Source organism: Lacerta agilis, chromosome 4 (assembly GCF_009819535.1).
Source record: "Lacerta agilis isolate rLacAgi1 chromosome 4, rLacAgi1.pri, whole genome shotgun sequence".
Taxonomy (NCBI): domain Eukaryota; kingdom Metazoa; phylum Chordata; class Lepidosauria; order Squamata; family Lacertidae; genus Lacerta; species Lacerta agilis.
This window is the reverse complement of record NC_046315.1, coordinates 19,406,490-19,983,205: the sequence shown is the minus strand read 5'-3', so window position 1 is coordinate 19,983,205 and position 576,716 is coordinate 19,406,490. Positions and strand designations below refer to the sequence as shown.

The window sequence follows — 576,716 nt, the reverse complement described above, 5'->3', positions numbered from 1 at the left end:
TTGTGGGGGGAAATGCATTATATTAAGGAAGAGTGTATTCTGAATTGTAAAGCAAACGTGTTTATTAGGAGAAATTCGTATGAAAAGTCTGGTGAATTTTATGACTTAAAAAAAAGAACTGATGTGCAAATGTGGAAAATGCAAAACTTAAGAATGCAAAAATGAAAAACTGAGAGAAACTGAAATGGACAGATTTGCCTATGTGAGGTAGCCAAGGATGGTGTGTATGTTTCTTCCCATTAAAGATTTATCCAGAACTTTTCTTGGCTGTCTGATTCCTGACTTGGAAAAGCCTCATAGGAGGAGCTATCTCATTATATCTTCCCCTGAGTTTATATCAAATCACAGGATATCAAATCACAGGACACCAAGACAAGTGACTGATATTTGTTGGGTTTCTCCTTCCTCTCTACTTTTTTGGGGGGTGGGGTGCGGTGGGGGATACTGTTGTTTTATGACAATATTATGATTTTTAGTTGACCGAAGCAGAACCTCTCAGACATATGTAACTTGTGTCTCCATAAGTGCTTGGATGGAATCTTTTTGTATTCACCTCTTTACGGGTCCAAGGTTTTTACTATTTAATATGTAAAGCCCTTAGCAGCTTGAAACTAAAAAGGTCACAAAAACATCATGAAAAAGGTGGAATGGGGGTGGGGCATGCTTTGTATGCACTCCACTGACATAGGTGGAATGGTAGTCAACTGTGTGTATGTTTGTGTTCATGCATATCTATCTATCATCTATCTATCATTGTTATCTGTCTGTCTGTCTGTCTATCTATCTATTTCTTTTCTTTTCTTTTCTTTTCTTTTGAAGAGGAGTTTGGATTTGATATCCCGCTTTTCACTACCCGAAGGAGTCTCAAAGCGGACAACATTCTCCTTTCCCTTCCTCCCCCACAACAAACACTCTGTGAGGTGAGTGGGGCTGAGAGACTTCAGAGAAGTGTGACTAGCCCAAGGTCACACAGCAGCTGCATATGGAGGAGCGGAGACGCGAACCCGGTTCCCTAGATTACGAGTCTACCACTTTTAACCACTACACCACACTGTCTGTCCTATCTATCTATCTATCTATCTATCTACTATTATCTATCTATTATCTATCTATCTATATCTCATCTATTCATGTGTCTGAGAGGCTCTGCCTTGAATCATAATACAATAATAGAAGCGTCTCAACTTGATATTTCAAACATCTTTTACCCCCCCCCCCCAGTATGGGGGAATGCCTGTGATCTTGACAATTTACATGCACAGGTGTGGCTGGCAGGGTTTCTGAGCATTTATCCAGGATATCGAGTGCAAATAGGTTTGCTTTTGCCATTCTTTATCCACAGGGTGTTGCATATGTGCTTTAGGTTGGATACCCCAGTTGAACCTTCTTTCAACAAATTCCAGGGAAGGTGTGTACACACCCTCTGAAATGACACGGATTTCAAGGGGAGATGTATTTAATTATGCCCACAGGAAGCAAAGGAGATAGATGGGTACTAGGATTTTGAAAAGCTTGAGAGTAGTATTTTTTTCCTTCAAAGGACAGTAGAGAACCTGTAAAACCTCCAGCTGCTGTGGGACTTCAACTCCCAATTAGCTCCACCTAGCACTGCCAATGGTCAGGGGTGATGGGTATTGTAGTCCACTGATATCTGGAGGGCCACAGGTTCCCTATCTGTATCTTAAAGGGTGTCTTTTCCTTCCTAGAACAGAAAGGGGGGATCCACAATTAGTTATTTACTTAATACATTCATATCCCATTCTCTCTCCCAAAGGAGACAAAGGCAGCAAAAACAGAAGCAATGATGACGATAGCAGATCAATCAATAATATATATGCATATATATATATATATATATATATATATATATATACACATCTAAAAATATTTCAGTGAAGGTTGGTAGTGGTGGGGAAGTGTTGGAATATTTACCAAACGGGACCTATCTGCACAATGAGTCAAAACATAACTGTATAAATAAATGCATTTAAAGGAATGCCAATACATTTTTTATAATACCTTTGGTCCCTGGAAGATCTCACTGAGCTTTCATTCTCACTTTCAACAGATACTGGAAAGTAATAGTTAAACCTCAGGTGGTTCTGCTGTGAGACAAAGAGCCACAGGCAATAGATTCTGAATGCTATCAAAAGATGACAAGTTGACAGTTATTTAATTTATGATTACATTTTTTTAACCCTAGGGAGGGCACCATTTATTTATTTATTATTTTTGCCTCATATGCCAAAATATGTGGGTAGACCTACCTAGAATTCAAAAAGAATCAACTGATGTTGACAGCAGAAATTCTATTAGTCAAACAACGAATGGAAGAGATCTTTGTTCAGCCCGTATGTTAAAGCAAACAGATGTAATTTACTGGTTGTGGACCTATATGTGGATCAGAACATTTTGATCAATTGGACTGTGCCCCCCTCCAATTTTTTTTTTGATGTAGTGTAAGTTTTTGTTGTTAATGTATAGATAAATGTGTCTTTCATTTTAAATGCACGCTGTGTGTGTCTTTTCATTTGAAACAAGGAGGGATTTAATGAGTTAATAATGTCTGTGGTATCAATACGTCCTTAGAGATTCATACTGTAAGAGATTCATACTCTGTACATGTTTACTCAGAAGTAGGTCACACTATGCCAATGGGGTTTTGTCCCTTGTATGTCTGTCTAGGATTGCAGACTTATTGTAACCACTGGATCCAGACCAACAAAAGACATCCTGTTTTCTAATCCTCAATAGAGGATTACATGCAGGTGTCAGATTCTGAAACCCTGGGGAGCTGCAGCCAGTCAGAGTAGACAATACTGAGCTCGATGGACCAGTGGTTCTCTCGGCTCCTGTCAGCTCCAACTCTCATCAGCTCTGACTAGCATGATCAGTGATGGTGGATGTTGTGGTCCAGCAGTATCCAGAGACCCATAGCTGCAACCCAATTTTAGAAGATCAGGGTTGACTGCTTTATACTATGCCAGAGCTACCATGTTGGGTAGAATTGCTGCAAGATTTGGAGGAATACTTCAAGAAAGCAGGAGCTGTTATTTAAACATTGCGGTACCACACACTCAGATTCTGAACATCTTAAGCTGCTATTGTCTTGGCTCCTGCCCCAAACACACAGACAGAGGCTCTTAGTTGCAAGTAAGAGATCTTTATTCAGGTAAGTAATGTCACTGGCTCAACAGCAGAAATAGTGCTCAAGGGTCATGATTCAGGAGCAGTTCAAGAAGTTCAGAGCTGGATGGCAGCGACAAAGATATCCCAACAATTTTCCTCATCCCTCCTGCCAAGCTTTTAAAGATAAGGCATGGCATGCTCACTCGCAAGAGTCTCCCACCTTGCAGGAACATTAAGCTTGCAAGTGTGTGCTCCGTCAGGGCAGGTAGCCCTCCTCCCATCCGCAAAGGGTGACACCTGGCTTTAGGCAAAACGTCTGCTGCTTTCTGCCAGTCTCTTGTTCAGTCACTGCTGCCATCTGTTCATCCTCCCCAGCCACCCATGAGGCTGTCTTCTCTGCAGGAGAGTCAGAGGGGAGAGGTTTCCTCTTCCAAAGTGACTGAAGTTGGGGTGGAAATGGGATACCTGCTCTCCTCCAATCTAGATTTCCATCATTACCTGTTTCTTCAGCCTCCTCCTCTTCCATGCGGTCTTGCCAATCCATGCCCAGTTCCGACACTGCTGCAGGGTCCGTGACAACTAATACAGTACCTTCTTTTCTTCCCTGTCTCCTGACTCAAAGTAATAGGAGTGCTTTGTCCGTGGTGCTGATTTCGTTCCACTGCTGGGACAATGCATTTTCTTTTGCTATTTCCACTCCAGATACCTTTATTTTGTCCAATACATTTTTTTAAGGATAATTTCTCTCTTAAATTCTCTGTGCTGGTGGAGACATTACTTACCATAGTGCCTTTTAATTTTCATTTAACTTAAAACACTTCCGCAGAAATGAAGACCCCAGAGAGTAAGAATTGTTCCTCCATTCATGCTTTGCTGAATGCCCACTTCACATTCCCAAGCAAAAGTGAGCACCGCTTTTCCCATTCCAAAGATGTGCAAGAGGTTAGGCTCTACAAGGTTATTTCCATCTTTCCTCATAGTAGCTCCAGATTCTTGATCCTTTTGGTTCCTAGATACTGCAGGGGATTTAAGCAGGGACAGAGGAATTATTACCAAGGTCTAGTCTCTTGTATTATTCCCTATTATGTCATCAGCACTCCAGATACTGTAGTACCACTTCACATTGCAGAGGTGGGCCTCAAAACATGTAAGGGGCCTTGTAGACCATCTAGTCTAGGAATGGGGAACATATAGTTTTCCAGTTGTTGATGGACTAAAAGTCCCATCATCCCTGGCCATTGGTCATGCTGGTTGGGGCAGAGGTTGTTGGTGACCAACAATACCTAGAGGGCCACAGATTCTCCACCCTGATATACTCCAACCTGTTTCTTGATCAATGCAAGAAATCCAGTGCTAGATGGCTGTCCTGAAGACCTCTGGTGGGAGAGCCCCACCCCCATCCCTCAGGAAATTGGCTCCATTGTCAAACCACAATTCTTGCCACCCCTGACCTTTGATCCTGCTAGCTGGGGCTGGTGGGAGTTATAGTCCAAAATGTCTGGAGGGCACCAGGTTGGGGAAGGTTGCTTCAGGCTTTCCAACACATAATTTAGCTGTCTTTGATCTGATGGCTGTATAGACTTTACCGTTTCTAATGCAGGTTTGTTTTCTTGTTCTTTTGGTTGAATGTATTGCTGATTTTATACCCCATTTCCTGTGCTTCTTGACAGGATACATCAAATCTTGCTGAAGAAGATAGGAGTCCATAGCAGTCTCCCGAATTGTTATTGCTGTCTCTAAGGCAGGGATTGGGAACTTGTGGCCCTCCAGGCATTGTTTGACTACAAGTACCTATTAGTACATCCTTTCCTCATACGCAGGTGTCCATCGACCCACATCCAGTGGAGCTGTGGGCACGCTTTTAGCATCAGCAAGAAGCGAGGCTGTAGGTATTTGGCATTGCAAAAGCTTCTTTATTTACAGCAGATCAAAACAACAAACATGGCTGGGTGTGAGCAGAAGCTTCCCACATGTCTCCTCTGTCCAAAAGCAGAGAACAAAGAGAAAAAGCACAAAAGCACATAGAATGGAAGTAAAGTGTCTGAGTTCCGTTCCCACACTCCTGTCACTATGGAAGGTAAACAGTGGATCACAAGATCCAACAGCAATGAGAGAATGAAATTACTAACAGTACCATCAACCCTCAACATTCATATTGGCTGAGGATGATGGGAGTCCAAGGACATTTGGAGCACCACAGGTTCTGCAACCCTGGACTATCTCCTTTTCACCTCAGTAGCATTGGCGCAGCTCCATTCAAAGTGGAATGGCCATGTGTCCTACTTTCAGAGGACAGTCCGCTCTCTGAATTAGTCCTCTGTCTGTATGACAGGATTTTCTCTTTGAAGAGCTGGCCTCCTTAGTGCTAGTTCCCTGTCTGTATAATCATTTCCCTTTATTATTGACTTCCAGGAGAAATTTAAAAGTATTCCTGCTCATTCAGGCATTTAATGACTGAAAGATACTGGCCAGGACAACCTTAAAATGAGCACTCCAAGGTGATGTGATTGCTCTAAAATGTTTTTAGATGCTTTTGAATGTTTTCAGATGTGCCAGATGTTTATAGATTTGTAAGGATAGGCGTGCCTGGCGTGCTCTGGTCCATGGGGTCACGAAGAGTCGGACATGACTGAACGACTGAACAACAACAACAACAACAACAACAACAACAACAACAACAAGCTTGTTTTAAATATGTTTTTGATCTTATTGTTAAATGGTATTGTTTTAACTTGATGTCTGCTGGGCTCCTTTTGGAGGAAGGATAAGATAGAAACTTATTAAATAACAAACAAACAAACAAACAAACAAACAAATGCCGCTTTAAATATAATAAAAGGTAACAATGGAGACCCACACAGCTCATATAAACCCAAGGAAAGCCTGTTGGATCAGGCCAATGGCCCATCTAGTCCAGCATTCTGCTCACCCAATGGCCAGCCAGATACCGATGGGATACCCTTGCACAGGACCTGAGCGCAAGAGCACTCTTGCCTCCTGTGGTTTCCTTGCAACAGCTATTGAAAAGCATTGCTGCTTCTTATCATTGAAGCAGAATATAGGCATCACGCCCAGTACCCATTGGGACTTACTTCTCAATGGAACTTACTACTGCATAGACATGTAAGCCAAAGGTAAAGGATCCCTGGACGGTTACATCCAGTCAAAGGAGACTAAGGGGTTGTGGTGCTCATCTCGCTTTCAGGCTGAGGGAGCCAGCATTAGCTTTCCGGGTCATGTAGCCAGCATGACTAAACCGCTTCTGGCACAATGGAACAGCATGACAGAAACCAGAGTACGCGGAAACACCATTTACTTCCCCACCGCAGCAGTACCTATTTATCTACTTGCCTTTGCATGCTTTTGAACTGCTAGGTTGGCAGGAGCTGGAAGCTGTCTTGTCACGGGGATTCAAACCAACGAACTTTTGATCAGTAAGCCCAAGAGCCTCAGTGGTTTAGACCACAGCGCCAAGACATGTATGTGTCTTCTGCATAGTGGCTATGTCTCCCACACCACAGTCCTCTATTTAAAGGGCTGTCAAAGTCCAATTTAGAAATAAAGAACCATGAGAAATGAGAGTGGTGGAAGGACTTGCTGTTTTCCATCAGCAGTGAACACACCTTCTGTTACATCTCCATCATCAATAGCCTGGAGAGTAGGCTGAGCAGGCATCTAGAGTCAACTGGTCAGTCTCCCCTGCTGTAGTGAGATGACTATTTTCAAAAGAGATGCAGTACGATATTTCTAAATTTGCATCTATACACATAAGTTAGCATATGCAACTGCATCCTCTTTGTTGGTTTCCTCTTTCTTCAGCAACATGGAAATGGACACCCACATTTTTAAGTCTAGTGTTCTCTGGACAAAAGCTCTGTCTTTTGCATAATGGCCTATGAGAAAACACCAGTCACAACTAAATATTTAGTTGCTGGGTAGATTCCCAGCACAGGGGCTTAACAGCTATTTCCAGAGTTATAGTAAAGGGATGCATTTCTTTGCTGGTGCTGCAGAGATGTCAGTCAACCACTCTTTTGCTCCTGAGCCCGAAGGTAATAGACTGGCTGAGAAATCTGGACACATTCATTGTACCAGGGGGACGGTGTGCTGCTGGAGGTAATGCACATCAGATGAGATGTCACATTTCTCAAGGAAGCGCAGAGCCGTTAAGGCAAGCCAAATCTCTGTTGCTTATATTCCCTTTCACCAGTCAGGGGAATCGGGATGGGAACAGAATGCATAAAACTTCCAGAGGTCCACCTGCATGGCAGGAGCTATTGAGGAAATGAAGAGAAGTCAAGGTTTTTTTTTTACATTTCCCTTCAAATATGGTTGTACCAATTAGAAATCTAATTGGACAAGGTGATGGATAGTGAATGCAAAACACCACCTTCCATTTAGGGAATAAGAAAGCCATGTTTTTCATTTCTTTTTAGAAGCAAACTCAACAGTGTTTTAAAATGGCCCTCATAAAGGTTTTAAGTGGAAGCCTCACACGCCACTACATAAAGCTGAATCTGAATCTTGGCCAAGTCAGGGGCCTGGTGGACAGGTTATTCCCACTACAGGTAGGTAGCCATGTTGGTCTGCCATAGTCAAAACAAAATAAAAAAATAAAAATATTCCTTCCAGTAGCACCTTAGAGACCAACTAGGTTTGTTCTTGGTATGAGCTTTTGTGTGCATGCACACTTCTTCAGGTATCTGAAGAACAAACTTAGTTGGTCTCTAAGGTGCTACTGGAAGGAATTTTTTTATTTTTTATTTTGTTTAGGTTATTCCCACGACTGTGAATTAGACAGTTTTCCTATAAGCTGCATTTCCCATTAAGGAGTGAGTAGTCTGGGGCTGCTCATTGAACCATCATTGCCACTCAAGGCCCAAGTGGCATTAGGACTGGCACAACAAATATGACCATTTCTAGACAGGGGTAACCAGTCAACAAAGATCTATGAGTCATTCAGTAGCCAGAGGACGGGACTGTAGTCTTTCCAGCATACAACCATAAGTTAGCTTTGGGGAAAATCCCTTTAATGTGGCCTCGTTTTTGTTATATTTGCTGTGTGCCTTAAATGTTTTTGGTGTAAGCTGCCATGAAGGAAGTGCATGAATATATTAATAAACGAAAAATAAAACAAATAAAGCATAGAGTGGGCATTGCAAAGGGGATCAGACTTCAGAGCCTCCAGTTCACCATTTAGACACACAAGTCGCAATCCAGCACGGACTTCAGAGCACAAAGCCTAATCGTTTTATTTCAAGTCCCGTTGAACTTTATGAGAATTGCAGGAGGGTACATTGTTTGGAGGGAAAGTTCCCATCGGAAGAAGACTCATCCATTTCAAGGTTCAGAACACACTAGGAAAGTTACAGCAAATGATGGGAAATTGAATGTGGGAAGGGTTGTCAAGGGAATCTGAAGCAAAAGAAAAAAGAAAAAAAGGATCTAACAGCTGTGAAAAATTCTGGGGGGGGGGGGGAACGGCAACAGTGTCAGCTGTGTAAACAACAAAAGTACCTTTAAGTTCCCAATGCATTTCAAAAGCCAGTCTTTCCCAAGGGAAATTTTGCTTAACAAATGGGTAAGGCAGTTGAATCTGTTCCTCTACTGGGTGTTCTCCTGTCACATATTATGAGAGAAGGCTGTAGTCAGATGCATGCTTACCTGGGAGCAAGTGGCCTTGATCTCAGTGGGACCTATTCCTGTGTAGACATGCTTACAATTGTGCTGTTCTGCACTATAACTGCCCAAATAGACTTCAGAACTTGTCATGGCGGCTACTTATTTGTGAGGCAATTTTCCCCTTGAGAAAGACCACTGTTGAAAGTACATCAGGGATTGAAGATACTTTTGTAGTTTGCTGCCACTGTAGCAGTGCTGTGTGGTATTTCTCTCCTCCTCTCCAAGCGATCATATTAGCAATAGTAGTAAGAATCAAAACAATTTTATTGCTTCGGAAAGACAATGTATGACAACAGAGTGGGGATTTGCCCATTTTTGTTCTTCCTTAGTTTCTGATCTTTCGAATGTTAAGTTTGTGGAGTCTTTTTCATGAAAGTCCTCATGAAAATTCATTAGCCGTTTAGTGTGAATTTCCCTATCTCTCTCTCTCTCTCTCTCTCTCTCTCCCTCCCTCCCCCCATTTTCAGGAAATGTTTGCTTAATATACACATTGTTAAAGCAATGCTTCCTAAGACAATGCATTTTTCAAAATGTTATTTTGTGCATGCTTTCCCACACACATATGCATTTTTCTGAAATAATTTTTATTTGATTTTACATATATACACATCAACAGTTAAACAATTCCCCCGAATCTCTGAACATCCCACCTTCCCCTCGATGGGTCCTATCGTTAAACCTTTTCTGCTGCATCTTTTTCAATAGTTCATGTTTTATATAACTCCATTATCTCCATAGTTCTTGCTACATTACAAGTTTTACTGCAATCCTGCTAGTGTTTTCATCTGCTTACAGTGGTCTCCAAGATATGCATATGCATTTTTGTACGCGTTACTTGGCCAGAGAACTGCATCGCAAAACCCAAGGGAGCATGAATTTTAAAGGACGCCTGCGTATCACTTTTCACATTGTCTTGGAAAGTGCAAATTACGTAGGTTTGCCTTTAGTTGAGAATTGAATTGAATATCTCCAATGGAACGCCTAGCATCAGGGCTTAGCTAGAGCGGAGGGCGACATAGGAACATAAGACGAGTGCTGCTGGGTAAGACCAGTGGCCCATGTGCCCCAGCATCCTGTTCTCACAGTGGCCACTGCAGGACTCGAGCACAAGAGCACTCTCCCCACCACTGCCACTGTGGTTTCCGGCAACTGGGTAATTCAGAAGCATTTCTGCATCCAAATGTGGAGGCACAGCTATTATGGCAAATGGCTGTTGATAGTCTTGTCACCCATCTTCTTTGAAAACCATCCTAGTTGATGTCCATCACTGCCTTTGTGTGTGTGTTTTCCATGGTTTCACTATGTGCAGCACATAGAAGTTCTTTCTTCGATCTGTCCTGAATCTTCCAACATTCAGCTTCATTTCAACATTCTGGTGTTCGACCCATATCTGAATTTTATATTTAAAAAAGTAAGAAATGGAGAGAAGCCGAAGGTGTTAGATACTCCCACCCCTAGCTCCATCCTAACAACTTTATTCAAAAATAAGATCCCCTGAGCTCAAATGCGGCTTGCTTTTCCGGGTTCAGCATTCCTTGGACTGCAGCAGAATGTCTGAGTAACTGAGCGTGTTGCTCACCCTTCTTCCTCCTCTTCCTCCTCTTTCAATTACATGTTAATCAGACTTGCTCCCTGTTCGTCAAGCAAGCAGAGGACGGCCCATTACACATTCAGCATGTGTGCAGATGCTCAAGTTGACTGATGATTAATTTGTCGGGAGCATAAACGGAATGGTGACACACGCAAGGCTTCCAGCAAATTGAATGATGTCAGGAGAGGTGCCTCTCTTTTGTGCTTCAAAGGCAAAGGGGTGGCTGCAGCAAGAGGCTGTCACTCAAAGGGGGAGGGGAAGCCCCAAAGATGATCTCTGTACATTTCACTCTTCCATCTCTAGCCCCCAACTGTTTCATCATCCTTTCTTTCATCTGCACTGGGTTTACATTTGTTTCAAAGCACAATCTCAAAGTGCTGCTTATTTCCTGTGTTCCGTGCTCTGACAACCTCCGGATAGAATTATTGCAATGGGTCTTTGTCTGAAGCAGCACCCCCAAAATTCCCTCACCCTAGAGGTGTAACATCCTCATTGTACAGCTTTTCATTGTAGGCTGAAAATGCATCTTCTTACCCAGGTCTTTGACAGCTGAGATATGTGTTTAGGGTCTGCTTTTATTTTTGTTTAAGTATTCATTTTATTTGATTTTAAATTGCTTTGTGGAAACCCACACTGAGACCTTATGGTGAAGGGAATAAATCCTGTAAATAACCAAACAACCAAAGAAAATGAGTTGCAAAGAGAGAAGCTGTCAATGTACCCAAAACCTATGAAAAAGATTTGTCTAATTTTGGGTTATAGTTTTGGCATTATACAAAAAAAGCTAGCTTTCTGAGAGATCTCCAAGGTATCAGTGCTCAGCAGACGTTGCTACTCTTTGCTGGTTGCTTCTTCTGTGATGTGTGCATGGCAAATTGGTCATGCATATTACGCTGCCCTGAGCGTAAATCTGCGCTGTCATTTCACTGACACAGTACATTGTGGGCTTGCTGGCAAATCTCTCCCATGGCAGGTTGATGCCACACAACCGATACAATATGCAATGAATTCACAATCCAGGTGAGAAAAATGATGAGCTGCCTGACTTCAGTTATAAAGTAAGGCACATTGCCCAAGCCACAAGAGAATTTGATCAGAGAATGGGGTGGAGCCTGTTAAATATAATTGTTTAATGCACATTGAAATGGAAAATAACTCTGTAATATGTCTCTCTGTGTATTGTAAAGCATGGCATGGAAATTCCCATTGAAGCTAAGGAAGAGTTGAAGTAGAGAGCCAAATGTTACTATTTCTGTGCCTCATTGACAAGGTGAATTGTGTTACAAGTCTACGCATATGTAAACCTCTGTCTTGGTTGGAGTGAGTCTTTGTTCTCAAGCTACTGGAAAGAATGGACGTCCTAATTCTCTCTGTAGGAAAACAGCCTCAGGCTGAGGGAGACTGTTTGTAAGAGAGACAGAACTTTGGTTTTTAACTCTGGATGGAAGATATTCACAATCTATTATAGTTAACCTATGTGAGATCAGCATAGGATCTTATGCATGTATCTGAATGTTACTTTATTGTTTTAAGTTGCTGTGGAGTAACGTTCTGTATTAAAGCTTTTGAACCATATTTTTGGAGCAAAGAAATTTTTGTTTCAAAGAAGAGTCAGTTTTTATTCATCAAAATTGTTTCTATATGCAGAATATTAACAACCTCAATAGAGCCTAAGGCAAGAATGGTGCCGCAACAGAGGTACAACGCGTGACCCTGTTGTGAAGAGTCCCTGGAGACCACTGAATGGGGCAGGGAAGGAAGGAGCCACAGTCTGCATGGAGAAGTGGAGGGCATGTGTATCTCTTGAGCTGGTCTTCACATTTTGCAGACTGAGGTGGTAGAACCCTGGACTCAGTGCTATTTTTCTAGAAAAAGAGGTGCCGGAACTCACCATGAACACCTCTTATAATCACAATGGCACCCACCTGAGAGGTGTTGGAACTGAGTTCCAGTGAGTTCCAGCTGGGGAACAAAGCCCCACCTGGGCTGTAAAGATTTGCAGGGTGGACGAGTCAGAGTCTTATTTTTAATGTGTCTTTCCTGTAAACATTCCATGCATGCAGTAAACTAGTACATCTGGCATAGGCCTTTCCGAACCATTCTTCCTAAGCTGCTAGCTTATTACCTGAAGTGAGGTTTTTATTTTATTTTTAACAAGGCAATGCACTAAAGTAATGCCCTCCCCAAACAGCAGTCTGAAGTTCAGAATTCTCCTGCCTCAATCTGGTATCTGTTTTGTTCCCATTGTTGTGGAGGAAGTAATGCAATGGATTTTTTTTGGTCTCTCACATATGAACATTCCCCGCATTCAGTCTTTGGCCCAGGCAACACATTATAGGCAAGTGCTGATCCATGGCTCTCCCACAAAATGATGCTCAGTGTGTGCGCATGCGGTATATGTGACCAGACGTCATCAAATTTGCACTTCCACAACCTAAGCACCTGCCTTTTCATTCATAGGCAGCTGCCTAGGTTGTGGAGGTGCTAGTATGATGATGTCTGGTCACACATACAGTTGTTGGCGTATTTAAACTGAGTAACTGTGCAGCAAAAGGCATTCTGAGGAGACTGCAAAGTATAATTAGGAGTTGTTTTAATTAAAGAAAAATAACAGAAGTTATATTAACTACAAGAACGCTACAGAAATATGACCCACCCAGTGACCCACCACCCAGGGTACTGAGAGAGGTACGCAGTCCTCCTTATATACTGTATCCGATTGCTGATACGTCTTAGATCAATACAAACTTAACATCACCTGCTGTACTGCCCCACAGCTGCAAAACTAGGCCGGTTCATTTCCTTCTTTCTTTTAAAGAGATACACATTTCTGTGGAACAGTAATGAACCTTAAACTGTAACCACTCAACAACAGTAATACCTCTGTGAATACCTCTGTGAACGTCTGCCTTGTCTAGCGTCCATTCCAGCAAAACGTCCATGGCAAACCCGGAAGTACCGGAACGGGCTACTTCTGGGTTTGCTGCTTGCACATGCGCAGAAGCACTAAATCGCACTTCAAGCATGTGCAGAAGTGCAAACCGCTCTGTGCGCGTAGATGTGGCACTTTGCCCTGCATCCTTTTTGGCTAGTGGCCGGAGCTCCGGAAAGGATCCTGGCCGCAAAACAAGGTACGACTGTACTTCATGCACACACACTGAGAATCATTTTGCTTGTGGAATGGAATAAAGTTGCACGACATCTGTTGTATCTTTCCCCTGTCTCCTTTGGGCATGGTACGACATCCAATTTTACTTGCAATATATGACCAACAAAGAATGAAGTGAATCTGTGTTAGCTATTTCTCTAAGCACCAACAACACTTGGAACAATACTTTCTCCCCCATTCTCTCTCTCTCGCTCTTTGGGCTTTATTACTTCCATTCATCGTGTAGAGTGTGGGATGAAAATGTGCCCTTGAGACTCTAAGCATGCACAGAAGTTTAACTACCACCTGCCAGCAGAGATGCAGAGCTTCCTGCTTAAGATTTTCAAAGGGCTTAACAGCTGTTCCAGTACCTACTGAGGGCATCCTGTTGATCGTCATACTTTTATTGTTGCACTGCTAAAATTTGAAGGCAGGTAAAGTAAGAGTGGGTATTAAAAATTGTGGTGAGCAGCATGCGAAATGTTTGCTGTCGCCCTCTTTAAAATTACTTTGCCCAAGGAGGGGGAAAGGTTCCTCATAAAGCCAGCAAACCTTTTGAAAGATCTGTTTGGAAACAAGTCTTACGCAGGTGAAATTGGTGAAGCGTACATCTAAATAACATCACTGAGAGAGGGCATGGTGGAGCACAGCTCCTTTCCTTGACACTGGCATGTCTGAAGAGAGGGAAGGCGTGCCAAAAAGACTCATTGCAGCTACACCAGACAGCCACTGAACAGGAGAGGCAACAGCTTTGCTGGGGGGGGGGATTATTCCCTGCCAAATAAAGTGGGACAGGACACACCCATCAGGCGCCCACTTCTTGTTGTTGTTCTAGTCCAAGATACTCTAGGATTTGGCGTGCTGCTATTCTCCCACTTCTGAAGCAGCAAAACCATGCCACTGAGTCATGGAGATAAGACGCTCATGCAGGAGACAGACCTGGAGGGCCTATCAAGACTGAAGTGCTGTCATGGAGGGGGGCATGACCTACCCAGAGATGTCTTCCACATCTCAAGTATTCCTTTCCCTTCTAGCCCTTGCTGTGTGCATCTTGCTTGACCCCAGTGAAGACTTTTCTTTCTCAGCCGGAACTCTATGTTTGCTTCTGAACCCGGAAAGCAATGGAGACATGTAAACAGAAGGCCGCTTTTGTCTTTTCAGAACAACACAACTGTACATTCAAAGATCTGTTCCATTCTGTACTTCACCCGAAAGGGTTTAAGTATAGAGGAAAAATGTGGTAGACCAGAAATAAAGAAGGGCACTTCTTAACAAGTTCTGCAGTAAAAACCCTGGGGTGTACGCCTGGCTTTTGCAGACTTTAAAAGTCTCAGGAAATGTACTATGGCTGAGAAATTAATTAATCTTACATACAGTACTTGGGAAAAGGGAGTTGGCAAAACAATGAGCTTTTGTTGTTGCTGTGTGTTACCTGGTAACAATATAACTATAAATGAACGGATGGAAACGGATCAGCTTCAGCCATCATGTCAACAACAGCTGGTGGGAGATGACAAAATATACAAGAGCTATGCTTTATACAACTTTCTGGGTGTATCATCAATGATTTGGTGTCTGTTTTTGAAGAAGTTCTGGTTAGTAAAGCTTTGGATAATATTTATGGGTCTGGACAATTTTTATTCTAAAAGGATTCAATTTTTATGTATCCAATGGCTTCGAGCCGCGCAATATGAATACCTGCAATACCATGGGCATCTGGTTGGCCTCTGTGAGACTAGGATGCTGGGCCTTTAGTCCTATCTAGCAGGTTCTTCTTATGTTCAGTTTATACAAATGCTGGTTTGTATAAGAGCCAGTGTGGTGTAGTGGTTAAGAGCGGTAGACTTGTAATCTGGGGAACCGGGTTCGTGTCTCCACTCCTCCACATGCAGCTGCTGGGTGACCTTGGGCTAGTCACACTTCTCTGAAGTCTCTCAGCCCCACTCACCTCACAGAGTGTTTGTTGTGGGGAGGAAGGGAAAGGAGAATGTTAGCCGCTTTGAGACTCCTTCGGGTAGTGAAAAGCGGGGTATCAAATCCAAACTCCTCTTCTTCTTCTTCTTCTTCTTCTTCTTCTTCTTCTTCTTCTTCTTCTTCTTCTTGTAATCGCTCATTCAGTTTTACCAGAGCCCTTGTAGATTGTTTGCCTTCCTTTTGACATCATCTGCTGTCAATATTTCTGAAAGACACATCAAGGATCCCCCCTTTTTATTCCCTCCCTTCTCCTGCACCTGAAGTCCAACTCAGATGTGAACTGTGCACCTCATTGTAAAATAATTGTGGGCAAGCAGTTTCTAACAGATGGAAGCTCAAGCTGGTTCTTTGCCCCAGGTGTCAAACCACCTTCATTTCTTCCAGCAATTTCAATAAGCAATTCGACTTGCCAGATGTTGTTAAGCCTAAGTTCCGTTAGTAGCCTCTGGCCTGTAGATTTCCATGCTACGGGGAGTGGGGGTGGGGAGGCATGGAGGAAACAGCATAAACCTGGTCTAACTGGGTCACCCTCTTAGATCAGAAAAGGCTTCTGCAGACAGCCTTTTGCTGTTTTAGCCTTGGCTTCACTCCAGTTGATAACATAGCTGCAAATTGCAAAGCAGAGGGTATCAGAAGTTAACAGCTCTCCTATCGCAACTGAAATGTGGCCAGGCCAGGATTAGGGCAGGCACAACCAAGCCAGGTTTTTTCAGTAAATAGAAATATACAGTGGTACCTCGGGTTACAGGCGCTTCAGGTTACATACGCTTCAGGTTACAGACTCCGCTAACCCAGAAATAAAGTTCTTCAGGTTAAGAACTTTGCTTCAGGATAAGAACAGAAATCATGCTCTGGTGGCGCAGCGGCAGCGGGAGGCCCCATTAACTAAAGTGGTGCTTCAGGTTAAGAACAGTTTCAGGTTAAGAACGGACCTCCGGAACGAATTAAGTTCTTAACCTGTGGTACCACTGTATGCTACTGGCAAGCACTCCTGCAATAATTCACAGAGACGTTCCCACTGCAAGATCTGGAGCACACAGACAATCTTCACCAGAGTTCATTATTTCTTACTAGAGGAAGATTGTTCTGGTGGACACAGTTTGTGTGGAGGGAGGGCTAGCATATTATAGGGACGAACTAGCCCTTTCCAGAGGAATCACTCATAGGATCATGAACAAATGGACAGGGGAGCGGTGCTGTGCTGGCTAGCCACACCCTAGAGGCCAGCATGACCTCGTGCCCCTTACATTCAGATGAATGCGCGAAAGGAAATACAGCTGGACTCGTACTTCATGGGGTACTTTCCCTCAGTCCAAATATCCCTACAGGCTTTTGGGCTTGTTGTATGTAGGTAAGTATGCATCATCATCATCATCATCATCATCATTATATGCTGCTCATCTGATCTGGCTGCGTTGCGTTGCCCAGCCACTCCGGGCTGCTCCCAAGAAAATATTAAAAACCGTATAGAAGCATCAACCATTCAAGACTTCCTTATACAGGGCTGCCTTCAGGTGTCTTCTAAAGGTTGTATAGTTACTTATCTTCTTGGCATCTGATGGGAGGGCGTTCCACAGGGCAGGAGCCACTACCGAGAAGGCCCTCTGCCTGGTTCCCTGTAACTTTGCTTCTCGCAGTGAGGGAAGCGCCAGAAGGCCCTGAGAGCTGGGAAGTGTAGGAAGCTTCCTTAGTCACAACATTGCTCCAGAGTGTTGTCCACGCTGACCAGCAGAAGATGGTTTCAGGGTTTCAGGAAGGGATGCCGGAGATTGAACCTGTGAACTTCTGCATGCAAAGCAGATGCTCTGTTGTGGCTCAGCTGAGGCAGTGCCCCATTTAATGTACCAGCCTCCACTTTGTCTTATGGTTTGTCGATCGCATTGCATTGCATTTGCATTATTGCTTTTATATAAATGCATTATTGTTCCATATTTACAGTTTCATGTTAAGAGAAGGTGCACATGGTAGGATGTGTGTTTTGTTAGGGATTCTAACCATGGTTTCAGTTCCTTGAGTTCAACCATGGAAGAAAGGCAGGGTATAAGTGTGCGGATATTTTTTTTTTTAAACGACATTATTCAGTGTTTTCTTCTCTGACATATATAGTTCCTCACAATCCAAAAGGAACTGTTCGAGCACTATAGAGCTAAGGAGGGCTGGCTGAAAGTGGCATAAAGTGCATTGATAAAAGGATTGAGAAGTCCTTGTTCCATAGATTGCTAATATTGGCTGCTTTACACAGTTCTAGGCCCTCCAACAAGAGAATTAATTGCTGGTTGATTCATTCCCCACCAAGAAAATGTAATTCCACATTAAAAAAATAAAAGAGAAATAAAAGTGCATGTCATCAGTCAACTTGTCATTTGTGTTCTTTTGGGGGAAATGACTGGTTCTCAGAGAACTGGGGTGTGTGTGTGTGTGTGTTCTTGAGTCATACTGTGTTTCTCAAAAAATATCATAGTTAATTACCAAAAGCAGCTGTGCCAATAAGACATCAGAAAAATGGCAAAGGCCTCCATTAATTACCCGCTTTCCCTCCCTTACAAATTCTGTATTTCTATAAAGCGGGTCTCTGACAGTGCAATAGATATGACAAGAGGAACAGTTTGTGTCGTGAACTACTGTGGGTGTGTTGGTTCCAGAAAATACAAGCAAGCAAAGTCATTGTTTTTTATTGGACAGACATCCATGGCTGGAATAATATAGCAGCTTTCCTTTGACTCTCACAAGGCCATTCTTTCTGGTAGAAGTAGAAAATAGAAGAAATATAGCAGTGGGAGGTGGGAAGCTCTGAATTTATGTACCTATCAAATTCTGTTGACCTTGGGAACAGATGGGTTGTTTGAGGTAGATCGCCTCTTAGAGACAAACATTTTACATCTCTAAGGAGAGAAACACTGGAGTACTGTATTCTCCAGTTTTCATTTGCAGCAGGTACACGGGAATAGAGGACACTAGCTTATACTGAGCCAGACCATTGGTTCATCTAGCTACACTGACTCCTAGCAGCTCTGCATGGTTTCAGATTGGGGTTTCTTCCAGTCTTACCTGTAGATGCTGGAGATTGAATTGGGTGTTGGGATAAACAACAGCTTTTAATTAATAACACAGTAGTGAGATGAAAAAGTCAATAGTTGATGTGTATAAGGAACAGGCCATTAAGTGAACTGCCTGAGATGTGAGTTTATTTTCCCTTTCACCTTTCCTGCTGTCTTTTGCCGTAACCAGAAATGCATTAGGGTGTTAAGTAAAGATTCAGTTTTTATAGTCATGTCTGCCTTCTTTGAGGTGAAATGAAGAAAACCTGTTCTGCAACACCTTGGCCTTCTGATTTGCCATTATGCTGTGGTCCTCCCCAGAATGGCTAGGTATAAACTAGCCATTTTTGTGGATAGAAATCTTTCCCATCCAGGGCTTTTTTCCCCCTGGGGGAACTCACTGAAACTCAATTCCGGCACTTCTCAGGTGGGTTCCAGAACCTCTCAGTTGTGGCATCACTCAGGTGGGCACCATTGCTATTCTACGAGAAAGAGAGAGCTGTTCGTGGTAACTTCCCCACACTCTTTTTCTAGAAAAATAGCACGGCTCGTATCACACATAACATACCAAGCATCTTTACTTAGAAGCAAATATATATTTCATTCTTTACCTTCCAGCTACCTTCCTTGGCTGCTACAACTCCGACTCTATTTCCTTCCTTTTGTAATCTAACATGCCCAGTTCCTTCAGCCGTTGCTCAAATTTAGCCAATTCATCATATCTGCGATCTTATCAGAGTCCTTTCCAGTGCTTTGCCAGAGTCTGTTTGAACTCTGGTGCCCAGAATTGAACACGGATGCCATCTTACCAGCATCAAGCAGAAATATTAAGGGCACACCATCAGGTTGTATTACTCATGGGTGATAAATTAGAAAATTAAACTGTCACAAGAATAAAATGTATTGGGTAACACTCCCAGCCTCGCTGGCTAGAAATTATGTTTCTATTTCTGGCAGTCGCCCTTTAGATTCTGATCTTTATATTTATTATAGCAGGATGCAGTAGAAAAGAATAGTAGTACTAGCAGCAGTGGTGGTGATTGTATAATTTAATAAGCTTCGCTGCGGTTCCTGAAAGCGGTAAATTGGTGCTGGGAGCCTGCGTAAGGTAAACAGACAAGGCACCGTGAGCTATTCACTTTTAAAATTTACTTTTAGCGATGCTTTTATGTGTGTTGGTTTTTCTCAAAACACAACTCCAGTTTACTTAAAGGTCCCGGTTATCACAAGCTATTTGTTCTGGGTATTTATGCATGTCAGTGTTAAAAGGGGCATTTCTGCTGATTGGCGTAAAGGTCTACGCAATTGGCTTCTGAGTCAACATGAAAACACGCTGTTTGACCTTCTCCTGGGCACTGAGGCCACTCCATTCTTATATTCCTTTAACATTATTAACAGAGAATGGGAAAAGGCAGTTCACAGAGTTCTTTCATATTACAGCACATTTGCCCAGCTCCCCTTCTTCTTGACAGGAGAAAGAATAGCTTTCTTCTAACTTATACATATTTTCTTCAGTAATATGGAAAGCCGGGCCCTGTCAAGAGACAGAATGAGCAATAGATTGAGAGGCACTATTTAAAGGTAAGAAAACAGACAATTATTTAGCCAATTTCCAGCCTCAGTTTACCGTTCTGCTTTTAAGCACCAAAGCCTGGGAGCAGGTTACCTGAACAACTGCAAACCCTCCAAGTGACCCTACAGGTGAAACTCGAAAAATTAGAATATCGTGGGAAAGTTCATTTCTTTCAGTAATTCAACTTAAAAGGTGAAACTAATATATGAGATAGACTCATGACATGCAAAGTGAGATATGTCGAGCCTTTATTTGTTATAATTGTGATGATTATGGAATACAGCTGATGAGAACCCCAAATTAACAATTTCAACTTTCGGGTTTTCATCAGCTGTGCACCATAATCATCACAATTATAACAAATAAAGGCTTGACATATCTCGCTTTGCAAGTCATGAGTCTATCTCATATATTAAACTCCAGTAGCTAATGAAAACAATTGCTTACATAAATGGACTTTTCCACGATATTCTAAATTTTTTTAGTTTCACCTGTATTTTCCAGGGACTGTCCTGGATTTATAGAAGCCATCCCAGTTTCTGATCTGATCCTGCAATGTCCCGCTTTCCCTTAGGACATCCCTATTTTCATCGGAGAAACGTTGGAGGGTATGGAGTTATGCAAACCCCTGAGCCAAGGAGACAACCTTCAGAAGACAACTGAAGGCAGCCCTGTACAGGGTTTAGCTCTTGCTGCTTCTAAATAGCATTTGTTTCTATGGTTATTTTGCATTTAGTTTTTAAGAAACGTATTTAATATATGCTGCCCAGACGATGCTATGTCATGGGGTGGTAGATGAACGGTGATGCAATTAAAATAAAACTTGCAACTCTACAATTCCATGATGCTAAATGTGTAGTGCATATGGCACCTTATTTATGTGTAATGTTCAGCAATCTTCACTTTTGCATTTATTGTTGAATGTTTTATTGGGATGGGGATGTTTTATTATTGAGTTTATTGCAGTTTTTGTTTTGTTTTTTTGTTCTGTAAACTGCTTCGGTATTCTCCAAATGAAAAGCAGTACACAACTGATTTCAATCCATCAGTCAGTCAAAAAGGAACAAGTAGGAATGTTACCGGTGTGCGTGTGAAGAGCACCTTTAAAATCTTTATGTGGATTATATTATTAGTGTGAAACGTAACCCAAGGGAAGCCCTGCAAGCTTTAGAAGCTGAGTTTTCCAAATTTGAAATGATAGGCCTTTGAACCAACTCAGATAAATCTTTGATTATATACTATAATGTAGCCCCAAGTGAACAATTGAAATTAAAAGAATTACCGGTAGTTACTATTCCTCATTGCTGCAAGGATTTTTAGATATTCAAGTGTTTGGATTCCACAAAATCTAAATAAATTGTATTAATTAAACTACACCCCATTGGTGAAGAAAATCAGAAGGAACGTGTACAGATGGAACAGGCTTCAACTATCCATGCGTTAGGATGAATTGCAACAAAACACGATGGTGATTCCCAAATGCTTACATTTGTTTCAAGTGCTCCCCATCTCACTTCATCCTAGTATCTTCAAAAACTGGCATAAAAACAGGTAGCAAATGACGGGAGATGAAACAGTAACCCAAGTCAGAGCTAGAATTGACCTTCGTTGCTCAGTTTAATGCCCCACCCTAAAAAGAAAGCCTTTGTCACCCTTCCTGTTCTTGAGAACCAATGGGCAAGAGGAAGAGATGAGTCAGGCTGGTGAAGAGTCACAGGTGTGTACTACTCCTGCTGTGACAAGCTCCCCTCCCTTCTTGTTTCCCAGAACTAGAAGAGGCGTGAAAAGGGCGGAGGAGAGGTTGGCTTCACACAGACACAGTCTCCAATTGCTTGGGGGGAACCCTAGACAGGATGGGACTTTCAGTCTTGGCAACTGATTCATGGGGCCAGACCTATCAGGGATGAGCTGCTGTGCTTATTAGGCCTGACACTCAGTGCTTCCCCCCCTCCCCCAGGAGGTACTCAATTGTATGCAGTACGGCACCTCTTTTTGTTGTTGTTATTAAAAAGTGTGGCACTTAATGTAACAAATTCACGGCACCTATTTTACTAGAGGGGAAAGCACTGCTGACACTCCACCAAGTCTCTGCAGATCGTGTCCTTGCTAATGAAGAGTTAAGTCCTACTTGAACAGTGTGATTTACTGCTGGCTCACTCCTGACAGCAGAGATGGATTAGAAGCACTTCTGTCCCCTCCTCAACTACCTCCAAGGACAAGGAGGGGCTTAAAGCAACAGCAGCAGCTGGAGATGCCGTACAGGAGAAGCCACTGCTTGCTTACACATTCCACGTGAAAAGACAGGGTTTCAATGGGCTGGAGGAGGTTTGTCGCTCTGTTGCTCCAACTGTTGGGATGGAGCAGAGATCTGAAGAAGGAGATGCCCAGCTAGCTATTTAGCAGGAGCTCTGCGTGTGATTCTTGCACTTTTGGAGCTGATGTAATTGAGACCTTTGCCAATAAAGAACTAAACTTCCAATCATCTGAAGAAGGTATCTGAAGAAGTGTGCATGCACACGAAAGCTCATACCAAGAACAAACTTAGTTGGTCTCTAAGGTGCTACTGGAAAGAATTTTTTATTTTATTTTGTTTTTCCAATCATGTGTCCTCCTTGTGGGGTCTGGGGGACATGGGGACATGGCTCTCAAGGTACTTTGGATCAAAACTACCATCAGCCCCAGCCAGCATGGTCAACGGTCAAGGAGCTGTAGTCCAACAATGTATGCAAGGCCACAGGCTCACCACCCCTGCTTTCCTGTTTAGGGCAGGGCTAGCCAATGTGGTATCCTCCAGATATTGTTGGAACACAACATCCTTGAACAAAGCTGGAAGCTCCAAGATCTAGGACAGCACCTCCTGACTCCACCTAACTTACTTTCTTATCCATCATCATGGTGGACATTTAGAGAGGAGCTAGCTGTAGCTCAGTGGTAGAGCATATGCTCCATTTTCTGGATCTCCAGTTTAAAAGGCTCAGGTAGCAGGAGATGGGAAGGATCTTTCTCTGCCTGAGTCTTTGGATAGTTTATGCCATTCCAGAGTAGACAATATGGAGCCAGACAAACCAAGGGTCTGGCTGAGTATAAATCAACTTCCTTTATGGAAATCACCTTGTCATGGTGGTGTAGAAGATGATCAATAAATCAATAGCAATAATAATGACAATGCTTGTTTTTTTTTTTTACACTGGCCATTTATTGTTACCCATTTATCTCTGTAAATTATCACTTCATTCATTTGCACGAAGATGCCAGGAATGTCATCTTGCAATACTTTCTTAACATAAAATAACATTAATTAGGTTCTTCCCCCTTTCTCTGCCTGTAGTTCAAAAACTTATCAACTGGAATTTAAATAATTATAGCTGCTTTGGAAGGTTTTTCAAGAACAGCTATCAAGTATTTGAAAGGAAGTACAAAAAGTTGGTTTTTCAATGGCTCATTGAAGCGCTATTGCAAATAAAAGTATTTTTAAAAAAATATTTTGAGCTGATGGCGTAGAATTACAAAGGAAGACCTCAAGCTCTGATTACTAATTAAGTTCATATTTAGCACCAATAGAACCTGAAGGTTATGGGGAAGCTTGACAAGGCAAAGCGTACAGTGTTCAGTACACATTTTTCAGCATAATTATAGCTGTAATTTTGTATTATAGTTATTAACTTGCCAATACTAAGCAGTGGAGAAAACCACCGCAAACACTCACAAAGTGCCAGTGGTGGAGTATATATCTATATTTCACTGTGTTAAAATGTTTTAAAGAGTTTTAAATATTGAACTAATTATTCATTGAACACCTCACACTGCGCATTTGGAACACGAGTTGCCTCACTTTACTTTAGTCAGGTCATATGCAGAATGCTGTGTGTACAGTCATACCTCGGGTTACATCCACTTCGGGTTACGTATTTTTGGGTTATGTACTCCGGTAACCCGGAAGTGTTTTTTGGCGCGTGCACGATCCGCGCATGCGCAGAAGCATTCTGCACAGTTCGCGCATGTGCAAAGCGTGATTTTCAGGTTACGTACTTTTTGGGTTACGAACGGCAACCTGGTATGTATGTAACCCGAGGTACCACTGTATTCTGTTGCCCCAGAGGGCAGAACAGCTCCCTCCACCTCCTCCTCCTCCTCCTCCTCCTCCTCCTCTATTAAATATTAGACTGTGTTCTCTATTCGGCCTCTACTAAAAACCTTCCTCTTTCGACAAGCCTTTTATCACTTGTATGTTTGCCGTCCTTTGGGAAGAAGAACAGGATAGAAATTTTGATGATGATGATGATGTTTTGATTTCTCAATTGCCCTTCTCCCTAAGGTCCCATGATGGGCCACAGCAATTTAAAAATACAATATTAAAATAGTTTAAAACAATTACAAACAAGAGAATAGGGTGGGTCCATAAATAGATAGATGATAGATGATAGATGATAGATGATAGATGATAGATGATAGATGATAGATGATAGATGATAGATGATAGATGATAGATAGATAGATAGATAGATAGATAGATGATAGATTAGTGTCAAAGACCAGAACAAATTGGTGTTTCTTCAGCATACAATGGAAACCACATAGTGAAGGTGCACCTCCATAGGGAAGGAATTCCACAACTTACGAGCTGCCACAATGAGCATCCTCTCTCGCTGGAGATTTGCAACCAAATATCACTTGTTCCAAAGTAAACATTCAGTATTAGAACAGAGAACATTCAACAGTTAATTATCGACCGCTTAAAGCTCGGAATGCTGCCGCGGAAAAACAGCCCAGTGTTAGCAATACACATTCTCAGGCATTCTCCATTTCAGTGTCAATTAAACAATAAGTAAGACAGCACGTTTGAAAAGTCAGGATTCCTGATCCCAGAGATTGCACTGACAACCGAAATAAATAAATAACAATGTGGCTGAGCTCTATTATGTTTAAAATTTTCTGCACTAGCAGAGAGGGAATGCCTTAAGGGGCCACCACTTTGCCACGATAGCTCACCCCATCAGAGCTCATCCTGCATCCCATTTTAACTACCTTAACTTAAGCAACGCCAAGCAGATGGTTAACCGTGATGAAGCCGCTCTCTGCATGACTGTTTGCCCCCACATTGGCAACAGAGGGCTTTATTTTCGTTTGGCCCTCTCTTCCCCTGAAAAGAAGATGGGCTCATTTAAACATGCCACACTGAACTATACGACAACAGCTTTCTCCTTAATGGCAAGCATTTATCACATCTTATCTCATTTAATGCTTTGTTTAACTAAAGAGGGGCATTTTTTAAAATCAGAAACGAGACTATATATGGCAAGTGCAAATAAAATAGGCAGCTGCAAGGAAGATACTTCACCTTTCCTTTTCTGCTAGAGAGTGTTCTTTGTGATTCATAGGCCTGCTTCTAGAATCTTCCTAGAGGGGATTTTTTTTCTTTAACTGCTCCAGGCAAAACCTAGATCAATCTGTTTTAGGTGTTGCTTTCATCGCTGATATTTGGCAGGCAGGCACCATCGCAAGGGCATCTGATTCTCATGGAGGAAGGAAGAGCTGGGCCCAATTTATGGCACAGCAGATGCTGGATGTGTGATTCAGTCTCAGCGGATGGTGACATTGCTAATGAGAGAGCATACCAGGAGCAAAATATATTGTTTGATTAATTGCATTCTGTCAACTTGTTGCCTGCATTAAAAAAAAAAATCAGACACCAGGCAGAGAAACCACAACTTTGACATATTTTGTGATTTGCACATTTATTCCTTTTTCAAATGAGGGAAGGATGAGGAAGATATGGATTTAGCTTACTCCAGGTGCTTCGAGAGTTGAGATGAAATTCCTACATATTTCTATAACATTTTTGGCACTCATTCAAAAAAATGCTTGCTTGTTAACGAAACTTGGCTTCTTGCTTTCCCCTGCCCATAGTGACATCATCACACTGCCATATCTGATTGGTTGTATACATTGTGGACATTTACCCAGACATTTGGTGTGATCTCTGACTGACTGGGCAGAATCAACCAAGTGTCTAATCCAGCTGGAAGGAGAAGGAAATGGTGGTCCTGAAGAAGATTGTGCAGATATCCATAATGATTCCAATGAAATTCTGCTCCTCGTCTGTGGAATGCTTTCCTCAGCAAGGTCCACTTGGCAGCTTCATTGACATTTTTGTCACCTTTTACCTGGGACCTTTTGATAGATTGAGATGATAGTATCTTGCTACTGGTGTGCTGCCAGAGCTTTCTGTGGCTGTCACGGGGTTTGTTTTGATGCCATAATATATTTAAACTAGTGGTTTAAACCCATTAAAATAACGGGCGCTAGAACATATGTGGCGCTGTTGCTGGGGAGGGGGAGGCGACGTCGACGCTCTCAGCCAGGTCTCTTCAGCGTGCGCGCCCAGCCTTCCTCCCACTGCTTCCCCTCAGCAACCCCAGGGGCCGACCAGGTCCGAGGGGGGCAGGGAGAGACGGGCCCGCCTGCCTCTGCCTGCATGCCTCAGCTGTGGTGTGTTTGCCCAAGCGAGCGAGCGACGGACGGACCGACGTGCCAGCTGCCTGGGGCGGTCGCTGTGGAGGTGATGACGTGCTCCTCTTGCCGGGCTAGAGCCAGCCGGCTAGCACTCGCCCCTCCTAGTTCAAGCCGACCCCGCTGCCGCCAGGGCCTTCCCGTCCTCACAGCGGCGCCGCCTCGCGTCCCTCATCCGGGGGTTGTGAGGAGGCTGGGGGGAGGAAGGGGGCGAGGGGGAGGGGGAGCAGCCGCCTCCGCTCCTGAGAAGATTCTGAGGCGGTGGTGGGCGACGTGTGGCAGACGAGGAGGGGTCCGGCCAACCCTGCGTTTCTCTCTCTCTCTCTCTCTCTCTCTCTCTCTCTCTCTCTCTCTCTCTCATGGAAACCTTCCCCTCAGTTTCTGCCGCTTTTTCTCTTCTTTCCCTCTTCCTTTTTTTTTAAAATAGGCATCCCTATTCAGCCTCTGGAGCGTCGGCGCTCTGCGGGGCGGGCTGTTCTGCGCCACTCCCGGGCCGCTAGTCCTCGGGGCCCTGAGTCAGACGGCGGCTGCAGCAGCTGTGGCAGCGTGGCCTCCCTTCTCGGCCTCCCCTCGTCCTCTGGAGCGTCGGAGTTCTGATCCAACCGCCCCGCTTCAACTGCCACAACTGCTCCTGGCCCGATGTCTCTCTGCTCCAATCCCTGTGTCCGTGGGGCACATGCTCAGTAGCGCAAACCCAGAGACACAGGGACTGGACGCAGAGACACTTGGGTTTTATATATATAGATTAATGTTTTGAAAGATGTTGTAAGTAGCCTGGAGAACACCAGGTAACAAGCAACTGACAAGTCTAATAATACTCAGAGGAGACTTGCTGGAATTGGTTGAGCTAAGTTCCCCCTGCCCATTAAGTTCAAAGGGTCTACGCTGGTCAGGATTACCACTGGATACAACGGATATAAATAATAATTGATATTTTTATGCACTTTTCATAGAATCCCAGGGCACTGTAGAGAATATAGAAAATAACCAAATCACATCAATTCCCTAAAGAGCTTCACACCACCAACTTGACAACCAGGTTTACCCAGTTCCTTCTCCCTTCTGCTGAATAATAATCGACCCAATAAAACTGCATTTTAAGAAACATTTCAGATACGTTGTCACTCATCATGTTGACTCATAAAATGCAGTCAACTGCCATCATCTGAAGGGGGAACATGATGCTATCTAAAGAAGAAGAAAAGCCAAGCGAGAGTAATGAAAAGCACTGCAGGGATTTTGAGATTGTATACCAAAAATAAATTGAGATAGCCAGGTATCCAATTCATAATTCAAATGCACAGTACAGACAATTTTACAGCACGGATATTGTGTAAAAAAAATAAATCAGCTGCTGACAAACGTAGTTCATATCATAGATCAACACCGTCCCTTTCCCCAGTGCAACCTGCTCTGCTTCCTACCTCCACACTTGTAAATGCAAGTGTTATATATTGTTGCTGCTTTATCTAGCATTATGAGGGAAAGGGTTCTGATCGAATGGCAGTGGGTAGTCTGCAAAACAGCAGTTCACTCCACTGTCAGTCACAATTTGCCTCTGTTGAATACTCATTTGTGTTTTCAGGAAGGTATATATATCAGAGCTTAAAATTCACTCTTTGGCTTTTCAAAATTCACTCTTTGGGCTGCATCAATAGGAGTATAGCGTCTAGATCAAGGGAAGTAATAGTACCACTGTATTCCGCTCTGGTCAGACCTCACCTGGAATACTGTGTCCAGTTCTGGGCACCACAGTTCAAGAAGGATACTGACAAGCTGGAACGTGTCCAGAGGAGGGCAACCAAGCTGGTCAAAGGCCTGGAAACAATGCCTTATGAGGAACGGTTTAAGGAGCTGGGTATGTTTAGCCTGGAGAAGAGAAGGTTAAGGGGTGATATGATAGCCATGTTCAAATATATAAAAGGATGTCATATAGAGGAGGGAGAAAGGTTGTTTTCTGCTGTTCCACAGAAGCGGACACGGAGCAATGGATTCAAACTACAAGAAAGAAGATTCCACCTAAACATTAGGAAGAACTTCCTGACAGTAAGAGCTGTTGGACAGTGGAATCTGCTGCCAAGGAGTGTGGTGGAGTCTCCTTCTTTGGAGGTCTTTAAGCGGAGGCTTGACAGACATCTGTCAGGAATGCTTTGATGGTGTTTCCTGCTTGGCAGGGGGTTGGACTGGATGGCCCTTGTGGTCTCTTCCAACTCTTCTATGATTCTATGAAACCTGATCTCAGAGGTTTAATGACATCCTATACAGATGGATGAAGACTTGTGGGTCCAGTCACCATTTAAAACCTGTATACCTGAAGGAGCGTCTCCACCCCCATCATTCAGCCCGGACACTGAGGTCCAGCTCCAAGGACTTTCTAGCAGTTCCATCACTGCGAGAAGTGAAGTTACAGGTAACCAGGCAGAGGGTCTTCTTGGTAGTGGCACTCGCCCTATGGAACGCCCTCCCACCAGATGTCAAGGAAATAAACCACTATCTGACTTTTAGAAGACATCTGAAGGCAGCCCTGTTTAGGGAAGTTTTTAATGTTGGATGTTTATATATATATTTAAAATAAGTAAATATAAGCTGTGTTAAGAGACCATCTTTTGTAATACAGTCGTACCTTGGTTCTCAAACAGCTTAGTTCTCAAATGTTTTGGCACCTGAATGCCGGAAACACGGAAGCGACTGCTCCGGTCTGCGAACTATTTTTGGAAGCCGAACGTCCAACGGGGGCTTCTGCAGCTTCCGATTGGCTGCAGGAGCTTCCTGCAGCCAATCAGAAGCCGCGCTTTGGTTTCCAAACATTTTGGAAGTCGAACGGACTTCCGGAACGGATTCCGTTCGACTTCCAAGGTACGACTGTACATACTACAGTATAATTATTTAATTAAAGCATTTTAATACCACCTTCCATGCACCATCCCGAGGTGGCGTAGAACAGAAATTAACAATAACAACTGAAATGCTGTAAAATGATTGAAACCTCAGTAAACATCTACAAAACAGTAAAAACACAGCAGGACAATAAAATATCTCAGCAGAATGCCTCTATTGGTATGTGCTCACACTACAAAAGTTTGCTGGATCAACCTTAAAAAACAAAAAAAGTAACACCTTGCATTGTACACAGTTACATTGGCAGGCACATTATCTAAATTCTTAAGAAACACATTTGTGGTTTGCAAGCTTGTTTAATGCCTTAATGTTGCTTGGACAAGGGAGTGGTGACCTCAAAGACTGAAGTAAAAACATCAGGTCATTCTGTACTCTTGCAAAAAAGAGCAAGGGCATAAGTATGTTAGCTTTGGAAAGGGATCACAGAAGAGCAATTACATGTTCACTGACAGGTATAGTATTTAAGGTAACGTATTTCAATAAAACATGTGCTTTATTATTATTATTATTATTATTATTATTATTATTATTATTATTAATAAATTTTATTGCAACAGCACATAGACTTGTAGTCTCCCATAGCTGATCTATGCCATCAAGAAGGGAGAAGGAACATGCAAACCTAGGAGTGTTGCAGCATCATTTTTTTTAATAAATAAGAACAATACTTTATTACCCACCCGTCACCATAAGTAAGTAAATAAGCTTTATTGCACTAGCCAAAGGCCATGGCAAATCCATACAAGCACTGCCAGGAAAAGAAATATCTATTTAACTATATATAAAAAGCAGAGCCACGGCCTAAGCCATCAAAATCATAAAAATGCAGATGCACGTGTAAATTGTGGGACTCCACGCGGCATACATTGTTTTCCTATTTAGACCTCTGAATCTCCCTTACAATTTACTGCAATCTCGTCCAGGTTCTTCTTAAGAGCAGTTAATACAGATTACAATCAAGATAATAGATTGGGCCCTACATATATTTATATAGCTCAGGTGTCAAAAGGCCAGCGAAAAGAGGTGCATATTCAGTGTACAACAAAAACTGCATAATGAAGATACCAGAAGTACCTTTGTGAGGAGGGAACTGCACAGCTTAGGCATTAGGGGCTGCGACAGAGAACATGCTCTCACCTCTCCAGCAAACGCCGGAGGGCAGTGGAACTACAAAGAGGGCTCCCTCTGCTATCTTCAAACCCAAGAGGGCCTGTAGTGAAAGAGGCTATTTTTCAGATTATTTGTAGATTAAAGTCAAATAGGATTTTAAACCAGGGGTCAGCAAACTTTTTCAGCAGGGGGCCAGTCCACTGTCCCTCAGACCTTGTGGTGGGCTGGATTATATTTGGGGGGGGGTGATGCAAGAGCACCACGAGCCCCAGCGGCTGCTTACCTGTGTTTTGCGAGCGGCATGGGCTGGTGGCGGTGGGACGATGAGCGTCATGCGAAAGTGCTCCGGAGAGGGGCTGCTTAAAATGGCAGCCACTCGAGCGCTGCTGGTGCTGGCACCAACAAAGCCCAGCCCCCTTCCTCCTCTCGGCAGGGCGGGGAGAAACCAGAAGGAGGGAGGGAGGAGGCACCGTCGCCGTGTGAGGGAGAGGGAAATAATGCGCGTGCTGGCGATCCATGTGGTGATTCCCGGACTGTCCGCAGGCCAGATCCAGAAGGCAGTTGGGCCTGATCTGGCCCACAGGCCTTAGTTTGCCGACCCATGCTTTAATCACTAATTTTGCATACCGAGGAAGTCCTCTGGGATGTAGAAGAGAAGGAAATGCTCTGCTTTTGGTAAACACCTTGGCTGTTTTACAGAAGCTGCTAGACGTGGATCTGTGTTAAACAACAAAGAGCTCTATACTAGCCTTTGCCAACCCATTGCCCTCAGGTGTTTATTTATTTATTTATTTTACTACAGCTCCCAATGGCTGATGGGGGTGGTAGTCCAAAACACCTGAGGGCACCAGATTGCCTCATGCAACATCAGTTCTTCTTCAGTTCTTTGAAAAAGAGCCGCAGGAAACACTCAAACTGATTCAGAACGTCTCCAAGTTGCATCTTTATTTGTCATCTGTGGAGAATTTTGGCATGAGTAAGATTTTTATGTAACTGATCTCATTCGCAACTCAGTCTCTGCCCCCCCCCATCCTCTCTGGTCCTCTCAACCACCCCATGAAATAAGGCCAACCCGAGATCTAGTAACTTGCACAAAGTGTTATTATACTGTTGCACATCACCCCAGTCTTAAAGTGGCGTGATATTCCAGGGGTTCCAGGCACTTACCCAGGGTTTGTGTTTCCTTTGGAATGAGGTGCAGCGGAGACCGTGGTGTCTTTATGCTATATGGTTTATTTACACACATATACAATGGAGCGGTTCACAACATGAACACCCCAAGAGGGCTTGGATTCAAACAGAAATCGAACATTCCTCTACCTCCCTTGGTTCCTAGCTTTCTGCTTCACTTCTAGCTCACATCACTACAGATTTTCTATTCTCAACCCTGGTTTTGTCTTAATTCTAACTAACCATTTTCCCTCTTTCACAGCACCCCTTCTTTGTTCCCTTAATGGCCCATCACCCAGGCCATCACCTCAACAAGAAGCTAGCCTGGTTCATATTTTAACACTTGGTGGATCAGGGAGTTAGAAGTCTTTTGGCATACAGCTTAGTCTCTCCTCTGAACTCATAACAATACTTACTTACTTCACCAAAGCTTTATTAGGCATTACAAATATTGTTGTTGTTTAGTCGTTTAGTCGTGTCCACCATAAAACATCATAAAGCATCCATATATGAAATTTTAAAACATATGCAAAAAAACCAGCCATGTAAAATATATACAGTGGACCCTCCGGATACGGACTTAATTCATTCCGGGGGCCTGTACGTACCCTGAAAAGTCTGCATTTAGAGGTGCCGCTTCTGTGCACATGCACGGTGCGATAGAGTGCTTCTGCGCATGGGCACGGGGTGAAACCCGGAAGTAACCTGAGGGTCCACTGTAATGACAAGGATTTTCATCGGGACTTCTAAATAGTGCCATTCACCACTCTAAGAGATACAATTGACAAAAGCTCAGCCACCCTTGCAGTTACTTCCAGGTTAATGTCAGACAGATAGAATCTGATATTTTCAGTGTGTTGTGATGTTAGACTACCCAAAAAAGGGGAAAGCATGTGTTAGTGTAGCTGGTTGTACAATGGACAGTAGACAGTGTCCAGCACATTCAAATGTCCATCATTTCTGGGGATGTTTAAATATCTGCCCTTGACAAAAGCTGAAGGGAAATGTTCAGTCAGGCTATCATAAAGGCCCTGCATTGGACTGGAATTATTAATTTTGAGATATAAGTGACCCTGTTATCTCTTGTATTTAAACCATAGAACTTGGGGGAGCAAATTTTATTTACAGCTGACTCGCTGTTTTGTTTTTCAATGGCCCTTAATCTGGTTTGAATATTGTAATAAATATATTGCTCACTTGAATTATACAAGTGTTCCAAGTCAATACCAATAGATCTGATTTTGCTATTTAAGTGTTGGAACCACCTGGATTTATAAGAGTACTTAAGTAAGTCGGAGAGGAGACTTGAAGATTGGCAACGAAAATGGCAAAGCAACCAGTGTTTTATAGTGCTGGCCTGCACCCAATACTCCATACTTGTAATAATACATATTGTTTCCCCGCTCAATCAGTTTCCTGTCTCCTCCTTCCCCCAGTCAGCATTTTGGGGCCACTCTACACACGAAATCGGGTCCTCCCTCAAAGAGAGCACGTGTTGCGGTGCAACCTGGCCACCAGATCCTGTGTGTTGTGGGTGGGATCATTGGATAGCTACAACACCCTATTGGTAGGTCCCTCGTTGCTGGGTTCAATCCGACCTATGGGATGCAAGTAACGGAAATCGAGGGACCTATTTAAGCCCATGCACGTGATCCTGAGCTTCCTTTTTGGGGCTAGTGCATCAGAACACCCCCCACCTCTCCCTACATTTAGGGCTTGTGTTTGACCTCACTATGCCGTTGTGTGTCACCTGTTGTTGAGGCAGGGGCATGGCAGGAATTTTCCCCACTTGGCTGATGCCATTTGGGTTTCGCCTGTCACGTAGCAAATCGTCACAACTTGTAAGGTTGGCTGACAGGCTCTGGTTCAAGTGATGGGGTGGCAGAACGGTCTGGTCATCCCTATGCCAAGGGTATTCCGGTAAAGGAATCCAAGGATTCAATGGTTTGGGGAACCCTGAAAGGGGTTGCGCCCGTACCAGAATCCAGGGCTCAACAGGGCAGCAGAATAGCTGGGTAACCCCCGTCTGCTGGCCTTGGCGTTTATCCGAGGTTGACCTACGATAGAGCTCTGGGTCAGCACTGCCTGCAGCAGTGCAGGGAGCTAGTCGAACCAGAGCCTATGCAACCACTCACTTGACCGTAATCAATAAAGTTGTGGCCTAAATTCTGCAAAAAAACAAACCAAAATTTGAGTCATGTCTGAATTTATTTCTAGGGTCAGGGTAAAAGATCTAAACACGCAAATCAGGGGTCAGCAAACTTTTTCAGCAGGGGGCTGGTCCACTGTCCCTCAGACCTTGTGGGGGGCCAGACTATATTTTTTTTGGGGGGGGAAATGAACGAATTCCTATGCCCCACAAATAACCCAGAGATGCATTTTAAATAAAAGGACACATTCTACTCATGTAAAAACACGCTGATTCCTGGACTGTCCACGGGCCGGATTTAGAAGGTGATTGGGCCAGATCTGGCCCCTGGGCCTTAGTTTGCCTACCCATGCACTAAATCATGCCCATTGGGCTATTTTATGTGGTGCCCACCAACCCAGGGTTTCCCCTCTTAAATATTTTGGTACTTCTGCAAAACGTGGGGTTTCCTAGGGTGGTCAGTTATTCCTCGCCAGGGAGAGAGAGAGAGAGAGAAATGCATGTGCTAATTTATATGGATAGAAGCAAATACAGAAATATGGACTGATCCCATGTTTTTCCACCACCTAGTGGTGCAACAATAATACTGCTAGCACATTTTCAAAGCTAAGCAGGGCCCGGTATGGTTTCAAATTGGATGGGAGACCAAATGATTCTTGCATTGCAGAGGGTTGGACTACAATTCTATGATTCCCTTAAATAAGGACAAATGTATGTTTGTCAGAAGCGGCTTGCTTAATGCAGTAGAACCGTGTTAGCAGCTTCCCAAAAGGCGGGTTGCTGAGAGAGGGAGAGGCGGGGGCGGGGCGGATTTGCATGGTGTGCTGGATTAGCTCCTGCCACTATTTGCACCATGCCAATCTCCCTGTTGCCTTGCCCCTCTCCTTACACCTCCCAGTAAGTAACAGCGACCCACCTCCTGAGAAGCTAGTATAGCTCCTTGCTAACTGGCGAACCGCTTCTGTCTCCATCTGAATCAAAAAACTGAAATCAAAACTACTTGCCCTCCATCTATGAAAAGTGGATAGTCTTTCTAGCCAGCATGCTAGAAATCCTACAATAAAGTTGTCTTTTTTTAATGCCACTTTTTGACCAAATGTGCACCACCCCCCCCCCCCAGTGCTGGAGTGAATGGATGTGCTTTTGAGCTTTCTTTTCTATTCTCAGCAAATAATCGTCGAAGTGACGCTTCTCGCCATCTGCCATCCCTTCCCCTTGCTTCCTCTGGCAACCCTAATTAAAGCATCACATTAGCCAAAGGTGTTCTAGGGGTTGTGGGGGCTTTGATGGAATATGTGATGTTGTCAGCCCAACTTCCCATGAGCTGCTGGGAAGAGGTTGAAATAGGAAAGCGTAGGCTGGTTTTGAAAAGGAAAAGGGCTGAGGATTTGGAAAGATTGCCTTTCATTGTTTTTTTAAAGGTGTCATCCTCTTTCAAAGCACTGCTCCGCATTCTTTTTCTTCTTGAAAGGAGCATTTCTGCCATGCTGCCTGAGTCGCATTTTGTTACAATCTTCTCTTCTCTCCCCTTTCCTTTGCTTCTGGTAAGTCAAACTAGCAGGAGTCAGAATTCTGTTACATATCAGACAGGTGCTGTTTTTATTGTCTTTTTGGTGCCTGGTTGATGACTTTCAAGAAGACTTCAAAGCGGAGATTTATAGCCTACTTCGCATTTATTTATTTATTTTAATCATTTTATATACCTGACTGTTTTTATATATGTAATTGTTTTGTTTTATATCTGTGATTGTTTTTTTAAACTATTGTTTTTTAACCCCCCCCAAATATCACACTTACAACAACACAACACACCAACAACACCATTCTTGTGGCTCAAATAATGGTCCTATGTTGTTGTTCAGTCGTTCAGTCGTGTCCGACTCTTCGTGACCCCATGGACCAGAGCACGCCAGGCACGCCTATCCTTCACTGCCTCTCGCAGTTTGGCCAAACTCATGTTAGTAGCTTCAAGAACACTGTCCAACCATCTCATCCTCTGTCGTCCCCTTCTCCTTGTGCCCTCCATCTTTCCCAACAACAGGGTCTTTTCCAGGGAGTCTTCTCTTCTCATGAGGTGGCCAAAGTACTGGAGCCTCAACTTCAGGATCTGTCCTTCTAGTGAGCACTATGGTCCTATATTATAGTCCAAAAAGTCTTTCTATATATTACCATGGGATTTTGATGGGATTGTGCTTCCTGTCCTCTCGCTGCATGTGGTCCAATAATCATAAATCATAGAACTGTAGTGTTGGAAGGGCCCACAAGGGTCATCTAGTCCAACCTCCTGCGGTAAAGGAATCTGTCACACAATGTGGGGCTCGAACCCATGACCTGGAGATTAAGAGTCTCATGCTCTACTGACTGAGCTATCCCAGGTTTAACTTTTATTAAATATGCAGTTGTCTTGTATAAAGGGTTGTGTCCTACTCAAAGTAGACCCATTGAAATGAACGAGCCTAAGCTATTCATGTCAATTAACTGCAATAGTTCTACTCTGAGTATGACTAGCATTGAAAACCCTTGGTTTTTTATTGTAAGGTGAATATGCTTTGAGATGCTTAACAGGAAATGATTTGTAAATGTGATATTGCTGCTGCTGCTGCTCCTGCTACTACTACTACTACCGATTATTATTATTACAGGGTACTGGAGTTCTTGTGAACCTGCAACCTTGGTGCTACCAGCACCATGCTCTAACCAACTGAGCTAAGCTTATGTAATGCTCTGGACTGTGTTCAACAGCAATAATAATATGATTAGCAATAATAGTATTTATGTATGCAATGCTTAGGAGTGCTCAGTCAACTCCACATGTATTGCCTCAGTAATCATTAAACAATCCTGCAAGGTAAGTCATTTTTATTCCCTATATTGCAGATGGGGGTGGGGAGAATGAAGCTGAGTGGGAGCAGTTTGCTTAAAGCTTCCTAGTAGGTTGGTGGTCAAGGTGAGATGGAGCAGGTGGGTTTGTGGTTCAGTTTTTTCCCTTAGCCACAGCAGTCCTTTAGTCCTGCTAATTAACTAACATTATTAATCTATAAATAGTAAAGTAGTACCCTTGCAGCCGCTGCCTCCTGTGAAATGCATTATTTGATTGTCATGTCCTAATGGTTTGCTGAATCTCAAAACGTTTGCACCTGTAGTTTTGTAAGAGGATGCCCACAGCAGTTGGGAAATGCACAGTGTGAGGGAACGGAGAGGCCACACAAATATATATATATATATCAAAAAGTTTTTTATTTTCTGATATAAAAACACGAAAAGAAAAAAAATAAATACAAAACAACAACAATACAGACAATAAAACAACATCAATACATTATCATACATTCCATTACATCTTTCTTTTACATTGTTTTAATGACCTCCTCACACCCTCTCCTTCTGCGTACATTGTATCACACCTGTAGTAACCTTTAACCTCATAGTTCTAACCAATAAAATATACCATTGAGCTTACTCCTTTAATTCTAATTTATTCTAGCTGTTGCCTTTTTCTTCCATCTGCTCCTTTCTTAAATCTTTATTTTTACATAATTTCTTAAATAGTCCTTAAATTTCTTCCAATCCTTCTCCACCGCATCATCCCTCTGGTCACAGATTTTCCCGGTCATTTCTGCGAGCTCCATATAGTCAATCATCTTCAACTGCCATTCTTCAACTGTCGGAATCACTTCTGTCTTCCAGTTCTTTGCTAATAATATCCTTGCTGCTGTCGTGGCATACATAAAAATTACTTTATCTTTGATTGGGATTTCCTGGTTAACAATACCTAGTAAAAAGGCCTCTGGTTTTTTAATAAAAGTGTTCTTCAACACCTTTTTGAGCTCATAAATCTTCTCTATTTAAGATGGCTTTGGATGTTAAGAGAACCGGTGACAATTACCATTATCTATCCACAGGGTGTTGTGCAGTTCTGGATTAAACCCTGTGGAGGTCCCTAGGCAGTCAAAATATCTGGGGTGGGGGTGAGGGTAGGGGGCTCACAAATTATCTCCTAATACGTTTTTGGAATTTTCTTTCAAGATCAAATCAATATTATTTTGATCCGTTGTGGTGGGGCTCCTAAAAGTCGTGGGACCCATAGGCCAGTGCCTACTCTGCTGGTAACCTGCCACTGGTGTTATGTATGTGCTTGAAATTGGGTACCTCGGTGCATTTGATCCCTGTGCTTGCTAGAGCTTATGGGAGATGTAACTGTAGCTGAGCAACATATGGAAGGCCAAAGTTCCCCCACTCCTGGTCCAAGTAACCTATTTCCCATAGTGGCCAACCAGATGTTTCTCTGAAACCCACAAGCTTCTCCCATGGCTGCTGTCCTGCAGGATAGCAGTCATGGGAGAGGCTTGTGGGTTTGCCACAAACTGGTATTCAGAGGCACTCTTGAATTGCATAGAGTCATTGTTTCATTTCATTTGCTTTTGTTATTCATTCATTCATTCATAAAATGCTCCACTGTGTCGACCACAGCAAACTACGGTAAGTTCTTAAAGAAATGGGAGTGCCTGATCACCTCACCTATGTCCTGAGAAATCTCTATGTGGGACAAGAAGCTACAGTTAAAACTGGATATGGAATAACTGATTGGTTCAAAATTGGGAAAGGAGTACGACAAGGCTGTATATTGTCTCCCTGCTTATTTAATTTATATGCAGAATTCATCATGCGAAAGGCTGGGCTGGATGAATCCCCAACCGGAATTAAGATTGCCGGGAAAAATATCAACAACCTCAGATATGCTGATGACACTACCTTGGTGGCAGAAAGTGAGGAGAAATTAAAGAACATTTTAACGAGGGTGAAAGAGGAGAGCGCAAAATATGGTCTGAAGCTCAACATCAAAACAACTAAGATCATGGCCACTGGTCCCATCACCTCCTGGCAAATAGAAGGCGAAGAAATGGAGGCAGTGAGAGATTTTACTTTCTTGGGTTCCATGATCACTGCAGATGGTGACAGCAGTTATGAAATTAGAAGACGCCTGCTTCTTGGGAGAAAAGCAATGACAAACCTAGACAGCATCTTAAAAAGCAGAGACATCACCTTGCTGACAAAGGTCCGTTAAAGCTATGGTTTTCCCAGTTGTGATGTATGGAAGTGAGAGCTGGACCATAAAGAAGGCTGATTGTCAAAGAATTGATGCTTTTGAATTATGGTGCTGGTGGAGACTCTTGAGAGTCCCATGGACTGCAAGAAGATCAAACCTATCCATTCTGAAGGAAATCAGCCCTGAGTGCTCACTGGAAGGACCGATCCTGAAGTTGAGGCTCCAATACTTTGGCCACCTCGTGAGAAGAGAAGACTCACTGGAAAAGACCCTGATGTTGGGAAAGATGGAGAAGACAAGGAGAAGGGGGTGACAGAGGACGAGATGGTTGGACAGTGTTCTCAAACATGAGTCTGACCAAACTGGAGGCAGTGGAAGACAGGAGTGCCTGGCGTGCTTTGGTCCATGGGGTCACGAAGAGTTGGACATGACTAAACAACAAAACGCTCCACAACAAAAAGTTAACAAAGCAATGTACAAAGGTGCATCATAGAATTGGAAGGGACTACGAGGGTCATCTGGTACAACCCCTTGTAATACAGGAATCTTTTCCCCAACGTGGGGTAAAGACCTTGACTTCTTCACTATACAGCTTCCAGAGAATGCTGAAGATGCACCTTTTCACTCTGATGTTTGACACCTGAGATGTGTGTTTTCAAGACCCACTCTATTCATGTGATTGTCTTTAACTGTTTTTCATTCTGAATGTTATATTGTTGTAGCCCACCCTGGTGAAGAGGGGGGTAATCATGTAATAATGATGATATAGAACAAGTGATTCAATACAGATTTTTGCAATCTCGGCAGACTCACGACTAACAGCCATAGATAGACTTACTGTATATAAATTTGTCCAGTCCCCTTTGAAAGCCATTTAGTCTAGTGGCCAACAGCTCATCTTGTGACAGCCAGTGCCATAAATTAATTACATGTGTTGCTTCCTTTTGCCTGCCTTGAATCTCCTGCCAATAACTTTATTTTATTTATTCAGAACATTTGTCGGCCACTCAGTTGACAAAGCCCCCCGGGCAGTTCACAGCAAGTTCAAACGGTATACCAGTAAAATATTAAAATATGGAAAAAAAGCCATTAAAATGGGAAGGACGTTTCTCTGAATAACCCCACAGGTCTGAATGTTATGAGGGAAGGAGAGAGAGAAAAACGTCCCTGTATATTAGCCTTCTCTACTCCGTACATGATTGTACAAACCTCCATGACGCCTGCCATGTTTAGTTGCCTTTCCCACCAAATTAGGAAGACCCAAATTTTCTAACATTTCCTTATGGAATATGCTACTGCTTAGTGTTTCTGCTTTTTGTACCTGTGCATTGACTGCAAAGGAACTCAGATCCACTTATCAGTGTGGATTTGTCTACTCAGAATGTGTTAGCAACACCAGCACACAGAGCCCATGCCAACCAGGTAGACAACTGGTGGTTGACCCTGTTTGCCCCCCCCCCCAACAATTTTTCTGGTAGCTTCAGTGTTGGCTCATAAGTCCCAACTTCAACTGACCTGAGGGCCTTTTGCAATGGTGGTCCCTCATCCATGGAATGCTCTCCCCAGTAAGATCCACCAGGCGCCATCACAAACATTGTTCACCACCAACTTTCCTCTTTCCTTCCGGTGTTTGAAGGACTATGAGTCATTGGCTTTTATTGTTTGTTGCTGCCAAAACTTTTGCTCCCTTTGGTTGGCTGTTGTCTGTGGATTTTTTTCCATGAACTGTTATTATTATGCTATAATTATTATGTATTCTTTATTTGTGCTTTATTCTCTTAAATATTTTTGTAACTTACTTGGGGTCCTTTCTGTGTAGCGAGCAACCGATAAGTTCAACAATTCATCATTGCCATCATTATCTACACAGATCAACAGAGAAGCGTTGAATGCCTGTGTCACATGAGGGCATATGTGAGATAGTATGGGGTGGCCACACCCACATGCCCCCCACCCCTGGAATGTTGGTCAAGGATTAATGCAGCTCAAAAATAGAGAGAAAGGGTGAGCTACCCTAATGTAGATAGATTAGGTTGGGGTTAGGGGCCAATTCACACATGCACATTCCTTATTCAATTGTTGTTGTTGTTGTTCAGTCGTTCAGTCGTGTCCGACCCTTCGTGACCCCATGGAGCAGAGCACGCCAGGCACCCCTATCCTCCACTGCCTCCCGCAGTTTGGCCAAACTCATGTCAGTCGCTTTGAGAACAATTCAATTACTGCAGCATAAAGTGATGATTTGCATGATGTCACAGACGAACAACCACACACACACACGGCTTTTTTTATATCACTTTGACTCACAACAAACACAGCGAAGTCAATTCCCACATCCATCTCCCAGTCACCAAGGGACATCACTTGACTGGTGGCAGCTGAATGCGGAAGCCTTGGCTGCATCCATTGTAAAGCCCTGTGATGTGAAAGTTCTCTGTGGTGGTGTGACAAGCCCGTTCATGCCACTTGATGCTGCAACATCAAGATTGTCAGATGTGACATGGCACATTAGGGAGATAATATATTTCAGAGGTGCTGCATAATAATAATAATAATATTTATACCTCGCTCATCTGGCTGGGTTTCCCCAGCCACTCTGGGGTGCTCCCAACAGAATTAAAAGCACAATAAACCACCAAACATTAAAAACTTCCCAAAACAGAGCTTCCTTCAGATGTCTTCTAAAAGTCAGATACAGTGGTACCTTGGGTTACATACACTTCAGGTTACATACTCTGCTAAGCCAGAAATATCGCTTCAGGTTAAGAACTTTGCTTCAGGATAAGAACAGAAATCTTGCTCTGGCGGCGCAGCGGCAGCGCGAGGTCCCATTAGCTAAAGTGGTGCTTCAGGTTAAGAACAGTTTCAGGTTGAGAACGGACCTCCGGAACAAATTAAGTACATAACCTGAGGTACCACTGTAGTAGTTTATTTCCTTGATATCTGATGGGAGGGCATTCCACAGGGCGGGCACCAAGGAGTGGAATTTTCTGCCAAAGAGTGTGGTGGAGTCTCCTTCTTTGGAGGTCTTTAAGCAGAGGCTTGACACTGACAGCCATCTGTCAGGAATGCTTTGATGGTGTTTCCTGCTTGGCAGGGGGTTGGACTGGATGGCCCTTGTGGTCTCTTCCAACTCTATGATTCTACCGAGAAGGCTGTTTGCCTGGTTCCCTGTAACCTCACTTTTCACAAGGAGGGAACCGCCAGAAGGCCTTCAGAGCTGGACCTCAGTGTCCGGGCTGAACGATGGGTGTGGAGACACATCTGCTTTGCATGTGTAAGATGTGATCTCCAACACCTGAAATCTTTAGAGAAGATGAAAGCTCAGGTAGCAGGCAGGAGAGCTGCTGCCAGTCAGGCTAGACAATACGGGGCTAGATGGGCAAACAGTCTGGACTTCAGTTTGAGATTTTAGATGTGTTCCTGTTATGTACTGAGTTGAATAGGATCCAAACTGCAGCAGGCTGATTGGTCCTAGAACAATAGGATTGAGATTGCAGCAGTCTGACTGGTCCCAGAACAATAGGATTGAGATTGCAGCAGTCTGATTTGGTCCCAGAACAATAGGATTGAGATTGCAGCAGTCTGATTGGTCTGCAGGAGCCACCCAATCCAGCTCCAGGTGGAAGTGAATCTGCACTCTGATTGGCATACAGGAGTATCCCGGAATTAGCCAATCACGTGGGGCCCATTGTGTAAATAGTGTATATAAAGCAAACGTTTTGGGGGAACTACAGTCCTCACTACTATGAGCTGAATAAAGAGCATGAAATTCACACTCGACTCCGAGTATCTTTCAGTTCCCTTCCCCATGATGCAGATCTTTATTCCCCTCTCATTCCTGATGGAGATCTTCAATCGCCACTTCTTCCCAGGCAAGGGGCGGCGCCACAAATTTCGATTTTCCTCTGGGGTGCGAAAACCTCTTGGGCCAGCCCTGCTGTAAACCCCGGGCTGCTTTGGAGAGGCGCAGCCAGCCAGCGCGGACAATCTTGAAACTAGAGGTACTTGGTATTCCACCCGCTCCGCTTTGTTTTGGGGCTGGGTCCCTTCTGGCACATGAGGAGCGCTTGCTTTTTCCAAAAAATAAAAAACCCCAAAGAGATGTGGAAATGTGAAGATCCGAGCATCATATCATATGGGAAGCAATAGGCCTACTAAACTGAGATTGCCAGGGTCCTGCTACGGCGTGTCTTCCCCCGCGTCCTCGTTTAAATCTGGCGATGGGCGAGGCGCCCCTTCCGCGTTGCGCGCACGTGACGCCGGCGGAGGCGAGAGGAGGAGGAGCGAGCGAGGAAGGCAGCGGCGGCGGCGGAGAGAGGAGAGGGGCGGGCAGGCGGGAGGGCGAGTGGGGGGCGGTTGGCAGATCCACGCAGGAGGAGGAGGTGGGCGGCGGACGGAGGCGTCTCCTTTAAATCCTCCCGGCTGCAAGCAAGGCAGCGCATGTGGACGCGAGCGAGGAAGGCAGGGGCAGCGAGAGAGGGATCTCGGCGTCCTCCCGAGCTATGACCACCCGCGCGATCGCCAGCCCTGCGGGACTCCCTGGTCGCCACCACCGCGCCTCGCCGGAGCTGCTCGCCATCTGATGCCCCCCGGCCAAGCAGCAGGAGCAGACGCCACGCAGCATGTCCCGGCGCAAGATCTCGTCGGAATCCTTCAGCTCGCTCGGCTCGGACTACCTGGAGACCAGCCCGGAGGAGGAAGGCGAATGCCCCGTGGCCAGGCTGCTGTGGAACGGCAGCCGGAGCCCCCCTTCGCAGTCCGGGGCCACTACCCCCGTCGCCGCCACAGCTCCTCCGTTAGAGGCGGCGGCAGCGGCAGCGGCGGGGCCAGCCGCGGTCTCGGCAGCCCCTTCGGGTTCCCGGAGGGCTCCTCGCCGGAGGAGGGTGAACCTGGACTCCCTGGGCGAGAGCATCAGCCGCCTCACCGCCCCCACGGTAATTGCGCCGCGCCCGGGCCGCCATCAGGTGCAGGGGCGGGCGGGCAGGGGCGGTCGTCTCGATGCATGCAACGCAGGGAAGGGAAGGTTTGCAAAGGCGGCCGCAGAAAGGGAAGGGGTCGAAATCCAGCAAAACCTCCGAGCGACACGGGACGCGCGTGTCGCCGCCATCACACGCGACGCTCTGCACTAGGGTTGCGTGTTCTATGCTGCTTACCGGGTAGAGAGATTTTCGCAACGCGCGGAGCGGCCCTCCGTCACTCGCCTGCATTCGGGTTCCGCCTTACGCGCTTGATGCGGAAAACCGCGCGCACAACCCGTGATCCGGGGTTTGAAAGCGCGGCGCCGTCGGCTCCGGTGTGTCGCCCTCTGCTCCCGGTCCCCGCCTCGGCGTAACTTTGCTGTATAGCCACCCTCCCCTTTCCTGGTCCGGTTTCTGCTCCGCGCCGTCCTGCCTCATCCTGGTAACATCCCACAGCCGGCGCCTCTCCTCCTTGCTTCACCTACATAAATCGAATGTCGCCTGGTTCCACTATCCTGGTTCGAGATCCTCAGCCAGGATCTAGGAGTCCTCTTCTGGCTTCTTTCGCTGCAGCTTGCGCTGAAAGCGTGGGAAATCCGCTGCGTTTAGCGTTTCCCAAGCCACCATAACGGAGAATCGGACTGCAAGAGGAGTTACCATTACGCACAGAAACAGCCCAGGATATTTAGGTGCCTAAGGCAGAAAATTCCGATAACACCCCGTCCTACGGTGCCTTCTCTCCCCTGTCCTTAGCGTGGTACACACTCCATCTGAAGTTCTCCCATCAGTCCCGTTGAAAGGGATGAGTGATGCCCAGCCATGCATCTGGTACATCTAGGTTCCTTGCATAAATGCCAGTTGCTATGGAGGGGCATCGGTCAAAGAGCTCTGTTGTCTTCATGGCCTTAGGGGAAGGACCTTAGATCAATGGTACAGCATCCATCTTTTATGCAGAAGTTTCCCAGGTTCAATCCCCTGGCATCTCCCGAGAGAGATTCCTGCTTGAAACCCTGGAGAGCTGCTGCTGGCCAGTGTAGGCAATACTGAGCTAGATGGAGTGAGGATCTGACTTGGTACATAAGGCAGCTTCCTATCTCCCTCTGGCTTCCTGGCTGGCTGCTGTGGTTCTTTTGACGTTCTCTTGTGTGCAAGCCATAAGAGCTTTCCAACAAGTGTACGGGACAAGTGTGTCAGCTTTGCCACCTTCCTTGCTGCTTATGGTAGCCTAAATCTATATGTAGTGGTTTGGATGCAAACATGTCTTACAGCCCAAGCATCTGCACAATTTAAATTGTTACTTTTTTTTTATCTGCAAAGTTTCAACTGGGCAATGTTTCACCTGCACTCTCCCCCACCAATAATACTTTGCACCCGCCCTCCTTCTGTATTTCCTTTTAACGTCTCCCAGGATCTCTAGGGGATGATTCAAAAGGAGAGATTTGAAGGTAAGATATAATTCTTCTGAATTCTCCCTTACTCATCCATCACTTGCCAAGCTCCCTGTTGATCTTCTTTACACTTCTTACACAGTCTGTATCGCAATAACTGTTGGACGCTTCCTGTGTGACACCTTTTCTGTCACTACTGTATTTCAGTTCTTGGTTATCTTTAATTATTCTCCTTGCTTCCGTCCTCAAAGCAATATCCCTTTATTTCCAGATCCTATGGTCAGTTTCTCCTAAACCCAACATTTCTCCGCTTTCCCAGCTCTGGGTTCCTCTGTTGCTCTCCTAAATGCTGATGATGACTTTGGACTTAGGAAAGGGCCATGTAGCTCGGCGTTAAGAGCTTTTCCTTGTATGCAGGAGCTCCCAGGTTTAATCCCTGGCGTCTTCAGGTAGAGCTGGGAATATCGCCTGTCTGAAGACTTGGAGAGCTACTGGCAATCAGAGTAGACGTTATTGAGCTGGATGGACCATTGGTCGGACTCAGTATGAGGCTGCTTCCTGTGTGGGTGTTTTAGATGTATATGTAGCATGCAAATGCAAATACCCAAATTAAGAACCTAAGAAGGAGCCTGCTGGATCAGGCCAACTGCCCTTCTAGTCCAGCATCCTGTTCTCACAGTGGCCTCCCGGATGCCTGTGGCAAGCAGGATCTGAGCATGAGAATTCTGATGGTCCACCCCCAGGAAAAGTCATTTTGGGCAATTTGGAGCAAAGGAGAGGAATGTGTGTGCCTGTCGCTTCTCCAATCTTAACCCCACCTTCCTCAAAACGAGGCTGCTTTTGCAGCTTGAATCCCACTGGATTCCCAAAGTGTCATTTCCTTTAAAAAGAAATGGGCAGCTGTCATTTGGTTACATGGATTAATGTGTAAGGTGTAGCCAGGCTCTCAATGCACCAACTTAGCCTCTTGCACTCCAGTGATCTACATTGGCTGCTTGTGAAGGTTCTCATCTGTGCTGAGAAGCTGCTCTTATTTCTGCTGGTGATGACTGCATTGCTGTTTGACTTCAGCTCTTACCATTTGGGGCCCCTTTAGAGGAAAAGCCTCCGAAGTTCCCTACTGTTATTAGCTGTTGCTCCTAGTTACTTCTGTGAATGTCAGGTGGACCCATGTGCTGAGTTTCAAAGATTGCTGCTGAGAATCCAATCAGAGAACAATGAACTGACCACTTATCTTGGGTGCAGTACACGTTCTAAGGCTCCCATTGTCCTGAGCGTTGAAAGGAAAAACCTGAAGAAGAAAGAACCCTATCTCCTGTTTAGAGCGTATCAGGAAGGAAAGCAGCCACGTGTTTCACCAGCACTGAAAACTGGGGCATTTCCCAGGGAGACTGGAGATAACAAATCAATGGTTTGGAATTAGAAAATGCAAATGGCATCTGCAGGAAAATATTGCAGTTTGGAGTGCTCCTGTTCAGGGTTTCAAGATATTCCATCCCGTTCTCCCCTTTTCCACACCCTCTGATCATGTTCAGTCTGCACTGGACTGTTTTGGGGTGTCCTCCATCATGGGGTTTTTCCTCTAAAGAGCTTATGCTTTGCTGCAACCCTTGTTGTTTATTCGTTTACTCGTGTGCAACTCTTCGTGACCCCATGGACCAGAGCACGCCAGGCACTCCTGTCTTCCACTGCCTCCTGTAGTTTGGTCAGACCCATGCTCGAGAACACTGTCCAACCATCTCATCCTCTGTCACCCCTTTCTTCTTGTGCCCTCAATCTTTCCCAACATTACGGTCTTTTCCAGAGAGTCTGCTCTTCTCATGAGGTGGCCAAAGTATTGGAGCCTCAGCTTCAGGATCTGTCCTTCCAGTGAGCACTCAGGGCTGATTTCCTTCAGAATGGATAGGTTTGATCTTCTTGCAGTCCATGGGACTCTCAAGAGTCTCCTCCAGCACCATACAGTGGTACCCCGGATTACATACTTAATCCGTTCCGGGTTACAGTACGTAACCCGAAAAGGACGTAACCCGAACAATTTGTTCCGAAAAACCTGCGAAAAATGCTCTGCGCATGCGCAAATTGCGCACACGTCGGGTTGTGCTTCCGGGTTAGCAGAGTTCATAACCCAAAAAGTACGCAACCCAGAGCGTACGTAACCCAAGATATGACTGTAATTCAAAAGCATCAATTCTTCAGCAATCAGCCTTCTTTATGGTCCAGCTCTCACTTCCATGCATCACTACTGGGAAAACCATAGCTTTAACATAGCTGCAACCCTTACGGTTCCCCCAAGCATACTGATACTTCTCTCCTGCATGTGGATGACACTGTTTTGTCTTGTTAAGGACCCTTGCGGAGAACGAGTTTGCCATTTATATATAGGACTAGCAAAATTCCAATCATCATGGTGGTTGTGAAGAGAGGACATTGCATGCACCCCCCTGTGTCCCTTGTTGGGTTTGTGATCAGTGATAATAACTAAAGCACCATGTGTGGAGTTTGTCCCTGCTGCAGCCTTGTTCCCAGTGCTTTACTTTTCCCCACCAGAGTTCTCTTTCTTGGTCACACTCGAGTGTGACAGAATCTCGAGAAACGTCTGTATGCTCTGCAGGGGTGAAAACAGCTTGTGGGAGTGGTTGGAAGTGGGGAAACACTCGACGGGGGGAAAGGGTTAAGCACCCTCTTCTCACGCTGCATCTGTGCTCCAAATCTATACTGAAATAATAGCTAAATATAAGTTGATGGAAGCAGGTTTACATATGACACCTGTATGCGAATGTCTGCAATAGCTCACCAGCACTCAGGTCCATAAATTGCTTTCATTGATAGAACTCGGCCCTTGAATAGAGCCTCTCATATACAGTAAAAGATAGTTCCCAACATACTGTCACTTTCTGTCACCGGCTATGGAGTCTTGCTTGCCTTATACCAAGTCCACCTAGCCCAGTATGGTCCCCACCGGCTTGAACCTGGGACCATTTTCATTCAAAGCAAGTCATCTGCCAACTGAGCTTCATTTCCTGCACATAGACTAGTGCTGTATGTTTGTGATTAGCAGGGACAGGGGTACAGTTAGCCTCTGATCGCATCCCTTTGTTTCGCCCTTTACACACTCTCATAGAAGTGAATCATTGCCTTTCCCTCTGATGGGGAATAATAAATTGGTGCTGTTGTGTCACTATTGTGGTGAAAGTGAAATCTGCCTTTAGTTGGGGGACGCTTAGCATTCTACCTTTTAGCCCTGTTTGTTTGGCTTGATGGACATCTAGAACTTACCAGCGTCGTTTCGCAGCAACTGCAATGCCTCTCTTGTTTCTCAGCGCTGTGGAGAGAAGCTAAAATTGGTAGAGAGATTATTAGGAAACAGGTGCTTAGCATGAATGCAGTTTAGCCATGGTAGCAAACCATGGAGCACCTTCTTCCTCCACTCTGATCTGTTTCGTGCCATTTTACTAAGCGTGCAAAATATTAAGGGTGGAATTGACACTATCTTGAAATCAGGGAATTGAGTTCATCAGTAGCTTTTTTACACTTCACCAATCAGCACAACTTTGGCGTTTATATTTGGCATGTTCATAAGTTGTGTCTAAAAATGCAGATGTGTGTCTCTGCTCCCTCATTCCCACTGGCATAGAGCTTTCACATTACTGGATGTAATAAACAACAATTTTTTTTGCTGTAAATGACCAGTGTTCATTGAAATGCTATTGCAGTTTCCTGAAAGCACCGGCTAAATTTTACTCTTTTATCTGTGCTGAAATACTTTGTTTTGGAGTTAATGAAATGCTGAAAGCACTCAGATCTCAGTCTTAACCTTGGACAGGTGCTGTTAGGGATTCTTGTACTGTGTCAGAAGCCAGAGTGAACAAGTTGGTAGCTTAACCATAATTTCTGATGTCAGGCAGGCGTGCAGTAAATTAGATTATTCTCTCCCCTTTCTCACTCCAATTCATGGCATTTGCACCCAAGTTTATATGTTTAGGATTGCAGCATACAATTCTGATTTTTGATAAATAGGTTTCGACAGGCGTGGGGGGGGGAAATCAAGGCAGTTGGTCATGCAGAATTTTGATGCTAGGGAACTTGAATAACCCTGTGTAGACTGTGGTCCTGCAAAAGATGATTGCTGATTTCGAGATATTAGGAATCAGAGCTGTCCTGTCCGTCCCCGTCCCCCCACAAGAAGGGGTAAACAGTTCCATCTATACTATTACAGCTACAGGTGAATGATCTATTCAGTTGTTGGAGGTGGAAATGGCAATATAAAACAGTTATCATTCCACTTGTAGCAGGTGGTATGTTCAGTTCTAGTCAAATTATAGTTGGTGGGCCTTTCAAATTTCAGTGGCGCCCTGGGCAAGCCCAAAATTTGGCGCGACCCCTGCTCTTGCCTGGCGTTCTGCTCTGTTCACTATGTCACAGTTGCAAAGCCCTGCAGCGCCCTAGCAGATCATGCAGGGTTGTGATAAAGGCATGCAATAATTTTGTAAAACTGTTTGAACACTCAGAAGTGCTATATAAATTCTGCTGTTCTTATGGGAAACTGCAGTGTATTTGGGGGCAAAGGATTTTTTTTTTTTTTTTTTACATGGAGTCAGTTCATTGGTCCATCTAGCTCAGAATTTCCTCAAACTTGGGTCTCCAACTGTTTTTGGACTACAGTTCCCATCATCCCTGGCCACTGGTCCTACTAGCTAGGGATGGTGGGAGATGCAGTCCTAAAACAGCTGGAGGCGCAAGTTTGGGAAACCCTGATCTAGCTCAATATTGCCAACACAGACTGACAGTAGCTCTTCAGGGTTCTGGTTGGAGAGTCTTTCCCGGTGCTTCCTGGAGATTCTAGGGATTGAAACTGGGACTTTCTGCATGCAAAACAGGTGCTCTACCACTGGGGTACAGACCCAGTAAACACTATCCTGCCAAGTTGGGAAACATGGATATTCCCCTGGTCAGAAGAGTTCACGTGATAGGCTGTCTCTCATGATTAGATTGCAGATTGCGATACTTCATTGACATTATAATATCATCGTTTCCAAACTATGTGTTAGGAAGGGAAATAGAGGCAAGTGTGCCAGAATATTGGAAAATTCAATAAATTATTACTTAATTCTTAATAATCGTGATTGCTTGATGGATTACCTAGATTTGGAGTAAGTCATGCTTTTGCTTTTTATGAGTCTGTGACCCACCAAATCAAGCCCAGCCCACCTAGTGCGCATTGTGGCCTGCCAGATATGTGACAACCACTTACTTTTTTCAGTAGTAGACAGGCAGCAAAACTAGGGCGCTTATCAAACCCTTATCTGAAATTGAAATCAGAGGATATTATAGGCGATAGCAATAAAAATGCTAGTTTAAAATAGGATATAAGAAGGTAGAATTGTGATTTTGTGTATTTTTGTTAAGAATAAGATTATAGATATAAAATGATAGATAAGGATTAAGATTAGTTGTGAAAGAAGAATTTAAAGTGGTTATAAAGTTACTACAGTATATTTGAAATGAACGCAGAAGAGATGAGGAAGTCCCCCAAGTAAGGTTATAAATAAGATTAGAATAGTTAAATAGATGTTTGATTGTGAGGTTTGTTTTTGTGTTTTTTTAGTTGTGTTGTTGTGTATTGTATTAGTTTTTTTTGTTTTGTATTTTGTTTGTATTTTTTAAAATACCAATAAATTCTTATTAAAAAAATATCAAACCCTTGGTGGTCGTCATAAGTGACTGGTGGTTTACATTCGGATTGATGGATTATGAATTGTGTATGCCTGGGACAAGTTTTTTCACCTTCTATCGTACCACATAGGATCAGGAGTTTAAAGATGCTCCTGATATACATTTAACAATGCTTGGGTTATATTGCTTTTATTCTGGGCTTTAATTTTACAGATAACTGGAGTGTGTACAGGATAAATTTAGAAAGGCGATGAAGGTTATCCGGCCCAGCCTTTTTATTCTAAGGCAGGATCCGTCAAACACAATTCCTTGTGGGCTGATTTCACACATAATACACATGCCCATCATTTTATGACTATAGCATCAAGTGGGTGACTTGAAACTGGAGATCAAACACCCCAGATAGAACTTCCACATCATCTCAAATGCAAATATTTTCAAAGGAGTTGACTCATGCATTTAGCTGTGATGCAAAAGATGAGAAATCAAGTGATGTACAAGCTACACGCGAATTGGTTCCAAGCGAATGATCGCTATTCTCTGCAGTAATGAGAGAGTCTTTAGAATAATTGAATTTTTGGAACTGGGAGAGATTCCTCCGAAGTCATCTAGTCCAACTCCCGCTCGGTGCAGGCTTTACAATGCAGGATCCAACTGCAGCACCTCTGAAAAGTAGGCATCCAGGTCCAGTTTGAACCCTCCACTGACAGAGATTCCACCAGCAGAAGCAGCAGTACAAGGGCTTATGGGGCATGGCCCCAGCAACAGCAGTCTAGCCTCAGCCAGCCCGCACCTCCCTGCCTTACTTACAGCTATTCTCGGAGGCAGCATTGCCTATCAGCTTCCTCCTCCTTAGTATTGCAGGAGTTGGGATGAGATGACCTTTGCGGTCCCTTCCATTTCTACAGTTCTGTGATTCCAGGACTCATATGCTCAGCGCTGCAGTGTTTCTGGCTTCCAGCAGCAGTGGATCAGACAAGTGTTTGATTCGCGCCCCCCCCTCCATTTTCATTCTTTCAGTCTCACGAATGGTTCATTTTCACGATGGGGAGAGCTTGCCAATGACCCATCTGTATTCTTGCTCCACTGCAGCTGAAAACCACCATACCACTCATCCTCCGGTTTTGAATCCCATTGTTGTGAACAGTTGGACCTCAACCATTGCAATTTGAGATTCCTGCATTGCATTGCTGGGGTTTGGGCTAGATGACCCTCGGGGGTCCTTTCTAGCTTTTCCGTTTTGAGATTTTATGATTCTATGGCTCCACCTGTCATTGGCCCTGGCTCTTCCTCCAACGAGGTCTCTGCCTTCTGCCCTGCCAGTCCCACTGGGCACCAGTTCCCCATCTCTTGAGGCAGTCTGTGTCACTGTTGAACGGCTCTTCCCATTAGGAAGTTTCCCCTGGTGTTTAGCTGAAAGCTGCTACCTTGCAATTTCTTTGCAATGCTGCCTTAGCACAGGGGGGAGCTCTCCCATGCTGTGCTTCCACTTGGTAATTGGCAGGTATGAAATGGATGGAAGAAAGCAGGAGATGTTGGAAATAGGAATTCGCAGAAAGAAAGAAAAAAATAAGTGAGTTTTCTGTAGCATATGGGAGAGCCATATCCTTATGTAGAATATTACACAGAAAAGTTCTGTAAACTATTCCTCTGAGCGATGCAGGTTGCTGGTTGTTGTCAGCGCTTGCGAAAAGTTAGAAATTACACGGTTAAGCAAAAATCAAATCAAATCTGCAAAGACGTGTGCATAACTGGCAGTGAAAAATGGACTCCGATCGGAAATGTATCCGTGTGACTACGAAACGAGTGAAAAACCAGTCTGTGGGTGCAAGAGGCAACAGATTTGTAAAGCTTAAAACATCCAATGTGAAAATGCTTTGAGCAAATTGTCTGCAAAGAGACTGGGGTAATCCGGTCAGAGGAGCTGGGTACAAATAATAAAATTGTTGTTGTTGTTGTAATAATTAAGCATAAACCAGACACAGAAAACATAGCTGGATAGATGGCATAAGATTATAACTCACTTATTAACTAACAGCACAATCTTAATCATGTCTACTCTGAAGTAAGTCATACTGAATTCATTGGGGATTACTCAGAGAAATGTAGAGTTAGGATTGCAGCCTAAATAACCAAATAAACACAATTACAGTATATTTATTTGTTTGAAGCTGTAATGCTATATATGCTTATCTGGAAACAAGTCCCATTCAACTCAGTGGGACTTAATTTGGAGCAGGTTTGCACTGTATGTTTAGAATTTTTGCTTATTTTTCAGCCCCAGGTTGGAGCATAGCTTTTAAAAATAAAATATTTTTTCCCACTGTGATTTTGTTTGGTTTATGACGGAGTTGTTAATTTGTTGTTTATTTCGACCTGTTTATATGATTTTGCAATGTTTGTATATTGCTGTTTCTCTCTGTTTATTTTTATTGCTTTCCCCACTTGCTCTGCAGTTGAAAATATTTAATGAAGAACGTGCTGTAAATACTGCAAATCACAGTAAAGATAATAACAAGCCCCAACAACCCCAGCTACATTGGTATAAGTGATGCAAATCAAGCTAATTTGTGCATATTTCCTTGGTTAGTATCGTATATTTTATTTGTGGCAGCTATACGATGGGACAATGAGCTGGTAAAGGGCTATTTCCAACTATATTTGTCTAGGCAGTAAGCAGCACATGATCTGAATCACAAAGCATATATCTTCTTTTGACTTCCATTCAACTATCTGGAAATCACTCCCCCAAAATACCCATGGCATTGGGGTTGATTTGCACTGTGGGGCTCAGTAGGTTGGGGGCATGGGTGGTGCTGTGTCTAAACCACTGAGCCTCTTGGGCTTGCCCATCGGAAGGTTGGCGGTTTGTTTTTGTTTTTCTTCAAAAAAATGTATTGAATTTTTTTTAAAAAAACACACAAACAAACAACAAAAACATTACAACAAAATACACAAAAATGTTTTTTTTTTATAAAAAAACATTTAATTAAATCTCTCTAACCCTCTTTTATAACATTGTATATACATTGTGTGTATCTGAAGAAGTGTGCATGCACACGAAAGCTCATACCTAGAACAAACTTAGTTGGTCTCTAAGGTGCTACTGGAAAGAATTTTTTATTTTATTTTGTTTTTATTGTATATTGACTTCCTCACGCCCTCTCCGTCTGCTTTCCTTGTAAATCATCTTTAGTAATTTCTTTACCTTTTTATATTCTAATGTTAATATAAAAAAACAACTTTCTCTTAATTTTTAACGCCTTCACATTACTTCATCTATAACTGCATCTTATCTAACTTCCATAACTGCTGCCTATCTATTTCTTCCTGGTTGTTTTAAATACAAATCTTAGCATAATTCTTTAAATATACTTTAAATTTATTCCAGTCTTTCTCCACCGTTTCATCCCTCTGATCTCGGAGTTTCCCGGTCAGTTCAGGGAAGGTTGGCGGTTTGAATCCCCGTAATGGAGTGAGCTCCCGTTGCTCCGTCCCAGCTTCTGCCAACCTAGCAGTTTGATAGCATACCAGTGCAAGTAGATAAATGTGGCGGGAAGGTAAACGGCGTTTCCATGTGCTCTGGCTTTCGTCACGGTGTTCCATTGTGCCAGAAGCGGTTTAGTTACGCTGGCCACACGACCTGGAAAGGTGTCTGTGGACAAATGTTGGCTCCCTCGGCCTGAATGAGATGAACGCCGCAACCCCATAGTCGCCTTTGTTGTTGTTCAGTCGTTCAGTCGTGTCCGACTCTTCGTGACCCCATGGACCAGAGCACGCCAGGCACGCCTATCCTTCACCGCCTCCCGCAGTTTGGCCAAACTCATGCTAGTAGCTTCGAGAATACTGTCCAACCATCTCATCCTTTGTCGTCCCCTTCTCCTTGTGCCCTCCATCTTTCCCAACATCAATGTCTTTTCCAGGGAGTCTTCTCTTCTCATGAGGTGGCCAAAGTACTGGAGCCTCAACTTCAGGATCTGTCCTTCTAGTGAGCACTCAGGGCCGATTTCCTTGAGAATGGATAGGTTTGATCTTCTTGCAGTCCATGGGACTCTCAAGAGTCTCCTCCAGCACCATAATTCAAAAGCATCAATTCTTCGGCGATCAGCCTTCTTGATGGTCCAGCTCTCACTTCCGTACATTACTACTGGGAAAACCATAGCTTTAACTATACGGACCTTTGTCGGCAATGTGATGTCTCTGCTTTTTAAGATGCTGTCTAGGTTTGTCATTGCTTTTCTCCCAAGAAGCAGGCGTCTTCTAATTTCGTGACTGCTGTCACCATCTGCAGTGATCATGGAACCCAAGAAAGTGAAATCTCTCACTGCCTCCATTTCTTCCCCTTCTATTTGCCAGGAGGTGATGGGACCAGTGGCCATGATCTTAGTTTTTTGACTGGACTTAACTGTCCAAGGGCCCTTTACCCTTTTTTAACCTTTAGTAAGTTTTGACAGTTGCAGGGACAGAGCTCAGTGGTCACAACTGGCAAAAGGTGTCTGTTCACCTAAGATGCAATTTTTTATTTTTATTTTATAAAAGCTGAGGCCTTGCTCTTGGCTTTCTTATAACCAAGGCTTCTTTTTACCCAGAACTCACAGGAACTCAGTTCTGGCACTGCTCAGGTGAGCGCCATTGTCATTCTAAGAGAATGAGGGAGGCGTTCATGGTGAGTTCCAGCACCTCTTTTTATAGAAAAACAGCACTGCGTATAGCTTGCCTGAAATTTCAAGAAATTGTACCAGAGAACTTAGAATCTAGCCTTGCTGGACACATTTCTGCAACAGATTAGTCTAGTGCGAATCATTCACTGCACTGTGGTGTATCTGTATTTGATACGTTGGCAGAGACCATTAAGCGCACCATTTCTCAAACCTTCACAAGTCATTTTGGAATTTCTGTTTTACTTAGTGTTACTTATGATATCAGAGTCCTGTGTTTAACTTTAGTGCTATGACAAGGATTTGAAATTGCTATGATCCGTTGTTTCGTGTGTGTTTTGTTATAAAAAAATATTTTAAAAAATCAATTTTTATCATATAAAGAGATTCCTCTGAATCTCAGGACTCACTCCCCCTTCCCTGGAGTCCCATTTTAATAATTCAAAACTGCATCTAATTCAAACTCTAATTATTATATCAATCCATATTTTCCATGAAACACTACAAGTGAAATAAAGATCCTGCCAATGTTTCCATCTGCTTACAGCGGTCTCTTAGATAACTTATACATTTTCCCCATTCTTTTATAAAGTTTTTGTCCTCTTGGTTCCTGAGTTTTCCAGTCAGCTTTGCCATTTCGGCATAGTCCATCAGCTTGGTTTGCCATTCTTCTTTGGTAGGGACTGTATCTTCTTTCCATCTCGATGCCTTTCCTTTTTCAGAATCCATTCCAGCTATGCATGAGCTATGGTTCTCTAGCAGTGGTGGCTAGTGCTCAATATGTCTTATTATTTGAATTTATACCTCGCCCTTCCTTCCCCAAGGAGGCCAGGGCGGCAGACAGACATGCAATTTAAAAACAAAGTAAAAACATTCCAAAATGGTTAAAACGTTCTAAAAGCAATTGTATTTAAAAAAAAACAACATTCTCATATCCAGTGATCACTGGGTTGCCAGGAACAGCATTCTCCAGCCTTGTGGTAAGCAAGAACGTTTTCAAATTCCTTCTGAAAGTTAATGATGATGGAGTCAGGCATCCCGCGAATGTGGAGCCACCACTGAAAAGGCCCTGTCATGGGTCAGGCGCAATTGGGCAGCTCTCAATGGCTTCACCACCAACGAGGCCTCAGCCAATGATTGTAGGGTCAGAAATTGATAATATTGGGGAAGGTGCCTTTAAAGGTAATAATAATAATAATAATAATAATAATAATAATAATAATAATAATTGCACCACCAGGTCATTTGGGGCTTTATATACTAGTACAGGGAGAGTGGAAGGCAGGGAGATGGAGCAAGAGCCAATGACCAAACCCATCAATTTGAATTTTGCCTGCACCCATCTCTTTGCTGAGTTCTACAAGGGCAACACAGACTAGTGTGCCATTCAGCCTAACCGACCAGCCTCCCCACTGCTCTCTAGGGTTGTGGGCCTGGCCACTTTAGCCCAGACTGAAGATGAAAAGCATTTCCTGGTGATTGCCAGTTATTCTCAGGACTTTTAAGTTTTCTTTTTCTTATATTTTGACCAGGTTATCCTTGTGCTTTTCAGGTCTTTAACTTTGGTGCTCTTTAGACATTTCAAGCATACATTTCATAAGTGCACGACAGTTGAAGTGGCTTAATGGCTCTGCTAGAAGTCACTTAGCTTCTCACTGAGAAGTGGGGGGAGGATCTTATGAGGCTTTAGATGGAACCTCTTCCCCAGGAAGTAGTAGGACTCTGTCAGAGATGGGCGGCGTGTCTAGGCTCTGGATTTCCAAACTCCACAGTCTTCCTTTCGGTTCAGACTTAACCTTTGACGTTGCTTGCTTTTTAATATTTGCTTGTATTCAGTGATCTTCATCTGCACCCTCCCCCTTTAGAGGTAATACACTTGCATGTCTAAACAGCTTTTAATCTCAAGAGGAATGTGTAGCTTTACATTCTACATTTTTGTAAAGGGCAGTCTATGGAAAGCGAGTAGCTCAGGCATAAGGCTAGAGTTCTTCTGCTTGATTTCCACAGGCAGGGAACCCTGGAGATGAAGCCCATTGCCAAGCCCTTCTAACATACTCGCTGGATATGCTGTTTCAGATTTTATGGAAGGAAAAGCAAAATGCCTAAATTACCAAAAGGGCAGAGTGGATGCCATCCCCTTCCCTCTAGAAGTCTTCATGGAGGCATACTTTAGCAAAAGTGGGAGGGGGGAATCAGAGGGTGAGACTTGTAGGCTTCATTAAGAGTCCCCTATCTTTCACCTTATTGGGCCCAATACATTTTGCTGCCTGAAGCGAAGGATAATATGGTGTTCCTTCTTCACCCCCCAATAAACTAGATTGGTAGTTAAATCTTATTTTAGCACCAGCCTTGGAACAGCATCCTGCACTCCACCTGAGTGCAGTAGGCTATCTTAAGAGGTGCAGAGCAGGTTTAATGACTCAGGGGAGACTGTTGGGAGGGACACCTGCTGCCCGAAGCAGTTCCCTTTCTGTGCCTAATGGTAGGACTGGGCCTGCCCCCTGATAACTCCTGGGGTAGGGAAGATATTTTACTACGGAGTAGGAAAGAGATCCAAAGGACCCACTCTAGATTAAGTTAAGTTGCAAACCAGTAGTAAATATTGTGGTGTTGTGTTTTTTTAAAAAAAGAAATAAACACACACAAATGCACACAATAACCTCACAACAACTATAGCAATGTTATCATTACAAAATTAGCAAGTGTTTAGAACAAGAAGTCCTCCATGTTTAATTGTGGCTCGTGAGAAAAGTTCTCCTGAGGCAGAATGGTTTGAAACACTGGGAGGGGCATGCCTTTTCTTAAATAAGACCTGGGGTTCTTGTTGTTGTTTTTCTTTCCTAAATGTGCGTGGCCTTTACAAAGACTGAGAATCTGTATTAAATTTTACCAGTTAGCTGTTGTCCATTTACCACAGCGATAACTCACAGTTGTGACTTCGGTGTAAGTGTCACAAATCCTCACGAGATAATGAACTTGGAGGTTGGACTGCGAAGTCACTGCCGGAGGCACTCTGTGCAATGAGGCGTCCGAAATATATGACACCAAAAGTAGTTTCCTAATCTTGATACTCTAATTGCGATCTCAACCAAGGTGGATTTGGCTCACGGTCCCCAGTCATGTATTGTGGTACGTGACCATATTCCCCTCACAGAGCTTACCCCTGCGATTGTTAAGCTACTCTGTCAGTTGTAACACCATGAGAGGAACACGGGTCTCCTAAAAACTCTTGGCCCTCTTAACAGACTACAGTCCCCAATGTTCTTTGAGGAAAACCATGGTGTTCAGTTTGGTATGACACCGCTTTAAACGCCTAAGGCAAATAGGGCCTGTTGTCTTTACCACAAGTGAGAAAGGACATGTTTCTAAAATGCTTCGCTTCAAACAGGACAGCTTTATATTCCACAAAACCTCATAGAAAACATCTTTTGTCCTGGCTTTCTGTTTTCCTGTAACTGCAGGTATCTGTGAATAGGAATCGGATGATGAAAGTGATAAAAATGAAGATAAATTCAATGAATAATAATAATAACAAAAAGATAAGGATGTAGGTAGGTTAAGAGCACTTGACGCTGGTGAATAACGCAAAGCAAAACAAATGCTATAAAAAAAGAAACAGGTTACTATTTGCGTAAGTTAATTGTGTATTGTCTTTATAGAGTTGCCAGTTTTTCTTTGTTTAATTTTAATTGTGCAAAACCTGGCAACTGGTCAAACTGACCTCAGGTTTCAAGATAAAAGTCAATGGAGAAAGAGTTTAATTCCTGGGAGATGAACACTGTGTTCTTCTTTTATCCCTTTCTTCTCTCCAAAAATTGGTGCTGTGGAGCTGCTAAATTGTCCTCCCCCCACCCCCACACCTAAGCAGCATCTGAAGAGAATTTCTGCTCCATCAGGTCCTTAGGTTTTAAACACCTGCTTCTCCAAATGGGAGGAAGCTGCTTCCTTATGTGTGGTCTCAATTAGATAGAGCTTCTGTTGATTTTTTATTTTATTTTACTTTGCTAGAGCACATCGGATTCTTTTTAAATGCTTTCCCGAGACAGTAAATTTAACTCCTGCTGAGAGCAGATGTAATTGCCAACTTGATTTTTTTAAAAAAACAACAACACACACAACAACAACAATCCCAAACCTGTTCAGAGGCTTAACCCTCTTTCCCTTCTTTGTTTTTCAAGTATATGCTGAGCTGCACATCTAAACGCAAAAGTGCAGGTAAATTGCTAACTCCTGCTATTAGAAGAAGGCTCCTACAAGTTGTCCATTCTACTTACGGCCGATATTGGACATTGTATGGATCTTTCGTTTTTGCTGCCGTTGCAGCGAGAATAATTGAGCTGTGATTTATCACAATTTTTATTAAATTGACTTGGCACGATGGCCTTCCTTTTCCTGCATATTGACAGGACAGGGGAAAGATGACTGAACTCAGCGTTCCAAGACCTAAAATACAGCTGAAGTTCAAGGTCCCTCATCGAAGTACACGTAATTAAAAGCAATTTATATCTACCTCTGCAATTTGGAGTCCATGCAGGGATCATTATTGCCAACCTGATTTTCTTAATGTGTGTTCTAAAGCCAAATTTATCAAAATTAATAAACATGTGAGTACTCTTCCCAGATGATGAAGAAAGGCATATAAATGGGGGACATAGAAACATCCTGCAAACAAATCCAGATGCATGCCAAATGTATGATCACTGTCATATAAGAACTCCTACAGGTATTGCAGTGAGGAGGAGACAGTATTGGGTGGCAACCCTGGCTCCCTCGGCTGCCATGACTCAGGGAAGCATTGATGGGGAGAGATGAAGGCAGAAAGGAGGAGGAATGAAGCAGAGAGAGATGCAGACAAAAGAACAAGGCTGGGATGGATCTGCAAGTGACACTTGGGTGATTGGCTCCAGCAATGGCAGAAAGCAGGAGACTGCTTCCAGTGATAGATGCAGGCAGAAGCTACAGATCCATTCCAGCCTTTTTCTCCTGCCTGTGTCTGTCACTGTCTCATAGTTATGTTTCCCTTCTTGTTTTTTAGTGCTGTTTCTTTATTGCTCTTGCGTTTCTTTGTCGTTTTATGCTGGTTTTACACGCATTTTTTTCCCCTGCTGGTGCAACTTCTGTATTGCTTGTTCTACTTGAAAATACAGTGGTACCTCGGTTTACGAACTTAATCCGTTCCGGAAGTCCGTTCTTAAACTGAAACCGTTCTTAAACCGAGGCACACTTACCCTAATGAGGCATTCCACCATTCGGATTCTGTTCTTAGACCGAGGTAAAGTTCGCAAACCGTGAGAATACTTCCGGTTTTGCAGAGTTCGTAAACCGAATCATTCGTAAACAGGACAGTTCTTAAACCAAGGTTCCACTGTACTTGTTTTCTATTGATTTTTAAATTGTGAGTTGGCCTGATGACATTGCAAGTTGGGTGGCATATAAACCTTATTCATACAAGACTGTTTTAATCCCTACCCACCTTCTTGGGTGATGAGATCAGCAAAGCGGGCCCTCTTGGCAGCTCCCCACTCAAAGTGTGGGGAATAGCGGCCCAGGAGAGGGCTTTCCCTGTGACTGGCTCCACACAGCTGGGTCTGTCATATTCAGTGTACAGCTCTCACCATAAGCTGATGATACACCTCTTTAAGTTGACCTGTGAGGTATTTTGTTTTGTGGTCCTCACATTTGTACTGTTTTGACCCCTTATGAATGTGTTGTTGTTTTTTTTAAAGTAATTGTAGCAGTTTCTTTTCAGAATTGTTTATTGCATTTTTCTAACCTGCGCTGGGATCTTAAGGTATCTGAAGAAGTGTGCATGCACACGAAAGCTCATACCAAGAACAAACTTAGTTGGTCTCTTAGGTGCTACTGGAAAGAATTTTTTATTTTGTTTTGGGATCTTATAGTGAAGGGCGGGTAAGAAATACTGTCGTACTTTGGTAGTCAAACGCCTTAGTTGTCGAACAAATTGGCTCCCGAACGTCGCAAACACGGAAGTGAATGTTCTGTTTTGCGAACGTTTTTTGCAAGCCGAACGTCCGACACAGCTTCCTTGGCTTCCGATTGGCTGCAGGAAGCTACTGCAGCCAATCGGAAGCTGTGCCTTGGTTTTTGAACCGTTTCGGACTCCCGGAACTGAGTAAATTTGAGAACCAAGGTTACAACTGCATTAGAAATAAATGAAAAAGTTTGTCCTTATCATTTACATATCATGTGGCATACTGCTCATGAGTGAACCATGCCCACTTTTCTCCTCACCGGGAGAAAAAAAACCATAATCCCTGTGTTAGTATTATGTTTGAATGCTGTGTCCCTGCCATGATCAGTAAAGCAAGAACAAACGTGGGCTGCAGATTATGGTTTGCTGTACATGAAACAAACCATGATCTCTGGTGAAGATGTAACACTAAACCAGGCGATTGTGTATTTATTGCTTTCGGCATGAGTGGAAAGGATCGAAGTGTGTCGTGAGTCAGTTGTGCACGGTAAGCTACGTTTATGGTGTGCTGTGACTTGTGAATGGGACCACTGTGTTTTGTATTAATCAGCGCTGGCTAAAGAAACCGCTGCTGATTTAATGGAGGACTGAAATATCAGGGAAGGGCCTTGAAATATTGATGTGTTTGTAGAACAAAAACAGCTTGCTACTTCTGGGCTGCTTTCTTCCCGTTTCTCTGGGGGAAGCACAGCAGATGTGCGAAGAGAGAGAGAGAGAAAATGTGTAATTGGGAAAAAAACACCATACATTAGATTAAGCGATAAAATCAGTAGTCACCTCCAGACATCGTGCTGAGCGCTAGGCTGGCTGACGAACTGCTGATAACTTTCCTTTTTTAAAACCATTTTTTCTTTGTTTATTCTATAGCCTCAGACCATAAAACAGACTCTCCAGAGGACGCTGCAGCATTACGAGCATCAAGTTATTGGGTAAGTAGAGCTCATTTCTCAAAAAACAGGGAGTGGATAGATAGATGGTGGCGACAATAAGAAGCAATTGACATTAGGATTCTATGATGTTTGATAACAGGAACACCTCATGGTGCCATAGGCACATAGGAAGTTGCCCTTACTTGGAGACCTCGGGGATCGAACCCGGGACCTTCGGCATACAAAGCAGACGCTTTGCCACCAAGCTATGGCCCTTCTCCCTTTTCCTTCTTCATTGCTAGCTTGTTACGCCAATTCTCAAATGGCTGTGGTGCTGTTCATATAATTTGGATGCCCACAACTGCTCAGCTTAGGCTAGCTTATTCTTCTCAATGCAGAAAGATCCGTTATATTTGTTGTAAGCTGCTGATACAGTTTTGTCCACAGCCATGGAATTTCTCTTAGGGATCATTCACACCCCTTTCCCTGGGGAAAGTTGTCCCACCCCTTTCCCCGGGGAAATCCGCTGCCTACTGCTGAATCGCCGCAAACGTTAACTGGCAGAAAACCCTATTGACGTTAGATTCGGTAAACAGCGGGTTTTCCCGGAGAAAACAGTTCCTAGAAATCACGGGGCAAACAGAAGTATGGATGAACCCTTAGTGCATTGTAAGAAACGCAATGGGATTTAGGACTCAGCTGGGGGTGAATTTGGATTCCCTCAGGAATATGTGGAACTAGATTTTTTTTCCTAGAAAAAGAGGTGCTGGAATACACCACGAACACCTCCCTTGTTTCTCTTATAATGGTGATGGTGCCCACCTTGAGAGGTGCCAGAACTGAGTTCTGGTGAGTTCCAGCCAAAAAAAGAAAAGAAAAGGCGCTTTGTGGTGTTGCTTCCTGGTTTTGGGAGAAGTAGCTCAGCTTATTTCAGAAGTCGTGGAAAGCTCTGTACTACTGGCTCAAAGAAATGCTGTGTGTGCACTCAACAGCATGGGAAGGGAAAGATATGAATTGAGCTCTTAGCAGGGTTTTTTTAAATTAGTTTTTATTATTTTGGGACTATTTTATGGAGAAACTGTATGTGGCTTGTGAATTTTATTGTACTGTAATGTTTTGTTTTAAATGCTAATGTTGTGCACTTCTTGGAGTATTTACAGAAGTGTTCAGTAAAGAAATCGGTACCAAATACCGTAACATAAGTAATTCTGGGGACAGGATCAACTTTTTCTGTTTTAAAACGGAAAAGGTGGTTGGATTCCCCCCCCCCCAGGTTCAGGATTCTGATAATATTTTTTTTAGCAGAGTGTAAATACAGTCCTATGACCTTTCTGTAGAATGAATCATGTAATGGTTTATTTATAAACAGTTCAGATATATTTGCCTTGTGGAAATGATTTCAGACCTCGGGCAGACTGCCTTTCTATTGTGCTAAACGTAAGAATACATCACCTAGTCCTTGCTAGAGAGAGTGTGCTACTCCAGTTAATGCTTTACAAACGTGAGTAACACTGTGTTGTAAGAAAGGAAAGGAAAACGGTGTTGATAGCTGAAAGAGCGAAGTAGAATGGTGTTGCAGCAATACAGTAAACTATGTCTATGATAATATTTTTTATTTGGAAAAGACCTTTCTTGTCCAGCATTCTGTTTTCACAGTGGCCAACTGCGAATGCTTCTGGGAAGTCCACAAACAGGACCACAGCACTCTCCTGCTTGTGTCTCCCAGTACTGCTTCTGATACTGGGATGCCATGAGCTGGCCGAGTCAGCACAATGTAGATGGATGATTTGCCGGGGAACTGGGGAAAGGTCTCTAGTGAAATGGGGAGGTCTTTGCCAGACTTGGGGGTGCTTGATAATGAGGATCCTGGGGAGTGGGGTGGGACCCCTCAGCATGCTTTCTCACCTCACCCTTGCCTATGGTGACAGCCACAAGCCCCTCCTGCCTCTTCAGACCTGCTCCACAGTACGGCTGGGTGGTATATCAATACAGTGGTACCTCGACTTACGAATTACTCTACATACGAATTTTCCGACTTACAAATGAAAAATGTGCCTGCACGCCTACAAATTTTTTGACATCTGAAGGACATCCATTGGTGGTTTTAGATGGGATTTACTCGACTTACGAATTTTAGATGCGGTTTACTCGACTTACGAATTTTTCTGAATTTTTCGTTTCCAATGCATTCCTATGGGAAAATCGCTTTTTTCAACTTACGAATTTTTCGACCTACGAATGTGCATTTGGAACGGATTAAATTCGTAAGTCTAGGTACCACTGTATATCGTCCAAAGCCAGTTTGAAGTCCACATCGTGATACCGGTTTCATAATCTTTGACCTGGCAATATATGTGCTATGCAGAAATCACAATGTGTGGAAAACCGTGAAGCCCAAATTTCTCTCTCTTGATTCCTGCAGCCCCTCTTAACTCTGCCAGATCAGCTCTCCCCTGGCTCATGCAAGGGGGGCAGCGAATCGCAAGAGCAGGCGCTGGCAGAAATCACGATGCAGGGCAAAACCGCGAAGCTAGCCAATGCCTTTACATAGCTCCATCCTTATTTCAGACATTGTGGTATATTGATATATTGCGATGTTTAGCTGGTGATTCGGTATAGAGCAATGTTGGAAACCAGATATCGCCTAGTCTTACTCCACAGTGCCTTTTGCATTATCCCCCCCCCCCCTTGGAGTGATCAGGAGCTGGGTCATAGAATCATGGAATCATAGAATCATAGAGTTGGAAGAGACCACAAGGGCCATCCAGTCCAACCCCCTGCCAAGCAGGAAACACCATCAAAGCATTCCTGACAGATGGCTGCCAAGCCTCCGCTTAAAGACCTCCAAAGAAGGAGACTCCACCACACTCCTTGGCAGCAAATTCCACTGCCGAACAGCTCTCACTGTCAGGAAGTTCTTCCTAATGTCTGTCTAGTCCAGTGGGAAGAATGCTGTTTCCCTCATGTCCTTTCTTCCAGGCTTCTCATAGATCTGGTTGGCCACTGGGAGAACAGGATGCTGGACTTAGAGGGGCCGTTGTTCTTACACAGAGCAGATCCGGGGAGAGCATGGGGGCACACGGAGAGAAAAGAGGGGGGAAGTTCTGTTGCGCAAATGGAAACTCTTTTGATAGTGGATCTGTTTTGTTGGCTAACGGCCCCATGTGTCTGGATACGCTTGCTGAAATGGGAAAGTTTTCAGCCAGCCTCTAAAGAAACACAGCAAAGGCGACGTGCCTCATGCCATTAGATGTGGAGTTCCAGCGCACACCAAAGGAGTGACTCCCCACGAATGAGGAGCGTGAATGTTGTGTGGCGCCTGTCAAACGGCAAGTGTCGCAGGTCAGATCAGAGGAAGACACTCGCCTTCTTTGTCATGCCCTCTAAGCTGAATGTTATTCCCAGGGGACATTGTTGACGCAATTGTCCCAAATCCATGGGATGCTGGAGCAATTGCCGAGTGTATATTGCCTTAGAATCATAGAATTGTAGAGTTGGAAGGGACCCTGAGGGTCATCTAGTCCAACCCCCTGCAATGCAGGAATATGCAGCTGTCCCATGCGGGGATCGAACCTGCAACCTTGGCATTATCAGCACCATGCTCTAACTAACTGAGCTATCCAGGCTCGACTGCCTTTACAATAAGACTGGCAAGCCCATGAAAGTTGATAATTTGTACCAATATTTAGAAACACAACTCCGCCCCTGCCCCCGCCCCCCCCAGTTCAAAAATGGACCCAAGTAGCAGCATCAGATTATATATGCTCCAGAGATTTACCCAGTTTATCCCTTAACAACCCTGAGTAACTGCCTACACCTTGTTTATATTGGCCGCTGTACCTTTACTATATAGTTTGGATGAAGCCTCTGCCAAGGTGGGTTAAGCAGCAGTGACAAGTGGCAAATGCCAACTGCTGCTGTGGGCTCTTACGTAATTCCCCAGGTGCCCTGGCAGCTTTGGCATGCTGTACAAGTTCGGACCAGGTGTACGTATAGGTGCAAAAAAATTCATTCCAGGCTTCTGAAACTCTCTACGCTTTGGGGGGTTCGCCCTTGTGCATCCCGCAGCCTCTTTTGTCAAGCTGAGCTGCGGCGCTGTGCTTGGTGTTAATAATGCTGGCGCGTCTGGAGAACCCCTCAGGGTAGAGTGGGAGGGAGAGAGAGAGCTATTGCTTGGGGAGTCTCCTGTGCATCCTTACTCATAGCTCGATGCAGAATATAGAACAGATGTGGGAGAAAGGGAGTGGAAACCTTCTGGCAAAAGAGCTGCTCTTCTTTTAAGCCTTGTGTTCCTAAGACTCGAGGCTTGAGACAGGGAGTGTGTGTGTGTGTGTTTGTTTGTGTGTCTGTGCTGCCTGCAGAACTCCACCCTTTTTTCTCTCCCCTTCCCGAACCATTTGGTGTCCCCCCCCCCAAGCTTGACCATTTCACTTGCTTGCTTCTGACTGTAGGTGATTCAATCTAATAGCTGGTTTTTTTGGGGGGGTGTCAAATTTGGAGCAAAACGGGGCCATTCAAAACGAAGGTTCCATAGGTATGCAAAATTCTGTAAGCTTGTAAATTAAAAGATGCTGTATACGCATTTCTGAAAACCCCCAAAACTGTCTGTCATGAACCTTTTGCTTACAGAATGCTGGTAGCAATTGAGCGTTTGGTTGGAGGGAGGGAGGGAGAGAATACAAAGGTCTAAAGAAACCAGGTCAGGTAAATTGTGGGAGTCTTACCGATTAAATTTACGGTTGAGAGCAGGAGGGGAAGAAGCCTAAAAAGTGGGAGAGTAAGGTGGGGGGGGGAGGATGTGTGCCGTGAGCTTTAAGAAGCTCCCTCATATACACTCATTCCACAGTTACATTTCAAGAAGAGGGACGTGAAAACACATTTTCCCCACTCTCCAGAACTGCATGCCTCCCCTAGTCGTCCCCACTATATAGGGCTCATGTTTGGAGCTGGAAGCCTCCTAGTGCTGTATCGCCTAGCAAGGGGAGGTCATGGGGAGTGGTCCTTTTACCTTCCCTCCTCCTCAAACTCCTCCAAGAGATTACTGTTCCAGGTTGTTTGGAGTCCTCTTAGAGGACTGGATGCACTACAACATTATGTTGCAGGTCCTGCTAGTCATTTATGAGATTTATATAGCCCCAGTACAGGTATAGATCCTTGGGCAGCGGCTCTGAGAACTAATCATTTATTGCTACTTTCTGTTCCCAGTCCTTTAGTCAGTCGCCAATCAATAAGAGCACATTCCCTCTTATCCCTTGACTGCTAAGTTTACACATAGCCTTTGAGGAGGGATGTTTTGAAAGTCCAGAGTTCCTGGATTACTCCCACATGGCATGCTTTAATAACTCAAAATGTGGATGTGGCAGAACTTAACCTTTGAAGAAGCCATGCTGATTCTTCCTGAGAAGGCTTGTCCTTCTGTATGTTCAGTCATTCTAGATGCCTAGTTTATTTTTGTTTTGTTTTCATGCACCAATTTTGTGTTTCTTTCTAGTTACAGGGATGCTGAAAAAAACTTCCACAATCTCTCTAACCGGTGCTCCTACGCAGACCGCCCTGGCAACGACGAAACTGAAGATGTCTCAGGAATCCTCCAGTGTACAGCAAATATACTCGGTACTGTGTACATTTGTGTCATTAGCAGAAGACATTTTTCTGAGTTTCCCTTCTTGTTTTCTGAGCTTACCCTTCCATGGAGGCCCAATATGCAGAGTTCAGCTTGGTAATGCCAAGGTTGCTTCCATGCTTCGTTGCCTTATAGCCCAACATTATGTTCCCAACTGTTAGTGGTTAGCTTGATACCTCTTGGAATTGGGGCAGAAAAGCAGCCACCCTCCTCAGTTGTCATCTCCCCACTTTTTGAAGTATACCAACATATTTGACCCCACTAATAAAATCCCAGGCCTGATGTCTAAATATCTACTGGGTCCTGATGCATATAGACACAAACCCAAGAGTCCTTGATTGGTAAAGGATGCTATCTGAGCATTCCCCACTATGCAAACGGTGTACATGCCATGGCTTTGCAGAGAATGCAACAGCCTCAGCTTGTGCTTTGGGGATCTACATTGCATTGCTGGATCAGGGCATAGCTGCCCACTCTTGTTTTCCTGCTGACAAGCTGCAAAGCCTTGGATAGATTATTTAGGGTTTTTTTTGGATACAATCTACTGCTTGTAAATGGTGTTTCTCATTGTCAAGAAGTTGTGGGTAAGATAATAGGTGAGCCTATCTCAAAAAGCTCCTTCGGATTCTTATACATGTGCTCTAAACGTTCTAGTGCTGGGAGAGTTTTGCTTCTCCTTGGTGAAATGTTCAAAGTTAGAAGCTATGGGATTTTGCTACTGTGGGTGGTGGAAAGCTCACTCCCACTCCATCCTAACTGTGCTCTGTTGGTCCTTGTTGTCTGTCTTCCATTCTGCATGATTAAAGGCCTTTTTAAGTGGACCCCTCTCCAGTTCCGTAAGCAGGCATTCCTGCTTTTGCCTTCCAGGCACACTGTTTCTGCGCTTCACTTTGAGTGTGGCCCCTTCTTCACCTGGGTGTCTCTTGGCCCCCTTTTCTTCCTCTTTTATTGTCCTCTGCAATGACTACACTTTTCTTCTCCCAAATTGCACAGTCTCTGCTCTCTAGATGCCACAGCGACCTCTAGAGGGCCACAGGTTCCTCGCCCCTGTTCTTCTGAGGGAGAAATTCCTGGCAGGTTGCTCATTTAGTGCCTTTCCAGGAATTTGCAAGCAGCTAAAACATCTCTCCCCACCCCCTCTGCAATTGTGCTTTGTGATTCTCACACTTTAACATTATAGTGTGTCGAAAGCTGTGCAAAGAAATTCTCACTGTTTGCTAATATCTTGCGTGCGTATTTTTAAGGGTGTGAATTTAACCACCAAATAGCTCCCCCGCCCCAAGTTGCGTCTTGCAAAGACCCTTAAAGATTTCTATCACGTGTTTGTGCCTTAGGAGCTGGCCTGTTCTATTTCACAGCCCATGTTTTCCAATCCTGCCCATAGGTGTAGAACGTTGTCGCTGTGGCGGCTCGCTGGAAAAGATTAACTGGGCCGCGTCATGAGATTTATTGAAAAAAAAAAATCCTGTGCAAAGGAACAGGTGGTGGTGGTGGTGGTGGTGGTGGGGAAGTCTCCAGCAACATTTCCACATGTATGGATCTCTTTCTCCATAGCTTGCAGTTGGAGTCAATCCCGTGCACAAGTCGTGGATTAGGAAACAGGGGCAGGGATGAGATAGAAATATTTGATTACGCGGATATTAAACTACTATGTTAAATTACAAAAAAATATTATTTGTTTATTAACTATATTTCCTGCACTTCCTCTAAAAGTACTCTAGGGCAGCAGGACATGAACAAGAAAACAATAGAACCTCTAAAAACAATTCCAGTACAGGTTGCAGGCTGAGATATAATTGCAGTAACAAGCATTCCTGGTCCAGGGGAGACGTAATATTGACTTCCTGCAAATTGGTGTTTTGTTAAATCAGGAACCAGCTTCGTGAAGGCATGCTTCTACCCTTTCCCTTCCCAATGTTAAGCATGGTTTCACTTTCTTGAAGTGGGGGTGGTCAGGCCTCGACACCTTGATTCCTCCACATGTTTTTAAACCCATTTAAGAATCTTATATCCCATCATTTCCACCGTTATGGTCTCCGAGGCTTAACAGCGTGAAAACGTAATTAAAAATACCCACAACAACAGATTAAAGCAGGCTTCCTCAAACTTGGCCCTCCAGATGTTTCGAGACTACAGTTCCCATCATCCCTGACCACTGGTCCTGCTAGCTAGGGATCATGGGAGTTGTAGGCCAAAAACATCTGGAGGGCTGAGGTTGAGGAAGCTGGGATTAAAGCAAAGCAACCTTAAAAACCAAAGCCAGCAAGATGCTTCCTTTAAAGCAGCTAAAAGCAGGTTGATTTATCATTACGAAGAGTTCTAGTCAATAGGGTAGACTTAACCCTTTATCTAAAGATAAAAAGGGATGTTTTCAGGAGCCTGTGGGGGGCGGGAGTTCTGTAACTCATAGACCACCACAGAAAAGTCACCCAGTAACCACAGAAGGGCCTATGGCAGTAATAATCTCCACATATCATTGGATCAGCCCCATCCAGCACAGCCAATAGTCCCAGATGATGGAGGCTGTAGTCCAGCAACATTGGCCTTCCCATTATATGATAATATCACTCAACGGGCTGATTTGTATAGGACAGGGTTTCCCAAACTTGGGTCTCCAGCTGTTTTTGGACTACCCTTCCCATCATCCCTGACCACTGTTCCTGCTAGCTAGGGATGATGGGAGTTGTAGTCCAAAAACAGCTAAAGATCCAAGCTTGGGAAACCCTGGTAGAGGAGAAGGCAGTGCATTTTTTTAACTACTGGGGGGGGGTAGCTTTGCTGCAAGGCCTTATGAAGCTATTAACGCTGTAAGTGTTGAGCTTCATTTGGGGGACTGCATTGGAATTATAATCTTTTTTTCCCTGTGGATATGGACAGATAATTCCCACCCTCCCACTTCAACTCTACTCTGTTGTTTCCTGCCTGCGGGCATGAAACCCCCCCCCCCAAGTTCAGAAGACAAAGCGCCGTCCAGATTGTGCATTTTTTCTTACCTCTCCATTGGGATTCCATTGATATCATTGGGGCTGCTGAATATTTATAGCAAGTAGCTAATTCATGCCCTTAGGAAATAAATATTCTGGTATAAACAAATGACGTGGTCTTTTGCTGTTGTTTTCATTCTTGGCTAATTATTTGTTAATAGGGAGATTCTGGAGGGCGAGGGAGATGTTGTGGTTGGTTCTGCAAGCTTCCTTCCTTCCTGGTGTTCTCTCAGCGTGGAGAGAATACCGGCAGGTTGCGTATGAAAACTGCAACCTGTTACGTAAACATGTGGCATCGGGGATTCTTAAATCAGAGCCAATGCATTGCCAGACATAGTTCTGCCTGTTACCCCTATCAAGTCCCATCCACATCATGCAGTCGTGGCAGAGCCATGACTGGTGGTGAGTGATGCTCTCAGGGACTGCGTGGAAGTCTGGGAGATCAGCAGCAGATGGGACCAGAGCCAATGATAGGCAGAGCCAACTAACTGTGGTGTTTTCTCCGTCATCTTAAGGGCCATGGCTCAGTGGCAGATCATCCGTCTTGCATGCTGAAGGCCCCAGGTGTAAGCTGTGGGAATTTGCACTTGCAAGGAAACTTATGCAATGCCTCCACATTGCCAGAGGACAAAAAGAGAGAGAGACATTCTTAGCAGATTGTCGGATGTTCCTAACTTACGCAAATAAGTCTACCAATGGAAGACCTTCTGCCAGTCACCTTTGAATGCATGGCTGCATAATTGTGTGACTATGAAAGACTTAAGGGACGCGGGTGGCGCTGTGGGTTAAACCACAGAGCCTAGGGCTTGCCGATCAGAAGGTCGGCGGTTTGAATCCCCGCGACGGGGTGAGCTCCCGTTGCTCGGTTCCTGCTCCTGCCAACCTAGCAGTTCGAAAGCACGTCAAAGTGCAAGTAGATAAATAGGTACCGCTCTGGCGGGGAGGTAAATGGCGTTTCCGTGCACTGCTCTGGTTCGCCAGAAGTGGCTTAGTCATGCTGGCCACATGACCTGGAAGCTGTACGCCAGCTCCCTCGGCCAGTAACACAAGATGAGTGCTGCAACCCCAGAGTCGTCCACGACTGGACCTAACAGTCAGGGGTCCCTTTACCTTTATGAAAGATTTGGTTAATGTAAATGCCCCCCCCCCATGATTTCCTCCAGAATGAAGCAGTTCACGTTGTTGGTCCATTGAGCTCAGTACTGTCTACACTGATTGGCAGCAACCCTCCAGGGTTTCAGACATGGAGTCTTTCTAAGGCCTACCTGGAGCTGCCAGGGTTTGAACCCGAGACTTTCTGCATGCAAAGGAAAGGCTTTTACCCCTGAGGCTATTCTCCTTCCTCAAGGCCACTGAGGGCCAGTGCTGTTTGGTAGGTAGTTTTATTTTTCCTGCCCCTGGATATCCTTGCTAAGTGAAAGGAAGGCTGGCATTAGCAGAGAGTGGGAGGGATGGTCTCCATGGAGACTGGGCTTTTGGAAACCCTTCTCAACATTCCTTGCCCTGTTAGGCAAGAGGCTGCCTGCAGAACACTTGCAAATGTCAAAGCCATTGCTAGAAATATTATTTGGTGGTTCCTAGGAAACTTTAGTTTCCCATGTTACTTTCCCCCCTTCTTGCTGCTTCTGAGTACAGAAGACGCTGTTCAGCCTAAGAGATAACAGCGACCGGAGGGTCAAATGCTCAAGAGAGCCACTCCTCAGACTGCAAATGACAAGCAGTCATCTTAAAGCAGGCTGTCCATAAGCAGTCATCTTTTAAGGTAATAGCCTACCCAAGCCAGACAACATTTGGTGCACGTTGTCATTCAGTGGTCTCCTATTTGACAGTGTCAGCTCTTGCTATTCCGACATTTTCTTAATCATAAGCGTGAGCTTCTGTGACAAGAGCTTGAAAAGGTTGCATACATTTTTGTTTTAAATTATAGCTTGCTGGTACTGTCGTCTATCTAATCAGTATCTTCCTGGCATGTCTTTCAGGTAGGTAGTGCTTGAGGACAGTGTGGAAGCCGCTGTTCTCAGTTTCCTGAGCATTGCAGGAGGAGAAGGGTGGTGGGGTAGGAAATTTCATCTCCTTCATTGGTCCTCTAGCAATTGGTATGTAACCATAGCTCAGTCTGAGGTCCACCTCACAGACATAGACAATAGACTGGAGGTCAGCTCGTCAAGTCTGGCCTCCTATGGAGTCCTGCCTGACTTCCCAAATTGCTAACTTACAGTGCAATCGTAACCATGTCTACTCAGTCCTATTGAATTCAGTGGGGCATATTCCCAGGTTAAGTGGGTTTAGGATTGTGGCTCTGGTAAAAAAGAGAGAGAGATGTGAAGGGAGTTGTGTCTGTGATAACAAAATATGCATTCAGTTCAGGTCCAGCCCTACCAATAGCAGGGTGAGTCAGTCACCTTGTGTGACAGGAATTAGAAGGCACCAGTGGTAGCTCTCCTAGATCTCTGTGTGCTACAAATCTCTAGCTGTGTGTGCCACAGGCCTGCCATACACCTCCTAAACTAGCCTGTTGCTCTCCAGTGCATTGAAGTCATATTCAAATGGCAGTCCAGTCAGCTTCTGTACATGGAATGTGGGCAGGGAACCATCTTGTCCTTCACCTAAGGCCGCAAAATGTACTGGGCTAGCCCTGTTTGTGGTTGGAGGGATAAGGATTTCAGGCCTTGGTCCTCTACCCCTTTCTATCCTGCCAAACTTGGCTTAGTAGCCCCCTGAACTGGCCCACTTCCCTTCCCCCCACACCACTGCTGTGCAACAGTGGTCTCTTGCTGATATGTGCTATCCGTTGCTGTGCAGGCTTGAAGTTTGAAGAACTGCAGGAGAAATTTGGGGCCGAATTCTTCAACATCTGCTTTGACGAGAACGAGCGGGTCCTCCGAGCCGTGGGTGGCACCTTGCAAGATTTCTTCAATGGCTTTGACGCTTTGCTGGAGCACATCAGGACTTCGTTTGGAAGGCAGGCCACTTCAGAATCCCCTTCTTTCCTATGCAAAGAGCTCCCCGAAGGCAACCTGATGCTCCACTACTTCCACCCTCATCAGATTGTTGGTTTCGCCATGGTGGGTATGGTCAAGGCGGCAGCCAGGAAAATCTACCAACTGGAAGTCGAAGTGGAGCAGATTGCAAACGACAAATTGTGCCCCGAGGACTCGAACCCGGGCAACTGCAGCTGCCTCACTTTCGTCATCAAAGAGCGTGAAAATGCAAACATCACAAAGGCACTTCCTCTAGGCTCTTCCCAGTCCCCCTCGGACCTGAGGATAAGCATCAGCAACTTCTGCCGCGCTTTCCCCTTCCACCTGATGTTTGATCCCAGCATGCTAGTACTGCAGTTAGGGGAAGGGCTTCGGAAGCAGCTCAGATGCGATGCTCACAAGACGCTGAGGTTCCAAGACTGCTTCGAGATTGTTTCCCCAAAGATCGGCGCCACGTTTGAGCGAGTCCTCCTGAGGCTGTCGACACCCTTCGTGATCCGAACCAAACTTGAAGCGTCTGGCTCTGAAAATAAAGACAAGGTAATGTTACGTTTAGCCTGCTTTAAAATAAAAAAGGTGTGTTGGCAGATCAAGGAGTCTTCTAGCAAGCACGATCCGTAAAACTGAGGGGGAAACAACATTTCGTAACGGCCAAATTAGACAAAACATTGGGCGATCTGTGGATAGACCAATGATCCACTGGGGTGATAGGCACTGGTCTCTGCTTTACACTGCTGGAGTCATTTTACGGAGTGTTACTTCTCCCCTCCTTCAGGTGCTTTCCCTCACCTAAATAGTTTAAATATGAATGAATTAGTTTTCACTGATGAAAGGTTTTTAATAAATTGCTTCACTTGAGATATTTTTAAATCCATATGTATTTTTTCACCTTATGAAATCAACAGCTCTGACGCTAGCCAAGTCATTTAATATCATAACTCATAGCCCTGAATTGTTGTTTGTTTGTTTGTTTGTTTGTTGTTGTTGTTATTGTTGTTTTGTCCCATTTAAAATTCAAATTGAATGACCTGATGGTTATTGGACCATAAGGGACATCTGCCAGGTATAATTTGGGGGCTCTAATTCTTCCTTCATTCACAATCACTGAACAGCAACAGCAGCAGCAGCAGCAACAACAACAACAAACTTGACACTTGGCTGTTGTCTGCAGCCTTTGTACAACAACAACAACAACAACAACAACAACAACAACAACAAACGTGACACTTGGCTGTTGTCTGCAGCCTTTGTATAAAAATCCCAGATTCAAATTCTGGATGTTTTGTCCCTTCCTTCTCCCCCACAGTATTCCTCACACTTAGTTGTCAAAACTTGTTTAGACTCTGATGGTTTCCAAAATGAATTACGTTGGCTAATTTGACAGCTGTCAGTGGCTGTAAATGAGAAAAGTGAAAGAATAGATGGCAACATGGCTTAACAACAACAACAACAACAAAAATCACCCAACACACTAATGGTTGTGCTTCACTGAACTTTAATAATATCTTGGATAGCCACTTAGCATTTTTAATTAGGGATATGCAAAACGTTCCCTATTAATTCCAAGGATGCTGAACATTGCATGTTGTTTGGATTTACTTGGGAAAGCAGGTATGTGTTTTTCACAAGGGAACAAGTTTTTTGAATGGTTAGTTTGCCTGTTACTTTACATCCTAGCATGAGTCCCCATTGGAGAAAAAGGTGGGAGAAAAATGCAATTAAAAGTTTCCCCATTCAAAGTAAGAACCGGCTTGCTTTCACTTATGTTCTGGTGTAATGTCAACTGCTTTCTTTGCTTATTTTAATTCCCTATCGATGTGTTGCGTGTCTTGCTCTTGAGAAACGTGTCAGCTACACAAAAGACATGCCTATTGCACACCCTTCGCTGTTGCCTGTAATTGGAAGCTGTTGTGAAATATCTAGTGGAAAGTTATTGTTTCTTTGAAACTTTACTATTAAAAGGATCTACAATTACTATTAAAAGGATCTACAAATAAGAGTTCAGAAACTCTTCTTTATCTGCAGTACTTTTCTGCAAATATGCAGTTACGGCTTCTGAATACAGAAATCGCAAAATTTGTTCCATCCCTATTTTCATTTGTTCTTTTTCAGGTACGTCAATAAAAATATTATTGTTATTTGCAGTCTTTTGTGATTAAATAGTGCATAATAACAACCTCAGATCTACGAGATAGATCTGTACTTTGTTGATCAACTTAGAACCCGGGGACCCAAAAATGAAGTGAAACGCAGAAAGAAGTATATTTGGAGCAAATGATGTCTTTACCTTCCTGGGTTTAGAATTGATAAAAGTTATATATTCACTTGTGGCCTGGTTCAAAAATCCGAAGTAGCAAAAATCCAAGACCTTCGTTTGTGTATATTTCTATTTTGTTTGCCTTTTCTTTTCTTTTCTTTTCTTTTCTTTTGCCATCTGAAGCTAAGAAATAAGGTGCAAAGTCTGGAAAGGAAGAAACCTATTGCCGTATTTCCTCCTATTAACTGTACTGCTTGCTGTGCCTGCTCCTTTGCCTTTAAATTGCACCAAAGAAGGAAGGATAGCTGCTTCTCTTCTCTGCATAGCTTGTTATGAAACTGAAACTGTTAGGGCTTCTGGGAAGGGATATGATGTCATTTCATTTTCTTTTTCTGGGATGTTGTATATTCAAAAGGAAACTGAAATGACATTGCTTTCCTTCCTAGAAGCATTTGAGGTTTCAGTTGGCTGCAGCAGAGGCAATTTTAGGGTAGTGCAACCACTGTGGTTGTAGCGGGCAAAACTGTAGAGGCAGCATTGAGAGGCAGGAGGTGCCAAATTTTAGCATCGCACAGGTTGTCACTGAAATTTGAGAGCCCAAAGTCTGCCACTGTGCACAGCAGCCATGGACTTGCAGTTAGGGATATGGGAGAAATTTGATTTTGTTTGCATTTCAGTAAGAAGCTGCCTAATTCACACTTCCTGAAGCAATATGCACACAGAAACGCAATTATCCTTTGAAAAATTCAAGCTTCTCTGAATTGTGCAATGCAGGTCCTCCAAATAAATGTAACATGCCCTGGGACGTTCGGGTGGGTAAATATTATGATGACTATTAATGACAACAACTACCAGTGTGCAAATATTGCATTGTATTAGGGGAAAGTGTACATAAAAATGTATTTATTTAGTGAAAATTACATAGGGGGGGAAAGCATTGTATTAGGGAGTCAGCTTGCAACAGCATGTGTATTAGCTGAAACTACATATAAAAATGTGCTTATTAGGAGAAACACACAGTAAAATGGCGGTGAGTTTTCACGAGCATTTGTAAAAAGAAGAAGAATGGCAAAGAGCTGCAGAAGTGTGGAAAATTGAATTTAAGATTGGAAAGAGCGACACACAGAGAGAAATTGAAATGGACTGATCTGTCCGTCTCTGGTAGCGACGGCAATGCAGCTTAGCTGCCAACTTGCTTTTATTTAAGTAGAAAGAAAAGAAGAGAAACACATCCCTACCCCCACCCATTCTGTTGCCTGCAGAGCTTAGGGCCTGGGGAGAAGAAGCAGGGGCCCTGGAGGTCATTCCTTAACAGTACCCCTGGGGCTGCCAGTCCAATCCAGTGTGCCATTCCTTCACTTTATTCTGAAGCACTTGTACTGCAGACTCAGGCACAGAGGCCTCCTCGGAGGGTGGATGATTCTTCCGGCTCCTGGCATGAGCGTCTCTGATAGTTTGTTCAGGGACTCTGCCACCTCCTTATGTTACGTGGCTTGGGCTGTGTGGGTTGCTGCTCAAGCTCAGCTTCCCAACTGGAAGGCGACAGGCCTGTGGATTCTTGGGGAGATGCAGTATACTCCGAATGGCATATACTTCTGGAGTCTTCATGAGGGCATGATTGAATCGTACCAGTGTAACGATACAGCCAAAATAACCTGCCCTCAGAGGAGACTGTTTGGATGAGAAACAAGCCGAGTGGTGTTTCCTCACTAGAAATCCGCTATACGTTTTGGAAAGTTGTTTGTCTTTCTGTTCTCTTGCAATATTGCAACCAGAATCGTTGATATTATTATTATTTATTGAATTTATATACCCGGAGGTATACCCGGAGGTCTCAGGGCAGTTCACAGAATTAAATCAAAATATAAAACCACAAAATACATAATCAAAATAAAAGCAACAACCCAATAATACCCCCTCCCCCCCAAATAAAACCCCACCACATTTTAAAAGGGCATAGGATGTCAATCAAACCAAACAAAGGCTTGGTTAAAAAGGAACGTTTTTGCCTGGCACCTAAAAGTGTATAATGAATAATTAGTTTTTGTCTGTGTCTGGGTAAGATTTGACTCCATTTTGAATCAAGATGGCAGATTGAATCTTTTAAGAACGGCACTGATTTTAACCACTGATTTCAAAACTTCGCTGCTTTGTTGTTGTTGTTTTGGCTTCTTAGAATCACTGGGCATTTCTGCATTTTATTTAAGTTCCACATATGCACACACACACACACACACACCCCTCACATTTTATCTTGAGGATTTTTTTCTTTTCCAAATCCCTACTCAGGCATGAAAACACTTGGGGGCCCTTTTCTCTCTGTCTCTCAGCCTGATTTATCTTGTTGGGAGTTAAACTTAGGGAAAGCGAGCTACATGCAGTGCCTTGATCTCCTTGAAGAGCAGTGGGATATTAATGCAATACATGAATAAAAACAATCGGTACAGCACATTGACATACCTAGTAGCAGAATCCTGAGTTTAAATAACTGTTGCATTGGAGCGATAATCTTACATATTATATTAGAGGCCCATAAAGGGGATTCGAGAGAGCTTTTACAACTTGCTACTCATTTTAAAAATGCCGAAAGGAAAGAGCTAGATCTACTGTTAAGTGTTTCCAGGAGAAGCTTCATGAAAATTCTTAGAAGGTTGTACAATCATGATGGGGAGAAATATTACGCTGCCGGAGGGCTGAGGGTGGAAGCACTGCCGTCAAAACTGACGTTGAGCAGACTCATAATTTCATTTAACGTTCATGCAAATATGTGTCCTTGTCTCTTAGCTGGAATGCTAAACATTAAAAAGAGCCTCAGATTTCCCTCAAACCCCCTCCCCTCCCCATCATCTCAGCCGACAGGTCTTTCATCCTTGTAGTCTCTGTTCGTGAATAATGAAGAATTCAGTTCTCCGGTATTGGGCCAACATTCTGTTCTCTCACTTGAACACAGAGTTTCTGGCATTGAGCTCTGGGAATATGGGGGTCGAAATGGCACATGATGCTTTAGCCATCCAACTAGCGCTCTTAGGATCTGAGATATTTCTGCTTTGATCTGGCAGTGGCGGTTTAGAGAGGCCCCTGCTATGTGCTTTGTGGGCCATTTGGGAAATGGGTTGAAATTACAGAGGCCCTTGGGTATGTTGGGAATAGATCACTTTCAGACCCGTAAATAGAATCTCAAAAATAAGCACTGCCTTCGCTCAGCCCAGTTCTCCCCAATGTGTCAAATGTTCACGTATGGATAATTAAGTGTGATGTGTCCAGTGACGGCAGGGGATGGGACGAAACGGTGGGAGAAATGTCATGCTGTCCAGCCCAGGCTGTTACTAATAAGAAAGGCTTGGCAGGCTTTTGGGGTTTCATGTTTTTGGCTAAAGCAGACCATTAAAACAAATAATTAAACAAAATGCTCCGTTGCGTGTACTTCTCCACCAGGAACAGAAGCGGGAGAGATTTGAAATTGGTGAAATAACTGTTGAGCATCTAAAGCAGGGGTCAGCAAACTTTTTCAGCAGGGGGCCGGTCCACTGTCCCTCAGACTTTGTGGGGGGGGGGGCGGACTATGTTTTTTTGGGGGGAAATGAACGAATTCCTATGCCCCACAAATAACCCAGAGATGCATTTTAAATAAAAGGACACATTCTGCTCATGTAAAAACACGCTGATTCCTGGACCATCTGCGGGCTACATTTAGAAGGTGAATGGGCCGCATCTGGCCCCTGGGCCTTAGTTTGGGGGATCCCTGATCTAAAGCATTCATTTATGAGAAAGGCAACAAAGGTCAGGGTACTATCAATTATAGCAACTGCTCTTTTGTAGAACAGAGCTTGCAGAGTCTACTTAATTATTTTCGAAAACAGTGAAGGTGGGTAGTGGACCAGAGTGGCTCAAAAGCAATGAACTTACACTTAAATCAGTCTGGGATTGCCGATCGGAAGGTCGTCGGTTCGAATCCCTGCAATGGGGTGAGCTCCTGTTGCTCGGTCCCAGCTCCTGCCAACCTAGCAGTTCAAAAGCACGCCAAAAAGTGCAAGTAGATAAACAGGTACCGCACCGGCCGGAAGGTAAATGGTGTTTCTGTGCGCTGCTCTGGTTCACCAGAAGCGGCTTAGTCATGCTGGCCACATGACCTGGAAAAACGATCTGCGGACAAACGCCGGCTCCCTCGGCCAGTAAAGCGAGATGAGCGCTGCAACCCCAGAGTCGTTCACGACTGGACCTTATGGTCAGGGTTCCCTTTACCTTTACCTTTTTAAAACAACAACAACCAACTAAAGTCTGAAGATTAGAATTCACAGAACACTGGGCTTTCATACTTGCCTGGCTTGTAAGTTCTGGACTGCAATTCATTTGAGGCACAGCCTGCCTGTCGCAAAGTTTATCTTATGCTGCAGAACCCAATCCTATGATGATGATTACCGTATTTTTTGCTCCATAAGACGCACTTTTTTCCTCCTAAATAGTAAGGGGAAATACCTGTGCGTCTTATGGAGCGAATGGTGGTCCCTGGAGCTGAATTGCCATGGGGCCAAAAGCAGATTGTGCTTTTTATTTTACAAAGAGAAAAGGGAGTGTTGAAAGGACCCCGCTCAGCAGCTGATCAGCAGGAGATCGGGAGGGAGATAAGAGTCCCTGGCTCCCTTTCAGCCCCGCCCTCCTTTCTTGAATGTGCTGCAGAGGGAGGTTGTTTGTTTCCCCAGGACATGTGACTGGCTGATTAGATTATCTGTCTGCAAACAGTAGAAATGGCTCCCTTTCCTTAAGATTTTTCAGAAATGTGAGTTAAACCCCATAAAAATGGGGCTTTCCCTCTTTGCTTTTTCCCCTTTGCAAAAGGAGCTTTGCTTTTCCCCCTTTGCAAAAAAAGCTGCAAAACCTTTAGCTGATCCTCAAAACAAAAACAAAAAAAACCCCTAGGGCTTTTCCCTTTGCAAAAAAAGCTGCAAAACTTTTAGCTGATTCTCAAAAAAGGCCTTTTGCCTTTGCAAAAACAGCAGCAAAACCTTTAGCTGATCCTGCAAAAAAAAACAAAACAAAAAACCAGGGCTTTTCCCTTTGCAAAAAAAGCTGCAAAACTTTTAGCTGATTCTCAAAAAAGGCCTTTTGCCTTTGCAAAAACAGCAGCAAAACCTTTAGCTGATCCTCCAAAAAAAAAAAAAAAAACCCCAGGGCTTTTCCCTTTGCAAAAAAGCTGCAAAACTTTTAGCTGATCCTCAAAAACAAAACAAAAAACAAAACAAAACAGGGCTTTTAGAGGAGGAAAACCAGAAAAATATTTTTTTTCTTGATTGTAGCCTTACAAAATGCACACACTTTCTGCCTTTATTTTCTGCACTGCAAGTTTCAAAAAAAATGGATCTGGATGCCCACACTAGAGCTAAGCTTGAATGTAGAGCTGGAATAGGTATCTATCTAATCTTACATCTTCTCCTATTGATCTCAATGGTTCTTACTTTCAAATAACCCAATAAGTAGCAGGAGAAGTTGGCCACTGATCAGTCTTTTTCATTCCTCTGATTATCTATACATTGCCATTATACTTTTCTCATGGATATAACTTAGCATCCTCAATCAATCAATCCTTAATTAAGATGCAGAGTTATGTTGTTGTTGTTGTTCAGTCGTTCAGTCGTGTCCGACTCTTCGTGACCCCATGGACCAGAGCACGCCAGGCACGCCTATCCTTCACTGCCTCTCGCAGTTTGGCCAAACTCATGTTAGTAGCTTCGAGAACACTGTCCAACAATTCCTGCCCCTTTTGTCTCCTTCCCTTTTCAGCCCGCCACTTTTTCTTATTTCTTTTATTTTTCTGTCAGCATGATTGTTTTAAATGTTTTTTTTATTGCATATGTGATAGGGCATATTGCATTCTGTAGTGTAAATATTTTTCATCTTTCTATGTATAGATAAATAAAACCTCATCTACACTGCCAGCATAGGAACTTAACTTTGATTGACCTCACAGTGCTTTGAGCAATACATACCATTGAAGTCTGAGGCTGAGGTCTGTTAAGGGTGCTTGGAATTGTAGCTCTTTGAAGGGTATACTACAGTTCCCATGCTTCTCTGGGGGAGAACCGTGTGCTTTAAACGTAGGGTGTGTACTCAGACTGAGTTTGACTAAGCAAGGTTGATTAAACCCTGGAAGAATTGCTTTTGTTTCCTTTCCTGATTTTTACTGGAGCTTAATAAAATAGTGCTACACCTGAAGTTCTTAGCTTCCGCAGGGTTGCTTTACCAGTTCATTCATTTGCCATTCAGCTGAAGCCATGACCTGGAAAATCCTATAAGCTTTATCTTTTCTCCTGTGTGTATAATTTTTAAGCTTCTTTCCTGTAGTCAATGTAGCGCTAGGGAAATACCCATAAAACTGCCATCTAATTAACAGTAAGCAGTGACTCCAACTTACTGTTTCCCATTAAACATTCTGTAAGTAATACAGTACGTAGCGCTTAACAACCGGGAGAGCATTTAGTGTCCCCCCCCCAAAAAAAAATTATGATAGAAATTTAGATTGGCAAGCTTTTTTAAAAAACAACAACAGTAAGCCAAATTCTGCCCACCCACCAACCTTTTGATTGCACGAGAAGTAAGAACTACAGTCACAGTTCAAAGCCACTGGCTTAGTTCTACCAAACTTCATTTTTAAACAGTTGGTGAGTTTAGGTGCATGTCCAGCAGAGAAGACAGATTCCAGGAATGGAGCTTGTTAGAAGTATTAAGATTCAGTGCGAGGATGGAATGGCGTACGGGTCGCTTCCCAATGACCTGTTTTGAGAAGCGTTCAGCCTGATCTGTTTGCAGAGAGATTAGACCAGGTTTGCTGTTTAATGAGCACCCAGCCTCATTTGTTCGTGGTGGGAATTAAGACGGCGTTGCAGCAAGCAAGGGTTATCCCGCAACATTCATTGGCAACTTCACTTTCCTTATCCGATATTTTGGGGGAAATTAGGTTTTCTTTCACAAGAGCCCCAAATTAGCTTTAATTGCACACCTGTTATTTGACTGGTTAGGACTGAACCCTACCCGAAAACAATGGTAGTTTGGAAGCACCCTTGGGGCATCATGGACCATGATTGGCAGGTGTGAGAGAGGCTCCTTCATACCCTCCACACTCACTGACCCTCCCCTTGCAAATCACCCCTTCCCTCACTACATTTTGCCTGCGGGACACTTTTCCACTTCTGGAGCCCACTTGTGGATTAAAAGAACAGCCGACACAGTCGAAAATGCCCTTTTGTAGGGAAAAATTAGCAGGTGAGAAAGTGTTATGCACCATCTCTTGCCCACCCAATTCCCACCCAGTTCGCACATTAATGTCCTGAGGCAAATTTGACGTTGGGCCTTCCTAGGTTTGCCTTGTAATGTGCTAGTCTCTCTCTCTCTCTCTCTCTCTCTCTCCCCCCCCCTCCGTAAGCCTCATTGAGGGAATCAGCAATGGAGACCAGTTCTAGTGACATAATTGTACCTGAGGTTGTTTTTTAATGAGGTGATTTATTGTTCATCAATGCTCGAAGCTCATAATGAGTAGTTTTAATGAGGATATTTAAAATCATTGCCTACTCTCTGGTATTCCGGAGGTTGCAAATCGCTGAGGTGAGATGCAATTTAATAGAGATGAGTGTTTCTCTGCCATGGAGAGCATGCGCCGGGGTTGAATAAAATTTCCTGTAAATCAGCGAGACGCAGCGTAGAGTACATCGCAATCAATAGTAGTTCTCTGACCTAGACTTGCAGTTTGGAACAGCGATCGTGCCCGCCTCATGTTCGTACGGGAAAATAGTATTTTAACAATATTCTAAGGGTACCGAAGCCTCTGTGTGCATTTTGTAAGGCTACAATCAGGGAGAAAGAAAACTAACCTTCCAAGGCAAGAACTAAAGGCAATGGGGTTTTGTTTATCAGTGTTGAAATCCTTGGAGCAAGAAGCCAACAAAAGCAAAATTTTAAAATTCAATAAAAACTATTGTCTGTAGTGAATCAGGTTGGGATGGGGCAGTTGGAAAGGGATCAATTTTGTGAGAAAGACTGAAAATGCTGTAAGCATTTACTTGCCTTTACTAGTAAGCAAAGATGTCATTGGGCAAGACTTTCTGGGCAGAGAATGCCAATGGATGAGGAAGTGTATATAGGAAATAGAATCATAGAATTGTAGAGTTGGAAGAAACCCTGAGGGTCATCTAGTCCAACCCCCTGCAATGCAGGAATCTCAAAGCATCCATGAAAGATGGCCATCCGACCTCTGCTAAAAGGCCACCACTTCCTGAGGGAGTCTATTGCCGAAAAGCTCTTATTGTCTACCGACCACAAAAACTTGCAGAATTTAAAGTACATAAAAGCATTAAAAGAGGGAGGGGAATCAGAACACATTCAGATTACGTAAGAGAAATTGCAATATTTAGATATTTTGCAGCTTGCTTGGGAATGTTTTAAAAATAAGAGCCCTAATGCAATGATGAACAGAGACTTTGCAGATGGACTCTGTAATGTGATAAAAAACTACATTTAAAAACAAAACTTGGCCCTGACTTCACTTCTTTATTATTACAAGGGCAATATCAGGGGGCTTTGGTTAGATCTGCCCCTTAAACATTATTATTAATCAGATTTAATTAAACATGTTGAGAGGAAGCCATTGAAGTGCGCTAGAGAAAACAATTTACTGTATTGAGCCAACAGTAAGTTCAAATAACGCTCCCCCCCCCCCGCCAAAGGTTGTGGCAATTGGTATGAGGAAGGCAAAAGCCCAAACAGGCCCGGTATGTCTACAGGCAAATTCCTCCCTGGCCCTGAATACAGCAAGGCTATATACCAAAAGAAGAATCAGTTACCTTACATATTTGGTCAACTCACTGGTTTTGCACACTATTATTATATACAGCTAAATCTGCAACCCTATTCAGAGTTACCTGGGAGCTAGTAATATAGAACTTCCTAGTAAACGTTGAAAAGATTGCACTGCACACAGGCTATGCATTTAATAAGTAATGAATGCTTCAAAAACAAAACAAAACAAAGACTATTTGACCTATATTCATAACATACTGTCAGGAAAACCCCCTCTCCGCGGCGGCCGGCATCGCGGGAGCATTTAGAGTACAGGGATCCACATCCGTTGTTTACGAGCTCCCCCTCCCCTTCCTCAAGCGGAAGCGACCATTCCTCAAGCGGGGAAGGAGAGGTGGAGCCAGGAAGGCGATGCAGGGGCTTGGAAGGGGTCAGAGAGCCTCAGCACTGCAGGGGAAGCAGGGATAGGGGTCAGGTTCCCATGCCCCGTGGTCGGTTACAGGAAGGACATGGGAGAAGGAGGAGGGGATTTAGAATCCTGCGGCTTTTTTGCTGGAAGAAAAACCGGAAGACTTCATTCCTGGAATCTGCTGAGCATTGAGATGGATGTTTGAAACTTTGCTCCACTGTACATAGCTTTCACAATAAAGAACTTAGTTTTTAGAAGTTCTTTGTTTTGGAGCGTTACTCATGAGCAACCACTAAGCGTCCTTACACAGACCTATAGTTATTATGAAGTATTAAAAAAGGAGATAAACACAGATGATGGTAAAACCCATTTTTTGTGTGTGCAAGGGTCTGTTTACTTTGCTACCTTAAAATGCAGTGAAGTTGTGTGAAGTTGCTCTTTTCCCCTATGGCTTCATTTGTGTCAGATTCATTTCAGTTTGTGTATACACCAGGAGGTGTTGATAGGCCCGTACCCTATGCAAAGGTGTTAACACCTTTGTATGGACTAATCGGGAAAGGCTTAAGGACTCCAGTCAGTGTGAAGCTGGTTTGAGAAACAACCTGAAGTGTTCGTAACCTGAGGCGTTTGTAACTCCAGGTACCACTGTACATGAGTACAGCCACACAACATGGTGAGCAGGTAGGATAACTGCTTCCCAAGTGTGCTGTTTGCTGGAAGCGCAGCTGGTTTCCATGCTTGACTGGCGGACCCCACAGAAGACTGGCCCTTCCAGGTCTGTCACCAGAGCTTCACCCACCCACCAGGGGCCCTAATCGGCCTGATTAAATTTAAATTTTTGGTGGGTGATCCCACCAGCCGGCTGATGCCAATATCGGCTGACCACGTGAGCGGATTGCCTCTCCTCCTTCGTTCCCTGGCAACTGCACCGGGCCGCAATTGCTGCCACCGTCTGAGTTGAGGTAAGCTGTCTTTCCATATAACAAGTAAGAAGGAGAAAGCCCGGAGGGGGGGGGGGAACATTCTGTAGCAATTCCTTCGAGTTTCTGTTAGGTTGTCCGAAAGCTCCTATGAATTTAAACCTGGTGATTAATTGCTGGCTTACTAGTGGACTATTTCTAACAAGAATGGTATAAACTGTTGTTGTTAGAAATCGAGCTGTCATTGATTTGGCCACTGTACCCAGAATCTCTGACAAAAGCAACATTGCTTTTATTTTTGTACAGAGTAGTTGGATAAGTTGAATACGTGTTGTGGGTCAACACAAGCCCAGCCTTCTATGCAGATATAATTTTCCCAGTCCGAACCATAAATGGCTGTTCCTCAGTAAATGATGGTCGTCAGAGATTTTGAACCAATTTCAAGTCCAGGGAATGCTTTCCTGATGAAGTTCTGTAGGAACATATTTGGGTGGGGAAATAAAAACATCTAAAAAATTATGTCTCAGCAAGCTGTATTTTTTGAAATCCCACATAACTGAGTGCACACAGAGTGCTTCCAACAAAAGCCAGAACAGCCACCAGTCAGGTTACAAGCCAGTGGAATTAACAGCATCATCGGTGGTAATTCATATTTATTTATTTAACAAAAGTGATAGCCCGCTTGATTGTAATAAAACTCCCAAGCTGTTTACAAGAAACATCAAAACCATCAATAAAAACAGTTAAACACAAGTAATTGAAACATTTAAAAGTAAGATGAACAGTTAAAAGATTAAAGTACATTAACAGCTACATGTTTGGAAAGGCTTGCCTAAATAAAAATGCTTTATTATTATTATTATTATTATTATTATTATTATTTCAATTTATATACGTTCCTTTATCAAAAGATGCCAGGGTGGTGTACAACATTAAAAACACATTACAGAACATCACCGATAAAAACAGCAAAAAAACATACTGACAGACAGCCTAATAATAAAATAATCATAATAGTATCAGGCCTCTCCCTCACATTTTTACATGTCATAGATTATTTAATAGCCATAGGCCTGGGTATAAATCAGTTTATTACAACTGCAGAATGAGTATTTGTGGCACCTGTAAGCATGCCAGGTCTGTAGAGCCCAAAGTCCTAAAATGGACTCATATGGGATAAGGTGGTCCTGCAGGTACTTAAATCAATGTTTGATTGCACCAATAGTTTGCACTTGAAGAAGACTGGCTGGACGAGCAGTGGCAAGCGACCAAACAAGAAAGATTTAGGGCACCTCCAGTTTGTCAGAATTTTGTGGGAGGGATTTCAGCACATACCAGGAAATTTAGGTTTGCTTAACTAAACTGGATTGAAGTGCCCTGTTTCCTTAGTGCATTAAGTGAACTTTAAAAAGAAACAGACTTCTTGTGGTTAAGAAAGTGACGTGGAGATGCATTCTAAATTGTGAGATGAAAATATATGGGAAGGCTTGCAAACACTCTGCAAGCAAGGCAGGGTGAATACTCGATGTCATATAACCTCACCGCAAAGAATGAATGCACAGTAAAGTACCAGATATAATCTAATCTCCGTGTAAACTTTGTGGAAGCAAATAAGGATGAATGCTCCATAAATAGGACATCTAGAAGAGCCTTTAGGATTTTGATAAACTGGCTGAAGAATCCTTTAACACAGCATTTCCGAAAGTTTGATACCTCAGACACTATTTCTTTCCTGGATTAAAACTGTGGGCACACTGCAAATTTACCTTCCAGGAGGTGCATTTATGTTTCCTTGTTCGGATCTCAGACTGCCTAGGAAGGCATCCTTCTTGCAACTGGGGAAAAGATTTATTCATGACATCCCACCCTTCCATAGGCCCAGTCCATGGTTCAGAGATGTGACCACACTTCCTGGGCAACGGGGAAGCTTTAAGCCTTGAATAATAAAATAAAACCCAATAAAATTGCACAGAAACATTTAAAAAGGAGGTGAGGAAAGAGAAGGATACAGTTACGAGGGAGGAACTATTTTTAGCTCTCCTGAAAGTATGTAAAGAATTAAAAATAAAAAACCTGACTGTGCTTTTTAGAGATTAAGTGGGAAGGAAGGAGACATCTGTTTGGAGATAGCTGGTTTGAGACTGAACAGGCTCAGAACAATGAAGGACAGGCCTCTGTAGACTGAAGGTATGAGACTGGGATTTCCAGAGCAATGGTTGATGTCTGAGTGCCAGCAGAAACCAGGGGAAACTGACTTATACTGAGTTATTCGTCCATCAAACTCTATTGTTTACATTCTGACTGGCTACAGCTCTCCAAAGTTTCAAACAGGGACTTTCCAAGACCTGTCTAGATGCCGGATGCTAATATCCAAGTTTGGGACAAGTACTCTGGCAAGAGAATTCTAGCAGAGATTTAACATGGCAAAATTTGCAGCAAAGTAAAAGTGTGGCAATATAGTCTGCAAAACCTTAAAATGTGGCCTTTTCAGTGAATTCCAAAGTTTCCCACTTCCCCCAACATAGAAAAAGACCACACGTTTGGTAAGTTATAAAATGGTTTACTTACACTCTCCAAAGGTTAGATTCATATGCATTTCCATGCAGCAGACAGAAAAATCATACAGGCCATAAAACTTTGCTTGATTACAAGGTGGTAAACGTTTCTAAACTATTTTATTGTTATTTTTTAAAATTTGTATACCACCTTTCATCCATAGATCTCAGGGCGATTCACAGCATAAAAATACAAGATGAAAGCACAAAATACATAAAACAAAATAAATCAACACACCCACACACCCCCAACAAACACATTTAAAAGGGTATATGAATTATTGGTATAGGAAAACGTAAGTTTCATCCTGCATTGTTGTCTGAACTGAGAGAACAAAAGGTTTAGTTACCTATTTCCTCTGAAGGTGGGGGGAAATGACATAGGCTAAGCCTGACAGGTCAGCTGACTCTATGGCATTAACCCCTTCATGCATTAAGTAGGCTCAAACATGCTGGTTATATGAGGCTGGTTTATCAGTTCAATACGAGAACCAAAACACAACCATCTTTTAAAATTCAAAATTCTCCTAATTTTCTGGTGCAGTTCTCCAGTCAACTATTGTGTACAAGATTCATATGCTGAGGCAAAGTGTGTGTAAAAATTGTTGTATTAGTGAAAATAGTGCACAAAAACGCTTTATATCATGGGGAATTGCTCTGCAAAAATGTGTGTGTTGGGCAAAATTGCATACAAATCTATATATTGTGAAAGATTCACACTAAAATGCTGGTGAATTTTCATGAGGACTTGCAAATTGATGTGGAAATGTGGACTTAACATTGGGGGGAAATGAGATAGTAGGAAGTGGAATTTCAGTGGGGAAACACAGCTGGGGGATTAAACCCCTCCTCTTCCTTGTGCTGCAATCTGGTTCAGGGCTCCTTTGGCTGCTTTTTGAAAAGAAACTGATGTGGCAAACCGAAGCACCGGATATAAAAACATGATTGAAGCAACATCTTGGTAGAACCTTTATCAGCCTCTGGATTTGCAAAGAGTCCTTTTAGGTACAGAAAGGAACACTTAATTATCGTTTATGCATGGCTGTATTCTGCTAATATATTAAGATAGTTCGCATAGCATAGTTTGCTGACAACTTTCGTGTTTCAAAGACTCTCGCTTTCCCCCCATGATGTGTTCTTTCCCTTTATTGGGTTTTGGTGGGCGTGTTCTTAACTCTTCTGCTGCATGTGCTTTGAACCGAAGCAGCCTGTTCTGCTCTTAACTTGGGTCCTTCACTTGCCACATACAAATTCAGCTGCATTCCAGGAGTTACTCATTTTGACCTTTGCTCCCTTCTAAATGTTTCTCTCTCGTGCATTTTTTTGCTCTGTACAGACTCACAAAATTGTTCCTATGGTGATAACCCTCCCCAATTCCCCCCCATGCTTCTTGCGCTTTTCCCATAACAAGTATGATAAATGATGCACTGGCCTCATGAATGTGCTCAGAAGTATCTCTTGATTTCTGGCGTAAACATTCTCTTTGAGATAAGTCAGGAGTTGAGTCCGTCTAGCTCTTTAAAGCTTCATCTTTGTGCTATTGGTTCACCTAACCCAGGATAGTTACAGGTGGGTAGCCGTGTTGGTCTGCCATAGTCGAAACAAAATAGAAAATTCTTTCCAGTAGCACCTTAGAGACCAACTGAGTTTGTTCTTGGTATGCGCTTTCGTGTGCATGCACACTTCTTCAGATACCAAAAGAAGAAGTGTGCATGCACACGAAAGCTCATACCAAGAACAAACTCAGTTGGTCTCTAAGGTGCTACTGGAAAGAATTTTCTATTTTGTTCTAACCCAGGATAGTCCAGTCCTGCTTGATACATAACCCACTAAACCAGGGTTCACCAATATAGAACCTTCCATCATATGCACAGAGTCCTTGTCTGCCCGCTTTCCCAGGCTGAAATTAGGCTTTAAAGAAGTGTTTCTTTTGTAGCTCATGCAATTGGCTGAGATGTGTGCTTGGTTCCCAAACACAGTCTACAAATGGTCAAAATGGTTTTATTTGCACCACGAATGCTGTTCTGATATTTAAGCTCTTCTGCATAGTCTATGTTTTAAATTTTGTATAGCGTTTGGTTTTATCTTCTAAGCTACTTTGAGACCCAGATGCAGTGAAAAGCGGAGTATTTTACAAAGAAATAATAGTACAAGTCTTGTATTGCGGTTCTGGCAGCTTCTTGACACACTCGCTTGCATTTTTGAGCTCCCGGAGGCCCACTCTTCGTGACTGGTGACCTACATGCAGCTTGGTGGCTCACAAGTTGCGGTCTACTCTAATGGGAGCAGCCTTTCAGGATCTTGGAGAAAGGTCTTCTCCATCCTCCCTTATGAGCTGAATTCTTTCTGAAGGGACACCATTGCAGAGAGCCTGGGATCTTCTATGTGCAGATTGGGGTGTTCCACTGTGCAGATTGGGTGCTTTCCCAGCCTTGGGGGAAAGGACAGGGGACAATGTGCGGGGCGGGCGCTGCTTCGCTGCATTCCTGGTGCTGTTTTCCCCGCGCTCCTGGCTACATACCGTAAGACTGTGTATATAAGCCACACTTTAACTTTTCACAGTTGGAATTGGGGGGAAAGCGTGGCTTGTATTTGGGCCAATACGGTATGCGCAACACCACCACACTGGTGAACATGATCATTTATGTGAGTAAATAGGTCTGCTGTACCCACTTGCTCTCTTATCACTATTGTGATACCTTCAAGGTTGTTGGAATACTGCAGTGTACTCTATGTAAAACTTCCATTACACTTGACCTTGAAGCTGCAGATGGTTTCAGAATGGCATGGACCCAAATGTATGGAGGTCAGGCAGCACCCCCCCCCCAGCTCTGTCCTCCCCAAACTTTGGGTACTTACTGAAGACTCCCCCCCCCCAAGCAGGCATTTTAATTGAAATTAGATTTTATTTAAATGATTTTTATTTGTCTCTGTGTGCCATTTTAAACAGAAAAGCTATTGTAGTTAAGTGGCATAGAAATGCTCGATTGATTGATTAATTAATTAATTAATTAATTGTTAAGTTAATTAATTAATACTCAACAAGATAGCTTAGTCAGTAGCGCATGAGACACGTAGGGTTGTGGTTTTCAGCCCCAAGCTGAAATAATTTCCTCTTTTCCAGATACTTCTAATATCCGTGGCGTTTTATGACCACAAATTATATTTTCTAGAGTTGGTTCATGAACATATTTTTGGAGCCGTGGGGTTGGAAAGTGATCAAGGGTTCCTTACCAAGAAAGAGTTATCTTCCCTTGAGTCTGAGGCTGGCGCATATGTTTCCTTGCGACACCCATTAAGAAAACAAATCCCCAGCTGCATGGACTTAGCAAGGCTTTCTAAGGGCACGACAGGGAGCAGCCATGCAGCTAGCCCCTTGCCGGAGGCAAGTAAGCATTCCTTCTGGGTGGTTTGTTTGCCTGATCACTGTTCAAGCTGTGGCTCATAGATTATGAGGAAACAGGCTAACATTTACTACGAAAGAAGCGATCAGAGGAAAAAGAGAAGAAAAAGCAAATCCACTTTCCAATAGCCTTTATGAATACAAAGGCTTTTGCATGTGCTTGTTCTGCAAATTAGTGATGTGTTTGCTCATACTGTTCCACGGTTTATCTATTTTATGGTTTGTTGGTCATGCATTATATTTTGATGGTGTTTTAGTTTATGTAACCTTTCCTGGAACCTTAGGAGGAAAGGATGGGCAAGAAATACCAGAAATAAACAGATACTAGTGGACACCATTTTGGCCACTCCTGGGTTAGATTGTTGGTCCAGGACTGGTATTCAACACTAGTCATACTCAGGGCTAACCTGGGTTCATTAACTTCCATATGTCAACTGTGAGTAGGACTTAGTTGCATGCCACCTGCATGTTCAAAGTCTCATTTGGCAATGAAGCTCACTGGCTAACTTTGGGCCAGTCACCAATTCTTAGCCTGATCCAACAGGGGCAAAATGTAAGGATCATTGTGAGGATTAGGCAGGTTCTTGTGTTTCCTAAGAGCCATCTCATTCTCTCCAAGAGCAATGTGCCACTCCATAAAGCTTTGAGTTGTACTCAGATGTGCATGTAGTGCTGGTTGTTTTTTTTTAAAGGCGTATTCTTATATTTTGTGCTTTTTTAATGGTAGCAATAGTTTCCTACCATGTTTCTCGGCTCGGTAGTAAATGTTCATTTTTCACAGAAATGATGTTGCACAGTAAACTTCAGTAAAAGTCCCCTGCAAACCTTCCCCACTAAACACAGAAAGGTTGGGGGCAACGTTGTGGACAGGGGTTGCATGTGCCCCCCTGCCCCTCTCTCCCCCTTTTAAGTGTCACTTGTTCAGACAAATACCTGAAGATCCTAGTGTTGTACCTAAAAGTGTGAACTGTGGATCTGAGCCACAAATCATGTGCCTTCTATCTATAGCATGCTGGTCCTAATACTTGCCTGTTGCAAAGGATTACTGAGATACGGAATACGAGGCTTTCTGAATACTTGAAATACGCAGCATAAATGTGAAGTAATATCTTTATATCCTTCTGATTTTCAGAGTTTCTTTTACCACCTATAAAATGATTACAGGAACACCAAAGTATCTCAGCATGCTATTGTAGGGAAGCTTAATTAAGAGACTGTGAATTGTCATAGACAGTCAGATCAAAGGTTTGGCTAGCTCAGCAACCTAGTGTTTTTAATTAACAACTTTTGAACCCCCCCTTATGGGAGGTGATTGGATGCTTTTGAAACGCCAAATTGTCTTTACCACCTTTTCTTTTGTCCACTGTTTTTAATTGAACGCCTTTCAAAGCATACTGTAAACTGAAGAGCAGCTTCTCCCAAACCCTGCTGGTTTCTTCTTTGTTTTTCTGTCTGCAGGGGTTTCTTTCTCCCCTGTTTTCGAGTTTATGTAATATGTAGGTCAATCAATCAGTCCCTAGTTACAGTTCTCACTAAACAGTAGCATGCAAGTACAGCTCCTTGGTTTGTCTTTCAACCACCCTCGAAACATTTTGAACCGTGAGGTGGTTACTCCAGTTCTAAAATCGAATTGGCAAACCTGCTTTCATTGCCAGAGACCAGCTCGCCAATCTGTGAAGTTGTAAGAGTGGCTTTGGGTATGGACTGTTTCATTTCTGTGTTCTGTATAGCACAATGACGTTCTTTCCATCTACTTTTTTCAATTTAAGTGTCTGTTTTAGGCACGGGGCATGACTCACTGATGAAGTATCTGCCTTGCATACAGATGACCTCAGATTTGATCCCCAATATCTCTAGCTGGGTTGGGGGGGGGGGAACCCTGCCTGAAATCCTGGAGAGCCACATGCCAGTCAGTTAAATGGACTAATAGATTGACTTGGTTTAAGACAGCTTCCTGTGTTCCTATGCTTTACAGTCTACAATGTGGTTGAATGTCAAAGCATTCATGTGTGAGTGTTGACAATCGCAAATGAGACTGTTGTGAGTATCCCAAATGGAAAACATTGTCCTTTACATGTAGATGTCCTTCTCTATCTGTTGAAGCTGAGACTGAACCTTCTCCTGGCAGCTGATGAGTTCCTAGCACCGAAGACACCATCTAAACAGGAGAACAGACTCTTGCTTGCCCACACTGTGCTACAGCAGTACAGAAGGGAACAACTCGTTGCTGCTACAACTCCAACAGCTGCTAGATTCCTTGCAAGGAATTGATCTTTCAGTGTGGCAGCACCTGCACTTTGGGACTTCTTGCCCCTTGGACATTAGGCAGGTGTCTGTGCTGTACTGTTTTTTGTCACCTGCTGAAAACTTTCTGTTTTGTTGTTTAAAGAAGCCTGTCCAGTCATGTAGATTTGCTCAAGAGTGCAATATCGAAACTCGAAGTGCAGGACGCATTTTCAACTGGGATGTACGGAAACAGCGCTGTGCCTGGTTTGGAGATAGCTGCTAAGGATCAGATGTACCAGATCTGGATAGAATATTCTATCCTTTCTCTAGGAAGCCCTTCAATGGAGGACCATTTGTGTTTTCTGCGATACTTAGCCAATATACCCAATAAAAGTTTTTTGGGTTTGATTGTGTTTTTTTAAGAAAGGAAGCCCTGCACTCTGTCTGCTAGATTTGAGGTGAGCATGGATAGGCTGTTCATTTTTCCTCTTACAACTATTTTGTAGGAGTCACAGAATGTGAAAATCTTTCACTTCTCCCACCTACACAGTCAATGCTGACAGGTTTTGGGGGTTGTTGTTGTTTTGATGTTGCATCTTCGCAGTATCATTTATGCTCAATAGGACTGGTCCAGGTCACAATAAATTCTCTCTGCTGTTAGTCGAGATACCATATTTCTTTTCTGACAAAGTGAGATTGGTGTACAACATTTGTTCAATGTACTGTAAAACTACACACACACACACACACACACACACACACACACACACTTACTCAGGTGATTCCCTCCCCTCTCCTAGCAATACCTCAGTTTGACAAATGACCTGATTAGCTCTTGAGAGTTCGTGTTAAATTTAATTGGAAATTACCCAGGTGAGATGCAGAGAGAAAAGAGCTTGAAAACTCTTAGTTTACAAATACCAGCTCAAAGAGGAGGGAGCCCAAGATGGATGGGAGTTTCTTAAAGGTGAAATATTGAAGGCACAAATGCATACAATTCCAACAGGAAAGAAAAACGAGAGGCATATGATCTGAAGAAACTGGTGCGGCTGCATAAGGCGCTTACAGATGAGCTGAGATTTAAGAAGGGCACGCATAAGAAATGGAATAAAGGGGAAATCACGAAGGAAGAGTATGCATGAGTAGCCAACATTTGCAGAGAGAAGGTCAGGAGGGCTAAAGCTCAGAATGAGCTTAGGCTTGCAAGAGAGGTTAAAAATAATAAAAAAGGTTGATGTCTGAGGTAAGAGGAAGAACCAGCAAGTAGTAGGTCCCTTGCATGGAGAAGAATGCTATTGGGTGACAGGGAGAAGATGGAACTGCTTGACCCTAAAGGAAGGCAATGCTCAACCTGGTGATAACAAAATAAATGATACACAGAGAGAGCTGCAGCCCAAGAGGTGGTAAGGGAACAAAATGAAATCAAACCTCCAGGGCCTGATGAGCTGCACCCAAGGGTACTAAAGGAGCTTGCGAATGTAATCTCAGAGCCTCTGTCCATAATATTTGAGAATTCTTGAAGAACAGCTGAGGTCCCTGTGGATTTGAGGCAGGCAAATGTTGTCCCCGTTTTCCAATATGTGAAAAAAAAGAAGACCCAGGTAACTACCGACCGGTCAGCTGAACGTCGATACCAGGAAACAGATAATTAAACAGTCATTCTGTGATCACTTAGAAAAGGATGCTGTGATTACTAAGACCAAACATGGGTTTATCTGAAACAAGTCATGCCAGACAAATCTCATTTCTTTCTTTGATAGCACGCACAGCAAGTTTGTTGGATCAGGGGAATGCTATGGATGTAGAGTATTTTGATTTCAGTAAGGCTTTTCCTTCCGAGGAAACTGGTAAAATGTGGGCTGGATGAGGTAACTGTTAGGTGGATCTGTAGCTGGTTGACTAACTGAACCCAAAGAGTGCTCACTGGTAAAAAAAAAAAGTGACAAGTGGGGTGCCACAGGGTTCTGTCCTGGGCCCATTTTTGTTCAACGTCTTTATAAATGACTTGAATGAAGGAATTGAGAGGATGCTCATCCAGCTTGCAAATGACACCAAATTGGGAGGGATTCAACAAACTGGAGAGCTGGTCCAAACTAACAAAATGAATTTCAATAGGGAGAAATGTAAGGTTCTACACACTTAGGCAGGAAAACCCAGCTGCACAAATATAAGGCGGAAAACACCTGGCTTGCCTGCAGTACATGTGAAAAGGATCTAGGGTTCTTGGTAGACCACAAGCTTAACATGAGTCTACCGTGTGATGCAGCAGCAGAAAAAGCTAATGCTAGTCTAGGCTGCATCAACTGACTGTAGCAGGGTAGGGAAACTTGTGGTTCTCTAGATGTTGTTGTACTCCAAATCCCATCAGCTTTAGCTAGCATGGCAATCAGTGGTGAGGGGCCTTATGAACTGCAATCTAGCAACATCTTGTGAGCCACATGTTCTCCATCTCTGAAATAAAACTTCACCTTTAGGCTGAGAGCAAGCCCCATTGAACTCAATGGGACTGACTTCTGAGTAGATTTGTACAAGATTGTGGTGGCAATTTAGCCAGAACGTATCTTCTGTGTTTTGACTTTGATTTGATCATGCATCGTTACTAGCTAGATGCAGGATGACAAACAGTTACTGAATGTCCGATTCCCTAGCCAGGCCCAGCAGCCAGCATTACACATAAGTGTTCCCTTTTTTAAATCTCACCAGTCAACCATTTAAAAGAGGAAAGCAGAGTAGGAGTGAATTCAGGGCCTACCTTCCCCACGAAATAACAGATAATCTTTTTTTAAGCGGTTATGTGTGTGTTCTGTTGCATCAAAACCCTTGTGGTCTGCCATTTTAATGTGCATTATTGTGGTGCATGTAAACATGAAATAAAGTTAATGTAAAATTGCATTTCAATTAATTGTTGTAAATTGGAATCCTGCTCTTTTGCAATCCCCTTAATTACAATAACTTACAGGAGAGAATTTCCTTGTGGATTCCGCCCACTGCCAAATAATCTTTACAGAGGTTAAAACCTTTTCCATCAGCAAAATTTGTGCTGGGAACACTTGTTAGGAAAACATTTGTTTCATGAACCAAACACAGTTTATCCAAAATGGTAACAAGGCAAATCAATGGTTTCTGGGAGCCTGGTGCCATTATATAGATTAACTATCCGAGTCTTACTTTGATGTCCCAGATGTATTGGTAAGAGGTCATGTATTTTAATTACATTATTCTGCTTCCTCCAAGCAGTTTATGAATTCCTTCCCTTTAGCTGCATGGCGGGGGGGGGGGGGTTCCTACACTTCATCTTTTTCAGTGTTCACAAGGCAAGTGATTTAGAGTGTGCTCATCTAAGTCCGTTTCTTTAATTTATTATAGGACAATGATTTGCTACAGTGATGAAACTGGGTATGAAATTGGAAATGCTTGGTTAATGATGATAACAGCAATGTGACTTTTCATTTCCAGTTTATTGTGTATGTTGAAAATAGAATTACACTTTGCTGTTCAACAGACAAAAGTGCGGGGAGCGAGGGACTTTAGAAAGCGTTTTGACAGGAACAAAATATCTCCCTGGGCTAGCAATGGATTTCTTCATAAAGTGTGTGCAGAAGAATTTTGTTGTTTGGAGGAGAGAATTAATTGAGTGAGGAAGGTTCATTCATTAAAACTTTGCTTTGTTTATTGCTAAAGCACATTTTTGGTAATTTTCCCTTTTAAGGCTTTTAATCTTTTAATAGTTATTTGTTTAGGACAATGTTCTGATAATTACTTTTTTAAAAATAATACCCCACTCCCCAGTTTAATCAAATAATATTTGCTAGGTACTGTGGATACAGTAGGTTGCCCCTGTAATTGATGGTTTTAGTAGAGATGGAAGTGGCATGAGTTTGGCCAAACTGCGGGAGGCAGTGGAGGATAGGGGTGCCTGGCGTGCTCTGGTCCATTGGGTCATGAAGAGTCGGACATGACTGAACGACTGAAGAACAACAACCTTTACCTTTAAGCACCGCTTTGAGTAGGGAATTCCATATTACTTATTGATTGATTTAGCATACAATAGCCTGGTCATTGCAAGAATGTATATAACTGGACAATGGTTGGGATGCTACATTTTACATTATGCAATAAATGAAGTAAAAACTATTTAAGTCTATCTGAAAAAAAAAACTTCATTCAGTTGTACAAATCACCACTCCCATTAATTTCCCAATGAATTGTGTGCCACGGAGCTGGTTGGATAGATGGATTGAAATCAACACAAAACTTTTAGTATTGGATGTAGCAGTTGCAGGTGAAAAGTGCTAACTGACTCAAAATAATATGGATTTTCTGACATAGGGGCTTTTCTTCTCTCTCTCTCTATGTTCTCGATTTTGTTTAAGAATATTGATAGATTACATAATCTATGAGTTTTTTTGCAATATATTTTTATTTTTCAGCAAGTAAAATACAAACAAATTGGACATATAATATTTTACAGTATTACATAAAACTCCGTCGAGTTTTCTGACTTCCTTCCTTCTCTTCTCTGGTTTTCTAACTTTTCACTACTTCCTCGCTTTTTCTTATTTTCCATCTATTTTAATAACTTATTTTCTTCATTTTGTCTTAACATTTCGTCCTGCTGCAAGAATTCCACCAAAACCCGAAAGTGTTACAAATTTTTACAGTCTTTCATATAATCTAAAAATTTACCCCATTCCATTTGAAACCTTTGGTCTCTTTGATCTCTTACTCTCCCAGTTAATTTGGCCAATTCTGAATATTCCAATAACTTTCTTTTCCAATCATCAACTGATGGTAGATCTTTTAATTTCCAATTCTGCGCCAAAAGTATCCTTGCTGCTGTGGTGGCGTAAAGGAAAAACCTTTGGTCTTTCTTTTTTATCTCTTCTCCAACTAAGCCAATTAGGAAAGCTTCCGGTTTTTTTGGAAATGTATATTTAAATATTTTCTTTAATTCATTATAAATTACTTCCCAAAACTGCTTGATTTTATCACATGTCCACCACATATGGTAGAAATCGCCGTCTTTCTCCTCACATTTCCAGCATTTCTTGTCATATCTTCTATACATTTTTGCTAATCTTACTGGCGTGAGATACCAACGATACATCATTTTCATGATGTTCTCCTTCAAGATTGTACAAGCAGTGAATTTTATATGTTCGCACCATAGTTTCTCCCACATTTCAAATTGAATATTATGACCTACATCTATGGCCCACCTTATCATTACTTCTTTAATTTCTTCATCTTTTGTAAACTACTCTAATAAATAATTATACATTCTAGATAGTAATTTCTCCTTTCCTTCTAATATTTCCTCTTGAAATTTCGATTTTTTCTTATCAAAGTTATATTTTCTTTTATCCTCATTACATAATCTATGAGTTAGACAAAATTCGTAATCTAATCTAGCGCCTTCCTCAAGTAGGATCCTTTGTCCAGGATTCAGAGTCCCATATATAGATCGAAGCCTTTTTGTGGATGCATTTAGATTTCTTTATTGAGACTGTTGCTTAGTCAGCTTGGTCATTGGAGTTGGACTAGAGACATTTTAACTAGAAATGGAACATAGGGTGCTGCCTTATACCAGAGTTTCAGACAGGACGTCTCTCTCTCAGCCCTATTGGAGGTCCCAGGAATTGAACCTGGAACTTTCTGCATGCAAAACAAACTCTTCCACTCTGCTACGGCCCTTCCTCATAAATTAGGCAAGCATTTCCTTTTAAATCAAAATCTGTTGCATGCCTGTATTTTATAATTTGAGTGGTACAATCTTATGCATGTCTGCTCAGATGTAAATCCCAACGAATTCAGAGGGAATTAAGCCCTGTTAACTATAGTTTGTCCAAAAAAAGGCAAAATCAGAAACCTGGTTTGGTCTTGGCTTTTTTTGGACAAAACATGGTTTAAACTAACCACAGTTTGTCCTGGTTTGGACGAAACGAGAAACCATGGTTAGATGAAAATGGAAGTGGGTGCTTCCAGTCTCCTTGTCACAGCCAAACCGTGTACTATAGAATAGTAGGTTTTTTTTTCTTCTTCTCCTTTCTAGACATGAGTCTGTTCCAAGAAGTAGTGTAGGAACAAAGCTAAGAAGTAACTTGACCTTTTGAGGTTATTCTTTCACACTGAACACCCTGGGAGATATAGAAAGCCTTCTTTCAGTATGTTACTTTTATTGTGCCAGGAGACAGCTTACAGAAAGGAACCCATTAACGCTTTTACTTGCTTTTTAAAAACACCCTTCATATATATTTTCTCCTGCCACTCTTTCTGTAGCTTGTACAAAGACTAAACGGTCCTATTGAGCTGTGTGTTTTGGCTGTAGTCCAAAGCAAATAGCCTTTTAAAAAGAACTTTTAACTTTTGTGACATTTAATTTTCTAGCAGAAAAATTGACTTGTTTTCATTAGTCTGAATAAGCTTATGCTGGTGACAGATATCCCTGGCATTGCCATATGGGTTTCAGATGAAGGAGAATTCAACACGGATTTTTTTTTAAAAAAGCCTGCCACTCCAATAACAATATCGCACAATGCTAAGAAAATAATTCATACTAATAGAGCTGCATAGGAATTGCCTAATTGCATTTATCGCATTGTGCTTGGTGCTGGACAGAATACTGCGACATACTGTTTTCGCCAAGGGTTTTGCTCTTGGAGACCCAGCAGATGCTGGCTCATGAACCTGTTTGCTGTCCTGAGTTTGGTTCACACAATGCAGATCAACAGGAACAATTGAGCCACATGAACCACCATGTTTGCATTTAACTAGTGGTGGGAAAACTCTGGTCCCTGGGCCTAATTAGACCCACCAGGCTTCCCCATTTAGCCCATGAGGCTGCTTTGGCCAAACCACATCTGTCTGTCCTACATTTGACATCAAGTACGACATCAGGTGTAGGGCAGGTAAAGGTACCAATTCACCTGGATTATGGTTTGGAGGCATTGCTGATCAGCCTTTTAGTGGTACCTGCAAAACCTTGTGACTTTGCACCTGTCAGACTTTGCCCTGGGGGGGACGGGACAAGAATCTGACCTGCTGTCTGGATCTAGTTCCACACTCCTGTATTAAATCATACTTTGTTTCGGACTGTGGCTTACTTTGATGTGTGAACGGGGCATTATATCCCACAATTCTTCCAATGACCACAAAGTGGTTCCCAGACAGGCTCTCGCCCCTGCATTGACCTCTGCCTTCTTTGCTTGAACCACTGCTGCATTTTGTGCCCCTACGATCTTTCCTGCTTGCTGTGAATTTCTAGCTTTAGAAGGGCTTCCAGCTCGGATTTCGGAGGGGAACATTTTACCAACTTTGGATTTTTTTTTTTTAATACCGTTCTAATTACATTTCTGGGATCAGCCAGGAACCTGAGGCTTGACTCCGCCAGTTGTTCCCTGGTGGCGATAGTCATAATTCCCTTTTTTGTTTCTTCGTTTGCTTTTTGCTGCCGACCTGCTTTGAATGTTAGATCTTGGGAATAGTAATAATTAGTGATTTGACTGGGGCTATCCATAAGAATCTTGCAGTGCTCCAAAGTTACTTGTTGCAGGGGTGAAGGAGGGATCAAACCTTTTTTTTAAATGTGTCCGTGGAAAGCTGCCTTTTGTTTTGTTAGGCTGAGAGCCAGATCCCACTGCCTGCTTGCTGCCAGGAGTCTGGTAATTGCCATCCAACCCTTCCAGTGTATTGCAGCAGCCCTTTTAAAAAATAAAATAAAAAGGCTGACTACATAAAAGCCATCATTAAAATATATACTCTACAAATCAGTAAAATGCATCCCAATACGGTGGATCAAAATCCCAACCTTATTCAGTCAAACAGTAACTCCCTTTCAGCCACTGTTTTAACCAAAAGGACCTTGCTCCATTTCTACAAGATGCAAGAAGGGAGGGAATTCCACGACAGCCATAAAGAACTCCTCTGTCTGGTTGCTTCTTGTTTTGCAGATTTAAACTCCACCCACAGCACAGTTGAAGAAAGATTCTCAGTTGATACTAGAGTTCTAAGCCTCTGTTTTGATGTTGCCACATCCCATTGGACATAGAGGACTATGGCCTCGGTGTGGGGATAAGTAACCCCTGGCTCTTGAGGTATTGACCGTTCCCATCATCCCTAGCCACAAAATATTGCACACCTATAAAGAAGACAAAAAAGACATTTATTACATTCCAAGGTAGCAGCGATAGTGATGGTTACCTGTCAGCCTGGATCCCAGATCCAAGCACACAGTCCACAAGATCAGGGGTACAAGCCCAAGGAAAATTGCACCCCAGAGTCCCCTTGTTTTATCCATTTTTCTACAGTTGTGCATCCGTTTACATTTCCTACCTTTTCCCCCTTGTGATGACCTTTACTGTTCATGTCCCTTGCATCTGCAAAGCCCAGATCTCCACATGTACTGTTTATGATTCAAATGTCCCAGCAAAGTCCATGGTGTCTACTTCCCATTTCTGGTTCATGTAAGGCACATAGCCATGTGCAGAGTGCCTTCTTCCTTCTCCCCACCTTGTTTCGTTTCCCTCATTTTTGTTTCAATCCAACTGCAAGCTGCACAGCAAGCTATATTTCATGCTCTGGCTAACTGCTAACCTTAAGTGTGAATATGCAGAGTCTCAGCTTCCTATGACTGGAATACATTTATGGGTGTGACTTTCTCCTACAAGAGCTGGTGGCAGAGCCACCCCCCAGCGGAGCCGCTTACTTTGCCCGAGGGCCAAGGGGATGGGGTATCAGTCACTGACATGCAGAGTACCTCTCTCTTAAGTGATGCTGTGACCTGTGGTCCCAGCACACTCCCTGATGAGAAAAGACTATGTTCTCTGTGGCTAACAGGAGTGCTAACAGGAGGCCTCAACAAGAGAAGAAGATACTATGTGCAGTGGAGACACTGAAAATGAGCCACAGGAAGTCTTCTCAGTACCTAGCAATGTCCTGCAGTAATGATATGATTAGCAATCACGACTCATTTAAACACCAGGCCTAGTGGGGAGCGATTGTCATCAGCACTGAAAGAGGGATTAAGGTTTCCTCCAAAGCCACGATCTTTGCAAAAATGCCCCTTGAAAGCTGGTTTACGCTGATCACTGCAGACTGCTGTGTGTGACTAGAACTTTTCCAATCTGCTCGCCGCACCACAAATGCAGTGCTTTCCAGCAGAATCAATTCGCACATTCGGGCACCAGTTAGCAGGTCATGCACCTACATGTGACTATTAATTACATGTTTGTATCCTATTCTTCCTCCAAGGTTCTCAGGGAAACGTACTGTACTTGGTTCTGCTCTCCACCTTCTCACAACAACCTTGCAAGTTAGGTTAGATGGACAGCGTTAGGTCAGCGTTTAGGTCATGGCTGGATGGTGATCTGAACTTGGGTCTCCCCGGTCCAGCACTCATCACTACCACACCACATTGCCATTCCCTCCAACACCCCACTGATCAGATCGGGATGCTCGTTTTTTGCTCCACTGCTCTGGCACAAACAAGTTCATTTGCATGAGACCAAAAAATGAGTGTCTTTTGGTCCGGCGCTCTGGTGCAAGACACCGGGCTCATGCCAGACTGCTAGACCCAAAACCAGAACATTCTGTAATTCAATCACAAGCTAGGATGACTTCTGTAGTTCTGCTCAAATTGGGACAGTTGATGGGTATGCATTGCCATAAACGGGCTCGTGATTTTGTGGATATAATCCCTGGAGACAAGTCTAACAAGGTGATGAGAGAGGAATTTGGGGCTGGTACAGAGGTGTTCCAATTGTTAGTCAGTTGGGGGAGTGCTGAGCTAGACCTGGGAATAGGTGGGTGTTAGCCAATGGTTATAGTGGTCTCCTGCTTGGCCCTGTCTTTGAAATCCACTTTTAGGATGTTCAATTTAAGATGCATGCAGTTCAAATGCAGTTACTGGACAGTCTCTACGCAAGAAAATGAATGCATACAAATTTTACATTGAGAAAGATGATGAAGAAAACATTTGAATCTCAGTTGCAGGAGCCTTGTTCCCCCCTTCATTCAGAAGGGTGACTTAGCAGTATGAAATGGAATATATTATGCCTTCATGGGTAATGTTTATTTGACAAAGGCATGGTTGGAGTCCCTGAGCCAGTGCAGAATGCAAAACAGTTGCTTTGAACTAATTCAGTTGCTGAATCACCTTTCTCTTCCTACACAGTGGACAAGGTGCTAGAGAAAGGGCAGGAAAACAATGGTCGGATCTGATGGGAGTTGTAATCTGCCAACATCTGGAGGGCCACGGGTTCCCCACCCTGTCTTGCAAGGAACTTTGCTTAGCCCATGGAGGTGGCGGCAAACTTTCATAAGAGCTTCCTCTCATTTATAAGCGCAGTACATTTATCAATATGCATTGTCAACAATGGCTGGCTTCCGATTGGCAGGGACAAACTCCTTTTAGGCTTTAGACCCTAAGATGAAAGAACCATCCACCGTTTTGCATTTGCCCAGCGTACCTTGAAACCAATTTGTTTACCCTGTTCTCTGGGTAATGTGATGTTACCTGAGCTGAAGACCCTTTATTGAGATGTAATGAGTGCCGAGGTTCCTCAATTCGTGGCACTAATAAAAGCGCTCCTCCAAGCAACACTCGGAGCTTTTAATCTCTTTGTGGTATTTAATTCACAAATGGTGAGGCTGCATTGCTTCAGGAAAGGTCCTGCGGCTAATTTGGTTGTAAAACTGGAAATGCACAAATCTCTGTGCATGAATAAATAAGTTTAAGTGTGCATTTAAAATAATAATAATAATAATTCTGCTTAACCTTTACTGCATAGTTATACAACAGCATTATATCTATTTCCCCCCCAAAAAAATTATTGGTTTTTTACAATAACAAACACAAAGAAAAAACAAAAACACTACAACATTAAACACTAAAAATAAAAATAAAACACATATTTAATACATATCTATCCTTATTTCTAAATCTTTGTGGGTTGACTTCCTCCCTCCCTCTCCTTCTGCGTTTCTTGTAAATCATTTTTAGTAATTTCTTTTGTTGTTGCTGTTCAGTCGTTCAGTCCTGTCCGACTCTTCGTGACCCCATGGACCAGAGCACGCCAGGCACGCCTATCCTTCACTGCCTCTCGCAGTTTGGCCAAACTCATGTTAGTACCTTCGAGAACACTGTCCAACCATCTCATCCTCTGTCGTCCCCTTCTCCTTGTGCCCTCCATCTTTCCCAACATCAGGGTCTTTTCTAGGGAGTCTTCTCTTCTCATGAGGTGGCCAAAGTCTTTACCTTTTTTCTATTCTCATATTAATAAACTAATCATCTTCTCTTATCTATTAACCTTAACATCACTTCATCTATATTATGTCTTATCTAACTTCAATATCTGCTGCCTCTCTGGTCTTCCTGCTTATTTTAAATATTAATCTTAACATTATTCTTTAAATTTACTTTAAATTTGTTCCAATTTTTCTCCACCGCGTCGTCCCTCTGGTCTCGGAGTTTCCCGGTCAGTTCAGCAAGCTCCATATAGTCCATCATTTTCATCTGCCCAACAGCATTATATCTAGCAGGAGGCAGTACTGCATCACTATGAAACTTCTCTCTTTTGCTACTCATTGCCCTGTCTCTGGATTTCACAGCCTCCTCAGCAAGTTTCACAACCCATCTGCACTATACACTTATCACTTCTGTCAAATAACCATGGCTTCCCTGGAAAAATCCTGGGAACTGCAGTTAAAAGGTGTTGATAGTTCTTAGGAGATCCTTATTCTCCCGACAGAGCTGCAGTTCTCAGAGTTGTACAACAATTCCCCTTTCCAGAGAACTCTGGGAATTGCAGTTCTGCTTTCTTAACAACTCTCTGCACCCTTAACAAGCTACAGTTCCCGGGGTTCTTTGTGAGAAGCCATGATGGTTTTTAAAGTGGTGTGATACTGCTGTATGAAACATTACACTGATTCTCTGAAGAAGAAAAGTTAACTCTCTTTTCAGTTTGCTAAAAGTTCCTTTCCTGGGTTTTCCAGAGGTGGAATGACACTTTCAGGGACTTTCGAAAAATTCAGGGCTAATACCGAAAATGGTTGCTCCGTTTTTGACGAGGAAAGGAAAGGAAGAAGAATTTTACACAAAGACTTGCAATGAAGACTACTATGTGTCATAAAGAGAAGCTGTTGCAGTCTTCAAACTTCAGTTTTGGGTGGACTTTTAAAAAAAGATTTCTTATTAAATAATTCATAAGAAGCTGCAAGGGCTTTGATGCCGCCTGGGTCTGATTTAATCACAAGTAAAAATAGAATGGTTTGCCTGAACAAAATCACAAATCCCAGCTTTTGAGACTTGGGCATGAATTATTCCTACTAGTGCATTTTTGGAATTTATTGTAAAATAATCTCTAGCGGGAAGTATGCCGATATTTCTGAAATTGAATCTGGAGGAAAAGGTGTGCAGTATTCTATGTTTCCCTTGATGTGAATACTGATTACAGTATTTGTCGTAGGGAGAATGGAAAGATGCAGTGCTAGAAAAGTCAAGACAACACAGGCATATCAGTACTAAAACCTTGGAGAAAATCTGCTGTTTTACCATATCAGATAATATGTCCACCTGGCATCAAAACATGTGATTTAACAACACAGTTGAAGCATAATGGTCAATCTGAGACTTACAAAGTCCCTACTTTTTTTCTTGCTCTTGCCACAAAGAGGTCTTAAGAACATTCTGCAATGTTTTGCAGATGCGAATGGGTGACTTAGCTGTGTACTTGTACTCTGTCCTGACATCAGCTATCACTGCTTAAATCAGGGAAAACGAAACCCTTGAGAGCCAGTGTGGTGTAGTGGTTAAGAGCGGTGGACTCGTAATCTGGTGAACTGGGTTCGTGTCTCCGCTCCTCCACAAGCAGCTGCTGGGTGACCTTGGGCTAGTCACACTTCTCTGACGTCTCTCAGCCCCACTCATCTCACAGAGTTTTTGTTGTGGGGGAGGAAGGGAAAGGAGAATGTTAGCTGCTTTGAGACTCCTTCGGGTAGTGAAAAGCGGGATATCAAATCCAAACTCTTCTTCTTCTTCTTCTCCTCCAGATTTTGTTGGACTCCCAACTCCCATCATTCCCAGCCAGTAAAGGCAATTGTCAATGGTGATGGGAGTTGTAGTTCAACAACATCTGTAGTTGTAGCTCAACAATATCTGGCGGGCCACTGGGTCCCTATCCCTGCCCTAAGTTTCTTCCCTGCTAAAAGCTCTTATCTGACTGCTGCATACTATATTAATTCACTCACTGTAGTAGAATGTCTTGACCTGATTTCTAAATCGGATGTGGTTGTAAACTTACATTAAGGGTTTCCTCACTAACACACACACACACACACTCACACACTCACACACAATGTTCAATCTCACTATGGTTCTCGTGGCACTTTTTATAGAATACCTACATCTCTGAAACCTTCTGCAGTAGACCTTCTACTAGACCTTTCCTGTAATGATTTTCACATAGCAAGGGATTTTAGTAATTCAGCAAGAAGAAGAAGAAGAGTTTGGATTTGATATCCCGCTTTTCACTACCCAAAGGAGTCTCAAAGCGGCTAACATTCTCCTTTCCCTTCCTCCCCCACAACAAACACTCTGTGAGGTGAGTGGGGCTGAGAGACTTCAAAGAAGTGTGACTAGCCCAAGGTTAGTCCACTAGCAGCTGCATGTGGAGGAGTGGGGACACGAACCCGGTTCCCCAGATTACGAGTCTACCGCTCTTAACCACTACACCACACTGGCAAGGGGTGTCAAGGCAATTGAAAGTTGTTGTTGTTGTTTTACTGCAGGTAGATTTCATACCTACAGGTGAAACTGGAAAAATTAGAATATCGTGGAAAAGTCCATTTATGTAAGCAATTGTTTTCATTAGCTACTGGAGTTTAATATATGAGATAGACTCATGGCATGCAAAGTGAGATATGTCAAGCCTTTGTTTGTTATAATTGTGATGATTATGGCATGCGGCTGATGAAAACCCCAAAGTTGAGATTGTTAATTTGGGGTTCTCATCAGCTGTACGCCATAATCATCACAATTAAAACAAATAAAGGCTTGACATATCTCGCTTTGCATGTCATGAGTCTATCTCACATATTAGTTTCACCTTTTAAGTTGAATTACTGAAAGAAATGAACCTTTCCACGATATTCTAATTTTTCAAGTTTCACCTGTATAATGAAGTGAAATATAAAATAGGAAAAAAATCCCCTGCTGTGCTTTCAATATTTCTGATTTATTTATTTGACTTATTTATTTACTGCTTTTGTATCCCAGCTTTTTCTTGAAGGAGCTCAAGGTGGCATTTGTGGTTCTTCACCTCATTTTAATCCCACTACATCCCTGTTGGGTAGGCTAGGTTGAGAGGCAGTGACTGACTCCGAGGTCACCTAGTGAGCTTCATGACCCTAGTCTGACACTCCAAGCACCGTACAGGACTTTTTACAAAATCCTCCTTATCTGAAGGAATCGTGACACAATTTGTAGAATTTTCAATCGATCGTAAAAGGGTTTCCTCACCCTAAGATGAATGGTGTGCCAGTTTGTATTGCAGGCTTGGCTGCAAGAATGTATGAGAACTTTGTGTGGTCTCTTGCAGGAAGAAGCAATATCTGCCATAATGATCTCTTTGCAAAGGAGGGAGCTTGGGAAGATAACAGTTATTAGGAACATGATCTTGCCTCAGGGCCTGGTATTGGCCCAGGGGAGTAAGGACAGCAGGAGCTACCAGGAACACAGGTGGCGTGTGGGTTAAAGAAACACATGGAGCATAAGCCACTGTTGATTCTCCTTAAAAAACAAACCAAAAACCTGCAAAATCCCAAAAGCAAAATTTATCTGATTATATCAATGAGGATGGGAAAGTTAACTGTATTTAAAGCAGCCATACTGGTGTCATAAGAGAGCCATCTGAGTGAAGCTGTTATCTAAGAGCTGCTTCACAAGCAGCAATTTGCTCTACAGCAGGAGTTGGGAAGATCTGTGGTCCTCCAACCGTCATCAGACTCCCATCTCTCATCTTCCTCAGCCAGGATGGCCAGTGGGCAGGGATTATGGGAGATATAGTCTGGAGGGCCACAGGTCCCCTGTGCCTATGCAGGAATATTGCTTTTGTGAGGAAACCAGTTTGTCTGTGTTCGTATCATGTACAACGAGTATTCCTTATATCTACACGTAAGGAGCTTCCAGACAACAGTAACAAAGGACTAGTTTAAACAACAGCACAGCACCCACAGCTAAGCGCTAGGCTTCTTCTTTCCTAACTGTGCAGTACTGTATCTAGTCTCCACACAATAGATCAGCTGTCTTTCATACCCTGGACCCACTTTAATCACAAATATGCATTTGGGGACCCATTTCTTAACGTTTTAGCATATATTTTGGGGTAGCGCTCCTGTTACGACCCACCTTGGATCAGTCCTCACCAACTGAGGACCAGGGCAGTAGACAACCCGCTTCTCAGGGACTTTTCCTGGTTCCTTCTTCCTGTAAAGAGTTTCTGCTTTTGCTACTGCTCTAGAGTGGGGAGAGTTTTTTTTACTGCTTCCACGGCCAGTGCTATTTTTCTAGAAAAAGAGGTGCCAGAACTTACCGTGAATGCCTCCCTTGTTCTCTTATAATGGCAATGGTGCTTGCCTGAGAGGTGCCAGAACTGAGTTCTGGTGAGTTCTGGCTGGGGAAAAAAGCCCTGCCTCTACCCCAGAGGGGGGAAAGGCACATACATGCACAGCAGCACTGGTACACACAGTGCTTTCATCCCCCCACCCCTCAAAAGGAATAGTTCCTCTCCTGTTAACTGGAAGACCTGCTGGTTGAAGCTGTTGGAGACACACTCATCCACCCACCCCAGTTCCCTGTAAAAACTTTTGTTGCCATAGCTGCTGTTGCTGTGGAAGGAGGGGGAGGTTGCTTCTCTCCCCACCACCACCTAAAAAAGCAGCTTATGTGCCCCAGTGTTAGAGTAAGGCAGCACACAGTGCTTCATACAAAGGGAAAGAACAGAAGAGGTAAACCGGGCAACTTAGGAAGAGCAGTTATGTATCTAGCCTTAAGTGGCTCCTTGCAGTGGTAATGACGCAGGTGGCGCTGTGGTCTACACCACAGCCTCTTGGGCTTGCCGATCAGAAGGTTGGCGGTTTGAATCTCTGCGACGGGGTGAGCTCCCGTTGTTCTGTCCCAGTTCCTGCCAACCTGGCAGTTTGAAAACATACCAGTGCAAGTAGATAAATAGGTACCATTGCGATGGGAAGGTAAACAGCGTTTCTGTGTGCTCTGGCATTTGTCACAGTCCCCCATGCACCAGTAGCGGTTTAGTCATGCTGGCTACATGACCCGGAAAGCTGTCTGTGGACAAACGCCGGCTCCCTCGGCCTGAAAGCGAGAGGAGCGTCGCAACCCCATAGTCGCCTTTGACTGGACTTAACTGTCCAAGAGTCCTTTACAATTTTTTTTTAAAAAAAATGATGTGGGGGTTGAACAGCTAATCATCTACCAGAGCACAGTTCCAGAATTATTGAGACAACAGTGCTGTTGATCTGTGCTTGGATAGCTTTGAGTGGAAAGCTCCAAAATTTGCTACAAGCAACCACCATGAAAAGCTGGACTCGCAGCTGAAGCGGGAGGCAGGTGGGACAGGAATGCAACAGGTTGGGAGATACTGGGTTCTCAGGGGTAAACGAGAGAGCAAGTGGTGTTACTGCTCTAGAAATATGTGAAAGCAACCACAGTGAATGTCCTAGCGAAATGGGAACATTGCCTCCCTCAACAAAGCATTTGCCACTTCCAGGAGTTGCCCCATCATCCCAGTCCTCCTAGCTTTCTAGACAAGGATCAATAAGACAAGTGGTTGACCAAACTCCCTCAAGCATCTTGTCCATGTCCTCGAGTAACAGTCATGGGAACTGATCCCAAACAACTAGACCAGACAGAACTCAAGTTATTAGGGCAACGCTCATGGAGCTACAGTTCCCAGAATTCTTTGCGAGAAACCATGGCTCTTAAAGTGGTATAAGTGCCTTAAATGAATGGTGCAGATGCAACCATACTGATGCAGATGCATCAACAAAGAGTCAGGCATCCATCAGATTTTTATAATAAAATATTATTGTGTATATAAAAAGTTAATCTTTTTTTTAAAAAATAATAATAATCCCATAAAGCCAAGTTTCCAAATGGAAAACTAGCACAGTAAGGAAAGGGTCAGGTTAGATTTCCCCCCTCCCTCTTATTGTGCTATTTTTGTTGTTGATGTTGTTGTGAGGGATTGTTACATTACTATTTTAATTTTATTTAATTTTATTTTGGCATCCCTCACCTGCTAGCTGAAGTGATGCACCACCTCTTCGTTCTCCCCCAAGTGTATATGATCCAGGCAGGCAGTGCTTTTTTTCCTTATTACATGAAGAGTTGGGAAATAGCTCCTGTATTTGGACTAATGCCTTATTCAGCCTCGAGGTTCTCATGAATGTGCTCAAGCTGCTGCATTCTTTATTAGATGCCCTATTCCGTGCTCTGAAGCACGATAAGGGGCCTGCATCTTTTCAGAACCCATGCTTGAAACTCCCATTTCCAGAAAGTCAAGCAGGTGTCTGCATTGTGGGTGCTGCATCACTGGGAAGGCAACCTTTGTTGGCTAATTGGCTCTGCAGCACTTTTAATGGGCGTATTCTTTTATCTTCCGCGTTTATCTTCTTTTCACAGCAAATTGGCTGACGTTTATCAATCCCGCATGTCTCCTCCCTCTCCCTTAATAACAGCTGCTTGCATCCCTGACGCTGTTCTCTTGCATCGCAGATAAATCAAAAAGGCTAAATTTGCTGTCTTGGGGGTTGGAAGGCTGTTGCACATTGCATAACACCCTGGAGACTTCTATAAATAACTTGAAATTTGTAACGGTAGCTTTTCTGCGGTGAGGAATAATGTCTCTTGACAATTCACTCAGCTGGAAGCTCAAATGGGGGAAATATCAGGCAAAGGGTGCCACCTTTTTACAGTGGGGTGGGGGAGAGACTACCAAGAATCTTTATGCCCCCCTATTAAGCTCACTGCACAAGGTCCTAATCATAGAATCAAAACTGCTTCTTAGCTCTGTTGCCATGTTTATTGCAATGTTCAAGTATGTTACTGGGTTTTAACACATAAGCAGTCTTCTAGGGCCAAGATAGCATAGTGCCTTCCAGGTAGCAATGGGGAGAAATGTGATTTAGTTTGTATTTAAAGGGGTGCCTACCTAGTTTGCAAGGGAATGGCAACACAGCCGTCCCTCCTAATTTGCTCTTCTCCATATTTTATAATGTAGTTCTCCAGGCAAGGGATGCTTACAAAAATACATATGCTACAATTAATTGTACACAAATATGCATAGATTGGTGAAAGTAAAATGCATTGTTTTAAGGGAAATTGCAAAAATGTTCATGTAGGGCAAAATTACACATTAATGTTTATATTAGGAGAAATTCACACTAAAAAGCTGGTGAGTTTTCATGAGGATTTAAGAAAATACTTCCAAGCTGACATGGAAATGTGGAGAACTGAACTTTAGACTGGAAAAATTAGAGACTGGGAGAAACCAAAATTATAATTTATTGCATTTATATCCCACCTTTTTTCACCACTGTGGTGCACATGGTTCTGTGTGTCTTCTGTGAGGTAGGTTAGGCTGAGATGCAGTGACTGGCCCAAGGTCACCCAGCGAGCTTCATGGATGAATGGGGATTTGAACTCTGGCTTCCCAGGTCCTAGTCCATTACTCAAACAGTTGTGCCACAGTAGCAGATGTGTTCATCCCTACCTACAGATATTGTTGAACTGTCATCAGCCAAAGCCAGGATGGCCAGTGGTCAGGAATGATGGGAATTGTGGTCCAACAACTTCTGGAGGTCTACAGGTTTCCTAGGTTCCCAATATCTGCTGTAGGGTTTAATGGGAGTCCCTATACAGCTCTGTCATGCTTGGTGTAGTGTGGGGATCTTAAGGAATTATCATATTTGATAAATAGGTCTGTAATATCCTTGGAGGTAGAAGTGAAAGTCTCCTATCATGAACTCCTATCATGAATCTTGCTCCTGGTCTCCTGAGTTTGGACCACATTTAGACCCAAGGCTCTAGGGTTGTCAAAGTTATCTCCTATTAATTCCTCCTTCATGCTGTATCTGAGTCCAAGCTGATGATAATTGATTGGTTAGCCACCTTTTACCCTAAGATGCTAGGGCAGGTTACAGCAATTTACAACAATTTAAAATACATTAAGAACAGTTTGAAACAAATTTAAAAGCAAAGAGCAATTTTCCATACAAATGACCCAATGTGTCATGCTAGAGATGCCCATTTCAGGTGCTTACAGATATAATGTATGCAAAGTGCACGATGAAAATACTCTGTAGTGCTATCTGAACAACTGTTATTAGTAATAAGTTTAGATGGCCCTTAACATACACTGAAGGTCAGCTATTGCTTACTCTCAAATTAGGTGTGAGGCTATTACGTGGTTGCAAGGATGATGACTGCAAATGTTTGAAAACCAGGACCTGATGCTAGAGAAGGCTGAAAGATAAAACACATTAGCATCAAATGACAGGCTTGCTCTCACAAGGCACATGAAATGACTTTAAGCTGGGGCGGACCTTTTTAAGCCTGAGGGCCATGTTTCGATCAGGGCAACCTTTCTAGTGGCCACATTCGGGTTGGACAGCCAGGCTGTGAAGTGGGAATGGTGAGGTTTGAGGTCTAGAGAAAAGTTGTGTGGCTGAGGAGGAGGTATAGAGAGAGAGTCCCGAGGCCCAAAAAGAGAGTTCTGCAGGGCTGTATTGAGTGCATGGGGGTTGAAGTAATCCATCCCTGCCTTAAATGGTTGCTCCACCGTCACTTAAGAGATTCAAGCAGTTGCCTTTATTGAGAGAACGAACTCATTTCCTCCTTGACCTTACATTGGTCTCAAAGTAGGAGGAGAGGTAATTCACCGGGTCCATGTCTATCCAGCAGTTTAGGAGTAGATGTAAGACATTTAAACACATTTAAATAATAATAATTCCACAATATTGTGACAGAGCAGTCCTACGCGTGTTTAATCAGAAGCAAGTGCCAGCATCACAAATCTTTATAGTGCATTGCCTCACAAGGTATTTTCTAAATATGAAGGTTCCTCCCCAATATATTTGAACAAGTTAACTTTGTGGACGTCTCAAGAATTTTAATGATTGCATTCCCCCATCACACTTTGAAATGTGTCTCTTTCTATTTGATTCCCTTTTCCCTAAATTACTTTTTGTGAGCCTCTCAGTCCTTTGGGATTTGATTTCATGCTGGGAACAATTTTGCAGTGTTATAGTTAAGGACCAGAAAAAACCCTGTGAGGACAAACTCTTGTGGAGCAAATGTTCACAGTTACCAGAGTTAATACGATCTCTAGTTCCAGGTTGACAGAAGATGTTGCAAGTGCAACTTTTATGATACAACTAAATTTATTATTAAAAAGATGTTTGTGTACGGGGAACACTATCTTTTTTTTACAGCTGGTTTCTCTTACGCTGTTCCATACCTTGCACACTGATGGTGTAAAAATAATAATTATATTAATAAGCAGAAGAGTGGCAGCTAAAAAATAAATACATAAATAATGTCAATGCTGTATTAAGTAAAATAATACTGATAATTAATACTAATACTCTTTGGCACATGAACAGGGCTGGCCAAGTTTACTCCTCCAACATTCTATTAGTGAGTGTCTGCCATGGACTTTGCAGTGGCATGCCGGTAATAATAATAGTAATAATAATAGTAGTAGTAATAATAATTTATTATTTATACCCCGCCCATCTGGCTGGGTTTCCAACAGCACATTAAAATATAATAATCTATTAAATATTAAAAGCTTCCCTAAACAGGGCTGCTTTCAGATGTCTTCTAAAAGTCTGGTAGTTGTTTTTCTCTTTGACATCTGGTGGGCGGGCGTTCCACAGGGCGGGTGCCACTACCGAGAAGGCCCTCTGCCTGGTTCTCTGTAACTTGGCTTCTCTTAGTGAGGGAACCACCAGAAGTCCCTCAGCACTGGACCTCAGTGTCCAGGCAGAACGATGGGGGTGGAGACGCTCCTTCAGGTAACTGAATCCTAGATGTATGTTACCAAAATCAAATGAATGTAAAAGCTTTTAAAGTAGCAGCAGTTTTTGTGCATGAAGCAGCAAAACATGAGTAAGCCTGGGAGAGACATCAAAACCCAGATTGCAAACTGCTGAGCAAGATTCTTCTGTTTTGCAGAGTTTTCAAACGTTCTCCTGATGTGCCCTTTTCAACTTATTTACAGATCAAGTACGATATGGTTTTTAAAATAAAAATGAGGTGAGCATTTTAATATCTTGGTGTACCAACAGCTGCTACATCCAGGACCACCTACATGTAGTTATGCTGGATATGCTCTTTACTCCCAACAGGTGGGATGGGATGCAGAGACATGAGTTCCCTCATTAGGAGGACAGTGTGTGAATCAGCCCTCCATCTGGGGATCCCACTTTCAGTCAGCAGGCAATTGCGCTTTCGGGGTGACCCTGTGACCTAGCACGTGTCTCTCTAACTACATCTTTACATTAAAAAAAAACTTACGGAAACTTAAAAATTCCCTTGCAACTTTGATGAAATCCCCACTTAATCTGCAATTTTCATTGTGTATTTTCTTTCTCTGTATTTTCTTTGTTTATTTTTTTTGGGGGGGGATTTGTCTTATGGTGTAATTTATCAGCATTCTTGAGCATTGTCAGTAGTCCTGAGAATTAGCTACCAAGAAGATCTATATACAGTCGTACCTTGGACCCTGAACGCCTTACGAGTCAAACATTTTGGCCCCTGAACTCTGCAAACCCGGAAGTGAGTATTCTGGTTTGTGAAAGTTCTTTGGAACCCGAACGTCCAACATGGGTTCCGTGGCTTCTGATTGGCTACAGGAGCTCCTTCAGCCAATCAGAAGCCACGCCTTGGTTTCTGAACGTTTTGGAAGTTGAACAGACTTACGGAACGGATTCCGTTCGACTTCCGAGGTACGACTGTACAGACTTTAGATATGTACAGAGAATGTATAATGGGCAAATTAGTTGAACCTGCAAGCTGATGTTTATATGTGTTACCTGGTGTTAATGATATAAGAGGAACCTTGGAAATAGAAGCCTCCCAAACAGTGGCTGGTTGGGTGGCGGACTCTTCTTCTCTGGAGGTATTTAAGCAGATGCTTGGATGTTCATCTGTCAGGGATTCTGCAGTTGCATCCTGCATTGAGCAGAGATTTGATGACCTCCCAAGGTACTTTGTAACTGTAGTTCTGTGCATCCTAGGAAGCACGTTGAAATTCCCCTTTGGACCTTTGACAGGTTTGAAAGCTTACTTTGAGATTTCTAGCCATGCATAATTGCTAATATCTATCTATCTATCTATCTATCTATCTATCTATCTATCTATCTATCTATCTATCTATATTATTGCTACATTTGTGTACTTTGCAGGTGATGGAAATCAAAGGACAAATGATTCACGTCCCGGAATCAAACTCCATTTTGTTTTTGGGCTCTCCTTGTGTGGACAAGCTGGATGAGCTCATGGGCCGAGGCCTCCACCTTTCAGACATACCAATTCATGATGCCACCCGCGACGTCATCCTCGTCGGGGAGCAGGCCAAAGCCCAGGATGGCTTGAAGAAACGGATGGACAAACTGAAGGCAACGCTGGAACAAACACATCAAGCCCTGGAAGAAGAGAAGAAGAAAACGGTGGATCTCCTTATTTCCATCTTCCCGGAAGAAGTGGCTCAGCAGCTGTGGCAAGGGCACCAAGTTCAGGCCAGGAAGTTCGACGATGTCACCATGCTCTTTTCTGACATAGTTGGGTTCACGGCGGTCTGCGCCCAGTGCACTCCCATGCAGGTGATCAGCATGCTCAATGAGCTCTACACGCGATTTGACCATCAGTGTGGATTCCTGGATATCTATAAGGTAACACCCTTCAGCTCCCTCTAGCCCTATTAAACTCCTGTAGACAACAGCATAATAAGGATACTGTTTTCTCAGTAAAAGAAAGGTTGGTCTAGATGACTGGTGGTTATATGGTGATCGCTGGGCAGTTGACTGGGGGGGGGGGAGACACAATTTTGGTATGGTATGAACTGGTGGAATAAGCAATTGTATTTCTACTGACTTGGGATTGTTACTCACTCTTGCTGCAGATTGAGGTTGGAATGAGGGTCAGAGATTGTGGCAACTTTATACTTAATAGGCTAAGTGCTGGGAAGATTTGGGGAGCTGTATGGCACTTACTTACAAAACTATCAGTCGTGGAGGCATGGAAGAAGGAAATGTGGAGAGAGGCTGTGTTTGGAGTTCTGGTTACATACATGTGAGGTGGAAGTGTCCAAGCCCATTGTTTTTCAGTGGCAGGAGCCCTCATGGGAGAGACGGTTTTCCTTAAGGCAGTCCTCTTTGGAGGAAAGAGGACAGGAGACTTGTACAATCTTCTGTTTATTTAATACATATGTTGAGCTGGTATTAGTGGGGTACATAACAATCGTGTAATCTGTTCAGCCATCTCAAAATCCAGCCGGTTTTCAGCACAGTAACTATTATTCTGTCTCTTCCCTTAAAAAAAAAAAAAAAATCCAAGTCATAGCAGGCAAATGTTTTTCACCCCACCCCCAAACTTTCCAGGTGATTGTTATTCCTAAGTACCTGACAGCTTGATGCAAATAATTTCTCACTGTAGATAATTATCCATCAATCAGCTTCCTTTGTCCATAGTTCCAGCATGCTTAAGAGGCAAGAAAATTCCTTCAAGGTTTGCATGATAGGGGGGAAAAATGATTGTAAACCAATTGAGGATGAGCCTTGCCATATCTTAAGATATTATAATTTAAAATATTTGGATGTTGCCTCCTTAGTACCCAGTCCAACATAAACAGGAAGGAGGGGATTTGAGGAGGCTGTTTAAAGGAGGTAAACCCTTTTTTTCTGGCTCCAAAGGGCCACACTTTGAACACTACACAAAAATAAATAAATCACAAGCTATCCGCTCCCTTCATCCCCGAACTGCACTGAAGCTTAATTTCATTCTGTTTACATCCTTGCCGTATGGTGTTTTTGATTTCCCACAGCTGTAGTTGAGCCTCCCTAATCCATATTCATGCAGGGAGTTTCTTGAACAGAGAACCAAGGTTTTATCGTTCTAGTGACTGCGAACAAGGAAGGCCACTGGCATTTCTCTCTCTGCTTTAGATGGCCACATTTATCAGCGGCTGCCCGACCGGACCCCAAATCACTGTAAATAATCCATTTGCTGCTATCCATCACTCTCTGCAGCCTCACCTTGAAAACTTGTGCTGTCCTTCAGGTTTTGGTGTCTTCTGCTTTGCAATGTGTTTTGTTTAAGGCACTGGGCGTGCAAGGTAATGCTTAAATCTAGCAGGCTTGTCTTAAGGTTGTGCTAGGATCACTCAAGGCTCTGGTTCCAGCGAAGCATCAATCTCATGAGTTCCCATAGCCAGTTCCTGGTGCCATGTGAACGAATGAAAGATCTGTGAGCTTGAAACTTGAAATTGCTGCATTGCACTTCAAAACGGGGGTGGGGTGGGGGGTTGCATAGAAACAGACATTTGCATGACGCACCAACTCTTTGATCCTTTTCACAGCTCGGGTTCACTTGTGGGATCAATTCTTTGGTCTCTGGTGAAGAGGTTGCAGTCATGTTTCTTCCAGAGGGGCCAATGGTTTACGGCAGAAAGTGGATGGGATCCAAGAAAAGCATGCAGAGAATTAGGTGGGGTTGCATTTCTCAAAAATTAGCAACTCTGCACTGCCTGGCAGGCCACTTCTGAAACAGAGGGGATTTTCAAAAACAGTCATTGATGTGGCCCAGAGGGCTCTGCTGTTTCATTCCCAGTCATGAACTGGGGTTCCAGCTGCTACCACTGTGATGAATGCTGGGGTGTGGGTAGAGACCTGTTATTCTTACTATATCACTAGATGATAATTTTAGCATTTCTGTCTTGCATGCCATTTTTAAATTAGCTTTTACTTGATTTTACCTCCTTTTAGTTTTGCCTAATATACCCATTTTGCAGTTTTTTTCTAATTTGATTGCCTATTTTTATGTCACAGCTATAATGTAATGAATTTTTATGAATGCTGACTAACCATTAGAATCCCCGGAGGTTGGGTCCAATGCTGTACCAAGGGGATTCCATTGGCACAATGGTCCTTCTGGTTCCCCCCCCCCACCCGCCATGCCCTCATCTGCTTTTGAGGGTCCCCCAACCCTCTGGAGCTAATTTTGAAGTTGAATTGGGGGCTGAAGGGGATAGGAGACGAATAGTAATTTGTGTTGCATGCATTTAATTTTTTCATAAAACAGGATCTTCATCTTGCACAAGTAGCTTAAAATCTGTGAAACAACCCTACAAACCACCAGACATATAGTTGCATAGATACAGTGATCTGAGCGTTATGTGCAGCTTTTCAAATGTGCTGAAGCAGAGCAGGTTTCGTATATATATTTTATTTATTAATTGAAAAATCAGAACTCATTTAGATAGAGCAGTTATTGCATTGAGGAAGCAAATAAAACATTGCGTCAAGAAAATGTGTAGCGTTGAAAATAATTATTAAAAGAGATTGGTGCAAGTGTGAAACAAAGGTTAAATCAGACATCTTCAGATTCTGGTTTGTAGGTCTTAAAGCACTTGCTGGCATGGAGGTGGCTCGCCTTTTTGTTTCCTGCTGCTAAATTACACATTAAACGGCATCTAAAAATATACTTCCCTGATGTTATTCTCCTATGTAAGTAATTGGTGTAGTTGCTATAGAGATATTAGATTATCACAAAGGAGATGGCTTACGTGATAGCAAAGGGGAGGAGAGATCATGTATGAGCCACAATCTACGCTCTTCTCTCTCTCTCTCTCTTTACAAAAAATGCATGTAGGCAAGCAGAACATTACGTGTGCAATGCAGTCCCGTAAAGGTCTACTCAGGAGACAGCCCCATTGAGTGCAGTGCAACTTGCTACGTAAATGATCATAGGATTGCTGCTTAATCCACTGTTGCTAGAAGCAACTTGAAATGGAGAGCTTCAGTTTTCACAGAACATTTCTGAATTACTGTGTTAACTTGCCCCAGAGTTGAGCAGAAGCTCCTCTTAACTTTTTTCTTCTTCACATTTTCTGCCAAAGAAAGGATTCCCTTTAGTCATTCCTCCTTAGCATCCCTTACGGAAGTGTCTGCTTATTGATTTACAGCTGTGTCCTCAGTGAGGTCATCACATAGCTAAAGCTGATTGAGAGGAATACTGTCCCATTCACTACATGAAACCTGATTTGACTGGAAGGACAGATCCTGAAGTTGAGAGCTCCAGTACTTTGGCCACCTCATGAGAAGAGAAGACTCCCTAGAAAAGACCCTGATGTTGGGAAAGATGGAGGGCACAAGAAGAAGGGGACGACAGAGGATGAGATGGTTGGACAGTGTTCTTGAAGCGACTAGCATGAGTTTGGCCAAACTGCGGGAGGCAGTGGAGGATAGGGGTGCCTGGCGTGCTCTGGTCCATGGGGTCACGAAGAGTCGGACACGACTGAATGACTGAACAACAACAACAATGGTTAAGCCAAGAAGGCAGAGGAAGCATCAACAATGTTCAGATGGGCAGGAATGGAGCAGAAAAGGGCTGGCACAAGTTATGATGCTATTTGAGGGAGAGCTGATGCTTCTCCCCTCTGCAGCAGCCGTGGTCATGCTGAGGCTCTCAAGAGCGTTACATACAACTATGTTTTGCCAGGGGAACGTAGGGTCTTCCCAGGCCATGGCGGGGTAGGAGAGTGCTTGCTCAGCTTCCACTTTGCCGCAGTGGTAGAGAATACCCTTTAACAGCAGGAAACTATCAATCTTGTAGAGTTTAACAGCAATATTTGCTTATTTGCAAAGTGGCAGCAGCACAGGCACTCCCTGGGGCAACCTCTCTCAGTATGCACCACTCTGAAGAAGGACCCTCCCAGGGTGAGGCTGACCCACTGCCAGAGAGCCCTGTAGGAGTGCCGCTAATGGCTTTGCTGCAGTAGCAAGGGGGTGGCAGCTCTCCTAGACCTCAATAGTGGCAGGTAAGCAACTGGGCTGGAAGAGGGGGGGGCGCAGAAATCATTCTTCCTTTTGTGCTGACTGAGGGCTGGTCCACGCTTTCACTTGTCCTGTGCCTAGAAAGTACAGGTCTGAGAGGTTTTCTGCTTGACACCCAAGCGGTTTCCTCCTCGCCATTTTCCTTTCCTAGGGGAAACCCACACTTCAGCTCTAAATCGGAGCAAACGTCGACCTGGAGAAAATTCGAATTGCTATTTTCTCCAATTGAGCTCTAAAGAGCAGTTTCCCCCCGGAGAAAGCAGGAAGTGTCGCTAAGCCCTCAGACAAATATCTCTATTCCTAGCTAGTTTGAGCATCATCTTCACAACCAGACAGAGTGGGTCAGTACAGAAGCAGACAAAGCCAAGGTGACAATGACCTGAGCTGGATTGTAAAAGATGAATATTTGCACAATCTTAGGCGGGTTACATCCCACCAAAATTACAAATTTTGTACTTGGAAATTAAAAGGCCCAGGTTTCAGCTAGAGAGTCCAAACCCCTCCTCAGCAATGACATTCACTGATTGACTTTGAGAAAATCACCCTTTCTTTCAGGTTATCTTCCCTCAAGCAGTCTTTTCTGAGAAAACAGTAATATGATCCCGTGTATACTACTCTAAACTGCTTAGTGAATGGGCAGGATAAAAATCTGATAACCAAATCTGATTGAATAAATAGGCTTGACAACTTAAGTTGTTTTACTTTATATTCATCAAGGCTTATGTGCTTTCGCGAGCCCTTTGATCGGCAGAAATGCCACCAAAGCAGCTGGCATGTTGCTACAAAGATTAAAAAAAGGGATTCACCTAGAAGCTTTACCAAGAGGCAGCTCCGAATTTTGCAACGCAGCTGGTTCTCTGGCCAAGTAATGTGCATTCAAATGCATATGTTGGTGTAAATAACATAAAAAATATGCTAGGGGAAGATTGCTTTCTAAAGCATGTATATTACAGGAAATTACATACAAAATTGTGTACTGTATACTAGGAGAATTGGTCACCAAAAAGGGCCAATGAATTTCCAAAAGGACATTTATCATAAACTGATTCAGAAATGTGTAGAACTGAATTTACTGTTGGAAAATTGAGAATCTGAAAATGACAGATGCACCTTGGGGAAGGCTTGCAGCCTCCTTGGTTTTAAAATGAGTTTATGTATGATGGACCCTACTGGTGCAGCAATGAAACTGGTAGTATGTTTGCAAAGCTAAGCAGGGGCCGGTATGGTATCAGATTGGATGAGGCCCCACGTGTTGAGGTTCCTGCGTTGCAGGGGGTTAGATTAGATGACTCCAGGGTCCCTTCCAACTCTATGATTCTCTGATATGGTTCTCTCTCTGACGACATGGAGATCCTTTTGTGACTTATAAAACTGTGGCTTACACAGCCTCAACATATGCACTGAACTAAATCCCTCTGATTTCAGTTGAACCTACTGAATCTAGCAGCCCGATCTTATGCATGCCTACTCAGAAGCAAGTCCAATCAAATTCAAAGGCGCTTGCTGCTATGCAAGCCCTTGTTCAGAAGAGTTTTATTGAGCTCCATAGGACTTACTTCTGAGTAGAAAAAAATGTTTAAGATAAAATCGTGATTCCTGTGCACATTTGAAAAATTGCTCCCATGTGTTTTGTTTTTTATATAGTTGAGGTTTTAGACTGCCAGCGCTGTAAAGTCTTATGTTTTGTTTTTTCGTTTTTTACTTGGAGGGGGGGGGAATGACAAAATGTCATTTAATATCAGGTAGAGAGAGTACATGTCGAGAATTGATTGCTTCTTTCCATTCCCTTGAAAATAGCTGTCTATGGCTCAACACATTGTTCTCGTCAGAATTTCCCTTTATCCTGGGTTCTCGAGGCTTCCTGCCCTGACTACTAAGCAGAGGTGGTAGAAAGAAGTTAGAAGCAGTGCTTTCCTGGGCTTGCCAGTGTGAAAGATCAGAGAGAGAGAGAGAGAGAGAGAGAGAGAGAGAGAGAGAGAGAGAGAGAGAAACAGACAGACAGACAGTCTTTAAATGCCTGTAGGGCTCACGAAAGCAATTGCTTCATAATTAGACTCTTGGGGAAGGAACTGGGATTTGCAGAGGGGAGGCAGCCCTCAGAAGAGCACACTCTTAAGCAGATGGATGGGTTGCCATTTGGAATCTCTTCCTGTTCACTTGGGAATGGTTTCCCACCAACCAGTGGACTGTGTGCTGCTCACGTAGGCTGGTTTTCATAAGCTGGCTCCCTTGTGGATGCAGCATTGCTACACTGCTGGAAGAAGGAGCCCCAGGTTTGCAAGGAGAAAGAGACTGCAGGAAAATGAAGGTCTGCAGAAGATTTAAGATACACACATATCTTTCTCTAGATTTGGATCAGCAGCCAAATCCAGATCTCTTTCCCACTACCAACACAGAAGTAAAAATGTGGAGGTTTTCTCTTTGCATGATTGAATATGAGTATTAATCTACTTTCTTGGGTCTGAGTATTATTAGAAGCATAAGGTAAGTATGGCAAAGAATATAATTAGAGCTCCCTGAGCATGAGAATATGAAGCATAACTGAGTGAGAATAAAGGAGAATGTACGTAAACGAGTATGAACTTTCAAAGAGTTGAATTGATGCGATTAGCCACTGATTTGCATGCTATGAAGACTCTTGCAAGTCATGGCCACGACTGGATTTTCTTGGCACGTAGAAACACATGGCTTATACATTTACTGACATACTTATAAAGGCTGCAATTCTGCACCTGCTTTCCTGGAAGCAGGCCCTATAGAACTCAGTAGGACTAGCTTCTGAGGAGACTAACGTGCTTAGGATTGCACTGTTACACAGGAGTAGGAAGCCTAGGCTGCCATTTGCAGTGCCTGCGGTGAAAGATGCGGAGTGCTTTCTGGTTTCACTGCACCTGCTCCAGGAAAGCACAGCGGAGGGACTAGAGGATCAGGGCCCACCAAGGGATCCATGAGGCTTTGGAGACAGTGGATACCAAATCCCCTGAAACACCCTGGTCTGATGCATTCTCCTGGCTGTCGTCAACTTGAGAGCTGCCAGGGGCAGCTGATTTTGGGCAGATTTCTGCCGGCTGCCGCCAACTAGCGAACTAACCAGTGGTAACTTCTTGCCCAGTTGGGCAAAGCTCAGGGCGTCTGCTGCAATGCAGCTCAGAGCCTCCACCCTGGCCTTCAACTTGCAGCACACTCTTAACCCCTTCCCAGCCATCAGCATCAAGGGGTTGAGGAAAGGAAGCACTGCACTCTTCCCTATCTGCAGGATTTGTAATTTGCCCTTTGAGAAGTGCCTCAATGCTGATTGCACAACAAATGGGAATAAAGAACACGGTAAGCAGTGTATCAAATTAACCCCCCCCCAAAGGACAAAAGATAAAGCAGTGAGTGGAACCACCAAAATGTTCCAAAAGTCCTAAAAGCATTTGCCAAATAATGGAAATGGAGCTATTGAACTTTGGCTTCCTGTCACAAGACGTTCAAGCTCTTGGTCTGTTAAGACGCCAGTATCCCTGGTTTGGCTTGTTGGGTCACATGGTGCATAGCTTTGCCTTGCAAATGGGCAAGAGATCATGCACTTTACCAAATCAAGTTGTCAAGTTGTTGTTAAAACCATAGGACTGTCTTGAATGAGATATTTTCAAGGTGCTTCAAATGCGATTCTTTATTTTAAATGTAGCTCTGAGGATCGATGGAGCTTTAGCCTGGCTGTCCTCTTATCTAATCTGTTTTAGGTAATCCCAGGCAGACTCTCAATCAGAAATGTATCTTTCTCCTCTTCTCCAGGAATAGCTTTCTTGTATCTAATCAACGCTCAATCTATTCTGAGTTCTTCCTGGAAATTCTTTCTTTTTACCCTTGCTTGTGCAACCATTTTTTTTTAAATTCTGCCTCTTTATTTCTCCCCTTTTAATCTTCTCCCCTATATTTAATTCATAAAGCATTTTGGGAGAGGAGATAAAAATGGCACATATTAAAAGGAATGTAACAGTTGTCATCCATTTTAAATGAAAGCAGTAATACAGAGGAGCACTTAAACGCAAGTCTTAAGCACATTTGCTTGAAGGCAGGTCCCATTTCTTTTTGTGGGACTTCCTTCCAATTAAGTATGTTAAAGATTACATCCTTTTAGTGCCAAACTAGGCAGCATGCAGGAGATGTGTGAAAGTCCCCATATAGCTTCTTCTTTTTTAAAAGGAAGAACAGCAACTTCCACTGTGAACAAGTGGAAGAGAGTCAAGGATAGAGGTTGCTACACTGGGAGTTGTTGGGGAATTGCAGGCAGAACAGAGTGCTAGGCCCACTGGTCTGATCCAGCAAGCTCAGGTTCATATTCCCCCTTGCTGACTGAATTTTCATAGTGCATCTTCTGAGAACTCATCTCTAGGGCTGGGCGATATCTGGTTTCCAACATCAGGATATATCACCAGCTAAACATTGCAACATACCAGTATATCACAATAACTGAAATAAAGATGGAAATACATATGTAGAGGTGAATAGTAGGGCTGGGTGATATCTGGTTTTTAGCTCCGTGATATATACTGGTATATCACAATGTCTGAAATAAGGATGGAGCAGTATACCTGAAGCAGCGTCTCCACCCCCATCGTTCAGCCCGGACACTGAGGTGCAGGTCCAAGGGCCTTCTGGCGGTTCCCTCACTGCAAGAAGTAAGGTAACAGTGAAGCAGGCAGAGGGCCTTCTCAGTAGTGGTGCCCACCCTGTGGAATGCCCTCCCATCAGATGTCAAGGAAGTAAACAATTACCTGACTTTTAGAAGACATCTGAAGGCAGCCTCTGTTTAGGGAAGTTTTTAATGTTTGATGTTTTATTGTGTTTTTTATATTCTGTTGAGAGCCACCCAGAGTGGCTGGGGAAACCCAGCCAGATGGGTGGGGTATAAATATTATTATTATTATTATTATTATTATTATTATTATCATCATCATCATCATCATCATCATTTATTAGACATTGGATGGCTTCACGGTTTTCCCCACATTGTGATTTTTTCATAGTGCGCACCACACACACACACACACACACACACATCATGATTCACAGTATATTGCCAGGTCAAAAACTATGAAACCGATATCACGATATGAACTGCAAACCGGTTTGGGGCGATATATTGATATATTGCGTAGCCTTATTCATCTCATTTTCAGGACTGACTGGAGCAAGTTATTCTCTGGCTGGTGAGGCCTTTTCTTCACTGTGGTTTGAACAGTGACGGAGCAAGCTGATCGGGTACCTGGGGGTGGGGTGAGCCGAGGCAGGACACTCCGCGGGGCCTCCGAGGAGTCTGCCTGCCTCCTCCTACTCAGCCGCCCTACAAGTGAGGGGGAGGCAGTGGGTGGACCGTTTGGGGCAGTGCGGAGCCTGCAGGCACCCAAGCCACTGTGTCACTCCCAGGAGACATGCGTGGCTTGGGTACGCTGCAGGCCCTGCGTTGAGTGCCGCCCGGCATTTTGTCACGCCCAAATGGTGACATCTAGGGTGGCCCACCCCCACCGCACTCCCTTCCTCCACCACTGGGTTGGAGGAAGGTGGATGATAAGTACCCCAGGCTAAAAAAAGAAAGAAAGAAATCTCCCAAAGAGGAGAGGATCGCTGCACCAACACAAAACCAGCACAAGTCCTCATGTTCTTTTTTTTAAAAAAAAAAATTAATTAAAGATTTTCTTGATTTACAAGGATATGTGCAATGTCTCTCTCATATTTTTTCCATGTAACATTTTTACAAATCAGTTTTGTTTGTTGAGACATTAGGAAGAAAAGGGGGGAAGAGGTGGGCGGGGTGGGGAGATGGGTGGGGTGGAGTGATGATGTTTCTATTTTACTTAATATATGTGGGGTTTGGTGTCAGTGTTGTTTGTGCAGGTTCTCTTTTGTTCGCTTGTGCTCCTTTGGTGGTGAGAGAGGTTGGGGTTGGCGTAGGGTGTCATTGTTCATTTGTGGTTGGCTGTGGTGGTCTTTGGTTTCCTGTGTGAGTGGGGTGGACGAGTGTTTTTCACAAAAGTCCTCATGACCTGAGTTGTTTTTGCTTTTCTGTCAGTCCCCTGTACTTTGCTTTTAGACAAAATAGATAAAAGGGATACAACAGGAGGAAGGCAGGGAGGGGTTATTTTATTGGCAGTCTCCAGCAAAGGCTAAAGAAATCTCTGAAATAAAGGTAGAGAGCATCCTGCAGTTTGATTGGCAGGGAAGCAGAGGCACAGCAACATCAAACAGCAGTCCTGTCTATAAAACTATCAGGCAGCAGGGTTGTCCTAAGATACAAGATCACAACATGTATGTAAGGTGGTTTAGTGGCTGCTCATGAGTAACCAGGCTGACGCAAACTTCTGGAAACTAAGTTCCTTTATTGTGCAGATATTTACAGTGCAGCTAAAGAAAGAACGTCCAGCTCATCCTTCTGCAGAGTCCGGGAATGACCCCTTCCGGTTCCTAGCCCAGCATAAAAGGCGCGGAATGCGGAACCCCCGCCTCCCCCCTCTACATCTTTCCCCCCTGTGCAAAGGGGGAGACGGAAGGGGTGCTTCACCTCCCGTTTCTGCTTGGTGCGAAGGCTCTCTTCCCCTGTCACAGCCCCAGTTCCCACTTCCTGTCTCCATCTCCCCCTCCCCACTAGAGGAATTACTGCTCCTCCCACTGGACGAAGATGAAGAACTCGGCATCAGAGACGGGGGTTCGCGATACTGATAAAGCCCTGGCACCACCTTGGCTTCCGGCGAGGGCAGTGTCCTGACAATGTAGAACTTTTTTTTTTTTTGAGTTTCATTCTCTCTCTTCTTTTTCAATGGAAAATGTGTGTGTGTGTGTGTGTGTGTGTTCCTCTACATTCACGTGCTAAATGTTACTATTGCTATAGGTCTGGTTCACACATCATGCGAAGACAAACCATTGCTTAGTGTGAGCATGCAGGGGAAGAATTTTGCTCTTGGTTTACAGCTTGTGTTTAGTCTGGAGAAAACAAAATCACAAGCTCAGGTTCAGACTGCCCGCTGAGCCAAATCAATTTAGCTAAGCCAACTGACTTAGCTCAGTTTGGCACAGCAACGAAACAACCAGGAGGTAGCAAAGAAACCGCAATCTACTCTCATGCTAAGCCAAACCATGGTATGGCTAAGCATAGTTTTGAACCAATGATGTAAGGAGGAAGAAGCCCCCTGCCCGGTCTGTTCTGTATGCCATGGAAAGGAATGTGCAGGAGGGAAAAGGAAGATCTGTCAGATTTCATCCTAACTTTGTTGTTGTCATCCATCTGTTTCGCCTTAAAATTAATGTGGCAGTTGTCACGGATGCTATGGTAACATCTTGGCTTGACTATTGCTGCAATGTGCTTTGTAGTGACAGTCTAGAAGACTAACATACAGTTGGCCCAGAATTCAGCAGCATGTCTTCTGTCAGGCACTAGCTAGCTGCCAGGAACATGTGAAACTGGTCTTTTGTGAGTTTCACTGCCTTCCAGATTGTTTATTGGCTAAATCCATGGTCCTGCTCTTGACTTTCTTTCTTTTTTTAATCAAAGGTTTATTGGCAATAAACACATACAGGATACAGTAAAAATAATGGATGTCGTGAATAAAAATAAATGTGAGAATAGAAAAATAAAATACAGATAGAGGAGGGGTAAAAAAAAATGTATATTACCTGAGTTTGAGATATGGCTTATGCCTAAGAACAATTGATTGTAGCCAACTAAGTCTTACTCTGAGTAGACCCATTGAAATTAATGGCTCTAAATTAGCTGTATCCATCAGTTCCAGTGGGTCTACCATAAGTAGAACTAATACTGGATGCAACACAATCAAGTGTCACTTCAAAGGGCTTGTGGGGAAAGGGAAATGGCAACTCTGGGATATATTGAGTTTCACACCCCATTTGGCACATTCAGTCCCTGCCTAGAAAAGCTGGCTAAAAGTTGGACCCTTTTACAGCTTGCAAATGACATAGCACAGGGGTGGACATTTTCTCTAAGTGTTAACTGGAGGCAGGACTACAGAGGTGTGGGATTTGCATTGCTTCTTGAATATTTTTACTTGGGAGAGCAGAGCACTCTCAGTTGCAGCAATAAATACTGATCTATAGAATGCAACAGAAGGGACGCGGGTGGCACTGTGGGTTAAACCACAGAGCCTAGGACTTGCCAATCAGAAGGTTGGTGGTTCAAATCCCCATGATGGGGTGAGCTCCTGTTGTTCGGTCCCTGCTCCTGCCAACCTAGCAGTTTGAAAGCACATCCAAGTGCAAGTAGATAAATAGGTACCGCTCTGGCGGGAAGGTAAACGCTGTTTCCGTGTGCTGCTCTGGTTTGCCAGAAGCAGCTTAGTCATGCTGGCCACATGACCCAGAAGCTGTACGCTGGCTCCCTTGGCCAGTAAAGCAAGATGAGTGCTGCAACCCCAGAGTCGTCTGCGACTGGACCTAACGGTCAGGGGTCCCTTTACCTTTATAGATTGCAAACTTCATTTCCGTGTGTGTGTGTGTGTGTGTGTGTGTGTGTAGAATTACACATAATATATGGTTTGTTTGTATGCATGCATGCATACATACATACATACACACATACATAAGCTGAAATGCCACGAGTGGATTTATTTTAGCACATACTCATGAAACTATAGAACTTGTTGATCAGCTCAGAGTGAACTAGAACAAATGCTTTCTCTCCACTCCCACTACCCAATCCATTTTAATCAAAGGTTATTGAAGTGGAATAAAAAAAGATGTGCACTTGTCAAGAATTTTGCAACAGTAAGTAGGTTTGGCTAATTCATTGAGCTGATTCTGCTAACATCCCCACAAAGACACCAAAGACTCTTATTGTGTGATAAAAGAGAGGAGCCCCCTTTATGTTAAAAAAAAGGCCTTTCAGAAGCTGTGTTCGAGAGCAATGGGTTCATGGGTTCCTCTTCTTCTTCTCCTTTGATGATCACTTGTAGCCAAGTAAGATTGTCTTCCATGGGTTGTAAGTCAGTACTAGGCAACAACTGTAAATAGCAACAACCATCTTGGAAACAAACTGGGGTTGATGGGTGGGAGGAATCAGTACATGCACTTGTGAATAACCAATAAAACACAGGCTGTGTTTGCAACTGAAATAACTGTTAGTGGTGCAGCTCTCATGTTCACTCCATTAAGAACCTAAAAAGAGCCCGCTGGATCAGGCCAATGGCCCATCTAGTCCAGCATCCTGTTCTCACAGCAGTCTGTGGAAAAACCCCAAGCGGGGACCCAAGCACAAGAGCACTCTGCCCTCCTGTAGTTTCCAGCAACTGGTATTCAGAAGCAGCACAGTATTTGCCCATAGAAGCAGAACATAGTCATCATCACTAACAGCCTCTGTTTAGTAGTTTTGCAAATATCCCCCACACAAAAACTGCCTTCCAAATCATCTGGTGTGAGCCAGAGTAGAGGTTGAATGGTTTTTATTGTAGGCATGTCAGCAGGGAAATGGAGGTGGAGGGGGGGGAGAAAGGGCAGATGAAAGAGGTTGTCTTTAAGGTGGTTTGCAAACCCTGTGGTTTGTCACCCTCCCCAGAAGCTACCTGCAAGGAGATGTCACATGATGGAACAAGGTGTATGCAGTAGGCTAGAGCTCTAAGTGCCAGCAAACCTTCTTCAGCACTGTGAACAGCTCCCTGGTATCAAATCAGCTTCGCCTTCCCCACCTTTCTTTAGCTTTCTAGTCCCTATAGCTGTAACTCTTGCATATGTGTACTTTCCTGTAGAGCAGTTGTCCTGGGTGTGCATTGAACTTAGAAGAGCCCATTAGGCAACTGAATCATCTTGAGTTGCAGCCGGGAATTATTCAGCTCAACCCAGCCTAGCCTTCCCTACCTTGGACTGCAGACTCACCTGAAGTCCCTTAAGCTTCCTCGCTTTCTTTGCTTCCACCATTCCAGGTCCTCTGACAGGCAAGGGGCAGCCTGGGTTAGGCATCACAGCACTCACTAGGGAGATCGTTTTGGTTGATCCCAATAGTGGGATTCTCCTACTATGGATTTTTGCACTTCCTTCCCTATGGTGCCAGCTATGCTTTTTGGTTACGTTACCTTGTAAAGCAGCATGTACAATGATGGTGCAATATTTAAAATAATTCAAGATTAACTGGAAAGTTGAAAAATGCAAAATGCAGCATTTCTTAAATTTGCAACCAGGAGTCAAACACCCATGTTGTTCTAGTATCAGCCTCAAATCTTTGTCCTGTAATTGGAAGAAGCTTAGATACTGAATTGTGAAGTGGGCAGTGTGTGTCCATGCTACCCCTCCTCCAATAAAAGGCAATTTCCCCTCTTTTACATTGTTGAATTTTATAGCATCGGTGGGATTTAAGCTTGGATTAAGAGAGAGACGTTGCAAGCTTGTTCATTTTGGGGTGGGGGGGTGGAGAACAGTGACGAGCCCTCAGCTGCAACAGTTATAATCCAAATTGTCTATTAAGCTTTTACAGGGATCCTGCTGCGAGAAGCCAGGCCGAAATAGCAGCATATTCCCTCTGCAGCTGCTCTTTTCAGTGCACCGGGCTTGTCTGATTTTTGCCGCGAAAGGCATGCATCAGACAAGCCGTAAGTGTGACCCCCTGTGATTACATTTTGATGCTTATTTCAAGCCAGTATTTTAAAGTAAAAGGGGGGCGGGGGAGCAGAGGAGAGAGTCCAGAGAGCAACAATTGGAAATGCTACTATTTGACACAAGACATCTCTTCCACTAGTGGAAGGATCATAGCTGAGTGGTGGAGCATTTGCTTTTCATGATGCACAAGGTCCCTGGTTCAGTCCCCGGCATTTCCAGGAGGGTTGCAAGAGACTCCTGTCTGAAACCCTGGAGAGCGGCTGCCAATCACTGTGGACAGTATTAAGCTAGATTGCCAGTTGGTATGGCTTGTTATAAGATATTTTTCTATCTTCCATCTCTAATATAACACTAGCTCATGCCTGAGGTTTCTGTTTTTATCTTACTTTTATGCATCAACATTTAATTTTTTTTTTTTTTTACAATATATCCTTCATTCTAAAACAAATTCCCTTATTCATTTCCTTGGGCACCAAATGTATCTGTGTTCAACAAGTGATGGTGCTTTAAAATTAATTGGGGTTCAACTACCCAGCTCACAGTCTGTGCTAAGTTGTGCTGTCAGTGGGACAGAGACTTAGGACTAGGGTTGCCATATGTCCAGGAAAACCTGGACATGTCCTCTTTTGTGGGCCAGCATGCCCACCCGGGTGGATTTTTACATTTTAAAGGAGTCTGGGGTTTTTTTGGGGGGGGATTTTATGTGGAGGGGCTTCAGGGGGTGGGCTTGGGCTGCTCTGCACACCATAGCTGCTGCCAGTCCGAGCTGGGGAAACAGTCATGCAGGCTTGGCTTGGCAGCGGTCCCACATGCCCGCGCTATCGGAACCAGGGGATGAAAAGCCAGCTGGCTTGGCCCCGGCAAGGAGCGTCTCCCCTCGCAGCCTTGCCGCCGCGGAGATCCATCAGTCATCCTCCCCAACATGTGTCTGTGACTCAAGCTGCAAAGCAAGCTTGAGCACACATTACTCAGCAGTGTAAACTGCACAACAGATGAGGCTTGAGGCGTGGATACATCCTAAGCTACGCATTTATTATACATAAATCAGGACAAAGAAAACATGGCTTCTCTCCTTGCTATTCTTCTCGGAGAGAGTCTGAAAAACAAAAGCAATACAGAGCGGAAGTTCCTCTCACGCCAGCAGTCTGTGCTGGAATGTAAACAGGCATGTGACATGTAACAATCCCACATATCTGCAGCAAAGGGTGGAATGGAATTCCCAACACACACCCTTCTTTCCCTGTCTCGGGCTGGCTGTGGCTCAGGCTGTCCTCTTTTTTCTCTTCAAGATATGGCAACCCTGCTTAGGGCATACATAGGCAACTATGTGAATGTCTCATGACAACCCCCAGTTCTAAAGCAACATCCTCTGTTCCTGCCTACAAACGTCGACTCCTCGTTGTCTTCGTGTTACCTGAGCATCGGCTTCACTGAACTCAGTGGGACAAAGCTTGCAGATCGGGCTGTTAAAACCCATCGAGCATTTGCTTGACAAAGGTGGTTCTTCTGCCAGCTGTCATGTCTGCTTTGCGTTTCTCTGAGAACAAGCAGGATGATCTTTCAAACGTTATTGTTAGCATTTCACAAAACATTTCCTCTGTTCGTCTGCAGTTTTAAACCCTTCCAGAAAACCCGTCCCTTTTCTTGTCCATTCACAAGGATTTGTGCTGGTGATGTTATCGGGGCGCTTATAAGCAAACCTGCTTTCAGTACTGTTTGTGCCTGCAGAAGTTTTGCAATGGACATCCTGTTTCATTTCCAGTCAGCGTGTTGTCTCATGGATTCCCTCTGGCATCCTGGAATTTTGTATACATCAAAAGTTCTAGTGGTGTTGTTGTTGTGTCCCACTGTTGTGCAAGAGTTCCCTCTCAAGACAGCAATAATGTGTTAACAGTGGGAGTTCATTATAGCAAAACTAATAAAGGGGAATGATGTAAGGATGCTCCACTATATCTACCACCAATGCACTGATATTGTGCCAATGATATGTTGCTGAATACACCTGCAGAAAAAGCAGCAATCTGGAGATCCCTGAGCTAGGCGCTCATAAATGTAACACTAATGTCTCAACAAATGAAACTGATCTGTAGAAAATGTAACTTGAAAAAAGAGACATTGCACATACTTTTGTAAACCAAGAAATCTTTAATAAAAAATAGATTTCAAAAAAAATAATGAAAAGAAATATCTAGTCTCCATCTACATGGTTCTTTTCCTCCCTGTTCTCTCTAATTGGCAAGCCCTCAGATGTTAGATGGGGGTGCCAGGCGCGGGTCAACAATAAATCACGCAGAGTAAGTGAAGTGAACTTTTTATTAGAAGAAACAAGATCTGCTCAGGAGTGCCAGGCCTAATGAGCACAGCAACTCTTCTTGGTAGATCGTGCCCCTATGAGGCAGTTGTGACTGAAGATCCTTGCTTTCCCACAGCTTCCTCTCCCGGGTCCTTCCAAAGCAATCTGAGACTCTGCCAGGATTACTGTCTTTGCTCCTCCCTCTTCATGCCTCTTCTGGTTCTGGGAGACCAGGGGAGAGGGGCACTAGTAGCAGCAGGAGGGGGGAGACATCGTCGATTCTGACTGATCTCTGTCTCTTGGTTTCCCTCCTCTCCTACTTCCACTCGACTTCTCTCTGCCACACTAAACCCTGTTACCTCTTCAGCTTCCAACACCTTCTCCTCCCTCTTCTCCCTCTCACCAACTCATCGTCATCTCGCTACCACTCCCCAGGCTTCATCCCTTGGGGGTTCCCCAGTTGGTCCAGCCAGTCCACAACATCAAGAGGGTACTCCTCTTTCTTTCTTTCTTTCTTTCTTTCTTTCTTTCTTTCTTTCTTGTCTGCAATCCTTCGCTATCAATGATAAGATCATTGGTCCCACTCACCCACCCTAAATATTACTTCAGAGTGATGTCTACAGCTTCGTGGATCTCCATATGTTTAGAATTTGTATCAATGAGCCAAACAATAGGAAACATTGAAGGCTACCAGAGCATTATTCTTGCCAGCTCATTTGCTGTTGCTAGAGATGAGGGAAGAGCCCCTCACCAGAGTTCAGTGGGGCAGCTGCTCTGGCATTCATGGCAACTGAATTGTGGGTTCTTGTTAACCAGAGACCCTGAGTTTTAGTGCTGTGAGAGAGGTGGAAGAAATTCTATCTATGTTCAGTCTGTAAGTGTCAGATTGCTTTAGTGTAGAAGATGTACAGATTACAATTCTTATCCTACAAGAGGACAAACTACAGTGGCACCTTCTCCCCCACCTGCAGATTTGCAGTAGGCTCCCTGATCCAGAAAAAAACCCTCATTTTCTTATGGTTCAGTGTTGTTACAACCCACTTGATAGCATAAGTTGTCCTCAATTCTAATGATTTTGCGCTCACTAATGATGAACAACTGTGCAATGAGATGTCAGGATTTGATTGTGCCTGTTTGCAAACTTGGGGGTAATTATACTCCGTTGTCTAATAGCTTATCTTATTGATGTTGTGCTGACATGTTTTTAAGCAACATTTAGTGATTGCATAGACTTAATGGTACCAGTTCCTGGCTCATTATCATATTTTTTGCATTTGATTTGTCTGATTGCTGCAGGTGGAAACAATAGGTGATGCGTACTGTGTTGCAGCAGGGCTCCACAGACAGAACCTAAATCACGCAAAGCCCATCGCGCTGATGGCCCTGAAGATGATGGAGCTGTCAGAGGAGGTGCTTACACCAGATGGAAGACCTATTAAGGTAAATTTACTTGCTCTGCATCCTGAGCAATCGAATGGAAAGCACCTGCATCACAGGCACAGTTGAAATGCTCTGGGTGCACAGTTCAGCAAGGTGTTAGGCAAAGCACGATAGCTGATTGGAACCTCCATCTCCAAGAGCAGTGTACCAGTAAATACCACTTGCTGGGGAGCAAAACCATGGGATGTTGTCTTTCATGCCTTGCTTCTGGGGGCATCTGGCTGGCTGCTGCGGGAATTGAGATGCAGGATTTGATGGTTCCTGGTTTTAGGAACCTGCAAACTTATATTTTAATAAAGAAAAATAATTTATTACCCACCCTTCACCATAATTTGCCAGGGCAAATTACAACAATTTAAAAATACAATATTAAGGGGAGTTAAAACAGATTACAATCAAGAGAATAGGATGGGCCCTACATATTTTTATATAGCTCAGTCGGTAGGGCATGAGACTCTTAATCTCAAGATTGTGGGTTCAAGCCCCACATAGAATCATAGAATTGTAGAGTTGGAAGGGACCCCAAAGGGTCATCTCGTCCATCCCCCTGCAATGCAGGAATTTCAGCAAAAGCATCCATGACAGTTCACTTTATTGAGTGAAAGATCAATTTTCCGTCTGCTTTCCATTTGGCCAGCTGGTAACAACCCCACATTCCCTCTCACGGCAAACTCAGTGTCTCTGTACTAACAAGAAAGGAGACAAACATGGAGCCAATGGGAAATGAAACTGTATCAGCATTTGCCTGTCGCCCGAACTGCCCAGTGCGGACTGAGCATGCTCAGTGGACATGAGGTGCCAGAGAATGCTGTGTCATTTGGGAAGGAAAGGCATGAAACGGAAAGGAGAAGGAAGCCTACTTGACTTACTGAAAGCTTATAGCAGACAGCATGGTTGGCCAGAACCCTGAATAGGAGCACTCCTGTTAGGGGGTAAGAATATACACCCCCCTAATGTTTTTATTAGTACTTTGGCCACCTCATGAGTAGAGAAGACTCCCTGGAAAAGACCCTGATGTTGGGAAAGATGGAGGGCACAAGGAGAAGGGGACGACAGAGGATGAGGTGGTTGGACAGTGTTCTCGAAGCTACTAACATGAGTTTGGCCAAACTGCGGGAGGCAGTGAAGGATAGGGGTGCCTGGCGTGCTCTGGTCCATGGGGTCACGAAGAGTCGGACACGACTGAACGACTGAACAACAACAACAAATGTTTTTATTATAGTGTTGGGCACAGACTCCCCCCCCCATTTCTTTCCCCCATCTTTTCTTTTTCTTTTTTTTTTGCATTTGGAGGTTAAGCAAAAGCACTCCTTAGATGTTCATGCTCTTCAGGGTTTGGAATAAATTTATCATATAGTGGTACCTCTGGTTACAAACTTAATTCATTCTGGAGGTCCGTTCTTAACCTGAGGTACCACTTTAGCTAATGGGGCCTCCCGCTGCTGCCGTGCTGCCGGCGCGCAGTTTCTGTTCTCATCCTGAGGTAAAGTTCTTAACCTGAGGTACTACTTCCGGGTTAGCAGAGTCTGTAACCCGAAGTGTTTGTAACCTGAGGTGTTTGTAACCCGAGGCACCACTCTACTCTTCTTTCTTTGTTTTTTAAGAAAAGCATTGCTCCTAGGTCAATCAATGTGGCATTCTTCATAGAGGAAAAATGGCACAAAGTTTTTCACTTTGAAATCTCCACTGCTCAGTGGCTGGCTACCATGTCAAGCAAGTGATCCATTTTCCATTCTCTCTACCTCCTCCCTACCTGAAGTACAAGGCATAAAGATAGCATGAAAAAGAGATAGTATATCCTCTTCTTCCTTTGAACTGCGTCAGTCCAAATGTTGAGCTGCGTCGTCCCTTTGCATCCACCGAGTAGAGCATGATTTTCTGATAAGCCCAACATGTTGTATTGCTGGTTACATTCGTCCCCCAGGCAGACGCTTCATTCCCAGTTACGTTGGAGCATGACAACACAGAGCTTATCTGCACTGAAATTAGCTTACCCATTTCTTGGGAGAATAAATACACAATGTGCTTTGTTTGCAATATCTTTCACTAAGCCTGGGGGGGAGTTTCTGGATGCTGAACTGTCTTGGAGATACATTTAAAGCCTTTCATTGGGCATTGTATGTGTCATCTGATGTGGTTCAAGTAGAGGCATGGCTGGATCACCTACAGGGTCAAGTTCCCCTTGGGAGAACTCAATTGCATAGGTGTACCTAGTTTTCTTTTCCCGTGGTACTTTGGCGTCCCCAGTTGCTAATCACCACAATGTTTTGTGCACCTTTCTTGGGTAATAATAGCACCTAATTTAACAGCAAGGACTTGCTAGCAGGACGTTCCATGAGATATAATAAACTACAGATCATTAAAGTTTGAATTCATTAAGGAGCTTGCAATACAGATTGTAAAATAATTTTCCAGCTCCCCCCCTTTTAAATTCCCTAACACTCAGTAGAACAGACATAATTGCATGATCTTGGCAATAAGGGAGCCATCTTCTCCAGAGATGTAACTCTTCACTGACTCTTGTGGGGGTCATGATGGGAGACTGAAAAGCTAAGAACCAACCACTGACAATGCAGTAGTGATGTGCCTGGATTTCAGAAAAGGAGATACCATATAGATGAAGTGGTTCCTACTTTTTCCTCCAGTTCTTCTTCTTCTTTTAACTAGAAACAGGGTGCTAAGATGTTGCTGAATAAGTGCATGGAATGCAGACAATTGCTTCTCACATTCTCCATTCCACTTCCTCTGCTAGAATGATAAATGTCTGGAAATGCTTCAGAGGAGTGCCAATATCTTGCCTTTTCCCTCTGGACTTGAGTTGCATGTGTGTTTGTGTGTGTGTTTACCACTATCTAGGAGTGGGGGAGAAATTCACGATTCAGCTTCACTATTTCCTTCATTTTGTGCTGGTATTATATTTTCCGTATAAACAGGACTCCATTTTCGCGCGCACACCCACCACACCCCACTTTTAATTGTTCTCCCCTCCGAGATGAGGAGGGAAGGAAACAGGAAAACCTGGGCATTCCGGGATCTAATCAGAAACTGTTATGGATTCTGTAATTCCAGAACTGTCCCTGGACACTTGGAGGGTATGTAATGAATCTCAGGGGGGGGGGGGGAGTGAGAGATAATGATAGAAACTGTAAATGCAGTTCTCTTGCCCTAGCTTTGTACCTTTCCTACTCTAGGAACTGGAGAAACAGATGAAATAGTGGGCATAATGACCCTCCCTGATCCACTCCCAGTGTTGCCGATGACAGGTGCTCATCTCGCTTTTCAGGCCAAGGGAGCCGGTGTTTGTCCACTCCGCAGACAGTTTTTCCAGGTCATGTGGCTAGCATGACTAAGCCCTTCTGTCACAATGGAACACCGACACCAGAGCAGCGCACGGAAACGGCATTTACCTTCCCGCCGGAGGAGTACCTATTTATCTACTTGCACTTTGACGTGCTTTTGAACTGCTAGGTTGGCAGGAGCTGGGACCAAGCAACAGGAGCTCACCCTGTTGCAGGGATTCGAACCACCAACGTTTTGATTGGCAAGCCCAAGGCTCAGTGGTTTAGACCACAGTGTCACCCGCGCCCCTAGTGGCATCATTAGACCTCATCATTTCACTTTTCCCTGCCCAGCAACGGCCCCCAACACAGGTCTGCCCACCTTTCTTTTGTGGTCTTCTGGCTCTTTATTTAATTTTAAAAGTAGCTGCTACCTAGGGTGGCAGCAGCAAATCCATAGGCACCTGTTTTTAACTCTTCTCTGCTACCTGTAGCAGTGGCACAGCAAAATATATCGATATACTGCAGGTGCCGTGTTGTTTTTCCTGAACCGCCCAGATGCCAAGTTGGGGCTGGGGTGGGGTGGGCACTATATGAAAATGAGTGGACAAGTGACGAATCTGCCAGCCACTCCTGGAAATTTGCAGAGTGGCCTCTGAAGAATAGGCAAAATAAAGGAACGTTTTCATTAATGGGTTCCGCATAATATAGCATCATTATACGACTTACCTGTATGTGACGTTCACAGGACTTTCTGTGGCGTAGGGATTTCATTGTTTTAACCGTCTTTGTAAAGTTTTTCGTCATTGTTTTAATACTGTTGCTGTGTGCAATGCTATGAAAAATTCAAACAATGAGGACTTACTGTGATAGTTATTTTATTAAATACGCTATTTGCGAGTCGCTTCCTCAGTTTTCTGGGAGACACTGAGCATTTGACGTATGAAGCTTATGCTTGAGGTTTCTAGTCATGCTGGCTACATCAATGAGATTCTTGACTAAAAAGAGTTTTCCCTTTAAGTCACTCTCAATAATTATTTGCTTTTTTTTTTAGTGAGTTAAGGTGGCACTAATGGGTCCGAGGAGCGAGGCGAAGAAATAAGCAGGCGCAGAGGAAAAGCAAACGTCAATTTGCATGTGCTGCTAAAATTAACTCTGCAATTATGCAGATTTGTTGTGTGCAGTCTTCCTTGTTGAAAGCTTGCAGGGCATGGAGTGGGTGAAAGAGAACCCAGAACTATCCCAAACCGCCTTCAAAATGTGCTTCTTAATGTGGGAGAAGTTCACACTGAATCGTATGGGGACTGGCAATCAGAATGAACAGGGAAATGTATATGAAGATTCTTTATGAACCGTCAAACTATTAGTCCTTCTTTTTCTGGGAGCCAGTGTGGTGTAGTGGTTCAGAACGGTGGACTCGTAATCTGGTGAACTGGGTTCGTGTCTCCGCTCCTCCACATGCAGCTGCTGGGTGATCTTGGGCTAGTCACACTTCTTTGAAGTCTCTCAGCCTCACTCACCTCACAGAGTGTTTGTTGTGGGGGAGGAAGGGAAAGGAGAATGTTAGCCGCTTTGAGACTCCTTCGGGTAGTGATAAAGCGGGATATCAAATCCAAACTCCTCCTCCTCCTCTTCTACTTTTACCTTGCACCAAAGAAATCTACCAAATAAATGAAGTTTAATATTTAAAACACTGGTCTAAAACTGGAAATAATTGCAGTATACAACGTGTTGGACTAACTTGCATCCGATTAACTTCAGCATGTCTACTCTGAGACTGCCATTAATCCCAGATACCTGTAGACCTGCTGACTGTACAAGGCACAACATAGAGTTTTCCATCCAGCAATTAGTTTTTCTTGCTTTAGAAAATTGGTGTGTTGGCGTAGAGTGATGTTGAGTTGCACCATCGTCCTCCAGATACACTGTGGATGTCTGGAGCACTCAGTAAAGGGCTCTTGAAAATGTAAGGGGCCCTTATCAAATGGACTGGAGTGAATATGGTCCTGCATCGAGCAAGGCTGAAAAAGGCTTTGCTCATCCCAATCCTGAGAGCTAGTGTGATGCTCAAGCCACAAAAGGTTCCCCACCTGTGGATTATAGCATGTTTCGGTATGCACACTCAGGTCTCATAGGACAGTGTACAGCTTTGTTGTGCAACAAGAGTGCTCCATATGATTTAAGGAAGTGACCTCAAACACACCTTCCAGTTCTCTGTAAATGTACAGTGCCTGGAAATGGTAGATACAGGGAAGCTGGTTCGCTATTACTGATCCGAGCTTTTTGTTGAGTTGCCCCTAAGGAACTCAGAGTTAAGTCAGAAAATAGTTTGAAAACCACCAACCTAGAACCCTCTGCCTTGTGGAATTCAATGCTTATATATATAATTATTGAAAAATATTCGGCTTTCCTGAAAAATGTTACCTCTGTCTTGTCTCAGTGAACCCTTCCAAATTTGCCTTGAATTTTACATTAGTCAAATTTTGATGGCTCCTCTCTTTAATGTCATGGAGCCCATAGTTCCTCAGATGCTTGATGGAACTTCTGGCTTAGTTGCCTGCAAATACATTTTAAGACAGAAAAAGAAAAGGATGCAGGTACGTTTTTATGTCGGAGCAACTTTCTTCATAATCTTGTACCTTTCTTTGAATGTTTATTCCCATCTGCTAGGGTTGCAGGTGGTCGACTTGACATGAGGGTGCTTAAATCACTTGAGCTGTGTACAGTTATGCCAAACATAACTCTCCTCGAGAAAAGCAGAGCCCCGTGTTTCTGCTGATAATTCCATCACTGGTATGTGGAAATCTTCCTTCCAGTATCCTAGCAACTTCTCTTTTTCTTTCTCCTTTCTTTTTTTCTCCTTTCTAATGTGTAAATCATACCCCAAAAGCTACAAAATAGCCTATTTCAGGGTGGCTCGCCTGAAATGAGAAATTATTTGTCATTTTGCGCAATAACATTACAGCAAAAGAGTACATTTGCATATGGAACAACTAATCATGTGGTTAGTTACCACAACTCAGCAATGTGGTTATATAACCAGATTGCCCCCCCCCCCCCCGCTCTGGAGCTTCCCTTCTTGGTGTTAGCAATCCAAGAGTTGGTGGTAACATTTTTTTCACCACAGAAACAAGTTCATAGATTTAGTGAGAGGGTATCCATACCAACACCATTCAGAAATGGAAGTTTTCCATTCACACAGAACTAGAGTATTACTCTCTCCCCCATATTAAAAAACTGGCATAAATGCTTACATAATATAGTTCATAGTGGTTTAAGTGTCTACTTTCAGGAATCATTTGCCATGTGGCTGCCGAGGGAATGGTGTGTGTTGCAAGGGATTCTGGGGCACGTTATACCAAAACAGCAACAACAAACCACCCTGCAATCAACTGAACTCTAGAATGCTACAGACTGAATGCTGCTTCGCTCCTGGATAGCTCAGTCAGTAGAGCATGGGACTCTTACTCTCAGGGTTGTGGGTTTGAGCCCCATGTTGGGCAAAAGATTCCTGCATCACATTGCAGGGGGTTGGACTAGATGACTCTTGAGATTCCTTCCAACTCTACAATTCCATGATTCTCGTGAACTGAGAGCAGGCACACTCCCCAGTAGCTTTGCAGTACAGGCTGGTTGTGATGAGCGAGCTATTTTTCAAAAACACTGTCTCTGCTCTTCTTATTGATGGCGGGAAGCTTAAACTGGGGTGGGCTTTAGGTCGCAAATACTCCTCTGCATCTCATTTTGAGCCGTTCTGAGACCCTTTCAAACTAATTTTAGACTTTGGACTTAAGAAGGCCCCCCTATTTAGAAGGCAGTGTGTTTTACTTGACGGACTTCAAAATGTGGCAAGCCAGCTCTAGATATGGGGGGAGAGATTTGATTCCATCCTCATTAAAGGCGAACTTGCCGAGTTCGGATTTCCCAAAACAGTATGAGAACTGAAGTGCAGCCATCTTTCAGAATTCTCACTTCTGCAGGCAAAGCACATAGAATCACATTATTGTAGAGTTGGAAGGGACGCTGAGGATCATCTAGTCCAGGCATCCCCAACCTGTGGCCCTCCAGATGTTTTGGCCTACAACTTCCATGATCCCTAGCTAACAGGACCGGTGGTCAGGGATGATGGGAATGGTAGTCCAAAACATCTGGAGGGCCGAAGGTTGGTGATGCCTGATCTAGTCCAACCCCCTGCAAGGCAGGAATATGCAGCTGTCCAATGTTCTATCCCTGAATCATGGTCCTTCGCAAAGGGCCCGGAGGTTGTAATTGTTCCAGGGGTGCACTGTTTGCAACTGTCTTTTGCTTTGCTTTCTATTTTGAAAGAGCTTTGCAGAGTCCTCTCTTCACAGTGTTAGTATTGGAAGGAGGAGTTCCCTATTCATCTTTGGCATTTCATGAGTAAGAGCCGGGGGGAGAGAACATGGGGGAAAATAAATAACAGTCCTGTCTGCATTCAGAAGCAAAGGCATTTATTTACTCAAGGCCAGAGATGCTATTAAATCATAGCACTGTGTGGGAGAAGGTGCTGAAATGTACAATCCCCGTGGAAGCAGAAGATGATGTCTTGGCTTTAGGGGCAAGAGAGAGCACACCTACTTCATCCTTTTGCAGTTATACAGTGTGCACATACTCCTGTAACTGATGCAGCCAGAGTGAGATGACCTTCACCTATTGATCCAGCATTGCAGGAGCGGAATTTCCATGGGTTCACACTGCAGTGCTCTGGTGATGTTTCAAAGCATCTTCACACTTTGCTGAAATGCACAGATCAGAGTTCAGCCCCCATTAATGCCTACTTTTCGCAGCTTGTGGCGCCTTCCTACGAAACACTTTCGTGACAGGGAGCAAGCCAGCAGTAAATCACACCGTTCAAGTTGGAGCTAATTCTTTATTAGCAAGAACACGATCTGCACAGACTTGGCGGAGTGTCAGGACTAGTGAACACAGCAGCTCATCCCCAGTAGGTCTCGCCCCATGGGTCAGTTGTCGAGACTGAAAGTCCCTGCCTCCCCACAGGTGTCTTACGTTCTCTCATCTCCATGGCTTTTCCCAAGCAGTCAGAGACTGTGCCTGCATGAATCCAACCTCTCCCCTGCTCTTTTTATGCCTCTTCTGGTTCTGGGAGAGGGGAGGGGAGGGGAGCTTGTCGCAGTAAGAAGGGGAGACACCCATGACTGTTCACCAGCCTGGCTCATCTCTGCCTCTTGGCCTCTTCCCACTCTCCTGCTTCTGTTTCTGCCTCTGGTTCTGGACTTCTCTCTGCCACAGCCTCTCCCAGCTCACTAAGCCCTGATACCTCTTCAGCTTCCAACACCTCCTCCTCTTCCTAGTCTCTCTCTCCTCCCTCTGACCACTTATCAGCACCCCGCCGCCAATTCCCGGGCTCTGAGCCTTCTTCCCTCAGGTGTTGCGCAGCTGGTTCCTCCAACCTGTCTGAGACGTTTTGATTAGAAGTAGGCTAGTTAGAAATGACGAGATAAGAATACTTTTTAAAACAGCTGGGCAGATCCTGATCTCCAAACACACCTTCCGCCCAGTGCGACAAGCGGTCAGAGCTGTCCACCTGACAATTACCTGGCACCACAATGACATCAGTGTGAAATCAAACTACATGGGGGGGGGAGTGTGTGTGGCACTTTTCTAGTGCAGCAAATCAGCTGACATTAGGTGTAGGGCAGGTGGGCATGGCTCAATCGAAAGGTTCAACCCTCAGCATCTCCAGGTACTCCAGGGAGAGACTCCTGTCTGAAATCCTGGAGAGCTTCTCCCAATCAGTGTAGTTGAGTTCTCAGCTAGATTGGCCAATTGTCTGACTTGGAGCTGGAGGTGCCACTCCTTTCTGGCTCTCCGCCAGGTTGATCCACACTTATACATGCTTCTCTCTCCTCTCAAGTAACCTTACATATAGGTATCTAGGAACTTCTCTAGTGCCCCAAAGCTTATAGCTTGCTTGTGATCTTCTCTGGTGTTGTGGCCCTAAAGGTGACAACAGCATGTTGGGGTGTATGTCAAGCTGACAAGAGCCCAGGCAACTGTTGTTGAGGCTCCCATTCCTGGGGCAGGAATGTATGGATATAACAACTCCTCAGGGTTGCTGGTGGTGCAGATAACTTCTCAGTGAAAGGGAGTGCAGCCCAGGTTCCAATAAATCTTGATAATAATACCCTGTCAAGTGTATTAGATGTTCCAAACCAGGGTCCCCAGTGCACCAAAGTAAAGTTTGTCCGTTCTCATCTTTCTTGAGGTGCAGTTTGTTTTCACATAAGGGTTTTAGGATCCTCTGCCTACAAAGCTATCACCTCTCACGCTAGAAGGAATATGCCTTTCTAATACAGCGCCATAAATAAATTCGTCGCTTTAAGAACGCAGGTCGGCAAGTTCTGAGAATTAGCTGGGAGTTCAGCAGGGGCTTGGGAGAGCGGAGGATGCCACTCGGCCTTGGGTTTGAAGCTGACAGGATGAAAAACATCCATCTGTTTCAGAATGATTTAGTAACCTGAGGGTTGAATGCGTTTCCTGCTATAAATAAAGACGCAGGCAGAATATTGAAATGCCTCAGCTTCTTCTCCTGTGAGATTGGCGGTAAGGAGGAGAGAGATGATCTCAACCGCTTCGAGCACAGCTAGAGATATCGCAGTTCTCAAGCCTTTCCTCTTAATCAAAAAGGGAGTAAAGTTACATGCTTCAAGAAGTTCTAAGAGTGCAGTCCTACTCTCCCACATGTTGATGGCTAAGGAGGGAGAGATAGGATTGTGTAGAGCAGCCTCTCAGTTAGCCTCTGTTGGCAGATGGGAGCACTGGTGGTGCAGGGCGGGGGTTGGGGGGAACCCCACTGTTAAGAAGGCCCCCAAATAGGACTGGAGGACAGTAGCTTTGGCTTGGCAGGGTCCAAACCCTAGCAGATCCCCACGGGGCCCAATCCTCAGGCTCAGCAACCTGAAACTGACATGGATGATTATACAACAGAGTGTGTGTGTGTGTGTGTACAGCCAGGTTGGGCTTTGGACAGCATCTCCCCAGAGAGATGTGCTTGGTGTCATCGCTATCAACCTTTAGGTGCCAGGTGAAGATGTTCATATTCACCAGACATTTTGTTCTTGATTGGTATTGATATTTTAGTAGGGTAGGGTGCTCTTGCGGGATAGGCAGTTTCAGCTAATGTTTTCTTTAAACCTTTGGATATATTTTAATTTGTTATTGTATGTTTTAAAACAAAATAAAACTGTACATCGCTTTGAGATCAATTTTTCATAGTGTCAGATAACAATAATAAATTGAATACAGCAGTAGATAAGTTCCTCTGCTCTTCCATGGCCTCAAGTTAGGATTCATCTGCCTGTTTCAATAATTTAAAGCTATTAAGAAAACGAGACGACTTGTAACGTTGGGGTAGAAACTTTTTCCGTCCTGCGGTTTAATCATTTTCTCTGACGCTTCAGCGCTCACCTTCCTAAACAAAGTGGGCCTCTGTTGAATCGATACCTGTTGAATACCATTTTGGAGCCTAATTAAACGGCTTCTTTTAATTTCTAAAATATCAAGGAAAGGAGGAGGCAGTTTGAAGTGGGTGAAGGGCAGGGAGAGATACTTTAGAACCCTTCCCATGCCTGCCATTTCCATAGCATAGCTCGAGTTCTCAGGTTGTTGTGTTCTGCTCTGCTCACGCAGAGAGCAGAGAGACAAATCCCCTCCACCAAAAGGGGAAGTGTTTAAAGGCTCTAGAGCAGGGGATGCCAATACGAGGCCCTCTAGAAGTTGTTGGACTGCAACACCCGTCATCCATGCAGGTTATGGTAGTTCTGAATGGTTCGCACCACCTGGAGGGTATCATATTGGCTAACTATGCTCTAGAGATCAGGGGGCAAACTCAAGTCTTCAGAAAAATAATAATGAAGCTGGAGTCCTCAAAGCTTGTTTAACTAGCTCTGATAAGCTTCTATACCCAGTCAGCCAGTAAGCTTGTTATTACTGAATTAGCTAGCTCTCCCCGGCATATGTTTTTATGACCTCTTTAGAAGCTTTAGAGCAAAAAAAAAAAAAAATTACTTCCTTGCCTCGATACTCAATGCAAATTGCAATACCGATAAGATTTTAATCCAATTTCATGTAATGCAATGAATTGCAAACCTTTTTTTTTTTTTGAGAGAGAGAGAGAGAGAGAGAGAGAGAGAGGTGTCTAAGAATAAAAGTATTCTTCCCCAGAGTTTTCCAGCAACACTTGTAATTAATTCTCAGATTTTGAATAAAAGTGAGTGGAGTTCACTCATCATTAGTTGTAAATGTTTCCTCTATTAAGAATGATATTTGCACACTTTTAGTTGTATTGTGAAAAAAAAGTATCAGTTGAGTGTATGAGCTGCGTTCTGCTGAGCTCAACGGCAAAGTTCCCACTGGCTTTAATGGAGCTGAATCACACTCTGTCGTTGGACCTTTTAATCAGCAAATTAGCACCTTTGTATCTGTTTGCCACTTGTTAATATATGCTCGTTTCTTGTGATGTATAACCAACTAAGACGCTTCCCATTGCTATCCATCATATTGTAGCACACCTTTATTTGAACCCTCTTAAAATGCAGGCCTTGTTCTTATGGGAGCTAACTCCAATTAAAATGCCCCAACATTTATCCAATGAAAATAGGGGCATCCTATTTCACTATTATTATTATTATTATTATTATTATTATTATTACCCTGCCTATCTAACTGGGTTGCCGCAGCCACTCTGGGCAGCTTCCAACATATATAAAAACAGAATAAAACATTGAAAACTTCCCTATAGAGGGCTGCCTTTAGATGGCTTCTAAAGGTTGTATAGTTACTTATCTCTTGGCTCGGGGGTCGCATAACTCCATAACCTTCCAACATATCCCCGAAGAAAATAGGGACATCTGATCATACCCTCCAACTCTTTTTGATGGAAACAGGGATGTCCTAAGGAAAAACAGGATATTCTGGGATCATATCAGAAACTGGGACGGCTTCTGCAAATCCAGGACTGTCCCTGGGAAATAGGGACACTTGGAGGGTCTGCAAATGCTGGAAATGTTGGATATAGCCTCCATGCAAGCCTATTAGGGTGAACTGGCACACTGTATAACTTCGGTGCAAGCTTTGTGCAAACACATCTGCTTGGATGCTCTGTGCACAGCTGGTCTGGAAGCTCCCTGAGAAGCGTCCTATGCTGCTCATGGAAAGGGGGCCTATTATTGACTTGGCAAACCTCAATTTGTTCCTCCTAAAAATAAACGCGTATCTTGTTGACACCAACCCAGAATGAGAAGGAAATGACTTCTAGGAGGAGAAATCGCCAGGCAGTGTTCCAAATAAAGCAAAGCCCAGGCAAGAGCCCAGGCAGGCAATAAACGTTAATAATGATCATGGCAGTGCAGCACGGCAGAGAGAGAGGCATCTGGGTCCTTTAAGCTACCAATTTTGCCCAATTAGTGGCATTAAAGGGTGGCTGCAGAGCAATAACAAACAAGGAAGTTAGAGACATGCCACACCATCATCTGTCAGTATATCCGCTGCCAAATCGGCGTTTTCATTCATCTTGCTGTTCCCACCCCACACCCCCACACCCCCAGAGAACATGCTGTGTTAACTTCAGTCTAATCTCTATATTTATTTTGTGCTTCTGGAGTACAGATGAACAAGGTAGCTGATCAAAGGCCTGGAAAATCAGGTCAAGATAGTTTTGGGTGAAGCCCAAGTATATTAACTTTGTGTGTCTTCCCTTTGTGCATTTTGGGAGGGGGAAGGGTTATTTGAGGTGCAAGTTACATTTTTTAATATATGCGATTGCATGTAAGGAAACCCCAAAGGTGGATTGTTTTATTTAAAAAAAAATAGAATTTGTTGGCTGGAAATTAAAGCATTAAAATGGTTTCTGCTGGTGTTGCTTAGTCCTTTCACTGCAGACCACTTTTCTGCTTAAATTTGCTCTCCCCTTTTGCATGGTTCCAGAAAGTAAATATTTTTGCATTATTTTTTATTTTATTTTATTGGTAATCTGGAAGTGGGGGAGGAACTTGGTACAGATTTTGAACAATTTTCTTTTTAAAAAGCTGGGTTGGCCACCAACCCCACTCACACAGGAAACCAAAGATCACCACAGCCAACTACAAATGAACAATCACACCCTACGCCAACTCCGAACTCTCTCACCGCCAAAGAAACACAAGCGAACAACAGAGAACCTACACAATCAATGCTGACACCAAACCCTACATATATTAAGGAAAATAGAAACATCGTCACCTCACCTCGCCCATTCCCCCATCACACCCACCTCCTTTCCCCCTTCTCTCCCTAATGTCTCAACAACCAAAACTGATTTGTAAAAATGTTACATGGGGAAAAAAAATATGAGAGAAACATTGCACACACTTTTGTAAATCTCGAAAATCTTTAATTAAAAAACAAAACAAAACAAAACAAAAAGCTGGGTTGGTAAAGCTCCTACTTCTTCCACCCAGTCCAGCTCTCTATTCAAAGGCTCAGGTTTCCTGATTATTGTTTTAATTTTTAAAGCAAGCAAGCAAACAAACAAACAAACAAACAGTTAGTGTTTCTTGATTTTTATTAGTTATACCCTACTTTTCTGCTCCAAGAGCACTTATATCACATACCCTGCAAGTGCCCTGGAAAAAGGGGACATCCCATTATTTTATCGCAAGAGAGCTGTAGCCATTTTTATTGCCATGATCTTGCACAATTTCACAGCATGATCCCTCCCTACAATAAGTGCTTTTTTTGCAGTGCTCGATCTCATGTGGTGCCCCAAAATGTGCATTTTTTTAGCACCATGCCCCCCAAAGCACTTTTGGGGGGAAGCTGTGGTGCAAATTTGCACAAGATCACAGCAACCAAAGTGTGTGCCATGCTTTCGTAGTAAAAAACAGGAAGATGGTGTCCAGGAAGATGGCTCCCCAGATTTTGACTTCAAATTGTAGGAGCATATGACATCAGCTCAAGATGTACAATACAAAACAAAACAAATTTCAAAGATACGCATTTCTAAAAACACGCAGCTCACACCATCTTTTCAAATTTGTCCTAGTAAAGAAAGAGGGGATGGAAACATCCCTACTAGAAAAACTAACCAGTAAGCTGAAACTGACATGGGGACAAACGGAAGAAGACACCTTCACCCCGGTATGGTCCCCCTTCATCACACACACAGCCCAACAAGACAATGACAAAAATCTACCAACAGCATACAAATCAATATGGCTAACCTGACCAAAAACACCCACCGACCCCACTCACACAGGAGACCAAAGAACACCACAGCCAACTACAAAAGAACAATCACGCCCCACACCAACCCCAACCTCTCTCACCACCAAAGAAGAACCTGCACAGACAACGCTGACACCAAACCCTACACATATTAAGTAAAACAGAAATATCGTCACCCTACCTCACCCATCTCTCCATCCCACCCACCTCCCTCCCCCTTCTCTCCCTAATGTCTCAACAACAACAACCGATTTGTAAAAATGTTATATGGAAGAATACGAGAGAGACATTGCATTACCTCTGTAAATCAAGAAAATCTTTAATAAAAATATTTTTTAAAAAAGAAAGAGGAGATGGCCTGCACTTATGTGGCTCTGGCCCTGCTCACTGCTAGCATGCCTGCCCCCCGAGCAGATTAAACTCCCCTCTCCCCGATGATGCAACCCTCAACATTAAAAAGAAGTATCCCACCTCAAAAACCAAACACTGGAAGCAAATGTTGGAAGGGGTCAAAGTGGAAGTCTCTGTCCAGAAGCTTCCAGTGGCTGTCTGGGGATCTACAACCTTGGCAGATTAGCAACTTGAGGTGGCCACAATCCTTGGCACGACCCACTTCAAATTTCAGGCCTCCAGCCGCAGGCTGAAATGGATATACACCCAGTGCCTGAGCCAAAGTCCACCTACATCTGTAACTGATAAAGTTGTGGCCAATTTTTATCCCAGATGGTTGTCTTGTCACGTTTGTTCCCTTACACCATAGCTATTGCCTTCGTGCAGGGATAGAGGATGCCGTGGCTCAGCCCACAACTTCCTTCTTTTTATTTTAATTGTTTTATTTAATTGTTTTTATAAAGTTTGACGTACATACCTTATTCTGCAGGATTCAACTTCAGCATAAAATAAAGTGTTTTAAAATTGTTTACTTTTATGTTAATGGAAAGTTGAAAGCACTTCTGTTAACGGAAAGGTGTCTTAAGTACCATCATGAAGATAATACGAATTTCCTGACAGGGGCTCATGTTTCTTTCCTCTGTCATCTGGAACGAAACCAGCTTAGGTGTGAATTGCAACCCACCCTGGTGTGAGCTTCCTATTTTCACTTGATACAGGGCTCACTGAAGCCGGTGGGAGTCTTTCAGTTTATTAAAGTTGTTAGATTGGGCCTGGAGTGAGGATGGATCTTAGAATGGTTCCTCAGGCCCAATTTTTCTGTACCCTCTTAAGAAATCAGTTGGAAAAGGCTGGATTGTTTGTACACAGTCAGACAGAGCCTAAGGTACCCTTCAGCTCCTGGAAAGGCCGTTTTGTGTGACGCGGTAGCGCTGTGCGTGAGAAAAATGAAACTAAATCCAAAGATGTTATGAGAACCTCTGTAGAACGTACCTATAATAGGTCTTCAGGGGACCCTTCTGCCAACGCATGTGCAAGCATTAATAATTATCCAGACCGCAGCTGTCTTTGTTTGGCTCACATTTCCTCGATTCCAAACCAGTTACGTTTGTGGAGTGGCTATATAACCGCAGAAGTATCCAGGCAAGCATCTACTTGTTTAACTTATTTAAATAATTCATGCTTTACATAAGGCATTGTCATTAGCAACTCCCCTCCTGTGGTTCTTTGTGGACCACACACTTGCTAAGATCATCTTCAAACTGGGACTCACTTCCAGCTGGCTCCTCATGCCTCTGCCTCACTCCCAATTCTGATCTTCGCTCCCAGCTTCTTCCCCATGCTGGTTTCCACTTGGGGAATATTGTAAATGTGGGTGTGAAAAATCAGCTTTGGAAATATTATTATTATTATTATTATTATTATTATTATTATTATTATTATTGTTATTATTAATACCCCGCCCATCTGGCTGTGTTTCCCCAGCTACTCTGGGCAGCTCCCAACAGAATATTAATAATAATATAAAAAGCAATAAAACATCAACCATTAAAAACTTCCCTAAACAAGGCTGCCTTCAGATGTCTTCTAAAAGTCTGGTAGTTATTTATTTCCTTGACATCTGGTGGGAGGGCGTTCCACAGGGCGGGCGCCACCACCGAGAAGGTCCTCTGCCTGGTTCCCTGTAACCTCACTTCTTGAAGTGAGGGAACCACCAGAAGGCCCTCGGAGCTGAACCTCAGTGTCTGGGCCGAACAATGGAGGTGGAGACGCTCCTTCAGGTATACTGGGCCGAGGCCATTTAGGGCTTTAAAGATCAGCACCAACACTTTGAATTGTGTTCGGAAATGTACTGGGAGCCAACGTAGGTCTTTCAAGACTGGTGCTATGTGGTCTCGGCGGCCACTCCCAGTCACCAGTCTAGCCGCCGCATTCAGGATTAGTTGTACTTCCTGGGTCACCTTCAAAGGTAGCCCTATGTAGAGCGCATTGTAGTAGTCCAAGCGGGAGATAACCAGAGCATGCATCACTCTGGCAAGACAGCCCACGGGCAGGTAGGGTTTCAGCCTACATACCAGAAGGTTTCCAGTCACCAGTCTAGCTGCCGCATTAAGGGGCAGGGGGGGGGAGCATCAACATCAGAAATGGGGAAAGTGAAGAAATGCAGCAGTTGTGAACTAACCCCCTTGAGTAGAAGAGAGGGGCGTGGTTTGGCTCACATCAGCCGCGTTTCTCTCAGGGAGGAGGGAGATGCAGCAAAGAGAGAGAGGAGTGCTTTTCCCATTAGCCACCTCTCTCATTGCTGCATCTCCCACTTCCCAGAGGGGAGTGGGAGGCAGCAATGCGCGGTGGGCGGCTGAGGGCACAGATCTGCCACCCCTCCCGGCTCTCCTGAGCCTGCTGCGCCAGGCAGCCTCCTCACCTTGCTTCATGGGTGGGCAGGCCCTACCTCTGGGCTTTTTGTTCTACGCAGATCACCGTGTGCCTACTGGCTGGCCGAAACCATTAAAGACTTATGAATGAATCTTTTACTAGTTAATTTGTCATTCGTAAGCATGACTCAACAAAGCTTTATGGATGCATATAAGGAGGACCGTAGACATAGCTAGGTCTTTCTCTGAAGTTTGTTTTAAAGAGCACCGCTGAAGCTCGGGTTCCCCGCCCCCCCTCCCCCCAGTTTAAACACTAGTTGGAATATGAATAGACACCTCCATTCTCCAGCATTTTCCTTCCTGGTTTTCACTATGATCTTGGGTACCATGCATGACTTGCCTACTACAGTTTATTTGCCACTTTTCTAACACTTAGTTCCGGCCACAATGGTTTATTTAATTATCTGAAATATTTTCGCTTGCTTTTCTGGGTTCATATCCCTCCAAAGTAGCTTACAATCAGAACGAAAAGGAAAGGAAGCAATAATGCAGAACTTTAAGCATAAAACTACCGTGCTGCAATACTCCACACAGTTTGAGAAATCAGGATTGCTGAAATTATTATATCTGTTTTATTTCCCTCTTCCTTTTATATTTTTGTATAGGCAGCATCTCCTCCCCCCCTCTTTTTTTTACAGAGTGACTTGTTTGCATCAGGAGACACACACAGCCACACCCCGCCAAGCAGGGGTCTGAAACACAAGTTTTCATGAGCTATGAATTTTCAGCAATTAACTGGATGGTATCTGGCATCAAAACAAATTGATTAGCAAGCTAGCTGTTAGGGAATCCATTAGTAATGGTGGAATTTAAGTTATTGCACCCCCAACTGCTTTAATTTAGTATGCAGGTGTTTTAATGAAATATTTATGACTTTAAAAAATGGTTCAGGTGAAGATTTCAGAAGGGAATGTTCATAAGATAGTGTGTGTGTCCCCCCCTCCCCAAGTGGGTGCAACATTCTTCATTTGAACACAGATGTATGGTTATTGTTGGCCCACCCATGAGGCAAGGTAAGGCGACTGCCTCAGGGGGCAGGATCCACAGGACAGCAGATCCAGCCTCCAAGGAATCATGCTAGACAAAAAAGACAATCATGGGAATAACCAAATAACAAGAAGAATCCATACTGTGAAAGATCACTGTAACGAGATGAGCGTATATTTATATAATAATACTCAAACAATGTATTTAATGATTTAAGAGTAAAAATGCTCAAGAAAAAATACTCCAAAACATTGTAAACTAATCCAAAGGAAAATTGATAACTCTTATCCTCCCTCTAGATTTAATAGCAATTAAGCTATCTTGAGTTATACAAACACAATTCCTTTTTTCTCCTTCTGAGGAAACTGATAGATCATGACAGTGAAACGAGATTTTTATTCTAAACTGTCTGCTGTTTATGCCTTATTTTTTTTCATGTTTTAACATTTGGATTCCCCCCTGCTCTTTTATGCGTATACATTTTAACCATTATTTTTATTGTATTTTTGCTGTCCTGTTAACCACTTTGAATACAATTGACAGCAAGATAGAGCATAAATTGAAGCCTAGTCCATCCTTGTATTACTTTAGAATCTAGTAAAGGTTTGGAAATCTTATGAATCAAGCTGGAAAATAAATCCTATTTTAGATCAACTGCTTTCTTGAAAGTACTAAGAATTCTTTTCCTTAGCAAAGCTATGACTAGTAGTAGTAAAGAAAAAAAGAGTGTACTGTAATGATCTATGTTTTAATCTTTTACCGTTGTATTTTCCTTTCAATAAGTGGACATAATCTTTATTTTTACAAAAGACACACCAAGAAGGAGAGAGAGAGAGAGAAAGAAAGAACAACTCACAGGAAATGTTAATAGACCACAAAGGACATAACACAGATTTCTGATTTAATAAAATAATTCTGTTAGACTGGGAGAGGAAATCCTTCATATATTTATTTATTTTTGAAGCATTGAATAAGTGATGAATAAAACATTATCTGACATTTAAATATGCATAATGTAAGTAAGGACATGATTAAAAATATTCAAATTTGAAATGAAGAGATGCCAGCACTAATTGGTCATGCTTGGGCTATGAAAGGGCATGTACTCAGTATTTGCAAGTATTGACAATTTCTTTCACCTAGAGGGACACGACCTACGTTTTGGCTGGCACGCGTATCTTAATTATGGTAAAGTAAAGGTACACAGAGGCTTCTGCAGTCATATTATAAGGAACGCAATCTTCAGAGTTTGGGATAAATACCAAAGATATTTAGAAAGGGCAACACCAAAATGGATCTCCCCGCTCGAGGCCGCAGCATTAAAAAGAATAAATAATCAAAAGGAAGAGTGGATCACATACAATAATCTGTTAACAGAAAGGCAAGAGAAATTAGCACTTAAAAACTATGAGGAGATTAAAGACCAACTCTCAACCTGGCTGGATTACTTCCAAATTAACGAAACTTTTAAAAAAGACAAGATTTGCGGGTTTGGGAAAGAACCTTCTATATTTGAAAAGGAAGTGCTAAATAGGAAAAATAAGCTAATTTCCCGCATATATAAGATCTTGCTAGACTACGAAGTAATGGACGAGATGGTAACGGCTGCCATGACTAAATGGGCCCAAGACTTTGGGTACCCAATTTTGTTCGAGCAGTGGGAAAAGCTGTGGCAGGTCAATTTAAGATTCACCGCAAACTATAATATAAGAGAAAATATGCTGAAGATGGCACATAGGTGGTATCTTACACCAGCCAGACTTGCCAAAATGAATAGAAGTCTTGCAAATGTTTGCTGGAGATGTGGATCTGAATATGGGGACCTAATGCATATGTGGTGGCGGTGTGTAAAAATCAAAGTTTTTTGGGGGGAGGTATACAGTGAAATGAAAAAGATGATGGCAATTTCCTTTGTGAAAAGACCAGAAATATTTTTATTAAGTATGGTTGACAAGGTGATCCCAAACAAGTTGAAAGAAGTCTTTTTGTATGCAGTTGCAGCGGCAAGAACAGTTATAGCAAAAAGATGGAAAGAGCAAGAAGCGCCAACGGTTACTGAGTGGCAAATCAAACTACAAGAATATGCAGAGATGGCTCTGTTGACAAACAATCTGAGAGGAAATACAAAGCAGAACTTTACTGGTAAATGGGAGGTGTATAAAAAATACGTGTTAAAATACAATAAAAGTACTGTTATCATGCCTGCATTCGAGGAGTGAAGGGAATGAAAACAGCCTGAAGGAAAAGAGATGGGAGCAATGTAATGCCTAAGAATGCATGGTAGAAGGGAGTCAAGGAAGTGTGCAGGGTTGTAAGCATTCACATTTATAGCGGTTTAAGCAAAGGGATTTCTCAGGAAGACGGGGAATTTCCTTTTTTTTTCTTCTTTTTTTTCTTTCTTTTCCTTTTTTTCTTCTTCTTTTTTCACGGTGTGTATTTAATTTCTTATTTGTTTGTTAGATGGTTGTATTGTATGTGTATATGTACAACATGTACATTATATTTTGTTCAGAATCGGAAAATAAGACGCATACAAGCAAAATGATTACTGTATATAATTTTATTTAAGACTGTACTTGTGGTGGAGTTTTCCTCTTTTGGTTGTATTTGTAAAATCTATAATAAAAATTATTTTAAAAAAAGACAATTTCTTTCATAACTGCTTAAGAGAGAGAGAGAGAGAGAGACTGTGCAGCTCTTTCCCATTCAAAGCTTAGCTGTGTCCTCTATTAACTGAAATGCAAAAACCCCTTACAGGTCATGAAGGCCGTAGCATTCTTCCACTTGTCTTCCTCAACAGCTGGTATTCAGGGACACACTCCCTCTGCTAGTGAAGTCAGAACATAGCCATCATGGCTAGTAGCCTTGCAATACATAAACTTGTCTAATCCTCTTTTGCACCTATGCAAACTAGTAGCCATCATTACATAGTCTGGTAGAGAAATTTACTGCTGAACTATATATGGGCTGTGTGAATAAGCATTTTCTTTAACTGTCCCAAATCTTCCATCATTCATCTTCATTGGATGGCCTTCAGTTCTACCTCTCATCTTGTTATATTCCCTTTAGCTGAGGGAAAGGTTGTGGAGACAATATGATGGATGGGACATCCAAGTCGTCTATGATATTGTGGCTTTTTCTTTGATTGTTGAAAGTATAGCCCACCTTTCCATATGTAAAGCTCAATAAAATACATTGCCAACAAGGGTCTTAAGACATCTGAAAGACAAACAGATTAGTCGGTCCATGAAAGCTTGCGCTATATATGTTTGTTGACCTTCAAGGTGGTACATTGGTTGTTGTTGTTGCTGCTGCTGCTGCTGCATCTAATACTGGTATATCCTACATGGCTCACTGGAGCTAACAGTAGACCTACGCTTGGCCCAGCCGGCACTAGGCTTCTTCCTAGTTTGTAAACAATGTGACTTAAGTTTCTTTTTGCTAAGTCTGGAAAAGTAAAATATTATACATTTCCCCAGTCTTTAATATGGATAAATTCTGGCATATTGTACAGCACTATGGTAACAATTACAGAGAAATGTGAAGTTCTGTGAGCACTTCGGAAAGAACTGTAAAAACACTGGGTATCTCGTCACGCCATACCCTCAAACACAATGCTGGCCATATGTAGGACAACATCTATTCGGTCTGACATCCCGCGTGAGATCATTGACCTCGGAAAAGCGATTTTTGGGGGCGAGATCTCAACCTGAAATCGTGTGAGAGCAAGGCGCCCAAAATGGCTGCCGTACTCTCATGGGATGTCCCAGTTTTTCCAGGGCTGTTGACGGGTATGTCATGGTTGTGCTGAGATGTATGAGCAAGAGGTCACAAGCTGAATTGCGCAGCTTAATTCCATAGATTCTATGAAGCAGGCTTGTTTTGCCTGAACATATGGAAGAATCTTGACTCAACACATGATGAAATCCCCTGAAAGCGAGGATTTTCACACAGCAGTTAAAAAATTCTCTTTCTGAAAACACTGGAATGAAATACTGTAAATGGGTTTTATTTTGAATGTTTCACAGAACAACTCACCCATGAGAATCTCCCTGTTAGAGGAGTTGTCTGTGTGTCCAAATTTCTCTCTGTGCAGTGACACCATAAAACCTGCAACAAAGTCCCCCAGGGCTTGGAAGATATGTCACATACCCACAGAGGCCCAGTTCCCTGGGATATTTTCTCCTCTTTGAAAGACCTATGAATAATCATGCAAAAATTTATATATTTCTTCTATATACTATGTACTTGTTTTCCCCCTCCTTTCTCCTTACAGAGAGCTTCTTATTTTTGCTGTTTCTATAATATTGATTAAATTCTCTGTCCCCAAAGTCCTCATAATACTAGAGAAAAGGATATTTCAGAGAGCTGGAAAACATTCACGTAAAAGATAGTGAAGTAATATTCTCATATTTTCTCTCACAGATCCTGTCTTTTATAAAAAAAAATAGGCTTTGGCTTTCTTCCCTTCATGCTTGGCTAGCAATCTGAAGTACATTTTGTTAACTCCCTTTTTGAAAAATAGCACTGTCCATTACAGACTTCACTTCATTTACAGTTATGCGGAGCCCAAGACAATGCGCAAGGATTTAAACCTGAAATGTATTAGTAACCAAATTGTAAAGCAAGGACTCTTCGCGGGGAACATGTCTAGAATGGATCATGTATATGCCAAGGAAGGAGAAGAAATAGAAGGAAACAGAAGTCAACCGACCGTGATCTCTTTTTTTTTTTAAATACTATGAGGAAAGAAAGAAACCTTTTCATTCCGCTTACAGTAGCAAACTAATAATAAAAATTTATTGCCGAGAACTGCCATCAGGTTGGACACTGAGCAGACCTTTTGCAGAGAGCTGATTTGATTTGGCGACCAAATTTAACCCGACTGATTTAGATACTTACTTGGTTTACGCCATGTGGTCTCCTTCAGCTGAGTGTGTATCCTGCTAATGTTAATTAGCTAAGAAATGTCTTGCTGAAGGAAACCAGGTCCAAGAGGCACTAAACATTGCTGTGTTCCTTAACGGAGGCATAGTTTAAATAGTGTTGCAGAAGGAACACTAGTGACCCGAAGGAGGGCAAGTGGGGATGCAGCTGTTGTACCATCCAACTCTGGCCAAATGATGGAACTGCCTGGCCCCATACCAGCCGAGGGTGCCTCCATGCCTCAAATATTCCAGAGACCGTATTCCTTGACCCCTGTAAAAACTTCCAGGTCTAGCATGGTGGCTGCTCTGACCTACTAGGAGATTTGGTCATAGGGCTGCTTTCAGCCCATAAAGCCACAACTAAAAAGGGAGTTTCTCAGATATAGGGCGACTTCCTTCTATGCACCACAGCTGAGCATTTCGGTAGTGATGAGCAAGATTTTCACGTTTCCATTTGTTTCCATTACTAAACACCTGATTTGTTTCGTTATTCATTTGGCAATTCATATTAGTTGCATTCTTCATTTGTTCTGTTCTCATTCATCTAATTACATTTGTTTTCATCTGCATTGTTGTTTTTTCTTTGTTCCTTTAGTGCCAGTAGCAAAAGCAGAGCTAATTTCCATAGCCAGCTGCTGGCAGCCTTCACTTTGTTTCCCCAGAATGCCCCAAATAATGCATTGTCTCCCTTCTTTTGCTTCAACCTCCCACAGAAATATTGGTGAAAAGTTTTGAAAATGAGAATACAGGGCTGTTGTAAAGAGAACTGAAACCGTGTATGAATGTGATGATGATGATGATGATGATGATGTCCATCTAACTGGGTTGTCCCAGCCACTCTGGGCAGCTTCCAGCAAATTAAAACATCAAACATTAAAAGCTTCCCTATACAGGGCTGCCTTCAGGTATCTTCCAAAAGTCAGATAGTTGTTTATTTCCTTGACATCTGATGGGAGGGCGTTCCACAGGGCGGGCACGACTACCAAGAAGGCCCTCTGCCTGGTTCCCTGTAACCTCACTTCTCACAGTGAAGAAACCATCAGAAGGCCCTCAGAGCTGGATTTCAGTGTCCGGGCTGAACAATGGGGGTAGAGACGCTCCTCCAGGTATTTGAACAATGGGAATGCTAAGTGCTGCAGTTTAAATACCAAGTGTTGCAATTTAATGTTTGGAGACCAGAAAGGCCTGATTCCCTGCCCCAAAGCAGGATGCTGTGCAATCCAAACCACTGAGCTGGAGCATATGCTCCAGGAAGTTGACAAAGCAGATCGTTCCAAATGACATGAGTGGACGAACCAAACCAAGAAGCTGTAGGAGGAGGCAAACATGGATGGCTGCTCTTCCAGTAAGGAAGCTATTACCCAAACCTGAATGCTCTTTCCTGGGCAAATGAAGCAAAACCGAATTACAATTCCTCTTTATAAGCATTTGTGCCAAAAAGAGAGAGAAAAAGACTTCTGGTGGCGTTCCAGTTTTCCCAGTCCAATGTAATATGCTTTCATGCCTGACAGTTGCAAGAATATATGCAGGCTGAAAGGTTGCCAGACTTTTGTTTCCACTCAGGCCGGAAGAATCGCAGGGAGATGAATGGTTTCTCTTTTAAACAGGAGTGACATGGAAAGCAACAAGCTGGTTCCGCAGCCTTGTTCCTGAGCCTGACCGCAGCGCAGATGAGATGAAGGCTCATCTCATTGTGAATCCAAGAGGCCACAAGTGCTATGGAATATTTCCAAAAAGGACCCGGTGTGTGTGTGTGTGTGTGTGTGTGTGTGGGCGGGCGGGGGGGGGGAATCTCTAGAGCAGGCATAGCCATCATTCACCCTCTCCCACCTATCAGATTTAATTGATTAGATGCAAAGAGACATTGGTTATATAATTTTTCTTACCCTTTCAGCCATACTTAATTTGCACTCCCACATTAAACAGACTTGGGAAGATGCAGCCATTAAAACCAGAAGGCCATTGGGCTGAAACTCCTGATAAAAAATCTCATCACATCTCATCAAGGTCACAATGTTTTGTAGTCACTCCAGCTCCGACTGCGGTGAGCTTTTGTGAAAATATCCATAGTGAATTGCTTGGTTAGTTTGAATCTGTTGGCAGGTGATTTCCAGAGGTGTATCTTAGTGGATTTTTTTAATACATGGTGTTTCCCCCCCATTAATTCACACAACTGGTTGAGAAAGACTGTAGGCCAGGAGTGGGGAATTTTGTGCTCCTCCAGATATTACTGGACTACGGTTCCCATAATCCCTGACAGTTGGTCATGCAGCCTGGGACTGATGGGAGTTGGAGTCCAATGCCATTTCAAGGGCCACCTGTTCCCCATTGATGCTGTAGAGAAAAAACCTCGTTGATGTAGTCAATATGTACATAACTGCCTCATACTACTGATTTTGAATATGGCGTGAGCGTGTATTAATTGGCCGTGTTTTCTTATACTCTGTCAGTGGCCACAAAGCTGCATACCATTGCATCTGTTGGTGTTTTTTGTGATTATGCAAGTTAGCAAAATGAAATATTCTGGGGTTAACCCAAATGAAATGAGATGCGTTTTACTACAAGGAAACACGTGGGCTCATGCCTATGTACATGTGCGCACACAACACTCTTCCACATCTTTATCTGACCTCTTCAGAAATGCAAACCAGAGTATTCCTGACCATCTGAATCTGTGGCTGTTGATACCACTTTAAATTAACATTGTACTGGCTTCTGAGCATCTATTCATTTGCTAAGGGAAATAACAGAAGATTCAACGTAAGAGGTTTAATTTTTATTTTTATTTTCCCCCTTTCCCTTAACAGATGAGGATAGGGATTCACTCAGGATCTGTTCTGGCTGGAGTTGTTGGTGTGAGAATGCCAAGATACTGTCTCTTTGGCAATAATGTCACCCTAGCAAGCAAATTTGAGTCAGGAAGTCATCCTCGTCGCATCAACGTCAGCCCGACAACATACCAGTAAGTACTCAACAGCCTATCTTTGCATACTCTGCTCTAACTATGCATCCCATGATCTTCTTTTAACCTTCGTGTTTTTATTCCTAAATGTATTACTGGTATTATGAGAGAAATACATGAACATCTGGAAATAAAACAATATGTCCCAATATACCAAAAAAGAGAGGAAAGTATTGAATATTTCCAAAGGATAGAAGGTTAGCTGAAGGATAAATTAAGAAGATGTTAAATTAACCAACGGAGGATTTGTAGGTGGATGGTATGGACAGGGAGTTGGCAGGCAATCTGTAACTTCCAGGTGTTTCTGTTTAGATTTTTATTGATTTAATTATAAAGATTTCTACCTTTGAGTGTGCGGAACCTGTGGCCTTCCAGATGTTGCTGGACTACAGCTCCCATCAGCCCCAGCCAACTTGCCTGATGGCCAGGAATGCTGGGAAATGTTGTTCAGCAACATCTAGAGCACCAACGGTTCTGCTTTATGCACTTGCTTTCAGGTGAGGACATTGGCATTTTCTTCATTTTTTTAAAAAAAAATTGACGGCAATTTGGAGGCATGCAGCTTTCTCAACCTTCAGCATTGTTCGACTGCTCGCATGATTTCTCTTTTTAAGCAGCACCAGGGCTTACGCTGTATTTATACTTCCCCGTAAGTCTCTACGTAAAGGAAATTTTATGTAATTGTCTGCGCTCAGGACGCGAGGCATGCGCCACGCTAGAATACAAAGCAGCTGGAGACTGGTGTTTTTAAAAACTCATTAAAACCAGGCGAAAGAAATGAAGCAAGCTCTCTTCAGATAAAAATCATGCAACTGGGGAGGAAGCGCGGTTGCTTGTACAAAAGGCAGGCATGTTGAGCAGACTTTTGACGGCAAAATAGGCAGGGATGGATTGTGATGGATGAAGAGCGGCAGAGCGGAGACTTGGGAATACAAAGTAGTTCTGGACATGGTCAGGAGAAAGCGAAGCCCATCTCTGCAAATGCTGTTGTCAGAATCCACTGCAGTACTGACTTGACAATATATCTGAAGGAGAATAATCGGGGTCTAATTTCCCTAATGCAATTCTTGTACAGGCTGCTTTTGTTCTGTTTTTGCTTTGTTTTTGTTTTTTAATTGTTGCTTTGATACTCAAACTCCCTATGTAGATTGGTATTCTACAGCTGGTCCCTAGAAATCAGAATGTGATTTAGGATATTGGAATGTGGCTTACAATGTGAAAGCAATTATTTAAACTATAGCTTGTCACCCGGTTAAAGAAACTGTCAGTTAATCAGAAGCCACCTGAGGTGCCAGGATTGCATGTTTTCCTCCTGAGCTATGACCCTTCCTTCACCTGCCCCCACTGTCCTCCAACAATAGGGCAAGAACATTCTTGCCAGCATGCAAGATCAGCAGCCAACCGAGACCCAACAACCCAGCCAGGACGCCTTTGTTATTTCTGTACAATACCAATGAGTTGCGTGGCACGAGCCATCTGGCGAATTCTGGCACGCTTTCGCCATCTGTTGGCATTAACAATCCACTGGCAAAACCTGAAACGCAGATTTTGACTGTTGACAAATTGTGCGGCAGCTTTAATCCCTTAAACGCTGAGACTCTGAACCTGACCTCGGTGAAAATTGAGCAGTATAGAAATAGTCTAAATGAAGAAATGTTAGTTGGAAAGGAGGAAAGAGCCATTTGGATCACCTCATCCAACAGACAAACATCATCATGGTGATGATGGCAGGAGATGTGGTCTCATGAAGGAGGATCAGCACTGACTCCAAGGTACGTACAACAGTTTTGTTTTTCATCGCAGTGCTATTTAGCATTCCTGATCCCAGGTTCAATCCCTGGCATCTCTACGTTTTGTTTTTGTTTTTGTTTTTTTAAGGATTTGGTAGTAGCTGATGGGGAATTATCTCTCCCTACAATCCTGGAGGCTCACCAACAATCCAGATCAAGGTTTCCCAAATTTGGGTCTCCAGTTGTTTTTGGACTACAGTTCCCATCAACCCTGACCACTGGTCCTGCTAGCTAGGGATGATGGGAGTTGTAGTCCCAAAACAGCTGGAGACCCAAGTTTGGGAAACACTGTGTTAGATTATTTTGGGCTAGCTGATTAAATAGTGTGGCCTGCATAAGTCAGGATCCTACAGTATGTTCCTAAGAGGTGCAATCTGATGCTACCATTCAAGAGGAAGGACTTGTCTCTGTGCCTGGGTTGTTGCAACTGTTTCAAGTGTTTGTTTCACAGAAAACAATGATTTTGCTGTAAAGCAAAGGGAGCAGAGCTCATTAAGGTGGATACACTGGAAGACTTGATTTGAAATGCCTCCTCTTCACTAATATGTGTACAATATGTATGCAATACTCTGGCTACCTTTGTAAACAACCCATTCCTGTGCACATTAAAAAAGGGAAAAAAGGAAGACATGATGCAAGGAACAGCTTTACTAAATGCCCAGCCAGCGAGCTGTGAAACTGAAGTAATTGCTTATTTTAGAGATAATTTCTCTGGTTTTTGAAAACTGCATGAATAATGAATTTGTCCAATGGAAAGTAAAGACTTTGCTCCTTATAATGTGGTGGGGGGGGCCAGTGGAGAGAACAAACAGATGCAATCCATGATTACTGTGACATTTACAAAATCAAAATAACCAACTTCTGGGGGAGGGGGGAACAAATGGTTAGTTAGTTAGATTAGTTAGTTGGGATTTGTTTTGTATTCTGCTCAGAATGATATTTAAACACGTGAAGCTGGTTAGACAGAGATTGTTAAATGGTTCCCACTTCCAAGGCTGGGGATGCTTTGGCCGTCCAGATGTTGCAGAACTACAGCTCCCACCAGCCCCAACAAGCATTGCCTATTACCATGGATGATGGGAGTTGTAGTTCAGCCCACCCATGTAAGAACTCTCTGCCACCAGATAAAGGGAACTTTATTTCAACAAGGTTGCCCTTTATCAGCTTCTCCAAGTAGGATAGTTTATGACCAATACAGGAGAGAAATGTTTTGTTGCAGCTGGGGCAGATGACCTATAAGCCTCCAACAAGCAGACATAAAAGATTAGCATTCCCATATAATACACAAGTCTATAAAAGCAGAGTTCATGCAAACATCCCATATCTACAAAGTTTCTTCATATTGGTATAAGGCTCTCAGTAGCTGCTAGCAGGCCCTTGCAGTGGGAGGCAGCCAGGTACACTTACCCCAGGCCTCCACACCCCATACCTCCCAACTGACTGGGGGCTTCCTCCCCAGGCCTCAGACAAGTTCTGCATAGGTCTGGCTGCTAGTTATGGTGGCTGTTTGCTGCCTCCAGTATTAGAGGGGATATTCCTGGGGACACCAGTTGCTGTAGAAGGCAGCCATGCTTACGAGCTTTCCCGTTGGAATCCCATGAGATACTGGAATAGAAAGGCCTTCAGTCTGATCCAGTAGGGATGTTTTACACCCTTACAATGGAGCAGTAAGAGAGAAAAAGGGGTATCCCGTCCACTTCTAACTCCAGTCACTTTGGGCTCCATCCTCACCCACTGCTGGCATGTCTTCGCCCACATGTTGCCTCCAAAAGATTTCTCCTTGACAGAAGAAGAAGAAAATCCCAAGATGTGGTGGCAGCAACTAGTTTTGATGGTTCTAAAAGGCAATTAGACAAATCCATGGGTAAGTCTATCCGTAGCTGTTAGTCATGATGTCTGGTTGCAGCTTCCAGATACCAGCTACTGGCAAGCGACAATGGGAGAGAGCTCTTGCCTTCATATCCTATTTGTTGGCCTTCCCAGAGGCACCTAGTTGGCCACTGTAGGAAGCAAGATGCTGGATTCAATGTACTTTTGGTCTGGTGCAGGAGGGATCTTATTATCTTCTTGCAATTTATGCCTGTGTGCAGGGCTGGAAAAATCACAATCGTATTTCTGGATGATCTGTTATTTTTCCAATCCCACCTATGACTCAAGCGGACTGATGCTATAAAAGCATGGATGTTTATTTCTAACCATAACCACTATTCGGATTATAAATGTTACATTATACAAAGCCAGAGATACTATTTTTTCCCAGTTGAGAAGCTGCCTTACAAATGTGGATTGTGAGCAGTCATCACATCAGCTTTCACATGGTAATCGCATTTCAGAATGATCTTTGTGAGCTTTCAGCACCCATAGCCTCCCTGTGATAGAAGTAAGAGTTTAGAAATCTAAATATAAGATTTGCTGTCACCTAGCAACAGCGCTGAACTTTGGGTACACCTGTCTGGAAAGAAAGTCAAGATGCAAAGATAGGAGGATTTGCGTTAGTTTTTGTTGTTGTTGTTGTTGTTGTTGTTTTGTAATCTTTTCAGAATAAAAAAGTCCTATTTATTCTGGAAACAGCTGTGTGTCTCACACCTGTTTCCTTGTTTGCACAATCTCTATGTCCAGCTCAGCATACGCATGCACAACGCTGGCCCTTTTCAGGTTTTATGGAAATTTAAACAAATGGGGGTGAGATGAACGGTATGTAGAACGTGTGGGAAACTGCCACAGATACAAAACACTCTTAACTTTAGACACCTTCCAACTTGTGGAAGATGACAAAGCAATGAAGAGGGCAGGGCTCTTGTACTCACCCATACTGTCTCTGCACCACCACCAATTTAATAGACTAGCATTAGTTTAAAAGAGTTTTAAAATATTGACCCACCTGCACTTAAGTTGATTCAGAAGATGGACACCAGGATCCTTCCTTCTGGAGTGGCGGAACCACGTGTGATAAGAAACATAGGAAAAAGTAATCCTATGTTGCATTCCTCCTCCCTCTCTGAATCATGTAATGCACTTTACCTTGTGTTGTTTGTTGTTGTTGTTGTTGTTGTTGTTGTTGTTGTTGTTGTTGTTGTTACTACTACTACTACTATTTGCATCTGCCTGTCTGTCTCAGGAGACCATGGAGGAGTGCATCTTTGTTTAATTAAATTTGTATACCGTCCTTCATCCATAGATTTCAGGGCGGTTCACAACATAAAATTACAATATTAAAAACATACATAGTAAAAGTGAGAACAAAAACAAACCAATAACCCCCTCTCCTACAACACATTTTAAAAGGGCATTGGATGTCAATTGGCCAAAGGCCTGGTTGAAGAGGAACATTTTCACCTAGCATTTAAAGGTGTATAATGGGAGGTGCCAGCCAATGCTCCTTGAGGAGAGCATTCCACAAATGGGGAACCACAGCAGAAAAGGCCTGTTCTCGAATTGTCACCCTCCGGACCTCTCCTGGAGGAGGCACACAAAGAAGGACTTCAGATGCTGTTGCGCTGACCATTTGTTGCCTCACAACACCAGGACTTGGGGTACTTTGCATTGCCCATTACAGAGGAAGGGAGAGGAACTTGATATGGATTGACTGTGGTTTTTTGTAGCAGTCCTTGCTTCTTATTGTTGACTTTAACACCTCAGCAAGATCTTCCTTGCTTTTAAGGACAACTCAACACACAAAAAGTAAGAGTAGCCACACTGACCCTTAAGAAAACGATCTGTGTTAGGTCAACAAAATGCAACAAAAAAGTGACCAACATCTCATTGTTAGGAGTCACCAACGTGATACCCGCCAGATGGTGTTGGACTATAACTCTCATCCTGCTTGATCAAGGGCCCTGGTGGCCAGGGCTGATGGGAGTTGGAGTCCAGCGTCTTTTGGAAGGCACCATGTCAGCTACCCTTGGGCTAGATGGAAAATAGAGCAAGCAGGTGGAGGAAGAAAATGTTGGCTGATGGTGAAGTCATGGAGTCTGCGTCTGATCACAGTCGTAAAGATGGAACGTGGGAGGAGGTAGCAGACATTCAAATGAGGCTCCCTTGGGTGCTTTGCATGTTTCAGAATGCACTTTAATTCTTGACAGATAATGCTCCTTCTTGGCTCTTTTGTACATTCTGAAGAAAAAAATCAGGCTGAGTGAGCAGTATGAAGTGGGTTGAAAAATGGGTATTGGCCTCCATTTTCTTTATCTCTGCTGAGGTTAAATTTCAAGAAAGAACATATGTGGTGGTCGTGTCCAGGGGTAAAAGCCTTCTGGGATAAGATTTATAATGAGCTTAAAAAGGTAATGAAAATTACCTTTAGTAAGAAACCAGAGGCATTTCTCTTGAGCATGACCAATGAAGAGATACCCAGTCAGGACAGAGTATTTTTTATGTATGCCACAACAGCGGCTAGAATTTTATTGGCAAGAACTTGGAAAGGTGAAGAGATCCCAACAGTAGAAGAATGGCAGATGAAGTTAATGGACTACATGGAACTCGCAGAACTGACCGCTAGAATCCGAGACCAGAGGGAGGAGAAGGTGTCGCAAGATTGGAAACAATTTAAGGACTATTTAGTTAAATCTGAAAAATTAAATATTTGAGCAGAATCAAACAAAAGATCGGCTTTAGCAGGTTAATGTTAGATAAAATTGTCTAGAAGATATTTTTTTGTGAATGATGTAATAGATAAAGATTTTTTTATGGAATTGTGTATAAATTATGATTTATACTGGATTAAGTAAATTTAAGAGTATTAAGAAATATGGTAAATGTTAAAGGAAAAAGATATAAAGTTACCTATAAGGAATATTTGATTATGAAGGCAGTGGGGGGAACAGGGGAAGTCCCCCAGCAGAGAAGTTAAAAAACAAGAAAAGTACAAAGATAGGTGTTTGTTGAGGTTTGTATATGTTTCTTGTCTCTATTGTTGTGGATGTTGTTATTGCTTTTATTGTGTTTATGTATTGTGTTTTTACTGTTTATGTTTATATTGTGTTTTTTCTTTGTTCTATTGGAAAATAATAAAAAACCTTTAAAAAAAATTTCAAGAAAGAACAAAGGGTGTGTGGGGGTGTGGAGTTATAGGCCAAAGCCAGCAATTCTTCTAAATATTTACCAGCCTTTTGTTAATTGTACAAAGTACAAACATATTGTGTTTGCTTACCTAGGAGCACTGCAGGCATGTCCACAAGATACCTATGTTTCTCTTTTTATCTTGTGGAATTATAGAGCTTTCTTTTTATGTGAGTTTCTGGTAAAAAAAGAAAAACCTAGGAGAACATACAGAGTAAGTATAATTTCTGCAGACTGCCAAGGTTAAAAAAGAGTTTAATTTGCTACGGGCTAATTCATACCACTACCACTTTGGGGCCATAATTATTGCTCCATGAGGGATTAAAAGTTCATGCAGTTGTGTGCGTTGGCTGCAATCAATGCTGCCTTTGCCATGGATTTTCCCCACACAGCACATTGTTATTTATATAGCACCCTCAATGTACATTGCACTTCACGGCAGCTTTCCTGAGTCCCTCAAGCAAGAGAAGAGGGTGCTCTTGTGCTTGCAGGTTTCCCATAGGCAGCTGGTTGGCCACTGGGAGAACTGGATGTTGGACTAGATGGGCTCTTCATATCTTATGCCCCCCAGAAGTTGCTGGACCACAACTCCCATCATCCTTTGGCCATTAGCTATGGTGGCTGGTTCTGATGGCAGATGGAAGCCCATCTGTAGGGTTGGGGAAGGATGCTTTACAGCAGCAACATTAAAAAAGACACATCTCTGTCCATAGAATGGCGGCTAACAGGCCGAAGTTGAATCCTGACAAGACAGAAAAAAATGAATTATAAAAAAAAGAATCCTGACAAGACAGAAGTACCGTTTTGGGGGGACAGGGGGCAGGCAGGTAGGTACAGATGACTCCTTGATCCTGAATGGGGTAACTGTGACCCTGGGAGTCATTTTGGACTCACAGCTGTCCATGGAGGTGCAGGTCAATTCTGTGTCCAGGGCAGCTGTCTACCAGCTCCATCTGGTACACAAGCTGAGACCCACCTGCCCATGGACTGTCTTGCCAGAGTGGTGCATGCTCTAGTCATCTCCCGCTTGGACTACTGCAATGTGCTGGGCAGGGCAGGTGTGGAAGACTCCCTGGTCCTGAATGGGGTAACTGTGTCCATGGAGGCACAGGTCAATTCTGTGTCCAGGGCAGCTGTCTACCAGCTCCATCTGGTATGCAGGCTGAGACCTTACCTGCCCACAGACTGTCTCACCAGAGTGATTGATTTATGCTCTGGTTATCTCCCACTTGGACTACCGCAATGCGCTCTATGTGGGGCTACTTTTGAAGGTGACCCGGAAACTACAACTAATCCAGAATGCGGCAGCTAGACTGGTGATTGGGAGTGGCTGGTATGCAGGCTGCCGAGACCATATAACACTGGTCCTGAAAGACCTACATTGGCTCCCAGTACGTTTCCGAGCACAATTCAAAGTGTTGGTGCTGACCTTTAAAAGCCCTAAACGGCCTCAGCCCAGTATACCTGAAGGAGCATCTCCGCTCCCATCGTTCTGCCCAGACACTGAGGTCCAGCTCAGAGGGCCTTCTGGCGGTTCCCTCACTGTGAGAAGCGAGGTTACAGGGAACCAGGCAGAGGGCCTTCTTGGTAGTGGTGCCCACCCTGTGGAACGCCCTCCCACCAGATGTCAAGGAAATAAACAACTATCTGACTTTTAGAAGACATCTGAAGGCAGCCCTGTTTAGGGAAGTTTTAAAGTTTGACGTTTTATCGTGTTTTTAATATTCTGTTGGGAGGCGCCCAGAGTGGCTGCAGAAGCCTAGCGAGATGGGTGGTGTATAAATTATTAATAATAATAATAATAATAATAATAATAATAACATTGTCTGCTATATAGAGGCAGAAACGGGAGATGCACGTCCTAGCACTTGCTTTTCATTTTGGCAGGAGACTGTCTGCCTCTCTCATAGACAGTGCCGGATTGGGCTGCCTCTAGTATGCTATTTTGTCTTTAATGTCTCCCACTGGTAAAACTTCACATCTTAGTCATTGCACATTGCAAGTTATCTTTTGTGTTTAGTATTGGTTCTGTTTTATTTGTTAAGATATATTGGAAAAATTAGTAAAACATTATACACACACACACACACACACACACACACACACATCCCCAATGTTGTCACCCCAGTATTCATGTTTTTGTCACAGATAATAATAATAATAATAATAATAATAATAATAATAATAATAATATTTATTATTTGTACCCCGCCCATCTGGCTGGATTTCCCCAGCCACTCTGGGCGGCTTCCAACAGAAACCAAATACAACAATATCAAACATTAAAAACTTCCCTAAAAAGGGCTGCCTTCAGGTTTTTTCTGAATGTCAGGTAGTTGTTTATTTCCCTGACCTGTGATGGGAGGGCGTTCCACAGGGCGGGCGCCACTACCGAGAAGGCCCTCTGCCTGGTTCCCTGTAGTTTTGCTTCTCGCAGTGAGGGAACAGACAGAAGGCCCTCGGCGCTGGATCTCAGTGTCCGGGCTGAATGATGGGGGTGGAGACGCTCCTTCAGGTATACAGGACCGAGGCCGTTTAGGGCTTTAAAGGTCAGCACCAACACTTTGAATTGTGCTCGGAAACGTACTGGGAGCCAATGCAGATCTCTCAGGACCGGTGTTATGTGGTCTCGGCGGCCACTCCCAGTCACCAGTCTAGCTGCCGCATTTTGGATTAATTGCAGTTTCCGGGTCACCTTCAAAGGCAGCCCCACATAGAGCGCATTGCAGTAGTCCAAGCGGGAGATAACCAGAGCATGCACCACTTTGGTGAGACAGTCCGCGGGCAGGTAGGGTCTCAGCCTGCGTACCAGGTGGAGCTGGTAGACAGCTGCCCTGGATACAGAATTAACCTGCGCTTCCATGGACAGCTGTGAGTCCAAAATGACTCCCAGGCTGCGCACCTGGTCCTTCAGGGGCACAGTTACCCCATTCAGGACCAGGGAATCCTCCACACCTGCCCTCCTCCTGTCCCCCAAGAACAGAGACCTAAAAAGAAGAACTTCAGCATGCCAAGATCTACGCACATCACCGTTATTAGATTGTAGCCAACTACGTTCTACTCATATATCTAATGTGTAAAAAGGAGAAAGAAAAACAGTGTCGGAATGACTTTTATCTATTATTTATTTATTATATAGACCACAAATATGCATCTGTCTTGAGTGTATAGACATCTATATTAATATTATTGTATTTTTATCTATATCTATATATATCCAGTGCTTTTTTTCTAAAAAAAAAAAATATTTAGGGGTACTCTCATTTTTCTACTCATATTGAAATACTGCCCCTCAATGAGGCCAAACTTAGATTCACAAAATGTTTAGGGATATGCATACCCCCAGGAAAAAAAAACCACTGTATAAATCTATATACATACTTGCACACTTGCATGCATAGACAGATAGATATAATGCAAAAACAAAAGCTCTGGGAATTTAGGGGAAAGCGGGGCACATTGATACACAGGGCACATTGATACACCAACAATATTTCAATATCGAGAAATGTTATTTGTGTCGCGACATCACTAAAACGTGTCTATACATGTGTGAGTACAAGAGTTGCGACCGCGCCGCCCGCCAGTTAGCTGTTGGCGTTTGACAAGAGTAGGTGTGTTTTTAGCACGGCCAACTAAAAAATTACGTGAAATGTAAAAGTGTTCCAACACTGTTTTACGTCGCTTAGTTAAGATTTAAAAATACCAAAGGTAAGTTATTCCACTCAGTAATCAGGATTACCGGTACACGTGATTTTTAAATAAGTTCAGTGGTTTTATTAATAATTGATAGTTTTTTTGAATACTGTATGTCCGTTGGGGCACTTTGATACACTAAGACACATTGGGGCACATTGATACATATAAAAGTGCTCCGCTAGTGTGCAATAGTGCCCCAATATACAGGTGAAACTCAAAAAATTAGAATATCATGGAAAAGTCCATTTATGTAAGCAATAGTTTTCATTAGCTACTGGAGTTTAATATATGAGATAGACTCATGACATGCAAAGCGAGATATGTCAAGACTTTGTTTGTTATAATTGTGATGATTATGGCATACAGCTGATGAAAACCCCAAAGTTGAAATTGTTAATTTGGGGTTTTCATCAGCTGTACGCCATCACAATTACAACAAATAAAGGCTTGACATATCTCGCTTTGCATGTCATGAGTCTATCTCATATATTAGTTTCACCTTTTAAGTTGAATTACTGGAAGAAATGAACATTTCCATGATATTCTAATTTTTCGAGTTTCACCTGTACAAGTTTGGATGAAATCTCTAAACTCATTAAATTTGAAAAGAAAAAAAACTGTTGTTTACTATGTGGCCAAATTCATTTCTAAATATAATATGACTGATTATCAAGTGTCATATCTCAGGAAAAAACCAGGATCTTGTATGTTTGTCTTCCCCATTGTAGAAGATAAGGCAAGCGTTGATTTCAAGGATGTTGTTTTGCCGTTGCCAAAGTCAAATTTCCCAAAAGGCACATCTCAAACATCATCTCTTTATACTTTTTCTATTGACTTAAGTGGATATAATGTGCAATAGAAGCTAACGTTAAGTAATTATCTTATTTTATTATAAGCATTTTGTTTAAATTACTATTTTTGACTACCTAATGTGAGTTCTTATACTTTTTAAGTTTTTCCAAAGTTTTTTTTAATGGATAGGTGTTTGAGGAAAGATTAATATAAGTTTGGCTATTTTGTTAAGAAAACCTGCCATGAAGTCTATGATATGTGTGAAACACTGTTAGTTTTGATACATAATTTAGATTTTAAGTAACAAGTTGTAAGGCTGATTATGATCTCTCACAATAAAAATGGTTTTTTCATTAAATTTTTGCAAATAATTACCATTCTCATAAAATTTACGCTTTGTATCAAAGTGCCCCGTCCAGTGTATCAAAGTGCCCCATAGGTGGGGCAGAATGATACAAAATCCATTTTTTACTGAAGTCATTATATTCTCATTATTTTCTAATTTTAATGGTTCTTTTGATTGCTATTATAATATTGATTGGGGATCCGGGTGGCGCTGTGGTCTAAACCACAGAGTCTAGGGCTTGCCGATCAGAAGGTCGGCGGTTCAAATCCCCGCGACGGGGTGAGCTCCCATTGCTTGGTCCCAGCTCCTGCCCACCTAGCAGTTCGAAAGCATGTCAAAGTGCAAGTAGATAATTAGATACCGCTCCAGCGGGAAGGCATTTCCGTGCACTACTCTGGTTCGCTACAGGTGGCTTAGTCATGCTGGCCACATGACCCTGAAAAGCTGTCTGTGGACAAACGCCGGCTCCCTCGGCCTATAGAGCAAGATGAGCGCACAACCCCAGAGTCGTCCGCAACTGGACCTAGTGGTCAGGGGTACCTTTACCTTTACCTTTATCATATTGATTAGTTATGCCATGCACCAAGCCAAAAAAATTATTATTTGACTCATTTTTGTTACATAAAATATGAGATTAACTTTTTCTATATCAATCTGCCCCACTTCCCCCTACTGGAGAAAAAATCTTGCAGATAGCTTCCCCTGCCCCTTGTCCTGGCAATTAGTGGCTAGCTATGATATCTGTACTGTATAACCAACCAGCCAGTAATTACTCTATCGTATTGCATTTTATAATCCACATTTATGTATTATTCAGGGGCAATAGTGCATGAATTGTTCAGTTGCATGAGAAATCTAATGAGATATAAAACATTTTAAAAATACATGAGCAATCATAATGGGTACTTTATTATCATACAAATAACTTTGGCTGCTTAGCTTGCTTTTACTTGCAATTTGGGAACTAACTTTTGATCTCAAATCATCAGCATAACAATAATGAGCATAACAACCTTTGCTTGTAACAAAATGCGATGTTTTGACCAATTAATAATACACAGAGATATACAGTGTGTGCATGATTTTCACGGTGGATTACAATCTTCTTCCCATTCTGAATGCTGCACAAGGCATAATCAAGGCGGGACAGTGCTCATGTCTGGCAACAGAATGGACTCCCTCCCCCTCCCCAATTCCATTTGCTTGGGGTATATACTGAAGATCTCTTAATTACCTTTGTTAGCCATCTGCAACAAAAGTGATTAAGAATGATAGAAAGCTAGAAGTTCTCTCACCCTTCCAATTATGTTGGGCTTCTGAAAACTGTTCTGTGGCTTAGTGTGGCATGTAGGCAATGGAGAAATCTATGTAAAATCTAAAGAGCAAATGTGATTTTTTTCCCCCAGTTTGAGCATATGGGGCTGTGCTCCCCCTGCAAAAGAAAAAAGAAACAAACCACAAGGGTCTTTTTAATGTGTGGAATCATCTTCTCTCTGATATAAGTCAGGTTTCGACACTGGTGTTATGTCATCACTCTTTGACCTGGATCCAAAGCTTTTTGGTGGCTCCATTCTCGAGGACCAGAGCACTGATTCACCTCCTCCAATAGTCCTAGGAGTTCCTCATCAGGGCATCCTCACATTGGACTCATGGGTCCATGTGCTCCTCAAGGACTTTGTCTTTTGGGGTGTCCAGTGCGGCCTTGAAAGACTCATTGCCTGGTACCGAGCCAGGCCTTGGCATGACTAGAGCTCCAGGAGGACCTCTCCAAACTAAGTGAATGGGCATTTAAATGGTATGTGACAGGGTAAAGTGATGCATGTCAGGGCCCAATAATCTTGATTTCACATATATGGTTGAAGGATTTGAACTGGCAGTAAGTGGTTGGGAATGAAAACTTGGCGTCATAATGGATGGCCGTTCGATGAAGATGTTGACCCAGAGTGCAGCAGCTGTGAAAAAGAGAAATTCCATGCCGATGACCATTAGAAAAGGAATTGAAAATGAAATTGTGCTGATATCCTTCTTAAGTGGGAGGCCACTAGTGCATGAACAACTTAGCTTGTCTTGCAAGTTTCTCCTGCTGAATAACTAAAATGCAGGATCCCATCTCTCTTTTGCAGTTCGCCACCTGTGAAAGAGTTGTGAATGGGATATGCAGAGCAATTCTTTGTTGGTCTAATTTGAAGTCGGTCCTGGTGGGCTCAATGTACAGAGTGGGGTTTGGTGTTGTTGTTTTTTACCTTCAATGTCTCAAGTACTAGCTTTTCATATCACATTGCTCTGGAAACTGAGGAGAGTATCGAAAGGATATAGGACATAGTGGTATGCTGCTCAAGGGGGAGAAAACCCAACTGACTGTGCTAATCCCTTAAAAGAAGCACTTTTCTATACAAAAGGCATTCAGAGTTTCTTAACAGTAATAGGCTTAGGGAAGGAAATATTTGTTACAAGTGGAAAATTCACTTTAAACTACTTAAGTTGTTGAAAGGGTCATAGGTAACACAGTTGCAGCTGTGGAAGCCCATCAAATGAAGAAATAAAAACCTCACATCAGAATTTATAGCCTGCGCTAGCAAGACTGAGAAAGGGAGCCTTGATGGAAGAGAACTGGTTAATGACTATTAAATAACTTCTTGGTCAACAGTCCTGTCATATATTGAGTCAGACCAGTGTTCTATTTGGTCACATATTTTCTACTCTTAACTGGTAGTAGCCGAGGCCTGAAGCAGAAAGAAATTGGCTACTTGGCCTGAAAATAAAGCAAAACTACAGGTGCCGGGTAAATTCAATATACAGTGGTGCCTCGCAAGACGAAATTAATTCGTTCTGCGAGTGCTGTCGTATAGCGAATTTTCCGTCTTGCGAAGCACCAATGGGGGAATAGCGGTTTGACCCCCCCCCCAAAAAAACGGAAATTTTTTCGTCTTGCGAGGCAAGCCCATAGGAAAATTCCTCTTGCGAGACAGCCTTTCGCTAGCAAATGCCTTTCGTCTAGTGAGTTTTTCGTCTAGCGAGGCATTCATCTAGCGAGGTACCACTGTATCTAACAGTAGTGTATATATGCAGAGCATATGTTTTCTGTAGAAAGCTTTAAGGGGGCATATTTAGTCTGTATTGCTAGCACTAAAATTAAAGCTGTTTCGATTGTTCATGATAAACAGGTATTGGGAATTCAAGGAGGCTGCATTAACCAAAGGCATACTTGGTACTCTCTCTAGTGTGCTTGATTTATCCAGCTTTATAAACCATCTGCCCAAAAATATACACCAGAGGTTTCCAAACTGTGTGTCGCAACACATTAGTGTGTCAGCTGCAGTGTCTAGGTGTGTTGTGCGAACGCTCCCCGCACTTCTCCCGGGGTTGGAAAGGGGTTAGTTTAACCTGCAGTTTGCTAGTAAAACCGAATTGGTGTGTTGCAAAGTGATGCATGTCTCAAAAGTGTGTCACCACCACTCTGATCTACACTTATCAGCAGAAGACAAAGTGAGCAGCTGGGGTTTTGAACCCTGGTCTCTCAGGTCAACCAATCAGTTCATGCTTTTTAAATATAGCAATATTCCTATTTTTGCTTCAACCCACAACCTCATGGCAACCATTATGGGTCAATCCTTGTAGCAGCCATTTTGTGGCTGGTGCTCACAACATCCTCTCAAAATTCTAAATGGGCTCCTAAGCCCATAAAGGTTGGTTACCACTGATCTATTCTATTCCTGATGGACTTGAGTAATGTAATAGTTGTATTATGCCACTAACAATGGTAGAGTCATGAATAAAAGAGTGTTGGACTAGCAGGTAAATTAATTGTTCAAAACAGGCCAAATGCAAACACGTCTACTGTCAAATGTATTTCTGTATTTACTGATGTTCACCTGTTATGGTAGATATCTCATAAGCTTGATAGCCCAATATCTGAATCTACTAAGGCTAAATTGTATATTAACTGAATTTTCTTTCCCATAGAAACATGTTCTACTTGCTGTAATCTTTTAGTTAGAATGTATCTCTCATATATATATATGAATGCTAACAGTTATTAGATCCATTTTTTTCTGAAAATGGGGGAAAGCAGCAAGAAATGGATTTGGCTAGCATCTGAATATTTTGTAAACGCAGTTCTTGTTTGCTGAGGGTGTATATCATCAGCTGAAGCCGTATGACTCCTACAGAAAACATTCGGGGATTATACTGGCTTTTTGCAGAAATGTAAGCTTCCATATAATTTTTATAGCTGAAAGAATGGATTTTGCTATCAAGCTCAAGGGACCTGCTTGGGCTCAGTATAATGGTCTGAGACTTGCAAGGTCCCTGGCAGGGACGGCTGGTTCCAAAACACTTAATCCCCAAGCAGATACTTATTTATCCCACACAGCTCCTCTTGAGATAGAGTGTGTGTGCATTTCTACTTTTGGCACAGTCTTTGCATTGCCTCTCATACCCTTACAGGATCTGTCTGGCCCCTGTATGGATGACATATTGACCGTGTTTTATGGTAGCACAGAATCCTCTGCCAGCAGTGGAAACTGTGCTGTAAGCTCCTTTATTTCTTGCCATAGGAATAAAACCTGCTCAAAACCTTTGAACAAAAAGGATACTTTGCCAATATCGTATTGGCAAATACAGACAAGTTTTGAGTCAGAAAGATCGGGGAGGGGTGTCTCTTCAGTTCAATTAGCCCTATTGTTATCTCTCGCCAAAACAGAGTTGGGCCATTGGCTCAGGCATGGCTCCTAAATTTCTATTTTTGAAGCACAAGTGGCAAATGAAACTATTCCGAATCTAAAGCACACATAGCACAATTCCACGTAGTTTAATGTGTTAGCTTTTAGACAGTCTTTAGGCAGGGAAGGGGGGGGGGGCTGGATGCTGAGATTTCCAGATTTAGCTATGTTCTCTTATTACTAAGGGTATAATGGTGCAGCTACTCGCACTCCTGGGTGAGACTGATTATCTAGACCTTTTTCAGTCTGGGTCCCCCAAACTGGTTGAAGGACCACATTGGCCCTGGTGGATGACCTTTATTAGGAGAGGAACAGAGTGTGTGACATCATTGTTTCTCCTTGATCTCATGGAGGATTTGGATACCATTGGCCAGGCCATGGTATACTCTTGGATCACCTCCATGTTAGGAGTTGGAGGCACTGTGGTTCTGCTCCTACCTTCGAGGTCAATTTCAGTGAATAACATTGCCTTTGGGTGGGTCCCCTTCTAATTGAGCTGTGGGGTTCCGCAGGGCAGTATTCTGCCCCCCAATGCTACTTGACATCTATATGAAGCCATTAGGAGATTTGAAGAGCAGTATTGAATGAATACCGGTAAATATATGAACATGGATTGCTCAATCTGCTGTTGCCAATTGTTGTTACCAAGTGGCCAACCAACGCTATATTTTGTGCACAAATTATGAAAAAGTTTATTTGTCCTTAATCTTCTGAACCTTGTAAAGTTGGTCTGCATTGTAGTGTGAGAACTGCAATTCAACACTGACTTTTTTGTTTTATCTCTCCTCCCCACCCCATCTACCCCCAGGCTTCTGAAAAAGGAAGAAAATTTTATCTTCATTCCTCGATCCCGTGAAGAGCTTCCAGACAACTTTCCAAAGGAAATCCCTGGGATTTGTTATTTCCTGGAGGTCAGAACTGGTCAGAAGCAGCCAAAATCCTCTGTCACATCTGCCAGAGTGAGAAAGATTTCCTACAACATTGGCACCATGTTCCTCCGGGAAACGAGCCTATGAGGCCTGCTGCAGATCAAAGACTCATCAAAAAAGCACAAACCCAGAACTGGGTCATGACAGGAGAGAGGAGATTCTTTCTGTTTCACTGCATTGTTCCAAGCAAGCAGTAAAAGCTCCGTGAAATGTCAGGCAATAATTCTTTTTAAAGGTGGGTGGCTGCAGTCCATAAACAAACTGGAAAGGGTCAAGGGAGGGAGCGGGGATTTTTATTTTAATTTTAAAATCAGATTAAAACAAAATACCTTTCTGTTGCCAGAGCTACTGTTGGCCATAAATATCAATGTGGTAAAAAAGAAGACCCCCAGATTGAGTTGCTATTAATGGGGGAGGCATTCCACAAAGCATTGGGCCTCTTCTGCAAGGCCCATTGAATTAAATGGAGCATTTGGTATATTGCTTTGTTCTGTTCAGAAACAGGTGGGCATTTCCTTTTATCTGAAGATGTAGTACCCCTGCTACTTCTTTAAACATCCAGCATTCATGCCAACAGAATCGGGGTAGGCCCCCTTCACATGCATCTTTGAAATGCATGTAAGAGTCATGATAACGGTACTTGGTGAATTGCTCTCAGAAGTTGCACCAGCTAAACTGATTATGATGCATTCCTGCGTTGAAAAGAAGGTTACCTAAAGATGCTTCTGGGTATTTTATTTTTTAAAAAAACCAACAACACTTCATACAAATACTGTAGAGATCATTTATAATCATCTCAGCAGGAGGAATTATAATTCTGCATATAATATGGGGATTTTGTCTACTTTTTATACATTTCACTATCTGGACAACATTTCACATGGTGTATCACATGGGTAGGCAAACTAAGACCCGGGGGCCAGATCTGGCCCAATCGCCTTCTAAGCGTGTTTTTACATGAGTAGAATGTGTCCTTTTATTTAAAATGCATCTCTGGGTTATTTGTGGGGCCTGCCTGGCGTTATTACATGAGTAGAATGTGTGCTTTTATTTAAAATGCATCTCTGCATTATTTATGGGGCATAGGAATTCGTTCTCCCCCCCCCCAAAAAAAAATATATATAGTCCAGCCCCGCACGAGGTCTGAGGGACAGTGGACTGGCCCCCTGATGAAAACATTTGCTGACCCCTGCTGTATCAGATGTGAGGCTAGGCTGCTTCTGTATATTTTCTGCCATCTATCTGTCAAAACTTCTTCTTCTTCTTCTTCTTCTTCTTATTATTATTATTATTATTATTATTATTATTAGAAATACCAGTTTGCTGGGGGTTTGCAAGAGCTACACTTCGATCATTTTCATTTTCTGTTTAGTAGATGTTTATGCCTTGCATATTTAAACTGATGTTCAATATTTGTCCCGCTAGTAGTTTTATATCCTGGCATCAGAACAATGCAAGCAAAGCAGTTGTTTTCATAGTCAGTGATTGGTATATTATTGGAAATCCTAAAGCCCCAGAGTAAAGCAATTGTCCTTTGTAATGAAATGTGCCTAAAAGTAGGTGGTCCAACATCATGACCTCATTGTGCTCTGAACTTCTCCCAAGCTTCCAGCTATCATTGGGGGACATAAGATACCTGTTGCCACTGGCTTTGCATTTCCAGTTACTAACATGGGTAGAATATCCAGTTATTAATGTTGGCAGGGTGGGGACAATCCATCTGTTACGTTGATTCTCATCGTTCAGTTTCTCAAGATTTAATATATTTTTGGAAGTATCCCCTCAAAATACCTTTCATATTCTGGAGCTTCAAAAGTCCTGGTGCCATTAATATCCTTGAGACTACTCTAGAGTAAGCAGTTTGAGGGCTGTAGTCTAGCTACTGCTTTGATCAGCGGTAAAATTTCACTTGTATATGTAGATAATTTCATGTTCATTTTTCATGCGGACTAATTCAGAAAGAGATTTTCATTTACAAAATTGTAGTGTTCCTTTGCATCAGCAGTGCGTCATGCCAAGCCAAACTTTAATATACTCTGAAGAACATAAAACCATGCATGGGGCTTCACTCGTGAAATCAGAACTTGGAATTGAAGAATTTAGAACTCGGAACTGGTAAAGGGATGGATTCTTTAAAAATTGCCCATTTAGCCTGTTGCAGCAAAAACAACAAAGATCTTGTACCGTCTTAAAAACTTAGGCTGTAATCCTATACACACTTAACTTGGGAGTAAGTCCCATTGAATTCAGTGGGATTTACTTTTGGGAAGACATGTGCATAATTGCACATTAGAAGATTGATTGTGGCATAGGCGGGGTTGGCCCAATTACAAAGAAGAATGAGACAATTGTCTCAGGTGGTCAGCAAAAGGGACAGTGAGTTTGCAATTGGACCCCCTGCTCACTTTGTTATTAGCTGGGTTGGCTGCCCATAAGCCCCTCTCACTCCACCCAACAAGGCAAGAGTTTTGGCGTCCTACTCCTCCCCCCCCCACCTCATCCTGCTCTCAGTGTCCCTCAGGGCAAGGCCTTTTGGGTGAGGTAGGCAGGAGACTGCCTAAGGCAAATCACAGTGGCTAAAGAGACTGTTATAAACGTGGAATGCCACAGGGGGCCCCCTTGGGTGAAGTGAGGAAGGAAGGGTGGAGAGGGAACAGTGGGAAAGGCAACAGCACCAGCACTTACTTAGGATCAAAGAGAAAGGACGAGAAGTAAGGAAAGATGGCAGGAGGGAAGACTAGGATGCTATCAGCAAAACCTCAATGAAGAGGGGAAGTGGTGATGGCAGAGCCACTGCCTGCCTCAGGTGGCACAACCCCTTGCGCTAGGCCTGACTAGGGTCCACTTCATTGGATGCAGAGAGTATTATCTTTTGTTGGCACATCTCTTGCTGCGACATAGTGATGCTTGGAGAGCTGGGCTAACAAGAAGAAGACCCCCACGCCCTTCCCCTTTGAACACTGATACCCAGCTTCAAGCCAAGGCCAGCTTCTGGAGGGCAGCAGATATCTGCTGCCACTGTTTTTGCAATAAAATAAAATAAATGTCCCCATGGAGAAGCAGCACCCATCATTGTAAAAAGGAAGCCAAGTATGGGTTGGGAACATAAAGGCCAGATGGAGGACCTTTGTTGAATTAATTCTTGGATTTGATCGATTGTGTTTGAGATTGTTTTGACATGCATTTGGATTTGACTTGTTTTACATTCTGATATACGCTGTGTTTTGCTATAATGACATTCCTTCAGATATTTTGTGTTAACAGAGCTGGGGTGGTAGTACTGTTTTGTTGTTGGCGGCTTTGGGCTTTTTTTTTAACAAAGTTGAGTGGGGGAGGTTGAATTGTGTACAATGCCTTGAGCTCCTTGGAGGAAAACGTGGGGTAAAAATGTAAATAAATAGCCAGCCATGCAAGAGGGAGCATTATGCTTCTGAGATTGCTGTGCAGGGCAAAAGTGTATACACGATAAAAATTGGCGCTTTCTGGAACATGTGGGCTCTGCATCCCCCTAGGATTTGAAACCAAACGCTTCCATTTTTTTCCTCTATACTTATGGATGGATAGGCAGAGATATACATGCACAAGATAATGTTTCATGCATCCAACAAAGTGCTCTCTAGTCTACAAAAGCTGATGCCACTATACATCTTGTTAGTCTTTAATGTGCCACAAAACTCTTGGCTATCTTGTATAGAAGCAATTCAACACAATTCCAGTGGAACCTTGATGATTTGTGCCCTGTGTGATCCTTGATACCCGAAGGTGAAGCATAGAACATACTGTATTTCTCTGGTATTGTGTCCCTGGAGCTTTCTTGACAGTTAAAGAGATGGCTGGCATATTACTTCTACAATGGTACCTTGAGTAGAATGCTAATTTGAAGCTGAACGTTGCCCGTGTCTTACAGATGAACACTCAACTGCATGTTTCTACAGCAGTTCTGAAGTTTAAAAGCAGGACTGGAGTTTAAGCTGAAGTCAAAGGTTTTTGAGGATGCTGTGCTGTTTGCTGCAAAGAGTGTGTTGCTTCTGAGAACAAAGTTGTTTCTCTAGATTCATTCATTTACAGCAAAGGTTCTCAAGCAGTGAGTTGTGGGCACAGCCATCTCCCAGACCCCCTTCCCCTGTTGATGTGCATGTTTGGTCCAGCAGGCAGTTTTCCTAATCCATCCTCATGACTGGACCACCCACTCAGGACATCAGTGAGGGTAACATATCTATTGCAAGCTTGAGATCCCTTTCCCAGGCCTGGAGCTTTCCAGACGTCTCAGCCAACATGGCCAATGGTCAGGGAGGATAGGAATTTTAGTTTGAAACATCCAGAAAGCATCATGATGGGAAGTTCTGCCTTAAAATATACTGTGATCAATAGCAGTTGAGAGTGGAAATAGAACCTCTGATGATAGGAATAATAAAATAAGTAATAACTAGGAATAAGATAATAATAAGATAATAAAAAGTCATTTACACACTTGCTTGGAAGCAAGTCCCATGGAACCCAGATAAACTTACTTTTGAGTAGACATGCATAGGATTGCATTGTTAGAAGTCTCTTTTTGTAAACTGGCCACAGATGATGCTCTATCAATATCGGTCATTTTTCTCAGAACAAGCTAACTCTCTCCACCCCCACCCCCATTGATCTAAGGACATTATTAAAAATTAGAGCCAGTTTGGTGTAGTGGTTAAGAGAGGTAGACTCGTAATCTGGTGAACTGGGTTCGATTCCCTGCTCCTCCCCATGCAGCTGCTGGGTGACCTTGGGCTAGTCACACTTCTCTGAAGTCTCTCAGCCTCACTCACCTCACAGGGTGTTTGTTGTCTGGGTGGAAGGGAAAGGAGAATGTTATCCGCTTTGAGACTCCTTCGGGTAGTGATAAAGCAAGATATCAAATCCAAATCCAAAATATTCACTGCTGTCCACCCTCTAACAGAGCAAAATTAGCCATATTGCCGTTGGTTTAAAATCTGTTTTCACAGGGTGCAAGGCAGGGCTTGAAGTATTCCTGTGTCGAAGGTTGTAGGTTTTCCCATACATTGTAGCCATTCATAGCAGAGTCTCAAGTCAATAGCACATTTTTGTTTATTCACTTTTAGCACAGCAGATTACCTCTGAGAAAGTTGTTGGTTGCTGCTTTATCCAGCAAGATGCAAGCTATTAGCAGATAGATTTGGGGGTGGGGTGGGTGGGCATCTTCTACTACATTTGAATCTCTAAACTGGAGTCATCATGGAAACAATTTTGCAGTGAAATAGCTTCATTTAGATATGAACTTTAAAAATTTGCTTCTGAGTACTGAGCTTCCAACAGACACATGGTCCCAACAATGAAAATCATTATGATTATGGAAATCAAAGGGACAGTGGGAGCGAAATCTATGGCTATGTAATCTCCTCCATTCATTGCATTAGGATTTGCAGGGGCCTTCTGTTCAACCTCAGTTATAATTAAGGGACGTTGCATGGCAACATTGCTTGGTGAATTGTTCCCATTGTTTCTAGACAGGTAGAGAGACTAGGAATACTAATTCCTTTGAACAATAGTGTCCAGGAGGTAGGAGTGATGGTCCTGAATGGGGAAAAAAGCAGAACCACTATAATCACAGAGATCAGTGCAAAACCTAAACAATTGGGTGTCATCATCTCCATGGAGATAATGGCTGTGTTTGCAAATAAATCAACTCTCTCTCAAAAGAAAGAATAGCTTCCCACAAAGAGCCTGCAGACAGTGCTTTTTATATATAAGCATGTTCAAATGTGACACCTCCCAGACACCCATTTTCAGTGCATTGTACCTAGTGATGTGCTTCCGTATTATGACAACTAAAGTTCCTTTCGGGGCACATTTCTCTAACTCATTGTGTGAGGGAAGCTTGAATGTATTGCCAGTCTTGCCTTTTTATGCTGCTGTAATGGCCATATTATTTAATATCTTGAAGAGAAAGGCACGGACATTTTTCATTAAATCAAGAATGACCTTCCCGCCCCCCAGCTTTAACTAAACAGATGCTGTGGACCATATGGTCCAGTTGCCCCTCGTTGAGAGAGACATTTCGCATTCAGCAAAGCTCTGCGGCTTTCTAAGTGTTCAAAGGCTGTGCAAATTGCAAGGTGTGAGCAGATAGTGTTTTGCAAAACTTATCAAAAGGAACTAAGGCAACGTTTTTAGAATGTAATTGAATGCAGTGCTATCCAAATGAGAGATATGCTAAGGCAGCATCTGCGTTTGCTAGGACAATTTACTACATTAGTACCTTTCAGTGACACACCATCCAAGTTCTGAATTATAGGCTTATTGGTCTTGCCTTTGGGACCTATGAGTGGAGTAGATGTTAGATCACTAACTCCATGGATCTAGGAGCTTTAAAAAGAAGTGGGCTGGGCAGTCTAATCAAGACCTATGCTTGAGAAAACTAAAGCTCAGAACTTGTTGCAGCATAATCATATTTCAGTCATACATGACAATAATACTATCTGATTTTCATGTTTCCAATACAGCAGCAAGGAGTCCATTTCTAAAGCATGTGCTACAATAGGATGTCTTTGTGCATACCCATGAAATGAACCCCTTAGGCTGAAATAGATATTACGGTTTATTGTTGATTATTTCTACAGGACTCACAGTGTATGCTGTACCGTCATCATCTCAGCAACCTTGTAGGGCAGGTGTAGCCAACACGGTGGCCTATAGGTGCTGTTGGACTACAACTCCCATCATTCCTGACCATTAGCCATGTTGAATGGGGCTGATGGGAGATGCAGTCCAACATGTGCAGAGCACCACATTGGCTACCCATGCTAGACCCTGTGCTGTAGGACCACTCAGAGACATTCATATTCAAGCAAGGATTTGAACTATCCAAGTATTCCAAGTCTTCCTAACCAAATCATCTCATTCAGAATGTTTTAAAACTAAAGCTTTAAAACTAAAGCTTTAAAACTAAAGATTTAAAACAGGCTTACAAAGTAAGTTTTGCCAAGGCACGCTCTGGCGCCCTCAAGCTTTTCACATGTTTGTTACTTACACATAGCCCTTGCCAGGGTGCAGTCAAGCAGAAGTCAATAAGGCTGCACCTTTGCAGACTTCCATGGGAGAAAGCCTCATTGCAAATGGGCACCCATAGCATTTTGGTTAGTCCCTCTGCATTAGCCATGCCTAACTGGCAGGGTTGCATCTTTTAACTTCTGATGGTGCCTCTCATCTTCTGAACTATCTGAACATCTATATCTTACACTGCGGATGGCATGTATGTCACTTGCAGTTCTAGATAAAATCTTAATTTACCTAAGACATCCCTATGACGTTCTTATAAATCCTAGAGATCAACATACAGATGATGCCCTTCAAACAAGCCAGTATGTCTCCAGGCATAGACTATGTGGGGAGGCACGTTTAAACAATTTCCAGGCACTACACTCTAGATTGCCATGGATTTTAGGCTATCTGTTAAATTATCTTTTTTAATTGGTAGCAAACTGAAGGATTTAATATCTCCACACACACATTACTCACATGCATCAAGTAACTGTGCTGTAAATAATTGGGGAAATCTGTTTATAAATTGCAGGATTGGCTTCCATGGAGATTTTTTGGAAAATGTTGAACAGGTGTTATTTTAGAATGCTTACTAAATACAGTATTTTGTCTTGAAGCATGGGTCCAAACTAGACCCACTGAGTATTTGCAAACTCTACTGAATCTCCTCTGTTGTCCCATACCTCTTAATGTATAGGAACATAGGAAGATGCCACTGGTCCATCTAGCTTAGTTTTGTCTACACTGACTGGCAGCAGCTCTCCAGGGTTTCAGACAGGAGGCTCTCCCAGCCCAAACTGGAGGTGCCAGTGATTGAACCTGGCATCTTTTACATGCAAGACAGATACTCTACCACTGAGCTATAGCCCTTCCCAATATATCTTATCTTATTTCACAATGGCCAGTAGGTGTCAGAGCCTTCTCCAGTCCCTATTTGTTCCAGAAAACAAATCATATCAAAAATGGATCATTGGCAGATGGCACTAGGATTGCCACACAATATTTACCACTGGTAAGTGGTATGTTACACCTGCCACAATTGAGAAGAATGAAATTTAAGCAGTACACCTACGTGCCACCTGTCCATTTTAGGTCAGTGCCATTATTTTGATCACTTCCAGGTATGATATAATCACTTACATATTTATGGGTCACTCTCTAGCCATTCTAGTAATTCTTCGTAATATATCAAGTACTCAACCTTCAGCAAAACTGCCAAACATTACTAAGAGACTCAACCATCATTTACAAAGCAAAGCAAATGCAGTTGAATAAATGTTGGGAGATGAGTAAAAGTATCCCATTGAAAACAAATATGTGCTTTTTAGTAGGGCTTGACATATCCATTCCTTGTCATCTTTGTATCTGTCCATTCTGCCATGTTTCCACACCATTCTTCAAGTTAAAATAATATTTGCACAAAAATAATACATTTAAATATGTGCTTTTAAAATTTATTTTGTTCTGGGTTTTTTTATATAAAAAAACCCTCAGAACCTCATCAGAACATTTGGGAAGCGGGAATGCTGGTGGATAACTTAAGTTCAGATCAATGCATTAGTCTAGGAAGTTGGGGATCAGGTCAGTTCATCTCAGAATTCGCAAAGGATGAATTACTCAAACATCCCACCTTCTAAGGATCAGGATTGGTATCAGAAATAACACTGTTTGGCCAGCACAGTCATTTAAGTGCTCTGATCCCACAGCTCTTGAATTCATTTATTTAAACATCACTTTATGCATGTATGTTTATTACTTGATAACATAACACTCAACCTGTAGAACTTAGTTGGATACAGTCCAACTAATACCCCAAAGGTATGATGCCCGTGTTCTCAGCTCTAGCCCAGTTCGGCTTTTAGGCAGCTTTCCTAAATCCTTCCCAGATGTGATATTATTAATCAACAAGTAGGCAAAGAAAACAAAGGAGATTAACAAGTTGTGTAAATGCAAAGAAAGCAGAGAGATCTTTTTGCTAGGACCAAGCTGCAAATGAAATCTTCAGGCAAATCTGCACTGAAAATTCATATTGTACCTGCATAGCGGCCCATTACGAATTGTGCATGTGCGCTTGGGAGAATTAGCTCCTAGCAATAACTTACAAGTACGAAGCAATAAAAGAAAAAGCCATGATCACATTGGTGTAGGTACATACTGTGTACCAAATTATTTGTGCTTGTGGCAGTTAAACTGTATATAAGCAATAAACCAGTAAGTCATACATTGAAAATTAGCCTCCCTGGCATACAAAGCAATAAGTGGCTTCTGAGTTGGAGCAATGGCTATAGAAAACATGGCAAGATTTAATGTCTCTCAGCATCCATCTTGTGTGACCAAGCCATTATCTCTTTCTTTCTGAAAGTATTTCACTTCAAGGTCCAGTTTTCTCACATGCATTGTCTGCAAGGTTGCAGGGGAGAATATTTAACAACGGGAGATAGGAGATAGGACAAGAGCTAGTGCTTAAAAACCTATGAAAAACATAAAAAGAGATCTGCTGGTTGGCAGGTTGAGGTAGCTGCTGATTTTGCAGAGCTTTAGGATTGGCTTAAGTCCTATCTGCAACTTGCTGGTATAAAAATTCAAGGAAATTATATTTGTTCCTTGCAAAACTTATAGATAAGGTAATAACAAAACTGGCCCACAATAAAAGCATGGAAACACTGATATGCCACCTCAAAGCTTCTGCCGGCATTTGTCAGGCAGCTTTTATTGATTAGTGGCATCCAAGAAGTGTGATTGGTTGATGTAAGAAATTTCTGTGTAGGATAGCATCATGTGTCTTTCTATCACAGGCTACTAGATGGTTGATGAAGCAAGAAAGCGCTCTTTGCTTTGTACAAGGAGCTTTCCAACTCTTGTTCCATTTTATCTTCACATTGGAAGTGTGAGGTAAGTGAGGGTTGGAAGAGAGGTATTTGCCCATGGCCACCAAATTATGGGTTTGAATTTGGGACTTCTGCAGCCAATCTCCAAAGTCTATCTTTTGCAAGGTTCACATTTCAGCCACTGCTTTACTAGTATTGCCTAGACTGTTTTTTCAGAATTCACAGCTGATGTTTCCCTTCAGCACATACTCAACTGAGCATAGCAGCCAATGCTGTTCTCATCTGGCATACAGTGGCACACTGCTGTGCACTCCAGTTAAAATAATCCTCAAGAATAGCAGTATTGACTTCTTTTACATGAGAGTTTGTTGAAGCAGTGCTATTTATGCCTGGAACTGGTTGGTCAGTGGCAGGATGGGAGACCACCTGGAAACCAATCAAGCCTTCAGTTGTTGTTGTTGTTGTTGTTGTTGTTAAGAAAGTTGGACTATAAATGAAATAAATAAAACTAAAGCTGGAAGTCTCCTGGCTGATATCATGGCCAGAGGTCGGTCAGAAGCTGAACAATGTAGCTCCATCTCTGTAACTTAGCAGGTCTGGGTTGGGCTATTGCCTGAAATAGGAATCCATCTGGGAACACTCCCTGCCCTAATTCTCAGTTCCTTGGAGGAAATGTAGTATCCAAGGTAATAAACAGTGCAAAATTGCTTCAGTGTGGCTTAATTAGCTGTGTTGCTGCGTTGAGGTTTCATCAAGCCCCTCCATTAAGGTCACAGAGAAAATGAGTCCGTTCATTAATGGAAGTGTAGAACAGAAAAGGTTTGGCCACCTCTCTGGCACATATAAAACACTGCCTTAAATCCATCTGTACTTTATTTTCCACATTTTCAGTTCAAAATTCATACAGCCATTATCCAACAAACTGTTGTCCAATTCAGTTTGCTTCACAAAATTTCAGCACCATCCTAACGTCCAACTTCTTTTATTAATTAATCAAGAATAATCCCATATTATTCATTCTCATCAATAAACAACATTAGAGAGGAGGTGGAAAGATATCACATTATGTTTATAATAAGCTGCCTTAAATCGTTTATAAGGATAAATAGGTAGTGAAAAACTATGAAGGAGTAGCTAGTTTATGTTGTGACCTTGAGCATGCATCTGTATTTTTAGCTACAAATAAGGTTGCAGGAGGCAATATACACTTACTCTGCTGTCGTGTAGTCACACAAGAATCAGCAAGACTGTCACAGGCTTAGTTCTATCATTGCTTCAGTTAATGGTGAGATTGGAGCCTGTGTCACTAACACGTCATGCCCCTTTCATGCAAAGCCATCCCCGGTTGTCTGTTGATAATAATGCAGATTAGAACTCATCGTGGAAGAACACCCCTGATCATGAGTCTGAACATTTGGGTAAAGGGTGTTTAAATGGCAATTGATTAGTATTGAGAATGTGCCCGAAAAGTAGAGAAAGTAGGAAAATGCTAGCCAAAGTTCCAGAAAATCACTGGTACGGTCTGTGTCAAGCAACCTACAGCTATCAGTGATCCAAGTTTGTCAGGATTCTCCTAGGACATTGGTCTTGAAAAATAGGTCATTGTGGAGATTTGAAATCTGTTGTTGTTGTTGTTGTTGTTGTTGTTGAGACTGATGGTGATGATGATGATGCTATTTATTAAATTTGTATTGTGCCCTTCATTCGAAGATCATAGGGCAGTTCACAGCATAAAAATACATAATGTGAACATAGATTTTAAAGTAGCTAGGTGTCCCAGAGGGCAAAAATAAAGCTCAAAAATTACATTTGATACAAGTGTGTATCAACTCTTCAGACACAAATGACATAGGAGATAGAATTGCAGTCAGAGCATGTTGAATACATTTCGCTCACATTCTAGCTATGGGTAATAGAAAAGATTCCTGATAGATCAAAGTCAGCTCCCACACAGGGTCGTAGCAACGTGGGTGCGGTGGAAGCGGGGCGCTCCCTGTGCCATGTCTCCGGGGGTGACAAGGCATGTGGTTTGCCAGTGACGGCGCTCCAGCGCTGTACAGATGGTGCCGGGATCCTCTGCTCACGGCTGCAGCTGCATGTAGAGGATCCTCCGTTCACAGCTGCAGCTACAAGCAGAGGATCCCGGCACCGTACGTTCGGTGCTGGAGCGGCACTGCCGGCAACCCGCTACGTAGCGTGCATGCACAGCGTTGCTACGTACGGTGCATGCGTCGTACGTAGTGGCACGGCGCATGCGCACTACATAGCAACGCCTCACCCCTGGGTGCACGGCATGTTTGCCGCTCCGGGTGCCCGAGTGGCTTCCTACACCTCTGTTCCCACTACATACAATACATGTGGAAAACTCCTCCGCCTTGCTACTATTGTCACTTGCCCATCCCTTGCCACTTGACCACTTCAGTGCCCTTGATAGCCCTTGACAACCATGGAGCAGCAACCCAAGGGTGGATGGTAGCCTTCAGCATCCCGGAAGAACGACCAGACGTTGTTTTTCATCAGTGTCTGTTTAGAGGTGCCAGATAGGTGGGGTATCAATAAATTATTATTATTATTATTATTATTATTATTATTATTATTATTATTATTGCCCTGCACACATTACAGCTCACCGATTCATGTTAACGCCCCCAGCCAATGGGGTAGTGTCCCATTATCTGTAATTTGGAGCTGAGCACCAACTTGCCTAGGGGAAGAAAAAAAAATGATGTCAACAGAGAGTGACCAACTTGGATGACTTTAAAATAGAACCAGACAAATTCACGGATAAAGCTATCAGTGACTGCTAGATATAATGGCTGTGCTCTTCTTCCACTGCTGGAGGTGATGTCCCTCTGAATACTAGTTGCCGGGAATCAACTTGCGGGGAGAGTGCTGTTGCATGCCAGTGTGGTGTAGTGGTTAAGAGCGGTAGACTCGTAATCTGGTGAACCGGGTTCGATTCCCTGCTCCTCCACATGCAGCTGCTGTGTGACCTTGGGCTAGTCACACTTCTTTGAAGTCTCTCAGCCCCACTCACCTCACAGAGTGTTTGTTGTGGGGGATGAAGGGAAAAAAGAGATTGTTAGCCGCTTTGAGACTCCTTCGGGTAGTGAAAAGCGGGATATCAAATCCAAACTCTTCTTCTTCTTCTTCTTCTTCTTCTTCTTCTTCTTCTTCTTCTTCTTCTTCTTCTTCTTCTTCTTCATTCAAGTACTGTTTGTCAGAGCCTCTTGTTAGCCACTATGAAAACAGGATGGGTTTGATGGGCCTTTGTCCTGATCAAGCAGGGCTGCTCTTATGTTCTGAGACAAGGGGCAGTGCAAAAGTCTGGGTAAATTATTCACCATCTCAACTCTGCAGATGCAGATAAAAATCAACTGTTACACAGCACTTAGGCCTAGCACTAGCAGGTGTTGTTTGGAAACAGATGTGCTTTGTATAGGCAACTGGGACTTCAGAATACCTTTTTTTCTGTCACAGCATCAAATAGCATTTATTTATTTCAAAGCAAGCGGAACTTGAACCTAAAATAAGTATTTTTTTGCTTCAGCTGCAGCAGTTCTATGTCAAATAAGATTCAGCTTAAAATGATGACAGTAAATGATGCTTTTGATACTAATGGCCGACAGAAGGCTTTCAAGTTATACTGCTCAACATTTACAGGTAGTAATTAAAACACTGATGCTGTGTTCTCAAAAAAATGGTGCTTATAATTTCAAGCATGCAGTGTGCCCTCTGGCGGTGTAAGCATATGGCCAAACATTTTAGGCTTCTTAGAAATAGAGTTATTATGCTAGCAGGGAAAGCAAAATTAAGGTCATGGTCCTAAAGCCAAGGAAGTCCAATTTAACTCAACTGAATTTATGTCTCAGAAAACATTCTTAGGTACAGGCTGAAGGTAGTTTAACAGCTGGTTTCTTCTGTTTCCATTTCTGTCCTGGGAGCCCTTGTTCCTAACAGCTGCTTCCTATTATGCCTGCGTTGTGGGGAAAGGGGAAGAAACAGCCCAAAATACTACATACAAGAGCAAGCAAATTAGCACAGGGAGTTGCCAGGCCTTATACAAGGTCACACCTTTCATCTACTTAGCCTTGTACTGTCTATGTTCAGGGCATTTTGCTGACTGAGGTAGAACAACACATGGCTCCCACCCCAAGTCAAGTGCATAGACCCAAGGCTGGCCAAATTATTTTGACACCTGAGGCAGAAAAATACCTGAGAAACGTATCTGCCTGGGAGGAAAAAAGAATAATTTGCTTGCCTTTTATGATATACAGAATTAGCTGCCTAGTTTTGTCTAATGGTAGGGCCGGCCCTATGACTATGCCAACTGAAAACAGCTCTCCAAAGACTTAGGCAGAGGTCTTTCCCAGCCCAGATTTACATGAGATTGAATGGATTGATGTTGGGACCATCAGTATAGAAAGCATGGATTCTATCACTGAGCAATATCCCTTTCCTACAAGATATGCGTCGCTTGCATTACTTGAGATGAAACTTTGCTGATGGTTGCCTTTTGGGAGAACAGGGCATTTGCAAAGGGTACCTCTGCAGCTGTTGTTGATTCAGAGCATTCCTCTTGTGTTGTGTCGTCCCCCCAAAAAATAAAAAATAAAAAAAATAAAAACCTCCATGCCTTGGAGACAAGAACTAAAATGGAGGGCAACACCAATGAGCAGAGGAAACCAGAAGAGGAGATAAGCTCAAGAAATGCTAGGAAGCATTTGTTTCTGTAGAAAGGTTGTCGGCCAACATGTTTCACGAGATACATTTTTTCCCCAGGAGCAACTTAGTCTGGGAGACATTAGAAAGCAACCATATTTCATGAGTATCAGTTGAGCAGTCCCTTAGATGGTGCTTGACCCAAAATAAGTTGGGCCACAGCATTTCTCCTGGCGTCCCACTGTCTTCCATCAGCACGGCGGAAGCAGGCAGTTGAAGTCATAGTCATAGGCACATGTCAACACTTGGTTCCTTCATGCTTATTGTGGTTGCGTAGAAAATTTCTATTGCTCACATCAGGAAGCAACCTGAAGTGCCACAAGTGTAGGCATCACTGTACAAAAATGGCAGAACTGCTGTGCTGGTGGCAGCCATTTTGTCTTTGTTACTAACAGTTTAATAGAGATTTTACAGTACACAAAAACACACAATTCTCATCATTAGCATGCCACAGTGTGGGTTGACAGCAGCACCAAACATTGGCAGCAGCTTTTTAGCACAGGAAACATTGGTAGTCTTTGCCACAGGAAAAAGAGCGAATCAGCAGCCATGGCCCATCTGGGTCACACAAAATGGCCTCCCTTATGCTACTGAGGTAAAGAAAAGCTGATCCTGCAGTCAGCCAAGGGAGACTTTGCTCCTCCAGTTTGTCTGAGAATTGCAGCGCCACTTCTAAGCGAAAACATCTTTTGAGCTTACCTTTGTAATAACTCCTCTGATGTGTGTTGTGACTCCTCATCTGCCTTCTGTAACGAAATCTCTTGCTTCAATGCTGTGTGTATGTGCGTGTGCGCTGGCCCGTGTGCGTGTGTGTATTACAACACAATGTTTTTACTTTGTCTTGAAGAACCTTGTTTGTTGCCATATTAGTAAGCCTAAAGTACACTCTTTATTTTAAATAAATAAATAAATAAAAAGTAAAGCAATATTTACTCTACTCTGCATCTTCTCAGTCAAAGCCTCCATAGCGGTAAGCTATTTCTTATAAATGTTTATAAACAGAATGCAGTTTTCTAATATTCGCTGCACCAAGCAGAGGCGACTTGATTTTTTTCCAAACATTATTAATACGATGACAATAAATAACAGTGTCAGCGTCTACTTCTTCCACACCCATATTTTCTAACCCTCGACCAATCTGCTACATTTTATAATATCGCTGACAAAAAGGGTTTTTAAAGAGAAAAAGGAAACTAAGCAGCTATTTCATGTGTGATCTTGACACAGTACCTGATTCATAAAAAGGGGGAGGGGGGAATAATTCAGCATCTCAGTTCAATACTTTTATTCGTGCTGTTCAGATTGCTAAAGTCTCTGAAACTTTGCTATGTAAGGACTCAGGAATACAGGCATTTCTTCAACTTGTTCTCCAATTCTTGAGTCATTATTTTTCAGCATCTTCTGTCACTCCCTCTGACTTCTGCTGTGCTCATGTAGACCCTTACAAAATAAAATTTGAGATCCAATCAATGAATTTTTTTAAGAAACGGGGAGTATCTGGATTCAGTCCGCCATGCTTCATTTCCCCTGCCAACCAACTAACCGGTGTGATTATTGCTATATGCATGTGTTTCCATGAGGACACAGCTGAGTCAGAGCCTTTGCACTTTTTTCATTATTAAAGAAGAAATGTAAATGTCGCTATGGAAAGTATAAGAGCATTTTTTTTAAATCTGGAAAACTTATACACAGGTACGTGCCAATCTCCAGGCCTTTTCACAGCTCCATCATAATGCTATTCACTAGATATTTCTAATAATGTATGTGAATTAACAGAGGCCAATAAGAGATGGAGTGCAGAACATGGCTAATGTAAATTTACAGCATAAGCGGCTTTCTATGAGGTCAGATTAGCTGTCCTTCTCTTGGAATATTTTCTCCTACAAGAGATGGCAGCTTTTCCCAGACTCAGAGCAATGTCTTCTCCTACCTGATCTTTTCAACTGGAGTTTCCAAGGATTGAACGTCAGATCTTTGGCATGTAAAAGCGCGCCACTGAAGAGTGTTTGCCTCTTCCGCTAAAATTCTGTTATGTGCTTCTCCACCAAAGATAGAGGAACTTTTTAAATAAAATAAAATAAAAATGTAGCATTCTGCTTTCAGAACTGAAGCCTTCTCAATAAGCCCTCTTAAGTGCTTACAATAGTGTGTTGAGTTTAGTGGTGTGACTAATCCTACCAAAATTGAGGGGTTTTTGCCCAAAGATGGAAAGTCAGTGGGAAATTATCAGTGGCCAAATATGCTTGTGTGATTGGACAGACTTCATGTAGTCTCCATGGCATAGATGTCTTTGGAGTGACTTTGCTGGAGGTCAGTTAAGAACGTGGAGATGCCAACATGTTTTAATTATTTGACCAAACAAAATGCCAGAATGGGGTGTTGTTTCCCCTCTTTCTTCCATTGATCGTGTCATCTCTTGAGGAAAGTTTTCGAATACCACTTGACGTATGATTGTCATTCTATTTCATTCTTCTTGCCTAAACATAATTTAAATAAAATTTTAAGCTAGATGCTATAATAATTCATTGTGTGTGCAGAATGTGATTGGTGACACCTATATATATATATATATATATATATATATATATATATATGGCGTGTTGGGATCCAAAACCAGGCATAAAGCACTGGATTGGGGCACATGTTTGTAACAGTGACTTTCCTTTCTTTCATTGCAGTGCTGTTTTTTCACAGTGACAGGTTTGTAAAGCCCTGCGACACACAGTTGTAAAAAGCTCCATTGATCCCTTTTGCACTCGTGGGGCATCAACCACCCAAATTTAAATGCTCTTGGAGCACAGTCCTGTGTTAACTCAGAAGTAAGCCCTAGTAAATTCAGTTAAGAGTGCTCAGGGCTGCAGCCTTAATCCCCGCTTGTTTAATGAGCAAAATTTTAAGGACATGCTTAATTCTTTCATTAATATCAGTGGCAGCCAAAAGGCTTTTTAACTTCAGCTGCATTGTACCCACAGAGTTCAGCGTGAGGGAGAACTGCTCCAATGACTTTACCAGGGGGAAAAGCACCTTATGGGAACCCCTATAGAAGTGAATGGGGTGGCTGCTCTTGAAACAGAGCTCCACATATGCAGGAGATCCTGCGACTCTGCCCTGGAGCTTCTAGGTCATGTGGGTTTTTGTTCAATTCTGAAACGTCCATTTCTGGTGGAATGGAGAACCCAGTTTTTTAAAAATAAAAATCTCTAGTAGGTATTTTAGCAACATAAATAATCCTTATGTTCCTGCTCCATTAAATTTTATACATGTTCATATACTATATATAAGTATATATAAATATATATATATATAATATACATATACATATGCATATATTTTATGAATCAGGTCTGTGATTTTTACTATTCTGAGCAATTTGATGCATTTTCATAAGATCATCTTATTTAGTTTGCAGTGTAAATAATAGTGTACATCTGCTATTTTATTATACCAATATGCCATGGGCATTTTTGTTTGTTTGGAAACTGTACTAGATATATCAAATAGCAATTGCAATGCCATCATTCCACATTGCTTCCATATACAAAAGTATCTGTGAGGCGTGTGTTTTTCAACAGCTAATAATATAATCTGCAGCGTCAGAAATATTTGATTTACATTTCCCTCCCAGCTAATCCCACCTCTCAAAGTATGTACAGTTCCCAACAATGTTTTCTCTTTGGTAATTTTCCACTTGGTTCGCATCCCATGTATTTCCTGTCAGAAGTGAGTGAAACATGAGGTATAATGTCAATAGCCATTTCAGATTTGAATTAATCTATATCAGTCTGTATGCATTTATAGTGCTGAGGATCAACACAGCAAACACTGCTGCTGTGCTCTTTCCACTTTCTCGCTGGGGCTTGTGAGGTGAATAGCAATAGATGATTAGTTGGATCCAGCATGAGAGACCCATGTGCAAAAGTGGGCTTCCCCACACATGCCCATACACCCAAAACCTGAGTTTCTGTGCATCATCCTTCTGTTTATACTCCTTAACTCCCATCCACCCAATACATGCCCTTCACTTCCACCTGTAAGTTCACAACCGCATGTTATGCATGGCACATTAAGGCCTCTCAAAATGGCATCTCCACACCAAGTAGATCCATCTACCTTTTTTCATAATGCCATCATTGTTTTGTATATCTCAGGCCCGACTCAAGAAATTGGACAATGTGATGCCACCAGATGGGGGAAATGGCCCCCGGTCAAATTCTAATCCTATTTGTCCCATCTTCCAACATGGCTGCAGGGAGATGGAGAGAGAGAGAGAGAGAGAGAGAGAGAGAGAGAGAGAACAGCTTCAAAGATTGCTCTAAGCATTGATCTCCCATCCTGTTTGGTCTTAAAAGTGACAGTTGACTAGCTGAGATTTGGGGGAATCGATTCCCCATATTATCAAAGCTCTCAGCACTGACTATTGGTCTGACAGGGAGATACTCACATAAAGATTTCTGGAGTGGATGGAGGAAGCGCAATAGCAGTGCTTGTTGGTTTGTGCCCAGTCAAAACATGAAATGTATCTTCCATGCTTTTCACACAGCAAAAGCCTTTTAAACACTTTTGTATATTTTTGTGTGTGTCATACGCGGTGTAAATAGCATGTTTCATTATGCAAAAATTTCTAGGTCACCAACTTCAGAACAAGATGAATTTGTATATGAGGAAAATCGAAACATCGACAGTAAATCCGGATGATTAAAACAAAATATAAAGTGGTTATGACTGTTGTGTGTTCTATTTATACTGTCCATATCCCGGTTTTATGTTTTAAAGGAGGGAAAAATACATTTTCTTTACCCTTGAGTGTATGATCAATTATTTAAACTATATTTACATCAATAAATCTTATGCCAAACCTATTAAATGTTGTCAGACTGTTTGCTTTGTGGGCATGATGACAGATATCCTGGTTTTTTAAAAAGCGTGTGGTGTGAGAGTGCCATTTTTAAATCTGTATTCCTATTCCACTGAATTAAAAAGCAGGTTTAAATGAGCAAACATTGAGAAACGAGCAAACATTGAGATGAATTGTGAAATCCAACACAGTAAGAAAGATTGTAATAATATGCAGAGCCTCTGCACAGAGCGGAAATGTGTTGACTTTGTGTGGACATCCTCACACACATATGAAGCACTCACACACATGTGATCCTCACACACATGTGAAGCACATGAGAGCCAGTGTGGTGTAGTGGTTATGAGCGGTAGTCTTGTAATCTGGTGAACCAGGTTCGCGTCTCCGCTCCTCCACATGCAGCTGCTGGGTGACCTTGGGCTAGTCAAACTTTTCTGAAGTCTCTCAGCCTCACTCACCTCACAGAGTGTTTGTTATGGGGGAGGAAGGGAAGGGAGAATGTTAGCCGTTTTGAGACTCCTTACGGTAGTGATAAAGCAGGATATCAAATCCAAACTCCTCTTCTTCTTCTTCTTCTTCTTCTTCTTCTTCTTCTTCTTCTTCTTCACCTCATAAATGAAAAAAGAAAGCCCTTGTATGCCCAGTTATTAGTATTATGTTGGGTCAGGTTGCTTACAATTCTGCTATTACAATTGGCACTCACGAAATACTTCTCACCACTTTTGTTCACAAAATCTTAAGAAATAAATGTTTGGCACTACTTTAAAATAAACTGAATGAAGATACTGCGAGGCAATTTCCATTCCCCACAACATCCCACTGATCAAAAGCAGGACCCTCGTTTTTTGGTCCAGCACAAGGAGAAGCTGCTGACCAGGGCTACTTGTGAGTAAACTGCTCAACCAATAATCAGCCCAAATGGACTGCAACCAGGTAATAATGGGGCCTCTTCCAACTGGCTTATATGATGCATTTTCTATTTTATGCAACTTACTGTATTTTAGATTCTTTTTACTCTTGTTTTTAGATCCATTTTTAGCGTTTGTAAGACACTTTGAGTTAATTTTTTCTTAAAAGTGGCTAAAAAATTTAAGAATAATAATATGCCTCATAGCATAGCTGTCAACTTTTTCCTTTTTTTAAGGGAAATTCCCTTATTCCAAATAGGATTCCTCGCAAGAAAAGGGAAAAGTTGACAGCTATGCCTCATAGGGGTCACTGGAACAGGAGAGCCTGAGGAAGGCAGAGGTTGAGAGAGGATAAAGGAAACTGGTGGGGAGGACCCCATGTTGAGCAGGACTTTTCTGGTCTGTGACTGGTGCTCACGAGAGAAGTGACAGGGAGCTGCCCAATGCTCTGAGGGCAACTGGAGAACATATCAGGAAAAAAATCACATTCACATTAAGATATGGATGGGGCACCTGGTGTCTTCCAGATGTCACTGTATTCCAGGTACCATCATCCTGTGTTCTGTGATCAGGGATCATGGGATATGAAGTCTAGCAACATCTCAAGGGCCAGAGGTTCCCCCTCACTGCACTAAGACATGAATTCATGCTCCCATGATAAGTGCCCTTGATGTTCGTGCTCAATCCCAGAAGCATCATAAAGCCTCCCCAGTTATCAGTTTCTGAACAGTGCCATCTGTGGTTGCCATTCAGCTAGAATGCGGCTTTCAAGATTTTGGGTTGTGTTCAATGTTAATTCTATACAGAGTGGATCCCTCAAAAATTAATGGACTTCACTAACTTGAGTCCATTCATTTCAGTGGGTGTAACTTGGTTACATACAACCCTATGAAATTGAAGCTGCATTTACATTTTCCCCTTAAGTGCTGATGTGATGATTACCAGCCTGTCCTTCAGTTAGTTAAAGACCTAACATAATACTGCAGTCCTGGGAAGATGCCAGGGAGAGGCAGAGAATCAATTTATTTCCCCAAATTTCAGTAAAAGGTGAGTGCTTATCAGTTTGAGCAGATGGGTGCTTGGATAGCGCCTTTTTAAGGACAAAAATGTGAAGCTACTCAATGCTGCAGTAATGGCCAGCTGTTTCAAGATGAGGGATGTAAGCAGACATGGTTTTCCCTTCTGCCCTGCATTTGTCCTAGGCAGCACTGTTTCAGTTCCATGAAACAGTATAAGTTGCCACTGCCACTATGTTGTTCCACCCGATTCATTACAATGAGAAGGAAATGAAATGCAAATGTAGAAGGGAATGTAATCAGTGATGCATCACTTGCTGGCTGAAAGTAACAACAATTGTATTCAATGGATTGATTTAAGTCAATATAAGCCAAGCTGGTATTAGAAGACTCCCTGGAAAAGACCCTGATGTTGAGAAAGATTGAGGGCACAAGGAGAAGGGGATGATAGAGGACGAGATGTTTGGACAGTGTTCTCAAAGCTACTAACATGAGTTTGACCAAACTGCAGGAGGCAGTGGAAGACAGGAGTGCCTGGCATGCTCTGGTGCATGGGGTCACAAAGAGTCAGACACGACTAAACGGCTAAACAACAACAAAATGATTCATATAACACCAAGGACCTGGCCCATTTCAAATGCTTCCCTGCCAGATGTCCACTATCCCCAGATTTTCCTAAAGCTGGTTCCCCACTCCACCTTCTCTTGGCCCAAATCTTGTCTGTCCCAATTAAATCAGGACACCCCGTTTTCTGGGGCCAAGCTCTTGTGTGAGAGCAAAGAGCCCCAAACGCATGAGATCATGGTCCTGAAAGATGCTTGGTTTGGGGCACTGTGCTCTCATGCAGGTCATGAGACCCAGGCACTTCCCGGAAGATGGTCATCCTGGTTTCCTGTTGCAACATGGTGGAGGGTATGATATATGATGGCCTAATGAGCGGACCTATGACTTCCATTCCCCTTCATCTGCTACATATATTAAATTCAATTTTTAGAAACTAAATAATCAACTAACAAGTTTATCAGTATTTAAATATAACCTAATTCCTTCCAGTAGCACCTTAGAGACCAACTAAGTTTGTAAGGAATTTTATTATTTTGTTTTGACTATGGCAGACCAACACGGCTACCTACCTGTAACTAAATATAACCTACAGCTCTGTAAATAAAGGATGCATTTTAAATGGAATAATTATCTTCCATTCCATTGCTTATAATGCAAAAATAACTAATCCTCATTTTTAAGATTCTATCAGTTTTAATCCAATCAAGATTCTCTAAAAATACAATATTCTTATAATTATTTTAAAAGTTATTTGAACAGTCCATCTCGCACACTCCTTCTCATTTCTCACTATTTTTTAAAGCCAAAATGTTAGCTTTGCTGATTTACCGGTAATCATTTCCTAGCACCTAATTTCCAATTTATTTCTCTGGAGGCTTCTTCTAGTTCAGCCTGATTGAAATTTTAACTGCCATTAATATATTTATTATTCTTCCACCTAAAATCCAGTATCTTTAAAAAAAACCACACAGAGAGAGAGAGATAATAAAAATATCCATAGGCCTTCATTAAGCCCCAAAGCCTTACCAATAGACAGGTCCCAGCTTCAAAAATCTATCAAAACTGTATTTTGCTAGTGTTCCAAGTCTTTGCTAAGGGACTAGACTCCAAGAGAAGCTACACTTCACAAGGATGTGAAGCGGACTACTCAGTGCTGGCCAAAGCTGATGAGAGTTGCAGTCCAAAACATTGGAGGGCACCAGGTTGGGAAAGGATGATGTAAAGTGGTGAGGCAGGAGGCAACTTGGAACATCCCAAACATTATTTAGCAAGCTCAAGCAATAGAAATCACACAATTCACTTAAGTTGAAGGAGAGCGCCACCTGAATCACTTCTTAATATGATCTTGGTTTCTAGCTGTAAGTGGTTAATGAGCAGTTCATCTGGCAATATATTCCCCGCAGCAGATAAAAACAACGGCTAATATTGGAAAGGTATCAAGTCACGGAGAGCAAATAACTCCAGTGTTCATGACAGCATTGTTAGACCATGCACACACATCTGTCTAGGATTAAGGGATTTCCTATAATATTGGGAGGAATTTATGTGACATCTTTTGGGTGCAAAGATATTTCTTGACTAACACAGTTTTTTAAATAAAATAAAAAAAACTAACCCAAATACATTTCAGTCGATTTAAGCAAGGGTGATCAAAGGTGACTGACTGAAGGCAACTGGATTTGCACCCATCTGAAAATTATTGCAAAGTACTTTTATCTGTTAAGCATTTTTGTGCAGGATTAATAGAACATTACAGAAAGGCAATCCAATAATTTCAAATATAATTATGCCTGTTGGGGATATTAATCTAATTGAAGAAGAAGAAGAAGAAGTTGTTGTTTAGGCCCATATTGTGAAATATATTTCTTTACTGCAATGGGAGGTTGGTACACTGATCTATTTCAAAATCGTTTCTTCTTTCCTGCAAATAGAGAGCTAGATGGAACATGAGACAGACTGTGAAAGATTTTTCTTTAACATTGTTTTTATATAGAATTATGCTACTTTCCTCAACCACTGTTCAAATACAAGGCCACCCATAAAATATGTCTTCCAACCAAGTAGGTAAGGGGTTGCAAAGTTGTGATGGAGAATCTGATCATTGATTAAAATGGTGCAAAATGTGACCAGGGTGGGGTGGAGACAGAAGGAATGGACTTAAGGCCATTGAAAATGTGGCTTACTTTATGGAGGTTCCCAATGCAAACCTCCCATTTACTTAGCTAATTACCTACTCAAAGCCAGCAAGGATTCCTTCGGTTTGTAACTGATGGCCATAGATTTCCAATAAAGCGCTGCTGCAACTCTGTGGGAAGCCTACCATGTTGCTTCAACAGCAGTCAAGCTCTATTAGGGTCACTGTCATATCTGGGAGAAAGGTGCTGAAGGTCATGCTGTCTTCTTCCAGGGTCAACATTTCAGCTAATTATCCTAATTCCAGAAGAGTCCTCTCCAGGAATCCGTTAGGGCCTGGGGTTTGCAAATCTAATAAAACATGAAAATGTGCTGGCTTCCACACCACTGAGACAAAATGGTCGAGGAAGTCACATTGTCTTTCTCACGGCTTCCTGACCTGTGTGCACTGTGGGTCTCCAAACCATGGCCAGTCCTAGTTATTCCAGTATGCCTGGAAACAAGCCTCTATTGCAAAGTAGGGCTGCAAACTTGAACCAGTTTAATAGGTAAGAGCATCTGTTGTAGAGATGGACAACCTGTGGCCCTCCAGATGCTGTTGGACTAGGAAGCTGCCTTAGGCTGAGTGAGAGCAGTGGTCCATCTAGCTCAGTATTGTCTAAATTCCAGCTCTCCCTGAGATGCCAGGGATTGAAAATGGCACCTGTTCACCATTTTCCATCACCTTTGAACACTGGCTACAGCTGATGGGATCTGGAGGCCAACATGATCTGAAGAGTCACAGATTCCTCACCTATGATCTACTAGTGAACACATTTTTTTAGTATTAAAAGTGCACTTGTTTGTTTTTGAAGGTTATTTTGGTTCTGTCATTGTTGCAGAATATTAACAATGCCCTCCTAACTTGTGGCAGCGTTTGTTTATTGAGCCGCAAATCAACTCGCGCTACCTGTAATTCCTCACCTTTGCAACTATTGATTTTTCTTTGGGTTTTAGTCCATTCCCCTTGATGGTGTTGCTTTTTCAAATTATTGGCTTGCCACTTTTATCGAGTTGTGTCCAGCTAAGTTACAGAGCAGAGTGATTGAAATTAATAGACCAACGTTAGTCATGGCCATTAATTTCAATGGGTCTACACTGAGTTAGACCTAAATGCTCCTGAGCCCAATACAAAGCCCCCATTGTCTTCCTACCCATTAGGCAAAATGAGCCAATTGCCTTGGGCAGCAGGGCAAATGACTAGTTTCGTGGTGTTCTGTTCTGGTGGTCAGGCTGCATTTGGTATGTGTGTGTCCAGTTGTGAGCCCAACATTTTAAGACAGGTGTTGACAAGCTGGACCATGTCCTGAGCAGGGTGAGCAGTAGACGGCCATCTGTTAGGTATGTTGCATCTCCTGAACTGAGCAGTGGGTTGAACTCGATGATTTCTAAGGCCCTTTCCAAATATGTTTCCATGATGATGCCTGTTTTTAAGGGCTGCTGCCTTATCACCAGTCTCTGCACTTACCTCCTCTGTTCTGTTCTGGTGGGAGAATTGTTTTTGTAAGATATTGTTTACTGTATTTTAGCACAGCTCACCCTTGGCGTGTTTGTTGGGATTGTAAAATGTAATCATCCATTTCCATTCAGTGAATTGGAAATACCAAGTAACAGGCTAGTCACTGTGGAGGCATTACTATTGATTCCTGTCATTTCTGTTTGCAGAGGCTGACCGGAGGCGACAACACACCTCCACGGAGAGCCCCTCACTCCTGTAAATAATATCTCATCTCTCCCAGGCTTCTGGCAAAATGTGCCTATTCCTTGCTTGGGCTTGTAGCAATGGAAATGGCTGTTATTGACAAACAGCACTTTTGACGTGTGAGGTTGTTTTCTTTATCCTCTTCAGAATACCTCTGTGAGAAAGGTAGTTATAAATTGCATTTTTCAGAGAGAGAGAATGGGAACTATATGCCTCAGTCTACAGACAGGATGAGGTTCAGGCTGCGTATACAAAACAGCAATCATGTGACTTCCCCAAAAGAATCATGGGAACTGAAGTTCCTTTTGGAATTTAAGCTGTAAATAAAATATGTTGTATTTTCACAAACTTCAGTATAGTAAAAGCACTAGTATTTCTGACCCGATCCATTTAGAGCCTTAAAAAATGATATGACAAGAAAGCAGGTAAGTGAACAGGAGAAAACAGGGACTGAATTAGCAGAAGTTTGAAATTAAAATGTGAGGGCCTGATCAAAATGTTGTGGTTTCATTGTGCCTTTAAGTTAAAACAAAAGGGCAATGTACAACAGACTGAGGAAGAAGCAATAGACAGCCAGGACTCACATGGAATGATGCATGACAGGTCCTCGAGGATTGATTTCTATAATAGAATCACAAGAGAATGGAGAGAGAATGTAGTTGGTATAGAATTTCTGGGCATGAAGGGGGCATTAATAAAAGGCTTTTTGTGAAATCTTAAATGAAAAAGCAGGTTGGAATAATGGCTCTAGGGGGTTGAAACACATCAGAAGCGTACACTGACAGTGATGAAAAACAGACACGAGATGAATACACCCAGTAAAACACTGCGGTTGATTTGCAGTCTCCTGGCAAAATAGCGAACCAGACGCAGCACAATTATTCTTAGTCTATGGATCATTGGTGGTCTACAGAGCAATTTGGCCTAGAATAATGGTGTCTTGTTTGACAAATGTCTCAGTCACTCACTTGCAAGCCTGTGCTGTCTCCTTCCAGAGGAAGCTGTTCCTCTTTCCTTTCCTACTGCTTGTTTGGGAGAACTTCACTAGAGAGCTGGAGTTCAGTTTTTATTTGGAGGCTTTTCAAACTGTATCTTCTCGTCAAGCTTTCCTTTCTTGCCTGGTAGAGGTGTAGCAAAATGTGATAGTAAGGGTAGATATGGCAAAGTAGACTATACTAAGCTCCCCCAAACCTGGTGCCCTCTAGATGTTTTGGGCAGCAAACCTCCCTCATCCCCGAGTGTTGACCACGTTGGATGGGACTGCTGAGAATCCAACGACATCCGCAGGGTGCCAGGTTGGGTGTGTGTGGGCTATACCACTTCAGGATGCAGGGGGGAGGGATGCCATTTTTTTAAATGTGCCCCCACTTGGAAAACAACATTTCTCTGCGAGTTCTAGGAGACTGGAGGGGGGGAGGGGAGCTGGTTGCTGCAGGAGGGAGAGACTCTCTGGATTCTTCAGCAGCCTGTCTCCACTCTGCCTCTTGGCCACCCTCCCTTCCAGCCTCAGAGTCAGAGTCTGAACTGCCCCCCCCCCGTTACAAATTCTTCCTGTTTACCGAACCCTGTCACCTCTCCTGCTGCTGACACCTCCTCAAGCCAGTCTGCGCCTTCTTCTCCCTCTGACCACTCATTGTTGTCCCACCACCAATCCCCTGGCTTGGAGCATTCTGTCATGAGACAAAAGGTTATTGAGAGCAGAAGAAGCAGCAAGTCCTACAAGGCCTACTCAATCATTCAAGCCTAAGCCTGCTAACTGCTAAACTGTTAACAGCAAACTGCTAAGTCACTGTGACTCGTGACTCATCTTGGGTGATGACTCATTCTCCCTCAGGGGTGGCCAACTCCCAAGAGACTGCAATCTACTCACAGAGTAAAAAAAAAACTGGCAGTGATCTAACCCCTTTTGGGGGGTTCAGGTCAAAGTTGTCAAGCTTCTTTTTGGGAAGAAGGAAGGCCCATTTTGAGGGGGTTGGGGTCAAAATTGTTGATTTCTTTTCAGGGAGGAGGTGAAATGTTGAGGTTTTTTTAGGGGAGCCACAGTTGTTCAGCTTCTTTGGGGGGAGCCAATGATCTACCAGTGATCTACCACAAACGTCCAGTGATCTACCAGTAGATCATGATCTACCTGTTGGACATGCCTACCATATAAAAAGTAGCTAGCCTCTCTATGGGCCTCAGTGAGAGAGCTGTATGGATTGTGTATGGAGTAGTCTGTGGAATAGTGCTATTGTTGTTGCTATGTAAAGCTAAGGCAGAGTGGGTCCAGGACTCTAGTAGGCTAGATCAGTAACTAAGACTGTGCACACAGTCTTAGAGTCACACAGCTGCTATTAGCACTCTGTGTATGCTCTTTAACTATGTTCTTTACCCTCCCCACCATCCAACCAGTCCATGACTGAGCTCCTGGGGCCCTCATCTAGTCTTGCCAACCTCTGGCATCAGGCCTGATAATCATCACGTGATCAGCATATATGTATGAGTAAGCTAACCAAACTTGGAAATCAATGCCTCTTTCTCTCTTTCTTTCTTTCTTTCTTTCTGACCTAACCACTGTCTTTTTTTAATATACCTCCCAGTTCTACAATCCTCTGACAAGGGACCAGGAGTTGGCTGTACAAAGCAGTTGTGCACTCAAGCCGTCCCTGGATGCCTCATTTAATTTCGTCTCTATAAAACGGAGCGGCAACGGAGATATCAGTGACAGCCTTGTTACCATGCTGCTTCCAGTCACATCAAATTGGGATCAGAGATAATAAACACAGCCGCTTCTGCTGTTATCAGGCTACCCTTCTTACCACCTACAATGTTGTGACCTCATCAGATTCCAAGAGCGCCATGCCCCTGTTTCAAATGACTGGCTAGGTGAAATTCGCCGTTCTTTTACATGAAAGGAAAGGGATGTCACCAAAGGGGAAGGATGGGGACAAACGAAAAAGAGACAGCCCCACCTCCAAAATAGGAAGGGACAACCATTGCCTCCCAGCTACACAGAAGGGCACTAGGACTTCCTTTGTGGTAATTTTTTTTCCTTTTTCTCTGAAGATCTGCAACTTCTCTAAGTGACAGGGCATATTTTCATTTCTACTGTTGACATACATTCTGTAATGCATATTGATAGAGTGACCGATATCCTGCCAATTGCTCCCAAAGAAACCCAGGGCAGCATGTTGGTGTTATATGCCGTAGGTGTCTTCCTACCAAACTCGCTGGGATTGGAAAATTGCATAAAGCTTTATGGGATAGCTCAGTCGGTACAGCATGGAACTCTTAATCTCAGGGTCATGAGTTCAAGCCCCACATTGGGCAAAAAATTCCTGCATTGCAGGGAGTTGATCTAGAAGACCCTCACGGTCCCTTCCATCCTACAATTCTATGATTCTATGACCTCGGGCTCATCCGGACTTCCTTTTGCACTGCACTTCCAGGCACTTCAAGTTCCATGTCAGAGTGTGTTTGTGTGTGCGTGTGATGGCGCTTTCCCCAGGAAAACCTGTTTTACCGCCGAATCGGAACAAACAGCAATACATGGGAAACACAATTGACATTTACTCCAATCCAGCATTAAAATGTGGGGTTTTGCTGGGGAAAGCTCTGGGACAAAGCAAAACAAACAAACACTCGGACATGGAGCTTCAAAGCCCAGTCCTGGATGGGTGGGTCCTTACAGTGTGGTTTTTTGTTTGTTTGTTTGTTTGTTTGTTTCATTTCAAGTTCATATGCACTGTTTCCTCCAAGGACAACAAGGGCACTGCAACCAGAAGTGAAGACCGCTACAGATAAATCTGTGTAGTCATATGAAACCTGGTTTTTCAAGTCTCAGTGATACGGATGTGTGCTGAGTTTCAACAGGGCTTTCGCCTGTTGATCTTAAACTGATAATTTGTCTGGAAATGTTTTGGTTCGTGCACAAGTTATGAAGAGAAGGAAAGAGAGGGAGGGAGGAACAAATCCTGCAGAGACAAAAGGAGGGTAAGAGCAGAAATATAGTCTTTTGAAGAAAAACAAATGTCTCTGAAATAAGGAAGGAAGCTTTTTTGGCTTCAAGTTGGCTTTGCTCACCTGCGTGAAAACAATCTAATTATGAAGTGGTGACTGAAACCTATAAAGAAGCTTAGGAAGCAATCAACTAGAGGTACTCCAATATTTCCAGGTCATAGGTATGAGCACAGTACATCTCAGATGCTTTGACCTTCAATGACTAATGAAAACCTTTTAGTGTGGAAGATTTTTTGAGGTGGTGGGTTGATATACCGAGGGTTCCTCTTGCCATGCTTTGCTGTGATTTCAGAGTTTCAATTCTATTATTTTATATCAGCTCTTTAAAACAGATTTTAATTGCTTTTATGAAATAAGATTGTGGGCCATCCAGAGGGCCCGGCTAGGCCAAAAGGGAGACTATAAATTAATACAATCAACTAGTGCATGACTCTTGCTGAACACGTGAATTATGTGGCTGGGTTTTAATTTCAGCATTGAAGAAGGGATATCTGCCTTGGCTTCTAAATGGAAAGGATCTTTTAATTATGATGTTCACAGATACCAGTGTGGCATCTGCTGCTATTCAGAAACAGATGATCAAAATGATGATGATGATAATGACATATTTATTTATAGCCCGCCTTTCCCACCCTGACAGGACTCAAGCAGGCTTACAGATAAAAATAAGAACTGCAAAAAAGCATAAGGGGGGAAAAAACAAAGTTAAAAAAGTAATCACTGATAAAATTAAAAGTAAATGCATATATAGTCCATTAAACCATACCAATAACTACAATAAAAAACAGCATGGCACCAGCCCTTTAATTAAAAGCCATCAATTCCTAAAGGTCTGTTGGAACAAGAAAGTCTTCACATGCTGGCAGGACAACAAGGAGGGAGCCAATCTAGCTTCTCCAGGGTGGGAGTTTCAAAGTCTGGAAGGAGCCACTCAGAAGGCCCTTGAGATTATGGGTTGAAACACATTCCTTATGAGGAAAGGCTTACTGGTTTGGGGCATTTTTAAATTTATTTAAAGGATGACTTTTAGCCATGATGGTGGTACAGATACTCTGAAGGGACACGTGTGGCGCTGTGGTCTAAACCACTGAGCCTCTTGGGGTTGCCGATCAGAAGGTTGGCAGTTCGAATCCCTGAGACAGGGTGAGCTCCTGTTGCTCTGTCCCAGCTCCTGCCAACCTAGCAGTTTGAAAGCAAGCCAGTGCAAGTAGATAAATAGGTACCACTGTGGTGGGAAAGTAAATGGCGTTTCCGCGCACCCTGGCACTCATCACGGTCCTCCGTGTGCCAGAAGCGGTTTAGTCATGCTGGCCCCATGACCTAGAAAGCTGTCTGTGGACAAATGCCAACTCCCTTGGTCTGAAAAGCGAGATGAGCGCCGCACCCCATAGTCACCTTTGACTGGACTTAACTGTCCAGGGGTCCTTTACCTTTTACACGTTTTTACCTAAGAACTGATAAAGTTAGAGTGAAAAGCAACTCCACATAAGGTACGAGGAGGGCTCTGATAGCTACAGTGGAAATGGGTTGAGCAAGTTGCATTTCAAGGATTGTGGTGGGATGAAGAGACAGTCGGATGATGTCAGGATGCTGTCAGCAGCTCCCGGCTGGTTGCCCAGGAAAGTATAAAGACAAGGAAAAGTTACTTACTGTCCTTATTTATTTCAATCTTTACAGAGAGGCTATAGAACACAGCCTCTTGGATAATGGCATTGTCCCGAGTGAATCTCGACCCCCCCCATCTCTCCTACTTCCTCATTCGTCACTTCTATGGGTGCTGCTATGTGCCCTCTGTCTTTGAGCTCTTTGCTCTCCTGCTTTTAAGGCTTGCCGGGTTCTGGGAGATGGAGGGTCTGGAATGCTTTCAAGTGGTGACATGTCAGCCAGCTGCTGCTCCAACTCTGCCTGCTTCTCCTCTCCCAATATTTCCCAACTTTTCCGCTCATCTGACTCTGAGCTATGACCTCCCGCAAACCACTGTAATAGTAGTAGTAGTAGTAGTAGTAGTAGTAGTAGTAGTAGTTGTTGTTTCCTGGTTTGCTTCAAGGAAGCAAAATGTCTAGGGCCAACTCTGCATCTGAAGAATTTTTAATGGGAAGTCAGCTTTCTCAAGGTTTTGCACATCCCTAGGTTTATTTATTTATTTATTTAATAAAATTTATACACTGCTTGATTGTAAAAAGGAACACTCTCAATCCAGTTTACAAAAGATAAAACAGTAAACTCAAGAAAAATTGCAACCCTACTTTAAAAATTATTATTATTATTATTATTATTATTATTATTATTATTATTATTATTATTTATACCCCGCCCATCTGGCTGGGTTTCCCCAGCCACTCTGGGCGGCTTCCAACAAAATATTAAAATACAATAGTCTGTTAAACATTAAAAGCTTCCCTAAACAGGGCTGCCTTCAGATGTCTTCTAAAAGTCTGTTGTAAATCTAAAGTATACGGTCTTCCTCTTCTTCCTCCTCCCTGGAAGGGTTAGGATGGGGAGGCAGTCTCCACTATTCCTCCTCTGTCCAGTCCCTGACAGATGATGGGGTGGCAGAAAGTGTTTGGGCAGAGCACAAACAGCTAAGATGGCATGTATTTTTTCCTGTATAGAGTTTGTTCTAATGGGAAGTTCTCACAGACTCTCTTGACTCCGTCTTGTGTAATGCATTACTGAATGAAGTCCAACCAACTGGTAGTTTGGTATGAGCCTCCATACTTGAAACCCAAAGGGAAATTTATCCTACAGTGGGTGATTGGAAATGAGATGAAGGACTTTGTGGCTGTTGGTCTAGGCTGGAGATAGGGAAGCTTTGGTCCTCCAGATATCATTGGACTATTACAACTCCCATCATCTCAGAGTAATGGCCATGCTGGCTAGGAGATGATGGCACTTGGAGATTCATAGGTTTGGTACCCATCTCTAGCCTAGGCTTTTCTTCAATTCTTATGAATGAGCACAAGTGTTGAGTGAACTGTAAACAACCTCCTGGCACTGATGCATCCCTTGGCATTAATACGTGGTGGTTAAACTTTATATTATCTCTCTCTGGGGATGATTGATAGTAGATACAATAAGTTCATCTTGAAGCAAACTAACTGCCAGACACAGTTAATACAATACACAATGGATAAAGCAAGTTCATTTAAAAATATGATGTTGGATAGTGGACATTGTGCCTCACAATTGTTTATTTCTTTCAAGATTATTGCTTTATCACTAACAATACACTTTGATGTATTGTATTAATATAATTCAATATCCAGCAGAGGCTGTGAGACTGGAAAAAGCAGATATGTGGAATTTTAAAATGCTGAAATAATGGATGAGTCAATATGTAAGGGCAGGATATCGAAGAGGAAATGAGAAAACTAGTACCGTATATTATCCATGAAGCAATACAAATACAAAACTTACAGAGCGCATTGTACCATTTGCATAGTAAGAATCATCAGGCAGCCACAGAATTATGGTGGCAACATTAGCATTAATGATCATAATGGATTATCATTTTATCACACACACACCCTCTTAACATCAAACTCAGATGGGGCCACCTCAAATTAAGAAACCAGCTTCTACATACTCAGCATGCAAAACATTCTAGACATGAAGAAGTAAATTATGTGAAGTATTTATTCTGTGACTAGGCTTACTGTGTGCCCTGCCAGATCAGAATATGCACACTAGAAGACAGGAATAGTTGGACTGCCGCTAAGGACCCAATGCCCAATCTGGGTCCTGCTGACAAGAGCCCCATAGACATGCCCCTCCTCTTCACCATTGCAATCCTGCTTGTTCACCAGGGATGAACAAATCTGTGAATTTCAGTTTTTATCCGTTCCTCACTTTTTCCATTCTTAATTTCAGCTCTTCACATCTCAATAGCAATTTACTTTAAAAAAAAATGTCATGGAAATTTATCAGCATTTTTAGTGTGAATTTCTCTTAATATACATATTTGCATATGCAGTTTTGACCAATATGTCCAAGGTTCCTCAGCAGGCAAGTTGATACTGTAGGAGCAAATCAATGTTGCGTTGTTAGAAAGGCCTCATCTGCACAAGTATTTCTGCTTGCCCAACAGAATGGCCTCCACTCGCCTCCCTTCATTGTTCTGGATATTCTCCCAACCCCCTTGAGCAAATTTGGAGGAGTATTGGGGGGGCATGGGGAGAGGAAGAGGGCTCCCCAGTTAGTTGAATCCACCCCATAAAGAAGTGGTCCCTGGAGGCAAACATTTGAAACTCCTTGGTTTCACAACTTTCTTTGCAGAACAGCACATTTAAGTCTGTCTCTCTCCGCCCTGCCCTGTCCTTGGTCAAGACACTTTGAAAAATGCAAAGCAGCCTTATGGAATCAATTTCCCACTTAAAAGACCTGACATCAGATTAGGGAAACTGTAAAGGTTGGGAAACTGGGGGGAACAGATTAAATCAAATAACAGAGCTCTGTGACAACAGGAAAGACAGAAGTAAGGTTTGGAGTTGACAGAAACCTGGAATGGAAGAAGCATAGAGATTGAAAACAAAACCCATAAGGCATGGAAAGGCTGGAATTGAAACAGAAGGGGCAGTTGGGTACCAGAAGACTGATATCAGATGAGAAAAATAAGGAATAAAATGCCTAAGATTGATTGCACTGAACAGGAAAATCACTTTCTGAGATACAGGTTGCTCAAGAGGGTGGGGAGAATGATAGCAAGAGCAAGACGAAGGAGGAAAAGTTTCTGCAGTTATACTTTCTAAGTTGTTCTCTTCAAATGAACGCTGAATCAGATATATATCCCCCCTCCACGAAAATATCAAGCCAGTTTTCAGTGAACTGCTGGGTGGGAAGTCAGTGTGAACAGATTGGCTTTCTGGTTCATTCACTGATGCAATAATACAGCCATGAAAACCAGCCGGGGGCATTTCCTCTCGTGGATGCGGACCACACCCAGGGCTTTGTGCATTTGTGATTAAGAAGATGAGAAGCGCTTCTGGATCAGGCCAATGACCCATCTAGTCCAGCAACCTGTTCTCGCAGTGGGCACCAAGCCTGTAGGTAGCTCCAAAGCCGGGCCTGAGCACAATTCTCTCCCCAACTGTGATTGTCAGCAGCTGAGATTCTGAGACATATTGCCTCCAACAGTGGAGGCAGAGCACGGCCATTGTGGCTAGTAGCCACTGGTAGCCTTGTCCTCCATGAATCTTTCTAGTCCTGTTTTTAAAGCTACTTGAGTTGGCAAACATCACTACCTCTTGTGGCAGCAAGTTCCACAGTTTACTTATACACTGTACTTTCTTTTGTCCATCCTGAATCTTCCAATCTTGTGGAGGTCCACAAGTTCTGGCATTGTGAGAGAAGGAGAGAAGCTTTTCTCTATCTGCTTTCTCCGCACAATGCATAATTTTATACACCTCTGCCATGTCTCCCATTATTCGTCTTTTCTCTGCACTGCAAAACCCCCAAATGCTGAAACCTTTTCTCTTGATTATGTTGATTGCCCTTTGCTGACCCTTCCCAGCTCTAAAATGTCCTTTCTGAGGTGAGGCGACCAGAACTGTACACAGTCTTCCGAGTGTGTTTGCTCTATAGATTTGTATAATGGCATTGTGATATTGGTAGTTCTGTTTTCACTTCTCCTCCTGGCATGGAATTTGCCCTTTCCACAGCTGCTGTTCACTGGGCTGATTCTCATACTGACCTTAGGTAAGTGTGGAATTTCTTACAAAGCAATTTTTTTTTTAAAAAAAATCTCATTTTTAAAAGAAGAGTTTGGATTTGATATCCCGCTTTATCACTACCAGAATGAGTCTCAAAGAGGCTAACATTCTCCTTTCCCTTCCTCCCCCACAACAAACACTCTGTGAGGTGAGTGGGGCTGAGAGACTTCAAAGAAGTGTGACTAGCCCAAGGTCACCCAGCAGCTGCATGTGGAGGAGAGGAGACGCGAACCCGGTTCACCAGATTACGAGTCTACCGCTCTTAAACACTACACCACACTTGTTTTGTAGCCTTGAAGACTGCAAAGATACTGATGTTAAGAAATATATATCTAAGCATTTGAAATGAATGGTTCATGTGCCTTCTCAAGTCTTAGATTCTTGGGGGGGGGGCTCAGTGGTAGAACACCTGCTTGACATGCAGAAGTCCCAGATTCAATTCCTGGCATCTCCAGATAGGGCTGGGAGAGACCTCCATCTGAAACTCAGGAGAACTGCTGCAAGTCAGGGTCATAGCTTTTCCCTTTTCTTGTGAGGAATCCTATTCGGAATCAGAGAATTTACCTTTAAAAAAGGGGAAAGTTGACAGCTATGGACTCAGGGTAGACAGCACAGAGCTATAATTGATATAAGGCGGCTTCCTGCCTTCCTGTGCCAGATTATTATTAGTTGAGCTCAAGAAAGTACTTCATTGGCATTGTGGGTCTCTGATTGCATGCAGTTAATCAACACTCAATAACCAGACCCTTGGAGCAACGGCGAAAGTAACAGTTCAACTGCCAGATATGAGAAAACATCTCTGCATTGAAAACTGCACTGGCGGAGACAGGTGTTGAAAACAAATGTGCAGTGATTTGCTCATTGTCTCAACCGCAGCATAATCAGGGCTGGAAGTAATAGTGCTATATAGATGCTTTCCAAAAGAATGAAGCGACGTCGTCTTATTAACTCGAAGGAAACGGATGGTTACCCTCAGCATCGTAACTGAGCTCTTCAAACAGAGGGCACCTTCAAGCAGAGGACGGCCCTCTGTTAGCCCTTCAAATAAAGGACTGTTCTATGTACAGTGAGACACTTGCCTACTCTAGCCAGGGTGGGGATACAACATTACATTTCATTGCAGGTCCTGGGCCAACCCAACGTTTTTTTGCAGCCTGAGGCAAAGGAGAAGATGGCAACTTCCCTCCCATTCCACGCATAAAAGGTGACTGGACTGGTAGCTGAATTTTGCATTTTGCAGCCTAGCTTCTGCATTGTAGGGCAACACCTTGCTGCCATTCTTTGCTCCTCACCCTTAGCACACACCACCCGAGGCAGCTGCCTCCTGCCTAATGGTAGGACCGGCCCTGCGCATAATCTTGCTTGTCTTTCTCATTCCTCATTTTGGTTCTGGCTCCTCTGCTTCCCCCTTTCAGAGTTTCTGTTTCTACCACCGCTGACAGTTTAGCTCACTTCCCTGCTCCCTGAAGAGAAAGCTTATTGATTCTAGCAGCAGCAATTTGACATTTTTCCACAGAAGGACCTCACAGCATCCAAAGAGGGATCATCCAGATCTGTTAGCGATGCAACTTCTGCAGACAGGTCATCAATGGAATTCGTTTCTTCACCCCCTCCTCCTTTTGAGAACCCAATATTTCAATTTGTTTGCTCCTGCTACTGCTCCCTTTTTTTTTTGTAAAGTACACAATCAGAGCGAACAAAAGCAATATAGCTCTAAGTACGCAATCTAGAGGAAAGCAATATAGCTTTGTTTCTAAGCTGTCATACTGTGTTTCCGGTTGCCTGGCATACAAGCTGGTTTCTTTTATTGGATTGCAACTTAGCTCTTTCTCCCTGGCACTGTGCAGCTTCAAAGTATAATCATTCTGCTGACATTCCTCTTTTGTTATTTAATATACTATCGCTATCAATACAATGTGGCGTGTCTGGCACAGTTAAGACCACTTTAAAACCGAAAAGATATCTGAAGGGGGAAATGCGGTATAAGCCTGCACATCAATACCTCTGTCCCAAAAAAAAGTTCCAGGCAGAAACACACACACAGCAAATTGAGATTGGGTCAGCCTTCCAATAGCTGAGATGAGATGCAGGTAGCGGTTGAATGGAATAGCTGTCACAGTGGTGGGTTTATAAAAATGCTTATTTATTTCATTTCCAGCCTACCTTTATTCTTCGAGGTTCAGATGGGGCTCAACCTGGGAAGGTAGCCCATCTAGAAGAAGGAAAACTCTGGTTCTAAACCTCCATTGCCTTGTGACATATCTTCAGGAGAAGAAAGGGCTAAGGAGTAAACCCTACACAAATCCGGAGTGGAGTGACACCTTGTACACCTCCTACCAGGAACTCCTGCAGCCAAGCTAGTCCCAAACATATTGCTCTGCTTTTGGTGGGTCTTGTCATCTGGGCAGCCCAGGACCTCCATGCATGCTGCCCAGGCTGTTGCCCTGGGAATACCACTTTGGTATTGCTAATGCAGCAGTTTGACTTCACCCCTAGAGGTGCACTCCATTTTCTCTTGAGGCAGACGGATGCCAATCCCATTTTGTTCTGTAGAACACAGAGCAACATACATAGTCCCAGGCATCAAACAGACCAAGACCAGCTGAGTTTCAACAAGCCTGTTGCATTGTGAGCTTTCAGAGCATGCTTTGCCGGCCTCCAGGGATTACATTGTGTATGGCAGCGGTAGGGAACCTCTGGTCTGTGGGTCTAATTAAGGCCAACAACCTTACCGGTTTGATCCATCAGGCCATTTCTCCTGCCTTACATCTGATATCATACGCAATGTCAGACATCAGGTAGAAAGACTGGGCTGAAAGATTGGCAGCCACTAACAGTCAGTTGATCAGCCGATTCAACCCCTGCCTGAGACCCTGGAGAGCTGCTACCAGTCAGTGTGGACAATACTGAGCTGGGTGGACCAATGGTCTGACACAGTATAAAGCAGCTTCTTATGTCATGGCAACACGAGAACAGGGCCTTCTCTGTGGTGGCTCCCCGTTTGTGGGATGCTCTCCCCAGGGAGGCTCACCTGGCACCTTCATTACATATCTTTAAGCAAAAAACATTTCACCAGGCTGATTAATATTCTATGGTTTTTAAATGTGTTTGTGGGAGGGGAATTACTGGTTTGTTTTTGTTTTATCATGTATTTTCTATTCTCAGTTTGTATTTTTCCTTTGGGAACCGCTCTGGGTTCTTTGGCTGAAAAGCGGTATACAAATTTAATTTAATTTAATTTAATTTAATTTAATTTAATTTAATTTAATTTAATTTAATTTAATTTAATTTAATTTAATTTAATTTAATTCTGATGATGATAATAATAATAATAATAATAATAATAATAATAATAATAATAATAATAATAATTTTACATGGGAATTAACAGGTACCTGTGCATGTTTTCCTCACATTGCCCACATCACCTCCTGCTAAACTGGTGCAGCTCTCTCGTTTATTACTTGGATTTTGCACACCATCTTGTCTGCTCACATTAATCTGAAACATCAATGTCTGAGCTGTTGGCTCTGCAGATTATACTTATCATTTCAGTTAGTTTGTGCAGAATAGATTAAATGTGAAATGGCAGCTTTGCTACCAAGAGCTCAATGCGTTCAACCTGAAAGGTTGCCTTAGATTTGTAGCTGCCCAATGTCAGGAATCAGTGTGGCATTTATGATTTTGTTCTCCGGGTGCATTTTAGCAACTTGACTGAATGCTGTGCAAGACAATGCATGGAGATATCTATCTATCTATCTTTGGAAACCCTCTGCACCAGAAATCATCCACTTTTGTTCTGGCCTCCTTGCTTGCTGCTCCTTAATTTGTGCAGTGCTAAGATAGCACAGTGAATAGAGGAACAGAAATAGTGCATGGGGCAAGATAGGATCCCCTGTCCCATTTTGTAAATGGATGGTACTAGTCGGTAGTGGGAAAGAAGGTAATAATGATAACACCAAATGGGTTTTAATCTCTTGAGTGCTATAGAGTATGCAAAGTAACACATTTGGGAAGAAGCAAATACCTTGGCCAGCATAACTGAACAGGTGGAAAATGGGAATGTACATAAGAAAGGAACATTCAGCTCCCATAATGACATAAAAGGAACCTGCTGGATCAGGCCAATGGCTCAGCTAGTCTGCCACCCTGTGGCAAGATGGATAGATGGCCAGCCAGATGCCTGTGGGAAATCTTCAAGCAGGACCAGAGCACTTTCCCCCTCCTGCGGCTTCCAGCAACTAGTATTCAGAAGCATTATTGCCTCTGACCGTGGAGGCACAGCACAGCCAACATGGCTAGGAGGCATTGATAGCTTTGAGAGCCAGTGTAGTGTAGTGGTTAAGAGCGGTAGACTCGTAATCTGGTGAACCGGGTTCGCGTCCCCGCTCCTCCACATGTAGCTGCTGGGTGACCGTGGGCTAGTCACACTTCTCTGAAGCCTCTCAGCCCCACTCACCTCACAGAGTGTTTGTTGTGGGGGAGGAAGGGAAAGGTGAATGTTAGCCGCTTTGAGACTCCTTTGAGACAACTACTACTACTACTACTACTACTACTACTACTTAAGTGCTTAAGTGTACTACTTAAGTGGATAAGCCTTAAGTGCTTTTGAGCTCAGGTCTTGCTTCAGAGTTTCCCACAGGCATCTGGTCAGCCCCTGTGAGAACAGGATTGGCCTGATCTAACAGGCTTTAATTATGTTCCCTCCTGTAACAACCTATTTCTGGTTGGAAAGTTTTGACTGCCTGTGATTTCTCAATCTTTAACTGTCAGTCTGGTGCACAAAAAGGTGTGCCCGGCTGATGAAGGTCTGAGACGGGAGAATGCGGTAGACAATAAAAAACCAATGTGTTTCATTTAGCAGTTTCTAAGGAAGGCTGCGGTTATAATTATTTTGAGTCTCTGTCCAGGGAATACGAGTTCTTTTGCTTTGACCCAGCCTTTTAACTCAAGTTATCCCAGAAATAATAACTGTGAGCACTCAGGCCAGAAAAAACATTCCCTTGCTCACATTTTTTCACCTCCCCAGTGGCTCATTTGGAATAGGAACACGTAACATTTGGGTCTCGTCCTCTGCCGCAGTAAGTTATGAGTAAGTTGCACTGCTTAAAACAAGAGCACATCTTCCTTAGTGGGTGAGAGAGAACCATTGTTGTATATGTCTCATAACTAGCAAGGACATGCAGTCCAGCCTCAACACTAGGGCCACAGTTACCCCACACATTTAAAGAACTATGATACAGTCATGACTCCCCCCCCCCCCAAAAAAAAATAATTCTGGGAGTTCTGGTTTGCTGAGTTGCAAAGACCCCTATTCCCCTTACATAGCTACAATCCTCAGAGTTCCCTGTGAAGAGGGATGGATTGTTAAACAATTCTGGAAATTTTTGCTCTGTAAGGGGAATAGGGGTCTCATTTGAATTATGGTGCTGGAGGAGACTCTTGAGAGTCCCAAGAAGATCAAACCTATCCATTCTTAAAGAAATCAGCCCTGAGTGCTCACTAGAAGGACAGGTCCTGAAGTTGAGGCTCCAGTACTTTGGCCACCTCATGAGAAGAGAAGACTCCCTAGAAAAGACTCTGATGTTGGGAAAGATGGAGGGCACAAGGAGAAAGGGATGACAGAGGATGAGATGGTTGGACAGTGTTCTCGAAGCTACTAACATGAGTTTGGCCAAACTGCGAGAGGCAGTGAAACACAGGCGTGCCTGGCGTGCTCTGGTCCATGGGGTCACGAAGAGTCGGACACGACTGAACGACTGAACAACAACAACAACAACAAACCACTCTCGGCACCTTTAACAGCTCCCAGAATCCTTTGAGGGAAGCCATGACTGTTCTAAGTGGCATCACAGTGCTTTAAATATATGGCGTAAATGCGGCCTAGGGCAAATGGAGTTCCGCCCCAGCAGGCTCAGTCTGGCTTCAGCCAGTACCCTACCCTCCTGCCTTCTTCCTTACGAGCAATAGTGGTCAATTGGGCAGAGCTGCACTGCCTTTGTGGCTTCCCAGTATCAGGGTCGCTCCCAAGAGGGAGTGTTGTATTGGCTCAGCTGTTGTGCCCCCCCTGCAAGGTCTTCCATGCTGCCTCTGCCTGCAGCCCCAGCATTAGGAAGCCAGGCAAAGAGTGCAGGCTCACCCCCCCCCCACCCTGCTCACTGCTATTGCTCACAAGCAGCCCAGGAGATGCATAGGCTTGGGGTTTTACTGTCCCAAATCCAGGACACCCACCCCACCCACCCCGTGCTGTCACAGCCACCGTGAGGCAGGTTAGGCTGAGAGGCAGTGGCAGGCCCTGGGCCACACAGGGAGCTTCCCACTCAAGTGGGGATTTGAACCTTGGTCTCCCAGGTCCTAACCTGGCACTCCCAACCACAACAATGCAGCAGCTCACCATTATTAATAACGGTGGGGAGAATTAGACTGTGGTCATTATAATTCCCCACTCAGTTTTGAGCATTCGTGGAGTGCATTTCCATTTCCAGTATCAATCTCAGATTACTTTTATAATTTTCTGCTTTGCTTGTTGGAAAGCTTAGAGATTAGTTTTTGGATTAATTTCCTTCCACTTATTTGCCTCTTTCCCTCGCCATGACAAACCTTTGCAGGATGGCAAATTTGACAGATCCGTCTGTAGGGGAAAAGTTTGTCAATGGGACCAGGTCCAAATTAATGCAGTGAAAACCAGGCTGCTACAAGAGAACTCACCAAGGTTATACTCCTGCAGCTGCAACACATGCATATATTAACCACTATTATGTTAAAAGGAGGAGAGTGTTTTAGAAAAACTGGAGAAAAACAATGAATGACTAAATTGACAATATTTCCTTTTTTATATTGCCTATTTAATCCCAGTATATCCAGCAGACATGAATCTAATGCAAAGAGAAAAGTTTGGCACTTTGAATAACAGGCTGCTATTAACTTCCAGCTATATTATATCCTAGTGAACTTTCCTTAAAAGTGACAAATGCAAGTTTATCCCATTCAAACACTGCACTTCCTTCTTTTCTTTTTAATTCTATCCACTTAGATGAGTTATTATTGCCTAGCAGTGCAATCTTCCACATGACTAGCCAGGAAGAAGTCCAATGAACTTGGTGGGGCCTGCTCCACCTTCTGAGGGAAGAAGCAATCGTTTTGGTACACTTCTCCCCAAAGATTCTAGAATATGCACTTTGGAAACAAACATAGCAGCACTATTTTCCTTTGGGTCACATTAGTCCCACATCATGTAAGGGTGGGAAATTGGATTATCTCAGGTAGACTGAAGGTGGGGCCATCACCTCCCCCAATTGCTGAAGGGTACTTCGTTAAATGAGTCCGGGGGGCATGTCCCTGTCCGAAGCCATGGTAGATGAGGGCCAAAGGCATGCCCCGTATGGGTGACAACAGGGTGAGTCCCTAGCTGATGTGCAGCAGCAGGGCTCTCCGACGTGCTGGAGTCGGATATGGTCGGTTAGTTCCAGTACCTAAGCCAATACCGCTCAACATCCGTAACCAATAAAGTTGTGGCCTTTTCATGCCCATTAACCTTACTTATTTGAGTCCTTTGTCTTCATTTCACCACGGGAGGGGTCGGGATATTGACATGCAAACTCAGGTCCTAGGACAAAATGCACCTCCAGGCCTCTCTGCACAGACCTTGGGATTTCCGCTAGTCCCTGGCTGCTCACCAGTGAAGTGTGCAGTTCTGTAGCCCTTTCCCTGGGATGAACTTAATCCAGCTGAATTTGCAGAATTCCACTAAAGGCCTTTTCTCCTGTCCTTGCTGCTTGGTTAGTTTATTAATGCCTGGTGCTCCTGTAGCTGACATTTTAAAATAGCACAGACATCTGCTCTCAATAGATGGGTGAGCTCTTCAGCGTCAGAGGGTGCAGCTATCTTCCAAAAATGAAAAGGTGTCTTTTGTCAGCCCACAATATATTACGGTGACTTAAGGGTCATACAAAAACTTCTTCAGCCGTGAACAATTCTAGGAAACTGGATGAATGCAGCATGACAATGTTTCCCCCACAAGCCAATCAACCAAATAAGCAGAGGCACAGACTTTCTCACCTAAAACGGCTGCTTTCGGTGACTTAGCAACTGACATTTTCAGGCATAGCAATTTTAGCTGTCTTAGCTTCCATCAACTCATGGCACTTGAGGTTTCCAAATTATTTTGTCCCATGTAAAGTGGGTGACCTGCTCAGCTTCCAGAGTCTCCGGGGAACGTTAGTGGTAGAGGCAAGTGATATTTGAACGAACAAATATGACGGCTTGCATCCAATGCAGCATAGCTGTCAACTTTTTCCTTTTTTTAAGGGAAATTCCCTTATTCCGAATAGGATTCCTCACAAGAAAAGGGAAAAGTTGACAGCTATGCAATGCAGTGGTACATTATCTTCCCATCAACACAAGGATTTTAGCCTGTGCAGTGAGACTTCCCCCCCTCCTCCCCTGTGGGCCCTCCCTGCACCTACCCCAAATCTGCTCTGGAATGCTTGGGGAAAGCCCAAAACAGATGGGAGGGTGCAGGAGGGTGGGGAGATGGTGGAAACCCCATTAGAGCTGCAATGAATACAATTCAATGAATGCATTTTTTTTTTAATTCTTGGCTGTATCCAAGAGCTTTTGAAATTTTGCATTGAATATGAAGTTGATAACTTACCTGCATATTTAACATATAGGACAGCAGGGGTGGGGTGCACCTCTGTCCCTTCCTTGCTCTGCTTGTCAACCCTCCCACCACTCCCCCTGCTAACTCTATGCAGTTCTGCATTATAAACTCCCCCCCCCAAAGCAATTTACGGAATAGACTACGTTTATGTGTGCTATGTTCACTCATATATGCATTTTAATTGTAAAGTTGTAGAGTTGAAAGGGACCATGAAGTTCATCTAGTCTAACCCCCTGCAATGCAGGGATCTTTTGCCCAACGTGAGGCTCAAACCCATGACCCTGAGGTTAAGAGTCTCGTGCTCTACCTTCTGAGCTATTAGTTGTTTCTACTGACACTCTTAAGTGACGTTCATCTTTTAGTTGGGTGGGGCAGGTTATGCCCTTTTTATGTTATTGCAGGGTGAGCTCTATTTAGTTAATAATATTTTTAAATCTTTTGGTATTATATGCTTTAAAAAATGTAGCCATTGTGAGGCTGTCCCACCCTTCAATTAATGACAAACAATAACAGTACTACTATTTAAATATGCATATGGGACTTACAAACATGCAGACACTACCAAACCCGGTGTTTCTGGTGTGTGTGTGTGTGTGTGTGTGTGTGTCCCACCCCAGAAAACTACCTGCTTTCCTTTTTAAAACCTGCAAGCTAATCCTCATGCCACTTGATATCCTGTTTGCAAATATCCAAAAGCTTCAAAAGATTCATGAAGTGTATATCTTGTTGCTCTTTGGTCACCCGTCGCCCCCGAAGGTTCTCCTGGCCCCTACTTCTGAGGCATCAAAATGGTATCGCTCAAAATCCTTATCAACCAGAATCCAGAATCCAAGGAAAGACATGGTTGGCTATCTGAATATTTTGTCTCACATCGGGGCTTTTTATACTTCCTTTGCTTCTGATATTCAAAAGCTAGCTAAGACGTTGGATCTGCAAGATACACAATTTTTCTCCAACAAGAAAAGAAACAATTGCCTTGCCCTCTATCTGGGAGGGAGCAAGCTTTGAAAGTTGGGGAAGTGATAGGAATTTCTGACACATTGTCAGGGTTTTGTTTTTTTTATTCTGGCACTTGAAAACAGGGTTGCCATATTTTGAATTGCAAAAAGAGAGAGAGAGAGAGAGAGAGAGAGAGAGAGAGAGGATACATTTGCCAACTTCTATTTTTAACTATGGATCGCTATGACAACTCTACCCATGAAAAAGAGGATGTGTCCTGGGAAAAAGAGGACATATGGCAACCTGTTCACACTTACCTGGGGGTAAGCCCCATTGAACTCCATAGTCTTACTTCTGACTTAAAAGGATCTTGGGTAGCACATTGTAACCTAAGAGCATAAGAATAGCCTGCTGGATGAGGCCCATGACCAATCTAATCCAGCATCCTCTTCACACAGTGGCCAAGGAGGTGTCTGTGGCAAACCCTCGAGCAGGATTCAAGCACAAGACCAATTCTCCCCTCCTGTGATTTCCAGCAACTGCTTTTCAGAAGCAATGCTGCCTCCAGTTTGCTTCATAACTTTCCACTATTTTTTTTTGTAGGAAAAAAAGAAAGAATAAAAGCTCAAAGTTGGGGGTGCCTGCTGGGGGTATATCAGTACCCCCTGTGCCACTTCTTGGTGATCCTGTTTGTTCCTGTAACATATCTAGATTCCCTATGTGTAACAACGCAATCCTAAGTTAATCACAACTGAGACACCCATCGGGTTTTCGAAGGCCGGGGGGGGGGGGAAGGCGGAGAGAATGCAAATTCCTCTTAGCGATCATAAGCAATATTGCTTTTTAATACTGCGATTAATATCTTCTCTATTGATGAATTGCTTCTGACACCTGCAATTAAAACAGAAGATTCAGTCATTAGAGGCAATCAATCTGAATATGCACCTTAAAAAAAAAGAATTAGATTGCATTGAACTTTGGGTATTAGACCAGCCAAACCTTGTGACTTCTCTTCGTATCGCTTCGTTTCATTAAGGACTATCTGGATTATGAGGCTGTAATGCAATATATAATTTGCTTTTAATGTGTGTGAAGCCCTAGAGCCTGCAAATGAAATAAGAACCAGACACTTGTCCCATGTAAAAAATAAACCAAACAAGACTTTTCTGCCATTATTACCATATATATTCAATTGGGTGGAATGATGCCAATCATGCATGGCAGATCAATTCAAACTAATGGTTAGACAGTTGAACTTGGGGTCAAATGCTACATCAGCTTTGGGCCTGATAGGATGGCTTCAGAGCAAATCATGGAAATTAGATGTGCAATTTTTATTTATTTATTTTTTACAGATCATCTGTATTCCAATTCAGCCTCCCTTTTAAGGCTGGGGTTGAGGAATCAATGGCAAGGAAGCTCCCTTCTGTCTGGCCCTTGGGACTATCCCCTATCCCCTGCCATACACTTGCTCCCGGGGCCGTATGGTTTGGCTTCATACCATTCCTGAGTGTTCTTTGCTTGATGGAAATGTATCATTGAACTCTGATAATGATGCTTGCTTGCTTGCTTGGATGGATGGAAGATAGAGGCATGTGTGTAGAAACTATTGTAGATATTAATATTATTGCTTAAAGCAATAGGATGCATAAAAACTGACTCCTCTTGGAATAAAAAGTGTCCAGACCCATCAATATGATTCAAAAGCTTTAATTACAGAACTTGTTCCAAAAACAGATATAAAAAAGGAAAGGATGATACATCCAAACAGTTGTATGACACCATGTGCAACTCCAGCACAAGTTCCATCTTCTTACTAATTTGAAATAACTCCAAACAGACCTAAAATCAGAAATCTGTCTCTCTCCACGCAGCCTCCACTAGCCTGGAGCTGCTTTCTCTTCAGGGGAGACCTCATTAGCACATCCTTTTTCCCTCTGTGGCTTCCGGAGGAAAACTCAAGCATCAACGTCCCAAAATGGTGTTTTGCAATTGATACCTCTCTCACATAATCTAAAGTTAAACACCACGTGAGAGCTAGCAGAGAACATCAACAGCTAATTATCAATACATGTAGATGCTAAGAGAGTTCTTCTTAGCTTCAATATACTCCAGTATAATTTTCCAGTTAAACCTTTGACAATACACATACAGGCATGTTCCATTTCAATGTCAAATTAGCCATTATACTTAACAGAAACTAGCTAACTGAGAACACAGGACCTGTGTGAGAATTTCATAGAATCATAGAATCCTAGAGTTGGAAGAGACCACTAGGGCCATCCAGTCCAACCCCCTGCCAAGCAGGAGACACCATCAAAGCATTCCTGACAGATGGCTGTCAAGCCTCCACAAATTTCTCTACTCCCTTCTTTCTTCATTGCCTTCTCAGCCACGACGTTCCCCTTTTCATTCATCTCCCACTGCACTTAGTTCCTCCCCTCTCCCTGGAGATCCTGGGCGAAGGATTTCCCACCCTCACCCCAGGCAAACCAACTTTCCATTTCTCCAGCGGCAGCACTGTTGCTCAGCATTCCATGTCCAACTCTTCCTTCTCCAGAGCTATGGCAGGTCACAGCCGGGCAGGGTGGAAAAGACCTCTCAACATCCCAGTCTGGTTCACAACCAACAGCACTGGAACCTCCTTTTTGGCTATGCTTCAGGGTGTCCTAAACATCTTTCTCATTGCATGCGTGACACTTCCCTTCCTCCACTTTTCCCCTCTTTGCATCTTAGCACAATGCTAGAAGATGGAGAAAGTCATCTGGCTCCCCTTGTTTTCCAGGAGTGTTTTCCATCGCAACTTCAAAGTAATCAAACTGACACAGAACAAACTTATTTAAGTTACAGGTGGGTAGCCGTGTTGGTCTGCCATAGTCGAAACAAAATAGAAAATTCTTTCCAGTAGCACCTTAGAGACCAACTGAGTTTGTTCTTGGTATGAGCTTTCGTGTGCATGCACACTTCTTCAGATACACTGAAACAGAAGTCACCAGATCCTTAAATATAGTGAGGGAGTGGGGAGGGGTATTACTCAGAAGGGTGGTGGGAATGGGTGATCAGCTGATAGGTGTGGAAAACCTGTTGACGACTCTTAACGGCTGCAATTAGTCTTGCAGGGAAAGGATCTGGTGACTTCTGTTTCAGTGTATCTGAAGAAGTGTGCATGCACACGAAAGCTCATACCAAGAACAAACTCAGTTGGTCTCTAAGGTGCTACTGGAAAGAATTTTCTATTTTGTTTAAACTTATTTAAGGTATATTTGGAGTGGGGGGAGAAGGCCCTTCCCCAAGGGGAGACATTTCACACCCCACAAAATCCCAGTCTTGTCCCGGACTTTCTCATGGCCAGTAATTTGCCCCAGTCGTTCATTGCGGTCCCAAAGGTACAAAGAAAGACTATTGCTGCCTCCATTGAGAGAGCAGCCTCTATAAAGCTTGGGTTAAGTATGAGACTCCCAAATCACTTGTCTGCGGCAGATGGCTGCAACAGATGCCTCGATGGAGGCTGTGTTTAAATCTGGCAAACCAGCATCTAAAATGTAGGTTTGTTAAAAATGTAAAATGTGACTCAGCCATGCTCAAAATATGATATATTTACAACACAGTGTTGAGAAAGGAGGTAATTTTGTACGCAAAATTGAGCTCCAAAAAGAATAATATTATACATATATACCATAATGTATGTACTTAGGGGGGTTATTTATTTATTATTTTAAAAAACCTATCTTTTAAAAATTATGTCTTACGGAAAGGAAGAAAAACCATTCACTCTGTATTACTGCCTTTTGAATCTGTTTCAGTCGTTTTCCGCACACTTTGTCCTAGTTTAGACAAACACTTCGAATGCTACAGCTCCACATTTTTCAAACAGTTGGACATGAAAACTGTTTGGGAAACAGCACTTATATCTTGATTTTTAAAAAAATAAGAAGTGCAGGCACACACAGCTGTTGAACATTTGTGGAGAACTTTTAGCCCACAATCTGTTTTTGGTGTATATGTGTGTGAGTTTGTAAAGGTTTGATTATGTGTGGAGAGATTTTAGCAACTTTCCTCCAGGTGTGGCGGGTGGGCAGTTGAATGCACATCTTCAGGAGGGGGCCTCTTCTGCCCCCTCAATATTTTTTTTTGGGGGGGGGGGGCTTGGCTGCCTGCGTAAAAATATTGTGGGGGCCGAGGCATCCACAGCCCTGTGGCGATGGCTCCTATGCACCAAACCTGTTCTCTAAGAGACCTGACACATTGGAGAGAAGCTTGGTGTGTATTTTAGGGGTACACACACAGAGGATCCCTGGGTTCTTTAAAGCACCACTTTCAAACAAGTGGTTCTCTGCATCAAAAGACCTCCCTTCCCAGCTGTCATGAGATTCTCTCTCTAAGCTGCATAGCTTTTCAGGACTGCAAGCAAGAGGAGAGTGAGAATTAATGTGTTGCCTTAGATAACACTGCCCCATTCTGGGTATATGTGCAAACATCTTAGCAGGGAAGCATCTCCACATCCTGCCATATGGATATGAAATTATGTTGGAAGATAGACCTTAGGGGAGTTGCATGCCCTGTCCTTTTGACATATTCCACATTTTGTGATGTTCCCAGGGTTTGTGTACACTGTTTGAAGTTAGAATGATAGCAAACTCCCCTTCCCTAACGTTAAAGAGATGAGAACCGTGTTGTTTTGTGAGTTTTTTTTGGGGGGGGATTTATTTGAAATGCCGATAAAGATGTGACACAGCCTTTTATCTCAGAATCCTCTTCTGGTGGCGGGAAGCTGGTTCCATTTAGCACAAACTCCATTCTGATTTCTGCAGAACAAGCCTCTGTTTCGGGCAGAAGGGCAAGAAACCACCTTCACCTTGACCCTAATGGCAAAATCTGTGTGGAATTTAGGAGAAAATCCATAGCTCAGTAGTAAAGCATCTGCTTTGCACACAGAAGGCCCCAGGTTCAATCCCCAGGACCTCCTGGTAGGGCTGTGAGAAAACCATGTCTGAATTCCTGGACTGCTGCTGTCAGTCAGTGTGTAAGGTAAAGTGTGTAAGGTAAAGGACCCCTGGACAGTTACGTCCAGTCAAAGGTGACCATGTGGAGACCTGTCCGTAACATGAAATGCCTGCAACTCGAAGCGCTGCGTCTGCGCAGTGCAATTTGGCACTTCTGCGCATGCGCAAAGCGCGATTTAGCACTTCTGCACATGCACAAGCGGCGAAACCCGGAAGTAACCCGTTCCGGTACTTCTAGGTTGCCACAGGACGTAACGCGAAAAGACGCAACATGAAGCGGACGCAACACAAGGTATGACTGTATACAACCAGACCCGTGTTGAGGGGGAAGGAAGTCAAATAGAAATGAATAAGAATTGAAATAGGGGTGTATGTGTATCATTTGTTCTATAGGTGTAGTTATATCTTTTTGTATGCTTGTCTTGTGAGTGATGTCTGTGTTGGTGTTGGTATAACAAGTTAATAAAAGCATTAAAAACAAACAAAAAAGAGAATCTTCAGCTTTGCCTAGCGGCTCAAAACCCATTGGGGTGATCACATTTCATTCCTTATTCTTTTATTCTTGGTCTTACTAAATGTTAAAAGTTTTTCTTTATCCCACATCTGTGTGGTTTTCCACATTTCCCCTTTTTGCACAAATATAAGGGCCACCTACTTAGGACGAGTTCTTAATTCACAGAGTCCTTAATTCATAAGCCATTTTGCATATATATATATTCAATCAGTTCCCTAAATTAGTCTTTAAAAAGATCACAGGTCTCTTCAAGACTACCGCATAAAACGGAGCAGAAAGGCAGCCTTGCAACTCTGATTGAAGATCCCAAGTCATTTACCGTATATTGTGCCAATTGTGCCAAAGTCATTGTAAATCCTCTTGGATGACACTAAGCTTGCTCCAAGGTGACAATGGTGAGGAAATGGGATCTGCCAGAGTGTAAATTGCTGCTGGAATGGTGACAGCCAGCTTTCTGCAACCTGTGTATTCCCTGTGGCAACAGCCTCTATATACAGACCTGGCAGAAGTGAGGCATGATTTCTTGGCACACACTTGAAAGGAAGACTGGAGAAATTGGGTAATCTTATAGGGACAGGCTAGGAAAGGGCAGGGCTGTAGGATTATGTTAATCAGGTTTAGCCAGTAAAATTGTGCACTGTCCAGATTCTGTCAGTTTCTAGGAATGGGTGAATCTGTCAATTTCAGTTTCTCATTTTCAAAATCTTAAGGGCCATGCTCCAAATTTCCACATCAACCTGCAATTCTTTAAAAAGTCCTCATGAATATTCATCAGCATTCTCCTGATATACACATGTTTGTATGCACATTTTCCTTCTATATACATTTTTTTGCAAAGTACCCCCCACAATATAATGCATTTCTACATATTCTTTTCACTAGAGCATGCCTTTGCATGCACACTTTAACATTGTATATGCATTTCCTGCAAAATTCAGAAAAGTGTGAATCTTGAAGGATGTGTTGGTTTCGCCTTTAAATGTGAACTGAACCAAATTTCTCCCCCACCCCAAGCTCTACGAATAACCCTCAAATAGCTGAGACTCCTGCACTTCAGAGGGTTGGACTTCATGACTTTCAGAGTCCCTTCTAACTCTACAGTTCTATGATGCTATGGTTCTATTCCTTCTAGGAATCTGCCGTTGACTCACCAGATCATAGAACTGGAAGGAATAGAATCATAGAGTTGTAAGGGAACCTCAGGACAATCTGGATCAACCCCCTGCAATGCAGGAATATGCAGCTGTACCAAACAGCTACAAACCTGGCATTATCAGCACCATGCTTTAACCAACTGAGCTTTCCAGTCTTCATGATTCAGTTCTACTGTATATTCTGGCGTATAAGACTACTTTTTAATCCAGGAAAATCTTCTCAAAAGTCAGGGGTTGTCTTATCGGCCGGCTGGAGAATCTGCGGTCGAGTATATCTCAAACTCTATATTTTAACTGGAAAAGTTGGGGGTCGTCTTATACGCCCAGTCATCTTATACGTCGAAAAATATGGTACTTCTTATCCATAGCATTCCAGCCTGACTCTTCCACTGATCTCCTGATTCCAGCTTTGACCCACATGCCTAAATGATCTACCCAACCTCACCCTGCTCTGAGGCTTGCTCCCTGGGACTTGACAACCATAATGGCAGTTTGCCTGTTATAAGCTGTTAACCTTGCTATGGATGATGCCGGCTGCCCCTTCTGAGTAAGTGCTATTTCCCTTTCATTCGTAAAGTGCATCGGACAGTAAACACAGCTGTGGCTATTTGACAAGGCATTATTCACAGTGTAAAGGCCTTCTTCAGTCTAGTGGAATAATATTAATGATCAAGATTACATGCCAAACACGGCAAATTCATTGACAAAGGCAATGCAAAACTTCAATTGCTTCAAGAAGAAAAAAATTCATTGAGAAACCAGACCCACATTTGCCTAGTTGTCTCTGGTCATGTGGTTTGCTCAACTATTGACAGTGTAAAGCATGAATGAAAATGTTGCCAGGACATAGTAGAAGTGGAGATGGATTGCTTAGCTCACTTTTAAGATTATATATTTCTTGCTCTGGTAGTTAATAACCTCCAGGGCTATAGTCAAGGTAAAGGTAAAGGGCCCCTGGAAAGATAAGTTCAGTCAAAGGCGACTATGCGGTTGTGGTCCTCATCTCGCTTTTAGGCCAAGGGAGCTGGCGTTTGTCCACAGACAGCTTTCCAGGTCATGTGGCCAGCATGACTAAACCGCTTCTGGAGCAATGGAACACAGTGACGGAAGCCAGAGCACACGGAAATGCCGTTCACCTTCCCGCCACAGCGGTACCTATTTATCTACTTGCACTGGTGCGCTTTCAAACTGCTAGGTTGGCAGGAGCTGAGACAGAGCAACAGGAGCTCACTCTGTCGCTAGAATTTGAGCCACCGACCTTCCAATCGGCTAGCCCAAGAGACTCAGTGATTTAGACCACAGTGCCACCCGCATTTATGGGGACCTAGACTTGAATTTTCTAACAGCCAATAGTGGACTAGATCTAACCTAGTGCCATCCAGATGTTTTGGACTACAAAGCCCATTAGCCTCAGCTGGCTAATGAGAGCTGAAGTCCAAAAATCTGTATAGCACCAGGTTGGGGATGGACTGGATGGACAAATAGCCTGACTTATATGCTTCTAAATGTTATTATTATTAGCTGTGTTATTCCTGCATTGCAGGGGGTTGGACTAGATGACCCTCAGGATCCCTTCCAACTGTACAATTCCATGATTCCACGATTCTATTATTATTCTATCATCATCATCGTGACCACCATCATCTCTTTGTTTCTCCATTTTTGTATTATGTACTCTAACATGTGGGATGAGGAATATCTCCCTTCATACCTCAGATTACTGTAGAAAAAACGTAATTGTTTCAGGAAAGCAAGTCACATTTCAAGGACAGAACACAGATTCATTTTGCATCGCAGATTCCCTATTTAAATGCAAACCCTTCCCCTACATATTTTCCAGCCTGTTACTAAACAGTAACCGAGAAGGAAAACATTATACATTTTCGCTTTTTCACCCTTGCCAGAGATCTTGTTAATGAAGAACTTTTCTGGCCAATCCATTTTACAGATAGCCAGCCCTTAATATGCACAATGACACACACCTGGCATATCTTACAAGGTGACTGTGGCTGCTTCCAGACAGATATTTGTATATATCCCATCACCACTGAGCTGCGGAAGAGCCATGGTCCAGTAGCAGAACATCTCTGAAGCATCTCCAAATAGGGCTGGGAATCCCTAGTCTGAAACCCTGGAGAGCTGTTGGCAGTCTGTGTAGACAATACTGAACCAGATGGGCCAACAAATCTGATTCAGAATAAGGCAGCCTCTTACATTCCTGAGTTTACTGCTGCTCCGGTGATCCTGTTGGGAGTCACCAGGGTCCAGACCTTGGCCTCAATGAGACCCCCTTTGAAAAAACACAAGGAGTGTGATCCTGTGGGGGCTCTTAGAACAAATGGGCACCCTATTGACTCAGTACCCACTGAAGAAAAACAAGATATGCATGGGAATATGCTTGGGAATGTGGCCCTCAGACCGAAAAGGGTTCCCCGTCCCTCCTCTCAAGAAAACTCTAATGTGCCACAAGTAGTACCAACCATGTGCTTGCCTTCTCATCATTCTCTGGCATTGGCCTAATGTGGGATCCCCCAGCCTGTTGAACTCCAGAGATGCTTTGGATGGTAAGTCCCATCAGGATCCAGCATGGCCAATGGTCAGGGATGATGGGAGTTGTAGTCCAGCAACACCCAGAAGACAGTACTAGGTGGGAGAAGGCTGGGCTAATGAAATATGTACCAGTGGCAAACATGCCTTTTCTAACATATACTGGCTTCCTCAGAAAAGCCACACGTAGGACAAACAAATTGTATTTCTTCGCCCTGCCCATTTCAACTTGAATTAAATACTGCAATTTGTTTTCCACAGCCATCAGAGTCGAGGGGAGGGAGAACACTTTGCTTAGAGGATATTTATAGCTTTCATTTGTACTATTTTCCAGTTTTTCTCTCTCTCTCTCTCTCTCCCCACGTCTGCGAAGACAGATGCTTTCATTAATTCGAGTCCCCATTGCCCAAACCTCAGGAGGAGAGACATATTAAAACAAATAAATTATTAAGTGTTCGCAAAATACCTCTCCCAGATATTAAAAAGGTGGTGACTTTCATCTCTGGCGGTGATCTCAGACTCGCTGCTGGCAAGCAGTGAAGCATGCAGCTCAGCAGAAAAACTGGCTTTGCAAAAATGTGGGCCTGCAGAGGAACCATAGGCATTAATGGGGAGGTGAAGAGGTTGACAAGAGCAACATTTCAAATGGACACATGTTCGGTGAGTTCGGGACTTTGCCTCACCAGAGTTTGGCTTCTGCTGGAAAGCAGTCCAGCTCTAGCAGTTGATGGGCATGTGCTGAGTTTTGCATGCACTGTGGACCTACAAGACGCAAAGCTTATGCCATGCCTCAAGTTTCGCTATAGAACTTGCTCGCACAACAGGTAGTAATGGCTGCCAACTCAGATGGCTTTGAAACAAGGTATTTGTGAAGGATAAGGTTATCTAGGGCTCCTCGCCATGTCAATGATGTTATTGTCAGGGTCGAGTCAAATGAGGAGGAGTGGTGACAAGCCCCCCCCCCCCTGACAAAGCACGACCCACAGAGGAATCTGAGGAATTCGTACCTGGGGAAGACTGGTGGCGGCACTCCTCGGAAGAGGAGAAATCTGACAGGGAGGAGGAGGGAAGACCAGAGCTAGAGGAAGAAGTGGGGCTAGAAGCAAGTCCCAGTCAGGAGGGGAATCAGCCGATCCCCTCTCCTCCTCCCTTCTCAGCTGTAGAACGCCGAGCTGAGAAGCGAAGGCGGCAATTAGACACAGCTGTAGCTCGTAAGAAGTGTGGGAGTGAACCAGCTTCTTAAGGAAGCTGGCTGACCACTCGGGAGTATCTGCAACTGCTGTGCTGAGCGCGTGGTTGCTTTTGCTCATCCTGTTCCTGTGTTCCTGGCTTGTTCCTGACTGACTTGGCTTGTTCCTGACTGACCTGGCTTGTTCCTGACTTGGACTGTTTCTGACTTCGACTTCTCCTGACCCCAGTACTGATACCTGACTTCGGCTGGCTTCTGACCTGGACTGTTTGACCTTGGCTTATCTCACTCTGACTGCTGCGCTTCAGCACGCCAACTTGTTGGTGCCCTAACAGTTATGCCCGCAGTGTTGGAGGCAGTATGCCTCTGAAGGCCACTTGCTGGGAATAACAAGTGGGGAGAATGCTGTTGTGCTCAGCTCCTGCTTCTGATCTGGCCACTGCAGGGAGCAGAGGTCTTAGAGATGGTCGTCAAGAAACCAGGCACATGGTGTAGACACCTCCAGTCTTAGGACAGGGTGTCGGGGACTGCACTGAGGAGGAATGGTGGAGACCGCCCCCCTCCCCCTGCAGCTCCCATAGAAGAGGAAGACAGTAGGGATTTACAACAGTGGTTTGCAGAAGGTCATGGCTCTGAGACAGAAGAGAGACAAAGTTGGGAGCTAATGGGAGAAGAGGAGGGGAGAGCAGCTGAGCCAGAACAGCTGGCTGACACGCTATCGCTAGAAACCATTCCGGACCCTTCTTCTCCTAGGACCTGATGAGCAGTGAAAGTGGTAGAGCAGAAAGCGAATAGGCAAATGGCCTTACGTAGCCACCATAAACTGGGTGCTGCTGCTGACGGCTGAGAGGAAAGGGGGGGGAGATTACTTAGAGCAACACCATTATCTAAGAGATGGCATTTCTATGTCTCTCTCTGTGAATATTGAATAAAAGACCTTGGTAAGAGCTTCTTGTTTTTCCATTACTGGCAGCCTGCCATGAGGGGGGATCAGGTTCCCTGAAGCCTGACACAGGGTGATCTGGGTCAAATGGCTCCCCAAAGCTGCTGGGGGCTCTCCTCCTACTTCTCTGAGGAGACCCCAGCCTCTGGTTCTGGGCAGGGCTGGACCACCCACATTGCAAACCCGACTGGAGTTTTACTGACCTAGCTTCCTCACATGGTTGAAATATTTCCAGCTATGTGAGGTTTCCTTGTGGATAATCAGCTCCTACATAGCTAGGAGGTTTAAAGAGTAGCCCTCTTGCTTGCCTTCTAACCTTCCTTCGGCTCAAAGCTGATCCTCACCCCCTTCCCATCTCCTCAACTGCTGTTGAATAATAACTACTGCTGGGGGATTCTAATAGATCCTTACAGTTGCATTTATCCAGACCTAGCTGTGGTTTCCCTGGGAGATGTGGATTTAAGCTGAATGCTTCGTCGAAAAGGTGAGTTTTGGAGAGAGGACTAAGACGTGTGCTTGTTCATTAATGAATTCACTGAGTGAACAATTATACTGTGTGAAGCTCTTCCTCTTTTTCTGAACCTCTGGACCATGAGTGGAAAACAAAACCCAGTTCATCTGTACCCAACTTGTAACAAAGGACTCTGTACCATGTTGAGCGGGAAGGAATGAAGGGGGCCCTTAAACACGTTTAGAAGCCACCTTACAACTGGAAAGGCTGATAATGTAGAGGAGGTTTTTCTACATTCAGCTAGAGGGACTCAGGAACCACTTTCTGGCCGTTCCACTCAGAGTGGGAAAGTCAGCTCCACTCTGCAGTTACTGGGGAAATGCCCTGCATGTAAGGAACAGATATCTCCATCGTCTCTACATATAGCAGGGGTTGCCAACATGGCACCCACGGGTGCACCCTTGAAGTTTTTTTCCTGGCACCCACGAAAACCTCTGAGCACCCCTCCACTGCTTCCATGGGCTTGAGGAGGGTGAGGTCGGTTGCCTCTTTCTCTCTTGGAAAACAAACTGAACTGAAGGAGGAAGTTGGAAAGGTGGCACTCTTTCCCACTTCCTTTTTCAGCTCTCTATGCTTTCCAAAGCTCAGATGAATTATACGGGATCTGACTTTCACCTAGGTGTCTCTAAAAAGTGAAGTGTGTGCTTTCTCTCTTTCTGTCTTCCAGGGATGGGGCTGATCCAGGGAAAGAAGTGACCAGAGTGAGTGATGCACACTGGTTATATCCCATAGTGTTCCTTCCATTAGCAGAAGGCTCTCTGATCCAGCAGTCTTCTAACCATGGGATGAGAGCAAGGCGTTTTTTTTTGCCGAATCCTTAATTGCATTCTTTCAAACACCTTGTGAAGACGTGGCTTTTTAATTAGGCTTAGGGTGGATTAAATCATGTTTGTGCTGTCTTAGGTTGTGTTTATTTTAATGACTGCTGGATTCGTTAATTTTCGTTTGATTGTAATGGGTTTACTTTGGAATGTTATTTGCTTCACATGGTGTTGCTGCTTAATCTCTTACCCGCTCCCTGAAGTTTCTTTGAAAAGCAAGCTGAGCTAGAAATAAAGAAATAAGGCAGCCACACACCCCTTGGCCTTGCAGCACTGCCTACACTGTTTCAAACAGTCCCTGGAGCAGATTTTGGAGAGTGCAAGGGGGCTGGAGGAGGGAGGAGGTATCAGTAAATACTGACTCCCTCCTCTTTCTGTTGATCAAAGGCTCAGATGGATCTGCCTTCCGTCACCACTGGGCACCTGGGCACCTGCACCTTTAATAGTTGTTAGGAGAGAAAAATTCCCTCTTCAGCACAACTTATTAAAGGTGCAAGAGCTCCTTATATTTTTGGCATTCGGCCACCATATATTCAACCCATAGCACAGATAATTGCCTTTGATCCTAAGATAAGTAAATACAAGGAATTTCACAGAAGGAACATCTCCAGTCTCCTCCACTACTTGTATCTCTCCTGAACATGAACAATATGAGATGGAACAAAATAGAAAATTCTTTCCAGTAGCACCTTAGAGACCAACTGAGTTTGTTCTTGGTATGAGCTTTCGTGTGCATGTACACTTCTTCAGATACACTGAAACTGAAGAAGTGTGCATGCACATGAAAGCTCATACCAAGAACAAACTCAGTTGGTCTCTAAGGTGCTACTGGAAAGAATTTTCTATTTTGTTTCGACTATGGCAGACCAACACGGCTACCCACCTGTAATATGAGATGGGGCATGGAGGTTTGCCGGGGGTAGGGTAGGAATGGAAGACTTCATCCCTGTGAGCTGACTATTAGTTTTAATTGTTTTGACGTGTTACCTGCCCCTCACTGTTCACCCATCTCAGGGTAGGCTGCAACAAATTAAAAATACAACAACAAATTAAAAATACAACAATAGTGCATTTTAAAAAGATTTTTTTAATGCACTATTGTTGTATTTTTAATTTAAGATTTTTTTAAAAAAATGCACTATTGCAAAAATATGCACTCACAAGATATAGGGGTGGGTTCTGCAAATATACACCACAGTTGTCAAAGGCCAGGGTAGAGGGATGTCAGTATTAGAATCTGACAACCAATAAATGAGTGCTGTAAAAGTTATGGAATGAATATGTTAACCTATCCCATTTCAGCCTGTTCCTCTTTGGCGCTATTTAGTTGGAAGAGACTATATATGTTCAAGGTCCCATCATACTCCATTCGCTGGTGATTTAAGTCCTCCTGAAATTATATTAGCATGCACACAATGCACACCCCCCCCCAAGGATGCCACCTCCTAATATTTCTTACCTATAAAGAGAATTCTGTTTTTGGAGATGACAGGATACTGCCAGGTCTGATCTTCACTGTTATTTATCACAGAGTGCCCTTGGAGTAACCAAGGGGAAAAAACTCTCAGCAAAAACATACCATAGAATATAATGTACTAAATAATATTCTTCAAATGCTTACCGTGAGAGAATATGAATGTTGGTTGTCAACACACACCATGAGTACTGTGACAAATAGGTATTTGAATCGAGGTTATTTAGGCATAATTTCAGACCAGCCATCTATGTTCTTTTCATTCCCAGTAAGCACCAGTTTATAAGAATATTGTAGTTCTTTGACAAAGGAAAGATTGATGTTTACAGCATGGGGGCAGGGGACGGCGGCAAAATATAAATAAACCTTTGTAGTTTAAAAGACAGCCCAGCATTTTTATGGAAAACAAGTCTAGACTGAAACATCTTTCTTGCCCCAGCACAGACAACCCCCAAAGTGTGCTACATTAAAAAGACCAATTTTTCTGAGCCAAATTGACTTTTCCTTTTCAATTTATTTCAAATTGTTTGTTTATTAAATGCCTACAAATTATCTGCAATAATTACTGAACTATCAGTGCAGCAAGAACAGCTTGATGGAAAACTGAATCCTTAATACAATTGAAGCAATTCTTAATAGCAATTGCAGATAATTAGGATCACCAAGCTAGCGCAGCATGTTGATGAGTCATTGAAACTAGCTAACCAAAAACTGGAAGAAGAATACTGGGATGGCAGAAAGTGAGGAGGAATTAAAGAACCTTTTAATGAGGGTGAAAGAGGAGAGCGCAAAATATGGTCTGAAGCTCAACATCAAAAAAACTAAGATCATGGCCACTGTTCCTATCACCTCCTGGCAAATAGAAGGGGAAGAAATGGAGGCAGTGAGAGATTTTACTTTCTTGGGCTCCATGATCACTGCAGATGGTGACAGCAGTCATGAAATTAGAAGACGCCTGCTTCTTGGGAGAAAAGCAATGACAAACCTAGACAGCATCTTAAAAAGCAGAGACATCACCTTGCCAACAAAGGTCCGTATAGTTAAAGCTATGGTTTTCCCAGTAGTAATGTATGGAAGTGAGAGCTGGACCATAAAGAAGGCTGATCGCTGAAAATTGATGCTTTTGAATTATGGTGCTGGAGGAGACTCTTGAGAGTCCCATGGACTGCAAGAAGATCAAACCTATTCATTCTGAAGGAAATCAGCCCTGAGTGCTCACTGGAAGGACAGATCCTGAAGTTGAGGCTCCAGTACTTTGGCCACATCATGAGAAGAGAAGACTCCCTGGAAAAGACCCTGATGTTGGGAAAGATGGAGGGCACAAGGAGAAGGGGACGGCAGAGGACAAGATGGTTGGACAGTTTTCTCGAAGCTACCAACATGAGTTTGACCAAACTGCGGGAGGCAGTGGAAGACAGGAGTGCCTGGCGTGCTCTGGTCCATGGGGTCACGAAGAGTCAGACATGACTAAACGATTAAACAACAACAACAACAACAATTACTGTTTTGCCTTCAATTTAAGTAGTGTGGTATACTCCTTGTGTTGTAAACCTCTTTGAGCATGATTTCTCTGTGGCAAATAAAGTGATAAATGAAAATCCTTCCAGACTTTTCCCTAATGAAGGCTCCATGTCTTCAACAACAACACATCTCAGACTGCTGTTAAATTCACAGGCAAAATGCCAGGGTGCTGAAAAATAGCTATCTGAATCCAGAGCTCCGTTAGGAATATGCAAATCTTCCACCCCGTGCCTTAAAATGAATGCTGGATGAGAGGGAACAACAGCAAATGAAGAATGAATGAAAACTGAAGATTTTACAATGTTTTACGAACCAAAAGGCATGAACAAGCTGTAGCACAGCTCTTCCAGTATAGAACATTCCCTGCTGATATCTGCAAAAGTGCCAAGAGAAAGCGGCAGCAATCTTCGAAAAGCATTTGCAGCACAACTAGGGACAATGAGGACACTGCTTGTGAATATGTGGAAAGAATCGATGGCACCCATGGAAGCTCAGTTGAAAGAAATTAATGCCAGATTAGACTCAATGTATGAAATGGCCACATCAACAGCAACAACAAAACTGGGGCTTAGCTCATTATAAGGAAATTAAGTATTTGCAAGCACCTTGTATTTAGCCTGGAAGCAAATGAAGAACCAGTAGAATATTGGAGTTATATGATCAAATAAAGTGGCTTTCATCAACAGTCTAGCTGCTGCATCTATTTAAGAGAGCATTTCTACTTTCCTAAAGTAGGTGACCACCAATGCAAGTTTTCGGACATGTTTCAAAAGCTGCTCCATGTAGAACACATGACAGTTGGTATGTGATGGAAGGTGAAATATACTCGGAGTCAAGTGTGAATTTCATGCTCTTTATTCAGCTCATAGTAGCAATGAACAAATCTTTCCCCAAAACATCTGCTATATATACATTATTTACACAATGGGCCCCACGTGATTGGCCAAACCGGGCTACTCCTGTAGGCCAATCAGGTTGCAGTTTCACTTCCTCCAGGAGCCTGATTGGCTGCTCTTGCAGGCCAATCAGGTTGCTGATTCACTTCCACCTGGAGCTGGATTGGGTGGCTCCTGCAGACCAATCAGACTGCTGCATTCTGGATCCTATTGTTCTATGATTCAGCTCAGTACATAACAAAAGGATACTAGTGATTATCCCACGATATGACCATGGCAAGACCTCCACCCAAGCCCAAGGCCAGTATGCCAACAGAACTGGTGCAAAATAATTCAAACCATAGCGTACTCAGGAGGTCTAGTGCATTCCCAAACCATGAACCTTACTCTTTAAGGAGGAGTGAAATCCAGGACAGGCTCAGTTTGTCAGGAGTGTGTGCAGGAGCCAGGCCCTGTGACTGGTAGGGCCTCGCAGGACTGGGGCCTTCCTGAGTTTGGCCTGGAAGGGCAAGGCACGACCACACGGGTGAGGCTTGACAGCACCTGGTGGCAAGGGCCGGGAGGGGTATATAAGACCAGAATTTCCCTTTGGCTCTTTGCCACAGCATCATGCTACCCACCTAGCTGTACTTCAGCTTCCTGACTCTTGGACCCTTGGCTTACTGACTCCTGGTTTCCTGATTTGTGGACTTTTGGCTTCCTGACCCCTGGACTGCTGACCCTGGACTGCTGATTTCTGCTTCCTGACCTCTACCCTGGTCCCCATGTACCGAGCTGGGACTCTTGACTGCCTGTAACCTGGACCATGACACAGTGCTTATTCCTTGGTTGGTGATTCTGTAATGAATCAGATATAAGTTAGGGGCTGTTCAGAGACCCATGGTGTTTTAAGGCTTAATGGGCTCCCCAGTTTGAGTGGCAGACACCCCTTGGGAGGCGGGTCATTCCACTATTTAAAAGGAGGAAGCAGCCGTTAGAGGGGTGTGTGAGTGGGTTGGAGAGTGGTGACTGAAGAAGGAGGGTGTGGGGCCAGGTTAGGTTTAGGTTAGGTTAGGATTGTTGAAGATGTGTTTATGTTACTGAAAAGAAGAATCTACACTGTTAACAAACTAAGCTTATGAACCAATACTGAAACTGTTTTGCTCTGTAATAAATAAAGATCTCTTGTTTTTGAGCCAAGAAAATATCGTCATTCTTTTGGTCCAGCGAATTATATAGGCTCTTGAGGAGGGGAACTCAGGAAAAGGGCAAAACTAACCCAAAAGCCGATAGTTTGTGTCTTGGAGTTCTCTCAGGAGGGGCTAGCGGGCAGAAAACCTGGTATTGCCACAGAGTTGCTAAGAGGGCTTAGTCAACTGATATAGTGAGGGGATCTAATAAAGAGAGGCCCCGAACTATAGGCAAAGGAGAGGTTAACCCCCGAAGCCCAGAGCAGTGGATATAACCGGCCACGGCCGCTGGACAGGAAAACTCCCGTTACTAAGAAATTCCCAGTTTATTAATCAAAGGGAAAGGCAATAACAGACGGACCTCAGAGGGACAGGTAGGGTGCCTGGTAATTTGACCCAGAACACCTGATTAACAATTTAACTTAGTAACAAGGGGAGAGTCTGAAGTGGAGGTTCGTCGCAACTTCCGCCTTGTCCAAATTAAGCATCATGTTGTTCGCCCACACTCAGTCGCTCACTGATTTCGGTTGAAAATTTTTGGCCTCCAGAAGATTCCCCTTGGAGTCAGGTAGAAAGGAGAGACAGAGTTGGGTGTTACAACTCTCCAAATCTCCAAGCAGTATAAAGTTAACCAGTATTGTTGAGGATGAGAATGGGATCCTGTGGAGCTATATGAGCCAGGGGTCATTGGGACAAGCAGTTACCGATGTTAAGATGGATCAAGAATGCTGAGGCTGTGAAGATCAAAGTATTTCTGCTCTGTATAACACAGAAATCACTTAAATTTAATGATTCCTAGTATTGCAGTAATCAAAACCTAAAAGATATCTAAATCAACGTGAACCCTTTGAATGCTTTAATTAATGGAATACACACTTTGAATTCATAACCCTTATGTTCATCGTTTCAACATTATCCATTTTGATTTTAAGTAAGCTGCCTTTTGTCATATTGATTTGGTGTTGGACCCTGCTGATCTGTCCCTGAGAAAAAACAACCTTGGTGTTAAACACAGTTACTCAGGCATGAATCCCATTGACCTCATCTTATAGATGTTGCCAAAAAAGAAAAAGAAAAAAAGAAAGCAATAAGACTTAATCATGAGTAAGCTTATCAAGGATTGCAACCTTAACCTTTATGCAAATAGATTCCATGCCAGCTTTCCAGTATTTTAGTCTCATCATCTGAGCACCCTGACACTATGCTAGAATGAGCTCATTTGGAAATGCCACACAATATTGGGACAAAAGAGATCAAATTAAGTACATAAATCTATATTTTAATACCTCGATAAGTAGCCTGATTTACAAGGGTGCTAAGAAGTAAATTGCATCTTCTAATCCCAGATAATGCAGGAATGTCTTTTTAATTAACCATTAACCCAGGGATCAATCTGGTATACAAAACATTTCTTGAAACCTCTCTCCTCCCTCCACCAGAAAAGACCCACCTAAGGTGATTCAAGGTGTGTTGTGATATAGCTATGCTATGAATTTCACTGTCTCCAATTGGCTGTCATTTGTGAGGCTTGGGAAATTCCTAGGCAAGATGATATTGTGTCAAGCATCGAGTATCCATAGCATAGGTTTTATGGAAACATGGGAGAAAACAAGACACTGGCTATTTGGAAAGGTCTAGATTCTAGTAGTATCACCCTTTGCCATATAATTTGGAAACCACAAGTAAGCATAGTTAGCATGCTAGATTTTGAATTGGGAGGCCTAGGCTGTGTACACACCAAATCTTAAAAGCACATTCAAAGCACATTCTTTCCCTCAAAGAATTCTGGGCACTGTAGTTTACCCCTCACAGAATTGCAATTCCCAAGCAGTAGCTGACCAGTGAGCCACAATTATCTCTTCCACCAATAGGCAACCCATAATGCTCATACTTGTTTGAGCTTATAACTCGTAACTGCTGCCTTTCGCGTTGTTTTTGCTGCGTTTGCAGCACTGAAGTGACTTCCTCAAGCCTGCGCAGTGTTTATGGAGGTGCTATGCTTCCCAGATGACAGCACCCCCCCCCCCCCATTGGCCTTGCTGGTGTGGTCCAAAGGAAAGTAGGGCAATACATTTGGTACCAGCTTGGCTGTAGGAGTCGCCAGAAAGAGGCATACAAGGCACCATCCAACTGCCTTAGGGACTTCACTCCAGATTTGTGTAGGATTTAACCGTTAGCCTTTTCTTTTCCTGAAGACGTCCCACAAGACAGCGGGTACTGATTTCTCCTTGAGGTTTACTCCTGAAGCCTTTCTCATGAGTGAGTGTATCCGCAAGGCAGCGGAGGTTTAGGCTCAGAGTTTTCCTTCTCCTAGATGGGCTACCTTCCCAGGTTGACGAGCCCCACCTGCCTCTCATTTCCATATACATCTCATGCAGAAACTGCCTTCTTGACTGTTGGACCCACTATTGGTCTCATCTGCTCCATCCGCCGGAGTCTGTCTTCACATGCAGAGCACGTCCCTAACTAACCAATGATTTGTGACCCATTGGCTACCCTCACCTGTTTCAGCCGACCAGACAATATATTTTAATAAACCTTTAATAATAACCTATGTAGAATGTTAATCCCAGCCAAACTGACAATTCCCCCTCCCCTTATGTAAAGTGAACTGCAAACTTCCTAACAGCTCTGTTTCCAGTGTGGTGTGGTGGTTAAGAGCGGTGGACTCGTAATCTGGTGAAACGGGTTCGATTCCCTGCTCCTCCACATGCAGCTGCTGGGTGTCCTTGGGCTAGTCACACTTTACTGAAGTCTCTCAGCCTCACTCACCTCACAGAGTGTTTGTTGTGGGGGAAGAAGGGAAAAGGAGATTGTTAGGGTAGTGATAAAGCGGGATATCCTCCTTAGGGTAGTGATAAAGCGGGATATCAAATCCAAACTCCTCCTCCTCTTCTTCTTCTTCTTCTTCTTCTTCTTCTTCTTCTTCTTCTTCTTCTTCTTCTTCTTCTTCTTCTTCCAATTCAGAAAAAGTTCCACACCGCCACACACAGCTCTGTCAATTGGTGTCAGTCTTCACAACCATATGCATAATACAACACAGATGCGGTGTTCTAGGCAACTAAAAATAGCATCTGCCATTCAGCTTAACGAGGCAACATGCCCATAGTCAGTACTATTGATCTGTTTGCCTTTCTTTCACCCCTTCTGTCAAAAAAGGGACTTTAAGAGGCACAGCCAAATCCCAAGCCTGAAGGAATTGGGCTTTTAAAAGATAGAAAACACACACTTCGTATGGTTAGGAGTAACTCAGAAACACCATGGATCAGAATGAGAAACGTAGCTTGCTACTCCCAAGATAATCAACGAATAATAAAGAGTTTTCTTGGCAATGTGTGTGTATTTTGCAGCTTCCAGAGAAAATTATTCTTAACTGATATAATATGCCTAAAGGTCAGGTGTAATGATGAAACTTTTAAAAGGAGGGTTGTTCATAGAGAATTGGGGAGACAGGTGCCCACATAAAAGGGAGGTTTGGCAGCTTTTCAAGTGCTGAAGCCTGTCTTTGAACAGGTTCAACCTGCAGACAGTCATAATGAGCCATGCATTTCAGAATCAAAAGGATAAAAAGCAGACCATCAAAGGTTTCTTCGAGATTATTCGCGTTGCCGTTTAAAAAGAAAGGCTTTGGGACTTCCATGTGCTTGAACGGGTCTGGTTCACAATATGACAACATAGCTGGGGTGGAGGTATTTGTCTGTTCCAGTTCCTTAAATGGGGGCAGGTAGTCACCAGCCTTTCCTCCCGATTCCACAAGGGCAGTTCACGCAGGGGAGCACCCTCCTGCAATTGGCTCCCGTAGGTTGCCTTCTCTGATTGGCTGCTTTCACATGCCCTTTCCCCCCAACTTCTATCAACCTCACTAAGGATGGGGGGGGGGAATTGATTCAGTTCACCCTGAAAGCCAACCTAATTTGCAGTTTCTGAATCAATACGCAGACTGTAACACAGGCAGCCTGGAATCTGTGCAGATTGTGGGCAAAGGCAGTATTCTTTAATCCCCAAAGAACCCTTCTAAGGGCAATTCACTTGATAACTTGTAAGTTCACATCATTTAAACATGTGGGTGCATTTTTAGGAAGGCAACCTCTGCAAACAGCAAGCGCCACAGCTTTAAAATCAAAACCTGTGGACTGTCAAACGCTGAAAGGTTACAATCACTAATGATCTCTGGTGGAGAGCCAGTTCCTTAGCAAGTGTCAACATTCCTTTGATTTCTGGCCTATGACATGACAAATGACCTATTCGCTCTATGTCACCTCTCAAAAGCCAATTTCACTGAAGGTGTTTTCTCTGATTACTTGAATTATCCATTAGAATTTCATGAGGATTTGAATCAACACTACAGAGATGCAAAAGCAACGCGCGCGCGCGCGCACACACACACACACAAAAAACAACTCTAGAGATTTTTTTAAAAAAACTTCTTCCGGTCCCCCTTGAAATTGCTTAGGTTTTTTCACCTCAAGAGGGACCTCAATATAAATGACTAGATTTCTTTGTCAATGCAATCTTTTTGGTGCCTGCTGAAAACATTACTGTTTGGACAAGCCTACCCAGACGCTTAGAAAGTTGAGACAACTTAAATCTATTTCAGTATTTCAGTATACCTAAAGGAGTGTCTCCACCCCCATCATTCAGCCTGGACACTGAGGCTCTCCTCTGAGGGTCTTCTGCTGGTTCCCTCACTACGAGAAGCAAAGTTACATTGAACCAGGCAGAGGGTCTTCTCAGTAGTGGTGCCCTCCCTGTGGAACACCCTCCCATCAGATGTCAAGGAGATAAAGAACTACATAACTTTTAGAAGACATCTTAAGGCAACCCTGTTTAGCGAAATTCTTAATATCTGGTGTTTTATTATGTTGTAAGCTGCCCAGAGTGGCTGGGGAAACCCAGCCAGATGGGCAGGGTAATAATAATAATAATAATAATAATAATAATAATAATAATAATAATATGTTTTAAAGTAGGGTTGCAATTTTTATTGAGGTTACTGTTTTATCTTTTGTAAACTGGATTGAGGGGATTTCTTTTACAATCAAGCAGTGTATAAATTTTATTAAATAAAATAAATAAATAAACCTAGGGATGTGCAAAACACACAACCTTGAGAAAGCTGACTTCCCATTAAAAATTCTTCAGATGCAGAGTTGGCCCTAGACATTTTGCTTCCTTGAAGCAAACCAGGAAATGGTGTGTCCCCCCCCCTCACCGGGAATCATAGTTTGCTAAGGGTGCTTAACAACAATCCAGAGAATTGTAGCTTAAGGGTGGTTAGCGACAATCCTTGGAACTGTAATTTGTTAAGGGTGCTTTAAAACAATTATGGGAATTGTAGTTTGTAAAGGGTGATTGCACAGCAATCAATCACCTTCCTGCCCCATTTTTTTTTAGTGAACCTCAAAAAAAAAGTTATTGGAATGAAAGGGTAGACATAGCACCCCCAACCTATTTTCAACTGACTCTGAATACCTTTCTTCTGCACTACACACACACAAACACACACACACACACACCTTTTCTTGCCTTTGCAGTTGTTCATTCTTTCTCCTCTCTCCCCTTTCTCTTTTAGTCTCTCTCTTTTTCTTCCTGTGGTGTCTTCTATCTTGGTTATTACTTTTATTGTTATCAGTGCTTTTCTTCTAGAAAAGCAGCTGCCCGTAATACACCCCCCCCCCAGAAAAAAGCTCTGATTGTTATTATTATTATTATTATTGTTGGTTTTGTTTCAATGCACCTTTCTCTACTAGTTTACCATGTGTGTTTGTGTGTATTGAATTATGCTAGTGTAGTTTCTCATAGATGGGGTGGGGGGGGTTGAGTGTGTGTAGTCACATCTGATGAAATATGTTGCTTTTCTTCCCATTTGCTATAATAATAATAATAATAATAATAATAATAATAATAATAATAATAAATTTATACCCCACCCATGTGGCTGGGTTTCCCTAGATAGATAGATGCTAGATAGATAGATGGTAGATAGATAGATGATAGATAGATAGATAGATAGATAGATAGATAGATAGATATAGAGGAATAATGAAACAGCACTAAGATGTCTGAACTATATGACAATACAAAAGTGTTGATCTGGGATTTTGAATAAAACATTTAAAATAAAAATGGCTTTGTTGGAGCAGAAGACCAATAAGCAGATGAATGCCCTTCTACATAAAAAGCCCCAACTTAACCACAGAAGAAGAAAGGGGTTTAAAGGACAGAGAGGAAGGGAGAGAAGAGAGAAAAGGCCACGACTGGGGAAAATTAGAAGAGCCTCTTATTAAAAGATAAAGGCTCAGCCATATATCCAACCCACCTCTCTCTCTGTGTGTGTGTGCTCTTCATCCCTAGATTCCCTTTGCCCTTTCCATATGAAACACAGCCTTATTTGGACCTCTTTACGCACATGGAGCTCATTGGGATTTACTCTTAAGTTTGCAACCACAGAGCCTAGGGCTTGCTGATCAGAAGGTCAGCGGTTCGAATCCCCATGATGGGGTGAGCTCCCGTTGCTCGGTCCCAGCTCCTGCCAACCTAGCAGTTTGAAAGCACGTCAAAGTGCAAGTAGATAAATAGGTACCACTCCAGCGGGAAGGTAAACAGTGTTTCCATGCGCTGCTCTGGTTCGCCAGAAGTGGCTTTGTCATGCTGGCCACATGACCTGGAAGCTGTACACTGGCTCCCTCGGCCATTAACACGGGATGAGTGCCACAACCCCAGAGTCGTCCAGGACTGGACCTAACGGTCAGGGGTCCCTTTACCTTTACCTTTAAGTGTAGAGGTTTGCAACCATACTGTTTGAGTCTCAGAAGGAACATCACTAGGGTTTACTTATGAGTGCCAGTAGAGGAAATGGATGCTGCTTCTACACCCAAAACCAGCACCATGAACCATACTATTGCCTTTTCGCATGCACTGTTCCAACCCACAGCAGTTGCCTCTCTTCCAGTTTCCAGAAGGAAAACACGTACGATAAAACAAAGGAAAGACTGAAGCAATGACGTTTGGCTCAAATTAGGAGTGCTTCATCTTCAAAGCTCTTGGAGGGAAACTAATAAATTAATTCTGAAGCAATTCTAGAATTCAAATTTATAGTATAGCGATAGTTTTTAAAAAAACAAAAAACCCCAAACCCACACACTTTACATTAGTAATGTTACGGTTCCACTGAACTTCCAAGCTAAGCTAAAAAGGGAGATGTCTTTTGACAGCAACATGCTGCTGTTGAAGTATTAAGGGTAGCAGAGAATGAGAAATTATGTATCATAATACCATTCAAAGATACATTAAAGGTCAGATTAAAATTTTAAGATGTACTTTCTCCTGGGCTGCAAACGCTCCCTCTTTGAAGAGTTACTGTAAGTTCTTCTAAGGGCTTTACTTTAAATACTTTTGTCTTTTCCCATTTATGTGCTCTGGCAACTGTTTTTTATTCATTCCTAGTCACAATTCAAAGTATCCCTGAACTCCAGGGCATACATGCAGCAGGACAGTCCAACTCTGGGTCACTCAGTGAAAGACTTCCAGCTGCACAGATATAAGATGGGGGACACATGGATTGCCGGTAGTACATGTGAAAAGGGTCTAGGGGCAAGCTTAACACGAGTCAATAGTGTGATGCAGCAGCAAAAAAAGCTAACGTCATTCTAGGCTGAATCAACAGAAGTATAGTGTCCATAAAGGTAAAGGGCCCCCTTACTGTTAGGTCCAGTCCCGGACGACTCTGGGGTTGTGGCACTCATCTCGCTTTACTGGCTGAGGGAGCCAGCTTACAGCTTCCGGGTCATGTGGCCAGCATGACTAAGCCGCTTCTGGCGAACCAGAGCAGCGCACAAAAACGCCATTTACTTTCTTGCCAGAGCGGCACCTATTTATGTACTTGCACTGCATGCTTTCGAACTGCTAGGTTGGCAGGAGCTGGGACGGAGCAATGGGAGCTCGCCCTATCGTGGGAATTTGAACTGCTGACCTTCTGATCATCATGCCCTAGGCAGACCAGATCTGGAGTACCGTGTCCAGTTCTGGGCACCACAATTTAAGAAGGAAATTGACAAGCTGGAACATGTGCAGAGGAGGGCGACCAAGATGATCCAGGAAACCAAGCCTTATGAGGGAGTTGGGTATGTTAGGCCTACCTGCCTCCTCTGCCCACACCTTCTCCCAACTCTCATGCTCCTGCCCATCCCTGATACTTCAGCAAGTCTCTGACACTTTAACACCTCCCCACTGGGAGTTTGAACTTCTAGAGATCGTGGGAAAGGAGCAGAATCTGGAAAAGTGACAAATATCCTCCCCCACCCACGGCCAGAGCTGCATCTGCAGTAGTATGGAGATTAATAGACAGGTTTTGAGAACGCTTTGGAGAAATATTACATCTCTGCATGTTTCTGTGTGCAGAGCATATGCTCTACCACTGATCAATGGTCCTTTCCCTACTTTTTCACCCAAAGAAGAAAGTTGCTTTTATCAGAGCCCGGCTGTTAGGAAAATTCTTCCAGCACTCATGACATGTTTGCTGTTTGCTGGAGATGGAGATGTTTTGTGCCTCCCTATTTCCCTGGTCTTTTCTCACCCCTCTGCGAGTTTTGATGTTTTATTAATACTTCTGAGAGTTCTTGTAACACAAGCATCTAAAAATCCCTTTGTGGGAAAGCTGCCCAAAGTTGCCAATAAAATATGAAGTTTTTATCATCTACCCGACATCCTGAGCTTTAATCATATTTCATTTTGTTCTCAGATGCCGACCTCTGCTCTTTGGAGGCTCAGCCAGTCTCTGGAGCTAAGCTTCTCTCCCAATTTAGTTTTCTCCTGTTACCACGAGACTCCAATAACTTTGTACTTAAAAACAAAACCGAGCTTATCTGTGTGTACGTGATGGAATGCATAGATAAACAGAGCTAGGCTGCAGCAGCTGGCATATATCCACTCCCAAATCTAGACCTGGATAGGACATTCTCCACAAGAAGACATCTGAGGTCAGGTGTTTAAAATGGAATCCCCAGCTGCAAGGATGTGGAACCTCGGGTCCAGGGGCTGGATGCAGCCCTCTGGTTCCCTCTGTCTGATCCTGACTCTCCACATGCAACACCCTGTGCTTGACTGGATTGATTCTAACTTTTGTACGGCTTTTGTATGTACAAAGGTAAGAGCCACATCCATTGCTCCACCCACTTTTGCAGCTGGACCCACCCAGCACAAGAATATGGCCTCCCTTGAAGGTTGTCCACAAGCCATTTTGGCCCTCTGACTGTCAAAACGTCACCCACCTCTTATCAAGGGCACCAAACAAAAGGTGTCACTCCAATGACTGTGCTAAGGCAAATGACTCAGGTTGGCCACAGCACCCAGTCCTTAGGGCTGCCACTGCACTTCCACTTACCCTCAGCTGGAAGCTGGCCCTGATGTCCGGGTCTCGTTCCGCCCATACCATGCAGTTTCGAGTGCTGTTTTAACTTGCCACAATGCCACCCAAGTTGTGTTGCAGCAGGAGGAGGTGGCAGAGTGGGAGTAAGAGAGGCAGGACACAGTCTTGTCACCGAGAATAAAGGGTGGTATGTAAATTGTAACAACAACAACAACAACCACAACAACCAGGCATCACCTCCACAGGTGGGATCAGATGCACCTGCCCAGGCAGAGCATGTTTTTGAACACAGAGACATATTGTAAGGTGAGAGAATCCCACAATTGAGCTCGCTCTGCCTTGTCTTTAAATGCTGGGTGGTAGGGGCACGACAACTGTTTGGACATCTTCATTCCTTCCATTCAATTCTGCATATCTTGCCTTGCTTGTGTACCTTGGAATCATGACTTCTAGCCCCTGTGTTTGCTGCTGAGCCTGGACTGTTATTAGCCCGAATAAAGATCTCTTTTCTCTCAAGTAAGAATCGCTGCATTGGGTTTTTGAACAGGAGTGTGACAGTGAGCCTGGAAGGGCACACTAAAACTGGCCCTGGCCCTGGCCCTGCTATAGCTCAAAGTGGTTAGACAGCCCATCACCATACTAGTGCTTCCAGCTGAGTCATAGTCCAAAATATCTGAAGTGCACCAGGTTGGGGAAGGCTGATTTAGGCCAATCCAGAGACTTCATACTGTCTACCAATCATAGTGCTTGATGTTGCAGGCCCCATTCTCCTCTTCTGCTCTCTGAGAGCTGAGTATACACAATACATGGGAGCTCACAATGCTCGGCCCCAAGAGAGGGGCAAGAGTTCCTAACGTCGTGTCCTTGAACTTAGCTAAATAATACTTGGAATTCTTCTACAGAAGAATCTCGAACAAGGAATGATCTCTGTTATTCTAACAGTTTATAATAAACGCCTCATTATTAAAGCCCTGTTTGGTGTTCAGTTTACTCACCTGCATCTACATCCAATGAGATCAGCAGGGTGTGGTGATTTGGGAACCTTGAATAACCAGATTTGAAACTGAGTAGGGAGCCTCCATGAGTAAAGGAGACTCTCTGCGACAGAAGTTCACACAGGGCCAGCCCTACCAGTAGACAGAGTGAGGCAGCGATCTTAGGTGGCAGAAGTTAGGAGGCAGGAAATGGTGGCAAAAGTATGTATTCGTGTAATACATTTATTTATTTAAGATGTTAGAGAACAGAGGTGGGCAGGTGCTTGTCCCAAACCCCCTAAACTAGTTTACCGCCCTCAGATGTGGTGGAGGAGAATGATTTGTGGCTGATGCTGAAATAAGCTTCAACTACCAGACAGGCTGGTTTTTGTACATGGAATTGGGAAAGGGCACCATCTTGTCATTCCCCTCAAGCAGCAAAGTGCCTTGGGCCATGGAAGATGATAGCTCTGAGCTCACCTCCAGTTCATGGGAAATGGATGTGACAAAGTGGACCAGGCTAGTGCCTCTCCACTCTCCCCACAGGAGAAAGGGTGGCAGAGAGGAGAGAGGGTCGCTACCACTGTCAGTGAACATCCAGGGCTGTTCTGGTCAGACTGGGGAGTCCAGGACTAGATGGGTGAGCTTCTTCTTTGCACTGGAGCTTCCATGTAGGGCTAGTATCATATCATTGTGGGTTCTTGCAATGCCACGATTCAGATCTCAATGCATAGATGAGATAATCTGGGATAGCTCATAAAATTCTTAATCTCATGGTTGTGGGTTTGAACCCCACTTCAGGCAAAAGATTCCTATGGTGTGTGTGTGTGTGTGTGTGTGTGTGTGTGTGTACTAGATGACCCTCGGTGTCCCTTCCAACTCCACAACTCTATGATTCTATGCTTTTCTCCTGTCCTCTGCATCCTCCTTCAGTGCCTCAGGTCTTCGGGCAACTCGTTAGACATTTCTGAAGTCACACTCAGAATGACTGATTTGAAATCCCCTGCAGCCCCCCAAAGTGCTCCCCACTTTCTTTTCATTCCTCCATCCCATATATATGTGGATTAGCACTTTGCTATCCACAGAGGGGCTAAAAGGTAATTTAACTCCAGCTCTGCCCTCTCTATGTTCTATTATATGTTATGAAAGCCCAGGGCAGGAACGAGACATGATGTTTAATAGAAATAATACCCCCATGGCACTATAGTTCATCACAAGTTTCTCTCGGGTAACCAGCTGCTATATTTTTTACGTCCAACTGAACATTATCTCAGCCTGAAGGATTTTTTCCCCCTGTCTGCCTGTCTGTCTACAAAGCGGAAGCATAACGATGCCCTCAGTATTCTGGATCTAGATTTCATTTTTAATGGAATATTATCCTTTAAGATGAGGATTTCAGGTGCCACAAGCCTTCCATCACATCCTATGCAGCCGAGAAGCTTAATGTTAAGAATGGAAAAATACAATTCACAGAATGGGAAGAATGGGAAGATAATATTCACAGAAAGGCATAAACGTCTCCCCCCAGGCCCTACAAAAATTCGGAATGACGGTATGGGGATCAGTGGGAAAATAAAGATGTTAATATCAGATTGATTAGTACAGATCTGGGCTACTAGATATGTGATAAACCCCACAAACTTGTCCAGAGTTGGAGAAGTGGACAAGTTGGTTGAGGAATGAAGCATTTATTTGCATAATGCAATTTAAGTTAAGTGCATTTATTTGCATAATGCATTGCAAGGGTAGCCAATGTGGTGACTTCCCGATGTTGTGGACTCCTACTCCCATCAGCCACAGCCAGCATTGCCAAAAATGAGGGATGATGGAAGTTGTAGTCCAAAACATCGGATGGCTACAACAATATTCTTTAAATAATTATGCAGTATTTCCAGGATGTGGAATCTTTGGCCCACCAGATAGTGCTCCCAGCAGCCCCAGCAAGGAAGGCACCACTAGATTTAGGGTGGTGTGGACTGTTCCCCCACATGGGGCACAAAATTGAGGGGGGAGCAAAATTGAGAAGATCCATTTGGGGGTGCCAAATTGTGGCCTTGCAAAAGGGAGCCATGTTAAGAAAGATTACCAAAGTCTGCCCCTGAGCAAGGTTCCCTACATCTGCTCTGCACACCTCTGATTCCCAGCATCTGGTGTTCAGAAGCATAATGCCTCAGACTGTGGAGGCAGAACATAGTCATTGTGGCTCTGGTGGTCTTGTCCTCCTGTCTAATCCTCTGATAAAGCCATCCAACCTGGTGGCCAGCTTCTGGGCTAGATTTAAGACTTTTCCTCTCCTTCCCTTCATGATGTCCTTCTCTCTGTCTCTTTCTCGCTACTCTCTGGGTTATTAGGATGATCCTTAGAAAGGGCTGCCTTAGGAAGTTAGAGCTGATTAGGAATTCCACCATTTTTAATGGCCGTAAATAAAAGCAAAGGCAGATATTTCCCTAGGAAACACAACACAAAGCATCGTTTAGTGAGGCTTTGCAAAGGAAGTCGGTGACATTTTACCATCTGGCCCAGCTAAGAAATATTCCTAACTCTGGACAAGTATAAATTAAAGACAAAAATCCTATTTACCTGGAGATAGAAATTCATTATGTTAAGGTCAAATGGAGCTGTCTGTAAAACTGGCAAATACCAATAACAAGTTTTATATGAAGTAGAGTGGAGACAACTCCGCTCTTCCCACATTAAAGGTGTGTTTAGAACAGGTGTGAGGAAACTTCTTGCACTCCAGATGTTGCTGTTGGAAGGTCAAGTGAGATCTCCCACCCAGCCATGGCATCTGATATTTTATGAAGAAATTCGCTGATGAATTTTCACAAGGACACTTTTAAAATAAATAAATAAATAGAAACAAACCACAAACTGATGTTGAAATGAGAAGTTAAGACTGGGGAAATGAAAAATGGTGAGAAACCAAAAAGGATGGGTTTGCGCCTTCCTAGGCTTAGCATCGACCCTGGAAATCACAAACACCTGGACTCCTGCTCTCTTCTAAGCATCACATCCTGGTCTAAGAAGTGAGTTACAGCTCCTTCAAGGCAGCCATATCGGCAACTCAAGCAAGCAAATCATTTGACAACTTGCCAGGTCCAACCACGTTTGCCAGTTTCCCGCAGGCATCTGGTTGGCAACTGTGAGAACAAGATGCTGGACTAGAAGCGACATTGGCCTGATCCAGCAGGCTCTTCTTACCATCTTATGTTCTTAACCATCTCTTCCTCCCAGAAGCAAAGCAGTAGACCCCAGCTTTGCTAAAGGTGTTTCTGTTTCACTGCCGTGAAACATGGTCTGAAAAAAAAAATAGGAAAGGATGGGAAGATCTTCAGCTTAATGCAAAATATGATAGTAGAAAGAAATACTGGAAGCTGCCCATCATTCTTTCCAAGGCACTTAAAAGAAGAGGGAATGAATTACCTTTCCAAAAATAACTTTCCCCACTTCTCTTTCCGCACTCATTCTTATTCCCCCGAAGTTTCAATTTCACACTGTGTACCAGACTACCTTAGGGGCACATGCCGTTATCCTCAATAAAAGCATGCCTAGCATAGAGGAGTCCTTGAAGCACAGAGATATAACAGCAAGAGGGTGCTATTTAGCATTAAAATGGAAGGAGACTGGTCCAGTGAAGTTATATGTTTTTGAGAATATTTTTTAGACCAACTGCTCACGCTACCCATGATTAAAAGAATGCAAATAAGTGTGGAAAGGAAACCAGGGAGAGGTGAACTCTCCAACTTGCCTATCGTGATATTGTGCATAAATTGTGCATAAATTAGAGCTTAATTCCTCCCATTTGCATCTCCTAATGGATTGAGGCAGATGTTTCTTGTATGCCATTATTCATACATTCAGAAAGCGAGTGAGTTCAAGATGCCTTCTCTCAGGGGTCGGAATCTTCACCGAACAACGCCTTAGTTTCTGACTGCTCTGTCATATGAAAACACATGGGTCCACCTCCCTTCCTCTCTGCATCAAACTCCGAACATCAGTCCAAGATCACTTGAGAAATCACTCCAATTGTCTTTTAACAATGAATTGTTTTGACATGCCAAAGAGGAATAAGAACTTTATATGAGCATTCAAGGGAGTGAACTCCAACGTACTGCACAAAATGCTCTCCAGGAAAGCCAGGCCTCAGCTCATAATGCAGGTCCCATGACCAGGGTAGATGAACAGGGTGGGGCAGGGTTGTACAATTACGCTTTGGCCCATCCAATTACCCCTTCCTTCTTATGGGTTGCCGGGAGGCTGCAGCAGTGCACAAATTACATGGGGCTTGGAGAGCACCCAACCTTTTTTCTGTTTCCCCCTATACTGCTTTAGAAGGACATAGTTTGGCTAAGATGGTAAACCAAAGGAGAGGTCGCTTTAAAAAGACATACAAAATAACCAGGTCATGGACCAGTGAGTGGCAGGAATAATAACAACTGAGTGTCAGGCTGCTGCCAGAGACTCCCATGGCTCGTTACCCAGGAACGTACAAAGACAAGGAATGTTCTTACCGTCTGCTTTTTATTCAGTATTTACGGAGAGAGGCTATAGAACCCAGCCTCTTGAATAATGGCGTTGTCCCAAGTGAATCTCCATCCCACCCCACCCCATCTCTTCCACTTCCTCCTTCCTCATTCTCATCATCTCCTCTATGGGTGCTGCTACATGCCCTCTGTCTTTGAGCTCTTTGCTCTCCTACTTTCAAGGCTTGCCAGGTTCTTGTGTGTGTGTGTGTGTGTGTGTGTGTGTGTGTGTGTGTGTGTGTGTGTGGAATGCTTTCTAAAGACACTGTGTCCATCAGCTGTCACCCCCCCCCCAGTGCTTCCTCTTCTTCCTCTCCCATTATTTCCCAAATTTTCCCCTCATCTGCCTCTGAGCTGTGACCTCCCTCAACCCCCTGTTGTAAGTTTAAACTGTCTTCCTCTTCTCTGGAAGGGTCAGGCTGGGGAGGCGGTCTCCACCATTCCTCCTCTGCCCAGTCCCTGACACTGAGTAATGAAATACATATATCATATATGAAGTACAATAAGAGGATGCAAAACAATAAAAACTGTGTCTCGGTGAAATAAATAACTGTACTTTGTGGTATAGTATAGTAGCTTCCTAAGAAGTACATTCTAGAGTTTTTGTCATTCAATTGCTTTATAGTATTTGGACTTTGTATTATTCAACTGATGTATAGATTTGAAGATTTTGATGCTAAGGTACTGTTTATCACTTCATTTAACTGATACACAGTATTTAGATTGCCTATTACTTCTTACTATTATTACATCTGTTTCTATACAGATTTAGAATTGATTACTCATTCTATAACATAGCTTTGTCTTGTTTCTTTTCCTTTTATTGTACCTTACATATGATATATATGCATTCTGTTACTAATTTATTGCTTTTGCCGCTCATTGGTCTGTGACCTGGTTGTTTTGTAAACTTGGGAAGAGCCGTGGTTTATGGGAACGTGTGTGTGCATCATGGGAAATGATGGTTCTCTTACTCTCTCTTCAAGTCTCTGAGGCAGGTATCGGGAACCTTTTCCAGCCTGGAGAAATCTCCTTTCCCAGGCCAGCTGTTGGAGCAAGGATCACCCCAGCATCCTGGATCAGAGATGGAGAGAGACTCGAGTAGAGGGGAAGGACAGGGAAGGACCCCAGCTCGGTTGCAGAGCATCTGCTTTGCATGTCTAAAGTCACAGGCTCAGTCCCCAGCTTCTCTGGGGAGGACTGGGGAAGTCTGAAACCCTGGAGACCTGCTGCCAGTCAACGTTGATAGCACTGAGATCGGTGGACCTTTGGGTCTGACTTGGTAGAAGGCAGTTTCCTATGTTCCTAAGAGGCATAAAGTGGGATTAGACAGCAGCCATGGTGGCAGGGTGTGTGTGTGTAACAGGAAGAAATCAGAGGACGCTGAAAAGGACCTGTGTCTGACTCCTTTCAGTTTGCTCTTTGTATTCCATCTGGCAGACAGACTTGCCCTTGAATGCTTGGAGAGGGGGGGGGGGGAGAGAGAGAGAGAGAGAGAGAGAGAGAGAGAGAGAGAGAGAGAGAGAGAGAGAGAGAGAGAAACACCTCCCACCCCTCACACTTCCCTCTTGTTTTAATGTGTCCTGTCACTTGCTGGTCCCACGCTCCCTCAACATATAATCTCTCACACAGCTCAGTGGCCAAGAGAATGACTGAGGCACTCAGACCCCTCTCCAAGGCTATTTTCCAGGGTAAACAAAACGGCAACTTGTAAAGATTACTGATGAACTCAATCTTCCTCTGGAGACAGCACATTATCTCAGAGCCAGCCTGTTTTCTGTCAGCACGTCCTCCACAACTCTCTCCCCCCGCACCTCACCACCACCAAGAATGTCAAGGTCAGCCAAACAGACCCTCCCCAGTGACAAGAACACAAGCGTCTCTGTGCTAGCTGAGCGCATGGGAAATATTCTTGATTGGCATGGCTGATGAGTACTATTCACTCAAGAACTGTAAAATCCAAAGCCAGCCCTGCCATTAACCAGGGTGAAGCAACTGCCTCAAGCAGTTGGTGCCTCAGATGTTCCTCCTGAGCCTGGCAGCTGTCCCTCTCAGGTGGAAGACAGATCTGGGTGTGCCACCTGGCCCAATCCCTGCCTGCTAAGCTAGCCTGCAGCCGGAGTGCTGTGCCAGGATGGGGCAAACATGGTTTCTAATTAGAGATGGGCACATCTTTCAGTTTCCATTTCTTTCCGTTTCTTGCTTTTTCTACTCTCATATTGTGTTCTCCACACTTTCACGGCAACATGTGGTTTTTTTTGTGGAAATTTGAGTGTTTCAGCACAAATTTTTAGAGTCTTTTAGCACAAATTTCTTGCTCCACCCAAGATGGATGCCTATAGATTAGCATGTGTGTAGACCTGTAATACAACCTCTTTCATGTGACAGAGCCAGCAGAGGTACAGTCCCATGATACAGCTCCATGAATGATTAACCTGTTAGGCTCTTCTTCAGCTTCAATGGAAATTTCCAGTCATGCTTCACAGTACAACACATTCCATTTCAATGTACATTAAATGATTATACTTAACAGCCAGACCCAATGGGCACTAGCCACCACTGAATGCCACTACATTATTGTCTTTTTGCAGCTGGTACCAACTAACATAGTTACTCTTCTAGAATTCACCAAAGAGATTTATCTAGGGGGGCTTTATTTAGGTTTGATAAACTGTTCATGCTCCTGCCAGGTTTATTCCAATTTCAATTCCAATTGCGATTGCATTTGTTTCCATCCGCAAACAACTACTTAATCAAATTAATCCAGCTATAGAAATTGTGCAACGCTACAAAAAGCTATTTCCCGCCATTGCTATCTAATTTACACAATGAATTACACAGGCGTGGACTTTGCAGGATAATTCTCTAAGCCAACAGAAGGCACAGTGGGCTTCTGCCGTGTGTGCCCAACGCATTTGCAAAATGCAACCGGAGATAAATACAGAGAATCGGCAAGGAGAAATATCCCTTGATCTCTTGAATAGGAAGGCTAATGTCAAAAGAGGTGTGAGAGGAAGGTGGAAACTTGGAAGGAAAAGTTAACATTGTAAATTAACTAGGGGTAAATTAATCATGCTTCCCCATGGCCTTAGATTTAACATGTAAACACACATTTTCAGAAGGAACAGAGGAAATGAATGAGACAAGCAAGGCGAAAAGTGGATAGAAAGCTGCCTTATACCAGTTTAGGTTATTTGCGTGTTGAGACCCTGTGGCCGCCCCCTCAAGGATGAAATAAAACACAAGGACACAGGATATAAGGTTAATGTTATTGGGCAAAATTTGGCCACAACTTTATTGGTTACAGAATGTGAGCGGTATTGGCTTAGGCATTGAGTGGACCTGACTATATCTAAGGAAGCCCTCCGGCTCGCACTTCTGCCTTTAAAGGGGAGTCCCAGCCACGCCCCCCTAGCCAGCCAGTTGGCCAGCTGTTTGCTGACGTGGCCGGGAATCCTCCGGGCAGCGAGGGACAAAGTCCCCCACCCACCCGGAAGTGAGAGGGCGACCACGCGGTCCACCGCAACTCCTCCCCACAGGTAAGTGGAGCGGATTTGGCCATCTAGTCCACTGTTGTCTAGCAGTTCTTGGGACCACCTTCATGTGACGCATACCACTCTCCAAACTCCTTCAGAATTGCTCCTCCTAGGAATGTCATGTACCTTGCCTTGGGTTCTGTGGTGAAAGAAAGGCAGGATATATCAGAAACAAGAAAATAAATGATTTGCTTTGATTGACAGCAGCAATCTAAAATGCCCAGCAGTCCCACCTGATCCTTTTAAGTGCAAATACTAATACCAGGACCTGTGATCTTCTATAAGCAAAGCAGTATGGGGGGGTACGCAAACTTGCGTGGGTCACATGACTCGTGTGACCCTGTAAGATGGCATCCCAGTTTCCCCCCACATCGTGTTGGAGAGCATGTGCTTTCCCATTCAGCTTTGGGCCCCAACCTAACATTTCCCAAAGTAACATAATAGGCACTTGAACGTTTTTGTTTTTTTGCTTTACTTCTTCCTTTTCAGCCTCATAGTTTCCTCGCCCAATATTTACAACAAAAGTCACACAGATGCAGGTGAAGTGATGATTTTGAAACTTTTGGAGGAGTGTGTGTGTGGTTTTTTTTAACCATGGAAACAGAGCAAAACCAGAACAAACTTCATGCAGTTTCCAGGGGGGAAAAGAAACAGATATTCCATCTTGGCAAAGGGCTGGACAGAGGGACAAACTATATGATTCATTAGATGCATCTCTGTGCCCTTAAGTGTCGAGTTTCTTAAAACACAAACTGTAGGCTGAGTAAGTAAACCCTAGTGATGTTCCTTCTGAGACTCAAACAGTATGGTTGCAAACCTCTATACTTAAAGGTAAAGGGACCCCTGACCATTAGGTCCAGTCCCGGACGACTCTGGGGTTGCAGCGCTCATCTCGTGTTAATGGCCGAGGGAGCCAGCATACAGCTTCCAGGTCATGTGGTCAGCATGACAAAGCCGCTTCTGGTGAACCAGAGAAGCGCACAGAAACGCCGTTTACCTTCCCGCTGGAGCGGTACCTATTTATCTACTTGCACTTTGACGTGCTTTCGAACTGCTAGGTTGGCAGGAGCAGGGACCGAGCAATGGGAGTTCACCCTGTTGTGGGGATTCGACCCGCGGCAAGCCGTAGGCTCAGTGGTTTAACCCACAGTGCCACCCACGTCCCTAAAGAGGCTCATAATATAAATGAAAAACATCTACGATGAATAGGACTAAATTAGATGAAGTGTGATCAGAAACAAAGGCTCACGGGGTAGGGAAGAAATGCTTAAAACAACAGAGGGAAGTTCTAGAAAGAAGTATGTCTGTCTTTTTGTCACCTTCTTTCCCCACTCTAAAACAACAACAAAAAACCTGAAGCCCAAACCTGCACAGACTACCTGATCTCAACAATCAAAGAGTAATATGTTACTCTGGCATAAGGTGCTGTCATCTCCTTACAAGTTGATGAACGCCGGGTCTGTAGGCCTTTTCCATAGAATGAGCAAATGCTTGGCAGCTTCAAAAGAAATTAACTGAAATGTCAGTTTTCATTCACTTGCAGCAGCCTTATATTTTGGTGTTTATTTGAAAAGGAAATTGCTTGGTTTCCATGGGAAACTAAGCATTTTTGCGAGATGGAATGCAACATGTCCATTTATTTATTTTTAAAAAAACAACCACATGCTCCTCTGCCCTGCAAGAACCCAGGCAGTTCACAAGCAAGAAGACAAAAAATAAAAACGAAAACTGTGAGGAGAAAATGAGGGTGTTCCTTCTGCATATCTTAGCTGCAAAATTCCACTGACCGCTCCCTCCTCCCAATTAAGGATTCTTTTTCTGTTTTGCTTTTTACGAAGTGACAGTGTATCATAGTGATTAGAATGTTGGACTAGGGCCTAGGAGGCTAGGGTTCAAATCCTCACTCAGCCATTAAGCTCACTGGGTGCCTTTAAGCTTTGCACCAGCTTCTTGTGTGTAGGATTTGTACATTTGTACAGTTTTAACAACTTGCCATTTACCAGAGCACAGGCAAGCATGGGGCTTTTTTTTAAGCCAACAACTAGTATGAATGTAAAAAAATAAAAATATTTGCCGAGTTTTTCCCTGGTGGCAGGTAGAAGAGGAGAGGGCTGTATCTGTTTGTTGGGCCTGCCAAGACTGTGAGATCAAGGTGTGCAATATTTTTCGTTATTTTTGTCATTTTGTTATTCTATGCATTTTCCTTGTTAAAAATGCATTATTTTCCTATGCGTAAGTATTGTTCAGGAGGAAAACTGATGCATGGAAATGTAGCCTTGAACTGTTGTGCTGCTATAGCTGGATTTATTTTCCTTTCTTTGTTTGGAAGCAAATAGTTCCATTTGGAGGTTTCCCCCACCCCTTGTTTTGTTTTGCGTGTGGTTTGTCATTACATTTCATTTTATGATGTGAAAATTGTTTCTTACAAGCTGACAATGTTAGAAAGCCAGGAAGTGTTTCTACCCTCACAGGCAATTTTTCCCCTATATTGGATTATGCAAATCCTGTTTACAAGTCAGCAAATTCAATTTGGTTGGGTAAATTAGGCATTACTTTTAATCACATTCTACAATTTGTTTTCAACTGCCCTTTTCACACCCATCATTGCGTTGACTTCCTAGAAGTAGCCATGCAATAGGAGGACGGCAGTTATCTCAGGACAACATAGCTGGCAAGCATCCATCTTCACAAGATGATTGGCTTGTAGCATTCCTCTAGCTGAAAGCAAGGATACAGTGTCCTTTCGCAAGACTTGCCCAGCATCTAATTCCTCTTTTGAGCTTGCTGGCGATATGGAGAAGCTCAGTTAATTGCCAAGGCATCTAGAGCCAGCTTGGTTAGAAGAGTTCTTTGGAAGGTGTCCAGCTACAACTTGAAATAGCTTCATTTTGACTTTTAATCTGGATGGGATGAGTTAGCTATCATCTTTCCTGAATTAGCTCATGAAGGAGCAAGGATCGGCACACTAATTTATGGGTAGGGGTGTTTCTCTGTTTCTCATTTTCCTCATCTTAAATTCAGTTCTCCATACTTCTGCAACAACTTGTCATTTTCTTTATTTTTGTTAAAAAGAACCCTCATGCAAATTCACCAGCACTTCACTGCAAATTCCTCCTGATAACCACATTTTTTTATATATATAGATTTGACTAATGTACACATTTTTGCAAGCAATTTCCCCCAGTAGAATGAATATTGGCACATTTTTGTGAATATACTCATTTTTATGGACTCTTCCCCCAATATATGCATTTTTGTAAACAATGATTGGTTGGGGAACGGCATTGCAAAATTCAGGTAAGTGTGAGTTTTGAAGGATAGCTGTGTTTCAATTTGCATATTATTTCAGAAAATGCAAAATGGAAAGATTAACTTTTAAATGCAAACCATAGAATCATAGAGTTTTAAGAGACCACAAGGGCCATCCAGTCCAACCCCCTGCCAAGCAGGAAACACCATCAAAGCATTCCTGACAGATGGCCGAATCAAATTTCTCCCCCATCCCTATTTATAGCATCTCATATCATGGGCTCCTCCAGATAGCCTGCTCATTGTGCAGGCTGATTTGCTTCCACAAAGCTTACATGGAGGCTAGAATATTTTCAATCTGTATAGAACATTTCTGTCTGTGAATATCCAGCAGTGTACATTCAATGCATACTTACCTTGATTTGCTTGTAGAATGCTTATATGTCTTCCCATTAATATTCGTTCATCCCACACTTTTCTTTCCCCTGTCACTTTCCTATTTGCAAAAACACCTGTTTCTTTTTTAAGGTGGATTTGTTGCAAAGGGCTACAAAGCATTTTATTCCATTTTCATTGTGCAAACCTAGATTTACGGTGTGCACTTGAATCCATCCTTCAAACTAGTGACAGTCTGGAAGCTTTCTGGATTAGATTGTTGCAGTGCTCTCTGCATGGGGCTGCTTTTCAACAAAACAAAACAAAACAAAAATAAAAGTAAAAAGTTGATTCTACAGTCCTAAGGCAACACACAAGACATATCTTCACTGGCCATTCCATGCACTTGGTGTGACAGAAATGTGCTCAACAAAGGAGCATATTGCAGAACTACATAGTTTTTGTTTCAAAAAACTAACATGGTTCTTCTTCAGATTTCTGGTCTGCTTTCTCAGAGAAAGTCATTTTGCCAGTGGATGAAAATTCAGTTATAAACTTCATTAAAGCTGAGCAAAATTGAGTTGGAGCCTAACCTCCACTCATTTCATCTAATGGCAAAACTTTCATTTATAGGAGACTGATTTTCATAGCTTATCAGAGCTGCTAGCTCATTTCCACTGTGCCATAGATTCTGCAGTAAAAATTGTTTCAGGGTAATATGGAAGAGACTGAGCTTCAGCTGTATATATGGAGTCATCTGCCACTTATAATTATGGGTGAATATGTTCTTTGATATTTTAGAAAATCATTTTTTTGGAAACCGATGCTGCATTCACGTGTCTCTCTAAATTTACAAGGTGCGCTTTATTATAATGACTATATATTATAATTATTTTTGTTGTTGTTGTTGAGGGGAGGGTTGTCTGAGAAATATTATCAGTATATATGAATTAACTTTCACTTGGCTCAGAAAATACTTTTCTTTTGCCATACCCACTTACCATTCCAATAAATGAAAAACAGCCGCAATACTCACTAATGAGTTCTAATAAATGCTGCTCAATGGATTCTTGTCAGGTGAAGCAATAGATCAGGGGTCAGCAAACTTTTTCAGCAGAGGGCTAGTCCTCTGTCCCTCAGACCTTGTGTGGGGCAGGACTATATGGGGGGGGGATGAATGAATTCCTATGTCCCACAAATAACCCAGAGATGCATTTTAAATAAAATAGACACATTCTACTCATGTAAAAACACACTGATTCCCGGACTGTCTGTGGGCTGGATTTAGAAGGTGATTGGGCCTGATCCGGCCCCCGGGGCCTTAGTTTGCCTACCCATACATTAGATGCTGGGTTCATTCAAGGCTACATGCTAATGTTGGATGTCAGTTCTGCCCAAACAGCTCAGCAAGGAGAGGCACCATAGCTCAAGCTAAAAGACTGCAGCTTAGTGCTAATGTACATCCTTTGTAAGCAGATTGTACAGGTTCAATCCTGAGTATATCCAGAGTTACTTCTTTTAAAAAACAAGTAACAGGTGATGGGAAAGTCAGGCTCTGTTCAGATACTATCTTCTTGCCTTCTTACAACCATTTGAATGGGTGGTCCTGGATTTTAGCTTCCTCCTCTTCACTGACTACGCAATCAGAAAAGATGAAGATCAAGTATAATTTTTACAATCCTTCCCTTTCTTTAATCGGCTCCACATGAATTGTGCTGTTGTGATATTACGTTTCCAAGTGTGGCTGGTATGGTAATTGAAATGACAAAATGTCTGTCAGCAAGTTAATCATGCAAGGAAATAAACAGCTAATTTCAGGTAAGCTGAAATTTGTTTTTACCATTAGCATTCATTTAGGAAGCCCGAGAACCCTTATTACCTAAACAGTATTTATAATGTTTATCTAAATGCAAATGAGAATATTAGCAGTTATATTTGAGGTTCTCACTACCATATATTACATTAATAGTCAGGAGGCAAATGTTCGCAGATAAATTCTAACCCCTACCCCCTGTCCCCCAGCTCGCATTGCAACAACCTGAACTTCCTAAAGACTAATTCCAACTTGACTTTGTGGTGGGTGACAACTCACAATAACACCTTTAAAAGCTGGTGGGAGGGGTGGGAAGACTTGTTGGGACATCTTCGTTGCTTCTGTCTTATCTGAACTTCATACCCTTATCTGAAATCTTGAATCATGACTTCTGAGCACTGTGTCTGCAGCCCAGCCTGTACCGTTGCTTGCCTGAATAAAGACCTATTTATTACTCACAAGTAAGTCCTGAATCCACATACAATGGTATTATATTCTATCTAAGATAGAAAGCAGCTGCAACAGAACCCCAGGATTCCCCTGCTCAAACCAGTGCTATGGTTCAGTTCCACTAAAAAGTTGAGGAAAGCTAATGAGTTTTTAAATATTCCATAAAGAAAATTTCCCACCTCTTTCAATAGATTTTCCAATGTTTTCATGCCTTAGTATTGGGTAATCAATGTGGTGCCATTAAGGGTATGATTCTCAATTAGCAGCATGTGCTAAAAGTCGCTTCCTCGGAGAAGTGTGATGCTTCATTGTGAATAAATGAGGTTCCACTGAATTGTAACACTGAGAAATCTCATGAGGGCTGTTGTACCTTTGTGCAGTCTTGAATTTAGAATTATTGAATCATCCAGCTTGGCTGCTCTAGAGTACAATGTGAGATTTAAAACTCAAGCGCTTTGTGCTTTTAAATGAGTACCTTCATTGTGTGCAGCAGGAGAGAGCCAGTGTGGTGTAGTGGTTAATAGTGGTAGACTTGTAATCTGGTGAACCGGGTTCACATCTCTGCTCCTCCACATGCAGCTGCTAGGTGACCTTGGGCTAGTCGCACTTCTTTGAAGTCTCTCAGCCCCACTCACCTCACAGAGTGTTTGTTGTATGGGAGGAAGGGAAAGGAGAATGTCAGCCGCTTTGAGACTCCTTCGGGATATCAAATCCAAATTCTTCTCTTCTTCTTTTTCTTCTTCAGGATTTTCCAAGAACCATGGCAGAAATAATGGAAACAAAAATAGCTAACTTGAAATCCTGGCAAGGAAAATGTTCTCATGGAAGCCAGTTTGGTGTGACGGTTAGCGTGTTGGACTAAAACCTGAGAGGCCTGTGTTCAAATTCCCACTCAAGCCATGCAGTTCACTAGGTGTCATTGGACCAGCCACCACCTCTTGGCCTAACCTACCTGGCAAGTTCAGTTGGACTTGCTGAACAAATCATCTGCTCTTTGTGATCTGTCCAGGGTGCTGAAGCCAAAAAAGAGCAGACAGTTGCTGCCACGTACGAGCTCAGGCTATTTGCCCATTTAGCCCAGTATTGTCAACTCCAGCCTTCCAAACATGATGCCTCTTCAGATGTTGATGGACCACAACCCCAATTGACCACGCTGGCTGTGGCTGATGGGATTTGGGAGTCCATCAACATATGAAGGGCAGCAGGTTGGAGAAGGCCGGTCTACTTTGTGACTCTGAAGGGGCGTTCCACATCATGTATCTGATCCTTTTAACTGGAGATGTCAGATATAGGACGTGAATCAAAAAACAGAGCAACATGAGACCAAACAATGTAATATGAACTCTAAAGAGCTTTAGTGATGTCAATGATCAATATAAGCATTCAAAGGGAAACACATCCTGATAAAATGAAAAAATATAATGCGTGTAAATAGTCTCTATATATGGCAAACTCTTCCTGCTTAGTATTTGCTATAACTGCCAGTAGCAGCTGATGTGGTGGAATGTCACTAGTTTGACAGTAGCTTGCCTGGATTGGGTACAATGCAGCTATGTGAATGAACCAGTGGGAGTGCCAAATTGGCTCTGCCAGTGTGTCCACTCACCCTCAACCATGCTGCCACTGTCCAGATAAGCTACTTTGATGCCAGGGTTTAGGAGGGCAGCTCCACTGCACCAGCCACTGCTGCTTGCTGCATGAATTTCCACCCAACCCGGGCTTGGCCTTGCCAGAACTGGAGACTTCCAGGGTGCCACTTCAACCCCAGACAAGAGCAGCACTGCCTACAACCTAGAAACAAAACAACTCCAGGGAACCAAATGTTACTGGAGAACATTTTCTCCCCTTGCTTTCATATTTACACCGCATGATTAAAGAATGCATTCTATACATTATGGAGAGTGCTATTTTCAGTGCATTGAGGTGAAACCCTTGAACAAATGTTGATCGTTGTTAAAATGCACCAGGAAAAATAGTCTATTATAAGCCAAAATAAGCATGTGAGGCTGCACTTTCTGCTCAAGCACTGCATTGCAGAACTATTTTTTTTTTTTTTTTTTTTTGTAAACCCGGCATCTGTCAGGGGTTCCAGTGCAGACAACTCTTGCTATTCACTTATCCAAACTTAGGATATGAATTACTATTCATATATCCAAACTTTGAGCAGAACTTGCCTATTCCATTAATAATTTATATAACACCACCACTGTTATCTCCTTGTGTTTATTTCAGCTTCTTAGTGCCACTAGAGACCCCTTATTTTCTTGGTGCTCAGTAACATTTTTACCATTGCCATGCACTAAGAATGAAGGTTTACTATATTTTCCCCGCTTGTTTTCTCATCGTCTGTGTGGTAGCGGCTATGTAGCAACTGAAGATGCAAGAAAATCTTCTGCAGCATCTCACACCCACGAGTTATTATGTGTTAGTTCTTAAAGGTACATCATTAATTTCTTTAAACGTGGTCTCTTTTATTAACATTTACAGAAATTGTAGCCACCTTTGTTAGACTCTATACTGCCTCTCTGTATAAAAAGGAACTTTGGCCAGTGATTGGATTAACTGAATTTATTTCGTTCCATGTTTCCGTCATACAAGAATATGGTATGTAAACTTGTTCGTTTTAATTTGTATGTTATGTTACTTAGTTTGCATAAGGATTACCTATGTTATATCATGTTTGTTTAATTTAGAGTATGCACGGCTGATGAAGCCTGTTTGGGGCAAAACAAGGTATTGTCCAGGGATCCTTGTCATGCCATACCTTCAAGTTTTCATCTGATCCAATATTTACATACAAGGAACGTTAGAATCCTCAAAGCAGCGATACGTGGAACATCATAAGATTAGCATACCAGATTGTGGTTATTGCCAATATGCCAGTTTAGGAACCGAATGTACTCTGTCTCCTGACCATCCATGGGACTTTAATTTTCTTCATATGTTCTTGTCAGGAAACCCCCCTCCCCGCGGCTGGTGGGAGCGCGGGAGCGTCTGCAGTATAGAGAACCCCCCAAACTATTTATTAGCCCGTCCTCCCCCTCCTCAGCCAGAAGCGACCATTCCTCCAGTGGGGAGGGAGAGTCAGAGGCAGGAAGGCGGTGCAGGGGCTCTGAGAGGATCGCGGAGCCTCAGCACCGAGGGGAAAGCGGGGAACGGGGTCAGGTTCCCACGCTCTGAGGGCGCAGACAGGAAGGACGTGGAAGGGGGAGGCGGGGGTTCAGAATCCCGCGCCTCTTTTGTTGGACAAAGAACAGGAAGAGCTCATTCCTGGACTCTGCGGAGGGATGAGATGGATGTTTTATCTTTTGCTCCACTGTATATAGCTGTGCACAATAAAGAACTTCGTTTTTAGAAGTTCGGCGTCTGGCACTTTACTCATGAGCAACCACTAAACGCCCTTACAGTTCTGTTTGCATGATGTGTTGGTTTATGGAATTACACTTTGTGAGATAATATATGTTGAATTGTGTTTGAAATAGAAGTTACATAGTCAAAAACAGCCTGTTACATTGTGTGTGTCGTTATCAGGATTGTATTTACGTAACCTAAGGTTTAGTAGTATTCCACATAAAACCCTGCTGTTAGTTTTAGATCATCCGCCCATCACTTAGGTGGTCGTTCCCTTGCCCTTTTAAAATTGTAGGGTCTCCACACTAGCACCGCTTTATTCCATGGACCCAAGGCATCTCCTGCCAAATACTCTACATATGCACATTTTAACTTTGCAGACTTACTCACTGCATGTACTTTAGGAATCAGAAATGGCAAATTGCTTATCAGGAAAATAAACAATAAAGACCTGGTTCATGTTTTACTGGACAAGTGTGCCCTTCCCTTTGGTAGGAGAGTGGCCATGCGCCCTTGTCCTTACCATGACTACAAAGGGATTTCTTAGGTACTGCTGAATGGATAATTGTTCCGTTTGTATGATTTGTGTCTTCAAATGGTGCTACTGCATTAATCAGGTTATTGGATAAAGAGCCATACATGTGAAGTCCTCCTGATAAACATTACTCAAGGTACTTGAGGAAACACAGAAATGCACCAACTCTTCCACTATAGGAAAATACTACATTTAAATCAGGATTGATGTAATATTCTTAAAGTCAGCCAACACCATTCCTTTCTTTCCCTCTCTCGGTTATATCTGCAGAAATGAAATACAAAGATTCAGCAGCTGATAATAATATGAACTCAGCCAGAGAGCAGAAAACCCAACAGTTTTTCCTCTTCTGAATCCAGTCTTCCTGGAAAAGGTCAATGAAAAATGTAATCATTCCGTACAGAACAGCAAAAAAACTAGAACACAAAAGGCAATTTTAGCATTCCCACCACCACGACCACCAAACATACAAATTAACTACTGGAAAGGGGAACAGTGTGTGTCCTTTGTGAGTGCTTTCAGCTTCTCTCCTTGCAAACGCAGCCTCTCTTATCTTGGATTGGAACCCTGGCGGGTTGGCGATTCCTGCTTAGCACAAAAGCTATCCCAGCAGGCAGGTTCTTCAGGTGCAAGAGGCACAGCAGAGGCAACTAAATCATCAAAAGTCAGTGTTGTAAATGTAGCCTGGGTCACAGCAGAAGAAAGCACCTGAGAAGAAGAAGAAGAAGAAGAAGAAGAAGAAGAAGAAGAAGAAGAAGAAGAAGAAGAAGAAAGGGGGGATTCAATTCACAGAAATGCAGATCAGTATTTCCATGATTGAAGAACAAGGTTGTAATTATTTTTCCCTGTTTGTAACATTAAAACACACACACACACACACACACACACACACATTTTACAGATGGGAGAGGCAGAGAAAGATAGATCTAATTCTAATTTTGAAGGGCAACCCAGTATGTTCACATTTGAGCACAACCCCAAGGTTCTGGAATCTGAAGGACCAGGGTGAAGGGGATCAGACTTTCCCCATTTTGGTCCATTATCATTTGGTCAGTCTGCTCTGCCCCACATTCTTCCCTGCTTGAAACTGCCACGTGCAGTTTTCTGTACTTTTCGGTACACAACTGTCCACCATTCCATCTTATATGCTGAAATATGGGAAGCTCCATCGATATTGGCATTCCACCAGCTCTTGAAGACACACCAGTTTAGACAAGCATTTACTGTGTCTGTTTTAATGGATTTAGTTTTATATATTTTAATTATGGATGTTTTAATGTAGTCTTATTTTTGTAACTGGGTTTACAGTCGCACCTCGTGTTGCGTTCGCTGCGGGTTGCGAACGGCGCAGGTTACGAACGCACCGAACCTGGAAGTACCAGAACGGGTTACTTCCGGGTTCGCTGGTTCGCGCATGCGCAAACGCGCCAAATGACGTCACGCGCGTGCGCAGAAGCGGCGCTGCGGGTTGCAGACTGCTCATGATGCAAACGGGGCTCCGGTACCACTGTATTCTTGTTATTTTGCTATTGGCTTTTATTCAATTGTGAACCACCATGGTATTTCTTCTTCAGATGAAAGGCAGTATATTAATTATTTAAACAATAGTATGACGATGATGATGATGATAATGTATGCACCAATGCATATGCATGCTGATTCAGTGAGAGAGAAGAAAAAGGAATCCATGCTGTTGTGTGATCACATCAAGAAATGCCCAAAATAACTGAGAACATTCAGTTGTGTGAGGGAGAAAGCATATGGAAACATTTGTGATTCATGGCTCCCTTTAATAGATTTTGTGAAAAGCAGATATTTATACATTAATTGCTTCAGTTGATTTGATTTGAAATCATTGTTGATTGATTCTGCTTTTGCTACCCCCCCTTTTTTTTAACCGCTTTTATATTTTCACATTGGCCGAAATCCAATGATGCCCACTTGCTTGTGCAACAGAAATCTGTTTTACATAATAGGACCTCTGGTTTCTCTCCTCCCTGTGCCAGCAAGTTCTAGCAGCAGCCAGCAGAGAGCCCCACCATGGAGTTTTCTGGTGGCAGAGCTAAGCAGGTCCAGGAACTGCTGGACTGAGCAGCAGATGGGCTAGATGATCTCCAATATCATATCCCAAGTATATGATATTGTTTATTGATTATTGTTATTGATTAAGTTTATTCTAGGATCTGAATACAGGTGGACGGTATTTTCTACTCTAGGTTTTTATTAACAGCTGCTTGGAATTGTATCCCCGTCAAGAGTGCTATTGTGTATTTTAAAATTCAACAGCTATTTAGCATAAAGCCATCTCAAGGCAGAAGACACAATATCACAAAACTACTAGCAATTCTGCTTGATATTGAAAATTACCCGAACATCTTACCGCAGCAGGCTTCTCTCCGAACTCTCCTGGTTTCCCCAGAGCAACTGCAACATGGTGACAATCATCTAGCCGTGTTTCCTAGATGGCAAAAGGGGGGAAAGTGTACCGAATAACTACCAACACCAATAACAAACAAACGTAGGAGAGTAAAAGTTTAGACAGTACAGACTGGAAAAACTGCCTACATTTTCCCATTGTTTCAGGAAGTCCGGTGAAGTGACAGCCTAGGTAAATTAACCTGTTGGCCTGTCAACTCTCTTATGTAACACTTCCTGTTCCACGTGTGCAATATTGCCAAGGTGGATCTGCTCTAGAGCATATTTGTAGCAAGTAATATTAAGGAAGGGGTGGGGAACCTCCTGTCCAGGGGCAAAATCCACCCCACCAGGCCCCCCTGTCTATATAAATGAGGATTTTGGTAGCTGCAAATTTGTCAAGCGGTGCTGAAAAAAGTCACAGCTACTAATGCATCGTCTTCTACACAACCACAGAAGAGTAGGCTACCCTTTGGTTACCCTGTAACCCTCTTCCCACCCCATCATTTGGATTTTCTTTCTCCCTATTTTAAAGGAAACAGAAAATAAAGAAAACAGCAATGGAGCCATTAGCTGTCAGCGCATGACCTACTGGGGGGGGGGGTCCTAACTCATCAGCTGAAGACCAGTGCTTTGACAATTTCTATTCTGTTCACTGTGGGTGGTAAAAAAAAGAAGTCTCTTTTTTACCTACTATACTTGACCTCCCTTCCCCCCCCCCATTTCATACATTATCAAAGCAGAAACTGAGTTCCCTAAAGTGAAGTTAAGAGGTTATTTCTCGGTGACTTAATATTAACATCATTTCCCATTTCGAAAAGCAAACATAGGAGTCTAAATGTTAGTTACTGCCACTACTGGCATGAGGTCCCCCCAGACTGCAGACGTTAAAAGCTTTACGGGTGCTCCAACTGGGTGCATTATAAGGTTCTGCAGCATTTCCAGCAGACAAAGCTTGTTTTTTTTCTTCCTTCTTTGGAAACACCAGCAAATTTCTTTATGAGAGCTCAACAAAGCAACAGCACAATCGCTCCCGAAAGCCATGGGCAAATTTGGCCATTACAGGGAAAACGTGAATGTAGTTTTGATTGCTCCTCGAGACGCAGCACAAATACCAAGCCGGGGGAAAGGAGAGGCTTTGGTGGGCAAAGAGAAGCATAAGGGGGAGAAAGTTGTGCCTCAAGTCCGCCCTCTGCCCTTAAAATCAATCAGGCACAACCGATGGTCTCCCCTGGGCCAATGGATTTTCGAGGGGACCCAGAAACACTGGCCACACAACCGACTGGGCACGCTCCTCTTCTTCTCCCACCCCTGCACCCTCACAAATCGGGATCCCAAGCAAGCAGGGGCTGACGAGTAGGCAATTTATGTGTTGCACACCAACATCTTATGGTATTTCAAGACAGTATATAGTATAACTTTAGGGATCAGTTTGTAGGTTGGAGCCTCACCTCAAAACTCCATTCCTTTTCTTCTTCACCATCCAAGAGCATAACTGTCTCCTTATACGTTTTCCCCACTTCCAGTTGCAGTGGGGATACATTAAACTCAATCCTCTGAAGGTCAAAACCTATCCCGACACCAATGGCTTTTATAAAGCTCTCTTTTAGTGCCTAAAAGTAAAACAAATCAAAATGCAGGTGGTCAACCCGTGTATGGTTAAGAGCAGTATCCCAATCCCTATATGCAGAGTGGCTTTCTGAATCTCTGCCTAATAGGAACCACAAGACTCTATACTGTGTCCCTCCCCCCACTTACATTTAAAATTATTCCACGCCTAGACATGTTTAAACCAGAGCCAAATCCCTGGTCTTTTTCTTCTGCCTGTTATGTATAGAGAATTTCTATGGTTATATCTTGCAAGTACAATTGGCAGGAGTAAGCATGGAACAACACAGAAGCCTTCTTTCAGATACCCGAGTTACAAAAATGCCCACTGCATTAATAAGAACTGGTCACGAACCCTGAAGGGCTGTCAATGGATTTTAGCTGATCATTCAGTTTATTGATTATCTGTTTATTCTTCCTACAAGTAACTTAAAGTGGCTTATGTATGGCTCTTAGGCAATCTCCCACCCTAGCACCTTGCAAAGCATCTTCCTTGTTTAGCTTTAGTGGAATTCGGTCATCAAGCCATTCCCTAGGCTTAATGGATGATTTAACTGATCAAATGTTATTCTTATTTATTTATTACCTGGGGTCTGGAGCGAAAGAGAGAGGATTCCCGCTGTTTCCTGCTTAAAGGGAAGCAGGACACGCCCCCCCCCCCCCCCGCTGACCGGGTTGGTTGGCCTTTGGGCGATGCGGCGGAAATCCTTCCAATCGCACAGGCCCTGTGCGCGTGATCGGGTCGTGAATGCCCGCAATGCCACCTCCTGCGCATGCGCGGAAATGGTTGGGGAATCCACCTGCCCATCAATTGTTTGGCAGGGAAGAGATGAGAGGGGAAATGCTTCAATGTTGTACAAAGCAAGTAACTGAAGAATTATTCCTGTCTACAGGAAGACATGTTGGTTCTGTAATAACATTAAGAGAGATTGTATCCATTCATGGTGCGAGTGTGCAAGGGGGAAGCAATATTGGAGGGCGGTGCTAATAAGTTATAAATGAAAAATTTAAGGAGATAATAACTGAATATTTTCTATTATGTCTCCCAAACTATGTGAATCCCCACCCCCACCCCAAGAATTGCAAGTAAATCTAGACTCAAGATACTGTATAATTTAACCCTGACAGGGATTGTGAATGCTAAAATGTTGAAGAAAGATGTGAGCAGGGTTTGGAAAAGAAGTAATTAGAAAAATAGGGGAAGAAATGTCAATTATTACATTAACAATCACGTTAAAGAAGTGGAGGGATACGGAGGAAAATGGGAAGACTGGAAATTAGCAGAGCAATATATAAGAAAGGAGGAATAATGGAAGATGGGGGGAATTCATATTCTCTTATTTAATATTTAATGTAACAATGAGAATTTTAAAAGAGCAGATTAATGAATTATAAAATATTTAATATTTACTGACAGTTTAATAATTGGGTATTTGTATGAATAATATTTGTGTCTTCATGTATGATATGTATGTATTATGCCTATTATTGTGAAAAATATTATATGAAACTAATGTAGTTGATGAAGAAATTTAATAAAGTTAATTAGAACATTTGTTAAAAAAATACATATGAAAATACATATTTTATCACAAAATAGTATTTTAGCTTGGTGAACACATTTCTAAATGTATTTCATCCTAAAATACTACTTTTGATGCACTTTGGTACATTTTTTAAATTGAGACCTGTAATTTAAAATTAGGAGGTGTGTGAAATTTGAAAAATAAGCATAATCCATAGATTTGTTGGAAGTAGTGAAAAATATGTCACCACACTAATTAAACGTATTTTAGGAGGTGGTACATAAAGACTGATTGTTAATGATAGCAGCAAATATTGAAATTATGTATGAAATATGATTATAGTGCATTACAGTATTTAAGATTTGTATTGTGCATTCTATGTTATATATTAATATTATGGCGTTTTGTACATTTGATACATTTAAACACAATTGTTTTACAAAATGCAGGCCAAACAAAATCCTCCTCCGAATTCTTCTTTGTAGGCTTTCAAAGCAAATATATAAACGATTCAATAAAAGTTATTCAAAACAAAGCCACTCAAATATTTGAAGAGGGGCTGTGTTGACTGGATTATGGATAAACGATTAAAAATAAAAATGGTCAGTTACCCAGTGCCTATGAAACATATCCAACTGAAGCCATTCACTGTTCATGGACTTGATTGCTCTCCACTCTTCCTCTGTAAACTGCCGCTTCATAATTCGAAAGAAGTCTGGAATTGAACCACTCCCTGCAATTAGAAGGCAAAATCATAGAATCATAGAGTTGGAAGAGACCACAAGGGCCATCCAGTCCAACCCCCTGCCAAGCAGGAAACACCATCAAAGCATTCCTGACAGATGGCTGTCAAGCCTCCGCTTAAAGACCTCCAAAGAAGGAGACTCCACCACACTCCCTGGCAGCAAATTCTACTGTCGAACAGCTCTCACTGTCAGGAAGTTCTTCCTAATGTTTAGGTGGAATACTTCTTTCTTGTAGTTTGAATCCATTGCTGCGTGTCCGCTTCTCTGGACACGGAGCAATGGATTGCTGATTGGGGTGGAAAAGAAAGTCTTAGTTCAGATAAAAGTGGGAAAAGATATTAGATATTAACCTTTGTATTTTTCTCTAGAAACCCTAATAAAACTTTTTTTAAAAGGATTGTGAGAATGTTTTTTTAAAAAAAATTAATGAATTGCTGGTGTACCCTATCTAGATCAGTGAGGGGGTTTAAGTCTTTGCCTGGTGTTGTGGTCTAATTCTGTGAATGGTGCTTCGAAATGTTTAGCTCTGAAATGTCGCACTATAATACAATCGATGTACAAATTTTCAATTGAACCTCATTTATGTTCCCAGCAGCATTTTTTAACCTTATGTGCTGCATTCAAACACACTTGGATATGCCTGTTTCAAGTGCGACAGGAAGAGAGACAGAAGGTCGTATTTTAAAGGCACAAATTGATATATAAAGCGTATGCTTTTTCATCCAAGTTGAGACACTTTCAACTGAGAGCTGCAAATGGGGGGGGGGGACAACAAAGGCAACTTCTTGGAAGGGCTGCAGTAAATGTATGAGAGGCGGCTTTTTAAAAATGCATTTATCTAAGAAGCCTTGATCTGAACTAAAAAGTGCTTTCTGTACAAGGATAAACAAAAAGGCCAATAGCCATAAGGTCAACTGATTTCCCACAAGATCACAGGATGACACATATTCAAAGGGGAATTTATTGCTGATAACATTGTCACCTTTCTGATCCCTAAAAGCCAAAATATTTCATTAAGGTGTTTCTCTTTCACATAGAAGGCTAAGGCTATCAGCAGTTCTTTTCCCCCTTCAGAAAATAAAATAGCAATTTGGAAGAGGGGTGGCTGCCGATTGTATGCATAACTCATCCCACTTCTACCAGCTGAAAACGTTTCACGTGTTCCAACTTGCAGTTTAAAGCTTGAGGGGAAAAGCCTTTTGATAAGCAGTTGTGGGACAAAAGAAAGACACAGGTGTGCACATACCACAGGGAGCAAACTTCCACTCAGCCCACTTTCTGCTCTATTCAGTATGTCAGTTTCTTCCAATTTAGACTTGCATTGACTGCAAACTAAGACTGCTGGCATCCGTCTGTCTCAAAAGGCATTGGAGTGCATCTCCAGGGTTGAAGCCCAACCACTGCACTATTAACACTGACATGACCTCCTCCTGGGCAGTGTCTATGGAGATCCAGGGCTGCTCATGTGAGAAGACCCCTCTTGGCCTCACTGACGTGGTCCAAAGGAAATCAGAGCAATACATTTGGCACCAGCATGGCTGCAGGAGTTGCTGGGAGGGGAAGTATAAAGTTCCATCCAACTGCCTTAGGGATTCCACTCTGGATTTGTGTAGGGTTTAGCCTTTTCTTCTGCTGAAGATATCCCACAAGGCAGAAGAAGTTTAGGACCAGTTTTCCTCCTCCTAGATGGGCTACCTTCCCAGGTTGACAAGCCCCACCTGTCTCTTGCTTTCTTCTACAGCACGTGCAGAAACCGCCTTATTGACCCATTATTGGTCTTGTCTGCTCAATCCACTGGAGAACCTTCACAGGTGCCAGAGGACACACAGACACTTTTGGGAACCACAATGGCACCTCCTGGGCAACCACCATGATTCTATGATAATGCATGCAAAGCATGCATTATGATGGAATACATTTCTAGACCACACTTCCTCTTGGGTCATAACCACACAAACAAGTTCAGCCAGTAATAAAAATATTCAAAATCTGGATTTAGCTACACCATATAGCTTCATCATCAGGCTTCAGGGAATCGGCTCCCTCTCCCCCCCCCCCCCCGCCCCAACCTTGGCAGTAGATAGGCAGAACAAAGATAAAGGAGTCTCTTACCAGTTAGAAACTTTAATGATCACAGCGAGAGAACAAAGATTCCATTCCTAGGAATGAAGGTGCACCCAATTAAGGGTTCCACCCACATCCTCCCTAGTCATCCATGTCACTAAAACCTGTTCTCACAACCACTGTGCATTCTGTGCTGCCACCTTATCTGCTCTTCTTGACCTTGGGCTGAGCGGATGAACGCTTTCAAGTGACAGTGAGTCTGTTAACTCTCTCTCCCAGTTCTCCTCCTAGCTGTTCCCCATCCAGTACTTCCCAGTTCTGCCTTCTGAACTATGTCCCTCTGCAAACCACTGTTCTAAATCTAAACTGTCCTCCTGCTCCTGGGAAGATTCAGGATCCTGATCAAGAGCAGGGGGAGGCTGCACCATTCCTCCTCAGTGGAGCCCTCCTCAGCACAGTTCCTGACAGATGATGGTGGCAGTATATAGCAAGAGATGTTTTGCAAAGCAGCAAAGAAAAGTAAAATAAAATCACTGTAAAAATCAGTCATTTCCTTTCACAAATGTAAAAGAAAAATGTTGGAAGCGGTTGCTGTGAAAATCAAATTTTACGAAGTATTCAGAAGGAATTTATTTTGGGTCCAGTACTTCCACAACAGAACTTTTGGGCTCTCTTGTTGTCTAGGTAAAGGAAAATGTGTGGAATGAGGTGGACAGAGAAGCAAACAGGAAAGCCGAAATCTTTAGAAATACATCAGAGGATTCTCAAGGTAATAGTACATTAAATTAAAACGGATCCACGCTTTACAATTCATTGTGGTAGCTGGCAAAAATAAATAAGAGAAATGAAGATGGAGACATAATATCAGTTTACTGGAGAAGTCACCAAAAGACATACCGTATACTCATTATTAAGCAAGGCCTTGTCTGGTTTTAGCTTACAAAGCTGAGCATACTGGGAAATTATTAGCAAGCTCATTATCTGAAAAAAGACATCTCTCTCCTTTAAAAAATAATAATAACAGCAATTACAATCCTACCAACTGCATTTAAAGAGAGGGGAATTTAAAAGGCCAACTTCAGAAGCAACCTTTTCCTTTGGAAGGTCAGGTTCTTACCTTCTTGCCTTGTTAATGAATCTGATTATTTATATATTACCATGAAATTTTGTAAAAGATTAGAACTGTGGGTCGACAGAAATATGTACCTCTCCAAATGCTGTATGACTCCAACTCCCATCAACCCCAGTGAGCATGGCCAATGGTCAGGAATAGTGGGAGATGGAGTCCAGCAACATCTAGAGGACCACAGGTTCTCCAAAAGTTCTGCCATTATCAGTTTCAAAGTAAGGATATGGACAATTTTGGCAGATCTTTACATTACAAATGTGATAGATTTTCTTGGAAATGGGATGAGAATATTGCAAATACCAGTATTAATACTGGATGCATAAAAGCTGACTCCTTTTGGAAGCAAAATGGTCCAGACCCATAATTATTATTCGAAGCTTTACTAACTAGAACATCTTCAAAAGCAAGTACAAAACTATCAATGATACAGACGGATAATTCCATAAGGCATATGCATATCCAAGTGTAAGTTCTTCTTAAATATATATAATGTAATTATGATCAGAGTAAAAATCAAATCTCTGTTTCTCCCATAGCTTGCATTAGCCTGCATCCAGCCTAAGTTTATGCAGCTCCTTGAGAGGCTTCATTATCACATTCTTTTGTTTTCTGTGGCGTCCAGGCAACTTCCTTCAAAATGGAGATTTGCAATTGAATATCTTGATCACATGATCTAAGGTTAAACACTCACGTGTAAACTAATAGAGAACTGCAACAGTTAATGGTCAATCCAACTAAAGCTTAGAGAGAGCTGTCTTCTAGCTTAGTATATACTAAAATGGAATTTTCCAGTGTTAAACCCTTTCAGTAATAAACAAACAATCATCCTCCTTTTCAATGTGCACTTAAACAATTATACTTAACAGAGAACAAGAATAGATTTCTCTGCCATATTTATTTTCAGAGAACGCAGTGTTTTAACAAAGGAAGATATCCCCAAAATGTGCTTCCTCAAAGCGAGGAATGTCCATTAGGGGCTATTTCAGTATTTCTCAAAGAGTGGCCTGAGACCCACCAGTGGGACTCAGCACCACAGCCTGCCCCCTAGTGCAAGAATTCTGAACTGCATTCTTTTATAAAGGCAACAGAGTGGGGGGAGGGAAGGCAACTTCCCAGGAATAATAGATACTTTATTTTAATTTCAAATAAAACTTATAAAAAGCTAACATGTTTATCTTTGGAGTTGTTGTTTTTTAAACATATTTATCTGTTAACCTGCAGGTTAGATACAGACTTCTGGGTCACAAAAACCTAGGCGTGAGGTACCTATTTATAAAATGGGATGAAGTGACAGAAAAAAAATCTTTTCAGCAACTGTGCTGCTAAATATCTCATTAGCAACATAAACGTAATTAATGTTTTATCTGTTACAAATAGATTAAAAGAGCTGTTGTGAAGCTCATACTCCTTATGTTCGTAATAGAAAGCAACAATTTCTTATCTCCCCTCAAACAGAAAAGCAACAGACCCTTTTTTTCTTATTGAGGGTGGGTGGGTGGGGGATACGTCAAATATTATCACCATCCAGGGCACTAAATAAAGGCTTTAGATCTCTGAAATGGAGGAATCCTAGGCACATGTACCCAGTGAAACAGCAGAACTTAACTTTCAAGTATTCACGGCCGGGATTTGTCTGGGAAACAGAATAATTGGCTGCTAGAATCTTCATGTCTAATTTCCTTCTGAATGAATCGTATCTGAACTTCGCTCCCTCTCTAGAGTGTTCATTTCAGGGAGCAGACAATCCAGCTTTGCGTCAGCAGTTGTAAAATTAGTTTTAACTTATTTTTAATTGATTTCCTCTGGCAAGGGATAGATGATAACTGTTAACTGACGGGGGTAGGATAAGCCCTGAGGACGGATGATAACATTAATGTGAATGACGGCTATAAAAATGTTAGGGGGAAAGTGAAGAGTATTCTGGAGGCACCGAGAGAGGGGTGCGCAGTTTCTGGTTTGCTCTAGGCCCACATTTCAGAAGCACATCTTGGAAAACAACAACAACAACACCAAAAAGGTATCTGTCTCAAGTGCTTAGAAAAGGAAATACCATCCAGGGCGTTCCAAGTATCAGTCCTTAGAAGAAGAAGAAGAGTTTGGATTTGATATCCCGCTTTATCACTACCCGAAGGAGTCTCAAAGCGGCTAACATTCTCCTTTCCCTTCCTCCCCCACAACAAACACTCTGTGAGGTGAGTGGGGCTGAGAGACTTCAGAGAAGTGTGACTAGCCCAAGGTCACCCAGCAGCTGCATGTGGAGGAGTGGAGACACGAACCCGGTTCCCCAGATTATGAGTCTACCGCTCATACAGCCATGAATTCTATAAATCACCGCAGAACCTGTCACCACATTATTCTTACAGGTAGGGTGGCATTCATGACCAGTTTTGAGAAGCAATAGGGCATGACACTGCTATTTCCCCCCTCCCTTTTGACAGGTGCCCTGCAGTATTTCCAAGTGCACAACAGGCAGAAATTCAACAGGAGTAGATTTTCACTACTGCATTCCCATCTTCCCAGCGGCAGCCACGGGGAAGCTTGAGCCTGAGTTTAACTCTTTCTCTACTCTACTCCCATTTTAAAAAACAAAACAAAAAACAACAACAACACATCTCTGCATGGCACCAGTGGAGGCCTCCCTTGAAATCTATACAGTAAAGCATTTTAAGCTCCACTGGTGGGGGGAAAAATGGACTAAGTTCAGCTGAATATTATCCTGATAACAAGCACTAGCCCGAAACTTTCCATCATGCCACACTTCACAGCCAAAAATAATATCCTGTATACCCTGCCACTCACAGAAAATAATCTTAATGCAATTATTCCTATAAATGAATGCCAAAAACCAAAAACCTGGAAATGTTCTCATGCTGTGACTGAAGAGTTCACCGTCCTCCAGTTAGACCTCTGATGGAATATGCTGGTAGGATCATGATGCAAAGGAAAATGAAGAAAAGAAAAGAAAAAAGCAGCAGTAGCAATAGGAAGTAAAAATGCTTTAATTTTTACAGAACAATCCTATCTGGCAAGATGGATGGGTTAGGATCCAGCTGGGTTATACTGATGAAATTCCTTCATCCTCAGCTAGCATATCTCTCATCCTGGCTCAGCCAGGACCTAGCTGGCTCAGTTGAGCCCAGCAGATCTTCAGCCCAGTGTAAGCATTGAAAAGGGGTGTGTGTGCAGCGGGGGGCGGGACCATGGCTGGATCCTAAGCCTGGTTCAGCTGAGTCACATGACCTGGCAACCTGGTCTACATTAAGCCAGCAAAAAGGGTGGTGTAACTCAAACATAATATTGAAGGCTGGCTTTCTGTCTGCCATGCTTAGGCTGGCTCATCCAGCTGTAGCCTCACTGCTGATCAGAATTTGGCTCTGGTTTATCTTTAGGAAAAGGTAAAGGGACCCCTGACCATTAGGTCCAGTTGTGTCCAACTCTGGGGTTGCGGCGCTCATCTCGTGTTACTGGCCGAGGGAGCCGGCGTACAGCTTCCAGGTCATGTGGCCACCATGACTAAACCGCTTCTGGCGAACCAGAGCAGCGCACGGAAACGCCGATTACCTTCCCGCTGGAGCAGTACCTATTTATCTACTTGCACTTTTGACGTGCTTTCGAACTACTAGGTGGGCAAGAGCTGGGACCGAGCAGCGGGAGCTCACCCCGTTGCGGGGATTTGAACCGCCAGCCTTCTGATCGGCAAGCCCTAGGCTCTGTGGTTTAACCCACAGCGCCACCCTCGTCTCTGGTTTATCTTTACTCCAGCTTAATTTACACTGGCTTACTTGACGTCAGCTTCCTGTGCTCCCTTGGCAAGGCTATTACAACAGTAGAATGCTAGATAAGCAAGCAGATTAGAGCCGAGCCGGAATTTCTTTCACTCTCTCTTCTAGGAAAATACCTTATGCTTCCATTATCAGCTTTTTCACAGCAGAACCTTGAAAAGCCCATTAATCAAAAAGTGAATGGAAATGGCAACATGCATATTATACACATGCAGATAACTCTTCTCCTCTGTACAGACAACATTTTAGCACTGAAAAGCCATTTACATTATTTTCTCCACGTTAGTTACTTTTAAGTTGCGTTGGTCTCAATGGGAGCAAGCAGCTCCCGTGCTCAACTCTCGCCGCAATTTAGAGGACTCAAATAGTGCTTAATTTGGGCTGTCCACCGGCTTGTGCAACAGAAATGCACTTGCACAGCAGGGCCTCCAGCTCACCTAACCTCGCAGAGCAGATTTTGAGGTCTCCAAAGGCAGCCCCTCTGAAAGCACGTTACATTAATCTGGCAGGGACTAGGACATTAATAATCAGAGCTGGCCTTGGTCATTCATCCCTTAAGACTGCAATCCAAAGTTTTGCAGAAGGGGAGATATAGTGTTGCATCTGCAGCCTGGGCACTCAAGGTGGCGCTGGAAAGTGATGGCCACAAACAATTCAGGAGCAATCTCTGCACCATCTTAGCTTGCCTTTTAGAATGCAGTTAAAGCTAATCTTCCCTGGTGATCTTCCGTACCTGCTGTTTTTTTAAACATTATGAAGCAGCTCTTACTTTAGACCAGTGTTTCCCAAACTTGGGTCTCAAGTTGTTTTTGTACTACAACTCCCATCATCCCCAGCTAGCAGGACCAGTGGTCATGGATGGTGGGAATTGTAGTTCAAAAACAACTGGAGACCCAAGTTTGGGAAATACTGCTTTAGACGATTGCACCCAAAAAGGTTTACTTTTAATGAATTTCATGTTCCTGATTTGATTTCTTATGGCTTTGCACAAGGCAAGGCACTAGATTTTCACTAGTTTCCACAGGAACTTCCCAGCACCCTGCAAATAAAAGTTGTTACTGTGTGTCGGGGAGGCATCAAGAACAGTATGGAATCACCGGAAAACTAGCATGTCTTATGCTTCTCCACCCCACTCCCCACCAAAAAGAGATAAAGACAAAACAAAGTAAAAAAGCGGCCTGGTTCTGAAGAACAAATCTACACTACAAAAATACCTGCTCTATACCAGTTAGATTATCATGGTTTGCCCCAGAGAATCCTGGGAACTGTAGTGTAGCAAAGGTGCTGAGAATTTCCTGTTGGAGATCTCCATTTGTTCCCTGACAGAGATACAGCTCTTATAGAAGAGAAAATGGATTGGTTATTATAGCGTATATGGGTGCCAAAATGGTTTTCACATATTATGACGAGCATCCTCTTTTCAATGGGGCGGTTGAAATGTTGCAGATGGCCTCATCCGCAAGTGCTTAATGTTTTGGAACATGAATTTCGGAACAGATGGAAAGATTTTCCACAGATCAATAGTGCCACCCTGTGGCTGCTCTTAAGATAAAGAAAAATACGAATCCCTTGTAACTCTAGTTTTTGGGACATAAAGCCTCTTTCCTTTCTGGAAGGAAAAAAACCACACACACATCCTTCCACAGAATTGAGGGGTTTCCGCCCAGCCTTTCGTTTTCCAAAGAATCATATCGGTATAGTTTGGTTGGCTGTTTACATGAATTGCTTAGCCCAAGGCAGGGTGCATTATAAGGACTTGGTCTAGAGAATACTTTTCGCTCCCATTTCTTTTTCCTCATCTGTCATGTCTTTTTAGATTATGAGCCTTTCGCCAGGAACCATCTTAGTTTGCCACACCCCAGCTTTTTCAGCTCAAAGATGAGGTAGAAATACCTTCAATGGGCAAATAAATACTGTTATAGATTGGGGTGGGACTAAACCCTAGAAATTATAAACGGCAGGATTTTGAATATTTGGAGTATTGAAGGGAAAATTGCAGGCAAGTGGAAAAACACAAGCTAAGCTTCTGTTCCAAGCCAGGGCCTCACCTAGGTTAGAGGTATTAACATGACAAGAAGTGTTGATGTCCAAACTTTTTTCAAAGAGGGCCAGATTTGATGAAGTTGTTGAGCTTTTTTTAGGGTTGGCGTTGTTGAGCTTCTTTTTAGGATTTAAGTTGTTGAGGCTTTTTTAGGATTCCCCCCCCCCAAGAAATAAACTGCCACAGGGGCTGGATTAAACCAACCAACAGGGCGGATTAGGCCCCTGAAACTGACTTTGGACATGCCTGGCCTAGGCAGACAGAGGTTGCCATGGTGATGGGGTGTGTGTTTGAGGTGACAGGAAAATAGAGATTTTAGAGCAAGTTGTGCTGAGAAGAGGAAGGGGGAGAACAAAGACTGGGATCCATCTTGGGCAGGCTGGCTGCAGGAGATGCCTTTGACTCCATGGCTCTAGGGGAGCAGCCCCTCTTGAAATGACCATGCTGTAAGACAGGCATCCCCAAACTCGGCCCTCCGGTTGTTTTGTGACTACAACTCCAATCATCCCTAGCTAACAGGACCAGTGGTCAGGGATTATGGGAACTGTAGTCCCAAAACAGCTGGAGGGCCAAGTTTGGGGATGCCTGCTGTAAGATCTGGACTCCCTCCACACAGACTGAAGGTGTGAATATGTGAATAAATCATATTTCTTGAAGCTATGACAGTCTCTACCACGTCTTCAATTCTCCAAAGCAGCACAAACCCTGGGTGAGCGCCTGGAACACAGTGGGGGTGGCGCCCAGCTTCTGTAACAATACGTACATGAATACACTCAATAAAAACATGTCAAACAAAATCAGAATCATAGAATCATAGAGTTGGAAGAGACCACAAGGGCCATCCAGTCCAACCCCCTGCCAAGCAGGAAACACCATCAAAGCATTCCTGACAGATGGCTGTCAAGCCTCCGCTTAAAGACCTCCAAAGAAGGAGACTCCACCAAAGAAACATGCCAAAGGTCTCCTTGGCATCTCTAGGAATGGCTGGGTAGGATTCCCTCCTGAAACCTTGGACAGCAACTGCCAGAGTGTTGTGGGCAATGTTGAGCCAGATGAACCGATGGTCTGGCTTGGTATAAGGCTACTTCCTGCACTCCTAAGATTGCAACAATTTAGCCAATGGCAGTCAGAAGCTGTCTGTGACAGAAGGAAAGCTCAGCCAATCACTGGCACCTCAAAAGTCCCTCTACAGCGTGTCGCAATAAATGAGCAAAGTAGCTTCTCTTTCCTGTCCTAGGGCACTGTAGATTTTTTTTTTTTAAGAGTGACTATAGTACATTACCTGGCATGCTCGTCTTCATAACATCAATGCCAGCTTGACAGTCAGGCTCGGCGGCAAGAACAGCATAATTCCCTTGATGGGAAACATTAAAGCTGAAGCTGGAATGGGCACTGCTTAAGTCATTTGCAAGGACAGGTTTGCCTTTTGAAGTCCTTTGTAACTTTATTTTGTTCCAGGGAATCTTCAGCTTCTCTGCAATTAATTTTCTTATCAGCAGACGGCCAGCCTATGAGGCAAAATGAACAAATAATTCACAGCAAGTAACTGTTATATGTAAAAGGGGGGAAAGGGGGATATATATATATATATATAGAGAGAGAGAGAGAGAGAGAGAGAGGTGTGGCGCTGTAGTCTAAACCACTGAGCCTAGGGCTTGCCAATCAGAAGGTCGGCGGTTCGAATCCCCGCAAAGGGGTGAGCTCCCATTGCTCGGTCCCAGCTCCTGCCAACCTAGCAGTTCGAAAGCACGTCAAAGTGCAAGTAGATAAATAGGTACTGCTCCGGCAGGAAGGTAAACAGTGTTTCCGTGCGCTACTCTGGTTCGCCAGAAGCGGCTTAGTCATGCTGGCCACAAGACCCGGAAGCTGTACACCAGCTCCCTCGGCCAGTAAAGCGAGATGAGCGCCGCAACCCCAGAGTCGTCCGCGACCGGACCTAACAGTCAGGGATCCCTTTACCCTTTACCTTTATATTAAGATATCATTTGCCTTATGTTTTGAAGGTTCATTATAGAGCACAGTTATGCTTTATATGCTTTTAATAACAGAATTAAAACATACGTTGGGCCAAACATTACAGCTACTGTATTATATAATAATAGAATATAGAATAGAATAGAACAGAGTAATAATAATAATAATAATACTACACACATACATATACATTTGAGGGGTGTGTGTGTGTGTGTGTATGTGTGTGTGTATATATATGTGTGTATGTATGTATGTATGTGTATATATATATATATATATATTCCACTCTTCCTGCACGAAAGATGGAAACAGGGGCTGTCCTACTTTATATTCACAGCAACCCTGAGAGGTAGGCTTGGCTTAAACCCATGTCTCTCTCATCCGTCCTATACCCTCCAACCCAGCCCCCATATGCTTTGGACTACAACTCCCACAGCCATGCTGATAGGGAATGATGAAAATATCTGGAGGAAAGCAGGTTGGGGAAGCTGCTCTAATTAATACACTAAAATAGAATGGTAGCAGTGATGGAACTTAATGTCTATACACATGAACAGGAGAAACAAATGGCTGGTCCTTAGTTTGTCAGGAAATGGTTCACTTTTATTACATTTTTCGAATGATGCATTTAATGAGGAACTCATGGGCATTGCTCTCTATGATTTAGCAGTGGGTTTGCACTCCACACACCCCTCCCAGGGCTATTTTTATGATTTAAAAAAGTATTAAAAAGATTGCACTCATATATTATCCGCCGAGCATCAGCACCACCTATAGCACAGGAGATAATATAAGCAGCAAACAGAAATCCCATTTTCACATCTGCCTACAGAGCTGATTAGAATGGATCATACCACACAGTTCCGTAGTGACTCAAACCGATTTACATTTCATTTATTTTAAAACGCTGGCTGGAACTAGACGTTACAGAGCATGCATGGATGCCACCGAAGAACCTGGAATCTGTGTTTCCTCCTCCTTTCGAATCTTTTAGTCCGTTACATAATAAAGTTATAAAATGACCAGGAAAAATTACCATTGTAGGGGCCATTCTGGGAGGAGAGGAGCTAAATGACAGCTGGTCCCAGCCAAGATGAGGCTCCCCTGGCGCCATCGTTATATATCTCTAGGCAAAAGCTTTCCCTTATAACCAGGCCTTTGGCCTTTAATTGGTGTCACCTTTTAGAAGTGGGCAGGGTGTTTCTAATGTAATTTTATTTCCTCTTTATTTTAATATAACTTTGTGGGAGGGTTTGTCTGTCTGTTTGGTCAGTGGGTTGTAAGTCGCTTTGTGCTGCCCTGGGCAAGATAAATCGACCATCAAATTTAATTTAAAAAATAAAAATGATGATGGAAAGAGATGGTTAGTCTCTTCTGCATCCTTTTGATATAGCCAAGTGGGTGATGGCCACGGGGACAGGGCTAGAATAATTTAAGTTTAAGGACTGAATGTGGCTCTCAGGGATCTATCTGGCCCTCAGAATGCTCTCCAGGCCACACCCCTTTTTCCCCAGGCCAAAGCCCTCACTGGGCTTGCTTTGTACCCTCCTTGAGTATTTTTGCCAGGCTGCAATGTGTCCTTGAACTCTGATATTCACTCCTGCTTGTCTGGATGAAGGATACAGAGAGGAATGTTTCAGTTTTTGTTGTTGTTGTTGTTGAGTCGTGTCCGACTCTTCGTGACCCCATGGACCAGAGCACACCAGGCATGCCTATCCTTCACTGCCTCTCGCAGTCAGTCGGTAGAGCATGGGACTCATTCTCAGGGTTGTGGGTTCCAGCCCCACGTTGGGCAAAAGATTCCTGCATTGCAAGGGCTTGGACTAAAATTATGGTCCCTTCCAACTACGATTCTATGATCTCTTTTATGTGCGAAGGCAAAATTAAGCATTCTTTGCTCTGCCAGCATCTGCTTCTGGCCCTGGCCACCACTGATATATGGCCCCCAGAAAGCTGCCTATAAGGGAATGTGGCCCTTGGGGCTGAAAGCAGTTCCAAGCCCCTGCTCTAGAGAGTGGCAATAGACAACAGAGGGCCCACCACCCTGTCATTTTCATTCTGCAAGTATTCAAGATCGAAAGCAGGCTAAAAGAATCCTCCATTTAAGGAAACTCAATGAAGGCCCAAACCCCCCAATACCTTGGAGCCAACGCTATGCTGATGGGGCAGTTTGGCCTAGCAGTTATCAACATAGGAGACTGGGCACAGACTCTGTTGGTTCAATGCATCTCTCACTTGCAAAAGTCTCTGTCTAGAAGCACCACCTTTATGCTAAAATAACAACGTATATCTTAAAATAAGAGCATAAATATATATATATATATATACATATACCACTGCAGCCTTGGCATCGCGGCGGAAGACAAACTGTTCGATGCGCTCTCTCTCTTCAGGCTGTATGAGGCGCATGGACAGCAACCAATCCTCACGGCAAGGGACCCATGTGCCACAGGAAAAGGCCCAACGTACTCTCTCCATAGCAAGATGCTCCAAGGAAGCCACAGCACACCGGAACATATGTTTTAAAACGTCAGCCTGAGGGGTACACACATGGTGGAGGGGGGGGGAGAAATGGGAGGCTGACAGAACTCTTGGGCCAGTGAGTTCTGGGTTCAAATCCCTACTCGTTAGGATGTTGCATGAATGACCATTTTTCAGTCTCTCGCAGGTTTGTTGTGAATGCAAAATGGATTAAGCCCCTCTCCATGTGAGGTCACTGAAGGAAGGGGCAGGATCAGAATCATATAAATAGAATGATGCTCTGTCTTTTCTCCAGCGTAAACCAATGCCTCTTCTGCCCAGACCGCAATTCTGTAAGTCGCATTCAATTTAGTGGGGCTTACTTCCAATTAGGTGTGTTTAAGAACTACTGAGGAAAGGGAATAAAGGATTTCAATGCAAATGCATCCCAAAAGTCTTCTCTCAAGGACTGGATTTCAAGTGGACCCCTTGTAGTTTTCAAAACCTGCTCCTCTTGGCATTACTTTAAAGAGATTGCAGTTGACAATGTGCATAATATGTACACGAATAGACAATTTTTTTCCTTCTTTTGCTAGCAATCGAGGCAGGGGTTTTTGTTTGTTTGTTGGTTGGTTTTTTTAAGGAGAGGGAGAACGCTTGCTCTCCTGGGTAGAAGTAGCGCTGCTGCTTCCAGGAGGGAACGGAGCTGGCTGGACTCGAACATCCGAAATGATGGGCACCGAGCGTAGAGATGCTCTGACTATGGCTGCAATTCTTAACCCCACTTACCTGGGAGTAAGCCTCACTGAATTCAACGGGGCTTACTTCAGAGTATAGGCGTGGTTTAGGATTGCACCAGAAACTTTTTAAGGCAGAAGACTCCAAGGCTGCAGGAAGCCCCACTAACAGGGCCTGCTTCCGAGTAAGCAGGCGAAGCACTCCGCGCTGCAGAACTGCAGCAGCAAAACATGAGGGGAAATGGGGCAATAAAGTGCAAGCTCCGCGTGGCTCACTCTCCCCTCTGATCTCTCCCTTTCATGAAGGTTCGAAAAAGAGGAGGAGGGAGGGAGGGAATCGCGGAGGTTAGAGAGGGAGAGGAAACGCAGCAGCCAATCGGGAGCCAAATGCAAAACACGGCAGACCAATCACCATCTCCCTCCGGAGAGTACATAGAGGTATAACAAGGTAGAGAAAAGAAAAGGAGTTTGCGCGCGGTGCTCATTCTGATTTCTGCTTTACAGCAGCCACATGCGGGGCAACAGCATTGCATAGAATACGGGGCGAAACGGGGTAGAATCTCCATCTCCACATACCTATACAGAGCCCTGTCCTATATTATTTACATTGTTCCCCCCACCACGCTCGCTTTCAATTGATAACCTGAAACGTCTCTTTGTTTTCATGGAGCTCGCGGCTCTTGGGAGCGGAAGGCGGTCCCCGCTCTTGACAACGTCGGCGGCACCGGCTGTTACAAGGAGGCGGGCTTTTGCGCTTTTCTTTTAGTGACACGGACTTACGCCACTCACAACACAGGACGCGATCGATGGGCAGCAGGAAGAGCCAATGGGAGAACAGCGTCGGCTTTTGCAGATGTCGGGTGTCGCGGATGGTCTCGGAGTGGCTGCGCTGAATGCAGGTGGGTGGTTAGCGGCACGCACCGAGGGGGAAACCATGGAATGGAAGGCCTCCGCTGGGTCATAGGAGGCGCGTTCCTAACGAGAGGTTTTAAACTCGCCAGCCTGGCAGCTTGAACTGGGTTGTCTGAGGTAAAAGGGAAAACAATAGAAAACGGGCCCTGTTTTAGATTGGCGTTTCTGGTGATGAGCACGCGCGTGGGGCATGCGCAGAACAGCCACTGAAGCTTTTACGTAGCGTGTGCCCTTAGTTGTTCCCAGACGTTCCTCCCAGCTGCGAAGGCGGGGCTTCTATATACAGTAGGGCGATGATATTCAAACTGAATGATGCTAGGAATAAGTGCTGCTGTTTTCCGAAGGATAGTTTTGTTCGCCTTTTGCAGGAAAAGCAGCAGAGAGTTTTAGTGATAGTGGATTCCCCCCCCCCCTTATATGTGGAAGAGGAAAGGCTGTAGCTCAGTGACAGATTTTCTGCTTTGCATTCGGAAGGTCGTGGGTTCAGTCCACAGCATCTCCAGGTAGGGCTTGGAATGTCCTCTGGCTGAAACCCTGGAGAGCTGTTGCTAGTTCTACCAAGCTAGATGTACCAGTGGCTTGCAGCTTCCTTTGCTCCTAAGTGGCTTACTAATGCCAATATGTTCGTGTTGTCAAGCATGCTCTGCATTACCGCTGTTAATTAATTTGCTGCACTTCCTTTTGGCCTAAGTGACTTTCTGCATGTTCTCCTCAACTTTTACAATCCCACCCACCACCAATCTGGTACATACACATGCATCTGTAAATGGGGACAGTACTTTATGCTTCTGATGAAGTGAGTTGCATTACGATTGCGGCTTATGCTCATTTAACATATGCGATTTCCAAATTTATGTGTGTGGCTTGGGGGGGGGGAGGGAAGGAGAGTGGTGGGTGTCTGAGGGCAAAAAACCTCATCGACAATCCCACCCATCATTGCACAGCTTGGGAAAGGGTGCTGAGGTGGAGTCGGTGAGTGTGAGCAGTGTTGGAGAACGTCTGGAGGTGCAGTTGGAGATTGAGAGTAGCCTTGGTGATTAAGAAAACATGGCCCCAAAACGCAAGCCGGGGCCCTCTGCTGGCGTGCAACACAAGAAACAACGATTGGTTCCAACGTGGCAAGAAAAAGTAGCTGTGCTGGACTGCTTGAGGGATGGCATGTCGGTCTCTAGCGTGGCACACAAATATGGCTACAGTGAATCGAGCATCCATGCCATCAAGGTTCGAGAGAGAGAAATCCGTGACATTGTGGTAGCAGGTGCTCCAATAACTGCTCAGGTGACAAGCCAGGTGCACGACAAGGCTTTAGCGAAGACTGAGAAGGCATTAAACTTGTGGCTTGAAGACATGAACCGCAAATGTGTGCCTACTGATGGCATGATGTTACGGCAAAAGGCTCTCAGCCTCTATGCACTCTTCAAACCTTCTGTCGAGGATGGGCAGCCTGTGAAGGAATTCAAAGCCAGCCACGGTTGGCTTATCAGTTTTAGGAACCGCTTCAAGCTGAAAAATGTGCTCACAACTGGTGAAGCATCTGCAGACAAAGAGGCAGCAAAAGCCTACCCCAAACAATTAAAGCAACTGTTAGACGAAAAGGGATACCTTCCTGAGCAAGTTTTTAATGCTGTTGAGACGGGGCTGTTCTGGAAAAAAATGCCTGACCGGACGTACATCTCCAAATCAGAAAAACAAGCCCCTGGCTTCAAAGCAGTTAACAACCGTGTGACTGTGTTGCTCTGTGGCAGTGCAGCTGGGCATTTAATAAAGCCAGGCTTGCTGTACAGGTCTGCAATCCCCCGTGCCCTGAAAGGCAAGAACAAAAATCTCCTGCCTGTGTTTTGGCAACCCAATAAAAAGGCTTGGGTGACTGCAGCAACATTTCTAGATTGGTTCCACAATTGCTTTGTTCCAGAAGTTAAGCGGTACCTTGAAGAGAAACAACTGGACTTTAAGGTGTTGCTGATTGTGGACAATGCTCCTGGTCACCCCGAGGCACTTTGCTTTGCACATAATGATGTTGAAGTTGTCTTTCTCCCACCCAACACGGCCTCCATCATCCAACCTCTTGACCAAGGTGTGATTCGGTGCTTCAAGGCAACTTACACGAGGCTAACCTTCTCATGGATACGTAACGCTATGGATACTGATCCCAACCTTGATGTCATTGAGTGCTGGAAGTCCTTTAACATGGCCAATTGCATCACTTACATTAAGCAAGCAGTAGATGCAATCAAGCCCGAATCGGTGAATGCATGCTGGCGCAAGTTGTGGAAAGAATGTGTGAATGATTTTAAGGGTTTTCCAACCATTGACAATGAAGTGGAACATATTGTCCAGATGGCCAGACAGGTGGGTGGTGATGGCTTTGTTGACCTCATTGAGGAAGAAGTTGAAGAGTTAATTGATGGCCATGGAGGAACATTGACTAATGAAGAGCTGGAGGAACTGCTAAGATCATGTACAGAAGATGAAGAGGAGGAGGATGAACAGAATGAGCCAGCAAGTTGGAACCTGCATAAGTTTGCTCAAGTCTTCCAAACAGCAAAACACCTGAATGATTTGATCGCTGAGTTTGATCCCTCTATGGAACGAAGCCTCAAAATCACACAGGGTATTACAGACAGTCTGAGACTGTATCGAGAAATGTTTGAACAGCTCAAGAGACAACAGCGACAGTTGCCAAGCACCATGTTTCTCACAAAAAACGCAGTGGTAGCAAGTGAGCAGACACAATCAACTTCTGAAGCTGAAACAGAGCCAACCACTTTGCCTGCAACTCGCAATCTGTCACCCAGGCCTGGCCCATCATCTCCTGGAGCAACCTCAAGCCCTGAAGAGGATGAGGAAGACTAAGGAACACGGTCATTGTGCACAGGTAAATGTGGCAGTGTGCTTTTTATGGGCCATTTACCTGGTTTTTAAAGGGTTGTATTGGCTATATGGTATTTCGGCTTTACATGTTATCCCCAGAATGCAACCCCATGTAAGATGTGATCATACTGTACCCATGAAAGCTTGTATCATAATATATTTGTTAGGGTGGTATTCAACCTTTACTCAGAGTAACGAGTTTGCAGAATTTCCATCATTTCCTATGGGAACATTTCTAATCCAGGCTTTCTCCATCCAAGCTTTTTGCCTGAAACTGCTGCAGCCAATCAGCAAAAGCCAAAGAAAGGAAAAACTGATTTGTCCGATCTCTCTCCTTACCCCCATGGTTTCTGCCCAAAATGGCTACCATTGACCAGCAAATCACAAACAAGTAAGAAAGTGGGCAAATTCTAGCTGTTCTTATATATGAATCAGTTGTTTGTATAGCAAGGTTTGGGTATAATTCTTTGGTTTAGGATAACTGAGATTTCTGATAAAGAACATTCTGATAGTGGGACCATGTTTTCCCTCAAAAAAAACCAAATAAAGCAATGCAATAATAGTTACGGTTTATCCCAAAGATTATTTTTATTTTTTTAGTAACAAAGTCACTTAAAATATTTAAGCCTTAGGAACTCATAGTGGTTACAGTGAAATATATTCACTGCAAGCATCATTCTGTGCATGGATTTCTTCATCATTTGCTTTGAAAGTGTACCCGGAGGCAAGTTACCAATGAGATTCCGACCTGTGATGTATTATTTGGATGGCATTTCTAGCTATTTTTATTATTTAAAATATTTATACACCTTTCCCAATATGGATAGAGATTCCTTGGACCATAACACCTTAGCATACCATACCTTCGAAGTCATTTTTGGTCAGTAATTTTGTTGTGTGTGTCTAACTTTTATATTATCTCCTTCAGCAATAAGAATAGAGTGCAGAAACCATGGACAACCAGTATGATTTCATTAGCACCCCAACTTGCAATGGAATTTCATCTCGTGAGCAGAAAGCCAGCTCCTTAGTGGCTGAAGGCCATGGTCAACAAATCTTAAGTGTGCTGCAAAGCTTTAGAGATCAAAACAACTTTTTTGACTTCAAAATACTTGTGAAAGATGAAGTGATCCCATGTCACCGTTGCGTATTGGCAGCATGTAGTGACTTTTTCAGGTAAGCCTATTTATGATGTAGTTCTTGTGTGCATAGATATATATAGATATACAGTATATGGATATAAACATGGAGATATATATAAATCACTGTTACGTATGTGATGTAGTTAATTCATTCTTCTATTCAATTCACAACCCCCCTATTCAAAATTTAGAAGTAATTCTCATCCTATGTTGACCTTCAGAAGTAGATTAGTAGATCCAGTCAGCTATGAAATGGCTATGAAATCATTTTAAAATTATTTGTTTTTGTTAGAAAGCATGACTTAAGCCCATTCACTGTGTACAACTTCATATGTAGGTTCCAGGTGGAGATGTGCATTACCATCTGCCTTAAAAGCTCTATGCAGCCAATTCAACACATGCACCTACAGATACCACTTCTGTATGCAAACCGCCTTTGCTGAATGTATTGATTACATTAATCTATAATGAAGTTATTTATCTGTAGGAATATTTAATAACTGTTTCTCAATGAGTATTTTTGTTGTTATTTGGATACTTCATGATGCAACACAGTATAGCATTTCAAATCAAATTGTTTAGCTCATATCCTCTGTTTGACAATGTCTAGTATTGAAGATCTCAGAGGAGACATACAAATAATTTTAATTTTATTAAAATACAGAATCAAGCATAAAACAGAACAATCACAGAAAACAGGTACAAGATATCAAAGCAGAAACAAAAATGGGTCTAGATACATCCGTAATACATTCCAGACTTCGGGTATAATAGAAATTACAACATACCTATGAAAATAAGAACACTGTTAACATGGGTAATAGTATCCCTTATCTTTCAGGAGGGTGAGCTGCATTTCCATTGAACCTTGGTTTGTGCCCACCTTATGTTGTTGGAACTGCAACTCTCATCAGCTTCTTGGTCAAGGGTGATGGAAGTTACAGCCCAACAGCATCAGGTGGGCTCCACATTGGCTAATTAGATGTACAGAAACAGAAGTCCTGTGGCAATACATCATGCTTTTTTTACTCACTGAGCTTTTAAGAATTTAAAGATTCTAAGCAATCTGAATCTGAGAGTGGATGTAGCTGTTAAAAGAAAAAAAAAACCAAATCCAAAAATTCCAGTGGATTGCCTTAGGTAAATCTTTAAGAGTAGTTTGGATCCTATTCTATGAACTGATCTAATTTGTGTTTTAAGATATACACCCATCATACCTTGAGTGGAATGATGCCTGAATTTATCATGCCGAACTATTTAAAAGTAATGAAAACCTCATAGAAAAACCCTGCTTCTTCTTAAATGTGCTTTATACTGCATTAGTTTTGCATTTATTCACTCCACAAATAATTTACCTAAAATGTCCAAAAGATGTTTATTGAAAATAGTTCCCTTCACCTTAAGCTGTGTGGTTTTGGTTCTACATTATATTCAGATGGAGCAGACATCAGTGATGATTTATTGTGTTCATCTTCTGTATTTTAACTGCAGGGCCATGTTTGAAGTTAACATGAAAGAAAGAGATGATGGGAGTGTTACTATTAGTAATTTATCACCCAAGGCAGTGAAGGCATTTCTTGATTATGCCTACACTGGAAGAACTCAGATAACAAATGATAACGTAGAAATGTTATTTCAGCTTTCATCCTTCCTTCAAGTTTCCACTCTTTCAAAAGCTTGCAGTGACTTTCTAATTAAGAACATTGATCTTGTCAACTGTTTGCAGCTGTTATCCATTTCTGAAAGTTATGGGTCCACTCAGTTGTTTGACCATACCCTCGAATATGCCCAGCGCCATTTTTCCATGCTGCTCCAGTCAAATGATTTTCTGGAAATGAATTTCGAGATACTGCTAAAATGTATAGAAGCAGATGAGCTCAATGTCCCAGATGAGGAATCTGTGTTGAAAGCTGTCTTGTGGTGGACGAAACATAACTTAGAAACAAGACAGAAGCATCTTCCCCACTTGATGAAAAAAATACGGTTACATCAGTTGTCTGAGGAGACGCTGCAGGAAGTATTGCACTCTGAAGAACAACTACTTGAAAGCACTGGTTGCTTAGTAATAATCAATGAGGCAATTAAAAATGTGCAAACTTTTAGTGGTTTGTTTCCAGACGCTCGCCCTTCAACAACAGAGCAGTACATACTTGTTCACAAAACTGAGGAAGACGGAGTACATCGACATACGTTTTGTTACAATATTAAAACCGATCAATGGAAAGAACTGATGCACACGCACATAACAGATCTGCCAGGATCAAGTTTATCTAGTTATGGTGAAAAACTATTTATAACTGGCGGATGTGTAGGGAACTGTTTCCGGACAATTAGACTTCACATTGCCGAAACGTATCATGATGCCACCGACCAAACTTGGTGTTATTGTCCAGTGAAGGACAGCTTCTCATTGATATCAGCCATGAAGAAGCCTAGGACAATGCATGCGTCTGTTGTGACCCTAAATCAACTGTTTGTAATAGGGGGGAAGACAAGGGCATCTAAGGATATCAAAAGTCTTTTGGATGTAGAGGCATACAGTCCTCTCTCTGGGGAATGGAAATCTGTGAGTCCCTTACCAAGAGGCATCTACTATCCAGAAGCAAGTGCATGTCAGAATATAATTTATGTGCTTGGTTCTGAAGTAGAAATTACTGATGCCTTTAACCCATCTCTTGATTGTTTCTTTAAATATAATGCCGCAACTGATCAGTGGTCTGAGCTGGTAGCAGAATTTGGGCAGTTCTTTCACGCCACCTTAATCAAAGCTGTTCCAGTGAACTGCACATTGTATATCTGTGACCTTTCCACCTACAAGGTGTATAGTTTTTGCCCAGAGACATATGTCTGGAAAGGGGAAGGGTCTTTTGAATGTGCTGGTTTTAATGCAGGAGCAGTTGGAATAGAAGATAAAATTTACATCCTCGGTGGAGATTATGCTCCTGATGAAATCACTGACGAAGTACAAGTCTACCATAGCAGTAGGTCTGAATGGGAGGAGGTTTCACCCATGCCAAGAGCCCTAACTGAGTTCTATTGTCAGGTGATTAAGTTTAATAAATATAGGGACCCATGGTTGTTTGCAATAGCAGTGTAGTCCAATATATCAGTTATAAGAAACCGCACAAGTTTTATCGTTTTGTTTGCTTTTCATTGGACAAAAAACCCCATATATTAGAGGCCCAATCTGCTAACATGGTTTGCAGCCACTTTTTATTTTAATAAGGAGCAGGGCTTGATTGAATGTTTGAATATATTCAAACACCTCTTTTTAAATTTCGGTAGCAATCCCCCCCCCCCAAAGGATTGACCACAACTAGAATCAGAAGCACTGTGAACTCAAGAGTGATGTAGATGATGTGAGGGTTCCCCCCCCCCTTTTCCCCAGTAACACTACAAAATGTTGAAAAACAATTTATGGTATGATTTGGGGTCAACTGGTCAAAGAAAAAAAATGTCAAAAATTGCATTGAGCCTAAGTAGCAGTTTACATCCTGGCCCAAGTTCTCATATTAATGCACTTTTAGGGCCAAAGTGAATTTGGATTTTTTTAAAGCTTAATTTAGCATTTTTCTCCATTAGATATTAAATAAAATGTCAACTATTTTGATAAGAACATTGCACATAATTTTCACAAACAACTTTTATTAACTTGGGCTGCAAAACACCTGGGAGTATGTTCATTGAACTCATAGGACTTACTTTTGAGTAGGCAAAGAACTGCACTCACTGATAAGACTAAAATGGCTTATGTAAAGATAGTAGTAGTTTGTGGATTCAGTTGAGTATTCAGTACCTCAAGTGGTGTAGCTTGTTGATGTTACTAATAGGTCCTAAGTTGGCCTGTCATTTCAATGCTGTTGGCTGTGCTTTTCTCTTTATGATAGCCATAGATAACAGGCACAGCCCAAGAAAGTACCTTTATGCTTATGTTTGTAGTAGCAAGTGTGCAGCAAAGTTTTTATTTCCTTTGTCCAAAACAATATAGGAATGTTTTTCTTATGCTCATTGCATCAGGTTATATCTCAAGTCATTCTGATGTAAAATCATAGAGGGGTTATAATAGATCAGTGTAATTGTACATGTTGCCTTTTAGGTAGTATATGCGCAGCCTGAAGAATTAGTAACATATAATGTGCCATCCATGTTCACAATACTTTACATAGTAGAAGGGTACTGCTCCCTGCTTAAAAGAGCTTTCAGTCTAACATTTAAGAACGTAAGAGCTAGCTAGATCAGACCAAAGACCCATTTAATCCAGTATCTTGTTCTCAGTCAGATCATTGCCTATGAGAAGCAAACGAGCACAACAGCACTCATTCCACAAGCATTGTGACTGGCAGCCAGATACAGCCTGTCTAATTCACCTTTAAAACCATCCAAGTTTATGGTCATCACTATGTCTTGTGGTAGTGAATTCCATGGTTTAACACTGCACTGTGTGGAGAAGTAATACCATTTGATGAAGAGGAGACTGCAAAGGAGAAGGGATATAATTTCAAATTGAACTAGTATCTACTTTCTAAAGTTATCATCCTAAATGTACTTAAGTGCAAAGAAATTCTATTGAAAGCAAGCAACTTCTGTGTAAGAATTCTAGGATTAGGCTGCAAAAAGTATACCCCGTGAATTAATTAGGAAGGAAGTAGTAAGTCTAGTTTCGTTATTTTCTAAGTCACAGTGGTGATAAACTGCAAATAGCCTTAAATGAATTAGGACACTTCAGAGTATGCACTTTCAACTTGCTAAGCTATATTTAAATATAAGATGAACTTTAATAAGCAATATCAGCAAACATAAACCCTGTGAACTTTTACTAATGTCATTTAAAGATGCTTCACACAGGGACTTAAAAGTAGTGTATAGAATTTAGAGCTGTCAGTAATATACACTGGAAACAAGAATGTTACTTCAGATAGGTTTCTTTGATCTCAGTCATATTTTAATAAGTTTAGTAAATGCTTATCAACATTAGACTAATACCTGAGTAATTGGTTCCAATTTCTGCCACTGCTATGCTTCTGCCGCACCCACCCCACCCCAGGAGAGGCAAAGGCCTATCTAGTAAAAGAACTTTTTTGTCAAAGGCATGAGGATACACTATAAGGAATTTAGTGAATCCATTATTCAGCGGGGAGTGGGAGGTGGAATCTGAATCTGGATAGGACTTTAAACACTTTATTAATACATCCTTCACTATTAGGTCCCGACTAGGAGCTGACACTCATACATTCCCCTGAACTGCTTTTTCAAGTCACTGTTATGCCTTGTCTCCCGTGTCTTGGTGGAGCTATTGAAACCACTCAATATTTCAAATTACGGCATTCCAGAAGTGTGAATTTCCATGGGGTTCTCATATTCTGTTTTTCATTCATTTTTCCGCTTGTGCTCATGCCTTCCTAAGCAGTTATCCTGTAGAGGCAAATTTGAACACATACCTACTTCTGTCACCCATCTCATGTACTTACAACACATTAGATATAAGAGAAGGATATAGCTAGTTTTCTAAGGCTGCATTTCTATGCATGCTCAGTGGGGCTTAACTCCTGAGAAAACACTTTGTAAGATGTGTTTGCTTAACATCTTGCAAAAACTGAACCACAAAACACAAACTAGAGGCCAAAATATTAATTGTACAAATGCACTTTTAAGGAGTAAGTATTATCTAGTAGTCTTACTGGATGGTGGCCAGGATCCAAAGAGGTATTTTAGACATGCCCAAGAACTTGGGTAAGTCTAGTGGTATTTTTACTTCCCTCCAACCTTTGAAGATCAAGATCTTCATAACATATCAAACTGCTTTAGAAAGTCCCCTCCACTCAAGTTTCAAAAGTAATTTGCTGTATGGCATGGGGAGATGTATTGTTCTAGAAACACTAGGGTATGCTGGACATGAGAAACTAGTGTTGCAGTTCTTTAGATCCCAGCCTACATTATAATGTAGAAAGGAGTTGCATGCCAATGTATATGAACATATTTGCACTAAAAATGTAACCACACCAAAACAGTTCTATAATTCTGGTATTGTATTATCAGTAAAGGTAAAATATGGCATGACCTAATGAACATTTAATATATGTAATTTCTTCCTGTGGTCAGTTAATTGATTGAACTATTTGCTAACTGGTCACTAGTTCAATAGATGTTATTTTGCAATTATCACAAATGTCAGTGTCAAAATGTAATGCATTGTTTTTATACACTGTGTTTTTTATTTTTACTTTTACTGTACACTTCTCTGCCAAGTCCACTGGAGCAATCTTGGGTGTGAGATGGCACCTATGACCAAGTCTGCTACCTATAAAGGTATTGGAATCAGAACAGTCAGTCTAGTTCTCCTTGCTGTAAAAATGTTAACGGAAACTTTAGTATTACCCTGAGGAAAAGGATTAGATAAGGCAGAAAAAATGATTGCTAAATAACTGACATTCAAAGTAAGAGATTTTGCTGTAGCACATAGTACGGGAAAGGGCACATCTACACAAAGTGGTTGGAACCATGTTCTATTATTATAGCTTTCCTCAAAGCACCCTAGCAATTGTAATCTATTCCCCCCACTCGGGAAAAAGAAATATTTAGTCCCTTCACAGACCCAGGGCTCAATAATTTGGAGTGTTGTCACACACAGAATTATTGCACATTCCAGCTCCCCGTCTACAGTCCTTTGGAGGTGAGTCTGTAATCCTCCCTTGTGACACCTGAAGTGAGAGGTTCCCCTGTGGTCAGCCCACCTCCTAAACTTGAGATGTATTATCTCCACCCTGAAGACGAAGGCTGAGAAAAAGTTCCTTCCAGCTAGCTCACCTGCTGCAATGGTGCCTGTTGCTCCTCCTTAAACACTAGAGAATGGCCACCACACCTGAGAGTTGAGCACTACACGTTGCTAAGCATTCCTCCCTGCTCCCAGAGTACCAGTGGCTACCTCTTTCTGCTGCTGCTCTGAGTCTTCTACATTTGAGGTACTTGTACTCCACCCAGTTTTTGAGGTTGGGTGAAGCTGTGAGGGTGAGGGTGTTTCTAGGGTCTAGAGCAAAATTGTTGAACATCCTGCAATTTCCTGTTGCCACATTGGATTCTGCTCCTCTTGGAGCTTCCTACTGGATCATCTGAATCACAGTAGCCACAGAGAATTCTCCACTTGTTCATCCTCCCTCTTTCTGCTGTTCTTTCTGGAGGATGTGACTTGCAGAACCCTCTGCCTGCTGCTACAGTACTGCCTTGCCCACAGTAAGGGTGGGGGACCTATAGCCTCAAAGATTATGTTGTCTTCCCAGCTCCCAGCCAGCAAAGCCAGTGCAAAGAGCCATCGGAAAGCTGCCAAGTCAAACCTTTGGCCCACCTTGCTCGGCCCTGTCAGCAGCTCTCGAGTTTCAGGAAGAAATCCCTCCAGCTCCAGGCCCTACCTGGAATTGAACTTGGGACCTCCTGCATTGCAATACAGATGCTCTTCCCTGTCTCCTACATGCCCCTGCCACTACTCTCCCGAATTGAGTGATCGTTTACACAGTAGCAAACTGAACACCCAAACACGGCACATGCTGCAAAGGTTTGGGACTTCTCCATTGCCGAGGATCGTAGGAGGCAAATGTCATCAGCCAATACGGGACGGGGTGTGCGTGCTGCAATGGGGAAGCAGATGTGCGCAGGGAAATGCAAACACCAGCAACAACTGGTTACTTTGCAAACTACGAATGTGGTGTATACAAATATTTGCACCAAATAAGTAATTATGAATATATATATATAGCTTCATACTGACTTATTGGGTACAAATATTTGTGTACACCACATTCGTAGTTTGCAAAGTATTTTATTTTTTATATAAAAAAATAAAATGCTGTTTATAAAAGCATGTTCCCCCTCTCTTTGGAGCTGCAGAAATGGGGATCGCACCCACCCCTCCCTGCTGCGCCGCTCAGGTAGGCGGCAACGCAGCGGGCAGGGGTGCGCAACTTGCGCGCGCTCTGAAGTGATCCAATCCTCTCCACAGCGGTACCCCAAAAATCGCGAGCGGGATCCACCGCCCTTTGCCCGTCCCCTTCCGCCTCGGTGAGGACTGACAGGGGCGAAGACCGACTCCTCCTCTCCGGTTCTTCATAATCTGGAACCAACCTCTGCGCCCGTACCTAGGAAAGGCCCACCGACTTCCCTCCCTCCCTCTCAACCCGCCGCCTCGCCTACGCCCCCACACCCGCCCTTTATCCCTCTCCTCGGAAGGCGCCGCGAAAACCGCCTCTTTTCGCCTCCTCCACCAATGACGGAAGCCATGCTCGTTGACAAGCAGCCGCCGCGACCAATAGGCCGGACACGGGTCAGAACGAGAGAGCAAGAGCGCGAGCGGATGGGGGCGTGGCGCTAGGGGCGTGGCGGGCAAAGTTGCGCGAGTTGGGGAAAGGAGGCGGTTGGAACCGTTGGGGAGCGCGAGCGGGTGGCGAGCGCGCGGCGCCGTCCAATCGGAGCGCCGCGTGGATGGGTGAGTGACAGGCGGCCTCGCCGGCGGCCGCGGCAGGCGGGTGGGGGTGGGTCAAAAGGCCGGCTGTTCTGAAGGGGGAGCGGTGCGCGCAGGTGAGTCGCTCTTGCGCTGCTGAGGGAGGGAGGAAGGGGAGGAGCCGCGTCCGCCTGTGAGGGAGCGCCGGGGTAGATCTCAGTTCCCTGGCTATGGTGTGTTTGTGTGTGGGGGGGAAGCTCGGCTCTTTTCCTCCGCCTTTTCCCACCCCAGCCTCCGTTCACGCGCCGCCGCTGTTTCCCTCACGGGCTTCCTTCCCCTCTTCCGCCATCGCGTGGCGTGGCCGGGGGGCGCCAGGTGCTCAGCCTCCCCTCGCCCCACCCGTTTTCCCGAGGAGAATATTCGCCGCCGACAACGCTTCGTAACATCTCCACACGTTCAAATTCAAGGCGGGATGTGTGTGTGTGTGTGTGTGTGTGAAGGTGAACCGCGGCGGCCCCTCATTTCCCTCGTCCCCCGAAGGAGCCCCGAGGCGGTAGAATGGGCCGCGCCGCTCCTGGTGAGGGATGCTGCCGTCAGTATTGTCGTTGTGTTTTTGCTGTTTTGTAGGATTTAAATCCCCATTCTTTCTACCAGAGCCGTTGGAGTGGCGTGAGACGTGTATAAAACACAGTGGCTTCACCAAGGACTGCCTGCTCAAAAGCTAAACCAACAGCCCCGCTGGAGAGCAAGAGTTCCTTTCCAAGGGCAGCTGGGGAGGGCTGCCCTCTGATACCTTATTTGCTTATTTCATTTTCCTGTTCCTCCCCCATATTCCTTTTTCGAATTATTCCCCTACGTACCTGTTTGTAAACTGCTGCAAGATGGGAAATAGCACAATAGGTTCTGGGCCAAACTCTCCCACACAGTGCTTGTTTTCTCCTTACAATGAGGTGGTTTTGTTTTTTTTAAGGTGTCCTTTAAAAGTAGATTGAAACTTAGTGGTTGCATCACAAGTTTATGGAGAAAGTTCGCCATTAGGGCTATACTGAGGTGGTGACTTCCTGATCAAAGGCACCCAGAGTTATTTTCAAAACATCCTCCTCTGGGTGCCCTGTTCCAATCATACAGAGGCTCTCTGTTGCTCAACAACTTTGGCTGGGTGCTCCCCCTAAAAAAAGGTCAACAAGTTCCAGCATCTCTTTTTTTATATAGAAAAAAGCCCTGGTGGGGCCTATTCCTTTATAAGTGTGATGGATTCATGAATTACACACTCCCTAAACCCAAGGTTAAAATCTAGGATTGCCAGACTTCATTGACATCATCAGTTTATTCTCAGGTTTCTGTGATGTATCCCTCTGTAAGTATACAGAGGGCACAGGATAAATAATTGGTATTTGCACACTGATCAATAGACTATTGGTAGTGGGATAAAGGTAAATAGTGAAGAATATGGTCGGATCTTGCAGCATAAAAAAGTTGGAAATAAAATTTGTTGATGACATTCAATATTGACAAGTGGAATATACTAGAAAAGGAACACCAGATATATTTACAGAACATTGTGTTCTGTATTAGCTGTTGCTACCCAAGAGAGGTGCTGCAATTGCTATGGACAACTCCTTGGAAATATGTAAAGCTTTTACATAATGTGTGTACAGACTTTTCAGTTTTCATTGGCTATTGTAGATCTGGAAAATGTACTTTTTGGTTTTGAGGAAAGGCTGTGAAGTCAGTCTTTAGTTTTGCAATTAGGACCTTAAGAGAGGATAGACTGAGGAACATGAATGGATAGAAAAAAGATTGAGGCAACCAAAACTCTGCACAGTATTCAAAATGCATTTGCTCAAGAGATTTGTAACAGCATTATATTGGCAGTTTTATTTTCAGTTCCGTTCCTTTCCTAATGATCCCTAGCATGGAATTTGTCTTCACAGCTACTGCACAATAAGTCAACATCTTCAAACTATCCACTATGACACCAAGGTCTTGTGAAAGAAAATTCATGATAGAAAATGGAATACAAGGAGCTGCATTTGGGGCGGGAGGTGGAATTCTAAAAAGCTTCAACAGGATGTGGAAATAGCTCATCTCTATATATGCAGCATCTGTCTTTGCTTCTGAATTAACCTCTCCTAATTTCTAAAAATCATCAGCATGGGTACCGTATTTTCCGGCGTATAAGATGACCCCCCACTTTTCCAGTTAAAATATAGAGTTTGAGATATACTCGACCGCAGATTCTCCACCCGGCGTATAAGACGACCCCCAACTTTTGAAAAGATTTTCTTGGATTAAAAAGTAGTCTTATACGCCAGAATATTATTTTTTGGAAGAAAGCATAACAGTACAAGGAGAAAGGTTTTATAAATTTAAAAGTAGAAGCTTTTCCCATAGATCATTTAGTCCTTAGCTTTTAAATAGATTTTTCTCTTATCAGTGATTTTCAAAATGGGAAAGAGCTTTTGAGAAGCAAACTTGAATTGTACAGTCACACAAATGTACACATTTCAGAGCAGGCTATTGCCACATTTGCAACTGGCATATGGAAATTAAGATCAGAAGAAGAACCTTTCGGAGTAAAGCCAAAGAACCATGTAGTCCAGCATCCTGTTTTCTACAGTGTTTTATCAAGTGCTTTTGGGAAGCCAAAAACCAGGTAATGAAGGCAGTGGACTTTCCCTACTGTCCCAAAACCGGGTATTTATATACCACAGCAAATGGTATTTAAAAGTAAGCTACCTAGAAGTTTCCCTTAGCTGTTGTGGTGAATAAGCCATTGATAAACCTATCATTGATATTGACTAATCCCCCTTTAAAGGCATCTAGGCCAGTAAGCATTGCCACATCTTGTGGAACCTGGTGGGTTTTGCATTCTATAAACAAAAACTGGATACCTCAAAGATTCGCATTAGACAATTGATTGTCTGATGTCTTTCAAGTACTGTAACTCTTCTTTACGAATAGCATCCACTAACACCGGTATTTCGAAGAGAAACCAATAGTATCTTCCATGCTATCTCAATAAATATTATTTAGCAATTGGTTGTCTTCTCTAAACCTCTGAAATCTCCTCCCCTTCCCCCCTTTATTAGATGCTTTTATTTTTATTTAATTGAGCTGATTTTAGTTCATTGGTTAAAATTCAGTCTTTGCATATTTCTCGATAGCATTTACTTTCTTGGCTCTTTGCATTTATGGACGGTAAGAGGAAAAACTGAAATATTGAAACAACATCTCACTGCAGGAACAAGCTGAATTGCAGGGTGATTGTTAAGGAACATAGTACAAATCACTAATCTCTTGTCTGCTACAGGAAGAAGTACATTGAAAGTTGAAGAAGATGAAACAGCTAAAAAGGAAAAGGAAAAGCAATTTTAGTGTTCAGGAAACTCAAACACTACTTAAAGAAATCCGAAAAAGGAGAGAAGTGCTTTTTTCTAAACAATTAAATACAACCATTAATGAGATGAAGCGGAAGGCTTGGGAGGAAATAGCAGAATGTGTTAATGCTGTTGGTGAAGGAGAGCAAAGGACGGGGACAGAAGTCAAAAGGCGATACCTCGATTGGAGGGCCCTTATGAAACGGAAGCGACTTAATACCAACATAAAGCTTGTGGGTGCTGGCTTTCACCTTCCGTCATCTGATTTGGATGATTCTCTCAACGAAGATATTGATGAGAAAATTGGATTTCCAACTGAAGCTGGTTTTGAATGGCAGAATATTACAGACTTCAGAGAAGCAGGTGGATCATTAACAGAAATAAAGGTGGAAGAAGAGGAGGAGGATCCACAGAGTTTTGAAGTAAGTAGTTCCTGCATGGTAAGTATATTTTAATTGTATGCTTTCCTTCTGTAAAATTTCCTAGGTCAGCTACTGTATAATTTCCAATCCTTAGTGACAACACACTCTTTTGTCTCCTAGATTTGAAGAGAAATCACCTTTACAGAGCAATACTAAAATAAGGTTACCAGACGTCCCTGTTCTCAGGGACAGTCCCCAGATTTACAAATCAGTCCCCATTCAAAATCCATTGAAGTTGAAAAGTTTCCCCGGATTCATTGAAAAAATCTGGTAACCTTATACTGAAAGCTGACTGAAGGCCCACTGATGGGTCATTGGAAGCAGTGTAAGTGCCACTCAAAGGCCTGCTGGCAGGATGGCATTTATGGCATTGGAGCCCCCATGAGGAATGTTCTGCAGGCATAGATGTTATGCCAACAGTCTTATGCCAGTGGTGAGACCACAACAGGACAAGTCAGGGTAGCTAAAGAGCTGCAGTATCCTCACACCTCTTGTCCCATAGACCTGTCCCTAAAAAGGGTCAGCAGGATTAGGAAGTAGCAGAACACCACAGGGCCCCACCCCAAGATAGGGTTGCTCTGTTCATTGCTCAGTATGTGCACAAAGTTTGGATAACAATGAAACATGTAGGTGGGATCTTAATGTGCTCTTCCAAAGGCTCACAAAAAACCTTAGCCTGAGGGCCTCTCTCAGAAGCTAAGGTTTCTGCCTTGCTTTTCCTACAGCTGATAGATGTATCTTTACCTAGTGCAGAACATAATTAAATTGCTAATTGATTTTCTTAGTTTCCTATTGAGGAAGAAGAGGAGATTCTGTCCTCAGTGTTGCCAGATTCTAAAAAGGAAAGTGACCTTCCTGATTTCACTCACATCGAAGAGTTTGGCAATCTAAGCTCTGCTCAAGCTAGGCTGGCCTATGAAGATTCTCATCTGCTGATTAGCCTGGAAAAACAGAAGCTGGAGTTAGAGAAACAGCGACTGGATATTGAAGCAGAACGCCTGCAAGTGGAGAAGGAGCGCCTGCAGATCGAAAAAGAGCGGTTACGACACATTGACCTGGAGCATGAGAGGCTTCAACTGGAAAAGGAGAGATTACAAATGGAGCGAGAGAAACTGAGGCTTGAGGCTTTGCATGCTGAGAAACCTGTGCTGGAAAATGACCCCAGCCAGTCAGAAAAACCTGCCTTGCAACCTCTGGATCTAGAAACTGAAAAACTAAAAATTGAAAAGGAGCGCTTACAGCTCGAGAAGGAGAGGCTGCAGTTCTTGAAGTTTGAATCAGAGAAATTGCAAATCGAAAAAGAACGTTTGCAAGTGGAGAAGGAGCGCCTTCGAATTCAGAGGGAAGGGCACCTGCAATGAACTTGGAGAAACTATGATTAACAATGCTGTGCTTCGTTTGTTCTTCCCCCTTTTTTCTTTTTGAAAGGGTAGCTTGGTTTCAGTAAAAGTGTTGGATAGTCTGGTTGTCAAAGCATTTCACCATCCAAGAGAATCCTGGTTTCCATTGCTTTGATACTGTGATGCTTACATCTTGACAGTACTTTTTTTTCCCGTTGCCAGAGTTGAACATTAATGTGTTCAAGTTTAAAAGAAGCTAAGGAATGGTGCTCAGTAAGTCAGTGTGCCTGTGTAAATGGAGCTTATGTGTGAAATTGCATTTCAGTGTAAGAGAAGTGTTAAATGTCCTCTTGCATTCTCTGTTGTATAGATTTGCCTCCACATTAAGCATCAAGGCTTAGCTGTATCCTGTCCTTCTTAAGATTGTTATTCTAAATCCATAGGAGCTTTCAACAAATTTGCATTTGATCTAAAGGAATGAGATTAAAGGTAGGCCTTAATGCTTTACATAGTGTTAACCATGAAAGTAATGCCTTTAAAATGAGGTGTGTTCTTCTCTAGAGAAATGTTGAAAGGTCAGACTTTGAGGCTCTCAGTAGTTTTCCTACTCAACTATGTTTGTTAGTAGAAAAAAAGAATAAATGAAGCTTCATGTATGAAAACACAGATTTCACCATTTATTTCCAAGCCAGATCTTAGAACCTCTGGCTTCTGTAGATAGCTTTGGTGGCCCACTTTGACATTGAAGTGTTTGAGCAGAAATATATCTTGTGGGATTTACATAGATTATTTGTACATGTCAGTTTATTTATATCACTATGTAATTACTTTTATTTTGCAAATAAAGTGTTATTTTTTCTTACTGAAATAAGCATGTGACTCTACAGTGGGAGGACAATTGGGTCTGTTGCAGATTAATCTATTCCCTGTTAATCAAATCATTTTAGAGTAAAGAATCAAGGCTTTGGGTCTCGGTAATATTAAAGTTCATCCACTTCATCTGGCTGGTGCTTGGCCAATATCAAAACACAGGCAAACTTGCGTAGTTGGTGTGACAGCTGGATGAGGAGTGGGACAGAGGCTGTGTGCTTTTCACTGTTGCTTCTGCCATCTGTATTCCTGGCCTTCAGCTGATGAGTCAGAAACCACTAGTGGGTCGTAATCTGATCCAAGGTGGATCACAAAAGGCGCACTGTCACCATGCCAAGAGATTTAAGAAATGGGTCTTCAAATAGACATGTGGGTTAAAAGTGGGTCCCAGGTGAAGGCAACAAGAATTGGACTAATCAAAGTCGTATGTCATAGGTATTACCAAATAAAGTCATACTTCAGTATATGAAGCCACTTATCCTAGTGTTCCCATATGTAACTGAAGTTTTCCAAGTGGCAACAAATTCCATTGGTTTAGCAGTCCTCTTCAAAACCTTTTTCTGAGGCAGCTTAGATCTGTGTTGATGGGAGCTCTGGTAGGTGCAACCAATCTTAGTTTATTTTGGGTAAGTTTATATCCAAACAAAAAAAACCATGACTGCTCACTGGTAACAGGGTGGTGTTAAAGGAATGTAGTACTTGGCTGCTGTCACTGAGCAATGAGAAAGAGGTGCCCATACCCTTACTAGCTGAAGATTGCTGGAGTGGCACACATTGGTGAATGACAAGGTGCACACACTGAAGAGTTTGGATTTGATATCCTGCTTTATCACTACCCGAAGGAGTCTCAAAGCGGCTAACATTCTCCTTTCCCTTCCTCCCCCACAACAAACACTCTGTGAGGTGAGTGGGGCTGAGAGACTTCAGAGAAGTGTGACTAGCCCAAGGTCACCCAGCAGCTGCATGTGGAGGAGCGGAGACACAAACCCGGTTCCCCAGATTATGAGTCTACCGCTCTTAACCACTACACCACATTGGCAACATTTCACCAGTTGTGCACTGAGATGGTGCTACCCTGCCTTCCAGCAATGCATGCTGGAATAGGTATGGTGAAGGGTTGTTACTTGGTGTGACAGCTTATTACACCACTCCTCCATGAACTACCACTGTTGTCTTGAATGCCTTTGCTACTCATTGAACTCACTTTAATTCCTTGAGTAACTTGGCTGTGGTATACTGTGCCTGGTTTCCATTCCCCCCACCCCACCCCACCCTATAATTGTACTACTCAATCATTAGTCAGTTGGATCATAAGGCGTAGAGTTGCCAATTCATTTCATGCTGTGTAATGCAATACTTTAAAGTCTGTAATTACATTACACAAGGCTTATGATCCATCCTGAGATAGCTTGCTCTTGATGGATAGCACCATCAAGGAGAGCAGAAGAGCTAGAATGAGATGGGGAAAGAGTACAATTTTAATTTGACTTTTCTGTTTAGGAGTTTGAACATTGCTTTTCAGTGGGATAGTTATCTGCTGGATAAGAAGATTAAGGGAATCAGAACTACCAGAGTTTCACACTCTAAAAGTTAATTTAGCTGTTTTAAAGTTCTAGTTAAGAGTGCTGTTAGGTGATCATTTTCACAAATGAAAATCCTTGTTTAATAGAAACACAATTCATTCCGTCACAAACAAGCCATATAATCCTAGCTGGGGATCATCATACACTTTCAACCTGATTGCAACAGTCTCCCATTTGGAGTGGTGGTTCAGATAAATAATCTGGCCATGAAGTGGCCATTCAATGAGGCTTGTGCATAGGCTTCTGGTCCTTTGTAGTTGGGGATTTCCACTGTTGTTTACATTGGAGCCTGCTGATTGTCATTACTTGGTTTTCAAATGAGTGGTACGGGGTGAGTTTACATAATTTCTATGTTAACAGAATATATCCTTACCAGTAGAATGATAGAAACATCTGTCCCTAGGCATGATGGATCTCTGCAACTTGTTTTCTCTTACCACCCTAGGCAAATTATTAAGCGGTGGATTTCCCAGGGCATGATAATCCCAGCAATGACTTAAAGGCAAAGAGAGTTCAAGCCCATGAAGAACTAAGGCCTCATATGAATAATAATTTGCTAATAGTAGTTACAACTACCATGGTGGATGGGATATTCAGTGATGTCCAAATATTTTCAAATATGGACACTGGCAATTATATGCCACCAGTTATCAATGGAAGCCAGTGTGGTGTAATGGATAGAATGAAGGCTGAGATGTCACTGAGACTTGTGTTTTGTGGCTCAGAAATTTTGATTTCAGGGACTTTTACCATTTAAACTGGTGAACATTGATTATTCTCGGACTCCAAGCTGGAGAATAATGCATTTCCATCTCTCTCTAATATACTGATCACACAATTCCTGTTATCCACCATCCAGACACCCATATCCCAAGATTGATGCTCCGGCATAGTATGTGGGAAACAGCAAAAATGGAGGGAGTTCTCTGTACCTTGCAGGTGCCCAACTGAGAAACAATTTTCTTTCTTTCCTTTCTCCTGTTTGCTACCAGAACAATAGCAAAGCAAGAGGGTGGGAGGGGAAAAGAATGAGTCAGAAGCAGTTTTAAAGTCCCTCAGACTCTGGGGTCTGTTGGCTTGGCAGGGTCCAAATTGATTTAGATTGTATAGGCTTATGTTGAGCTGTTTCCCCATTTTTTGAGGTGGGGAATAGCTTGGTTTACTCTGAGCCATTCTGCAACATGGGAGCCCACCTATTACTAGCAGAAACATGAATCTCTATTTGTGAACTTGGACTAGTTGCTATCTCTTGACCTCATCTCTTGGATGTGAAGAGAAAATGGTGGTGAGTGGCAAATCTGCACTACCCCGAGTCCCTGAACCCCAGTGGATGGGACAAAAATATAAGCAATGCATACACATAATCTCCAGTATTGTTGCAAAACAGCATATCTGCTAGATGCACATCAGATGATCCTCCACATAATGGAACCACACCACTGTGTGTCAGAATAGCTCCTTAGTGAGGTAATTCACCACCAATAATATTTTGCTTCATTGGGTCCAAGAGCTGAACTGATACACACTATGCTATATTTTTTGTTTTAAAACTTGGGTGTCTAGAATCCTGCTGAAAACATCAACCCTTTCAAAGCCCTTTCATCTTGGTGAAAAATAAATCACCTTGGAGAGCCGATCTTAGAAGACTTTACATTTTAATATTTGCTGCTAATGAATGCTGATGTCTTAGATTGCCCTGGAGCCTGAACTCCTCTATTTATTCACAGAGCAGACTTTGAATAGCTGACAGCAGAGGTATTTTGTCTGCAGCTTTCTGACAGCCTGCTTCCTTTCAAGTCTAAGGAAATGGGGAAACTCACATCTCAAGCACCCATGTCAGTCTGGAGCAGGACTACATAGTACGACATTTACACCTGAGCGAGTTATGAATCCAGCATATTGATTTAGCACACCCACTCATGCTGGGTAGGATGGAGAGAGTTCATGCATTCACGAACCAAAGATACAGTAGCACACACGGCAACCCCACAGTATATATGCAGTGTGTGATGTGAACATTGTGTGAGTACAAAATAGGCCCAATTGATGCAATGCCTTCATAATCGGTTAACTTATCCCAGAGCCTTTAGGGGAGCTGAATTTCTCTAAAGCAAAAACTGCTATGTAAAATATACTTTAAACAGATGCAAATCCCAGCTCCTCACAGTAGCCAATCTGACCTCAAGACAATATGAACTAATTCTACCATTCCCAGTTTTAGGAAACATTTTTCCCTGGGTAAATGTTGCTTCTCACCAGTTTCCCCCTTAGTGTGACAATTGGCAATGTTTGTGTCCACTTCTGCTTTTATGCAAACTTCCTCCTCTACCCCAAAACCAAATTAATTCAACTCTGGGCAGCATACACAGCAGTCCTTGTCTCGCTGGCACCCTAGACGTCTGTATACAAATATGTTGTTTTGGTGGTATTTTTTATATTTATTGTATTTAGTGGATGCGGGTGGCGCTGTGGTCTAAACCGCAGCCTGTTGGGCTTGCCGATTGTGAGGTCGGCAATTAGAATCCCCACGACAGGGTGAGCTCCCATTGCTCTGTCCCAGCTCCTGCTAACCTAGCAGTTCAAAAGCATACGAGTGCAAGTAAATAAATAAGTACTGCTGTGGCGGGAAGGTAAACGGCGTTTCCGTGCGCTCTGGTTTCTGTCACGGTGTTCTATTGCGCCAGATGCAGTTTAGTCATGCTGGCCACATGACCCGGAAAGCTGTCTGTGAACAAACACTGGCTCCCTCGGCCTGAAAAGTGAGATGAGTGCAGCACCCCATCGTTGCCTTTGGACTTAACCATCCAGGGGTCCTTTACCTTTACTTTTTATCTTATTTATTATAAGCACTTGTATCAGTAGTGTTAAACTAGCAGGCTTTTGAGCTGAACAGAGCTCTTGTCCAGAGAGGCTCAAAACAATGCAGCAGCTTGCAGCCTTTCCCTATCATGCTCTGCTTGGATTTATCCAAAAGTTTAGCATGCAATCCTTGGAAGAGAGAAATTTATTATATAGGAGTCAACAGTAGACGTTAACTGAAAATGGTAGCCCTTGAGTTTTACCTGTCTCACCTCTGTGGTGTGTTGTTCAGTTTGGCTTTGTTCCTGACATGACATGGAGCTTTCTCCACTTCACGCCACTGTGTCATTAACTAGATAGTGGCATTAGGACCTGAAATGTGTTAAACTGCACATTTCTTTTGTGGGGAGGGATGTTGCTGCAGTGAAATGAAATGACTGCCTTGTGCCTGCTCCTCCCCACACACCCCAAAATCACACACCCCATATATACATATTGCTTCTTGGGCTCCTTGAAAGAACACATATGTTACAAATATTATAATGTATAGATACACAAAATTATATATACAAATAAAGCAAATGAAAAATGAAGAAAAAACGAGCTGGACAAACTACAAGCATATGTTTGACATGATGTTTTCTGTGTGTCTCCAGATCTATCCTCCCCAAGTCGTCTGCCCCAATCTTTTCCTTATCCACTTGCGCTGAGTCACTCTCCTTCATCTCCCCCATATCTCCACTATATAATATATCTTCTTTTGTACCATGCCCAGGACCCAGGCTACACATTGCATCTTCTAACAGAGGGATGCTGCTCCGGAACTTCTTAGGGAGGTGGCACTACTAAGAGGGTCTCCTCTGCTGCTTAGGGCTATAAGCAGTAAGGTGAGCACCTTGAATTGAACCAGAAACCAACTGGCAACCAATGCAGCTGGTTTTAAACAGGGATTGTGCTTTTGGACTATAATTCCCATCATTCCAGACTACAGGACATGTGGGTGGTGCAGATGGGAGTTGTAGTGCAGCAACATTGGGAGGACCACAGATTTCACATCCCATAAATTGCTCTATGGAATAAGGCACGGTGGGGAAACTTTTGGACTCACAGGCTTTCTGATTTAGGAAAGGTTTTGTACTGACTCCTGCTGAGCTGAGCAGGGTTTAACCCTCTGGGTGGAGGGAGATTAAATCCTGTTGCCTGGGCTGCATCCACAGCCCACACAGAATTGAATTTAGCCCATCATCTGACAGCACCCACTTATTGGAGTAACCTCAGCTGATTGAAAGGTGAAAAAAATGGCCTCATGGACCAAACTGGAACCACTGATGGACCCAAATCGTCCTGTGGTAAGGGATCCTAACTATTGTACCAGGAAGGAAGGATTTGATGCAGAGTTTTACCAGGTGGCGCTGTGGGTTAAACCACAGAGTCTAGGGCTTGCTGATCAGAAGGTCGGCGGTTCAAATCCCAGCCACGGGGTGAGCTCCCGTTGCTCGGTCCCAGCTCCTGCCCACCTAGCAGTTCGAAAGCATGTCAAAGTGCAAGTAGATAAATAGGGACCGCTCCAGCGGGAAGGTAAACGGCGTTTCCGTGCGCTGCTCTGGTTCGCCAGAAGCGGCTTTGTCATGCTGGCCACATGACCCGGAAGCTGTCTGTGGACAAACGCCGGCTCCCTTGGCCTATAGAGCGAGATGAGCGCCGCAACCCCAGAGTCGGACACGACTGGACCTGATGGTCAGGGGTCCCTTTACCTTTACCTTTACCCCAGTCTGGACAGTATATCTGCGGTACATACAACATATTACCTGGCACATGTAATTCCCCAACTTCTGCTATCTCTTTTCAGTCTAATGTAGATTGTAAGTCTCCTAAACAAGGACTTGACTGCTCTGCAGGGAGGGTTTAGAACACTATTAATATTATGTCAAAATCAAATAGTAGCTAGAATGGTACCAGCTGTATGTTTGACCTATACTGCAAATGCACAAAGTACTTTGGTCCCATTTTCCAAGTAATCTCATAGCATATCCTTTCACTCTTCAGTGTAAAGAAGGTGAGGAAGAATTAGCTCAAAATGGAAACAACTTTTGTTATAAATTTGCAGCACTGTACAGAAATACAAAATAGCATTAGAGGCAGTTTTTAATTCCAAAGTTGTTGATGTGTGCATATCAGCAGCTGCATGGATTTGAGGAATGTTTCTCTGACCCAAAGACTTTGATAACGGCATGTCCTCTTTTGCTTTTTCAGATGTTGCAAGCAGTGGCCTTAGAGGGCTAATACCACCACAACATTTGAGGCACTGCGTTTGTGCTGAGAGCAGCAGAAGATCTGCCTCATTTGTTACTCTCATACATCTTTACAATAAAACATGAAAGAATTATTGTCATCCACAAACGTTTTCCAGAATGGGTTTGCACTGGGGGTGGGGGGGGGGAGAGAGAGAACTCACATTTTGTTGATTAAAAATAAAACTAATTACCTGAATGGACTGCCATTGTGGAAATACATCATAACCATAACTTCTAATGTTTTGTGTCTGTAAGATGGCTTGCTATGGACTTTGCTCATGTGACATTGCAATCTTGTGATCTGAATAAAAATATATTAATGATGCTACCAAAACAGTTGGTTATTACATGGAGCCCGAAAATGGCACGCCTGTATCAAGTTCTTCCACTCCTGTACTGTGTAGTGCCACCTATCATGCTGCTCTCCATATCTGTTTCCCAAACTGCTTTTTTCTTCAATGAAGTCCACCTGTCTGGCCAACCTGGCTTGATGTAAGGGTGTAGTTCTCCCTCCATGCAAGCAAAGGGAGAAGAGGTCTTGGAGAGGTGGAATCTTACGCCTTTAAAAGTTTTTCACAGCCCCAAAGTTTTGTTTTTCCGTGTCTCTTGTTAGAACTGCTGTATGTTTATTTACGACAGAATTTGGAGTAATTTTGGGTGCTTCTAAGAAGTACTGCTAGCTGAATGTGTTGTCATTTCAGCATTCTGGAATGTGGCATTCCAACCTGCACAGGGTTTCATAAGCAGCATGAAGATCTACAGTCTGCACAAGTTTTTTCCTTTGGGCATTATGAGATGTACCAACAAGGACATTCAGAAATGGCTGGGGGTTTGCCTTGGATGCAAGGACTGAACTTGCTCTTAGTTGTCTTGGAGAATTAGCATTGGAAATTTTAAAACCATGTGGGTCTCCTAAGAAACTTGGTTCTATATTCTTCAGATGGAGGGGTGGGGAGATCCTGAATTGGGCATCAGAGTTCATTTTTCATACTCCAATATTCTTGCAGGGATATATCAGTTACCAGCCCAATGCATGATTTATTAACAGCACAGTTCTTCCTTGGGTTGCACAAAGGAAAAAGAAAGAAAGACATGGATCCCCTTCAACCCATGCTCTCTCTCTCTCTGTGTGTGTGTTTTTATAAGTTGCAGAATGTACATTTAATTGAATCTAGGTACCTTTGGTCCTTTTTAAAAAGAAAAGATAGGTAGCCCTTCTGAACCATAGGGAGATCAAGACTGACTACCAAATCAGTATTTGAGTCACTAGCCAATATGTCCATCAAGTACCGGTAGGTTGTGATAGCAAGGGAAGCTGATCTCAAAACTGCAGCAGGAGGAAATACGGATCCAGTCCCAATTTGCATGCATGCTTGTCTTGGCATAAATGACAAAAACAACCAACCCATTCCATTAATAAGCAGTGTCTGTGTGGCCAGAAAGAAAGATAGCTCAGGAAAGTGAAAGATTCTTTCCCCCTGAGTCTTGGGTAGAAGCAACCAAGGGTCCACACATCAACTTCGAATGTTTTACGTAAATCCAAAATGCAATTTCACAACAGTCCCTGGCTGTTAGTAGCTGCAACCTGCCTGCCACAGCTCAGTCGTAGAGCACCTGGGTTCCAGGTTCAATCCCTGACATCTCCAGGCTGGGAGAGACCCATGTCTGAAACCTTGGAGAGCTACTGCCTGCCAGTGTAGACAATACTGGGTTAAATAGACCAAGAGTCCATTTCGAAGTCTTACTTTGTGACTTACTGCCTTCTGTTGGGGCTTTGCGTATGATGAAATCCTGCAGATGTGCAGCCAAAAGCCAAGAAAGTGGTTTAGGGACCAGATCCTCAGCAGGGTGTGGACTGTGCCTCATGACATCTCAGAAGCCAGGGAAATTGCTGAACATAGTTTCCAGTGCTCGGCGGTGGGCTTCAGTGCCTTACAAAGCCTCCCCCATGACAAGCAGAAGCAGAATATATTATGCAAAACAGAAAGAAAAAAGCTGAACAGACTATGCAATAGCTGAGTCACCAAGCACACAAGCATAACTTGCATAATATATGCAAGATACAGAATCACACATTTTTGCTGTTGCGGGATTTGGATTCCCTCAGAGCAGATTTATTTTTAAAGGGCAGGATACATATATCCCTGCCTGCTGTACATATGATTATTATGCTGGAGTGAACCAGTAGCAAAGTCAAGAACAGTCCATTGCTTCTCTGGCCAGAAACTCAAGCCTGGCCACACTTCTTGGCGTCAGAATGTAAATTCGTCTCAAATACAATTTACCCTCAGCTCTATTGACCTGTTGGGAACAGCATTCCTGATAGTCAGAAAACCACTCCAGGTCACCAGGTATTAAAAGAACGGTTGTTGTTTTATTCTTTTTTGGTGGGTACAAAAACCACAGTTTCTTACACAGAACAAGATTATAAATAATATCGGTAACATGAGTGACCCGTAGTCTCTTTTGATTCTATACTGCAGACTGATTGTGTTCTCTAAACTTATTTGTTGGTTTCTTGTAGTTAGACAGATGCAAATCCATGGAACACGGAATGATGGGACAGAATGAGGATGACCAACAATGTTTATAAAAAAAAAGTCTCTGAATTTTATTACAGTGATGACATTTTATATCAATTATTGCAATGAATTGTTCCCTAAGATGGTTAGAAAAAAGAATTGTGTTGTCCTCTACTGAATTTACATCCGTTAAAAAGCAAGCATGTTTCAATATTCCTCTTTTTTCCCCCAAAGAAAAAAGTAATTAATTTCTTTTATTTTTTCACAGGATTTACATATTTATTTTCTTATCACAGTTTAGTGACTTGTTTCCACAGCCGGACATTCTTCCCACTGTATAATGTTGATCGTCGGGAAACACAGGTAAGCATGTTCATTGACTTCTAGAGCAGTTGGTTCTCCACTTTGCCAAGACAAAGACCGAAAGGTAGCCTTTTCCTCGTGTGTATTCTTCACAGTTTTAATGCGCTAAATTGGCAAGTCCTATTAGTCGGTGTTTTTGTGTGTTTTTTTTAAAGTCCACTCAAGTGAAATTTGTCACTGTTAATATTCCTGTCCCAACCCCGCCTCCCCCCAACAAAACTAAATTATGATTTATTTATTTTCCTGATATAAAATCTGAGTTTGGGTTTCCGAGCTGAGACCATGCACACATATTTGCTGCTGCTGATGTCTGGCATGCCAGGATGCCCTTCCCATGCTCAGCCCATTTCTAAGTTCATCAATGACATTTCCCCGTGTCGTGTTACAGTCCATGCTGTATTCCCGTCAGTCACTGACACAGTTTAATTAAGGCACTCGGATATTTTTTTGGTTTTTATGGTAGGTCTGATGCAATTACCGCCAATCCCGAACTTTGTCTAATTGCAGTTCCACTGTGTACAGCCTTTGGGCAGTCGGGAGTCAGAATGCGTCCGTTTTCTCCCATGCTCCCTGTGATGGATAATCTGGCTTTGTTTCGTATGGCTTCAGAAAAGGTCAGCTGGGAGGCAGGAGAAAGGGAGAGAGGGAGAAGGAAAAGGAGGAGGCAGAAAGGAAGTGTTACAATATTTCTGTTCCCCAATAAAACCAGTGCACAGCAAACACCAAAAATATCTAGGTGTAGACATCTGCATTATCATGTTAACTGTTTATATAATAATATAGATATAAGTGCCTTTAACACACTCTAATAATAATAATAATAATAATAATAATAATAATAATAATAATAATGCTCTAAAAGAGATCAAACCGGAGATTCCCATTCTGTTAAAATTTAGTAAAAGTCAAATCTCTGTGGGCAAGTGTAAAATGTTACTCAGTTGCCCAGTTTTCCTACGAATCAATCTCTTGTTCCTCCCCCCCCCATCCATTTTCATGTACATGTGATAGCAGTAAGGCTCAAAATTTTCTCATAAACTAGCTTGTAAATCTGAAGTCTGCCAAGCTGATATTATCTAGTTTACTGCATTTTTTTTGAATAAAAAAAAGTTACAGGCTTTCTGTACATTTAAATGAAAATCCAGCCAAAGTTAAGCCCCTTTTAGCCCCATTGATTTAAATGAAAACAAAATCCAAACATATGCTTATCTCCACAGAAATAAATGGGACTTAAAAGTGTTTGACTTTAGCCGAATTCTTCCTTCCTTCCTTTCCACTTCTACCTTGATTTTCTTTCAGTTAAAATTAAGACAAGTTGCAAATACTTAAAAGGCTAATAAAAAAACAACTGTAAAAAATAATATTGTATATACATAATGTGAATAATTAAAAATCTGTCTCAAAGGCCTGTTTAAATAAAAAAAAAATGGTTTAAACCTGCCTGGGAGTAACCACCTCCCTCTGAACTCAGTGGGACTTACTTGTGAGCAAACATGCATAGAATTGCACTCCAAGACTGGAATCTTATTGGGGGTGAGGTTTGAGGTTTCAGAATGCCGAATCCATGTCATGCTTTCTTTTAGAACCTAGCACCTCATTGTTTGCAATCTCTTTTTCTTTTTTTAAAAGGCCCATTGATTTGAAACGGGACATTGGCACCACTAAGTTTTGTTGGACAGGGCCAAACTCTCCAATAAAATGAGTTTATTTGCTGAAATCGTGGCAATAATCTGGGCTACACGTGGCATGCCATGGGACAAGAGCAACACACACACACACACACACACACACACACACACACACACAAGGCCCAAAGCAGGACATTTATGGTGGATTAAGATAATCCCACCCCTCTGCAGTAACTGAGATTGTCCCGAGAGCACCAGGTATAAGGGTTTTTTTGTGCATTGGGTGGTGTCTACAAATGAGCGAGTGACCCTCCTGGACATGCATGCAGAGCATTGGAGGGAAACGCTTAGCTTCTGGGGGAAGCCTCCTGAATCGACCTTGAGAAAAGGAACAGAGCGAAAACGGATAGTTGACAAAAATGTGGGAGAAAAAGGAACGTGGTTGACATTTCTTTGCATTTTGAGGGATGGGGGAAACCTCTAGACCTGGCTGCAGATGCATTCTTTTCTTGCCTGAGACCTGAGTAAAGTTTTATGGTGTTTCTATAGTACCTACATTAACACAAATCTCAAAGTAGCGTACAAAGGTGAAAACAAGCAAACAGATTAAAAGCAATTTAAAAAAGAAACACCGAATCACGAGCAACATGGAAAGATACAGAGCTACTAACCAGGGAAAGCCTGAGGAAACCGAGATGTTTCTGCTAAAGGATTGAACCACCCAACCATTGGTGCTTTATTCATTACTGGACAGGTGAATTCTACATAATCCTAGTTATAGATGAAGCAAGGGGTGGGGGTTTAAAGTGCTTTTTGTTTCATTAATTAGAGAGGTTATATGATACAAAGGTTGCTTCCACTGCGCATTCTTCCTGAATTGTTTAGATGAGGTTTGTGGGGAGATTAGAAGACATTGTCTTTGTATGGAGTATTTGTTCTGAACTGTTTGCAGGGGGTTTAGATAGTGTGTTCTGTCACTCTCCTTATTGCAGAAGCCAGCTTGTTTTGAAAGACCAAAATCAATTTGCCCTCTGCCTTTCTTTCTGTCTAGCTACTCTTAAGAAGCTACCTTTGGAACAGCCTTCGTGTAAAATGGTTATGAAGGATGTCATTCACTACATTACCCAGTGTCCTCTATGTAAAAAATCATCATGAAAAATATCTGAGTTTTGCCGCATAATTCCCCCCCCCACACACACACACCAAGTGAGTTTGTGTGCTTTTTGCTGCTGTGCGTTAAAAATGGTTTAGCACCTTGCACAATTGGAGCTGCTGCTGGAGAAACAGAAAGAGGAAACCTTCAAGAACACACAAAGGTTTTGAAAGCCACGTTCCCTCTTAAATTGTTTCTGGCAGAAACAAAAGGTAACAGACAAACGGGCAAGGGAATCTTTTTGGAAAGTGAATCTATACTTCCCCACTCCATGTGCACCAAGCCCCCTCCCACGTCTTCTTCACCCCCTCCAGGAAACCCACCTATTTCTCGGTGCTCTCCAGCTACAGTGACCACACGCCAATCTCTGGTCATACTGTGTTTGTTCTGCATTGTATGGTTTTGTTGTGTATCGGCTGTGCCTTTCGGATGCAATCTCCTTGGGGCAGGGGCCTGCTATTTGACAGGCACACTTTGCCTGCTGTGTAGTGCCGTGCGCACCAGCACTGCATGAATAAAAATAAAAATAATAAATAGAATGCCTTTCTTTTTAAAGTCTGAGGTGGCAAAATAAAACGCTTAACATTTACAAGCTCACACCTAAGCTTTATTTTCTCTGTGTGTGTGTGTGTGTTTTTTTTAATTGCCATATCACTGGTCTTGTGGGTATTATTAAGGTGTACAGTCGTACCTCGGAAGTCGAAGAGAATCCGTTCCAGGAGTCTGTTCGACTTCCAAAATGTTCGATTTCCAAAGCGTGGCTTCTGATTGGCAGCAGGAAGCTCCTGCAGCCAATCGGAAGCCACTGAAGCACTGTTGGACATTCGGCTTCCAAAAGAATGTTCGAAAACCGGAACAATCACTTCCAGTTTTCAAGCGTTTGGGAGCCGGAACGTTCAACTCCCAAGGCATTTGGGATCCGGGGTATGACTGTACTGAAATGTGTGTGTTTTAGGACCCACCCTATTCCTGTGATTTGCTTTAACTGCTTTAATCCTGAATTTTAAATGGTTGTAACCTGCCCTGGGACCTGCTGATGATCAGCACCCTACTATGCACATCTACTCAGAAGTAAGCTCCATTGACTTCAATGGAACGTATTTCCAGATGAATGTGTATGTAGGATTTGAGCATTTGTACCTTACTACAGTTTTACAATCCTGGCTCAAAGATGAAGGGGGATAAGAAAGAAGACAATCAGTGCACCTGTATGCTTTCTTAAGAGCAGCCACTCTCTTTCCTTCAGCCCTGAGTAGCTCTCTGTTTGTGACAAATAGGGCATTCTTTTTCCATGAGCAATAACTGCAGTTTTGCTTGCCACCCTGTACTGAAGAATTTTGCCGTGGCCTTCCAAACTGCATGCTGCAAGGCACATTATTTTCAGCTCATTGGAGGAATGTTTTCTTGCAAATGCAGTAAAACTAGCAGCACAATCCAATGCATGTAGACTCAGAAGTAATGCACATTTATTAAGGAGATGTTTTTGATTTTTTTAAAAAGAAAAACATTGTGAAGCCCTGCTGGATCAAAGCAATGGTCATCTGGACCAGAGCAAATGTTCATTTAGTCCAACATGCTATTTCCGTTATTAATTGGTTGCCTCTTGGGATATGTACAAGGACAGCACAGAGATATTAGCCTTCTGTTGCTGCTCCCAAGCAGCTGGTCTTCAGAGGCATGCTGTCTCTGATCCTAGAGGCTGCATATAGCCTTATTGACCAGTAGCCTTTGATAGATTTATATTCCATGAATTTGCCTAATCTTTTAAAGCCATCCGATGAAGAGGCGGTCACCACATCCTGAGGCATCACCTTCCTGAAATTTGTTACACACTTAAGGCCTGGAAACGATTCCTTATGAGGAACGGCTTAGGGAGCTGGGTATGTTTAGCCTGGAGAAGAGAAGGTTAAGGGGGGATATGATAGCCATGTTCAAATATATAAAAGGATGTCATATAGAAGAGGGGAAAAGGTTGTTTTCTGCTGCTCCAGAGAAGCAGTCACGCGGCAATGGATTCAAACTACAAGAAAGAAGATTCCACCTAAACATTAGGAAGAACTTCCTGACAGTGAGAGCTGTTTGACAGTGGAATTTGCTACCAAGGAGTGTGGTGGAGTCTCCTTCTTTGGAGGTCTTTAAGCAGAGGCTTGACAGCCATCTGTCAGGCATGCTTTGATGGTGTTTCCTGCTTGGCAGGGGGTTGGACTGGATGGCCCTTGTGGTCTCTTCCAACTCTATGATTCTATGATTCTATTCCAATGGAACGTATTCCCAAACAAGTAGGGAAAGGATTGCGCCAGAACTAATTTATTTTATTTTGTTTAAACAGACTATCTACAGAGAACACCCAAGAATAGAGGAAAGCGACTTCCTCAAAACCAGGTGCACCAAGCCTGAGTCTTGATCCTCCTTCATATATAAAGCACCTAGAATTCTTTTTTGAAAGCCATCTTCTCTTATGTCTGCCTAGGATCTTAATTGCCCTCATCCTTCATCCAGAAATATAAATGTTCACCATGAAATCTAAAATTTCACATGGCTGTAGATATCCCAGCAGATTTTTAAAATATATATATATATATATATATATTTAAACCCACGTTATCCAATATATTTCTATCTCTCTCTATATATATTGATGCATTTTTAAAAAATAAAAAAGCACCAAAAATAAACCCCTTGCAATGCAGATGTCTATTAGCAACATATAGGAAAGTATACTAAACATCTGCAGCCAAAATTAACCAAACCGTTGGTTTGTTTTTCCAAAAGAGGAAGCTCCCTCGATAAGCAAGCAGTTACCACCACTGGACAGACAGGGCACAACACCGCATGACAAGATGACGCATCAGCCACTCACTGTAGTAGGGCCCTAAGTCCTACCCCTAAATTTTAACACTCTCGGTTCCATATACGTTGTAACCTTCTCTATAAGTTGCTAAATTCTGGGTATTCTGCGAGGAAGTTGGATTAAAAGTCTGTGCACTCTTTGCCACCTTCATTCTCTTCGCCTCTGCCCTGGATTTGTAACAGAACTCTATCAAAGCCACCAGCATAGCCAGGCCCAGGCCTCCAACCAGAATGTAGAAGACGCCCGCAACATTGCTGAGACTCAGGGCGCTCGTCTTGTCCTGGGGAAACAAAAAGGGGTGTTCGTGTCAGATCAGAGGGGCGAGGCGGCCGGAGAGCAAACAAACAAACGGTACGGTACAAGTACAGAGGCATAAGCAACAGCTTCATTGAAATACACGGGGAAAGGGTGGGGGGAGAGACAGGCACTGACAAACGTCTTCCAAGATAATTGGCCTGCCCTGGCTTGCAAAACAAACATACGTATATAAGCAAACAATTTGTTTTCAAAAGCAAAATGCTACAAAAGATTACATGTGCTTAACCAATACTTTTGGATGCAATTAGCCCCTCAGTAATGAACGGCGGTGAAATAGTCTACCACAATTAACTGCAGTGTCAATAAAGCATATCTATCCTCTCTCGACTTGACGTTTAATGGTGGCCTGAACACGGGGTTGTTAGAGGATCATTAAGTAGCCTAAGTAATCTATGGCAAGGCTCCTTTTAGGATAAATATGCTCTGATATATTTATTTGGAAAAGAAAACACCAGACCGGTCTTCCAACTGCTGGTTAAATAAAAAGCTAAATGTCCCGTTACATTTAAATCACTTTAAAATTCAGGCAAACAAATTTCCTGTCACAGCTCCCGATGTGAGCTAGGGAGCTAGGGGACAAATGAGGAGAACAGCCTCACTTCCTACTATACTGCTAAAGGAGAAAGTTGCCTGGTTTGGAAAAGCATTTGCAGTGTGGTGGAGAAGGAGGGGGGCACGGAGCGTTGGAAATTCAGGGAACAGTCTTGCTGCATCTGCACAAGTCCATAAACAAGCGTAGCAGCATTCTCTGGATCGGGACCACTGTTTTCTCAGGATTGTTGTTTAAAATACTTATTATTTCGATCAGAGGAAGCTGCCTTGTATTGATTCAGACTTTGGTCCACCTAGGTCAGTGTTCTGCACTGACTGGCAGTGGTCAGGTGTTTCAGACAGGACTTTCTCTTAGTCCTACCATGCCAGAGATTTAACATGGGATCTTCTGCATGCAAAACAGATGCTCTGCCAATGAGCTATCACCTCTTCTCACTAAGGGACTGCAGTGCTGATGCAGCAAATTATTAGATACATAATTTTAAAAAATCCATTACATTTTTAATTTAAGACATTAATCTTAGTGTTAAGTAAGCATTTCAAATCGGTGGACGCTTTCCATCCTGCGAGTTCATGTGGCCACAATTCACTGCCTATTTGAATGAGTGAATGGCATGAACACGAGACTGCACACTTGACAGTTCAGGATTTCAAAAAGATGCATGTAATTGTACATCATAATGCTTTAGACTTTTTTTTTAAGGATTTGACATTATACCGCACATTGATACACTCCTAATTAAGCAATTTATCCAGGCATGCCTGTAGTAATAAACACTTTTTTTAAAAAAATGGGCTGAGATACTTGATTTTCTTTTTAATTCCGAGCTATGTGGAATTCGCACACCATGATGAGTGCTGAGTTCAGTTGCTGAAATAGTTTAATTTAAAGATCCATTATTCAATGTTCCATTTAACGGCTGGGCAGGTGCAGGATGAACATCTTTCCATGTGGTTCATGTTGCGGTGGGGTGGGGTGGGGCGGGCGAGGAACGTAACATTTTAATCTGCCTCCAAAGTTGTTAGATTTGCAAAACACCGTCAAGAGAGATGGCCTTCCTTTTTAAAATGTGGAGTGGCAGGAGTCAAGTTGACATGGAGGTACTGCCAGATGTTGGAACAAGGTACCACTAATGGGAGGGGAGAAGGTCCACCAGACATGATCAGGGTTACAGTATATTAAATATAACACAATGCAATGTAATCTTCAGACCTTGCTATCATTTCTAAGACTGGTCATCAGGACCATTCTGAACCTAAGTGGTTCAAGTTGGTTAGAGCGTGATGCTGATACCGCCAAGGCTGCAGGCTCGGTCCCCTGTATATTCCTGCATTGCTGGGGGTTAGACTAGATGATCCTCAGACTCCCTCCCAACTCTACAATTCTATGACTCTAAGTCCATAAACAGAAGACCTTTTAGAAAAGCATGTTCAGTGGGTGCTCCATAACTGAGGCGCCACCATGCCCTTGTATAAACCGGAGCATCTTTTTTTCCTTTTTTTTAAAAAAAGCAACTTAAGTGTTTGGCATTTGGGGACATGCCTGGGATGAAGCTGGTGTCGAAGGGCTTTAATTTAATTAATGCTTTGACTTTGTCTTTGCATTTCTCATGCGGGGTTTACGAATCCAAGCGACCACTTCATCTTGCCCCCCTGGGGCTGGGAGGGAAAGGATAAGCTCCTTCTGCACGGTGCCTGTTCAATAGCTCATTTATTTCCATTCCTACGTGAACATTAGCTCCCTCGTGAACACAATAGCGGGTCCCGAACTGCAGCGACTGACCTTGCTTCCAGAGTCCTTGGGTCCACATTCCCCTTTATCGTACCACCATTTGTTTTTCAGCTTGTCTAAGACGCCTGCCTCACTGAGTTTCAGAACGGCAAGGTTTACAGGAGTTCTTCACGTGGGAAATAACATAAATAACATTATATATGTTATTTTATGTTATTCAAGTAAAACTACATAGAATCGCATTGCAAAGTGACGGAGCAGAGGCCACAGAGGCTGCTTATGTCATGCACAGGGTTAGAGACAGACATACGACTGGGACCTGCTCCATCGCTTCAGGTAATGGGCACATACTGCTGGGGAAGGCTTGGGAAAAAAATTGCGGGCAATTACTGTGAACCCAAAACTATTGGCTTTCACCGACATTCAGTGGCCGACCAACAAAATGCAACCAGATGTTGGAAATGTTTCCACTTTTTTTTTTAAATGTTGAAGCAAGGAAGCACCAGATTACCAGATTGCCTATCTGTTGTCCTCAAACTCACCTAGCCTGACATTTGAGCAAAATATCAACTGAACAATTTAGGCAGCAGACCAAAGCTGGGAAGTAGGTTCCATGAGGTTGAGTAGGATCTGTTGTGGAGTAGATCTGTTTAGGCTCACAATGCACACCAATATGGATGGGCCTCCCCATCATTGTACATTTCAGTAAGCAGGGAGGATGTGGTGTTAGACTAAAACTGCCCCCCCCATGGAGGGTACAGATGGCAACACCCTTGATAGTTTTTATATCACCAACTAAAGACCTGATTATTCTGCTGGGTGTTTAGAGGAAGTCGGTAAAGATGGCTGACACCTGAAAGTTATTTTATGCTGCACTGATTGCTGCTATACTTTTAAACTGATTTTTATTTGCTTTTGTTGCATAATGATGTTTATGTTATGGCTGGGATCCTTCGGTGATGGAGAGTGGCCTACAAATTTCATTAAAAAATATTAGAAAGCTGTGCTTTAGAGCACAGTATGTTGTGTGCCCCCAGGTCTATAAATCAAAACCTACTGAACCATGCCATTCCTTTGGCTTCTCTCACTTTTAAGTTCCTCCACAGGGTTGTTCGAAAGATAACATGGAATAAGCCACTGGGTTATTTGGGCAAAGGGCGGGGTATAAATGCGATTGATAAATATAGATAATATAAAGGAAGCACCCGTGATTGCATGATGTTTATATGAGTTTACTATTATCTTCCCTATGGGAACTGAATGACCCTTTGAGCAGCCAGAGTGGATCATAAAAATCAAGATTTATTTAATTTCTTAAATGTCTATACTGCCCTTCATCCAAGGATCACAAGGTGGTTTACATATCAAGGCACAAAAATAACACAACATACTAACAAATAAAAACATTAACCCCGCCCCAATTGTGCCCCAATGCTAGTGTTAAGGGGATGAGTTGTGCACCAGAGCTTGGGCCCCACTCTCACAAAACTACGGTTCCCAGGTTTCGTTTGCAGAAACCACAACAATAAATCCACTTTTGTGTTGGTGTGCCCTAAAGGGAAATCATAGAAATGAGGCTATCTAGGCAAAGTCTGGCCCCTGCAACTAGCTGGGCTGCTAGTTGCCACCCACCCAAGAGTTAAAGAGAGTTTTCTGGATGAAGTAGTCACGGTAACCATGGGGGTTTTCTTTTTCAGTGAAAGACCAGGGCTGTCTCTGTGGCCTACTGAAAACCTCCTTCTTCCAAGAAGCCTTTTAAGGAGAGATCTTCCCCAGTCTGCATTTGTGCTGCAATTGATTTATTAAATGTTTTGATTGCTTTCTGGCCTGTGTGTTTGCTGCCTTCTGCTATTTTAGGAGGATGGGCAGGACATAAATTTAATAAATGGAACAAAATAAGTAAGTTGGCCCACCAACCTCCAGCTCCAGTAAAAACCACTTAGTGATGGACAAGCAGCCTAAGTCATTCACTTGGAGAGACAGGGAACTAGTTGGGCTCTTGTGATATTGTCTGCTGTGCTAATGTCTTCCCCTGCATGTTCACCAAGCTGCTTCGTCCCTACCAACTTTTGCGTCAAATCTGTTTTTATATTTTTAATATGTAGAGATTCCAGGTATGGCATGTGAAACGACGATTTGGATTCCCAGGCCAATAGGTTGGGCTTGAGACTCAAAGAAGGATGCAAATATTTTTGCTTTGACAGTAATTGCACACATCTGGACGTTGGCTTTTTACTTTTTTATCAATGCCGTCAAGGATTTCATGGCAAGGAAGGAAAGAGCCCCAGCAGATGCACCAATTACTCTACATACTGTTTACCCGCTTTGGTGACATTGAGGCTAACCTTGGAGTCACCTCCCCCGCTGCCACATTCTCCTTTGTCGTACCACCATTTGTTTTTCAATTTGTCCAAGAGGCCTTGTTCATTCAGTTTTAAAACTGCGAGGTTAACAGCATTTCTTGAAACGATAAAACATATTTTGTAAGAAACTGCATAGCCGTTAAGATGTTAGAAGGAACGAGGACTTAAAAAGCTCTTTTATCCACACACCAAATAAACCTCTCATTTGCATATTATAACACACCTTTGGGGAGGAAGAAACATGCTGGCGAACAAATTTGGGGAGGGAAAAATGCATTTTTTCCAATGGAGGGCAGCTTTATTGCTCAGTGCTTAAGTAAGGATAATATGATTTTGTAAACCGATAAAAAAAAAGAGAGAGAGAAGGAGCTATTCACATATTTTCAATGTGGTGATAAAGTGCAGCCAGGATATAGAATTTAGATTGTGTGCATCCTTTCCCCTACAGTTTATAACTAGACAGTAAAAAAGAAAAAGACCCTTGATTCAATTTCTTTAGCAGCCAGAGAGGCATGATTGTTTGTTGTACAAAATACAAGTATTAAATTTCAGTTCCCTTGAGCTGAAATAGTCAGCTCTTGTACTAGCATTAAAGTCTGGTGGTAAAGTGTGAATTAAATAGGTGTACAAAATGCAATATCACGCCCCTCCCCCGCTCTTGTGTGAATCTCTACTTCTTTTTACAACTGTCCCAAACATAGGTGTATGATGCGCAATTCAAACAAAGTTAAAACATATTGATTCCAATGGAAGGGATTCAAGCACTCCCATTAAAAACAATGACACTTAAAATGTGTTTAATTGTATGTGGATTATGCCCAGATGATTAGGCTACTTTATTGTTTATGGGATTATGTTAGAGGCAGTGTCACTAGAGAGAACTCACCACCAGATATCTAAGGGAGATTGCTTCATGGGATTTAGGATAATGGTGGAATTCAAAACAAAGCACTTACCTGACACCATTGGGCTTCATATTGCAACAAACTACCCTAGACTTGGCTAGAGGCTTCTAGACCCTGGCATACATGCATGATGTCATCAACATGCACCAGGGCTCTGAGATCCATCCCTGCTCCACCCACAGAGGAGAACAGGCAAAGGTTGCCTCGGTGTGTCACTGGTGTATCAGTGAATTCCAAACAAAACTGAACTTCAATTTTTGGAAACACAGGGTTGCTAACAATGAGAATCAGATAGCTCCTTTAGCAGAGGCTCTTGAAATCACTGTGGATAGAATTTCCATAGCATCACATTGTCTGATGCTATCTAATGCCCAGTAGACACCGAACAGCAGGTTTAAAGCAAACTGACCTTGCTTAATAAAAATGTTGGCCATGTGGCAACATGTAAAAATGCAAGGCAGTGATTTCATCCTCTATCAGCGACTGTATTTTGCTGAGATTAAAGCTTACAATTGAAGCTGTTGTAGATAAGCAAGGGAGCTCTCAAATCCAGAAACTTATTCTGGATGTACGTGTTTTGTGGCCCACAAGGAGTTGGAAGGCTCCTCATTTAAATCAAAGCTTCCAGGCTGAAGCCTAAGGGCATGCTGATATGGGTTAAGCAACAGGCCAGGGTACTCTTCAACTGATCAGGACCACGGACAGCTCACCAGAGGCCCGGTTAAAAGGTAAGGATAGATAAAAGATAAACCAGTAAGTAAAGAGTTTGGAGTGTTATTCCTGTGAGATTTTGGAGCCAACTGTGAGCATCAGTAGATGGTGGAGGACTATGTGGGCTAAAACGGGCTGCACCCTATTAAAGGGTGCATGCTTCAGCCTGAAGTCTCCTGCTGCCTCGCCGATGTGGCAAAGTGCCCTACTGAGTTGCCAGTGTCCTGGAGATGAGTTATTGGAATCAAGGGGATAGGGGAGGGGTGGAACAACAACAAACTTTATTTATTTGCATAGCCTACAGGCCATTGCATCAATAGGGCAGGGGTAGACAACGTAAGGTCCATGGGCCGGATCCGGCCCAATCGCCTTCTCAATCCGGCCCACAGACGGTCTGGGAATCAGCGTGTTTTTACATGTGTAGAATATGTGCTTTTATTTAAAATGCATCTCTGGGTTATTTGTGTGGCTTAGGAATTCGTTCAATATATTGAACGAATTCCTAAGCCCCACAAATATATATATATATATAGTCCAGCCCACCACATGGTCTGAGGGACAGTGGAACGGCCCATGGCTGAAAAAGGTTGCTGACCCCTGGGATAGGGCAAGGCAGAGGATGGAGGCACCACTTTCCCCTTCCATGCTCTAGTGCAGGGTTTCCCAAACTTGGGTCTCTAGCTGTTTTTGGACTACAGTTCCCATCAACCCCGACAACTGGTCCTGCTAGCTATAGATGATGGGAGTTGTAGTCCAAAAGCAGCTGGAGACCCAAGTTTGGGAAATCCTGCTCTAGTGGGAGAGTTACTACGGAGGATATGTCCTTAGATGGTTCTTGCTCCCAGTCCTTGCCATCTTTCATCCTGTAGAACTGCTCCTCTGATAGAGGGGCTCTTGGGCTGTGACAGCTGTACTGGTTATACCTTTGCCTTGATGATGCCAACTCATTAATGTGGACCACCCTGTACATAAGGAGAGCATCTTTATGGGTCAGCTGTTTTGGAAACGTATTTTGCCCTTTACTGCCTTTCATGTACTTTTTTTTTTGGGGGGGGGGTTACACAGATCCTTGCCAACTAATTATGTGGTTTCACAACTGTCTCTTAACAGAATGGACCTGAGCTTAATTTCAGTGGCTGCTAAATTTGTATTAGATAGTGAATACAGATAATGTAATTACTTGTCTGTCCCTGGAACTCAAAATACAGGAATACAGGCTGTGGTGTTAGCGATAACACTGCTTTTTTCTGGATAAAGCCTTTGGGGCTACGCTTCTCAGGCAATCTGACAAATGTAATTTTATACACGTACTCTAATTACGGTTTGTGATCAAGAGGGAGAGGGAAAAGAGCAAGACTGGACTGAAGTTCTTCATTTGCTTCCTTTGTTCTAGGAAGCAACTGCTTTTGAACTAGAGATATTTATTATGGATTTCCAGTTAATCATTTAGATGGCAACAGTTTTGTTTCCACTTAGTACCTCAACCCACCCTTCCCTTTCCTTGAGTATTTCCAGTGAAGCACTATTCATGGGGTGTTTTTTCTTGAAGATTTCAACCTCTCTTTCCATCATGCTGAAAGTCAAAACAAAATGCTACTCTGTATATAAGGGGTTGCATCCAGTATAGCACTAAGTTACTTATTCTGTCAGCACAAGGATGGCACTTCTCCCTCTCCTACTGTATGCCCCCTAAATCTATTCTGCGTTTTCCATCAACCCTGTAGGGGCAGATTTGGGGTGGGTGTGGGGCATGTGCTGAGGGAGGAGTTCCATTGCCCAAGGATAAATCCTTGCACTGACAAGAATGTGTTAGGTGGATACCACCACCCCTTGTTCTCCCCACTTCTTCTTCTTCTTCTTCTTCTTTTTAAATTGAGGACCACTTGCATGGATAGTAGAGCATGAGACTCTTAATGTCAGGGTCATGGGTTTGAGCCCCACTTTGGGCAACCCCCCCTGCATTTCAGGGGGTTGGACTAGATGACTCGTGTGGTCCCTTCCAACTCTACAGTTCTGTGATTTTATGGCTGGAAGATACAGGGTACCTCGGTTTTCGAATGTAATCTGTTCCAGAAGATGGTTCGACTTCTGAAATGTTCAAAAACCGAGGTGCAAAGGGCACCCTGAAAATTCAATAGAGAAAATTTGGGGGGGGGGACTCAGCGAAAGCTGTTCGACTCCTGAGGCACGTTCAAAACCCTTCCGAAAAACGAAATGTTCGACTTCCGAAATGTTCAAAAACCGTGGTACCACTGTAACAGAGAACTGTCCTCATTGGGACAGGGTTCTGACATTTACTTATGTTACTCTGTAAGATGTCGTAAGACAAGTGTAGTGGTTAGATGGATGGACTGGATCTGGAGAGTCTCCACTCAGCCATGAAGCTCCCTGGGTGACCTTGGGTCAGTCACTATCTTCCAGATTGAGTTACAACACAGGGTTGCTGTAAGGATGATTGTATGGGGATGGGATGAGAAGAATAATGCACACTGCCTTGAAAGCATTGGATGGAAAGTGGGATATAAATAAATAAAATAAACACACATATTTAATAATATGCAACAGCTGCTCCTACTAACAGAAAATAAAACGTGCTAGATGCATATCCATGTTTTATTTTATCCCCCCCCCCCCTTTGCAGCCATGCATAAATATGAAACTATTTTAAATTAATGCTGTTTATTCTCATGTTGTCCACACTGGCTCAGGAGATGGGATGGTGTGCTTCCTTCACTCTTTAGTTATATCCCAGGGCTGATGACACATGAGGCCACCAGATTCCTGAAACATAACAGGTCTGGATTTAGTCACTGCTTGGGTAGGTGTTTGCTTGGGAACCACATACATGATGGAAGGAAGATGTAATGGGCAAGTTAGGCTGAGAGGCAGTACTGGGCCGAGGTAACCCAGTGAATTTCATGGCCAAGTGGGGATTTGAACTCTGGTCACTCAGGCTCTAGTCCAACACTCTAACCACTACAGCACAATGGCTCTCGTCTTGCACTAGCAGAACAGAAATACTGGATGCTGCCCTGAATGTCTACAAATCTTATGCTAATGCCTTGTAGTACCAGGATATGTCCTCTGCCTATTTAGAGAAATTATCTGTTAATTGAAAAATTTGCAGATTTACTTGATTTATGAAAAGAAAAACAAAGCAAAATCCATCGGGGTGGGGTGGGGGGAGGAATTACTCACCCTGGCCAAAATTCACCATTACGGATCAGGAAGAATAAAACTTTTCCACTTACTTTTTAGAGGAAGGTGCAAATTGCTGTTGATAGTCCTAAAATAACAATTAAAAAACCCTATAAAAGCTAATCATGAGAGGGTTATTTAGTAGGGTTATTAGCCATATCCATAGACAATTTCACAGCACAATAAGAAAAAAAAATGGAAATAAAAAAGGAATGAAGTAAATGAGATTTTTTTTAAGCGCCTCTCATTGTTCTGAAATTAAGCTCAAATTGGTTATGAATCTAACCACATTGCATTCCTTGCTATATCTAACAGGCCATGTAAAAAACACTTTTGTTTCACACTGCCCTTCTTTTTTATAGCGGTGTAATTAAGATGCAACCCAATGTATCGAAATAAGCTGCTGTCCACTTTGCAATGAAACAATATTGTTTTTCTGGCACAATATTTTACATCTGCCCATCTGGAGGAAACTTATAGAAGGTTCATGGGCGGGGAAATGAAAATATTTTTTCTTAAAACAAAACTCTCAGAAATACCCAGGGTTGTGCAGGCCCAGCTAAGTTGCTCAGGTTTTATTATATGATTTAGAACTACAGTACATAACTCTGTCATGGAAGACAGGAAGCTTCAATTCAGTGCTTTTAAAGAGGCACATTGGGAAGTAATAAACTTTGAAATGAATCCCACAGAGTATTTCCCTCAGCCCCAGTCCACAGATAGAGCTCCTTGCAAGTAGAAGCTGTCTTTCCACTTTAGCGCCGGGAAACTCCACATAGATTTTCTCCCTAGACATGCAGAGCTTCCCCACCACTGAATATGGAAGCTTCTGCCCACATGGAGCTTTCTTGAGTCCACCAGAGCCTCAGCTTGCAAACCATGACTGGGGGCTATAGCAAGTAGCTATAGGCAGCCAGTGTCGATAGGATTCTATGAACATTTCAGCAAACTCTCTAACTGTGAAGTTAGAATGCTCTATCGCCAAGTTTTAAAAGCTTTTGCGGAAATGTGCAACCAGCTTGCATCATACCAGACATGCAAATATCTGTCATAGAAGGTGATAAAATTCAATGAGGGGAAGGGCATTGTCCTGAATGTGTTTTTGTCAAGGGTCTGCACCCCCTTTAGATGTTGCTCATGAGAAACGACAGGCTCTCCGGTAAACTAAAACTATTTATTTTCATTATGTAGTTACAGAGTCTCTGACATACGTCTGGTCAGGTACTTTCAGTTTCTCGGAGTGGCGGGCTCTGTCTTGCCCGCCAACACAGGAAACGGCTGGGAACTTTGAATCGGCGTCTGCGTCGCCTCCCCCCCCCCATTGTCTCCTCCTCCTGTCTGAGACTGACTGCTCTTGGTCTTTGCCCTTCCCTCCTATAGCCTGGCACCTCTTCCTCTTCCGGTGACAATTACTGATCGCTGGCTGGAGGAAACACTATCCTGCTCCTCTCTCCCTCCCTGTTTCTCCTGAGTAGCCCCTCTTTCCCTGACAGTTTTTAAAAATAGTAGCACATTGTGAAGGTTTTTTCCATCAGAGCCAGCCCAAGACATTCTGCCACCTGAAACAAGGGACAAGGTGGCACCCCACCCACAAAGAAGCTGACTAAACTGGCCATTGAAACTTATTTCAATAATGGCAGCATGGCAGAGTCCACCGCCCTGCTGCCGTCCTACCCCAACATCTACTGCCTGTGGTAACTACCTTATTCTGCCTAATGGTAGGGTTGGCCCTGAATACAAAACCGCAAAAAAAAAAAACACCTGTTCCTTTAGTCCTGATAAAATGCTCCATGGGGCTCTGATTTCCTGACACTTTTTTTGTCATTCCCTTTACAGATCCCTTAACTGAAAGTATGTCACAATGCAAATTCTTACCTGTTTTGTTGCCCTCTGAAAATGGCACCCCTGGGCAAGACATTACTTCAAGCCGGTAATCTCAGTTGAGAAGAGGCTTTCTAAAATTGTAAAAAAACTGCAACACTATTTTTAAATTCAGAGATCTTGGAGACGGTTAAAACAATGAGCTCAGCCCCCACTGAGGCATCTTAGAGAATCAATTCTATGATTCCATGATCTTATGGCTACGCAGAGGATTTTTGTTGTCGTTGCAAACAGAAGAGAAAGCATTAAAGTGACCTCTGACCTTATTCATGTCAACTGCCTGCCATTTCACTATTATCTTAGCAGGATAAATCTTTTTAAATGTCAGAATCCCCACAGTTTCCCCCTCCTGTTCAAGGCAGAGTACACTTGGTCTCTTTTCCTTTTCCTTTTCCTTTTCCATGGCGGCTGCTATAAAGAAATATAAACTGTTTGCAGGTGCCATAATTTCCTGGGCATTTTCACATTTTAAGACCCAGAAACCCTACTGGCAAAATACGTAATGGAAAGGAGAAAAAAGATGTTAAACTTGTGCCATCAATAAAAGCAACATAATAAGCAACAGTTTTTTGGGCTTGGGGATATGCAGGGCTTTTTTTTTTTTTTTTAAAGCTGGAACTCAGTTCCAGCCATTGCTATTATAAGAGAACAAGAGAGGTGTTCATGGTGAGTCCCAGCACCTCTTTTTCTAGAAAAATAGCACTGGGGGATGTGACATACAAAATCGGAATAATCTATTTTGGCCATAGGGCTAAGAAGCACCTTATCATCTTAGTGAAACTGTATGCACCAGGATTCACAGCTTTAAAACACACACACACACACACACACACAGGTTCACAAGATGGTGCCAGTCAATTTTGATTTATCAATACTTTCCTCAAGTGCTTTAGTGGCACCTCTCTATATAAAGAAAAACCTTTATAACAAGACTAACAAATTTATTATGATATATTCTGTGGACCAGTGTAAGAACAAGTCAACAATGGGTAACCCTCCATATTTGACCTACAGGAAATGGTAATCAGAGGTAGACTTGAAGACTCAAGTTGCATTAGCTATCATGGCAGAGCAATGGCATTTGGGTTGGTTTAGAGCTTTTATTGATGGAGTGAGCTTTGCTAGATAAGTTGCTGGATATTTCATTTGTGCCTCTCTGTACTGAATGTAATATTTTGATTTTAACTATTGTTGGTCTGGCTTTATTGATTTATTGAGTTGTATGATTTGTGTTAATTTAGCCAGTTTTATTGTGCCAGTCACATCAAGTGAATTATCCCTGAATAGGGTTTTTTTTTTTAATGTGTTGGGGCTTACCTTAATTACAACACATTAAAAAATCATCATGGGTTAACCTATCACTCCCATGTTAGGTAGGTGTTCCCTGGGAGGCGGAGCTAGTTGGCATTCTAAAAGGAGGGGGAACAGCCTTGAAAGGCAGTTGGGGGTTTGGCAGTTGGGGGGTGGAGGATTAGAAAGAGAAACTGCGAGGTTAGGCTTTGGGGAATGGGAGGAAAGGTCATTACCATTGCTAAAGGGATGCAGGAAATATTATAACTAAGCTGAATTACATGAGAAGAAGATTTGTACCAGTAATAACCCGAGACATCCATGTTTTCCAGTTACCTAATAAAGTTAAATGTGCTTAAACGTTCGCTGACTGTGGCAGTGTATCAGTACCTTAAGAGGTGTGACTAAGAGGAGAGAACAAAGCTTTCCTGTGGAAGAGGAAACTGTTTGCTTATTCTCCTGTCATACAGAGAGCTGGACAGTGAAGCCAAGTGTGCCACACAGTTGCCTAAAGGGAAGGCAAACTGCAGTAGGTGGGAACCCTGGGAGGGAGATCCCATAGGTGGCAAGAGGTTTTCAAACGTAGAGCCCTGAGGTACCCCAGAGACAACTCCCATATGAACACTGAAGTATTCATCCTAGTTGTCAGTGAAACTTAGGGAGAGTCACTGTAGGATCCCTCACAGGACTCATGAGACTTGAGAGTCCCATGGACTGCAAGAAGAGCAAACCTATCCATTCTTAAGGAAATCAGCCCTGAGTGCTCACCGGAAGGACAGATCCTGAAGATGATGCTCCAATACTTTGGCCACCTCATGAGAAGAGAAGACTCCCTGGAAAAGACCCTGATGTTGGGAAAGATGGAGGGCACAAGGAGAAGGGGACGGCAGAGGGTGAGATGGTTGGACAGTGTTCTCAAACCTACCAACATGAGTCTGACCAATCTGCAGGAGGCAGTGGAAGACAGGAGTGCCTGGCGTGCTCTGGTCCATGGGGTCACGAAGAGTCGGACATGACTAAACAACAACATTATTCAAGTGAAACACAATTCAGATTAATCTCACTGAACGTGTTGCCATATTGGTGAATCCATAGAGCAAGTCAGGAGAAAAAAAATGCTGCAAGTGCTAATAGCTTTTAAAATGAGAATTGTGGTGGGGGGTTGAGGGAGGGAGGAAGCCACATGTTTCGAAGGTAGGCCCCCTTATATTCATTAGCCTATCTTTGAAATCAAGCATGTGGCAGGGAGCTCTCGCTTTATTTCTCCCACACCATTTACGACACACTTCCAGCAATGTTCAGATAAATTATACTTATTTTTGAACCTTCATTGGGGGAAATGCCAATGTGGAATATTATTGAGTTGGTATCTGAAGAAGTGTGCATGCACACGAAAGCTCATACCAGGAACAAACTCAGTTGGTCTCTAAGGTGCTACTAGAAAGAATTTTCGATTTTGTTTTGAGTTGGTCTTAGGTTATGTTTACATTTAAACTAACTTGCCCCACCATTTTCTACATAAACTTACATTTATTTTGTGAAACTAGTCTGAAGTTCTCTTTCTCCCCCATTTATCCGCACGATGTTATCATAGCGTAAAATTTTATTACAGCTGAGTATATTTTTGGAAAGTGAGCCCTTGTGGGGGGGAATCTCCAAACAAAGGAAATTCTCAAATTCAGTTTAGTTTCTCATGGAAAAATTTCCGAATTGGGCAATAGTGCACTCAAAAGCATTGAAAGAAGCTGGCTCGTATTATTTGTTCTACTGCATTGTTTTAAACATGAGCTTTAATAATTTCAATCTGGGTTGGATTGCATTGAATTATTATAATAATAATATGGTATTTTCTCTGTGTTCAGTCACTGCTATTATAAACTGCTTTGTGATGAGAGAGGCTTGGAGAAATAAAGGAACGAAGAAAGAAAGCCTGGGCCACTTGAAGGAAGAAAAACAATATCATAATTGAATTTGGAGCTTACATACAGAAAAGACAGCAGCAGAAACAGAGGTCCCGGGCCAAACTATTTTATATTACCATAGAAGACCGGAAGTTATGGACCTTCTGCAACTTTCAGCTGCTGCTTTAAGGATTACGGGTTTGAGTTGTTTTATTTTATTTTATTTGTTTATTTAATTAAATTTACATACGGTCCTTCATCTGAGGATCATAGGGTGGTTTACAGCATAAAAATACGAAATGAGAACAATTCAGGAAACACAGAGTTTTTTGGATGGGATGGACTTGCCCTTAGCACAGCAGGACCAAGTGGCTGAGGAGCTGATGCCTCTCTCTATCTAGAGACAAATAGCCTGGACACAGTCCAGTTTTCACTAGGTTGAGTGAATAAACTACTTTGGGGGAATCTTCTAATAAACTCAAGGGACAGGGGTGGCGCTGTGGTCTAAACCACAGAGCCTAGGGCTTGCCGATTGGAAGGTCGGCAGTTCGAATCCCCTCAACGGGGTGAGCTCCCGTTGTTCGGTCCCAGCTCCTGCCCACCTAGCAGTTCGAAAGCATATCAAAGTGCAAGTAGATAAATAGGTACCGCTCCGGCGGGAAGGTGCATGTTTCTGTGCGCTGCTCTGGTTCACCAGAAGCGGCTTAGTCATGCTGGCCACATGACCTGGAAGCTGTATGCTGGCTTCCTCGGCCAATAAAGCGAGATGAGCGCCGCAACCCCAGAGTCGTCTGCGACTGGATCTAATGGTCAGGGGTCCCTTTACCTTTACATTTACCTCTAATAACCTGAAAGCACAGTTCAATCTCCTAGGTAGTTTTTGTTCTTCCCTTCCAAAACACATAGACTGACCATGCGTTAAGCCAGCAAGGGGCTAAGCAAGGACTTTTGCCCCTTAAAGCCACAATGGAGGAATAGAAATGGATAAGGAAGGCCAGCCTTCTCTAATCCCCCTTAGGTTGTACCAGTGATACAACTCTACCTATTTCTAATAACTTCCAACTCAGTGCTATTTACCAAAAGGAGCTTTGTTAAATTATAGATATTCCCTGAAGACTGACAGCAACGAACAAGGAACAGCATTAAAGTTTCAGCTACATGGAGCTAAATAAACCCTTTGAGAACAGCTACTGTATATTACCAAGACAAGAGATGATTGTTCGGGGAGATTTGCTCCCTCAAACAAATAGCAGGAATATTGTTTAACAGCAACCTCCACTGGGTGCTCATTGCTTGAACTAGAAGGGTACAGAGCCAAACGGTTGATTGCTTTCTAGCTAGGTTTAAGTGTTTGCTACTGTTATTTATTAATTAAATCAATTGCACCCTGCCTCTTCCTTCCAAAAAAATATTAAAATCATAAACAATACCAAAGTCAGACTCAGCCATACGCTTGAGCATGACATTCTGAGAACAATTCTTCCTTCCTTCCCACCCAATCTAATAAGCGACTCTCTCTTTCCTCATATTAGAGTACAAGAATTCTTTTGCAGTCATTTAGCAAAAGCAGAAGTATAATTGCTCCCGCTTGGCCTGAAAGTGGTTAGGGATACCGCCGACTTTCTCTCCCTAATGCAATTTCCTGTTCCTGTGATTTTCTGTTCCTAATGCAAAACCTACATTGTCAGGTATGCAAAATCAAATACCCAGAGTGCAGTAGTTAATGAAATAATTCCACATGCTGAACAACTTCTGCTTTCTCCCACACCTGTGCACACTCCACACCATCCCCAAATCTGCTCTGGAGGATTGGGGAACACCCAGAACAATTTTAGGGGGCGCATGGAGACGAAAAGAGGGGAGGAAAGTCCCATTACACAAGTGGAAGTTGTTCCCAAATTGCAAGGAGGTATTTGTACTAAACTGAATACACAATGGAGAGTGGATGAAAAATATGTTGTAAACCAATTGTGAATAATGATATTGTTATGCAGCAGTAAGTGGGGACGATGCTCTGAGTTTCTTCCAATTCTTGGGATTTTGTATCTGTTGGGGTAGAACGTCTGAGAGCAAGTTTGCCAAACCGGTTCCTTTATTTAAGTAAATACTTTGGCTAGCTAGTTAAGCACCATTATCAGCATAACCAAAGGAGTTGATCTGTGCCATAGAACAAGTGGGAGAGCCTCCCCTGCCCATCTAGCTACTAGGTAGGACAACAAAAGCCACTGTAGTGTGAGCTTGAAGCAGGGTGGAAGCTGAATACACAGAGACATGATTGTTCTGTGCTGGACCCAAAGCTGTGACAAATGGAGAAGCAAGATCGGTTGGGGTGTTAATACTGGGAGCCCCTCCATTTTATGCTCAGGTTGTATATGTGTGCAAATAAAACCATTTTTCCGAACGACACAACAGTCTCTGCTGACCTTCATTCCAAGGAAACCAAAGCTGAGGAAGCATCAGGAACTCCTGGATTAACTCACCGCTCAGAGATCTGGGTGGAATGAATGTGACCTGCAACAATGATAAGGGTCTGAATTACACCACCCCCTTTTTGGGGAGGGATGAAGTTATTCAAATACTTATTGCCATTGTTCAAGGAAACAGAAAGATCTTCAGAAATAAAGGGGCAGGCTTCCCACTTCACTAAGAATGGTTGAGATGCTCCTTTTATGGTCACCTTTTGTCCTAAAAATTATTCTCCTCCTCCTTTGTCTCACAAGTTGACAAATGATCCACATGTAAAATCGTTGCAATTATCATAACCGATTGGCACTGGCTAAAGAGCTGCAAAACAAGTTATAGAGGGCACCAAATTAGAGGCAGAGAGAATAATTACTACAGTGGGATGGGGAAGCTGAGAGTTTAGGGCAAAGAACCACACCATGTCCAATGGAATGGCTGGCTCAGTTTAAAAACATGCAATCAGTTGGCACCTCTTAGAACTATGGAGAATGCTATCCTGAAATCCAAACTGCAAGCTAAACTACACACCCCTTGTTCATTGGTAGCATAGTTTCATTGCTTTGCATGGCACGGGACAACTATTTAGAACAAAACAAAACAAACAAAAAACAAAACAAAAGCCTTGCACTTAAACACTAACAACTCATTAGTGGTTCCTAGCATGTGTATTCAAATGTCACTCTTCCATTAACAAGATTAGTTCTGACTCCTAGCTGCTGAAAAACCTGTATTTTATGTTTCCCTCTCATGTTCCATCATCTTAAGCCATCGTTTTAAGCTTTCTCAAAGTCCAGCAGATTCACCATCCTCCCAAACACTCCTGCAAGATCTTGTCCCTCATATTATCAGATATGGTGTTGTTGATGATCGTAGCTACGCATGGAATCCATCCATGAAATTGAATGAGAAGGTCAAGGAGTAGCAGCAAAAACAAATGTTTGTGCCCCCAAAGCAATGAAAAAGTGTCATTTAAAAGCCCTCCTCAACACCATCCCTAATCTGATTTGCCCTATCTCTTTGAACTAAAATAATTTAGAGATGGTCTGCTCCCAGACTCTCCAGCAGCTCATCTAGATGGGCTCCTACACACTGAGCTTCCTCCAAAATAACTGAGGTCACACAAGGACTTGTTGCTAGCCTGTGTGCAAACATTACTATTCTGATGCAGCCAGTGGCTTTCACTCTATTGCCACAAAAGCCTGACTTCTGGTTTTCCTAGTATCAGCAAACTGGAAGCGGGAAGGAAAAACTGAACTATAATGTGGCCCTAAAAGGCTAGTCAGAAACAGAAAGCATTCCCGCCCCCCTTGTGCCATTAAATTGTTAAATTCGTAGTTGTGTAGTGGAAGGGGAGGCCAGTTATGGATGGGGTTTCTTTGCTGTGTCATTGTATTGTGAGTGGAACAGTGTTTGTATATGGCATTGCAATGTATATTGCAATGTAGCCGAAGCAAAATTCCAAGTATGTTGGAAAATGTACTTGGCCAAAAAATTATTCCTATCCTATCCTATCCTATCCTATCCTATCCTATCCTATTTTCCACAGTACTTTCTTCCCCATTTGCTGACATGGATGGACCACAATGGAAACAAATGACTAATTATCAGTTGAACAACACAAGGCTACAGAGTTGGGAAATAACAGGAATCAGGAAGGGGTTCAAAAAGAAACCCATTCCCCTGCTCAAGTGTAATGAAGGCAACTATAAGTGTCAATAGATATTAGTGATGTATGAGCTCACCACAGCCTGGGAAAATGAGCCAAGCTATTTCCCCCAAAACTGGGAAATAGCTTGGGCTTATTTTCAAGCCAAGTCGAATTCAGAAATAAACTGCCCACAAACCAACACCCATCCCACCTAGTGATCCAACACTTCTCTCCAGCCATCTCTGTTTGCTCCTTCCAGAATGCCATTACTTCCTTCCTCCTACCTCCTTACTTCCTCCTACCTCCTTACTTGCAGAAGCATGATGCCACCACCAGAGCACCATTACATTAGCCCATTGTTTTGAGAAGCCGGAGTGAATTTGGAGATGGATGGAGAGACCTCTCTCTTTACTTCGCTGGTGCACGTCATGACCCTAAGTAGCATACCAGGTCACAAGGATTCCACAGGAAACACAATGTTCCCAATTTTCCCAGTAGCCCTTGGTGAAACTAGGGGCTTCTTAAAGCCAGATGATTTGCAGCAGCACAGCAGCTGCTAGAGAGGAAATCTGGGCATTTTGTGGACACATCCGTCATTTTACCTTTTTCCTTACTTGGCCTTCCCCAGTCTGTAATCCTCCAGGTGTTTTGGAGACACAATGTAAAACGAGGCATTTGGATTTTTCATTCGAACTAAATGGTAACCCTAAACTGTGCAAAGCTGTCACTGTTTTGAGAATTCAAAAGGATTTATGAGTTATTCCATCATCAGCACACATCAACACAACTTGGGAATCAAACTGATTTGTTGGGGGGGGGAAATACATTTGCTTCTTTGTATGTAAAAGCGAAGACATGCAGGAGAATCCCATGCATGTTTATTCATAATGAAGTCTCCTATTTTCCAGTGGGGCTTACTCCCAGGTTGGTGCACATGGTATTCCCATCTAAAGTTGCAGTCTAGTTTTCACTTACTTGCGAGTAAGCCAAATCAAACCCATTGGGACTTACTTCTGAGTTAAAAACACACAGAATTGCACTGTATGATGCTTTAAGTTCATACGGTGTAATTTTGCATCCTAGTTCGAAAAAGTTTATTTTAAAAATTGTGCCTTTGAAGTCTGTAATAAAGCTGGCAATAAAAATGGCAAGGTTTTAAAACATTTTATGCACAAAAATACACTTTAACGAAGGACTCACTGAGGCTGTTTTTGTCTCGGTAATACTGTCCTTTTGAGATCATGGCGGGACAAGGAGATTCTCACCTAATGTTTGGCCACCCAAAATATGAAAGGCTAAGCTACTCGGTGATATCATGTAATTCAGTAAAATAAAAAACCTGTTGAGCCTGAATAGCATTTGGAGCTGCATTTTGTCTTGAGGAAAACTTGGAAGCAGTGTCTGACCAGTTTGTTTTTTATATGGCCTTGATAGATACACACCAATTGTGACTATTCGGTGGACTATGTTATTCGTACAACCGTTACCTCCTTGTCGATCGAAAATGTGAAATGGGAAAAGGAAGAAAAAAAAAGAACATACCATGTCCACAGAACAACACAAAAAGAACTAGATCAGGGGCATCAGGGAAGGTGGAATACTATAACAACACATCTTATATTGTTATACTATTCCACCCACCTTAATGAAGAACCCTTTGGTGTGGCTACGCCATAGCCTTTCGAATCCAGATTTCCTCCCACTTTCATGGTGTCACATGGCTTGCGCTGCTCAATGTATTCATTCATGGTGGACTCCAGGAGGAAGGCAAACTTGCCCTTGGACTTGCGAACACGGGCAACTCCCTCAGCCGTAGTCCTAGCGAACACGGACGGGTCTGTTGTGCTCATGTACGCCCACATCTTTTCATACACTGCTATTTTAGATCTCTGAAGGAAATTAAAAGGAGATTAGATGAAGCAAAGGGACGAGGTCGCCACAGAAACAGGTCACAATGCATAATGTATCAGGAGTCAGGTGTTTTTTTATCACTCCATGGGGGGGGGGGTGAGATACCTTTTGAAAGCATTAGAGTCATTCATAGGAAGATACTGCAGTCCTGGCATTGCTTACCGCTGCACATGCTCGTAAGTTTTATGTGCAGCCATGTTAAAATCATTTCCAGGCAGAGTCCGCGACAAGCAGAAGGAATTATCTGAGGGTTGCACTAATCAGGTGTCAGAATGACTGGCAGGAAATGTAATGATTGCTAAGTGTAATCTTTTGTGCAGGTTGGTTCGATGCAAGCAACAAAATCTTGGCTACACACAGGGCTGTGCAAAGAAAAGTTGCACAGACTGTTGCTGTGTGTACAGCCTGTGCATTTTCCCCATGGAATGGTCCCATCCTGTGCAAATAGCTACCTCTGGATCATTCATAGAGGTGGCCATTTGGCACCACATGGGAGCATGAAATCCACCCAAAGTAACTCTTACTCATGCTATCTAAAGGCCAATTCTGCTATTCATCAGCCCTGCTAGACCTGCTAATAAAGGGAAAAGGCCAGGAAACAGCTGAATAGCACCAACGTAGTCAGTTAATAGCTAAATATCCATTTCCTATGGTAAGATGCAAGCCTGAAATACTTGCTTGACAGACCTGCCTTGAATAGATTTGCCAAAGGCCTGTCTATGACCATTACCTATTAACTGTCTGTTGCCCATTTATCTCCCTAGTGAACGAAAGGCAAAAATAAACTCAGAATCTGCACTAAGGCAAAAAGTCACTAGTGCAGTAGAAATAACTAAATTCACAAGGCACGCACATGGCAGAATAGGTGCATATGCTGAGTAAGAGGGAAAAAAAATCACACCAGTGAGAAAACATGGCGTGGTTCACCTGGAAGTTTTTATGTAGGTCTGAGGAGCACCTGTTTAGACATATCCTTGTTTTAAGAGGCTTAGCTTTTGAGAATGGCTGATCTGCCTACAGCTCCCCTTCTTGGCTAGAGCTGGGTTATGGCACACACAATGAATCACCAACAGGCATCCTTTGAGTTTCACATTCAAACCCCACTGCAGGCTCAAGTCCTGGCATCCAGTGTGGAGCATGTCCCAAGGCCTTTTTCCATTCCTCTGTAAGTATAACAGGGCTCAAAGAGGACACCCCTCTAGAAGCTCCCTTAAGGGTTGTGTCAAACAGCTGAAACATGCATTGTCTAGTGGTTCTTATAAAGTTTCATTGAACTATGTTCTATTCATATTTAGGACAGAAAGCCAAGGGTAAAAGTGATGGAGGACACAATTTAAAGTACTATTATACCACTTTAACAGTCATGGAGAATCATGGGGACTATAGTTCATTCTGGGAATTGTGGTTCTGTGAGGTCAGCACCCCAAATAAACTACAGTTCCCAGGATTCTCTAGGACCTTTAAAATGGTACAATAGTGTTTTAAATGTATGTTTTAAATGTATGTTTTAAATGGTGTGGGTGGAGTCTAAGAAATTTAACCACTTGCTTAACTGTCCTATCAAAAGCTGGGCTGTTTCCAATGTTTAAGGGTCTATATTTAATGGCAATGAACACAATCCTGTCCAAGTTAAACACTTTCAAGTCTCCATGGCCAAGCATATAGTGGCATCAGTGGGACATAAGAGTCCTCAATTACACCCAGTAATTTCTGTTTCCAAGCTTCTAGAAAAGGGTACATTTTACATTTCTTTAGCAGAAAAACAAAATTAAAGTACGGTGATGTGAATAGAAAGCTTGACAAGATGAATGTGGTTAGGCAAATGACTGGAACAATATCTCTTATAGTTACAGACTTATAAAGCATCCCTTTTGCTTCATTCCAGTGCCTGGAATTACATTATTATGCATCTTTTCACCAAAGGGCGCCTTCAGAAAACCCGTAAGCAAGAGTGAACCTGAAAGAGCCCTTAGAATCATCATATATACTCAGCACTCCCTTTCGTCTCCTTGCTGTGGTTTGCAATCAGCTAGCAGAGCAATGTTATCTTAATTACCTCTGCCTCTACAGTCCCTAAGGGTAGTTCCTAGCTTGACATGTCAAGATCAATATATTTGCCACAAATTAAAATGATTGCAAATGCCAACAAGTGGCACTGGAGTTTTAAAAAAAACGTAATGTCAATATTGTAGGAGCTACAAGACCACAAATCAGATTTTCCATAATGCATCATTATTCCGACTGCGTTCCAAACGCTTCCCAGGTACAGCAATGGAAACCAGAACCTAGTAGGCATACCAACTTACTCTGAAGAATTCTTTCGTTGACCCAGAGTCCAGTGTCCCATATGCAATTTCAGTTTGTTTGGCAAGGTCTTCTGCGCTTTCTATGGGCGAGACCATTCGCTCAACAGTCAAGAAAGCCGCAAGATTAGCAGTATATGATGAAATAATGATGAGTGTGAAGAACCACCACACACCTCCAACTATGCGACCTGAGAGGGATCTAAACATGAATAAGATAATGCATATTTTCCTATCTCTTGGCAAAGGAGAAAGAGAAAGAGAGAGAGAGAGACAGAAAGAAAGAAAGAAAGAAAGAAAGACAGTGAGAGACACCATTATTACAGGAAATTTATTCGCCAAGCAGCAGGAACTGGGACTGAAACGTAACAGGACCAAAGTTCTGTTTAACCAAGCTTCTCCGGCGCTCAAACCAGGATACAGTGTAGCATATAAATAGAAATGCAATATACCTCTGAGTTTTAATTATATTTCTCAAATGAGAAAGCAGCTGCTACAGCGGCTGGAGTTCAGTGGTTTTCAAACTGCATTCAGGGGAATAACAAGGCTCCTTGCAAGTCTAGGAGTGAAAATATCATTCGCTGAAGGAAAGCTTCTTTGAAAGACAGTTTGCCCACCACGACTGATCTTCCTCTCAGTAAGGGGGGGGGGGTGCTGAATGGTTTGCAGGACACATTCTCAGTTAGTGAGCCTCAAAATACCCAGCTGTACATGGTCTGAGATGGAAGCCTAAGCACCGTGCCAGGGTTCTTGGACAGAGAGGTCTGTAGAAAGGACTGAGTGAAGGTTGGAAGTTTTTAAAACAGATAGGCTTACATTACCTTCTGTATTCCAGGAACATATTCCTGCATACTTAGCAAGGTATACTTAAAAAGAATCCAGTGTGCTCTGCATTTGTTAGGACATCATATGAAAGAATTCAGAACAAAGATGACTGCCACCTCTAAGCAAATTATAGACAATATGTATCCAGTTGGATAGCCATCAGGAAGAACTCTTTGGATTTTCATGGCAAAACTGACCATCTTTGAAAACTGTTTACACCGCAGTACTAGATATAAACCCTTCAACTCCATTAACATTATAAAGTCTAGACTTTATAGACACCCAAACAGACACACCGCTATCTGTTGCCAGGTTTGCCTAGAAATGAATGAGAACAGTCCTTATTCAGAGAAAGTCAGTGATGTTTAAGTCCTATTGAAATAAGAAACCGATTGGGACTCCTTTCAGGCAGTGTCTTGGGTCTGGGACCCTGAGAAAAATAGCAAAATGGCCTTGCTTGTCAAATAAGTTGTATGCACGTTTGACAAATAATACTCCACTATTGAAAAAAATATATGGACATTTTAACACAAAAACAGAAACTCACTCAGATGCAGTCCAGGCCTCATGAAATCCCTAGTTTCAGCAGGACTAACGTCCAACATACATCCTCTGTATGGAGGTTTCGATATTGATTTCTGTACAGCATGGTTGCACCCTAAATTCTGATTCTCTAATTTACGTTCCACCTGCTGCATTTTCCATATTATCTTAGGTAGTCGGAAGAAATAATTTAAAACCACGCAGCTGTTTGAAGAATGCCTGCATTTGAGCAAGGCCAAGGGTGGACATGTGGAATGCCTAATGTTTATGCAACCCGATAGTCGTGAGATGGATGGGGAGGGATGTTGGAGATAAGCAGGAGGGGCTGCTGTCGAGGCAATGGAAAAGAGGCTACTTCAAAGGTACCCTGATAGTCTAGGAATGTAGCTGTTGATAAGTGTGCATGGTCAATCTGTGTGTGCTATGACAAAAATGTAACCAGTTAGCTTAAAGTTCTTTGTTTGAGAAGATGTGTTAGAATTTTTTTGTACTACGCCCTGGACATCTCTTGCTCCCACCCTACTTGGTGGGCGAGGGATCCTACTGCAGCAGTGAAATAAAGATTTCCCACAACAGTAGCATTTTGGCTCAAGAAATGTAAAAAAACAGAGCAACTGAAATGCACTGGGAACACTGGGGAAGCATTTTCATATTGTCTTCGTATAATGCAGAGGCTGCTGGCCTCATCCCAAACCAGAGCTGGCCAATGCCTGTGTTTTGGGGGTACCCACTCTGCTTTCCATACGGGTCTGGTTGCCAGAACACACAAACTACAAGCTCCCGAGTGATCATATGCTATAATAAGTTTGATGTTACCTAGTTGTAAGGGTTTTCCAGCTGTGGCGCACCTACGCATAACATTACATACTAACGTGCAAATTTACAAACTTTCTTATTATATTCCAAATCTAAAATAGAGATGCAGCATAAAAGGTAGACTATCCATTACAATCCTTCCCCCCTACCAATCCAGGAGTTAGCACAATCCCTGCTTTGGAAAAATAAAATGAATACCCGTGAAACTTTAAAAACTACAAGAACCTGAAACATACGAAAGGTTTAAAATCATTCAATATGCCTGTCTGATTTGAAAGGGAGACAATTACTCAGAACACGTTAATGAACAGAAGAATCAATTTTAAAACAGCAGCAAGCAAGTGGCTGTCTTTTGTGTACTGTGTTCTCACCACTGATAATAAAATATACATTTTAAAAAACAGAGATACCAACCTGGGAGAAATATCACATCCTTGCTGCATGAAGGCACCCAGGGAAAACCACAGGCTGTTGAAGATGCCAAATTCATTGGGAGGCTGGTCACTGGGCCCTTCTTTGCCATCCTCTGGTTCCTCTGTGTGCCACTCATATGGACTAAACCTGCTCACCAGGAACAGGACAACACTGACCCCAATGTAGGCAAAGACTATGCACATCCAGATCTCGTAGGCTAAGGGGTCCAGAAAGGAAAACACTCCGGGTTTAGATTTCTGAGGCTTTTTGATCATAATGGATATGCCCAGACTCATAAAGGGCTTAGAAAAATCGATAACTTCCTCTCGTACCAAAGTGATGGTCAGAGGCGCAACAGCAATCTCTGCTTTCTGCAAAGAGAAGGAGAACCCAAACAACTACAGATTAGAGAAACATGGCATGGCATAAATTGTTTTGCAATAAATGAATGCATTAGACTTTTGCCCTCTTAAAACTAAAGGCCAACATGGATACCAAAGAAAGTGAACAGGGGACTGTGCGCACACATAGACATGTGTGTATTCTTATTGCATAAATATAATTCTATAATCTATTATTAGTAGCATCAATGCATCTTTGATCATGAACCTTGAAAAGTACCTGGAGCTGAAGGAGGAAGTTGAATGAATTGCAATCTTTCTCACTTCCTCTTTCAGCTCTATGTTCTTCTCAAGGCTCAGATTAATTCTGCTAGATCCAACTTTTACACAGATCCCTTGAAAAAACTGAAGCATGTATATACACTTCCTCTCTTTCTGTTTTGGGGGGCGGGGGCCAGAAACACCTGATCCAGGGGATGAACTGGAATAGTCTGAACCTGCCTGGAAATAGAAATACCGGTAGGTCATGCCATTTGAACCGGGTTTTTTTTTTTTTTTGCTTTTCACCTGATTTTTCAAATACTCACCTCATCTTGAACTAACTTAAAGCATTGTGCTTATTTTTAACTAACCTATGGGAGGCCGGGCAGTGATCTAGCCTGTACAGCACCTCTCTGCACACTATGTACATTCCCACTGTGCTTACAAAGCACACTTGAATGTTACCTTGCTTGTGGAGCCATTTCTGTGCAGCCTGGAGTTCCATGGGGCTTTGGGTGCCATCAGCTCCGAAGAGCTTTTACAGTGTCTAGAACAGAGCTTTCCAAACTGTGTGTCGCGACACATTAGTGTGTCGGCTGCAGTGTGTAGGTGTGTTGTGCGAATGCTCTTATAAGGGATTAGTTTAACCTCCGGTTTGCTAGTAAAACTGTGTCGTGAAATGATGCATGCCTAAAAAGTGCCACACCAACATGAAAAGTTTGGAAAGCTCTGGTCTAGAAGCTAATCACCTTCACGTTAAACTTTTAAGAGTGCATGGCTCCATTAATCAGAATGAGCAGGGCTCGTTATCAGCATTTCCCATTTTGACTTAGCAATAAAGAAAATATGGATACAGTATCCAATAAAAAGGCATGGTGTAAAGTGTGGAATCTCTTGAATGCTGCCACCTGTTTCAATGGCTTAATTCACATTCTCTTTTTTCCTTCTCAAATATTCATTTTCAAGGAAGCTTAACAAAATGCAGCATAAATTACTTGAACTTCAGAGCCTCATTCTTTGTTAGACTTTGACAGAAATGGGCAATGACCTCCTTATTCATCATGGAGTGAGTGGATAACATTCCACGGCAGAAGAATGAATATTTAACCAGAGTTGACTGCTGGAGATTTTGAGAACACCTGCAAAAGGTAGCTAATTGCATTCATCACTAGAAAGTGCTTTGATGAATAAGCTCATCACGAAAGATTATAGTGTTGTGCAGATAATATTTTAGTCATCTAGATTCATCAGAAAAACAGCAAGGATCCCTTAGCTCTGCAGGACAGTGTTCTTCAGATATCTCAATTGGTAGAGCACGAGACCCCTTAATCTTTGGGTTGTGGGTTTGAGCCCCACGTTGAGCAAAAGATTCATGCATTGCAAGCGTGTTTAAAATTTCAGACATAGTCTGCATTCCTATACACAATTACACAGGAATAAGATCACAGTGGATTTTTCTTTGGAGTAAATAAGCATTGGATTGTGCTGTGTACCAATATAAAACAAAAATATATTTGAATTAAAAAAAAAACAAGCTTTGGGTATTGTTACAAGGATTTCACTGCTTGCCTCCAATTTGTGTTCGGGAGTGAACCAAAAATGGGTTTGGCTAAAGCGAAGGATTATCATGGGTTGAGGACTGTTTCAAACATGATACTGCTTTCTCATACACAGGTATATTCAAAAGTGTAAGGACATCAGATGGTAGGTTAATTGGTAGAGCATGAGACCCTTCAGGGTTGTGGGTTTGAGTCCCACGTTGGACAAAAAAAGATTTCTGCATTGCAGGGAATTGAACTACATGATGCTTGTGGTCCCTTTCAGCTCTACATTTCTATGATTCTATGATCACCTCCCAACCATCCTCAGTCACTCAGTGAACCAGCCAGTCTTCGAAGCATCTCCGGCCCTGCTCGCAAAGTTATGCTGATAAATGAAAATTCCTCTCTCCGCTTCACTCTTCCTAAACAGCAGAGGAGGGCTCCTGGCCACACAGCACAGAGATTGTTGGAATAGAGCCTTTGCTGCTGAGAGAGCTTATCAGATGAAAGAGTCTTGGCTGTCTGCTGAAACCAGAATAGGAGCATTTGAAGCTGCCTTATACATAGTCCAACCCAGTGCTGCTTTTCTGGGGGTACGCATACCCCTAAAGATTTTGTGAATCTCTGTACTTTTGTCCATTTACTGTATTTATTTTTCCTCTATTTGAACTATAAAATGGTGATTTTCTTGAGTCAAAATGAGAGTACCCCTAAACATTTTTTAAAGAAAAAAAGCACTGGGCCAACCATTGTCCACCCAGCTCATTACTGTCTACACTGATAAGCTTCAGATCGGAGTCTTTTCCAGTTCTAGAGTTGCCGGGGATTGAACTTGAGCTTTTGTATTTGAACCATGATCTCCACCAATTGAGTTGCAGTCCTGCCCAGCAATGAGAAGGTGGGGGCAGCAGAGACAGAAAATGCAGCCTTATCAGTCTGCTTTTCAGCAAACACTTTCATACCTCAGCAGTTCACTTGTAGTGTCAAGATGCATTTCCATATTTTCTAAGTGATTAAAAGGGAATGTTCACACTCACTAGTTTAAATGTTCTGAGAAATGATCCATCAACAGGGAAATTGTTTTAATGTCCCTTCCAGCATGGAAATGCAATTTTCTTTCCAAGCGAAGCATTTCCTGAACATACATGCACAGTTTATAAAAGAGGTTGTGGCGTGCCACCTGCATGTCTATCACAGCTCGGAGGTAATATTTAGATTATTCAACAGGGATTGTCAACATTCATATGTCAACATTTGCCTAGAAAAGAGCTGGACAATCGCTGGGACGTATATAACCCTACATGACAACTACACTCATAAGAAGTTGATGCAAAAGTCGGCATCAAAAATAGATATGCTTACCCCATACACCAGTTCTCCCACCATCCCATTCCAGATTTTTGTGTTTGGATCCCTTGCTCCATATTTTCCATCAGGAACAATAGCAATTTTGTACTTGAAGCCAATATGCTTTGCAATTTCTGATGCCAGGTCTACACAGTATCCTTCATACTTGTCATTCCCTTCAAACAGTTCTCTGTTTTTTTTCCACATAACATATGGGGCTTCCTACAATGAAAGAAGGAGAACTGTAAAGGATAAACATATAGCATAGCCTGTCCAAAGGTACATGTTATTTACCACCAGCTGTGTAATATTGAAAGGTCACATCAGATATTATTGAACTGATCACAAAATGGAAAAAGAAATCCATAGGAAATCTATATCTATCTATCTATCATCTATCATCTATATCTATCTATCTATCAGATTTGCAACATATGACATACAATTGTCCAGTTGAAATCCAAAACACCAATTTAGAAATTTTTTATCCTTGGGCACATAATAAGAATGACAAAATTAATGGACCAGTTACTTAAAAAATTGATTTCTTTACAGCCATATTTTAACACCTTTGTTTATATGGATAACTCATTGACTTATCTTGGAATAATTTTTCAAAAAAAGCACCCCTGCATATAGGTGCCTTTTCAATACGCTGAAGGAAGTATCAAGTACCCCTTATGATTCAATAAGCAAAACATAGCACTCACTGGGTTGGATCCAGACAGGCCTTTACATGAGTGGAAGTTGCTCTTTCTGTTCATGGAAGGCTCCAAGATCCAGCAGAGGCTCCATGGTTGAGATAGGGGAGCCCTGCCCTCCTGCACTATGTCTAATGCTGCTCTGGAGGATTGGCCAACCCTCTACAGTTTTTCAGGGAGCAAAGAGAGCTGCAGGAAGGCATAATCAGTGGAGATAGCTAACTTCTCTCCTTCCTCCGGAGCCAGCAAATACCTGCTGAGTACGTCTCTGGATCCAACCCACCCTTAGGAATGTTTTAATATTTTTATTTTATTTTCATTCCCTATAGAATCAACACAAGCAGAACTTAAAGAGAACGAAAAATAAGTAAACAAGCATGCTATTCTTTTACAGCCCTGTTGATTAAAATCAGCCCATACCAATTAATCAACCACACCTTAGCTGATTAGTGTGTAAATTTCAACCACTCTGTCCTCCATTTAAGTGAAACAAGATTGTATCCAAAGACTCAGATTCTATGTATCTGTAGATTCAAATTCTGTTCCTTGGAGATTCAGAATTCTGTTCTTTGACTTATAGTTTAATTAGCTGCAACCAATCTTCAAAACAAATGAGGTCAACCATCATAGTGCTTATTTCCCCAAGCCCCTCGTTGCTCTCCTAAAGCTGTTTCCCCCTCTTTCCTCCTAAATCTCTCTCCCCCCCCCCCGAGATCTCAAATGTTGTTGTGAGATCATTTCTCCTTCTCATGTAGCCAAGGGGGAATTCCAATTAGTGTATTAAGTCAAAAATCCAAGCACCGTGCAAAGATTAACATGGCATTTCAAAGGCACCATTTTTGAATGTAGTCTGAACATATATGCAGTTGCCTTTTATCAAGTTAGGGGAGTGGTCCATATGGAAAAGTACTGCCTGCTCTTAAAGGCTCCCCCATGTTCTCAGGCTCCAGTATGAGAGATCTTTTTTCAAGAGGGCATGTTGTTTTGTGTTGAATTTTGGAACTTCCTGAACCCAAATAATGAGTTCTAAGCAGGGATGTCTGCGAATTCCGATGACAATGAAAAAGGGAGTGGAAACTGGCAATGTTCACTGATTTATCCCATGTTCAGGATGGAAATCAATCCAGTGAATCACCGTTGCTGTTGTGGTTTGAATCCGCAGATTGATTACCCCCTCCTGCCGCCCATATGTGTTGTGCTTTCTTTGCACTGAAATGAGTGGAACATGTAAAGACAACGGGATTACATAAATTACATAATCAGTTATGTAAATTACACAAGTTATATAATTAATCGTGTAAAGTATGTAAGTTACACCATTTCCCCCAGTAGACAGCAAGGCGAATTAATGTAGTTTTTGGAAGAACATGAACTGCAGTGGAATGGAAATGATGCTGCTTGTGACAAATGCAGGGTGGAATGCGAAATTATTCATTATTATGTCCCAAGCAAACACAGAAAAGTCATTGTTACCATTATAGGCAAATTGAGAAATATTTCAGGAAGGTGGTATTTTCACCATTGAACACCTTCATTTTGACATCGTGTCAATGCCTTTTCTTTATGATTTCAATACCTTATGTAGCAGCATCCCTGCATTACTTGATGTATCAGTTCAAATATTATAGATTTCAGATTTCATTTAAAAGGGTTTGGCAGTGCTGCATCACTTACAGCTGATGACCAGATGAAAGGCACAGAGGTTGTTGCCAATAAAGTCACCATTTGCCAATAGTTACCTCGTAATGGCTCCTCAGTCACAATTCAGTTTTTCTCATCAACTCTCATTTGGGCTGAACTGTGGCAAAAGTTGGCAAATGTTGTGCCTTCAAAGGATAACCATAGCAGCCCCCTGCATTTGTGTCCTGTCCAAATAGGTTATGGAATAACACACAGCCAAAATAGGAACCACTCAGATATTTACTGGGACTACGATGCTGGAATTATTTGGAAAGCAAGAAAACTTTCATTCCACCTTCAATGAAAAATAATGGGTTCCCAAGGTCAATATTGTGTAAACCAGATAACATTCATCATTCGGAGAACAACACTACCAATTATGGTTGTTCTTATGTGTTCTTGCGGCTTCTGGGGTTCTCGGGAAGCTTATCATGGGATTCTCAATTAAAAGATCAATAGCCTCTTCCTTGAAAAGTAGATTCCCCCATATTTACCAATTTTCTTCTGCAGCATGCTGATTCAGAGGTATTGTGCCTGTTGTACAGCACACTCTCTGTTCATTTAGTGATGGAGAGGTCCTACAGTACTAGCCAGGTGAACTGACACTGTGCCCTAGAACTTATTGCAGAAATCTCCTGCAACATGCAGACAAACTGATATCAGGACCATCGACCTAGATAAACAGCCAAAGCATCGATATGGCCAGGAGTTTAACTAAACAGGAGCATGGGTTGATTTTCATGGAGACACACTAATATGTATCCATGTGGTGGTCAGATAATGGCCACACACTACATGTTCAGATTGTGATAACCAAAGCTTACAGAAAATGCCAGCCCTTGTGTATGCTGTACCTTCAAGCTTGTTTCACTTTGTATTCAACTTTTGCCTTTGGAAAGAACGGCATTGCCAGTTGGGATGACCAAAGGCAACCCCAGCACCCCTACAGTGAGAAGTGGTTCACTCCATTATTCCCCCTACCATCTCATTCTGTGCTCATTCTTTTGCATGTGTACACCCGACCTTTATTTGTGGAAGTTTTGAAACTTTTGCAACTGCAACTATTTCGACACTAAAAGCAGCTGAAAGACCAATCATTAATAAAAAAATAAAAAGTGCATTATCTCATTTGCAATGAGATATCGGATCACCCCATTTCTCCTGTGGGCCACATTGCAGTTGCAGGAACTCATTCAGAGCTGTTATATCCGGAATATTTCTAGAAACCCAGCAGAGAGATAGTGCCTTGCAAGACGTAATACTCTGTACACTTAGGGTACTTAGAAATGTAATTCGGAGAGGTTTAGCTTTCTGTGATGTGCCCATATATACTTCCTTTGTCCCACTGTAGTTAAGCAGGCTTTGAAACAATACAAAAACCTTCAAAACCTGATGATCAGAAGCAAAAGCAGAGTAAATGCAGTACCATGTTGTGTGAAGGGATCCAACAAATGATGGCCATCATAGCCACAACTACTCGAAAAAGCTAGGTTGTTTATGTGATGAATGCATAATCCATTGTTGGCTCAATCAGGCAACCCATTTTGATTTTTACTCCTACCACACAACGGCTACAAAACTAAACACATATTGCGAAGATATCCACCCACCATTTGGCCTGATGCAGTTTCTAATTACAATAAAATTAGAACACTCTGGAGGAGGTTTATGAAATATAATTCCACAGGAAATCCACATTTCAAATGATTAGTAACAAAGTATGAACATAGATCATCAAAGTGGTACAAGCTTTACTTACAGAAATCTGATATCTATAACAATGGTTAACATTTAAAATATACAGCTTGGTGTTTTCAACAATAGATTTATCAGTGTAGAGAAATCCTTCACAAACCTGCTAGTACACACAGCTCATAATTAGAAACTAGGGAGTGGTCTTTTTATTTTTTGAAAAGGAAATAGATTTATACTCAGAAGAAATAATCTTGCACTTCCCAGAGAACTGCAAAGCATATGCTAAAGTATAGAAAAGACATTTGTCAAAGGTTTGAAGGTCAGTCTTTCAAATAATAATAATCATTTGCCTTGTCATACATAATAAAACATTCCATGGCATTCAGTAGGAAGGCAATTCACACCTCTGTGTTTGGCAAATATGGAAGAACCAGGTTCTCCACACTTTTTCTGCTAAGTGCTGTGCAGTCTGAACCTATTCGTCAAGACCTGGAGCTGAACTGGTTACAACCAATGTTCCTTGTTAGTTCATCTATCTGAGCACCTACGTAGACCCTCCCTGACCTTTGACTTTATGAATGTGCCTGCTGGATCCAGCAGGCTTCTCGCATAGTTAAACAGATTAGCCTCTCCTGCCTTCACCTTCTCAAGCTTGCACGGCCCAGTTCTGAAGGTGCTCTAGCATACTTCAAGGTCCTGACTCCTCTCCCTGCCCTCACCTTCAGCATCCAAGAGATAAGAAAAAACATGGATGCCACGGATGTAAAAATGGGGGACACTCATGTGTTTTTCTGTACAATTTTCTTGTCATCAAGTCCTGTTGCTCTGGGGGGGGGTGAGGGGTTGCTTTATTGCAATTCAAAAACACACTAGCAAGCAGCCTGTGGATAGCCACTGCAGGCTATGGGCAGGTGCATGACTGATTTTGGAGCTTTTAAAAAAGCCCTTGGAATGCAATGGTCTGATCCAGCAGGCTCGTCTCATGTTCTTATGGTCATGTGGATTTGAAAAGAATCTCCATTTTAAATCCACATGGAAGCAGGATAGGCTGAAGTTAGTCCCATCCACATGTATAAAGGGGATGAAATGTTCTTCAGTGGGCCCATCCAAACAGATTCACAATGAGGCACGGATTCTGGAAATGTGAACAAACTTGTTCACATATGAACAAACCGGCAGTAGTTTAGCAGCTAGACGCTGCAGCTATTTTATAGAGAGTAGCTTGTTTAATATTCTAAAAGCAAAATGGAAACGTCTGATCCAATCAAAGCACTTTCAAAATCCCATTAATTTCAGGATCAAGAATTTAAGCAAAATATTAATTTTCCCATTCAAATCGGCTGTGCTTAAAATGGCTTGACTTCAGCAAGATTGTATACATGTTTCTTCAGTAGATTTGTTTCTTCCTAACCATTGTTTTTTATTCATATGCAAATCGAAGCAATTAAACACTCAGTTAAAGATGTACAATTACAGCACAACAGTAGACATATTTACTATTAAATCCCATTGTGTTCTATAGAATTTACTCCATAGTAAGTGTGCTTACTTTGGCAGCATCACTCACCAATTGTATACATATTTCCTCAGAAGTAAGCCCCATTGAGTTCAATAGGACATACTCCCAGGTGCAGTGCTCAATGGGGCTTACTTCTGAAGAGACATGTATAGGATTTGTACTGTAAATCAAGTATGTGCCTTCATTATACACCTTTAGGCGCCAGGCAAAAACGTTCCTCTTTAACCAGGCCTTTGGATGACTGACATCCTATGCCGTTTTAAAACGTGTTGGGGGGGGGAGTGTTATTGGGTTGTTTTTGTTTTATTATGTATTTTGTATTTTCTGATTTCATCCTGTGAACTGCCCTGAGACCTGTGGGTATAGGGTGGTATACAAATTTAATTAACTGCTACTGCTACTACTGCCCAGGGACCCAGATGGCACTGTGGGTTAAACCACAGAGCCTAGGGCTTGCAGATCAGAAGGTCGGCGGTTCGAATCCCCACGACGGGGTGAGCTCCTGTTGCTCGGTCCCAGCTCCTGCCAATCTAGCAGTTCGAAAGCACATCAAAGTGAAAGTAGATAAATAGGGACTGCTCCAGCGGGAAGGTAAACGGCATTTCCATGTGCTGCTCTGGTTCACTAGAAGCAGCTTTGTCATGCTGGCCACATGACCCGGAAGATGTCTGCAGACAAACGCCGGCTCCCTCGGCCTATAGAGTGAGATGAGCGCTGCAACCCCAGAGTCGGACATGACAATACCTAATAGTCAGGGGTCCCTTTACCTTTACCTTTACTACTACTACAATTTCTTTAATCAGCCAACACCCCCAAAACACTGAATTAGCAGATAAATGCACCTGCGTGTTTTGACATATTACAAGGGAGGGAAAAAGAAGCAAAGATGTTGTCCATATTATCCCCAACCTGATGCCCTCCAGAGGGTTATTCAACTAAGTTTTAATCAGAGCAGACGCACTGCAATAAATGGATCTAACTCAGTCATGTTTATTATGTTCAGTGGATCTACACTGTGCAAAGCTTAGTTGAATACCAGCCAAGGGTTTTTGCTAGTACTAGCAAGGGATGCTCATAAAACACAAATGGAATAGCTCCCTCCCTGTTCCACTCTTGAATACTAGCCTAGATGTTTCGGACTACAACGTCCATCAGTTCTAGGCAGCATGGCTGGTCAGGGATGATGGGAATTGCATTCCAAAGCATCTGGTGAACACCAGATTGGGGAAGGCTGGCATGTACTTTCAAGAAAGGACTCATTTGTATTCATTATGTGGATTTGGGGTCCGTTATGAACCGTTCTGTGGAATTATCAAGGGATGTTTCTGGACTCTGGGTTTAGACTAGGTGTTCATGATTCGGTACAGTTCTTTAGCATCCAATAATTAATTCACATGTTTATCCTCCCCCTTTTAGACTTTGCAATTTAAGAACACGGCAGGTGATCTAGTTCTCTACATCATTAAAATAAGAATTATTACGCTACATAAATGTTAACTAAAGCTCTCTATTTTTTATATCAGCTGTTTGTTTGTTTGTTTTACAAAACCCCACTAACAGCAAATTCATTTTTTTCACATTAAGGTAAAACAAAAAGCTAATCACATTTGCTATACAACCAGAGAACATATTGTTTACTAAAAGTAGAACATGCTGATTTGGGCGGTGTAGATTAATTTTACTTATATCCTGTGTCAATGAATGAAATAGCACTGCATCAAATGAAGCACAGGAAAATACAAAACCAGAGGACACTAAGCAAATTGGCAAATGTTTTATTAAAGCATGCCATGCGGAGAATAGTTACTAATAAATAGATACCTGTCTTCCAGAAACGGAAAAGCCGAGCATTACTGATTCCTAGGAACTATTTAATTAAACGTAGAAATGGACCCAGATCCAATTTCAAAGCAGTCCCAAAATCCTGTTTTTCCCAGTGGCACTGAATTAACTTTCCTTTAATATGAAGAGGGAAGTGAATGGGACACAGTCACTCAAAGCAGCCTTTTTCACTTGCTCGCGTTACGGAAGAAAGCACATCCACAAGATTCTGAAGATTGACCACAGGTAATTAAATGGATCTGTATATATACGTGGCTGAAGGGAGTGATGATGCTGTTACTGCAAACCAGCACAGGTCACTGTTTGCCTTCAGAGTTAAATGCTGGGGCTCAATGCATATAATTAGTTGGGCCTTGACTGTAGCCACGTTTATCGATTGCAACTCAACTAGCATACGGAGAACTCTTCTTATACCAGGTGCTTTTTGGGGTGGGGGGTGGGGGTGGAATTCCATTGCAGCTGCAATCTGGGACAGAAACCTGGGCAGTTCTAGAGGGGCTAAATCATTACTGGACTCTAGAAGGTTACGCAATACAAAGCCTAGTCCCCATAGCCAATAAAGCACAGCAAGGACATGGAAATAGTATTGTAGTGTAGGGAGCATGGGACCCTCCACATCACAATCTACCTTTGGTCATGCTAGCTGGTAATGATGGGAGCTGGGAGTCCCAAGAGTAACTGGAGCTTCACAGCCATCCCTGCACTAGACACCATGCACGTGTTTTTTCACTAGAAGTTAACATGTGAAGAGATGTAATTTGACAGTAACATAGAGATACCTTTACGCTGGAATCTATTGGCGTTACCATTTGGCTACTGAGCTTAGTAATAAGCACCTGGTTGTACCAAACACATATGATATAAGCTGAGTTCTCCGTATATTCTGTGGTCCAGGATACACCCGCAGGTTGCTTTCTGTTCATGTGCAGTGGGTGCCATGAACTGGACTTAATTGTTTAAGCACCATCACATACTGGTCTAAATGGGCAGGAGAAGTAGGTGTGAATGTTGCTGTGTTGCTGGGCTGTGTCACACCATCTTCCAAGCTACATCTCTGATAGGTTGGATCTAATGGCTCCTTTCCTCTGACAGAAGGAGTCTTCCATCAATGGAACGAGTCCTTTCTTCAGGCAAAGGAGTCTTTCCGTTTCAGAAGGACACCTTTCATCACAGGAAACTCCTTTGGATTATGGAAGGCAATCTTTAGGTCCAACCTACGTATTCAGAACCCGCTAGAAAGCAGCAAGTCACCCGGCTCTGTTCTGGAAATTTTTCTGCCCTGACCAACGTTTGTGGTTCTGGGTCTGGGAATAAAGTCTGGACCATCCCTCATTTGGTGCATGGCAACGGAAAGAAGTTTGGACACTGTGCATGAGCCACTCCATATGAATAGCTCATTACAAGCTGAGAACCAACACAGAAGTAACTTTCACCTGCACGCTGAAGCTCAGCCTTAACACATTGGAAAGGGCACAGACTGAACATTTAATAAGGCTCCCCCCCCAGGCTTTTGTATAGTTTTGTTTAACTCTGAAATGGCATGCTAAGGGAAACCTTGGCATGCTACATAAAATTCATTCAGATCCTTGGTTTGGAAAATGAAAATACCAGTCCTAGGACTGGTTGAGTTATTTCGCAGAGAACATTTATTATGCACATCAAAACGCTTGACTGCAAAAGAGACAAGACACTTTAAACAGTTTCTTTCCCTTGCATCCGGCTTCTTTCTCTTTTTGCAAGCACTGATTAGTTGCTCCTAAACTTGGAAGTATTTTACAATAATTTACACTGTACATGTATGAAAGCCTTAATTTAAAGACTGGCATGAGAGGGGGGGAAATGCAACTGAGAGAGCCTTGAAATCCCCATCATTTTCTTCATAGCTTGGCCAAGTTGAAGATTGAATGACACCTGTTTTAGGCATTTCAGAATAGTCACAGAACTTTTTTTTTTCCTTGATGGTTCAGTGCCTGGTCATCCAGTCAGAGGATCACAAATCCACATGGAAAAATATAGCTCAATTCTACTATACTGGAGGTTAACGCTTGAGCCTTAGTTAGGAATGTTCACGGCAACGTGGGACGCTTTTCTTCCTTGGTCAATTTCTTAAAATAGGATTCTTCATCAGAGGCTGAAAAGAGGAGGACTGTACTGAAGTATGATTTTTCCATTACTGTGTCTTTTTTTTTTCAAAGGAAAAAGATACATTTTTATAAGTCCCATGCAAAAAAAGGAATTATGCAATTAGGTTAGGTTTACACTCATAATTTCTGTACACAATATTAGTTCTTTCCACCCTACAATGACAATCCTTAACAGGTGATTTGTCGTGATGGCAATGAATGAGTCACCATACTCGAGTCTCACAAACAAAGCAACAGCTAATGGTGCAGAGAAATCCAGTCCCACACACTTTACCTTGGATTGTTTTCAGTTCATCATCAATTTAGAAATAAAAATTAAAAACAAAAACAAAAAAATCTGGTTAAGGAAGACTAACACCATGTAAAACACTCTGTGTTTCTTAAAACAACCCTTATCTGAAATTGGTTGGGGAGAACAACCCCAATTCTTTTCTAATGAGATATGTGAAAAGGGCAGTACAAACCAAGTTGAGGGGGGGGAAAATTAAGACTATTCAGGTAAAGGTCATCCTTTGCCAGTCTGCTTTGACACACATCAAATTTAAAGGGCACACCTGACTTTGGAGGAAACAAAAATATGTTAGCTATTCCTTTCAAGTGGTACAGCTTCTTTCGGAAGAAGCAATTCTGAGACCTATAGATTCCCTTTTTTATTGCTGATAGTTATGAGTAAATGGTTACATTTTTTTATTATTTCCTTGGAACTTTTAAAATGTAAAAAAAAATCATGATAAGTGTAACAAATAATAATATAAAACATACTGGCCATAATCCATCCAAAGTCCAACACTTTTTTAACATCCCACTGATTATTAGGTGAGAAGGACATAGAAGTTTTAAAGAGGAGATTCCATGGGAGAGGAGGTGTCACTACCTAAACCATGCCAGGTCATTTTGGGGCTGGTAGAAAGGTGCCCCACCCCCGCCCTGGCCAGCTTTTTCCATTCCTCCCCACCTTGAAAAAAATCCCTTCAAATGACGAGCGGCAGAGAAAATGTGCCATATCTAGGGTTGGCGAAATGTCTCAGCCTGTTGCGGTATGCGTCAAGGGAAAGAAGAAGTTTTGTTTATGGTGGATCCAAGGTCTTCTGGGATGCCCTGTTTCCAGGTCCGCTGGTGAAACTTTCTGCCACCATATTGCACAGTGGGGAGTGGGGCACATAGCATGCAAAGGACCCTCGTCTGCCTTCTGTGCGAGCTAAGAACTGCCCTTTTAAACATGTACATATGCATCAAAATCAATTGTACTTAAAAGTGCTTAGCTTTGGACGTATTGTGGCCGATGTGAATTTTGTTCAGTGATATCTTGACATGGCAAAAATGACACAGAACCGGTGTCTAAGAATCAGCTTCTGTTTGAAGACATGCTTTCAAAAATTATGCATGTTTCCGTTTTGCACACGTAAAGAAAAATTGTTCTAAAATGAACTAACTAGGAAAAATGTATTTATTTGCTATAAGAGTCAGGGAACCTGCATTTCTTGCAAATTGCAATGCGTAACAAACGTCCACCAGATACATGTATTCCTCTATGTCCCCCCCACTTTAAAAACAAAACAGAAAGCATTGCAAAAAAGAGAGGGCTACATTACTGAAAGGTAGCTTTTTTTCTCATTTCAGAACTTTTCATTTTGTATATGGTATACTGCATAACTGAAACATTTTAAATGCAGCAATAATTTGTTTTGATCAAAGAGGACTTTAAAAAATATGCTAAAATTGTTATTTTAAGATGATTTATCTGTCACTCCTCTGTTAACTTGCCCACTCTGATATTTACTTTGTGGGAAATCAGGCAAATATATGGCTTAAAGGCCTGCACTTTCTTCCTTTCTTTTAAAAACTTACCATAATTGTGGTTACGATTACTGTTCTGTTCTCAAGAGCTGACGTGTCATTTCCCAATGTAGGCTCGTGCTGAATCAAAACGAATTTATCCATATCATTCCAGTAACCAATCTGAAACACATAAATGCAAAAATTGAGTTTGCATACATATATGTGGATGATATGATTTGAGCACTATGTTCCCCTTGTTTTGGGATGATGTGATTTATTGATTATACATGACCAGATGTTCCATTGGGGAGACAGTATTGACTAGGGGCTCATCCAGGCTTCTTTTGTGCTGAGTTTCTAGGCACAATTCCAGCCTTTAAACCGTTGTTATGTCACGGCACTTTCCCCAGGAAAACCCACATTTTACCTGGAAAGTATGGCACAAAAGAAAGGTCTGGATGAGCCCTAGGAAGATCTGTGTAAAGAGCTAAGGCGATTTATTAAGTTAGTGAGTAGTATGGATTATTTTATACCAGTGGTCATGATTATGGTGGGAAACGACATTTATCAATATGCCATTTATCACTTCACTTGTAAGTCATAGATCTCTCAGGCCAATGCTCACACACCAAAGTTATGACTTATAAAATGTACATTCAGTTTATGATAAAAAGAAACAGAATTGAACAAACAGGAAGCCCACTGTATGTATGTTTGTTTTCCCAGAAGAAAGTATCTGATTTTAATGGGATTTACTCCTTCCAGTTCTGTATGCACTTACGTGGAAATTTTTCACAAAGAGCACAGAGGGACTTATGCCAGACAGAGCTGTCAACCTTCCTTTTTTTTTTTTGCATTGGGAAACGGCCATAGCTGTCAACTTTCCCCTTTTTTTGCAATGGGAAACGGCACTGGAATAAGAGAATTTCCCGCAAAAAAAGGGAAGGTTGACAGCTATGAGCCAGAGCAGTAATCTTCAAGCTTTTCAGACCCAGGACTCATGTTTAGTCCACTGAAGACCCAGTTACTGTTGGTTTTTTATTTTTTAAATCAAATATTTGTATGGTGATAGTCCTGCTATTGTGACCCACTAGAGGTCAGGCAGAGATCCAGAAGTGGATTTCCAACCAGCCATTTGAAGGCCATTGTTTCATAGCAATCATATATATGGTTGAATTACCAATTAATTATCGAAGAGATAAAAAGCGTAACAAAGGTTAAAAGTAGAAAGAAAGCAAGTGGACCCACATTTGCCTTGGTTGATGCATGCTTCTGGCTTGTGACCCAAAATTTGACAATAGGAAATGTAGTCAGTAGACAAGAGAGAGAGAGAGAGAGAGAGAGAGAGAGGATGTGTTATAGAGGAAGTGGTTACCAGAGAAATCCCAAAACCTTCTTCCTTTTAAGGTCTGCTCATATGTGCAGAGCAATGTGGAAGCAACTGAGGAATTGGAGCTCACCTGTTCCCTTCAGTGAGTTGAGAAACTGCAAGTCTCCTGCTTCTATTTTATATTATTTCTCTTTGGAGGAAATGATTTGCAGAAACAATTGTTGGTTTGATCATCAGAAGCAAATACAACTTCTTGGAACACAGTGACCTGAGTCATGGGGAGTTGATGTGAGCCAAGTGGGACATTTATATTCTCTGAGATTCTTGTTCGTTATTTGTGAATTATTCACCTCACCTATCTATAGAGACAAGATTCACAGTATGCTTAGCATTCCCATAGCTACACCTATTTGTTGCTAGTTTCTTTCCCGGAAAATGTTGCAAGTGCAGTTTGAAAGCAATATCTATGGTCCAACAGAAGCTTGAGTGGGTTGGGGGAGGACATGTGCCAATGAAACAATAATGTTAAATCCTGCAAATGACAACTCAGGTTCATAATTTAATCACACAAATGCATTTGTGACTTTGAGTAGTGGCACATTACGGGAATGCTTCTTTCATAGACATTCAAGTAAAATGGGTGAAGAAAAAGGTTTGCTTTCTCTCTCTCTCTCTCTCCTTGCCCTTTTCTGTTCTGGTGAACAGAATGCCATGAATTGATATTGCTGAAAGAATCATAAATCACGAAACACGAAACACAAAACATAGGAAGCAGGGATGCACATTGGCAATAGAAGTGAAAACCTATTACTTTGCTTGTGCTTATTTCTGATGGCTTGTCCTTGATCAGAACAATGGTGCAGCAAATGAAGTATTATGCCTTTGGAAGTAACAAATGCTAGATACGTGTGAGATGGTGATGACCGGCTCCTGCACTTGGTACCTTCCACAGAGTCTATGACCACTGAAAATAAGGCTGGTTTTCACAGGAACTGGAAGAATTTTTCTTCCTTAATTACTGAGCCGTACTATCCAGATAAGCATCATTAACATTTTGTATTTTGAGCAGCAAGAACAGAGCATCCAAGTACATTTCAACGAATAGCTAAGAATAAAATGTGCAGAAAGAAAAGTGAGTGAGGAAAATACAATAAAACCACGGACAGGCAAAGCTTCCCAAGACTTTGGGTATCATGGCTTATAGAGAGGCAACATGGAAAAGAATGTGTGGCAGAGGGTACTAGACATAACTCAGTGTCACTGAATCAAAATAAGAAAGAAGTTCCTTGAAATAAGCAGTATTTAGAACTTTGAACATTTAGAACATGCTACCAAATACAATGAAACTACAGCTTGGTTCTTGAGTTGCCCTTCTGCACTACAGAGGAGCGCTGTTCACAGGAACTTAAATCCAAGCCACGTCTGCGAATCAACGGGGGCTAATCCTTTCAGGATATTGATTTGAAGACTAAGGGGATTTTGGCTTTAGTTAACATCTATTTCCAACATGGGATGGAAAATAAAAATGGGGGGAAATGTTCTCCTCTTTTGTTTTACACGTCCAGCCTACTTGTGGAAATGAAATCTCAGTAGACTCGCAACTATGTAGTTGTAGACTTTAATTTGCACTCTTCCCTTGCTGGGAGCAGCAGGGATCTGCAGCTTATAAAAAAAATAGAGGATAGGCTATCGCTTTGCAGTAGAGAATATGCACTGCATACAGGAAGGTCCCAGGTTCAATCTCCAGCATATCCAGTTAAAAGGATATTAGCTGCCCGGGGAAAGATCTCAGCAAAAGCTCCAGAGACCTGAATAGAAAGTATTGGAAATAAACGACACAGTATAAGGTAGTTGTTGAGGCTGCTGCCAGACTGGGGTAAAGGCAAAAAGGCAGGTGTCAGGGACTGGCTGGGTGGAGAGGAGTGGTGGGAGACACTAGCTGGGGAACCTCCAAGGGAAACCCCAGAGGAGGAAGGCTCAGAGCCAGGGGGTTGGTGGTGGAACTCTGAGGAGCAGTCAGAGGGAGAAGATTGGGAGGAAGGGCTTAATGCTGAAGGAGCAACGGGGTTTAGTCAACAGGGAGAACTGGTGGCCGGGAGCAGTTCAGAATCCGAGGCTGAAGCAGAGGAGGGAGGCAAAGAGCTTGCTGAAGAATCATGGGCATCTCCCTCTCCTGAAATTAGCTCCCCTCCCCGCTGGTCCCCAAGAACACTCATGATAATGAGGGCAACAGAACAGTGACCAGAGGTGAGCAGGAGTAGTTTGAGACTTCTTGGGCAACACCCAGGGATGCAGAGGGAGAGGAGCAAGACCTGCTGGCAGCAGGACCTCTTAGGAGCAAGACCTGCTGAGAAGTGTTGCTGAGTTGCATGCAGCAACCCTTAGTGTTGATATAAGAAAAAGCAACACAGTATAGAACTGAACAATAATGTGACTTCGACTCAAACATATTATCCCTTGAGCACAGGCAGGCACTAATAGCATGCTTCTTCCCTCAGAAATCCAACCTGACAGACTGAATTACAAATGGAAGCAGAACAGAAACTCATCTTGCTGCTATTGCAAGGTTCTTTCCCTCCAAAACTCTGCCTGATTGGGGGGGGGGGAGGAGGGAACCAGTTCCTTGAAATACCCTAACACACTTTTTCAGGTGATTATATTTTTGGCTTGCAGCAAGGATATCACTGCAAAGTGGTTGTCTGACCTTGCACCCTAACCTTCCTTTCTGTTTCTTTGCACCTCTAAATTATCATGCTTGTGAAAAAACAATTGTTGCAAAAAGCAAAATGAAAACAGAAGACCCTCCCCATGGCAATCAGAAGAGTCCATCTTTCTCAAAAGCACAGGCATTATGTCATATGGGAATCTGCATGCATCAGTTTTACATAATGACTCTGAAGAATCTGCATTTGTTTATTTGCATTGCTGGGTAATGAAACTTCAATGGTTTGATCCTCAGGTTGGATTCAGATTTAGTCATGCTTTATTGAAATGAATAAGTCCCGCTGGGGCCTACTCTGAGCATAACTAGGCTGGATCCAACCAATCAATGGGCTTGGTTAGACTGAAAATCATGAATGAACTAAAGAGTGGAGAACAGCTTGGAAGACTGGACTGGCACATACCTTTCGAGGGCCATTGCTCTTCAGTTCAAACACGTCCATTGAATAGTTGACTCGGCGGCCATAGTGGTCAAATTGAACATTTCCCGTGAGTCCTTGTATTCGAACCTTGAGACAGGAAATAAATCAGGACATGGATAGTTGGTAAAAAGCATGGATGATTGCAGTGCCTTTATGTGTGCGATAGGACACTGCGTTGAGTAACCTCACTGCAACATTGTGCACCAGCTGCAGCTTCTGGGTCAACCTCAAAGGAAACGTCACATATAGGACACTACATAATCCAGTGTAGAGGCTGCCAGTTCATGGGCCACAGTGGCCAGGCTTTCCTGGTCCAGGAATGGGCACCATTGGCATGTGGCCCCTTGGAGATTTCCCAGGCGGGAATGTGGCCCTTGGGATGAGAAAGGGTCTCCAACCCTGCAATAGGGAAGAACAGGGTTCATGTTTCTGCCTGCCGTCTTGTGCTTAAGCACCACATCCACCACATCACTTAAGAATTCTTAAAAATCCTGAGACTCCCCCTGTTTCCCCTCACTTTAAATAAAGACAAATATTGCTACAGCTATGCCCTTTCTGTGGAACATTTGAAATAAGCCTGATGTAGTTAGCAGCTTTACGAAAGAGTAAATGTATACCTTTCAAGTGGTAATCTTCCTTTGTTCTGCATTTTCATTGTTACCCAAATCGGAATAAATTCTAACCAAACCTTGCGGGCATAGGCAGAGAGCTGCCTGCAGCGACTTCTTTTCAGTGTCTCTATAGTATGTTCATTTGCGTTTGCAAATGGTTTTAGAATTCATTCTAGGCTCCCTTGCCCTCTTGCTCCTTCCTATAATCCAGAGGAGGGAGACTTAGGCCTAGGGAACAAATGTAGTCCTTCTGGCTATCTGGTGCTCAGGAATCTCCCCAGACCACTTCCCTCACCAGCCATGCTCCACACCACCAAGTGCTTTTGCTTGTCTGGTATGTGTCTTTGATCTGCAATAATACTTCTTGTATGCCTGGATGCACAGATGTGTTTTGTATGTGTGTGTAGAAACCTGGAATGTTGCCTCTTGCACAAAGGTAAGAGCAGCATCTGCCTATACCTACCACAGGTGTGTGGTCCCAGAAATGTTACCTGTGAGAAAATGTATCCCCCCAGGATGCATAGGGTTTCTTTCCTCTGCTCTACTGCAACTACCCCTCCATGAAAAGAGAGACTAATTTATCTTGATAGAGAGAAGAAGAAGAGGAGGAGGAGGAGGAGGAGGAGTTTGGACTTGATATCTTGCCTTTCACTCCCCTTGAGGAGTCTCAAAGCGGCTAACAATCTCCTTTCCCTTCCTCCCCCACAACAAACACTCTGTGAGGTGAGTGAGACGGAGAGACTTCAGAGAAGTGTGAGTAGTCCAAGGTCACTCATCAGCTGCATGTGGAAGCGAACCCTGTTCACCAGATTACGAGTCCACCGCTCTTAACAAGTACAGTATACCACACTGACTCTCTTAAAAAATTTAAGCCTCTTTTTTCATCATGAATGCAGAGCCCTGACACCAGGGGAAAGTATTTCCTTTTAAATGAAACAAGGAAAGTGAAAGATACCTTTCTTTTTGCAAGTTACACTGAGCTAACAAACCAAAACACCTTTTGAGGTGACAGAAATGTGTTTGGCGTGCAGCACTGCAAAAAGTTCAAACAGCTCTTAAGACAATTTTTTTTTTTAAAAAAAATAAGTTTTGTTTATTGGTTCATTTTGTTGGAAAAGGAAATATAAGCAGGCTTTCAGTTCTGCCCAAATATTTAAAACCCTGAGCCAGTTACAGTAGCTGAGAGCTGCCCACCTGAAGTAAACAAAAAGGAAACAATCACAATAATACAACAACTGCTAGTGCCTTTAGAAGTTTATGATGTTTTCCAATATCCATACAATGACTTAAAAAAAAAAGCAACTGTTTCAACCACACCTGTTTCAACGTTCTCTCCATGTCAATCCCTTGGCTCCACGGTGCAGCCGGGTTTGCAAGACAATCCCCTGCATTCCCCCTCCTAGAAATGTCAATTTTCTGCCTTCGAAGGTTACGGAATGTCTCAGCCATCACAAGCACTCCATCGTAGGTTAGAGCAGAGGTATACTAAGAAAATGTAGAGATTAGGCATCAGTCTTAACCGTTTTGTTTTGTAAGGAAACTGGTTCAACATTAAGAATATATCTATGAACAATTTTTTCTCCTCTTTCTAATGGAGGCTGAAGCTGAGTTAGAATGGTTTTGTGGAACAGAGTTTGTGCCCAAAAGCAGCTCTTATTCTTAAATAACTTCATTTTAAATTGCAACAGTTGCTGCTCTTGCTAATAATAACTGGGGCACCTTTTTAATAGAGCAAAAGGTTTTTAATCTACTGCTTGAGCAGAAACTAAACCAAAGGGAGTCAATTTGGTGCCTTCCAGATGATGCTGCAGGACTACAACTCCCATCAGCCCCAGCCAGCATGACTGATGGACAGGGACGATAGAAATGGCAAGCCAACAAAAACTAGAGGGCAACCATTGGCTATCCCTGAACTAAACACATTGAACCCTGCAAAGATCGACCCAAATTACTTTAACATCATGCCAGGAGGCAGATAGCATTGACAATTGCTACAGTGATTTTTTTTTTTAAAAAAAAGGTTGCGCAAGTATGCATAGTTTAAGTTAACCTATTTGAGCAGTCATTTTAGTATATGTTGCAGACAAGTACCTTAGGAGGAGTCTCTGACCCCGGGTATTCTCTCTGGTCCAGTTTCTTCCACCGTTGCATGAGTTTAGCAACCATAGGCGTATTAAAATCCACCAGCTGAAACCCTGTGACATTGGCTCCTCCATGCATAAATCTGTCCAAAGAAATATCCTTGAATCCCTGCAAAAATCAATTAACGCAACACAAATTGAAAATTCCCCACACACTTTCAGTGACCATACATAAACAGCCATAAAGTAAACCAAAAACAACGCCAATAATACCAGTAGTACATAACAACGTATGAGAACTTATATAAAACAACTAATCAATTATTTTATACACACACACACACACACACACACACACAAACATTTCAATTCTTCTTTACTTCTTAACTTAAACCTAAATTATAAACATAAACTAAACCTTGGTTTAGTACTTAAATAAACACACAACATGTAGACTTCCTGTCTTTCCTGATAGGCGTTCATTTTCTACTTGTGAAAGTACTTAACATTTTCATTTGTCCTTTATTTAATTCCAAAACCTTCTACAAACCCAAACACAGCTTCATTTTCTGACATACAATATTTTCCTCCAGGATCATTCAAAAGCCGCCACAGACTTTATACCGTTTTTGATGCCTTGCAGGTACTTTCTGTATCTCTCCCATTTTTTCACAAATACCTGTCTATTGATTCCTCTCAAACTGCTAGTTAGCTGGGCCATCTCAACATACTCTTGAAATTTATATTGCCAGTCTTTTACTTTTGGAGCGCTCTCCCCTTTCCAATTGGCTCTGACAGCCATAAAGTAAATCACTTTATATATATATACATATATTTTTCTCACATGAACAAGGACTTAAATTAGAATCATAGAACTAGTTTCACTTGAAACATCCAATGAAGAAGAGTCCATCACCTTCTGAAGCAGTTTGTTCCACTGCTGAATGGTTCGTGGTGTCATTAAGTTCTTCCATATGCTTATTATTAATCATTTTTTATTGTTGTTTGGAACTACAGCTTCAGGTCCATCGGTTTGCTCCATGTGACAGGCTTTCAAATATTTGAAGGTGGCTATCATATAAACTCTTAATTCTCTCTTCTCTCTGCTCCTTGGGCCTTGCCACCTAGGATGTGCACCCCAGGCCCTTGACCATCTTTGTTGCCCTACTCTAGTCAGTTCTAGTTTGTCAATATCCTTCTTGAACTGCAGTATCCAAAAGTGCTTCAAATAAAGCCTGAGCAAAGCAGAATACACTAGCATCATTACTTCTTGTGATCTGGACATTATATTTCTCTTGATGAGAGTTGCATTAGCCTTTGTAGTGACTGGATCATATTTACAGGTGGGTAGCCGTGTTGGTCTGCCATAGTCGAAACAAAATAGAAAATTCTTTCCAGTAGCACCTTAGAGACCAACTGAGTTTGTTCTTGGTATGAGCTTTCGTGTGCATGCACACTTCTTAAGATACACTGAAGAATGCACACTTCTTCAGATACACTGTTTCAGTGTATCTGAAGAAGTGTGCATGCACACGAAAGCTCATACCAAGAACAAACTCAGTTGGTCTCTAAGGTGCTACTGGAAAGAATTTTCTATTTTGTTTGGATCATATTTAGTTATTCATCAGCCAAACCCCCTAGGCCTAGATCCTTTTCACATTACCTGCCAGCTAAACCTCAGTGCTTGTGATTACAATATACTTTAAACAAAATACAAGTACTTAAGAATGAAATCTATTGCAACAAAATCTAAGTCCTTCAGTACCAGCTACTGTGGCTACACAGTACAGCACTACAGATCACTTCCCCATTCCAGATGATGAGTCAAACATGTTCCAACTAAATTTTAACCAGGATTGCCCTGTAACTTCCAGTTCAAATACAATAGCAAGATATTCAGCTCAAAAGACTTACTGGTGCCTGCACTTAAAAGTAATCCCACCAGGGTGAAATAAATAACTGTGGAAACAATTGCATATTTCCTACTGAATATTTTTCTGCAACTGGAGTACTTGGATGTCTTTGCAGCAGAAACTGGTATTTATGTATGCAAGTACAGAATAAAGAAATGGCTGTGGTTTGCTGCTATGCCATCTTGCTATGGTTGGAATGCTGTTTTTCTGCTACTTCTTGTCTTTGGATTGAATTCTGTAATCATTGTAACTAAGAACAATGGGATTGTGCCAGAGTATATTTATTTATTTGTTTATTTAGTAAGTACATTTATTTATGTACGTATTTGCTACATTTGCACCCCATCTTTCTTCCAATACACTCAAGGTGGTTTACAATTTAAAACAATAGCATACAACCTAAATAGAGATAAACTTGAGCAGAAAAGGGAGTGCAAAGAGAAAGGAAAAAGAAGCATCAGATACCAATTAATATATAATGTTACGTAATTGTTACAATGAGCTAGTCACCTTTGATGCAACCGTGTGTGTGTGTGTGTGTGTGTGTGTGTGTGTGTGCGCGCACGCTAATGGGGACAATTCCAGTAGGTGAGTAGGTTTCAACCAAGCCAGTGGAAGGAGCCTTGATGTATCAACTCTCCCTCAGTTGCTTTAACCTAGGAGCAAAGCTGTCTGTGAGATATTCTGATCTCCAATGAGCAAATCCCACCTCACTCTTTTTGACTGCACAATCTCAATTTAATAAGGCCATGAAGGATTTTGCCAGCCAAGCATGGTTAATTAATTAATAATAATAAAATGTTCTTACCAGGTTTGCAAGGATGTAATGATAGTTTTTAACATGCTTTCCAACACTCACAATCTGTAGGAAGAAGGAAAGAAAGAAAGAAAGAAAGAAAGAAAGAAAGAAAGAGAACAATGGATATGGCATTACTTCAAATAGTGGGTATCGCTTATGACATATAATTTGGGTAATATAATGTTGAGATTGTTTTACCTCTTCATCAACATTACAAAGGTACCTAACAATTTCAGTGCCTAGATGTTGGAAAAGAGCTCAAATAATCCCAAATGTGAATTAAATTTCTGCCACGTTTCTGTGTTTTTCACTCTGTTTCATTAGCCATGTGAAGGCTACCTTTGGAGGTTCAGTTTGCAACTAGTTACAGAAGTGCAGGTTGAAAAAGCTATCAAAGGAGTATAACAGCAATGTCCAGGTTTGTCCTAAAGCAAGATTAGCCAGAGTTCCTCGAAATCAGAGCAGACAGATCTATAGAGAAAGTCAGAGTTCCTTGTAAATGAAGATATGCCAGTGAATTTATTGTACAAGCCATCAACTTCCCTCACTCCACCCAATCAATGAGATGAAACCATCATATCAAAACCACATGAACATGGGCATGTGAATTCAAATCTGGATCATCCATTGAGTTGCCATCTGCCCAGCAGACACTTTTGGTCATTTTTTAAATAGTATTTTGCTCCTTTCTATTTCATTACATCTTAACTTATGCTTTAACTATGGTTAATTTTTTCTGCTGCTCTGTTTCCCCCCTACTGTTTTGTAATGGTTTTTTTTTTTTTTTTGTAAACTGCCTTGAGAGTCTTATAAGCCAAAAGGCAAGGTATGCATTCCTTAAACACAGGAATAAATTAATACGGATCCTTCAAAACAAAACAATTCTTTCCTTTAAGTATTGTTAGATGCCACCCTCAATGTATGAGTGGTGTGAGGTTCCAGTGAGCTTCAGGAGCTCAGGATTCCGCTTTCCTTTTGGAAATAAGGCACAGCGAGACTATGGTGTCTTTAGGATATATTGTTTATTTACACATATATACAACCTGAGCCTATGATGTAGGGGCTCACAGCATCATCACATCAAGAGGGTCTTGCTTCTCCTGTATCTGCAACCTTGGATTCAAACTGACTTCAGCCATCGCTCTGACACCCTCAAGCAGCTTGCTGACTTTTACAGACTGCAACCTCTTTTCCCTTTGTTACCTCCTAGCCAGTTCTAAAGATTCTCCTTCCAAAACTCTTCTTTGTTTTCCAGACTAACTCAGAGCTAGAGGATGGGCTTCACCAAACTGCCATCTGGCATAGACTTTGCCTTCTTAATGGTTTTTCTAAATGGGTCATTACCTTCCCTTTGTCTTTCTTAATGGCTCATCTCCCAGGCCATTACCAGGCTGGCCTGTCTATTCCAGCAATTGAATCTGTGCTGAATCCAGGTATTAGAAGGGGGGGGGGGGGTTCCAGGCATTCCGCCTACCCCCAGAAAGCTCATCAGTCTGTCATTTTGTAGAGACAGTTAAACACCTGTTGAGACATACTGCCTCCCGTAACAAATGACAATGTTGCTGAGGCTTCTCCTGTATGACTGTGTGGCATATCCACTGCCTAGATAGAAAGGAAGAACTGTGCTATAAATGTGTAAGGGGCACGAGGGCTTTTCACAAGTAGAAGGTTGAGACTAGAGTGGCAATATTGCGGCAGGAACAGCAACAATATAAACATGGAAAGTGATGAGATTTCTATGCAGCACCTGAAGCAAGGATAAATCTTTCACAAAGTATTTTAAAAGTCTTTGAGGGAGGAAAAAAAGATGATTCACTGAGTGCAGGCGAACATTCAGTACCAATGCATTAGCGTTGAAGTTAGCCTTTGGAGGAAGACTTTGCAATACAACAGGCTTTATGGATTCACTGAAGGAGGCAGCTGGCATTGAGGTGCCTGTTGATAGTTTTCATTCCAAGATAAAAAGCAGAAGCCCTAGCCAGAGTACAACTGGCAGGGCATTCATATCTGGAAGACAGTAACTCTCCCTGCCACCCCATCAAATGCAGAGGCAGGCTAGAGTGTTACATGTACAAAGAACACACCCAGTTATATGGGAAAGGGGAGATACAAAGGACATATCAAAAAGCATTAATGAGTATCATTTCAGCAAGTTTCCTGTAAAAGTGTGGATTGCACTGGCTATCAGGGGGCTGATGCACATCTCCATAGCTCTCCTCAGTTGGGGTGATGCCCTGTTGGGAGATACTCTGAGGAAGAATGTTTTTGTACATGGTTCCTGACTGATCTTTTCCCCTTGGGTTTATGCAGATGGCTTTTTACAAAATTCTCATTTACTTAACTGAAATCTCAGCTATCACTATTTTATCCTAGATATGCTCGTTGAGTGTTATATTTGGATATGTGCATACACATTTCATTACGGCTTTCTATTCCTATTTTAATGAAGGGTTTGTTTGTTTGTTTGTTTTTAAAAAATGTGAACATCGACTACGAGGCCTTTAAGTCACCGCTGTTGGAACCACTGCTAAGCCTGCAGATGTTTTAAAACATCAAATATAATAATCCTTCTCATTAGAGTTCTTTAGGCCAAGTTATAATGTAAGTTTATTGTTCCAGCCAAAGGCTAGAACAAACAGCAGTGTTTTGGCACCATAAAGGCTAACAAATATTTTGTGATATGAGCTTTTCTAAGCAACAGCCTGCTCCATAGGATTGTCAATCAATCAGAAAAAACACACACTTGTTTTCTTTAAAACCAGTTACCAGAAAAGCCTCCTTCTCTCTCTTTTTTTGGACACAGACATATTGCTGAGGTCCGCCTCTGTACTTGCCCAAGCATTGTAAGTATTTGCCACTGTACATGCAAATGATCACATTAGTATCAAAAGTGCTTCACATGCATCAATCCTTGCAAGATTCTATAAAGGTTGGGTAAGGATTATTTCCCCCACGTTGCAGTGTGTATGTTTGGATCGGGGTGTGGAGGAAGGATGGAGAAAGAGAGAGAGTTGCTTGCTAAAAGCTGCCCAGTGAGGTCACGGCAAAGACAAGATTGAAACTGGGAACTTCTTCATTTGTAGTTCAATCTTTTAACCATTATGCTCAATCAGGGTCAAGGCATAACTAAGTTGTGTTCAGCAATCCTACATTTTTGCTTAAGAACATTAAGGTTGATTCATCTAGTGCATCATGACTGGCAAAACAAAACAAAAAACGCTGGTGGACCACAAAGATTTTAGCAACAAGTTAGAGGGAGGATTCCACACCGTGCTATGATGAACATCCTTTTCGCAGAAGCACTGCAGCCTGACAGACAGAATGATCCCCCTCTCCTTCCCCCTTGTGCTGTTTGTGCAGTTCTCCTGACCCCCACACCAAGTTAATTTTTAGGAGGTGCAGGGGTGTGTGGGGAGAGGTAGGTGGAAGCCTTGCTGTGCAAGCAGAAGTCCTTGTACAAGGCTTCCATAGGTGTGGTTCATCAGATTAATCCCACCCTAAAATGTTTATTATGGCATAAGCCAGTAATAAGGAAACCATATCCACCCCTGTGGATATCTACAAAGATTACCATAATAAAGGACAAAAGTGGTAAGGACCTAACAGAAGCAGAAGACCTCAAGAAGAGGTGGCAAGAATACACAGAGGAATTATACCAGAAAGATATGGATGCCTCGTACACCCCAGGTAGTGTGGTTGATGACCTTGACCCAGACATCCTGGAGAGTGGAAGTCAAATGGGCCTTAGAAAGCATTGCTAATAACAAGCAGTGGCGGAGCTTCATGCTCCAGCACCGGGGGGCAGGAAGCAGGCAGGGGCAGGGCTGGCATGCGTTCTGGGGGTGGGGCACGCTGAGATGGAACCCTATCGGGATCCCGCTGCCCGGGGTGCCCCGCCCCCAGAACACGCACCAGAATGCCCAGTAGTGATGTATGGAAGTGAGAGCTGGACCATAAAGAAGGCTGATCACCAAAGAATTGATGCTTTTGAATTATGGTGCTGGAGGAGACTCTCGAGAGTCCCATGGACTGCAAGAAGATCAAACCTATCCATTCTTGAGGAAATCAGCCCTGAGTGCTCAGTGGAAGGACAGATCCTGAAGCTGAGGCTCCATTACTTTGGCCACCTCATTTTCCCTGGAAAAGACACTGATGTTGGGAAAGATTGAGGGCACAAGGAGAAGGGGACAACAGAGGACGAGATGGTTGGACAGTGTTCTTGAAGCTACCAACATGAGTTTGACCAAACTGCGGGAAGCAGTGGAAGTCAGGAGTGCCTGGCGTGCTCTGGTCCATGGGGTGACAAAGAGTCGGACACAACTAAACAACAACAAATCCACCCCTGTATCATGCCTCTCTATCTGGCCCTTGTTAATCTTCCCAGGCTATACCCTGTCCCTAACCACAGCCCCTCTAGCCAGGCCACATTCCCTACTAGTCTTGCCATGCACCCTTTGTATTTTGCCTAGCATGTAGACCTGGAAGGCTGCACAGAAGGGAATTCCTTTGGACTGAAAAAGGTTCCCCATACCTTTGCATGGACCATGGACCACTTAGCTATCTTCTGCCTAACCATATTCTATGATTCTTTGTGCCCCCACCAAACTGATCATGTTCTTTGTCTTGGGGCCATTGGCTATACATTGCAGGCAGCAATGGATTGGAGTACTGATGTTGATCTGTGGCCAACAGAGTTGGAAGGACTTGCCATTTCAGTATTTTTTGCAGGACATTTTGGGGAAGACATTGCATTAATCGATCCCTGGGCCCATTATCTCAATTATTGTCTGTAACTTCGTTTGTTACAAACAGTCATTCTTCTAGGAAAATACAGCTAGGAGGGATGTTCTTTGTGTGTTTTTCCATTAGGCACATGCATACAACATTACATAAAGAAGGTACCAATCAAATCTGAGTTTTAATAGGAAAGCTTTTTAGATTAACAGGGTTTTTCACCTCTCTACAATAGAGCATCAAATATTTGTGCAAAGTGGGTGGATCTCTTAACATTCATTTCCACTTATACTTTCAATTCAGAATCGGTGGATTGTTTTCATTATGACTACGTAAATGGAGACGAAATGAAAGGTCCACTAAGTAATTATTGATAATTTTGTGTGTAGATATATTGGGGCAGAAGAGTGGGAGTTAATTAATTTATAGCTGCTATCACGTTATCAATGGAGCTGATTAGCAAAGAATTTAAGTCTATTTTAAAAAATCAGATGGTCATTTCTCTGGGAACAGATCTATGCCCAGTTAGGTCTAATTTGGTTCATATAAGCATGCAAGCTTTTGAAACGAATCAGGATAAAAGTGATTCTCTGCAAGGGAATTGGGGAATTCAAGGGCAGGGGGGGCAGAATTTTGGTAAGGCGGAGCAGCTGAGAAGGCACCTTCTTAAGTGTGGCAAAAGTTTGCACGACAAAATGCAGCAAAACTGCTAAAACATCACATTACAGCAAGAGGTCAGATGCCTACTTCCCTGACAGGTGGTACACAGATGGACACTGTCAGGTGGGCTGCTGAAAAACATGTTTTAAAAAACAAAAACACAGACAGCAGCATATTTCACACTGGAATCAGCATTTGAATGAGTCGTCCTAAGTAGTGCTGAGTTGTGAGTGTTGATTTCAGGGGAAGGTTTCTTTCTCTCCCTCCAAAACATCTCCAATCTTTTACTAATCGTTCGGGGGGGGGGGGATGGGACCAAAGCTTTTACTTGGAGAAAAGTGAAGTTACCAGCCTATCCTAGGGACACGGGTGGCGTTGTGGTCTAAACCACAGAGCCTAGGGCTTGCTGATCAGAAGGTTGGCGGTTCGAATCCCCACGATGGGGTGAGCTCCCGTTGCTCAGTCCCTGCTTCTGTCCACCTAGCAATTCGAAAGCACGTCAAAGTGCAAGTAAATAAATAGGTACTGCTCTGGTGGTAAGGTAAATGGCATTTCCGTGCGCTGCTCTGGTTTGCCAGAAGCGGCTTAGTCGTGCTGGCTATATGACCTGGAAGCTGTCTGCGGATGAACGTCAGCTCCCTCGGCCTATAGAGTGAGATGAGCGCGCAACCCCAGAGTCGTCTGCGACTGGACCTAACAGTCAGGGGTACCTTTACCTTTACCTTTACCAGCCTATCCTGAGGCAACAGGGTCAATGAGCGATGAAAAAGCCACCTCAATACAGGAAGGCAGGCACAACCAGCCTGGTTGCTTCCTGTGGCAACATGACAGGTGGAGCTTCAACTCCACTCTCCGTTCAGAATGAGGACAATGCGAGGGTTTTGTTTGCTGCAAGTGACATTGTCATGTAACCACATCTGATTCCCTACGTGGTATTGTGATTTCATCCTGCTGGTCACTGGATTATTCATGGGTTTGGTTTTAGGCAGCCAGCAAGAATAATATGCAGTCGCAGAAAGGGGTGCTTCTGAAGAAGAAGAAGCTCAACCAGCTGTGAAAGGTAGCAAGGAAGATGAGCAAAGGTGTGTACACTGGAAAACATTCTGGACCCTCCAAAAAACCTTGTTCTTCAGGCAGGTTTGTTGGCAAAACATCCAGCACAGGAGCGACTGTAACATTTCCAACATCCCATTCTATGTCACGTGTATAACAGTATGGTTAAGTTAGTTGCAATATATCCCATTGGCATTCATAGTTATTGCATATCATGGCCCGAGTTCCTTTTTGTAAGAGCACAAATAAGACAATTTATTGATGAGCTCAGTATATTTATGGCTATTGCCTTTGGAGGAGAAAATGGGGTGCAAGGAAATGATGTTATTCAAAATAAACACACATATTTTTCCATTACACACACACACACACACACACACACACACACAAGTCCCTGTCCTCCATTTCAATAAAAAGCCCGCAAGCACGGCACTCTTCAGTCAAGCAAATCTTTACCATTTAATTCACAAAAGTTAATGTAGTTTTCTTTGAAAGAAAAGTGATATGGAACTGTCAAACAGAGAAAGTATTACCACAGTACATAAGTTTACTGTGCAAAGGAAAGAAGTCGTTTATATTATATCCCTGCACGATAACAGCATATTCCACATAGGTCAGCCCTTTGTATCCAAACTATTCAGTGCTATACAAAGCAGCAGGGCAAACTGGAATCATGCCAGAAGTACAGGAAGGAAAAAGGGAGAAAACAAAACTTACTGGCTGCTGAAAATTCATGCCTACCAGCCACGAAGGCAATAGGCTTCTTAAAACCATTTGCTGGGAATCACAGGGTGGTCAGGTTCTGCTTGTGGGCTTCCCATGGGCATCTGGTTGGCCACTGTGAGAACAGGATTCTGGACTAGATGAGCCATTAACCTGATCCATCAGCCACAACTTAGGTTGTTTTCTAAGCCCTACAGAATGTGATCCTCCACCGACAAACCAGTGTCTGATGTGAAAAAAGCTAGCACAGGGGTCCCCAAATTTACCCGGCCTCGGGCCGGTTCCTCCGGCGCCGATCGCACGACGGGCCGGAGGGCAGGGGAGCGCGCCCCCAATAGCACGCGCACTTGCTTTTTCCAGTGCACTTCCGGGTCGGCACGACACCGGAAATAGCTTGTGTGTGTGCGCATAGGCCTCCGCAGACCCAAAAGTGCGCCGGAAATGATGTTTTGCGCATGCGCAAAAGCTGTTTCCGTCGCCGCGCTGACCTGGAGATGGGCAACCGCACTGGACCGCGCTGGTAAGAGCGGGCAGGCAGCGGGGGTCATTGGGGGCCACACAATTGAGCCAATTGTGGGACACATCTGGCCCGTGGGCCTTAGTTTGGAGATGTCTGTGCTAGCACAAGATATCTGAAACATCTCAAAAATTATGATCGGGAAAAGGAGATATATAAATGTAATAAGCAAGTATATTTCCCCCCCTGCAAACAATTAAAATGGACTTTCAAGACTTCTTACTAAATGCAAACCCCGCCACTGTTTTGAGACACCTGCCATAGAAATTTGACTTCTAACTCCATTAAAGTCAATGACAAAAACTTGTATTCATTTTAAGCATGATGGATTACGCAACAATCCTTCTTGGTGGGTGAAGACTATCAATTGTGTTGAAGTAACCGATGCCATTCACAGTTCAAGAAGCCCAATTATAAAGATTAAACTCAGGGGTGCAAAATGTACAAATAGTGCAATATTAGTTTCTTGGAAATCAATACTAGATATGCACACATCTCATTTAACACGGGAATCCTGGCTGGAAGCTGAGGGGTGATACATGGATTCCAGGAGGACATTTATATCCATAGCACAATGCTCACTTGAGTCCCACTGAACTGGGCAAATGCATCTTGATGCAGGATTGGAATGTGGATCACTTGTTATCACATGAGACTAGGATTTGGGTCACAGAGGCAGTGAAGGATAGGCGTGCCTGGCGTGCTCTGGTCCATGGGGTCACGAAGAGTTGGACACGACTGAATGACTGAACAACAACAAAGTCACATTAAGATTTAAAACTAAACCATAATTTGCTTTCACCATGGGTTGTTGAAGAAGCCAGGATCCCAGTTGCAGACAAGTGATTGCAAATGATTTCAGCTAAGGAAGGGGAAGATGTCACCAGCTATTTTGCCACTGAAGATGGGCTGCGGGTGAGGGAACTTGAATGCTCCAGTGCAAAGCACAATCCTAAAGCTCCTCTTTGTTAACTCTCTCCTCCCCAATCCTCCTGAGCCAAAGTCCTTACTGCTGTGGGCATTCCTTCAATAAGGAATAAAGCCAGGATACTGGGTTTTACTGAAACTCACAGATTTATTTTTTTGTTGGTCCCAAACGAACCATAGCTGGGGTGTGTTCTAAAGCCAAACAAACCATGGTTTAGCATGATGTCCAAACCCAGCCAATGTATATCAAAAAGTCATATAGTCATCAGTCAATAGATCTATGAGTTTATACTCAGGTATTCAAATAGCTTTGCAGATTTAGCATTCATGCTATGGTGAAAATGGGGCAGTGGACTGTATAAAGCAACAGCTGTAGAGGAAAACATTTATTCTCATACTTTTTAAAAAAAATATCATTTTCATTCTCTTTTAGAATGATAATAAGATTTGATTCTAAGGAATAATGTGCTTCAAAATACATTCAGAGCCCTGCAACAACAAACAAGTGTGCAAAATTCGTTTCCATGGTGGTACCACTGTTGTCTCTGCAATGGTTGTAAAAAGGTAAAGGTAAAGGGACCCCTGACCATCAGGTCCAGTCATGTCCGACTCTGGGGTTGCGACGTTCATATCGCTCTATAGGCCGAGGGAGCCGGCATTTGTCCACAGACAGCTTCCAGGTCATGTGGCCAGCATGACAAAGCCGCTTCTGGTGAACCAGAGCAGCGCATGGAAACGCCGTTTACCTTCCCGCTGGTTGTAGAAACACCTAAATTTCGAAATTTGCTACATCACTTCCCTACAAGTTCTTCATCTCTATAGCTGTCTCCAAAGGGGTCAGAAAGCCTTTTTGCACAGCTTCAGAATCACAACACCTCTATTTCTTATGCAGGAAACTCTGTTAAATATCTCAAGCATGTCCCGTGTACAAATATAAAAACAGCAGCATAACAAAATACCCTGCAGCACCACTAGGTGGCATTCCTTCACCAGAATGCTTTGACGAAACCAAGGTTCACGTACCCATTTGTTTTCAGCTCTGACAGAATTTTCAATCAAGGAGGATTAGATACATATGATTTATGACCTTGTGAATTATTCTAAGGGTATCTGCATGCAGGTTAGCCTGGATTCCGAGTCTGGTTCACATGTACAGATGCAACACTTGCTTTCTCTATACTTGATTGCCATAGAGTTCAAGAACCGGCAACTGAATGTGTGGACTCACTCAACAAAAGAAGCACTGCATTTGAGGTGATGCAGGCAGGGAGGAGATGTGAAAGCTCTTAATTGTGATACCGGTGCTGTGGCTTTCTAACTTGTTGATAAATGATGTGGAGTGAGTTGGGAACATTGAGGCGCCCAAGTGTGGTGATGACACAAAGTTATTTAGGGTGGGAACAGCCAAAAAAGGACAGCGCAGAGCTCTCTCTACAAGGACATTTCTAAACTCAGGGATGGTTATTAAAATGGAAAATGCAGTTCAACGTAAGCAAATTTCAAGCGAGGAGCATCTGCACCTGTTGGTCAGCACACAGGTGTATACTGATCTGCTCAGAAGACCAGGAAAACTAATGTACTGTAGATTCGAAGGGAGGCTATATTCCAGCAAGTGTTTTATTGCTCCTCAGAGAGGATGACAAAGGTGGTTCCAGCTTGCATCTCCAGACTAGAGCTGGCTTTAGGGCAGAGATTGTCCTGACCATTGCACTCTGGTTCAGCCAACTCAGCGTAATGATGGGGAATATTCCCACCTTAATCACCAGCTCCAAGAGAGAGAGAAAACAGTTAGGGGAGGCAGCTTTGGAGGTGAGTGGCCATGATGCTTTGGCTAAGTATCTCCAAAACAAGCCTCGGCCTCTCACTCCATTTCCAGAGAAGGTTGGGGAAGGCTGTTTAGGTGCAGGATGGCTGAGGCACCACGAAATAAACAAACACAGGACTGCACCCCTTAAGTCTTTGATCTTGTGCTACATCTTGCTGAGCTGGAGGAGAGCTCAAGGTGATCAGCCCAGAAGGGATGGGATGGAAGAAAACTTGGGCCAAGAAACCGTGGCTCATGCCCGAAACACGCCTGAGTGCCTGTCTTGGGGGCAGAAATGACCCCCCCCCCGCTGCCTGGAGTCTGAGAAGCAGCAGTGCTTACAAGGCCTTAGTCCAGCTGTGATGGTGCACTAGTGTGAAAAAGATGGAAGAATTGCTGCTCCATGTGTCTAGCAGCTCTGAGTGACCTTCGTGAGACACCCCCCTAAACAATGGAAAACTGTTTCTGCAGTTGTTTGTCCCACAACTTGCCATGTGCCGATACAGAACAAATTTTAGTTGTGAGCAACAGGGGAATTGAAAAGGAACCTGTCCCCTATCATGTGGTTAGGGCAGCTGGGATAATGCGGTAAGCTTTCGCTAGAGGGTTGGTGGAGTTTAGGCGCAGCAATGCAGGATTAGGTAATGGTTAAGTTGTAAGTTGTAGTTGATTTTAGTTTTGCTTATTGTTGTTCTGGGGAGTGTTTGTATTAATGATGTGATCACGACAGGAAGATTTATTTAAACCCAGACCTACTCCAATCCTGCTGTGTGTGTGTGTGTGTGTGAGAGAGAGAGAGAGAGAGAGAGAGAGAGATTATAAAGGCTAAAGGGGCGTTCAAGGGAGTGGGAGATGCAGTTCATTTTTCTGCCCATTCACACACTTCTACTCAGCCAAGGTCCACTAGTGTGTAGGAGTAGTGTGGTGTAGTGGTTAGAGTGTTGGACCCTAGTCCGACCCTAGAAGGGAAGGGTTCAAATTCCCACTGGGCCATGAAGCTCACTGGGTGACTTTGGACCAGTCACCAACTCTCACCTTAACACAGGGTTGTTGTAAGGATAAAAGGGGGAGGGAGAGAACCTTTGTGGCAACTTGAAGGAAAAGCGTGGTATAAATACAATAATGAAACCAATAGATAGTGAATGTGGGTTTGGCTGGAACAAAAGCACCGGGAGCTTCAGGCGAGTCTTGTAGAGGATATGGGGTGGGTTCAGTTCCCTTTTGCAGTATCAGCTGTGCCCCTGCTGTATCTGTGTGTGGGACGGTTTTGTTTTTCCCCCCTACTGGACTGAGAAGCTGCTTGGTGGGAACTTGGTGGGATCCAGCGGTGTAGATTAAACACCAGGCTGTGTATAAAAGAGTGGGGGGAGGAAGCGCATCATGAAAACAGTCCTGGCCTTGATTGGCAAGGCAAAAAATGAAAGGCAGAGGAGAGAGGCCGCTCTTCAGGGGCCGCACTAATGTGTTTGCAGTGACATTAAAAGCAGGCATTACCTGTTCTAAGAGATTCTGAAGCCTCTCTATTTCACAATCTATTACGAATTTCTTTTCCTGTCTCCGGTCCAAGTCTTCTAAAAGCTGCCTGTAGCTTGCATCATTAAAATTCTCCACACATATGGCGCTGACTTGCCAGCTTTTTTCTCCTGCTGTTTCCATAATAGCTTGAAGTATTGAGTAACCTGAAAGAAAGGGACACAATACACTAATGACACAGCCCTTGCATTCTGCGGATCATAAGACTGTTTAATCAACATCAAGTTCCTTACGGAGCTGGTGAGGAGTTAAGATTTACAGTTACTAACTGTGTTGTGCTTTCTCTCCTCTCCTTATTGTGTACACATACTGCGGCTGTCAATCTTTTAAAGACTCCTTAGTTCATTGTGTGGGCAATCGAGAGAAAGTTGGACACACAAACACCTAATTCCCACTGAAACCCGCAGGACCCAAAGGGCACTGTTACAGAAATGTTCTTTTGATTTCAGTGGGAGTTGGCACCCCTGATTTCATCTGCATTGCACCCTAAATCATGGGTAGCCTACCGATGGGTGTCTGGGCATAAAACTTTATCTGACCAAATTTTAGTCAACATGTAGTGAAAAAAACAAGTTTCCATAGTTTGCTCGCAATTTCCCTTGTAAGCAGGGGGGGAAGTGAGAGACCCCCACCTGTATTTTATATACATTTATAGTGTGTTTTCTCTCATGTGCGTCCTGGAAAGACAGACACCCCCCCCCTCTGCCACTCTGCCTTTGAGGGAGCTTAGAGGAATAACAGTTTATTCCTAGGCTCACTTTCTCCTCACCAATCGATGACCTCATTCCATCCAAGTGCATGTTCTTCATATCTGTGAAGTCCATGCCACTAAGTGACACCAACTTCATTTTACAGATCGTTCCAGGACCTGGACTAGTCTTTGGAGAACAGAGTTGTCCTCAGGGGTACAGATATTCACCACCCCCAATGTGCAGCTCAATCCTATAAATGTAAGTTTATTCAGAAGTAAGTCTTATTAAAGTCAATGAAACTTACTCCGAGGTAAGCGCAAATCATACTATTAATAAAAGCCTCAACATCTGTATAGCATTTTCAAGCACCCAGGGACACTTCACGTACATTATCTAGATGTACTGTGATTCTTACAGCAGCCCTATAAAGTAATTCAGTACTATTATTCCTCATGTTGCATAGGAGTTCAGCCTGAATTCCTAAGTATTTCTCATATTTAGGTAATGATTATAGCATCTCAATTTGGTGATACTTTGAGGATGTATTCTGATGGCAGCATTTCAGCTGGGCTAAACACCGTAAGTGATTTTCTTTATCGAGGGGAAATTACGGTATGTTATATGTGACTCTCAAATTATACAGTGTGCCTTTAGAAGATGCACAAAACTCTTAATTCTCAGATTTAGGCAATGCTGGTTGCAGAATAAGACACTGTTTGCTACTATCTTTATTTCTATAAAATTCATCCTGCTGCAGAGGAATCTAAAAATGTCATCTCATCTTTGGATAAAAGCCTTTCCCTCCTCGCACAGCTGCCCACAGTACTCTTGTACTATTTTTGTGCACTTATATCTTCTGCTGCATCAAGCCATCTATCTTAAACCTGCTCATTAACAACTTAGTTTGCTAATATACCGAACGAACAGTTGATATCTTTCCCCCACACAATATGCACACTTGAAAGCATACATTGGCCATATTCACACATAAGGCTAAGCTAGACCATGACTTACATGAATGTGCAAATGTACGGGTTCCAGGGGAGACCCTCCCCCAACTTCGCTTCTCTCTGGCTTTTTATCACAAAATAGCATGGCAGCTAAGCTAAACTTTGCCCTAGCACAGGGGTCAGCAAACTTTTTCAGCAGGGGGCCGGACCACTGTACCTCAGACCTTGTGGGGGGGGGGGCAGACTATATTTTGAAAAATATAATAATGAACGAATTCCTATGCCCCACAAATAACCCAGAGATGCATTTTAAATAAAAGCACACATTCTACTCATGTAAAAACACCAGGCAGGCCCCGCAAATAACCCAGAGGTGCATTTTAAATAAAAGGGCACATTCTACTCATGTAAAAACATGCTGATTCCCGGACCATCCACGGGCTGGATTTAGAAGGCGAGTGGGCCGGATCCGGCCCCCAGGCCTTAGTTTGCCTACCCATGCCCTAGCATGTCACCGGAACTCAGGCTCATGGTTAAACTCTTTCCTCCTTAACCACAAGGTATAGCCAAGGTTTTCTACAGTTTGTGGTTAAGGTTCAGACAACACGCAAATCTAAAAGGGCCATGCGGGTGAGACGATCCCAGAAAGCCACAGGCCACTGGTTGTGATTGCACATAACATGAAACCATTATTTAGCGCTATGCACATAAACTAGAACAAGCCTGAGCAAAGCCTTGGTGGTCATAAATTCCTCTTCTCCTCTCTTTGTCCCATGCTGCCAGGAGGAGAACTTCTGCCAGCGTTTACTTTCAGTTTCACAGAATCTTGTCGCTGCTTACAAACCAGAGATTGTGGTTTATAGCAAACCATGTGTTATAAAGCTGGCTTGGTTTGAAATGGACGAGAGTTTGTGATAAACTATGTCTCTGATTCATATGCAACAGCCTAGAAGCTGCTGCAAAAACGAAACTGAACATTGGCCAGGTTTTTCTCCTGACGGCACAGGGTGAGGGGGAAGCGAGGGTGATTTCCTTAGGTCTGTCCCAGCTCATGTACGTAGTGCCAAATCATTATGTGCGAAATGGGCTATTTACTCAATGGTGGGTCTGAGTAAAATATTTAACCCATATTTGTGCTATCTGTTATATAGCCATAAGATTAGTCATTATTAATATTACCATCATTATTATTTTAAAGAAATAAACAGGGATTACGCTTCTCTGGCTTAGGGGGAGATTTTGAGCTTTAATTAATTAATGTTTATAAAGGGTTTTGAGCTACATGAATACAAGCCATATTGAAACTACTCCTCTTGTTCTCAGACACAGTTAAAGCAGATGGATTATTAGCAATGGAATTAACCTACCTTTCAACTGCAAAGCCCATTTCATTCCAAGTTCACGAGGCAAAAAAACATTGTTTAGAGCTATTTGCTGCCGTTCGGCTTCCCTTTGTTATTTTTGTGCTTCTTTTATTCACTTAACTACCCCTGGCAAACTCTAAACTCCACAAATACTGGAATGTTCCTTTGAAAACAAAAACGAAAAGGTAATCCTCCAAATCAGAGCTACTACGATGTGTATCAGCACAGCAGCATGGAAGAGGTAACTAAATGTTACGTGTGATTTCATGTTGCATGCTCTTGACCAGGCATAAGCAAACTCGGCCTTCCAGATGTTTTGGGACTACAACTCCCATCACCCCTAGCTAACAGGACCAGTAGTCAGGGATGATGGGAGTCGTAGTCACAAAACATCTGGAGGGCCGAGTTTGCCTATGCCTGCTCTTGACGTTTCAACTCCCTCTCTTCTCAGGCTATCCATTTGCCCTACTTTGCACCCAGGGTGTTTATTGCTTGACCGGAACATGTCCGTGAACTCTGATAATGCCTTTTGATTTTCCAGATTGAGGACACAGAGGGGTGAGTGTGGAAACTGACCACCTAGCGTGGGCGCATCGAAGTATCATAGAATGCCCAACATAAGCCTCCGCTGGTTCTTAGTGTATATATCCCTGTCATAAGTGCAGCCATTTTTATAACTCCGTGCTCAGGAAATCTGATGGTCCCTAATTTAACAAGGGATGAAAGCCCAGCAATGATGTTCTTTGCTGCTGGCTTACTCCCAAGCAAACGGAGATGAGCAAAGGCGTTCTTCAACCTTCTCCACTGCAGAACCAACAGCGACAGAGGCTTAGGCAAAGGGTAGGAAAGCGCCATCGTTCGGTGGTACAATGTGTGATCTCCTTTGCCCTACTGGGCTGGAACCACCACCTGCTATGGTCAATGCATTGCTGCTCTCCTCTCTTTCTTGCCAATGCCTCATCATTCAGATCACAGGGTGGCATCACGTCGCAAGTTCCCCTTGCCTCTGAAACCATTGGTTGCCATTTGTGAACATGGTACGTGGCGAGCTTCGCATTATTAAATGTTACTGGAGGAGAAGAAAAGGGACATTGATTTTAAACACTTGCCTTGTTCCCATGGCCTCAATTTTAGCCGGCAAAATTGGCTGAGCAAGAGCCTCTGTGGATCCTCCAGGCAAAATGATTTATAATGGTTTTCTACACGTACTTCCGAGAACGCAAATATTTTAAAGCTTACAATCATTACAAGAACCCACAATCTCACCTCAAGTACAGGAGTTAGATTACAGGTTAGCACTTCAGATCGTTTTACAAAATGTAAATTTCTTGACATAACGGGTGAATATGTTTCCATAGTCAAGGTTAATTTTCAACCCGAAGTCGTTGTTTTTTTTTTTCTTTGCAGGGAATGAAGAATGAAGAATTCTTTTTAATTACTGCACAGTAATTCAGCTGTTTCTGTAGTTATATACTCCTTTTTTTGTTATGCTTGTCTGTAATTATCTTTTCAAATCATGCCCAGATCCTTTCCAAACAATATATTCTTAGCCTCATTTCCTATTCACTTCCATATATAGCTCTGTAGTTAAAAGAACATCAGGATTTTATACATGCTCATGACTCACTGATGGTGTTAGCTTTGATTTGATCTTTGGTAGTGACCGAGTTAACATTTATTTAATCCTGTCTCTTGTCACAGACTTGCTTAGGCTCAGTGAGAGAGTCATTCAGAAAATCAGCTGGTCTTCTTTTCGAATTCAGACTTGGAACCTTGACTCCCACCCACAAATTATGGGAGACACGATGCTGGAATAGTTGGGTCCTTTCACCTGATCCAGCAGGTCTCTTCCTATATTTCTGACTTACAAATGCTTTATGAACAGGTGACTCAGCCAGGAAGGAAGATAACAGGGCCAGCCAACAATAGCTAGTCAAAGATTTCTGGGAAAGTAACAAGCAACACATGGCCACTCCATCCATTGTTTGTTCTCAGCATTAAATATTCAGAGACATACTGTCTCTTAACAGAGAAGTTCCATTTAGCAATCGTGACTAATAGTGACTGATAAAAGGCAAATTTATCCACCCACCCCCCTTTAAAGCTATCTAAGTCAGCCATCACAACACCTTGTGGTAGTGAATTATATATGTCAATTATGCACTGTTTGACAAAGTACAGTACTTGCTTTGCCGGAACAGAATATACTGCCCATTAATTTCACTGGGTGACCTTGAATTCTAATACTATGAGGAAGAGGGGGGGGGGGAAGCTCTCTCTGCTTTCTTCACACCACATGCAATTTTGCAAACCTTTGTGGTGCTATTGGTTGCATTTCCAACCTGCCCCTCCCCAAACAATAGCCTCAAATGCTCCAGCCATAGCAAATATATGGCAATTCCACTTTTCATTTTTGGTTTGCCTTTTCCCTCCTGCTCCCAGCTCTAGCATATCATTTTTTAGATGCAACACCCACTTTGCACATTGGACATTCCAGGTTCAATCCCTGGCACCTCTAGATAGGGCTGGGAAACATCTTGCTTAAAACCCTGCAGTGCTGTGATCCCAGTTAATGTAGACCAGCCTTCCCCAACATGCTGTCCCCCGAATGCTTATGGACTCCAACTCCCATCATTCCTGAGTGTTCGTCATGCTGTTTGGGGATTGTGGGAGTTGGGAGTGACACAGGTTAGATAAGCCTGGAGTAGTCAATATCACATTAGATGGACTAATGGTCTGAACATAAGGTGAACTTATGTTCCTTTATTCAGTATCTGGATGTGGCTTAACCTGCAGACATTTTGAAAGGCATTACTATAGTGACAAAGCCCATCCCAAGGCACAAAGGGACGCAAATGTTACACAAAGTTACAGTCAAATTAAGATAAAGGGACTCACAGCTTTCACTGCTCAGTAGTGTGACTAACAAATTAATGCGCAGTGCTGAAGTCTAGTCAATTTTTATACTTTTGTTTTCCTTTATTATAAAACATGCCAGCAAGGAGTCTTCTTTTTACAAAGCATACTAATGGCGTGGGAAAATAACTTAACTTTAGGGCCCATTACACTGAAGGGAACTATGGCAAGTTCTTAAAGAAATGGGAGTGCCGGATCACCTCATTTGTCTCCTGAGAAATCTCTATGTGGGACAAGAAGCTACAGTTAGAACTGGATATGGAACAACTGATTGGTTCAAAATTGGGAAAGGAGTACGACAAGGATGTATATTGTCTCCCTGCTTATTTGACTTATATGCAGAATTCATCATGCGAAAGGCTGGACTGGATGAATCCCAAACCGGAATTAAGATTGCCGGAAAAAATATCAACAACCTCAGATATGCTGATGATACTACCTTGATGGCAGAAAGTGAGGAGGAATTAAATAACCTTTTAATGAGGGTGAAAGAGGAGAGCACAAAATATGGTCTGAAGCTCAACATCAAAAAAACTAAGATCATGGCCACTGGTCCCATCACCTCCTGGCAAGTAGAAGGGGAAGAAATGGAGGCAGTGAGAGATTTCACTTTCTTGGGTTCCATGATCACTGCAGATGGTGACAGCAGACACGAAATTAGAAGACGCCTGCTTCTTGGGAGAAAAGCAATGACAAACCTAGACGGCATCTTAAAAAGCAAAGACATCACCTTGCCGACAAAGGTCCGTATAGTTAAAGCTATGGTTTTCCCAGTAGTGATGTAAGGAAGTGAGAGCTGGACCATCAAGAAGGCTGATCGCCGAAGAATTGATGCTTTTGAATTATGGTGCTGGAGGAGACTCTTGAGAGTCCCATGGACTGCAAGAAGATCAAACCTATCCATTCTCAAAGAAATCAGCCCTGAATACTCACTAGAAGGACAGATCCTGAAGTTGAGGCTCCAGTACTTTGGCCACCTCATGAGAAGAGAAGACTCCCTAGAAAAGACCCTGATGTTGGGAAAGATGGAGGGCACAAGGAGAAGGGGACTACAGAGGATGAGATGGTTGGACAGTGTTCTCGAAGCTACTAACATGAGTTTGGCCAAACTACGAGAGGCAGTGAAGGATAGGCGTGCCTGGCGTGCTCTGGTCCATGGGGTCACGAAGAGTCGGACACGACTGAACGACTGAACAACAACACACTGAAGGGGCGTAAGAAATTGACTAAAACAATAGAAGGAAAGGAAGAAATTTTATCTTCCTACTGCAAAGGCTTCTGAGAAGTAGTTAGTAGGGGGTGTGAGCAAAGAAGGTGGGGGGGGGGCGGCCCTCCAGATCTTGTTGGACTGCAACTATCATCAACCCTAGCCAGCTTGGCCAGTGTTCAGGCACAATGGGAAAAGTAGCCTGAGAACATCTGGAGGGCTGCAGGCAGTTGTATAACATGGGTTGCCAGCACCCGGGGCTGCGTGGAGGGGACCAGAGGGAGGGAAACATATGGAGTACACATACCCATTCAACTGTCTAACTGCATCCATGCCACCCAGGAATTTGCAGCCTCAGAGATAAGAAAAGAAGAGTCATTCCATTGTCTGGAGGGGTCACTTCCTGGTTCATACAGAGAAGCTGTTTTTCAATGCATGCAGCTCTATTGAGGCAACACCAGGTGTTGAAATTTTGTGTCCCTAAACAATTTTGCACCCACTCCTCTGCCCCCCCCATCTCCCCACCCTACGCCACTGGCTGCAGGTTCCCCCCAACTTGAATGGAACATTGGCCCACAGTGCAAAAGCTGAGACTTGGATGCAGAGTGAAGGTGAAGCAGTCACATGATCACCTCACCAGCAGCCCCAAACCCAGAAATTCTACCTTCAACATCTTCAGGCTGTTGCACGAGTGGCCCAAAGACCCCCTTGGCATGCTCAGTGCTAAAGCTAAGCGGTTCTGACCTTATAAGCTCCCACCTGGGAATGTTGTTTTGAATCAGCCGCCAGAAGAGAAGGGCGTAAAAGTGTAGTTAAACAAACAAGTTAGAAGGCCACGGAATTTAGCCTACTTTTTGGGATCATTGTTCCTCAGGGATGACAGATCAGGAGCAAAGTGAAAGCACTGTTAGCATTTGCTAAACTGAAGTAATTACGAGCACAGGTACTGCAGCATGAATGTGTGGGGGAGAGATTCTGATTATTCCTCATGAGTTGGACTTCTGTGGTTCTAACTTTAAATTGTGCAAGAACAGAAGAAACATGTGTGATGGACCTAGACTGACCAAGGTGTTCCAGGTATATATGTACGTTGGACAACATTTCTCCGGTTCCTTTGTTTATTTATAGTTCCTTTTCTGCTACAAGGAATCAAAGCAATTTGCAGTTAAAAACAAAATAAGCAATACGCTAAGAAGCAAAGCAGCTAAAACAGTAGCTCCCCTTAAACAAAGCACCATCAGTGATGGGGATAGCTCCGTGGTAGAGCATGGGATTTGCACACAGAAAGTCCCTGGTTCAACCCCTGACCTCTCCAAGCAGGGTAAGAAATGTCTCCTGTCTGAAAACCCAGAGAACTGCTGCCAGTCAGTGTAGACTATTGGGAGCAAGGGCTGCTAAAGCTGAGGGGAGAGTGGTTTGCACAACTACTTTTGTGCCTATTCATAGGTAAAGTAATCTTTGGACTGAGACTCTCCTGGTTTGGTTCATGTCTCCCCTCTTAGCCTTTAAACTACAAACTCACTACATTACAAGTGAGTAGGTGCCTTCTGTCCCTATGCTACATGTACAGATAAGCTGATACGTACATTTATGCATCAAGCAATAATGCAACCGTTGCAGTGCTCTTTGATGGATTAATTCTGAAAAGCCCCTGCTTCACTGAATTATTCATTCCCGTTACACTGTGCAATAGAACTGAACATCTAACTGGCAAATATGTTTCCTGCCTAAGACAATGATATCATTCTCACAGACAACTTATCGTTGGCAATCTCCTTCAAAAATTCCAGCAATCAATTACCTATGCTATAATTAGAATTCCAATAACTCTCAGTGCAAGCATTTATTCTGTTGGCACCCCCTCCAATGAGGACATTTGCCTGTTTTCATTCAGTAGCCCATTCTCACCCCCCTCACCCCCCACCCCCAAAGCATTATCAGGACTTTGGTACTTAACTGCCAGAAATGACTCAGCCTACTTGTGCAAGAAAGAACCGGTTATGTTTTGGTTATGTACAAGCTGCTTAGCCAAAACACACAGCTTATTATACCAGTAAATCATCTGAATATCTTCCAAGGGTACCTGTTTATGGTACCCTTAGGCCTTAGCCCCCTGTGCCTCTTTTACGAGCAAAATACAATATGCACACCTTAGAAAATTGGAACATGGATTGCATGTTTTCACTAATGTTTGTCTTGAACTTCAAAGTTCTGAATACTCTTCTTTTTTAGGAAATATGCAACAACAACAACAACAACAACAGCAACAACAAGGGACATTACTGCCACATAAATAAGTAGCAAATTCATAATTGTGTTTATGCACTGGAAAAATCAATAAAACTTATTTTTTTTTTAAAAAAAAATATATATTCTGTGCTCCTTCCTATGAATCTAGACAACACTGCAAGTGACTGGTTACTAGTTAACTCTGTTTGCCAAATGACATGAAGGATTTAAATACTTAGGTATTAACCTCACTGCTGACATAAGATAACTGGGATGTAAAACTACAGGGGAGTGTATAAGGGCATTCAACAAGAACTTGCAAAATGGCAACATCCCAGCTTTAGCTGGGCAAGTAGCCATGGTCAAAATGTCAGTGTTACCTACATTATTTTTCTTTCAAGTTTTGCCTATTCCCATCCCAATACTTCATGATAAACAACAGAACTCTCTAGAGAGATAGAATGAAATGAGGGACGGGAATGCCTAACTTAGTGTTATGTTATGCTGGTTTTCACATCAAATCCATGATCTCATTGGTCAGGGGAAGGACAGACTAACAAAATGAACTTCAATAGGGACAAATGTAAGGTTCTGCACTTAGGCAGGGATAATCAGCTGCACATATATAAGTACATGTGAAAAGGATCTAGGGGTCTTTGTAGACCACAGGCTGAACATGCATCAACAGTGTGATGCAGCAGCAAAAACACTGAATGCTTTTCTAGGCTACATCAACTGAAGTCTAGTGCCCAGTTCAAGGGAAGTAATAGTACCACTCTATTCTGCCTTGGTCAGACCACACCTGGAGTCCTGTGTCCAGCAGGGGCAAACTTTGGTAATCTTTCATAATATGGCATCCTGTGCAAGGTCAAAATCTGACACCCTTAAATGGATCTTCTCAATTTTGTGCCACCTCGCCTCGCAGCTGGTCCTTTCCTGACCAAAGTGGAGTCTTACAGCCCAGAGACAAAAGGTTGTAAGAGATCCCAATACTGAGCTATATGGACCAATGGTCTGACACTGGATAAGACAGCTTCCTGTGATTTTCTGGACCCTGTGTTGCGAAACCTGAAGAACTACTGTAGATCTCTGCTGCAGAGGCTTAACAGTCCAAGGCATTTGACATCAAGCAATTCTCTTTTCCTGTTCTCTTCCTGGTTCTGGTTTTCTGAAATACGAAGATAAGAGCATATACTTTTGGGAGCACCCCCCCCCATTTTATTTTATTTAAAGCTGTAATCAGGGCTCTCCGCTGCTGGATTCATGATTAAAGCTCCCAACAATGTCGGTTTCTGTGTCCACTGCAGATGTACTGCAGCACATTCCTGCCCTCCTCTCTCTTTTCATTTCAGAGGCTTCCCGACAGTCATGGGAATCACACTGTGAAGGTGAGCTATCAGACTAGAGAGTGACAAAGCCTGGTGGAAACCTGAGAAGACCCTGAGGACAGATGCATGGTGGCAGAGATATTCACTTTCATTGTTTCACACACATTTTGCTATTTATTCTTCTCAGACAGAATAATCCTTTCTACTTCATTATGTTTGGAATTTGAACTGAAACTACTGGATCAAAGAACCTTACTTTGCTCACTGGGAAAAAAGCAGGGTTTAGGATGAATAAACTGCCTGCTTTTGAAGACAAGCAGTGAAATGACATTATTTCCATGCAGTATGTAGTATGGAAATACTTTGCTGTGCTTAAGAGGAAAGGAGAATTGGAGGCTGGGTGCGTGGGTTGGCAAACCAAGTGTCACTGGATTTTAGGGTGCGCCCCCAGAGTTCATATGTGGGCCTAAACACATTCATTAATGGCATTTGTAACCCACCTTTCACCAACTGCTCATAGGGCGGGAACAATGCAATAAATCAAAATTAAAATAAACAAGCTCAGCAAATGACAAACAGTTCAAACTGGATGGATTGTTGCAGTTCTCACACCTTCACAAAGATCTGGACAGCACCAGATTGTTGAAGACTGCTGTAACCTGTTGCTGAAGTGTTTGTACAGTGGTCGGTTCATATAAAATAAAATAAATAAATAAAATAAAATAAAATATTATGCAGTAAGAAACAATGAGAACTGAGCCCAGTTCTTTATGATGTACTAGCAACTGGAATCACTCAGGGATTCTAAGACACCAAACCATCAGTGCAGTTCTGAAAGGTTCAGTTTGCCATCTTGATTCAAAGCTCTGTCCCATTGTCCCCCCCTCCCAATAGATGAATACCTGCTCCCACATGTGTCAGCAGGGCATGCATAATGCCACCGTTTTGCCCCCCACCCCATTTTGCCCCATTTTGTGATGTTTTCATGTCACCTCCAGGTTCAGTGTGATGCATGCACGTACAGTCGCACGCATATTGGACGAGCCTAAAATGGTCACTGCCTGCAGTTCATGAGAGCTCAAAACCAAATGTCCTTCTCAGAAGGTATCTGTCTCTGAATAGCAGACACTGGGATTCACAAGTGGGGAAGAATGCTGTTGCACTGAAGTGCTGCTTGTGGGCTTCCAACAGGCATCTGATTGATCACTGTGAGAACAGGGTGCCAGGCTAGATGGGCCATTTGCCTGATCCAGGAAGGCCTTTCTTAAGTTGTACATGGCATGTATACCCCCTTGCTGATGTTAACAGGCAAGCCTGTTTTCCCAAGTGTTGCTCATGAGTAACGACAGAGCCTTCAGTAGCTAAAACTATTTATTGTGCATAACTATTTACAGTGTAGAGCTAGTTCAAAACATGACCGCTCAGTCACTTGCATCCGGAAGTGCCCTTCTCCTGTTTGCCACCCAACACCAAAGTCTTGGCACCCTAAAACGACATCTGCGGTGCCCCCTGACCCCCCCCCCCGATGCTGTGCTGGCGTCGGAAGCGGCATTACTTCCTCAGATCCCCTCTGGCTGGCGGTGCTGGATCTTTGCCCAGAGTCTCCAAGCCTTTGCAGCTCCCCCTCCCTTGGAGAGAGCTCAGGCGAAAGGCTAGAAGAGGAGAAGGAGGAGTTTGTCGACAGAAGTGGCTGGGGTTCCCTGTAACGTAGAGAGCCCTCCTCCAATCAGCCCTTCCTCTCCAGTAGTCCCCCTGTCCCTCTCTTCCTTGAGAGGAGAACCTCTCTCCCCTTGCTCCTCCCAAGGAAAACCCTTGCCCCGGCTCTCCTCCCGAGTAGTGCCTCCTCTCTCCCTCTCCTCGCGAGGAGCCGGGCAATCCCTGACAGGTTTCATAAAGCTTCATAGGAACATAACATACTGTCATATTGATATGCCCCATATCACACACAAAAATACCACTCTTCTGTGTTGGACTAAATGTCCCCTAGGCATGGTCTGCTCAGAATACATACGAGAGATTAGAAGCTGAGAGTCTCACATTGCCAATGATAGCTGCTGAAAATTCCACAGGCGGAATGCCAAATGCCATGGGTTCATCTAAAGCCCAGCAGACTAAGGTTCCTGACCTTTAAATTTGATTGTTTTGTAACACTTTCCAATTGCTAATATCATCCATTTAATATACCAAACCCCATTTGACAGACTGAATGTTTCTAGCATGCACATCTAGCTACAGAGGATTTATTTGAAGGCAAAAGAAAAAGAAAATCTTGAAGTGTCAAGCAACTTTTGTCTGTCTTCAAAATCGCTGATAACGATCGCTTAGCCTCTTGATCTCCTTGATCTTTGATAAGTTAAGTAGATGGAGCTCTTGAAGGCTCCCTTTCTGAACCATCTTTTTCTGGCTTTGCATAATATATTCCCCAGGTTCGTCCCCCCCCCCCCCGAATGCTTTCCAACTATTAAGCACTAGAGACCCACAGCCAAACGTTTATTCAGCACTACAGAACTTACTTTCAAACATTTGGCTATTTACTTCAAAACAGCATGTGACATTCAGCTCAGTCTTTTGGACAGGCATAGGCAAACTCAGCCCTCCAGATGTTTTGGGACTACAACTCCCATCATCCCTGACCACTGGTCCTGTTAGCTAGGGGTGATGGGAGTTGTAGTTCCAAAACAGCTGGAGGGCCGAGTTTGCCTATGCCTGCTGTTGGACCTCTCTGCCCCCTTAGCTCTCTGCCCCATACTTCTCCAAAGCTCCTTTTCAAGCCCAGTCATTAACCCTGCCAACAACATGAAATTCCTTCATCCAAACTGTTATAAAGACATTGAGCATGCATAGCATAGCTCAGTTGGTTACAGCATGGTGCTGTTAATGCCAAGGTTTCAGGTTCGATCCCCATATGAGACAGCTGCATATTCCTGCATTGCAGGGGGTTGGACTAGATGATCCACTCTCCAATTCTATTATCCTATGAACTGCAACGAGCCTAGGACAGACCCCTGTGGCATCCCACTTGTCACTTTTTTCCAGGATGGTGAGGAACATGGGAAGCTGCCGTATTTAGGGTCAGACCTTGGGCCTATCTAGCTCAGTATTGTCCACATCAGGGGTAGTCAACACTGTGCCTTGCAGAGATGCTGCAGGACTGCAACTCCCATCAGCCCCAGCCAGCATGGCCAAAGGTCAGTGATGATGGGAGCTGGAGTCCAGCAATATGTGGATGGCACCATGTTGGCTACTCCTGGTGTACACTGACTAGCAGCAGCATTCCAGCATTTCAGAGTATATTTCAGTCCTACCTGGAGACTGGGGTGTATATGACCTTTGACTTGATAAAGGCCCCCATTCCCTAGTGTATAGGATTTCAGCCTAACTTCTTGAAAAGTCTGTGCCAGATTGACATTTGTTCCATTCGAGCACAGCTCTTTTTACGTCTCTTTCAGAATGCATATGAGCTAATGCACCTGGAACGTCAAGGTAAAATTCCAGTTAGCATAGCTAAAACACCTACTGCACAATCCTTTTTAAAGTGTCTATTCAGATGGAAGTCCATTGAGTTGAACATGACTTGCTCCCCAGAAAATGTGTATAGCAGGGATGGAAAGCTCCCAGCCTGCAGGAAGACAGACAAATTATAAGCTGTCTGTACAAACACACACACAACCATCAGCTGTTGAGGTGGGAGGGAAAAGGACTTAGATGTTGTGCAAAGTGTGCAATTGCCTATCCCTCACTTGCAAAGGAGTGCGACAAGTTCAAAGGAAAGGGGAATGTGTTTTTTTATAACTACGCAAAAGGTAGTCTATGCATTTTGCAATTGCATCCATTCAATTTTCAGGATGCAATAGTGTTTCGAAGCTTGAGATTTTAAATAGTTGTAATGCAGGGCTTGCAGCTCCATTGTGCATTGACCTTATTTGCACTCTTCTGATGGATTCCTGAGTTCTTTTTGCCTTTTGCATAGTCGAGAAAGCTAAAGGATGTAGAGGGTGTTTTTACCTTTAAGTCTATAAAGAAAATGAAAGGCTTGGCTGGAGTTATTAAGAACTAAATATATGTCATGAGGAAATAAGTCTGTGTGGATCTTTGGCTGTATGAACACATGCGTGGTTCATACCCACCACTTGAATTATCTCGCTGCAGCTTTCCATGTGGCTGATACAACCTTTGACTCGAAAAGGACCCCCAATCCCTGTTGTATAGGATTTCAGCCTAACCTCTTAAGAAGTGTGCATGCACACGAAAGCTCATACCAAGAACAAACTTAGTTGGTGTCTAAGGTGCTACTGGAAGGAATTGTTTTAAATTTTTTATTTTGTTTTGACTCTTAAAAACTAGTGAAGGAAAGGGAAGAAGGGAGGGAGGCATCAGACGTATAAACAAAGAGGGAGGAGACTCCAAAGGTGCACAGCACAGAAGATAATTCATTGGACAATTCTTCTCGCCCAGTTATTTCAAAGAGCTTCAAAGCTTCTTCCACATCATGTCATTTTAAATTATTTTCCATGTATCTCTGAGAACCCCTCACCTTTTCTTCTGTAAAACCAACCAAAGTGAAAAACCCATTGTTTCTGAATGTTACATGTTACCTGTGTGGATACTGTTGACCCTGGGGGGTATATATAAAAGGCTTATTTGGATGTAGTGTAGGCAAAGTATAGCCATTGTAGCTAGTAGCCATTATTCATCTTATTCCCTATAAAATTTTGTCTCATCCATTTTTAAACCCATTCCAGGGTATTTCATACCACATGGTTCAGTGTCACCAGGATGGGGCAGATGAGAGGTTTGTATAGGATAGAAAGGCTAAGATTATCTCCCAGAGAAACCACAGCATGGATAGTGCTTAGACATGCATGTTGTCCTGCAAGAACTGAAAGCATAAACATGATGGAAGAAGAAGAAGAAGAAGAAGAAGAAGAAGAAGAAGAAGAAGAAGAAGAAGAAGAAGAGTTTGGATTTGATATCCCGCTTTTCACTACCTGAAGGAGTCTCAAAGCGGCCAACATTCTCCTTTCCCTTCCTCCCCCACAACAAACACTCTGTGAGGTGAGTGGGGCTGAGAGACTTCAAAGAGAAGTGTGACTAGCCCAAGGTCACCCAGCAGCTGCATGTGGAGGAGTGGAGACACGAACCCGGTTCCCCAGATTACGAGTCTACCGCTCTTAACCACTACACCACACTGGCTACTATGCATGACTGGGCTGGAAATACTTGAGAGAGCCTAATTTCTTACATGTAAGATCTAAGCACAGAAAAAAAAACCCTACTTGTACAGCTATCCACATTTTTAGCGAATACGTGCAATTCACTTCTGATTAATTAACTCCAAATTGCTAAGGATTGAAGTATAATTGGCCCACAACAGCCAGGTGCGGATTATAGCTAAATCACGGTGGATAGGCTGTTTAACTCACACATTTTACCGAACCCAATGAGCATTTATTGGCAAGCCATGCTACTGAGGTGTGCCTCTCTGAGCAAGGATGCATGTTAACAGCTACCAATCATGCTTCAGAAGAAGAAAAAATGGACCTGTCTTTATGTAACTTCTGCTTTGCCACCATGATCTAATATAACTTACCATTTGCTTAGCTATTATGTGTATATATATATATATATATATATATATATATATATATATATATATATAAAAAGCTATAATAAAGTGTAGTCCAAAGGAAAAAAAGGGGGGGGGTGCTACATGACTAGGCAAAAAAGAAGATCTAGCCTGTGCCCCGGGACTTAAAACACACCTGAACCTTCTATCACTTATTTATTTGTTTACTTTAAAATAAAGTAAAAGGTAAAGTAAAAAAAGTAAAAATAAAGTAAAATAAAGTAAAAGGCCTGGAAACGATGCCTTATGAGGAACGGCTTAGGGAGCTGGGTATGTTTAGCCTGGAGAAGAGAAGGTTAAGGGGTGATATGATAGCCATGTTCAAATATATAAAAGGATGTCATATGGAGGAGGGAGAAAGGTTGTTTTCTGCTGCTCCAGAGAAGCGGACACGGGGCAATGGATTCAAACTACAAGAAAGAAGATTCCACCTAAACATTAGGAAGAACTTCCTGACAGTAAGAGCTGTTCAACAGTGGAATTTGCTGCCAAGGAGTGTGGTGGAGTCTCCTTCTTTGGAGGTCTTTAAGCAGAGGCTTGACAGCTATCTGTCAGGAATGCTTTGATGGTGTTTCCTGCATGGCAGGGGGTTGGACTGGATGGCCCTTGTGGTCTCTTCCAACTCTATGCTTCTATGATTCTATGATTCTAAAGTACAAAAAGCAAACTTTGAGCTATTTTTCTTCAACATAATATGATTGATACACCAAAAAATTAATTAATTAAAACACATACAAATTAAAAAAGCTTGGTTGAACAATTTTTTTTTAGCCCAGTGCAGAAAAAAGGCTGCAACATGGGCCCTAGGTGACATTACGGGTTACAAACCGCTCAAAAGTCTCCTGGCAGCAATTTTTTTATTTATTTACACAGGATGGCCTTAAGACTACCAACAGATCACAAAACACCTTTGGACAGAGGAGACTTATGATCTGATTGTGGTTTTTGAGGGGATATGGATCTAGTGTTTTTGCACCGTGACCGCGCTGTACTTTTTATGGCTCAGAAAAGGGAGACGGTTGTGATTGGTGCTGTGGTGGTGGTTTGGGGTGTAAAGGCCCGTGGGCACTCGGGAATTCCACACACCCCAGGGACTGTGTTGAATATCCAAGAGCTACATTATGCGAATTAATAGGAAGTATACAAGATTGAGTTATCGATGAAAAATAATTGTAGGGTCATTCAGTAAGATTCTTATATTAATTGTCACTTTAATTTTAGTTATGTGATATTACTTTAAGTGCAATGATAAAACAGAGAAGGGCCTTTTCACTGGTGGCACCCATGTTGTGAAATGCCCTCCCTGTTGAAATATGAGAGGCTTTATCAGTTTTGGCATTCTGCCGGCTCCTGTGTAGGCAAGCATTCCCTTGCAGCTGAACTTCTGATCTTACTGTTTTAACTATTTTTAAAAACTGTTTTTATTGTCCTGCTTTTTAAAACGACTAGTTATATTTGGATATTCTAATAATTTCTTAATGCCCTGATGGAACCATTATTGTGTATTTTAATTATGAATCAACTTTATAGTTGTAAACTGCTTAGAAGTCATTTTGGCATATAAATTGTATATAAATTAAACAATAACAACTTACAGAATGCATTTTCTCAAAGCATATTTTATATTAGTATGAATATATTTGATTTTTTTGAAATAATTTTTTAATTTTCAAATATATCAAATTACAGCCAATTTAACATCTAGACACAAATTACACAAATCATTGCTCTGCCGAGCTACGACTCCCCTCCCTCTCGTCAGCAGGTTTTCTAGTCCATTCTCATCGCGCAGTTTTTACCACTTCACTATTGAACTATGTCAAAGGTTTATTCCAATACTACTAGTGTTTTTAAACTTCCTCGGTTCAATCTTAAGTACTCCACAGATTTACTCCAATCTCTTTGAAACCTTGAGTCATCCTGGTTTCTGACCCTGCCGGTCAGTTTTGCAACTTCAGCATATTCCACCATCTTCGTCTGCCACTCATCAATCATTGGTAATTCCTGTAATTTCCACTTTTGGGCGAGCAATATTCTTGCTGCAGTTGTCGCATACATGAACAATATTTTGTCCTTCTTAGCTATTTCTTCTCCCATCAAACCCAACAAAAAGGCCTCAGTTTTTTTTTTTTGGAAAAGTATATTTAAACATCTTCTTAAGTTCATTGTAACTTAATTCCCAAAACGCCTTGACCTTATTGCAAGTCCACCACATGTGATAAAAGTCCCCTTCTTCATGTCTACACTTCCAACACAATTTGTCATGCATTCTATACATTTTTGACAATTTAACTGGAGTCAAATACCATCTATACATCATCTTATATACATTTTCTTTCAAAGTTACACATGCAGTAAATGAATATATTTGAGTTGCATCGTGTCTTCTCTGTTTCTAATCAAACGATTTAGAAAGTTGACCATATTCAAGCTTCCATTTCTATGTCCTAATGCAGAATCCTCCAGTTAACAACACATATTCTCTGCAACGTATTAACTTGCATTTGTTATTTGTGGATAGTATTCTTCATGCGAAACATGAGGATAGTGTAACTGCTAATAACTGTCTCTGCTTACAAAACTAAGAAGTGTTATGTTTTCATATTAACGCTACTTAAGCAAACAAGATTCAAACAAATTTATTTTCTTAACTTCAGCGTGTTTGGTAGTAAATAATGTATTAAAAACATACCCTGGATTAAAACGCGCGCACACACTCCAAATTAAAAATTCAATGAAGTATGTAAATAATTTAACATAGCTGGGTGTTTTAAATCTCATGTAATAATAATCTACTACCAAATCTTGCAGGAAAGAAGACCAGTCAAATGCAGGCAATTCTCCCGCGGTCTGATTATCTCTGGAGTGTGATGCTCCCCACAGCTTCCCCACAGCACTTCTTTACAATAGTCCCACATGTTTTTGTTTTTTTAAGTATGAGTTAAGCAAAAAGAGGAAAAAATGTATAGTCTAAACAGCATGGTTGCACACTACATTATGAACACATGACTGTGGGCTTTTATTCAATCGAATATTCTAGTCCTTAGTAAAGCATATATGGCACAGAGAACACACTACAAAATTGCACCCTTGGCCATATGCTCTAACGCAGTGGTGGCGAACCTTTTAGAGACCGAGTACCCAAACTATAAACCAAAAACCACTTATTTATCACAAAGTGCCCAAACTTGTTGAGCTTTTTTTGGGAGCTGCCGACCAAAGTTTTGGAGCTTTTTTGGGGGGGTCGCACAAAAGTTGCTTTGCTTTTTTTGGGGGGGTGCCCCAAAGCTGCTGAGCTTTTTTGGGGGGGGGAGAGAACAGAAATAAATGATAAATAATACCTTCGCTGGAATTAACATGCAGCGCCGACATCATCGTCTGCCAAAGCGCCAAAAAAACACACACACAGCACAATAAGGGTTAAAAAAACGAACGCTGTTATGCCCAATCAGAAACAACTACTGATGCAGTAAATTGAAAAACAGATCCATCGTCGAACACAATCTCCAGCGACTAGCAAAAAAAAAAAAAGTTAAAGGTTTCAACAGCGGGCGCAAGCCTGGGGAAAAAACAACAACAACAGCGCGTGCCAGCAGTGAGGGCTCTGTGTGCCAAATCAGGCACGCGTGCCATAGGTTCGCCACCACTGCTCTAAGGAGTTCATAAGAACATTTTCTGACTTCAGCAATTAATACCAAAACAAACTTTAAAAAAAGTCTGAACCTTTAGTTGAGTTGAACTTTAATGGCAAATAAATCAAATGATATATGCACAGACTGGGGAAAGAACCCAGTAGCTTCTGTTGACCAATATTACTTCTTAAAAGTGAGCACCCGGTAATACCTAAAGCATGCCACCCCCGCAGATGCTCGGTCATTTATTGGCAACCTCCAAAAGAGGTTCAAAAACCACCCTGGGCACTTTATTCCATTGTTGAACTGCACTTGTACATAAGAAGCTTTTTCTTAATGCCTAATACAAATCTATATTCCAGTACTTGAAGCCCAAGTTTAGCAAGGTTGATAATCCCATGAATGTGTCTTATAATGCTTAAAGCTAGGAAGAAATGTGTTGGTGTCCTTCTGGGTAAGACCATGGCAAATCACCTTAAGGACTTGCACATCTGTGCTATGCTGTGCTATTTGTGTGTGTGTGTGTGTGTGTGTGTGTTTTGTAGCCTAACTAGCTCAAACTGGAAACCGAAATTAGCTATGTCGGCTATTGGAACACAAACGTGACCAAAGCTATTAGCATCTCTTTTTGTCTTTGTGTGAGCATGTGTGCAATAACTTAAAAATAGCCGCACAGATTTGGTTTACATTCTGCATGCCTGTTCTCAAGCTAAAGCAAAAGCCTGGCGGCCAAATTTTAAACTCCTAAAAATAGCTCTAAAACCGGAATGCTTGCAGAACACCAAGTATAGCAGCAGGAACAACAGCGAAGGAGGATGACATGTTGGTACAACGACATCTATAGGAGGGAACCTTAACCGTGCAATTGTCTATTAGTATTTGTGTTAAATCTTTACAGGGGGGATGGGATGGACACCACCTCTATTTCCATTCACTGACTCTCAAAAATATGTCCAGTGACTCTTGTACAGAAGACAGAGGAGAGTATTTGAACTCACTGTTCATTAGACTGGAATTTATCCCCTCCCTACGTATAAGAAGGCTAATAATAGGGTAAGCCACAAAACATAAAACAAAACAAAACCCTGCATTATTTATATTCCATTTTCTCTATTTATTTCCCCATTAATTTTCCCCCTCTTCATTTCAGGGTACTAAATGTGGAGTGAAATTATAAGCAGTCAATGTGGCATGTTTCTGTTCTGGTTCTAGCTCATATAGTAGGCCTGGCAAATTGGCTCTGATCACAACACTTTTTATAGCTTGCATTATCTTTGCCGGCTATAAAACAAAAAGGCCTTTAGGAAAGTGGCATCTCTCGTTTTCTCATGCCTTAAAATGTAAAATATGAAACAACAATCCTGTCTTACTGCTTGGGCAATCACTCTCTTTAGAAAATAGCAATAGGGTATTCTTTTCTTCTGAGTCTTTCAGGGGCACCCGGGAAGATAACATGTACGTATTTAGTCTAGGCTCGCTAAATCCAGAATCTCCAAATCTAAGACAAATCTAAGAACAATGTGCATATTATGAATATTTTATTTGCACACTATTAGAAAATACACTTATGCAACCCAGGGGCATAGCAAGGGGGGGGCGGCCCGCCCCGGGTTCCACAATGGAGGGGGTGTCAAATTATCAATGAACAATTTTTTAAAAAATTGAATTTTTTTTAATGCCTGCTCTGAAGGTCTTATCGTACTATACTAGGGATTATATAGCTATATATGAAATTTCATGCATATCGGTTAATATCTTGACCCTCCTCCACCAAAATAGCTGTTCACTCGGCTGTTTTCCTATGTCGTGAAGGCTGAAATTTCAGTTCAGAGAACACTTACTGTTCCCAACCCTAACCCTGTGGAAAGCCATCTAATTAGACTTTAATTTGATTTCGAGATGTTTTTAGGAGGCAATTTAATTATTGTTTGATTTTATACCAATGTTATATATCTGATGTTAGCCACCCTGAGCCCGACTTTGGCCGGGGAGGGTGGGATATAAATAAAAGTTTATTATTATTATTATTATTATTATTATTATTATTATTATTATTTGTTATTATTCCTTTGTAAGAAAATATGAAATAACGTAAAACCATTTTTGCTGGGGGGGATCAATGGGGGGGGGGTTGACAAGAAATTTTTCACACCGGGTACCACCTGACCTTCTCATGCCTGGAGGGGGGGTTGACAAATTTTTTTTGCCCCCGGGTAACAATTTACCTTGCTACGCCCCTGATGCAACCGTTGTTTTCTCTGAATCATATTCACATTTTGTAATTGCAATGTCCTTACAGGTGCAAATAAATCTAAGAAACTTTATCCAGAGATCACGTGCTATATTATAATGCCAACACAAAAGTGATGCTCTCTTCTTCTCTGGAGAGGTTTCAGAAATTAAGGACCACGGCCCCATTTCTATGGTAGTCACAAGCAATGAGTTCCAGACAAGGATACACATCCACATCAAGATACACATCTTGTCATTTCAAAAGGACTCAGTTGGGTATCATGATGTGATTGTAGAGAAAGACGTGTGTTGCTACTGACAACAGTTTTGGAAGGCTTACACCACACAGAGATCTCTCTAGCAGGATGGGTGGCTGGGATGGAGAGTCATATAGCATGCATTTCTAACTATGTTATCTGGAAATAGGTCCCACTGATTTCTAAAGCTTTTTCTTTTTCTGAGGTTCCTCAGTCATTGCCTGCTGATATTTCCAGTTTTGATCTTTCCCCTTAGATAGATAGTATTCCTTTCACTGCTATCAGCTGGGGGGGGGTCAATTGTGGCTGTTCTCGCGACAGCTGATGTTTGCTAATCTATGAGCCTGCCTATACAAGTGACAGTGAATGTTACCAAAATGTTTATGCTACAAATCTTGTGTTTTTTCCTCTGCCTATGAAGTCTGGACCACCTGCCCTCCCTAGCTGTCAATCAGCCAACCTGAAAGACTTTGTCTCTAAAATGCCTTTCCACAGAAGAATCATATTTAAAAGTGTTTCTCTGACACTTGTCATCCTTTCCTGACCTATTCCCCCCCTGACCTTCCTCCCCCCCCCCCGCCTCTCCTGCTGCCAAATTTGGATCAAGAATATATTTGCTTTTAAAGAAGTAGTACTGCAGAGAGGCTGTCTGTTCCCTCTTTCAAGGATCCAATTTGTAATTGGGCTCTGCAAATAAAACCACTACCACCCCAAATCAGGAAGTCACTCACCTTACTTCAAGCCTACCCCCAACCCCCACGAGTCTCCAAAATTCCTTCCCTTTCCCTCAAACACAATGTCGCTGCCAGTGTGGTTAAGAGTGGTAGACTAGTAATCTGGGGAACCGGGTTCACGTCTCCGCTCCTCCACATGCAGCTGCTGGGTGACCTTGGGCTAGTCACACTCCTCTGAAGTCTCTCAGCCCCACTCACCTCACAGAGTGTTTGTTGTGGGGGAGGAAGGGAAAGGAGAATGTTAGCCGCTTTGAGACTCCTTCGGGTAGTGATAAAGTGGGGTATCAAATCCAAACTCCTCCTCATCCTCCTCTTTGATTTAAGTTTTGGTGGTCCTGGGATGTGTAATTTTCCCAGGGTTATTGATGTCGCAAGGGCATCAAGAGCCCTGGCTAGAACATACTCCAAAACATCTAGATCACTGATTATAGCAGTCCTTCAGCACAAAAGTGGTTAGACCTCCACCACTTTCTCCATCTTCTGCACCAAGGGAGCAGCAGCAGCGCAGCAGCCCAGAACCTGGTTCGAATTTAACAATCACCTTGTGATATGTGGAGTTCTTTGCTTGGGGTGCTTTGCTTGTTGTTCATGTGTTTCACAAGCAGGTGGTTGGGTCTCTGGCTTTCTACCTCAAGAATCCAACTCAGAAATCCCATGTCAGCTTCGCATGCTATGCAATGTTATGTGCAATGTTGACACGATTTTCAAGCGGGACACGGTAAGTTATTTTCCCGACCAAGCGAGTTACCCAGAAGCCAGAGTGGCTGCCCTTACAGGGACAATCTAGCTCTTTTTGCCCTCTATAGTTTCAGTCAAACGTTCTGGCACAAAGGAAATAATACAATTGGCCTGAGCAAAATGGCAATATTTGTAAAGGGCAGACACAACAGAAGTTAAAAGTCTTGACTTGTATTTCACTGATAGCTATGCTTGATGAATGTGCTTCCTCAACATTGTTATAGAAAAAGCAAGAAAACAGCAGGGGGGAAATAGATTACTATGCATAACTGGGGAAAGCCTGAATGCATGAGTGAATTGGGTCATCCCTTTAGATCCTGCTTTGGGAGTGGCAATTAGACCTCACACGACCCTTCAAAATTTAAGCATGGAAATGGCATATTAAATTCTCTCTTCCACTTCACTTTGCAATGCTGCTGGTGTGGCTCAGAAGCAACAACATAACTCTTGACTGCGGTTATTCTTCCTTCCCGCCTGGCTGGCCACTGTGAGAACAAGATGCTGGACCAGGAAACTAGACAGAACCTGATCCAGCAGGTTCTTCTTATGTTCCACAGATGAATTATGGGAAGGAAGAATGGTAGCGGCCAGAGTTCTGCAGCTAAACCAGCAAAGCCGGCAGCTTTAAAAAGTTAAGTGAAAGAAAGGGAGGAGGAAATAAATGAACTTTACAAAGATGAAAACAAGGATGGAGCCCCACCACCACCAATTGTAAGCCCTTCCCCTTCCCCCCAGAATGAATAACACCTCCTATTTTGTTTCACTTAGGGGTTTCAGCCAAACTAGCCCCCCAAATTTGACCAAATCCAAAAATTGAAATGAAAGGAGATAGTCTTATGAATCATACAAGACCTATATAGAATGAACAATACACAAAACGATGTTGCATCTAATTTTCCACATGTAATGGCACAGTAAATGTGATGTTCAGACTTGGTCTAGGTAAATGGGTGGGTGGAAAAGAGGGAAGTAGTTGAGGCCTACTGTGTGACTGATGCAAGTAAGAACTTGTGACGTATGAGTCACAGTCTCTAGCCATCCCCCAGAAAGAAAGTTAGGAAACAAAATGTGCAGGTACTCTACTAAGTGCTTTCTGTGAGGTAAACCAGGTTGGCCACTCCTTTCTTTTAGACAATGAGTAAAGTCAGAGCTATGATTGATAAGTGAGGTGCTTGGACACCAGGCAGTAGGAATCCCTGGGGTCCTACAGAGCTATTTCTCTTCCCCTTTGTTACACGTTTACGGCTTTTGTCTTATCTTCTAGTCCTTGGAATTTCCATCATCTGCCCTTAATTTTTCCCTAGACACCAAAATGCTTCTTTCCTGTGGTGGGTTTGTCTGAGATCAGGGCTGAATCTAGACACCTCAAAGAAGCGTTTCAGTTTAAAGCACTGTAAATTTAAACAGGGAAAACAGGTAGAGAAAAATGGGACTCCATATCGCCATCTTTGTATCACATATACAATGCATATAAATCACTTTTTCTTTACTGGTCTAGCTGAGTCCCACGTAGACCCTCGAAGTTTGTTGAAATATTAATCCACAGTAACTTCTAGGGATTACTTGATCTCAGACAAACCCACCACAGGAAAGATGCATCTTGGTGGGCAGATGCTAAAGAATCTCCCTCCCCACAAAGGCAAATGTGAAAACTTTGCAGTGAGGCTTAGGCATGTCTCCTGCTGTGCAGGAGCTGGTGTCTAGGCACTAATGAAGAATTCATTGTATAATTAATTTACAGTACAATACTGTACATGTCTAGTTCAGAAGTACCATACTTTTCCATTTATAAAGTAATGTTTTTATAAAGGCTGTCAGCAGCTATTGTGCATGTTATTGGTTGCTTCATCAATGGTGTTGATTGGCTGAAGCTCTGGCAGTTGGGCAGGTGATTGGCAGCTTCTGCCGGCGATGGGACAGACGTGAGGTGGATTTAGTGACATGAGCAATTGAGTGATTTTCGGCAATCCCCCCCCCCAAAAAAGCTCACCAACCCTGGGCAATACTCTGCAAAAAAGAGAAGAAGCTCTGTGCCATCTCCCCCCACTTTCTTAAATTTTAGTCCCCCAAAATAGGGGTCGTTTTATACATGGGGGTGTCTTATAGACGGAAAAGTACAGCAAGTTTCTTACTGCTAGATAAGTCGGTCCAGAAATAGCGGTCTAAGCTTTGGTTTAGGATTGGCACCAGGGGAACCAGGGTCTGTGCCTTTCAGAGCTGTATCATAAACAGGTCCAAGCAGGACATATCTGAATTCCCATGATAAACATGAAGTTGTCTGTAGGAGGAGACACAGCAACAGCTGTAATCTTTCTTTTTGTGTTATGTCACACTCCCATGGCAGCCATTTTGTGACTGGCACCAACAGCAATCTCTCAACATTCATAAATGAGCCCACTGGTCCCAAAAGGTTGGCAACCCCTATTGCCGTTGATGGACCATACCACTCCAAGGTTCAGGTGGAATTCTCCTGACAACAGTCTATTTACTGAGATCTTTTAACTCTTTCATAGAAAGTCGAAAATGTCCACCCATGGAACCTTTGACAAACATTGTAGGTCTATATGCATTTTCCTGTCCTGATTCTCCTCCAAAGAAAACTTAACCAGCTATCAGTAACTTGTCAGGATCAGGAATAATTTGGCAGGACAAGAGAAAACAATGTGGCAGGGGCAGGGGGTTACCTCCTGCTGACATAAATTGGTGCATCTCTGGAGAGGCCAAGAACACTTGTCCCTTTAAATTTATGGAGTTATTCACTGTGGGAAATGTCACTGCAATCATGGCATGTGTGTCTTTTTCCCCATAATGATGTCTGCTCAGCCCTTCCATCTGAACACAGCAACATGTCCACATCCAAATAACAAGGCTTGCTCTCAGTTTTGCAAGCGGAAAAACATAATGGGGGAGGCAGTAACGGTGTTGGCTCCTCATAAAAATATCACACAAATGAATGTTGACTGTCACTGACAAGGAACGATGTGTTGCAACCTGTGGGGTTGTAGCTCAAGCGGAATAACAAATAACAACACTTAGGGCTGTCATCTGGTTAAAGAAATTGTAGTCAATTGATTTCGGCTTTTAATCTGCTGAATGAATCTGCATACATTTGCATATGAGTAAGCACACAGAGAAGAGCATGGTTTCTTTCTTTTCTAAGAATACCAAAATATGATGCAACGAGAAGCATCTTAGATGCATTCCCTGCTGTGTGAGGAGGAGAATGGACCTGCCTCTTTTAAGGTAGCACCTGCTATCTAAACAATGTTTTATTTTTTTAAAAGGTAATCATCACTATAATTTATTAAGGATGAAATCCCAACTCCTTGGCCAGCACTGTAATGCTGAATGGAGCAGTTTAGCTGCTGCAGCATCCTTAGCCCTGGTGCTTGTGCTGCCTAGGGCAGAAACAGGGATTTTCATTTCTTTTCAAAGAAGCAGAAAATTGTAGAGTTGGAAGGGACCACGGGGGTCATCTAGTCCAACCCCCTGCAATACAAGAGTATTTTGGCCAATGTGGGGATTGAACCCATGATGCCAAGATTAAGTTTTTAAATAAGCCTCACCCCCAGGCCTTTTGGTGAATGGCAGAATATAAGCAATGGAAATTAAAACAACAAACAAATAACAGTGGTGTATATCTCTATGTCTATTTAGTGGCCATTTTCATACACAATACACATTCTCAATCAGCATTTAAAGAATTTGCACATGTCCATCTCCTGTGGCCTTGAAACCCGAAGCTGTGATCTTGTAATCATTGGCTCACCTGCCATTCAGTTCACATCTATGGATCTATCTCATAGCGAGAAACAAGCACAACGAGCAGCGAATGCGTATTTATTCTAGCTCAAAGTTCACGGACAGCATAGTAATTTCTGGGAAATAATATTTTTAACGTTAAAATATATTTATGTTGAAAGTAAGCAAATTTGCACAGCTTTCTAAAATGGAAGCGCATGCTCCTTGCGAGCACTGCTTAGTAGTGTTTGCCACAATAAAACTATGTCTTCACCTGTGCTTCTATTTATAAGACAGCAGTGAGTCCAGCCTCGTCAAGGAAACAAATATAAAGAAGCAGCGGATACATAAGTGTGCACCATGGAGTGAATAAATTATGCTGGACCCAGCAGGACTGTTGAACATAACAGCAGGGGCTGTGGCATTTTAACAATGTAGGGCGTAATGGTCTCTCCCATAAAACGATGGAAAGCCTGAAAAGGGATAGTCCACGTGTCAAGCTAACAAATACCCTCCTTTCAACTTAACAGATTGTTGCACCTCTCCAGAGCCAAAGGACTCATTGCAGACTGCAGCAGGGATGTTTTCGTTCCGAAAGGATCGGGAGATGGTGGCTCATCTTTCATGTCACACTGACGCACTTCATCCTTCAGCAGACTCGTGTGCTTTTACATCAGCCCACTTTATCATGGCTGCCACCCATTAACATGGAGCTCTTCCAAAGCATTACTGCATTATTCCACACAGCATGGGCTGCGCGACCCTCTGGCTGACTTGGAATGGACCCCGCTCAGCAGTTCCCATTAGGAATAAGACAATAGCACAGAGGGAGGGAGTGCTGTGTGAAGGAAGGTCCCATTGCTACTGCACACGTCCAGAGCTGGGACATTAACCTTAGCCTGTGAAGTGTGCTTCTCCAGCAAACATTTAAGCAAAGTGAAAGTCTCTCCCTCAGGTGAGAGTACAAAATAAAAATAAATGTCCTCTCTCTTTCTCCCATGCCAGTGTATCAGGTTATAAGATACTTGCTCCTTCTTCAGTCTTGCTATCTTCTCTGTTGTTGTTGTTGTTCAGTCGTTCAGTCGTGTCCGACTCTTCGTGACCCCATGGACCAGAGCACGCCAGGCACGCCTATCCTCCACTGCCTCTCGCAGTTTGGCCAAACTCATGTTAGTAGCTTCGAGAACACTGTCCAACCATCTCATCCTCTGTAGTCCCCTTCTCCTTGTGCCCTCCATCTTTCCCAACATCAGGGTCTTTTCTAGGGAGTCTTCTCTTCTCATGAGGTGGCCAAAGTACTGGAGCCTCAACTTCAGGATCTGTCCTTCTAGTGAGCACTCAGGGCTGATTTCTTTGAGAATGGATAGGTTCGATCTTCTTGCAGTCCATGGGACTCTCAAGAGTCTCCTCCAGCACCATAATTCAAAAGCATCAATTATTTGACGATCAGCCTTCTTTATGGTCCAGCTCTCACTTCCGTACATTACTACTGGGAAAACCATAGCTTTAACTATACGGACCTTTGTCGGCAAGGTGATGTCTTTGCTTTTTAAGATGCTGTCTAGGTTTGTCATTGCTTTTCTCCCAAGAAGCAGGCGTCTTCTAATTTCGTGACTGCTGTCACCATCTGCAGTGATCATGGAACCCAAGAAAGTGAAATCTCTCACTGCCTCCATTTCTTCCCCTTCTATTTGCCAGGAGGTGATGGGACCAGTGGCCATGATCTTAGTTTTTTTGATGTTGAGCTTCAGACCATATTTTGTGCTCTCCTCTTTCACCCTCATTAAAAGGTTCTTTAATTCCTCCTCACTTTCTGCCATCAAGGTAGTATCATCAGCATATCTGAGGTTGTTGATATTTTTTCCGGCAATCTTAATTCCGGTTTGGGATTCATCCAGTCCAGCCTTTCGCATGATGAATTCTGCATATAAGTTAAATAAGCAGGGGGACAATATACATCCTTGTCGTACTCCTTTCTCAATTTTGAACCAATCAGTTGTTCCATATCCTATCTTCTCATCTTGTTGCTATCTTCTCTCCTGACCTACAAAGAGGTGAGCTTGAGGTGTCCTGAATAGCTGGGACAAGAGACAGGGGACGAAAGAAGGAATGCGAAGGAGGAGAAGTCACAGCTGTCTTGTCTAGCCATGCATCTAGGAATGTAAAGGTACAGGAGGCTCTCTGGATTGCAGCTGCGTTGCCAAGTTACATTAGCTAGCGACTTTCTTTATTTCTCTTTGCAACACATGTTCTGGCTCCTTTGCCTGAGTTATGTGGAGCTGTTGTCTCCAAAAAGCACTTTTACTGCACTGCTCTCCTCCTATGGAGCTCTGTGAGTGGAAGTAAATGGCCTTTGTCCCTTACAACTCAACAATTCCAAAGCAAAAAGGACACACGTGATCCAACCCATCATCACAACTTGTGGAGCTGCATTGGCATGGCACATTAGCAGCACAGAGTTCTGGTATTACTGCACGAGCAATAATCTCGCAAAGGTGTGTGGAAACTGGGCTGCTTCGAGTATTTTAGAAACACACATTGAGGACAGACTTCCAGACTTTGAAACTCCCTCCCTAGAGAAGTTAGCTTGGCTCCCTCCTTGTTGTCCTTCAACCAGCAACAGAAGGGTTTCTTGTTCCAACAGGCTTTTGAGAACCAACTGCTTTTAAAGAAAGGGCTGGTGCTATGCTGTTTTTATTGTAGATATTTGTATGGTTTTATTTTTTTTAAAAAGTGTGTGCATGTATAGTTTCAATTCCATCAATGTTTAATTGTTCTCTAATGGATGTGGGTGGCGCTGTGTGTTAAACCACAGAGCCTAGGGCTTGCCGATCAGAAGGTCGGCGGTTCGAATCCCCATGACGGGGTGAACTCCCATTGTTTGGTCCCAGCTCCTGCCCACCTAGCAGTTTGAAAGCACATCAGAGTGCAAGTAGATAAATAGGTACAGCTCTGGTGGGAAGGTAAACATCATTTCCATGTGCTGCTCTGGTTTCGCCAGAAGCGGTTTAGTCATGCTGGCCACATGACCAGGAAAAACTGTCTGCGGACAAACATTGGCTCCCTCAGCCAGTAAAGCAAGATGAGCGCTGCATTTCTACAATAATGATGTATCTCCAAGCATGCAAAGTTTATCCATGGTCTCCTGATGAGCCTCTTCAACAGCAAATGCAGAAGAGGTATCATCAGAAAGTTTGGAGAGAAGGAAAAATAATCTGAAAGAAAGCCCCACCCCCACCCGGCGCATGTCTCATTTCCTTGGAAAAGCAGCGATAAGGCTCTCTCTGCATTTAGTTAAGGGATACTGTAACACCACAGACCAATAAAAAAGGTTTTTGCGGGGTATTGGTAAACAGTCACTCAGAGCAGTTTCATGTGGTAAGCAAGAAGAACCTTCAGGCTTATTTATAGGTAAGGGCATTTTTGTATAACAAAGAATAATTCTCTCTCTTCTTTTTCTTGCAGGCTGTCAATGTGACACAAATGACTAACATTTGTGGGCAAGCAGGCTAGTGAAAAAAAGCTGCCAGCTATTACCTTTTCTCAGGCTACCTGTAATGTTGCATTATACAGCACAGCAGGAGTTCAAAGAGAGGTCCTAACAGCAGCAGAACAGAAGGTAATTAACGCTGGCACCATTCTAAAAGCGTTCCATCCACCTTGGATCTCACAAACATTTGTCTTCCAAGCATTATTTTTTTAAAATGCTTCTTGTTTTCCTCTTAAGCTTCTAAACCAGACGTTCAATTAAATTAACAACCCACCTTTTGTACATTGTAAACGGTTCCGAGAAACGAAACAGACCAAGTTCGCAGCCAAGAAGACAGTTTAATCTGAATAAATCTGAATTCGGTCTCAAGGATTGGCAACTTCAAAGAATGAGTATTTCAGGAAGTCTCTCGTGTGCATTTTGCCAATTTGTTTTCCATCAGGCTGTCTTTGTCAGATGCTTCACAGCCTTATGCACTCCTTTGTAAAAAGGCAATCTACTGTGTTCCAATCACTAGACTGAAAATATCTTGGCAAAAATCTCATCTAATATAGTCTCTCTCCCCCCCCCCCCGCCCCCAAACAGATGCAGTTTTCAAAGTAGATAATATTTCTGCTTGAAGGACAGAAGCACATATCAAGAACAGGCCAAAATTGTGCTTGCCTGAATCAGATTATGCAAAAGACCGGTAAAAACTCTTTTGATGCTTATTTTCTTTCCTCACTCCTGAATAGAAATGTGGCACATGTACAGGTGAAACTCGAAAAATTAGAATATCATGGAAAAGTCCATTTATGTAAGCAATTGTTTTCATTAGCTACTGGAGTTTAATATATGAGATAGACTCATGACATGCAAAGCGAGGGGGTTTTCATCAGCTGTACACCATAATCATCACAATTATAACAAATGAAGGCTTGACATATCTCGCTTTGCATGTCATGAGTCTATCTCATATATTAGTTTCACCTTTTAAGTTGAATTACTGAAAGAAATGAACCTTTCCACGATATTCTAATTTTTCGAGTTTCACCTATATAAGGGCAGGGCCTCTTGATTTGGTTTTGTGCTTCTGCAGTTGCTCCTGAGTTGAGCAAGTAGAAGAAAACCTGCATGCACCCTCTGCCACTATGACAAGCAACCACCATCCTATTACAGCGGTACCTCAAGTTACAAATGCCTCAGGTTACAAATGCTTCAGGTTACAAACTCCGCTAACCTGGAAGAGTTACCTCGAGTTGAGAACTTGGTCCCAGGATGAGAACGAAAATCGTGTGCTGGTGGCACAGCGGCATCAAGAGGCCCCATTAGTGAAAGCACGCCTCTAGTTAAGAACAGTTCCAAGTTAAGAATGGACCTCCATAATGAATTAAGTTCATAACTAGAGGTACCACTGTATTAGTGTCAGAGGGATGAGTATTTAGGTATCTCAGATGGGCCTAGTTCCACATCTTCTCATCTATAAACAATGTGTGGGGTAACCAGCTCTATATAAACAGCATGCTTGTGCCTAATTAAAGCATGAAGGGGTTAATGTCATAGAGTAATATGTCCTGCCATGTTTAAAGGTAAAGGTAAAGGATCCCTGACAGTTAAGTCCAGTTGCAAATGACTCTGGGGTTGCTTTACTGGCTGAGGGAGCCTACGTTTGTCTGCAGACAGTTTTTCCGGGTCATGTGGCCACTATGACTAAGCCACTTCTGGCGAAACCAGAGCAGCGGATGGAAGAAGAAGAAGAAGAAGAAGAAGAAGAAGAAGAAGAAGAAGAAGAAGAAGAAGATGAGGAGGAGGAGTTTGGATTTGATATCCCGCTTTATCACTACCCGAAGGAGTCTCAAAGCGGCTGACATTCTCCTTTCCCTTCCTCCCCCACAACAAACACTCTGTGAGGTGAGTGGGGCTGAGAGACTTCAAAGAAGTGTGACTAGCCCAAGGTCACCCAGCAGCTGCATGTGGAGGAGCGGAGATGCCAACCCGGTTCACCAGATTATAAGCCTACCGCTCTTAACCACTACACCACACTGGCTCTCTGGAAACTACGTTTACCTTCCCACTGGAGCGGCACCTATTTATCTACTTGCACTTTGATGTGCTTTAGAACTGCTAGGTTGGCAGGAGCTGGGACCGAGCAACGGGAGCTCACCCCATCGCGGGGATTCAAACCGTCGACCTTCCGATTGCCAAGTAGATAAGTAGACCACAGCACCACCCACGTCCCTCTCTATATAAACAGTATGCTTGAGTCTAATTAAAGCATGAAGGGGTTAATGTCATAGAGTAATATGTCCTGCCATGTTTGTTTGTTGTGGGGGAGGAAGGGAAAGCAGAATGTTAGCCGCTTTGAGACTCCTTCGGGTAGTGATAAAGCAGGATATCAAATCCAAACTCTTCTTCTTCTTCTTCTCCTCCTCACCTTGGGAGGAAATGGACAACCAAACCTTTTGTTTTCTACATCCAAATTTGGTGTGTGAGGAGCTCTGAGCTGCTGCCACTGGCCACATGGCTTTAACCAACCTCTTTTGTTTCACACAAGAATGGAATCTGAAACTAACGTTTTCCTACACCAATAGTTTAGGGTTTTCTTTTTTCTTTTTTAACATTTTGCTACCAAGCAATGTTTTACTGCTTGTGCAACTTTTTCTGACTGCTATATGGAAAAGCACATGAATCTGACATTTGAAGAGTTTTGTAAATTATCTTATAACTTACTGAATGTGAGCTCTAGCTGTGTGCTATGAAGTGGAGTACTTTGGGAATCACTGGAAAGGGCACATTTTAAAGGTTTCACAGCCTCTATTTCTTCACTTTTATTTGCTGCATGCTTTGCCATGTTCAATCTTTTCTAGGGTTCTTTCACCAAAGAGTACTTGACCCACACTTGGGATTCTGGCATCCAGGATTTCCAATGCAATGCCCCATTCTTTCATCTTCTCCTCAGGTCACATCAAGACAAGAGGTTGCAATGACTAGTCTCTGGTGAAACTTCATTTCCCCAAGAGTGAAATGACCACTACTAAGCTGTGATGGTCCTAATGAGCAACTTAATTGAAGTCATTGGACATATTTCTGATCACTGGTAGTCAGCTCTTAAAACAGTTCCTTCAATGGACTGCCTTATCATTTCAGTAAAAATCTGAATACTTGGAAGTTTTTCACTGGCTTTTTGAGATACTGTGTTTTACTGTTTCTCTCATACAGTGCCAAGATGATAGAGCTTAAAATGGCTCGAACCTACGGCAGATTACTAATTTTAAAAAGAAAAATCCAAGTCGAATAGGATCCTTGGACATCAATATTTATGAGCTTAGGCTTGCTGTTTTCTATTTTTATAAACCCATTAGGCCTCACCAGAGATCTTTAATACACCATTTTCCTTTCAAAGCCCTGCTTGAAAATTCAAATGAATGTAACCTTCAAATTAAGCCAATCTAAATTAATATGTTGTCATATATAATATAAGGTTCTGTTTTGGAGCTGAGAATGAAAAGAAGATAGTTGATAGAATAAATGTGAATGTCAACATTCTAGTATTAAGTTGAGAATTTTTTAAAAATAATAAAACACACAAAACAGGCAAATTGCTTTACATTTTCTGCGAGGTCTAAGAGTAACACTCTGAGTGGTATTCAGCTAAATAACTCAATGCACCCCTGCCATCCCCAAATCTGCTGCAGAGAGCTGAGCTGAAAAACCCAGAACAGATTTAGGTGGGGTGATGAGAGGGAGAGGCTGTTCTGCTGTGCAAGGATGAATCCTTGCACTGATGGAGCCAATTTGCTCCATGCTATGTTGAATACAGTGGTACCTCTAGTTACGAATTTAATTCATTCCGGATGTCCGTTCTTAACCTGAAACTGTTCTTAACTAGAGGCATGCTTTCGCTAATTGGGGCCTCTTGCTGCTGCTGCGCCACTGACACACAATTTCCATTCTCATCCTGGGGCAAAGTTCTCAACACGAGGTAACTCTTCCAGGTTAGTGGAGTTTGTAACCTGAAGCGTTTGTAACTGGAGGTACCACTGTACAACCCTTACCAGCTTTATAGCACTGGCAATATTTATAACCACCCTGTAAGGAAGCTTGGTGGGATGTGGGTGGCGCTGTGGGTTAAACCACAGAGCCTAGGGCTTGCCGATCAGAAGGTTGGTGGTTCAAATGCCTGTGACAAGGTGAGCTCCCATTGCTTGGTCCCTGCTCCTGCCAACTTAGCAGTTTGAAAGTGACTTGCTTTTTTTGCAAATAGATAAATAGGTACCGCTCTGGCGGGAAGGTAAACGGCGTTTCCGTGAGCTGCTCTGGTTTGCCAGAAGCAGCTTCGTCATGCTGGCCACATGACCTGGAAGCTGTACGCCGGCTCCCTCGGCCAGTAAAGCGAGATGAGAAATAGAGCTGGCAGGAGTGACAAAATCTATACAAGGAAAGGTTGGCTAGTAACCCACACTATGGCTCTCCCTTTGCAGGCCAAATTAAATGATACACATAAACACATGTAACAACATTCTAAGGCAGGGATAATCACTGCAGTGCCTTCCAGGTGGTATTTGACTCCAGCTCCCATCAGCCCTAGCCAGCTTGGCCAATGGTCAGAATTATGGGAGTTGTAGCACAACAACATATGGAAGGCACCACAATGGCTATCTCTGCTTTGAGATTTGGCAGAGAAATGGTGGGTGCTAGGTAAGGGATGTTTAGCACTTTCCCTAACCATCCCCTAAACTGTTTCCTGAGTTCCTTGCCCCAAGAAGAATTTCGAAGGTTAAACACACATTTTGAATACAATGGAAGAGAGTCACTCTAGCAAAAAAAAAATTGTTGCTTTTTGGGGTAGCTTTGTTGGAACTGCGGTTTTGGATTGGGGGTTCCCTGAACTAATTTTAATACTCAAAAGCAACGACTGCAGAATGATGACAATTACAAAATTGCTTAAACACTCCCCAGAGTTGAATCTCAGCCAATCGACTGCCCTGGGGGCTCCTTCCACTTTTCCCTATCTAAGTTTGCATTCTTTATACGGCCCTGAATGTCAGCAAGGAGTGTGGGCCGGGAAACAAAATAGTAAGAATGGCTCACAGGGGCACTGGGGCTATATTAAATACATTTTCAGACCTTGTTATTAATTCTCCCTGCTTGGCAGAATGTTTAAAAATTGGCAAGGGAGCATTAAGAGACAGGATGTCATTACAGCAGCACAGGTGGAAAAAGAGAAATCGCCAAATGGTTCGCTGCAGGTTGGTGGACAGGCCCAAAGGGGTACAGGGAAAAATTATAAGTGACATGTATGATTGACACTCCACCACAACGCAGCATTGAAAAAGAGAGAGAGAAACCTGCTGGTCTGAAAGGGAATACTTTGGCAGGCAACTCAAATGCATCGTAAGCTGCTGTTTGGTCTCTAAAGAGGTTCCCCATTCTGTTTCTCCTACCCATCAGGGAGAGAGGAGAGACAATTTAAATTAATGACCACGGATCTGCAGAGGAGGAGGGTGAAGAGGTCATATCTGAAAAACAGGGGTGGGCATTCCTTCCATGGTTTCACTCCGTGTGGGAAAATGAAACATTTAATCCTTCTACCCTATCAGAAATATACAGCTCTTTGTGAAACTTAGCAGCTGCTGCCATTGCCCAGAAGCTGATGTCCTTTCTCAGAATGTGTGATGATTCTATACCTCCCCTGCCAGTTCTTTGTTACTCTTTAATTGACCCCTCTTCTATTCGCCCCCTTGATGCTCTCAGTCAAAATCAACATTTAGTTGCACTTCTTTCTTTGGGGGAATCACACAGTCATGCCTTTGTTACTGCATAGGGCTGGGTGATCCAGAGAGGCAACAGGGATCGTTCAGCTGGGGGGTGGGAGCAGTTGAACGCTCACCTGGGGGGACAGGACTCCCTCCTCCTCCTCCTCAGAAGAGTTTGGATTTGATATCCCGCTTTTCACTACCCAAAGGAGTCTCAAAGTGGCTAACATTCTCCTTTCCCTTCCTCCCCCACAACAAACACTCTGTGAGGTGAGTGGGGCTGAGAGACTTCAGAGAAGTGTGACTAGCCCAAGGTCACCCAGCAGCTGCATGTGGAGGAGCGGAGATGCTAACCCGGTTCCCCAGATTACAAGTCTACCGCTCTTAACCACTACACCATACTGGCTCTCCCACACTGGCTCTTAGCCCTTAGCCCCCAGCTCTGGGAACAAGCTGTGTCCTTCCCGGCCCTGCGAGGCGCTGGGGTGAAACTGCCTCAGCTCCCTTGGTGAGAGCGGCGGCAGTTTCACTCCGACACCTTGTGGTTCTGGGGCCAATGCAGCCTGTCATTTCAACATTGCAGTGCAGTGCCACATCACGATGTTTGGCTGGTGATACACCACGATGCTGAAAACCTGACATAACCCAGCCCTAGTTTGAACAAAAGAGATAGTAAAGGTGTAGCAGTGGCTCATATCTACAGATTCAATGCAGCAAATGCAAGCTTTAAAAGCTGGTGAGGGTATTTAAACACAAGAAATGCACATGCTATAAAAGACATGCAGCCAAGAAAGATAACTGACATTGGTTTCAGTCATCCAAGCTTGTTATGTATGCCACAGCCATCGGGAAGAGCTGTGTAAATAAAACAACATTACTTTCTGGCGTTTCTGATGAGCAGATGTTCTGGTTTTTGTCAATTCATTTATGGGACAGCCATTTCTTCCCGCCGCCGCCACCCCTCCCCTGCCACTCATTCTTTACTTCCTGCATTCAGAATTGTCCAAGTGAAAGCGGAACAGCCCTGACTGCGCCTGATTGAACAACGCCCCGTTTTAACAGCTGTGTGTTGATAACACTGGAATGTCTCTCTCAGAGGAGAAGAGGTTCTGGTAATCAGCATTTTAGCTTGGTCTTTCATATCTCTCAATGCACCCTCACGTTTCAAGCCCTCTTCAATCCCCATCACTTCCTTTGCATAACAGGGCAACAGTGAGAGTGCTTTAAGGTTTAGAATTTTGAGCAATGAAGCAGATTTCCTCCTGAATTGGTCTATATGAAGTAAGCATTTGGGAAAACAATTTTGCAAATTAAAGTGAATAATGATATAGGAGTATCTTAGTTTTTTTTTTTTTTGAAGCCTCACACACATTTTGCATTATTCTTATATTCTGAAATATTATGTTTAAATGCAGCAGGAAGTGACAGTTAGCAGCACCCTCTATGGAAGGCAGTGAGAGTAATCACACACTTCCATGCAGTCACAACCTGTTTCAGATCAAGTGTGATCAATTCCTCAGAAACACCCCGCCTCTTTTTATTATGGGTCGTATAAATCAACCACAACAAACTCTAACATATATTATTTCTTGCAATTGGATTTTAAATATATCCAAGCACATCAATGGCTACTGGAGAGCCAGTGTGGTGTAGTGGTTAAGAGTGGTAGACTCGTTATCTGGGGAACCGGGTTCGCGTCTCCGCTCCTCCACATGCAGCTGCTGGGTGACCTTGGGCTAGTCACACTTCTCTGTAGTCTCTCAGCCCCACTCACCTCACAGAGTGTTTGTTGTGGGGGAGGAAGGGAAAGGAGAATGTTAGCCGCTTTGAGACTCCTTCGGGTAGTGAAAAGCGGGATATCAAATCCAAACTCTTCTTCTTCTTCTACTAACCATGATGGGTATAATTTGCCTCCCCAACTGCAGACAATAGTACTTCTGAATACTGGTAGCTGAAACAACAGGAGGGGAGATTTCTCCTGTGCTTGGGTCCAGCTTGTGGGTTTCCCACATGAATCTGGCTGGCCACCACAAGAGAAGGTTGCTAGATTACTTGGAGCCAGGGGCATAGCAAGGGGGGCGTAGGGGGTGGTCCGCCCCATGTTCCATAATGGAGGGGGTGACAAATTATCAAGGAACAATTACTGCCCTACTAGGGCGGTTCATAAAAAAACTTTTTAAAAAATGCCTGTTCCAAAGGTCTTATCTTACTATACTAGGGATTATATAGCTATATATGAAATTTCATGCATATCGGTTAATATCTTGACCCTCCTTTACCAAAATAGCTGTTCACTTGGCTGTTTTCCTATGTCGTGAAGGCTGAAATTTCAGTTCAGTGGAGCACTTACTGTTCCCAACCCTAACCCTGTGGAAAGCCATCTAATTAGACTTTAATTTGATTTTGAGATGTTTTTAGGAGGTAATTTAATTATTGTTTGATTTTATACCAATGTTATGTATCTGATGTTAGCCACCCTGAGCCTGACTTCGGCCAGGGCGGGCGGGATATAAATAAAAGTTTTTTATTATTATTACTTGTTATTATTCTTTTGTAAGAGAATATGAAATAACGTAAAACCATTTTTTGCAGGGGGCGGGGAATCAATGGGGGTGTGTGTGACAAGAAATTTTCCACACCAGGTACCACCTGACCTTCCTACGCCTCTGCTTGGGGCATTGGCCTGATCCAGCACACTCTTATTACATTCTTTTGGCTTTGAACCAGGGCTTTTCTTTTCAGTCAGAACTCACCAGAACTTAGTTCCAGCACCTCTCAGGTGGGTAAAACTGCCACTATAAGAGAATGAAGGAAGAGTTCGTGGTGAGTTCCGGCACCTCTTTTTCTAGAAAAAACAAACAAACAACACTGCTTTGAACCATGCTGTGAATTTTCTTCTCCATAAAATTCCTTCCCTCTCCCACCATTGAAAATGATTCTCCCTTCTTATTTTCTCCATATAAACTGGCAATTGAAGGATGTGTTTGATGATGTGCTTTGCAATTTCAATTCCCACAATCATTTCAGGAAATGACAGACAAGGAAGTAAGGACATCGAGTCAGTACAGAAGCCTCCTGGCTTGTGTGATGAGCTGTTTCCTCTTGCTAGATTCCCCCCCTTGCAAGCACTCCCTTCACATGCAAGGAGAAAACAGCTGAGCTTTTTACAATCAGGTTATTGCATGAATTACCCTTGGTTTTTTCTGGGTTTTTTCAAGAGCTCTCAAATTTTTGAGTACTTGAAGCAGATTCTCACACTAAACTGAGCCAAACAGAATCCCGTGCATCCTGACTTTAATTCCAACAGTCAGGCCAGATATTTATTAAACTTTTCCCAAGTTACATAAATCTTAACATATGAAGTGCATAAAAAATATTTATTCAATAAGAATATGTGACAGGTTTCACAAGTCTGGTGTTAGTGGTGAAGGAAATATGATATAAAACAGGCTCAGTGGATCTTGCTAAACAGAATGAAAAATGTGAGCCAATAAGTTATGGATCTCTGCCAATTCACTGTGTGTCTTTTAGTCAATCCAGATTGGATATATGTGTTGGGGAGTAGCAGACTGATAACCACATTACATTATGAAATTTGGCCAGTAACAAAGGTATGTATATGTTTCCTGACTACCACACCTTCATGCAATCTTATCTGAAAAAGGTTTTCTATGTTGTTTTTCAACTGGTGATGAAAAAGAGAGAGAGAAATTGTCCCAATAATTGCTTTTCAACCAGTTACCACTCAATGCTCAATGCACCTAATCCGAACTGATCCCAACACAGATCATTGGGGATTAGGTCCAAAGTCGCCTTGTATCTGGTTGGTTCAGTGGCCAGTTGTTATAGGTGCAGGTCTGCAGGTCTTTCAGGATACCTGAACACACATCTGTCATAACACATTTTTCTTTAGATATTTCTCTTGATTTCAACCTTCATCCCTAGCCATTTTGGTGATGTGTATGTGATTTTGTTGTTGTTGTTGTTCATTCGTTCAGTCGTCTCCGATTCTTCGTGACCCCATGGACCAGAGCACGCCAGGCACCCCTATCCTCCACTGCCTCCCGCAGTTAGGCCAAACTCATGCTAGTCGCTTCGAGAACACTGTCCAACTATCTCATCCTCTGCCGCCCCCTTCTCCTTGTGCCCTCCATCTTTCCCAACATCAGGGTCTTTTCCAGGGAGTCTTCTCTTCTCATGAGGTGGCCAAAGTACTGGAGCCTCAACTTCAGGATCTGTCCTTCCAGTGAGCACTCAGGGCTGATTTCTTTAAGGATGCATGTTTGATCTTTTTGCAGTCCATGGGACTCTTCAAGAGTCTCCTCCAGCACCATAATTCAAAAGCATCAATTCTTCGGCGATCAGTCTGCTTTATGGTGTATGTGATAGCATGCCCCAAGTACTAAATTGCTTTTGAGGCTAGCTCCTATCAACTGCCTTGATTGGAGTTTGTAACTTTGGAATGTTTGGCTCTCAAATACTTGAAAGACATAAGGAGCTCCCAGCTGGTTCTTCCCTGCCTTTCTTATAAAGTTTGCATCAAGAGATAACTATATACCACAGATTCTTTCCATGTGAGGTTTACATTTCCCACCCACTTTATATCTGTTCTGGTTTAAAACTACACTCTACCTCCTCCATCTTGGCTCAGAAGCTTCTAACATTAGCATATAAAACACCTACACAATACCCTATTCAAATGTAGCTCTGTGGAGCTAAGGAGGCGTAGATCTGACTGGTTCCTAAATGAAAGACTCCTGCTGCTCTTAGCGTTCCCCAGTGCAAAGGGAGGTCCAAGAACAAGGAAACAATTAACGCTCTGTTTATTTAATACACATATTTAAGAATCTGTGCCACAGCCAATTAATTTTATTTAAACACCTGCACGTGCCCTTTTTATAATACAGTAGTTCTCTCAAGCTTTTGAACATGTGTTGATTTTATATAATCAAAACATATTATTTGTGATAAGTTTGAATTTAGGAAATGTAGCTGTGGAATTTCTTTTGGTTTCTATTCAGGGTTTTTTTTTGCCATTTCTCAAATGATCTGCATTATTTGTTTTCTTTTCTCTAAGCCCTATGACCCAGTTCTACTTTGCTAGTTTGTTCCTTCTTGGATGTTGTTTGCATTTATTCTGCCTTTTCTGTACTTTTTTTTAAAGTCACTTTTTTATCTTAATAGGAAGCTGATTCATCTATACAGCCTCTCTTCCTTAGCTTCCTTATCTATTAAATCTGCTTTGTAGCATCCTCCTCTGAACATTTTATGCAAATTCCATGGGGGATTTACAATAAGCCACCTAAAGGAAATAACTCCAAAATAATAATAATAGAAAATGTATTTTATTTTATTTTTTAGAAAGAGACAGAGAGAGAGTGCACAATAAATGCAACAGAAAGAAAGACAGAATTTACAGAAGTGGCCTCATCTTTCATCCTCCCTATGCTTAAGTTTTCCATCCTTAAAGAAATAAGCCCTGAGTGCTCACTGGAAGGGTAGATCCTGAAGTTGAGGCTCCAGTACTTTGGCCACCTCATGAGAAGAGAAGACTTCCTGGAAAAGACCCTGATGTTGGGAAAGATGGAGGGCACAAGGAGAAGGGGATGACAGAGGGTGAGATGGTTGGACAGTGTTCTCGAAGCGACTGGCATGAGTTTGGCCAAACTGCTGGAGGCAGTGAAGGATAGGGGTGCCTGGTGTGCTCTGGTCCATGGGGTCACGAAGAGTTGGACACAACTGAACAACTGAACAACAACAAAATGCTTAAGTTTCAACTTCATACCACCAAGAGTTGCTCTCACAGAGCCTCATGGGTCCAAAGGCTATTTGGTGGAGGCAGCCAGGGAGAAGTAAACACTTCCACTTGGTGGCAGTGAGAAGTTTGCAGGAAGGGAAGGGCAAACAGAGGCAGGCACTGGTTGGCCAGGTCTCCCTTCCTTACACAGGCCCAGGTGTAGCTAGGGACGCATAAATGCATGTATTTCACCTTGGCATCACCAGCTGTCTAATCCTTTTAACTGGACGTGGTAGGGATAGAATTTGGGATCTTTTGCATGGAAAGCATGTGGTCTTCCATTGAGCTATGCACCCTTCATTTTTTGGATGGGGATGAGTGGGTAAAGTCAAAGCCTTTAGAGAAAAGTGGATTTCCCACTTTTTAAATTAAGGAGACTTTCAGAGATAGGCTAGTAATATGGCATAGAGGTCTGCTGCTCAAAGAAACCGAAGTCCTTTGGTGCAGCTCTTTGGATCCTGGACACACAGAGAAAGTGGAGCCTATGGGAGTTTGTGATAAGTTCCTGGAGATGCAGCCCCTCCAGAAATTCTCACTGACTTCTTAATGTTAGGTTTGCTTTATTCCAGTGAAGCAGCGGACATTAAACCCTTGATTAACTTGTCCCAACGTGTGTGCAAGAATGTGAAATAGTTTCAGGAAAGCTAGTACGCTTCTGCTTTTGCAAACATGTGCCCCCCATTTTTTATTTGCTTTTTTACACACACACACACACACACACACACACTTCAACAAAATGCGTGCCTTGTACCTTGTAACAGCTTTGGACGTTCGTCTATAGTCCTCAGATAATGCTTCTCAAAAGACAAGTTAATTTTTCTGAACTAGAAACTCAATTTGGAGCCCAGTTGGCACATACATTTGTTTTACATTCAATGTTTATTTGGCACCACTGCCAGGCCCTGGCAGCTGCCACTATGCCTGCCTTTGTTTCCCACAACTATGTGTTCCAGCGCCGAAGCCAACACCTGTGGCTGCATAAAAGGCTAAATACAGCAGCTGCCGGACTCAGATGTCCACAGTGAAATAAAATTCTAAAGCATACGAGTTTGGATGTGTGGCTGGCTTCCTCCTTTGACTCTTTTCAAGGCTTCCTTGGATGCTTGCTCTGCAGGATACTTCATTTATCAACTGTCTGTCAGCCAGTGTTACTGACCTTAGGTTTATTAGTGGCCTTGAATACCCCCATTTTATTAATGATGCACCAAGACATGCCAAAGAGGTAACTCTGAAGTAACTTCCTGGAAACCAGTGGTGTGCTCTAAGAGATACTCTGGTGTAAGACAATGATGTTGACTCCAGCTGTACTTCGCAACCACTAAGGAGGGTATCTGCCACAACAGAGGCTGCTTAAACAGGCTGTGTTTGGTATCCTGTTGAGAATATCACAGCACCTGTTTTCTCGGTGACAAATGTGGTTCCTATTCTGGAAACAAAAGGGTTTCTCCCTCACATTTGAGAATAATCCCAGCTTCTCCTTCACAATGAAAAATAAAAACAGCAGGAGCCATCCTTGGGATGTGTGAAACCTGTCCCTTTATTTTCAAGGATATTTCCGCCTGCCCACATGCTGGCATCAAATGCTTGAGACGCTTATCGTCAAAAGCAGGTACAAAGTTTTGCAAAGAAGCAGATCTGAATCATTGTTACTTGCTGCATACAGATCACTATCCATCCAGAATCACGCTTGCGTACCATATGCAAAATTATACAAAATTCGGTCCACCCGCCAATCATATTAACAGTGAACCTGCTGTCTACTCAGGACACTTATCTGAAAATTAATTATCTGTTCTGTTTTACTTTCAGAAGCTGTATTCAGAGCATCCTTAAATGCATCCAATATTTTGTCGAAAGTCTGAAATACAGGCTATAGGACACATAAAACTGGCATTAGATTTGTTATATATTTTCACCAGGATATCCACACTAAATTGGTTTCTGGTTGTTACATGTGCAGTCATTCGTCATTCTGAAAATGCACATGTCTGTTTCTAAGTGCATATGTCATGGCTATTTGCCTGTATACCTGAAGCAGCATCTTCACCCACATCGTACAGCCCAAACACCGAGATCCAGCTCTGAGGGCCTTCTGCCAGTTCCCTCACTGTGAGAAGTGAAGTTACAGGAAACCAGGCAGAGGGCCTTCTTGGTAGTGGCACCCTCCCTGTGGAATACCCTCCTGTCAAATGTCAAGGAGACACAAATTACATAAGACATTGGAAGGCAGCCCTGTGTAGGGAAGTTTTCAATGTTTGATGTTTTACTGTGATTTTATAATTGTTGGAAGCCATCCATAGTGGTTGGGGCCATCAATCAATCAATCAATCAATGGCATTAAACAACCTTGTCCAATCAGCCAAGTATCTTGTCTCCATCAGTGACCAGATCCCAATGGTTCCAATAAAGTATACAAAAGCACAGCATGGCAGTGAATTTGTGAACATTTTGAAAGCATGGAATAAATGTGGGGGTCATTATTTCATGATACAGATAGTTTTCACCTCACAACTGAACTGCATGTTAATATCATCTGTTACACAAGATTTGGTTTTCTTTTCGAGTATTCCGATACTGCATCCTTACCCACGGATATATATTTAAATAATTTGCTTTGAAACTCTAAAAATTGGCACATTTACTAAAAAGAAAGAAAGGTTTACTCTGCTGTATATACTGCCTGTATTTTCAATCTGACCTCAGCCATATTTGCAGGCCCTCCCAGGTTGCCTGCCATTTGAAGTGTACAATACCAAAGGTTATGTAGAGGTTGCCAGAAGCACTAAAGCTGCCAGCTCCTGTCTGAACAACTCTCTCAAATGTGTCAGATCGCCTGTGATCACAGTCTCCTGTTTATGGTTTGTGTTCAATATGACACTTTTTATCTGAACAAATTTCAATTTACTCTATAAAATAAAACCGTACAGCACACTCTGCTGACTGCTCTGTGCACCCTAACAATGCAGCTGTTCCCCAGCAAATCTACTCAAAGGTACCTTTCCAATGTGAATCAATGCTGCTTTCAACAAACATTGCCATGGTTTCCTAAATAAAACGCTGCTTATTGTAATAAGGATTAATCATTGTCACGGCACTTTCCACGCACAAGGTGCTTTCCAATCTCTCTCTCCCCCCCCCCCTTTAACCTTCACAATTATACCTCCTAGAAGGTCACTTCTCAAGTAATGGAATTATAGGCGATGGTAACTTACTCAAGACCACCCAGTTCTTGCAGGAGAAGAAAAATAAAACACTATATTCAGTAAACTATACTGGCTCTCACTGAAAAACTCATATTTATGCACTTGCTTTGGAAGTATTTCTGTCAGAAATCAAGCCCTGACTCAGAAGCTCAGCAGGTGAAATGCAACAGTCTGCAGGAAAGCGTACACCTGTCAACAGACTCACAAATTTAGCAAAGATTGTGTGGGCATGCTGAATGTGATGAACTGGATTCTCCATATGGGGCCTCAACACACAATTGCTGCAATTTCCAGTAGGGCTGACTTGGGGTGCAACTGCAGATCCCGTTTTAATATTGTTTAATTTTATTCAAATTTTATTTATTTGGCCAAACTGCGGGAGGCAGTGGAGGATAGGGGTGCCTGGCGTGCTCTGGTCCATGGGGTCATGAAGAGTCGGACACGACTGAACGACTGAACAACAACAAATTTTATTCATATGTTGTTGAAACAATGGGCTTGTTCCCCACTATTTCCAAAGTCTCCTCTCTCAGAATAATGGTTTCCTTCATCTGCCAATATGACCTAACAAAAAAAGTTTCATTCAGTAATAGCGGGGCTGAAATTTATCAGAAGGTAATTTCTGAGAATGACTGGTGGATAATTTCTCACTCCCCACCTCCACCCCAAGCATCAGTTTTGCCATCCACAAAGAGCATGGAGAATTTTGGGAGGTCATTTTCACTCAACTCCTCGTCTGCATGACTACAGTGGCTTTTTAAACAGCTGTAAGCAGACAAGGTATGGCAGCCTCACATACTGTATAGGATTCCGACTGCAGTGCTGGTTCATAAAACTGGACCTCTATGCAGTGCGTGGCATGGTGTAGTGGTTAAAAGCATCAGGCTAGGACCTGGGAGACCAGGGTTCAAACCTACTCAGTCATGAAGCTCACTGGGTGACATGGGGAAAGTCACCAATTCTCAACCGAACAGGTTTGTTCTGAGGATGATATGGAGACGGGGAGGACAGTGAGGGGGAGTAGGAGCTCCTTGAGCTCCTTGGAGGCAAGGTGAGAGACAAAGTGTAATAAAAAACAATTACAAACTACTCAGTAGCCGTGCGCTTCTGGAGAGCACTGCAAAGGTCCTTCTGAACTCATGTGGGTGCTAACACTCAGAATCACAGGGTGAAAATCAAAGCATCAGATGGATTTTAAGCCAACAACTAGTTTAGCTTTGACTTGTTGCTGGCATCCATCTGTCTCAAGAGACGATGGAGTCCACCTTTAGGGGTGAAGTCAGACTGCTATGTTAGCAGCAACAAAGTGACCTCCCCAGGGCGCTAGCCTGGGCAGTGTGTATGGGGGGGGGGGTCCTGGACCCTCCTCTTAGCCTCAATGTGGTCCAAAGGAAAGGAAAGCAATACATTGGCAACGGCTTGGCTCCAGCAGGAGTTGCCAAAAGAAGGCATACAAGTCTCCATCCAACCATCTTAGCGACTGCCAGATTTGTGCAGGGTTTACTCCTAAGCCTTTTCTTCACCTGAAGATGTCCCGCAAGGTAGTGGAGGTTTAGGATCAGAGTTTTCCTTCTCCTAGATGGGTGACCTTTCCAGGTTCATGAGCCCCATCTGCCCCTCATGTCTTTGACTAAATGATTTTTTTTAAAAAAAATTCCTTCCAGTAGCATCTTAGAGACCAACTAAGTTTGTTATTGGTATGAGCTTTCGTGTGCATGCACACAAAGCTTTTGAAAAGCAAACATTACTTCTAAAGGGGGGGAAAAGATACCAATACTGCTTTAGTATCGAACTATAATATCAGTTATGATACCAAAATGACTGTGTGGGGAAATACATTCATCTAACCTGTCTAGACTATTTCCTTATTTAACTCAAAACCTAATAATAAACCGATTTCTTTCAGCTTATTGGCAGTGCAGCTCCCAGCCCTCTTGCTTTCAGCTCAGCCTTTGTCAATTGTGTCTGGGTCCTCTGCAACGCTCTCTGTTCCTGCTTCATTCTTCTGATTTCCAACTCTTAATTTATCCTGCATACTTCATAGTAGTTTCCCTTTCCAGCTTCTTAGCCAGTCAAAAGGGCTGTTCAGTTTTATAAAGTTTCAGGTTCCCATAGTAACTAGGCTTCCCCACACAAATTTAACCTTCCTAAGCTCGCCTGTTGCACCTTTTATGAGTTTTCAAACCCCCTGGCAAGAACAGACTGAGGTTTTCAACTACAAACAAACACACAAAATTGGCTGAGAGTTTTATTCCTTCACACAACGCATGCATTTAATTAAGTGTTTCTCAATGGTAATGCAAGTTCCATGGAAGTAAATGAGAAAGGAATGGACTACTGCAATAGGCTGGCTAAACACTCTCAAGTGGGAACTACATTTTTTGGTGAAAAATAGTCAACTTCCCACCCACCCCACTCCCTTGGGCAAAACACCCTCTAATGTGTGGGGGAGGGAGGTGCTCATTTACATGTTAATTGTATTTTTTTCAACAGAGAGCCTTGTGACACCTTAAATTATATCAAACATAGCATCATGGGTTAGAGGCCACTTCATCACATGCATTTGACAAATTAGGTCTTGCTCCCATGAAATATTATGCCATTACAAAGTTTTTAAGTCTTCACAGTGCAAACACTATTTGCTGTTTATGCTGTCACGAAGTAACACACCTTCCCATTTTTCAAATGCAGAAAAATCCACCACATAATAACTATTATTTCATCTCCATTTCAAAAATGCATTGAAGATTTCAAAGTTTCTGAGATAAGTTCCTGAAGAAAGGTTTTACAAAGCGTGCTGTCAGAAATGAGATTCTGAAGCCGTCCTTGGTGTGACATTGCATACTTCAAAATGGTGCGCCTGTGATTAGCCTTTGAAATTTCGATGAGAAAAGGTGAATTCAGGCTAGGGATTGATTTGGTGTTTTTTGTTTTTTGTTTTTAAAAAAACACATTGCAAATGTTTTTGGCTTTGCATGAAGAGTACAATTGTTTATTTGTTTTCCTGCTTGATTCCTAATTACTTCAGTTTGATCACAGAACAGATTGCAAGGCAGGAACGACTAAAAACGTCAACAGCTCAATAGGGTCCATAGATATTGTTTCAAAGCTTTCTTATCTGAACATTTTAAAAACAAAGGGGGGGGGGAGATTCAGCATAGACGTGAGTGGTATATGCAAAGGTGCACAAAGTCATCAGCGCAGCAAATCGTGCTAAGGGAGGGCTATAGTTAACAGGCATTGTTTGTTTAGAAAATTCGGCATAATATAACACAGCGGATATTAAGCCACAGCTCAAGTTCGTATTGTAGATAATTCTATGATACAGGATGTGATGCAGTTACAGAAACACAGGAAGCTGCATTTTCCTGAGTCAGACCAATGTTCCATTTGGCTCACTATCGTCCACAATCACTGCCAGCAGCTCTGGAGATGCAGACAGGGGACACTCCTAGCCTTACCAGGGACTGTCTGCATGCAAGACAGATGCTGTGCCACCGAGCTATAGTCCTGCCTCACTGCTATGTCCTTCAAGCCTTGAATCTCACCCACTGAAATTACAGGTAGGTAGCCATGTTGGTCTGCCATAGTCAAAACAAAATAAAAAATACCGTATTTTCCGGCGTATAAGATGACTGGGCGTATAAGATGACCCCCAACTTTTCCAGTTAAAATATAGAGTTAGAGATATACTTGACCGCAGATTCTCCACCTGGCGTATAAGATGACCCCTGACTTTTGAGAAGATTTTCCTGGTTTAAAAAGTAGTCTTATACGCCAGAATATACAGTAAAAAAATTCCTTCCAGTAGCACCTTAGAGACCAACTAAGTTTTTTCTTGATATGAGCTTTGTGTGCATGCACACTTCTTCAGATACACTGAAACAGAAGTCACCAGACCCTTATATATAGTGGAAGAGTGGGGTGGTGTTTTTTTAAAATATATATATTGCTGTTATTCTGAAGCTAATTTTGGCACACACGAAAGCTAAAACCTAATGTAAAATAAAAGCCACTAAGTCCCATTGAGTTCAATGCTGCTCACTCTCAGGGGATAGAAGTGCAGCCTACATTAAGAATGTGAAGTCCCCCCCCCACCGCAAAAAAAACCCAGGATCATCTTCTTTCTAAGGTGCATAAATGCATTTGGCTGCAAATGAATTGAGCAGAAAGCTGTTATACTACTTACCCCTGTCTGTGTCATAAAGAAAGACAAACCGGTTCCATTTATAGTGGCCCAGCAAGCTTAGCAGTGCTCCCTGTAAGGAAGGCCTCAGTTGCAGCACAAACTGGCTCTCGCCCTCGGTGGGAAAACTCGGCGTGATGAGGGAGATGTGCAAGGCGCTGCAGAATGAGGTCAAGGTGTGTACTGATCTTTTATCGTACAGTCCAAAAATGGCGAAAACTCCTCTTGAATACTGGGAGCAGACTGGAAGAAAGCAAAACGGGGGAAAGGTGTGATTAAAAAAAACCAAAACCAATAGAACACTTCCTGCTTATTAAGATAGCAAGATCAACATCACAACCATGGATTAGGAGGGGGCTGCTGACAATATGCAAGAACAGTGCCATGCAATTCTGCAGCAGAGCTAGTGGCCGTCGAGACCTTCACAAAATGGTAGTATGAAATACATGATCCACACGTCCACACCCTTTGAGGACAAAAGCCATAGTAGGTCCATCTTAGAACATATTCTTTATAGGCCAAAGATTCCAGGTTCGATCCCAGGCACCTCCAGAGCTAGGAAACACGCTGTGTGTCAATGGTCAAATCTTTATTACGGACAGCATAAGGTAAAAGCCCGCCCTGTGGAACTCCCTCCTTTAAATGTCAAAGAGATAGACAACTACCAAACATTTAGAGGACATCTGAAGGCAGACCTGTTTAGGGAAGCTTTTAATGTGTGATATTTTAATGTGTTTGATTTTTGTTGGAAGCCACCCAGAGTGGCTGGGGAAATCCAGCCATATGGGCGGGGTACAAATAATAAATATTATTATTATTATTATTATTATTATTATTATTATTATTATTATTATGACATACATAAGCAGAGCATGCTAAATAGGCTATAGGGGAACTATAGATTACAGTAGATCAGGATATGATAAACACACATAAGGCACAAAAATCAAGGAACAATTTTTTTTTAGATGCAAACCTTTAGACCTGTTTTGGGGCACACACCATCCTTCGATGTATATCAATCACAGCAGCACAATGTCTGGCGACTGGTGTGTCCTGGATATTTGTGTATTATTGGCAGAACACTGCTGTGGGAAGCCCTGGAGAGGTGCTTGCCAGTGTGTAGACAATACTTAGCTAAACTGGGAGCTCCCATCAGCTGTTTAAATGATAAACGCACATGCTGCTGCTTCTCCTCTGCTAGATAGCTGATCTGCTAGCGAGGAATATAAGGTAGCCAAAGTAGATGTAACCAGATGTGAGGAGAGATAAATAAGCTGCTGCGAAAAATAACAATAAAGTGGAACTTTGTTTCCTGTGTTTCAAGAACATTCAATTTGTAAAAACAAAAACAAAAAACCTTTAAGCACAGGCTCAACGGCACACATGGGAGGTCTTGGCACAGATGCAAAGTTAAGAATGCTTAGTGTTTACGGGAACTAATGCGCTGATAGGTACCTCATAAAATGTCATCTATGGATCCCCTGTTTGTTTCCACCAAATCTTTCAAGCCTCAGCAGTCCAAAATATCCATAAACCACAGCAATATCACTCACATAACTCTAACTTCCAGAACTTTGAGAAAATGACTTACACATTCACTTAAATGTACTCTCCGAGGAACAGCGGAAAATGCCTGCTTAGTGTTACTAGGATCATATGCCAAATTGGAAGGTTGCAGCTTTCTGAAGAGCCAGTGTGGTGTAGTGGTTAAGAGCGGTAGACTCGTAATCTGGGGAACCGGGTTCGTGTCTCCACTCCTCCAAATGCAGCTGCTGGGTGACCTTGGGCTAGTCACACTTCTCTGAAGTCTCTCAGCCCCACTCACCTCACAGAGTGTTTGTTGTGGGGGAGGAAGGGAGAGAATGTCAGCTGCTTTGAGACTCCTTCGGGTAGTGAAAAGCGGGATATCAAATCCAAACTCTTCTTCTTCTTCTTTCTTTGCATATGTGCCAACTAAAGAGCACATTGCAACTCAAAAGGCATTCTTGTTATATATTTTAATTAATTATTAGGTTTGCATTCCATGAATAATTCTTGAAAATTATCTCTAAAGGCTGTTTCAACCCAGGATAAGTTTTTGAGATAATAGCTGAAGCTTGCAAAGCATTTTTATGTAAACTAAATGGGAAGGGGAAATTAAATTAGCTGTAAAAATTAGCTTTACTGAAGTATATATATTTTTTCCTTTTACAATAAATTTGAATATCATAATGGCACAATTTGCAAATCATCTTAACAGACACTGCTGCTGACAGCATACAACAATAATTTGAAAGATCTTCACTGGAAATAAAAACGAATAGGAAAACCAGGACTTTGAAGGATTGGGTAATCCTGATAATGGTGCAATCTCTATTATCTTCTATGCAGCAAAGTTCACCCTTGTCTTAATTATAAGAAACTAAGGCAGATTAACACTACTTATAAAGCTGGTGCTACTTGACTAACATCCCCTCCTCCTGTAATTCAAAACATGCTCAATTTAAAAACTATTTATCAACTTATTTCTCAAACATGATAAGAATGAAAGGATTGTTAGCAGCTGCTGGAAACTAAAATACCATTTTTCCAATGCATCAATGTTTTGCTAACAAATTTTTAACAGCCGTAAGAAAACCAAGGAAGCAATGTGTGAATGGAAAGATTGAATGAGTGGCAAAATATGAGTGATATTCCCTTAAAAGTGAAAGTTGAAACCAATCCGGGTGACTATGTTGATGCATTGGTGACTGTAAGAGGAGACCAGAGCTGCAGCTTCACTCTACAAATCACAGCAGAACTGACTTGGAGTAACCATGAACCCTACCATCCACTGATGATGTCACGTGGTGATATAGGGAAGTCACAGATAGCCTTTCAGGTGCAGTTTCAGGAGAGAACCAGGTTCAGTAGTGAGCCAGAACAGCTGAGGGGTAGTGGCAGTGTGGGAGCAGAGGCTGGAGGTGGTGCACTGGTGCAAGAGCAGGAGTAGTAGGCAGAGCAGAGATACAAGCAGAGAGTATGAAGGAGGAGGATGGGAAGTCAGAGGAGGCATGGCTTGGAGGCAGTGAGAGGAGGAGTTGGAAGAAACGAGGGAATGGATAAAGGACAAGGCAACTGAGCCAGAGTTGGCCTATAGGAAACAGAGGAGGAGAGAAGATTGGAAGGAGAAGTCCAGAACAAGAAGCCTTGGGGAGAGCTTGGATGAATGGAGGCTGCAGAACCCAGCAAATGGAGGTAAGCCCCCAAAGATTGCAATCTAGGAAGCAGGGAGAGAAATTTCCCCCCGGGAACAGAAGCTACAAAGCAGTCTAGATCCCTACATTGTAGCGGGAAGGGTGCAATGGATAGGTCTTAGAATCTGCATGGCTTCCGTAGAAGACACTCCACTGACTTAGTGCATAAGGAGGAACATTGAGAATCTGAAAAGGAGTTTATGAGCCGAAGCAGCAGCAGAGTTCATTTCTTACCACCTTCCATGTGTACAGTCAGGTTCCCTCTTATCACCTTCTGTGTGGTTGTGTTACTCACATAGACGAGTATATGGAGGAATTATATGGAGCATTATGAGGAAGGCTTTAATGATCCTGCAAGTTGAGCTTTCTGGCATGGTGTCCAGGTTTTTGGCATGATTCCATACATGACTGCAGAAGCAGTGGCCTGTGATCTTGACAGCGGTTTTGTTCAGCTTGGCTGAATGAGCACCATTAGAGATGCAACTAGAAGGACAGAAATTATTGCAATTTCCAGCAGTTCTGCTCTCCATCGGTGAGAGGTGGAGAGACAGCTAGAAGAGACCCAGCCAATTCTATGCTCCAAATCACTTGGAGCCTATAAGTATTGCCTTCCCTGGGAACCAATATTTATCCCAAAGGCCTGCATTTCATGAGACTCCCCCCCCCCTCAAATTCCCAGCCCTACCCTACCCATTGCCAAGCCACACAGACATATCAGGCTGACAATCTAGCTGCATGATTCTCCCTTTCAATGTGAATAGTCTTAGGCTCAGCCAAGCCCATGCTGCAAGGGAAATGGGTCCACACCTTTCTGGAAGAGCTGCAGCTCAATGTCAGAGCCAACCTAAGAATGGCACTAGACAACATCTGGTGGTGGGATGCTAAGAAGTGCCTCTCCATCACCATGCATGATAGTGTTTGGTGCCATGTCTAGGTTGGCTCTAACATTGAGCTACAGTTCCTCCAGAAAGGAGGCAAAACTCTATAGTGGGAGGTAGTTAGGTCTTAAGTCATTCAGAGCTTATAAGTTATATGCCTACAGCAAGCTGCCCCCCTTCATTGCCCAAAAGCCAAATTTTGCAATAGCTGAAGCTTCTCCATGGTTATCAGGAGCAACCTCATGTAGAATGCATTACAGAAATCCAAGAACATATCATAAGAACATAAGAAAAGTCTGCTGGATCAGGTAAGTGGCCCACCCATCTAGTCCAGCACCCTGTTCTCACAGTGGCCAGCCAGATGCCTGTGGGAAACCTGGAAGAAGGACCTAAACACTCTTCCTACCTGCCATTTCCAGCAACTGGTATTCAGAAGCATGCTACCTCTAACCGTGGAGGCAAAGCATATCATGGCTAGTAGCCACTAAAAGCCCTGCCCTCCATGCACTTGTCTAATCCTCTTCCAAAAACATCCAAGTTGGTGGCCAGCACTGCCTCTTGTTGGGAGCGAATTCCATAGTTTCAACTATGTGTGTGTGTGAAACAAACACTTTCCTTGGTAGGTCTTGGATTTTCTGACATTCAGCTTCATTGGACACCTCCAACCTCTAGTGTTAGAGAGCCAGTGTGGTGTAGTGGTTAAGAGTGGTAGACTCGTAATCTGGGGAACCGGGTTCGCGTCTCCGCTCCTCCACATGCAGCTGCTGGGTGACCTTGGGCTAGTCACACTTCTCTGAAGTCTCTCAGCCCCACTCACCTCACAGAGTGTTTGTTGTGGGGGAGGAAGGGAAAGGAGAATGTTAGCCGCTTTGAGGTAGTGATAAAGCGGGATATCAAATCCAAACTCCTCCTCCTCCTCCTCCTCCTCCTCCTCCTCCTCCTCCTCCTCCTCCTCCTCCTCCTCTTCTTCTTCTTCTTCTTCTTCTTCTTCTTCTTCTTCTTCTCTTATGAGAGAGCTCCAGAATGAATTACTGTGGCCATGCTATCCAGGAAAAACCACCAGTAGTGGACCTCCTAAGGCACCACTAAAGATTTAAGTGATTTGCCTGCATCCTGTTCCTTAACTGCAAACTTCTAGGAAATTCAAATTACTTGTGAGAACCCAATAACCATGTATGTCTAAGATTTATGGGAAACCTGACACAACCAGGTTTCTTCCATAGTTAACCAGAAGGAGCTTAAAAAGAGATAAATATGTATCCACTGTCCTCCCTAACACAAGCAGTAATGTGCTGCTACTGATTAGAATAACAGCATTTCTGTATACAATCAGTTTCCCAGAAATAAATCTCACAACCCCCTTATAAAATTTAGTCTCACATTTATTTAAATGAAAAAGGAGGTGGGCATAAGCTTCTCCCCCCTTTTAAGTAGCAAATACTTTGATTGTTCAATTTTACACCATCAGTATTCCACTTTCTTCTTTATCTTGAAAAGAAAGAAAACAGGCTCATTTGTAAAGCTAGTATTTCTTCCCTCTCAAGAAAGCGCTTCTAATTTAAAAATGGGAGGGTTGTTATTAACTCAACTGTCTGTTCTAGTAAAAATAGCATTTTAAACATAGTAACTCTTTGGAGACTAATCATATGTACCTCTTCCCCCTCCAGCCACTTCAAACAAAAATACTATTAATTTTCAGGAAGGGAGGAAAGAATAACCTCAGCACTTTCTCTTTGTATTTATGAATTTTGTCAGCAAAGCTTTCGCTAAGTGGGATTCAACTAAAGTGGGTAGAAATACTTTCAAGTTGTAGACTGGGCAGCCAGACAGGTAAGGAAAAGAAAGGCTAAAATGTGCAAGGTGTAATTAAGGATGTTCACCTACACATCCCAGAAAATTCTGACAAGAAATGAGAAGGGATACAGATCTGCCTGTACAGGTGTGTCTTCCCAAAAAACACATCCAAGAGAAACACATCCATCATCAGCTTTCACCAACATGTAAAGGCCTCTCTGTACAAGTGTGGATTGGGTGTTCTACTTCTTGGTTACCACAGTTGCAAGGAAGTCATCCTCATATAGAGAGCACCCTAATCCTCAAAACAGAGATGATACAGGGACCTCTAGGGGGGTCACTTTGTGCAGTGAAGATCACTCCCATGATGTCCCTGCATAGACACATGCAAAGATGAGGAACAGGCTGCAAGTTCAGAGCTCAGAATAAAATGAAATGAAAATGAAACCACCTGGAATGAAAACAATATAAACTAAATCACATGCTGGATGGAAAACAAATTGACTAGGGCAGCATTTTAAGCATCTACAGCCTCCACGGCAGTCTCTTACTAAAGGATTGTCTGTCATCACAAAATTCTCTCAAATGAATTGTGATATTGTGCTTTCCCACACCACAGTCCGACATAATATTTGAAAATGAATGTAATGGGAGCTGTTGTTTAAACAATCCCTCCACCCATGTCCCCCTTCCCCACCCACCCAAACAACCTTGCATTAGAAGCACAGAAGAGGAGACATGACTCTCCTATCCTATGGCTTCAATAGAAAAGCTAAAGCTACAAGGAACATGGCAGTTTCAGAAAGGAAAGCACATCTTCATGATATAGTGTCCTTAGGCTGCTCAGTTCACAGCTACAGGATTCCCTCCTTGTGGAAGGAGGACACATACGCAGGAAAGTATTCTACATGTCATTTCAGTGGTTTGGACAAAAGATATTCAGCTTCAAGAATTACACTGCAGAATAATACAATGGGTTGCATTCAATGCTGCTGTTACTGTACATGCACAACACGCTTCTGCTTGCACAACAGAATTTCCTCCTTCTATTCTGACCTGCAGAACCCTGTACACCCTCAACAACCCTCTCTCCATGGGGTAGGGGGCCCCTTTGGAAGAGATCAAGGAGGAAAGTATAGGGAGATAAAGAGAAATCCCTTTCTGCTCCTGCAGCCTTGCGTAGAACCCAGTACACGGTTTTCCATGTTCCTGGCACCGTTTTCTATCTTTGGTTTGAAACACGCAAGGTTACATATTACAATTACATATGTCAACTTGGTAAAATGATGGTATTAACAAATAAGAAGCATGTTTTTGACTAAGAAGTGCATCATTGCATGTTAACTAAATGGTGCTTTGGTCAAGTCTCTCAAACATTTAAGCAGCTGAAAGAACAACTGTATTTACATTTTCTTACCATAAATATAACATGCACATGTTCTAATCATCATTTTTGTATTTTTGCAAGCAGGGCTTCAGCTTAAGGCACCTTTGGTTGTGCAGACATTAGCATCTCATGAGCTTGACAGAAACTGTCAGCTATGCATCCATCCTGTTTGCCTTTTCCTAGCAGTCTTGTGCTACTCCCCCCCCCCCCCATATAACATTTTTATAAGTCAGTGTTGGTGAGACATTAGAAAAGAAAGGGGGGAAGGGGGGAAGAAGTGGGTGGGACGGGGAGGTAGGTGGGGTGGGGTGACTGTGTTTCTTTTTTACTTGATATGAGTAGGGTTTGGTGTCAGCATTGTTTGTGTAGGTTCTCTGTTGTTTGCTTGTGCTCGTTTGGCGGTGAGAGAGGTCGGAGTTGGCTTGGGATGTGGTTGTTCGTTTGTGGTTGGCTGTGGTGATCTTTGGTTTCCTGTGTGAGTGGGGTTGGTGGGTATTTTGGGTCAGGTTAGCCATATTGATTTGTATGCTGTTGGTAGATTTTTGTCATTGTCTTGTTGGGCTGTGTATGTGATGAAGGGGAACCGTCTTGTGCTACTTTTGATGGCAATTGACAAACTAGCCCCACCCTAATGTGAGGGGGGAGACTCCATCAGGCAAGGCCTCCTTCCACCTGCCTTGCTCCACCCTCCAGTCTTTGCTTCTCAATTTGTATTGTATTATTTTATGTACTGTGGCTTGCTGTTGTTTTATTGATTAGTTTAGAAATTGTTTATTGTAAATGTTGAGTGGATTTCTGTTTAACTTTTATATGTTGATATTATTTTATATTACTCTAATAATTGTTGAATGCTATTTTTTGATGTAGGTTGCATATTTTAAAGTTTTGTTTTATTATCACATTTTTGTATTGCATTAGATTGCTATAAGGTGTACATTTTTTGTTTCTTCTGCTTGTAAACCGCCTTGAGTATCGTAAGATAGAAGGGCGGTATACAAATAAAAAATTATTATTATTATTATTATTATTATCATTATTATTATTACTAATTCACAGTCTGCTCACCAAGTTATGGATTCAATGTTGTAAAATTTGGTCATTTGATTCTGAAATTTCATAATACCTTTTGAATCTAAACTTATGTGGTGGTCCAATGATTTCTAAACCATTTTCTTCTTTGTATTCATAGAATTATAGAGTTGGAAGATGCTCTGAAAGTCATCTAATCAAACCCCTGCAATACAGGAATCTCCAACATCCTTAGAGGTAAGAAACTGAAGCCAGGGACAGGGCAGGAGTATTAAGAGCGGGTCCCCAAAGATGCTGCTTTTTGAACATGCAAGGGCACAAGGCCAACATTCCAGAAAGTTTCAGCCTTTCAGTGGCACATGGCTGATTCTCTCTGTGCCTGAAGAAGGAATATGACTACCTACAGTCCTAGGTAGCAGCTTACTGGGCTTGGGCTAAGTTTCTGTCTTAGCACATGAGGCTTACGCCCTGCAGTCCCTGATTCTCACGTGACTTCCAGAAGCAAAAAAGAAAAGGAAAAGAAAAGGGGGGGGGGGAGAGAGAGCAAGCTTTCTGAAAGCAACAATCTGAAATAATCCAAAGACATAAAAGCAGACCGGTTTTTTCTTTTGACAGATGCAGTGCGGTGTTATCATTTTGACAGAGTGAGTAAGGATTTGATGGCAATAAAAGAGGCAATGCAATTCTGACTTCAGTGGCTAGCATGGTATGGATGTTTTTAGGACTACAGATAAAAGTGACATTCCCAAGGTCAGACGGAACAGCTAGATGCCTGGAGCAATTTCGTGTGACCGGACAGCCTTTTATCAGAATCATGAAAATCCCAGCCTGGTCAGCTTTGTGAAGTAGATTGCCAGTATTAGGGGAACAATTTACCTCTCACCCTCACCTGCTGCTTGCTAATCTTACTCTTTACTTCCTCCTGGTTTCCTTTGTGTAATGCTGAGTTTAAGAACGTGAGCTCCTGACCCACAAAGCTCCTGGGTTCAAATTTCCGTTCAGCTACAACCATACTTAAACAAGTCACTCTTTCTCATCAGACTCAGTCCACCTTCTGCAATATGAGGCTAACAACACGGGCTGACGTTGCCAGAAAAGGCTTACGGAGATAACGAAGTGCTTTGAGCACTTAGGGGAAAGTGCAAAAGCCAACTGCCATAAGCTGCACTGAAGTTGTGGCAAGGCAGGGGTAAATCAAACGATAGAACATGCTTCCCAAGGAGGCAGTGATGACCACCAACTCAGATGGCTCTCAGTTAGTTAGGTTGTGGTGCAACAAGGTTTCAGGTTTGATCCCCATATGGGATAGCTGCATATTCCTGCGTTGCAGAGGGTTGGACTACATGATCCTCAAGGTCCCTTTCATCTGTTGTTGTTGTTGTTGTTCAATCGTTCAGTCATGTACAACTCTTCGTGACCCCATGGACCAGAGCAAGCCAGGCACCCCTATCCTCCACTGCCTCTAGCAGTTTGGCCAAACTCATGTTGGTAGCTTCGAGAACACTGTCCAACCATCTCATCCTCTGTTGTCCCCTTCTCCTTGTGCCCTCCATCTTTCCCAACATCAGGGTCTTTTCTAGGGAGTCTTCTCTTCTCATGAGGTGGCCAAAGTACTGGAGCCTCAACTTCAGGATCTGCCCTTCCAGTGAGCACTCAGGACTGATTTCTTTAAGGATGGATAAGTTTGATCTTCTTGCAGTCCATGGGACTCTCAAGAGTCTCCTCCAGCACCAAAAGCATCAATTCTTCGGCGATCAGCCTTCTTTATGCTCCAGCTCTCACTTCCGTACATTACTACTGGGAAAACCATAGCTTTAACTATACGGACCTTTGTCTGTACAGTTCTGTGATTCTATTGCTGTGAGAGAAATTCATGGAGGAGAGAGCTATCAATGACTACTAGCCATGATGGTTGTGCTCTATTTCCACAGTCAGAGGCAGCAATGCTTCTGAATGACAGATGCTGGAAACCACAAGATGGGAGCGTGCTCTTGTGCTCATATTCTGCTCAATAGTTTCCCACAGGCATCTGGTTGGCCACTGTGAGAACAGGATGCTGGACAAGATGAGACACTGGCTTGATCCAGCAGGCTATTTTTATGTTCTATTTTATGTTTAAATTCATATAAACATTAACTACTGCCACTGTACATTGCAAGAAGTGCAATAAATGGAAACCCATTGACATGTAGTCTAATCTCTTCAGGTAAGGCAGGAGCAAACAGTATTTCTTTCTCACAGATGCCTACTTTATTAAAGAAAGATACCTGTAAAACAACCAGCTGAATCAAAGCAAACCATGTGAGGAAAAGTCCACAAACACACTTGAACGGGATTTCCATACCAGCCCAGGAGAAATTGCTGCTTTACTGCAAATGCACATTAGCCTTTCAATCTTATGCATGAAACAAAACTTATCAACTGAGCTTTCTAAAACTTTCTTGGCCAATGCCACGTAAAAGAGCATGCTTCATTCTTTTCGGAAAAAGGATCCACATCCAATTCAATTCTGCATCGTATATGTTAAGGTCTCCTTTTCTTTCTTGCTGTTTGTGTCCTTTTGGCTTTCTCTTTCTCTTATTTTCCTCCCATTGCTACCCTCTTAAAATAAACTTTTTAAAATGTTCCTGTTATTATCAAAGGCCACCTTAGATTGGGGTCTGGCTCAGTTGTAAACAACTTGGAGATGGTAGTTAATAGATACATAAACTGTTAAATTAAATTAAATTATGAATTACTTCCTACGAAGCATCTGAATGCATTTTCACAATGTAATTAAAAATGTATAAGAAACATTTATATATGCACACACAATTAAAAGAACTGCATATATAAAACCACTTCAAATAAATTCATATACATTAAAAAAACCTATTATAATACCCTTCTCCTGACCTAAAAAACACAGGCTTAGATCTTGAGTTTCTTTCTGTCCACAGAAAGGCTCCTTCCGTTTATCGAAATATTTGTGATCCAGCAGTTAATCATGTTGATGGGAAGAGTGGCACACTTTCACCAAGTCCCTGCTCCAGAAGCCCATCCACACTTTAACTAACAAGTTTTCAGGCTAAAGGCATCTGAAGGAGGAAGGGAGAAATAACAGAAAGGTTCCTCCGCACTTCCACTGGCAGGAGAGTCTTGTAAGTGTACCGGTAACTCTGCTCATAGGATGTTCCCACCAGTGGAAATTAACTCAGGATCCAGCCTACTGCAAATTAAATTATCATGGTTAGTTATGATATGGCTTTAGTGTGATGATATCTTCCACTAATCTGTCCAATTATTTTAAAAACCATCTGACCAGCAGCCATCTAACAATCTCTTCTATTTTATTTGCCCTTAGCTTATTTGCTTGACACTAAGGCCACTTTGCTTAGTTTTGAAAGCAAAGAGAGAAACACAGTACATAGTATCATGGGGTTGGGGCTATCAAATATTACTAATTTTATTTCTTAACGTAGTCTGATGAATATTATACTATCATGGTTACCAAAGGGAAGGAGTTGTATCCAACTCATACCCAAAGTAAACCCACTGAAATCAAATGACCAACTTAAGTAAATTCATTCCAATGGGTCGAACTCTGAATATTAAGTTGTTGGAGACAACCCCTTAGACCAAGTCAAGATTATTAGTCAATCTAGCTCAGTACTGTCTACAATGACTGGCTGCAGTTCTTCAGAGTTTCAGGCAGGAGTCTCTCCCAGCTCTGTCAGGAATTGAACTTATGACCTTCTATGTGCAGAGCAAATACATTACCAGTCAGCTACAGCCTTTCCTTTAGCATTTAGTTTCCTTTTACACCATTTTACTGCTTTTTATTTCCCCATCCTTTGTATAACCCCGCCTCCTTCATTAAACCAGCGTTTTTGCTCTCTACCGCTAGCTCTAACTATGATCCAGCTTGCCCGTAGATTCAGTTGCTGCAGCAGGCCATTTCAATTGTATTGTTCTGGCATTTTATACCTTGTATATTTTCCCAAGGCAATGATACAATCACAGCTAAGGAAATCTTCAGACCTGTAGACTCCACTTACTGTAGACTCATCATATCAAACAGATATCGTGGGAATTGCTGCATGAGAGAGGTGAGAAGTCCAAGGCTTATGAACGCCTGTGTTGTGCTTCTTTCTTTTCCTCAAGTTTTCAAAATTCTCCAATCACTTTCAAGTTAATACAGTACCATCACCTACCACCCCGTACTGTTTCCTTTCCATTAGTAGTCATAGAATCATAGAGTTGAAAGGGACCCCCAGGATAATCCAGTCCAACCCCCTGCAGCTGTCCCATGTGGGGATAGAACCTGTGACCTTTGTGTCATCAGCACTATGGTCTAACCAACTGAGTTATCCAGTGCTCAGTTGTTTGATCTTAAGGTTGTCTAAAGCAACTAAAAGCTTTGATGGTGTTTCCTGCTTGGCAGGGGGTTGGACTGGATGGCCCTTGTGGTCTCTTCCAACTCTATGATTCTATGATTCTAACAAATGCAAGCTGATCCAACATTAGGCCAAGTAGATGTTCCATTGGGAAGTTTACATCTAATCATATGCCTAACATTTCCATTCATCCTATCTTGCAGATGGAGATAAAGCAAGGCTTAGACAAGAGATTCTTTTCAGGAGACCAGTGTGGTTTAATGGTTAGGTGTTGGATTATTACCTGAGAGGCCAGGGTTCAACTCACCACCCAGCCATGAACCTCATTAGATGACTCTGGGCCAGTTGTGGTGTCTCATATTATCCTACCGCATGGGTTTGTTGTGAGGATAAAATGGATTGGGAGACAACCATGTGTGACACTAGTAAATTAATGGTACACAATACTCCCAAATCTGCTATCTACTTGACCACATTTGGTTCTCAAATATGAACATTTGGATGAAAGGCACCAGGCATACTCCTAGAAACAGAAGGAAGAATGAATGGGAAAGAAATCACTTCTGATGTCTCTAATTATAAAATCCATTACACCAAGATGTCACATAGTCATGGAAAGAAGAAGGATAATGTCATTAACTGCAGATACTGGGACAGTGTCACATAGAGAACCTGGCATGCCAAAGAAGTAAATAGAGAGGGATTTCTGCACTGCCGTGACCTCTCTCAAATATTACCAATTTGAAAAGGGCTGCCCTCTGCTGCAAGATGCTACTTGTTCATTTAGAAGCGACAGCTGCTTTTGAGCATTTAGGCAGGAGCATAAAAGGTATTCCTTAGATGTTCATGAGATGCAATATAGATGAATACTGAAAATTCAGAAAACAGTGATTTCTGAAAGTTTCAGCCATTTTTTTCATGAGGGTGAGCGAAATCTCTACCCCAAATTGGAGGAGAGAATTTGGAGGAAATTTCAGACAGACTGCAGGACAGGAGGAAGGTGGTGCCATTTACCATAAAGCTGCCAATGTGTCTTGTCGTTCCTGGTACTTTCTTTCCCCCCCCACCCCTTTTTTCTCTTGTAATCCTCAGAAATGGTGCTTTGCAGCTTCCCCAGCCAGTCATTCCTGCAATGGCCACAGGAAGACATAAGACAGATGCAAGGCTTATCTAGTCCAATGTTCTGTTTCCCACAGTGGTGAACTTGAATGCCTACCGGAAGCCTACAAGCTAGAAATGAGGGCACCAGATTTCTCCATGGTCACTAGTGACTTGTAACCTGCTTTCCCTCCGCAAACCCATGAATAAACCCAGAGCTCTAGGGAGAAACAGTGGTTAAAGAGAACTGTAACTTCTGCATTATTTTTCTTTCTTTCACCATCAATCCCGAGAATGCAAAGAAATTAAAAAAGGGGTGGGGGTGGGTTGATTAAATAAGCAAGAGATTTAACATCCTGGATGTAAATAATGTAGGAGTATGTCATTTGTAATAACGATCAGAGATGCTTTAAATTATTTTTGCCATAAAGACTGCTTTTCTCATATATATATATACATATATATATATATATATATATATATATATATATATATATATATATATGTATATGTATATATATATATATTCTGCCTCAGGCATTGCGTAAGGCTAGTAGATTTTTTTGTGGCAGCATTTGCAGTGGGTGGAGGGGGAAAAGGATCAGAATTAGTTAGCACAGCTCACAGCTGCAATCGGGAGAGTAAAATTTCACAGAGGCTGCTAGCTCAGATTCAGAGCTGCAATTGCAGCTGTGCTTTTACTACTGCTCCGCTGGGCCTAATGCTAATACTATTTAAATGGCCTGTTAGTTACAGCCATGGCCTCAAGCTACCTCTTTATTTCAAACCCTGTTTAATGCTCATGTTTTCTTTAAAATGTTTTATGATCTTAATTTACATATATTAATTTCTAATTCTCAAACAGCCTCCTTGTTAATAGTGGAGCATGCACAGGCACACAAAATGCACACAGAGGCACCCACAATGCATCAGGACTGAGGCCAAAGAGCTGGTAATTTACATCCCAAACCAAATCAATCAGGCAAAATGGGTAAGTGCAGCCATGCTGCTTTGCGTGCGGATTCTCTCTGCAGCATCATACTGGCTGCCCTTAGAATAATGGATTAGTGCTGTTTGTAGGCACACACAGGAAAAACACAAAGCCTCTGCAGTTCTAAGCAGATCTTTCCCATTTTGTTAACTAAGCAATCAAAATGGCAGCCAGACGACTAGGGCTTAGCCATGCTTACTCCAGAGTAAGCCCCAATGAGCTTGATTGGATGCACTGCCACTTAAGCACATGTAGAATTGTAGCCCTGCATAGGAAAGGAGAGTAGGAGTCGTGAACCTGCAAAAAAAGGGGGCATTTAAACAGGCACAGTTTTTCTGTTATTGGCAAATTATATCACTTTCTTTTTTAAAAAAGTATGTTGTCAATACAAACAACAGCAGAACATATGTCCCATTAATCAACCTCCTCGACTCTCAAGTTTCCTAAGCAGCTAACCCTACATGGCAAGCTAAATCTGCCTAACTCACCTCTCCCATAGTCTAATTACAGCCCTAGTATTATAGCTATAAGAACAAATCAAAACATTTATAGATTTTAGTGGGATTTTCTTAACTGGTACTTGTTATAGAAGGGAAGGATCTTCGGCTAGTTCCTGGTGTAAGTGTGATTGTGCTTCTTGCAATGATGTCAGTATTTTTTTTTTACTAAACAATGGTAAGGTTGTAGAAACACTGCATTCCTTTGGTCACTCCATCTTTCTTTTTTCTTTGATCTAGCTATCTCTTTCCTTCCTGAGCCCCTTTTACTGAAGCAACACAGCTATTAGCTGCAATGAGAAAACAGGATGAAAATTGGAAAAAATCTACATATACACGGCCTGTTTACCAATTCTGACACTGAAATTCCTCATGGAGGTTTCTTTTCAAGTAAGACTTTACTGCTAACGGAAACCTATAAAATTAACGCCTGCACCTCAAAAGCTTCTCAATTACCGTTGTCACCTCTTTGCTCCAGAAAAACAACCAAAAGTTTAAAGTAAGATGTTTTGAATGCCTGAGAACACACACACACACACACACACACACACACGTGCCTTCGTTAATTAATTTAAATGCATCCAACTTTAAAATTGCCTGTTGGTGAACACTGATGCTGAACAGGGAACAAAAATGTCCAGCAAACACTATCAGGCCCACTTCAAAGCTGGCTAAAAGAAAACCCTCTCTGGCAATTAAATGATGCAGAGCATAATTGCAAATTAACTCCTTTCAGTTAACTCTTGCCAGCAATCAGCATGTCCTATATACTGTAATCCCCCACCTGCCAGCCAGCCATTTTTAAACATCAGAAAGGCTTCATAACCAAAAAATAAAAATAAAAATACATCATAACCTGATAAATTGGGCAGCTACTGAATGTGGCACATTCTCCCTACCACTTCAAGGTGGTGCTATGCAGAGCTATATTAACTGTCCTTAGCATAATTAATGTGCTTTGCCAGGAATGTGGATGCAGCGTAACTATAACACCACACATCTTTCCGCCACTGGACTGGAAATGAACAGAAGGTGAGGGTTTGCCCATTCATTCACCTATGTGAAGCCTTATGCAGGGTGCATGAAGCTCAGTACTGTCTACTCTAGGCATGGGGAACCAGCTGTTGCTAAGCTACAACTCCCATCGTTTCTGCCCACCATGTTTGGAGCTGATGGGGGTTGGGATCCCGTAACATCTAAAGGGCTACAAACCTTGGTCTATGCGGACATACATGGACTCTTCAAGGTTCTTCCAAGCCCTGTTATCAAATCTCCTTCTGCAATGGAGATACCGTTACTTGTGATTTAATCTCAGACATTATGCTTGCGAACCATGTGATCTCCCACTGAGCTATATGACCTCTTCTTCTTCATCCACCTATTTAAAAATACAAGATTGCTAGACATACATCCTGTACTTCCTGTAGTCTGAAAAACAGGGAACTACTTCTTAAGCTTCAAGATCACTATGGAACATAGAGTTTATTCTATGATAGGTAAACAGCAAAGAATTCAAAAGCTGAGAGCATTTTATCATGTATCTATTGGGTTTCTATCCCACCTTCTTCCAAGGTGTACATTTTATTCTCAAAAGAACCCTGCGATACCACTAGATCTTGTGTGTGAGAGCGAGAGACTCAGCCAAGACCACGTAGTTAGCTTCATTGCTAATTACGGTTATGATTAGCCAGGTCTCCCCAATCCTAAATTCAACAGCAAAATTCTAGTTATCATATCTTGATGGTTTACCTGGGCCTGGATACTACATAATACACATTGATTAAGATATCTTGTCATAAACACCTTGGCTTTAGAAATAAGGGCTACTTTCTCTTGCTATAAATTTAGTCAGAAGAGTTTCATGTTCTATTCCTGTAATCCACAATTAGTCATCCACAAGTAATGTGACTTCCAGTTAGCAGTCTTTCTTCCCTGGTTTGGACTGCCATCCTGCAACGTCTCTCATTCTGGAATTTTATTTCTTTTTTGGGTACAGGGCTCCAAAAGTGGTACAGTGGTAGAAGTTCAGTATGAGAAGCTTTTCTCAGTACTGTGCCCCCATGCCAAGAAAGCTACAACCTGTTTTTCCACAGATCATCCAAATCTACTGAAAGCTACCTTGTTTCTTTTTGTTTTACAGCTTCCTTACCCATTGCATGATCTTATTTTTAATCCTCACAAAGATTCCAGAAATATTACTAGGATGAGTGTTATCTGTACTTGTATCCTGGGAATTACACACAAATCCACTTCTAATCTTTAACCGTGTCTCAGCAGTTCTCCATGAATAATACTAATACTTCTGGGAGGAAGGACATCTGAATGTGAAACATGTGAGGGGCAGTAGAGGGCCATCAAGAAGAACCAGGGACAAGAAAAGAGCCTTTGCCATTTCCACCAGCATCCAGCTGAGTGACCCATCAAACAGAGCCAGTGTGGAGTCTGTCTAGGACAGTTTTCCATAACCTGGTTTCCTCCAGATGTTTCAGAGTACAACATCCTCCAGATGTTTTGGAGTACACAACCAGTCCCAGCCAATGGTCATGGATGATGGGAATGGTAGTCCAAAACATATAAAGGGCACCAGGTTGAGGAAGACTGGTTTAGGACATGGGAGAGCCATGCTTAAAACCCCACTCATCCATGAATTGATCATTGGGTGATCTGGGTATTCAGAGGTATACTATTTCTATACACAGAGGTTTCAGTTAGCCAGCATGGCTAATCACTGTTCCAAGGCTGTGTGCAGCCAGCACTCATGTATGTTCATATACACACTTCTGGAAGGTTTAGGATCACTACAGTGTGGTGTAGTGGTTAAGAGCAGTAGACTCGTTATCTGGGGAACCGGGTTCGTGTCTCCACTCCTCCACATGCAGCTGCTGGGTGACCTTGGGCTAGTCACACTTCTTTGAAGTCTCTCAGCCCCACTCACCTCACAGAGTGTTTGTTGTGGGGGAGGAAGGGAAAGGAGAATGTTAGCCGCTTTGAGACTCCTTCGGGTAGTGAAAAGCGGGATATCAAATCCAAACTCTTCTTCTCTTCTTCTTCTTCTTGCTGGAGTTGTGACGTGCGCTATGGATGTGTGTTAAATCTCCACCCACCCAATGGTAAGGTGATTTGAAGGCAGGAAGCAGACAGGGATGCCTAGGTCCAGATAATGGCTCACCATCACAAGTCTTTCACCCTTTTGCTAAGGAAACAGGATGGCCAGTTTTAACTACCAGTATTTCACACTATTCTGGAAGGAATTGTGGAAATTGTAGAAATCACTCAGTTTACAGCAGATTCAAGGGTTAGTCAGCTCTTCTCGCTCCAACAGAACAGCACTCGGCAGGACTCAGCACACTTCTGCTTCCCTTTAAGTTCAAGTACGCTTCCCTACCCTTCTCTCCATGTCTAGTTTATGCCTAGAAAAGTTAGGGGATCTTTTACTCTTTAATCAAGATGACTCTGTATTGTAGAATTTGCTACCTGCTTAAATTGTAACTTCGCTCTCTGAAGCAGCATGCATGGATCGATCGATCGATAGTTATTCTGCCACTTCCATTTCATATAATAAACCAAGCTTTCTTTATTCCTTTGTGTGAGAGCTTCTTGTGGGCATAAGGTTAACAGTTAGCACACATCTATAGCAAGTGTGATGCTTGTTCGGAACTACATGCAGCAGTTGTGTCGGTGCCAACCCAAAGGCAGCAGTAAACTGACAAAGGGACACCACTATCTAATCCAACTCTCACCCTCTCCCCTCGCTCGGCCTGGTTAAGCACCAGGCCACAGTAAGCAAAAGAAAAAAGCTACCTTGCAGAATTGAAGAACTTAACTATAAAGGAAGCACTTTTTTGGCTTTGGGAGCACATATATATTATTTACCCTGCTAGCCAAAAATGCACAAATGAAGATGGGTGATTTCATTGCATCAGCCAATCTACATTCCACCACATTTTCAAAGCTAGCAGGAAGCAGGTGCAAGTCACACATAGGGTCACCTGCATCTCTGTGTCCATACTTGGCCTATTGAACTTGATGCCATGGACCGTAAACACAGTGGAGGGCCTGTCTTCTACCTAAATTGCTTGCTATCCAGAATGGAAGTGCTGAGCAACCATTTTTTAAATGGAATCACTCGGAGTACATGTGCAAGTAAAACTGCCTGAATAAACAATTCTATTCCCACAATAGCTAAGGGACAAAATTCCAGGCCCTGCTACATGCAGCTGGTTCCCCTTGGAAGGATGCACTTTATGCAAATCTCAGAGAAGATCCAGATAATTCTGGATGCTTCTGCATCAGTAATTAGCATCATAATACCAATACACTGTGGGCAAGTGCTGTATTGCTTGTTTTCTAGACAGAAACAATAGAACAAGGTCAAGGTTTACATTGGTGCTTTCTATCTCTCATCCCTAAGGTTATACCCAGTGGTTAATTTATCTTAGGAAACGGTTCTTGTTCATTGCACATTTTTTTTAAACAACTGAATGGTAAAACAGCTTGGAAGTGATATTATTTTATCTCATCCCAACATCCTAATGTTGTCCCCAGAGACCTGCTCCAATATCATGTTCATGTCAGATTTTGACATCATAATGTCATCCACATAGCTTTGTACTGACATTAGTTTTAAACACTTTGTGACAATATGGGGGACCCAACAAGATGAACAATAAACTTGAGCTGTCACAAAAAATATATGAGGGGGAAAGCAGTAATTGAACCTGACTTGTAGCTAATTTCCTGATCAAATATTGAGCGTATTCATGCTGTCATCCATGAATCGTTTGAACTGATATACTTGCATTTAATCTGATTAACACACTATAACATTAATGACTTTACAATGTGGTTATTTAGCTCACACAACTATTTCAGTTACAATTTTCAAAAGCATTTAAGTTATTAGAAGTATTAGCATTTATTCAACTTTGGCAGAGTCCCTATGCTTTTAACAGCTGCTTAACAAACAGAAATTTAGCAGGTGCAGCTATTTCAAACACAGAGGTGCAGGCTAGATTTCTGCTTGTTGTGTGGTAGTTAAAGGCACGGGGCAATGGTAGGAAAGATACTGTCAGCCCTATTCATTACAGAAATGAGCTAAATAATTAGATATCACCCCTGAACTGCATCAAGATGTGCAAATTTCATGTTGACTGAATGGTACACAGACCTCATTCACAAGTGTTTCCAGTCTTTAGAATGTTCTTTTTTTTAAAAAAAAAATGCTTGCAAGGCCAAAGCATCACACATAGGTGGGAGAACAGGGTTTGCAGGCTTTTCCCATTTCCTATTCCTCAACATCTTTGTCTTATCGGAAACAATACTTTCATTATTTTCCTCCCTCTCTGGGGTATTGTATATCAGGGGTTTCCCAGAAGGCAAGTACAGAAGTTCTTCTTTGGGCAACATGGAAAGCAGCAAGCTGATATGTGGGTCTTGACAGCCTCTGTCCTGTATGCCTGAAGGAGCATCTCCACCCCATTGTTCAGCCCAGACACTGAGGTCCAGCAAAAAGCGAGGTTACAGGGAGCCAGGCAGAGGGCTTGCTCGGTAATGGCGCCCACCCTTTGGAATGCCCTCCCATCAGATGTCAAGGAGAAAAAACAACTATCTGACTTTTAGAAGACATCTGAAGGCAGCCCTGTTTAGGGAAGTTTTTTTTAATGTTTAATGCTATATTGTGTTTTTAATATTCGGTTGGGAGCCACCCAGAGTGGCTGGAGAAACCCAGGCGGATGGGTGGGGGTATAAATATATTATTATTATTATTATTATTATTATTATTATTATTATTATTATTATTATTATTGAAAGCGGTTTCTGAGAGGTTTTTCTATTTATGTCGAGCTTCAGTTAGATTATAAATAAGAATTAGCTTTCAGAAGAGCTGTCTTCAAAGAGCATTTGAAAATGACAACAGGTTCAAAATCAGTATTATATATTTATTTATACACCACACCTTTTTTCCCTGATGGGATTTAAGGTGGCTTACTGATTTTTTTAAAAAAGAAAAAGAAATGCAGCGTTGTGGGTTTAATATCAACTTCATTGGCTGCCAGCTTGTTCTGGGCTCACTTTAAAGTGCCACTTGTCACCTTTAAGGTTTTAAATAGTTTGGAACTTGAAAACAACATCTTCCTTGTCCTGTATACCTCTGCCCGGATATGTAAGATTTCTGGAAATGTTCGAATTTGTGGGAAGAGAAAGTTCCCCCCTCAATTTGTTTCCTCACCCCCACCCCACCCCAGAAATACCTTAGAACAGGGGTCAGCAACCTTTTTCAGCCATGGGCTGGTCCACCGTCCCTCAGACCATGTGGGCGGCCGGACTATATTTTGAAAAAAAATATGAACGAATTCCTATGCCCCACAAATAACCCACAGATGCATTTTAAATAAAAGGACACATTCTACACATGTAAAAACACACTGATTCCTGGACTGTCTGCAGGCCAGATTGAGAAGGCGATTGGGCCAGATCCAGCCCCCGGGCCTTAGGTTGCCAACACCTACCTTAGAATTTTAAGAGAAAATATGCACGGTACTTACTGTTTTTTGTTTGTTTGTTTTTTTAAAAAAATAAATCAATCCAACGTATTGTTTTACTACTTTAACTACATAACATGCATCATTTATACTTAGTTAAAATAGAGAATTTTACTGTTTGGTATATTTATAAAACTTAAAACCACTAACATCTTGTTTCATACAAGCAAAATCATGAATAGAGGCAACTCTCAACTTATGCTGGGGTTATGTTCTGGGGATAGCACATAAAGCCAAAATTGTGTATAGACAAAACACATTAGGTTCAATAGTGGGTGGGATTGCCGAAGTATTTTTTTCCTGGACATCACCCCCCTTCCCACTTTTTTTGTTTTTATTAATTGCAAAATGTGTAAAGCTGAATGTGTGTAAGTTAAATGTGCTTAAGTTGCATGTTACCTGTATATCCAATTGTAGGCCACTTCCTTCTGTAAGCCTTGGTTAGAACTTGGTTTTCCTCGAGGTTTTGGTACTTATAGCAGATCGCTTGCAGTTTCTGCCCCCTCTCCCACCTCCTCCTAACAATAAACTGCTTGCTTCCCAACCTTTAGCGGGTGTTTGTGTCACAGTTCCTTGAGGAGAAAGTGAAAAGCTTGAGTACAAAATAGAGGTGAGGTCGAAAGGACAACCAAAACAGGATACTTGCTTCTAGATCTCCAAGCTAGATAAAGGTCACCAGAAGAAGGAAGCAGCAACTCAAAGGCAACTAAGCTCTTGTATGTTTTCCTGAAGAATGGCAACACTCACTCGGTGCAAAAATGCATTTTGGATTTCTGTGTGGCACACAGCACAATTATTATTTTCTAAAGAGAAAAATACTGAAAAGCATTTCACTCATACTAAATGATAAAGTGTGATGCAGGTAGCCCTGTTTAGGGAAGCTTTTAATGTTTTATTGATTATTGTATTTTAACATTTTGTTGGGAGCCATCGAGAGTGGCTGGGGAAGCCCAGCCAGATGGGCAGGGTATAAAAAAATTTATTATTATTATTATTATTATTATTATTATTATTATTATTATTATCATACTCAAGAGTAGAGCCATCAAAACCAATGGCCTTCAGCTCACCGATTTCAGTGAAGTATCTGAAAAAGCGTGCATGCAAACGAAAGCTCATACCAATAACAAACTTACAGTTGGTCTCTAAGGTGCTACTGGAAGGATTTTTTTTTTCCAGTGAGTTCACTCTGAGTATGATTTAACCAGGTGTCACCCAAAGTATTTCATAGGAGGTTTTCTCACCCCCTTGACATTTTTTTGCTTGGAGAAATGGAAAAAAGTCCTGAGGAGTCCTGAATATTTCCACACACACACACACACACCGCTTCAAATCTCTATTTTGAAAACTAAGAAAACTGAAACTGATGGTGATCGATACACCCATCTCTAATTGGAAGTAAATCCTATTAAATGTGGTCTTAAGCCTCATTAAAATAAACATCTTGGGAGCCCATTTCAGGATGCTAGGAGCACATGATGCTAGTACTCTTAAATTTGCTGTAGATTTTAATCGTCTTCTGGGCACAAACACAGGTGGCACGTTTGACCTAACAGCTTTGATGAAACAAATACAACTTATTTAAAACATTTATGGGGAAAAGGTCAAGATTATCCTTTCTTTCAGTGTTGACGCATAAGATCTCCAAAGGTTGCTGAGACATCATGGATGATTCATAGCTTACTATTATAGTACCCTAATTTGGTAGCAACATTCAAGGAAGAAGCAAGGAATTTCTCCCTCTGTGAAATGATAATACATCCACCCACCACTTTTAAAATTGAAATGCCACACTTTTTGGTAAGTTCAGGGAGCAGGTGTTACTAAAGTTAAATCAAATAAAGATGCTAAACGTTATCCAAATAGATTTTTAAAAATCCAGAAAACCAATACTACGAGTGGATGGAACATGACACGTGAGTTGGGAAGATCTGGGTTCAAAATTCTATTTTACTATAAAAGCACATTGGAGCTTGTCACTGTCAGCCTGACAAAGTTGTTGTGAAGAGGAGATAGTGGAAAAAGTTATTAATATCACCTTAAGCACCTTGGAGAAGGCTCAAGAAGTGTACAACAGGGACATGCAGACAATTATTTTATATTTTTATATTTCCTTACGAAAGGAAATATATACCAGTACAAAACACTCCCCTTAGAAAAGGGAGTATCCCTTCCCCTTATAATGGAAATATCTCTTCAAAGTATCTCTTCAGGAATGAGGAGTGTTTTTCCAAGCAACATTAAAAAGAAACCTATTGCTGTATTGTCATAGAGAGAGAGAGTGCAAAATGTAACAAAGCAGTTTGTTACATTTGCCTTGCTTACCTATCTTATTAGGAAAGATACATGCTTGTTGCACAGATTTTCTGCTATGCTAAAAAGGTTCTTTGCCTGCTTTTATCCATGCACATAATGGCACAGTTCCCGTTGCACCAATTTGCTTTTAAAATCCCATCTTGTATATTATCAGAAAGTTGCTTCGTGTTACTATGGCAACAGAGACAGGCTGGTGGTCTGTGGGGGTAGGTCATTAGAATCACCTTAGGCTGCTTATCTGTCAGGTTCAACCAGTTTCACTCAGTCTAAGCGACTAAAGCGACACAAACTCTCCCTCCTAGCTTCTCTTTCCCCCCTTGGTAGCATCAATGTCAGTTTATTTCATTTCTTTTTGTTTGACCTCTTTTCTCCATCTTATTGTGATACACTCCACCAATTTTTCATTTTATATTTATAAGGTTTTGTGTGTCATGTACCATATGCTCAGAAGAATACTAGTTTTCTTCTTTCTCACCCTTTCCTAATAGTAGACTTGTGGGGAGGGGGACGATGACGACGACATTGCAGCAGTATAACAATAAAATGACATCACCTGTAGACAAGGTAGGAGTTTCCTAAATATTCAGAAGACTCCCTGAGTATGCGGTAAAATAGTTGCTGTTGTTGTTTAGCCATTTAATTGTGTCTGACTTTTCATGACCCCATGGACCAGAGCATGCCAGGCACTCTTGTCTTCCACTGCCTCCCACAGTTTGGTCAGACTCATGTTGGTAGCTTTGAGAACACTGTCTAACCATCTCGTCTTCCGTCGTCCCCTACTCCTTGTGCCCTCAATCTTTCCCAACATCAGGGTCTTTTCCAGGGAGTCTTTTCTTCTCATGAGGTGGCCAAAGTACTGGAGCCTCAGCTTCAGGAACAGCGCACTCAGGGCTGATTTCCTTCAGAATGGATAGGTTTGATCTTCTTGCAGTCCATGGGACTCTCAAGAGTCTCCTCCAGCACCATAATTCAAAAACATCAATTCTTCGGTGATCAGCCTTCTTTATGGTCCAACTCTCACTTCCATACATCACTACTGGGAAAACCATAGCTTTAACTATATGGACCTTTGTCGGCAAGGTGATGTCTCTGCTTTTTAAGATGCTGCTTATAAAAAAATAATAATAAAAGCCCAGAAGGGAAGAAAAGGGATAAACAAGGCTGTCCTGTCAGAGTATGACTTTAGAAACAATCTGTAACCATAACATTATGAAAATGAGAGAGAGGAGGAAATTGACTGAATCAACTGGGAGGCAGTTGTTCATTTACAGACAGGAGTTTTAAAACCGTACCCTCCAACATTTCTCCATTTAAAATAGGGACACCCTGTTCCATTGTGGTGGTGATGATGATGATGACGATAACGATGACGACGACAATGATTATTTTATTTATACCCTGCCCTTCTGACTGGTTGCCCCAGCCCCTCTGGGCTGCTTCCAACATACACACACACACACACACACACACACACATACACACACACAACAAAACATTAAACATTAAAAAGCTTCCCTATGGAAGGCTGCTTTCAGATCGCTCAGGGGTTGCGTAACTCCATACCCTTCATTTCTCTAATGAAAATAGGTACGTTCTAAGGAAAAGCAGGGCATTCCAGGATCAAATCAGAAACCAGGCTGGCTTCTGTAAATCCAGGACTGTCCCTGGAAAATAGGGACTCTTGGAAGGTCTGAACAAACTATTGTTCCTTGTTCCAAAATGCTGTAGATTTGGTTTGGTTAGCACACCACACTAACGTATTTTCCACACTTATCTTCTGCACCACTCTTTCCAGGCTGTAAATGGCAAGTCAGGCTTTCTGAGGATTGCTGTTTGCTCAGATTCAGCTTTAAAGAGCTCTGGTGCAAAAAAAAAAAAAAAAAGAGAGAGCACTTGGACACAGAGCTTTAAAGTGTGGACAATGTCCTGAAAGTACAGAGGTAAGTGTAAGTGTGGATAAGCCTTAAGCTAAACCCATGGCTCAGCATGATGACACAAGTGTGTGGGATGTCCATGTTCAGAGAATGGTAGAACAAAATAGCAGGAATTAAAAGGGGGGGGGGAATATATGAATGTAAGTCCAAAAAAGGGGAAGTAGAAAAAAACTCACGAGGGACAAAGCTGTTTCCAGCAAGGCCTATATTAGAGGAAAGGAAGATCCAGAATTTTTGAAAATTCATAGAATAAACTCCATACAAGAAATCCATTGCATAACCAAGGAAAATAGTGTACTTGCATACCCCACTAGAAGGTAGCAGTATGTAAACTAGTAAGAAGGGGGAGAAAAGATGTTTGGTTTCGGTTTAGTTGCCAGGCACAAATATGAGTCCAATGAAGACAGAGGTGTAAAACTGTGTGCTCAAAAGATGGCATTTTAGAAACGCTAATACTATTTGTAAAATAGATGCAAGGATTAAACTATCAGTAACTGTGCAGATTTATACAGTATAATAAAGGGAAGTAAAAGAAGAGAAGAAGGAGAGTTTGGATTTGATATCCCGCTTTATCACTACCTGAAGGAGTCTCAAAGCGGCTAACATTCTCCTTTCTCTTCCTCCCCCACAACAAACACTCTGTGAGGTGAGCGGGGCTGAGAGACTTCAGAGAAGTGTGACTAGCCCAAGGTCACGCAGCAGCTGCATGTGGAGGAGCAGGGGCACAAACCTGGTTCACCAGATTACGAGTCTACAGCTCTTAACCACTACACCACACTGGCTCTGTTGTATAAGTGTTGTATAAATACGCCATTTAGAAAGAGTCGGAAGACATGTATTAGGGGTCAATCAAAGCATAAGCAAAATGAAGCAGGAACAGGGGTGGGATGAAGTTGGGGGAATGACTTCCAAGTTCACACACAGTTAAGAAACTAGTGAAGGTCACTTGAAACAAGTTAACTTTAGATGTGACTAGTGTTGTACTAATTCCAGTTGCTCAAATGTTTGTATTATATTCATCCAGTGTGTTACAAATTAATTTAATGAAGCTGCATTTCCACAATAAGAGTGAAATTCCACACCACATCACTGGTCACAACTTCTTTCTATTCCAGTGGGTCTTCTATTTCACTTATTTCAAGCATAACATTGAAAAGGACACTCTTCCTTTCCTTTCTTCCATATATCTAGGTTATCTCATTTGAAATCTTGCCACACACACCCCAGATCTGATTATTTTTCTTCTTCTTTCATCACAAAAATGTTCACATTGTCCACATTTTATTGTCCCTGTCACCACTCTTGATTCTGCCGTGCCAGTTTAGCCTAGAGTTCTCTTGCGTCCGTCAAATCACACGTACGCTGCAATCTTACACCTACATATGCAATTTTTATTATAAGCAAGCTTGTCAGGGCTTGTCCTAAAAGTTGGGGTAGATTGATTTCATTTTTTTAAAGGAACTTCAGGACTTCTGATCACTTTGTGATAGCTCATCTGGCTTGGCCATGAGTATTCTTAGAACAGAAAACAGCTATTGCCAAAAAAAGGTGTCCAGTTAGTAAGTCATTCCAATCTGTGAACAAGAAATGCTATCTATTTTGAACCACCAGAGCTCGGCAGAAATAACATAGCTTTTGTTTGTTTCCAAGCCCAATTCAAAATGCTGGGTGTTGTTGTTTTTTTAACTGCATGGTCCTAAACGGTTTAAGGCTAGGATATTGAAAGGTCCATCTACCTCCATAGAAACTAATTTGCACTCTCAAGTTGTCAGCAGAGGCTCTGCTCAGTGTGCTACCAACAAGTGAGTTACAGTGCGGGCGGGTGATGAAGTTTTGCCTTAGTGGTGGTGCCCAGGAGTCTTGCATAGGTCTTTCTTTGCTAGCCTTAAGATGTCAGGTTAAAATTGTTTGGGTATTTTTATGTACTGAGTTGAATAGGATCCAAAATGCAGCAGTCTGATTGGTCACAGAACAATAGGATTGAGATTGCAGCAGTCTGATTGGTCCGCAGGAGCCACCCAATCCAGCTCCAGGTGGAAATGAATCCGCACTCCGATTGGCATACAGGAGTATCCCGGAATTAGCCAATCACGTGGGGCCCATTGTGTAAATAGTGTATATAAAGCAAACGTTTTGGGGGAACTGCATTCCTCACTACTATGAGCTGAATAAAGAGCATGAAATTCACACTTGACTCCGAGTATATTTCAGGTATATCTATATCCTAAACAATAATGGCCTGGTTTGCACAACACTGTGACTTAATTAGACCATGCAATCCATGGGCTTCTGAAGAGGAGCAGACCGTTGCTTTGCTCCTTTGGGCCCTGTTACTGCTATGCAAAGGTTTGGCTTAGTGTGCCATATGAACCAGGACTCATGGTGAAGCTCTCTCCACATTAACCACAAGATGTAGTCAATTCAATGTTTGTCTGTTTTTCTCCATTGTCAGTTTTGGCAACTGATTGCATTAGCTACGATTGTTGGTCTGATGTAGAGGTCAGAAAGTCAGGATAAGTATATTTAAATGAAGTAAAAATAAAACTGTTCCTCTACAGTCCACCTGGGGAGGAGGCAGTGTGCCATTTCCATCAATTTATTTATTGTACAACAATAAGGCTTATGAAGTGTTGGTAGACCATAAACTTGACATGAGTCAACAGTGTGATGCAGCAGCTAAAAAAGCCAATGCAATTCTGGGCTGCATCAATAGGAGTATAGCATCTAGATCAAGGGAAGTAATAGTACCACTGTATTCCGCTCTGGTCAGACCTCACCTGGAATACTGTGTCCAGTTCTGGACACCACAGTTCATTTTTTTTTTTGCAATCAAGTATTTTTATTTTCCAATTTCATACAGAACACAAATGTATACATCAAATAAAGTTTTACAATATCACCAAACTCCGCCGAGTTTTTTTTGACTTCCTTCCCTCTCGTCTCTGGCTTTCTAATTTTTACATCATTCCCACGCTTTCTCTTCTATTCTTTTTCTTCTTTCGCATATTTTATTATCTCAATACTTTCATTACTAATTTTATCCTGTTACAAGATTTTTTTATACCCTGTAAGTGCTTACATCTCTTTATAATCTTTTATATATTCCAAAAATTTACCCCACTCCGTTTGAAACCTTCGATCCTTTTGTTCTCTTATTTTCCCAGTTAATTTTGCCAATTCTGAAAATTCCAATACCTTTCTTCTCCAATCATTTACTGTTGGTACCTCTTTAACTTTCCATTTTTGCGCCAATAATATTCTTGCTGCCGTGGTGGCATATAAGAAAAAGTTTTGATCTTTCCTTTCAATCTCTTCCCCCACCAAGCCAATCAAAAACGCTTCCTGTTTTTTTGGGAATGTATACCTGAAAATTTTCTTTAATTCATTATAAATTGCTTCCCAGAAAGGTTTGACTTTTTCACATGTCCACCACATATGGTAAAACTCACCATCCTTTCTCTCACACTTCCAGCATTTCTTATCATATTTTCTATACATTTTTGCCAATCTTACTGGGGTGAGGTACCATCGATACATCATTTTCATGATGTTTTCTTTTAGGAGTATACATGCTGTGAATTTCATATGTTTCCTCCAGAGGTTTTCCCACATTTCTAATTGTATGTTGTGACCGACGTCTACTGCCCATTTTATCATTACCTCTTTGACTTCTTCGTCTTTAGTGTGCCACTCCAGTAAATAATCGTACATTTTAGATAACAATTTCTCTTTACCTTCTAAAATTTCTATTTGGAATTTTGATTTTTTACTATCGAAATTACCCTTTCTTTTATCTTCATTAAATAAATTATAAATCTGATGGTATTGAATCCATCCTGTCAATTTTTCTGCTACCTGATCATATGCTTTAATTTTCCACCCTTTATCTGACTCAATTAACAATTCTTCATATGTTATCCAATTTTCTTCTTCTGTATTAATTTTCTTTATTGTTAATATCTCTGTGGGAGAGAGCCATCTAGGTGTTCTTCTCTCCACCAAATCCTTGTGTCTTAGCCACACCTCATATAAAGGTTTTCTAAATACGTGTGTCAGGAATTCCCTATGCACCTTCACTTTATCTTGCCAAAGGTAGGAGTGCCAGCCGTACCTGTTATTGAAACCTTCCAAATCTAGCAACTCCTTATCCTTCAGCACCATCCACTCTTTAAGCCAGAGCATACATGATGCCTCATAATAAATTTTTAGATCTGGCAATCCAAAGCCTCCCCTCTCTTTTTTATCTATTAATAACTTATGTTTAATTCTTGGGCGTTTGCCTTGCCAGATGTATTTTGACAGGTTTTTCTGCCATTCTTTAAACTGGCTTATTCCCTTGATCACTGGTAGCATTTGGAAAAGAAACAAGATCTTTGGTAGTACACTCATTTTTACACTTGCAATCCTCCCCCACAGTGACAAATTTAATTTACTCCAAATTTCTAAATCTCTTTTGATTTGCTTCCAAATAGGTTCGTAATTATCATTAAACAAATTTATGTTTTTGGGTGACAGCCAAATTCCTAGATATTTAACCTTTTTTACCACCATAATGCCGTATTTATTTTCTAATTCTTCTATTTCGTTTTTACTTAAATTCTTAACCAGCATTTTCGTTTTTTCTTTGTTTAGCTTTAAACCTGCTAACCTTCCGAATTCTTCTATTACTGTCAGCATCTTTTCCACACTTTGCATTGGTTCTTCTAATGTCATTACAATATCATCCGCGAAGGCCTTCAATTTAAACTCTCTCTTTCCCATCTTAATTCCTTTAATATCTTTTATGGCTCTTAATTTATCCGCTAGAACTTCCAATACAGCGATAAACAACAATGGTGATATCGGGCAACCTTGTCTTGTGCCCTTTGTGATTCCAAATTTGTCTGTTAACATACCATTGATCACTAATTTGGCTGATTGTTCTTTATAGACTGCCTTAATCCCATTTAAAAAATGTTCCCCCACCTCCATCTTTTTTAAGACCTTCATCATGAATGGCCACGACACATTATCGAAGGCCTTTTCGGCATCGATGAAAATTAAAGCCGCTTTTTTATCTATTTTCAGGTCTAAATATTCAATTAGGTCTACTATTGTTCTAATATTATTTTTCATCTGGCGTCCTGGGAGGAACCCAGCCTGATCCCTATGGATTATTTTATTTAGAGCCTTTTTCAATCTTCTTGCCAAAATGTCCGTAAATAACTTGTAATCCAGGTTCAATAATGAGATCGGCCGGTAATTTTTTACGTTTAATAAATCTGTGCCCTCTTTTGGAATTAAGGTAATAAAAGCCTCTTTCCATGAATCCGGAACTCTCCCATTTATCAAAATTCTGTTCATCACCTCTAACATTCTTGGTGTTAACTGCGGTGCCAATTCCTTATAATATCTTGCTGATAAACCATCAGGGCCTGGTGCCTTCCCTCCTTTCAACCTTTGTATTGCAATTTTAAGTTCTTCCTCTGATATTGGAGTATTCAATTGTTCTTGATCTTCTTTTAATATTCCCTTTGGTTTGTTCTTATCCAAATATATATCCATTTCTTCTTCTTTTTCTTGGTCTTTCTGATACAAATTCTTATAAAATTCTTGAAAAATATTTTTAATATCTTTTGGATTTTCTATTAATACTTCATTTCTTCTAATTTTATTTATTATGCTCTGTTCTTTTCTCTTCTTCAACTGCCACGCAAGAAGCCTCCCCGATTTATTAGCATACTCAAAATTCTTTTGTTTTAGCCACTTTAGCTTCCATTCTATTTCCTGATTAGTTAATATTTCAAATTGATTTCTTAGCCCCCTAATGCTCTGCTTTAAGTCTTGATTTTTTGGATTTAAAATCAATTGCCTTTCTTTGTCTTCTAGCGCTTTTAAAATTTCTTCCTTCTTCTTCTCTCTTTCTTTCCTTTTTCCAATATCTTGCGATATCAAGAATCCCCTTAACACCGCTTTGCTGGCATCCCAGACCACATTTATGTCTGTTTCTTTATTTAAATTCAATTCAAAATAATCATTTAAAACCTTTTTTGCCTTTTCTGTTATTTTCTCATCACTAAACAGACTTTCATTCATTCTCCACCTGGTTTTGGCACCTTCTCCTTTTAATTCCATATATACGGCATTGTGGTCCGATAAGGTTCTTGGCTGAATCTCTACTTTATTTACTTTTAATAATATTCCTTTTGTAACCCAAATATGATCTATTCTCGCTGAGCTTTTGTTAGGTTCCGAGAAATGTGTATATTGTTTTTTCTCCGGATGTTTTGCCCTCCATGCATCTATTAAGCTCAGGTTTTCTGTCAATGTAAGAAAAGCCTTTGGCAATTTACCTTCAGAACCCCGACTTCTTGATGTTCTATCCATTGTAGGGTTCACCACCCCATTCATGTCACCCATTAGTATTTGTTTTTGATCAGAAAACTCAAGCAAGATTTCCTCAAGCTTTTTATAAAACTTGGCTTTTTTATTATTCGGGGCATATATTCCTACCAGTTGTATTTTCTCTCCTTGCCATAGTATTTGTACGATTACTATTCTCCCATCTTCATCTTTATAAATCAGTTTGGGTTCCAGCTTCTGTTTTACATAAAGAACCACCCCGCGTTTTTTCTTTTTAGCCGCCGACACAAAATCCATGCCCAATCTTTTATTTATTAATATTCTTTTATGTTTTTTGGCAATGTGGGTTTCTTGCAAACATATGACGTCTAATTTTTGTTTATTTAAAACATGTTCAACTTTATTTCTTTTACATTTATTGTTCAAACCATTTATGTTCCAAGATTGAAGTTTTAAAATCATAACTCCGGTTTCTTTGTTAAGTCTTTCTACAACTTAGTGTTTTCTCTGTCTTCCTTTTCCTGTTCCTCTTCCTCTTCTCCTTCTTCACTTTCCTGTTCGCTTCTTTCTCCTTCTCCCTCTTCTTCTTCCTCTTCCTCCTCTTCCACTCCTCCTACTGCTCCATCCTCCGTCTTTCCTTCTACTAACTCTTTCACTTTCTTTTCCTTCTTATCTCCTTCCAATCCCAACTCCTTCGGGTATCTTCTGATGAACTTCTTTAATTCTTGCACATTTGTGATCTTATATCTCTTGTTTTTGAAGTAGAAAGTTAGTCCTTCGGGAAATTCCCATCGAAAACTTATTCCTTTTCTCCTCAAAATTCCTGTCAGTGTCTGGTACGGCTCTCTCTTTTTTAAAAATCTTACTGGAATTTCTTTATGTATGATAATTTCCCTACCTCCAATTATCAATTTCTGTGAATGGCCTAATTTCAAAATTTCGTTCCGAATATCCATTGAATTAAACATTACCAGGCAGTCGCCTGGTAATTTTTTGGCTCTCGCTTTCGCTGATTTTACTCCTATTCTAAAAGCATTTAGAATGGAGTACTCCACAATTTCTTGTTTTGTATTTAACCACCTGGCCAGTTCAGACACTAATTTCTGTCTTATGTTCTCATTTGCTTCCACTGGTATCCCGCGGAATTTGAGGTTCAGCTGTTTTTGCCTTAGTTCTAACATGGCTAAATTGTCCAGCATCTCTTCTTGGGTCCTATTCAGATCCCCTATTTCTTCTTTCACTTTTTCTGTATCTTTCTTTGATTGTCTCACTTCCTTCTGGACTTTCTTTACTGAGCTTTCTAATGTCTTGGACTTAGTAGATAGGTCTTTCAACTGTTCTGTCAACTCTCCCACCACCTTTTCAAATTTCTCATCCATTGATTCTTTCAGATCTACAATTTTCTTCTCTATATTCTGTTCACTCTGCCTTATTTCTTTTTTTATTTCTGCTAATAAGCCTTCCCATTCCTTTCCCTCCTCTTGTTTTGAGGGCCTTCTATCTCCTGGTGTTGCACTCCCTTTATTCCCCTTCATTTTAGCCCTAAATCTAATTTCTGTTATTATTTTTTCAACCACCAGGGGGCGCGTTACTCAATCCACCCTTTTACAATTATAATTTCTACTACAATTTTCCCTGTATTCTATTTTTCGCCTTTAGGTGGCGTTGGAGAGTGTCTATCTTTTACAGTCCCTTCTCTTACTTTCGATTTCTTTGTTCACCAGAGTCCCAAAGTTACTTTCGATTTCTTTGTTACAAGCTCCTCTCCACTTCTGTTACTTTCTAACTCAGGAAAACAGCAGTTCACCTAGATGCTATTCAGTCCGTATCAGTCCGTATCCGTAGAAAAAACCACAAAAGTCCAAAGATCCACGAAGTCTGCTGCAGCGACGAAGGTCCCACCTGAAAAACAAGCCCCTCTTCCCTCCCCCACACCCCAATACTCAAAAACTCAGTCCGACGTTTGCATCGATCTCCATTTTCTCCCGCAGCGCTTCCAGTCGACCCCCGTCCTCTTTCTCCGTTCAATCGATGATTGTAATCCAAGAGGTCGATACCTCTAAAGTTTTTGTCCATATGATCAGCGCCTTTATTTCCTTTCACCACCCGCCGGCTTAGTCTTCTCCCACTGGGGGGGGGCAGGGGGACAAAACTCCCTCTCAGCCACTTCGGCCGCCCACGATTTCCAGCTGTATAAGGTCTTTTAAACGTCTCTCACCAACAAAAGCAGCCTTTCCCTGTATCGCCACGCAAAACCCCTTTTCAGTTTTTTTTTTCTTTTGGTTTGCCAGCACGATACTCAGCCGAACTAAGAGTCTTTCTTCCCTTTTCTCTTCCCCCCCCGCCGGATCTTCTTGGTTTTTAGTACAGCTTAGTTCTTATCTTATGTTATTATTTTTATATTCCGCTGATCAGCCCCTTCCACCATCGACCCCCGGGCGACCAGACAAAGAAAAGTTAACTCACTTACAGGAACGCTGCGCTCAGATCGTCTTGCACAGTCATGCCCAGCGCCATTTTCACCAGAGCAGAGACGGACTCCCTTTTTGCGTCTCTTACTCCCGTCCAAATTTCTGTCGTTGCCAATTCCTAATTTCTGGACAACTAGATCTTTCTTGTTGTCCTAGTCTCCATTTATCTTCTCCTCTTCTGTTTTGGAAGCGGGCTGCTTTTATCTGGATCTTGAGGCTTTGCGCTACTGGGGGGGTGCGATGTCCCCGTCTTGCGTCCGCTTCTCACCCCTTCTCCCGGATTCTGGACACCACAGTTCAAGTAGGATACTGGAACAACGTGTCCAGAGGAGGGCAACCAAAATGGTCAAAGGTGTGGAAACTATGCCTTATGAGGAACAGCTTAGGGAGCTGGGTATGTTTAGCCTGGAGAAGAGAAGGTTAAGGGGTGATATGATAGCCATGTTCAAATATGTTAAAGGATGTCATATAGAGGAGGGAGAAAGGTTGTTTTCTGCTGCTCCAGAGAAGCGGACATGGAGCAATGGATTCAAACTATAAGAAAGAAGATTCCACCTAAACATTAGGAAGAACTTCCTGACAGTAAGAGCTGTTTGACAGTGGAATTTGCTGCCAAGGAGTGTGGTGGAGTCTCCTTCTTTGGAGGTCTTGACAGCCATCTGTCAGGAATGCTTTGATGGTGTTTCCTGCTTGGCAGGGGGTTGGACTGGATGGCCCTTATGGTCTCTTCCAACTCTATGATTCTATGATTTAAGTGTTTGTAAGGATCCAAATTGCTCGACTTTCACACTCCCATTACTTCTGCATGTGATGTGAAGAAACTCTTATATTATATAGGTGCATACCAATCTGAGAGACATTTTTGCCTAAAAAGGAATTTTAAGAAGCCTATTAATTGAAAGAATAAGGACCAGACTTGCAACTGTCCTGTTCCATTCATCCATCTCTACCTTCACTTGCGTTCTGGCTTCTCAGTTTCCATAATGGACATTAGGTTACTCCAGATATGGATCACAGGCCTAAAGCCACAGCACGAAGAAAGTGTCACTGTTTAAAATTTTCCTCAAAGATGCACTTCTCTGATATAGCTTAGATAAAAAGAAGCCAGTGGTCTATATATCGATTCAGCAAATTAGCTCTCTTACTGAACTGCACATCCGTCTGAGTTGGGGTTGTAAAGATGCTGAAAATGAAGCTGATTATCTGTTTGAAATTTGCTCTTGAAAGACATCCAGGCTTAATGTAGGTAGAGTAATATGCATTATGGATCCGTTGGCCACGGATGAAATAAAATACAAGCTTTGGGACTTTACAAAGCTCTTGTTCTGGTAGGAATAAAAAGCAAGAGTGCAGTGAAAAAAATAATTAAAATGTTAAAAGCTTCTTCACATTCTGCTTTTCACTACTCTGGGTAATGTTATCTACACTGACTACTGATGTATTGTGGCAAAAGACCAGAATTTTGCATCTCTAAATCATTCTTAAAACATTAGCCATAAGCAGGTAGCCTATTGTTTTGAAATATAGAGAATTATTATTATTATTATTATTATTATTATTATTATTATTATTATTATTATTATTTTGCTGCTCCTGCTGCTGTCTTCATCCCCCAGGATCCCAGGACAGTTTACAAATATTCCCTCCTCCTTCCCAATCCCTTGTGTTTTATCTTTTAGATAGAAAGCCTGAAGGCAGGGGCTGCCTTATCATTGACATTTACAAGTTGCCATAGGTTGGTTGCTTTTTTTTTGGCTGAAGAGTGGGTTTAAAATGCTTTAAATAAAATAAATGAGGGGAGGAATTCCGTGCCCACACACATTATGGTTAGCACAACACAATCCTTCAACATTTTTAAAGGAACACCTTGCCAAGACTAAAAGCTAGCAGTTTCTTCCTATTGATCAGCTGCGGAGCATCGAGGAGTCACAAAATGCATCTTGTACATTGCCACACATAACTCATGGTTCAATATTACTGAACTCTTGGAAATGGGCTTGTGGCAAAAGGGGACTCCAGTGTCCCTCACGACTGCCAAGAGCACGGATGCACCAACTTTAGACAGCATTCTAATAGATTTTCTGCAACGATAATAGTAGTAATAATTCACACCAATATAGAACTATAGTGTCAAGAAGCATTTCGCTTGTATTCTCAGTAATTCTTATAACCCTGCAAGATACTACACTCGTACCTCGGAACAGCTTAGTTCCTGAACGTTTTGGTTCCCGAACGCCGCAGACCCAGAAGTGACTGTTCCAGTTCGTGAACTATTTTTGGAAGCCCAATGTCTGATGCGGCTTCCAATTGGAGCTTCCTACAGCCAATCAGAAGCTGCGCTTTGGTTTCCGAATATTTTAGAAGTTGAATGGACTTCCGGAACGGATTCCGTTCGACTTCCAAGTTACAACTGTATTTTAAAAAATATATATTTTTATTTATTTAATTTCTATATTTCCCTACATCCAATAATCACAGGGCGGTTGACAATACATACCATAGTAACAAAGAATAACCCACCCTGTCGCCCCCATTTTAAAAGACCATAAATCGCTTAAATAGCAAAAGGCCTGAGAGAAAAGGAACGCTTTTGCCTGGTGCCTGAAGATATGTACAGAACGTGCCAGGCAAGCCTCCCTGGGGAGAGCATTCCACAGGTGGGGTATGGCTGGCATCCATCTGACTCGAGAGACAATGAAAGAGGCAAAAGTGAGTGAAGCATGTGACTCTTACCTTTGTAAAATAGGCTTCATTGAAGCCATGCAAAAATATGAGGTTTCTATGCACGCACATACACTCACTTCTAGCCAGACAAGCAAGAGGCATTCACAGTTCAAGGACACATACCAGCAGACCAAGATGCTAGAGGACATAGAGAAATGCCAGGGAAGAGCAAGAAATGCCCCCCTAGCTTGCCAACAACAGAAGCTAACAGTCTAAGAGAGCACAGCTTTGTGTTCCCATGGACCTGCCTCTCCGCCATTGCCATTCTGCAAAGCATTTCAGCCTGGATAATAAAGAAAGAACATACCACAGCTATGTTCATGTGAGCCCTGTAGGATTTAAGTGTTTGGAATTAAGCACTGTATTGTAACTGAGCAGCTCACATTCACTAGCAGACTCTGCAGAAGCAGCTTTTTCTTCCCAGGGAGAGCTCCGGGTCTTTTCACAGCAGACCAGTGAAGGCTCAATGAAGTGAAACCATGTATGTAATAGCAACAGGTATCTTGAGACATAGCAAGTTGTGCTGATGGCCACTGCTGTGTCAAACATTGCCCCTCCTGGTACTGGACAACAGCTGGTTTGCAAGGAAGAAAAGCATGCAGTACCTTTGCCTGCAGAAGATGAATTTCACTCACCAGTTCGCATGCAGATCGTAACAGAAATAGGTTTCAAAAAAGAGTTAAACCGAAGGATTTGCAATGCATTAGGGTTGCTATATGTCCGGAAGTTCCTGGACATACCCGGGATTCAGCCGCTGGGGGCAGTGTCCGGGCAGAAATTGCTGGAATGTCCGGGAAAATCTGGACGTATGGCAACCCATAGCAGGCATATCCAAAGAAGTCCGTTTCAGGGTCTAATCCGGCCCGCCGGTCGGTTTAATCCAGCCCCTGTGGCAGTTTATTTCCTGGGGTAAAATCCTAAAAAAAAACTTCAACAACGTCAATCCTAAAAAAAGGTCAATAACTTTGATTGACCCTTTGGTCGGCCCCCCTGGCCCTTCACTTCATCAAATCTGGCCCTCTTTGAAAAAGGTTTGGACACCACTGCGTTGGAAGTGGCAATTTTGATGACAATTTCTGTGTTCAGATTTTCACTTTCTGAAATATGGCAACCCTACAATGTATATTATCGGCAATTGCTACTTGAGGGGTGGGGGGAGACCTCTATGAACAAGGTGAGATGGAGCTGCTACACACACCATAATTTAGCCCAGGAAAGATCTGCCTGCTCTTAGGGTCTGACAAAGAGCAGCATCTTCAAAAACACGAATTCCAATCTGGGAGTGTGAGAGGTACAGTATGTTGTTCCTGCAAAATGGCACCAAAGCCTTTCCTTCTCCCTTGTTAGTTTCTTCCATCTTTTGCAGGAAGTGGAATGAACGTATAAATGTTTCAGTGGGCACCCACATAATCAAGGGGCGCTTAACAGTTTAGATAAATAAATTTGAGCTACGTCTGTATTTTCAATAAGCATATTACATACTGAAATGGAGCAAGACAAAATAAAATAAATATGCATGAGTTCAGGAATGCTAAGTAATTGAACATTTGTGTGCTCAGAAGCAAGTCCCACTGAGTTCAATGGGGCTCAGTACCAATTAAATGCACACAGGACTGCAGTCTGCATGATGATGATAGACCAAAACTAGGTGTATTTCCACTCCTTAATTACATTACACAAATGTTTATTTTTCTGAGCATTTCTCTTAAAAGGGTGGATTTATGTTTCTGCATGATAATGCTGGTGGCCTGTATGCTATTTCTAGACCGAGATAATAAAAATTAAATTTGTTTACTATGTGAATGGTTTTATTTTAACTTTCATTTTACTTTGCCTGTATTTTTTTTAAGCTTGGAAAACCTAAAATATACTTAGTCTAGCCCTGAGTAATCACTGTCCGAATAAATTACACATTACCATATTAAGACTATGAAATGTATCACGTTCAACTTTAAAGTTCAGGATATTTCCTAAACTAAAACATCTTCAGAAAATTAACTAGATTCAATTAAGTAGATGTTTCAGCGAGAGAATCAGATTATGTGCTTTACTACTTCTCTTTCTAATTATGGTTTCTTATTGCACCCATACTTTGATTACTAGACAAGGCAAGTTATGAAATTTCTTCAACAATATAAATCTAGCACACGGCCTTAATATATTGTATCTTTTTCATATCTCTCTGAAGTACTGTAGTAGGACTGCAGTATGTCATAACCCTGAGCCCTTCCAGTCTCATTTCAAGCTACTACTGAAGTTTATTCAGCTATTGTTATTTTTTGCTGACACTTTCCCCTCTGTTTGGGAAGTATCTGAATGTAGTCACAGGCTGAAAGATTACCAAAAATGCAGTGTGTCCGACTGTGCCTGAAAGAGCCATGTGCAGGTGGAATGGGTGAGATGCCAGAGGGCAGTCTTCTGCTTCAAGTGATGTCCAGTCCAAGTCTGTTTCACAGAAGAAGAAGAGTTTGGATTTGCTATATCGCTTTATCACTACCCAAAGGAGTCTCAAATCAGCTAACATTCTCCTTTCCCTTCCTCCCCCACAACAAACACTCTGTGAGGTGAGTGGGGCTGAGAGACTTCAGAAAAGTGTGACTAGCCCAAGGTCACCCAGCAGCTGCATGTGGAGGAGCGGAGACGCGAACCCGGTTCACCAGATTACGAGCCTACCACTCTTAACCACTACACCACACTGGCTCTCAGAACTGCCAAAGGGAGTACAGGGGCCTTGAAGTGGCCCATCAACATCTAGAACCCTGGAGAGCAGACTGAGCAGGCCCTCTGGTCCCATTCCTCCCACAGTGAAGAGATGCATTGCATTTCTATTTAAATTTTAAAGTATGTTTTCCCTCATCAGGGCCATATGTATAGGGCAGCATAGGACATAAGGAGTGGGGCATGATGACAGGACATGATGTCCCAATAGTGCAGTAAGATCTTTTAGTGTGCTTGTCTCAGCAGGGGTGGATGGGGATATTATGGTCTGCTTCAGTAGCAAGATGTCTTGCACTATGTCCCATGTATATTATATCTTACTGAATTCAGTGGACTTGCTCCCTAGTACAGGACTGGTGTATGGGATGAGGCCTGCTGCATACAATGATAATGTAAAAGCTTATTGTTGGCATTTGCCTGTCTCGGGAAACAATGGAGGAGTGCTGTTGGGTGGTTGCAGTGCCTGCTGTGGCTGTAGAGAGCAACATGGGAGAGACATGTTTTGTTGCAGCTGGGGCAGGTAAAGGCATCCGATTGTGCTGCTGCAGATGCGCCATGGCGTTTCTTCTCTCTGTGCTCCTCCCAGTGGCCACTCCTCCTCTGGACTGTGACTTTGTGCCTTGACCCTTGGACCATGAGTTTGTGCCTTGACCCTCGGACCGAGACTTGTACGTCATGCTTCCCTTCCCCTGGACCTTGGCTCCTCGGCCCTCTTCCCTACCAACTTATCCCTGGTCCTGACATGCCTCGCTGGCTGCCTGACATGCCAGCCTGGACCGTGACAATCTGCAAGGGATTCCCACATGGCAGGGTTGATGTTGCCAGCCTCCGTGTCACATTTGCAGACACCTTTGTAACACAGAATTGGTCTGCCAATTGGCCAGGTGCCGGTATTGAATGTGACATATTGCTAAACATATCAGGGAGCGGTAACCAACTAGGCTACCTTCACTCAATTTCCAAGTCCGCAGTGCATAAGCTATGCACCAAAGGGGAACTGAGACATGGAAAGGGAGGATACTGACAGCAAATGGTGTCATTCTTGCTTCAGTGGAACTTCAGGCCTATTTATAAGGGTCAAAATACACTGGCGCTGGGTCAGCCCATGACACAAGGCTCCTGCTTTGGGGGCACAGTACCTATTGCAGCCTCTTGCCCTGCTCCCTGCTCCCCCTTAGCAGCAGCACCTGAGACTTAACCGAGTGCTGGATTGTCTCATTTTAAGAGCATCAATAATTAAAGCTCCCCTAAGTGATAGCTGTCATACGGGCTAAACATGGGAAGTTGTTTTTTTTTTTTTGTTTTTTTTTAAAGACTTAACAGTGCCCAAATGTCACAATTAGCTTATTTTGAAGTTGAAGTATATTTAATAATAAATGGAAACCCTCTGGTGGCATTAGCACCACATGTATAAATAAGATATGAGCAAGCCAGCATGGATGAAATACAAAGCAGCTTAGTTATAGGCTAGGTTTATGGGACTTTGCTTCTTGCAAATGCCTCTTTGGACTCTTGCTGACATTTTTAGGAGACTTGTTGTTTATTTCTGTTTTGCCAACACTGTGCTTTAGTTTGTCTGCTAAATCCAGAAGGACACCACTGTCTAGCCATTTATTCATTAATGGTATGTAAGCATACCTTTATGTATCAGTTTTGTCCAGGCACTTTCAAATGTCACCATCCTTAATAGCTGATATGGCAAAGCAAGGAAGAGCAACTGGAGATTCTCATGCAATGTTAAGCAAACTTCTGCTGAAACTTCAGAGCCTAAGTGGTTTGGCTAATGCATGCCACACACACACACACAAACACACACAAATATAGGGAGCCTTTCTATTTTTTCCTGTTCAACATATAAAATCATCTAGCAACACTACATAATAAATATGCATGATCAAACAGTGGCACTTTTCAGGGGTTTGGAATTAGTGGCTTCCTTTGAGCAATGCAAAAAGTCACTTTGAAGGTTAATCCACTGGTCACGCCTCACTCAAAACCAAAAAGGTCAAAATGCTACTTTTAAAATTTTGCAAAAAAATGTTCAGTTTCCTCCCCTGCTACTTCGTTTGGTCTGCAAAGAGAATCTATCAACCTGTGATAGCAAATATATGCACTGTGTTCTGAAACATGGGAAGAAACCCACTATGAACCATAACACTTCAATCACATATGGAGCATATACAAAGAAAAATATGCATAGTATATTGGCCACAGAATACAGGCGTAAAGAAAGTACAACGTATTATGGGTAGAGATCAATTAATAGATTTATGAAAACAAAAGCCCTCTGGGGAGTATTGCTGAATCCATGTGATGTCCTTGAATTTTAGAATATATATCTGAAGTGCTGAGCTAAAAGAATGACTATATATAACCAGTAGCTTGTCATACATACATATATATATATATATATATATATATATATATATATATATATATTCCACCCCAACAGATCAAGGCAGGTAATACAATATAAAAACAAACAAAAGAATCAACACCTAAAGTGCAACATGAAAAGCAGCCATTTAATTTCCAATGGATATGGATATTACACTTCTGTCACCTACTATACTAATTTAAATCCAGCCACCAAAATCCAGACCAGATTCCAAGAAGTGTTCAGGGTGAAAGTACCTTAAATAAGTGCTTCAATAAGTGTCAGGCACTCGTGTGTGTGTGTCCCCCCCCCTAAACTGGGCTCCTCTGGTCTCAATAACACAAAACCTGTAGCTGGTTGCTACATATTAGGCACACATCTAGTTTGGACTAGAGATTCAGGAGTTTGTATTCCCCACAAGGCGGTACTCCAAAGTTGTGGGGCAGGACCAGAAACACACTTGAACATCACTGTTATACCCTGACCTGTCACACTGGTGGTATTAGTGGCATCCTGATTAGATCTAAAAGGGAAAAATGGGAACATGCAGTCTTTTGCACCTGAACATTTAGGAACTTTACAAATCAAAACAAGTCCATATGTTATGTCCAATCAATGCAAAGGAGGAAGAGCAGTTACTGAAACACCATTTTTATATGCTGCAAATGATGCAATCATGTGGGGCTTTATCCTTCTTGCAAAGTAAAAAACAAACAAACAACTTGTACAGTGGTACCTTGGTTTACAAACTTAATCCGTTCCGGAAGTCCGTTCTTAAACCAAAGCGTTCTTAAACCAAGGTGTGCTTTCCCATAGCAGCGGGGGACTCAATTTACAAATGGAACACACTCAACAGGAAGCGGAACGTGTTCTTATTCCAAGGCAAAGTTTGCAAACCAAAACACCTACTTCCGGGTTTGCAGCGTTCTTGATCCAAGTTGTTTTCATAAACCAAGCTGTTCGTAAACCAAGGTACCACTGTATTGTGCAATGTTTCAGAGACATTTTATGCATCTCTTATATCAAGGGCAACTTGATCAGAACTGAATCCTGAATATCGTAACCCAAGTTCGGTACTGAGTGTAGTTACCATAATTTTATTGTTAAGACAGATATTATTCTTAAGCAGTTATTCTCCAATGTGAAAACTTGAGTGAGGCAGGAAAAAATATTGGTATGAGGGTGTTTGCAACTAGTGTTGCAGTGCTGAAAAACATAACATAGGCTTAAATATTATTATTTTTTTTAAAAAAAGATTGCCCGATTGTTACCAACTGTCTAGCAATTGTTGGCTTTACATTTTCAAGGTCTAGAAACAAAGTTCAGATTTATGGGTAGAAACAGTATCACAAAGATGCACATTGAGGCTGCAGAAAGAAACAAGAGGGTTTGTGAGAAACAAGAGGGTTTGTCAGTCCTTTCCTTTCCTTATTTCATTAACACAAATTTGTCATGGAAAGAATATGATTTTGAAATTATTTTGCTTGAAAACAGCTGTTAGCTTTTCAAAGGCAAGGAGGGTTCTTGTTGTTGTTGTTTTGTTGATGCTACACACATGCACAACTAAGTTAAAATAGAACGATTCAACCCTAAGCATGCTGCAAGCATCTAGGCCAGATTTGGATATCAAGCAGATAGATTTTTAAAAGAAGCAAAAATATAAAACCTCCCAGACACTGAGATAAATTTTATTAAGGTCATATCCCAAAGATCTGTGGAATATGAGATACAACATGATGAGCAATATAAGACTTTATAAAAGCAAAGGAGTTTATTTTCTTTGGGCCATAAATGAGAGAGGGGAAAAACATTTCTTATATAAAAAAGTGCTTTGCTTCTACATTCTTGAAAGCATCTCAGAGGAAAGATGCAAAGAGATGTAAAGGAAATTATTGCGCAGAACTGTTTTACATTTATTTTCGATAACTTACAGCAGGTGTTTTTTAATAGGCATTTATGTAGATTAGACAAGAAAAATTCAAATAGCATCATTCACTGTATTTATGGGCTTTTGTATTCATAAACGATTAGGTTGATGGTGAGATATTAAATAAATAATATAAATGTGGTGAAATTCAGTTTACACTTCATAACTTCTTGGAACAATAAGCAAAATACATTTGTAAATTCCTTTTCCTTTTCCTTTTTTTTACTGGCTGTTGGAAACGAGGAAAGATTACAGGGTAAGGAGCAAAGAAGCATAAAGTATAAAATATTGTGCCCAAGGAAAAACCTCTCCCTATATTATGATGCCAAGAGGCATTCTTTCCCCAGAGCCACTGGATAAATTCAATGACAATGACAGTTGATTAAAAAAAAACTTAGCTTTAAATTTCATCTTAAAAGTAACCCCACAGAAGAAACAAAGGAAAGGAACTTGTGGATTTAAACTGAATCACTGACATAGAATCATAGAGTTGGAAGAGACCACAAGGGCCATCCAGTCCAACCCCCTGCCAAGCAGGAAACACCATCAAAGCGTTCCTGACAGATGGCTGTCAAGCCTCCGCTTAAAGACCTCCAAAGAAGGAGACTCCACCACACTCCTTGGTAGCTAATTCTACTGCCGAACAGCTCTCACTGTCAGGAAGTTCTTCCTAATGTTTAGGTGGAATCTTCTTTCTTGTAGTTTGAATCCATTGCCCCGTGTCCGCTTCTCTGGAGCAGCAGAAAACAACCTTTCTCCCTCCTCTATATGACATCCTTTTATATATTTGAACATGGCTATCATATCAGCCCTTAACCTTCTCTTCTCCAGGCTAAACATACCCAGCTCCCTAAGCCGTTCCTCATAAGGCATCGTTTCCAGGCCTTTGACCATTTTGGTTGCCCTCCTCTGGACACGTTCCAGCTTGTCAGTATCCTTCTTGAACTGTGGTGCCCAGAACTGGACACAGTATTCCAGGTGAGGTCTGACCAGAGCAGAATATAGTGGTACTATTACCTTTGGGCACATAACAGTGCACAAATCATTGTAGTCCAGCACTGCAAACTGAGGCCATGATAATCCACGCTTACACCGCCTGACCATATGTGAGGCAATATCCCTTGAAGTGAAAGGAAAAGGCACGCAAAGCCTCAATTTCAGAAGAAAAGAAAAGAAAAATGATCAGACACTTAGGATCTACCTGATTACTCAACCAGGTATAAACCACCACATTTTGTATTAGGACTATGGCCCTAGAGATCATGTTGATGAGTTTCTCAGTAACAACCTTATACCCAAAGGATAGTTAAAGAGAGGTAAAATTGCCAATACTTGCGCATTAAGAGCAGGTTCCGACCTAGGTTAATAACTGTAAGAATGGAATCAATGAACATGAACTGACAGCAATGGTAAGAGCCTACTTCGCACATTACATTTTTTTGGGTGGACAGCTCAGCCATTCTAAATATGGAAAACATGGACGTAACAAGCATTTGTTGCAAAAATTCAGCCTGAGGAAGATTCTTTGTGACTCAAAAGCATGCCACATTTTTAACACTCTGAATATATTGTCCCACTTTCATGACCTCTCTGTTTGACAAAGTCCCCAGTCTTTCTGAGTTTTGCCACCTTGGAACAAGTGAGTTACATTTCAGGCTTGGGTCTGCATCTGTATAAAACTGAGTGCAAGATTATAACACACAATGCATGACTGAAATGAGATTTAGATGTTGTCCCAGGAAGAAATCAGTGGGTATAGAGTGAAGGCTTATAAGTGAACAGCTGTCCTGGATTAAAAGGGCCCTGAAGTCTGTACTCAAACAGTATTTGAACACTTTAAAAGGGTTTCTGCCTCACAAAATCATAGAATTATAGAGTTGGAAGGAGCTCTGAATATCATCTAGTCCAACCAATGCAGGAAACTCAACATGTGTGATTTTTTATTCTATACAGCACTACAATATAATTAAAATAAAAGTTTGATGCACCTTAAATGTCGGCACTCTTCTAACGTTTCATATCCTTAATGGAAAAAAAGGTCTCAAATACTGTAGCAGTCTAAACACCAGAAGACAGGTGTTGTTGGAGGTAATTTCACACCTCCAGGGGCAAAAACAGTGCTGTAATCAGGGGTGGCTAACCTGTGGCCTTCCTGATGTTGTTAGATTCCCATCAGCCCCTGCCAGCATGCCATTGACCAGAGATTATGGGAGTTACAGTCCAGAACACCTGGAAGGTCCCAGGTTTAGCCATGCCTGCTATAAAAGATCTGCACTTCTCATATAGCCAGGAAAAGAGCAGGGCTCTTGCCTTATTAAATATAACATTAGCTGGTCATGGTCATATGGGAAATGGCAGACTCTAATCCAGTACTACGGAACCTGTGACCCTCCACATGTTGCAAGAATGCATCTTCCATTATTCCTGGCCATGCTGACTGGGACACGTTGGGCAGCAGACTCCAGCACAGAAGGGGGTTGGACTAGATGACTCTCAGGGTCCCTTATAAATCTACAGTTCTATGATTCTATTATTTTTAGGACAGAAGTATGGCCGCTTAAGAGCCTCTTGGGTAGAGCTTAAGAGAACTGGACTGCTGGTCAAAGCTCAAAAAAAAAAAAAAAACCCAAACCAAAAAAACTCAATTCACTTTTGTGCCTTGTCTCAGCAAGTCACTCACTAAGAGCTTTCCATGGTGCTGTAGCAGCCTTGGAACCTATATAATGAGTGAGCATGTGCACAGTGCCTTTCCCAAAACATTATGGCAAGAGAAATATAAGATTAGGAAGCAGAGCTTCCAGGACAGAGAGAATGTCTGCACTATGACTTAATGCCCTTCTCCCTCACTCCTGCCAAGCTGCAGATAAAACAAGCCACAGTTTGGCATGTCATGTCATCTGAATCCAGGCTTCCTCTATACAAACCATGAACAGTAAACTAATGACAAACCTTAAGATCATATTCAAAGAACATAATAAGCCATGTTTTGCCTTGTTTTGCCCATGGTGCAGGAGAGGAGATCAGCAATTGGCTATAGCTCATGGTCAGTAAAGAGAGAGCTTAACTACAAATTCCGTTTTAGATGATACATTAAGCCAGACCTTGACTGAGCCCAGTGCAGCACGTGAGTAAAAAAGACACAGTAAGTCAATTTGGCATACCATGTCATTTGAACCAGGCCATAGTTTGGCTTAGTTTCAAAAGGGCAATGGGTGTTCTAGCTACCTGGAAAAGGTGAGTTATGGGAAGAAAGTTATGGTCACACAGAGGTGTTCTAGTAGGCAGTTTCTGCCGACATAGAGGGTCCAAAACAATCAAAGTTTTGAAGTTACAATCCCACAGAGAAACTACTGAATTCAATATGCATCTTGTTATCTTTTTCCCATTAAAGGAGAGGGAGAGTGAAATGATCAATTCTCACTCCCACAGCCCCTGGGTATCTTGAAGCACTAAATGTTCTTACATAGAATTACCATCTAAAATACTTTGTCTGACACACCTAGAACTGCACCCAGCCTTTGTTAACTCTGTTTCATAGTTCTCTTGCATCCTGGGACTGCTAATAGCACTAACAAATCAGTGAAGAAATATTCCATGAATTGTAGATAAGGCTTTGAATGGCTTTTACAGTTCAATCTTCATTTTCCTAGACTGCACACTTTATAGTTCATGCAGAAGGTTAATGATCATTCTTCCATCTATCACAAAAGATTTACTAGAAACACAAGACCTAACAGCCCCATGATTTCACTCTTTAGCTTTATGTACAGGACACTCCACTTTTACTACATGTAATGATTTAAGCTGCAACCGATTTCCATTCTGTGTTGTTCTGCATTCGTTCAATCATAGGTCAGTTCTGTTTTACTGCCATTGTTTCAAACCCAAGGGGGGAAAATCACACTTAAATTATACTCATAAGTATTGCCATCCCAAAATATGTATTCTCTCTCTCTCTCTCTCTCTTTCTGTGTGTGTGTGTGTGTGTGTATAACACATTTCCCTGTAAAATGCACTTTTGTGTGTTTATTTTTTTGAACTGAAATTGCATCACAAAATTTGGGGAAATACATAATCTGATTGATAGCTGTATTCAGATCAGTTCACTTCAGAAGTTGATCTGAATGAATTTATTCTCCGTCCCTAACTACACGCTCAATTCAGGTAATAAATAGCTGTTTAATAGTACTGTTTAATTAATATAAAAATATTCCAGCTATGCTGAATAAATAATTAGTTATTACATGCATCTCCCTTTCTTTCTTGTCACATGTAGGAATGCTCAGCTCATGATGTGACCAACACTTTCCAAGACCTCCCAACCCTCATAACTGGAAGAGTTTCCAAAGTAGAACTCAATACAAGGAAGCAAACCCATGCCACATACAACATGAAGTTCAGGTTTTAAAAGGGCAGTAACTCTCCAGAAAAGGGAACTTGGGATCGTGGTAGAAAGTACAGTATACTGAAAATGTCAGTGTGAAAAATACAAATTCAGTGTTAGAAATTATTTTGAAAGGTATTTTTTAAAAAAAATTAAAAGCCATGGTGCAGCGAGATTCAGAACACTGTGAAAAAATGGATAACAACAACTATTATTATTATTATTATTATTATTTATACCCCACCCATCTGGCTTGGTTTCCCCAGTGCCACCTCAAAAAGATTTCAAAGAGCTGTAAAGTGGTAATCAATATGATCAAGTGGTTGAATTGACTTCTGCCCAAGAAAATGCTAAATAAAGCTGAAGGGGTGGGTGGGTATAGTCACAGCTAACAGCACACCCTGCGTATTTTGATTTGGCATTAAGTACAGCACCACTGTGTTTAATGGGGTTCTTAGCAAGTGTGCTTGGAATTGGGGTGTGTGTGTGTGTGAGGTGCAAATTACAGAAGTTTGTAACATTATAATCTGTATGCACGGAGTGTGTGTAGAGAGAAAATCCTTCATTTCCTACATACTATTTTGTGTCCAATGTTAGATGTGAGTACACAGGCACTCACAAGGGAAAAATCTAACAATAAATAAGATTCCTTTACATGAGCTTGCGAACGTGGTATGATAAAGCTAAATTAGCCTGCCTGAAATTAATTGCTCTTTCCAAATCACAATATAAGTTAGAAGCAGATCAGGAAGATGATAATTACCTAGCTGATCAATCAGGTGCACGCCCGGTGTGTGTGGTGTGGAACACACACACACCAACATTTGATTATCTTAATCCAGGCCTTTTTAATCAACATTAATGAGAAACAGTTTCTGGGCAGACTAAAAAGGCTGCCCAAAAGAAGCAGGGATGATACTGAGTAGAAATTGCATTGTGCAAAGAACAAAAACACCTTACTAAATAAATAAGAATACCGATAGGAAGTTTCCATTCCCCCCCCCCCAAACTACCCTTGAAGTCTTTAGCTCACAGAACAATCCTGAACTGACCTCTGGAGTTCCATTCCAGAAAACAAATTGCACCAATATACCTTTAGGTCTTTGGTGCACTCAAAGACATAATTAAAGGCATTTTGTATTTAAGCCGTAAACACCTGCCAGAAAAATGTGCTAGCGTTTTGTTGTGAAAAGAAGTCATGACCTTGATTCCGCTCACACATTATACAAATATGTCACTGTATAGCTATTCCCTCCTAATGTCTCCGAGATTAGCTGCTGTGCTACTAAATCTATTCAGAAATGTTGTTTTAAATCAATCTGCCACGGTGGCAGGTCGTACTAAAGCGCACAGGGCTTTAGTATAGGGGTCTGGGTTTATTTATCAATGTACAGAAACTGCCACATACACTGGTTTTCAATAGCTCACTTGTTAGGTCACTAGCAAATTTTCTTATTGACTCCATTTAAAAGTACTTGCGGGGCAAAGTTTTGCAGTGTGCGTAGAATTAAACCTTCAAAATAACAATGGCATTGTTTTATAGCCAAAGTTAAGTAAACCTGAAGTTGAGGATATCTGTTCAGTCAGCAAGCGTGATGACTCAGAATTTCTAATAAAAGAAGGGCACATATTATGGCATGGGTGTCTTCGTTGCTTCTTGAAACACGTGTGGCATTCACATAGTTCAGGTTTGTATTCTGCAATAAGAAATGCTGGAAAGCTGATTATAGTACGTATGCATGTATCCCAAGAACACAGTACACATATCCCTTGACCTTCCTCAAGCACACTGGCCCAATGCAGACATTACGCTGTCCAATCACAAAGATGAGAAGCGCCACACAGGCTTGTGCACTACATCGCATCCCTCCTCCAACTTCCCTCCCAGGCTCTCACAGACCTCTTCCTGGTTAGCGAAAAGGGTTAGGGTTTAAGGTGGTGTTCACCAGGGCAGGATGGTTTTGAGTACAGTCATACCTCTCGTTACAAATGCTTCAGGATGCGTACAACACAGTTTACGAACATGCTGAACCTGGAAATAATGGAATGCGTTACTTCCGGGTTCGGCAGTTCACGCATGCACAGATGCGTCAAACGTCACGTGCATGCGCAGAAACGCTGAATCGCGTCGCACACATGCACAGACATGGCGCTTCAGGTTATGCACATCACAGGTTATGAATGGGGCTCTGGAACGGATCCCATTTGTAACCACAGGTACCACTGTATATTACACGGATCCTGGTTTGACCGCACTAGGTGCCCAATTAGTTTCTGGGCCCAATTCAAATTGCTGGATTTGACCTATAAAGCTCTAAATGGCTCAGGAATTCAATACCTCAAGGACCGACTCTCCCCATATGAACCAACTCTGACCCTACGGGCATAATCTGAGTCCCTTCTTTGTGTGCCTCCTCCATGAGAGGTCTGGAGGGTGGCAACATGAGGACGGGTCTTTTCTGCAGTGGCTCCCTGTTTGCGGAATGCTCTCCCCAGAGAGGCTTGCCTGGTGCCTTCATTACATATCTTTAGGCACCAGGTGAAAATGTTTCTCTTCCACCAGGCATTCAGCAGATTAACATATGTTCTTATCAACATAACTTTAAATGTTGTTGTTGTTGTTCAGTTGTTCAGTCATGTCCGACTCTTTGTGACCCCATGGACCAGAGCACGCCAGGCATGCCTATCTTTCACTGCCTCCCGCAGTTTGGCCAAACTCACTCATACGTTCGGGTTGCGTACTCCGCAAAACCAGAAGTGAAACACGGAGGACGGACGTTTCTGCGCATGTCCATGTGGTCCATGGATGCACAGAAGCATTCTGTGCAGTTCACGCATGCGCAGAAGTGCGATCTCACGAGATCTCGCGTTTTCGCGCATGCGCAAAAGTGCCACCTGGGTTGAGCACTGCTCAGGGTGCAAACGGCACCCCGGAACGAATTAAGTGCATAACCCGAGGTACCACTGTACTGATCTTTTGAAAACCAATCTGTCGTCCTTCATCAGCAGAAGGATGAAAATACTTTAAGTAATAAGCAAAACCACTCAATTTTACTTCTACCGATGTGAATTCTAACTTGTTTGGTTGTCAAAACTTATCTCTGGCTAAACTTCTCATTAAAAGATACAACTTGGCTGGCTGGGTTTGCAAATCTGTGTTTTCCTGGCCCTGGGCCTGCCAAGCTCATGACCCACCATGCTAAATATATATCAGATAAATAGACAGACAGATAAAGAAGTGAGTATATGTGTGTCTTATCACACCCCTGCATGTGTGGTCCCAAGCAGAGAACAGAGCCAAAAGATTTACCAAAGTCTAATGGACTACCAGATACTGCTGCTGGACTATATTGGGCTTGGTAGCTCACAATCTGTGCAGGCCAAGCATGGCCCATCAGAGCATAGTAACAGCTGAACATTTTAGAGTAGTAGTTCTGTGCTACTCCAAACTGCATGCCACATTTCTTCAGATGGAACTCACTGGAACACAGTTCTGGTACCTCTCAGATAGGCACCACTAACATTATAAGAGAACAAGGGAGGCATTCAGCTCAGCCCCCTCCCCCCCAAAAAATAGCACTGCATGTCATATAGACAAGATCATACATACAACTGTGGCCCACTTCCATTAAATCCACATTTGCTTCTCCCCGTGCTTTCCCTTCCCACACACCATCATGGTGAGAGCCAGTGTGGCGTAGTGGTTAAGAGCAGTGGACTTGTAATCTGGTGAACTGAGTTCGCTTCCCCGCTCCTCCACACGCAGCTGCTGGGTGACCTTGGGCTAGTCACACTTCTCTGAAGTCTCTCAGCCTCACTCACCTCACAGAGTGTTTGTTGTGGGGGAGGAAGGGAAAGGAGAATGTTAGCTGCTTTGAGACTCCTTAGGGTAGTGATAAAGCGGGATATCAAATCCAAACTCTTCTTTTTCTTCGTGGCAAATCCACATGAGGAAATTTCAGCTGGTGGGAAGGGTGCTGATGGCTATGAAAGAAAAGCTGCAGGTGGGGAAAGAGCTAAGCACTTCTCTTCCCAGTCACTTCTGCCTCACTTCCCTTGCTGCATTTCAGCTACTCACATTGCTCTGGATTAACCACTGAACTATTTCAGCTCTCTGAGCAAAGCTTCAACTTCACACTAACTTCCCCGGCCTTAACAAAACCCCACACAAATGCACTTGAAAATTCTCTTTTATGTAAACAGAGCCACACCATCTTCTTGCAAGGGTAAATTATTTGCTTAGACACTTAATTGGCTAATGGGCTTGTTGTAATCGAAAACACTTCGGTCTCCAAAGACCAGCCTTTTTCTTTCACACACTCAACAGTGTAGCCTTCAAATCTCCATTATGCAAGCCTCTGAAGATTACGAGGAGGTTAATATTATAAGGTAGCTGGAGGAAAAGGAGGAGCCATACATTGCTGAATATTCACTTTTGCTCTTGAGTCTCCGGGCTATGTCAGCAACAGTTTTAGTTTAAAGGTTCATTTTGTTCACCTGCATTGCTCCAAATTGATGAGAACTATAAATTCCAGATGCCTTGTGGACAGCTTTCTTAAGAGGTTAAAAATGTATCTTCTTTGATAACTGTGTGCAACTCTCAATAGGATTAGAGGGAATTATATATGTGTCTCATATAAGTCAAAGCCACGTATGAGGTCCAGAGAGATGACGGTCAATGCATTCTCATGAAGCAAAACATAAAGGTTATGTGCCTGATTTACTGACTAGGCAAGACTGTTTTCCCTTTGGCATAAATTGAATGAACCAAGCATATAGTTTCATTTTAGTATCTTGGAAACTGTGGAAGGGCAAAACTCCTTAAAACAGCCAAAGCTACGTAAGTGTGCTAAATATTTAGAGATAAGACCATTGCTCCCTTTACATCCCAACCTTTTTGTGTGTTCGATTTCACATCACCTATTTATTACAGAATTATGAAGAGTGGAAACTTCATAACATGCAGAAGTAATTAGCCATGCTAATGTGGGAACCAAGGAATCATATTCCACAGCTGTCAAAGGGCACATTCATAGGGATGTGAGAATGGGGACAAGGGCACCGGAGCTTGGACTGGATGCAGAAATCACACCTGAGGGCTGTGGTCAGACAAACCAAACATTCAAGATTGGGGTTTGACCTGATGCAAAGAAACTACATGAGACTCTCCAAGCCATTGCCTTGAATAGTCTGTAGAATGACAAAGAACGATAAAGCAGAATAATTTTTATGAGAGCCAATGGGTTGAGGCTCCTATATTCGGACTCAGAGCCAATTCATATTTTGTGTTGAGAGTTTAAATACACAAGTTTTAAATGCGTACTAGTTGAACTCTCCCCACCTTAAGATCGCAATCTGTTTTCTGAGGTTTTTTTTGTTTTGTTTTGTTTAACTAAGTACTTGGAAAATCTTATGGTCTCTAAGCAGGCTTGAAAAACTCAGGGGCCTTATCCCCTGCCTTCCTAGTCAGTGCCCCCTCAAATAATCTTCTTGAAAATTTGTGTGTTTGGGGATGAAGGGACAGCAAGGCAAGGGTGGCCAGTTATGCACTGCGAAACACAAGTACAAAAGAAAACACAAACTTGCAGCTGCTGATTTATTAATGTAATGGCACATTTAGAAATAATTGCTGTAATTTAAATGGGAAATACTGCTATCCTGCTGCTAACTGTGGGTGGGCATTTCTCAAGGTCTTTGCTCTCTCCTTTGCTAGTGACAAGCCCGGCCTTCTAGACCTCATCATTGAAGCCTACACTTTCCTGAGGCCAAAGCTCAATTCACTGCATTAAACATCTCTGGAAACAACAACTCCCATGCAGCCAAGCAAGAAAGAACCTTCCCGAGCAAGCTCAGGATTGGCCAGGCATTAAGGCTAATGCTTACAAAGCCTCTCCTGTCACTAACCAGCCCAACCTAACCCTGACATCCCTCTTTGCAAGAGTAAGTTCATTTGGAAATGGGAGAGGCTTGCCGAGAGGTGTGGCTGACTAAGAACCCATTACTAGCCTGGCAGTAGTCATTACATCAGGCTGTAATAGAACGGGGGGGGGGGGGGAGAGAGAATCAATATCATTACCAGCTCTGCTGAGAAGCCAGCTCCTCCTTCCATCAACTGTCACTTGGCAGCAGCCATTGCACCCGGCTGTAACAGAGGAAGGAAGAGAAGGCATGCAGAACTACTTTATTGGCACAGAGGAAAAATAATTAGCTTTCGACTCTTCCTCTCCTTTTCCATCCCAGCTGGTTGTTAGAACTAGTAACTAATAACTGGTACCTAACTTGGCTAAGTTCCTCCACCCTCCTAATCCATTTTCTTTTTGTGTCATGTCTTTTTGAATTTTAAGACCCGGGGGAAAATAATGCCTTGCTTTTATTGATTTAGTTACAGGTGGGTAGCCGTGTTGGTCTGCCATAGTCAAAACAAAATAAAATAAAAAATTCTTTCCAGTAGCACCTTAGACTTAAAACTAAGTTTGTTGGTCTCTAAGGTGCTACTGGAAAGAATTTTTTATTTTATTGGTTTGTAAGCCATTGTGGGAACCTTTTTTGCGGAGGAGCAGGATAATAATCCTTTTAAATAAGTAAATAATAGCCAGCCCCAGATTTCAGAGTGAATTTGATCTCGGCTCTTAACTGAGCCAGCGTTTTAATATTGAATAAGCTTGGTTTGTAAATTTCCCCACCTTGAATTAACCGGAGCCATCAGTTCAAACAGTAAAATACATGCATGCATGCCTATACAGTGAAATGGCTGGTGCTCCTGAAATAAGCACAGAAGTGGCAAGCAGGATAGGTCTTGGCTCAATGTCTGCTTCTCGCAATGAAACCTGACCCTTTGGTTTAAATATGCACTTAGTATTTGCAATCAATGAAGCCATGTGTGACTTTTGCCTTTTAAATTCAGGTGCTTTTTTGCACTCAGGTACTAAAAGGTTCTCAAATGACTCTGCTTCTAGTTCTAGTGTGTGTGTGTGTGTGTGTGTGTGTGTGTGTGTCTGTCTGTCTGTCTGTCTGTCTTCCTGCTTTGGTACTAAAATCTGATGCAACAGCTTGGCTGAAGAAATGTCCTAAGCTGGTGGCTTCAAGTTGTGGGAGGGGATTTTTTTCTTTTTCTTAATTGTTGATTATCAGTGACAAAGATCAAATAGCCATGACCAAAGGAGCATTACCTATGGTTGTCCTTGGACATTTTAAAACTATACATATCTTTATATGTTTTTATATAAGGCAACAGAGAGAAGGATGTTTCTGTGACATTAGATACTATTCTGTCATTTGGAAGTTTGCTTCAAGTGTCAAAAGGGTCCACAGTGAGATTCTGTGAAACAGTTGTTAGCTATTAAGAGGTGTACTGAAAAAGAAAGAAAGGGAAATTGGTTTGAGCATAGTACATTTGTACCATCATGTAAAACTATTTTCTTACTTTTTTGTTTAAAGATCAAAGCAGACTGTCACACAAAGTTACTCTGTAATTTCACTGAAGTATATTACAACCTAGTAAATGTTTAATGACATAATAAAACAGACTCTATTGGAAAGTGGCAAATCAGAGAAAGGTCCATTGGACTCATCTGAAGTTTATATATCTATGCCAGCATCCTGGATTTAAGTGGAGATTAACACCACCCACTGGCTTGAGAAAGGAACTTAGTCACCTCCTGTGGACATTTATTGTTTGTGGTCCTGGAAGCAGCTATGGTTTGCCATTTTGCCAAGCTAAGAGGAAAGCCATAAACAGAGATGGAATAGCTCAGAGGTATGTGCAGTGTGTTGCTAAGGTGGGGTGTGTAATTGATAATCCTGCACTTTAAGGCATCCCAGCCACATAGCAGGTCATGGTCTTGGAGGCTTGCCTGGTCTGAACACCTGTTGTTACACTTGCACCATTGAAGGATGACTGTCCAGGTGCTTTGGTACAGCCAAAAAGTAGATGGCTGTAATGCTGATAGGATGATCCCCACTATGTTGGAGGACAGATCTGATTTTAGGAAGCATCTTTGTTTAATTGCCATGCAGTCAGATTAGCCGTTCTGGGTCTGGGTGAGTGTCCCTGTGTGAGGAGGTCTTGGGGACACCAGGAGATGCTAAGGGGGTTCTGTTGCAATGCATGTTATCTCAGAAAACTAGGGTTCCTCAGCCTGCAAGGACCTACCATTACTACTTTGTTGTGTTCCTCCCATACCTTCTTGAGGGTCCTTGCTAGAGGGGTGTGGGAGGGAATGGAAAATTAAGTCCTTTGGGCCAGTTGGTGTTGAGGGCATCTCTGGCTTCTGCCCATGGGTGGTAGTATCTCCACTTCAATTAGCCCGGATTTTCTTTAGATTTGGTGGAATACTTTTTTGAGCAGGTTCCACTCCCTCCATCCCTTTATATACAGGTGAGACTTGAAAAATTAGAATATCGTGGAAAAGTCCATTTATGTAAGCAATTGTTTTCATTAGTTACTGGAGTTTAATATATGAGATAGACTCATGACATGCAAAGTGAGATATGTCAAGCCTTTGCTTGTTTTAATTGTGATGATTATGGCATACAGCTGATGAAACCCCCAAAGTTGAAATTGTTAATTTGGGGTTCTCGTCAGCTGTACGCCATAATCATCACAATTATAACAAATAAAGGCTTGACATATCTCGCTTTGCATGTCATGAGTCTATCTCATATATATTAGTTTCACCTTTTAAGTTGAATTACTGAAAGAAATGAACCTTTCCACGATATTCTAATTTTTCAAGTTTCACCTGTATCAGAAGGCACATTCTCTGCTGACTTTTTGATGTTTTTCTTTCAACAAGCCTTCTAAAATCTTTATCTCTGTTGGTATCTCTCCTGGATCCAAATTGATTTGATGTATGTGCTGTAGTTTTAAACTTTTTTATATATTCATACTTGGTTTTTTTTTTTTAAAAAAAAAATGTTTTTATATATGCAGTCATGTTAATTGTTTTTCTATGTAACTGTTTCAAATATGTTACTATATTGACTTCCGGCGGCGACGCCATCGCGGGCGGTCGTGGGTTGCCTCGGCAGCGAGGCGACCCAGGCTGTCCCGGGGGTTGGAGCCCCGCTACCGCAAAGCGGGGCTCCGGTGAGGCGCGGGAAGAGCGTCCCGCGCCTTGGGCTCCCCAGCGGGCCCACTATGGCTCCGAACCCTTCCCCCGTTCCCCCTGTAAAGGGGGAGTGGGGGTGAAGGGACTACGGAGCCGGGCTATAGGGGAAATGCCCCAACCGGGACGGCGAAGCGGCGGCCGCCGCTCGCGGTGAGCGACAACGTTCTCCCTGCAGAAAGAAAAAAAAAGGAAGCCTGGTGGTCGTGAGTACTGAGATTAGACTTATTTCTGACTTTTTCTGACATTTAACGACCCGGGAGGTATCACGAAAAGGAAGCCTGTTTCCCTCCCTTCGGTGGAAAGAAAATAACTGTATTGACAGACTGTTGCTACAGTGATAGTTACAATGTTTTAACTTTTGACAAGTGAGACTGTTTGAATTTCCCTTTGGGGGTTAAGACAGTGGAAAATATCTCCTTTTGGATTTGTAATTCTTGCGCCCTGGCTCCAGGAAAAATGGCTGCGAAGGCTTGAGACTGAGTGGAAAAGTACTGGCATTAAGAGGAAAAATATTGAAATCTGACACCTATGCCCACTTCAGCCATGCTGGGTTTCGTTTTTGAGCTGGTCCTGGACTCTGGACTAACTGATGAACAAAGGATTATTTTTCTGAGGCTTGAACTGAGCAACCAGAAACTGGTGTTGCTGAACCGGGATATGGCAGAAAAGGTATTTCCCACAGAGGAGACTTTCCAGAATATTGCTGCAATGGAAGAGAACCTTGGCAAAGAGCTAAAGGGGATCATGGAAGAACAGAGCAAAACGGCTTGGCATCTCCGAGAAGATTTACTAACAAAAGAAGAATGGGATGAAGAAACGGAGATGCTGGAAGGTGAAGAATTGTGTACCCTGATGCTTTATGCAAGGATTTCTGTGAACTGTGTCTGGATCTGTGGATGTACAAGAAAAGAGGACAATTCGAGGAGTGGTCTTCAAGTAAGAAGGAAAAGGAAAATGGTTAGAAGTGGGATAGGATGAACTGTATTGTTAGCCTGAAGCCGGTGGGTCAAGTTATTTTTCTTTTAAGCTTTTAAACTAGATAAGGGATATTTCGTTTTATTTCTATATTAGCAGCAGTTTTAGAGAAAGAAGCTGTTTGATATGATTTGATCCAAGAATAATTTGTTAAGATATGAAGGATAATTTGTTAAGATATGTTAATAATATGTTAAGATATAAAGAATAATATGTTTTGTGATTAACTATATGAAGTTGCAATATGATCTGATTTTATACAAGATAAGGACAAAAATATTATTGTAAACTAAAAAAATAAGATTTTTTGAAGAATGTTTAGTTTTGAATTTTGAAGTGAATTTAATTTTAGAGATATGAAGTTATTAAAGTAAATTTGGAATAGGAACCGAAGGAGAGAAAACAGGGGAAGTCATAATGATGATTCGACCAAGAAATTTTTTTTTTAAATAAGAAGAAGAATTGTTAGTATGTATGTATTTGTTTAGTCATAGTGGTGGGTAAGTGTTGGGGTTAATGTTGGTGAAGGTGATGGAGTGTTTTGTGTTATGAAAAACTAATAAAATCTTTATAAAAAACAAAAACAAATATGTTACTATATTATAAATCATTTTGGGGTGCCTCATGGGAAGCAATTCATAAATGTATTTTCCCCTTTTTTCTTTATTAAAGCAAGAAAAGTGTCTTACAGAAAACACATCATAGGGCTAACATCATAATTAATAAAAAATAAAATAAACATCAGGCTGGTATAAATGTATTCATCACCATCACCAACATCATCAAGCCTGCATCAGTAAGAGGACCATACTCTTTTCCTCTACAGGGCAGCATAAAACAGAAAACAAGAACAGTTGTTTGTTTGTTTGTTTTTTGCTGAGTAGGATATTTTGGGGGATATCCATTTCCTACATCTCCTGGCTGTAAAATAAGAGTAGATGTTTTATCATTACCTGTAGAATTGTTACTGCAATGCTATAACATATTTATGCCAAAAAAGCAGATTTATTTTGTAACAACTGCTATTGAATAAGATATATATCTTGCTGAGGCTTCATCTTAGTTACCGGTAAGTTGCATTCCACCTCCACCCCTCAAAAATACTGCGTGCTGACATTTGTGTTTTACTCAGTCAATGAATAGAGATGGGTCCTGGTCTTCAATATCTGACATGAAAAAGAATCCCACTGAAATCAGTGGAAGCGAGAGGAAGAATAAGCAAGTAGTAAGTCCCTTGCATGCAGAAGATGGAGAAATGTTATTGGGATACAGAGAGAACTGCTCAACACCTACTTTGCCTGTCTTTACCCAAAGGGAAAACAGTGTCCAACAATGCAAGGAGAGAGCTGAAGCCCAAGCTTGGTGGATAAGGGGAACTCTGTAGACATATTGTATCTTGATTTCAGTAAGGCTTTTGACAAAGTCTTCCATTATATTCTTGTGGGGAAGTTGGTAAATGTGAACTGGATGACGTTATGGCCATCTGCCATGTATGATCTAGATGAGATTCCTGCACTTGCAGGCAGTTGGACTAGAGGACCCTCAGAGTCCCTTAAAGTTAAAGGTAAAGGGACCCCTGACCATCAGGTCCAGTCGTGTCCGACTCTGGGGTTGCGGCGCTCATCTCGCTCTATAGGCCGAGGGAGCCGGCGTTTGTCTGCAGACAGCTTCCGGGTCATGTGGCCAGCATGACAAATCTGCCTCTGGCGAACCAGAGCAGCGCACGGAAACGCCGTTTACCTTCCCGCCGGAGCGGTCCCTATTTATCTACTTGCACTTTGACGTGCTTTCGAACTGCTAGGTGGGCAGGAGCTGGGACAGAGCAACAGGAGCTCACCCCGTGGCAGGGATTCGAACCACCGACCTTCTGATCAGCAAGTCCTAGACTCTGTGGTTTAACCCACAGCGCCACCTGGGTCCCTTCAGAGTCCCTTACAACTCTACAATTCTATGATTCCTCAGATGCAGAGTCCTCATACAACAGTAGACTTGAGGACTGAAGATGAGTCCACCAGTCCTTGCCATGTCAATCTTCTGGCACTGGAACCCACATCTTGTCCCCTGAACAACAAAGGGGGCACCTCTGCCATTGGACTCTGATGACACAGCCAGACTCCTTGAGGAATAATGAAAGAACCAATAAGCTTTCCACAAATAAGTCCCTAAAGTTTGAAATTACACTGCCTAGAAAATGCAGGTGGCTGCTGAAAAAAGATACCGGCCTATTAGCTGGCCAGGTGCATTATTTAGGGGGCAGGTCTTTTGTATACACTATTTATTCCACACTACAGTGGTACCTCGGGTTGCGGACACGATCCATTCCGGGGTGCTGTTTGCACCCTGAAAAGTCCGCAACCCGAGCGGCGATATCGCGCATGTGCAGAACACTTCTGCAAATGTGCAGACTGCACGGAGCGCTTCTGTGCGTGCACACGTGGTGAAACCTGGAAGTAAACACTTCCAGGTTTGCCACGTTTGTAACCCATGCCATTCACAACCCGCAGCGAACGTAACACGAGGTATGACTGTATAAAGCTCTGCCAGCTGCTCCAAGAAACTGCCGAGACAACTTACTTTTCTTGCCTCAGCTGTAGTTCAGAAACAGCCCCTTGGTCCTTGTCCAGGGTCCTGAACCTAGCTTTCCCTTAAATTTCTAGTCTACTTCAGAATATCACCTTCCCTTGATGATGCACATCCCAATAGATTGGAGGAAAGAGAAGCCCACACCCAGAATGTTTCTTTTGCATATACTGCCCTATTGGCCATGTATCCTAAACATGTGTACTCTCAGTGTTAGATAGGTGCAGAGAAAGAGTCACTCAGTTTTTATATATATTTAACAGATTTTTAGGCTGGCTTTTAGGGCTTTTAAGGTCTGTTCCACATAAGATATCAAAGCACAAAATACATAACATTTAAAATATATCATAAACCCCAACTGAACAGCAGCAGGAATCCATAACAATACAACAGCAATTAAGAACAGTCAGTCCGGCATATTATCATTAAAATCAGATAAAATATTGAAAATATTCTAGCAGTTATTCAAGGAGCAGCTAAGCAAGGATTTGAACTCTGCTCCATGCTGCTATACCACACTAGCACCAGTGATTGTCATTCAACACAACCTTCTGCTAACTGGTGCCATCTATAATGCCAAGCAGATGCTGTCCTCTGTAAAATATGATCCCTAAATCAAAGTGCAAATCTAACTCATCAGCTCAAAGTAATGAATTCTCTCTGGGGACAAAGGGGTTTGATCTTTTTCACTACCTCTTAGTAAGCAAGAAACTTTTTGTGTACCTACAGAGTTTTTGACAATTATTTATCGCCTTGACCTTCTTGAGATTGCCTCAGCCACTCTAATAAAAACAGTTTTCTTCACCTGCGTACATTGCTCTGCAAAAATGCTATATATCTGAATGAGACAGAAATATTACAGTCATTTATAAGCCAGGCTTCTTCTTCAGGCACAACTCAAACCACAATGGTCAAAGATACAGTGCACAGGGTTTTATTATTAATTTTAAAAGCTTCTAATTCTAAGCTTCTCAAACTGTGTTCCAGCAAAACCTGGAGTTCCTCAGAATGGTATTAAGGATCTTCAGAAGATTCTTGAATGAGAACCTTAGTAATGTCTAGATAATGTCTTGAACGAATAGAGTGTATGCTATAGAATGTGCTCCAGGATCTCCTGAAACAAGCTAGGACATATATAGTAGAATATAGGAACTCCCCAGTTCTAAACTTCTCTCTGAATTCACTTAGAATGGTCAGTCTTAGGAAAACCAGTCTCTGTCCCTCCCTCACTTTCATGCACACACACACACACACACACACACACACAATTTCCAGAATGTGGTTAATTATCCTTACCTACTTTGTGATCATTGTAAAGACACTAAGGCAATTACTGGCCTGGCTCTCATGCAACATTAAGCAAAACCATAGTTTAGCACAAACAAACAAACAAATATGCAGGGTCCTGGAAGGGGAATACCTGCTTTTTTGGTCCTCCTCTAGTCATATTGCTGCAGCACTGAGTTAAGACATGGTTTGGCAAGGTATGCTATCCAAACTTGGGCTGGTGGTTATTTAGATATTTATATAATGAATATACTGCCCTTTGCACAAGCCACAGGGTGAGTCAGGTCTCTCCCGCAAACCATGCACTGAGTTTGCCCTATGGTTTTACAGTTGATCTGGGCTAGTAGGACATTTTAAGCTAACCTACGGCTTAGGTCAGTGCAGCACAACAGCAGAACAACTGTAGGAGTAACAAAGCAGCCATAATCTCCTATCCTGGGAGCCTGCATGTTTGTCTGCCCTTGATAACCCATGTTCTATCTTGGCATACTGTACAAACAAGATCTGCATGAAGCAATTTCCGGCCCACTTTGCTGCCGCACTATATATGTTCTAAGTATTAAATTACTGACAAATGTGACTTAATGAAGATTCAATGTGTACACTAGATCATTACTGCACATTCTCATAATATACACTGACTCTTGCTTCATCCCCTCCCCCCCATTCCCCACTGCTGTTTTCTTCTTATTGCCTTGCGTAATTGGCTCAAGACATGACCACATATCTGTTGCAATTCTTCCTTCCAGTATTTCATGGGAGGAGATCATTCCCTCACTATATAACACTGGTTTTGAAAGACCTATATTGGCTCCCAGTACAGTTTCCGAGCACAATTCAAAGTGTTGGTGCTGACCTTTAAAGTCCTAAATGGCCTTGGCCCAGTATACCTGAAGGAGCATCTCCATCCCCATCGTTCAGCCTGGAAACTGAGGTCCAGCTCCAAGGGCCTTCTGGTGGTTCCCTCACTGCAAGAAGTGAGGTTACAGGGAACCAGGCAGAGGGCCTTCTTGGTAGTGGCGCCTGCCCTGTGGAATGCCCTCCCATCAGATGTCAAGGAAAGAAACAACTATCTGACTTTTAGAGGCCATCTGAAGGCATCCCTGTTTAGGGAAGTTTTTAATGTTTAATGTTTTATTGTGTTTTTGATATTCTGTTGGGGGCCACCAAGAGTGGCTGGAGAGGCCCGGCCGGATGGGCGGGGTATGTATGTATGTATGTATGTATGTATGTATGTATGTATGTATAAATAAGTAAAATAATGATAATATACTACACACCCTCCCCCCACAAAGGGTCTGCCACACTTCTAATATGCTTCTGCAGAAAGCAGGGTTAGCGCAAATACCAGTGTAATTTCAGTAATGATTTGATTATGGTTATGTTGTGGTCGCTGAGCAGAACACTTCACACTGTACATGCATGCATGCACAGACACAAACAGAGGCACATTTAAAACATATCTGATCTATTTTTTCTATCATGGGATAATTCCTACCATAACTGCTATAATCAGCCTCCAGCACTTGAGCAGTTCCAAGATCCACCATACTGACTGATTGGAGGGCCACTGACAATTGCTAATCTATATGAACTAATAATTACTAAGGTTTGTGCATTCTGTGCTTTATAAATGTTTGTTTCCTGCCTACTGTGATTTGCAGAATAGTTCCTCATGCTTTTATATTTGTCTCTGCCCTGGTTTAAGAAGCTAACAATAGTAAATGCCCACCAGGGCATAAAATGACAAGGTCAAATTTAGGACAGCCAGACATTTAAAAAGGTGTCCTTTACTGAAACTGACAGGCTGTGATGTGATCTTTCTATCTGCCTTTAACAGGATGTCTTTTCTTTTACCTGGGCAAACCAGTCCAGAGTTACAGGAAAATGTGAGGTAAAATCAGGCAAGATACAGTTTGATCATCACGTGATGACTAAAGCACTAATAACAGATGGAAATTCCTTATATCCTCATATGCCTCAAACACAAAAGTTTTTAGTGGGGCCCGTTCACATATTTAAGCTTCAGGTCATGAAGTAGTAAGGAATCATAAGGTATAATAAGCATAAATGAACCAGCTGTGCCAGAGCTAAATTTACTGCTATTGAAATTCAACAGGCCCAATATTTCATTTTATATGTCACCATTACTGGCTTCTCTACACTCCCCCATAATTTTTTTTAGGATGTAATATTTGTGAATATGCGTCTTTGACAGCAGTAGCATTTACTTGTGAGTAAAGGCATCTTGCATGGGGGGTGTGTGTCAAGCTGTGCTACTACCAAATGTTATGGCCATATTAATTTATCATACATATTGTTTATCGCTAAAGGCAACATGGCTCGGATATAGGAATCCCAATTCTTGACCAGCCTTCCAAAACCTTGAGCCTTTCAGTTGTTTTGGATCACATCATCCCATAACATCTGTCATGCAGATTGATGGGAGCTATAATCCAAAACTTCTAGAGGGCACCCGGTTGTGGAGTCCAGACAATTAACTCTCAAACTGGAAGCCAGCCTTTTGGGAAAGCCTTTGTTTAGGTTAGAGGAAGAGTGTAAAGTTGACCCTCTTCAAATATTTCAGTGAGTTGCCTTTGTCCTTTCTGCCTCTCACTACCGACAACCTGTATGCACATTTGTGTTACTTGATAGTTACTTGATAGCAACCAAGGGACAGCAAAGGGAGAAATATTATTTTTTTGTCTGACCTCTCACTTCATTGAAACTTAAAGCCCCAGGAATAGGCAATATGCTTTGGACTACAACTCCCATTATCCCTGACCATTGGACATGCTGGCTGAGGCTGATGGGAGCTGAAGTCCAACAACATCAAGAGGGCGCCATGTTTGTTATCACTGCTGCAGCAGACAGAGCTTATCAGTCTGAACTTACACTATTAGTGCACCTGGCCATATCACCGTTTCCAATTCCAGGACAAGAGTAAATTCCACCATGCATTCTTCATACCTGAATCAAATGCACTTTCCATTACATAGGAGGGCATGGGGAAAGGCTGTGTATATGTCTGTCTGCGTGTTGTGCTTTCCAAAAGATTTATTGCAACCTCATTGCTGCCAGAGTGCTAACTGCCCAAGTCTGAGGCCTTGCACTATTTCTATGTTGCAGGCCTGTTTATCAGCAACTGCTTGGTGATAAGATTCAGAAAGGGGAGAGAAAGAAGGCTGCTTTTAATATTTATAGCCAGGGCCTGGATCAGATAAATTCATTTTTGATTGGTTTGGGAAACGGCATGCTGCAGCTGAAGGTTCTAGTCGGTGAAAGATAGGCAGTTAACTGTCATTTGGGACTGTCAATTGGGAGTTAACTGTCAGCTGGGAAAGTTAGCAGATGACGGAGGTGTGAGGCAAGAGCAGAGAAGACTGAAGTGAAAGTAGACAAGCACAGAGCTGAATATTAAGCACTCCATCCTCAGTGTGTATTAACAGTACTCTGCTGGTGAAGATAGTAAAAAGGAGGACAGTGACTGGGTTGTTTTTGTTTTTGTTGTTATTTATTGTACAGTCTTCACCCTAAGGTCCAGGGCTGGTTTGCAACTTTAAAACACAACATGAAACAGTTTAAAACAACTAAAGGTCTTAGCAGAAGGTTACGCAAGCATGTTTTAGTAAACCAAGTAGCCAGGAGTACAACCAGAAGCAGCTGGACCAGATTGTAAGTGAATTTGACTGGGACAGAGGCTTAGGGAATTTGGCCAGAGAATGGAGCCATTTAAAGGCTGTTGTCAGCAACAGTGCCTCTTAAGTCTTTAGAAACTGTCATCAAGGGCATACAAAACCGCAATGTATCCCGTTGTAAACAATTTTAGCTAATAGTTCCATCCCATCTCTAGTGCTGCTTTTCATTGCACACCTAACTATATTATATCAAGCTACTAGGAGGTTTCAAAGGCATTCTAAGGGAATGGGTGACAATGTTGCATTGGGCGAAATGCCCTTCTTCTCAGCTACGCCAATAAAACTCAGAGACTAGAGGAGCTTGTTTTCTTTATTGCAAAGCAATAAGGGTTACAGTCGAATCATTTTGCAAATCTGTAACCCCACCCAAAGGTCTGGGTAAGGGCATTTATAACATTTCAGACAAAGGATTTCAGTTTAACCAATCATATTTTATTACCTCATTTTAGTTTAGTACGCATGTACATTACCTAATCTAATACGCATGCGCAATAAGCATTGCTAACTAAACCTTGATTCTCAGAGATTGTTACATTCTGTTAGTGTGCAATGCATGGGAACCTGTGTTACGTGTAGCCATTTTCATGTATCTAGCTTATGAATGCGTCTTTATGATTGAATATTTGCTTCTTGTTCTATCTCAGTGTGAGACGGCATCTTGCCAAAATCATCGGTTCCTTAAAGCAGCAGGTTACCATAATTCTCTATTGGAAGCATATTCAAAGATTTATAGGGGTTCACATTATCACATTTTTATGGCCCTTTGGGCCACTGCCACAACAGCACAAAAGGGTCACGTTGAGAGACTCTTGAGTTATGGATAGAGGGACCCATGGAACCCTGTATTATAAAAAAAAATCAAGAAGCACAAATACTTAAATTGTGTTTGTGAAAAGTGAGACTGAGGTTTCACCAGAGGTGGCGGCAGTGGAGACACAATGAGAATTCATGGTAAATTCTGCCTCCATATTGTATGGCTCTCAAACAAACCAACAATAACAGGTTAGTTACCTGAGGACATAACAATGTCTCTTTGATACACATCCTGAGACTGACCTGACATTGTCATCATTTCTGAATAAGGATCCTACAAAACAACACTCTTGCAAGCATATCTATGTCACTTGCTTAATAACCATAGAAAGCTGCCTTATACAAGGTCACATACTTAGTGTCCACCTAGTCCAATATTGTCTATTGCAACAGGCAGCTGCTTTCCAGAGTCTTAGAGAGAAGTTTTCCCCCATCACCTGCTACCTAACAGGAGGTGCCAGGAACTGAGTCTGCAACAGGCCTCAGATAAAGCATATCTTCTTCTATTTAAGGTATGTTCAAGTCCCTGAGTCATTCACTTTACTGTATCTCTTCCCAGAAATTATGTAAAGCACAGAGCATCTTAATAAAAAAAAAGCTACTCTTTTATCCTCCAACATATAGACCCATTCCTTCTTTCCTTCTGGTCCTAAAGCAACAAGTTCCCATTTCCCCTCCATTAAATAAATCAGAAGGCATGGGCCTACTGTATTTGGGTGTTCAGTTGAGTGAGGGATTATCCTTGGGATCCAGTTTATGATCTTAATCTTTGTTTATTTCAGTGTCATGGGAAATGTCAATTTCTCACATCCTAGGGTGTCATCCCTGAGCCCGCTGGATTTGTTTTCGGATTAAAATTTAAAACCCATCTCAGCCTCCCTCTAGAAATGACAGCAGTACAGCATTCAGATTCAGAGTCTAAGTATTAGTGAAAATGTTCAACCAGTTCAAGAAATCTGCCATTAAAATTCTAGTCAGTGAATCCTACATGCACCTGTAGCTCACCTTACATGAGTGAATAATTACACAACATGGTATTTGTGAGTCGGAGAGCTTTTCCTTGAAGACTTTCATGTTCATGAGCAGAAGGCCTTTCGCTTCTACTTCACCTCCTTGTTGAGTGCTGATGTTTTATGCATTGCCTTCTCTTACCAGGTAATCTCTTGCTGATTATAGTTAGCAATATGGCCAGAGCTGATTTTTCAGCATAAATAAAGCTCGAAAAGACCCATCTACAACAGTTACACTGCACCTTTTTGCTAAAAACCAAGCACAACACAGAAGTACATGGCAATGAAGTCACTCACTCTTCCTTTACGTGTATTTGGATATTTAAAAGATGGCAGGGTTTATTCACAATCGCCAATATCTATTGACTATTAATCTTGAGATTACTGCTGGTAATGAACGCCTCTGCAGGTAAATGGATTTCCATTTCAAAGTAATATTTTCATTACCTTTGAAACAGAGCATGAAAGATCACTCTTTAATGCACTTATCTGTTCATCCAAACTGTAATTTAAATGGAAATATTTTTACAGGTCATATAGCCTGCTGTATAAGGCACAATAAATTCACTAAGCTTTAAATGCCTCTTCCTAGAAGAGAACAGAGTCCAAACCAATCTAAAACATTAAAGCATACCAAATATTGGCAAGGTACTATTTCCTTACTTAGCTTGACCTCAGCTGGTACAAAATGTAATAAACATATACTTAAGGGCTCATCTTTCCTCCTCTTGATCCTAATTCTGGCATATACTAATAGCTGATAATGCAGATTTTTTGTTGTTGTTCATTATTGCTCAGGAAGAGGGTCACATTGGAAAGGCCTCTTGCATTACTCATGCACTGCTTGTCAGCACACAGACTGGAGCAAGATTACCAATACAGCTGTCTAATTTTGCTGAGACAGTTGATGTAAGCACTTGAATATTCGCTGCCTGCACAACCAGAAGCCAGCATGTTGGGGGAAAAATAACAGAACTATAGCTTTTCTTGCCCCCAAAATGCACTTTTCTTGCCCAAACATATGGTGGTAACATGCAAGACTAATCTAGGACCTGTATGCTACCCTTTATTACATAAGGGTGGTTTGGATATACGCACGCAGGGACACTTGCTGTCTGAAACTGCATCAAGATGGTGCCAACACAGGCTGAACATGAGATTATAGGCAGCTGCCTCAGAACCACAAGGAAGAAGCCAAGGACTGGTCCATGTAACTGGAATTTCAACAGTCCTCTTTCCAACCACCTGAATGTCCAAAGCGATGCTCCAGAGTCTTGTCCCACATCTTGCGCCTTCTTTCTCTAATGCACAGATGCTTCCTAAGCATTTAAGACTCACAATCCACAGAACTGCTTATGTGAATATTCTGTTCCAGTTTTACCTGCTACCTGGTTGATTCTATCACCCCATCTATCATTTGTTTGTCCAGGCAAAAAACAGAAACAGCAATGTTGTTGTTGTTATTATTGTAAGTACAAAAGTGAGCCAAAGTGACTTACAGACACAATATAAACACTAAAACTAATTACAACAAACACAACCAATAACAGAAGGTGAAGAAAATTGCTTAAGCCTCTTTGTATATGTTGGTGGACTAGTTGCATGATCAAATATTTGTCATGGGTGATGTAGGAAAAGCTGGGTGGGAAGTTGAGCATTGTATATGAACTAAAGAACATTTTTATAAGGGCTGGATATATGTTTGTACCTAAAATGCCGTTTATGGAACTGAACAACATCTAAACAATACAGGAGAGTTCAACAACTATAGACACCCTGTGTCAAGCACGGTCCTCAGAGATGCCACCTGGCCTCCAATTTAGCAATCTAATAGCAACAAAAGTGTGCACAAAGCTTTGTCATATACCAATTTAGAGTGGTGTTCTGGCTGGCCACTGTTCTTATACTCTTCTCAAAATGGTGCTGCCAGAAGTCTACTTCCTAAATAAAGTAATATAAAATAATATATGATTATCTTTAATCTTATATAGAAGGGGTGGCTAACTTCCCAGTTCAGGAGCCTGACCCAGCCTCCAAGCAGTTTTTTCCTTTTCTTTCTGGCCACCTATGACCCAACTGATTTTGGCAGCAAAAATAGAAACATAAATTAGACACAGCATTGGAGTGGGCAGAGCCCAGCAACCTGATGGTGATGCGGTATCAACTCCCTCCTCAGTTTAATGAGCAGATAGTGGGTGAGAACACTCTTCCTCAGCTGAACTGCATGAATCAGCTGAGTGGCGAGGCTGTGTGTCTGTGTTCCTGTGTATCTCCTCTGCCTTTGCGACCATGACAGAGTTTGCATGTGATAGTGTGAAGTGACCACATCCACTTTTGGCCACACACATTGCTGCCATGAAGCTCCTCAGGATTGGTCAAAGGTGAATGTAGACCACAGGCCAAAATAAGCTAGCCATCCTTGATGTGAAATATGCAGAGCTGAATGACATCTTGTTGCAAAACAGGATATACAGTCCTTAAGAGCGGATCACAAAATTTGGCATAACTTTGCATTACGTTGTGTTTACTGGCATATTTGCTCATTAAAGCCGCATGGTTTTTATTTGTCTTAAAAGCTGGACCCAATTAACTGTCAAATGCAACCCCAGGATACTTCTTATCTTGTGAATTTTAAATACAGAGGTGTACAGAAATCTATTCTTTTATAAATTTCAGGAAAAAGCCTGCTGTGTTATGTCTGTCATTTAAACCTTTTTGATCAATCCGTATCAATCAAAGATAATTAATGGTAGTAAATTGTGCATTTTGATTTTTCAATTAAATAGCAGAATCAGATGAACCACAAACTACAAAGAGATGATTCTTTAATGGCTTCATAATTGCATTATGATTTTACAGCTGCTGTAAAAAAAAAATGAATTACTACAAGGCAAAGAAGCATAGAATCACTGGGATAATATGAAAAGGGCTTCCAATTCGTTTTAAAGTAATTCCATTAGCCATTCCTTACACAAATATTCACACATGAATTTGCAATCCCTGGAAGAGCCAAATATTATTTCATTGGTGTTTTTTCATGATTCTAATTAATAATGAAGAAATCAAATTAATAATGAGTTTTAAATAACTGATGAAGCTCCCTCTGTGGGGGCTATTCCATAGTTTAGGTGCCACAATTGAAAAGGTCATCTCTGTCTCTCAACCCAAAGTGTTGGTGCTGACCTTTAAAGCCCTAAACGGCCTCGGTCCAGTATACCTGAAGGAGCGTCTCCACCCACATTGTTCTGCCCAGACACTGAGGTCCAGTGCCGATGGCCTTCTGTGGAACGCCCTCCCACCAGATGTCAAAGAGAAAAACAACTACCAGACTTTAAGAAGACATCTGAAGGCAGCCCTGTTTAGGGAAGCTTTTAATGTTTAACAGACTATTGTATTTTAATATTTTGTTGGAAGCCGCCCAGAGTGGCTGGGGGCTGGGTATAAAGAATAATTTATTATTATTATATAACCCCACCAGATACACTTTTGGCCTCAAAACTCAAATCTTGAACAGAAGCATACACAATAAGATGGTTCCTGATAAAATTTTGATACCAGGCCATTCAGAGATTTAAAGAGAAAAACCAGTGCCTTCAATGAACCCCCCAAAAAACTGAAAGCCAGCGAATCTCGCAAAAAATGTAGTATGGTCTATACTACCAACTTCAAATACAACCCAAGATACAAGCCACCTCATTCTAAACTGATGGAAGTTTCTGGACAGTCTTCAATGGTAGTTCCAAGTGCATTGTAGTAAAGTGTGTCCTCCATAAAAAAGGGCACGTGTTGCGGTGCCACCTGACCTGGTGTTGTGGGTGGGTAATCTTGGATCAGCCACAACACCTGGGTCCCTTGTTGCTGGGGTGCAATCTGACCAATGGGGTGCTGAGAAAGAGCAGTAACGTGGGACCTATTTAAGTCCATGTGAAGCTACTGAGCTTCCTCTTTGGGGCTATCACATTGGAACACCCGCCTACCTCTCCCTATATTTAGGGCTTGTGCTTGACCTTGCTATGCCATAGTGTGTCGTCTGTCGTTGGGCGGTGGGAATGGGTGATTGGCTGATCCAACTCTTTTGCATGCCCTTCAGATCAACTGGCTAGTCTTGTTTTCTTACAGTGGCCCTGCTTTTTTATGGTTTCACTGGAGGGATTTATTCACATTTGTTTACTTCATCTTATTTGCTACTGTACAGTACCTTGAGCACTGGAAAAGCACCTAACAAATTATTTAAATAAATCAGTAATATACTAGTGAGACTTTGACACAACACAATTCTTTTAATATATGAAATTGTTGTAATTGGCTTTCGATATATATTTTATTGTTGATGCTCTTGCTGTTAAATTGCTTTAAGATATTTCATGGGAAACCTTTCATAAATGGAATTAAATAATCAGGACACTACATCAGCTCACATTATACTGATGAGTTTTGCTTATTGCAGAACAGGCCTCTGTGGCTTATGAACTCACCCTACCAGCCAGAAAATGTGGCCAGCTTGGCAACCACCCACATTTTGCGACCCCAGATAGGCAACAAAAGCAGGCAGGGGCGTACCCAGGATCAAAACTAGGGGGGGGGGGCAAGCCATGGTCGTTCAGGTTGTGACATTTCAGCACAGAAAGGCGAATGAAACCAAAATTTAGGAAAATTATATAAAATTATAGCAGTGCTTTATTACGGTAGTTATTACAATTATTTGCTTGAATTTTTTTTAAATTTGTATTCTAGTTACATGTCTTATACCAGGGGTGGCCAACTCCCAAGAGACTGTGATCTACTTTCAGCAGTGATCTACCCCCGTTTAATCTGGCATTCTCTCCTGGCACAGAGCTAGTAGAAGGCCCTGGAGGAGACGCCCCCTGTTGGGTCTGAAGCTGAGTCCCGACCACACCCCAGTCCTTGGAGAGGGCTCCTTCCTTCGACTTTTCCCTTTTCCTCTCCAAGGAGTTTTTTCCTGCGGAAAGTAGGCTGCCCTGGCCTAACCATTGGTCTCCGCTATAGGATCACCCTGCGCACCCGCCGCCTTCGCGCCTCCTCTTGCTGTTGCTACTGGCTCGAGACCCCTTCTCGGCTCCCGGGAGCTCCCCGTCCCCCCTTAAGTAGGGAGGAACCTTCCAGCCAGGCTTCTCCCTCCTGCCCCGGAGCTGCGCCCGCCCTGTCCGAAGCAGAGCCCCCCATACCAGGCGAGAGCTCTTCGGTGGCGGTGCGCCTGCACCTCTCCCGCTGCCCGGGGACGGCTCCTTGCGCCGGCCCGAGCCAAGCGCGAGCAGGTTGGCCGGGGGTGGGGTGAAGGAGAGGCCGGCTGGGGGCGGCCCGTTAGTCGCCTGGCCTTGAACAGCGGGGCTCGGAGGCGGCGGGGACACAGTAGAAGCGGCACAGCTCAGCTGAGTACAGACGGCTCTGGCGGCGTGCACACTCCTTTGGGAAGAGATGGAGCTGGGTGAGCGGGAGGGGGAACTTTGAAGACCCCGCCTCCGCCTCCGAAGCAGGTGCCCATGGGAGAGGCCACCCCCCGAGCCTGCCTGGCGGGACCAACCCTGCCCAGCTCCGGGAGTCTTCCTAGTGGGGGAGGCGGCCTTGGGGCGGACGGGGGAGCTCCGGGGTCAGTGGCTATGTGGGACCCCGCAGCATCCAGAGGCAGCTGGGAGGCGGGACAGGGGATGGGGGCAGGAAGGGGGCCTTCAGACGCGCCCCCGCACGGGCGCTGGAGGCCAGGACTCCTCGGCTGGGTCGTGGGACCGCGGGGGCGGGCTGGCTGCGGTTCCTCTCGGAAGGCCCCTACGGGAGTAGGTAGATGGCCTCTGCCCGTGGGGGGGGGCAAAGGGAGGAACTTGGGCGGCGGGGACAGCAGCCTCTTTCTCCACTGCCTCCCCTTCTTCTCCGCTCCTGTCCTCCCGCCCCGCTTCTTCATCAGCCTAAATGGACGTGCCGGGCAGCCCGGGCTGCGGCTCCTCTCACCCGGCGCCGATCATTTTTGCTTCTAGGGGGGGCAGCTGGCTTCTAGGGGGGGCAAATGCCCCCCGCCCCCCCGTGGGTACGCCCATGAAAGCAGGATATTTTAAGAAGCTTCCTGGTGTGCTGTATTACATATACTACGAACGGTGCAATAGTATATGACTGGCAGCATTCTGCCTACACCAATGTACCTTCTCCTCTCCAAGGCCCACAAACTTCTAATTTCATTTCATCAGACTTTCAGAGTCTTTCCCACAGCCCTGCCATTTTATGCTGTGTTATAAAGTACAGAGCTTATACTAATATGTCAAGTAATAGGGTATTTGTAAATAAGGCAGAGATCCGCTTTGTATCAGAAAGAATTCAGGGCCAGTCAGTATTTCTGTTATGTACTGAGTTGAATAGGATCCAAACTGCAGCAGGCTGATTGGTCCTAGAACAATAGGATTGAGATTGCAGCAGTCTGACTGGTCCCAGAACAATAGGATTGAGATTGCAGCAGTCTGATTGGTCCCAGCACAATAGGATTGAGATTGCAGCAGTCTGATTGGTCCGCAGGAGCCACCCAATCCAGCTCCAGGTGGAAGTGAATCGGCACTCTGATTGGCATACAGGAGTATCCCTGAAATAGCCAATCACCTGGGGCCCATTGTGTAAATAGTATATATAAAGCAAACGTTTTGGGGGAACTATATTCCTCACTACTATGAGCTGAATAAAGAGCATGAAATTCACACTCGACTCCGAGTATCTTTCAATTTCTAATTAGCTACATGTCATTTTCTTATAGTTGGCTGCTTCGCTGATGTCAGGGTGACGGTTTAGGAAACTGAATGGTTCTCTACACAATCCCAGCTCTGAAGAGGGAGGAAAGATTTCCTGCAAGAATTTGCTTTCAGCACATGCCAATTCTACAGCTTTGCATTTTCATTCTAGACAGATTTCATACAAAAAAAAAAAAAAATCCTTCCAGTAGCTACAACAGCAGCTAATTGTTATATAGGGTGTGGGGTGATCATCACTGATATTGTACTGTGCTACTTTACATTAAATCATGTTATATAGATAAATAATTTTATATTTTCTAGACACACTTTGATGCAAACAAGCACACATAAAACAACACCTGGAGTACTGTGCCTAGTTCCAGGCATCACAATTTAAGGAGGATATTGACAAGCTGGATGTTCCCTTCCTTCTCTCCTCTGGCACCCCCTTTAAATCTACTCTGGAGGCCCCCCCCCAACTCCTGCAGCAGACTTTGAGAGTGCATGGAGAGGGGTGTTCTGTTGTGAAAAAAGGAAACCTGTTGTGTGAGCAGAACACACATGCTGGATTCTACCCTGTGCTGTTTTTGAACATATGAGCTTAATCGGACTAGAGAACTCTTCCGCAAAACCCCAGTTGCAAACATGCTAAATGTTAGATTATACACACACACACACACAAACACACACACACACACACACACACACATATACACACACAAAGCATGGCTTGTGGTTGTCTGTATTAAGTAAAGAACATCAACTCCTAGAGCTCAACATGATCCCCAAGCATGATTTTTCTGTCTCATTCTTTACAGCTACAATACACAGCTGAGCCTGCTTATTCACATAGAGCCAAACTGACTGCTGTTGAGTAAGTGGGTTGTAGACTATGGACTTAATGAATAACTGCAGCAAAAGAAAATGAAAGGGGAGAAATTTTCACCTTGAGTCTGCATCAATATTTTCCCATTTAATCTGTATAGCCTGCTATTTTCAATTTAGCCTCCCTCCATTCCAATCATAGCCTGACTGTTTATCTACTTCCCATTAATGAATTATAAATAAACTTGATAATTAAAAGCTGGTATTTACAATCCTTGCTATGCAGCCCTTGTGCAATAAATGGGTGATGTGAGTGAGGATGTCGTTCTGCATTACATGCCCCTGTTTAAATCTCAGTGGGGTTTTTTGACAGCATTACCAAGGTTTTTCAGTAGCAATGGAAATGAAGGAATGGCAACATCTTATTAATGCTTATAAATGACTTGCCCTCACCTGGTTACTCATGATTTTAAGTCCCTGTAATAAAACAGTAGATTACCAAATACCATAAAGGCAATGTGGCACACACAAGTTCTACATTGAAGTAGATTTCACTGTTGTACAATACACACACACACACACACACACACACAATCTTATATATACACATATGTGTGTGTATATATATATATGTATCTCTCTCTCTCTCTGTTAAATCCTGCTTTCTCCAAGGAACCCTGAGCAAGGTATAAATTGCACTCCCAATTTATTCACACAAAAATGTTGGGTGATTATGTTCAGGGATAATGGTTAGCTCAAAGTTCTACCCCTGGCCCCATACTCAAGGCAGGCTCATGGCCGATGAACCTGGGCCTCCATAGCATGGCTGCATTCATATATAATTTTATGCCAAAGCAGAGTTTAGCATGAATGTGCTCGCTTCCTTGGAGACTGCAGCTGCCTTGCTACATCTGCTGTCCTAAATATTCCCATTGAAAGGTTGGAACAGGCTAGATTCTCACAGAACAAATGAGGAGATCAGTGGCTACACATTTTGCCCCATTTCTCAGGTTCTACAAGGGTTAGAGACTTTCTCTTAACACACGGACTAGAGTCTGTTTGTTGCTTATGAAACTCTGTATCATGTAAGATCTGTTCAACAGCAGAACCAACTGCCTCAGAAGGTGATGGACTCTCCTTCATTGGAGGTTAGATGGCCATCTGTTAGGGATTCTTTAGCTGTGGTTACTACATTGCAGGAGGTTGGACTAGATAATCCTTGGGGTCCCTTCCAACCCTATAATTCTATGGTTCTATGTGTACTGATGACACTTCAGAGCTACTCATGAGGGTTAGCATACTTGGTTTTTTGGTAACTTCTTCCCTGTACTTTTGTTTGGTAGTAGAATACAAAATTAAGGAAAACTCCTATGTAAATGTGAGCTAAGACTCCAACACCAACAGTCCTGATCACTAGTAGATAAACATGTCAGTTTGTTGTTTAGGCCAATTTTTGCATTATATACTGTCAAGACATGAGTTGCATTGGAATCAGCTTTCAGAAGCAAGTATGAGGCACAGAATAATATAATCTCAGAATTGTAGAGTTGGAAAGGACCCCAAGAGTCATCTAGAGCAACCCCCTGCTATGCAGGAATCTCAACTAAATCGTTGAATTGTGTTCCTATTTGTTTAATAAGGTTTACTCACAGATAACTATGCAGGCTTATTCTGTAAATGGCTCATATGCATGTTGAAAGCTGCCATATCTCAGGTGTGTGACAGTTAATGATCCATGAAATGGCATTAATCCAGAACAAAACCCATCCTGGTGTGCTGCAGATAAGTTAAGCTTGCCATGCTCTTCTCCAGAAGGCCTGTTGCAATTCCAATCATGCATTATGGGCCACTGGTGTATGATAACACCATTTTGTGGCTCTGGGTAAGCAGCAAAAACAAGAGGTGCAAGACCAGCCAGCTGTGCTTCATACATACCCCGGGGGTTGATCTACTTTCTTTGTTTGACTTTCTGCAGTGTATTCATATTACACTTCGCAGTAGGATTACCTCTTCACTTTCACATGGGAATGACCGGGGAGTGCATCCTCCTTGGGGCAACTATTATAGGAGAATTCAGCATTTGAGGATTCCTGGTCTGAGGCCATGACAGTAGGCAAGAATCCATTTTCAGTAGAGATAGCTAGTTTGAGGTGGTGAGGTATGATGCAATCGGTGGGACTTGAACTGTTATGCTAAAACATTTTCATATAAATCCTCAGTGGGGGTTACTTATCATTTGTTGTTGTGGTTCAGTCATTCAGTCGTGTCCGACTCTTCATGACCCCATGGACCAGAGCACGCCAGGCACGCCTATCTTTCACTGCCTCCCACAGTTTGGTCAGACTCATGTTGGTAGCTTCGAGAACACTGTCCAACCATCTCGTCCTCTGCCATCCCCGTCTCCTTGTGCCCTCCATCTTTCCCAACATCAGGGTCTTTTCCAGGGAGTCTTCTCTTCTCATGAGGTGGCCAAAGTATTGGAGCCTCAGCTTCAGGATCTGTCCTTCCAGTGAACACTCAGGGCTGATTTCCTTCAGAATGGATAGGTTTGATCTTCTTGCAGTCCATGGGACTCTTAGGAGTCTCCTCCAGCACCATAATTCAAAAGCATCAATTCTTCGCCGATCAGCCTTCTTTATGGTACTTATCATTAGCCCCACAATTTCCAGCAAAGTATCCTCTCTCTTTTACTACTTTTGTTTCCCATAAAAGCCGCCCTCTTTCACTGCAGTTTGTCCTTTTTGTGTGTGCATAAGCAGACATCATTTCTAGATTTCACAATTTGGTCATGAAAAACAGTGCTTTGTACTTTTAATTAGTGTGTAGCAGCACAGATTCAACATATGCAGCTTTTCACGTTAATGAGCTAGTACAACTGGAGAAGCTGCCCCATCCTTGATCTGCCTGCTATTAAAAAGGGGAAGAGTTATTTTTCCCCCCAGCCAAGATTTGGCAAACCTGGTCAAGATATGCATGTTGCCAACATCTTCTTGGCTGCAACTCCCCAGCCATGAATTATGCTCTGCATAACAGGAATTAGAAACTGACTGAGCCAAGTAACAAAGGCAACATTTAGCATGATAAATAGGTGGACTTGGTCATCATTTAAGGATGCAGTTCCATCACAGGAAACAGCATCAGTTGGGAACTATTACAAAATAAGGCTGCATTGTTATCTGTAAAGGATCCCCATTAAACAAAGAGGAACATACTTCAATGTAAACATGTACAGGATTGCAGTATAAGGCTGCAACCATAATACAATAGGCTCAAATTCCATTGACTTCAATCAGATCTGTAAGATTGCGCACACAATGGCCGCTGAAAGAAATCTATATCCTAATGTACTTGGGGATTTTTCAGTAGTGGCAAAACTGCTGACAATGATCATCTGAGCTACCACAACGTCTCAGAGGGCTGGAGCAGACAGGAGGCTCTTTGGATGCCAATAGCAAAGCTAATCAGAGGTAGAAGATAGGACGGAAACGCCTTGAGAAAATGCAGCCAGCGATCTAAAATGGAGGCAAGCCCAAGGAAGCAGAAGGGCTAAAATGTGGTATGATCCAGAGGAATGAAAGTGACATAAAAACACCAGAGACAGGATTCAGAGATGAAGACAAGCTGGAAAGAGAATGGGCAAAGGGAAGGGGCACACGTGATCAGGAACTCCAAAGAAAAAGAAGGCTAAATGTTCACATGTGGATTTAAAACAATGACCTAAATCTTCAAAAGCAGGCTTAATGGACCCTACCCTCCACCTGAGCTATCTGACTAGGCTAATTTCCACTACTTAAGCATTTTAGATAACTGTTAAGAAAGGAAAGCTCTCCTTATCTTTGTGGAATGCTGAGCAATGCTGCAAGTGACAGTAGAGTGACAGTAAAATTTCAGAACTGAAAAAAGCTGAGTTCCAATGTTGCAGAGACAAACCATCTGGCTGCAGTCAAAACCATGGTTTCCAATCCTGGAGCAGAGACAAACTATGAGGTGCAGTATGATGTAGGGGGAATCAGGGTGTGGAACAAGAGAAGTAAAGGGGAAGAGGGAGCCCTTTATCTCATTGCAGTAAAGTGTTACCCACTCGCAATGTCCAATCCATGCTTTGGCCACAATAAGTGAATCAAGGCACTTGATTGAAACATGCCAAAATGAATTTATCTTAGCAATCTACTCCCATGCTAAAATGATTTCTCCTCTCCCTCAGACATAAATCTGTATATAGAAAGTGGTGAAAGCAAGCAACAAACTCTAACCTATATTTTGTCTAATATATATATATATATATATATATATATATATATATATATATATTCCTATCGCATATTGTGTTGCCAGGAAAAAGTAAAAAGGAAATAAAGAAAGTTATTACAGAGTTATTCCTGAAGGCATATTTTTTTTTAAAAAAAACTACCTCTATGAGTAAGTGAAACGTACAGTCCTTTAGGGATTATCATAAATCCACATACTGTCCCCAAGTGCTAGATTTAGTATTTGGGCCTTTGAATTAGCTGGGGGGAGGGAGTGTAAAAACCTCATGCAGAGACACAGCTGCCTTTTGGCTATGCATCCAGACAGGCTTGTTGGCAACAGTATTTCCCCCTAAAAGGTGACAATTGACTTTCAAATGATAATCTACTGCCAATTCAACTATTTTCTCCTCCAGAAATCAAAAGAATTCCTATCCAATGCACCTGCAGGAAGGTCAGCCATGCTTTTAATCTCTTTATTTAAGGCACTCCCCCCCCAAACCGGTGGATTTACTTAAGCAAAATATGTATATAGGCTGTTCTCAATAATAATAAAATAAAACAGAAAAACTCATCAAGGTATGCCACTTACCCAATATTTGAGAACAAATATTCACTGTTTAGCTATTAATCCTTTACAACGCTTTTCATTTCATAGAATCGTAGAGTTGTAGAGTTTGAAGGGACCCTGAGGGTCATCTAGTCCCACCCCCTGCAATGAAGGAATCTTCTATGGCTTCCTTCTGCATGAATTTACACAGAAAATCTCTTTACAGAGATCCCACAAAATATGTATTTTAATGGCAGGTCATTTTTAATACTGTACTATCTCCTTATGCACAGTATCATCACTCAAAATATAGTTTGTTTCTCCACTAAATTGCCTTTTGTGGGTGCTTACTCTAATATAAAACAGTGAATAGGGCTGAACAGGCAGAAGCCACAGTCATCTGCTTGGCAGAGATCTCTTTATGTTTCCACCACACAATATAAGCTAGCCATAGCAAAGAATGCAGCCTGATAAACTCAGCCATTGATGTCGCACTTGTTCACAATGAGTTTGGCACTTCCTTTCCAAACATGCATTACTGTTTACCCGGACTCTAGCACAATGGTGCTCAGTGGTATTATTTATGCTTTGCACAGATGGCCCAGTATTTCAAACTGCGAGGCAGGACCCTCCTGTGTGCAAGATGTTTACAAGAGGGATCCAAGTGTAGGGACTCCCTCCCTAGTACAGTCATGTGATGGACTGGTGTCTTCATTCTCACTGTTTTGGACCACTAATATGCACTGAACAGAAAGACAGGAACAAAAATGTGCAAATCCGCTACTGTGTTGTTGGAACACAGCCATCAGGACAGTTCCAATTCCAGTGGTTGTGTGGTGGTGTTGCTGCTGTCACCACCACCTTATAAAGAGCAGCAATGGACCAGTTCCAAAATATGTGCTTCACTGAACTCCACCTACATTGCCAGTAAATGGTCACTAAATGTTCTAGTGGCATAAGAGCATTCCTCTGACTGGCTGATTAAATATCAAAACTTGGCCATCTTCAGATGAAGCCAGGTTGCTCCAGATGGCAATGAGTGTGCTAGAGGGCTACATACCACTTGAGACTTATTGTGAATAAGCCCAATGTCCCAGCACAGCAACTCGCTCATGAATAAACACACATGATTTGAAATACCTTTACGAAGTTATCTCAAAGGAAACTATCGAATCAGTTAATTGTGGGATTTGTTTGTTTGTTCCACTGTATATTTTAAAGGTAGTTAACTGGTGGTGAGTTTGCAATTAACAGAGACAATCTTCTGAGAAAGCATTTGTTCTGTAATCAAAGGTAGATGCAAGTTTAACTTTCTTAATTTTAATTAATTGTGCAAAACATTTTTTTTGGCAGGAAAAGGGTCCCGGTGGAGAATATTGAACTAGATACAAACCACTTGCTTACCACATCAATAAATCCTAACAGTCCTCCGACAATACTTTCGTAGCAAAAGACTCAGAGGGAAAGCAGTGCAACCTCTTTACTGCACTGCCTAATAAACCAACATTTTAATAGCTAATCCTTTGGGCTATAACTCATGGTGCAAACACTTAACTTGCATTAGAGCTAATGGGAACTATATGTGCCATTGAGAGAAAAATGCACTGCTGTAACATAGATTTCCTTTGTAAGGAAACATACCATATATATACTCAGAATATTTCCTATGCTAATGGCCTCCCATATTTAAAAATCAGATATTATTATTTTTTAAATGGTGGACAGTTACTTTAAATCACTTGTCATCCACAGTAGCAGGATGTGGCTCAATTTTATTGTTCCATTTAGGGGTTTTTTTCCTCTAGGAGTCAGGAAATGCTGCAAATTGAACAATGTCAGTACTAAACACAAATTTACAAATACAGAGCCAACACATTTTTTTGCTAACTTTGTGTGTTTGCAGGGGGAGAGAATGTATTTCCCCAAGCTTTGAAGAGTAACACAGGAGAGAGGCTTCATGAGTAAATTGCCACTGACGATACAGTTGTACCTTGGATCTCGAACACCTTGGCTCCCAAACAAATCGGCTCCTGAACAATCAAAACCCGGAAGTGAGTGTTCCAGTTTTCGAACTATTTTTGGAAGCTGAATGTCCAACGGGGCTTCCTGCAGCCAATCAGAAGCCATGCTTTGGTTTCCAAACATTTTGGAAGTCGAATGGACTTCTGGAACAGATTCCGTTCGACTTCGAAGGTACAACTGTATTCCCTTTCTCCCTGGTTGCTGCTCTGGCCACTGCTCATGTGCACAAACAAGAGTAACATCCAGTAGCATCAGAATCCATTCATTATTCTCCCCCTCAACACCACAACGAACAAATGTATGACCCAAAGTGATTTTTCCATTCCCATTTTGGAGCATATTGGAAACACAAAATTATGGCCTACTGTCACCCACAGCAAATAAGGCAGACCAGCCTATTGAGGTTGCCACCCTTTGCATACCACCCTACATCCAAAGAGCACAAGGCAGTTCACAACCTAAAAATACAAAACGAGAACACAAAATGCATAATGAAACAAGAAACAAACCAATAGCCCACCCCACTCTGCCAACACACATACATTTAAAAGGCCATAGATTGTCTGATCAGCCAAAGGCCTGGTTTATAGAGCCTCCCTGAGGAGAGCATTCCTCAAATGGGGAGCCACTGCAGAAAAGTCCTGTTCTTGTGTTGCTGCCCTCCAGACCTCTCATGGAGGAGGCACACAAAGAAGGGCCTCAGAGGGTTATCTCAGGGTCCATTCATGTGGGGAGAAGTACTCCTTAAGGTATTATGGTTCTGAACCATTTAAGGTTTTATAGGACAAAATCAGCACTTTGAATTGGACAGCCAGGGCAGTAGGGCCAGGATTGGTGTTAAATGCTCAAACATCTTGACCCAGTGAGCACCCTCACCACCCAGTTCTGCACCAGCTGAAGTTTCTGAACCATCTTCAGAGGCAGCCCCATGTATATTGCAGTAATTAACCTAATGTTACCAGAACAAAGCCAACAGAAGTTAGGCTATCCTTGTCCAGATAGGGTGTAGTTGGACCACCAGCTGAAGCTGATGGAATGCACTCTGTGTCACCGAAGTGGATCCAGGAGTAACCCCCCCCCCCAGCTACCTACCCACTCCTTCAGTGGGAGTGTAACCCCATCAAGCTTCAGCCTGCAACAAGTGAGTGATTCGTTTGCCATGAGCACAGAAAAAGAAGGTGTATATAACAGGCCATAGATAACTCCACGTTCTGTGTTTATCTTACAAGTTAAATAGGTGAAAATCAAATCATATTTAAGATACATAGAATCCAAGATACTGGTACTTAATGCTGTTTTTTTTTGCAGACATTACATACATTTGCATACATGTATGCATTATTTTTTTTACTACGTGGCAAGAATATGTCTTAGTCTCTCATACACTTGTATAATTTATTCTATTCCTTCACATAGATATTTTGTTGTGTGGTTTTTCTGGATTGTAGTTTGCAAAGTAGCTTGTTTCCTCATTCCCAGTGGAGCTTTGCAATTGTGTTGCTTGAAAAGCTGTCATCCACTTTGCATAGCAAACTGCTTTTGAACTTTATGATAATTTCCAGTAACAGTTTTGTGATATGGCATGCAGTGGTTTCTTGTCTTAAGAAACAAATGAAAACACCCATGGATTTATGCAAGCTCCTAAGTGTGCTTAAAGTAACTCTCAAGTTAGGGATACAAAAATATTTGCTATTTTCATGGACCCAAACTGAAATTGCCTATTCACTGGTGCATATGAGTATTCCAAACAAGCAACAAGATTCAAAACTTATTGTTAAGTGCACACATACAAACACATACACAACCAGATCAGCAACAAACAAGCCAGCATGATGTGGACCCCAGCATTGAAGGGGGTCCAATGATCAATGATTTTTAAAAGCTGGTTGGTGCTCTGAATAGAGCAATTGCCAAAAAAAAAAAAAAATGATATCTGTGAAAATTGTCCTGAACAAATCATTCCAATCCAGGAATAATTTGAATGAGTTTGCATATGCTTGTGCTATATGATGGCATTTATGTTTATGTACACAGCACTATTACTTGCTTGCTACTGAGGTGTTCCATAGCTTAGTGATAGAGCAAACGTTTTGCATACATAACACTCCTGGCTAATTTCCTGGTAAATCTAGTCAAACTGATTTCAGGCAGAAAGAACTCTGGCTAAAACCTGAAAGGGTTGTTGCTTGTCAGAGCACACTGCAGTAGTCTATGGTCTGATTCAGTATAAGGCAGCTTTGCATATACAGTGGTACCTTGGTTAAAGAACAGCTTAATTTATGAACAACTTGGATTAAGAGCGCTGCAAACCCGGAAGTAGGTGTTTTGGTTTGTGAACGTTGCCTTGGAAGCAGAACACGTTCCGCTTCCTGTTGAGTGTGTTCCATTTGTAAATTGGGTCCCCCACTGCTATGGGAAAGCACGCCTTGGTTTAAGAACGGACTTCCAGAACGGATTAAGTTCATAAACCAAGTTATTAAATAGTGGGTGGACATAGCAGATGACACAGTGATACTCCAAGCAGCTCTGTTTATTCTCAGGCTGGAACAGGACTTAACTGAAGGGCTCAGCAGCCTGCTTATATAGAACTCAGCTACAAGCAACAGTAACAACTTTCTGTAGTTACCCAATCCCTGAACGTCACTTTCAATCCCTCATTTGCATGTGCGGACCTGAGTAAAAACTGCAACAGAATGAACTATATACACACACCCCTTGTGGCCTAGGGTGAGAACTTCAATACATAACACATGGTACCACTGCACTGTGATTATTTTCACTACTTTGGTCTTACTTTTCTTTATCCTAGCAAGCAGAAGGCCTGCAAAGCAAATAGATGGAGAGGTCTTAGTGGCTGTCAGTAGAAAGATCCTTTCTAGACAGCAACTGATCAGCATTCAGGTGCTTCAGCAGAAAGTAGAAGTGCACAATTTCCCTCCATCTGTCAGACGTCAGAAGAGGAACACAGAATCTTATGGATACTACTAGCATTCTTTTACAATTTAGAGGTCAAAGAGGTCCAGTGCCCAGTAGATACGAATGAAAATGAACTGAGGAGGGATGTAGAAGCAAGCGAACAACACTATTAATCTCAATCTGAGATGTTAAGTGAAAGGAAACAAACAGTAATTTCTTAATATCTTTCTTCAGTGCTCTGAAAACTGAGTGGAAACATGGTATAGCAAAATATTGACAGTGGGCCCTGGCAGATTCTGCTACTGTTGTGGCTAAAGCTCCACTTTCTACCACATCAGTAATCCCCAGCCATGTTTCTAACACATTAATATCCCTGCAGTGATTACTTTTAGAAAGACAGAAACAGAAGTCCAAAAAGTTTTAATCAAAATTATTTGGGGCACCAGAGCCAGTTTTGTAATTCTTAAATCCAAGGGAGACATCACCCTGAGAAAGGAGACTCAGCATCCACCTCTGTTTTGGAAGCCAGCAAGTCAGATCTCTCCAAACAGCACAGCGCACCAGCAATCCATAGCACCTGATTCTCTCCACCAGTGGAAGGTTTAAAGCAGCTACTGGGAGGCATCATAGTGCAACAATTTAAGGTGAAGCCCTTTACCTTTGAGAAACTTCCAGCTTGCAGTTCAGAGGAAGGACTTGGAGAATAAATCAGTTGTCTTCTGGTACTCTAAGGGCTCAGTTTAGCTCAGGCTTCTTTCATAATGTCTCTGCTCCCTGAGATCTATTAAGCACTGCAGACCTTTCCTCTAACTCTCTGGTACCTTGCACCAGTCTACTGACACCTGCTGCTTCCAAATCATCATCATCCAAACCCTTGGCAAGCATCTCCACAGTCTGCAGGAGACTAGTATAGGAAAGGCGAGTCTTTGGCACTTGCATTTACAATGCAGTTACACCGAGATTGCTTCATGGCAATATTGTGCATGAAGGGAATCACACAGAGAGGATAAAGGGGCTGGTTCACAAATAGGATTCAGACTGTAAAACACTGGCTTGCCTTTATCAAGTATTTCACTTTGGCCCAGTTTAGGCTTTACTCTAAACCATGGTCTTGTGTTACTGAAATAAGCATGCATGAGCCTTGGTCTCCACAATTCCACCCCTGCCCCAGTTGCAAAGAGATTGAAGTATTTTCACCTTGTGATATATGAATGGGGTTTATTCAAAGAAACTACTATTAGCTAACCAGAATCAAGCCTTCCCAGAAACAGAATTTAGCTTACATCAAACCAGGAATGTAGAGTAACACACTCGTTTGGCTGGGAGATGTGTGCCAAAACTTGAAGTCTGCTGTCACTCCCCCCATGCCATGAACCACTGCAAATTCCGACTCCCTAGTGAGTTGGAGGAACCTAAGAATTTTTACAAAAACAACATATTTCAAACTCCCCACTTCCATAGCCCAGTGCTTCAAAAGCATCTCTTTTTTTGTGACCAACACCCAGCAGTTGGCAACCCTGCCAACTATTAAAGGGAAATGTTGCAATCCACAGCATATTGACCCAGATATAGCCATATTAAAATAAATGAAACTATTCCAGAGTCAGTAGATTGTTTAACTCATCCAAAGTTTCCACTTAAATAGCCGTTGCTAGTGCTGTTCCAGGTTGTTTGTTTGTTTTTGTGGTGGCGGCTGTTATTATTTAGCTTTCCACTGTATTTAATCTGTGTAGGCAAAAATATGCCACAGGAGACTAACGTTCCTGAGATGGCACAAATTAGCCAAAAGAACTCTAAGCACGATGCACCCAGAGTGAAATATTATTATAGAGCCCCCATGAACACTTCTCTCAATGAGACAAGTAGGCACAATATGCTGAGAGTTACTCTGGCACAAGGACCTCTGAAATGAAAGGGCTGTACTGAGTCAGAAGGCAAAGATGGCTGGAAACACTAAAACTGAGGCCTGTGCAGGAGGTGTCTGAATATTTTAACTGCAAAACACTTCGTAATACTTCCCCCTCCCTTTTTTGCTAACTTATTTTATTCATTCATTTATTTAGTTTCTAAACTGCCCTTCCTTCAAGGATCACAAGGCAGTTTACAATACAAAAACACAAAAACACATAACATAGTAACCAAAAGAAACAATACCACACCCCTAGTTGTAAAGGCCATGTAGATTGTTTAATTAGCCAAAGGCCTGGAAGAAGAGGGATGTTTTTGTCTGGTGGCTAAAGATATGTAACAAAGGCACCAGGTGGGCCTCCCTGGGGAGAGCATTTCACAAATGGGGAACCACCACGGAAAAGACCCTCGTGGAGGAGGCACACAAAGAAGGTCTTCAGATGATGATTTCAGGGTCTGGGTTGGTTCGTATGAGGAGAGGTGCTCCTGGAGGTATTGCAGTCATGAGCCATTTAAGGCTTTATAGTTCAAAATCAGCACTTTGAATTCGGCCCAGAAAACTAATCGGCAGCCAGTGCCAGGCAGTCCACGATTGGCATTATATTGTAAGCCTGCTTCAACCACAGAATAAGCATGGACAAGTTAGAAGCTCTCCCAACATGGTTGCTTTACTTTTGACATGCCTTACGTACCAGAGAGTAAGAAATGGACAGCTCCATCTGCTGATGGGCAAAGCAATTGTCACATGGTGGTTATCCCTGCACTTTAGCAGCTGTTCAATAAACTCCAGTGCACTATGAATGTACCTATGATTTTTACACTACACTATTTTATTTTTATACCAGTCTAAATGTGAGAATTTTCCCCTGTTAAAGTCCTGCGAAGTATAATTTGATGGAAGAGTTGGGAAATCCATGCCACAGATCACTAACTGCCCATCACAGAATTACTGTTCCCAGGATTTATTTAGAAGGAGGAATACCTGTTGAGCCATTTTAAGTCTGCAGTATAGGTATGCCCACAGAGGCTATAAAATGATGGCAACAGACAAGATTTAACTGGCGTAGTACATAAAGCCAATATAATGTCCTTTCGCACAAGTACTGGAAGTCTCACCCAGAGAATGTTGTAGGCATGTTAAAATCTGACTACATATACTTTAAACCAGAATCCAGTTACTACTTTCCTTCCCTAAACCAAAACAGAATTAGTTTACATCAAACCAAGGATGTAGCATAACACACTCCATTAATTTGGCTATCTCCTCTAATCAGCGGGGTGCAAACAAAACATTTTCTTACCAATGACTAGGCAGTGCAACACAAGTGGGATGCAATCAAGGAAACAAACAAGTTCAAATAAAGAAAGAAGCATATATATATATATATATATATATATATATATATATATATATATTCGCCCATTTCCCTACATTTGCTAAACATTTGCTACTGCTCCTTTATGTGGCTTTAGAAAGAGTAAGTGGTGTTTTTTTTAAAGGTTATTTACACCCAGGAGGATGTCAGCAACAATAATCTCACCTCTCTAGAGTTCAACCTCATCTTGTAATTTAACTTCACAGTAATTTATTATATAGCTCCATGCAAATTTGCTGCCCCAAGAAAGAACAAGAAACAGAAACTGCTAGTGGAACAATGCAAACTCAAACACTATTTGCATACAGATGTTGGCTATCACCCATAAAGCTAAGAACATCAAGGGAAATTATGAGATGGAAGGAATCTTATTTAACAGTTCAGTCTCCAATAGCAAACCATTTCTGGATCCTATAGGTCAGGGGTGGGGGATCCTGTCTCTCTCCAGATGTTGATAGGACTTCAACTCCCATCACCCCCACCTAGAATGGTCCAATGGTTAGGGAAGATGGAACTTGTAATTCAGCAAGAAGGCTACAGATACCCCATCCCTTGCTTTAGGTGAAATGTATAGGGATGTAAGGCATAATAAAAATAAATTAAGGAAAATCTCCACAACAAAGGACACTGTATACTGAAAACAGGCACCAGACGGTTTTCTGAAGACCTCTGTTGGAAGATGATGAAAAATGAGACAGCATTACAAACAGATGAATGAATTGTAAACCTTGTCTCCATCTGTTCAAATTTAATATATTTTTCTAACCAATGCAGTTTTACCATTTGAACTACAGAGATGAAAAACACAGAAAATGATTTATGCTTCACATGCCCCGACATACAACCTCTACAGCTATAAGTTTTGGTTTTTGAGAAGTCCTCCACACACTCATCCATTTCAATGTGCACATGCACACCAACACACACACACACACACACACACACACACACTACTCTATAAAAGGGGCAAATATTTGAATCAAGGAAACGATGCTGAATTTTCAATAATTGGGAAGGACATAGTACCACCTGTAAGCATCTGAGGATCATATGCCGCCTTAGAATTTTCAATTATTTTAACTGGGGTAGCTCCAGGATAAGAAGACTTGAGTACTGCAAACTTTCATATTTTACATCCGGTAGATTAATATAAATTATATTTAAAAAACACACACACCTGACACAGTCTTTAAAAAGTTTGCAAGCTTGCTTGTTTATAGCCTATTTTAAAGCAGTGTAGCATCATCGAGATGACACGTTCCTCCAGAAGATAGTTAAGCAGAAACAAATTGGTAAGCGCTCTGAGACCTGCATGTATAGGCCGGTATACGACTACTACTACTAGTAGTAGTAATAATAATAATAATAATAATAATAATAATAATGGTGTTGGTTCACACACTATAATGCAGTGAATACACACCTCCCACACTTTGTTTAGTGTCCTTTCTTCCTGAGAAGTGTACTTCTATGTTAATGTTTCTAAAAGTTTCTTCAGTCACATTCATATGTTACATTTATCACCTTCATATTACCTCAGCCTTCCCCAGCCCTCCAAATGTTTAGGACCATCAACCCCAGCCAGCATAGCCAATGGTCAGGAATGATGGGGGAAATAGTCAAAAACATCTGGAGGGCAGCAGGTTGGAAGAAGAAGAAGAGGAGGAGGAGGAGGAGGAGGAGTTTGGATTTGATATCCCGCTTTTTCAAGGAGTCTCAAAACGGCTAACATTCTCCTTTCCCTTCCACCCCCACAACAAACACTCTGTGAGGTGAGTGGGGCAGAGAGACTTCAAAGAAGTGTGACTAGCCAAGGTCACCCAGCAGCTGCATGTGGAGGAGCGGAGATGCGAACCCAGTTCCCCAGATTACGAGACTGCTGCTCTTAACCACTACACCACACTGGCTCTCAAAGTCACTTTTACCTAAACAACACTCTGGTGCACAGAGTGATCTCTAACACTTGTACCAGCATATCAGCCAACAACACCAAGCTACTATCCCTGTAAAGCCAGCAAAACATCACACCATATGATACAATACTGTACTGTGTCAATTTCCTACAACACATGTAGTTGCTGGTGCAGCAGGTGTAGGATCAAAAATCAACAGTTCAGATGCAGTCCTACTCAGTCAGAGAATCTTGATTTGGCTATAGAGAATGCCAAATCTTTCAGCTTTGGAGATTACCATGGTTAGTACTGTATTACATTTGCACCAACACTTTCACTAGCAATGGCACCAAAACAAAGTTTGAAACTATGGCCAGAAGCAGTTTTGCAAACTGTGGATGGGTGCTATCACTGGTGATAACTTCAGTGCAGATTCAATGCCGATCACAATTATCTCCCAAACTGAAAAGGGAGGATGCCCAAGCAAGAGGAGTAGGGTGATCTCTTACACCTAATCCAAAAAGCGGAAACACATCACCAAAAAAGAAGAAGAGTTTGGATTTGATATCCCGCTTTATCACTACCCTAAGAATTCTGAAAGCGGCTAACAATCTCCCTTCCCTTCCTCCCCCACAACAAACACTCTGTGAGGTGAGTGAGGCTGAGAGACTTCAAAGAAGTGTGACTAGCCCAAGGTCACCCAGCAGCTGCATGTGGAGGAGCGGAGACGCGAACCAGGTTCACCAGATTACGAGTCTACCACTCGTAACCACTACACCACACTGGCTCTCAGAAGACATAGATCTGCATCAAATTTGTATTTGTTGATTTATATGTATGAATGAAATATTAGAAATAATTACTATAATATAACTAAAAATACAATGCACTTAACTATAGTGAAGAGGGCTATGGCCAGGTGATTTGCATGCATCCACATTCTGCTGCCCAGGTGCTAACTAATGTTGGGTAGCTGTTGATCCTCTCTCTGTTTTTAGGGCTATTGATGACTACTGTAAGTGTACTCAAAGTAGATCCATTTAAATCAATTGACCTAAGTAAGTTTTCAAGTGGGACACCAGGCTGCACTAAAGAGGAGGTGTGAGAAGGGAAGTCCCCAACATGTTCCTGATCATCAAATCATGGTTTGGTGATTGCCAACATTACATCTGAATGGGGCAACAGCAATAAACTGGTTCCATCTGGTTTGGTTCAACTGGGTTATGCACTGGGTGACAAACTATTTATTTGTTCTGGAACAATGAAGCCGAAAATTTAATTCATTGATTATGAAGGACAGCGACTGATTTCACAATCAACATCTGCTTAATTCATGTACATGGACCAATATGAACCAGGGAAGGACTAGGACTGTCAGGCTGCAAGGAAAGTATTTTAAGGAGAAAAAAATGTTGACAGCACAAGTCTAGATTTATCCTTTCTAATTTTGCATTGTCCTCTGTGGGGGAACTGCAGGATTGCTTCTCACTAGCAGTTTTGTAACAGAATATCTGGGACTGTTGCAAAAGAAATGGTTACATCTGGAGGTCAACGTGCTTTTTTGTCACACTTGTCCACATTAATTAATTTTCTAGAATGGGAAGGCTTCTAATGATTACTTATAAAAAAATATGTATGCCGAAGTGTGTTAATGCATTGTAAAGTTCATTACATTTTTTAAAAATAAAAAAACTATTTCTAACATGAAGTGGAACAAATATACTCCTATACAGGCCATTAAAAACTGAATGTCATTTGGAACTTAAAAAGTGCAATTGCAAATATATATTTCTGCATTTTTACGCCAATCACTATGGAACCCTGCTCTAATGATACGGATTTAAGTTTTATAACACTCTAGCAATTAAAGTTATGCACAATCCATATTTGGCAATAAACTGTAGCCCAATTTCATTTAACACACTTTTCTCTCACCTGCAAGAAAATATGCACTACGAAAGCAATATATGGGGGGGGGGGGAGAGGCTCAGCACATAAACAGGAGGAAATGAGAACTCAACTAACATAAATCATGTCAGTTTTATTGAGCCACAACAGAATCTATATGAAAAAATAACCTGTGTTTCTTAAGGTTTGGGCCCTGTGTACAAAGTCAGAACAAATAGAACATATCTTCGGCTTTGTACAAAGCAAAACATAAGAGAATAGATTTAAGTCTGTAAGTGTTTGTATTCAAATGTCAAGGTGCCAGAGAAGCAGCCAGCTCATCATGGCAGCCTAACAAAAAGAGAAAGAGAAAAAAATCCAGTTGATTCCACATGCTTCTATTGTATCATTTCTGATTATGCTAGTTCATCTTTAAGACACAGCTCCTTCAGGCTCCTTGTTCGTTGTTCCTAACCCACAAAATGGTCCAGGCACTGCAGCTTCAAAAAGTAACCTCTGCAGTGAAATGAAAAACAGGGAAAAAAGCAACTGATCACGTCTTAGATCTTTATGCTTGACCTCACATGAATATTCATTTCTGTCCAGTAGCTGAGAGGCATTTGTACCGTATCATTTTGGGATACACACACACACACTAAACAGACTTGCTCTGAATTTTGCCATCGTTTCCCCCACAAAAGCCACTCCAAAATAATCAGATTGCTCAGGCCTGCCACAGTATTAGTTACTGCATTCCCCCCCCCCAACTCCCCATGAAGATCTTTAATTAGGTTAGAACATCTCACACATCTGTGCTTTGGAAGCTTCTGTCAACCCAGCAAATGCAATCACATGGAAACCAATGTCCTCCAGCTATCAGACAATTGATTCCCCCCCGCCCCCCAGGATTCTGCTCATGTGTAGCTTAAGGGACATGTGATATGTTCATTCATTTGTCAGTCAGTTTGCCCATGCTTCATTAGCAGAGAGCAGTTTTTCTCCAAACACTGAAATAATTCTGGCTGCCCCCCCCATCCAAAAATACAAAACCCAACAACTTCAAGACACACATACAAAAGAAAGGAAAGCAACTGCCCTTAAAGGGTCCATCCGGCTAAATGAAGTTCCATCCATGTGAATGGGCAGAGTACATGCTGAAATTATCCATCAAAATAAATGAGACTTGACTCCAAGTGCATCATGCCCAGAGTATATAACTTTAGGATACAGACACAACTGGAAGTATGGCTTGAGCATGGTCTGTCAGAGTACTTTAAATTATGCACATAATTTCCCTTATGATTCCACTGTGTGTGAGAGAGAATTTGTCACCAATCGATTACTAAAATTGTTTAGAACTGCAACACTGTTTTAAAAGATGGCGGGGGGTAAGGAACCCAGGAGAAAAGACAGCATCACTTAAGAGCTTTGCCTGCATCGCAGAAAATTAAAACTAGTTAATTGTTGAATCCAGAGAACTATAATTGCTGCTTCCAAAATCATTCTTCCATACGTGTGTGTGTGATGCCATATATATCAGAATTGCCCCCCAAACCTCTTGATTAGCTGTGTGCTTATACAAAATACTTGATATCCTAAGCAAAGATGTTTGACAGTATCGTATAGCATAATCTCTAGAACAATGTCGGAAGGCAGGATGCAAACTCAGGTTCTCAAACCCTTTTGAGTACCCCAAAGCTGTAAACATGCAGTGTCAACTCGAGTTGGGAAACCCATACCCAGTGCCTGCAAAAACCTCGATGAGACTGCAATGCTTGTCAATGAAGCACACTTTGGCAGGAATCTTTCCTCCAGTACTATCAATATATAGCATAAGAATTCCCACTTATGTAGCATAAATCATTCTGCATAAGACGTCTTGGGAGGAGGAGAGCATACTGTGTGGGTCTTGAAGCTTTCCTTGTTAAACAAGGTGCCAAGGTCATGTAAAACTTAAAAGGAATCGCTCCAATTCCACTTGACGGCTGCCCCGCAGGTTGTCTTTTGCAACAAGCTTATGAGATGTACCCTGATGTTTAGATGTAAAATATCATATTAGATATTAATGCGAGAAAGTTCAGTTGTTGTTGTTGTTTTCATAAGTACATACTCTAAGGGTATGCACTAAGAAAATTCTCTGCAATACATTTCTACCTCTGAAAGAAATAGTGTTTGGAACTGCTTGTTTAAGGACAAAGCAAACGATGCAATAAAGGGAGGGGGAGAAGGCATGTGGGAGAACTGGGAGTTGAAAGGATGCACGTACATTTTTTCAAAATTCGTAACTGAATTTAAAAGAAAGAGGTTTTTCACTGTGACACAGATAGCTCTGATTTTGCAGAGCTACCAAATCCACTGAAGCCGAATTGATGGAAACAAGAGGCATGATTCACATATGTCCTGCTCAGTGTTTTAGCAGGCTGTGATGGTGAAAATGTGTGTGTGTGGGGGGGGGGTGTCTTCAGATGTAGCCTTTAAAAAAACCAACAACAACAATCCATCGTATCTGAAAAAACCCATCCTTTTAAAAAATATGTGGCGAATGCACTAGCGCGTATACACAGGGGCACAGTTCCAGTTGGGGTGGTGTGTGCAATCAAGTAGATCAGATACTAACTTGACTTGGCACCAATGTATGGATGCACGGAGACATATCCACAGGATGTATGCATTACGAGATGATAAGCGACATTTACAACCCAGAATATAGGAGCAGGGCAGCCTCAAGTGACATCACCAGATCAACTGCAGTGTCAAGCCACTCCAATATATTACCCTGCACACCACTGCTTTCACAGGCGCCTTTCTGCTCTAGCCATTAGAAAGCACTTGTGATCACAAATATTAGGGGTTATTTCCAAACACAGACAAGGCATGCCATATCCCGTTGGCAGAGAGGAGAGATTGTAGAGGCTGCTAAATTGATCAAGACATACATACACACACACACACACACACAAACACACACACATACTTACAACTACAAAATGCATCACCATAGAAACCAGAAAGCAAGAAACTACAGTAATAATGCTAAAGTAAATGCCACATCCAGTTAGTCAGTACAAGGAAGCCTAAGGGATTTCACCAAGGATGCAAACTAACTAGGGTTTCAATGCATTCAGGGAACGGGGACTTTGAAACTGAAGTGGAATGTAATTATGCTTTCTCTTCTTAATTCCACTGTCGTTTGATGGCAACTTTACATAAATGACTTTTTTTTTTTTTTTACTTACAGGCATTTGTTACAGCGAAGCTGTTTGCTGTTTCAATGTTGTCTACATGAGGAACCAAATTAAAAGGTGCTTCGGATGCGTTGGGGCTGGTGTTGTGAAGAAAAATTGCTAATCGAAAAGCAGTATATTCCTGATCTGTGTTTCGGATGAAGAGGCCACCTACCAATAAACAAATGATAGCAAACAATAAAAAAGTGTCACAGTTAATTGTTTCTATGTCAGGCAGCAGCTATAGTGAAAACAGCTCTACATTATTATTAAACAGCTTCTTTAGGTCCTTCTTGTAACAAATACATGTTTATGCACACGGAGATATTATGAGACTTTTAGGATCCCTGCTCCTGAGCAGCACTGGTCCTGTTTTTTCGTGCCTTAAATAGCCATATCTCTTGTGATGAGAGCGACCTTTGAAACCATTTAGCATCCATCTCTGTTAACGTTGAACACATTGCTAAATTGGCCCTCCCTGGTATTCAGTGGCAGGCAGATTTAAGAGTGGATCTTCTATCGAGACACATGCTGGGGGTATACGGGCACGTTCCCTTTCTATGTGCCTGTGCAGATATGTACATTTACCTTGGGACACACCACACCAGGGAGAATAATCTACAGGGAAGTGGAGCACCACGAACTTTGTCCCTCTGCAGCCTATGGGCCGGCAGCCTTATTAGCAACACCTTTTGGAGTGCATGAGAAATGATGCAGTGATGGAGCTGCAACTGGAAGGGATTCAAGAGCTGCGTCCCATCCAAAGATGGGGGGAAGCAGAAAGGGAAGGCAACCTGGACCAGGCAAAGAAGAGGCACAGACCGAAGCTGCTGCTAGGGAGGGGGAGGCCGGGGGTGGGTGGGTTGGGAATATCGACATTAGCAGGGGGGAAATGCCCTAAGTTTCCAAGTAGTGCCCGGAAAGGCTCTGAAGCAAGAACAGCTATCCCTCCTCCCGCTCCGTGGCAAATGGGTTACTGCAACGTGCAGGTTGTGCTAGACCAGGTTCCACGGAGCATCCTGAAGAGGAGATGCAGGCAGCTCAAGGGTGAGCCTTGCGAGGTGGGGGGGGGGGGTTGGCTCAGAGAGCATCTTCCCAAGTTTGCCAACACACTATACACAACACGCACGCATTCACACATGCATGACTCTCCCTACCCCGGAGACATAAGCATCACCATCTCTCCCCCCCCCCTTTCCACGCCGCCCTGCTCCCCATCACGCAAACACGAGGGCAGGAAAGAGGGTATATGGAGGGGCTCTTCATCCCCTCGCCCCCCAATTCCTGCGGCCCGCATTTGACCTCCCACCCTCTTCCTTTCTCCCCCTCCCCTCCCCACTCTTTCTGCCCCCTCTTCGCCCCCTCCATCCCGTCCCGTCCTCCCCCTCCCCGTCCGCCGCCGCCACCCTCCTCTTCCTCCCAGCCCAATGCAGCGCTTACCTATTTGCACGCTGCTAGGAAAAGCGCCCATTGCGAGTCCCCAAAAGCCAGAAAACAACAAGACAAGCTGTCTGCAAATAATCCTCATCTTCTTCTTTCTCTTTTGCCTCCCCGGGTCTCCTCCTCACGCTCTCTCCCTAGATGTTGTTCAGAGAGGCATTGAGGACCCGCTGGTGGTGGGGGAGGGAAGGGGGGGCAGGACACAAAATTGAGAAAAGGGGGGAGGGAGGGAAAAAATTAAAAATGGGGTAGGGAAGAAAAGAGAAGAGGGTGGGTGGTATTTCCCCCCTCCCCTCCCTTCTCTTTTTCTCCCCCCTTCTTCTTTCGTCCCTTTCGTCTCTGGATAAATCTCTCTCTCTCTCTCTTCCCTCCCGCCTTCCTTCTTCCCCTCAGCAAGCCATCCTGCTGAGGCGGATTTTTCCCGCAGTCTCCATAGCCCTGGCAGAGGTTTCTGTCCGGCTGCAAATGTTTCACATGCAAAAGATGGTGGAGAGTTTGGTGGTGCTGGGGAGAGAGGAGTCTAGTGGCTGCGCTCAGAAATGAAGACATGCGCTATTCCTCCCGCCTTCCTGCTCCGACCGTCGCTACCCTCCCTCCCTCCTTCCCGCCCTGGCGCCCCTCAGCAGATACACAAACACACACACACTCGCACACACAACGGGGATGGTGGCGGCGGAGCGCGCGCTTTTCAGCGCCTTTGGCACCAAGGGTTACTTAACGCGCGCCACACAGATGATGGGTTAGGAAGATAGAGAGCCCTGCCGCAAATTCATGAGGGAGTGACGGCCCCTCATGGCGCGCTCGTGTGCACGCGCCCTCTCACAGTGCGGGGAAGGCGTTCTCTAGTCCACACGAGCAAAAGGCAGATGGATGGTTTCCCCCTCAGTAGCCTACACACGCGAGGACAGGCCCCTTGGGTCTCCTCCCTCTTTGCGCTTCCTTTACGAACCCGTTGTTTGCTTGAAGGGATAGTGGTACAATTCAGGGCAACACTTTTGAGGCAGAACTCCCTCAGAGAGGGATCAAACCAGTGCCATATTTTTATTTTTGTTTGAAAAAGAGGTGCCAGAGCTCACCATGAGTGCCTCCTTTGTACTCTTCGAATGACAATGGCACCCATTTGAGAGGTGCCAGAGATGAGCTCAGGTGAGCTCCAGCTGGGGAAAAAAAGCCCTGGATAAAACCATTAAATCCAGAGTCTATAATTGCCTAAGTACATCGCTGTGAATGGACTCAGCTGAAGAACAAGTGGCTTGAGTAGGGCTGTGACCCATGCACACATGCAAACTATCCCTTCAGGATCCAGGTCCAACTGCCACATTTTAAGAAATGCATTGACAAGCTACAGCAGCCTCCTCCCAAGCCTAGGTCTCCAAATGTTGTTAGACCACAACTCCCATCGTTGCTGATGGTGGTGGGATGATGGGAGTTGTAGTCCAACTAGAGCATGTTCAGATGAAGTCAACAAAAGTGATGCAGGGTGTCATGCCATGGAGAGCAGCTGAAAGAGCAGGGTGCATTTAATATGGAAAAGAGAAGCTTGGTTTATTTTATGATTTTAAAATATTTTTGGACCGCCTTTCTGGAAAAGCGTGTCCTCCATAAAAGAGGGCACGCATTGCGGTGCAACCTGGCCACCTGACCCAGTGTTGTGGGTGGGTAATCTTGGATCAGCCACAACACCTGATAGGTGGGTCCCGTGTTGCTGGGGTGCAATTTGACCAATGGGGTGCTGAGAAAGAGCAGCAACACGGGACCTATATAAGCCATGCGAGGCTACTGAGCTTCCTCTTTGGGGCTATCACATCGGAACACCTCCCTACCTCTCCCTATATTTAGGGCTTGCGCTTGACCTTGCTATGCCGCCGTGTGTCGTCTGTCGTTGGGACAGGGGCATGGCAGGAATTTTCCCCACTTGGCTGATTGGCTGGTGCCATTTGGGTTTCGCTTGCCATGTAGCAAACAGTCACAACTTGTAAGTTGCGGATAGGCTCTGGTTCAGGTGATAGGCGTGGCACATGATGTGGTCATGCCTATGCAAATGTAGGATATTCTGGTAAAGGAATCCAGGGACTCACTGGTTTGGCATTCCCTGAAAGGGGTTTGGCCCACGCCTGAGTCCAGGGGACATCAGGTCGGCTGTTTGGTGCTCCTTCCAGCAGCTGTCCCTGGTGTTCATCCTTGGCTGTCCTTAGAACGTGGCTCTGGGACAGCGCTGCCTGCAAGGGTGCAGGGAGATAGTGGAACCAGAACCTATGCAACCACTCACTTGGTTGTAATCAATAAAGTTGTGGCCTAAATTCTGCCAAAAACCAAACCAAATATCTGTCTCCTGTGTGAATTTATTTGGGGGAAAGGTAAAAGGTCTAAACACACAAATGCCTATGCAAGGTGTCTTACAATAATTTGAAAAGAAGAACTCAACAATACGAAAGCTAAACCCATCAGACACCCCCCCCTTCCAAAGATAAGAGACAATAAACCAAAAAGCCAATAAGTGGTGATATGATGTGAGTCTTCCTCAGATATCTGAAGACCGAGCAGACTCGGTCCAGAGGGTAGAACAATTTAATGGGTGGAATTTGCAGGGAAGCAGATTTTGGCTAAACATTAGGAGAAACTTCCTAATACTGCTAGCTGCTTAACAGTGGAATAGGCTGCCTCAGGAGGTGACGGTCCTCTTGATCCCTAGCGGTGTTTCAGGAGCCATATGCCAGGAGTTCTGCAGATTCCTGCTGTGAGCTGTGAGTTGGACAGCTCCTTCCATCTCTATAAAGTCTATGATTCAAACATCAAACCCTGATCTGTTGTTCAGTATCTGTGGATGTTGTACACATATGGGGTGTGAATATGTGCATGCAGGAAATGTTCTGCCCCTGACAAGCATGCATGGTTAATTTCATTGTCTGCACAGGGCTCCCTATGCAGCTGTTCAGATTCTCTCTTCAGGAATGCAAATAAACCAGCTTTCACCCCCACCACCATGAATGTTCAGTACCTGTTGCTGAATGACTGGACAGGACTAAAATAGTAAGCTAGGCTAGAGGGATGGTCTGGTATAGGGGAGCATGGTATGAACTATGAGCAAGAAAGTCCCTGGTTCCGATTTCACCTTGGCTAGTAATTCATTTGTCAAGCACTATCACAAAACCTCTTCCTTCCCATAAGGAAAGCCCTACTGGATCAAAAGCTGTTCTGGTCCAGCTTTCTGTTCTCACAGTGGCCAGCCGTACATCTAAGGAAATCCCACGAGTAGGAAATGAGCACAGCAGCATTCTCCTGCTTGGGATTCCCAGAAACGGGTACTCAAGGCACGTTGTCTCTCATAGCCATTAATGGGCTTATCTTCCATCATTTTGCCTATTCCGTTTTTTAAAACCATCCAAGTCGGTGGCCATCATAAGGTCTTGTGGTGATTCTACAGTTTATGCACCATATGAAGAAATAGTTTCTTTTGCCTGTCCTGTATCTTTCGACATTGAATGAGCCCTGATTCTAGAATTAATGAGAGAAAGAGAAATTCCTCACCTCTCCATCCACTTTTCCGTATAATGTATAATTTCACACAACTCTATCACCCCCCCCCACTTATTTGCCTTTTCCCCAAACTAAAAAGCTGCAAATATTGTGACCCTATCATTGAAGTGGGAGTTGCTCCAGCACCTCGAATATTTGGGTTGTCCTTTGCTGCCTCTTTTTAGCAGGTATGGAGACCAGGGAGCAGGCGCACTGTGCATAGGGGACTGAGTGGGCTTCAGTTCCCCCAATATTTTTGGATAGGGGACGGTACCCACCCTGCCATTGGGTGCATTCCGCATGCCCCAGTCCCAGCCTCTGCCCAGGAGCCCAGCAGCCCAGGAGCTGGGAGGCAGCTGGGACAAGCGCAATCTTTGCTTTGCTCATCCCAGCTTCTGCCTGGCAGCTCAGGAGCCCAGAAGCCAGGTGGTGTTGCGGTAGCACCCTCTCCATGTTGGCGCCCCTACCACATGGCACCTTCATTATATATCTTTAGGCGTGAGGCAAAAACATTTCTTTTCAACCAGGCTTTTTGGCTTATTAATATTCTACAGCTTTTGTGGTTTGTGGGAGGTGGGGGGTCTTGTTTTGCTGTTTTCGTTTTAACTATTTATTTGTACTTTGTATTTATTTGTACTTGTGTATTTTGTGAACTGCCCTGAGATCTTGTGCTGAAGGGAGGTCCATAAATCTAATAAATAAAAGGATTCTAAGTGCGAACTCCCCTCACAGATTTGTATAACTGTTTCATTTATTTATTTAAAACAATTGTTTATTTTGTTAAGCCCCCTGTCATCATAAAAAATTCCGTGGCGCTTGGCAGGGTGCAAGCGTAAAAGTAGAACATCATGCAATGTAATAAAACTTTATCATAAGATAATGAGAGCAATAAAACGCTAAGTCCAATCACAATTCTTATATACACCAATGTTGCAGACAAGATGTCTGATGCATGAGCCTATCCAATTACATAGCCGTAAATGAGCAGAGAAGCCCTGAGCAAATCTCTTGAGTTTGTAGCTGGTGCCAGAATGCACAGCATGATGGTGCCAACCAGGGGTGGCACCTTCCGTTTCACTGCCCAAGGCGAGATCTCGCCAGAAACCAGCACCCTTTCTGCAGTGGAGGTGGTGTGTCCATGGGGGGTTCCACTTCTTGGGCTTTCTCTGACCAAGGCAGCTTCCTCACCCAATGGGAACGATTGTGGAATATGGATATAAAATTTACAGCATGTTATTGTCTAAAAGAAAATCATATGAAAATGATATATTGACAGGCATCTCACACTGAGTTAGTTGGCAATTTTTTTTAATAAATCTATATCAAATAAGTGTTGGAAATGTAAAGAGAAAGAAGGTTCTTTTCATCATATGCAGTGGTCTTCTAGTAAGGTTAAAATGGGAAACGATATATAATGAATTGAAAACGATGTTTGAAATAACAGTTGTAAAAAAAAAGCAAAACAAAACCCAGAAGATTTTATTTTGGGAATAATAGGGACAAAGCTACCTAAACTGTATAGAAACTTATTTATTTATTTAAATTGGGGTGGTTTTTTTTAATAAACAAGAACAATGTTATACAAACAAGTACACCAAGTTTTCTCATGTCATTTGTATATCACAAAAATGGCATAATAAATGTGAAAAAAATATCTGCAACATATGTTTCATTATTAGTGGTCAATGTATAAGTTCTTGGTTTATGAATTGGTTTAAACAATTAGGAAGAAGAAGAAAAGAAAAGAAAAGAAAAGAAAAGAAAAGAAAAGGGGGAGAGGCGAGTGGGGTGGGGTGGGGTGGTTATGCTTTTATTATTCTACTTTGTGTGTGTGAAGGGTTGTGTCAGCGTTACTTCTATGGGTTCTCTTACTATTCACTTGTATTTTCTCGGTGGCGAGAGAGGTTGGGGTGGCTTAGGGTGTGGTTGGTTGTCTTAGGGTGGGGTTGCCAGTGTGGTGTCGTGGTTAAGAGTGGTAGACTCGTAATCTGGGGAACCGGGTTCGTGTCTCCGCTCCTCCACATGCAGCTGCTGGGTGACCCTGGGCTAGTCACACTTCTCTGAAGTCTCTCAGCCCCACTCACCTCACAGAGTGTTTGTTGGTGGGGGAGGAAGGGAAAGGAGAATGTTAGCCGCTTTGAGACTCCTTCGGGTAGTGAAAAGCGGGATATCAAATCCAAACTCTTCTTCTTCTTCTTCTTCTTCTTCTTCTTCTTCTTCTTCTTCTTCTTCTTCTTCTTCTTCTTCTTCGGTTAGTCGTATTGAGAATTGTTTTTGTGTGTGAACGGGGTATGTATACTACTACAGCAGCAAGAATGTTACTTGCCCCAAAAAGGAAAGAATCAGAATTCCCAGCAAAGGAAGAATGGATACAAAAAATTATGGAATATGCAGAAATGGCGAAACTTACAGGAAGAATAAGGAATCAAGATAACAAATATTTTACAAAAGAATGGAAATGGTTTATTGAATATTTACAGATAAACTGTAAGAACATTGGCAGGATTATTGTAATAACCTGCAGTTTCATAAGAGTATATATTTAAAGTAGATGAATAAATGAACAAATTAAGTTAATCTGGATATGCAGAAGATATTAAAAATAAATTTTGAGGAACCGCAGAAAGAGGGGGGGGGGAGGAAGTCAAGTTCCGAAATGCTAAAATGATTGTAAAATTAGTGAAATGCATAAACCTGAAAGCCATAAATAAAAAAATCAACAATAAGAAATGCTAAAATGATTGTAAAATTAGTGAAATGTATAAACCTGAAAATCATAAATAAAAAAATCAACAATAAGAAAAAGGCTGCTTCCTCACCCTGCCCAATGGGTGGGCCAGCCCTGACACCAACAATTCTTCTCTGGGCAGGGCATTTCAAAGGTGGGGACAATCCCAGGGAAACCCTCTCCGATATTGCCACTTAACAGATATTACCCAGAAGAAGTTCTTAATGCGATCCAGCCCCTCCCACCTGTGAACCTGTGCAGTCTTTCCCTCACTGCCACCCTCCCATCCCAGTGCAGTCTAGATAAGCAACAACACCACAATAATTCAACCCACCACCTGCGCAACTACTGGCCACAACACCATTTGCCGCAGAATCACCAGCAGTGCTCTCATTGGATGCAGAGAAGGCACTTCAGTATAGTCCTCTAGAATCCCTTGCATCTAATTGCATCACGCGGCATCCTAAAGAAAACAGGCACCTTCCTAAAGAATTTGTGAAACTAATTAGCATTGCAGCCCTAATCGTGCCTACTCAACAATGAACTCCATTGAGGTCAATGGGGATTCCTCCTAGGCTCCTCTAAGATTCTCCTAGCTATAAAAATGGTAGTGGGTGGGAATAATACAGGAACTATATCTCTATGTCATGGGAGGAAGCAGTTTTGTTCCCCCCGTTCCTTCTCCTTTTAATTTTTATTTTTACAAAGCCCTTAGTCTGGGTCGTAAGGCATCACAAGGAAAACCAGGCACAAAGGTGCAAGCAACACTTCTCATAATGTGACTCTCCACATTAAAGCTCTATTATGTTAAACACTGTTATTGCAGCACAAAACAGAAAACCCAGTCTCCAAAATGCTGGTTTTAATCCAAGAATCCGGCAATCTATCAGAATGCAAGACAAAATGGTCCAAGTCCAGTGGTCCAAGACACTTCCCCTGGCTGCCCCCCAAGCACATATTATTACTGTGGGAGTTTGGATTGCAATAAAAAGTCATCAAATATTTAGGACTCTGGTTAGTCTCTAATCAAGTAGAAAACACAGTCAAATTAAAACTGGGAAGTAAATGGTGGTGGTGGGGGATCTGTTGGGTCTTAGAAAGATGGACAGTTCTCCGATTAAGTCTATGGGTCAGAGTTAATGTCCTTAAAATGAACATTACAAACACTACATTACACTTGGTGTACATGCTTAGATGCCTCACTACTCCTATTCTGTAATATCTATCTATCTATCTATCTGTCTATCTATCTATCTATCTATCTATCTATCTATCTATCTATCTATCTATCTATCATCTCCTGCCAACTGGATACAGTTTTCCTTTGCTCTTGAACTGCACTCCATAAAATACAAATGGTATTGGGAGATGGAAGATTCCAACAACAAAAAATCATTTCCATATTTTTTTTAATATCACCATTTCAACACTGGTGTATGGACTGAAGGCCACATTTTTTTTTTTTTTTTTTTAGTGAAGATTGAAAAGATTTGGTTTACCCTACCAAAGAATACTATGCTCAAAGCATGTCACTGCATTCCAGGAGAAAGCACCCATGAGTCATGATGCTACAATAGCCCCACATTCAACTGCAGTACCCTTGCAGCACTTTGAATCGTGGAATCGTAGAATCATAGAATCTTAGAGTTGGAAGGGACCCCAACAGTCCTCTAGTCCAACTCCCTGCAATGCAGGAATCTCAGCTAAAGCATCCATGACAGATGGCCATGGATGGCCTAACATTTATTGTGGCATAAACGTTCATCAAATGCATGATGTGCTTGCTGCATTAGTTCCATGATCTGGTTGTCCTGTGTGGTGTCTGTTTTTATTGACTGATTGGTTGGTTGAATCCCCCCCCCCACTCTTCCTTGGAGACAGAGACCTCCATAAACCACCATACACAGCACTGGTGGTGCTATACATAGATGAATAGATAAAGCAGACTTCTCTTTAGAAATGCTTTGTAATTATGCCCAGGATCCATTTTTGAGAAATGAATTTGCATGACTGCTAGGAAGCCACCGATAACATTCTCCTGTGCTTTCCTTATCCTCTCCAGAGTGGAATACTCTTCCCCCATCCACTGACCCCACAACACCCCACACAGATGTCAGCATCACACACATAGAATCATAGAATCATAGAATCATAGAGTTGGAAGAGACCACAAGGGCCATCCAGTCCAACCCCCTGCCAAGCAGGAAACACCATCAAAGCATTCCTGACAGATGGCTGTCAAGCCTCTGCTTAAAGACCTCCAAAGAAGGAGACTCCACCAAACTCCTTGGCAGCAAATTCCACTGCCGAACAGCTCTCACTGTCAGGAAGTTCTTCCTAATGTTTAGGTGGAATCTTCTTTCTTGTAGTTTGAATCCATTGCCCCGTGTCCGCTTCTCTGGAGCAGCAGAAAACAACCTTTCACCCTCCTCTATATGACATCCTTTTATATATTTGAACATGGCTGTGCTGCCACCTCCCCAGCATCATCATGGAGGGTGTGTAGCACCATGAATGAGGCAGTGGTGGTGGCTGGCTGTGTGTGAGGCAGTGGTGGCATCTTGTCTCCTGACAAGCTGGAAACTTCAGAGGAATGGAGCGACAGCAGAAAAGTTACCACGTTTAATAGGTCTGACAACATCCACCAGTATATTTCATGAAGACAATATGCTAAATGCAAAAGGGCACATTCCTGCACTCAAATATCTGTGGGTATCCCCTACTGTTTTAAGCGAGATTCACACTTTGTGTGGCTGTCAAATTATTTCTTGTATTGTTCAAGGAAAAAAGAAGTTTGAGTTTCTTAACCATTCTCCAAATAACACCAGAGGTTTAGGGTCCATGTTGGTCTTTCAGGACAAAGAGCTAGTGAACTGAAACCTCTATTGGATGAACAGAAGACAACAAAACTTCCAGTATGTCTGCATTTTATTGTGAAGAGTGATGACGAGGTCGCATTTTATAGTGTGATCCTACATCCACTTTTGCAAGAAAGTATGTTCACTTGATATCAACAAAATCGTGCTCTCTCTCATGTAGTGGGTGGCTCTGTGAGTGCTTTGTTTGAACTGACAGGCTCTTAGATGAGTGATAAAACATCAGGTGATGACTGCTTAGCCTGGAATGTTCTATTCAGTGGTAAATGCAGTTCTGGAACCAGGAATTTAGGGGCATCTGGCACCCACAAACTCATAAGAGTATAGCATGTAGTTCAAATAAGTAAGCAGGGCTCTGCATTCTGGCATCTTTGTGGCCCAATTGTATTTAATCCCAGAAAATAATCTGAAGTAAAATGGCATATTTAAGCAGGTCAGGTCAAGATGGAGGGGTGTCATAGAAAAAATTTGAACAAGCTACCTGACAACAAGATACCTAGCCATGGATCGCTCTGCTCCCTTGCCAAGCGTGGGATTTGATGTGCTACCTTGTTCATGGTGTCGCGGGCCCTTCGCCCTGTACAGCCCACCCCCGGACGTTTTACGGTCTATGAGTGCTGCACCAACGACAAACAGTCCCCAGCTGCAGCCCTTCAGACTACTAGCTGGATCCTGCTTACTTCATTCACCACAGACGAGGATATTGTGAACTAAAAAGATGTTTATTGCGTACAAAGCTTGTGGCTGCTGATAAATAAAAGGTTGTTCAATAAGCATATAACAGTTGTCCTATACCGGCCTAATACCTCTAAATGTTACCGGCCTATTACCTCTAATAGTTAACTAAATATCAATAACAACACGTTTCACAATCTCTTTATCCTCTCTGCTAACATCCACCTAAGACTCTAAACTCCCAGCTCTATCTCTTGACTCACACTTCAACTCCAACTCTAAACTCCCCGCACTTAACTCCAACTCTAACTCCTCCTGCCCATACTTCAACTCCTACTCTAACTCTAACTAACTGCCCACTGGGAGGGGTGTTTTATACCGAGGCTAAGCCCGCCCCTAAGGGTTCTAACTGTCAGAGAAGTTAACCCCTACCTGGCATTGGACTAGTTCTCCACATACCTCCCTCCTTTTTAGGTTTGTATCAGAGGAGTTACTAGCCAAAGTATCCCTCTGATACAAACAACAGTTTAAAACATTACTATAAACATTACATTTATTAACTCTTACCTTTTCCCTAACTATGGCATAAACAGTTACATCTCCAGTAAAAGTACATATAGTTGTGAACATTATATACAATAGATCATGCAGCATTAGGTCTTTATTGCAGGAAAAACCGTAACTGTCCTTTAACCTTTGTCTTTGGGTCTTCATTATAAGGCGTCTGCGATGATGTTTAGGATCCTTTACGCTCCTTATCGTCCTTAACCGTCGCAAGAAGTATCTTTCTCTGGGCACCAGTCTTTTCTCTGCCAAACGTGATGGGATGTAAGCTGTCTTCCCCGGCTAGATGACACAGTCCCATTCCGATCCCTGCACTCGAGGCGTCTGTAACGATTGTGGATCCCAAGCTGGGTAGAGTCCTTGTTTCTCAGGGTCAAAAGCTCTCTTAGTTCAACCTCTCCCTCCTTCAGGATCTCTGTTAAATGTTTAAGCTCGCAGACTTGTACACACATCTCCAGGTCATCATAAGCTGCATAAACACTGGTTGTCTGGCTTTTAAATGCATTGGGAACTATTTTCAGAAGTTTGCGGATATCTTCTTTTTTAGTCAGCTTGCTGAAGCTTTCTAGGCATGCGTGATCACTTAATGAAAGTAGGCTAAAAAGCTCTGATTGCTTATTGCTCATAGCAATCTCCCTTGTTGTCAGTTCATCTTTGGTCTGTATTGATTTATCAGTTCCCACTTCGAGCAATTTTAAGACTACTTTTGTATGCCTTTGACGTGGTAGCCCTGTTGATGCTGTGTAACCACATTCATTTTGGACATTTATTTGTGTTGCATGAGCAGCAGGGTACCCATCCTCCCACCACACAATCTCTAGTGTAGGAAACACTGTCACTTTCATAGAAAGTCGATGGGACCCCATGCCAGCTATAACTTCTAGCACGTCTTTCTTTCTATCTTTCCAACTGATGAATGGTTTATCATAAATTTGACTAGTTGTTCTAACTGATCTCACAGATAGGTCACTGGTCACATTGCAGGTAGACACTCCTTTACCAATATCACAGGCTTTTTCAATAACGTGACTACTGTAGTCTAGATTGGGTTCATGGTTTAGGGACTTGATTGGGTTTTTCATATTCACATGCATGACCCGCCTCCCTTCACCGTATTGAATTATATCGTTTACATCATTCAGTTTTGGAATGATCTTAAAAGGACCTTCCCAGGTCAGTTGTAACTTGTCCCCTTTTACTGGTCTGATTAATAAAATATCCTGTCTTGGCTCAAAAGATCTCACACGTGCTTTCGTTTTATCTTGCCCATGTCCTTGTAATTGGCAAGTATGGCACGTTCGACAAAATAACTTTATTTGCTTGCCCATCCCAGGCCAAAAGAAATTTTGGGACACCCTTTGTTTGGTTCTGGTGATTCCCAAGTGACCTCCAAAGATACTGCCATGTGCATGTTGTATTATCTTGGTTCTAAATTCAGTAGGTACTATTAGTTGCCTGTGGATTTCATTACCCCCTCTATTAGGCTTTAAAAGAATCTCTCTGTATAGCAACCCATTGTTGACTATAAACCGCTCCGGGCTTTCCGGGGTTAATACTGTATTCAAGGCTGTGGCTTGAAAATATTTCTGTAAATCTGTATCTAGTTTCTGCTTGGCTGCAAAACTAGCTGCTTGACTATTTGTAACTGGCACTAAACTTGTATCTTGTGTCAGTTCAACAATTGTATCAGGCCTTTCCTCCTGAGGTAACTGTCGCAGTTTTTGTGCCCTAGTTATCACAAATGCACTCTGTACATGGTCAAGTAGATCCCACCCAATTAACATTGGAGCTGGGATTTCTGGTGAAACTGCTACTTGCCATTTTCCAGACCATTGTTTATATGTCAGATTAACTAATGCGACTGGCAAGATTTCTGGCTGTTTTGATATTCCTTTTAAACTGATTGTTTTGCCTTTAATAAAGTCTTCTGGCTTTAATAAATCAGGATGTACAATACTAATCTGAGACCCTGTGTCTTTTAAGCCTTTATATTGTTTACCATTCACCCAAATTTCTTCTCCTGTTTTGTGTAATAGCATGTCATCTTGTTGAATTATATAGCACCTCACAACTTGGGCCACTGGTAACTCATCAGCCTGTTCTCTAGACTGGGCCTCGGTTGCCGTGGCAACCATGTTGGCAGTTGGCTCTGTCTCCACAGTTTGGACACAATATGTCTGCTTCTGAGGGATAGTATTTGCACTCCTAGTTCTGAGTTCAGTTCTACAGTCCACCTGTCGATGGCCTTTTCTCCCACATTGCCAGCAGGTTAATTCAGGCCTTTTACCCTCACTATATTTATTTACTTTTCCCTCAGTCCCCCCCGTTGTCATAGGCGTGTTATGGGGAACATTTTCATTGGCGGGAAAAATTTTCTTGGCAGTTTCTGTGGTAAACTTTGTGGGCTGTTGCATTCTCTTAAACTTATTTGTTTCCCACTGTTTGTCCTTATATTTTGGGGCATCATAAGCGTGTTCTCGGATTTCATTTATTTCATCTGCCAGATTAGCAGCTTCCAGGATGGTTTTAGGGCGTCTTTCTTTAATTAAATACTTCAAATGACTATTAATCGTGTCATAAAATTGTTCTAATGCGATCACCTCTTTTATTTTCGCCACAGAATCGGCACCCTCCTGTTCTAGCCACTTGTTTAAATAATTTGTAGTTTTAGCTCCTAGTTGAGCAAATGTTTCCTCTCGCACTTTTTTATTGTTCTAAACTTTTGTCTCAGTTGTTCTGCAGTAATTCCGAATCTCACATAAACCAACTGTTTAAATGCTTCAAAATCTTTGGATTGATCAGATGGCATTTGAGAATAAATCTCTGTTAATGTTCCACTAATACGCGCTCTCAGTATTTGCATTTTCTCCTCATCTTTTACTTCAAAATCTTCGCAAGCCCTCTCAAAAGAAATGATAAACGCTTCAGGGTCGTCTTTATCTCTGAAGTCAGGGAATCTTTTTAAATCCACCCTGCTAGGATTTTGTGTGGAACTATTGTTGTTGTTTCTATTATCTGCAGCTGATAATTCAAGTCTTTTCATTTCTAATAAATATTCTCTTTCCTCCCTTTCTCTTTCTCTCTCAATAGCTAAGGTCATTTCTTTCTCTTTCAGTTCTCTCTCTTTTGCCTCTCTTTCTCTTTCTCTCTCAATATTTAAGGTCATTTCTTTCTCTTTTAGTTCTCTCTCTTTTGCCTCAGCTTGGAACTTTAATTCTCTCTCTTTTGCTTCAGCTTGTAACTTTAATTCTCTCTCTTTCAGTGCCATTGCCTCCCTTTCTCTTTCAATATCTAGCTTTGCTAGTTCGATTTTCAAATTATATTCCTTCTCAAGTTTCCATTTCTCAAATTCCTCTGAGGCTTTAAAACTCGTCCCCTCAGCAGGATTTTTGTTAACTATTTCAGTACTGGTTTCTTCAATTTGGGAAACCCCATTTTCTTCTTCAGAGCTTTCTACTTGTGAGTCCCTAAGAGCTGTTTTCGTCTTCCTAGGTGGCATTTTCTATTTATTTGGTGGTATTATTTCTGTACTTAAATCAAGGATGTTTCAGTTAAACTATTTCTCCAGGCTTAGTTTCCACAGTTTAGGTCCAAAGTCACGCCTAAAGTTACCTCAGTGCACTTTGTCCAGCGTACTTTTCCGACCTCTCACTATAAACCTTTCTGCCTGAAATAGTTTCAAACGCAAAGTATCTTTGTAACTCTCTCACAATCTCACAGTCTTAGGCGCTATCACACCACACCCTAGGGCCAGGTAATTCCTCTCTGAATTCCCCTTCTCCCTTTCCAGGTGTATGCGATCCCCTTCCTGACTAGATTGTAGAGTCTCACTGAAGTTTGCTTAAATCCTCTTTAAGCCTCACACTTCATACAATGCGTCACCCTTAAATCCTTCTTGTACCTTGGCACTTCTTGCCAACACTTTAGATCTTTGATCTCAATGTGACCACCACTTTATGACAATCTTTCGTCCCGACGCTGCCACCACTTTAATGTCGCGGGCCCTTCGCCCTGTACAGCCCACCCCCGGACGTTTTACGGTCTATGAGTGCTGCACCAACGACAAACAGTCCCCAGCTGCAGCCCTTCAGACTACTAGCTGGATCCTGCTTACTTCATTCACCACAGACGAGGATATTGTGAACTAAAAAGATGTTTATTGCGTACAAAGCTTGTGGTTGCTGATAAATAAAAGGTTGTTCAATAAGCATATAACAGTTGTCCTATACCGGCCTAATACCTCTAAATGTTACCGGCCTATTACCTCTAATAGTTAACTAAATATCAATAACAACACGTTTCACAATCTCTTTATCCTCTCTGCTAACATCCACCTAAGACTCTAAACTCCCAGCTCTATCTCTTGACTCACACTTCAACTCCAACTCTAAACTCCCCGCACTTAACTCCAACTCTAACTCCTCCTGCCCATACTTCAACTCCTACTCTAACTCTAACTAACTGCCCACTGGGAGGGGTGTTTTATACTGAGGCTAAGCCCGCCCCTAAGGGTTCTAACTGTCAGAGAAGTTAACCCCTACCTGGCATTGGACTAGTTCTCCACACATGGTACAAAACAATGTAATAATTTTTTTGATGGCCTTTGCACTGTTTGCACCTGGCCTGTTAACGTGGACATATAAGGTTCAGGGGCCTGGAACTTTCGGTAATAAGAAACCTCAAAATAACTGGGTTGAAATTCAAAATTGATTACATAAGAGTGCTTTGTCCAATTTGAAAAAGGCAAATCAGTGCATACATTAGATGTACCTGGTACATGCATGCTCCATGTATGGCACAGGAATTCTGTGCATGCAGGTTCTTCATACCCTTTATGTGTGGAGAGTAGTTACTGGATCTGGATGTCATTTTTCAGTTGAGACAGTCCCTAATGAAGGGGAAAGGTTGCTAAAGTAAGGAAAAACAGGAAATAAGGGGGGATAACTTTGTCCTGACCCTAATGGGCCTTAGAGGCACTACAAGAAGTCTATTAAAACATTCCATTATCTCACTAACCAGGACTACCGCATGATTTATCTGACATTATTTTCAGTCCATCTAAAATAACTACAGGCCTTCCACCACTATCAAAATTCCATCCCATCTGTTCCACCTTAATCCTAAAATTACCAGTATTCCTTTCTTCTTCCTGATTCCTTATGAATTTTAAATACAGCACGTTACCCAGGCTTCTCTTTCAGGTTTAGTCTTTTATATCTTTCATTATCTTTTTCTTGTTTTCTGTGTTTGCTACTTTGTTGGCCAACTATCATTAACTGCCGCACATCACAAAGGCTTGTTCTGGTGATTATAGCCTTGATCCATCAATTGAGGTTCTGTAAAAGGTCAATGTTTTCTTTCGGTTCATTCTCCTGAACCATATAAGATAGGGAAACGGCCACAGGAAGTCTAATATACCTTCCAGATGATGAAGGTAGCAGGCAAAGCTTAAAGCTAGATTGGGCCCCATGATGTTCAGGCCCTGCCCTTCCACTCTAAATATAAGCAGACCACCTCATCACCAGTATTAGGTGTGGGGTGGCCATAATTAGATCACTAAAAATGAGAAAATGCATTACCAAAAAGGGAAATGCAAAGTGGCAAAGATTGGCATAAAATTGGCATTTGTTCATTTATAGGTAAATGTAAAAATAATGACCATAATTTATATAGAAAGGCAGTACGTCATAGTGGGAAAGACTGTGACCTTTGTGTGCCTGCTCATACATTGCTAGTTGCTGATGGACAGTTTCAACATCCTCTTGCTCCCCTTTCACATGGTTCTTTATCTTTAAGCTGGTTTCTATATTTTGCATACATTTAAATGCTAATTGAATTGTCACAGAAAGTACTTTTCATATTTTATATATGACAACTGAGGATCATAACCCATCCACTGTATGAAGTGACCTCATGTCCACTAACTGATGCCAAAATAAAACTTGTTAGTCCGTGGGGTGCTAGAAGACTCTTCCCCCCGCTCTTCTTCCTGCAACCCTCTCAGGCAGAAACTTCTTAGGAACTCTTTGATCCTCCAAGCTCCGCCCCCATTCCACAGATGGAGCACACTGGCAGTTGCTAGGCAACACACCTTCCTCCTCTTCTAATTCACATGTAGCCCCCTTCCCATCTATCTACTAACCTGGTAACAAATGTTTGGGACTTCCCTTTCAGGGATGAGGTGCCAGAGGTGGTGCTTCAAGAGATTCTTTCCTCTTTCTGGGAGAATGAGTGGCAGCCTGGCATGGCTACTCATTATATTCTTGAGGAATCTTTTGAGTGAGACTGATGGCCAGACACCGCCTCAGGGCTTTAGGTATGCCTCTTATGAGGTGACCATCCCAAGGAAACTGAGCTTCAGGTATGGACTACAGGAAACCCAGGATGTCAGCTACCTGCTGCAGATTGAGGGGAAGAGCCAGGTGGTGCGCCTCAGGCGGAAGAGGGGCACCATCCCTAAAGACTTCCCCATCTTCACATACAATAAGGAAGGGGACCTCCAGGTTGACTATCATTACATCAGGGATGATTGTTTCTACAGTGGCTTCATACAAGACAAGCCTCTATCTTCAGTCACTCTCAGCACTTGCTCAGGGGGACTCAGGGGCCTGTTACAATTTAACAATGAGACATATCAAATTGAACCTGTCCAGCCATCTGCTACCTTTCAGCATATGGTGTATCGACTGGAAACAGTGGAGGGTGCCATGCGCATGAGGTGTGGGTTGACGGAGGAAGAGCAAAGGAGTCAAGAGGCCATGATCCAGGACAGAAAGCATGTGGCTATCAGAAGTCCTCCAGCAGAACTCTGGTGGCCACACAAGAGACATGCAGAAGTGGCATTTGTGGTGGAGCATGAACGATATGTTAAGTTTAATAAAAATGAAACTGATATTGCTATGAAACTTCTTGAGACCATCCATACGGTAAATTCATTTTTTGAGCCATTTTCTTTTGAAGTGTCTGTAGCAGGACTGGAGATATGGTCAGAAAAGAACCTCATAGATATTGGTAAAACTATAGGAAGCACACTTAAAGCGTTTACTGTATGGAGGCATAACATTCTACTTAACCATCTAAAGAATGATGCTGCTCACTTAATTGTATACAGGTCATATGGAATGACTCTTGGACGAGCATATGTAGCAGAAATTTGTAATAAGAAGGCTACTGGTGTTGAAGTATTAAGAAATTTCAATTTGTTTGATTTTTCTGTACTTTTTGCCCATGAATTTGGACATAATCTTGGTATGAGCCATGATGAATCAAACTGTAAATGTGATCGACGTGCCTGCATTATGTCTGCTTTGTATTCACGGACTGATAAGTTTAGCAACTGCAGTTACCATAAGTATTTCAATCTAAGGGACTCACCTTGCTTGTTGATTCCACCAGACCCTGATCAAATGTATAAACTCAAATACTGTGGGAACAAAGTAGTGGAAAAAGGAGAGCAATGTGACTGTGGCTCAGCTGTGCAGTGTCAATCGGATCAATGTTGCAGGCCAGATTGCACGTTGCGCCCATTTGCCAATTGTTCTTCTGGACTGTGCTGTGACAGGTGCAAGTACCGTCCCGCTGGATCCATTTGCAGAAAGAGTATTAGCATCTGTGACCTGCCTGAGTTTTGCACTGGGACTTCGGACCAATGTCCAGAAGATGTTTATATACAAGATGGTGCCCCTTGTGGTGATGGAGTCTATTGCTATCACGGTCGTTGTAGTACTCCCAATGGGCAGTGCCAAGAAATATTTGGCAAGAAAACCGTACGAGCTTCAGAGGATTGTTTCAGAGGGCTGAATGCTCGAGGTGATCGCTTTGGCAACTGTGGCCTTGAACATGGTATTTTTAAGAAATGCAATGCTGAAAATATTCTTTGTGGCCGAATGCAGTGTAGTAATATCTATAGGGTACGTACCTTGGAAGAACACCAAACCATCATTCAAACCACCATTGGCAAAAGTATCTGCTGGGGTACAGACTACCACAGCGGAATGGAGGTAGATGATATTGGAGCAGTGGAAGATGGTACACCTTGTGGCACTGGCATGATGTGTATTAATAGGGAATGCAAGAATGTGTCCCTCTTGCGGTATGAATGTAACACCACAAAGTGCCATAACAGGGGAATATGCAACAACTACAAACACTGTCATTGTTCTTATGGCTGGGCCCCTCCCGACTGTCTACAGAGAGGATATGGGGGCAGCATTGACAGTGGGCCAATTTCAAAAAGCTGGAATGGTGTCATTGTTGGTAGTATTGTAGGAAGTGTGTTGGTCCTTTGCACTGTGACTGCTGCTGTTGGCCTGGGTGTGTATTACAGGTTTGTGCTAAGCTACAAGGTTAGAAGAATGAGTTTAAGAATCTCTCCATCAGAATCAACAGAAGAACAAAAACCACTTGAGGTCACAGAAGCGAAGAATGCAGAAAGTTTCAAAAGGGTATGCTGGGTATAATGAGCACTATTATATAACATATATTTGACTCTGTAAGCATTGGTTCAGTTCATCTCAAAGGGAAATATTCACATATGAAAATTTTTGTTAATACTTTCACTTTATGTTGAGAGTCTCTGTTGTTGAAGACAGAAGTCCTATCCTATGTTGAGTGGGAGAAATCTGTCCAGTGGTATCAAATATTATCATACAGGAGGATACCATGCTACAGATATGCATGTAAGCAGTGCTGGCATTTTGGATATATCAGATTCTCTCCCAAAGTAACCTTGAGTGTAGAGGGATAGAATCACAACCCAATCCTCTTAACGCCATTGAAATGCAATATTGGTATGTTTGCGAAGTGAATTCACTTCAGTCTAGAAAGCCATTGCAAAAATTGTACCAATAACTATGTTGACACAAATGTTAATTTTGAAATGAGACAGTTTATTAAAAATATTACGAAACCACCAACACATAATATTACAAAAAGCTATAATGGAAATAATGGCAAATGTTATATAACATATTTGCGGGTGCTATCTTTTCATTAAAGTTTCATTTTTGTTTAGCACCTTGTTTATAAAATTTGCCACACAGGATAATCTTTGATTTAACCACAAGGGGAAAATATTTTCATATATTTAGAGTATCTCTGTGCTTTAACACAGAATCATGTCCTTTTTAGCCATTGGAAGGTGGTCAGTGGGTGGAAATCTGTCTTTTAAAAGGAATACTACGTGGTTAGAAGATATTTTTAGAGAAGCCAAAACACTTTTGGATAAAACTAGCAGGTAAGAGTGCTCTCTGGTAATGCTAGATCCCCTTTCTGAAATGTTTCACATGCCCCTCAGAGTTTTAACTTCCCTTACCTAGTTGTTGTTTTTTTTATTAAAGATTTTCTTGATTTACAAAAGTGTGTACATGTTTTCCATGTAACATTTTTAAGGACAGGAAGAGCCATAGTTCAGTGGCAGAGCCCTTATTTTTTTATGCAGAAGGTCCAGGATGAATGTATTTTTGTGACTCTAGTCAAAAGGTTCTCAGGTGGCATAACAGCTAGGAGAGCCACTGAGATCCCAGAGAGCCTGAGGGATCCGCCAGATGACCTGCTTATTGAGCATTCATCTTGATTTGTTTAGGGTCGAGGTTCTGCATTTCCCCATCACTCCTCCAATCACTAAAGAAAATCCATTTAAAAAACATATTTGAATGTCAGAGCTCCCAAGTCCTTTTTAGTCCAGTTTAATTGCACAATCCCACTTGCAAAATACTGACAGTCTGAAAGTGACCTGTGTCCCTCGAGAGAGATCCTTTGCCATATTGCATGATATTGGTTTGGATGGATGAAAGGTCTGACTCATTGTAAGGCAGTTTTGCTATTACAGGTTCAAAATAATGAAAATGCAGATTAAATACATTAATGGAAACATTTATAATTTGCATCATTTATTCCAGTTACCAAATTGTGTTGCGTGTGTCCCAGCCTGTTCAGTCCTGAATCATAAAAAACCCCTGCTTCCCTAGAACACAGTGAATATCTTAAGATTTATTTTTCCATTCCAGGGATGGACGTTTTGTGCAGGTAGACTGAACACTTATCAAGGTTAACACGAAAGGTTATTGTATTCCTTTTGCAAGTTCTAGATTTTCTTACTCTGAGAAGCAAGCCCTTCTTGATACATTAACTTGAAAGCTTAGCAGCTTAAATGCCAGTCCTTAATAATGTAGTCTCTATGTAGCATTCTATAGAGAATTCTGTGTTTTTGGGGAAGAATACAGGAAAGATAATGCTCCAGGTCAGCATAAGCTGAATTAATTATTCCTTTAGAGAGTTGTTAGTAGAATATTCAGTGCAGCGCGTGTACCTACCACGCAGAACTTGTGTGAACTGAATTGAGATCTTTTCATATTCAAAGCAGGTAAACTTCACTTCTGAATATCACTGTAATTAATTCCCTCCAGGGGCATGTAGAAATGGAAGGTATAATTAGCTGTGAAGGTACCTAACACTGCTGTCCTGTATCAGGGAAGTTAAATCGCTAAATGCTCCATTTACGTTTTTTTTAAAATGACCTTGCATCAAACAATACTTTGAACTATCCTCTGACAATCCATGTGCAAAACTACACTCATGCCAAATACATCCCCCCCCCAGCCAAACAAAAATAAATTCACTTGAAGTTGCCATGGAGTTTTCAGTCGTATCAGTGCTCATTTCAACTGCCTGTGAAACGGTTTGTCAGGATGAAGTCACTCATGGTTTTAATTAGAGCTACCACTGATTTTTCACCTGTTAGACAAATTCCAAGGTGATTTTGATCAGCTGAAACATCTAAAGGAATTCAAAGGAAGCTAGCTTATTGGGGAAGATCTCATCTCTCATCATCTCTCTTTTAGCTTTACAACTGCTACTAATAGTAAACTTAAGTGGTGAGTCCCAACAGGACTGTATCCAAAGCAGAGGCAGAATGAAACAATTGGTGGAGGTGGGGTGAAGGTATCAGTGTGCTCAGTGAAGTCCCATGGACTTCAGAAGTGCATTTCCCCACAAAAGCAGGAGCAATGGTCTCAGAAGCAACCCAACGAGGACCGCACATGTCTAGTAGCCTTGGATTAAGGAGTGACAGTTCACCCACTTCTGCCACTAGAATCTCATGCAGCCTGATTGACCCAGAGCTCCTTTAACTAAGTTTGGCTGGTACACCAGCTACAACAGGGTGGGGAACCTCCTGTAGCAATATGCTTGGGGGGTGTGTGTTCATGCAGCCCCCAAGATGAGACAAACCTCTCCAGGTGTCTTCCTAAAGTTGCGCAGCTCTGGGATGTCCATAAATCAGTCCTGGCACACTCTAGCGGCACATACCAGATGCCTATGTGCACGCACACTCAGCAGAGATCAACAGAAAGAAAGTGGAGACTGGTGTGCTCATTGTAAGCTTTTATTAAGCAGTATATGCAGAACAAAGCGATCATGGCATTCTCTCACTTCAGCTCCGAGAGAGAACAGAAAGTAAAAAGTACAAAAACACAACAGAGCGGAAGGGATAAGGCTAGCTTCCACTCTCTGGCTTTCCTAAGCCTAGAAAGTAAACACAGACATGTGGTGTAACAATCACACATCCAGCAACGGAGGAGTGAAATGCTAACATCTCCCACCCACAGGCCAGAGTTGGCCCTCCAGGAATTCAGATGTGGTCTATCAGGTCATTTCCCCCAAATCATGGCCACCTGTCCCACACCTGTTGCCATATATCAGGTGTGGGGCAGCTAGAGATGGGGCTGCCAGTGCACAACTGGGAGCTTTTAAGTGCACTGCCAGTTGTGCAGGTCTTTATAAATGACTTGGATGAAAGAACTGAGGGAATGCTCACCCGATATGCAGATGGCACAAAACTGGGAGGGGAGGAGGCTATATTCTTGAGCTGTTGGAGGGGTGATGGAAAGAGTGAAGGAAGCCTCTGACTCTATCAGCAAACTTATTTCCCTGCACCTGGAGGCCTCCTTCCACCTTGTATTTGGTGAAATCCTCACTTTTTAATCCATCATCCCTGACCACTGGTCCTGTTATAGTAACAGGTAGGTAGCCGTGTTGATCTGCTGCAGTTGAAACAAAATATAAAAAATCCTTCCAGTAGCACCTTAGAGACCAACTAAGTTTGTTATTGGTATGAGCTTTCGACTGCATGCACACTTCTTCAAAAAACCTAGTTGGTCTCTAAGGTGCTACTGGAAGGATTTTTTTTATTTTGTTTCCACTGGTCCTGTTAGCTAGGGATGATGGGCGTTGTAGTCCCAAAACATCTGGAGGGCCAAGTTTGCCTATGCCTGTTTTAATTGCTATTGGGAACAGAATTTAAATTTAAGGCTAAGAAGATCTAGAATATAACCCAGAAAATTTGTTGTTGTTCAGTCATTCAGTCGTGTCCGACTCTTCGTGACCCCATGGACCAGAGCACGCCAGGCACTCCTATCTTTCACTGCCTCCCACAGTTTGGCCAAACTCATGCCAGTCGCTTCGAGAACAATGTCCAAACATCTCATCCTCTGTTGTCCCATGAGGTGGCCAAAGAATTGATGCTTTTGAATTATGGTGCTGGAGGAGACTCTTGAGAGTCCCATGGACTGCAAAAAGATCAAACTTATCCATCCTTAAAGAAATCAGCCCTGAGTGCTCACTGGAAGGGCAGATCCTGAAGTTGAGGCTCCAGTACTTTGGTCACCTCGTGAGAAGAGAAGACTCCCTGGAAAAGACCCTGATGTTGGGAAAGATGGAGGGCACAAGGAGAAGGGGACGACAGAGGATGAGATGATTGGACAGTGTTCTCGAAGTGACTGGCATGATTTTGGCCAAACTGCGGGAGGCAGTGGAGGATAGGGGTCGAAGAGTCGGACACAACTGAAAGACTGAACAACAAGAGTAAAAACCAGTCTAGTCAAGTACTCTCCCCCTCCCAGCTGAGGCTAACACCAGATGCTCACAGGATGATGAGAACTCACTGTTTTGCATGGCTGGTAGGACTTTGAAAGTCCACTGCTTGGAACTCCCAAAAGTTGCTGCCATCCAGTAGCTATGGACCAATGATCTGACTAAATTTAAGGCAAAGGTTTAAAGCCTATACCACTGCAGACTGCAGGCAGGGAGATTTGCAAGAGGAAGAAAGCAAGCAGAAAACTAATACATCAAGAAGCAGACTGAGCCAGAAGTTGTGTCTGGTATACTTGTTTGCCTGTTAAGCTTGTGGCATTCCTTCTGTAGTCAGAACCTGGCCTACCCACTCTACTATCTGACAATTTTACTACCTCAGCCCCCACCTCCCAAGATTCAAAGGCAGACAGAGCCCGAGAGCTCAAGTGCAGCACCAGTTCTTCAAAAAACAATGAACAAAAATTCTAGTTAAGATTCTAGTTTGTCTTGTTAATACGTCCTACTGTGGGATTGTTGCCTCATTTCTCCTGTGTTTACTCAAAGCATGCCTGTTTTTGGTGTTTACCTCTCTCAAAGAAACAGAGTGACACTGACTGTAAAAAAAAAAGCTGGAGAAAGGAGATAATTTAAATTTTAGAATGTGTGTGAAGGCTAGAGACAATAACCTGCCCCATTCTTGGAAAATAACTTGCCCCATCATGCTATGATTCCATGGCAGGGAGTTGAGTTCACTTTCCCCAGAGCCAAATCCAACACCTGCTTGCCGACAACTACAAAATTCCTGGCTTGGTCGGCTCATTTTAGAAACCAACAAATACAGTATTTGCTATTCCAGCTCAAAGCAGCTTTGCAGTTTCTAGACAGAGAAAAGAATACAAAAGAGCACACTTATTTTTAGCACATTGGGGTTTGTTTGTTTGTTGTTGTTTTTTTGCATCTGCCTCTTCTTGGAATCTCACTGGGGAAGCTTGTTCTGCAGTTTGACTTTCACTGCATCATACAAACAAACAAACAAACAAACAAACAAACAAACAAACAAACAAAACAACCTACCTATTAAATACATAATAGATGTAGTTGAACACACAAATGTATTATGCTAAGTTGAAGCATACATCACTAATCAAACAAATGACAACAATATAGGTTATATCAACATCACTTCTGAATGTTAGGCTGTCTGTCCCCTTACATCCTGGTTGGGGAATATATGATCCTCCAGATGTACTTGAACCCATGAGACCCAACCAGCATGGTCAATGGTGAGGCAGGATTGTAGCTGTAGTCCAGCAGGTTCTGGAGGACCACAAGATCCCAACTCTTGCCTTACATGTATGAAAAAAGTCAGCAAATTCAAGTACCTTAGGAAGGAGATTTTTTAAACAACAACAACAACAACACACCTCTACCTGAGGCTTACTCAACACTACACAGCACACAAGTGGTATGCCAAAATTTTCTCCTGTGTTTTTTCATCCATTAATGAAAGAGGAAACTGCCTTCAAAAATTTTCCATGGCTGAAAGTGTGAGGTTTTGATGGACTTACCTTACTTTCGAGGTGGCTAAGGGTTTTTTTTGTTTTTTTGCTGGGGGAGTGTTTCTTTCATTCAATAAATTATCTCACCAGCAGTCTAAACTTTTGCAGGCTTCCCAGGTGCCTCCATCATACTCTTAGAATGGCAATGATGACCACCTGAGATGTGCTGGAACACACCTGAGAGGTGCCAGAACTGATGAACCCACCACCTTGCTCTATCAGCACCATGCTCTAACCAACTGAGCCACTAGAAGCTTCTAGTTTCTCTTATAAGGAGAGCAGGGACTTACAAAAAGCAAAGAATCTGCCCCCACCAACTGCAAGTCTAACAAAGTTCTCCTTTGGCTCCTGGGCTGTTTGTGTGCCAGTACCCATGAAAGATAAAATTGAAGCTTTCCCCTGATTATACAAACTAGCATAAATGCTCCAAAGTGCAACAGCTGTCATGTGAATTTCTAGACATACCTCTCAACCCCCCCCCCCAGCTGTAGATAATGTTAATCTTGGCACATTACATCATGCTTGGATATTTGCTAGAGAGGAGGCTTCCCTCCATATAATATCCTACTAATGCAGCAGTGAAACTGCCTTCATTAGGCAGAGATAGGGTAATGCATATGATAATCTTTTTGGGAGAAAGTTAGCTTTTATGGAGTGAAAGAGAGTTCTGCTCGTTTCTATACAGGTACTTTATGATGCTGAATTGAGCTCCTCAATTAATAATTTCCCATATGGTGTTTGCTCATTAATGCTGGAAATGATTCTTTTTTGTTCTCTACTTTCGTTAGCTAATAAGGCTCGAGGGCATCTTCAATGATAGGCGATAGCTGATGAAGAGAACAAGTTATTACTTATGTTGTTTACACCAGTGCAAATACAATAGTAATACATGAGTGCTTAAGGTAAAGGTAAAGGGGAACCCCTAACCATTAGGTCCAGTCGTGTCCGACTCTGGGGTTGCGGCGCTCATCTTGCTCTATAGGCCGAGGGAGCCAGCGTTTGTCCTCAGACAGCTTCTGGGTCATGTGGCCAGCATGACAAAGCCGCTTCTGGCGAACCACAGCAGCTCACAGAAACGCCGTTTACCTTCCCACTGGAGCGGTCCCTATTTATCTACTTGCACTTTGACGTGCTTTCGAACTGCTGGGTGGGCAGGAGCAGGGACCGATCAACGGGAGCTCACCCCATCACAGGGATTCGAACTGCCGACCTTCTGATCAGCAAGCCCTAGACTCTGTGGTCTAACCCACAGCGCCACCTGGGTCCCCCAACATGAGTGCTTAGTGACAGCTATTTTCCTTGGAGTAAGCAACATGGTTGGGCATCAACTACATGGAAAACCAGCTGTTAATTGCAAACCTAAATGTACAGGAGACTCTGAAAAGTACAAAAGACTCCATGCTTCAGAACATTGCATTGCAGAAGTAGGGAGGTGAATGGAACAGCAGTGTGTGTGTGTTTGCTCTGCATAGCTAGAGCGTTTGTCCTGCCTTTGTGTTAATTAAACATACTTTTGAACACTGGCATATCATTTGGGCCAAGGCTGAGTTCTACATCTTTTACCATATCTTTGTCTTTTACTATAACAACATGAGCAGTAAGTGAGCTATGGCACTGAGCAGTAAGTGAGCTATGGCACTGAGGGGTAAAAAAGTCCCGAGAAGCTTTAGATTACCACCACTTCTGTCACCAATGTTGAGTTGAGTTGGCATCTTTCTGTGATGGCAAAGTCACTTTAAAAAGGCAAGGGGAGAAGGAAGCAACAGCTACACATCACTAATTTGTGATCCTGATGAAGCCATGAACGTTGGTAGCAACCCAAAATATTTATGAGGAAAAAAGGGGGTAAGCAGATTCCAAGGGGACAGACTTCACCTCACGCATTAAACCAGCTCTATGTCACACTAATGCTCCAATCCTAAAACATATTTATTCAGAAGTAAGGAACACTGATTTCAATAAAATTTACATCCAAGTAAATATTTATAAGATTGAAGACTTAATCAACATTTTAATTTATTTTTTATTAGCCACATTCTCTTGACGCTGCTAAAAATGCTTTGGTGCAATAATGAGAACAACCATGAGAATCCATCTCGATCTGATTTGCGCAATTGAACGCTTTTCTTTCAGCAGCATTTGCTGGCGTTGAAATGCAGGGACAGAAAGCATTGCCTGTTGGGTTTCTGCCTGTGATGCTGCTGCGAAAAGTACAGGACTCCTGAGGGAAATATATGGCAGTCACAGATACTGAGTTGTATGTCAAGAGGTCCCTTGAGAAATGGGTCAGTCAATCCACACACTGCAGGATAGTGAAGTAAATGTGGATAGTATCAGTTCAGAGAGAGGTGGTCATTTCTGGCTTAGGATGGAAGGGTCTGTCAATTTCTATTCTATTAGTTTTCAATTTAAATTTGGTTCTTAACATTACCACATCGATTTGGATATATATTTTAATCCTCACGAAAATTCCTCAACATTTTAGTGTGAATTTCTCTGACTACATTTTTAATGCTGTTTTGACACAAGCACTCTCCAAATATAATGCATTTCCATATGTTATTGACACTAATATATTCATTTTTAGGCACACAATGCATTTTTGCAAACATTGGTTACTTGGAGAACTGCGTTGCGAATTTCAGATAAGTGAGATTTGGAAGGATGGCTACATTTCAGTTCTCATACTGTTTCAGAAAGTGTGGATTTGATCGATTCAGATTTAAATGTGAAGTGAATCGATTTTCTCCTCCATCCCTATTTCTGAAGTGAAAAGGAAAAAGGCAGAAAAAGTGAATGAGAGTTAAGCATGCATCGCAAGAATAGAGAATCCGCCTCCATATGTAACCACATCATTTTACTTTGCATTCGGCCTGAAATAACTAACTACCTTGTTAGTGAGACACATTCATGTCTCAATTATTTCTGCATCCAGACCTTTAGAGACTTTGAATTGCTTCAGAGATTGAAGGCATCCAGACCGGAGCATCTCAGCTTCTAAGGCAAACTGCTTAGGGCAATCAGCTGAAGACAGGGGACAGGAAACATGAATTGCTGTAGGTTGTACCCACAAAAGTCATCCCATTAGGGCAAAGACTTACATCTGCACAATGAGACTTCCTCTCCCTATTTTCTCCATACGTCACCCTCCCAATCTGCTCTGAACCTCCATAGCTGGGAAACAATAAACAGCACAGTTTTCTGGGGTGACATTTGCCCATCTTTGCTCCCCATACTGTCACTTCTGGCCAGGAACAGCACAGCTGGTCTAGCCTGACCTAGCTAGGCTGGCTAAGTGCTTTAAGCCAAAAGGAATATTTGAGCCTTGGCCAATACTGGACCAGCACAATGCATTTGGGCTTTATCCTGTCCACTTTTCTTGGAGGGTAAGACTGGATCCTTATAGAATTGTAGAATTGAAAGTGACCACAAGGATCATGTAGTTAGTTCAACCCAATGTGGGGCTCAAACCCACGACTCTGAGATTAAGAGTCTCATGCTCTACCAACTGAGATCACTGCACCTTGCTTGATTGCCCTCACCAGAGATGTATAAGTGAATAGTTATTATGAATAGTTAGTTAATGAGTCTTTCCTCCTACAGGCCACATTTCTTTTAGTATCTAATCTAATTATGAGTCTACTGATAGATTGGGGAAAGGAAGTTGATTAAATAAATTAAGAGGGGAAAAAACACGTGATAAATGGCAACAAACGGTATTGATGGAATGATGTATTAAATGTAGACATTGGGATGTATGCACATTTTGCAAGGAAATAAAGGCAAATCTGTTGGTTTCCTAGAACTTGCTTCCAAATTCTTCTTTCCGGTGGAAAGGAAACAGAAGGCTTGTGTGGATTGGAGATAAGGACTTATTTGGGTAAGAGAATGCTCCAGAGCAGGTGTGGGGAAGCTTTGGCCCTCCAGATGTTGTTGAACTACAACTCCCATCATCTCTGGCCATTGGCCATGCTTGCTGGGGCTGCTGGGAGTTGTAGTTCAGCAATAGGGCCAATACCTGATCTAGAAACCATGGTGGATTGGTCTAGCGCAGGCTTCCTCAAACTCAGCCCTCCAGATGTTTTGAGACTACAATTCCCATCATCCCTGACCACTGGTCCTCCTAGCTAGGGATCATGGGAGTTGTAGGCCAAAAACATATGGAGGGCCGAGTTTGAGGAAGCCTGGTCTAGCGGTTCTATAAGCCATGATGGCAAAATGGAGAGAGAAAGCAGGTCACTGAATGGCTATTGCCATAATAGCTATATGGCCAGTGTGGTGTATGATTGATTGATTGATTGATTTCATAAAATTTATGATTGTTGGAACCTCAATGTCATTTACAAAAATAATAAAACAATAAAATCATCAGTAAAAAGGCTAAAACAACTATTTTTAAACATTAAAAAAATTAAAATCAACAATTAACTAAAAATGGATGTGCTTTAACACATCAACATTCCACACATCTGTGTTGGCTTGTCTAAACAAAAAAGTTTTTACAGGTGCCGAAAAGAGTTCTGTGAAGGTACCTGCCTGATGCCAAGTGTAGGTGCTGCATCACTAAAAAGATTGATTTCCTTCAAATGTGTTAAAAGTAAGAGTGCCAGTTTCACCAATCAAAGCAGTGAAGTGGGTTGGTATGGGGTAAGCTGATCTCACAGGTAAGCTGCTCCCAAGCTGTTCAGGGCTTTATACACTAAAAGTAACAACTTGAAGTGGGCCCAGCAGCAAATCGGCAATTGGCACAGGTCTCTGAGCACAGGTGTTATATACGGACAAGATCTTGCTCTTACCAGCAATTGTGCTGCAGCACTCTGCACTAACTGCAGCTTCTGGATCAAGCACAAGGAAACTCCCACATAGAGCACATCCAATCTTAAAACAGCCAGTGCGTGAACTGACTGATGGACAAGTTTCCCTGGTCCAGGAATGTCTGTAGCTGTTGTACCAGTTGCAGTTGGTGAAAGACACTTCTAACTACTGAGGCTACCTGGATCCAGAAACAACCTCAGCATCGTGGTTAGTTAGAGTGTTGGATTAGGACCCAAGAGACTGGGATTCAAATTGCTCCCCATAAAGTCCAAAACTTCTAGTGGGCACCAGGTTGGCGAAGGCTGCCTTAGATAGTTTTTGCCTGCTCTTTATATAGCGCTATACTGTTTTCCTTTATGGCAAATATTTGCATGAACCAACATGTGAAACTAGGCTGTGTGCATCCAGCTCTGACAAAGGAAGGTTGGCACAGAATGCCAACTTGCAATGGGTGATCTAAAAATTGGACAGCCTGTAGGAGCATAATCTCACTGCCCTTTTCTCTCTTTATTTTTAACCAACTAAAAACTGTTTCAGCAATGATACTGATAATGTAGCAATAATCCTTAAGGCTTGGCAACCCACTGTGCCTGACTGTCTTTTCATTCCGAGTGCGACCAGCAGCATTCATTAAATGAGCAACCTAGTTTTGATGGGTTGCATAGTGTCCTAACGAGGGCTCATGAAATACCCTGTTTTGCTAGGTTGTTGCAGAAATTAGTATTTATTTTATTTTGTTTTACTAAAAATAAAACCCAACCAAATGCTACTGTTATTAGAAAGCACTTCCTAAATCTAGCTAACAATGGCATCGTCATCTTGACTTAAAAACAATGTTTAAAAAGCAAAGCTTGCCAAGGCCACTTGGGCTTCGGCAAGGTAGCCCTTTCCATTTTAACAGCCCGGCACTTCCAATCATCTGTTACAAAGACCCACACCTGGGTATGAATAACAAAATTTCAGCATGGGGTCAGTGTGGGGATTGCACACTTCTGCTTGCAAGGCAGGCGTTCCTGATAGAATCCCCTTAATTACTGTCACCCACCCTGCCTCTTAGTGAATTTGATTCCCATTATTAAATATTCAAAGGAGGACATCGCACTCAGCACAGCGGGGCCATTCATTTTCTGGTGGAGGCAGCAATCATGGCAATCTTACTTTCCACTTCCAAAGGTGTAACCCAGACTCCTTTAGAGGTGTGTGTGTGTGTGTGTGTGTGTGTGTGTGTGTGTGTGAAGCAGCCTGCAGGGCCTCTGTACACAGCCGGAGGCCTGGATGCAACTAAATAGGTCTGAAGTTAAACATCTCTGGAAGAGCTTCTGACACTGTATGAGTGATCCAAGAAGGGTTGCCACCTGTCCCGTATAATATGGGATCGTCTTGTATTTCAATGTAAAATGCTACGTCCCCTATTGATTCAATACAGGACACAGTTTGTCCTGTAGTTCCACTCTGCTGCTGCTTCTCTCTCTCTCTCTCTCTCTCTCTCTCTCTCTGCCAAGTTAGGGATGCTCTTCAAATGCCTGCCCCTCCTCCAACAGGAAGTCCATGCTGGCTTGGCTGGAGAAACTGCCTCTTCTTTCCTTTCCTTCCCTCCCCCTCCTCACTCCCTCTCCTCATTTCACCCCCCAAGGAGGGGCAAACCAGGGCAAGGCTATCATGTTCTCACTTCCAGTTTTCTGCAGCTTCGGTGTGGGTTAAGGCAGCCATCTGTGGAGCCACACTGAGTATTTGACAGAAAAACTGGGTATGGATTTTGGCAAATGCTTATTTCCTGTTTTGCATCCCACACTTTCAGCCCAGCCACGCTCCCAGAGCAGTTTACATTAAGCACAGGAGAACAGTGTTTTGAGTAAGGAGTTTAGGCTGTGTTCTAAAGTGCTTGAATCAGTTGACCGGATCTAGCCTGGCTTATGGCTTCGTGAGGTAAATAGCCCAGTGATACGTTGCCATGGGAACAAAGGTGGCCCAAGAAAGTATAGGTAATGGGCGGAGATGATTTATCATTATCCCTCCCCCTCCACTTCAGCTAGGTGCCCAGTGCTGTGCAAAGGGCGAGGACAAAGCTGCATTTTGATTCAGTCAGAGAACTATGTGCTTTGCTAAAGCATCTTGAAGGTGCAGCCTGTTCCACCGAGAAGACCTGATGTGGAATCAATGGACTTTGGGTGTCTGTCGGAGTGTTTAACCTGCACCTCCACCTATGCTTGACCTGCATTTTTGTACTTGGTGGACAGTCACCCTGTATAATATTCAGGGGAGGCCTTGCCAGCCATGCTATGGTCAGTGGAATGTCACCTTGTGTCTTTGTGGAAGAGAGTCTTCTTGGTTGTGGCAATGAACACCTTCTTTTACACAATTCAGGTGATGTTGAACTCTGGTGCAACATAGAGATAATTGGCAATGCTGTCTCTCTGGCTGCTGGCATCCAACAACATCTGGAGGACTCCATGCTGGCTAGCCACACCCAAAGTGGTTTTTTTAAAGTCATACAAAGACCCAGATTCCTGGATAAGATAAAACAGGCAAATATTTATATGACAGGGTGGATCAGAGACATACACAGATGAATCTACCTCAGTTTTTCTAGCCAAATCCACTTTCACCAGACATGTTTATAGCAAGGGCCACAGCTCAGTGGTAAAGCAGTTGCATTGCATACAGAAGGCCCTAGGTCAGGCATAGGCAAACTCGGCCCTCCAGATGTTTTGGGACTACAATTCCCATTACCCCTGACCACTGGTCCTGCTAGCTAGGGATCATAGGAGTTGTAGGCCTAAAACATCTGGAGGGCCGAGTTTGCCTATGCCTGCCCTAGGTTCTGCCCCCGGCATTTCCACATAAGGCTGCAAAAGGTTCTAGTCTGAAATTCTGGGGAGTTTCTGCATGTCAGTGTAAACAATGCAGAGCTAGATGGTCTTAACCTGTATAAGACAGATTCTTTTGCTCTTTTCTGCAGGCCAGCTATATTTAAAACAAAACGTAGCACAAGCATTTGGGATGTTTCTTGCACACAACCCTCCACTCCTTACCTTTTTTTAAAAAAAAGAATGCATATATTGCTGGAAGAATGTGTCCATTTTGTATTTACAGTTACTCCTGTAGTGGCAGGAAATAATATTACCCTTTTATTTGCACAACAGTGCATTCGTACTTCCTGACACTTTATATAAAAGCTGGGGTTTGGAAGATGCTCTATTTCTATTATGTAAGAAAATGATCCTCTCTCTCCCCCCAAACTGTTCCCGTCTTCTGTTATCAAGCTGTTCTGTCCTGCAAGCTCACAGGAAAGGCCGCAATGTGGTTGCTATGTGAATTTTGTGGATCGTGCAACCATCTGTGAATTTTTAGCTGTTAAGAATATTAAAGAGAGCAGAGAAAGGAGGTGACTGCAGTAGACCAACTGCTGGAAGTAAACATTTTGGCAAAAAAGAGTCTGCCATGGAAGACAGTACGCCTTCTCTCTTATCCAAGGATTGTCAAAGTGAAGTTGTGAAGGTAAGAAGAGTCCTGGGGGAGGAGACCAAAGGCCCATCTATTCTGTTTTCTCAATGGCCAACCAGATGCTTGTGAGAAGCCTGCAAGCAGGACATCACTCATGGTCCCCAGCAATGGAGGGGTAATGTGAGGCATCAGAAGCATGGTGGGATGATATTGTGTAGGGCTGCCATGTTTTGAAGAGCAAAAAAAGGGGAACACATTTGCCGACTTCTACTTTTAACTATGGATTGCTTATGATGACTCTACCCATGAAAAAGAGGACATGTCCTGGAAAAAGAGGCCACATGGCAACCCTAATCATCCATGCTATCATTTCCCTCACACTTATATGGAGCAAGTCATACAGAGTCGAACTTGGGAAATTCCCAACAGGTCTTGAACAGGCGACATGCCTTTGGTTTGGTATTTCTAGCACTTCACCAACCTGAAGTGGTACAGTTGATGAAGAACTTGAGCTCTTGTTTCTTCTTGCAAAATTGTAAACTGGTCCTGAGTCCTTAGATATTATTAACCCCCCCCCCATGCCGCTACGTTGCCTGACAAGGAAACTTATAATAAAAGTGTTAAGAACAAAAGAATTGAACATAAAGATGACATAAAAAACAAAGCGATCAAAAAGATGATATCAGATAAAATGTTCCTTTTAACCAGACCTTTGGTTGTTTTGATTGACATCCAATGCCCTTTTAAAATGTGTTTTTCCCCGGGGGGGGGAGAGTTATTGGGTTGTTGTTTTTATTTTGATTATGTATTTTGTCGTTTAATGTTTTGATTTTATTCTGTGAACCGTCCTGTGAACCAAATATCAGACTCCTGTGTGAATTTATTTCAGGGAAAGGTAAAAGGTCTAAACATGCAAATGTTTATTTTTGTACATTGTGCAGGAGCGGTACGTTAAGGAAAGTTTCCAATCCTAGACAAGTTGAACATTTCCTTCTGCAAAACTCAGAAGAAAACTGAACACAAAACACATATATTCCATGCTTGTCTTCTGGTTCCGTCATTTCTTACTGAAGCTGCCTTCTGTGACTATCTTAAGGTGTGCAGGCTTCAGACATCAGGAATAATGTACTGTAAGATAAGAATTTATTCTGCCAGAAATTCTTCCTTAAAGAAATAGTGGCCCCATGAGAATGCACCATGGAGGATTTTATTTATTTTTGGCAACATATACATATTTAGGTGTGATTCAAATACCGGTAACCAGCTTGGGGACTTCTTTGAGATGGACTCTTAAAATAATGTCCCTAGGCCAGGAATCAGGAATGGTCTTATTAATTTCTTGTCCATTGTAACAATTTTTGTCAGCCTAGGTTGAATGTGGCTGAACAGTTCACTAGTGGATTCAGATCCTGATTTAATGTGGCATGGCCAACAATCTCCTTCCAAGCTTTTGCTGTGTGAAGCCTTCTGCATAGAATGCTCTCCTGTGTGTGTGTGTGTGTGTGTGTGTGTGTGTGTGTGTGTGTGTGTGTGTAGGAGTCCTCTGCAGTACGGGGCTTGGTGAAAGAGACTTCCACATGTGGGCAGGGGCAGTGGGGACAAGAGAAACTTTGGCGGGGAATTGGAATGCATCCCCTAGTACAGGGATGCCCAGCTTCAAGTAGGCTGAGATCTACTTGCAAAGCATTAATAATGGTATAAAGTCTGTGGCGGCCTTTGAGTGAGCCTGGAGAAAAACATTGAATGTTAGAAAATTAAGCTGTGTTTGGGATTGTAGAAGGTTTTGGATATAAATAAAGGATAAAAGAAAAATGTTAAGTACTTTCACAAGCAGAAAAGGAATGCTTATCAGGAAAGATAGGAAAGATAGTGATTTAAGTATTAAATTTAGGTTTAGGTTATGTATATAACCTAGGTTTATGTTAATCTTTCTTTTTAATTATTCACAAATTTATTTATTTATTTATTTTGCATTTTTCTTTCATTATATTGTTTATATATTGTTTATAGTATTAGTATGACATTGTCGTGGTAGAAATATGGAATTAAATAGTTTTGCACAAATTGTATATGAGGGATAAAAAGGAAATGCTGTTGAGTGAATGATGGGGGGGGAGACTCATAATTGTGTACTTGAACACTTTATTAGCATTTGGAAATAGAACATACGATATGGAGAATATGTAAAATATGCAAAACTATGTAAACGATTGTAAAAGGATGGATGTTTATAATGACAATAAAATTAAAGAAAAAAAGAAAAAAAAAAGAAATCTACTATCCAGCATTAAAAACTGGCAATGATCTACCACACTATCCCATTGTCATTAGGCACAGGTGTTGGTGGCCAGGAAAACCCCCTTTCTTTCCTTAGCATGGATTCATGGTCAATTCCATTGCCTTCTTCCATGTATTGCCCAAATGGAGGTGACAGCTGATTAAACCACAGGTTGCTCTGTATGGAGGAGGAAGGAAAAGCACACTCCCTTTATCCAGCCTCATCCTGAATGCGAAACATCAGCAGCCCCACACCCCACTTCCCTTTGCTCCCAAGGGGACCGCTGCACCCTCTGCCCGCCACACGAGCACGGCCCTGCAGCACCCAGCAAGGGCTGCCAAGCCAAGGACGGCAAAAGCGGAGGCACAACTCTCTCCCTCCTGCAGCTGCCTCACAAGACCCATTCCAGCTGCCGGCGTGCGCTGTGGAGCTCATGGGACCATGGAAGCGGAGGCACAGTTCCCTCCCTCCCTCAGCCAAGCCCTGGCTGAGAGGGAGGAGCAAAGGCTGCCTGGAAATCCATCCATCTACCTGTTGATGGAAATCCATCCATCTACCTGTCGATCATGATTGACACGTTGGACATGTCTGCCCTAGTATATTAAATTTGCAGCAACAATCCCTCAGGGGTGGGGTGGAGTGGGGCTTGATATGCACCTAATGCAAATACAAACAATGGCTTAGTGCAAGCGCTGGAGTATAAAGGACCTCACCAGAGAGAAGATTGTAACCACTTTGCCTCTCCTCTGGCTCTGCTGCTGTTGAGAGCCAAGCCATGGTTTGGCTTAGTTCACAGCAGCATAGCAACAGCAGGACTGGAGGAGGAGGAGAAAAGCAGTTGCAATATCTCCCCAGAGAACCCACACGCTGATGCTTCTACACTAAGCCATGGATTGCTTTAGCATTACATATGAAGCACGTGTGTAGAGCTACCAACAATGGATTTGCCAGAAATCTAGCTACCTCCAGAATTAGTGATCCCATGTGAAATGGGTGTGTGTGTTAGGGGGGGGGGCTAACTTCTCCTGCACTCCTTAAATGGTGCCCTTACACCTGTCTTCTAGGGTTCAAAAACTAAAGAACAGACATGAGATGTGTTGGCCTGTCAGGAAAGAGAGAACCAAAGAAAAATAATTGTGCTCTCACTTTGTAAAGGTTCTGAGCCTGACACCTACCACACACCCTTAGAAAAGATAACAGTATCCCAGGGTATGTTGATTTTCAGATCCCTTTTTTTCTCTGGCAGCAACATTGCAGCAAAGCAAAACCTCCTAGCTAATCTTTTCCATCAGAGGAAAACACTTTAGAGCCATAGACAGTGACTTGTTTTTTCCTACCTCCAAGAAGAACTTACATCACAACATAAAGCAACACCTTCCTCTTACCTCTGCGACTTTGCTACCATACTGATAAAAAACTATGACATGCATTTAGAGAGCACATCTCTAGTCAAGAGGACGTTGAACCACTGGAATAACATTATAAATCACTTCACCTCTTTAGGGCAAAAAAAGTTTAAATAGTTGACAGAAATAAAATAGACCGGGTGGAAAATGCCATATTCTGATGTAGTCTGAAGAGTAGGCAGAGGTCAAATAAAGAAGTATGCGTGGTTTCTATTTACTCTGTATGCAGGTAAATTGCATTTTGCGGTAAATGAAGAATTGCTATCTTGTCTGCTGGTCTAATAAAGAGGAAGGTTTAGTACCCGGAGAATGATTGGCTAAGCTCTTGTATTGTCATGGAATGTTTGTGAATGTTCTGAGTTGAATGGGAGGTTGAAAAGCACTGCCTGTTTTTGAGGGAAGTGGCAGGTTGTTTTGGATGGGGGAATTCAATTAACTTAGGTGTGGTAGCTAGGTGCTATGGGCTGTATGCATGAAGAAGGGGTGTACCTAGGGGTTGACCAAGGTGGCCCCCACCAGAGACACAGGCTTGGGTTGTGTGTGCAAAAATTGTGCTTCAGCTGGGCTGGCTCCTGGAAGGAAGGGGTTTTTCTGGGGTGGTGTAGGCCACCCAGCAACCCCCCTGGGCTGACAAGCTGGGTGGTGAGACTGTGAATCAGAGGTGCACACAGCCCTTCCACCCACCTACCAGGTAAGGCACTCCATTTTCTTGAAATGGAGGGAGAAGGTTGGGGGGAGTTTTGTGTGCTGCAGCAGCTGCCAGAATGAAGCAAGTCAAACCAGAAATTGGGAGACAACTGAGGTAATGGTGGTGAATTTGTGTGGGGGTGGGAAAAGGATGGGGAAGTACATTGGTACTTCAGGTTACATATGCTTCAGGTTACACACTCTGCTAACCCAGAAATAATGCTTCAGGTTAAGAACTTTGCTTCAGGATAAGAACAGAAATTGTGCTCTGGCGGCGCAGTGGCAGTGGGAGGTCCCATTAGCTAAAGTGGTGCTTCAGGTTAAGAACAGTTTCAGGTTAAGAACGGGCCTCCAGAATGAATTAAGTTCTTAACCCGAGGTACCACTGTACAGTACCGTACCTGACAGAACAACTATGACGCTAAAAAGTGAAGACACCTGGGTGCTTAATGTGGGAGGTGTGGAACTCAAGGGCTGGAGGAGGGGCTCATGGAATCCCCCATTGAGGGAGGCTACAGATTGGTGTGCAAAAAAGGAAGATGCTGAGAGGATTGGGAGGGAATAGAGGGGCCATTCACTTGTCCAGTTGGTTTTGACTGCGCTGGTGGCCAGCACTCCCTGCTGGCTTCCCTTCTCTGAAGGAGATGGACAAGTGAAAACTGTGGCCGGAAGAAGCACTTTGCTCACCTGGGCTTCTTCACCTGGCCAAGTGAAGAGGAGGTGTTGCCTCAGAGCTGAACAGGAACTCAGCAATGCAAAGACGATTGTTCTATCACCAGTCATTTCTGTGTTTTGCATACATTTAAACTCTAATTGAATTGTCACAGAGGGTACTTTTCATATTCCATACTTGACAACGAAGGATAATAACCCATCCGCTATATGAAGTGGGCTCATGCCAACATTTATTAGGCCACCAGACTCTTTTTTGCTCTTCTTCCTGCAACCCTCTCAGGCAGAAACTTCTTAGGAACCTTCTCTTCCCTGCTCCTCCTCTACCATTCTGTTCCAATCAAGATCATCCTAGCTCCGCCCACATTCCACAGACGGAGCAAACTGGCAGTTCCTAGGCAACACATCTTCCTCCTCTTCTAATTCACATATAGCCTCCATCCCATCTATCTACTAACCTGGCAACAACTGTTTGGGGCTTCCCTTTCAGGGATGAGATGCCAGAGGTGGTGCTTCAAGAGATTCTTTCCTCTTTCTGGGAGAATGAGTGGCAGCCTGGCATGGCTGCTCATTATATTCTTGAGGAATCTCTTGAGAGAGACTGATGGCCAGACACCGCCTCAGGGCTTTAGGTATGCCTCTTATGAGGTGACCATCCCAAGGAAACTGAGCTTCAGGTATGGACTACAGGAAACCCAGGATGTCAGCTACCTGCTGCAGATTGAGGGGAAGAGCCAGGTGGTGCGCCTCAGGCGGAAGAGGGGCACCATCCCTAAAGACTTCCCCATCTTCACATACAATAAGGAAGGGGACCTCCAGGTTGACTATCATTACATCAGGGATGATTGTTTCTACAGTGGCTTCATACAAGACAAGCCTCTATCTTCAGTCACTCTCAGCACTTGCTCAGGGGGACTCAGGGGCCTGTTACAACTTAAAAATGAGACATATCAAATTGAACCTGTCCAGCCATCTGCTACCTTTCAGCATGTGGTGTATCGGCTGGAAATAGAGGAGGGTGCCATGCGCATGAGGTGTGGGTTGACGGAGGAAGAGCAAAGGCGTCAAGAGGCCATGATCCAGGACTCAGAACATGTGGGTGTCAAAAGTGCTCCAGCAGGACTCTGGTGGCCACACAAGAGACATGCAGAAGTGGCATTTGTGGTGGAGCATGAACGATATGTTAAGTTTAATAAAAATGAAACTGATATAGCTATGAAACTTCTTGAGACCATCCATACGGTAAATTCATTTTATGAGTCATTTTTAGTTGAAGTGTCTATAGCAGGACTGGAGATATGGTCGGAGAAGAACCTCATAGATATTGATGACAGTATAGGAGTCACACTTAAAGCTTTTAGTATATGGAGCCGTAACACTCTACTTAACCATCTAAATAATGATGCTGCTCATTTAATTCTATACAAGTCGTACGGAAGTACTATTGGACTAGCATATGTAGGACAAATTTGTAGTAAGTATTGGGCCACTGCTCTTGAAGTATTAAGATATTTCAATTTGTTAGATTTTTCTTCTCTATTTGCCCATGAACTTGGACATAATCTTGGTATGCCCCATGATAGTTTGGACTGTAAATGTGATCGACATGCCTGCATTATGGCTGCTTGGCACTCACAGACTGATAAGTTTAGCAACTGCAGTTACCATTCGTATTTCAATCGAAAGGACTCACCTTGCTTGTTGATTCCGCCAGCCACTGGTGGAATCCCACTGATTGATTTCAAATACTGTGGGAACAAAGTAGTAGACAAAGGAGAGCAATGCGACTGTGGTTCAGCTGCGCAGTGTGAATCGGATCACTGTTGCAGGCCAAATTGCACGTTGCGTCCATGTGCTGACTGTTCTTCTGGACTGTGCTGTGCCTGGTGCAAGTACCGTCCCGCTGGATCCATTTGCAGAAAGAGTATTAGCACCTGTGACCTGCCTGAGTTTTGTACTGGGACTTCGGACCAATGTCCAGAAGATGTTTATGTACAAGATGGTGCCCCTTGCGGTGATGGAGTCTATTGCTATCATGGTCGTTGTACTACTGCCAATGGGCAGTGTAAAAAGATATTTGGCAAGAAAAGCGTACGAGCTTCAGAGGATTGTTTCAGAGGACTGAATGCTCGAGGTGATCGCTTTGGCAACTGTGGCCTAGAACATGGTATTTTTAAGAAATGCAATGATGAAAATATTCTTTGTGGCCGAATGCAGTGTAGTAATATATATAGGGTACGTACCTTGGAGGAACACCAAACCATCATTCAAACCACCATTGGCAAAAGTATCTGCTGGGGTACAGACTACCACAGCGGAATGGAGGTAGATGATATTGGAGCAGTAGAAGACGGTACACCTTGTGGCACTGGCATGATGTGTATTAATAGGGAATGCAAGAATGTGTCCCTCTTGCAGTATGATTGTAACATCACAAAGTGCCATAACAGGGGAATATGCAACAACCACAAGCACTGTCATTGTTCTTATGGCTGGGCCCCTCCTGACTGTCTAAAGAGAGGAAATGGGGGCAGCATTGACAGTGGGCCAACTTCAAGAAACTGGAATGGTGTCATTGTAGGTAGTATTGTAGGAAGTGTGTTGGTCCTTTGCACTGTGACTGCTGCTGTTGCCCTGGGTGTGTATTACAGGTTTGTGCTAAGCTACAAGGTTAGAAGAAAGAGTTCAAGAATCTCTCCATCATAGAGGAACAAAAACCACTCTAGTTCGCATAAGCGAACAATGCAGAAAGTTTCAAAAGTGTATGATAGGTATAATGAGCACTATTATATAACATATATTTGACTCTGTAAGCATTGGTTCAACTCATATCAGAGGGAAATATTCACACATGAGAATCTTTGGTTATACTTTCACAGTATGT

General features: G+C 42.6%; 8 protein-coding genes across 22 annotated transcripts; 6 read left to right on the top strand and 2 right to left on the bottom strand.

Annotated features, from left to right (window-relative positions):
• Nucleotides 1-43,336: 43,336 nt before the first annotated feature.
• Nucleotides 43,337-180,176, top strand: GUCY1A2 (guanylate cyclase 1 soluble subunit alpha 2). Its single transcript, XM_033146218.1, has 8 exons — nucleotides 43,337-43,953; nucleotides 62,556-62,617; nucleotides 68,049-68,170; nucleotides 73,967-74,685; nucleotides 117,185-117,670; nucleotides 135,999-136,142; nucleotides 162,209-162,363; nucleotides 179,578-180,176. The coding sequence occupies exons 1-8, from the start codon at nucleotides 43,642-43,644 to the stop codon at nucleotides 179,783-179,785; spliced, it is 2,208 nt and encodes a 735-aa protein (XP_033002109.1). The 5' UTR covers nucleotides 43,337-43,641; the 3' UTR covers nucleotides 179,786-180,176.
• Nucleotides 180,177-270,897: 90,721 nt separating this feature from the next.
• Nucleotides 270,898-291,022, bottom strand: AASDHPPT (aminoadipate-semialdehyde dehydrogenase-phosphopantetheinyl transferase). Its single transcript, XM_033146217.1, has 6 exons — nucleotides 290,343-291,022; nucleotides 287,317-287,542; nucleotides 276,884-277,005; nucleotides 274,590-274,751; nucleotides 273,104-273,181; nucleotides 270,898-271,431 (listed from the first exon to the last, which is right to left on the bottom strand). The coding sequence occupies exons 1-6, from the start codon at nucleotides 290,523-290,525 to the stop codon at nucleotides 271,273-271,275; spliced, it is 930 nt and encodes a 309-aa protein (XP_033002108.1). The 5' UTR covers nucleotides 290,526-291,022; the 3' UTR covers nucleotides 270,898-271,272.
• Nucleotides 291,023-291,974: 952 nt separating this feature from the next.
• KBTBD3 (kelch repeat and BTB domain containing 3) lies at nucleotides 291,975-302,451 on the top strand. Of its 4 annotated transcripts, none has more exons than XM_033146207.1 (3): nucleotides 291,975-292,104; nucleotides 295,917-296,164; nucleotides 297,622-302,451. In XM_033146207.1, exons 2-3 carry the CDS (start codon nucleotides 295,941-295,943, stop codon nucleotides 299,225-299,227), a joined length of 1,830 nt encoding a protein of 609 aa, XP_033002098.1. In that variant the 5' UTR covers nucleotides 291,975-292,104; nucleotides 295,917-295,940; the 3' UTR covers nucleotides 299,228-302,451. The 4 variants fall into 4 exon arrangements, with proteins under 4 accessions (XP_033002098.1, XP_033002101.1, XP_033002099.1 ...); XM_033146210.1 differs by lacking the exon at nucleotides 291,975-292,104 and adding an exon at nucleotides 292,132-292,234; XM_033146208.1 differs by lacking the exon at nucleotides 291,975-292,104 and adding an exon at nucleotides 294,857-294,992.
• Nucleotides 293,165-294,970, top strand: LOC117045069 (tigger transposable element-derived protein 1-like). The gene has a single exon (XM_033145853.1). It carries the CDS (start codon nucleotides 293,165-293,167, stop codon nucleotides 294,968-294,970), a length of 1,806 nt encoding a protein of 601 aa, XP_033001744.1.
• Nucleotides 302,452-304,501: 2,050 nt separating the features above from the next.
• Nucleotides 304,502-310,568, top strand: MSANTD4 (Myb/SANT DNA binding domain containing 4 with coiled-coils). 5 transcript variants are annotated; one of them, XM_033146212.1, is made up of 3 exons: nucleotides 304,502-304,603; nucleotides 307,872-308,378; nucleotides 309,146-310,568. In XM_033146212.1, exons 2-3 carry the CDS (start codon nucleotides 307,899-307,901, stop codon nucleotides 309,719-309,721), a joined length of 1,056 nt encoding a protein of 351 aa, XP_033002103.1. In that variant the 5' UTR covers nucleotides 304,502-304,603; nucleotides 307,872-307,898; the 3' UTR covers nucleotides 309,722-310,568. The 5 variants fall into 5 exon arrangements, with proteins under 5 accessions (XP_033002103.1, XP_033002107.1, XP_033002102.1 ...); XM_033146216.1 differs by having other exon boundaries at nucleotides 304,600-304,695; nucleotides 307,872-308,360; XM_033146211.1 differs by having other exon boundaries at nucleotides 304,600-304,695.
• Nucleotides 310,569-319,479: 8,911 nt separating this feature from the next.
• On the bottom strand, nucleotides 319,480-536,013 carry GRIA4 (glutamate ionotropic receptor AMPA type subunit 4). Of its 8 annotated transcripts, none has more exons than XM_033146200.1 (17): nucleotides 535,764-536,011; nucleotides 534,336-534,494; nucleotides 438,276-438,515; nucleotides 388,177-388,361; nucleotides 376,274-376,327; nucleotides 373,563-373,721; nucleotides 372,789-372,956; nucleotides 370,843-370,947; nucleotides 366,457-366,567; nucleotides 355,043-355,249; nucleotides 351,538-351,908; nucleotides 348,943-349,141; nucleotides 346,367-346,614; nucleotides 330,711-330,825; nucleotides 325,909-326,043; nucleotides 320,610-320,750; nucleotides 319,480-320,177 (listed from the first exon to the last, which is right to left on the bottom strand). In XM_033146200.1, exons 1-17 carry the CDS (start codon nucleotides 535,849-535,851, stop codon nucleotides 320,142-320,144), a joined length of 2,721 nt encoding a protein of 906 aa, XP_033002091.1. In that variant the 5' UTR covers nucleotides 535,852-536,011; the 3' UTR covers nucleotides 319,480-320,141. The 8 variants fall into 8 exon arrangements, 7 of the variants coding, with proteins under 7 accessions (XP_033002091.1, XP_033002090.1, XP_033002093.1 ...); XM_033146199.1 differs by lacking the exon at nucleotides 330,711-330,825 and adding an exon at nucleotides 328,417-328,531; XM_033146202.1 differs by lacking the exon at nucleotides 319,480-320,177 and having other exon boundaries at nucleotides 320,646-320,750; nucleotides 325,796-326,043; nucleotides 535,764-536,013.
• A 16,312-nt stretch (nucleotides 536,014-552,325) lies between these two features.
• On the top strand, nucleotides 552,326-554,581 carry LOC117045068 (disintegrin and metalloproteinase domain-containing protein 21-like). Its single transcript, XM_033145852.1, has one exon. It carries the CDS (start codon nucleotides 552,350-552,352, stop codon nucleotides 554,579-554,581), a length of 2,232 nt encoding a protein of 743 aa, XP_033001743.1. The 5' UTR covers nucleotides 552,326-552,349.
• A 19,651-nt stretch (nucleotides 554,582-574,232) lies between these two features.
• Nucleotides 574,233-576,538, top strand: LOC117044958 (disintegrin and metalloproteinase domain-containing protein 21-like). Its single transcript, XM_033145752.1, has one exon. It carries the CDS (start codon nucleotides 574,325-574,327, stop codon nucleotides 576,536-576,538), a length of 2,214 nt encoding a protein of 737 aa, XP_033001643.1. The 5' UTR covers nucleotides 574,233-574,324.
• Nucleotides 576,539-576,716: the final 178 nt, after the last annotated feature.

Coding starts and splice junctions, on each gene's coding strand:
- GUCY1A2 (XM_033146218.1), top strand. CDS start 43,642: ATGTCCCGGCGCAAGATCTCGTCGGAATCCTTCAGCTCGCTCGGCTCG. Junction 43,954..62,555: donor GCCGCCTCACCGCCCCCACG/GTAATTGCGCCG, acceptor TTTATTCTATAG/CCTCAGACCATAAAACAGAC. Junction 136,143..162,208: donor CAGATGGAAGACCTATTAAG/GTAAATTTACTT, acceptor TTCCCTTAACAG/ATGAGGATAGGGATTCACTC.
- GRIA4 (XM_033146200.1), bottom strand. CDS start 535,851: ATGAGGATTATTTGCAGACAGCTTGTCTTGTTGTTTTCTGGCTTTTGG. Junction 366,568..370,842: donor AGAGCAATGGCCCTCGAAAG/GTATGTGCCAGT, acceptor TATGTGTTTCAG/ATTGGTTACTGGAATGATAT. Junction 355,250..366,456: donor TAATCGTAACCACAATTATG/GTAAGTTTTTAA, acceptor CTTTCATTGTAG/GAAGCCCCATATGTTATGTG.
- AASDHPPT (XM_033146217.1), bottom strand. CDS start 290,525: ATGTTCCGGTGTGCTGTGGCTTCCTTGGAGCATCTTGCTATGGAGAGA. Junction 287,543..290,342: donor GCGATGCCAAGGCTGCAGTG/GTATATGTATAT, acceptor TTTGCCTCATAG/GCTGGCCGTCTGCTGATAAG. Junction 274,752..276,883: donor ATATGTTTCATAGGCACTGG/GTAACTGACCAT, acceptor TTTTACTTTTAG/GCACTAAAAGAGAGCTTTAT.
- LOC117045069 (XM_033145853.1), top strand. CDS start 293,165: ATGGCCCCAAAACGCAAGCCGGGGCCCTCTGCTGGCGTGCAACACAAG.
- LOC117045068 (XM_033145852.1), top strand. CDS start 552,350: ATGAGTGGCAGCCTGGCATGGCTACTCATTATATTCTTGAGGAATCTT.
- MSANTD4 (XM_033146212.1), top strand. CDS start 307,899: ATGAAACAGCTAAAAAGGAAAAGGAAAAGCAATTTTAGTGTTCAGGAA. Junction 308,379..309,145: donor AAGTAAGTAGTTCCTGCATG/GTAAGTATATTT, acceptor TGATTTTCTTAG/TTTCCTATTGAGGAAGAAGA.
- LOC117044958 (XM_033145752.1), top strand. CDS start 574,325: ATGAGATGCCAGAGGTGGTGCTTCAAGAGATTCTTTCCTCTTTCTGGG.
- KBTBD3 (XM_033146207.1), top strand. CDS start 295,941: ATGGACAACCAGTATGATTTCATTAGCACCCCAACTTGCAATGGAATT. Junction 296,165..297,621: donor GCATGTAGTGACTTTTTCAG/GTAAGCCTATTT, acceptor TTTTAACTGCAG/GGCCATGTTTGAAGTTAACA.